The sequence below is a fragment of the Puma concolor genome, chromosome C1 (assembly GCF_028749965.1).
Source record: "Puma concolor isolate L17-30 chromosome C1, mPumCon1.1.hap2, whole genome shotgun sequence".
Classification (NCBI taxonomy): Eukaryota; Metazoa; Chordata; class Mammalia; order Carnivora; family Felidae; genus Puma; species Puma concolor.
This window is the reverse complement of record NC_141674.1, coordinates 117,968,204-118,538,374: the sequence shown is the minus strand read 5'-3', so window position 1 is coordinate 118,538,374 and position 570,171 is coordinate 117,968,204. Positions and strand designations below refer to the sequence as shown.

The 570,171-nt window shown below is 52.6% G+C and overlaps 1 protein-coding gene, 1 long non-coding RNA gene and 1 other non-coding gene across 6 annotated transcripts; all 3 read left to right on the top strand.

The window, feature by feature from the left end:
* The first annotated feature begins 109,125 nt into the window (after positions 1-109,125).
* Positions 109,126-124,602, top strand: LOC112871828 (uncharacterized). 2 transcript variants are annotated; one of them, XR_003224631.2, is made up of 5 exons: positions 109,126-109,222; positions 109,358-109,446; positions 113,124-113,251; positions 121,748-121,848; positions 124,190-124,602. It is a non-coding gene; the product is annotated as an uncharacterized LOC112871828 (long non-coding RNA). The 2 variants fall into 2 exon arrangements; XR_003224630.2 differs by having other exon boundaries at positions 109,134-109,446.
* An 11,276-nt stretch (positions 124,603-135,878) lies between these two features.
* On the top strand, positions 135,879-135,986 carry LOC112849071 (U6 spliceosomal RNA). The gene has a single exon (XR_003222519.2). It is a non-coding gene; the product is annotated as a U6 spliceosomal RNA (small nuclear RNA).
* A 72,378-nt stretch (positions 135,987-208,364) lies between these two features.
* GLI2 (GLI family zinc finger 2) lies at positions 208,365-466,612 on the top strand. 3 transcript variants are annotated; one of them, XM_086718388.1, is made up of 14 exons: positions 208,365-208,784; positions 278,744-278,921; positions 402,606-402,711; positions 427,094-427,296; positions 430,861-431,046; positions 441,662-441,863; positions 443,453-443,666; positions 444,902-445,024; positions 448,500-448,634; positions 452,188-452,337; positions 457,487-457,651; positions 458,905-459,186; positions 460,761-461,097; positions 462,389-466,612. In XM_086718388.1, the coding sequence occupies exons 2-14, from the start codon at positions 278,774-278,776 to the stop codon at positions 464,806-464,808; spliced, it is 4,671 nt and encodes a 1,556-aa protein (XP_086574514.1). In that variant the 5' UTR covers positions 208,365-208,784; positions 278,744-278,773; the 3' UTR covers positions 464,809-466,612. The 3 variants fall into 3 exon arrangements, with proteins under 3 accessions (XP_086574514.1, XP_086574515.1, XP_086574516.1); XM_086718390.1 differs by lacking the exons at positions 208,365-208,784; positions 278,744-278,921 and adding an exon at positions 345,203-345,320; XM_086718389.1 differs by lacking the exons at positions 208,365-208,784; positions 402,606-402,711 and having other exon boundaries at positions 278,823-278,921.
* The last annotated feature ends 103,559 nt before the right edge of the window (positions 466,613-570,171 follow it).

Genomic DNA, 570,171 nt, shown 5'->3' with positions numbered 1-570,171 from the left:
ACCTGGCCACTTCGTTCTGGAATCTTCAAGGGCCCAAGCTGTTTCTTGATGTGGGTGAATTTAATCAAAGCCTTGCGTGGCGTGTAAGTGAAAAGGACCAGAGGCACCTGGGTGGCTCAGTCGGTTGAGCGTCCGACTTCGACTCAGGTCATGATCTCACGGTTTGTGAGTTCGAGCCCCGCGTCGGGCTCTATGCTGCCGGCTAGGAGCCTGGAGCCTGCTTAGAATTCTGTGTCTCCTCTCTCTGCCTGTCCCCTGCTTGTGCTCTGTCTCTCTCTCTCTCTCTCTCTCTCTCTCTCTCTCTCAAAAATAAATAAAAACATTAAAGAAAGCTGTAAGTAAAGAGGACTGAATGGAGAAGAGCTCCTGGTCAGGAGTCCCTTTCATCCCCAGTTAACGCTCAACAGAGTCTGTGTAGGACGTGGGCAAGGCTTGCTGCCTTTTCTCTTTACCCTGGTGCCTGGGAGCCTGGGGTGAAAAGGATGGACAGACAGATGACGGACAGATGGATGGACAGCAGAGGTGTAATCCCTAAGCTGTTACGTACCAACTCTTTTCAGGACCAGGACCCTGTCTGATCCGTTCAGATTAGAAAAAGCTTGTTGAATGAATGAATGAATGAATGCAGCCAGAGACCAGCACAAGGCCTGGGTGACATCACCAAGTGCCCAAAGGCCCTCAGGTTCCTGACCCGCCCCGGTCACAGCCCCACAAAGTACATTAGACACGCTGACTAACGGGAATGTGCTGTACCTGTGACTGCAACCCTGCACGTGAGGCGCGGGGGAAATGCACGGGAGCCTCCGAGAGCGCCTTTTGGACAGCTTACGTCTTGGCAAGATTAAGCCGGCTCTCCACAGAGGGGCCCGTATTGCAGGCCTGCAGGGAGGGCCCAGCCCGCCAAGTTTGCGCCTTTTTACCCGGCATCTGTCCCTGGGATCAGGAGAGCCGGGAGGCTGGATTAGATGGGTCAGCGCCCTGATTGACAGTGACACTTCCTCCCGCGCCCCCGCCTGCCCCCCAGCCTCTCCCGCTGTTCCTCTCCTGCCTCACCCGGGCCCCATCCTGTTCCCGAAAGCGGGCGATGCCTTCTAATCTCCTTACCAGGAAATTATTTTCCTGGGTGTGAAATCCCTGTCCGAGGGGAGGGTAGCAGATCAGCCCTGCCCTGGCCTGGAAGCTGACCGCAGGGCTGTCTCCCGAAGACATCTGGCATGGCAGTGGGGGCAGTCACAGCTAGACGTGGGCAAAGCTCGGGCAATTCTACCCCCGAATGTGGCCCTGACCTCCGGGGTGGGCTGTCCTCAAACCGCCTCCTCCTGTCTCCGTTCGAGAGACTTCTCAAAAATGATGCATGTCTGCAGTTGGGGACTGTCCTCTCCAGGAGCAGGTAGCAGGGGTGATGCAGAGAGTTGTACTGGGAGGAGACTGCCCTGGGGGGAGTGAGGCCTGGGACCGAGCCCTGGCCCTGGGCCGACTCACTCTGTGACTCTGGACACATCCCAACTCTGTGACCTCAGTTTCCCTCTGACTTAACCATAAACAGACTCTGAGGTCAGGCATGGGGTCTATGCCTCTCACCCCCACATCCACTGTATAAAATGTCAGAAACACAGAAGACGGAGCAGGGTGACAGCAGCCCTCCCCACCAGGTACTTTCCTCAGAGGGGCTCAGGTCCACCTGACAGGTCTTGAGGTGACACATCACTCTGATAGCGATTGAGACGATGAAGAAAAAACCCAGAGGAAGCAGGACAAAAGCCAGAGCCAGCCTGTGTGATTCATAAACCCGGAAACCCGGGGGGGTGCCTGGGGGGTTCGGTGGGTTAAGGGTCTGACTCTTGATTTCGGCTCAGGTCATGATCTCACGGTTCGTGGGTTCGAGCCCCACATCAGGCTCCCCGCTGACAGCGTGGAGCCTGCTTGGGATTCTCTCTCCCTGTCTCTCCGCCCCTCCCCTCTTCTCAAAAATAAATAGATAAACTTAAACAAACAAACAAACAAACAAACAAAAACAACACCAAAAACTTATGGCCAGACCATGAGATGAACAGATGAGGGTAGAGGTTAGGCTGGTCCAACTACCCGCCTTGGCTCCGTGACTCGGGGCCGTGGATCAATTTCCCGTGCCTCAGTTTCCCCAACTGTAAAGTGGAGAGAATAACAATACTCACTCGTAGGCTTGTTGTGAGGGTTTCGGCTAATTAACACTTGTAAAATTCTTAGAACGGCCCCTGGCACAAATATAAGGACCTTATAATGATTGTCATATTGCTATTGTTGTCAACACTTGGTTTATTGTGGGTTCAGTTGTGCCCTCTGAAATGATATGCCCAAGATCTAACCCCTGGGACCTATGAATGGGACCCGTTTGGGGGAAGTAGGCTCTTCGTAGATGTCGTGGAGATGACTGGAGTGGGGCCCTAATCCAGTGAGACTAGTGTATGAAAAGGGGAGAGGGACAAAGAGACGGGCCCCCAGGGAGAAGGCCATGTGAGGGCAGAGGAGAGATTTGGCAGCTCTGAGTCAAGGAACGCGAGGGGTCACTGGCCACTCTAGAAGCTGGAAGAAGCAAGGAAGCACTTTGCCCGGAGCCTCCCGGGGGAGCAGGGCCCCTTCCACACCTTGCTTTTGGACTTCTGGCCTCCAGCACTGCGAGAACACTTCCTTAGAGTCCTTTGTGAGAGCAGCCCCTGGAGGCTAACACAATGACACAGTGAACGAGTCTAGGCTAGGAGGGAAGCCTCCAGAAGCCTCCAGCAGAGGGAGGGGCCAGCCTATCCACGTGTGGGACACGTGAAGATGTGGAAGATCTGGGTCTCAGGACGGGCCAGCGATCTGGTCTCCTCTTCCAGGCCTGGCCGTGGGCTCAGATGTGGCTGACAGGGGAGCTCAGGGCCGGCTCACCTGGGGGAAGCAAGAAAGCAAGGCTTTTTGATGTGCATGTTTGACCTCTTGGCCACAGGTCAACCATCAAAGGTGAAGAGGGCACAGCAGCAGGGTCTCGATGACAGAGTCAAGGGTCCCAGACTCACTGACACCTTTGAGGGCATGTAGCCACCTTTGAACCAGGCCCTCTGGATAGGCAGACAGGAACCAAGTCCCGGGGTCCCTTCTCTCCCTCCAGCCTCCCTCCTCCTCACTCAGGTTGACCTTCAGGAGACCCAGCACCCCATGACACTGGCTTGGTCCAAACACCTCGCATCCTTTTGTTTTAATTTTTTTTTCTACATTTATTTATTTTTGAGAAACAGAGAGAGATAGAGCACAAGTGGGGGAGGGGCAGAAAGAAAAGGAGACACAGAATCCTTTTTAAAAAAATTTTTTTGTTAACGTTTATTTATTTTTGAGACAGAGAGAGACAGAGCATGAACGGGGGAGGGTCAGAGAGAGAGAGGGAGACACAGAATCTGAAATAGGCTCCAGGCTCTGAGCTGTCAGCACAGAGCCCGACGCAGGGTTTGAACTCACGAACCATGAGATCATGACCTGAGCCGAAGTCGGACGCTTAACCGACTGAGCCACCCAGGCGCCCCCTAGGAGACACAGAATCCTAAACAGGCTCCAGGCTCCGAGCTGTCCGCACAGAGCCCAATGTGGGGCTCGAACTCAGAAACCGCGAGATCACGGCCTGAGCGGAAGTCGGTCGCTCAACCGACTGAGCCACCCGGGCGCCCCTAAACACCTCGCATCTTTGCAAGCCCCCCGGAGAACTGGCCACTGCACGCCCGTTCCAAAAACCCCACAAGGGAGGTGCTCAGATCCCAGGAGAGAAGGAGGATTTCCTGCATGCTCCCCAGGCTTGGAGTGGGGCATGATGTCTCTTTTGGCAAGGCACAGCTACACCTATTTACAGATGTGGACACTGAGGCTCCCTAGATGAAGCAACTTGCCTGAAGAAGCACACTAAGGAAAGAACAGTTAGGCTTTGACCCCTTCCCTCTGAGCCCACAGCGCTAGCCCTCTGCATGCTGTGTCCCTTTTTTAGGGGGAGAATTTCCCTCTGGCTCTTTTGAACTTTCCACCTACCTTATAAGCCCTTCCCCCTTTCCAGCATTCTGGAATACCGATATCAGTAACTATGCCTTACAGGTACCATTCTGAGGCCCTTGCCAAACCCACACTGTCCTCCCGGGCCCTTGGAATTTCAAGCTGTACAGAATGACAGACGCAGGGACTAGGGAAGGCAAGAAGAATCTTGGGTGCTCGAGTCCTACGCTTGACTCAGCCACTAAGTTCTCTGTAACTCTGGGCAGAATACGGGAACATCTGTGCCTCAAATGCCCTGTGTATCTGTTGCTATTGCCAACCAACAAACTGCCCCAAACTTGGTGACTTTAAGAGCACTAGTTTTCTCATGATTCTGCAGCTGGGGCAGGTCTCCCTGGGCTCATTCTTGCAGCTTCAGTCATCTGGAGCTGATGGCCCTCGATGGCCTCTCTCACCCGTCTGGCATCTGCCTAAAGCTGTGGGCTGGAGCGCCTGGTCCTGCTCTCCACGGCCCCTCCACCAGGAGAACCCCACTTTCGCACACAGCCAGGCTTTCTTTCCACGAGGGCGAGCCCCAATGTACGAGTGCTTAGCAGCTTGCTGCATCATGTTGGAGGATGTCTCGTTACCAGATGAGTCACATGGCCAAGTCCGGGGTTGAGTTGGGGGGGGCGGTGAGGGCACAAAGCCTTGTATGCCATGAGGTGGGATTGATAGGGGCCATTTATATAATAATCTGCCATATCCTGTGTGTCCCCAAATACAATTTTTAGGAGGCAGAAAATTATATCTGGAAGGTTAGGCGGTTCTGGTCTCCTTATTTCTGCCATCACATAGCATTTATGGAGGAATTTACAGCACAGGAAGAAATCACTTTCAACATAACGATGCTGTTAATCTCTCCACCGACTCTCTGACACCGGCGTCATTAGGCAAGTAGGATTCAGAACAGCTCAAATGACAGGCTAAGAAGTGGTGAAGGAGGCATGACCCAGGCCAGACAGCACCCTAAGCCCATTTGGCCATATCTGTCCCTCTGAGCTGTCATTCTCGGGTCCCTCCCAGTGAGCAGGGCTCAGCACTGGCTGAGGGTCTCTCGCTGGACAGTGCAGCTGTAGAAACTGCCTTTGGAAGAACTGAGGGCTGTGGTCAGTTTTTCCAACAGTCCTGAAATCTGGGTGAGAGGTGTGACGGCCATCCGTCTCCAGAGAAGCTGCCGTTGCCGCCTCAGGGGGCCATTCCCAGGCACGGGCACGCCTGTCCCACATTCCTGCTGTGTGATGAGTGTCCGTGGGGAACAAGTCATGTCGCTACTGAATGAAAGAGCCCTGGAGGTCAGGTCGGGAGCCATGGAGCGGGGAGTCCCCAGCCTCGGCAGCCAAGGCTTGTGGCCCCGTGACCTTGTTTCCCTGCTGGGTGTGACACTGGAGCACCCAAGCAAGCGGGAGCTGTGCCGTCACCAGCCTCAGAAAGTCCCTTTCTGGATCAAGTGCTGCTTCCTACTATAGACGTGGGCTTCCGTCTCCTCCAGGGTCCCATCTGGGACACATTGTTCCTTCTGGCCTTGACTCCATCACCTGCTTCTAGAAGGGGACCTGCATGCTTGTGCCAGCAGCTGCCGAAGAGGGAAGAGTCATTGTTTGGAAGAGTTCGCATAAATGACGCGTGCTCCCGGCGGGAGGAAGGGGAGAGGACCCTCCTGCGATACTTCTCAGGGAACAGGGTAGATTCCGGTTCATCTTCCTTCCTGGATTGATTTGACGTCACAGAGAAATGGCGACCCATATGGCAGAGTGGAGTGGCTTCGCATACGCACGTCTGATACATACGGGTACTATTTGTGGGGTGTACCCACAGCACGGAGTGACACTGTGTGGTGTGTATGTCACGTGGGTACCTCACTGTGAAGTCCGCACGTGAGGGCACGCTCGTGTTGGGTGGGCGTGGCTACACACATACACGCTCACGGTGGCTATATGCCATGTACATGTCTGGACATGCATTCTTGCGATACGCGTGCTCAAACGTACTTCACACGCACTAATACATACATAGCATGTGTTCATAGGTTCATAGGTATTTATGAATTCATCTATGAATATATATTTGACAGCCACGTATGCGTGTACACGTGTTGTGTGTGTGTGTGTGTGTGTCCTCGTAAATAGGCAGTATGTCTACTCTAAGTTCCTCTATAAGCAAAGACCGTGCATGAGCGTGGGCATATAACGCTGTGGATATGTGGGGGTGTATGGGTGCCGACGTGCCCGTCTTTGTCTCTGTGATCAGCTGTCACCTCCTGGCAGCCCTCCTGGCACCCTGCTTCTGCGCCCTCCCGCCCCCCCCCCCCCCCACGGTGTCTGTGCACAGCCCTGGAGCCGTCCCCTTGTCCCAGCTTAGGGATGAGCCTTCAGCTTTTCTAGCCTGCCCATGATTCAATCCCCTAATCACGAAGCCTGATCTCTCTGGAATATCTGCTTGGAAGGGAGAGGGGATGTGACTGGTCCCGAGGGCAGGGAGGGGACTCATTCCCAAACACAGTTAGGCCTTCTCCCTCTGCAACCCCTGGACACCTCAGGGACCCTCCGGGTGGTGACCAAGAATGGGACCAGGGTGCACTGAGCCTTGCTTTTGGCCCTGGGGGAGGTCCCAAGGTCAGAATCTGCATCTCTGTGCCAAGGTCACATTGGCCACCTCTCCCCAGCTGTGCTGCTTTCCTCTGGATGCACCTGGTGCCTCCTCCAGGAAGTCCCCCTGGCGTCCCTCATGCTTCCCTGAATCAATCTACCTCTCTATTTGCTGATGTCTTCCTTTTGCTGGACTCAAGTCTCCTCTGTCTTCCTGTATTTTATCCAGCATCTATTTCTCTAAAAAAAATTTTTTTAATGTGTTATTTTTTTTTGAGAGAGAGAGAGAGAGACAGAAAGCATGAGCAGGGGAGGGGTGGAGAGAGAGGGAGACACAGAATCCGAAGCAGGCTCCAGGCTCTGAGCTGTCAACACAGAGCCTGCTGCAGGGCTCAAAACACACTCAGCCTGGAGCTGAGCTTTTCAGAGCTGCCCACGATGTGCAGGGTACAGCACAGTGATTCCAAGGTTCCACCCATCACCCGGCTCATCACGGTGAAGTGTAGCCGCCATCTGTCCCGTTACATTATCACAACGTCATTGACAGCAGTCCCCAGGCTGTACTTTTCACCTCCTGACTTCCTTATTTTATAACTGGAAGTTAATCCCCATCACCTATTTCACCCATGCCCCCTCTCTCCTCCCCTCTGGCAGCCACCAGTTTGTTCTCTGGATTTTTGAGTCTGTTTCTGTTGTTTTGTTCATTTGTTCATTCTTTTTCGTTTTGTGTTTTTTTTTTTTTTAGATTCTACATATAAATGAAACCATGTGGTATTTGTCTTTCTCTGACTTACTTCACTGTGCGTGATACCCTCTAGATCCACCCGTGTTATTGCAAATGGCAAGATCTCATTCTTTTTTATGACTTAGTAATATTCCCTCGTACGTGTATCACTTCTTTATTCATCTATCGATGGACACCTGGGTTGCTTCCATATCCTGGCTGTTGTAAATAATGCTGCAATAAACACAGGGGTGCATGTGTCTTTTCAAATTGATGTTTTCGTTTTCTTCTGGGTAAATACCCAGTAGTAGAATTACTAGATCATACTATATTGCTATCTTTAAGTTTTTGAGGAACGTCCATACTGGTTTCCACAGTGGCTACACCAGTTTGCATTCCCACAAACACTGCATGAGTATTCCTTTCTCTCCCCATCCTTGCCAACACTTGGTACTTTTTGTCTTTTTTAAAAATGTTTATTTATTTATTTTGGGGGGCAGGGGGCAGAGAGAGAGGAAGAGCAAGCATCCCAAGAAGGCTCCATGCTGTCAGTGCAAAGCCCAATGCCGGGCTTGATCTCACAAACCATGAGATCATGACATGAGCCAAAGTCAAGAGTCGGATGCTTAGCCAGTCAACTGAGCCATCCAGGCAGCCTGTGTCCTTTTGATAATAGCCATTCTGACAGGTGTGAGGTGATATCTCAGAATAGTTTATTTTTGCTTTTGTTTCTCTTGCCTGAGGAGACATATTCATAAATATGTTGGTAAGGCTGATGTCCAAGAGATTACTACCTGTGTTTTCTTTTAGAAGTTTTATGGCTTCGGGTCTCACACTTAGGTCTTTCATCCATTTTGAGTTTATTTTTGTGTTTGGTGTAGGAAGGTGGTCTAGGTTCACTCTTCTGCATGTCGCGGTCCAGTTTTCCCAACACCATTTGTTGAAAAGACTGTCTTCTCCCCGTTGCCTACTCTTCTTCCCTTTGTCTTAGATGAATTGACCATATAAGCATGGGTTTATTCTGTGCCCTCTATTCTGTTCCATTGATCTATGTATCTATTTTTGTGCCAGGACCATACTGTTTTGAGTACTGTAGCTTTGTAGTATAACTTGAAATCCGGGAGCATAATGCCTCCAGCTTTGTTCTTCTTCTTCAAGATTACTTTGGCTACTTGGTCTTTTGCGGTTCCACACGAGTTTTTGGATTGTTTGTTCTTGTTGTGTGAAAATGTTATTGGCATTTTGATAGACATTGCATTCAATCTGTAGATTGCTTTGAGTAGGGTGGACATTTTAACATTATTGATTCTTCCAATTCATGAGCATGGAATATCTTTCTGTTTATGTCCATCTTTAATTTCTCTCATCGAGATTTTGTTATTTTCAGAGTAGAGGTCTTTAACCTCCTTGGTTATATTTATTCCTGGGCATTTTATTCTTTTTGGTACAATTGTAAATGGGATGGTTTTCTTAATTTATCTTTCTGCTGCTTTGTTATTAGTGTATGAAAATGCAACCAATTTTTGTATACTAATTTTTATTTTGCAGCTTTACTGAATTCATTTGAGAGCTCTGATTGGTTTTTGGTGATGTCGTTAGGGTTTTCTGTACATGGTATCATGCCATCTGCAAATTGTGAGGGTTTTACTTCTTCCTTTCCAATTCGGATACCTTTTGTTTCTTTTTCTTGTCTGATGGCTGTGGGTAGGATGTCAATACTACGTCGACTAAAAGCAGAGAGTAGACATCTTTGTCTTGTTCCTGCTCTTAGAGGAAAAGTTTTCAGTTTTTCACCTTTGAGGATGACGTTAAATTGGTTTCTCACCATCTGCCAGAAGTTTCAATCTCCCAATTATTTCCAGACTTGAACTGGCACAATATGTTGTTCTGTTTTTAACTCAGTCTCGTCTGACCTCAGGTTGTCGATCCCCATTTTGTGTCAGGAGCTGCATGAAGTGCTGGAGATACCTTGACCGTACAGCAGATACGGTCTCTCCCCTGACGGAATGCACGGTCCTGTGGGGGAGAAGGACGGCAAGCCCATGAGCTGACAATGGACAGCGACACTGTGGCCAGGGCTTTACAGGAAAGGAACAGGCTGCTGAGTCACGTAATACAGGCTGGATGGGGACGGGTTTAGACAGAGTGGTCAACGGAGACCTTTTCAGGGAGAAAGCAGGAAGATAAGGGTCGAGGGTGCAACAGTTGTGTTGAGAAACAGCATGTGGCAAGGCCCTGAGGTTGAGTGTGGCTGTTGTAAGGACAGAGAAGCAAGAGTTGGAGACAGAGGCCGCTTCATCCCTGGTAGACCATGGGGAGTAGATTGGATTCTATTCAAAGTGGGTTGAGAAGCCTTTGAAGGTTTGGGGTGGGGAAAGGGCAGTGACATGATTCATGGGTTTCAACAGTGCTCTGGCAGCCAGGAGGTCCAAGAGAAGAGAATGGCAGTAAGGGGGCTAGCGTCCCGTGAGAAATGCCTGTGCAACCACTGAGTGGATACAGTGCAACATCATCTCAGATCCTGGGCCCAGCCCCCGCAGAGCGCCCTCCCCCAGCTAGCAGCCAAACACAGTGCTGGAGATGAGGGCCGCCGCACCGACGTTAACGCAGCAAGAACACCAACCAGGCGGCGTCTAGTTTCACACCAGTGTTTTACAGGCCTTATCGCATTTAATCCTCACCCCCGGGAAGTGGGTACGACTTTGCATCTCCGTTTGCCAGTAACTCGCCCAAGGTCACACGGGCATGCGGGCCCCACGCACGAGGGGGCACCTGACTGCCACCCATGATGTCACAAAGGTTGCAGTGCCTGGCCACGCTCTTCTGGAAGGGACGCATTTCGTTCGCGGTGAAAATGCTCTCCTCTGATGTGTTACAAAGCTTGTTCTCAAGCACTTTGAAAAGACACAGTAACTTTGCTATATTGTTTGCTGAGTTCAGAAAAAAAAAAAAAGTGGGAAGTTTTTTTCTTTTGGGGGATGGCCCAGGGTGGGGGTCAAAGCACGAGTGGGGAGACAGGGAGCACAATGGCCACCTCTCCCTTCGCGGGCTCCCCGAGTCCCTTTTCCGTGGTTGTTAAATGATGAAGGAAACATGAAAGAGGAGAGGGCGGAGTACAGGGAAAGCAATCAGAGCCAGGAGCCACAGGGGTGCCTTTCTGATGTGTTCCCTTTTCGCTCAGCCGGCAGTGCCCCCGAGCCCAGGCTCCCTCCTCAGATGTGCAAACACGGGCAAGCCATCAACGGGGTCCCTGCCTGCCCCCAGTGTCCCAGGGTGGGGTCCTGACATCCCAGAAGGGGGGCAGTGTAATTGCTGGAGATTTGATAGAATTGTCAAAAATACAGGAAGTTGGTCACCTAAATCATAAAACGTGCTGAAAAACGTTCTACCAGAGAAGACATAATCTAAATGCGGGGACATGACAGCCATGTCTGATCAGACCCCCACCACCACGCCCGTGTTACCTGTGCCCCCAGGCACACAGGCACACACGCACACACACACACACACACACGTGCTCCTCAACACATGCAGAAACACACACTTACATGCCTACCTCCTCCCCCCAACACACACACTCAACGCACACAAAGAGCCACATTTTTCTTGCTTAGCATGTAATTTAGAGACATACGGATTCCCTGCATCTGATCAGGGTTCCGTGCAATAAAACGATTTCCACCTATGACACTTTTTTCCTTCCAGTTCGCCAATTTTTTCAGCCGTGGTCGTTTGACGGTTTTTCATTTCACTGACTGTACGTTTCATCCGCAGAACTTTTGTGCATTTACCTTTTTTAATAGCGTCTAGGTGTTGATGAATTTTTCTTGTCCTTTTATCTGCAACTATTTGAAGCACGCTCCCTCTCTCATGCCGTTCTCTTGTCCCTCTTCTAGGGGTGCACGCTTTTCCCTTCGCAGTGTCTGCAGACTCACCTTTCTGGGGTTTGCCTCCCTGGAGGCTTACGCTTGTTTATTGCAAGCTCATCTTCTGCAGGGGCTGTTTCTTCTGAGGGAGCCTCGATGCTCCAGGTGGCACGATGGCTCTGCACAGGGGTTTGGCTTCCCATTCTAGGGCCCCAGGGGGTTCCCTGGTTCGGTTGATAGGTTTTATGTTAATTTCTTATCTTGGGTTCCTGCTGAAGGCTGCCTTTGTGCCTTTAAGCTCTACACCTCCACCTGGCACAAACTTGAATGTCTGAATTCTCACAGAAGGCTTTTCTAATCTCACTCGGTGCCCTGAGCAGAGAGGACCCACCTCCTTTACTGAGCTAGTGGACGGAGCTCTCTAGTCCCATTTTCAGAGACTGGGGCTGCCTTTCAAGTGATACAGCATTTTGCAAGGATCCCCTTCCCACCTCCACGGGCCCCAGGCCATATCTCCTACCCCCACCCGGACATTCTCCAACTGGGCTGGAAATGGTTGTGGGCAGCTGTGACACCAGCCCCAGCTGACCAAAGTTCCTGGCTTATGTCCTTTCTTTGTTACTGGCCCTGGGACTTCCTGTCCCCTTAAGGTCCGCTCTGTATTTAAGGTATTTTTTTAAAATATTAGCTTGTATGCAACCTTTCTCCGTGTTTGTATTCGAAGGGGAGTTTCACATTAATTCAGTCTGCCATGTTGCCAAAAATTCAAGTTCTCTACGTGCCCTTACTCGATTTTCAAGAATTTATCAACATGAATTTTTGTGGCTACTTCGTGGTCTTAATTACAGTAAGAAGAATCACAAAGTTAGGGTGGGTTTGAGCCACAGCAAGTTAGGGGATATTGTAATCCCACGCTGCAGGTGCAGAAACTGAGAGTCAGCAAGCTGATGTGACTTGTCCAAGACTGTGGATCTGATAAGCAGTGGCACTGCCCACGAGATGCCTCCTTTTCCTTGAGGTGAGAGGACTCACCTAATGGTGGGTGAACAAACACATACATGAACAGTGGGGGTGGGCCTCCATTCAGGAAGGCTTCCTGGAAGAAATGAACTTGGCAAAGTCCTTAAACAGCCAGAGGCCTTCTTTAGGGGGTCCTTCTCTTTCCGGTGACGGACTCCCAGCCTTCTCCCTGCCCTGCCCCAAAGGAAGACACATCCCCGTCAGCCGAGCGGATTGTGAAGCCTCCTTCAGAGTCTGCCCCTGACAGAACATTCTGTCCACCTGGGCTGAAGAAGTCCTGTCCAGGCAACCAGACGAGCGTCTGGTATTTGTAGGTACGTGAGTTTGGGCAGCCGCCCTGGACTGTGAACAGCTGAGACCACTCCTTGACCTTTTGTGTCTCCAGGGGGCCCGCCTCTCCCTCAAAGCCCTGCAGACCAGAAAATCCCAGGGGAGGACCGATTGGGAAACTCGCTGCTGGCTGGGTCAGAGTTCCTGGAAGCAAGCGTGCAGCCACCCAGGGACAGATTGGTTCCCTGAGACAATGCGGACAGGGGAAGGCCACTGGCTTACATGTAGGCAGAGCTGAGTTCAAATTCTGGCTTTGCTTCAACCTCTCTGTGTAGCAGTTCCTCGTCTGTGAGATTGGTTCACGGTGCCGGCCTCATAAAGGTGTTTAGAGGATCACAAAATAATGTTTGTGAGGTGCGTGACCGTGTGTCAGATGCTTCACACCCTATGAGCACCCTATGACATCACAAAGTTCCCAGGGGGCAGGAGGAGATCCAATAAGCCATTGTTGACTTCAGCCATGGGGCTGGGAAGGAAATAGATCGGGGACAGAGAGGGACAGGAAGCAGGGAGAAGAACAGGGTTCCTCAAATGCTAACGTGCTCAGAACCGCGATGGGGGGGGTGGTGACTGGGTGTGGGGTACATAGGAACGCCGTGTACCCTGTTCACGGCCTCTCGGGAAATCTAAAGCCGCTCTGATATAACAAGTTTATTTAATGTGCACAGATCCTGCGAAATGCGGCTTCTGATTCAGCTGCTCTGGGTGGGGCCTGAACACGCACATTTCCCAGATGTTCCCAGGTGGTGCTCATACTGTGACCGGATCTCATTGGGCCTCACTCTGGGGAGCAAGGGAGTAGGGGTCCACGTGAGGGATAAGGGATGCCAATCCTTTGGAGTTCCCACTGGGCCCCGCGGGAGCAGGGGGGCTTGGGGTGGATTCACAGAGGCTGTTGGCTCTGCAGCGTTTTCAGTAGCTGAGTTCACTCTCCAGCTGCTGCGGGTGATGAAGACGGTTACAAGACCAGGCCTCCTGGGGGCTGGGGGAGGGGCACCGCTCGTCCGTCCTAATGGGGCCCTGCAGAAATCATGTGGTAGCTGGCCATGCCTCCTGTCTGGCTCACAAGTCAGCCCCCCTCGCCCCCGCTTCTCGCAAGGAGGGCAGTGATGGGCATCTGACTGTGTCATTGGCTGGAGGAATCATCCCGAAGCCCGAAGTACCCCAAATGACCCTGGGATTTTCCAAAGTTGGAGACACTTCCCCATCATAGGGAAGGCTGGGGAGCTGCACCCCCCACCCAACTGCATGGTCCAAGGACAGGGGCTACGATATGGCTTCTGCCCTTAGAAGTTCGGGGTGACACCATAGGGCACCTGGATGGCTCAGTCAGTTAAGCATCTGACTTTGGCCCAGGTCATGATCTTGCATAAGTTCAAGCCCCGCGTCGGGCTCTGTGCTGACAGCTCAGAGCTTGGAGCCTGCTTCGGATTCTGTGTCTCCCTCTCTCTGCCCCTACCCACCCCCCCACGCCCCCGCACTCTGTCTCTCTCTCTCAAAAATAAATAAACATTAAAAAAAAAAAAAACCTGCTCACAGGAGGGGCACCTTGGTGGCTCAGCGGGTGAAGCGTCTGACTCTTGATTTTGACTCAGGATCTGATCTCATGGTCGTGAGATCGAGCCCCACAAAAGGCTCTGTGCTAGGCATGGAGCCTGCTTGAGATTTTCTCTTTCCCTCTCCCTCTGCTCCTTCCCTGCTCATGTGTGTACTCTCTCTCTCTTTCTTGGAAGAAAGAAAGAAAGAAAGAAAGAAAGAAAGAAAGAAAGAAAGAAAGAAAAGAAAGAGAGAAAGAAAGAAAAGAGAGAAAGAAAGAAAAGAAAGAAAGAGAGGAAAGAAAGAAAGAGAAAGAAAAGAAAGAAAGAAAGAAAGAAAGAGAAAGAAAGAAAAGAAAGAAAGAAAGAAAGAAAGAAAAAGAAAGAAAGTGAGAAAAGAAAGAAAGAAGAAAGAAAGAAAAGAAAGAAAAGAAAGAGAGAAAGAAAGAAAAGAGAGAAAGAAAGAGAGGAAAGAAAGAAAGAGAAAGGAAAGAAAGAGAGAAAGAAAAGAAAGAAAGAGAGAGAGAGAGGAAAGAAAGAAAAGAAAGAAAGAGAAGAAAGAAAGAAAGGAAGAAAGAAAGAAAGGATTATAAGACCTGCTCACGGGTCTCCATTACAGTGGGGCCATCCTAAATCTGAGGCCCCTGAGCTGTGTGCTTATATCCATGCCGCAGAGACTGCACATAGTGAAAGCCTGGGACACACTGCTGGGAGTTATTTGTGCTGGACACGTCTCTTCCGGGCCCGACAGGTCATGAGTCTGGCCCTGAGGTACCATACTGACTGGGGATGAACTTGGCCATAGAGCTGTGTGCAGGACCCTACAGAAGGAAGACAAATATGGGGCATATACGTGGCCACTCCCCTTTCTATGCCCACAGCGTCATCACTAATCATGAAGGGCTTTGCCGAGGACAGAGACATGGTGTCAGAATCCTTCTTTGCACAGGGCAGTCCTGTGGTCAGCGGGAGCTGGCAGAAAGATGCAGCTGTCTCCACCCCTGTCTCTGGCCTGGGACCCAGTGCAACCTTGGAGAAATGGGGGTGGGATAAAGGTGAGGAGCAGTGTGGATTCACATGGGAGAAGAAAGACAGCACAGAAGGAGAGAAAGGTGGGCCAGCCCTCACTTGGGGACCAGCATCTAATAGGGATCAAGATTCCTCCCTACCGGGTCTTCAAGAAACAACAACGACAGGAGGTATTAAACCCAACAGCAATCAAGAAGGGAAAAGACCGGGGCGTCTGGGTGGCTCATCGGTTAAGCATCCGACTTCCACTCAGGTCATGATCTCGCAGTTTGTGGGTTCGAGCCCAGTGTCGGGCTCTGTGCTGACGGCTCGGAGCCTGGAGCCTGCTTCGGATTCTGTTTCCCTCTCTCTCTAGCCCTCCCCCGCTCATGCTCTGTCTCCCTCTCAAAAATAAATAAACATTATAAAAAAAGGATTAAATGTTTTTCGCACAAAAATGGCACAGACAGCATGTCTGACTTAACCTGGACTCCTCGGGAGCAGGGTCAAAGGTTGGCAGGTAGATGGTTTACTAGGGAGCTCTCGCCAAGGGCTACAGTGGGGGCTCCAGAGGGAGCCCCAGGGAAGGGGGGGAAAGCCAATTCAAGAGCACTTCCTAGGCTGATCACTGCTGTGGGCTATGGTGCTCCACCCATCAGAGCCTTATAAAATGTGTCTCAGAGCTGTCCACCCAGGGAGCACGACAGGACATTTGCCCACGGCTCTCCCATCCCCGCTGGTCAAGGATGGCCCGAGCGGGGAGCACACTGCAGTTCTGGGCTGCACGGGTGCCAAGGCGGAGCAACGCGGCCTGAGAAACAACGTGGTCGAACGCGAAGCTGCCGCGAGCCTGGTCAGGACTGGCGTCGGCTGTGGTGGCCACAGACACCCGACACGGTGCCCAGGAAATGACAGAAACTACGTGCAAAAATAACAAACAAACAAACAAACAAACAAACAAACCACCCAGAGCTATGAGGGCACAGATTTCACCTTCACCCTTTAGCAGCCTCCTAGAGAAACTCTCGATAAATACGTGCTGAAAAACCAATGAAAGGTTTATATAGACGAAAGCACAAACAGGTTGTTGGTTATACTTGGGCGGTAGGTAAGGGACGCCCCCCTCCACCATCTGGCTGTATTTCCTACATTTGCTCTAATAGGGGCCCACTATTTTCATGATGAAAACATCAGGATTTTACTGTTTTAAAGCCTCCAAAAATTTCAGAAGGAAGAGTGAGCCTGTCCCCCCCCCCCCCCCCACTCAGAACAGATAAACGCTCTCTTCTCCGGAGAGACCTGGTGACAAAGTGATCCTTAAGAGACTGGCTTCTCTCATTGGTCATTTTGATCTTGGCCAGCCACTTATCATAAATAAAAGTGCCATCCTGGGGTGCCTGGGTGGCTCAGTCGGTTGAGCATAGGACTGTGGATTTTGGCTCAGGTCATGATCTCACGGTTCTCGAGATCGAGCCCTGAGTCGGGCTCTGCGCTAACAGCATGGAACCTATTTAGGATTCTCTCTCTCCCTCTCTTTCTGCCTCTCTCTGTCTCTCTCTCTCTCTCAAAAGGAATAAACTTTAAAAATAAACAAATCTTGGGGCGTCTGGGTGGCGCAGTTGGTTAAGCGTCTGACTTCAGCCAGGTCACGATCTCGTGGTTCGTGAGTTCGAGCCCCGCATCGGGCTCTGGGCTGATGGCTCAGAGCCTGGAGCCTGTTTCCGATTCTGTGTCTCCCTCTCTCTCTCTGCCCCTCCCCTGTTCATGCTCTGTCTCTCTCTGTCCCAAAAATAAATAAACGTTGAAAAAAAAAAAATTAAAAAAAAATAAATAAATAAACAAATCTTAAAAAGTGTCATCCTTTGCAACCCAGAGGACAGGTCTTGTGTTGAATTCTTTGTCCTTTTTCTGGGAGTGAGGGATGCGTTAGACTGGGCTGGAGAGGAGAGAGCGCTGGCCTCAACGTCAGCCAGGCTTACTTCCTGGCACCTACACCCGCCGGCAGGGTGAACTGGGGCAGGCACAGAGACACTCTGATTCATCCCCCGGTTCTTCTCCAAATCGGGACCCAGCCAGGACTGGTGACTGGGGATGAGGGCCCTTCCTCAGCTGATGGGGCTCAGCAAAGATCAGCTCAAATGCAGCCGTCTCTTTGCGACCAAACTGCTGGGGAGGCTGGCCTGGAAGCTGCCTGAGCCAGCTGTCAGAGCATGGCTGGTGGGCGGGGGTAGCAGGCACGGGGGTCAGGACCCCTGACGCCCGGGCCCTGGCCGGCCCCTGTCCTGCCTGATGCACAGGGCAAATGCCCCACGATGACCAGCGATGATGCAGCCGAAGCAAGCCAGAGATTCAGTGATATTTTTCCACTGGGAGCTGGGAGTAGTAACCCTCGCTAACTCAGCAAACTGAGTGGGGACATTGAGATGATGCGCGTGTGTGGCGCCAGACCGAGGAACGATGGTGCTATCGGTGGAGTGTCCTCCCCACAGACCTGGGAGGCAGATGGGATCCCTACCCACCTTTTGTACTGAGAAGTCTGAAGTGGACAGGAGAGGGAGTACGTTGCCCAAGGCCAGACAGGCAAGAAGCAGCCAGAATGTGAGTGGAGAGAAATGGAGGAAAAAGCCTAGGCCCTGATCCCCTAACCCACGCCCTGGTCCCTCCGTGTGGGGTTGCTGTCGGTTTCTTTCTGCTGTCACTAACACGCCTCTGCCCACGTAAGGCTAGGCCCGCTCTCACCGCCATTCACTGGCCCAAGGACCTCCCCGGCTGGGACAGGGGAGTCCGTGAGCTGGCCCTTTAAGCCTCCCAGTATGGGGAGCCTGCTCTATGGTGCAATCCTCTGGAGCTGGCAGCATTACTGCTGCAGTAAAGAATGTCTTCCGGGGAGATTTAGTGCCTGGTGATAGACATGTGGGCTTGATTTACCCGCACTGCTCCATTAAGCCCAAGGCAGGCAACGCATGTGGGCAGAGCAGGTGAAAAACTAGAGAAAACCAGAGATGCACACAGGAAGTTGGGTGAGGGGGCAGGAAACTTACGTCTGAAGAGGACTGATCTGTGCCAGGCCCATGATCTCAATGGATACCCAAAGCAACCCTAGCAGGTTGCATACCCATTGTACAGAAGAAGAAACTGAGGCTCAGGGAGGTTAGGTAAGTTAACCAAGGGACTAGTCAAAAGATCCAAGGAAACCTTCGCTTACTGTAGGGAAAGGCCTCCTGGGACCATAGCATCTGCCTTGAGCCTCCAGGACCAAGCCTCGGGGGCTCCATGCCCTGCCTTTGGCTCTGCCAGCCAGACTGTCATCAAAACCCAGACCCTCTTCAGGGCTACCAGCTCTGCAAGCCCCCTGTCTCTGGTTAGGGAGAAACCCCCTTTATCAGCCTCACCGGCGCCTTCCACCTGCCAAGCCAGCCCCCGGAGCCCCGCAGCATCTCCCGCAGGAACGTCTTTCCTCCCTGGCACCTACCCAAAGCACCCAGCCTGGAAAGGTGACTGCAGGACCCTAGGTTCCCGATCCTCAACACGTGAAGGAGGTTTTTGGACGTGGGGACCCAGTGGCCTGGAGGGGAGCAGGGTTGCTGCCACCAAGGGTCTGTATCTTGTGCCTGGGGAGCCTCGGGCCCACCACCGCCTCGTATGCCCTAAGGTAAGATGAGTGGCCGACCTGGTCCTTTAAGCCTTAGGAGGCTAAAGGCCATGCTCCCCACCGTACTGTGCCCACAGGGCAGGAACGAGAGAGCTGGTGGCGGCCAGCCGTGCATGACCCGTCACCGGGAGTTCATGGAGTGCAGACTGTCCTGAGCTAACCACAGCGCACTGCCACCTGTGTTCCTCCCGGTGGCCTCGTGAAGTCTCAAGGTCCACTCCCAGTGGTGTTATTGTCCTCAGATGCTCTGCCTGGGTGAACGCGACCTGCTCTCACAATTCTAGGTGGGAATCAGTGCGGTACCACAGGGAAGACTCAGACCCGCCTGCTCCGGCCCTGACCGCCGGGGGCATTACGGCAAGGTTACCGCAGTGGTTACTGGGTAGGGAGTCAGGGGACTTGGGCTCTAGGCCTGTCTCTGTGTGTCTCTTAAATCTTTCTCTTCACTTTTCTGTTGCTGGTACCATCTCCGTTGCAAGGGACAGAAATCCCCAATCAAACTGGCTTCAGTAATAACACATTTGAAGAGAGAAACTTGTTGGTTCATGTAAATGAAAACTCCCGTAGCCACGTAACCTTCAGGTACGGGTTGATCCAGTGATTCACAGTGGCTTCAAGCTCTGAGGCCTCTCTTTGTCATTCCCTTCACCCTTTCCTCCTACGGTGTACGAGCTTGCTCCCTAGGCTTGGGCTGGCAGAATATCTGAAATGGCTTGGGCAACCCATGCCACATCGCCTCACAGCCCCGATCCACAGGAAGCGAGGGTCCGCCTCCCCTCATTCCCAGTAAAATCCCAACATTCCTACAGACTGGCCTAGCTAGTTAGATTACTTAACTCATGGAGACCAGAGCAAGAGCTAAAGCTTACCTTGTGCTATCCACAGAGAAGGTGTTTCCTGAGCAAAATGCTGAAAGCAGACCTTTATCCAAAAGCAAACATTCAGCGTGGCTTGTTCTGTGCAAGCACTGTAAAAAAAAAAAAAAAAAAAATGCGGGGCTCCTGGGTGGCTCAGTCAGTTGGGCGACCGACTTCGGCTCAGGTCACGATCTCGCAGTTTGTGAGATCGAGCCCTGCGTCGGGCTCTGTGCTGACAGCTCAGGGCCTGGAGCCTACTTCGGATTCTGTGTCTCCCCCCTCTCTCTAACCCTCCCCTGCTCATGCTCTGTGTCTCTCTGTCTCTCAATAATAAATAAACATAAAAAAAAAATTTTTTTTAAGCGCTCAGAGGTGTAAGACCTGGTCCCCAGACTCAGGGACCTTACAGTTCAATCAATGGTCTGCCACAAGCATTTATTGAGTGCCTACTGTGTACAATGCAAATTAAATACAACAAAGATCTTCCAGAGCTTTCCAGTCCTTGTGCCTTCTGACAGTCCTGTGAGGTAGAGCAATGTCATTAGAAAAAGACGATGGATGGGGCGCCTGGGTGGCGCAGTCGGTTAAGCGTCTGACTTCAGCCAGGTCACGATCTCGCGGTCCGTGAGTTCGAGCCCCGCGTCGGGCTCTGGGCTGATGGCTCAGAGCCTGGAGCCTGTTTCCGATTCTGTGTCTCCCTCTCTCTCTGCCCCTCCCCCGTTCATGCTCTGTCTCTCTCTGTCCCAAAAATAAATAAACGTTGAAAAAAAAAAAAAGAAAAAGACGATGGAGGGGAGGACAAGGACGTCTCACTGAATGAATGGGTGGCAGTGGCCATTGCAGGAAAGTTCTCGGTGTTTGGGGGCGGGGCAGTGGCTGCAGGCTGGAGAGGTTCCGGAGGGGATCACCTGGACGTGCTCTGAAGGCAAGCCGGGCTGCACAGGTACAGGGCCCAATGCAAAGTGAAAATGGGGGTCCCCTGCTTAAAAAGGCAGAAAATTGTGTCACTAAGAACCCAAAAATGCAAACTTCTTCCCTCCTGTGGTTTCTGTCTGTTTCAACTTGCCATAGTGATTGCTTGCTATTTAATGTCACTCTAAGTAAATAAAATAAAACTTTTAAATTATTTGCATACATGAAGCTGTTTATCTTTATGCTGTGCAATGCCAGTTTTACATGTAAATATAAGAACATTAACTCGTATAAAAAATCGCTGAATTACACAGATTGTATTTCACAGCCAGTATATGCATGTGTACTTCGTTCTTGCCAGGACAGCAGAAACTGTTTTTACTTCGCTTCTTGTTATGCACATATCCTATCAACATGCTCTACCTTCAGCGTCCTGCTAGAAAAAGTGAGCCCCGAAGGAAAAGAAAGCGTGGGCTGCCTCACCTTCCCCTTTACTTTGGGCCTCACTGCCAGCGTCAGTGGTCGGCTGGTACAGGACAGTAACATGTAAGACGGCATGTGGCAGGGAGGGCCCCTCAGTTGTTCCTGGTTCCTACAGGAACCAGGGCCTTCTTTCTGCATTGGAAGCGAGTTCTGGTTCAAATGGAAAGCGTGACCTTTCAGGGCTGTCCGCGCCCGTAATACACTTATCTTGTGTTCGTGCTGAGAGACGCTGAGCTCCCACGAATTGTGGGCCCACGGAATCCCGTGCTCATGGGGCATCGCAAACACATGCAGCCGGATTGTGCTTGTCTCCTCCGCTCACAACCATGCTCCATCATCCCATTGGACCTCACCTGCAATGCACAAGAGCAAAGATAAAATTATTAAGAATTTCAAGATGGCGGCACCAGAGCATCAAACCAAGAACGGGGCCCTTCTGGAAGGGGACATTCGTGTGACCACACCGCTGATACGCCTTGAGGCAGGACCTGCACGAAAGACAGGTAGTGTTTATGCAGGTGGATAGATGGACAGAGGGCATCTTGGTAGCAGCAGGCAAGGGGTGGGGGAGAGGGGGGGCTTCACCAAGGATGCAAACTGAGAATTCTCCTGGAAGATTTTGGGGAAAGCAGAGAAGGACTGATTGGGGATGGGGCTTCATGTTGGCTGGTGAGCAGTGAGAAACCAGCAGGACTGGTCAGGAGGGAGGCTGACATCTTGAAACCCTCAGTATCACCAGCACTGGGACTCTTGAACAGGAATGGCGTTATTCACAAACCATTCCTCTGTCTCAGGTCTGGATCGGCTCCCCCAGTGTCTTCCTGCCCTTTTATCTCCTTGGGCTTTTCACGCTTGGATGTGATGATCTGTTAAACGGGGGCCAATCCCACTTGATCCCAAGTTCTTTAGGGGAGAGTTAAGTGTTATACTGTATTCTAGAAGCTACTTTTAGTGTCTGACATTAGAACTTAAGTAAAAAAAAAAAAAAATTGTGGAAGGAAGAAAGAAGATGTCACCGGCTGGGAATTATGTCTTTTACAGTATTGAATCCAAGTAACTAATTCCTGAAGATATTAAAATTTCATCTTTACAATGGTCGAATCCTTCAGTTTTCCATTAATTTTGATTGGTTTTCCCTTTAGCAGACAAAAGGGAGTGGCAACTTGGCAGAGGAGTGACCACCAACTAATTTATGGAGCGGGTGGGTCTTTTTGCTTTATGGTTGACGTCATCTTGAAAAGCCTTAGGAGATTCACAAACTCGTGGCCCTTATATGGTGGTGATCACATATGAAGAGACCCGGAGAAGGCAAGGGCAGACAACCTTTATCAGATTACATCTTGGCTTAGGTCTATACACCGCCAAGCAGTTGGCTAAAGATGTGAAGTTTCCCTGATTTGGTTTTTGAAATTACAGTACAGAATAAACATTTAAATTCTTGGATTTTCCCCGAGTTTCCCTCCAGATGTTTGGTGGGGTGTAGATACCGCACCAAATAAATGTGTTCAGAAGTCCAGCACAGCAAATTATAGGCAAGTGGGGGGTGTGTGTGTGTGCCATTTTGCAAGGTCTCTCTGGGACAAAGATGCAGCCACCACGAGGTTCCTCGCACCTTCAGCAGGGGAGATGGGGGTGGGGAGCTCGGCAGGAAGGCTCCGGAACAGCGAGGTGCTTTAGGCAGCGTGGTGTAGCGAGGAATGTACCAGTGAGGCCGACACCCGCCCGAGCTGTCAGAATTCACACTGCCGGAAACGCAGGCTGGAGCTCAGAGGGGGGCGAGGAGGGTGTGCGTACGTGGGAATGTGTAGAAAGACACTGTGTGTCCTTGTTGGCGGCAGCGGCCGTGCTGGGCTGGAGCGGGCGGGAGGCAGGGCTGGGCTCTGGAATCCACTTGTCAGTCCCTGCTCCAGATGTCCGCTCTGGGGGATCAGGGCTGCTGCGCTGGGGAGACTGACAAGTGGTGGTTACATCACTGTCCAAAGGCTTCATGGAAATTGACTCATGCGCTCTCCAAATGCCTTTGATGCTTTCCGGCCCTGGGGCCAAACGAATTTGCACGGTGCTGTTACCCGCCTAGCAGTCACAGGAGGAAAGAAACAGTTGCTTTTGGTGGTTTTAACTCTGAGATTAAACCGTCTTCGGACGGACAGCAGAAAAAACAGGCTGGAGATTAGATGAAACAAGCCAGGTATGCTGGGGGTGGGAGAAATCTTCCCTCCCTGCCCCCTCCTCTCAGAACACAGACCAGGTGGGGCCCAAGGCGTCCCCTCTTCGAAGATCCCTCACTGTGAGGGAGGCAGAAGCTACTAAAAATGACATACGGCCATTCAAGGATACCCTCAAAGGCAAGTGGGATCTGGGTGATGTGCCCGCCCAGGAGATACTCTTATGCAAGTCCGTTGTCAGGAGCCGTTTCTGGGATCGTTTGCTGGCTTTGATATCCCAGAGGTAGTTATTCGGGTTATTCACCTGTGAGACCAGGAGCTTGAGAGCTGGTGGCTCATTTATGACTGCCAAGCCCCAAAATGAGACACCCCCAGATCAGGGTCACTTCCTCGTTCACCAGGGGGCCTGAGGCTGAGCATAAATGTGTCAAACGGCTGTGGGGTACTCTCTGCCTGCAAACCTGGGCTGCCCAGCTCAAAGGAGGTGCAGACCCGCAGGCCTGGGCTTTGCTGCGTTCAGTCTGCCTGCTGGGAAGCGGGATCTGCTGCCTTGCAGGTGGGGAAACGGAGGCCCAGAGATAGTCGGGCCCTACCTTAAGGACCACCACAGAACGGAGTCAAAAGCGGGGACTTTGATCCTGGAACTCAAACCAGCATCCCACCACTCATGAGCTGCACGACGGTTAACTAGTCCTTCTGAGTCCATTTCCCCATTTCTAAATGGGGGTGACTATGGTCAACATCACCTTTTCAGGGCATTGCTGGGAGCTTACATGAGGATTCCTAGGCAATGGATGATTTTCTGAGAAATTTTGTTGCTGTCTTAGCCTAGTCGCCGTTAGGGAATTCATTGCTTTCTGGGGCAACCAGGCCCCGGACCTTCAGGTTCTGTTCTGTCGCCCTATGAGTTCCAGGGCTTTCGGAGTTTGGGACCCAACAAGGAGAATTAAATTATAGAGTCCTACAGAGAGAAGGAGTAGAAGTTTCGGTATGCCAAGTGAGTGAGAGGGATTGGTCCAGGTCCAGATGGCCATTGAGGAAGGAGGAGAGGGACAAAGACAGAGCAGGCGAGAGGACCCGAGGCTCGAAAATGCGGAAACATGCAGGTGTTCCTGCCTGTTGAGAAAATGGTGGCCCTCACACCTGGGACTTCCAGGCACAAACATGGAAGCCCAACGGCCTTCATGAGGTCCCCCCGATTGGCTAGCTCAGAGGATGGCCACCAGAAGGAGCTGCTCTCCATGGGAGGGGCAATGCTGACCTGGATGGGAAGCCAGACTGGCAGACTTACCCCAAAGGTGCCTGCCACAGCCACCCAGCATGCAGCAAAGAGGCACCGCCAACTGTGGCTTCTTGGGAGGCCTCCAAATCCCCCCAGTAGGCCGATAGGGCATAGGGAGGGACTAACGACTGACTATCAAAACTCCCAGTTTTGAGTGGGGAGTCTTGAAACAGATTTAACTGTGCTTAGAGAAACGAATGTGGCATTTCTTGTGCCCAGCTGTCATGAAGGTTCACATCTGCCACCTACAAACAGAGTAAGCAGGGACGGCTGGGTGGCTCAGTCGGCTAAGCATCTGACTCTTGATTTCGGCCCAGATCATGATCCCAGGGTGGTGGGATCGAGCCCTGCGTCAGGCTCTGCGCTGAGCGTAAATGAGCCTGCTTGAGATCCTCTCTCTCCCTCCCTCTCTCTCTCTCTCTCTCTTTCTGCCCCTCCCCTGCATGTTTGCACATGCAAGTTCTCTCTCTCTCAAATAAAAAACAAAACAAAAAGCAAAAAAATAAACACAGAGTCTACGCTAGGCTAGCCTACAGTAAATGCCCTGCAAATGATAGGTAAGAGAAGGCCCTGTTGAAAACGGACTGACCTATGACCCCGGTCACACGCCATGCTTAGGCTGTTTGGGGGTAGATGAGGGTAGCCCTTGTGAAGTTGGGGTCAGTGCTGGCTAACTCCCTCCCCACAGCCTCATGACCAGGCTGCCATGGAAGCAAGTCTCAGTCCCAATCCTGCCACACAGGCATTTAGAAAACCAACTCTCGTTCCCAAGGAGCCCCGGTGGTCTGCACAGGCTTTGAGTACCATCGAGAATCTCAGCTCTCTGCCTTTTGAGGGGCTCCCCCCACCACCTGCACGAGTTCACCTGCAATAATCACCAATTCCTGGGCAGGATCCCATTGTCCTCAGAATCCTTTGTCCTCGGGCCCCTGAAAATCCTCCCAACAGGTAGCAAACTGCCCCGAGCCAAGCCCCCAGACCTCCCCGGATCCTCATCCTGTTCATACCGCCTGGGTGGGACGAGTCTCTAAATGATGCAGCCCGTCTGCCAGTCTTGAACACCTTGACTTTAAACCAATGAAAGCTTATTTCTTACATCATCATGCTGGTGAATGGGTGACTATTGCCACCAAAAACCACGCAACACATTATTTCTGACGTTCTCCACGCCTGTTGGCAAAGGGTGGGGCGTGGATCAAGATGACAAAGCACTCAGGGTTTCTGGGGTGGTGGAATTTCCATGTCAGGCTCCCAGTGGCCTCCTGGCCTGGGTGTTGTGATGAACGGCTTAGAGGACCCGTATTCAGTGCAGGTCCTGTCCTTGTTCAGTGAAGGGACCTTAGAGCCCCCTTAACTGCAGGGGCATCCCCCAAATGTCACACTGGAGCAGGCCCTCGGGACGCCTAGGGCAGCATCAGGACCAGAACTTAGGATCCGCTCCGGTCCCTTGATTAACATGTAAAATAAACAGCTACTTCCTCTCTTTCTGCTCTCTTAAGTCTTGTTCCCAATTAGCTTATGAGGTTCTTGGGAACAGGGCCAAGAGTTTTAGCCACACGATGCTAGATTCATCGTATTCGCTCTTTCTTTAAATATTTATTAAGTGGTTTTCGGAGAATAGAAAAGTTGGCTGAAAAGGCATTTTGGGAAACGAGGGTCTCAGTGGCCAGGCTGAAGAATCTGGATTATGGTCAGGCAAGCCAGGAAGCCACTGACCACCTTTGAGGAGGGATGTGGTTTGACCAAAGCAACGCCCCACAAGGAACACTTGGCTGACTGAGCAACCACCAAGGGCACCTGGGTACATGCACCACGCCATCTTTCTCCTTGGCTATCCTTCAGATCAGCAGTGTCTCAAGAAGAGGGACCACAGAGTGTCTATCACGTACCAGGCGCTGCTAGGAGGCACGAGCCCTGAGCCGCCTGCATGAAGCCCTGACGCTCCCCATCTTCCAGAAGAGGAGGCCAAGGCTAAGAGTGGTTGAGTGGCTCGCTCAGAGGCACACAACAGGAAGGCACACAACAGGATTTCTGCCTCCCCACATTCTCCCCTTACTTGCCCCCAAGCCAAGGCATTGGATTCTGAGTTGCTCTGGAGGTATCTGGAATAAGAGACAGATGCAAAGCAGGCTAGTTCCAGCACTTTCTTGGGAACGGTGGCACAGAAAACAAAATGCTCTCTGGCAACAAAACCCACTACCTGTGTATTGGCCCATCTGTGCTAAGCAGAATTCCACAGGGATTATTGTCCCTGAGAGACGGGAGGCGCCATCTGGAGAGCTGAGGAGTCAGGACAAGACCTTCACTGATTACAAGTCACATTAGACAATTACCTTCTCAGCTCCTGGGAGGAAGGCTTGCTGGGTTTGGTCTTATTTCTTTGTGTTGCAAAAAGATAATGCCTGATTATCTGACGTTCCAGCCTCCTGCCTAATAAACCTGGGCACTGGATCGAGCTTACAATATTTGCCACATTAAAAATTACTCTTCAGGGGCGCCTGGGTGGCTCAGTCGGTTGAGCGTCCGACTTCAACTCAGGTCATGATCTCACAGCTCGTGAGTTCGAGCCCCGCGTCAGGCTCTGTGCTGACAACTCAGACCCTGGAGCCTGCTTTGGATTCTGTGCCTCCTTCTCTCTCTGCCCCAACCCATTCGCATTCTGTCTCTGTCTCTCTCAAAAAATAAATAAAACATTAAAAAAAAATTTTTTTTTAATTACTCTTCAGTTGAGATTAAGAAAGAAAAGCAGTCTCCTCCCCACACTCTTCTTCAACCCGGAGACCCTGACGTTTTCCTCTGTGGAGACAGATTATTCATCCCAATGTGGACGAGCTCTGGGGCGAGGAATTAGGATTTTAAATTTTGCTAATACCCACCATGTCATGAGGGGTATCTTACGGCTCAAGAGACCTACTTTTACTCCTTTTATCTTAGGCCCCGGGTAGCTCACACAGTACAAAGGGGCCAACACAGACCCTAGGACAGACAAACCTGGATTCTGGCCCAAACCCTGCCACTTCCTAGCTGTGTGGCCTTGGGCAGGTTACTCAACCCCTCTGAGAGTTGATTTTCTCCTACAGAGGACGATTAACTGAATTCTTGAGGGAGTAGATGAGGTAACAAATACAGAGGCACCCGACCCACTGGCTACTCTGGGAATGCTAACTGGTAGCTGGTAGCTGATCCTGCTTGGCTCTCCAGGAGTCCCCTGTCCCCAGCCATGGAGACCAGATTCATAGTCCCCAGCTGTCTCAAGGAAGAGTGGAGTTGGGGGAAAACATGGGCTTTGGGGACACTCAGGCCTAACTCATGCTCTGCTAATCCCTAGCTTTGTGTCTTGGGCAGTGAGCTCTCAGGGCCTCTGTGTTCTCATCTGTGAAATGGGTTTATCTTACTACATGTTCGGCACGGTGTGGTAAGGAAGCTCACGCCCGAGGGGAGGTTTATATTAATACTTCATTTGTGGGGCGCCTGGGTGGCGCAGTCGGTTAAGCCGCCGACTTCAGCCAGGTCACGATCTCGCGATCCGTGAGTTCGAGCCCCGCGTCAGGCTCTGGGCTGATGGCTCAGAGCCTGGAGGCTGTTTCCGATTCTGTGTCTCCCTCTCTCTCTGCCCCTCCCCCGTTCATGCTCTGTCTCTCTCTGTCCCAAAAATAAATAAACGTTGAAAAAAAAATAAAAAAAAATACTTCATTTGTTTATATTAATTTATGTTTATGAATATTTATATTTATATTAATTTGTATTAATCTTTTATATTAATAAAGGTTTATATTCATACTTCATTTGTTGAGACCCGACTGGTCCCCAGCCTGGAGGCACCCGGGTAGGGGTTCTGCCGGAGAATCCATCAGGGAACCATGCATTGTCAGCAGACTAAATAGATCTGTCTCACCCATACACGTCTGAATACTTTTCAAATGTCCACAGATGCCGACGTCATGAATGGAATATAGATTCTAAGGCGCTGCTGAAGTTGTTTGCTCTCAGACAGCAGAAGATGAGAAAGCACAAAAGAGGAACACTTTGTTTAGCACGAAATAGGGTCTCTCTCCTTGCAGCCAAAAAGGTTAGAAATTCTGGTCCACAACCAGAGTCCTGTGTGATGCTGGATCTGGAGTCTGGTGGTGGCTGGTGGGAGGCCACAGAGGAAGCGGTCCTTGGGCCAGCTCTCCACCTCCCCAGCTCCCTCCTTCCCTCCCCGGGCTCCCGGGGAGAGAGGTGCCATCACCCCCTGAACTGAGAACTTTGGGGACTCCTCTATGGGACCTCTACCCTGTGCCCTTCGCAGGTCCTCTCTGATTTCATCTGCATCACGACCTTAAGAGCAAAATGTTACTACACGGGCCCATTTTACAGGTGGGGACGCTGAGGCACGGAACGGATAACGAACTCATCCCAGGCAGCGCAGGTAGGATTTGAACCTGGGCAGTCTAGCTGCCCGAGGCTGGCTCCTGTCCAAGGCTTGAAAGAAGGATTTAGGGACGCAGCCGCACCAGCAAGAGCCGTGATATAAAAGCAAATCCCTGAGAGGCCGTGAGTCGGGCAGAGGCCAGTGTGGCCTGGCAGGTCCTTTCTAGCACACTCACCACTGCAAACTCCACAGGTACATCCAGGAAGCTTGAAGCGGCTGGGGGTGGAAAAACTCTGTGACTGACCGCGGGTCTTTTTCCTTTTCTTTATCCTCAGGTCAGGAAAGCAGGAGAATGGTATGAATTGCTCCTGCTATAAACGTTGGCATAAAGACTCACAAACCCACACCCCTTGACCACCCCCACTGAAGCCGGAGGCCTCACCGCATAGCTGCGGAGGCCGACACCCCATAGCTCAAGCGCTCTTGTGAACACAGAGCAGGGCGGCACAAAATTTCCCATGAAGGATGCACGTGGAAGGGACCCTTTGTTTTTGTTTTTTTTTTTAATGTTTATTTTATTTTTGAGAGAGACAGAGACAGAGCATGAGTGGGGAGGGACAGAGAGAGAGAGGGAGACACAGAATCCAAAGCAGGCTCCAGGCTCCGAGCTGTCAGCACAGAGCCCGACGCGGGGCTCGAACTCACGCACCGTGAGATGGTGACCTGAACCGAGGTCGGACGCCCAACCGACTGAGCCACCCAGGCGCCCCGGGGACCCTCTGTTTAAGGGCGATCTCGCTGAGTGTGGGATCAGGCCATGAGGCCCAGATGGTGTCCCGAAGTTTCAGGCAGTGACCGTGGAGGGAGATGGCAGACCAGGCCATCATAGGACTCAGAGGAGGCTTTCTGGAAAAGGCCAGACAGGAGGCCTTGAGCTTTTGCGAGCATCTAGGGAGAGGGCCTTGGGAAGGAAGGAAAGGGGGGGATGTTGGGAGCCCCCATGTGGTGGTGGGAAGGCGAGGCCATCTCTGCTGAGGCACCAGTCCTGGTTCGCATCAGTGCACGGGCATTCCCTGAGGCCATGTCATGGTCACCTGTGGCTTCTGTGTGCCAGGTCTGGGGAGCCACTAAGGGAGACACAGTACCTGTAAGTAGGGAGCTCACAGCCCAGATGCAGAGACAGGCCATCTGATGCTGCTTGAGTGCATCAGAACTCCCTGGACGGCTTGTGATTTCTGGGCCCCACCCCCAGAGTTTCTGCTTTAATACGTCTGGGGTGGGACCCGAGAATCTGCATTTCTAACAAGTACCCGGCTGCTGCCTCATGACCACACGTGGAGAACCGTGGGGTTATAAGACGCAGAGGACAAGCCACTCGGCCGTGAAGCAACCAGACCAGAGAAGGTGTCGTGGATGAGGAGAGCACTGGGACGAGCAGAGGACAGGGAGGAACCCCCAGCAGAAAGAATACAGACGCAGAAGCGAGGAGAGGACCAAGGGGCAGAACCCCGCCGGACCAGAGCCAGCGGGAGGTACACGTGCGAGCTGGTCGCCAGCCGGCCGTCAGCCTGGACTCAGCCACGGAGGGGGACTTTTTCCTGGAAGCAGCGAGGACTTGTGAGCTGAGAGGGGTCAGCTTGAGGTACCACACTGCTGGAGGCCATCTAAGCTCCCATGGTACTTTCCAGCCTGCAAAACAACTTCCCCCCATAAATGTCCTCACTTTCCCCACCAGCAGCTCTGTGAGTTCCGATGCAGCATTTTTCACCACGGGCCGTCCCTGCCTCTACAGAAAAGGAAACTGAGGCTGCCCCCAGGCGTGAAGTGACTCGCTCCAACTGATGGCACGGGCAGGTAGTGCCAGCACTAGGATCCCAGCCCTCCCACCGGACTTAATTCCCTGCTCTACTGCCCTCCTCAAAGTCCAGAGTCAAGCAAACGCCTTCCCTTGTTCCTGTTAAATAAATGGCTTCGTCACGTTCTTACCGTTAATAATGGCAGGAAGTCAATCTGGCCACGTAACGTGAGAAAGGTAATAGTCCCACGTCAGGAAATCCTGTTGCTTAGAGTGCCTTGGGAATGTTAACTTTCCCACTCTGACCCCGTCGGCATCCTGACCTTCCGCACAGTTGGCTTCCCCGGGCGAACCCGGGCCAGAAATGCTGGGCCCTCGGCCAGGGTCTGATCTGACCTTCGTCCTCCAGTAGCAAAGAGTCTTTTCCACGTAGCACCTACTGCGGGGGGGGGGGGGGGGGGTACGGGACAAAAGGGGAGCCACCAGGAGGCTCCTCTGACTCCTGGGCCCTACATGGTGGATGACGGGCTGGGGAAAAGAGGAAAGCACCTCGATGCTCAGACACACCCACCCTGGGACAGGTGACCCGTCCCCTCTGGGCTCCTGTTCCCCTGCCCGTAAGTCAAGGAAAGCAAAGCGAGGGTTAAATACACGAGTTGGCACATCATTGGAGCCAGTGGGTTTGCAAGGGAAGCTCTGCTCTCTTCTGTGAGGGTGGGGCTGGAAGAACAAGAAAGGACCTCACGAGCAGATCAGACCCACGAGGACTCAGAAACTAAAGATGCAAACCCCTTGCAACTGCTCCCACGCAGGTGGCTGATGCCACTGACTTATCGCTTCACTCCCTGGCTTATTCTTCCATCCGGTGATCTTATTTTGTAACATACACACCACTCATTTCTTTTCACACGTCATTACCTCCCTTCTTCCATCACCTCGCCCTGCGTGTTAGGTTGTAACATTATTTATCCAATTATCCACTCCTTCAACAAATGGAAATAGCGCGCTCTGGAAGTGCCGGGCATGGTGAGGTCCTGGGGACACACGCACAGTCTTGCCCTTGAGAAATTCTCCCATCTGTCTGGGAGGCTGACTCTGCTACACAAATCATACAAGAAATGTGCTAATTACAATAATAGTAAGCACTTTGAGGGAGAAGGGCTAGGAGCTAAGAGAGCCCCTAACAGGGTGACCAGCCTGATCACGATCCAGCCTGGGTCCACGAACACCTTCTTGAGGAAGGTGACCTTTGAGCTGGGAGCTGGCAGGGGCTCATCTCTCCTGTTTGCCATTGTCCCCACCTGCCCCCTCACCTGACACCAGTAACTATGCTGTCCTGCTGGCCCCTCTGGGCGCTGACTTTGCAGCTCCTGCTTTATCATCCTGCTGTAGCTGTCCTTTCTTTCGTGGTGCCAAACTGACCCTGAAATCTGGGTGGCATCCGTGGTGTCTGTCCTTGGAGGCAAATGTCTCCCTCCCAGACCATAATCTCTACCTCGGAAAAGTTCAGCGGCTAGTTCTGACGCCCCACCAGGCCTGGGAATCTCTACTGCAGAGGCCTCGACCACCTCTTGTCATGGTTCCCCAACAAGCGCCCCCCGCCCCCTCGCTCACCGTCCTGTGGTCGGTATTGGACGAGAAGACACGGTTCCCACCTTCCCGGACCTTGCCATCACGCAGGACAGCAGCATCACAGAACCCTAACATAAGAAGATTGCATGGGGTGCTTGGGAGGCCCACAGAAGGATGCCCAAGTTAGCCAGGGGGTCAGAGAAGGCTCCCTGGAGGAGGTGACATCTGAGCTGTCTGAAAGAATAAGCAAACAGGGGCAATATTCCAGCCATGGAGAGCAGAGAGTATGGAAATGGGGGCAGAGTAGGTGGGGGGAGACAAAGGCCTTTCTAAGACTGATCCTGGAGAGTAGAGTGTAAGGGGTGCTTAACCCAGCTGGAGGCATTCAGGAAGGCTTCTCGGAAGCGGTGACACAGGAAGTGAGACGTTCTGAAGAACCAGTCGAGGCCAGCAGGGGGGAGGGAGAAGGATGCCATGGACACTGACGTAGGGAACCGTACTAGTCAATAATGCTGTGTAACACCTCACTCCAAAACTTAACAGCTTAAAGCAACAATATCCATGTATTAGCTCTCATGGTTTCTGTGGATCAGGAATTCGGTGGCAACTTGCTGATGGTTCCAGTGTGGCGTCTGTCATCAACGTGTTGGCGGGGCTTACCTGGGGCTGTTGGATCTGCGTCCAAGGCGGCCCCTCACAGGCCTGGCGCACCGGTGCCGGCTGTTGGCGGGAGGCCTCGGTCCCCACCCTGCCCATCCCTCCACAGGGCTGCTAGTGTCCTCACTGAATGGCAGCTGGCTTCCACCAGAATGAGTGACCCAAGAGACCAGGCGAAAGCCCAAATGTCTTTCATGACCTGGCTTCATGCTTCTGACTTATTCCACCCATCACATAAGTCGGCACTGTTGCAGCATGGGAGGGGCAGGGCCAAGGCCAGGGCCAGGCAAGTGAGGCACTCCCTTCATGAGCAAAGCGTGAGGGATGCCGGAACACTCGGCACTGCACAAGTGTAATATTGTGCGAAAAAAAAGTTAATATAAGACATCCATGGTGAACAAAAGATCAGCATGTAAAACAAAGACAGGACCCAGTGGGGCTGGGATCAGGATGAGGCAAGTGAAGTGAGTGGGCCAGGTGCAGGGGTGGGCCCTTGGCAAGGGTAGGACTCCCCGGAGGCCAAGTTCATTGAGGCCATTCTGGAGACTGGCTACCATAGGGCCGGCCCCATGAGGCCCAGACCGTTCCCCAAGCTTCTCGTTCAGGAACCCGGGAGTCTGAGAAGCAGGTGTGTAGCCCAGACCCAAGGACAGGGAGGGGAGAGTGGGAGACCTGTTTCTCCGTCGAGAGTCACTGAACCAGAGAGGAAAATATCCACCTGCAACTCGGATATAAAGAGCAGCCTCATTTCCAGGGAATTGGGGTTGGGGATTATATCCATTTTCCAGGGCTACCGTAACAAATTACCACAAACTGGGGGGTTTGGAACAACCGGGGGCTTCTTCTGGGGCCGAGGACGCCTCTCTCCTGGAGTCTGCTGGTTGCTGACACTCGCTGACTGTCCTTGGCTTGTGGACACATCACTCCAACCTCTGTCTTCATCATCGCTGGTGTTCTCCACCTGTGTCTGAGCCCCAAACTCCCCCTTCATAGGGCACCAGTGATTGGATTAGGGCCCACACTAATCCAGTGTAACCTCATCTCAATTTGACTACATCTACAAGGATCTTGTTTCCAAATAAATCACACTCATATATTGAGCGGCGGGGGGGAGGGGGAGTGGGGGCGGGGGGGGAGGAGGGGTTAGGACTTGACCAGATCTTCCAAGGGCACAATTCTACCAATAGCAGCACTGTAGGGTTATTCCAATGGTGGTTAGCTCCATCATTAGAATTGGAAGGAAGACAAATATTTAAAAATTCACATTTTGTGCATCTGCTTTTTAAAGTACTAGCAGAAAGCATAAAGTGCTTTTGAATAAAAGTTAAAAAAATACAATAAAACATCTACTTTCATGTTGTGTGTTCTAATCTGGTGTGGGGGGGTAGTCACAGAGCACATGAATGAGATGAAGGGGGATGTGGGACACATGGAGACTGAGACAGGCAGACCATCTCAGAGACACAGTAAGCAGGAAGGGAAGACAGTGACAAAAGCTCTGAGAGACAGGGCCACCCCCAGGGCCTGCCGGGAGACTGCCACTGGAGACTTCCAAAGCCTTGTTGCATTTTCGCAACAAAGGGCATAAATGGGGAACTCCCGTTTTGTTGCTTTACCCTTGGGGTAACTAACATAGTAAGATCAGTATTTGCTAAGTCTGAGAGTCCCCGCTTCTGCTCAGACACCGTACCTCAGAATGTCTCAAGCATACTTTGGTTCTTGCCGAGAAGGTGTCAACATTGGGCAAGTTGGAAGGGACTGAAACGAGTTTCAAGTTCAGGAATGGCAAACAGGTCTTCTCTCTCGTGCCACGCCTCCACCTGTTTTCCGGAGCACCGTGTGACGGAGCGTCCAGGCTCAGAGAACCACAATTGATTAGTTATGTCTGCCTCCGGTGCAGGAAGGACAAGTGGCAACTTGACATGTTTGCTGTTCCGGACCCAGCAGAAAACACTGCGTTTTGAGAGTGGGAAAACTGAGACCAAGTACGAGAAGATAATATGCCTGAGGTCTCATTGCTCGTTCACAGGAGAGCCCAGTTGTGCCCTGGTCCCCATGTCCACTATACATTGGACTCCTTTTCCTCCAGGTCAGTGAGCAGCAACATCCATCGCATTGCCTGGGAGTCATCCTCAGTACCCTCCTCTCTCATCCCCTGCACGCTCGGTTGCCACGTCCTAACTGTTCACCTGCACCTCAACTTGCTCTCAAGCCTTCCATTTCTCTCCATTTCTCCATCATCCCCCTAGTCCAAAGGTCTTGTTCCTTGAAGAATTTCGGCAAATTCTGGAGACCTTTTTTGTTGCCGTGACTTGTGGTGGGTGCTACAGGCATCTTGTGGGTAGAGGCCAGGGATGTGCTAACCATCCTACAATGTCCAGAACAGTCCCCACATTAGCGGGCTCCACACCCAAGCTGGAACGCCAATAGTGCCGAGGTCAGGATCCTTCCCTAGTCTGAGCCGCCATCATCTCTTGCCTAGACCAGCTCAAGAGCCGCTCAGCCAGCCTACCTGACTCCCCCTTATCCCTATAGTCCATTCTCTACCAGGATACCCAAGTCGTCTTAAAATTTAAATCCTAATATCGGACTTCTGTACAGATTCAATCTCTTCACCGCACCCAGCAGACCCCGTGTGATCCGGCCCCGCCTTTCTCCCCAACCACACCTCTTTCTACCGTCCGGCTCCACCTCTGTGTTATAATCTCACTGGCCTTCCTTCAGATCTGGGGGAGCCATGCTTCCTCCTCCCTCAGGGCCTTTGCAGAAATGGTTCCCTGTGTTGGAAACACCAACCCTCAATCCCAACTTGCCTAGTTAACTCCCCCTCGTCCTGTTGAAGTTCTATGAGGAAGGCTTTCTTCACCTCCTGCCATCTTCATAGCAGTTACTGTTGACTGTAACTATGTATTTGTCCGTGAGATTGTGTTGTGACTGTCTTCCTCTTCCCAGTGCACTGGGAGTCCCCAGGACACAAGGAGCAGTATCTGTTTTGATGACTCCCATGTTTTCAGTGTCCATATTGTATCTATAACCTGGTCGGCTCTCAAGAAATATTTGTTGAGTGAACGAATGAACGAACGAACGAACAACCTCAGGTCTCTGGACACCTTGGCTCTTCGTTAGCCCTGTTGCAACCACGGTCTCTCTCTGTTCCTCTTTTCTATTTCTCTGCCCTTCATACTTTTCCTTCTACCCCCTCTCTGTCTCTCCATTAACTGTCATCTTACTCAGCCAACGGCTATATGTAAGGATTTATTGTGCTGATTAAATGTCATTCTTTGTGAAACAAATTCAGTTGATTTTCTTATTTGCATATCCTTCAACGGATGTTGCCAGGAATGGAAAATAGTCGAATATAATGAGCTGGATGGACGCCTGGCACTGCCTGAAGGCAGGCAGTGCACCAGGTGTCCTTGGGCTGGGAGTCAAAGTCAGTGACCAATAAATAGTTCCCCAGCCCCAGCCGCAAGGGGGACATGGTTGCTGGCTTCCGGACAATGAAAGCTGGTCCTCCTTGAGCTCTGCCCGGGGCTGGCATCTTCTCAGCCTGCAAGATTTGGTCAAGCATCATCTCCTCGGAGAGGCCCTCCCAAGACCACCTATCTAAAGTAGCTCAATGAACAAAAGCCCAACTTGGGAGGCAGAGTGTATACTTGGGAAGAGGCAGAGCTTTGAAACATTGTGGAATCATCTCCCTGACGCTTCCCTGCTGGATGAAATTTAAATATCTCTATGGATTAAGCCAGTCTCAGGTATCTTCTTCCTTGCAGCTGAAAACACTCCGACTGATGCATTTTTACCACGTGTATTCATCACCTCGGGCGGCCAATAACAAAACACCACAGATTGGGTGGCTTACACAACAGAAAGGTATTATCCCACACCTCTGGAGGCTGGAAGTCTGAGATCAAGGTGTCAGGTGAGTTGATTCCTTTTGAGAGCCTCGTGACGGAAGGATTTGTTCCAAGCCTCTCTCCTTGGCTTACAGATGTCGGCATTTCCCCTGAGCGAGCGATCACACCATCTTCTCTCTGTACGTGTCTGTGTCCAAATTTCCTCTTCTCAGAAGATACCAGTCATGTTGGGTTAGGGCCACCCTAATGACTTGTTTTAATTTAATGACCTTTTTAAAAAGATCCTCTCCCTAAAGACAGCTGTATTCTGAGGTAGTGGACGTTAGGACGTCACCATAGGAATGGGGGTGGGGGGGTGGGGGGCGTGTCTCCTAACACCACAGATCTAGAGCCATTTTCCATCACACGAGGCTGACTCCCGAGGCCGGAGACAGAGACCAGGTGTGGAAACTGCTGCTTCTTCTTCCCTTACAGTAGGGATTGCTGACGGGAGACCCGTTGGGTCCAGCCACTGGTCCAGAGTGAGAGAAGGCAGGAGTGAAAGCTTCTCTCCAGGACTGAGGTCTGAACAGTCTGGAGAGAAATCACAGCCAATCTAGATTAAAAAAACCAAAACCAAAACCCAAACCATGGCTATAACAGCAGTCACCACGACCCATCACCTCCACGTAGCAGGCACCACACTGCAGTCTTGTAAACGGGGTCTTCACCAACGCTACCAGGGACTCACAGTTGGGCCACAAGAGGGCTGAGCTCAGAGGTGTTAAGCCCATGCCCAGGGTCTCACGGCTGGTGCGACAGGCATGGAGATGCTTCTTTCCTCTCCTTTCCAGAAGGAACCCGCCCTTCATTGGTGGGAGCACAGGAGCCTCCAGCCTACCGGCAACGCCTTCTGGATTCCCCTCCACTTCCAGGTCAAGTCCGTGCACTTCCGGGGCACCCGAGCCAGGGACCGCATGGGGCCGGGGAGGGGCTAGGGCCTGGCTATTACAGCCCGGCACAGGATACCTCTGGGAGGAGTCTTCACTCCGCATCTCCCTGTAGAGTCCCGACTGCATGTGGGTCTGAGTCTGTGGCGCCCCATCTTGCTCCCCCGCCTTTTGTCTTTCACAGGCCTGACCCCTCATAAGCCCCTTGCATTGCTAACCCTGTCTCAGTGTCTGTTGCCCAGAGGACCCAAACTGGCTCTGCTGAGGAGGGCCCACCGGGATTAGAACTATGATCGCCCTCTGGAGGGTCTCAGAATAAGAAACGGAGCTGGGCTCTAAGAGCCCTGAATGCAAAGCTGGTGGTCATTTTCCCCTAGGCTGATGGGTGTGTAGCCAAGGAGCCCAGGGCCCCAGGGAGTGGTGAAGGCATTGCCCAAGGTCACCAGCTGCTTGGTGACAGAGCCAAGGCCAAATTCCAAGGTCCCGGAGCCCCATCTGAGCCTCTTGCATGGGTGTGGACTTCCTGCCCAGCCAAAGTGACTCAGATCTGCAGCCCTGAGGTATGTCCGAGGACGGCGGAGGCTGGGGGTGGCTAGAGGAGCCAAAAGTCCATCACTGAGCTGCAGGACAGCAAGGACTCTTTGAGGTGCTCCCCAAGGACCTCCTGATGATGCAGAACCGTGTCTCCAAGCAGCAGAACACAGAGGCAGCAAGAGGAGAGGGAATGAGGCCCCTTAAGTCCCTCCCCCAGCTTTGCATTACCTTTGCCAAGGGAGGCACCACTCCACACCTCAAGTGGGCAGTTTCTCCAGGGTAATTAGGAGTAGTGGGGAAGGTGGTGTGCCAAGAGCCCCTGCCTGGAGCCTGGGACTCCTGCGGTAGCCCATTACGATCCTGTGGAACCAGGGCCTGAGTGCAGGCCTCGTCACGCACTGATTTATGGCTGGGATGACCGGAGACCTCTCCGAAGGGGCTCCTGAAGCCGGCTTGCAGCCCCCACCATCTCCAGGGCTGATATATTTTATGGTCAACAAGAGAGAAGGATGGTTTAGCAGCTTGACAAGTCTCTGCGGTTCAACAGGCACAAAGCACAGCTGTTTATTTTCTAAGGGGCTTCCCGGTGGAGGGCCTCCCTCTCTCCCTCCCTTCCTGAGGCTGCTTAAGTCTGGGTAACAGGGGAATGACAGGACACAACAGGGTCTCTCCAACGCTGGCAGAGAGCAGGCAAGGGCAAGGGGAGCCTTCCCATCTGGCTCCTACGTGGGGCCGTTCTCTTGCCAAGGGTTCAGCGTTAGATTGGGGGTCCTCAAAGCAGAGGCCCAGACTGTCCTGTGGGTAAAGGGACACAGTCTGCCCATTCTCATCGGGGAGCCTCTGAAGGCTGCTGCCCCAGGACCCTTTTGGGCAGGTTGTCTGAGTTGAGCATTTACACTCAAGGCCAGTCCTTCAACGACCTCCCCAGCAAAAACTACACTCCAGATGTCTTCGCAGACCATAAAAGCAACCCGCTGGCACTGCGTTTGAGCTATTAAAATGTGCTGTGTGTGTGTGTGTGTGTTTCCCATCATTGTAGGCAGACAACACGGACTAACAAAAGGCAAAGACTTTAGAACCAGTCAGATCCGGTTCTGCCACTTCACGTTACTACTCCTTGAGCCTTGGACTCCTCATCTGTAAAAGACAAGAATGATGCCTCCTCAAGTTGTCACGATTAGATGCGATAAGGCAGCGAAGCGGAGTCTCGTGTCTGGTCTTTGGCAGGCAGTATTTCTGAAACGTGATTTGACCGCTGTGGTTCCTCACCTGGCAACACTGAAGAATTTGTTTAAGCAGAACCTTGCACACATACCCTTGCATATATCCAGACGCACCAGCTTACGTATTTGGGCACCTGCCTGCATGCACACTGGAAATCAGTAGCGCCTTTGTGCCTGTGTGCTTGCTGCCTATTGAGATACGTGCATTTTGTGTCCTGGGACACCCGTGCACGTACACACACGCGCACACTCCTGCATGTGGGCTGCATGCACATACACAGTCCTGCAGAAACACGCGCTCGCGGCGCACATACAAGTATGGAAGAACAGGCTGACAAATCCGAGAGCCAGACCGGTGAGCACGGTCAACTCAGAGATCAGGTCCCAAGACGAGGAGGGAGGAACAGACTGTCTTAGCTGCTGAAGGACATCTTGAAATAAAAATAGCCCAGCTCAGGCCTGCCAGAAGGGGTGCTGGGCAGCACAGTGGCCCTGATGCCCCGACACCCCCTCCTATCTCTTCTGCCTCAAGGTCCCCACAGAACTGTCCTGTGCAGTCCAGATACCACACGAAGGAGCCACAGTGAAAGGGCAGGACACGTCATGCTTACCTCAGGGTAAGGGCACAATGGCTGGAGAGCTGGAGGTGGAGAGAGGCGCACCCCTGTTCCCGTAACCCTTTGAGTCCCTGAGAGCCATCTCAGGACCACAGACAGGGTGTGGGTGTAGCCATCTGCTCGGGCCTGGTGACCCACAGTCCTCACACTGTGCCTGGCCAGCTGCTGTGGTCCTACCAGCATAGGGAGGAGGCAGCAAGCCAGGGTGCTTATAAGACACATGGCTAGGAGAAGGAGAAGCCAGGATCACACCTGCTTCTGCGTTAAGAAGAGTGTTCAAACCTTGGCACGCGGGAGCCTAGCTCCTGTGGCCCCCAGCTAGGACAACCAGGGTAGAAGGAAAAGGAAATTAGTACCAATACTATTAGACTAATAAAACCGCAGGTCATAAAATATGTTGCAATCGTTGAATCGTACATTTCAAACAGGTGAATTCTATCGGATGTGAATCACCCTTCAATAAAGATGTTTATATATCTCTCCTCCCTTACTCCTACACTGTGTTCTTGTGCGGGGCGTTCTGCAAGTTTTTTTAAGTGGAGTATCTCATTAAACCTTCTCCCAAACCCATTCCATATGCAAAGGAAGATGTAGGCACTGGGTCAAGGTGGTGAAGTTGGCTCCAGAGGCCACTGAGGAAGCCTGGCAGTCTGGGTCATTCCTTCTTGCATTTATTTACATTCATCCACCGAACTGGATGTCCAATCGGAACTGGGCCAGGGGTTCCTGAACTCTGTTATCCAACAGAAACGTCATCAGGAATGCTCCTTAAATCGCTAGTTTGTCAACCCACTCCTGCGGTTCTGCCTCAGCGGGCCAGGGGACCTGAGACTTGCTTGGACCTCCCTCCGGTACCCCCTTCCTCCCCACCCCCCACCCCCCACCCCTTGGGGACCCCTGGGGCCAGGTCCCGAGCTGCGGGAGGGAGGGAGCCGGCCCCTGGACACCGGGTCAGGACGAAGCTGAGTCACAATGCGTTTGTGCTCAGGTATTAATAGAAACATAAAACCCGGATCAGCCATTTCTTCCCCCACTGGACAAGCCCGGACAGCACGGGCTTCAGCGACTGTGACCTCTGCCGCATATTAAACAGAGGCGGGCGGGTCACATGGACACCTCATTAATTCACCCTCACCATGGGGGGAGGACGGGGGGGGGGGGGGGGGACACAAAGGGCAGATACTCGGCTCCCAGCATTATCAAGGTTAACTAGAGATACGGCCGGAGGACGCTGGGGAGGGGCAAGGGTCCGGAGGGGCGGGGACTCGGTGAAAGGAGAAATTAGCGCATCCTTTGTTTGCCCGTCAATAGGTGCGGGAGCCCCCGGGGCTGGGGAACTTTGTTTGCCCAAAGCCCTTAAACAATCCTCCTGCGCTCCTGTTTACATTCTTCATTTGCTCTGCAAACCTGCCCCTCAGAGACAGCTTTGGGGTGGACGCGGGCCCCGCTGCTATTGCCACACTTCCTGCCGGAGAGACCCAGCCCCGCAGGGCTGCTCTTGGCCGCCACAAGCTGGGGCAGGGGCTCCAAATGTACACAGTGTCCGACTGGAGGCACACACACACACACACACACACACACACACACACACAAATAACACCCCACCTGACCTCATCTTGCTGGGCAAATGAGAGTTAAACTTCCTAGTTCAAGTGCATTTCATCCTTTAGCTAAGTACCTGACTTTTCAAAGGTCAGAGACGCTGCAGGGCTGTCTCTGCTCTCCAGAGGCCACTCCTCCTCCCTCTCCCTCTTTGCCAGGCTGCGGTGGGGGGGAGGGGGGGTGTTGGTGGCTGTACCTTCAAGGACTGCTGGTCTGAGGGGTGCAGGGGCTGGGCCATCTTGCCTGCAACAAGCCCTCCGGTCCTGTGGCTGGCAGTCCCATCTCCGTTCACTGCACCTAAGCCATGCAAGGCGGGGCCGCTCTGGGCTCTGCCGTTAGCTCCCACTTCCAGGCTGCTGCCTGGAGGTCTATCTGCCACCCCCCCACCCCCACTGCCCCCCCCCCCCCCCCCCCCCGGCATGGCTGGCTGTGGGGCTGACCCCTTGGCAAGTTCACCAGCCACCCTCAGCTCCCTTCTGGTTCCCTTCCACACAGCTGTGAGTCTAGGAGCCTGGGGTGCTAGTTCAGGCCCGTCTAGTGCTTCCTGAGCCTGTGTCACTGCCATTTCTACTCCGGGGGGGGGGGGGGGGGGGGCAGCCAATGCTGAGGAGGCTGGTGCACAGGTGGCAGGGAAGGGGGCAGCATCAGTCAGCACCTCCTCTGACCCAAGGAGTTTCTTTCTTCTCCCACTCTTGGGGTCCAGCCTGGGCTGCCAATGGCACCAGGTCCTGTGGAGCCCGACAGCACTCTCAGCCAGCCAGACCCCCACCCCCCACCTCCATGACCCTCTTGTCTGGCTCAAGCTCACCTTCTTGTCACATTCTGTGTCCTCTCTACCCTACACCAGCTTAGAGTAAACCTCACAGCTGGGACCTCCAGGCTTTCTACTTGATACATAAAGAACAACGTGCGGAACTTAGAAAACCTTTTCTTCTGCAGTGAAGCCTGGCTTTCAAAACTCCTGTGCTGTAGGCTCAGGGATCCTAGTCCGGCTTCGTGCTCACTTTCTCTTTGTGCCTTGTTTGAACTCTAATCCTCCCCGAGGCACTGGGTGCCTCTGGCAGGCTACCGGGAAGGTCACGTAAGAGGAAAAGAAGAAAAAACATGTACTGTCCCACTTTTCTAAATGTATTCTTTCGTTTTACAGCCACCCCCCCACCCCTTATTCGAGGGAGCTGTGTTCCAAGACTTCAGGTGTCTGCCTGAAACCCCAGAATACTGAACAGAGTACCGTAAATACTATGGTTTTTTTCCCCTATGAATACACGCCTAGGAAACGGTTTGATTTATACATTAGGCAAAGTCAAAGGTTGACAACCATAATTAATAATAAAAGAACGACGATAACAATACACTGCAATAAAAGTTACGTGACTGTGATCTCTCTCAAAACATCTCACTGTGCAGTACCGACCCTCCCTCGTGTGATGCTGTGAGATTGCCTACATGATGAGGTAAGTTGGTGAATAACGCAGGAAGAGTGACGTAGCGTTAGGCTACTGTTGACCGTCGGATGTAGCGTCAGAACGAGGATCATCAGGCCCTACGACGGTTGATCGTGGAAGACCGAAACCGTGGCTAAGGGGGGAGTACTGTGTATGGAAATCTGCTGGTGGGGAGGTCCTAGTAAGGGCACGGGCAAAACGCAGGAATGAATGGAGGTGCCCCCTCTGAGCCCAAGGATCTCCTGGCACCTGGAGGAGATTGCAAAATAGCCTTGCCTCCTGCCTTGCTCCCTCTTGGCAGGTCTTAATACCCAGCTAGACCGTATGGGCCCTGAAAGCAGGAGCCTGTACTGCCTTCCCTTTCCCAGCTTCGGTGGGTGTGGCAATGCCAGGGCTGGTGGACACTGTCCAGGTGTGCAGGGCAGAAAGGAATCCTCTCCCGAGCAGAGGTTTTAACAGAAGACCATGAGAACCTGGATGTGACAACGAGGAAAGGGCGGGGCTGCTGAGCTACCCCCACTCCTGCCCCAAGGGATGTTGAGGGAGGACAGCGGAAGTGAGAAAGAAAGTCATCTCCCACCCCAACCACTCTACAAAGACTTGAGCGGCCCCTCCTGCCTCAGTTTCCCCACTGTGCTGTGGCCATCAAGGTGGAGCCAAAGGATGTGGGAGCGGTGGGTCTGAAGCGCACCACAGTTAGGAAATCAAAAGCAATCTTTTCCCTGCTGCCAGAGAGGGTGGCGTGCGGGAAGGTCAAGATAAAACCCGCGGGGGGGGGGGGGGGGAGAGCAGCGGAGTGTTTTGTTTGGCGCAGCCGGCTGGCCGTTGCCTCGGTAGCTGAGAACGGCTCTGGTCACGCTTGCCTCCGCTCCAATCCTGTTACTCCGTGCGGTTGGGCTCCGAAAATAGCCCCTGTCAGCCCCATCAGCGCGGTTCAGCGTTTCCACCGTTGGCCACTTATTGTTCCGCGGACACAGGCATCGTTAACCCCTCCCGTGCCAGCCGGCCAGGGGCACCTGGGCTGCAAGCCCACCTTTGGGGGAATCGTGTTCTTTTCCGTCCCCTTGGTCACGGCAGGAAGAGCCCAAGGGCGCTGCGGGGACTCGGAACCAGGCCCCGCGAACCTTGTTCCATTTCACTGGCGCCACGAGCTGCCTGCAGGGTTGGCGCTTCTATCCGCCTTTGATGCAGGAGGAAAGCGAGGCTGCGGGAGGGGAAGTGACTTGTCCAAGGTCATCCAGACAGCGCACGGCTCAGGTTCAGACCAGGGCTGCGTGATTCCAAGGCTGGGCTTTGTCACTGCGCCCTCCAAACACTGCTCTCTCTAGATCCTCCAAAGCCCTCCCCAAAGCCTGGAGGCATAGGGGCCAGCTGGTGGCTTTGAGGTCACCAGAGGCATTGAAACACAATGCAGGGCCCCACCCCAACCTGACTCCACACGTGAGTGTGATGACAAAGCAGGCTAGGGAACCGCAGCTGGCCGGAGATTCTGCGGGTCTCCCAGGGAACCAAAGGCAATTGACCTCATGGTGCCCAGTGTGCTCTTTGCTGTATGAAAATACACGAAGGTATTTCTTTTCATAGCAAGTAAAATTTTCAGATGAGAAAATGGAGAGTCCTTCCGCTGCACCAGATTGTCTCTCACGAGAAAACAGCCAACAATTTTAGAGCAAAGACCAGCCTGGAAAATGGATGAGTGTGTCACACAGCCCTGAGTGTGCAGTGGGCTCCCACGAAGAAGGTAGCTGGGACAGTGGCTTTGAGCACAGGCTTTGGAACCCGGAAGAGCCTAAGAAGTGGTGTGGGTCACAGGGTTAGTACGGGGCCTGTCGTTAATATCTGAAATAGAGTTAAGTCTCCATATGTACAAGACTGTCCTGAAGGCCGTCTACTCATTAGTTCATTTAGACGTGTAAGGCAGATTTTGCTATTAGCCCCATTTTACAGGCAAGAAGACAGAGACACGGAAAAGAGGCATCTGGCTTCCAAACTTTTGTCCAGTTTTCATTAGATGTGGTCTCTGGATGACGGAGGGGGTCCCGGTGTGATTACTAGAAAGCCCTGGCCTGCCACTCAGTCACCCTCATGTCTCTGGCTCTGTCTGCACCTGCCAGGACCGGACCACGTGCTCCTGGTGCCCCTCTGGCCCTGACCCACTGGAGGAGGCACCTGGATGAGGCTTCCTTGTGGCAGTCGTGGGACCAACCACCCCTGGCTCCCGCAGGCCAAGGCCAAATCCAAGTCCGCGGTGCTCTGAGCTCCCAGGCCGTGTCAGCTTCAGTCTCCTGCGGCCACGCTGAGCTGCTGTAGGCCCGTTCCTGAAAGCACCAGTGTAAGGGCCGCGTGCCTTTGTCGGACCCCAGAGGCTTTTTCAGGGGAATCTCTACTTTGTCTCTGAGTTTTCTGCTCACTCCACCCCATTTTTGGGTCTGCCCTGTCTTTCCCTTCTGCTAATGATCAGCGGGCTGGCCGAGGGCCCGGGAGGCCCTGCACTCCTTCTCTCTCTCACCCATGTGCAGATACAATAAAGCTCCCTACCCTGAAATTAACCCCCAATATCCCCTCAACTACTACTGATCCCTGCTGGAAATTTACCCCAAACTACACGGCATGGCCTATGACTCTGATCGTCCTGGCCACTCCAGTGGGGTGTGTTGAAAATGAGTTCATCAGAGCTCTACCCGAGCAAAGATCTTGATAAAGGGAAGCGTGTACAAGTCACAGCTCTCAACTCAATCTTGCTTAAGTCTCGAAGGGCATTTATGAACTCGCTGAGCCGAGAAGCCCCGGGCGGCCTACTCTTAAGCATATAGCATCCTGGGAATCAGTCTCTCCATTTCTTGGTTCTGTTTTCCTCCCCGCTGTCTCCTGTCCCCAGGGGGTGAGAGGGATGACCACCCCCGGCTCCAGGCTTCCTTCCCACCTTCGGAGAAGCTACAACAGCCTTTTGCTGTAGCTCCTGCAGCCCCTGACTGACGCTGGCCTGCTCGCCCACACCACCCGCTCTGTGGCCTCAGACGCAACTCTCCTTTTCCAATGAAATCAGCTTCCCCTCCAACAACGGGCACTGAGAGTGAGGGTGGCACAGCCCCCCAAAGAGGATCAGGGTGGTGATGTCTGCCCAGGGAAGGGAGAGAGTGGGGAAGAGCGAGAGGAGGCCTTTAGGAAGCAAGGGGGAGAAAGAGAGGCAAAATGCCTCTCCGTTCTCCCTCTGCCCGCGCCCCCTTCGCTGACCTTCCCTCCCCGTCTCCAGGCCCCTGCAGCCTCCTTGCCTCTCTGTTTCAGTACTCCTGCCCCGCACAGGAATGTTTATGGTCTGCTCCTCGCCACTAGATGGAAAGCTCCCCCAGGCCAAAAGATGTATATTCGGTAAATAAATAACAAACACCCCCCGGCTCATCTGAACTCGGTAAAAGTTGATTACTCGCGCCCATCGTTCAACGTGGCTATCTCTCGTTGGTGGGTAGCCTTGCGCACGATCATTCCCAGGATCACAGGACCCTGGGGGCTTGGACCAGCACCCTCCCCTGGGGCCTTCTGAGATGTCTGTGCACATTTGGCTAGTGAGCCTTGGAAATGTGGCTGGTACAACTGAGAAACTGAATTTGTAATTGTACTTCATTTGCATCCATTTAAATCTAAATAGCCACAAGCCATGTCCTGGCTGCCATCTTGGCTGGCACAGCCTTGGGGCACTCGGGTGGATCTTCTGATTCCAACAGGAAGGCAGAGAAGAGACGGAGTGTGGGAGAGGATTTTGAGACAGGCCTGGGAGGCGGTGTTCATCTCTTCAGCTGACGTTCTGTTGGCCCAGATTCACCACCTGACCACATCTAACTGCAGTGGACATGGGGCGCTGTCGTCTTGCAAGGGGCCCCGGAGACAGAGGAGTGAGTTGTGGCAAGGGTTTGCCACACGCTGTGCTGACGCACCTCTATGCTTTCCAGCCTAGAGGTGCCTGGCAGGAGGCTGGCAATCAGGAATGGTTTTTAATGAATAGATGTGACCATGAGCAAGAGCGTGTGTCTAAATATCAATATGGATGAAGCAGTGAAAAGAAGAGTGGTAGGGAGAGTCCTAAGCCCTAGGCCACTCCGTGGTCCCAGTGGCTGCTGGGAGCGCCAGACCGCCTCCGTGACCCCAGATTCTCCCTTCCAGGGCCCCAGATATGGGGCAAAATGCAAAGCCTCGAACACAGTCAAATGACATTCATTTAAATAGCAAATATTGACCCTGCGAGGAGATAAGCAGAATACAAAGTACAGAAGCACCGTGGCAAACTCCCAGGCAGGCCGAGCGTGGGAGGCAGGTCTCAGAAGCTGGGACCCTGGGGTCAGGGACAGAGTGGGGGGTGACGCCTTTATCTGAACCCATGTACAAACCAGCCACCAGCAAGGGATTTGCAGGCTACATTCTAGGAACCAGGGTCTCTCTGTTGGAGGTAGGCATGCCCACTGAAGGGATCACATGGGGCAGGGAAAGGGTAAGCAGGGAGCCCCTGGCTACAGGTTGGGGGTCCTGGAGCCATCTCTAAGTTGTTAGAGGTCTGCAGGCAAGTTTCCTCCCTACCCTGGGCTTCTGCGGCCTGGACCCAGAGAGGTCTGGACATGGGATTTGCGAGGCTCCTTCAGCCCAGTAGACCTCAGATTGACTGTTGTCTCTGCCCCCCAACAAGCTGCACAGACTTCAGCAAGCCCTTTGACCTTCAGAAGCCTCAGTGGGCCCAACTATGAAGTGAGAGCTATGCTGTTGACCTGGGAATGTGTGAAAAGCAGTACGGATCCTGGACTTACATTAATGGTCAGAGCAGCAAGAGACAGACGGACCACCTTCTTGGTAAACTTGGTCCACGCCAGCCCCAGCGCTGAGGCCTGGGGAATCTGTGCAGGTGATGGGGTCACACAGGTCTGTGTCCCTCAGGGAGACTGGGAGCTTCCTGAGGCAAGAGGCCATGCCAGTGGCGAACCAATTCTGGGCAGGGGCAGGGGTAAGGCTGACGTCACTGCCCGCTCACGTACGACGTGGAAACCCACACCATGGCTGATTTCAAGCAACCAGGACATCACCCAACACAGAGCTGAAAAGAGACGCCCACAGTTGCAGCAGGCTGGGGGCTGTCTCGGAGGGATCCCCAAAGCAGCCCCAAGTGGAGCCTCCCCTCACCTCAGGTCAGACCCTGTGTGAGTGCGTTAGAGCACCCAGAGCAGGCCGAGGGATCTCCTGCGCCTACCTAGCAGCCAACCTCAGCTGACCCCTTGCCCTGTTCGTTGCTGCAGAGACAGTAAGCCCCTCCTGGCTTAAAGGAGGCCGCTGATGGGGAGTTGGGGCATGGACTACGGGTAAGCCAGTGTGGAGGGTGCAACACGACCTCACTAGCACCCTGGCAGGTCAGACACCTGCTCAGGGGCCTCCTCCAGGGTGAGCGGTGCCTGGACTTCTTCTGGGGCAACTGGTTTCCCCAGAGGGAGCATCCCAAGAGAAGCAGGGGGAAGCTGTGTGGTCTTTCCTGCCAGAGGCTCAGAACTGCCAGGTGGTGTCACTTCTGGCTGCAGAGTCAGGGGGCAGGAGAAGCCAACTCTACCTCTTGGTGGGGGAATGCAAGGGCCCAGTGCAGGAGCATGTGGGGTGAAGTTTACTGCTGTGGCGATTGATGCCTATCAAAGGGGCCCCCCCGCAGCCACACTTTGCCCCGGTTGCCTGCCTTTGGGGCAGCCTAGGGAAGGGTAGGGTTGGAGGGTCTGATTCAGAAAGCACTGCTAAGGGAACACTGGGCTATGGCTTTCCCACAATATGACAGTTCGTTTAATTTGAGCAATGACCGTGTGCCAGGCAGGGACCGTCCTCATTGTTCACACTGGCTCTCACTTCTTTCCCACGATAACCCTGCAAAGGGGGGACTGTTACTCTTTCTATCTTACAGCTAAGGAAAACGAGGCACGTAGCAGGATTCAGGGCCATTGGCCCCTGGGTTTCCTTCCCAGGAAAACTGGAAGGAATAGCGAGCTGGCCTCCAGCATCACCAGGCTAACCATTGACTAGCTGTGTCCCTGTATCCTGAGCCAGCCCCACGGAGCCTCAGTTTCCTTGCCCATGAAATGGGATCATAGTGCCCATGCCCTGGGCTTGCCAGGAGATGGTCTGGCCATATGAGTGCCCTGTGCCAGGCAGGGGGTGTATTGAACACGCATTAAGTTCCTTTCCTTTCCTCCCTCAGGAAGGAAACTTGAAGACAATGCAGAAAACAAAACACGATTGTTCCTCGAGAGGGTGGAGACACTGGAATTCTGGAGATGCCCGGATTAAAACCAATCGCGAAACTCTGGTACTTCTTACCAAGTACCGATGAGGGCCTACTGTGAGCCAGGCTACCTACTAGGTGTCTTTTACATCTTTAGCCCTCCCACGAAGCTGGAGGGCGTGATAAAGGAGTCTGCGATTCGAAGAGTTTAAGCTTCGGACCCAAGTCCCAAAGCAGTACAGAACAGAGAACCCACAGAACAGAGATCTGAACCCACTGCTCTCTCAGTTCCTGTGTTCCCTGCATCTTGCCGTCGCTCCTGAGAGGCTGCTGAAATACAGAAGCTCAGTACACCGGGTTAAGTTTGGGAGTCACCTCTGAAAAGGGAAATGACAGCCTGCTGTCAATTACACTTAATGAGTTCTTGCCCTCCGGCCAGTTGGTATCAGATCCAAATTCCTCCTGGAGCCTACAAGCCCCTGCCTGCTCTGAGTCCCCGTGACCTCTCTGATCTCATCTCCTCCCACACTACCCACATCTGTCCCCTTCATGCTCTTGCCAGTCACATTCCTGCCTCAGGGCCTTTGCACTTGTTAGGCCAAAATTCAGAACACCCTGCCCCCGGACCTGGGTGTGGCTTGCCCTTCCCCTCTTTCAGGTCTCTGCTCAAAGGCACCTCATCGGGGAGGACTTCCCTCACCCCTCTATCTACCATTACACGCACTCCACTTTCTATCCATTTTAACCTGACCTTTGTTGTTGTTTTACCAGATAGCCCTCTGCACTGTAGTATAGTGTGCATTTGTGTACATCTGTGCCACTATTTATATTTATTGTCTGTTTTCCCCACTACAATGGTAGCTCTGGGAGAGCAGGAGTTTCATGGACCTGGCCACTGCTACCCCCCTCAGGCCTAGAGCAGTGCCTGCACACATTGAGTGCTCAATAAATAACCGCAGAACAGAAGAAAGGCCTGATTAGCAGGACAATGGGCAGGGCAGGGGCCTGACCAAGCTCGTGAGTCACCCTGAAAGAGAATCTCCTTAGGGTCTTGTTTTTGTTTTTAATCAGAGTTTCATCAGCCTGTCTGGAAGAATGGCCACATCCTCGCCCACTGATTTGAGGTTTTTCAGAAGCTCTTTCCTTACAAGGGAAATGTTGTACTTCGGCTGAGCGTGACCACATTACAGGCATTGCCCCAGAAAGGGGGCCGGGGTGGGGCGGTGGGAATATTTTAATAGGAGACACTCAAGGCATCTAACCTCCAAGACCCAGAGGAGGGTGTGGGACCTACGCACTAGTCGGGGCCCTACGCTTAGAAGGTTTCTGTGCTTCATTTAATGCTTTGTTGTGGCCATCTTGAAACTCTTAACTTTTTAACAAAGGGCCCACATTGTCATCTGCAGTGGGTTCTGCAAATGATGTAGCCAGTCCTGGCCAAAGAACTGACCAATGGTAGAACTTCAGGCTGTACGGATGTTGGTTATTTGTGTGAATTGGTTCTTCTGGGTGCTTCTCCCCCGTCCCATCCAGGCTGCCACTTGCACTGCCGTTCAATTCACTGGGCACGGACTGTGTGCCGGGCACTTATGGTGGATGCTGGAGAAGCAGAATGAAGGAGGCTTGGTATCTGCTCCAGGAGCTCAGAGAGAAGTGAGCTAGAGGTGGCAGGTTGGGGGCAGCATGAATGACAACGTAAGCCTGCAAGGGGCCAGGTGCCATTGGGCCATCAAGTTAAGATCAGCTCCAAACAATCTGGCCTCCCAAGAACTCACCCTCACCCCCTTCACTAAAGCCCCTGGAGCTGGGAGGGTAGGTGGGTAAAACAACGTGGCTGGTCCCGGAACCACCACATCTGGACCTGGCTGGGGCACAGGTGCCCAAAAGCTGAAGCCAAGGATGCTGATGGTTTTGTGGGTGAAGGCAACTCTGGAGGGGGCTGGGCAGAGCATGCCATATGAAGCCCTCTCGTTTGGGACCCCTCCTGCAGCCTCTGCAGCCTGTGGAGGGAGGAACAGAAGACAAATTCTGAGGCAGGACAAGGAGAGATTCCTTTTAAGACATCTTTTCCGCTCTCTACCCCTCAAATCTCTCATGTACTGAGTCCCCCGAATAGCCAGTAATATACAAGCATCACCTTCAGTCCTGACAGCCATTCAGGAATGTTTGTTATTAACCCTCTTTTTCAGAGATGGAAGCACAGAAGCATTGAGAGGGGGAGGGATTTGCTCAAGGTCACATGCTCATAGGGACACCGGGACAGGGAGTTTGGGGGACCAGGGTCTGCGGACCCCGCGAAGAGCAAGGATGCCCCAGCATGGGGGGAGGCCCAGGGGTATGTCTGCCACAGCGGGTCCCCGCCCTGAGGCCTCGGAGGGGGTGGCTTGAGCCCGGGTCCCGAGAGGGCCGCGGGGCCGGGCAGGAAAAGAGCCTCCAGCCCGAGGCGGCTCAGCATCTGCGCCGCGGGGCTCTGGGCGACCCGACGGTGCAGCGGGCGCTTCCGCCTCCTCGGGCCTGTGCCGAGCGGATGCGCTGCCTGCGTGTGAACAGGGCTTGTTTTCCCTTCACGCCCTCGGGCTCCGTTCTTATGAAGAACTTCCTTCTGTTGGCGCTTTGGGAATATGCATTCCTGGCTTGCACAGCGCTGGTGACAGTTGGGCTGGGAAATGTCCCCGCAGCTTAATTAGGGCATCACCAGACCGCGCCAGGGACCCGCCCCCGCCCTTCCCTGCCGCCTGGACCCCAGGGACCCTGGAAGCTGCGCGCGCGCGCGCGCGCACACACACACACACACACACACACACACACACACGCGCGCGCGCCATGGGAGGGAGCATAGCTGCTCCTGCTGCTGTAAGCACCATTATTCCTCCTGCTGCCGGGCCAGAGACCCTGGTGTCCCCAGCCTGCCCTCCGCCCTCTCATCCCTCATAGGAACCTGTCCTCCCGGGTCAAGGCAGACCGTCCTCCAAATAGGCGATCCTCTTGCACGCTTTTGTTCTTAGCATTGCCCCTGTCGGGAATGCCCTCCCCTCTCCTCCTGGCATGGCTGGCTCCTGCTCCAGACAACCCCCCCCCACCCTCACCCCCCCGCCAAATTCCTTCTACTCCCCTCCCCCAGCCTTCATTCACCCACCCAGCTGAAGAGTCCTTTGCCGCCAGTGGAATTCCTAAGGCCTCCTGCTGTTCTGCCTCAATGGACAGATGGACCCTGATGGGCCACCTGCTCTCCCCTTCCTGCACCCTACCAGGGCACTCTCAGGAGGAACGGCGCACATGTACGGTTCACCCCGGTTTTGAGGAAGCTGGAGGTAACTTTCACAGGAAGGGTGGCAAACCCCAGTGTGGACAATATCCATCCGCCTATGGGGCTGAGGGCAGGGGAGGGGGAACCTCCACATGCTAAAAGCCCAAAAGAATACTGCCGAAGGAGGCCTAGTGGATTGACAGTAAATGTCAACTCAAGAAACAAATATTGAAAATTCAACTGCAGAGTATATTGAAATCCCACTCAAAAAAAAAAAAAAAAAACCTTGAAAAAAAGATTTGCCAACACACATGGCAAAGGGTGAGTTTCCTTAAACGCTCCTGCAGTGAGAGAAAAATCAACCACCCAAGGGAAAACGGACCAACAACAGGCCTTTGCAGAAAGGAACCGCAAATGGCTTCTGAAGAAATGAGATGTGCAGCCTTCTTCATCGTGACAGAAATGTAGAGGAGAAAAATGACATCTTCGTTTAAATTGATCGAGAAACATCTTGGAGATGTGCGCCCCAGTGGGAGGAAAAGACTGCAGGGAGGTAGGTGTTGGCCTCCCGGTGGGGTGGAAGCCAGGGCCCACGTGATTTCCGGGAATGGTCAGAGCTGGTGAGTTCATCTGTTTGCGCCAGGGGCAAATGCCTGGGGTGGGCCTCCAGCCAGTTTCGATGCAAGTTGGGTCCATCACTTCCCAGCCGCCTGACTGCAGGCACCTAATATTCTCTGAGCCTCAGTTTTCTCATCTGTAAACTGGGGTCATGATGCACTGCCAGGGAAGATTCAGACTTGGGGAGGGGTGGGGAAGGCTCTGGGAGTGACATAGAGGCCGAGAGAGAGAGAAAGCAGAGCTCAGGGGAAGGAGGGGAGGGGCGACTATGGGGAAGGGGAGGGCCAGGAGAGGGTGCCTGTCCCTGCAGAGTGGTTGAGACAGTTCAGTGGGAAGCAGGCACAGCGGGGCAGGGCTGGGCTGCTGCGGGAGTGGGGTGATGACGGAGTTGCCCCTGGAGACCACACTCTCAGGGTTGTTTGGTGGTGAAGGGAAGGAGGGAGACGGTAAGGGTGGGAAGGTGGTGAGGATCCCAGAGACGGGAGACTACAGTATCTGTAGGCTGTGAAAATGGCCTCAGGGCCCCAGAACACCGCTCTCCCAAGTGACATCTCGAAGCCAGGCCCACGCTAGCTAACTCACTCTCTTGAATAACGTATATTCTCGGACCCAATCTCGCAGCAGTCGGTCGGGGTTATGCTTGTAAGGCGGGGACATACTCAAAGCTCAGCAGAAAGAAACAGCAAAACCCAGCTTTACAGGAATTAGATGGAGATCGTGGCCTTTAAGCCAGAGCCGCAAGGACAGCAAAGCCAGAGAAGGGTCTGAAGCTCAGGTCAAGAAGGAAGTGAAATTTCTAGCCTGAGAAGCCCCAGCTCGTGCCCAAGCAGCAAGGCTAACAGGAAAACACATCCCGGACTCAGAAGGTGAGAGTGAACCTAAAATGTGTGCTCGGGAAAGCGTGCCTGACACACAACAGACCCTCCACACATATTTCTTAAAGGCATAACCGGGAAGGAGGTTTGTGAGACTTGTCCAAACGAGTAGTTCAAGGCCGGGCTTGTTGAGTACAAGCGAGAATACAAGCACGAGGTGGCTGCGAGGCCAAGTGATGGGCAGGCAGCACAAGTGTGGTGGAAATGTCAGCCCTCCACACACTGGGATGGGGCCCAGTGGTCCTGCCCTTGCAACTCCAGAGAGTGGGTGCAGTAGGCATGCACCATCCCCCTGTCCCCCGGAAAGGTGTCGTCCCAAAGGGAAGAAGATGCCTTGCTGGGGCGGGAGCAGCTGAACTCAGTCTTCCCGGATTCTGCAGGATGGTTTTCCCTGGTGCTTTGGGCGCCAGGACTTCTGGGGCGCAGGGAAATGGACTAACCTGGGGTACAGATCGGGAAAGGTCACTTAGCGCACCAGGGATCACAGATTCCACGGCAGGTGTGGAGGGGTGTGGAGGGGGCGGCGAGGGAGAAATGAGAGCGGCTTTGATGATCTCAGAAACAGGTACATGCAGACTTCAGGCTAACGTCCTCCAATGTAGGCCTCAGTCCCCCAGCTCCCTGGGCCCCCTTGGGATCTACAGAGGCATCTGATTGGCTGCTGGCCCGCCAATGGTTGGCTCCCTCTAACCCCACTCCTGGTCCAATCAGCTGCAGGCTGGGCTGGGGGCGGGGGGAGGTGGGGGCAGGTCACTTCGCAACAAGAAATGGGACAGGGCAAGCAGATTAGCTAATATCTGGGTTGTCCTGAGCAACTGGTGAGAGAGAAAAGTGCCTGGAACGGGGTCAGCCTACCGGGGCTCCAACCTATGGATAAGAGCTCTGTGAACGCAGTATGTTCTTCCTCTGAGCCTCAGTTTCCTAAATTGCAAAATGGCACGAAACGTGTTTGTCACCGGGTGGTTGTGAGGAGAAAATGAGAAAATAAACAGGAGAGTGTTTTGTAAACCGTAAAGCCAGAGGCGGGTCGTTTTATTTCACACCCAAGGGAGTGAATGTTCTTGAGTTTTACTTTCCCTTGAACCTTGGTGGAGCCCCCAGCCGAAGCTGGACACGACACGGGTCAGATCTTACATCTACATCCACGGCCTGTGAAAGAAGATGCATACAGGTCTTCCTGCAGAATGCATCTGGCCGGATGATCTTTTTTTTTTTTTAATTTTTTAACGTTTATTAATTTTTGAGAGACAGAGTGTGAGCAGGGGAGGGGCAGAGAGAGGCAGACACAGAATCCGAAGCAGGCTCCTGGCTCTGAGCTGTCAGCACAGAGCCGGATGTGGGGCTCGAACTCACCAATCGCGAGATCATGACCTGAGATGAAGTCCCACGCTTAACCGACTGAGCCACCCAGGCGCCCCCAAGCTGGATGATCTTAGCTCCAGTTTCAGCTCTGCCCCCAGAGGAGACTGATTAGCCCTCTAAGTCTCAGTTTCCCCACCTGCAAAATGGATCCATGCGACTGCCTTACCCTATTCACACACTGCTGGGGAATTAAATACTCCCCCTCCTTCCCGCGGCTTCCCTTCTCTGCTCCCTGTTTGCTTTTCCCTCTGCACTTCTCTGGGGCTTCCAGCGAGGGTAGTACCCGAGCAGGAAGGAGTCCTTCGGAACATTTCTGTGCCCTCGTCGACATGACCCTGGCCATCGCCCTCACCGCCCAACACCAGAGAAGAGTGCAGTTTGCGTTCCTCTTTAAATGTTTGAAGTGTGCCCATGACATTTTCACGACCGGATTGTAATTCTTCGACCTTGTTTATCACCTCTGTTGTGAAAATCACAACTGCTCTCTGCATGACCAGAAAGGGCACCCAGCGAAAGGTTGTTGGAACAAAGGGGACTGAGCAGCCGTCTGCAGAGTGGGACCTCGTGAGTCCCGGGACCCTTCCCTTCCTGCTGTCAGCCCCTTGACCTCCACAACGCTCTTCGCCATCCCCACAGCTGCCGCTTCCCCCGCACCCTGCATGCCTGGGATAACGACTCTCCCCTGCAGTGGGCCCGCCAATCTCTCTTCCTCCTGGACCCCTTCCCACCGGCCCCGGGATCCTGGGACCCAAGCGAGGAGGGGCTGCCGCTCCTGCGCTCTCACCCACCCCTGCAGGCCCCGGGTGTCATCTCTTGCAACAGCTGACGGTGACGCCTCCACCACTCTGGTGTCACTTTTAACACCGCGCGTTCACACCACCGGCTGACTGTCTGCGCAAGGAGGCCGCAGCGGAGCCGCGCGCAGCCGCACCCCACATGTGGAGTTGTTAATCCGGCAGTTGTTCAGCAAGTTCTCTTGGCCTCACCTCCAAACGTGTTACTTCTGGAGGGAACGACACCACGGAACTGCACCAGCTTTCCCAAGAAGGAATGCCAGGACCTGCCTGTCCTGCGTCGGCCAGGAGCGGAAGGGGGGGATCATTTCAGATTGGTGGCTGCAAAGATCCGGGGTCTGGACCCCTGCCATCTACACACGGTTCCGCAAATCACAAGAGGAGGACGGGAGAAAAAGGGTAAGGGAAATTGTGTCACCACACCACTTAAAATGTTTTATTAAGTCTGCACGTTTACTACGTTTTCAAGGAGGAGTTCACGATGTGACGGTAGGAGACAAAAGCAGCGGACACAACCTATGCACCACGTGATCTCAGTTCTGTAATGTATGGGGCAGAAATCACCGTGGTTCATCCGCATCCGACCCGCATCCTTTTCCAGGCACTGCTGAAGCATTTCATTTCCGCACCCTTGGGAGTGAGCATGGCCATGTGACTTGCTTTGGCCAATGAAATGTGAGGGAAGTAATTCGTCACTTCCGGGTGAAATTGCGGTGTCGATTTGCTGGCGTTCCATTCCGCAGACGCACTCCTGCTGGTTCCGCAGCCGGGGGACAGCATGGTTGATGTGGAAGGCCCGGGAGATCCCAGGGGCCACCACACCGGGGACAGCACCCCCACAAGTCACCCGGGCCACTGTGCTCTGGGTAGGAGCAGAAATAAACTTTTATACTGTTAAACCGTTGAGGTTTTTGTATGGGTTTTCCTGCAGCATGATCTATCCTGTGTTGAATAATGTGATAATATGAATAGATGCAAAAAATATCATCAGGAAACATTGCAGTTACTGGTGACATTTGCTTTTAAACTTTTGTAAGTTTTCCGAACTTGGTAAAGTCAGCGTCTATTACTTTTGTGATTTTTCTCTTTTAGCTTTATTGAAATACAATGGACACACAACGCTGTAGAAGTCTAAGGTGTACTTGCTTTTATGATTTACAGAAGTTGCTCCTCTTAAGTATAGCTAGCTTTTTAAATAAACTGTAGCTAGGGTCATTTCCTTTCTTTCTTACAAAATCCTAAAAGGATTTTCCCATTTTAAAAAGGGTAAATCTGCCTGGGTGCCTGGGTGGCTTAGTCGATTGAGTGTCCAACTTCGGCTCAGGTCATGATCTCACACTCCTGGGTTTGAGCCCCGTATCCTGCTCTGGGCTGATAGCTCAGAGCCTGGAGCCTGCTTCGGATTCTGTTTCCTTCTCTCTCTGTCCCTCACCCACTCGTACTCTGTCTCTCTCTCAAAATAAATAAACATAATTAAAATTTTTTTAAAAAAAGGGTAAATCTGAGGCTTAGAGAGATAAGGTGCCAGGTCGTCTACCCTCATTATCCTATTTACCTCTTCAGAGGTTTGTATTTTATTCCCATTTTGAACATGAGGCTCGGAGAAGTTATGCAAGCTGCCCACTGTTAATCATTTAAGAATTGAGGACGTAAAACTTAAACAATAACCACAAAAGCAGGCACTTTTTATTGGATGATTCTATATGCCAGTCCCAGAAATGGTCTCATTTTATCCTCTCAGTAACTGTATGATATAGGTACTGAATGATCTCAACTTTCTAGAAGAAAAAAAATGGAGGCTCAGAGAGACTGAGCTATTCGCCCAGGGTCACACAGCTAGCAATCTGCAGAGCTGGGACTGGCATCTTGGCCTGCCCAAATTTTGGACAGCTTATTTTACTGAGAGCAGAGGTGGTACCAAAGGTGCCCGTAGGTAATACACACATGAACGTTTAAAAGTTAAATTCCAGGGCGCCTGGGTGGCGCAGTCGGTTAAGCGTCCGACTTCAGCCAGGTCACGATCTCGCGGTCCGGGAGTTCGAGCCCCGCGTCAGGCTCTGGGCTGACGGCTCAGAGCCTGGAGCCTGTTTCCGATTCTGTGTCTCCCTCTCTCTCTGCCCCTCCCCCGTTCATGCTCTGTCTCTCTCTGTCCCAAAAATAAATAAACGTTGAAAAAAAAATTAAAAAAAAAAAGTTAAATTCCTATTTTTATCAAAATATTTACACAGAAAATTTTAAAAGTCAAATGGTACCATGCAGCTGATAATCAGAAGCAGCAGTCCTGCCCCTTCACTCACCACCTAGCCCCCTCCTCTGAGGCAACTACTTTCAGCATTTTAGGTATTCCTTCTGACATTTACTTTCATATTTCTAAATATCATTCCTGACCCTTTTATTAAAGTTTATTTATTTATTTTTTGAGAGAGAGTGCACACGGGGGAGGAACAGAGGGAGAGGGAGAATCCCAAGCAGGCTCTTCACTGGCGGCACAGAGCCCAATGCGGGGCTTGAACCCATGAACCGTGAGATCATGACCTGAGCCGAAATCAAGAGTCAGATGCTCGACCAACTGAGCCCCCCAGGCACCCTGACCTTTATTTTTAAAGATACTACTTATTGGCTTCCTCCTGTGGAAGACTGCCTATGCTCCAACAGGCATTACATACACACACACATACACACCCCATTTTTCCTTTCTAGATAGTTCTATCACAGTTGCTAAACCAATACTCAGTTTTTACAGTCATATCTACATATATGTTATCACAGCTAAACAACATACTATATAATGGTTAAGTTGCTGCCTTCTACAGGTTTTTTGTTTTCTCTGGAGTTAGTAATTACCTCAGTTTTCATTCATAACATCACTAACATCATTAAATTAGTAACATCACTAATTCTTCCCACAAACATGTCTGAATTTCTAGCAATACATGCAAACACATTTGGTAACCTATCAATTCTACTTTTCTATTGAAGCTCTCTGTCCTCCTGTTCCTACCTGGACCAGTAGCTCTTCTGGCAGTGTAGTAGTCCTGACATGTCATCATTATCCTGGAAATTCCCTTCACCTCCTGTTTGGTTCCTTGTTTCTTAGCTCTTAAGCCATCTTCTTTCTTGTTTTCTCCCGTCATTTTGTTGTAATACGTTTGCCAATAGCTTCCTTGGAAACTGCATATGGAAGTTCAGTTTTTGGATAATTGATTGACAGTTTGGCTGGATGCATAAATCTGGGTTGGAAATAATCTTCTCCCAGAATTCTGAAGTTCTCTATTGGCATGTGGTGTTCTGGGTTGAAGATAACAAGTCTAGTGTCATTCTGGTTCTTGATCATCATTATGTGATGATCTAAAAATTTCTTTCATAAAATTCAATATTTATTCTAATTTTTAAAAAAGCTTTTAAGAAGTTAGACTCGATGGATAATAAGTTGACACTTTTATATTTTAACCTGAAGCCAAGGGGAGATAATTAGAAATACTGCCATATGGTTACCACCCTTCTGGAGACCAGTGAATACAACAGGAAAGAGGTATGAAATTGGAGAGATGATTTGACCATTTGCCTGGAAAACCCATAAGAATCAACTGACAAAATATCAACAATGAGAAAATAATGTGAGCAAAGTAGCAATTGAGTAAATTCATATTCTCTTATCAATAGCCTTCAAATAGAAAGACAACAACCCGTCCTAAAGCAGATTAACAGACTCAATTTGCAAAAGGAGCCTAGAAATGAGAGCTTTTTTAAAAACAAAATCTACGTGAAGGACACTTTTTGAATGCTCCCGAAGGGCACAAATGTGAATTTATACCACATTCTTGGATAAAAAGATTCAACATTATAAGGATGTCGGTTCTCCATAAGGTAATTGACACATCAACGCAATCACAACAAAAACACCAACAGGGTTTCTCATGGAACTAGACAAGTTGATTCTAAAGTTGAGCGGCGCCTGGGTGGCTCCGTTGGTTCAGCATTGGACTTTGGCTCAGGTCATGATCTCGTGATTTGTGGGTTCAAGTCCCATGTCAGGCTGTGTGCTGACAGCTCAGAGCCTGGAGCCTGCTTCAGATTCTGTGTCTCCCTCTCTCTGCCCCTCCCCCACTCATAGTCTCTCTGTCTCTCTCAAAAATAAACAAACAGGGGCGCCTGGGTGGCGCAGTCGGTTAAGCGTCCGACTTCAGCCAGGTCACGATCTCGCGGTCCGTGAGTTCGAGCCCCGCGTCGGGCTCTGGGCTGATGGCTCAGAGCCTGGAGCCTGTTTCTGATTCTGTGTCTCCCTCTCTCTCTGCCCCTCCCCCGTTCATGCTCTGTCTCTCTCTGTCCCAAAAAAATAAATAAACGTTAAAAAAAAAAAAAATTAAAAAAAAATAAATAAACAAACATTAAAAAAAATTTTTTTTAGTTGATATGGAAAAATATACAAGCGTGATTATCCAGGAAAAATCTGAAAAAGAAATGTAAACAGCAGAGATAACCCTACCAGACATTTATATGTATTTTTTATTTAAAAAAAACCTTTTTACTGTTTATTTTTGAGACAGAGAGAGACAGAGCATGAAAGGGGGTAGGGAAGAGAGAGAGGGAGATGCAGAATCCGAAGCAGGCTCCAGGCTCCAAGCTGTCAGCACAGAGCCCAACGTGGGCTCGAACTCACGAACCTCAAGATCATGACCTGAGCCGAAGTCGGACGCTCAACCGGCTGAGCCACCGAGGCGCCCCCACTTTTATATGTATTTTAAATCTATTCCACAGCTAAAATAATTAAATTATGGTACAAGTCCATGAATAGACATGTAAGTCAGTAATTATAGGAAGTCACCTAATATATATAGTAAGTTACTATGTGATCAAGTTGGCATTTTAAAAACAGGATTTATCCACATTACAGAGACAATTGGCTACCCATCTGTAAAAGAAATTTAGGTCTTCACTTCACATGTTACACCAAAACAAATTCCACATGAATCAAACAAAGATTTCAATGAAATCACGAAATCCTTGAAGTACCGGAAGAAAACAGGCGATCTGGGAACAATCCTCAATTAAACTTCTCCTCTAGCTCAACGCCAGGTGACAGGGAACAGTCCCAACACTGCCATAGCAGCGGCTGCCAGTGGGAAGGCCTGGACGAGACCTGCTACCCATAATTTGTTTGGTTCTGCCAGTGTTAAAACATTTTTAGTTGTGATCTACTATTTTTCAACTGGGAGACTTCACCAAAATATCTGGATTTCAGACTTCCCCTAAAATGCCTAAGTGTCTGGAAGCCCTGGGCCCTCATTCCTACATGGAACGGTCAACTGAGCCACTGTCCTTTGCTCTGAGGATGGGGCACACGGGCTCCGATAGTACCAGTGACCAGAGCAAGTGCAGGGGAGTACTGGCTGGTGAGCCAGGACCCCAGGGGTGGGGGTGAGGGCAAGAGGCTGCCGCAGGTGGCCTGGGGGCAGGGGGGTGGGGCATGGTGGCAGGGGCAGTTTCTAGGCTGTTGTGGTCCCTCAGGTAATAAGTCATGGCAGGGTCAACAGACAGGAGAGGCTTGCCCAGAAGGAATTTGGGGCTTGAATCCACGGGACTTGGGGACAAATTAGAGGTGTAGCTGTGTGTGTGTGTGTGTGTGTGTGTGTGTGTGTGTGTGCGTGTGTAAGAAAGAGGGAGAGACAGATACGGCAGGAACTATTGGAGGAGGAACCAAGAAAGTACCCGAAGCTTCTCACTTAAGTGGGCAAATGCTCATGAACGTGTGAACCAGACCAGGCCACACTCCTGCTGAAAATCCCAACTCTTTACCTGAGAGATCTGGCCAGTGCCCATCTCATTGTGCTGGCTTGCACCCGGAGCCATAGAGGCCTTGGGCCATCCCTGAAGTGGCCTTGGCCTTCTTTGCCTCAGGGCCCCACACTTACTATTTCCTCTGCCTGAGACACTGTTCCCCTGGCTCTTTAGCTGTCAGATGAATCTCTATATAAATATTCTCTCTCAAAAGAGGTTTGGAATATGCTTGTAGAGGCTGGGGGACAGTAAGGAGGCTGATTCCCACACGGGAATGAAAAGGCATGTTGATTTCTGAGAGCAAAGGGAAGGCTTCCAAGGACTGCGGGTAGGGGATGGGAGAGGCGCAGTAACTCGGTCTGATTTACCTCTCGAAAGGCTGCCCCTAACATCCATGTGGGAAGGAGACCGTAGGCCCACAGTGGCAGCAAAGTTCCAGGTACCTGTCCGGATGGTGCACGGCCGGATGGTGCATGGCGGGGGAAGTGGGACTAGAGAGACGTCAGGGTGTTTTGTGAATGTGTGGGTAAGGATGAGGTGAGAGCCATCGTGTCAGGAAAGAGAGTCAAGGGGGACTACTCGGTTTCCACCCCAGCAGAGGGGTGAGCAGCACTGGGGAAGGTACGGTGTTCTAAGGAACATGAGCTCTGAGGCTGCCCACTTCCTCTGAGCTCCCTTCCACTACCGGCCTGGAGACGTCAGATGGCGCAGAGCTGCAGGGTGGCATGTCAGCACTATAAGTCCCAGCTCAATGGCTCAGACCAAGGGGTGTGGAAAGGTCTGGAAAAAGTAATGGTGGGGCTGCTGAGCCCCTGCCTGGGCTGCAGCACATCCAAGAAAAAGGGCATGGGCCAGTCACCCAGGCAGGAGGCAGATTCCACCTGTTAGCCCCTGAGTCGGCCAATCCCGTTGGAAAAGCGAGGGTCTTAAGGATAACGCATTGGCAGGGGTAAGCATAAAGGCCCTACGTCTGTGAAGGCGCAGGTCCTTCCACCTGGCCCTGGGCAGCCTCGGGGCGTCTTTACCGCAGGGTGGGAGAGTAGGGCGCGCACGGGAGCTTTCTCGAACTGCCCGGCGCCCTCACGAAGGCCACTCTGTGCGGGAGCGCAGCGTCGGTGCGGGCCCACGGCCCCCGCGCCCCATCCCGCCGCCCCCCGAGCCCCCTCGTCTCGAGCACCCCCACCCCCCGCCAAGGACCTCCTGCCCCGCCCTCTCCCCCGCCTGGTCCGCTGCCCCGCGGCTCCTGCGCCCCCTGCCCGGCCCCCGCGCCCCCCGCGGCCCCGAGGGGGCGCCCGCCACTTCGCCGCCGCTGCGGCCCCGGGCGCCGGAGGGCCTCTTTAATTGTTCCCAGAACGGGTGGCGTTTAGATCAATTAATATGCAAAATAGGAGTAAATCAGCTCATTCGCGGGCCCCACGCGGGGCGGGGAGCCGAGGCATTTGCTATGCAGCGAGGTCGCGGCCCCCGCCGCGTGTTTATCTGGGGAAATGGAAATCAGGCCGCGCACAAAGCCGCCCCGCGGGCCTGGTCTTGCCCTCGGCCGCCCTCGGGCGGGGTCGCCGGCCCCCGTTGCTTTGACCCGAGGCGGACCCGCGCGGGGGTGGCGCGGGGAGGGGGGCGGGGGCTAGGGTCGGCCGGGCCCTGGAGCCCGGTGGCTGTGCACCTTCGGGCCACGCACCGCGCCACTCTGGCTGCCATCCTAGTTGGTAATAGTAAGAGTTCACTGTTAACCTAAATCAGGTAATCGGAGAATAGTTAACTCTTTAAGCGCTTCGGCTTGGAGTTTACAAGCTCCTGACCCGTAATTATGCTATTGAGCCTTGAATGGGGCCAAAAGTTTCATTTCTATTGCTGCATTTACTCTTCAAAATCACTCTAAGAAGGAAGTCCAATTATTCGCACTGTACAGCTAAAGAAACTGAGGCAGCGAGATGAAGACTTTTACACAGGGAAGCAGATAAGGTCCTGACCAAGCACTTAACCACTGCGGTTTAGGTCCTAGCCCTTTGTTATTTAGACAGCTCCTGGGCGCCTGGGTGGCTCACTCCGTTAAGCGGGGAAGCAGAACCCTCTGACTCTTAGTTTTGGCTCAGGTCATGAGCTCTCGGTTGATGAGTTTGAGCCCCGCATCAGGCTCCACTCTGATAGTGTGGAGCCTGCTTGGGATTCTCTCTGTCTCTCTGTCTCTCTCTCTCTCTCTCTCTCTCTGTGTCTCTCTCTGCCCCTCCCCTGCTTGCTCTCTTTCTCTCTCTCAAAATAAATAAACAAAAAAAAATATATATGTATTTTTAATTTGACAGCTCCCTTCTACTAGGGAAAATTGCCTCCATGGCAAATTCTGTTAGTCTGGGTAGAGTGACAATCCTTACTCATTCTTCCTGCCCTCAAGAAACCTAATTTAAGTGTCTACCATCGGGGTGCCTGGGTGGCTTGGTCGGTTAAGCATCCGACTTCGGCTCAGGCCATGATCTCGCAGTCCGTGAGTTCGAGCCCCGCATCGGGCTCTGTACTGACAGCTCAGAGCCTGGAGCCTGTTTCAGATTCTGTGTCTCCCTCTCTCTGTGACCCTCCCCCGTTCATGCTCTGTCTCTCTCTGTCTCAAAAATAAATAAACGTTTAAAAAAAATTTGTTTGTAAGTGTCTACCAGGTGCCTGCACCCTGCTAGACTTCCGGCTCTGGAACAAAACAGGAGCCGCTCAGCCCTCTGTGGTGAGAGCACCTTTTGGGAAAAGGATCAGGAGAAAAAGGTGATGGGCTGGCCCCTGTGAGGGGGTAGTGTTTGCACAGAGACCTGAATGAAGGAAGTGAGGGAGCTGTCCAGGCAGAGGCAATGGCCTTGCGGCAGAGCATAAATAGGTGGGGAAGGCTGGTGTGTGGGAGCAAAGGGAAAACGGAAGACACAGAGTGGCAGAGTGGCGGGGGCGCAGGTGCTTGCTGGCTCCAGACTTGGCTGCACCCCAGAGTCACTGAGTCCGGCGGACAGCCTGGGCATCAGGAGTAGTAGGGCTCCCAGGTGATTCTAAAAGCAGCCAGGATGGAGAAGGGCCTCACAGGTCAGGGTTCAAAGTTTAAAGTTGGCTCTGTGGAGTTATTAAGCCTGCAGAGCATTTTGAGCAGACGAGTGACCCCTGATGTTGGGTTTTCTCAACAATTACTCTGATTGTGTGGGGAGACCAGGTTGTAGAGGGACAGAGATAGAATGTGGGAGCCCAGGTAGGGGACCATGGCCATCACCATGGCAGTAGATGGGTCTGATCCATCTATCTGATCCCATGGGAGAAGCGTCAGATGCTGGATTGACCCAGAAAGACAGGAGTGAAGGATGATGCTCAAGTTTCCAACCTCGGCAGTTTGGTGAATGAGAGGACCTTCCGCTGAGGAAGGGAACTCTCCAAGGGCGCTGTGTGCCCGTCCCTCCGTCTAGGGCAGCGGGTCTCAAAGGGGAAAGAAGGAGGGTTCTCAGGCTACACGTGCTGCTCGATTCCACTACGCCCCATATACACATACTCCATGTTTCAGAGCCTCCTGCTCTGCTCGTTGGCAAGGGGCAGCGTAACCTTGGCCTCTCTGGCCTCACGCAAGACAAACATAGGGTTACCCCATGTCTTCCACAGAAATCCCAGACAGCTTTGACTCCATGTGTAGCCCAGACATGAATCATACTCACACAATAGGGAGAGCTATTTGACGACATCACCGCTTTGGGTCTGCCCGGGATTATGCAACACTCATCAAACGTTTCCATTTTGAAAATCTCGTCTTTTGCCTCCAAACATGTTCCGGAAACATCAAAAAATATAAAGCTCGGCTCTTTCAGCCTCTGCCATAAAGATTGATTCCCTGCAATGCTGTTGGCCCCCGGGGATCTGACCTGGGATTTGCCACTCTGATGAACTACCAGAAGCCCACATAGAGCGGCAGGTTCCTTGCTCTGTTAAGGCGTGTTTTCTTGCGGGGTGACATGCCACGTATCTGAGGTGTCTGCTAGCCCTTCGAGAGACTTTGGGGTGAGCTCTTTCTTCCATGGTGGCAGCCTCCACATCAAAACTGCTTCGTCACAAAACAAGCAGCTCACCATTGGACAAACTCAGGAGGACAAAATAGTGGCCTTTCGAAAATAAATCATTTCTCAGGGCTCCTGGGTGGCTCAGTCGGTTGAGCATCCAACTTCGGCTCAGGTCACGATCTCACGGTCATGGGTTCGAGCCCCGCATCGGGCTCTGTGCTGACAGCTCAGAGCCTGGGGCCTGCTTCCGATTCTGTCTCCCTGCCTCTCCGCCTCTCCCCCACTCATGTGCTCGCTCTCTCTCTCTCAAAAATAAACATTAAAATTAAAAAATTTAAAATAAAACAAAATAAATCATTTCTCCAAATGTCTGTGGGCTCGTGTCGAGTGTGTAAAGGTCCAGAGGCAAAGGCATGGACCATGAAAACCAGCAAACTGTCCTCCTGATATTCAAATATAGCTCTCTTGTTGGAAATCAAACCGACACAGAAACAGACCCATTTTTATTCTCAAGGGGTTTCCGCGATCATTTTAAACCCATTTAGTTAAGTAGTCAGCCTTTTTTTTTTTTTTCCCTTTTCTTTTAATAAAGGTGCCAGACTTTATGCTGCCTGCTTAAGTGTGTGCTGCACAGGTCATGCCTGCTCAAGGACATCTGGCCTCGGGACAAGTGAGGATGAAGCTAGTCCACACTCTGCTTGCCAAGCTGCACAGGCACCGGGCCCTTGTGCCTAGAGGAAGTGCTGTCTTTTCCTAATCACACAAAGGCACTGTGTGGGCTGCTGGTTGACCTCTAATATCCATTCTCTCCTTTTTTCTTACCATTAGAGGTGTTACCCAGATCCAAGGGTACTTGGAACAAAGACTACACTTCCCAACTTCCCTTGCAGCTGGGTATGACCATGTGACTAAGTTCAGGCCAATAGAATAAAGCAGACATGTCATGTGGCAGCTTCTGGGAAGTTTCTTAAAGGACAGCGGGTATGTGACCTCTGCCACTTATGTTTTTTGCCAACATTGTATCATAAAAATGATCAAGTATACAGAAAAATTGGAAGAGTTATTCTGTGAACACCTGCATACCCACCTCGTATATTCTGTGTGATCCATCCACCCTTCTATTTAACCATTAACAATCCTATTTTTGATTCATGTCCAGAGTAACTTGCAGACACTAGTATCCTTCCCTCCAGATACCTAAGTGTGTATTGGTTTATGATACACTGATGTGCAATTCACATATAACGAAATGAACAAACGTTAAGTGCAACCCTTGACCCTCTCCCCGTTGGTAGGCAGCGATTGTTCTGATATTTCTCTCTTAGCTTTTTCTGTTGTAGAATTTCATTTAAATGGGTCATACGGTATGTACTCTTTTGTGTCTGATGTGTTTGGGTGAGCATGTTTTTGAGGATCATCCTTGTTATTGCAACTATCAATAGTTTCTTTTTATCGGCAAGCAGTGGTCAACTCTGTGAATATATCCATTTCCCTGTTGGTTGACCCTGGGCTGTTTCCAGTTTGGGGCTATCGTAAATAAATGCCATGTATTGGCAGACAATTTCCCCATGGGTTGTTCACATTCCCCACCTCTTGAGAATGAGGCTCCGACTGCTCTCTGTTTGGGACTATCTTTTCAAGTGTATTTACTGAGGATGGTCTTGAAAGATGAAGTGTCTGCAGCAGAGCAAAGGGCAGGTGTGGGCTTACTGTCCGTTATAAAAGATCTGGGTTCCCTAAGCTCAGGGTTCCCTTCCTGAAATGCATCTCACATGCGTGTGCTTATCCACATTGTCCTCCTGCGACCTGGGGACAAAAGGAGCTAATGCAAATATGCTGATGCTCATGCTGCTTGTTCTGCAGGGAGTAATAAAGTCTTTTGTCTCTGATCCAGTGTTCTTGCATCTCCTGCCAGCCTTCATAAAACAGTGACAGGCTCACTTGATAGCTTTCTAATTGGGTAAAATCTCAACCCTTCCTTGTTCTTAACAGTGAACATTCTTGTAACAAGCATTTTTGTGAACATATGTTGGCCTCCTTCTTCTTTGCCCTTCCGTCCTGCTGCCTGGAGTGCAGATGTGGTGGCTGGAGCTCTAGTCACCATCATGGCCTATGAGGACCAGGACATTTCTCTAGGGATAGTGATGCAGTGAGTGCAAGGAGGCTGAGCCCCCAAGATCTTTACGGATCAAAATCACCACACTAGCCAAGGAATTTTACAAGAGAGAGAGTGCCTTGTTTATGCTATTGTTACTGTGGGGTTTTCCAACCCTATCTAATGCAATCCACATGATGGCTTATCCCTTCTGAGTTATGGTCTCTGCCCCTGCCCCTCCCTTTTCCTGTGCACTCATGTACCTTGTACTAACCTCAGTGAATGGCTCTCTTCATGCTCCTAGACCTTTCCACACGACTGCTTCCTGTATCCCAGTACCTAGCACAGTGTCTGGCACTCAGCAGGGGCTTAGGAGGTGGTAGTTGATGAGGTGAACAAATCCGTGAAAGAGAGACTCAGACTAGTAATGATGGTGGAAAAGGAACAATCTCAATGTGGTGGAATAGGAAAAACATTTGATTGACAAGGGAGTTAGAGCTCCAGCCTTGCACTATGTGACCTTGGGCATAGCTCCTACTTCTCTGAACTCAGTTCTCTGACTATGCAATGTGAGCTTTGGCTCAGATGATGAATGCCTATGAACCCCACTGATTCTCTTTTTTTTTTAATTTTTTAACGTTTATTTTTGAGAGAGAAAGAGAGAGAGGAGAGAGAGAGATCAGGGTAGGTGCAGAGAGAAAGGGAGACACAGAATCCGGAGCAGGCTCCAGGCTCTGAGCTGTCAGCACAGAGCCCGACGCGGGGCTCGAACTCACGGACGGTGAGATCATGACCTGAGCTGAAGTCGGAGACTCAACCGACGGAGCCACCCAGGCGCCCCGAGCCCCACTGAGTCTTAAGTCCTTATGCTAACCTGAACTCGTGAGCATGGCCTTCTCCATGCTTCCTTGCTTCCCCTCCTGTGTCTTGTGTTGGGCCAGTCGCATCACTTGGTTGCTGAGTGAAGAAGACTTAGCCCTTGCTGGGCCCAGGACTGTTCTATACCCCAAGGCTGGGGAAACACCCCAATGTGGGTGCCTAGGCAGTTTAGCAGCTGGGGGAGACTGACAGCATTAGTGAGCCCAGCTGGTGGCCTCAAGTTACTGGGTGCCCGGACACCACGCGGGTCTGCTGTTGGTGCCACTCCTACCAATCGTGACAGGCCAGCTGTCAGGCCACAGTGGGCAGCTCAGTGTGTGGTTTGATTTTATGGCTTAGGGCTGAATGAGAAATTAATTAGCAGGTTTAAATTTCTGATGCTGCTTCAGACAGGTAGCTCCCAGGAGCTAGGTGACATCCGTTTGACCCAGTGACCCCAGCCCAACCAGCCTCCCCCGGTCCTGCACCACCTAGGACGTCAGAAGGAGTCAGTTCTGGCTCTAGCTTTGCCACCACCCTGCTGGGTGACCTGGCTGGGCCTCTTTCCCTCTCTGGGCTCAGCCTCCTTTGCCTGTCCCGCAAAGAAGCTGGGCTAATGTTCTGTCCATTTTTTCAAATCCAACGTCTGTGGTTCTAATTTGGCACAAGATGCCTGGCGCATAGTAGAGCCTGGCAAGCCTCTCTGTCCACTCCCTCTCTCCACCACCCCTGGGACGGACTTCCCCCCTGCACCCCTGTAACCTTTGCTGGATTCCAAGATCCCCGTTTTCAGAGACACCAGGCGATCGAATAGAATGACCAGAAACTGCAGTGCAGGGGCTCACCCCTCCACCAAACATTCCAGAAGCTTCCCACCACCCTGGAAGAAAGTCGCCAAACACCCCACCTCAGTTATAAGGCCCTGCCTGTCCACACCACTCCTCTCACCCCCCACCCTGTCCCCACTGCTTACTGGGATCCAACCACAGCGGCCTTCTTGCTAGTCCTCCTAAATGCCACCTCCCTGCCTGCCACGGGATTCCTGGCAGGCTCTCCTTACTGCTTCCCAGCTTCTCCCTCTTTCTTCTAACCTGTCATCCTTCAGCTCTGTGCTCTGATGTCCCTTCCTCAGAGGAGCCTGCCCTGAGCCCCTGTTAGGGCTCCCTGTGCGTTCCTTAATACCCCTCTGCAGAGTGGGCACCGTTCACTCTTGGGATCGTTTGTCATTTAATATCCATTTGCGCGTCAAGTTATGAGTCCCCTTGGGGCAGGAGCATGTCTGTTTTATCACCCAGCTTTGTCAGAGCCTACTAGTTGTCCCCTGAGATTTATTTTCTCCTTCTTTCTCCAAGTGGCAGACCACCTGATGTTTGGCTGGCCTATGTCCACCCAAAATGAAGACCACATTTCCCAGCCTCCCTTGCAGCTGGGTGTGGCCCTGAGCCCAAGTTCTGGCAAACAGGATGTGAGTGGCCATGATGTGCACAACTCCTGGCTGTGCCCTTACTCCTTCACCTCCTCCCCCCGCCCCTCTGCAATACAGTTGTAAGGTGGGCTGCCATTTGGGACCATGCAAACAATGCTGTCACTCCAGAAACGCCCAGTGTCAAGGTGGAGGGTCCCGAGCAACGTAACACGTGGGCCTTTGGCAAGGGAGAATGTACGTGTCCGGGTCCTCCGGAGAAACAAAACCAACTGAATATAAAAATATAAGAGGAAATTGATTATAGGAATTGGCTCGGGTGATTCTGGAGGCCAAGAAGCACCACAATCGGCTGGCCGCAAGCTGGAGATCAAGGTCGTTGGTGGTGCAGTTCCTGTCCAAGCCCAAACGTTCATGTCCAAGGACAGGAGAAGATGGGTGTCCCAGTTCACAAGGAGGATCTTGTGAACTGCCCGCCTGTTCTATCCTGGCCCTCAGTGGATTGGATGATGCCTGCTCACATTGGTGAGGGCAATCTTCTTTACTCAGTCTACTGAATCTAATACTAACCTCTTCTGGAAACACCCTCCCAGACGCTAATGTTTTACCCAGAACTAATTACCCAGAACTAGTTACCCAGAACTAATGTTTCACCAGCTCTCTGGGCATCCCTTAGCCCAGTCAAGTTGACACATACAATTAACAATGACAGAGAGCTAATCCTCTGTCTTGTTTGAGCCACTGTCACGCTGGGTCTGTGTCATACTAACTCTACCCCAAACCTAATTAGCATACGGCCATACACGGTAGGCATTTAGTAAGTACTGGGTTATGTGAGTGAGGGAGTGAAGGAGCCAAGTATTGTTGAGCTGATGCTTTGGAATTCAAAGAGCTCTTATGGTCCGACCTGGGACTCGTCAACAATGCACTCCTGAAACAAAATGTCAGACTCAAGGGGTAGCTAACTGCGCCCTACAAACTATGGGGCGTCCCTTTTACCCAGAGTTCTGCTGATCAGAAGCCCTATTAATCATGGTTAGGACACGCCACCTGCCCCAGTAATGAAAGCAAGGCAGTTGAACTTCATCCAAAGTTGTTTTTAGGGTAGGTTGTTTTGTAAATGGGTGATATCTGAAGAAGGATAATATTTTGAGAAGGGGGGGGCTTCCAGGGCAGACACTACAAGAAAACTGGGGTAGAGTTTGACAATGTCCCAGGGGATCTCCAAAATTCCCAGTTGCTGATGGCTGAGACATCACCCTTTTGGGTAAAATGACCATAGCATTGTTTGCAATGCCAATGACTCTGGGAAGGGCAGCCTGTAAGCCATTCTCAGTGATTTGTGCCTCAGTGGGTGTGAGTTAGGGGGATCCTGGCAGCTGATCCAGAGAGGTTTGAACGGAGAAGGGGAGAGGGAAAGGGGGCTGGAGGAAGAGGTTAGGGAAGCCTAAACTGCAGAGGACCTTCTCCACAAGTTGGGACCCGGATGCCTCTTTACAAGAGGGGAAAGGCACATGGCAGTCCTTCCACCCCAGCAGGGACTTCAAGGTCGGTCCCTTTCTGGGGTGGCAGAGCAGTGACTCCGAGCCTTCCCAGTCACGATGGTCTCCATCGGGAAGGGTTACCTGAGGCCAGCGAGGCTAGCTCTCTGCTTCAAGACAGAGATCTTCCCCAGGCCACGCTGGGCAGATGTGCACTGTCCTAAATTTAGGCTGCATGTGTCATTAATCATCTGCAGAAGCCCTGAGCTCAGGGAGATTCCCGTGGTGTCCTTCACATCCTGCCAGAAGTGCAATGCAGGTGGGCCCGGCTTCGGAAACTGGGTGGACCAAAGTTCAAGTTTGGCAAGAAGATAAGTTAGCAGGTGATTATGTGCTTCATGAAAGTCTCGCTGTACCGGGCAGTGGGGGGTGGGGTGGGGTGGGAGATGAGGCCCTGCGGGGGGGGGGGGGGGGGGGCGGGGAGGGCCAAGCTTCCAACCGCAGTCACGGTTGTGCAAGGAGCCCCGGGGGCTGAGCCGGCAAGAGCACCCAGTGAAAGGAAATGAACGTAGACAGCCTGGAGCCTGGTCCCCACCGCCGCCTCTCTCTTGGGCAACTTGAGGCAAATCACTGTCTTGCTCTGAGCTCCATTTCCCTCTCTGAAGAGGGGGTCTGGTCCCCATCACCCTTAAGGCTCAGCACAGCCTCGCAGGGCTGCTTGTGAGCTGTGTGACCTTGCACAGTGACCACACCTCTCTGAGCACAGCCTTTTTGGCTGTGGGACGGGGTGTCACCACAGCCACCCCAGCAGCTTCTTGTGCGAGTTAGTGAAGAACGACAACAGACATCTGGAACAGAGAAGCTGGCCCATTCAGTACAGTGACTAGGTCTCTCGGTCACCAGTCAGGCTCCCGAATCTTCCAGTCACCGGGGTCAGAGCCTTCTGAATCCTGTCACTTGGTCCCTGGGTGTATCTCTATTGCAAAGGGTGCCAGGGTGGCCCCAGGACTCAATCTTGCCTGCAGCCAAGCTTCCTCAGCCTTCGGTCGGTGTCTAAGGCCTCAACCTCTCTCTCCCCCTCTCTCTGTTTCTCTGCACACACACACTCGCTCACATACAGACACAGACACAGACACGCACCCTGCATTTCTGGCTTCTCTAGACAAATCAGAAGACTGGGCCACACTGGGTGCCAATTCCTGCCAGGTGCCAAGCAGCTGTTGCTAAGTGGCAGGTGGTCCCTTTAGATAGGAGTGTCGACTCTCCATCCCTCCACAGCACCCTGCCCCCCAGGCCCCCTAGGTGACCTCTCACCTGGGCCCCTGACCTCTCCTTTTGGACCTCTGTGATCCCAGCATCCTCCTTGCTGCTAGGCTCGTATTTCTGGAATCTTCTCTCTGCACCAGACTCCCTGAGCCCCACCCAGCATGGAGCCTGGAGTTGGACATTTATCCACTGTGATCCTTTGCGCTTTCCCCACAGCGCCCCCTGTGACCGCCCCACAGGGCTGGCCCAGGCTTCGGGACACAGCAGGTGCTCCGTGTGGATGAAATCTTTGAGCCAAATGAAATCAGACCCGTGCCCATTTAAGGAAGATCAGAACAACATTTCTGTGCTTCCAGGGCCGGTGGGAAGGGGGTGGGGGGTGCCGTGCAGCTAATGGTGCCTGGCAGGGGAGGGGCATGGGGCAGAGAGGCTGGAGCCCTGCTTATTTTCCGCATGGCAATGTATTTGGTGGAGGCCTGGGGCTTCCCCTACCTCACTCCTCCACCCTGGCCCCCCACTGCAGGGACAAGGGAATAGACTCTACGTCTCTGTACCCCTCCCCTGTATGCACCTGCCCTCCCCTTCATCACAAGGCTACCTACCAGGCTCCGTATCCCAGCCCCCTTGTAGTTGGATGTGGCCAGGTGCCCGGGTTCTAGGCAAAGGAAGACAAACAGACATGAGCCGCACCAGTTCCAGTCTCGGCCCCTGGACACTCCCTGGGCACACCCCTCCATGCTCTTCCTTCCTCCCACTGACCAGGGTGGATGCCCAGGGTGGCCTTTGGGTACCCAGTTGAGGATCACAAAGCTGCAGTCAGCCAGGATCCCTGAAGGACCCCATGGAGCCAAGCCCCCACCAGCCTAGAACCTCCATCCTTGACCGTTTGATGGGAGAGTGATACATTTCTCTTGGGTTTAAGCTGTAACTTGCCGGGGTCTGTGTGTTACAGCAGTTCAGCCTACCCTAACTCACACCATCGCCAACAGTAGACTTTTAGTCCTGGGATGTACGGGTGCCCCGGGCAATCAGAATCTGGATGTGTGTGTAGGCAGGGCACGTGGGGTGGGGTGCCGGCCAGTCACCATGCTGTCGCCAACCCAAGGTCCTCACCAGGCAGTGGGAGGCTTGGCGTGAGGTGTGGCTAAGCCACGGCCCCGTGACAGGATCCTGCTCTCCAACCCCGTCACTCCCTGGCTCTGGTCCTGCCACCTCCCACCTCGTGGATGCCTGGGGCCTTGGCCTGTGGCCTGCTGCATCCTGGTCACTCTCCCTATCTGTCTCTCCCGCATAGAACCTGACGGCACCTTATCTGCTCTCTAGAGTGGGCACTCACTCACTCGGGTACCCCCAGATCTCCTGTCAATGACGGGTAGTGACACTGGGTTCCCAGGAATCCGAACGGCCAGAACCCCAGAATTCAGAAAGCTTTATGTTTCAAAGTCACTGGTGGCGCTGTGGTCTTCGACAGCTGAGCTTTCTCACTCCGTCTTTCCTGCCCTGAAAGTCCTGCCCCGAAAGCCGTGCATATGGACAGTTGTGGCTGGAATCATGATTAAGGATATGCAGATGGGCCTAGGGACGAGACATGCCTGGGCCAGCTCCTTGTGGCTGCAGGGCTTCCAAGTGACCCCCACACCTGCCGCTGGGGCTTTGCAATCACTTTTCATTTCCAGTTTTTATTCCTTTCCCCCAAATTAAGAAGACAAAAATTTTAAAGGACGCGGAGCCTGAGGGCCTGACTTGGAGGGGATGTATCGGGGGAACTGGCGAGTCCCTTTGGCCAGATGGTGCTTGAGCGGATTAGTCCGCAGGGCCACTGGCTCCTCCTGAGCCAGGTGAGGGGGGTTCTTGGCCCCAGGTGCCCACTAGCCCCACCTCTGTGTCCTACCTGAGGCCATTTCCAGAACGGGGCTGAGGGCTGAGTGGAAAGAGCCTACCCTTGGGAACCTGAGGTGTCCGATCCAAATCTCTGCCTACACACTTACTGTGTCTAAGCTTCGGCAAGATTAGTGCTTCCTCTGGGCCTCAGTTTCCTCATTTGAAAGGGGGAATAGGAACCCTCCCCAAACGGGCTTGCTGAGAGAATTAGTAACTACAAATTTTTGAGCATCTACTACGGACCATACATGTGACTATTAAAAAATAGCAAAGCCTGCGTTTCTGATCTGTCCTGTCCCTGGCTGTTAGTTCCAGTGACTTCCTTTGTGGCGCCTGGGGCCAGCCCTCACCGCTCCTCCTTACTGGAGACAGAGCGATGGCTTCTACTTTTGCAGGCAAGGCAAGTCTCCCGCCCACCCTGGAGTTGGCCCCTCCTGGGGTGCCCACCAAGCCCCTCCACCAGTGTCTGCAGGGCTCCTTCTCCGGCCCAGCCCTCCACACTTCATTCTGCCCCCGTCCAGGTCCCCGAGGATCAGCCTGCTCCCCTTGATGTCCCATCTCTGTCTTCTGCCCAAGAAACCTCATCTTCTCCATGCCGGGCCTCGTGCTGGCTGCTGGGGACGCGGAGATACGGGACTCAGCCTTGCTGGCCTCCTGGAGCTTACAGTCTCCAAGGGAGGTGGACAGGTGCACCGGAATGTGGAACAAAGCAGGGCGGGCAGAGAGGGCTGGGGCTGGGCTGGGCTGGGGGCTTGTGGCTTCTCTCCACCTCCCCTTTGCCTGAGGAAAGCAAGCCCCAGGGCCTTTTTTTTCTTTTTTACGACTGTTCTAGCTAATGGCCAAGGGGTAGATAGCACCAACCAAGTGAGAAAAGCTCCCCACCTTTCCAAGCGGGTCCAGCCTTGAGCCCTGGCCTGTGCATCTGGTTCTCTCTGAAATGCCAACAGACTCACCAGCTGGGCTCGGCCACCTGTCTCCTCTTCTAAGGCCAGGGCCGATGCCACTCCCCTGGTTCTGCCAAGGGCAAAGGTCTCTGTCCTAGGAGGCCACTAGGGCTGGTGTTCCCTGTCTGGGGGCACAGGTGGGGCTGCCTACACATACGACTCCATCATGGGGTATGCAGGCGAAGCCTCCAGGCCACCTGCCAGTACATCCTGGCATCCTCAGCCACACTCCAGGCCTCAAGCTCAGTGCCGCAGGGATTTAGGGATACCCAGAGCAGTCCCTGTCTTTGGATAGCTTGTGGCCAAGGTGGGAGATGGAACATGGAGGGGCTAGGCTCTAACAGGACTCTAGGAACCCTCAGGGACAAGTTCTGTGGGCTGAGGACTATGGGTGAAGAGGTAGTCAGGGAGGGCTTCCTGGAAGAGGTGGGGAATTGACTACAACTCTAGGAAAAAAAAAAAAAAAAGAGCTATCCTTTGTGTACATGCCTGCTGCTCCCAAGTCCGGAAAACGTCCCCTGAAATGTATATGAATGTTACACCTGAGCAGGTATCACAGTGCATGCGGGGTCCAGCGTATCCCAGGGCGTAGCTGTTCTCTGTAGAGTGCCATCTCTGGCCGCCTGGCAGCAGCTTGGAGGCCCGGCTGTGGTTCTGGATGTCCCCGGACCCTGGCCTCAGCGGCTGTGCCTCATTTCTTGCTCCTCCTTCTCATCTGCCGTCTGCCCCCCCTCCACTCCCTGTCCTCAGGCTCGCTGCTGCCCCTCCGATGGCTTGTGCTGCTTGGTGGCCTCTGCTTCACGGCCTCCACACACTGCCTGCTCTCCGCGCGTCTCTCCCTGCTCTCTGGATCCTTCTCTGTGTGTTTCGCATCCAAAAGCCCCAAGTGAGAGCATCTGTTTGGCGGGACAGACGCTGGGCTCTGGGCCAGGCTCTCAAGCCAGGCTACTGACAGCCGCCCTGGGTCAAGGTTCCAAGTCTGGTCTCCCCAGCTGTGGCCAGAGCCTGGGGCTGCATGGAGGTGCTGGCTCCCAGCAGGGCAGCACTGGGGCAGCAAGAGCCCAGCGTGCGTGGGGGGTGGGGCGGCGCATCACAGGCAGGGTCATCCAGTGATGCCAGGCCCCCGGGGCGCCCTCAGGTAGTGTGACAGCTGGGCCGGAGCACAGGCTGGCCAGCGCTGCGAGATGTCTGTCTGGATGCTTTGCACGGTGGCCTCCCGGGGACCCAGGTGGCAACTTCGCCACTCTCGACAAGCCGCGAGCCCGGTCCTCTGACTCAAGCCAGGAAGCCAGGCGCCGCGAGCAGCTTGGCGCTCCCTGACCTCGAGGGGTTTGGGGCAAAGGAGTTTGTTCTTTTCTGCCCCACCAAACACTTGTCCCCTTTGATTTTGCCATTGTTCTTTCCAGGGAAATCTAATTTTAAAACAAAAAACATGTTTTCTAACCAACGGGACGCATGTGCCAACAAATACTTGATTTGAAAGCAATTCTTTGCTCGGTTTCAGCTTTGTTTTCAAGGGATGGGACAAAACATCATACCCAGCTGTCCAGAGTATGTGTTTGGCCCTGGTGCAGCTCTATGTTCCTTTCAGCTTGGAAATCTGGCCCGAGGTGTCCAACTGAAACCCCATCATGAGGGTCACATAGTTTCCAATCTGGAGAGCGAGGCAGAGCCGGGTGGCAGCAAGATCTTCCCTTTAAAGAAGGAAGAACCAAAACATCCTGGTCTGCAGCATTATCAACCCCGGATGTGTCTCCACACACAAAGCAGCTTGCAAAATAAAGCCACTCTTGAGCGCTGGCCAAGGGTGATGTTGAAAACAATGGAGGTAATAAGTAACCGGTTGCTGGATGAGATCAGACCGTTTTGTTTTGGGGTCTCCTCCGCTTTGGGAGCAGTCCTGCCACCCCTAAGGGGGACCCCATCGTCACCCCACTCTCCTCCTGCCCTCCAGAGACACTGTCCTCACAGGCCTGGGCTCGCAGGGTGAACCTCGGTGTCACATCGCTGGACTTTGCCACCGTAGGTGGGCCAAATCACACCCCACCCCCAGCCCTGAAGAAGAAGAAGAAGAAGAGAAGGAGGAGGAAGAGGAGGAGAAGGAAGGGGAAGGGGGAGCAGAAATGCCATCCAGTGGCAAGAAATTTGAAGGTAGACAGTGACTGGGCATCTGGCCTTCTCTGAGATCAGTTCCGTGTTAAGAGAGCTGGGACAGCCAAGCACAGAGGCACGAAGCAGCGTGACGTGCAGGCTCCAAGTGGGAACTGGATGCTTGGCCACTCACAGGCTGAGGCTTGGCACACGTACGTGGAACCTCTGTGCGCTACGGTTTCCCCTCTGAGCCAATATTCATGCCACACGAGGCATAGATGAACTACATGCGTAAGATCCCGTGGCAGAAGCTTCTGGCAGCCCACCCGTCCTCCCGCCTTTCTTGGTAACACAAACCTGGTATTCGGCCGGACACGGGGCCACCCAGCGTAAGTGCCGTGTGGAGTTTCCGGAAATTTCCTTAGAAGACAGGAAGCACACAATTTACCCACTTCTTTGTCTTCATGCTGCGTGCTCGGCATGTGGGAGAGCGTTCCTGGGGCCCCAGGGCCCATCGTGGACCACAAAGACCTGGGCTCGTCCAGAGGATGGTAGGGTTCGGGTTCTCCATGACTTTGAAGAGCCGGCCGTGGGCTGTCTCCCTCTGGACTTCTTCCCAGGAGAGAGAAGTTTCTGTCTCTGTCTAAGGGTTCTCTGCCCTAGCTGCTGACCTTCATCCTGGGACAGGGTCTGGCACAGCGTATGTAGGAATGAGCCACGGCCACTATGAGCCGAACGTTTCTCCTCCAGGGATGCGTGTACCCAGCTAGGCCTCCGGTGACACCGTGTGGGGGCTCTCAGTGGCGTGGATGTCACCCCCTCTGTTTCTACACGGACAGGCAGGGCGAGTGAATGAGGGAAGCGGGCCTGGCAGGAAGTAGTAGGGAGCTGGTGAGCCAGAACTCATGGCCACTGCCCAGGGCCTGCCAAGCGTTATCTCAAAGAGTCAGATCAGCCTGGCCTGAGCTCTGGTATTTCGGGGAAAACGGGAAAACGTGTCATTTTGTACACGCTGGTGGTTCACTTAGACCTGTTGGCAAGCACCTGTGCGGCTCCCATGGTGGTGCTTACCTGACGCACATCGGCTGTCCCTGGCCCCCTGTCCATGCCCTCTGTGTGCGTCCGTGGGCTAGAACACGACCACGCAGGGCAGACCGGAGGCTGGCTGTCACCGCCTCTTTGTCCAACTCTTTGTGCTTCTCGGAGGCTCTCGGGGTGTCTACTCTACCCCTAACAGGTCCCACACATTCCTCTGAACCCCTCAGCAGCATCCACCTCTGCCTCCCCTAAGACCATCCTCAGCCAGATTCACACTCCAAGCCCCCTGCCCCACCACACATGACCGATGAACAGGCCGTTCTATCTTTTCAAAATGAGGCGGGACACTCCCCCGTTCATGCTCTGTCTCTCTCTGTCCCAAAAATAAATAAACGTTGAAAAAAAAAAAAAAATGAGGCGGGGCAGAGCCAACAAAGTTTCCCCAACATCCATCTCCTCTTCTTGTTTTAGTGAATGACCCTCCAGGTTTAAGCTCAGCAATGACCTCCCAGCTAAAGACCACCTCCCCAGCTTGTTCTGCAGCTAGGTGTGGCCCTGGGACTAAGTTCTGGCCGGTCAGATGTGAGAGGAGCAACTTCTGGGCCATGCCCTTAAAGGAAAAATGAGTTCCTTCCACTTCCCCTTCCTACTCTCTGCTGGCAGGAATGTGGGTGTGATGGCAGGAGCTCGAGCAGCCGCTTTAGACCTGAAGATGAAAGCTGTTTCTTAGGATCAGCATCTCCTGGGGCCCTGACACCATGGGGATGCATAACAGCTCTTATGATCATAACATGCTTATAATCAGCATGGAGCAGTCAACACGGATCTTGTTACTTTGGCATCTTTCCCGCAAACCTGCGTTTTACAGCAATACCCAGTCTATATTCTAACTAGTGCTCATGGTTCACCACCATCGTCTTGTGTGGTATTTGTTCATACCGGGTACCCCCAGTCAGTTTCATTCTTTCATGCAATGACCGCTCCCTGGAGGAGCCCCTGTTGCGTGCCACACCTGCTGGTGCTGGTCCCTGAGGACGAGAACAGTGCAGATTCCATCATGCCCAGGGCGAGGGAGAAGCCCCTGTGTCCAGCTGCAGGACAGCGGTGGCACTAGTCCTTGCACTGAGGATGGGTCTACACTGAGCCATTCATGCTTTTCCCCCAATCTTGTTGTGATCAAGAGCTGGGATTTGGGCTCTATGTGAGGCCAGTGCACAAAAAAATCACAAAAACCCAGTGTTACTCCTCAGAAGTATTCCCAGCCATTCCCATCAGTCAGTCCCTGGCCGTATGTCCATCTCATTCGTGTTCCCAGTAACTGTTATGGAGACGTCTTGTCCCCCTTTTACAGATGAGAAAACTCAGACCCTCGGTGAGGCTCAGAGAAGTCCAGATGCATGATTCAAACCTGTGTTGTCCAGACCCCAAAGCAGGTGCAGTTTTCATTCAGGCAGCAGACACCGATTGAATGCCTGCGGCGCGCTGGGCTCTGGGCGGGGTCGCAGGAGCAGAGCAGTGAACCCCGGCCGTGGAGGGCTGTGGGTACCAGCTCAGCAGAGGTGCAGCATCCGGGCTCCCAGGCTTCGACCTCCTCTCTGCTTTGGCTCAGAGTCAAATAGTGCCGGTCGTCAGCCCTACAGACTTTCAGACCCGCCATCCGACTCTCCCGCTTTGTGCCTGTGGGCACCCAGGTGGGCGAGAGGGCATCTTTCCCCACCTCATTCGGGAACCAGGAACACCTGGGGGGGCGCGTTTGCACACTGGCCACGTGGCTTCCTGGGTCTCCTGTCACACAGGAGGACTGGGGGAGCTGTCAGCGAGCACAGCCCTCCGTGAGGTATAAATGGGGACGCTCTCCGACGGGGAGCCCCGGAACCGCTTGACGTTTGGAATCCAACTCTTCAGGGTCTCTTCGGGCTCCAGAGCTGTTGACATTGGGGTTTTCTGTCTGGTCTTGTCCTCCGCACCATCTAAAGCAGGGCAGTTCAGCACCCGTTCTTTTTTTTTTTTAATTTGTTTTTTAACGTTTATTTATTTTTGAGACAGAGAGAGACAGAGCATGAATGGGGGAGGGACAGAGAGAGGGAGACACAGAATCTGAAACAGGCTCCAGGCTCTGAGCTGTCAGCACAGAGCCCGACGCGGGGCTCGAACTCACGGACCGCGAGATCATGACCCGAGCCGAAGTCGGACGCTCAACCGAAGTTGGGGCTCAACCAGGCGCCCCAGCACCGGTCCTTAAGACTTCTCCACTACCGGCTCCAGGATTTTCTCCTAAACCATCTGCATGTTTTGATGTGCGTGCCTGGAAAAGTCACAACAAAGTCACAGCAGCCACCTGGCCTGACAAAGATTATAAGATGGACCCAGAGTGCAAAGGTGCCAAAATGTTTTGTTGTTTTTTTTTTTTTTAATGTCATTGAAGAGCTCATCAAATATGGTAAAACAAGGAGAGAGGGTGGGTGCTATCTTAAGGGGACACCTGCCAAGCAATGCTTGGTTCCCATGCTCCTCCCGGGGCCGGGGAGGCGGGGGGAGGGGTTGCTGGTGGGCTGTGCCAAGAGAGGCAGCAGTCTGAGTGAGGGGTGACAGGTCAGAGTGCAGGATCTGGACCCTACCATCCGGGTGACCTTAATTGATCTTCCTGGGCCTCTGTTTCCTTGTCCGTAAAATGGAGCCAATGAGGCCCAACTCATAGGGCGAGGCCTAAGTGAAAACGTGTAGAAAAAATGTGAAGTGTAGACACATTACCAGATATGGGAAGCTTCAAACTGCCTGGTGGTCGTCCGGTGGAGACACGACATCAGACAGACCTGCCCCAAAGCCTGGCTCTCCCCTTCCTGGCGGTCTGTGCCCTTGATCCCTCTGCCACTAACGGGAGAGCCGTGGTGCCCAACTAGTGGGGCTCCATGGGGTAAAATGAGGGAACTGACCCAGAGGAACAGAAACTTCTGGTTGCAAATGATGCGTCTGCAGCTCAGGGGCTCACACCCGCTTTCCCTGTTCCAGGGCCTCCTCCTCGGCTGGGTGAGTGGGCACGGCCACCCCGGGCTCCATGCCCAACTCAGCACCCCGTGCAGGCATGGACCACCAAGCGTGTCTGCCGTGGTCCCCAGCTGGGCCTCCTCGGCCTCTGACTTCCCACAGTTGTTCCCCGGTCCTTCCAACCTTTCGCACCTCCAGCTGGCCAGCTCCATGAGCTCAAGGACCAAGGTCAGGGGCAGAAATAAAGACAAAACAGCTTAGCTATCTTAAATCACTACGTTTGCTGTCACAGCGGAGGGCGGTCATACAAGGATGAGATACGAGGTCTGACAGAGAAACACTGGGTAGAGTGACCAGCAGGGAGGTGGCAGTCTTTGAGCCAGGCAGACCTGGGTGCTATCTGGTCACCCGGGGTCTGGAGAGCTCCCGGAGTCATGCCGCCACGGGCTCAGCGTGGCAGTGGCCTGTGATGATCGCTGTTAGTACTCTTGCAGTCCCTTATGTGTAGGAGCCCAGAGCTCCGACCCGGGCCCGCTGTGCTGCTCTACACCCACCCCCGTGCCTTCGCCAGCTCATGGCTCTACGTCCCATGGGGAGGTCTGCCTGCAGCTGGGTTTCTCCCCTCAACTGCAGACATACATCTCCACCTGTTGGCTGGACATCTGTCCTGAGGTCTCGTACCCATCTCTATGGGTCATATGCATAGGGGTCAGGTGTGGGGAGGCTTCCGTCGGAAGAAGGGGGCCTGGCCTCGCAGGAAGAGGAGCCTGAAGTCACTGGGGAAAGGAGGAGCCCGCACAGGAACTGCTCGCCTCGCCCCGTGAACGCTGAGCTGAAGCGGAGGTTCTGCCACGTCACTGACACGGGGACGCCCCAGCTCCTGATTGGGCCTGGAGAGGAGTCACTGCTTTGCTGGTGGGGTCAGCCTGGCTCCGTGCCTCCTATCAGACTCTGGATGTCATCTCTCTACACAACAGAAGAGCGGGAGAGACGGAACGTGTCACCCAGCGTTCTGGGAGAGGCCTGCCGGAGGACCGGCCCCCGTGGTCCTCCCTGGCTTCTGCTGCTGGGCCCGGAGTCTCCCGAGGGCTCCAGCTGGCCGCGGTCCTCGGCCTCCCCATCTCGGACCCCCCCAGCTGCACCCCTCTTTAATGATGTGATTTGTTCTCTATCTAAAAATGGATTTAGTTGCCCAAAGTCTACAATAAAGAGGGGCGCCTGGGGGGCTCCGTCAGTTAAGCGTCCGACTCTTGATTTCAGCTCAGATTGTGATCTCACAGTTTGTGAGATTGAGCCCCGCATTGGGGTCCACACTGATGGTGCAGAGGCCGCTTGGGATTCTCTCCCTCTGCCTCTCCCCTGCTTATGTGTGCACACGCTGTCTCTCAAAATAAGTAAATAAACTTTAAAAAAAATATGTAAGTCTACAATATCGAAACAAACAAGAAAAGTGGAAAGTCACTCCTCAAGTGCCGGCCCCCTCCCCAGAGCTGCTTTCTGGTGACAGCTGTGTGCTGCACTCACAGTTCTCCATGCAGGGGTGCGTCCACATCTGTGAGAACACACATAAAGACCCTTAAAGACACACTCAAAGGGGACCCGCCACCCCCATGGGTCTGCATCCTGCTTTCGTTTTCACTTAACAAGCTGAGAACACTTCTCAATGCCGAAGCAGAGTCTTTTGCTTTTGGCTGAGTAGTTCCCCACCCATCACCACCTCCCTGCCATGGGACACTCCGGTGGCTCCCTACTTCCACAGGCCATGATGGCATCGGACAGCTTTGGCATTCTGCAAGGAGAGGTTCCTAAATGCAGGATTTCTGGCTCACAAGGAGCGTGCATTTGGAATGTCGCTAAGTCTGCCCAGATGCCCTCCCACTGCCTTCGGAAACCACATCCGTCCCACGCATGAGGCGCCGGGAGCCATGTACCCTCACATGGCGTCGCCCCCACCTTTCAGTTGTGTCCCCAGTGGGTTCTCATTGGTGACTGGCGAGCCTAAGCATTTATTCAGCTGATCACTGGCCACGAGTATTTCCTCTTCTGTGAATACCCGTTTCTCTCCTCTGCCCATTTATTTATTCGTTTATTTTATGCTGGGCTGTATGGGTCTGTATGTGTCTTACTTGTCGCCTCACGGAATCTCATTATATGTTATGATAGTAATTTTAAATATTTTAGATATTTTCTCCCGGTCAAATATCTCTTAACTCTGTTTATTGTGTATTTTTTTTTAACTTTTTTTAAGTGTTTATTTATTATTGAGAGACAAAGCATGAGCATGGGAGGGGCAGAGAGGGGGGGGACACAGAATCCAAAGCAGGCTCAAGGCTCTGAGCTGTCAGCACAGAGCCTGATGTGGGGCTCAAACCCACAAACCACGAGATCATGACCTGAGCCGAAGTCGGACATTTAACCGACTGAGCCACCCAGGCGCCCCAAGTTTATTGTATATTTTGACGTGCATGACCTTTTTATTTTTATGGAGTCAAATCCATCAGGCTTTTCTTTTATAGCTCCTGGAGTTTGTGCCTTGCTTGGGAAGCCCTTCCCTCCTCCCAGATCATGAAAATAGCCTCCTCTCCTTTTCATCCAGCAGTTTTTAGAGTTTTGTTTTTCCCTTTTATAGCCCTGATGCCTCTGAAATGGATTTCACAGTGTGACACTCCTTCTCTTGTGGTCCTGCCTTGGTGTCCACGAGGGCTCCAACGGGTCCTGCCTTCCCATTCACTCCTTCCTTTGTTCGCTCCACAAATATGCTTTGAGCCTTACTACGTGCCAAATGCTGGTGAGACAGCGGAGAAGACCACAAGCCTGTCCTCAGAGAGATGACATCTGGCAGGGGAGACAGACCCCAAAGGAAAAATGCGCAGCTAGGTGGTGAGATTTCAGGTCATACGCGGGGGGGGGGGGGGGGGGGGGGGGAGGGGGGTGGGGAATGGGATAAGGGGATGGAGGTTAATGCAGGGGTGATATTTTAAATAATGTGGTCAGGAGGGTCCTCTCTCAGAAGACAGCCAGGGCCAGAGATGCTAATGAAATGAGCGACCCAGCCCTTGGCTGCCTGTTGCAGACTGCTCCAGACGGAGGAAACAGCAAGTGCAAAGCCCCCGGGGGTGGAGAGCGCTTTGCCAGATCAAAGGAACAGCGAGCCGGCCACGTGGCTCCATGTGGGGGCTGGGGGAGCAGTGGGTGGGCCGGATCGTGGGGGCCTCTGGGAAGACACGGCTTTCATTCTGTGTGTGATTGGAAGTCTTTGATGATGGCCTTGGTGCATGGGGAGGGGGCGGGTGGGTGGGTGTGGGTGTGTGTCCTTCCTTGTCTGCTGGTCTTTCCGTGCGGGTGGAGCGGGGCACGTGCTGAGCTTTGCTTCTCACCCTTCATTTTCATTCCTGTGCTCTTGGTGCCCACCAGTGTGCAGTGTGAACCCTCCTCTGGGCCTGGCACGTGCTGGGCCCTCCACGAACATCTGAGAGCCACCCATGTTAATTCCAGCCCAAGCCCCGTCCTGGTCTCCAGCCCTGCGCCTTCAAGGACCCCTGACCTCTCTTTTCCAGGTCCCCCAATGGAACCTCACTCCCAACATGCCCCAAGGTGAACTCGGTCCCTCCCTTCCCGGCCCCTAGAAAAGGCAGTAGAAATGGATTCTGGTCGCTGGCCGGCCCTGTAGGCCATGCAAAGGGACAGCAAGATGTCATTGCCTGCGCCAGGGGACACTGAGCCATTGCAAGCAGATTCCTTCCGTGTTTCAACATTGTTCTTCCTCAATACGTTAGCTTTGTCTTCAGACTAGTTCCCCTCATGGTCTTAAGATTGCTACCAACGGTCCAGGCATCACACACCGACACGACATCAGCGAGAGAGACGGAAGCCACTTCTTCTCAGGTGTCTCTTTTATTTAAAAAAAATTTTTTTTATAACGTTTATTTATTTTTGAGACAGAGAGAGACAGAGCACAAACGGGGGAGGGGCAGAGAGAGAGAGGGAGACACAGAATCGGAAGCAGGCTCCATGCTCTGAGCCATCAGCCCAGAGCCCGACGCGGGGCTCGAACTCACGGACCGAGAGATCGTGACCTGAGCCAAAGTCAGACGCTTAACCGACTGAGCCACCCAGGCGCCCCTCAGGTGTCTCTTTTAGTCAGCAGGAAACCTTTTCCAGAATCTCCTCCCCCAGCTTATTTTCCTTTACATCTTATTGGCCAGAACTGTGCCACATACCTCGAAACCAGTCACTGCCAAGGAGCACGGAGTGACCACGTTTGGCTCGGAACAGTTAGGATTTACCCTTGAACCACGGTTGGAAGGGGCATGAATGCGAGCAAATCCAAGTCTTACCAGTGAGGAACAGGGCTGTTGGGGAAGGGACTGACCCCCACGGCGGAAGGCACGATGAGGGGCCTTCGGAACCACGGTGTCCCAGGGCCTGCAGGCCCCAAGCACATCGAGTTCAAGGACGACTAGAAATGCAGCTCTTGTCTGGCTAGGCCCTTGGGTTCCACGGCAACACACACCTGTGACAATACGAGGCTACTGAATGCTGCTGAGCGGGGACACCTGCCGGGGCCAGTGCTGTAAAAAGACGACCAAAGGAACTTGTGAGTCTGGAGCCAGACTGGATGCCTCATCCTCCAGGCTGATGCTGACTGACATGGAGCACAAGGCCCCCTCTCAGTTCGGGCGCCATAATCATTTGTCAAAGGAGAGCCCGCAGGAAGGAATAAAAATCATTTGGCTTCGGCTCAGAAGCCAGGGCCTCTGCCTCTCTAGAAGGGCCCAGCCCCAGCAGCTGTGGGCCTCTCCCATCCCGGTAAAGACAGGAACTTTTCCGGAGAGTCAGTGAGGGGAAAGCCCCACCCTCTGGGATGGCATCCATTTCCTGCCAAGGAATCATCTCGGTGTTTTACAGGGCAGCAGCCTCCCTGAGACTCCTGAGACCCTCACCCTTGCCTTGAGGAACGGCTGCATGGGAAGAGGCAGGAATGGGTTCCCCTCAGGGTCGTATCTCCCCACGTCATTAGCCACTGTGGATGGAAAGTCACATGCCCCTTAAGCGGGAGGAGGAGTTTGTATGTTTTTCAGAGCCAGTTTTCCCCACCTTGTTGTCTGCTCCTGGCTCAGGACTGAAGTAGGGCTGGTCTTTCTGATGCCTGGCTACAAAGTCCTTCGATTTTTTTTTTTTTTAATTTTTTTTTTTTTTCAACGTTTATTTATTTTTGGGACAGAGAGAGACAGAGCATGAACGGGGGAGGGGCAGAGAGAGAGGGAGACACAGAATCGGAAACAGGCTCCAGGCTCCGAGCCATCAGCCCAGAGCCCGACGCGGGGCTCGAACTCACGGACCGCGAGATCCTGACCTGGCTGAAGTCGGACGCTTAACCGACTGCGCCACCCAGGCGCCCCATACAAAGTCCTTTGATTTTTAAGAGCAGCCCAGGAAGTCAGTAGAACAGCGCACTAGACAGGCAGTGAATGTCCCAGTCTTCCGAGATTGCAGGGCCAACTCAGGCTGAGGAGTTGAAGGAAGCTGGGGGAAGCCGAAACTTGTTTCAGTTTTCACATCAGTGTTTCATCTATGAGCTCACTTGATCCACCGTAAGATAGCCGACCCAGGGATCTGCAAGCCCATTTGACAGAGGAGATGAGAAAACCGGGTGACTTTTCCCAGGTCCCCCTCTGGGGTGAGGGGTAGAGCAGCTCAGAATCCTCCAAGGACTGGGCTGTTCAACTGCACCATTCACGATGCTTCTGTGAGCGAGCCGACCCTGTGCTGGGAGTGGCCCGAGGTTGCCTCCGTTACTCAGGCTCCCCAAACAAATGCCCCACCATAATGAGACTCTGTCCCAAGACACCAAGCTATCCCCTCTGTTGGCTGAAGCTGGCTGATGCGTTGTTGGATGTGATGCAACCCTGTGAATTTTGCTGCCAATGCCGTGCTTGAAATGTAAGATCGTGCCTGGTTTTTAGCAATCTAGGTATAGAGGAGCAGCGGACGCAGGAGAGTCATTTGTGCCTGGCGGAGGTGCCCAAACCATCTCTTGTCAAAAGTGAGGCTGGACAGGGGTGCCTGCGTGGCTCAGTTGGTTAAGCATTCGACTCTTGATTTCGGCTCAGGCCGTGATCTCACGGTCATGAGATTGAGCCCTGTGTCAGGCTCTGCACTGGGCTTGGAGCCTGCTTATGATTCTCTCCCCACCGTTCCCCCCCCCCCCCCCGCCTTCTCTGCCCCACTACTTTGTTCGTGCCCACTCTCTCTCTCTCTCTATCAAGTGAATAAATAAACATTTAAAAAAGAAAGTGAAGCAGGACAAGGCCCAGTTAGCTACAAAGTCTCTCTCTCTGGGGCTCCCCGAGCCCACAGAACACCCAGCCTGCCCATGTGGCACATGTTGGGGAGCTGAGGCCCCCAAAGGACACGTGTTTCCCGTGGCCAGGTAAGGCAAGACCCAGTTCCAGGCATCCTCGGTTCCTGATTCTAGCAGCCGCCCCAGTTCTTTTTTTTTTAATTTTTTTTTTCAACGTTTTTTATTTATTTTTGGGACAGAGAGAGACAGAGCATGAACGGGGGAGGGGCAGAGAGAGAGGGAGACACAGAATCGGAAACAGGCTCCAGGCTCCGAGCCATCAGCCCAGAGCCCGACGCGGGGCTCGAACTCACGGACCTCGAGAGCGTGACCTGGCTGAAGTCGGACGCTTGACCGACTGCGCCACCCAGGCGCCCCGCAGCCGCCCCAGTTCTCACTGGGGCCTGAGCCAGCAGAATACCCCCGGCCTCGGTATCTGCCATCGGCCCACCCGTCTAGACCAGTGAGGAGGACTGGTCCCTGGCTCCTCTCTTTTCCAGGAGCCCATGTCTTCCCACCCAGGCCAAGGGCTGTGGTCTGCAGGGCTGGGGAGCGGTCCTAAAGCCAACTGGAGTTTTTCTCCCTTCCTTAAGCCCTCGACTCTGGGCAAACGCTCCCCATTCCCAAGGGGAATGTTCCCGCTCGGAACTAGAAATTGAGTCTTCAGTTGGCTGTAATGGTGCCAGCCGCTGGGTGTCTCCCTGTCTCAACTCCCTCGTTCCCCAAGACATCAGGCAGCCCGGAAGGTGCTCAGCAAATACAGGGTGTGGCTGCCAAGCCTGGAGACCTCCAGACAACCTGCCAGGGAGAGCGATGCAGGATACAGCTCGCCTTGCCGGGAAGGACCGATGTGCCGGGAGTTAGTCTCCCCATCTCCCTCTCTCCCTGTCCCTCCCCCTCTCTTAGTTTCAGGAGATGTTCACTCAGCTGTTCAGGTGTCATGGGAAGTCTTTCCTGGCCTGGGCCATAAGACCGTGACCCTGGGCGCCTCCCCAACCAGTTTCTCCATCTGGGAGTCATCCAGACCCTCACCCTCCATCCATCCCCACCCATGCCCACCACGTCCTGTGTCTTCTCTGTCCCCACTGCCACCCTCACCTCTGGTCGGGGGCCAAGAGTGTTATTCCGGCAGCCTCCTCACTGGCCTCCCACCTCGGCCTTTCCCCCTCCCCATCTGCTTTTCCCCAGGAGGAAAGACTGTTCTAGATGCAAACCTTGCCATGTTGAAACAAGTCTGCTTTGTCTCCAAGACAAAGTCCAGACCTAGCAGACAGGAGGCTCCCCTTCCCCGGGGAGAAGGTATCCTGTCTCCCCAGCTTCCTGGTTCACTCCTCCTGCCCTTGTACTTCACCTTTACTGCACCAACCTGCTCATACCTGCAAATCTCCCATGCAGTGCTCTTTCCACCTCCCGCCTCGGCTCTGCTGTTTCCTCTGTCTCCTCTCTCCGTTGTTCCCTTCAGCCCAGCGGCTCCTCCTGCAGGAAGCATTCCCAGATTACCCTCCTCCATGCTTTTCTGCCCAGCCTGGGTTCAGGGCCCCTGCAGTGTGCTCACCTCTCCCTGTGCACCCCTGTGCACCTGTTATCTGTGTCTGTTCCCGGGTCTGTCCACAGGAGCCATCGGACTCATCATCATATTGCTGAGTGTCCTGCTGAGTGCCTGTGCTCTGTGTGTGGATTTGCCCCCACAGAGCAGCCCTGACACAGAGCCGACCCTCACCCTGGGGAGATAATGAGGAGGCCCATCCAGGAGCCCTGGCACAGGCGGTTTGGTTCGAGCCCCAATTCTGCCTCTAGCTCACCGTGTGACCTTCGGCAAGTCACATGATGTCTCTGAACCTCCATTTCTTTATTCTTTTTAATGTTTATTTTTTTTTTCAACGTTTATTTATTTTTTTTATTTTTGGGACAGAGAGAGACAGAGCATGAACGGGGGAGGGGCAGAGAGAGAGGGAGACACAGAATCGGAAACAGGCTCCAGGCTCTGAGCCATCAGCCCAGAGCCCGACGCGGGGCTCGAACTCCCGGACCGCGAGATCGTGACCTGGCTGAAGTCGGCCGCTTAACCGACTGCGCCACCCAGGCGCCCCTAATGTTTATTTTTGAGAGAGAGAGAAACAGAGCACGAGCAGGGGAAGGACAGAGAGAGAGGGAGACACAGCATCCGAAGCAGGCACCCGGCCCTGAGCCGTCAGCACTGAGCCCGACGCGGGGCCTGAACTTGTGGACCGTGAGATCATAACCTGAGCCGAAGTCAAGACGCTTAACCGACTGAGCCACCCAGGCGCCCCTGAACCTCTTTTTCTTTATCTCCCATATAAGACAAATGATGAGCAGCACTTCCAGCCCCCTGTCCCTATCTCCAGGCAAGGTTGTGATAACATGAAATGGTGGGGACACGTGCAGTCCCAGGACTGCTAACATTCCCAAGCGTTCTGAACCAGATGTATCCACAAGACACAGAGCAAGGTGTCTTTGCCACTGGAAAATGCAAACCAGGTGGGAATGAGGTTAGCCACTTCAAACCTCCCTCTTCTCCTGCATGACAGGTGTAATCTCCCACAGTGTCACCAGGGGCACAGTTAGCAGAAGCAAAGGACACCTTCTCTACCACAAAAGCACCTCCCCCAGTACCCATTGCTCATCTCTGGTCTTCTCTCCCCGCTTCCTTGTCCTTCACCCTCGTATCCCAAGAGAATCCTTATGCCTCCTCCGCGTTTTGAACCCAATCTCTCCCTTCTCTGGGAAAACTTCTCTGCTCCCTGTTCAAGCTTGACCTCCGCCCTCCTGGTCCATCGGGTTCCTGCGTTTAATGTCTACCCCTCCCCAGGGTCAAAGTGCCAGGCAGCTACGAAAAGCAACTTCAGCCCGTGCCCACAGCTCAGGAAACGGCCCTGTGCCCCCAACTCACGTGCACGCGCATGTGCTCGCACGCACGCATGGTCTTGGAGACTTGCCTTTTCTTCTGAACACGGTCCCTCTAGTTTGGAGTCTCCATCTGCCTGCTGCCTGAGTCAGCCGGCACCCCCGCTGTGCTCCGCAAATCCCATCCAGACCCCTAGGAAAGGGGAGCAAGCCCGGGAGTCCCCGGGAGCTGGCTTTTAGTCTCTGGCACTCTCTTACCCACCTGGGACTCCTCTCCTGGCATGAGGGCATGCCATCCTGTGTCCCACTGCCTGAGAGAGCCTCCCAGCTGAAAAGTGACCTCCCAGTAGCGTGCTGATGACTGCTCAGATCATGAATACTCGCAATGCTGCTAGATTTGGAGAGAAAATGCCTTAGCCCAATGGAACGAGCAAATGGGTGATGCGGCTTCTGGCGGAGGCCCTGGGGTGGAGGAGGAGGCCAGGCCGGTCCTCCTGTCACCCCCCCACACCCCCCACACTCTCTGCCTCTGCCCAGAGACAGCCCCTGACCTGGGCATCGGGAGCAAGGACCACAGCCCTGCCTTCCTGGTGCTCCCAGTTCTGACCCACCCCGGCCTGGGATCCGGGCCTGCAAACCAGGCCTCCTGAATTGTGCTGCAAGGGCCCCGGCTGGAGGAGAAGAGGTTGCCAAGCCTGGAGCCCAAGGGAACCCCGCGAGCTTAGAATTTAGAACTTGAACCTTTCCAAGTCTGAGTCCATTTAGACTCCAAAAAAACACAACTTCCGTTCCTTCGACATAAACGGAGGGTAGTGGGTGGGGAGAGAGCATAAAACATCTCATAAAAAGGCTCCCAGTCCTGCTGGACATCAAAGGGCTCTTAGGAGCCGTCTGCAGATGAGTTCAGGGTAAAGGAATCATCAGCATATGGATTAAATTCCCCATTCATTATGCATCCGCCAGAGCTCAGGAGAAAACCTCACACAGCAGGGCCCCCGTTCAGCGAGCTGGAAAATGCTCTGAGTCACGGAGGGACCCCAAAGGCAGTCAGACGCTCTCCACCATCCCGAATCTTCTTTCCGCTGTTGAAAAACCTGCGCTAGAGGAAACCGGCAGCGCTCATTCAGACGGCTGGCCCCAAATCACCGAGGCCGGCCGTGGTCGCTGGGTCTGCTCCCTCCCTGGCGCCCTCCCTCTGCCAACCTCTCGGATCCCTGCAGGGGCACAGCGGGTCCTCCCTCAGGGGACATCGAAGCTGGAGGCATCCCCGACCCTGCTTCCAGCAGGATGTGGCTTCCTGGTTCCCAGACACTCCTCCTGAACTAGGCCTGTCCTGCACCGGTCCCTCCCTCCCCAGGCAGGGGTCCCCACTATGGAAGGACCCCATGAGCCCCCTCACTGAGTCTCTGCCGATCCCCCCGTCATGTCTGAGGTCCTCAGCAGAGATGTACAAAGAAGCACAATAGCAAGGTGGACTTATTCCCCAGTCTCTGGGATGCCTCCTTAGTCAGCTCTCCCTGTTCCGCCCCTCCCCACACAGCCAAGGGCACCCCCCCTTCCTCAGGGCCACCTGTCAATGACTGATGGATGACACAGGATACAAAGACTGGGCCACATCTTCAGAGTTGCCTTCAGGGTGAGCGGAGGCCCCTACTACCTGGCAGCTGGACCCTTCCTCTGCCCACTCTGTGTCTTTTCCTTCCCTTCCATAGGCGTGTCTCCTCAGAGCACCCCTAATAAGATCCCCACGGGCAAATCTCCATCTCTGTCTGCTTCCCCGGGACCCCCACCCGCAGCACAGGCCAAACAGGAAACTAGGAAAGAACCACTTTGTTAAAAACTGGTCTCAGGGCACCTGGGTGGCTCAGTGGGTTAAGCGCCTGACTTTGGCTCAGGTCATGATCTCGTAGTTTGTGAGTTTGAGCCCCGCATCGGACTCACTGCCGTCAGCCCACTTCGGATCCTCTGTCCCCGCCTCTCTCTGGTCCTCTCGAGGAGGGCTGGCTACGGATCCAGCCTGGTGTTTGCCAAACTGGCCAGATAAGTGAATTAAGGATTGCCAGAATCAGGGAGCACCCTTCCCATTTCTCCCAAAGGCCCAAAGACACACAGACGGGAGGGTCAGCGTGACACGGAGGTCAGCCCCGCTGCTAGGAGATTTTGCGTGGCATCCCTCTCTCCAATCAGTTCATCCCTTTTGTCCTCACCCCCACATCTTACAAACTGGTTTTCTGTGCTGTTTGTGGCTGGGCTGAGACTCAAGAAGGAGAAGGCAGCTGCACATGGGGGCTCTGTGTACCTCGCCTCACTGCTGGTGGCCAGCACCCGAGACCACCTCAACACGCAGACTGTGCCCTTCACCAAAGCATCTAGCTGAGGCCAGCAGAGGGGGGCGCTCAGGTCCAGCCTGCAGCCCACTCACCAAGCCCTGTGCCCAGATAGCTCTTTTTTTCTCACTCATACAAAGATGCTTTCTGGGTTGGCAGGGCCCAGATGTTTCGCCCCTCTGCGGGATGGTGCCACTTCACAGAGGGAGAAACTGAGGCTCAGAGGGGTTAAGTAACTTGTTCAAGGTCACACAATTTCAGGTCCGTCTGACCGAGCCCCTTTCCAAGTGCTGGTGGCACCGACAGGCTGTTATGAGACCGCAACTGTGTCCTCAGAAAATAGTCTGGAGAGAGGCTTTCTCCACAGGCTGGTTTGTGCCTGATCCAGCCTTATAATTTGGGCATGCAGATAATCCCTTACATGATGTGGTAGTTAGGGTTCTCTTCATTTCAAGTAACAGAAAACAGGCCAGCCAAAGGGGAAAAAAAAAGTCATTAGAAGGGTACTGAGAGGCCTGGTGGAATCTGAGGAAAGAACTGAAAATCCCAGCAGGAAGACGAGGACAGCGTTGTCAGGCACAAATCTAAAGACCCCAGAGGTTGGAGACCCAAGCGAGGCCGCCATACTTCAGAGGGACCCACATCTTATAAACTCACACACACACACACACACACACACACACACACACACACTCCCAGACTTACTAATTAGACAACACACAGAATCCAGAGCTAAGTGCTGGTGCATCACCGCCCATCACCCTAAGCACCCATCCCCATGGCCAACATCACTCAGGCCCCGGGGAAATATCTCTCTACATCTCGTCCCACATCCTCCGAAACGAAAGGGATCTGAAGCTGTGAGGAGTTGTCTCTGCTCACGTGAGAGACAGACACCGCTTCCAAACGTGAGGAAGGTTTGAGCAGTGGAAACTCGTATCTAAGAGAAAATAAAGTTATTGAACTTGTTGGATGCTTTCAGCATGAATGCAATTTATTTCAGTAGCATATTCTCAGTAATCAAATATTGTTCCCTACTATTGTTGAGCACCCATTTTTTTTCTTCTCTTCCTGTTTCTTCCTTTTTTTTTTTTTTTTTCTAATTTTTATTTTAATTCCGGTTACTTCACATGCAGTGCATCAGCTTCTGGCATATTCTACTCTTCCTGTCTCAAATCATGATTCGGAAGGTACGTGACAATGAGCATGTTTCTCACAACAGCAGAGCTGATATTTTGCATGAGTGACTGAGAAATATTTTACCATATTAAACAATTCATTTTGAGGGACGCCTGGGTGATTCAGTTGGTTAAGCGCCGGATTTTGGCTGAGGTCATGATCTCGCGGTTTGTGAGTTCAAGCCCTGCATCGGGGCTTAAAGACTTTTTTTTTTTTTTTAATTTTTTTTTTCAACGTTTATTTATTTTTGGGACAGAGAGAGACAGAGCATGAACCGGGGAGGGGCAGAGAGAGAGGGAGACACAGAATCAGAAACAGGCTCCAGGCTCTGAGCCCTCAGCCCAGAGCCCGACGCGGGGCTCGAACTCACGGACCGCGAGATCGTGACCTGGCTGAAGTCGGACGCTTAACCGACTGCGCCACCCAGGCGCCCCTAAAGGTTTTTTTAAACAATTCATTTGCCCTTCAATTTTGTATATATGTACATCTATATTAGAAATTACATGATGAATTATAACACCAATTTTTTAATGTTTATTTATTTTTTAGAGAGAGAGAGCAAGTAGGGGAGGGGCACAGAGAGAGGGAGACACAGAATCCAAAGCAGGCTCTAGGCTCTGAGCTATCAGCACAGAGCCCAATGCAGGGCTGGAACCCACAAACTGTGAGATCGTGACCTGAGCAGAAGTCGGAGGCTTAACCAGCTGAGCCACCCAAGTGCCCCAACATTAATTCTTTATATTGACAACGAGATAATCATAGAATGCCAGAACTGTGGCTCATTTTCATTTTATAAAACCACTTAATACGATTGACTTGAATTTTCCAAAAACTAAACTAAATTAAAAATTTCATCTTTACTTGAATAATTTTGATTTGTGATTTTAAGAGTCATTGATTACCATTTACCTTGACCCTCATGCAAGCAAGGGGGTCTGCTACAACTCAACTCTGCTGTTGCATCATGAAAGTAGCTATAAACAAATTGTAAATAAATATGTGCGGCTCTGTTCCAACAAAACTTTATTTACAAAAATGATTTGTTTGTCTGTTGCTTCACGTGTAAGACATTTTTTCGAACGATGATTAACAAAACACGGTCTTTGATCGGCCCTGAACAACGATCGACTGTCACATCGGACTATCCTCTCCCCTGAATATTAATATTCGAAGAAGATCAATTCTGATGAAGTCATCAACAAACTGCAGAAGTTAAGGATCAGAATTAGAGACTCATGTTCTTCGTCGCTGTGCTAGAGCAATGGATAAAAGCATTTTCCCTTTTTCATAAAAAAAACAGTTAATAAATTAAAAATATTAATTTATTACTTTTCTTCTTTTTACCATCCTCCTCTTTTCCATTATCCTGCTTTAAGGATAATGGGTTCTTTTCGTGGGTTCTAGGTCTATGAATTGAATCAGGTCTCAGAAGTGGTTAAGAAGCTAGGATTCTCGATCACGATAACTCAAGCCAGATCTGAGAGGATCTTGGTAGACTACCTCTGATAAAATCCTAGAAGCTTCCACTTTGTTGAAAGTGTCTCCTGAGAGCAGGTCTTGTTAAGAAGAACAGAACGTTCTAGCCTCTTCTTTTTTTTTTTTTTTTTTTTTTTTTAGTGTTTCATTTATTTTTGAGAGAGAGAGAGGCGGGGGAAGGGGCAGAGAGAGAGGAGAACAGAGGATCTGAAGTGGGTTTTTGCTGACAGCAGCAAGCTGGATGTGGGGCTCGAGCTCACAAACCATGAGATCATGACCTGAGCCAAAGTTGGACGCTCAGCCAACTGAGCCACCCAGGTGCCCCTGTTCTGGCCTCATTTTCCCTTCTCCTTGTTGGAAGCACCAGGGGATTTTTCTCTCAGATTCACTCTGAGGACCTGGTAGAACTCCTGAAGGTAAACGCCCATGACTGGGTCTTCCTGGAGTTTTTATCTCCACACTGAGCTTCCAGAAATTCTCCAGTTACTTTGGTTGCCCTGTGCTGACCCTGGTTCGCACACAGATTTCAGCTCATGGTTTCTTCGCAGATGAGTTGTGATGCCCTGGGTCTGCCTGTCAGTCTTTCCCGTTCTGGGGCTAGCAATTGGTCCTGTGATCTCACTTCTCTGACAAATTTAAGAAGAGTTGTTGATTTTTCAGTTGGTCTAGCTTTTTACTAGTGAGGATAAAGTGGGGCTTCTAATCTCCTTAAACGCCTGCCCAGAAACCATATGTCCGGTCCTTTTCTCTTTTTCTTTTGCCGTATATTAATTTTATTTTTTGTTGAAAAAACCTTGACCGGCCTGATTACAATCAAAGAAAATTTTCACTCTCTGTGCTTCTTTTCTGGCTTTTAGTATTCCTTTCATTTCATGAAGATTTCCTGAAAATAATCTTATCGCATAGAGGAAGGGGATTTGAAACACAAAATTATCCACTCTGGGCAGTGGTGCCCTGGAGCCAGCTTGCGCTGGCTCATAAAAGGCCATCGTGAAGTTTCTTTCCACTTCTGTGTTCAGTGATGTCATGTGGATAGCTCGGAATCAGCCGCAGTGGTTGTGTTTACACCATGGGAACCTGCAAGCATGACATATCAGGGCTCCCCCGTCCCCTGCCTGAGAGGGTTGGCTGTTAAATATTTACCAGGACACCTCTGACTCTGGGTGTCAAATATGCTAGGTACACCCCTGACCTTCAGGACATGCGTGGGCCCAGGGGTCTCGATACCCCATTTACGTCGTGATGGAATGTTGCAAGCCATGCTCAATTTCATGGTCTGGTGAAGCAGATAACGCCCAGCTAATAGAAGGAAACACGGGATGTGTGATCATCTGACATCTTCTGGTTGGGGATACCATTTCTCTACGAGCCCTCCCACCCCCCGCAAAAAAAGAATACGTGTTTGCTGAACAAATCATAACTTTATTTCCAAATCTTAGGGCTTCTGCTGAATCTCTAATCAATGATCTACTAAAGAAACTTAGCACCATGGGATCTACTGGATTATAAAACCCAAGGAGCACAGCCGCTTACATCATAGCCTGGACCAGATTAAGAGCCTTCTCTCGCTCTGAGCCCCGCTCCAAAGTGGACGTCTTCTGGTTTACTCAGTAAATGAATCAGAAAAGCTCCACCAACCATCGTGTTCGGTTATTTCTATGCTCCTTCCAAAGCCCAAATGCGTTCACAAAGCGTCATACCTCCTTCTTTGCAGAGGGGATAGAGTGAGTCAGTTTCTCTTTCTCTTTGAAGCAAATACCCCAATATGTCCCAGACACCAGAATCCCAGAAACTTTGGTGATCTCCAGACACCAGAACCCCAGACACCAGAGCCCCAGAAACTTCAGCAAGGGCCAAGTCCTTGCATTTTTATGGGATATATTGCCTGTCTTGTAGCACACATGTATCCTCCAAAAGCAAGTCAACACCTGTTACTTTCTACCTTTCTACTTTCCATGACCCGCTAGCCGCTAGCTTGACATCAGCAATGTCGCAGGCTAGCATTACACCGTGTGGGGTGATGAGACAATCAGAGCAATTGTGCCGCAGAGACAGAAGACAGATATAATCCAGAGAGCAGATCATGAAGATATATTGCTGTCCTTCTCAGGTGGATCCTAACTACGTCCTTTCTTCAGTGCAGAATTACCTGCTAAGGGGCCCAGGTCACTGGCATAGGCTAGAAGGAAGATCCACATTACTGTAAGGTCCTGCTCTAAGGTAAATGGGTTCTTTTCAAGGGTTGCGGGTCCGCCCACGGGGCAGAAGTGATTAAGGAAGTTAAGTGACTCACTTAAGATCACACAGCTACTAAGTGACAGAGGGGGTCCTGAGTCCACGCGGCCTGATTCCAGAGCCCATGCTCTACCGCCTTGCCTCCCTTCCTGCTCTCCGGCTCCTTCCTTCCTTCACCTATTCAGGTCTGTCTGGCCCTGGGTGGGGTGGGTGGTGCCTCCACGGTGAGTTTGGAAGATTCCGTGCTGAGCGCTTTGCCTACCTTTTAAAAGTTAATTCTCTCGACACTCCTGGGAGGCAGCTTCCATTATCCCTGATGTTCCAGATGGGGGCTCTGAAGCTCCGACAAGCTAATTAGCTGCGTGTGCATGGCGTAAGCCTACAGAAGGACCCACCATAGTGCTTACACTCGATCTCACCGGCCGGTTAAGAAGATCAAAAGGGAAAGTGTCTTTCGTAGTTCTTTGAAAAGTTAGCCTCCCCCGGTATTTAGGAAAAACCCACTCTGGGGGGGGCACCTGGGAGGCACAGTAGGTTGAGCGCTCTGACTCTTGATTTCGGCTCAGCTCGTGATCCCAGGGTTGTGGGATCGAGCCCCGCATCGAGCTCCACGCCGAGTGTGACGTTTGCTTGAGATTCTCTTTCTCTCCCTCTGCTCCTCCCCAACTCCCATGCACACTCGCACGCTCTAATTGAAACAAATAAGTTAAATACATACATACATACATGCATACATAAGTATTAAAAAAAAAGTTTTGTTCTTCCTGTGTAGGGAGAAACTCAGCTCTTCCCTACTATGTCTCTCTTCCCTGCCTCTGCTTCAGCACTCACACAGCACGCTTCACTTGACGCTTCTGGTCACCCAATGCGAGGGGGTTATTCCCACAACGAGCAATTCTTTGAGACACCTGCTGGGTGTCTTACGATTGACCCACCAGCTGTAGATTGGGGGTTCCAATGACCCCTCCTTGGGTTTGAATAATGGGCGAGGGGGGCTCACAGAACTCAGAAACGCTGACTTACTTTTACCGCTTTACTATAAAAGGATATGAGAAGGGACACCGATGAACATCCGGATGGGACATCCAGACCCAAGAGGGCGGGGTGGGTGGGAAGGGGCGCGGAGCTTCTCTGCCCCCTTTGGCCCCACCACCTTCCCAGCAACTCCACGAGTTCGCCAGCCGGGAAGCTCTCCGAACCTTCTACTCTGGCTTCATCACGTGTCTGCATGATCAATCGTGAGCTCCAATTTCCGCCCTTCTCCCTCATCAACAGAATGCAGGGGAAGGGGAAGTTTCAACTGCTAAGCTCCTAAGCAGGGCTTCTTCTTTCTGGTGACCAGCCCTGATCTAAGAGCCCACACCAAGTCTCCTTATTAGAACACAGACACTTGCTATCACCCAGGAAATTACAAGGGTTTCAGGAGCTCGGCGTCAGGCACCGGGGGCAGAGGCCCATCCATGTTTTCTATGATCTGGTACTGTTGCAGGATTTTTTACCTCAAAACCCGAGCTCCGTTGTCTCACCACTTCGAAGAACGAAGAGGTGGACACCAAACGGTAGCAGGCCAAAGTTTATTAGAGTAGAAGATCAGAAAGGGAGAATGGTAGGAAAGCTCTCTTTACAGAGAGGGGACATTCGAAAGGGAACGCCCCTGACTGTAGGCAAGCAAGCGCCCTTGTTTTCTGAGGTTCTGGTCAGCCCTCCCTCCCTTCGCCTGTTCCTTCTCGGGTTCTACCCTTATTGGCTGGATCGCTCTACGTGTTGGGTTGTCCGTTCCTGATCGGCTGGTTTCCATCGTATGAGGGGTGATCTCTGGCCATACCGTTCTTTGTGGCTCAGACATTTTATGGGCTACGACTTATTTTTAGCTAGGCCTTTCGTCAAATTCCTGAGGGAAACCTGAGGACACGTAGGGGGGTATCTGTTACATTCTTAAAAGGAACCTTATGCCTGAGGGGTTTGCTGTGGTCAGAAGCTCTCAGCATTGTTCCAAAATATGTGTTTTGCCCCTCCCAGGGCCCTCAGGTCCTAACCTTTCCCTCTCAGCCTACTGAATCCTACCTTTTCCTATCATAATACCTGGTACAATATAAAATTAACTGTCTATGGTACTGTCCATTGCAGCTTTTGGCTTGGTGGTTTAGCAAACCTTGGTGAATACTCTGTCGGAGGGGTCTTTCCCTATCACTCGGGAACTGGTGACCAGACTCCACATATGGTAGGTGCCTCACAACTTAAAGAGAGCAGCCAAAAACTGAGGCCAGAGTCTTGCTGTCAAGGTTGACCCACTAACGGAAGCTCTGGGCCCACGACCCTCACACGCCACCCTCTGCTCACCCCAGTCGTATGAGGAGAAGGCCAGGCAAGGGGGGAGGGGACAGGATCCAGGGCTGTGGAGTGGGTGGCAGGAAGGGTTTGTGGTAGAATGTTTTTCCTTCCCCTCCCCATAGAGAAGGAGGTTGCCCCTTGCGAGGGTTGATTTTACAAGGGTCGCCCAGAGAGCTGTCAAAACATTATTTCTGGGTGTGTCTGCGAGGGCGTTTCCAGAAGAGATTAACATTTGAATGGGTGGCCTGAGTAAAAAGATCACCCTCCCCAACACGTGTGCATCATCCAGTGTGCTGAGGGCCTGAATAGGACAAAATGGCGGATTCAGAACAAAATGTGCTCTTTCTTTTTAAAAAAAAAAAATTTTTTTTAATGTTTTATTTTTGACACAGAGAGAGAGAGACAGAGCATGAGCGGGGGAGGGGCAGAGAGAGAGAGGGAGACAACAGAATCCGAAGCAGGCTCCGGGCTCAGCGCTGTCAGCACAGAGCCCGACGCGGGGCTCGAACTCACGGACCGCGAGATCGTGACCCTGAGCTGAAGCCGGACGCTCAACCGACTGAGCCACCCAGGTGCCCCCAAAACGTGCTCTTTCTGAGTGAGCTGGGACCTCGGAGCTCCTGGCTCTCGGGCCTTCGGACTGGAACTGACTACACCACCAGCTTTGCCAGGTCTCCAGCTTCCAGCTGGCAGATCATGGGGCATCCTGGCTTCCATGATCATGGGACCCAATTCCTGTAGTAAGGGAGGGATGTGAGGGAAAAGGAATTGTCCTCTGGAAAACACCATGCATTGGGCTGACGGCCACCACCTCAGCTTACTGCCAGGACAGACCGAATTGGGGAGGCCTCCAGAACCTAGGTTCAGCTTCTTGGGGCAACTCCTCCCCTCTGTCCTTCTCTCCTGTCCCATCCTTAGGGTAGCCGTGTCCTGGAGTGAGGCAGGAGGGAGAATGTGTCTCAGAAGAGGCCATATCCTCTCCCAACTTAAGATCCTCCCAGCTCCAAGGTCAAATCTTGGATGCATGGAAGGTTTAAATGATTTTTTAAATGTTTATTTATTTCTGAGAGAGAGAGAGAGAGAGAGTGGAGGAGGGGCAGAGAGAGAAAGGGAGACACAGAATGTGAAGCAGGATCCAGGCTCTGAGCTGTCAGGACAGAGCCCGACGCAGGGCTCAAACTCACGAACCTCGAGATCCTGACCTGAGTCAAAGTTGGACACTTAACCGACTGAGCCACCCGGGCGCCCCTTAAATATCTTTCAACAACCAACAGTAATTTGATCTGCTTGCTATGTTCAGGATTCAACAAAACTGGCTTGCACTCAGCGGTGGGTGACAGAGGCTAATGTCTCCGAATGCACCCTCCTCCACTAAACTCCCCCTCAGATAATCTAGAAGGCAGCCATCCCAGGTGGACACTGCTTCCCATGGTCCTTTAGGGGACCCGACAGGGAGGGTCCTGGCTCCCCACCCCACCGCACCACTGCCTGTGATCCGGGTCCTGCAGTCAGTGCTGAGAGGAAATGAGCGATGCTGACTCACAGCCCGATGACAGCTCTCCCCCTCCCCGGTGACAGCGACCAGATGGTGAAGCCCTGTCCTGAGACCACCAGGCGCTCGCAGCCTGAACGTGCCTGTCCATCACAGACAAGCAAATTAGCCGTGCGAGGCTGCTGTTTTCGGGGCCGGTTAGTTAAGTCAGGGCTCTGGTCCTCCTTGCCGGCTATCGGTCTCTCAGAGATGGGTTTGGAAAACAGAACGAACCACCTTCCCCAGGAAGCACAGGCCCGGGTCAGAGGTTGGCGGGTTGGGAGGAATCTGCAGGCTCCTGCTGGTGTTTGCGGAGGCCGCGTGGCCCAATGCCCCGGACGTCACTGCCAGCACTGTGGCCACAGCCACCTGTAGTCAGTGGCTGAGGATGGAAACAAGGCCTCCCGCATTTAAACCCAGTGACGTCAGTCGGCCTGTTGATCTGCCGGGCAAGTCAGACGTGGTCCTCAGCAGCTTCTATCACTTCTGTCTCTAAGATCTGTGCGGGGTGGGGTGCAGGGGAGTACCCAGACAGGCTTTTCCCCAGCTCTGCCTCATTCCCAGATCCAGCCCTCCACTCCCTGTGGGATGCACACAAGGAGGGGCTCCAGGCCAGCCTAGGCCAAGCCCAGGATCGGAGTGGGTGTAGTGCAGGAGGTCAGAGACAGCCTGGAGCTGTCTTGGGAAGCTTCATACGAGGGACCGCAGAGTCCCAAAGAATGCTAAGACTCAGGGCTACTCGAGTCAGCAGGCCATGGCAGGCACGGGGAGGAACTTGCGGGCACCAAGAGTGAGAGTCACTGATTTGGTTGACAGAACTTCATGGAGTCTCCTGCATAAAGGTTCTGTGCTACAGCTGAGGACCAGACCATGGAGGGTCAGCAAGGTTGTGCCCTCTGGAGCTTTCGGTCTAAGAAAACACAGGGGACAGAGCAGCTCGGACCATCGGGGTGGTTCCAAACAAGCACCAGTGCGGGGTGGAGGTGGCCAGACGGCTACAGGCTGGACCTGCGTGTCTGGAAGTTTCCAGATGTGGCCCCACCTTCTTCTCTAGCATTTTCTGCTCTCCTTCCAGCCAGGGATGAATTCTTCCCGCTCCAAAGCGCAGTTCTTTGGTGCCTTGGCCAGTAACCCGTCGTCCTCTGGGCCCAGAATGCTCTTCCTTATCTCCGCCTGGCAAAGTCCTGCTTATCCTCAGCCTCTCTGTGAACCATCACCTTCCCTGGGCTCCTTGCCAGACTGCATGGAGGGCCCCTCCTCTGGTTTCTCCAGGATGGCCTGAGTGTAGCCAGGACATCAGACATTAATTCATGTTATCTTCACAATAACTCTATTAGGACACGTTATCATCTTCGTCTTACAGAGGAGGACATTGAGGCACAGAGAGGTGAAGTCAGTGGCCCAAAGTCACACAGCTCCTTCCTCTATGGCAGAAAACTACCATAACTGTTTACAAGTCTGACTCCCTTCCTGCCCAGAAGGGTCTCCAGACGCAGGCAGGCCTTCCCTGCCTTCACGGTGCTTTTCTGGGCCACAGTCCAAGGGATGTTTGTCCACCGAAAGAGTGTGCACTGGCCCATGAAACAAACAGCCATCCCAGAACCCCCCGCCCCCCAGGTCGGCGACCACGCCGGTCATGCAGGTCACATGACATTGCTTCTCGTTCCCTGGCTGCTACCCTCCCTTCCTAGAGAGAGGGGGAGGTGACAGCAGGGCATAGCCTCCAGCAGCACGAAAACAAACAGCATCAATCTCACCACCTCCCACAGTTCTCGGAACTGGATGCCCTTCTGGCTATCAAGCGTGAAGGAATTCTTTCAAGGCGGACCAGGGAGAGGCAAGAAAAGATGTAGGCACCACGGAGTGACAATGGAAACATTCAGCAGTCCTCATAAACCATGCTCTGGATCTTTGCCCGGCTGTCAGCCACCTTCACCCAGATGTCACCATGCATGGTCCGGACAGGCAGGTGGCCAGCCCCGTACCCAGGAACAAGGGAGGTGTGGGCACCAGCCCCCTCAGCCCACATGGCTTCCATTCTCAGAGTCAGCCAGCTTCTCCTTCTCTTTCTTAGGTCCCAAGGTCTGTTTCTCACTATGGCACCTTCCCAGATGCCTGCCTTCACAGAATTCTTGCAATTAGGCACATATCTCAGAGCCAATGTGATTTTAATCATATTTCTCCATAGGCTGGATGCCTCCCACTCCTGTCTTCCTCTGTTTTCCTTACAAATGCATCAACAACTGGTGAATGCACACACTCCACTGGCTCCTCAGTCTCTCTGCAAACACATGCAGGCACACACGGCTCACGCACAAGTACACACACAGGTATGCACAGATATGCACACATGGGCTTAAGAGTTCTGACTCTCCCAGCACTTTTTTTTTTTTTAGAGAGAGAGAGAAAGTGCATGCAAGCGGGGGTGGGGGGGAAGGGCAGAGAGAGAGAGAGAGAGAGAGAGAGAGAGAGAATCCTAAGTAGGCTCCATGCTTAGCTTGGAGCCTGACTTGGGGCTCCCTCTCACCACCCTGGGACCATGACCCAAGCTGAAATCAAGAGTCAGACACTCACCTGACAAGCCACCCAGGCGCCCCCTTCCCAATACTTTTGGTGGGTCCATTCTTCACACAGAGCTCTTCACAGGAAGACGGGGATGAGGACATTTTGGAGAACGGCTCTCCATTGGTCATGGATGTCTTCCCCAGAAGCCATGGCTTCCCTATTCTGAAAACGAGGAGTTCAAGGTGCCAGCAACAGGAAGGCCATCATGGCTATGACTGGTCAGAATTAGGTTCAGCCAATAAATGCAGCTTCAACCGGTGTTTCTCAAACTTTCACAGGCACACAAATCACGTGGGGATCTTCTTAAACTGAGGTTGTTGATTGAGTAGGTCTGGGTGGGACACACATTTCTTTTTCTTTTTAAGATTTTATTTTTAAGTCATCTCCAACCCAACCCCAAGGTCAAGAGTTGCATGCTCCACCAACAGACCCCAGGCTGACGCCCCCAGAATATACATTTCTAACAAGGTCCTAGGAGATACCAGTGATTACTGGAGCTCCAGCTATGATACTGCGTTTCATCCAGCTTCTTTCTCAGAGGCAAGAACTGACAGAAAAAGAGCTTGGCCCCTCCCTATAAGAATGCAGCGGATTTTCTGTTAACTTCCCACCCACAAGGGAGCCACATGGCCTCACCTTTGCCCATCTGTAAAGGAGGCTGGGAAATGATCTTGTGTGTCAGTTACCATGTGCCCTGCTGAACATTGGGAGTTCTGTTACTGAGGAATTAGGTAAGGGGCACTGAGAGTCAGCAATCTCTGACAGACAGCAAGCTGGGGCGAAAACATAGACATTTCTGAGCCCTTGTCGGCAGGGAGCGGACGTCTGGCCCCTTGGGCTTCTGCCCACAACCTCTGAGTCCCCCTTAAGACAAGTCTGATGATATGCCAAGCACTGCCTGGGCAATCTCAGACACCGGTCAAGCCTCAGGCACTGGAGGCAAGTGTCCAGGTTCAAATCTTGGTTCTACTACTTACTGGCCAAATAATCTTGGGCAAGTGACTTCAACGCTCTGTGCCTCAGTTTCCCCATACATAAAACGCGCATAATGCTAATCTCTCTCTCCAAGTGTTGGTGTGCGGAAAATGAGCAGAGCTTGTGTAGAGTGAGCATTCAACAAACACCAGCTTCAGTGAGGAAAGGAGGCCACGCTACCTCTCTGTGTCAGCCCGTCTTGGATCACGCCCTGTGTGACGCCGCGTGCCCAGAAGAGAAGGGGGGAGACTCGAGGCCATCCCGGAGGAGCTGACAACCCTTAAGCTGAATTAATGACCGTGAAGCGATGCATTGGAAGACCAAGCATGTATTTGCAGATGATCTCAGTTTCCTAAGAAAGCCTCCGGACGATTTTCTTCCAAATTGTCTTTTAATGGGTTTTTGACTGAATCACTGAATTCTAATCATACCACGGTAGCTGTGTAATGGATCCCCTCGGCCGGGTTGAACTCCATACCCCAGGGGTCCTTTTCTTGTGTGTTTCTGCTGGAGGTGGCCACAGGGGGGTTGTCCCAGGAGAGCGCAGGTGGGGAAAGGAAGGAGGCGGAGGTCATTCCGTGGCAGACGCAGTAAAAGTATGCAGTGCTGATCTGCTGACTTCCCTCCCCGCAGCTGGGACCTGAGGGCCACGTTGGAGGAGGGCTCCCGGCTCCTGCTGGATTCCCTTGTCTCCAAGGTCAGAGGCAGCGAGAACCCGGCTCGGGTTTTGGTCTCATCCTGAGGGGATTCCAGTGCCTATGCCCTTGGGGTCCCAGCCTGCTCTCACTGCTGCCCCGTAGGCTCCAAGCTCCAACATCAGACCTGGAGATGGTTACCCAGCTCCCAGCGTTGGTGCAAGCCAATTTTCCTGAATAAATTACCTATCTGTGTATCTATCATTTGTCTAACATCTCACACTCTTCCACTAGTTTCGCTGCAGTGGTTCTGTGGTCGAACCCCCGACTGACACGCATACGGTCAGAAATGCAGAGGAACTTTCCTGTCGCTCAGTCCCCTATTTCACAGCTGGGAGAAGTGAGGCCCAGAAAAGTGAAATGCTTTACGTGAGGCCACCCTTCAAGCCAGCGACCAAGGAAGGGCCAGAACCTGCTCTCCTGACCCCCACTCCTGTGCCCTTTGCGCAGACGTCTCCAACCACGTTCACGTGGTCACGCGGCAGAACATTCTGGGCCCCTCCTGCCTTCCAGCTGCCAGGCCTGGGGTTGGTGTAGGGCCAATTCCTATGTGGGGCTGCCCTCAAGCTGCCCCACAGTCAGGTGGGAGGCAGGGAAGCCTGCAGACAATGCTGACAGGGGGTGACAAGTGCCCCGGGGGGGGGGGGCGCTGATCTTCTCTGAGGACACTCTGGGAAGAGCTCTCCACTATCTTGGCCCAAGAATGAAGCTACACACTGACAGCTCCCGGCAAGTGCCAGCCCTGAACTGTCCTGGGGGGTGGGGGACACTCCTCTCTGCCTCTCCCTGCTGCCCTCCCCTCCTCTGCGGGGCCTGGCATCCTCCGGCCCTCCCTGTCCTGTGCTACCTACTACCCCCCCCCCCAACCAGACCCCTGCCTCCTCAACATCCCTTTGGTGCTAAAGGCTCTGTGTCTCACCAAGTGAATAGAGTGAGGAGCCTGGGAGGGGTTGCTGGAGCCCCCCACCCTCTCCTCTTCTGCCAGAGGCAGTGCTTAGCAGGAAGCATACTTCAAGGTACTTTCTTCAACAAACCCTTCTGGAGGCTGCCCTGGGCTCACCATTGTCCTCCTCCCTGGGGATCCAGAAGCTCACTAAGCCCCAGGCCTGGCCTGCCCCCACCCACTGTGGCCCGCAGAGCCTGGCCTCAAGTGTGAGAAACACCATGACTGGCATTTCTGAATACTGAGGTGCTTCCTGGCCTGAGGACTCCCTCACCAACCTTCAGGTCACACCAAAGCACTCTGGAGAACAAACAATGTGCTGGTTCCGTGACTGATGTGGGGAAGGCAGAAGGGGGTGGCCGTGGGGAGGGACAGGACCAAAGTTACTTGTCCCTGTTTACTCCCTGCCGAGCCAGAAACTCTCTGAACTTACTGGAAAGCTCCTGTGACTTTGTTTTCCTGCAACGATACAAAAACAGGTTGGACTTCTCCAGTATTTACTCGAAGACTTAATTACCTAATTATGAGCTGGGTTGCCTGGCAGGCTCGCAAGGGTAAAGGTTGGGCAAATGCATCCGCTTCTCACCTGGGCCCCTGAGAAGACCTGGGATGGGGGCTCCTCCACCCAAGACAGGAGCAACCCGGGGGAGGGGGCCGAGTTGAAACCGGCAGAGTCCTGGCTACGGAATAGGACAGAGTTGGCAGAATGCTGTGCGGCCTTGAGCAGCTTGCCTAACCTCTCTGAACCACTGTCTTCATCTGTTAAGTAGAAATAGCAATGCTTCTCTTGCTGAGTATTGGAGCGGTAATAGTGGTTTCCTGGAACCCAGCACTCAAAGGGGCTACTGTCAGTAACAAAGTCCTCATTGTGTCAGGCTGCCGGGGACTCAGATGTTCTGACCCAGCTTCCACCCTCAGTCCCCTTCAGAAACTGATTCTACCCAAGCACGTCCCCTCCCAGCCTCACTGCTCCCAGACACACGGATAGCACTACCTCAAGACGGCAGATGCAGATAATGAGTTGGCAGATACGAAGTTGCCACTGACGATGTTAGACACCCTCCTAGCTGCTGGGAGGAGGTTCTGTCCTCCCAGTTCAGCTCTGTCATGTCTTGACTCAGTTTCCCTCTGCTCTGGTCTCCTGAACCCCTGAGGAGCCATGTTCGTGCTCTGTGCCCTGATAAGCATCTGGCTGCCTCTTCAGTCCATCTCCGGTGACCATCAAAATTTTGCTGTTTGGATCCCCTGCACCATGGATTTAAAAAAAATATACGCCCGAGTTGAAATTCCCAATGGGAGGGGGCAGCTATGCAGAACACATCTAGATGTGTTTTTAGATTAACATCAAAATGAAATAAAAAAAAAAAAATTCTCAAGGAGCTGCTGACCCCAGTGTGAGAAAGTCTGGATTGGGGTCAGCAGAACCTGGGGCAATCCCACCTGACCCTCTTCCTCTAACACTTCCTTTTTCCCACCTCCAGGGCACGCAGGAGGAACAGTGGGTGTTGGCCCAGAGCCCTCAGTGGTGTCCGAGGTAGATTGCAAACAGCAGCAGAAACATTTACTCCTCCCCCTCCAAGCCCTTGCAGTGACTTTGCAGCTCCTTCCTCAAGGGTGTGGGGGGGGGGAGGGGGCAGGGGGGGTGGTCAGTTCCCCTGCCCTTGAATCCAGGCTCTCCTGTTGCTTGCTCCAGAGAACATAGCAGAAGTGAAGGTGATACTGAGCCAGACCCCTAAGGCGGTGGGTTCCCTCTTTAAGTCACCCCCGGTAACTCGGAAATCAGAGCTCCCCCCTTTGTGGGGGACAGCACCTTGGTACCACTTCTAGTGGAGAGAGGGTGCGGCGTGGGTAGGAAGTAATGCAGAAAGTTTTCAGGTCTCCCGTTCAGAACTGGGGAAAAGGGAAACACAGTGGCTCGCTGTTCCTCCTTCTTCATTGGAAAGGAAGCTCTAGCAAGCTGGAAGGTGAGTACTAACCTCTTGGCTGCAGTAAAGCCCAAGACAAGGACAGGGTGCCTTGTCCCCCTGCATTACGGCCATGTGGGGAAGGGAACTGATCCCCCACCCCGGCCCAGGAGCCCAAGCTTTCCTGGTGGGAGCTGCTATTAAACTGTGTCATTCTGCAGAAGAGGCATGCCAAGCCCAGAGATGCTGTGTCCTTTTCCCAAACCACAGAGCAAGCAAAGGGTAGGCTGAGATGGTCTCCTGGCGTACGTGTTCTCAGCCTCTTCCTGGGAAACGCAGGGCCCTGCTGCTGGCCTTGCCTCCTTGCCCCTTCCCACAAACCCAGCTGAGATCAGAGATTCTCTGTTAAAGATGAGCGCTCCTTGAGGGCTCGAGGCCCAGCTGCTTCTTTTCTCCAGTCTTCCTGGTTGTGAGGGCTAAATCTGGCCGGAGGGGGAGCCAGGACAGGGTTGCTGAAAGAGCTTTTCTGACTCCCCATCAGTGGGTGCAAATTCAAATTCTGGTGGCACAGCACACACACCTCTCTCCAGCAGTATCTGAAGCATGCTTATAAGTGGTTATTTACGTATGTATATTCACATTCGTGTGTGTGTGCACGCGCACGCGCATGCATACCTATCTTTGTCCACTGGATTGTGAGCTCTTTGATGACATGGGCTCTGAGACAGATAGATAGAAAGATAGATAGATAGATAGATAGATAGATAGATAGATAGATAGATACTGGGCAGGTGGATGGACAGGTGGGTGAGTGGGTGGATGGATGGATAGATTTGTTCATAATGGAGTCAGATAATATGGAAGGAAGGCAGAATTCAGGGCAGGGCTTGATCCTAGAAAAACAGAACAGCCAATATGAAGACACCGCAGCAACCAAGCCTCTGGGTTTGAAACTAGAGGGCCCAAATGCCGTCTTAGTCATTCAATTTCTCCAGTCTTTAGTTTCTTCTGTAAAAAGGGAATGGTAACAACGGGGTCTGCCGCTCAGAAACAAATGAGAAGACAAGCCTAAAAGAACGTGCTTCCGAGGTTCACAGGGCAGACGGGCTCAGGGCCGCGAACTCAGGCAGGTACGGGGTCCAGTTCCGGTTCTACCACATATGGACTGCTGGACCCCGGGGGAGATCGCTTGACGCCCCCCCCACCCCCCGCCCCGCCACCACCGCCACCACCGCCAAGCCTCAGCTGCAAAACCCGAAGAGGAAGTTGCTCCTTGGCAGGGGTTTGTGAATATGAAACAAGGTCTTGTGTTGGAAGCAGGTGCTCAGCGATGATCACGTGGCGGCTGCTGTCAATTTCTCTTCTCAGGAGGCCTGGCTCCGCCCCCTCGCAGTTTGGAAGATCAGAGAGACGCAGGTGGAGGCAGGGCCACAGCCAGGCGGGGACTGCTGCACTGCAGTAGGGGGGTGGGGGCGCGGGCTGCAGAGCAGGGCGAAGGGTGACGGCTCCCGCAGCGCATGGGGGGCAAGGAGAGCCGCTTGGAGGTGGTGGGCAGGATTTATAAGGAAAACCCTTTGCTCCTCAGCTGATTCCCAGGGAAGGGGGGAGGGCGTGGGAGGGGAGATGCTGGCAAGGCAAGGACAAGAGAAATATTTTAGAAACAAAATAATGACAGTTCTTGGGGAGATGCCAACATTAGCTTATCTGCGGACATGCTCCCTCAGAAAGGGCCAGGGGCCTGGCCGCTGGAGACAGCTGCCAACACAAACAAGGAGAGGGACCTGGCTTCCTCTGCGGACGAGGCTGGGAATAGGAGCCAGCTCTACATGATGGCAGGGAAAAGACAGGGTCTGGGGACCCCAAAGCAGCCCAAAGCAGCCGCGTACAGCCAGGGGCAGCTGGCATCCTGGGTTCTTCTGGTCCAGTTCTGGGTGCTTCTCATTCCTACTGGGGCCTGAGATAATTAATTCACTTCCCTCTGCCACCTCTCCCTCCATCTGTGAGCCCCACCCCACACCATCCTCTCCTTGCCTTGGAGGGACTGCCCTGTCCCCTCCCTGAGAAACAAGCCCCCCTCAGCCACTCCACCAAAGCCACCAGGGCTTGAGCAGAGGTTGCCCTTCCTCACCCGCTCCTCCCCAGCCGGTCCTCAGCCGGTACACAGCAGTGGTCAATGGGATGCTCTTTTCCTTGGATCTGAATTTAGAGAGCATTTTCTAGCTCTTGGAAGGGATGAAAGGCTGGGAGCAGAGGACCTGCCCATGCTAAGCAAAGGGGTAAGGATGGGGGCTTTTTGTGGTAGAGAAAGGAAAGTAGAAGAGGAAGAGGTACTGAAGGAGGGAGGAAGGAGGGGGACAAGGAGGAGAAAGAGAGAAAGTCCAACTCCCCTAAATACCCTCCATAGGACCTCAGACTTAGTCCCCACAAACCCTAACATTAAGTCCTATCCTGGGCGGCTCAGTTGGTTAAGCGTCTGACTTTGGTTCAGGTCGTGATCTCACAGTTCGTGAGTTCGAGCCGCGCGTCAGGCTCACTATGGTCAGCGCAGGGCCCGCTTTGGATCCTCTGTTCCCCTCTCTCTGCCCCTCTCCCACTCGCACTCTCGCTCTCAAAAATAAATAAATAGATAGATAGATAGATCCTATCCTGGTTTTCAATTTATGGACTTAATTTTTTTGGCCATTTTATTTTATTTTATTTTACTTGATATTCTAATTTATTTCTGTTAAGTTTTGATTTAAATTTCAGTTAGCTAACATACCGTGTAAAATTAGTTTCATGCATACCATGTAGTGATCAGCCTTTTGTATTTCAAAATACGATACCTAGAGAAATAGGTGTTACAAAATAACCGTACAGCTTAACAAACTATTAGTGACTAAATCGTAGGCCAGTGCGAGACTCGCGATCGCGGGTCCCCGAAGCCCTTCCCACTCACGACCTCCCTTCCCCTCAAAGTTGACCAGTATGAGAACTTGTGTCTTTTCTTTATAATTTTACACAGCCAACTAAGCGTGTGACCTGAAACATGATAGTTCAATTTTGCCAGCTTTTAAGCTTTATGTAAACGGAATCCTATCTATGTGTTCTTTTGAGTTCAGCTTCTTTCATTTACGGTAACAGTTTTTGAGAGTAAATCACACTTTGCCTATTATTTGGGTCATTGGTTCTGGGTGCTGTGGATTACTCCACTGCGTGACTTCAATGTATGCATCCGTTCTACGGTCATGGACATGAGGGTTGTTTCCAGCTGGACGCTATTACACAAAACCCTTCCTGTCCTAATTTTCTTTAGGTGTCCACCCAATTTTCTTTAGGTGTCCTAAGATTTTTACCAGATTTTTACCACCAATGAGCGACCTGAATGTGGGGACGTAGCACCCAACTTGAAAATGGGAAAATCCAGAGAAATTTGAGCCCTTATTAGGGCTGCATCCTGGACCTTTCAGAGAATGCAGGTTCAGAGTCATTTCACTTTCCAGGTCGATAAACGAACAAAGATTTTTTTGAGCGTGTGGAGTCTAAAAGGAAGGGAGGACAGGCCCCAATACATGCGCGGGAGACCACAAAAAGATACCACTGCAGGCTTGAGGTCGAGGCCAGCTTCCATGAGGAATCAGTCTTGGAGAGGCTGGGTGGAAGGATTCACGTAGCGTAACCTGGACATTATTCAGTTCAACCCTTTGTACAGATGCGACTCCCAATGTCTGAGACTCCTGGCTTCCTTGTCTCCCCAGACCAAGTGGGAACAGGGACCTCCTCCATCGCAGTCCAAAGGAGCGCCTGGATCACGCTTGTCTGGACGTTGAAGCCCTCTGGAGCACTAGGAGAGCCATGGTGAGCCAGCAGGAGGGGACTGCGCAAGGTAGGAGCTCGTCACAGAGCAGCCTCTCGGGGAAGGTGGTGGACAAAACAAACAAGCTGACTTCGTAGAACAACGCTTTCCAACGTGAGCCCTTGTAAACGAGCATTTGGGTTCCAGAGATGGGAATCAGACTGTGTTCCCAGCCTGTAAGGCTGGACTCTGCTGCTGTTGTGTGTGAATGGATGGATGCGGTCTGTATCTCTGTAGGACAACGACCTAGCAAACTTACATTCCAAGGGCAGCATTCCAGCAGGGCCAGAGGAACGAATTCAAGAGATTCCCTGGATTTGGATCCCACCACTGCCACTGGCTTGCTGAATGATCATTCTTTCTCTGGGCCTCAGCTCCTCTATCTGTAAAATGGGGGGCTAGACAAGGAGACCTTTAGAAAGGCCACTCATCCCCCAACATCCTACGGTTCTACACATGTCCAGGGGAGGGGAGAGCCTCATAAATGAGATGTACCACATTAAAAGACTGTTATGACCAGGGCCAGGTGTTATAAACCAGAGCCTTTAAGGGAGATCCACGGGTAGCAAGGGTTTGGTTAGGAGAACCCAAATCAACTCAAGGCTCGCCTCTGTGGCCTGTGCACAGATTGCATTTAAGCATCGCAGAGGCTTTTGCTGCCTTGAGAAGACACACACACACACACACACACACACACACACACACACACACACACGCACACACACAGGGGCACCTGGGAGGCTCAGTTGGTTAAGCGTCCGACTTTGGCTCAGGTCACGATCTCACGGTTCGTGGGCTCGAGCCCCGCATCGGGCTTTGCGCTGACAGCTCAGAGCCTGGAGCCTGCTTCGGATTCTGTGTCTCCTTCTCTCTCTGCCCCTCTCCCGCGCACACTCTGTCTCCTTCTCTCTCAAAAATACATAAAGATTAAAAAAAAAAAAAAAAGAAACCTGTTTAAAAAAAGGAGACACACACACCCGTCCGGGGACGCCTGCCTGGCTCAGTCACAAGAGCACGTGACTCTTGATCTCAGGGTTGGGAGTTCAAGCTCCATGGTGGGTGTAGAGATTACTGAAAAAAAAAAAAACTAAATTAAAACCAAACTTAAAGAAGACACACAGAGATATTAGACACCTTGCTTTTTTACTTCGTATATCAAGAACATCTTTGCAGGTGGATATGGATAGCTCGAACTCCGAAGCCACAGAATGAACATAGCATAGGTCATTCACCCAGTCCCCTGAATACACAGGGTATTTCCAGTGTTTTGGGAACAGTCGTGTGATACACACCCTCGTACATACATCACATGCCGCCGTCTTTGACAAACAGCTCAGATTGTGTCACTCTCCTCCTCCAAGACAAAATGCAGACTCCTTTCCCTGAGCTCCAAGGTCTATACCATCTGGCCCTGCGCCTTCTCTGAGCTCCGCCCGGAACACCCTCCGTGCCCACTAGTGCCTGCTCTGCTGGCCTGATTGCAAGGCCTTGAACTGGCCAAGCCCGATCCTGCCTCGAGGCCATTGGGCCAGCCGTTTCCTCCCCTAGAACATTCTTCCTTGATCTTCATTGACTTCTTCCTTGCTGCTCAGAGCTCAGGTTCAATGCCCCCTCCTCTGAGAAGCCTTCCTGCTCATCCAAGTTCAAGCAGCCACCCTCACTCTCTCATTATTGTCTCCTGTCAATTCTCTGGAGAGCCTGTCGAGGCTTGACTTGTGTCCGCTAAAAAGATGTATTGAAGTAACTCCTAGTAGCTGTGAATGTGCCCTTATTTGGGAGTCATCTTCGCAGGTGCAGTCAAGTTGAGATGAGGTCATCCTAGGAAAGGATGAACCCTAACCCAATGACTCGTGTCCACATAAAAAGAGGGAGATTTGGGCAAAGAGACACACAGAGAGAAGAGAACGCCATGGGATGGCAGACTGCAGTGATGGGCCAAGGGACACGGGGGTTTGCTGAGAGCCGCCAGAAGCCAGGAGAGAAGCAAGGAACAGATTCCCCAAGCTCAGAGCCTCCAGAAGGAACCACGCCTGCCAACACCTTGATTTTGAACTTCTGGCTTCCAGGACTATGGGGGAATATTTGGTTCTGTTATTTTAAGCCACTAAGTTTGTGGCCATTTGTTACAGCAGCCCTGGGAAAGGAATACACGGCCCTCGTCCCAACCCAGTACGTGTCTGGTTTCTCTCTTTCTTGGTTTCTTTGTGGTCTGCCTTTCCCATAAGAACGTCAGCCCCGTGAGAGCAGGGGCCTGGGCTGTCCTCTCTGTGGCTACACCCCCAGTGCCTGACACACGGGCATTTTTGAATTCAGGGGCAAGGTGTTATTTCTAAAGGGAATGAATTCCTGTACGTGGGCTTGCAACATTTGAATGTCAGTGTATTCTGAGTTTGATGGACCATCAGATTATGTTCCCCCAAATGTGGTAGCTACAGTCCTCCTCCCAGCAGGCCACAGAAATGCCCATCTCCCATGTTCTATTCAGCCCTAAAGGGTGTTAACTTGCCATCTGGAGGCTGAGCACGGGATCTCCTTGCTGGGCTAACTTTTAGTTTCTTGGCTTTTGGGAAAAGTGACTGTCTTTTCATAGATTCAGGTGCTGTTTGCACTTCTCTTATGAATTGCTTTCTTTTCTGTTGGTATGTGCGGTGGGCAGAATAATGGCCCCCCCTATATTTTCCATGTCCGAATCCCCACATCTGTGAATATATTAGGTCACATGGCAAAGGGGAATTACGGTTGTGGGTGGAATTAAGTTGTCAATCAGCTGACCTTGAGAATGGAAAATCACCCCAGATTATCTGGGGGACCCCAGTATAATCACAAGGGTCCTCTGAAATGGAAAAGGGAGGCAGGCGAGAGAGAGTCAGAGAGGGGCAGCATGGGAAGGACTCAGCCTGATACTGCTGGCTTTGAAGGTAGAGGAAGGGACCAAAAGCCAAGGCATACAGGCAGCCTCTAGAAGCTGGAAGAGTCTGGGAAATGGATTTTCCCAAGAGCCTCTAGAAGGAATGAAGACCTACCAACACTTTGATTTGAGCCCAGTGAGACTCATTTTGGACTCCTGACCTTCAGAACTAAAGGAGTTGTTTTCAAGCCACCAGTTTTGTGGTAATTTGTTAGAGCAAGCAGCAATATGAAATTAGTACACTATGTTTGAATTTTCTTATCAATTCTGAGACGTCTGTTGTATGTTAGGGCTATAAACCCTTTAATTTTTTTTTTTTTTTTTTTTTTTTTTTTACATCCATGCTACCCTCGTGTTCTGGGACTGGAATTATTGGTTAATCATCTACCTCCTTCCTCCCTGAGCCCTCAAGGACAGGATCCATATTTTATCCCGGTGTTTCTAGTAAGCCCGGAAGGTGCACCAAAAATGCAGAATGAATGAAAGAACAGCTGAACTCCAGGAATATCTTTACATTCTATTATCCCTGCATCCCCACATCCCTGTGCCCTAGGAACACCAAGGTTTCAGATAATGGGGAGACCCAAGTATTTGTTTCTTGGTCCTGTCCCTCCCTAAATGATTGGGTCCCTGTGCCTCACTTCCGAGTGGGGTCCAGGTAGAGAGCAGGACTGGAAGGAGCCTCGGCACACAGCGAAACGCAGAGGCTGCAGGGCTTTGGGAGGTGGCCACGATTAGAATGAAGAGGCTTCCGGAATCCTCGAGTACTCCAGCACGTCACAGGCTGCAGCAGGACACTCTCCCACGAGGACCAGAATGTGACTCTACTGTGTGGCTTGGCAGAACTGGAGCGTTCTGAAGTCTGGGACACGGCGGAAGTGAGGGAGCATCACTCCCCGGATAAAAGTTGATGACACACTGTCTCGGGGTCTCCAGATCTGTTGGATCACTCACTGGGGCAGGGTGTGAGCAGCCCCACGGAGCAGTCTCTGCAGCAGGGACCTGCAGCCTTGTGCCAACAACCACGTGTATGAGCTTGGAAACAAATTCCTTCGCTCCAGCTGAACCTTCATCCGACTGCAATGCCGTCCCCCCAGCCGGTCGCAGCCTTAAGAGACACCCTGAGCCAGAGGCACCCAGCGAAGCCGCTTCTGACTTCCTGACCCTCAGAAACCGTGAAATAATAATGTGCATTGTTCTAAGCCAGCAAGTTTTGTTATGTAGCGACAGTAACAAATGCTGTTGGAAATCCTGGTCCTTCGCAGTTTTGAGAGCTACGCTCTAAGGCTAAGGCTCTAGCTTTCCAGCGTTTCCATGGGGAGATCCCAAACAGCTCTGATTCCTGATTCTGTGCGCCTGACCCGCTTCCCCCGGCCACCGTGACGCCTTCTCCTTATCCCACGGGTTCTGAAATCGCACAGCCCTTTGCCTTGCTGGGTCCACAGGTGTCTGGCAGGCCGTGTGGGTCTGCAGATTCCTTCTTTTCATTGCAGGGGAATTCTCTTGAATCCTTCGATTGACAATTTTCTCTATTCTCAATTGCTGAAATTCCTTTGGTTCATATTTTGGGCCTCCGGGGACTAGTCTTTATTTTCTTCTTCGCTCTCCTCTCTTCCTCCATGGTCCCTTTCTGTGTTTTTCCCATGCTTTCTGGGTGACTTCATAGTTTCATACTCTCATCTTTTAGTGACGTTTTTTATTTTATTTTTTCTTACGCATTCTCTTTTTTTTGTAAGTGTTTTTACTGTGTGCTCCTTTTTGATTTATTTTTATGTTTATTTATTTATTTTGAGAGAGAGAAAGAGATCACTTGTGCATGCACGTGAGTGGGGAAGAGGCAGGGAGAGAGGGAGAGAGAGAATCCCAAGCAGGCTCTACACTGTCAGTGCAGAGCCTGATGCGGGGCTCGATGTCACTAACTGTGAAGTCATGACCTGAGCTGAAATCGAGAGTCAGACGCTTAACTGACTGAGCCACCCAGGTGCACCAAGTGGTCCCTTTTTCTTTTCTTTTTTTATTTAAAAAAATTTTTTTAATGTTTATTTATTTTTTTTTTTGAGAGAGAGACAGAGAGAGAGCACACAAGCAGGGGAGAGGCAGAGAGAGGGAGACACAGAATCTGAAGCAGGCTCCAGGCTCTGAGCTGTCAGCACAGAGCCTGACGTGGGGCTTGAACCCACGAAACTGTGAGTTCACGACCTCAGCTGAAGTTGGACGCTTAACCGACTAAGCCCCCCAGGCACCCCCCAAGTGCTCCCTTTTTAGATTTTGTTCTTATGTAATTGATGCAAATATCTTCTCTAATCACTGGAAAAGTATCCACACGAGCTTTGGGAGAATTTTTGTATTTGTTTCTTTAAAAGTTTTCTTCCCTGTGCACAGGCTTTCTCTGTTCTTCCAGGTTGCTCTATTCTATTCTATTCTATTCTATTCTATTCTATTCTATTCATCTCTTCCCTTCAGATGTCTGGCAATCCTAATTTCCCTGTTGCTATTTGGAAGTAGCCGCCGAAGAACTGACTGGAAGGTCTAAACCTTTGGTGGATTGGAATTTGTTCCCCGAGCCTCACCTAGGGAGACAGGATCAAAGTCAAGTCCCACCTGTATTTTAAGTTCACCTCCACGCAGGCACTTGTCGTGATGAACACCAGGTGTCATACGTAAGTGATGAATCACTAAATTCTATACCCCAAACTAATATTACACTATATGTTAACTAGTGGGAATTTAAATAAAAACTTGGAAAGAAAAAATAAAAATAAAAATAAATTCACCTCCGTGAATGGGCTCCTGGTGGACAGGTAGAGCGGTGACAGTATAAGGGGACCCGATGGACAGCAGCAGGACAGGTGAGAGCCTCTCAGGAGGGGCCTCCCAGCTGGCCCCCATCATGTAATCTCTCTTGTCTATGATGAGAAGTTTCGAACTACAGAAAAGTGTAGAGAGCAAAATAGCACACATCCATTTACCATCTAATCAGTAGTGACAATTTGAAAAAAAATTTACTTCCCATTTTATTTATTTATGTATTTATTTATCACTTTCAGAGGGAGAGAGAGAGAGAGAGAGCGAGAGAAAGCTTGAGCAGGGGAGAGGGGGGGAGGGAGAGGGAGAGAAAATCTTGAGCAAGCTCCGTGCTCAGTGCGGAGCCCAACGCGGGGCTCGATCCCACAACTGTGAGATCACGACCTGAGCTGAAATCAAGAGGTGGCCACTTAACCGACTGAGCCACCCAGGTGCCCCATTTCCCATTATCTTTTAAAGACATAAAACACTCCAGGTATAACTGAAGTTCCAGGTTTATCCCCTTCCAGTCTCTTTTGTCTTTCTAGGCTTAACGCTTCTACCCCTGGAGGAAACCGGTATCTCAACTTCGGGATGTCCAAGATTCTATTCCTTCCACTTATGCGTGCATCCATAAATAATAGATAATACTCTTCTGTGTCAAAGATTACACACATGAGCCAAAGCTATTTATAAATTCACTGCAATCCCTATCAAAATATCGGCAGTCTTTTTCACAAAAAAACGGAAAAGCTGAGCCTCAGATTCATATCCATATGAATTCCAAGGGACCTCAGACAGTCAAAACACCGTTGAAGAAGAAAGGTAGACGTCTCACACTTCTGGGTTTCGAAACTTGCTACAAGGCTATAGTAACTGAAGCAGTACGGTACTGGTGTAAGTACAATTATATCCACCAAGAGAATAGAACAGAGATCCCAGACATAAACCCTCCCATACATGGTCAATTGATTTAAAAAAAAAATTTTTTTAACGTTAATTTATTTTTGAGAGAGAGAGAGAGACAGAACGCAAGCAGGGCAAGGGCAGAGAAAGAAGACACAGAATCGGAAGCAGGATCCAGGCTCCTAGCTGTCAGCACAGAGCCCGACGCGGGGCTCAAACCCACAGACCGCGAGATCATGACCTGAGCTGAAGTCAGACGCCCAACCGACTGAGCCACCCAGGCGCCCCTTGGTCAACTGATTTTTGACAAGGTTGCCCAGATCACGCGATGGGGAACAAAGACAGTCCTTTCAACAACTGGTGCTGGAAAACTGGATATCTTCATGCAAAAGAAATCAGACCCTTAACTAACATCAGGCTCAAAAATTAAATATAGATCAAAGCCTACATTTAAGAGCCAAAACTTTAAGTCACCCAAGAAAACAGAGGGGGAGATTTTGACATTGAAATTGGCAACAATTTCATAGACTTGACATCAAAAATGCAGACAACAAAAGAAAAAGACAGATAAATCGGACTTCATCAATATTTAGTCTAAGTTTTTAAACTTGCTGTCATAAAGGTTTTTATAATAAACCTTTTCTTATCTTTTAATACCTGTAGGATCTTTTTCCTTGCTGATATTGACAACTTTTGTTATCTCTCTTTTTATCTTGGTGTTTATCATATTCATTACCTTTTAAAAGAAATCTCTACTTGTTTTTAAGTTTATTTATTTATTTATATATAGAGAGAGAATAGGAGCAGACGAGAGGGAGAGTGAGGGAGAGACAGAATCCCAAGCAGGCTCCTCGACACCAGTGCAGAACCTGACATGGGGCTTGAACTCACGAACTGTGAGATCATGACCTGAGCCAAAATCAAGAGTCGGTGGCCTAAGTGACTGAGACTCCCAGGAGCCCCAGATTCATTACCTTTTTAATAACCCAGCTTTTTTTTTTTTTTGCTAACCTTCTCTTTTGTACATCTGCTTTATGTATTTTTAAGTAATCTCTGCCCTCACTGTGGGACTCAAACTCACAACCCCAAGATCAAGAGTCCTGTGGTCCACCGACAGAGCCACCCAGGCACCCCATATCTGCTTTATATTTAAATTGACTTTGGTTTGTATTTTGATTTTCCCTTCTGTCTTCTTTCCTTGGATTTAAATTACTGTTCTTTTTCTAACTTGAGATGGAAATTTAGGTAAGTAGTTTTAAACTATTTTCTCTTATCATACATGCATTTAAATCTTAAAATTTCTCGGGGGGTGCTCAGTGGCTTAGTCGGTTAAGCGTCTGACTCTTGATTTCAGCTCAGGTCATGATCTCACGGTTCGTGGGTTCCTGCCCCATGTCAGGCTCCACACCACCACGGAGACTGCTTGGAATTCTCTCTCTCCCTCTCTCTACTCCTCCCTCATTGTCTCTGTCTCTCTCTCTCTCAAAATAAATAAATAAACAAAATAAAATAAAATAAAACCTAAAATTTCTTTCTAATCACTGCATTGGCTTTTATCTCAGTGTTTGCATGCAATATTTTGATTTTCACTCAGTTCAAAATATTTTGACCCCCGGGTTATTTAAAAGTTCTGCTTAACATGCAAACATTTGAGGTCTAACAATCTTTCTTTTGTTCATTTCCAGTTTCATTCCACTTTGGTCGGAGATCATACCCAGCATGAGTTCATCTTTTGAAATTTGTTATAACTTGCTTTACGGTTCAATACACGTTATATTTTGGTAAAAATGCACTTGGAGAGAAGAACATGTATTCTCCAGCTGTTGGGTGCAGCGTTCTATAGCTGTCTATTAAAGTCAAGGTGATTAACTCTGTCATTCATATTTTCTATATACCTATTGATTTTTTTTATCTGCTTTTTCTATCAGTTGCTGAAAGAGATTCGTTAAAACCTCGACCATGGTTACAAATTTGCCCACTTGTCTCTTTTCTTCTGTCAACTTTCTGCTTCATGCAGCCCTGTTATTAGGTGAGTACAAATTTATGATTGTTACGTCTTCCTGTTGAATTAGTCCTTTTATCATTATGAAACATCGCTCTTTACCACCATTCCTACTTCTGACTCTAAAGTCTACTTTGTCTGATATTAATTGAGCCACACCTTTCATTTGGTAAGTGCTTGCATGACATAATTTTTTTTTTAATTTTTTTTTCAATGTTTATTTATTTTTGGGACAGAGAGAGACAGAGCATGAACAGGGGAGGGGCAGAGAGAGAAGGAGACACAGAATCGGAAACAGGCTCCAGGCTCTGAGCCATCAGCCCAGAGCCTGACACGGGGCTCGAACTCACGGACCACGAGATCGTGACCTGGCTGAAGTCGGACGCTTAACCGACTGCGCCACCCAGGCGCCCCAGACATAATTTTTACCATCAGTTTACTTTCTGCCTTTCTGTATCCTATGTTTAAATCATGTCTCATAGGGGCGCCTGACTGGCTCCGTCAATAGACCATGTGACTCTTAATTTCTGGGTCATGAATTCGAGCCCCATGTTGTGCGTAAAGCTTACTTTTTAAAAAACTTAAAAATAAAGTATGTCTCATAAGCAGCACACGATTGTTTTCTTTTTAATCCAGCCTAAAAATATTTGTCTTTTAATAGAAGTGGTGAGTGGAACTTCGATCTGCAATCTTGTTTCTTTTTAAAAATTTATGACACCGCTCCTTTAAACCTTCATTTCTCCTCTTGTGCATGTCTATTGTATTTTGCCTCTTCTGTTAAACTTTTGGTTTTATTTCTATTAATTTTTAGCGGTTAACTCAGAGGCATCATCGACTTTTGGAGTCTACCTTATAATTTGGAAGCTTTCCCATTTCACAAATAATAGAGGAAACCTACACTCGTGTGTACCCACCCTACCTTTTGTAATACTGTTGTTAAATGTTCTACTTTTAGGGGGACATGGGTGGCTCAGTCGGTTAAATGTCTGACTCTTGATCTCATCTCAAGTCTTGATCTCAGGGTTGTGAGTTCAAGCCCTGCATCGGGCTGAGTGTGAAACCTACTTAAAAAAAAAAAAAGTTTCACCTCTACATACACTATAAATCCCACAAGCCATAGTTATCTTGTGGCTTCAAACAGTCAACCCTCTTATATCTGGGCACATACTTGCTTCTTGGAATTCTCTGTTCCACTCTGCAGTTCTGTTTCCATTCGGAATTGTCATCCTTGTATTTCTTGTAGCAGGAGTCTGCTGGTGGTGAGTCCTCTGACTTCATTAGCGTGAAAATGTCTTTGCCTTCATTTTTAAAATTAAATTAAATTAATTTTAGAGAGTGCACAAGCAAGGGAGAGGGGCAGAGGGAGAGACAGAGAGAGAGAGAGAGAGAGAGAGAGGGAGGAGAGAGAAGAGACAGAGACAGAGACAGAGAGAAGCTTAAGCAGGCGCCACACTCAATGCGGAGCCTGACACAGGGCTCAATCCTACAACCCTAGGATCACAACCCGCGCCGAAATCAAGAGCGGAACGCTCAACTGACTGAGTCACCCAGGCGCCCCGCCTTCATTTTTTAATTGTTACCTTTGAAAGCTTTGAAACTATCACACAGTTATGGAAAAGTACAATGTCCAATACAGAGAAATGTTTGTTCCTGACCCATTTGAGAGTATTTTGCCAACCCAGTACCCCTGAATACTTTAGCATATGTTTCCTATAGTGTTTTCTGGCATAACCACAGTACGGACTTCAAAATCAGGCAGTTAATAATGATGTGTTCCCATCCTATCCAAGCCCCCGGTTAAGATTTGTCAATTGTCCTGATAACTTCTTTAGAAAAGGAATCATGCGTTATATCAGAAATTTCAGCTGTCATGGGTTATCATGCCTTCTTAGTCTCCTTCAGTCTGGACCAGCGTCTCAACCTTTCCTAGCCTTGATGCATTTATGGATTACAGGCTAGCCATTTTACAGAATGCTCCCCCCCCCCCCCGCCCCACCGCCATGTGTATTTGTCTGATAGTCTGATTTGCAAGCATTATAGTCGGATTCTTCATGTTTGGCAGGCATGTCACAGAAATGGTGCTAAATTCTCATTGCATCCCATCAGGTGCTGTATATCAATTTGGGCCATCGCTGGTGATGCATACTTTGGTTGTTTGATTATGGTGGCGTCTGACAGCTTTCCGAACACTGCACGTTACTCTTTTCTCCTGTGTAACTAACAAGCATTTCGTGGGCAAGGACCTTAAAACTATACACACAGTCCTGGTCCCCATTGTGCTTTACTATTTAACTATTTATATACACTTGTGGCTCCTTATTTTATTCAAAGGATTATAATCCAATTTACTGTTTATTTTGATTTTCAGATGTCCCCGATTCGATCGGTGGAAGCCACTTCAAGACAGCTTCTGTATCCTTCTGACATGTCCCCATTATTCTTTGAGTGCTTCCGTGCATTCTGGCCCAGGATGCTCCAGACTTGCCTTGTACTTTCCCTGCCCAGTCCTGGAATCAGCCATTCTCTGGGGATCCCTGCCTTCTTTCTTTGAAACCGTTGTTTAGAAAACAAAATCTAGGTCTTGCTAATGAGGTGTATCCACTCCTGGCTCTGTGTGAACACAGCTTGAGAATATGTATGCATATGTATGCATACATATAGTATCTATTATATATCTGTTATATATGCATATATTATTATAATGTATTAATATATGTGTATATATAGATGAATCCACTCAGATATATTCTTTTCCAAATAAACATCACAGAGTTCATTCCAGTTTTCTCCTTTTCTCTATTTATAACTCCCTCTCTCACTAAACCCAAACCTCCTCCCCCCTCCTCACCCTGCTCAGGATCTGACACCCCACATCTGGCTTCCCTCCCGTGGGAATGCCCTTCTCATCCTGTCTGGGCTCTGACATCCTGCTCTGGGCCACCATGGCTTCCTCCACTCTCCACACCGTGCACACAAACGCATCCATGCCACGCCTCGCTCTGCCCCACCTGATGGCTTTAAATTGTTCAGAAATGGAAGAGAAGAAAAGGGAAAGGAAAGAGGACCATGAATTGCCTTTATTTGTGAAAAAAAAATTCACAGGATATAGAACTTTTTTTTGTACAGTTAAAAATGCCTTTCCATTGTCGTCTAGATTTCATAGTTGCGACCAACATGTCAGCCATAACTCATTGTTGCTCCTTGGAATATGATGTGTTTTAATTTTTCTTGGCTGCTTTTAACATTTTAACATTTTCTCATTGTCTTTGGTTTGCACCTCTGTGTAGTTTTCTTTGTTTTTCTTTAACTTGGGATTCACTGAGCTTTGTGCATCTATGAGTTGATGTCTTTCTCTGATTCTGACAACTCTTTCCCTTTATCTCTTCAAATATGCTTTTCTTATTCTCTCTCCCTCCCTTTTTCTGAGAATCCAATTAGATGCATGATCGATATTATGACTGTGTCCCAATGTGTGTCTTATACTCTGGTCTATTATCTTCATTATTTTCTCTGTCTGTACTTCAGTTTGAGTACATCTATACACATGTCTTGGAGCTCACTAATCCTGTCATCTGCAGCTAACTCCATTCAATGAATCCTTAATTTCAAATACTAAGGTTTTTTGGTTCTTGAATGCCTACTTGAATTTTTATAGATTCCAATTCTCTGCGTCAGTCCTGCATCATTCAAATGCCCATCTTTCTCTCTAAATATTCTCTTTATATTCTATTTATCATAGTTATTTTTAAATTCTTGTCTCATAACTCCAAGAGAAAAATTATCCTAGTTGTGATGGTGGAATGAATACCTCCAACCAAAATTTGGTTCAAATGTCAAGACTGATGACATAAAGCACATACCAAGAAGATATGAGATTTATTATACACATATGAGGATTTCTAGAGACAGCCTGGAAACTTCCCAAGCAGGTCTAAAAATGGCTTAAGAGAGCAGAAAAAGGAGACTGGCTGGGAAATCATTGGAGAGTGGGACTAGGGATAAGTGTTCCCATGCATGGACCAAGGCTTGCATGGTTTGAACTTCGTGCTGAGACGAATGGATGGGGCACTTAGGCTTTCTTATGAGCTGGCCCAAGTCTAAAGTGAGGAAAGAGCGAGTGGTGGGGCTTAAAAGCTGTCAGCATTCAGGGACACCTGGGTGGCTCAGTGGTTAAGCATTCCATCTCTTGATTTTAGCTCGGATCATGATCTCACTCTTCATGAGAGGAGCCCCATGTCGGGCTCTGTACTGGCAGTGCAGAGCCTGCTTGGGATTCTCTCTCTCTCTCTCTGCCTCTCCCCTGCTCATGCTCTCTCTCTCTCTCTCTCAAAATAAATATATAAACTTTTTTTTTTAATTTTTTTTTCAACGTTTATTTATTTTTGGGACAGAGAGAGACAGAGCACGAACGGGGGAGGGGCAGAGAGAGAGGGAGACACAGAATCGGAAACAGGCTCCAGGCTCTGAGCCATCAGCCCAGAGCCCGACGCGGGGCTCGAACTCACGGACCACGAGATCGTGACCTGGCTGAAGTCGGACGCTTAACCGACTGCGCCACCCAGGCGCCCCTATAAACTTTTTTTTAAAAAGCTGTCAGCATTCAAAAGTTAAAAAAGGAGTCAGACTCTTTACTGTGCTATAGACCTAATGTTTGTGCCCCCCACGCCAATTACATGCTGAAGCCTTAACCCTCATTGTCATGGTATTTGGAAGTGGGGTCTTTGGGAGGCGATTAGGTTCAGATGAAGTCCTGAGGATGTAGCCCTCATGATGGGATTAATAAGGTTATAAAGACGAAGAAATACCAGCGCTCCCTCTCTCCACCATGTGAGGACACAGCAAGAAGGTGGCCATGTGCAAGCTACAGAGACTTTCAACTAGGAACTGAATCGCCAGTGCCTTGATCTTGGATTTCCCAGCCTCCGGAAGCATGAGAAATAAATGTCTGTTGGTTAATCCACCCAGTGTGTAGTATTTTGTTATGGAAGCCTGAGCTGACTAAAACACCCTACAGGTGTGCTTCTATTAGCGTTTTTTCTCATGCTTATTGGTCATGATTTCTTACTTATTCACATGTCTTGTAATTTTTTCAATGGATTCCAGATAGTATATATAAAGGAATCCCAGGCCTTAAAAATCATTTTTGTTCCTCTCCAGAAAGGATTGTCCTATCTTCTCTTTGACAGATACCAGGGGCAAATCACCTCAATCCAATCAGAAATTGAGTTGGGCTGGAACTGGATTCCAGGGTTAGTCCACCTCTGGTCTCAAATATCTCAAGGTTGAGAGGCACCTGGGTGGCGCAGTCAGTTGAGTATCCGACTTCAGCTCAGGTCACGATCTCACGGTTCATGAGTTTGAGCCCCGCATTGGGCTCTGTGCTGACAGCTCGGAGCCTGGAGCCTGCTTCGGATTCTGTGTCTCCCTCTCTCTCTGCCCCTCCCCTGCTCGCACTCTGTCTCTCTTTCTCAAAAATAAGTAAACATTAAAAAAAAAAAAGAAATTCAGATATCTCAAGAGTGAGACATGGCAGGTGTTTCTTGCAGCTTCCTCTTTTTAGCAGCTTTCTCCTTCTAGAAGCTTCCTTCTCATGCACAGTCCTCCTGAGTTTCTCATACTATGAGACTGACAGGTCTTTGTCTCCTTGGCCTTGAAAGTTCTGCTCTTCTGACGTGTTAAGCTTAACTCTTACCTCCCTTCACATGCAAACAAAATATGTAGCAAATGTCTTGAGGAGGATACTTACCATGTGTTTCTTGAAAGCTCTTTTCTCTAGCTGTATTTTCCTTTTCACGAACTAAAAAACTGTGCCTTGATAGCCCAGACCACCGACCTCCTATACTACCCCAGCAATCAGTATCCCACAGGGAAACTTCAGAGCTTTACTATTCTCTAGTCACTCAGGCTAGTCTACATGGCTGTCAAAATCCCGGCCGGTTTCTTCTTCCCCTAGTAGCCCTTTTTGCCCAGTGCTCAGTCTGGACACTGACTCAGCAAATAGACTCATAGAAGAAAAAAGCCTAGTAATTCCAACTCACATAGGGAGCCTTTGTCCTTCCTAATAGGTTCAGTGCTACCTACTGCACGTTACCCAAAAGGAGAACCTCTCTGGATGCTTCATTTTCATTGCTACCTATCACAAAACTATCCTCATGAAGAAGGTGGAGAAATGTGAAACGATCACGACAATAATACACTCACGTAGATAGTTTAACCTATTAAATAGCTCCAGTGGAATATCCAAATGTTTTTCTTTCTCAGTCATGCTAAGGAATTAATGCCTTCCTTCCATACAGGGAGATTTGATTTTGAAGAGTATCATGGCTCATGTCACCTTTCAAATCTTTCTTGCCCAGCAACTACTGCCTCCATCTGTTTTTCAAGTTGGCTCAGGATCTGAAGGAACAGTAGAGTAACTGGAAAAGAGTGAGTATTTTTTTAAAAAATTTAATGTTTATTTATTTTTGAGAGAGAGCGAGCGAGCAAGAGAGAGAGAGCAGGAGAGGGGCAGAGAGAGAGGGAGACACAGAATCCAAAGCAGGCTCCAGGCTCCGAGGTGTCAGCACAGAGCCTGACGCGGGGCTCGAACCCACAAACCGCGAGATCATGACCTGAGCCGAAGTCAGACACTTAACCGACTGAGCCACCCAGGTGCCCCAAGAGTGAGTTTGGATCAGGTAGAGCCTTCCTCTTAAATTTCTGTGTTACTTTCGGGGAAGTTACTTAACCTCTCATAAGTTCTGGTTTCCTCTTTTGTAAAATAAAACAACCAATGCCTACCTCCTAGGGCTGTTGTAAGAATTATGTTAGATATCAAGTACCCCAAACACAAGAAACAATCTACACATTGTCCTCATTGGTCATCCCTGGTCCTCAGTTTACCCTGATGCACGATTAGGATGGTGGCAACCTTACAGAGTTGTTTTCATTCTGCAGTTAAATGAGACCATGGAGGAGAAGGGATTTGTAAAAGCACAATGCTATGCGAGAAGATTTGGTGCCCATGTTAGAGGTGACTCTTTTGGTTTCTGAGTCACCAAGTGACTGGTCTCATAGCAAAGTCCAAAGGTCTTTCTGGTTAACTTTTGTTTCCAGGGCCTCTGCACTGTGGGTGTATCCTCAATACCACCCGTCTTCAAAGGATGGCAGGGTGCCATCTGCAGGGGGAAGCCTGCTGGGAGCTGACCAAGCTAGGACTTAGTGTATCTCAGCACACTCTCAAGGACCCGGGGAGCCCATCCTCCTAATCACTAGGATATGCCCACCCAGCCCCATTAGGTTGCCGCTTGGTGCTGTACTTGGACTCGTACAAGGCATCGACCAAATCCCACCTCTGCACGACTAGCTGTGTGACCCTGGGCAAGTCCCTAAACTTTCTGCCATCAGTTTCCTCATCCATGAACCCGGGATACAATAACACCTACGGCAGGACTGTTGTAAGGAATGAATGAAAATAACAACAGGAAACCCGGTGTACATGGGGGATGCCTATACATGGAAACTGTCACTCTGACCGGGTCCCTGACACCTCCTGAACCCATGGTGTCGGGCTCTGTGCTGGGTCAGCACCAACATTCCACCTTCCCGGCGGCCCAATCCTTAAAGGTGGCGCCTTCCGGCTTCCCCATTTCCCAGGCAACAGAGGGCGCCGCTCGCAGGCCCTGGAAGGGACCAGGGGAGCCAATGGGGATGCGGGAAGGCCACGGAGGAGCCAATGGGCGCGGCGGCGGGGCCGGGGGCGGGCCCAGCGGGCCTCTCTGAATGCCTGGAGCATCAGGGCTCCTGGCCCAGCCTGCACTTTCCCGGCCTGGCTTGGGCAGGACGCCAGGCCCCCCATCGGCCTCCACCCCACTTCCCAGCCCGGAGAGCGTGCATAAATTAGGCTATTCTTAGTAGGGCCTGAAAAGGAGCCCTTTCTGTCTAATAAGAAAGACAAAGTTTTGTCAGTATCTATTTCTCAAACCCAAACAGTACAGTTCTATGGATCTCCGAGTTCTGGCGTGGGGGAGCCCGAGCAGCCGGGGGTGCTGAGTGGTGCCCCAAGGAGCTGCTCAGGCAGGAGCCAGGTGGCCTAGGTCTGCTCAGCTTCAGCGAAGAGAACAGATCATCTACAGGGTGAGGGCGAACTGGTGTGCTGGCATCGGGAGTCTGCTTACAGAGGCCGGGCTCAGGCCACCAGGGGCCCCCGGCGGACTTCGGGACCTCTGCCCTCACCCTGCCTGGGGCCCCAGCAGCTTGAGGGCCCATTGGACCACCTCTGTGTCCTCCTAGCCCACCTCCTCCGGTTCTGGCCTCCTCTCTGCTCCTCACACACACCAGCCCCCACTTGCCATGCTTCCTGCCCCACCCCCCTCCCCGGCTGCTCTTTCTCTTCCTTCAGGCCTCGGCTTCCCTGAGCATCCATCTGCGGAATTGCTCTCCCTCCCCATCACTCTCCATCACGTCGTCCTGCATTTCCGTTACAGTGCTTATCCCAACATGGAATCATTAATTCATCTGGTCATTGTCTTCTCCCCAACTAGAGTGTCAGCTCCACCAGGGCAGGGACCGTGCTGTCTCGTTCACTTGTGTACCCGCAGCACAGAGTAGACACTCAACAAATTAATGTTGAATGAATGAATCCAAAATATGGTACTTAAATGCCCAAGACCCTTCTGGAACCATTCTTATTGCAGATTGATGAGTCCAACCGCTAGCCTTCTTCTCCATGGCCACCTGAAGAAATACCCATCGTTGGTGGCGGAGATGTGGGGAGGACCCTCTACTGAACACCAGCTTGAGAGAAGCTGGGGCCCAAACATGTCTGTATGGCTCTCTCTGGTAGAACTAAAACAAGGGGGAGCTCTGGCCAACATCTCAGAACTTGGGGATTTTCTACAGCTGTTGTGAGCTAGATGCTCTGAAATCCCTGAATACCTCATTGATATTTTGTTGAGTTGAAAGTGTCTCCACTTGTCAAAATAATAACGAAAATGACCATGATATACCGAATTCCTGCAGCAGGCATGTTCCCTGTCTTAGCTCAGGCTGCCGAAATGAAATACCACGGGCTGGCTGGCTTAAATAAGACACATTTGTTTCTCACGGTTCTGGAGACAGGGAAGTCCAAGATCAGGGTGCTAGGGGATTCAGTTCCTGGTGAGACCCACTTCTTGGCTGGCAAATGGCCACTTTCTCTCTGTGTCCTCACATGGCATCTTCTCTTTTCTTTTTTTTTTTTTTTGTTTATTTATTTTTGAGAGAGAGAGAGAGAGCACAAGGTGGGGAGGGGTGGAGAGAGGAGACACAGAATCCCAAGCAGGATCTAGGCTCCAAGCTGTCAGCATGGAGCCCGACACGGAACTCGAACTCACGAACCATGAGATCATGACCTGAACCTAAGTCAGATGCTCAACTGACTGAGCCACCCAGGCACCCCACTGGTGTCTTTTCTTATAAAGGCACTAATTCCATCATGGTGGCCCCACCCTCATGACTTCATTTAAACCTAATTATGTCCCACAGGCCCCACCTCCAAGTACCATCACATAGAGGGTTAGGGATTCAACATACGAATTTGAGGGGGTTGGGGAGACACAAACATGTTGCCCATAACACTCCCTACATCAACTAATCTCTACAGATATACCACGAAGTGAGTGGTTAATTTCATTTAGTAAGACTCTGAGGGGCAGGGAGGCTATGGAGGAGACTTACTCAAGGTCACACAGAGAAACCCAAGGTCAACATCCTCCTTCCCTAGTAAGCTCCCCCTCAAATCTGCTAGCTAGCCCCTATCACACAGAGATCATACGACAGGCCCTGGGGTCTGGTCAGCCTGGCCCCTAAATAACAGAGTTTGTTGCTGAAAAAAACTCAGAAAAATGATATCCCGGATCAAATGGAACCCTTTGCCCTAACCATCACATTATGGATTTGCTCACTTAGTTTTCTTGGTCCCACAAACATTTGTTGAGTATGTACTCTGTGCCCCAGAATACGGCAGTGAACGAGACAGCATGGCCGCCCCCCCAGTAGGGGGTAGACAATGAAGCACCAAGAAAAGAGTCCCATATGGGACTCCGTATTATAACGGAAATACACAGAGTAAGGGGTGTAGAGCAAGGAGGAATGGGGGCTCCCCTCCATGTGGGTGGTCAGGAGGGCCCCTCAGAACAGGTGACAGGACAGAGGCTCCTAGAGGGACAGAGCTTGGTGACACTCAACATGACCACTCCTGAATTTCGGAATCACACCTGTGGAGCCCAAGACTCTCTGCTCAGAAGGGAACTCCGGGTGGGCCCCACAGCACAAGGCCCAACGGGACCCCAGTGTGTGCCCTTTCTGTGCCCACAACACCCCTATTTCCATCTTTCCTGCATCTGCCCTCCCAGCCCCACACCTCCCCTTTGTTTCTTTATTTATTTTACCACTTCCGAGGAGTTTTTAGTGGGAGAAAAGGCCTAGAATGGGGTTGTTTGAGGACAAGGAAACGAGCCACTTGCTGTGATGAATGTTCTTGAAAAGCAATTTCTTTTTTCACAGGTAGCTCACTGGGCTTGGGAACAAAAGCGCTTTGGCTCCCTATCAAGTACTAACAGAGGCTAACTGTTTTCTGGGCACTTCTCTTTCCCCACACACGCTCACTTGTGCCTCTCCCTATGCATGACAGAAGTGACATCCAGTTCAAGGGCTCCCAGGGGTCTCCTCCCAGGATAAAGTGGCAGCTGTTTTCATGGCGCTGGAGGACCCTCTCCCTGCCCCCCACCCTCTCCCCCTCCTCCGCTCATTTGTGCCCAAGCATCGACCTTACACTGCCAGGACGTTTTCTCTGGCCTGGTGGGAGGGGAAGGAGGGGGTCCCCAGGAAATCAGAGACCAGGTGGAAATCCTGGAAAGGTCCATGCCGCCCGCGGCAACCAGGAGCTCACCTGCGCTCTTCCCACCGTGTAGCAAGAGGGGAAATAACCCTGCACATTTGCCCCTTGGCTCCAACCACACTCCCCACCAAAGCCGCCATATTCACACTGGGAGGCAGCCTTTCTCGGGTGTTCTCAGTTTACCCATGCAGCATCTTTGCCCCCTGAGGACGGACTCTCAGGCACCGTCGTACATCTGCGGGGAGCACTACACTCAGATGATGGTGACAGAGAGGCCACTGATACTCCTAACTCACTGGAACCCTGCTCTTGCCACATGAGGGCTGATCCTGGCTCTCTGGGAGAGCACGTTAAATCGCTGGGAAGTGTGACAGCTAAAGCAAAACAGGGGATTAGGTTTCCAGCTGGGCCCGCGCAGCACGGGTGAAAAATTACAGTGTCTGAAACGTACTGTTACGAGAGTCTGCGTTTTAGCAATAATTCCAGGAAACCAGAAGTCTCCCGCTAGTGTATATCCTGAAAGGAAGTCCGGACCAAACCCTGCCTCTCTCTCCTGCTCCTCTTGGAGCTGGCTCCTGCTTTTAGGTTTGCCAAAGGGACAGTTGTCAGAAACAAGAGGCCAGCTGGGGGTGACTCAGCCCGGACAGGCAAGTGGACGTCACCGTCTGATCGTATTACAGATGTGTCCGGGAACATGACTTCACTTCCACAGCAGAATGCTGGAATTAGGGATTTGGGTTTGTTCTCCTAAAGGGGATGTGACTTTTCTCATGTCCATCATTAAGGAAGAGAGGCCTTTGTCCCTTGTAAAAAGAACCTGAGACAAGTAGAAGGGGGTAGGCTTCCTTTTGCCCACTTTGCCAGCCCCGATTCTGGAGCTTAGACAGGACTCTAGACTGAGGCCCCCAACTCCAGCTTCTGACAGTGGCTGCAGAGGCAGGGCATGGAAGGGTCAGGACTGTGTAGTCCTCCTTCCTTTTGGGACTGTGGTAGCCAGCTCCAAAGATGGCCTCCAAATGGTTCCACCTCCTGGTGTTTACGGACTTGCAGAGTCCTTCCCTATCAAGGTGGGCTGGCCTTGTGACTAGCTTTTGACGAGTCGAATATGACAGAAGTGATACTTGTATTTCTGAGGCCAAGTCACAAAAAGCCTTGCAATTCTGCCAGGGTCTCTTGGGTCATGCATCTGGAAGGAGCCAGGCTCCATGCAAGAAGTCGGACTATCCCAAGACCACTATACTGGGGAAGAAGTCTACAGAGCAAGACCATGTGGAAAGACAGCTGCCCAGCTGGTCCCCATCCTCTCAGCCACCCAGCTGGGGCACAGACGTGCCATGTTGGACCATCTGCCCAACTGAGCCTCTGGCCTCCAGCTCTGGCCACCACCTAACTGCAACCACAAGAGAGATCCCAATCAAAAATCGCCTACCTGAGCCCAGTCAACTCATGAAAGAAAACCATAAATTGCTATTGTGAGCCACTAAGTTTTGGAGTGCCTTGAAACATAGCGAGAGAAAGCCGGAACAGAGATCCCGGCTTGGAGAAGGAAGAGGTTAGCAAAGAATTCCCCAGTCTAGCTGACCAGTGATTTCAAGCACTGGTTTTTCACCCCGCTCAGCTAAGGAATCTTTTGTCCGTTGGAAGTCATAATCAGAACTGCGATATGTTGCAGAAAGAAAAGCATGGGGGCTCTCTTTTTGAAAAGGTGGGAGGCCCTGCCCAAGCTCTCCTTTTTTCCACATGCCCCTGCACCTGCTCCTGGGAAATGAATGAGATCTCCATTTAGTCCCCCAGGACTCTCTCTCTCGTTCTCCCTTCTCTCTTTCCTAAAATGCAAAGAAAAAAAAATCAAAAACAAAGAACAAAAACCAACCCACCAAGGACTTTCTTCATCCACACCCCCCTGGTCCAGAGGGCATCCTGGCCACCCCCTGGATTCATACCCACAGCGCAGAGGCCCTGCTGGGCGTCCTGTACATCTGAAGGTTACACACTCTGAAGGCCTTCCCTTCTTCAGTTGGTGGGAGATGCCCCAGGTGCCTCGAGCACCCGTGTCCTCTTGCACCACCCTGCCTTCCGTCACCAAAGAGACGCCGGGGTGGCGGTCCGGCTGGTCCTGCTGAGATACTGGATCACCTCTTCTGCCAAAAGACATTGTTCTCAAGAGACATTGTCATCAACCTCTGCTTCCAGCCCGCCATTTCGAGAGAAAAGAGGCAAGCTTGTAGAATCTCTGTTGTCCTCCCGGAGACGCTGAGGCCCAAAGAGGCTCAGGCTCTGAGTAAAGCAAGAGTAGAGATCCCTCCAGCCCCAGTCCAAGCCTCTCTTCCCAGCCCTAGCTGCTCCGCCACCATTATGTGCCCGAAGGCGGTGGCCAGAGGCCTGAGGGGAAGGGAAACTTCTCTTCCAAAGCCAAGCCAAGCTGCACCCTGGCTCTCCCTGCAGACCTCGCCCGGCACAGTGGCCAGCATGGCCCCCTCCCCCACCTGGCTCATCCTGGCTGACGCTAGAGCCTGTGAGCCCCTCCAGGACCAGGCGATCACCCCATAGCCACGGCCCTCCCCAAGGAGACAGTACGTGCTGCATAGACCTTGCTCCCTTTCCATCCTTGTTGCCAAATCCCCCCCTACTCTGTCTGCTCCTCTTCTTCTCCGGGAGAGCGAGGGCTTGCCTAATAAGTGCTTGACTAGTCTCCAAAGCCAAGGTTCGTTCCAATGGCTTTGACTTTCAACCTCCCCACGTCTCCCTGAAAAAGATGAACCGCGCTTTTGTACCACAGCGCATGCCAGGAATAGCTCACATAGACTGCTTGCGGGAGGGGGTTTCATGAGGAAGAGGCCACAGATAAGCCAGACATCTGAGAAGGGCCATTAAGATGATGGACGCCTTTTCCCATGGTGCCTTGGGCAAGCCTTGAGCCTTATTACTCATCTCTTCGGCGGGGAGGTCACGACGTGAGCGTGCCCTGTGCTCCTCTGGCCAGGACGCGTGCCCTGGGACCACACTCACGTCCTTGGAAATGGAGACTGTGGAGTGGGACCTCGGAATGTTCTGTCTCTGGAGGGCTCAGTGCGTCCCTGCCTGAAAGCAAGGCTTGGGCAAAACGGACAGGGGTTCCTTCCAGGCCACCGCGGCCACGCCACAGCCCCCATCCCCGCCTCGCCACCGTCACATTTCCCCCCAAACCAGCCAGAATCTCGTGCTCGCTTCGGCATCCACGTATGCTAAAATTGGAACGATACAGAGAAGATTAGCACGGCCCCTGCACAGGGATGATGTGCAAACCCGCAGATGGTCCCAACAGCCTGCAGAGAAGTTAGGAGACTTGCTCCTTTGTAAGTGATGGCAGAGCTGGGATTGAAAACCGCGTCTGTCTGGTTCCAAAGCTCACCACGGTCTCTCCATTAGCGACACCGCCCGTGTGATTGAGAGGGTGAGACTTTGCCGTGACAAAAACAAGAGACTGGATTCGAGGTCTGGGAGGACCTGGGTCAGTCTGAACCAAATAATAGGGGGCGGCAACCTCTGAATGCCCAACCGGCATTCTCTGGCCAGCCTTCAGCCTGGGGCAGGGCCCAGGCGGATGTGCAGGATGCGGAGCCTGGACGGTCCTCAGGGAGCCTCCAGCGGCCCCTTCAGGGACCAGTGCGGCAGAGGGAATTAGGAGCTCAGGCCCTACTAGGTCATAGGACCGTCACCACAGAACTTGGCCATCCTTGGAGAAAGCGCACAAGATGGGTATTGTCTCACGGGCTCAGCAAGGTCCAAGAACCCAAGAGACATGCAGATTCCATGCCAGAACTGTTAACTCCAAGGACGTTGTGTCCCCACCGCTACCCCATGCTGCCTCTGCGTGCAAAGAGGCTGACTTTGACCCCAGTGACCCCACTTGCTGTTCACCATTGCTGAGGATCAACCTCTCGAGGCGCTGACCAAACGAAACCATGTGATCTCTGCCTTGTACCTGAATCACCTTCAGGATAGTATGGGATCCCGTGGGTGCAATTAGATTATTCAAAAGAACAATTTTTAATTTTTCCCCGTGTCCAGAAATGGGTTCTGCTGCTATGCTGAAAAATTCTTTTTTTCCCTCTTTTGGTGTGCTAAGCCTCTCCTGGTATATGATAATTATCCATGTTTACACTATCGACTAGCTTTTTAAGGTCTTTCTGTGTAAATACAGGAAAGATAAATTTCAGTTGAACTCCCGTCTGAATTATTCCAAGCCTGAAATGCTGTGGGGTCCATGTGAATGGGCTTTGACTGTGCCTTGAGTCTCAAGAGGAGGAATACATTACCCTTGACCTTTCCAAGAGGAGCTCAGCGGCAAGCCCTGTCCACTGGGAAACTGCCTGATTAGACGAAGCTTTCCACATCCCCCACTGGGCTCTGTGACTCGAGGTTCGCGCCCAGAGCCTGGAGGTAAGCTCGTGCCCCGTAAAGGGCAGGCGTTTGAATCTATGCTGGGTGTCTTCCGTCAGCAGCCTGGGGCCGCCCTTTGCCCACCCTGCTCTCTGCCTGGGAACACAGCCCTGTCTGGTTGGGACCCACTGGCTCCCTGGCCCCCTGCCTTCCTGTTGGGTTTGGCCATGGGAAGCCCCAGGAGGAGATGGGAAGGAGGACATTGAGATGAGGGTATTTCTTTCTCCGGGTCCCCCAGGCTAGCAATGCTCTCCGCACAGTCTCGTTGACTCCCTTCCCTCCTCCCCGTCGTCTGGGTGGTCAAGGCTCCTCTGACCAGCCTCAGGCTACAACACTAATCCTTGTGGTTTCCCTACTCCTTGCCCGGGCCTCTCTGGTGTCTCTGTTAGACTCTCCTTACCTTTCATTGGCCATCTGTTTCCTGACCCAGGCCAGTGTTTGCCAAGGAGCACTGGTAACAGTAACAGCGACCGCCCCTGTTGTCAACCGTCCTTGTCCCAGCCCTAAAGTGACACTCCTCCAAGCACTCCTACTTCAACTCAAGACCCCTGACCACCTGGGTCTTCCCCCAAGACCAGGGCCACCTTTGTCCCCCATCAGGGCCACAGCTGGGGCTCTTCACTTGACCAAAGGTCTTGCCATCCAACTGGGAAGCATGACATTTTGAGCCCAACCATCTCAGCCTCTTCCTCACCGGTGCTTCTGGGCCTCCTTCTCATTTGACCTTCTCGACTTTTCCTTCCTCACGAACCTCATACTTCTCTCTCTTCCCCCTATTTCTCCATTTCACAAAATTGTTCACGAATTTCTGATAGAAGAGCAAAGAAAGAAATAGAACTACCTACTTTTTAGAGAATTAATAAAGAATATCAACAGAAATAAAAATAATCTGCACAGGGGCACCTAGGTGGTTCAGTCAAGTGTCTGACTTCAGCTCAGGTCATGATCTCATGGGCTCGTGAGAGTTCAAGCCCTGCGTCGGGTTCTGTGCTGACAGCTTGGAGCCTGCTTCCGATTCTGTGTCTCCCCCCACCCCCGCCCCTCCCCCACTCACACTCTGTCTCTCTCTCTCTCAAAAATGAATAAACTTAAAAAAAAATTTTTAAAGGGGTGCCTGGGTGGCTCAGTCAGTTGGACATCCTACTTCAGCTCAGGTCATGATCTCACAGCTCGTGAGTTCGAGCCCTGCGTCAGGCTCTGTGCTGACAACTCAGAGCCTGGAGCCTGCTTCGGATTCACTGTCTCCCTCTCTCTCTGACCCTCCTTGTGCATGCTCTGTCTCTCTTTCTCTCAAAAATAAATAAATTTATTTTTCAACGTTTTTTTTTTTTTTTTTTTTTTTTTTTATTTTTGGGACAGAGAGAGACAGAGCATGAACGGGGGAGGGGCAGAGAGAGAGGGAGACACAGAATCAGAAACAGGCTCCAGGCTCCGAGCCATCAGCCCAGAGCCTGACGCGGGGCTCGAACTCACGGACCGTGAGATCGTGACCTGGCTAAAGTCGGACGCTTAACCGACTGCGCCACCCAGGCGCCCCTCAAAAATAAATAAATTTAAAAAATATTTTTTAATTAAAAAATAATCCGCACAAAGTATATCAACATAATCAGCACTTAAGGAAAAAAGTATGTAATTGACGAACAACCAATGAAACAATTAAATGTTCCTTATGATGTTTGGGTCTGCATCATTTCCAAAAGAAATCAGATCGGGTAGAAATAATGGCTAAACACACACACACACACACACACACACACACACCAGCAGAAGTAAAATTATAAATGGACAAAAAACTGATCTGTGAATTAGTTGTAAAATTTTGTTTTAAAAACCAAACAGAAAATAACTTATTTGATGAATATAATCTCACGGCTCCTGGGTGGCTCAATCAGTTAACTGTCCAACTCTTGATTTCAGCTCAGGTCATGATCCCAGGGCTGTGGAATCGAGCCCCATGTTGGGCTCTGTGCTGAGAATGGAAACTGCTCAAGATTCTCTCTCTCTCCCTCTGCCCTCCCCACCACTCTCTCTCTCTCACTCTCTCTCTCTCTCTCTCCAAAAATAAATAAATAACAATAAAAATAATCTCAATAAAATAACAAAGAAAAAATAACAGAAATGGTAATTACACTATATGAAAACTTAGAATTCAATTGCCTTGCTATTTGGGCTGAAAAATACTTTCACGATGAGCTTTCATCCGTGTTTTGCATAATCCTATTAAAACGTAAATAGTAAAATGGTTTATGGGTCAAAATAGCCTCAGTTTTGAAGGGGCAGAGTCAAAACATCAGAGCCAAAAGGCTGAGGACATAACACCCATGTCTCCCCCAAAAAGGCCCACATGCCCTGTCCCGCCTCAACTTCTGCATGAATCTACCCCACCCCATTTTCTGCATCCCAGCCTGTTCCCCACCCACACCCCACCCAGTGTCTGATCTCCAGACTCATTTCCCCTTCACAGCCTCCTCTCACCCTCTGCCTCCCCATATCTCACTGGTCCTCTCTGATTATGACTGGAGCACTCTCTCAGCCTCTTATTACCACCTGCCCAGGTCCAGGCATCCCCCAGTGACCTCTAAGAGATGTAAATCCAGAGAGCACAGTTCCTGCCAACTTTACCCCAGCCTGGCCATGTGTCACTGCCCCCAGAAGCCTCCTGGATGTCATGCAAACAAAATTCCCGGAGACCCATCCCGGGCACTGGAGCTGCAATAAGAGGGCCACGAAGACTCTTTGAGAACATCAACAAAAACAAAGCTCTTTGTCTTGAGTACCTACCACATGTTACGTTAGATATTCTTAAGTACGTTACGTGTTATTTCACTTTTTTTTAAATTTCTTAACGTTTATTTTTTGAGAGAGAGAGCAGGGGAGGAGCAGAGAGAGAGGGAGACACAGAATCCGAAGCGGGCTCCAGGCTCCGAGCTGTCAGCACAGAACCCAACACGAGGCTCGATTCCACAACCCTGGGATCATGACCTGAGCTGCAGTCGGACGCTCAACCGACTGAGCCACCCAGGCACCCCACATGTGTTACTTCTAAGCCTCAAATAAATCCTGCAGGGCAGGTATTAACCCCTTTTTTTCAGAGAGATATTTGGGGCTCAGAAAGATTGGACAGCTTGCCTGAGACCACCCAGTTACTAAAAGGTAGAGGTGAAATTTGAACCCTTACATAGCTGGTTTCTGAAGTCTATCACGATCTCCAGTATGGTGATGGCAGACTCCTGCCGGGAACAACGAGCAATGTGGAGAGACAGAAAGGAAACGTCTGCCAGAAGGCTTCAGAGAGTTTCCAGGCAGTGAGGGGTTGTGTGCTAAGACTGAGAGCCCAGAGCGGCGACCCCACTGTGGGTTCACTCTCCTCTAGGAGCTCCTGAAGACACTAAGATCATGTGTGAGAGGCAGGGCTGGCTTTGCAGGGGTCTGGGACAAATATCGGAATTCTGGGCCCACTAAGGATGTCCTGGTAAACATCCCAGGCTGTCATTTGGGACCCAATGAGCTACACCGTAAGGGTAAGAGTAACCAGATGTATTTCCCACTCTCACTGAGTCTGAAGCTCAGCCTTTGATTGGATCAAGGTGATCTGGGATCGAGGGCCCCTAGCCCCCAGCTTCCATACCAAATATAAATCTTTTCCAAAGTATTATAACATCATCCCAGATGAATAAGCTCTAAAGATCTGCTCTACAACACTGTACTTGTAGTCAACAATGATGTATTGTACACCTAAAAATTTGTTAAGAGGGTAGATCTGATGTTGTATGTTCTAACCTCAATATAATAATTTTTTTTTTATTGTAGCATCATCCAGAGTCTCAAATGAACTCTATTTAAAATACGATGCCTGGCATGGAATAAAAAATGAAAAAATCAGATGACATGATCAAAGACTAGGAGAAAAAATAAAGACAACAGACCAACAGTAGATTCAGATGGTGGTGTGCTTAGGCATAAACCTTAAGTTTCTGTTTCATGCACTCAAGGAAATGAGAGATAGGATTCCATTTCCGTCACAGAATACAAGCTGTTAAAATTGACATCCTAAAACTGAAAAAAAGGAGATTAAGAGCAAGCTGGATGGATTTCAGAGACAATTAGGCATAGCTGCAGAGGGAATTCGTGAATTGGAAAACACAACAGAAGAAAATATCCAGAGGAGGTGCGCCTGGGTGGCTCAGTTGGTTAAGCGTCTGACTTTGGCTCAGGTCATGATCTCACGGTTCATGGGTTTGAGCCCCGCAACGGGCTCTGTGCTGACAGCTCAGGTTCTACGTCTCCCTCTCTCTCTGCCCTTCTGCTCACACTCTGTCTCTGTCTTTCTCTCTCTCTCAAAAATAAATAAACGTTAAAAAAAGTTTTTTAGTAAAAAAGAAAATATCCAGAGGAAAGCTCAACGAAACAAAAAGACAGAAATGAGAAAATGGAAAAGAGCGTAAGAGATGGGTTGGATGTGGTAAAGAAATGAAGCCTATAGCTGGAGTCTAAGGAGAGAGGAGGGAGAATGGAGAAGAGACCTAGCCGAATACAGAAGATCTGACAGTTTTCCCAGGTGTGTGCTCTTCCCATTTAATCCATTCGGAATAATTCAAGTTTCAGGTTTCTTTTATCTTTGCTCTCCCCATGTTACTTCTCTTATGCTCCCAATTGGTACTTGTTCAATTGGGTATTTGTTCAGTCATGGTTCAGCGATTGGCCATAGGCAACATTAATAAATCAGGAGGCAACATTTTCTGGGAGCTTCTGGGAACTACCAGAAAGAATGATCTCTTTTCTTGGACAGCAGAGTGTGAGAGCCAGAGCAACGGCAGCTATTTTATGAACATAAAAGAGTAGTCTTGGAAGAAAGGTGACACCACAGACACAGAGGAAGATCACACAATTAAGGTATGCCTAAGACCAGCACGCACACACACACAGACACACACACACACACACACACACCTCCCGTCTGATTATTTGGGACAATAAATTCCCTTTTAAACCAGTTAAATCAGTTTGTAGGCACTTGCAACTAAAGCACCTTTGATTGATATAAAATTTTGGAAGTAAAAATACTTTCCAGAAAGTGTGAAACCATATCTAGCCTGATGTATATGCAAGGGCCTCTGTGCCTACCCCAACATTTGCTGCTGTCGTTTTGACATCGCTTCTGATATGGCAAGACACTCAAACTTTATCGTTAGTTTTCATTCACCTGTCTCTGATGTCCAGGGTAGTTGAATATGTTTCTTAGCATTTTAATTTCTCCTCTTACGTATTCTTTCTTTATGGCTATGACTTATTAAGACCTTAGAGTTCCATTTTCTCCATTACTTCCATTGGTCAATTGGTCAATTGGATTCAAATAAACAAATGCTTTTTACAAACCTCACCAGACGGAGGGCCAAATATTGGGCTGTGTTGGGCAGGAGCCATGGAATCAAGTGGGACAGGCTTCCGCCCTGGGGAGCTGATCCTCTATAGTAGTGGTGGGAAGACATAGATGCAAACATCTGGACCAACGGCTGATGGCAGGCATGCAGGAAGAAGTACAAGGTTGCATTCATTAGAAGTCTCTTATGTTTTATTTCAACTGAGTTACTTGCAATTATTTCCACCGGGAGGGGGGGTGGATTTGGGGCTTTCTCCTCCCCCTCCTTCTCCTCCTCCTTCTTCTTCCTCTTCTTCTTCTTCTCTTTCTCCTCTTCCTCTTCTTTCTTCTTCTTCTTCTCCTCCTCTTCCTCCTCCTCCTTCTTCTCTTTTCCTTCTTTTCTTTCTTTCTTTCTTTCTTTCTTTCTTTCTTTCTTTCTTTTTCTCTTGCTTCTTCTTCTTCTTCTCCTTCTCCTCCTCTTCTTCCTTCTTCCTCTTTTCTTTTCTTCTTCTTCTCCTTCTCCTCCTCCTTCTCCTCTTCCTCCTCTTTCTTCTTCTCCTTCTCCTCCTCTTCTTCCTTCTTCTTCTTCTTCTTCTTCTTCTTCTTCTTCTTCTTCTCCTTCTTCTTCTTCTTCTTCTTCTTCTTCTTCTTCTCCTTCTTCTTCTTCTTCTTCTTCTTCTTCTTCTCCCTCTTCTTCTCTTTCTCCTCTTCCTCCTCTTTCCCCTCCTCCTCCTCCTTGTCCTCCTCCTTCTTTCTTCTTCTTCTTTCTTCCTCTTCTCCCTCCTCTTCTCCCCCCACTTCTCTCCTTCTTCTCCCCTGTCTTATACTACCTCTTCTCCTCCTCCTCCTTCTCCTTCTTTCCTTATTTTTTTCTCTCTTTCCCTATACTCATTGCATTGACTGAGTTCTCTTTGTTCCTCTCTGTTCTCCCATTTCACTGGTTTGAAAGCTATACATTCTACTTCTCATCTTTCCGTGACAACCCACTCTGGTTAACGTGGTATCTGAGGCTGGTCAGGGTCTCTATCTTTCAGCCAAATGATGCATGGAATTCACTACCAATTAACTTCAATCAACCATTTAACATGTATCACCATAACGCTGTATAGTATTTCACTTCTACCTGATTTTTAAACCCTTCCCACCAATTAGTGTCTTTTTAATTATAAATGCTTTTTTTTTTTTTTACTTCTCCACATGCTTCCTAACTTCTTTGCTTACTTTGTTACTCCTTACTCTGGATTCCATTTCCTTGTTACTCAAAACAATCCTTTATTAACTCTCAAATTAGAGGCTGTGAATAATAAACTCATTCAATTTTTATTTGAAAACTGTCTCTCCCTTCTTTATTCATGAATGATTGTTTAGCTGGACATTAATGATCGGGTTGACAGAATTTATTTTTCTTCAGTTCTGTGATGACTTTATCCCATCGTCTCCTGGCATCAGTTGTTGTTGCTGAGAAGTCTGCTGTCAGCCTAATTATCATTCTGTTTTCATTACTCTGTCTCTTTACTCTTGTCTTTGCTATTTTATAATGACGTACCTAGGTGTTAATTTGTTTCTATTTCACCTGTTTGGAACTTAATGTGCTTCTTCAACCTTTCATAACCACTCCCTCTTTCCAGAGAGAAAATGTATATGGACCCCCTCATTCTGTCCATCAGCCTCTTAACATCACTGTCACATTTTCCTTCTCCTTATCTCTTTTGTTGAAATGTTCTCAAGCCTACCTACCAATTCCCCACTTTTTTTCTATTTAAATATTCCATTGAGTTGTTAATGCTAATGACTACATTTATTATTTCTTTTTAAGACAATTTTTTAAATGTTTATTTTTGAGCAAGAGAGACAGACAGACAGAGTGCAAGCAGGCGAGGGACAGAGAGAGGGAGGCACAGAATTGGAAGCAGGCTCCAGGCTCTGGGCCTCGAGACTAATGTGGGGCTCAAACTCACAAACCGTGAGATCATGACCTGAGCTGAAGTCAGATGCTTAACCAACTGAGCCACCCAGATGCCCCTACATTTATTTCTAGAGATGTATTCGGTTATTGTTCAAATCTGTTATGACTGTTTTCCTCATTTTATCATTGTAAATGTTTTAATCATATTTATTTTATAGTCTCTTGTTCAATTCTAGATTATTTTATTGTTTCTAATTCTTGGAATGGGTATCTTCTCTTCATTGATTCTGTTCAAGACTATTTAAATTGTAAGGACAGAAAATCCCACATGAAACAAACCAAAGCCAAAGTAAGTTCATTGGCTCACACAACTGAAAATTCTAAGGTTGCATTGGCTTCAGTCACAATTTGGTTCAGGTCTAAAACCCAGGGCCTAATCTCTCTCTCTCTCTTTTTTCTATACTTTGGATCCACTTCACCCATGTTGGTTCTTTTCTCAGACATATGACTCCTCGTGGGGTCAAGAGAATTGCAGAAACAGAAGCTTTGCCATCTGAATTTGCCATTTGAATTTGCCATGATTCAAATTGAGCCATCAAGAGAGAACCTTTCCTGCCCCAGCTTCTACAAAAACCCTGAGGTTGCCTCTGGTTGGTCTAGCTTAGATCATGTGCCCACTTCTGCACCAATGACTGTGGCTGGTTGGCTTGGCCTGGGGTGAGGCCCCAGCAGCTGACCTCCTATGGAGGAAGTGAGATCACCAAATGGGCCATGGAAGGAAGAAAGGACCATGACGGGAGGCATAGTGTGTGGATGATAGTAAGTTTCATTAAATGTTGACGGACCAGATGAATGTAATCTGACTTTTATCTAACTCATGATCCCCTTTTACATGTGCCCCCCCACATACACCAGGAACACACAAGCACCAAAATGACACCCCCCATGCACACACAGCTCCATCTTGTCTGCTAGATGAGCAAGCCCTGCTCAGAAAGATCCTTTCCCAAGGGCCCCCGTCCCACAGTGCAGGGAAGGAGTCTTTGGCTGAATTAGATGCCTTTCCTTGGACTCAACATGGGCATTCTGCCTGGCCACACCTGAGTCATGTCCCTCCCCTACAGCCAGAGTGGGGGCAACCCCACAGAGCCACGCGGTCTGAGAGTGCAGGAGGGGATGGTCCCTACGGAAGCTGGGGTGCTTACACCAGAAAAGGGGGACAGATATGTAAGGCAGAAATAGCAGCTGCACTCTTTTTTTTTTTTTTTCCAACATTTATTTATTTTTGGGATAGAGAGAGACAGAGCATGAACGGGGGAGGGGCAGAGAGAGAGGGAGACACAGAATCGGAAACAGCCTCCAGGCTCTGAGCCATCAGCCCAGAGCCCGACGCGGAGCTCGAACTCACGGACCGTGAGATCGTGACCTGGCTGAAGTCGGACGCTTAACCGACTGCGCCACCCAGGCGTCCCAACAGCTGCACTCTTTAAAGAACATACCGGTTCCCCAGGCCTGTGGGTTCCCATGGGACAGCTCAGGCTGCCAAGCCCAGATCAATTTCCCTGTGCTTCCTGCCCATAGTATCACCATGCCGGGGGCACTCATGGCTTCTCTGGTATCTCCTATCCAAAATTTATTTTAAAACTTTTCTCGGGGTGCCTGGGTGGGTCAGTTGGTTAAGCGTCCAACTCTTGGTTTCGGCTCAGGTCAGGATCTCACGGTTTTGCGGGTTTGAGCCTCACATCGGGCTCCGTGCTGATAGTGCAGAACCTGCTTAGGATTCTCTCTCTCCCTCTCTCAGTGCCCTTCCTCCACTCATGCTGTCTCTTTCTCAAAATAAATACACTTAAGAAATGAAAGAAAAAAAACTTTCTCTAATTTTGGCCTATAACATCTTTTTTTTTTTTAGTGTTTTTTTTTTTTTAGTTTTGAGAGAGAGGGAGACAGAGCACGAGTTGGGGAGGGGTTGAGAGAAAGAGGAAGACACAGAATCCAAAGCAAGCTCCAGGCTCTCAGCTGTCAGCACAGAGCCCGATGCAGGACTCAAGCCCACAAACCGTGAGATGGTGACCTGAGCCGAACACCTGTAACATCTTTTAATGTGAGCAAACGTGCGACCAAAATGTGTCACCCACTCTGTAAAGTAAGACTTTGCTAGTTACTGGTGTCATTATTTCTCATCGGGGCCTCTTTGGAAATCCCTGATCTAAAATATGATGGATTCCGTATTCCTCTGAGCTAATGCCTTAGTGAATCCGGACCTCAGACATGACCCTCCTTTCCAGAGGTGAGCCATCAGTGTTTGAGTGCGTCCTCAGAATACAGACCACCCTTGCTTCTGTGACCTCGCCCTTCACTGTGCTGTCAGTGTCACTTCTGATGCCAACCCTGCCGCTCCGGAGCAGTGAGACTTGTGGTGATTTACTCAACTTCTCTGGGCCTCAGTTCCTCACCTGCAAGATCAATGTAATGTTGTTCACCTCCCAAGGTGAGGGGACGACCCACCGGGCAGGGTGGCCCAGGCACACGGCCTTACTCTGCGTTAGCCCCCTGGAGGGGAGTTCTGCCTTCGTTCTTCTGGCCATGGCTCCTTTCTCAAGACCTTACTGTTCCTCCACCACTGGCCTGCCCCAGACATAGGCTAACCGGCCGGTCCTTGACCTCTAGCTATTAACAGCCACACGTCTTTGCCTTGAGATAACTGCCCATCTGACCTTTGATCCCTGACCCATGACACCTGCTCTCCCTGCCAAGACGTCACCATTGGCCCATCTCTTCCTGTGACCCCTGACCCATGGACCCCAGGTGTGGGTGCGGCCCCATGGGAATGGGGTTGGGGGGGGGTGGCAGGTGACGTGGAGGAGATGCTAGAGGTCACAACAAGAGATGTCCTTGGGAGTTCTTCTCTTTCATCTCGAGAGAACATCTGTGGCTTCCACATTGTCACAAAACAAACAGAAGTGAGTCTTATGTTTCACAATCCATGCAGCTAGTTTCATGGATCTTTGACAGTTCTTTCATGTCCCTGACAGTGGCAAAGCTTTTTCCCCTGGGAAGTTAGGGGGCACGTACCACAACTCCCCCGCCGGCCCCCCTCGCCCCGATGACGTTATGCTGGCACGCCCAGGCTGCCGACACTCTGCAGCCACCTTTCATGTGCGAGCAGATGTCACTGCATGGGCTTCCAGGTGGCCATGTGGCGTCCCTGCCGCCTCCCCTTCTGCCTCTGGAGGACCCTTCTGACTCACGGGGCCTCCGCCCATGCCCACGGAGGGCTTCCCGCTCTGCCTCTCTTGGGCAATCTTCCCAGTTTTGAACTAAGGCCTTTCCGCTCACAGCCCTCCCTGGGGCCATGGTGGAAGCAGAGCTGCAGGCGGTGGGACTGTCCCCCTCTTGCTCTGGTCTGAACCGCAGCTCACGCGTTCCCAGGTCCGCCGGCGACGTCCTCAGACTGCCCCTGACTTGGGGTTTGTTTGAGTGTCCGATGCCCGCTTCGGGCTCCCCCTGCCCCATTCCTTCCCACGAACCCTCCCCTTCAAGGGACTGCTTCTGGTGATAGTCTCTCTGACAAAGCCGTGATCAGCGACACGAAGCGGGGAGCTGTGATGGGGGCTGGGCTCACACCCGCCTCCGCTGTCCCCTCACCTGCTTCAGATGCCCTTCCGGCCCTCCTGCCTGCAAAGTGTAGCCGAAGCAGTGATACCCGGAAGCCAGAAAGAGCCCTTGCTACGAGGGCTGCAGATCTGAGCTGTGAAGCCCTGGGCAGTTATGCCCGTCTCTGAGCCTCAGTTTCCTCACCCGGAGAGTGAGGACGCTGCGACCCTCCGCACAGAGCGGCAGTGAGGGAGGGTTAAATGAGAAAAGCCGTGCGAAGTGATGGTTTATCATACACCCTTACTGTGCTGCAAAATAATGCCGCTCACGTTTATGATGCGCCCGCAATGTGCCAGGTGCGTGGTACGCAGCGAATATAATCTTCACTGCGAGCCGCAAGGAAGGTGCCACGAGATGCCCATCCTGCACGTGAGGAAATCGCTGCACAGAGAGATCGAGTACCTTTCTCAAGGTCACCCAGCTGGGAAGCGGTAGAGCAGGCTGCGGACCCAAGCACTACCCCCCCCCCCTTCCCTCCAGGAAGAGTCATCCTCATTTCTCTGAGAATGTTCCTTTTCCATCTTGAGGGAACGCGAGGGTGTCCCGGTTTCCAGAGGCTCATTGTCTGCTCACGGCCAGTCTCCCCGGTCCCCTTCACCTTCCTGGTTCTGATGGTCATGCTGAGTGAGAGTTGGCCTGGGACGGGCCCTCACCCCCCATTGGCAAGGTGGGTGGCTCAGGTCCTGAGGACTCCGCTGAACAGATAAGGGACTGAGTCTCGGAGGAGGAGGTGTCCCAGTCAGAACTGGGACAGGAGCCAAACAGTGGCTCTTGGCCTCTGCCTCCCCCAGACAGGTGGCTTTGGGCTTGGGCACTGCCCGGGAGCCAGTGGGAGGACGCTGTGACGGCCCCTGGGCTGGCCCCCGGCCCACAGGTGCTCTTGGGGGACACGTGGGAAGGAGGGGCAGGGAGCCGCGAGAGGGGCGCCCGCAGGCAGGGCCCGCAAAGAAGGTGTCTGTTGTTTCCTCCTTCGTCTCGGGGAACAATTCCCCTTTGAGCTTCTTGGCTGAGACAGTTGAGAGATTCTTTCTCCAAGGCTTCTTCTTGACAGATTGATTTATCTGTTTCGGTAACTTGGCCTTCCTGCGAAAGGGAGGCTCCGTGCCAGGGCTGGCGTGGGGACCAACCTGGGGGTGAATGAGGGGCCCCACTTCCCCCATCTCTGCAGACAGCTGAAGTACAGATCCTGGGGCCATGTTCCTCCCCACCCCCGCCCCCTGCTGCTGACCACAGGCGTGAGGACTGCGCCCAGGGAGGACACGAAACCCACTGACTGGCCATTCGTCCTGCTACCCTCCCGGCCTTGGCTCCCCGTCATAGGTCTTCTTGGACCCATTTTATGGCTGGACAGATAGAGTAACCTGTACCCAACTGCCCAAGTGTGCAGTGAGCAAGAGGCCAAGACCAGACGTGAGGGCGGCCTCTTGCACCTGAAGAAAGGGCCCTGAGCCTTGAACCACTGGGGTGCTGGGGGCTTGAATGGATGCGGCCTCCCCAGACTCAGCGAAGCATCAGGTTGATAGCCCTTCCAGGTGCACCCTCGCTGGTTCCTGCCTCTGCTGGGCTGTCCTCCGTTGAGCGCACGGTCCCCCAGTTTGAGCTCTGTCCTACCACAAACCCCCCTTTCACTTGCTTATCTCCCCACCAGACTGCCCCTTCCTCCAGGCAGAGACCCCTGGGCCGGGCACTGAGGGCGGGCTCCATAAATGTTTGAAGAAGCAAGGCAGGGAGGAAGGAGGGAGGGCAGGAAAGACGTTAGGATGGGAGGGAGGGAAGAAGGACCTCCCTGTGGTGATGCTCAGGGGCCCTCGGGCCATCGTGAAGTCCACACAGCAGGCCGTGCCTGAAAAACCCAATGGAAATACGGTGCAAAATCAGGCCCCACTAAGTTTCTTCCCTGGGCAAGGACACTGGAGCCAGGAAGCTGATCCTCAGCCAAATGGCACAAGACTGATCCCAGACCTGTAGGGGGAGGGAGGACAGGTCCACGAGGCCGAGGCCACCAGCTGGAGATCCACAGCCTGAGCCACCCAGACTCTGCCCAGCTGTGTGTCCTTGGGCACGTCACTTCTCCCCGCTGAGCCCCGTTTCCCACCTGTGTGGCGGGGGTCAGAGTGATACGGGGGCAACCAAAGCATTGCCTGGGATTACACCTTTGCTAATCATTGCAAATCACTTAAGGTCCTTTGGGGAGAAAGTCAGGAATTCATGGGGAGAAATAAAATACTGCTGGGCCCGTGGCACCTTCTGGTCCCCATCGGGGTTTCCTTTAGTTACTTTACAGTTGCTACCTCAGGAACCCACGGCTTTCTTTCCTGAAGAGGCTTCAGCATCCCTCACGGGTGAGGTTGCTCCACCAGCAGCTGGTGGTTCCAGGGTTCCAAGCTGCTGTGTCCCCGGGAGAGGGGTCTCCCGGGCCTCTCGGGGTCCACCTTGGGGACAGTCCTCACTTGGGCCACTGCATGGTCTGACAGCCTTACAGCAGCCTCATGAGGGAGGCTTGCGGGTTGTGTGGAGCCATTTCACAGAGGGGAAGGCGGACGTCCACAGCGGTGGAGGACGTGGCCATGGCCACAGACCTAGAACCAGCCTCTCCGGGGCCCCCCGGATCTTTCCACTTGGCCCCTTGCCCTCTGCCTTTGGGACTTTCTGTCTACACCTCTGTGGGTTCCTTCGACCCTCTACGTTTTGTTTTGTTGTTGTTGTTGTTGTTCAAGCATATTTTCAACTTCTTTTTTAAATCGTGGTAAAACACACAACACAAAATTTACCACTTAGCCAGGTCTCAGGGTATCGTGGCATTGAGCCCATTCACACGGTTATGAAGCCATCACCACCGTCCTCCTCCAGAACTTTCCGCAGCTTCCCAAACTGAAAGCCTGGCCCTGCTCAACAGTAGCTCACAAGTTCCCCCTTCCCCGGCCGCTGGCAACCACCACCCTCTGCTTGTGTGAATTTGACTGCTTACGAGTGGAATCCCACAGTATTGGTCTTTGTGTGACTGGCCCGTTTCACTTAAAATAATGTCCTCAAGCTTCACCCATGTTTAGCATGTGTCTGAATTCAATTTCTTCTTCTTTTTTAGAAAAAAAACATTTTTTTTTAAGTTTACTTACATATTTTGAGAGAGAGAGAGCAAGCGGAGGAGGGGCAGAAAGAGACAATCCCAAGCAGCCTCCGCACTGTCAGCACAGAGCCCGATGGGCTCGAACTTAGGAACCGTGAGATCATAATCTGAGCTGAAATCCAGAGTCAGACGCTTAACCGACTGAGCCCCCCAGGCGCCCTTCAATTCCTTTTTAAGAATGAATGATAGGGACGCCTGGGTGGTGCAGTCGGTTAAGCATCCGACTTCAGCTCAGGTCACGATCTTGCGGTCCGTGAGTTCGAGCCCCGCGTCAGGCTCTGGGCTGATGGCTCAGAGCCTGGAGCCTGCTTCCGATTCTGTGTCTCCTTCTCTCTCTGCCCCTCCCCCCTTCATGCTCTGTCTCTCTCTGTCTCAAAAATAAATAAACGTTAAAAAAAAATTAAAAAAAAAAAAAAGAATGAATGATATTGCATCGTATGGATAGACCACATTGTGTTTTATCCACTCATCCCTCAGCGACCGTCTGGGCTTTAGAGCCACGTTGTGAGCTGGACCCTGCCGCCTGAGCTGAGCCCTCCCAGGGGCCAGCCTGCCCAGCCCTGCCCTCCTGTCACTCTCCACCTGCCGGGCCACCTGCCACTCTTCTACCCTTGACTTTCCCCGCAAAGGGAGACTGCTGGGGCGAGACCCCTCCTGGGCCGTTGGCCGTCGGGACGTTGCTTCTAGGGGCTGTCGACAAGCCTTCCTCTGCCTGTTTCCTCTTCCCCATGAGGCCCCAGCCCAACCGGGTTCCTCCCGCTACTTTCTCCTCCAAGAACCCCGAGTAGGACGTTCGTGCTCTGACAATTTGTCTTCTTAGTGAAACACGTGTGGAAGAGGACACAAGGAAAGGGCCACGCACCCCCCCGAGGAATTCTAGAAGCGGACAGCGTAGCCGGCAGGGCCCCACACCCCAGAGGCCTGGACCAGTGTGGTGGCCTCCCATTGAGCCTTCCCCCAGTGCCGCCCCAGTGGCTAGAGGCCCAGGGCAGTGTGCTGGGACACACTGACCTTGAGTCCAGCGGAGTCCCGGCCTTCCACGCACCGACTGCCAGGCCTTGGGCAGCTCCCCCTCTCAGAACCTCACTTTCTCATCCGTTGCTCACAGAGTGGATGTGCAATGAGCCAGCGGGGGCCAGGCCTGGCCAGTGTTCAGCAAACATGTATCTACTGTAGCCACGGCCCTGGGCTGATCCAGGACGAGCCAAGGTGGCCGGGTCTTTGGGCCTCAGCAGAAAAGAGTGAGAAGAAAGAGCGGAACCTGCACACCCCACCCCTGCGGAAGCTCCCAAAAGCCAGGAACGGAGACCAGTAGGGTGGTCCAACCACCTACCCACTCAGCCGAAGAGGGTTGTGTGCCCGCAGGGATCCCTGGCCACATGTGCAGAGGGTCAACCCCACTGGTGGTGCGCCGAGAAACGTCCAACAGCCAGCTTACCGGGGGAAAGGCCCTGATTTGTGGCATCTGTCATTTCAAGCCACTTCTGTGGCTTCACTGCACGCACAGACGCGGTTGCAAGGCCTCATACGGTATTTCCGGAACAGTAAATCGCTGCTAGAACGTAGATGATAGCAGCGTATAGTACAGCGACCAGGAAGCCCTGAGCCTTGAGTATTTATTGCCTTTGTTTTTAATATTTATCAATCTGTTTGGACAGTTTAATTTGTAAGGACGACTCCCAGCATTCCTGAATATTTAGCAACCCTTCGGCACTAGCCACGCCCAGCACGCCACTGCCCACCCCCAGGCTTGCGGCCTGGCCTGGCCTCACCTGTGGGCGCAGGGGGACGCTGCTGTCCCAAGCGGTCCCCAACTCCTGAGGTGGATGGCGAGCCTGGCGGGGGACCTCGATCGTTTCGGACTTGCTCTCACTTCAGCCTCCGGCAGCCACTCTCCCCGTTGCCCAGATGGGACCCTGAGAATAATCACTCGGCTTCATACACACATTCATTGTGCTCTGCAAGGACAATGGTCATGGTCCCCGGACTTGGGTGGTGTCCAAGGCAGGTCCTGCTGAAGTCCCCCCTTAAGAGGGATCGAGGGGCAGGCAGTGAGGTCAGCCTGAGGCAGCGCCCAGCCCAGCTCTGGTTGACAGAGGGCAGCCCAGGCCCCAGAGCCTCACACCCGTGGGATGGGGGTGTGGGGACGGTGAACCTTTGACCCTTCCACCTGCAGAGGCCTGGCTCACCAAACAGCCTTGGAGCGTCACTTTCTCACATCGATTTCCTTACAGGGAGAGCCTGGGCCAGTCCCATCGGAACCCAAGGCCTTTGCAGAAGCTGTTACTAAGTTACTAAGGTGGTAACTTACTAAGTTACTAAGGTGGTAAGTTGCTAAGGTGGTGTGGGGTGGGGAGGTCAAACCAGCAGGTCACAGCGGCCTCCAGCGCCCCCTTCTAGAAACCCAGCAGGGGAAATGAGCGCCCCCCTCGGGGTGCCCTGGACACTCTCACTTTGGCTGGTATGTTCCACTTGGGACCTTTCTTGACCATATGGAGCTTCCACTCCGAAGGGGAAAAACAGATAAGGCTAGAAATGGGGTCCGGAGGCTGGGGACCTGCTTGTTGGATGGTATGTGATCAAAGAAAACACACGTATCCACTTCAAAGGGGATGCTGACTCTCATGAAACTTAAAGCCATTGAGAAAGTTTCGTTCTTGTTTCATAAACACGTTTGGCCTTTTCTATAAAAACCATTGTCTCACAGAGGCGTCCGCAAAATAAACAATTCTGTTCGGGTTTTTCAAATGCAAGACAACCCACTCATTCTTTGTTAGAAGCAGTAAGTTTATGTTCAGGACATACAGCCAATGCCTTCACGGGCCACCCTCGGTCTGCATCAGCCCAGACACATAGAAAACAGGAGAGCACATGGGGGTGAAAAGAAACATTGGCCCAGGAGAACCAGGGGCAGGCTGGCCACCTGCATCATTGTCCTCTCCCTCCCCGGGCCTGTGTGTGCACCACCAGCCATGGGTGAGATGCAGGCCCCGCTGACGTGGGTGCAGGCATGTCCTTGGAGAGCAAGGAGGAAACCCAGTTGCCAAGCCCAGATAAACAGACAAGCACGGGCAGAGGGGAGGGTGGCGGGCGGCCAGGCCAAGAGCAAGTTTCCTTGATGTAACATCCCCCTCTACTGGTCATCTGTGATATCGCAGGCAGGAATTGCTAAATTCGTTGCGTTTTCACAACAATAACTGGTAAAAACCCTGTCCCCGCCTTAGCCCTACAGGTTGGGAAGGATAAAAATGAGCAATCAAACTTGCATCTGACCAAATCAATGGACATACTTATCAATCGAAGAAAAGACAGGGACAGAGGAGCTTGCTTAAAGGACACCGTGGGGATGCAACCAGCAACATCCAGACTGGGTAACAACAGGACAAAGAGCCAGCTTCTCCAACACATAAGTTGTGTCGGAAAAATAAAATGGTGCAGAGGACACTGGATTAAAAAGGGCTTGGGAAAGAAGCACTTTCCAGGTGATAGTGTTGTGTAAAAAGAGCCGAGTGTGAGGGTCTGTAGCTCACCTTCCATGTACGAGAAAATAAACATATACCTGCTCATTTGTGCAAAGGAAACGCAGGAAGGATAAACGTGACCCTGATGAGATTGGTTATGGAGGGGGGGGAGGGACCAGGGTGAAAAGGATGGGGGATGGGGACAGGGTAGAGAGATAGAGGGCGTGGTGCCTGAGGGTACCTATTTGAATAATTCTGACTTTCAGAATCACGTTAGCATTGGGTGCAGTCAAAGCATTTTTGAAATCAGCAAGGCTGGGAGAAAACCCGAAATGAAATGCAACCAGAAATAAGTGAAACTGATCGTTTTACAAATGAACTAACCCCTACCCTGAATGGGAGCGAGAAGGAAGCTAATCCATGAAGATCGGGGAACGGTATTTTTACCATATCCTGTGAGGCTAAAGGCAGAAAGACACGTACACATCTAGTACACCCTAGTGGGTAGATGCATCGTTCACAGGGACGTGGGCAGGCAATTCTGAAACTATTTTACGTGCAAACGAGAACTGAACAGATGAGTAAATGAGCACCACCAGCACCCGGAGCCTGATTTCTACAAACTGTTCTCAGTAAGAGAAACCAGGGTCCTTAGAGACACAGCTCTCTCCAAGGCTGGGTCAGCACAAGTACGAGATGAGCTTGGAGTGTGGTGTGATGCCACAGAGCAAGGAAATGCTCAAAAGTTAATAAGGACATGTCAAAAGGACATTGAGGCCGACTGATTATTTGAATAACAAAATAATGATAGTAATGGTCCATAAGCCATAGGTCAATTAAGAATCGATGAGTTACACAGACATAGATAAATGAATAAATATATAAGTGGGGGAGAAGGGAAAGCCCGTCCTCACAAAAGAAATTTCCAGTGTTAAATGTTGAAGGAATAACAGAGAAAAAAATCACAATTTAAATTTATTTTTAATTTTTTTAATTAAAAAAAATTTTTTTAATGTTTATTTATTTTAGAGAGAGGGACCGTGAGCAGGGAAGGGGCAGAGAGAGAGAGGGAAACACAGAATCTGAAACAGGCTCCAGGCTCTGAGCTGTCAGCACAGAGCCCAACACGGGGCTCGAACCCACAAACCGTGAGATCATGACCTGAGCGGAAGTCGGACGCTTAACTGACTGAGCCACCCAGGTGCCCCATTTTTTAAATTTTATTCTTTTATTTTTGTTAATGTTTATTTCATTTGAGAGAGAGAGATAGAAAGACAGAGCGTGAGCCAGGAAGGGGCAGAGAGAGAGAGGGAGGAAGAATCACTATTTGGTAAATACCTCAGTAATAATTGTTTCAAACAAGAACCAACAATGAATGCTAAAACCAGGAGGCAAAAAATATGATGAAAATAAGACATTTACATAGTCTCAGATTATCTCCCCACGGGCACTTAATTACAAAGGGGACAAAATTGTAACTTCATAGTAGAGACATCAGACATCGTGAGCCCCCAAAACGATGTGCTCAAAGGATACGTCATCCCTCTGTGGTCCCCCTGACAAAAAAATGCCTAACACAGATTTAGTCATGAGGGAACATCCCACAAACCCAAATTCTGCAAAATAACTAGCCGATAATCTTCCAAAAGAAGATAAAGCAAGACCGAGGAATGCTTCCAGATCAAAGGAGACGACTGAATTGGCAAAATTTAAATAAGATCTGTAGATTAGATAATAGCGTTGTGGGGCGCCTGGGTGGCGTAGTCGGTTAAGCGTCCGACTTCAGCCAGGTCACGATCTTGCGGTCCGTGAGTTCGAGCCCCGCGTCAGGCTCTGGGCTGATGGCTCGGAGCCTGGAGCCTGCTTCCGATTCTGTGTCTCCTTCTCTCTCTGCCCCTCCCCCCTTCATGCTCTGTGTCTCTCTGTGTCAAAAATAAATAAACGTTAAAAAAAAAAAAGAAATTAGATAATAGCGTTGTAAGCCGTTAATTTCCTGATTTTGATCATTGGCCTGTGGTTACATAACTCACTCGGTGACTCTTGAGAATGGGGAATTCTTTGTAGCATTTTTGCAACTTTCTGGAAGTCTGAAATTCTTTCAGAATGAAAAGTTAAAAAAGAAAAAAAGGAGAGGCCCCGAAGCTCCTCACTCTGGTCCCCGCACCCCATCCCAGGGGGACCTTGTCTGGGTCCGGAAAGGACACTCTGCCCCCTCTCAGGTAACCGGAGGGCTGAAGCTGGGCTTTTGCGGGAGCTGGTGTGGCCCTGCCATCTGTCAGGCATGTGCACTGAAATACTTTCGGATGACAGGATATGATGCCTGAGATGTGCTTCAAGAGGGAGGCGGGGAGTGGGTGCCTTGTGGCTGGGGCAGGCTGGCTAGGGGGCAACGGTCAATGAGGCTGCAGGATGGCTCCTGGGGGTTCATTATACTCCTCGGGCCACTTGGTGTAGGTTTGAAATTCTCCAAAATAAAATGCCTTTTACAACACTGCCCAGAGACAGTTCTCAGCCAGGACAGGGGAAAGGAGGGAACATGTTGGGGTCACTGGCGTTTCTTCCTGCTGAGCTGTGTGGGGAAGGCCAGGCCATACCGGGACTGTTCAGACACCAGGCTGACCCCGCTGAGGTCTGCCCAGCTTCCAGCAACCTGATTTCAGAGGCTTTCAGTGGGAAGTCCCTGCTCCCAGCAGCCTGACCACACCCCGCATGACAGCCAAGTTCAGACCTGGGACCACCTGCCACATCTCCCCAAAGCAGCCCCTTACCCACCCTCTGATCCCCTCCCCCCACTTGCCATTTGGAAGCACAGCACGTTTTAACGATAGTTCACCTTCGTCCTTTCTTTTTGTCCTTCCTTTTACTCGAGCTGGGCTGGGATACTGCAGAGTGGAGAGCAAGTGTCCTCTGGTCCAGTGGTCCCCCAGTGGGGGGCACTATGGCCCATCTCCCTGTGTATGGGACCATTGTCTGTACTGGAAGATCCACACTCGAAAAGCCACTCGCACCCCCAAATCTGGGACAACCACAGTATGCCCACGTTATGCTAGTCCTTCGGGTCTCTGTCTGCCAAAAGTCTCCTGTTATGGGAGAGTACATTTGTCACCAGGTAAGATGCTGGAGAAAAGAGGAGAATATTATCCCGCTGTCTCTCACCAAGAGCAGGAAATGGTCGCCCAAGCTGAGGAGAGGATGAAGACAGACAGAAGGACAGACGTGAGGTCCTCATTTGGGAAGCCCAAGGTAGCCATTCAGGACTCAGGGACACAGGGGCCCTGAGCCCGCCCCTCGGAGAGCTGTTGGGAGGGACCGGCTGCATCCCGCGTGTCTGCAATCCCTATGCCCCCCCCAAAAGCTGCCTTGTGATTTCCTTGTCTACCCCCAAGGGTGCCATAGAGCCCACAGGGAGGGCTTGGGACCCTAAGAGGTCTGGGCACAGTGTCAGGGGGACATCACTTAGTGGGGCACATACGGTATCCAAGACCAGATCCTCTCTCTCTTACACACACACACACACACACACACACACACACACACCACACTCCTACATTCACCCTCACACCTTATCTAAACTTAAAGTCAATGCCAGGGACCAGTGGCGAATCAGGACACAGTCAGGTCGAGCACAGACGCATGAACTAGAAACCAAGCTGAACTACGGGAAATAAAGCCGGTGACCCATCCCGCATACCTGTATTTGTACTTTATAAACGATTAGAAAGTGGGAGAAGGTGGCATGTCGTGAAATGCCTGCCACGCAGAGAGCGCTACCTGTGGGGTCAGCGCAGAGCCTGGAAAACCGGACAAGCAGTCAGCAGGGAAATAGAGGCCGCCCACGGGGTCCGCGTCCCGCTCTCTGGCACACGTCACGCTATAAGCCATGGGACCGTGCAGGTGGTGTTTGTGACTTGATGTGCGTCCACTTTGAGAGAAGGTAAAAGTGTGCAATTAGGTTGCTTACTATTTTCTCGTGGATCATATTGAGTGTCGTTTAATGTGTTTGGGGCAGTGAGGAGGGATAAGAAGTGTTGAATGGTGGGGTCTGGGAATATACTGAACTTTTAAAATTAATTATCATTAAAACAATCCCCCCCATTTTAAAGCCTCCCTGCTGCAGACTTCCTGGCAGGTAACTGGGACACAGACCGCTGCAGGTGGGCCTTCTGTACTGAATATCTGGTGCTGTTCTGGACTCATCCTGGCCCAAGTGTCAAAGACACGTAAGTCTCTGGACAAGGGATAGAGTTAGGTCGTCTTCCCGAGGAGCTTCTATGGTGTCCCAACTGTGGCATCCCGGCGCCACCTGGTGGTCAGTACACATACTACTATTTCCCCCAAACCATCTGCTCTGAGTGTGTGTGTGTGTGTGTGTGTGTGTGTGAGAGAGAGAGAGAGAGAGAGAGAGACAGAGAGAGAGAGAGAGAGACAGAGAGAGAGACAGAGAGACCGAGACACCACAAGGGGTGGATGGTGGTCAGGAGCAGCTTGGGAAGGGGCAGCCTTTATTGTCTGTAAAACCTAGTTTCTGGGGCGACTGAGTGGCTCAGTCAGTTGAGCGTCTGACTTCAGCTCAAGTCATGATCTCACAGTTTGTGAGTTCAAGGCCCTCATCAGGCTCACTGCTGTCAACGCAGAGCCCACTTTGGGTCTTCTGTCTCCCTCTCTCTCTGCCCCTCCCCTGCTCATGCTCCCTGGCTCTCAAAACTCAAAGAAAGAAGAAAGAGAGGAAGGAAGGAAGGAAGGAAGGAAGGAAGGAAGGAAGGAAGGAAGGGAGGAAGTCAGCACTGATGCTTTCTCATGAGATCAACACTTCCACTAGCCGCCCAGCCAAGCGGGCTGCCTTCCCACACCCTACTCCGCCACCCACGGCAGCGCACAGCAGGGGTTCAATGAATGTGTCTGTGGGTGCCTGTCTTCAGCCCAGCGCCAGTTATGGCTCTTGAGCAAGGCCTAATGATTTATTTATTTATACTTTAACTGAGGGCTGCTGCCTCCACTTGGAGCTGGTTCCATATCAAACAGCATCAAAGGAGACTCACCAAGATTGAGGGCAGAGTCAGCCCAGAGTGAGCACGCCCTGAAGGGCTGTCTGAATCTTGTCCATGCACAGGGCTAGGAGAGAAATAGGAAAGAAGCAAGCAGGGGGAAAACCTAGAGGAGCCAGTGGGCTGGCCAGATGAGTCGCCTGCATTTATTGGGGGCTGGACCGGAGGTTACTGCAAAGGGATAATCAGTAAAAGTGGGCCCTGACTGCAAGCTGGGGGTGGAGTGTCCTTTCCTGGTAAGCCCCACGGCCCCCTTTCTCTTCCACAATTAAGTCTCATTAAAACTGGAGAAGAGGGGCGCCTGGGACTCAGTCAGTTAAGTGTACAACTTCAGCTCAGGTCGCGATCTCACAGTTCATGGGTTCGAGCCCTGCGTCTGGCTCTGTGCTGACAGCTCAGAGCCTGGAGCCCGCTTCAGATTCTGTGTCTCCCGCTCTCTCTGCCCCTCCCTCACTCTCTCTTTCTCTGTCTCAAAAATAGATAAATATTTTTTTAAAAATTTTTTTAAATAAAATAAAATAGCGGCACCTGGGCATCTCAGCTGGTTAAGAGTCCGACTTTGGTTCAAGTCATGATCTCGTGGTTCGCGAGTTTGAGCCCTGCATCGGGCTCTCTGCAGACAGCTCAGAGCCTGGAACCTGCCTCGGATTCTCTGTCTCCTTCTCTGTCTCTGCCCCTCCTCCACTTGTGCACTCTCTCTCTCAAAAATAAATAAATAAAAACCTGAAAAAAAAAAAAAAGAAAAGCATAAGGCAGAGAAAATATATTTACAGCATGTACTGTATGTATTGGAATGTGGACCCACACAGTTAAAAGCCATGTTGTTCAACGGTCAACTGTACTTCTCACCTCTTTCCAAATTATTGCATTGTAGAACATTCTAATTTCTAGTTACGTATTTACACAACTTTTCTCAAGTTTTGGGTCACTGTCACTTAGACCATGTTTCTTTAGGTTAAAGCTTTGAGGTCAGTCTTTGGCCTAAAACAGCTCAGAAGGGTCCTCCCTTTCTGTCTCCTTGCCCATCCAGTCTGGACCATCGGCTCATCATGGCAAAAGGACCCCGGCCACTTCCCAGCATCCTCTCTGCCCTCCCCCAGGAGCCCCAGCCTGTCCTGTGTCCTGGGTCTTCTGGTCCTCTCCGTGGCCCTATAGAGCCCTCCCTCCCCAGGTCAAGGTTCTTAGATATTGAAATGATAAGGCTTCAAGGAAAATCAATGATACACAAAAACAGTTGTCAAAATCTGTAAAAACAGTGGGATAGGACTGTATGTGCAAAGTGGTGGCGACTGCAAATGGTGTGTGAGGTGTTCATAACAAGATGGAGACATTTGTGATTGAGGACAGAGCCACCGGTTCTGCTAATGAGACTTCCTCCCCCTCCCCCTCCTCCTCCCCCCTCCTCCTCCTTTTTCTTCTTCTTCTCCTTCTCCTCCTCCTCCTCCTCCTCCTTCTCCTCCTCCCTCCTCCTCTCCCTCCCCCTCCTCCTCCTTTTTCTTCTTCTCCTCCTCCTCCTTCTCCTCCTCCTTCTCCTCCTCCCTCCTCTCCCTCCCCTTCCTCCTCCTCCCCCTCCTCCTCCTTCTCCTCCGCCTCCTCTCCCTCCCCCTCCTCCTCCTCCCCCTCCTCCTCCTCCCCCTCCTCCTCCTCCTTTTTCTTCTTCTTCTCCTTCTCCTCCTCCTTCTCTTCCCCCTCCTCCTCCTCCTTCTCCTCCTCCCTCCTCCTCTCCCTCCCCCTCCTCCTCCTTTTTCTTCTTCTCCTCCTCCTCCTTCTCTTCCTCCTCCTCCCCCTCTTCCTCCTCCCCCTCCTCCTCCTTCTCCTCCTCCCTCCTCTCCCTCCCCCTCCTCCTCTTTTTTCTTCTTCTCCTCCTCCTTCTCCTCCCCTCCTCTCCCTCTCCCTCTTCCTCCTCCCCCTCCTCCCCCTCTTTCTCCTTCTCCTTCTCCCTCTTCTCCCTCATCTCCTCCTCCTCCCCCTCCCCTCTTCTTCTTCCTCTTCATCTTAGGTCCCCTCCTCCCCTTCCTACTCTTCCTCATCTTCTTTTTCTCCATCCTCTCCTTCTCTCTCCTCCTTCTTCCTCTTCCTCTACCCCTTCCCCCTCCCCTCCTTCTCCTACTTCTTCCCCACATACTGAAAGGAATGGTTACATCTCAGTTACAGGTTGATGCAAATAAAGGTATAAAAATATAGTTCTTTCCCATCCAAGCTGCAACCCCCTGGATTCTCTCCGCAGACCCTTGAGGTCCAAGGGCCCAGATAAAGACCCCCCCCCCTGCCGCTGAGCCTGTGGTTGCTGTGCCTGTGGGGGAGATCCTTGCAAACAGGTCTCTGCTGAGCACCTGCAAGGCCCTCAGAGCTGCTGCCACATGCAGCCCGGGGGCCTGGTGTGGAGGGACCTCCAGCGCTCGCATGGGGCTGAGGGGAGAGCCATGCCTGGACAGACTCCCAAGGGCCTTCTGGATCCCTCTGGTGCTGCTCCCTGGTCTGAGTGCAGCAATCTTGGTGTACTATAAAACCTTTACTTGGAGAAGACAGGGAAGGGGACGGAGGCTGACCAGCAGCGTCACAAGTAGCCAGGGAGGCCGGCACCTAAGGCCGAAGCCAAGCACTGGTGCCAACCACTCAGGACTTTGGGGAGGCAGTGGGGACAGAGGGGACACTGCCCAGGGCTGGAGGGGGAGATAGAAGCAGCAATTCTCTCCCAAGAACCTCAGCGGCCGAGGGGAAAGCAGAGAGGATGGGAGCCAGAAGGGGACCCACAGCTGAGCAAGGTCTCTGGGGGAGAGAGGAGTCCTGAGCATGTTGTCCAAGGAGAAAGGGGCATGTCTGGAGGTTCCCTTAGAGGAGACGACAGGGGGAGCTCCCTGGGGACAGACTGCAGGGGAGGGAGTGACCAGGGCAGGTAGGGCAACAGCAGAGAGCCCAAGATGTGGAGACAAGAGCTGTGCCCCACCCCAGGCAGGACAGGCAAGCAGGGAGGCAGAACCTGCCAGCTCCAAGCTGGGTAGAGGAGCCCAGGCCCCGTGTTTGCTTTGTTCCCACTCTGCACCACGTGCTGCGGCGGGGGCTGGGGTACAACGTGACCAAGGCAGACACAGTCGGCGCCCTTCGGGGGCCACCGGGCCCAGTCGGGAGAGCCGAGTGAGCACGCAGGGCTCTGACTCAGCCTGGGGGCTCACGGAGGAGGACACAAGGCTGAGACCCAGGGATAAAACAGGAGTGGCCAAGAAGACAGCTGCCTGGGGGGCTCGGCCAGTTAAGCGACAGACTCTTGATTTCGGCTCAGGTCACGATCTCACGGTTCGTGAGTTCGAGCCCCGCGTCAGGCTCCGTGCTAACTCCTGCTGGAGATTCTCTCTCTCTCTCCCTCTCTCTCTGCCCTTCCCCACTCACTCTCTCTTAATATAAATAAATAAACTTAGTGAAAAGAAGTGGCCAAGGAAAGAGACAAGCGTGGCCAAGGCCGTCTGGAGGGAAGGCTGAGCAACCCTTGGACCCCACTTCACGTTACAGGTTAGCGACTGCACTTTACCTTGGACTCGCTTATATGACCAAATGCCGTTTCCCATCTTGGGCAGTCTGCACATCAGAATGGTAATGGCTAAGCCAAAAAGGGCCATAATTTTACCGCACAAGGCAGTCACCAGAACGTCACCGAATTCTGTTGACGTTACATCCCTTAACACTTTCCCCCACGGTCAGCTCCCCACCTCATCCAGGCCTCGCTGTTGACCAAGTCAGCCGGAATCAGCATCTTTCTGTTACCTGGAGAGCATTGTGTTTTACTGCACACCGGTTGACAGAGAGAGAGAGAGAGAGAGAGAGACAGAGTGTGAGTGGGGGAGGGGCAGAGAGCAAGGGAGACACAGAATCCGAAGCGGGCTCCAGGCTCCGAGCTGTCAGCACAGAGCCCGATGCGGGGCTCGAACCCACGGACCGCGAGATCGTGACCTGAGCTGAAATCGGATGCTCAACCGACTGAGCGACCCAGGCACCCCTATATGACTTTCTGGAAAAACAGAAGCATGACATAAAGGAACTGGGCTGAATTAGCCAGCATTACCAGGGCTGCGAGCCCTTGCACAAAGCAGCAAGAGGGAAAGAACATTCACTTTGTACAAATTATTTCACTACCTTAATATTTACGGCTAAGGAACCAAACACGGCCCCGCCATACATTTATTTGGCTTCCTATTTCTTCCACACTTGATGTGTTTCAGTCACGTTGAGCTATAAGTAAAGTGTCATCCTTCCAGAAAAAAAGAAAATCACTTTATAAATGTTTTGTTGAATGGAAAACACGCAGCATTCTTAGAGTGAAAATGTTTACTTTAAATTTTTTTATGTGCTTATTTATTTTTGGAGAGAGAGAGAGAGAGAGAGAGCACAAGAAGGGGCAGAGAGGAAGGGAGACACAGAATCTGAAGCAGGCTCCAGGCCCTGAGCCGCCGGCACAGAGCCCAACGTGGGGCTCGAACTCATGAACTGTGAGATCGTGACCTGAGCTGAAGTCAGATGCTTAACCGACTGCGCCACCCAGGCGCCCTGAAAATGTTTACTTTATAAATGGTGATTTGTGGGGTGCCTGGGTGGCGCAGTCGGTTAAGCGTCCGACTTCGGCTGAGGTCATGATCTCACGGTCCGTGAGTTCGAGCCCCGCGTCAGGCTCTGGGCTGATGGCTCAGAGCCTGGAGCCTGTTTCCGATTCTGTGTCTCCCTCTCTCTCTGCCCTTCCCCCGCTCATGCTCTGTCTCTCTCTGTCCCAAAAATAAATAAAAACGTTGAAAAAAAAAATTTTTTTTTTAAATAAATGGTGATTTGTGACTCCTTGGGTTGTTAGCTCGTGAGAAGTTCCAGAACTTTCCCCCTGAAAGAAGTCACCTTTCCACAGACGGACTGACCTGGCAGCAGCATGTGGGGAGGACTTCCTGGGCTTTGTGTCAGGAGAGCAGAGCAGAAGCCAGGCCACATCAGGATCTATGCCCGGGCAGAGACAAGGCTGTGTGAGCCCCGGCACGGCCGCACACCTTCCTCGTCCCCTCCCCACTCGAGGCCCTGGCACTAAGACGACACACAGACTTGCGGCTGGGGAGAGGCTCCAGGGGCTTGGGGCTGAATTCACGTCACCGCCCACGACCAAGATGGGCACCAGTCTAGCTGTCGGCTTTGAAGGTCCCAGGCCAGCACATTTTATAAGTGGGGGGAGGGGAGGGCTGGGTGATAGTGGAGGTGACAGCAGGGGTCCCACCTGAGGGCCAGAGAAAGGCCCAGGCCCCAGCACACAGAAGCGCTGCATATCCGCTCACCAGCCGGACGAATAAACAAATACCATTCGCTCCCTTGTCCCTTTCATCCAAGTTGGTGGCAGCGTCCAGGGAGGGCCTGTCGCGCGGGAGCGCCCAACAGGCATTGTCAAGTGGATGCGGGCCATGGCCGGACCTTGGTGGCTCCTCCCCACTGAGGAGACACCGGCAGAACCCCAGCGGGGAGGGGAGGAGGCAGAGCCGAGAGCCCCCCCTCCCCTCCTCTGATGAACTTCACCTCCTGCAGCCTCTGCTTCTCAGACCTCAACTCAAATCGACTCAACAGAGAGTAAGGTAAAGTCCTGGCTTGTTTAGCAGCATGGCTGGTGATGCCCCCGCAGTCCCTTCTCTGCCCGTGCAGAGGCAGGTGGCAGGGTGTGAGCTTAGAGGAAGAGCTCCTGACCTGGGCTTAGTCTCCGTCCCCACTGTGTGACTCCGAGGGAACCCCTCACCTCCCAGGTGGGCCACCCTAGCTGCCGGTGATGGCGACGTCTAGAATCAGCTATGGAGCCTGGAGCACAGGACAGCCGGAGGTCGGTGGGCCAGTGGGGGGTGGCAGTGGACAGCATGGAGTCCTCACCGGTGACTCCCTTGGCTCCCGTGCACCCAGAAAGCAGCACCCACCCCCCCATCGTATTGTCGTATCATCTCTGTCCCTTCAAGCCCATCTCAGTGTCCCCAGGTCCAAGGTAGTCTCCAACCCCATGCTTTGCCCGGTTCTCAGCCCTTACACACCTTGTCAGCCCCACCACAGCCCCACGAGGTGACACTGTTATGTCTCCCAGCTCACATCTGAGGACACTGAGGCACAGAGCGGTTCCTGCCCCCGGCCCAGAGCTTGTCAGTTCAGAGCAGGATTCGCACACACAAGGTAGTCCTACCTTGACCGCACTGCTCCGGGCAGGCTCCTCAAGGCCTGTCCCCCCCACAACGTAGCACTTCTTGCTGACCAGCTCCTTGGATTCTCCATCTCGTCTCCCAACTACCCATTGCCGCTGCTTGAAAATAACCATTACTTCGAGGTGCCTGGGTGGTTCAGTGGGTTGAGCGACTTCGGCTCAGGTCACCGTCTCACAGTCCGTGAGTTCGTGCCCCGCTTTGGGCTCTGTGCTGATGGCTCCGAGCCTGGAGCCTGCTTCGGATTCTGTGTCCCACTCTCTCTCTGTTCCTCCCCCCCACTCGCGCTCTGTCTCTCTCTGTCTCAAATAAATAAACATTTTAAAAAATTAAAAAAAAAAGAAAAGAACCATTATATTTGCCCTTTTTTTTTTCCCTGACAACAAAAGCAATATGGGATCCTCTTGGGAAAATGTCACACAATACGTAAAAAGCAAAGAAGAAAACAAAATTCACCCACCATTCCATTCCACGTCTCGTTCCATGCTTTGCCAGATGCTCCAGACAGGGGGTGGAGGAGGCTGCCAAAGGTTTGCCCTCCGGGAAGATGGCAGCGTTGCCCAGACAGACGTGCCACCTTCCTGCCAGAGCAGCAGGGCTGGGGAGCCCAGCCAAAGCAAGGAGATCCCCTCACCCCACTTGCCAACCCCACACCCTTCCTCCCCCTTCCAAAGCACTCTTGATCTTCTGATTCCTCTCAGCTTGAAACAGACCAAGATCCCTCCAGATACCCCCATTTGGGGGCTGTCTTTCTTTTTTTTTTTTTTTTTTTTTTTAACATTTATTTATTTTTGAGACAGAGACAGAGCATGAACGGGGGAGGGGCAGAGAGAGAGGGAGACACAGAATCGGAAACAGGCTCCAGGCTCTGAGCCGTCAGCCCAGAGCCCGACGCGGGGCTCGAACTCACAGACCGCGAGATCGTGACCTGAGCTGAAGTCGGACGCTTAACCGACTGAGCCACCCAGGCGCCCCTGGGGACTGTCTTTCTTAACAACACCTGTAATCCCCATTTGTTTCTCCCCTCCTCCTGCTGCCAACCCTGAACCGCTGTAACAACTCTGTGCCGGTCTGTTTAGTTCTGTGCATAAATGGAATGTTGTGAGGATGACCCCACCCCTCACACCCCCTTCTCCCCTTTTCTCCTGGCCACGGGCTGCTCAGGGAAGCAGAACCAGTAAGGGACCGTGGATACAAAACACACACAACAGCCACTTTTTTCAAAAGGCTGGCTCAGAGAGGGAGATTTTACAAGATTTTGTCAGTCTTTCGTGGCAAGCAGCCCCTCCCCCGCACCAACCCCCACGCAGCGTGAGAAGCTGACACTCCTGAGGTCGGTCCCACCCTCGGCGTCGTCTTAGCCAGACCCAGTCTACACAACCACCAAAATGTCCCCTTGACAGCAAATTCGGAGTTTGTGGTTGAAGGATCCCAGAATATCTCAACTGTACGTCATCAATCGGCACAGGCTGTCCTGTGAATACCCAGTTTTGCAAGATTATAGCAGGAATAGTTTGGGCCCCATGAAATTGCTGTGTTTATGGATCAAAACGCTTCAGTGCTGGCAGTTCCGAGCGGCTCACCTAATAGCTGCTAAACAAACAGCTGGCCATCCAAGCCCTTCTGCCCTCTGGGGACGTCCAGCCCAGAGAGGGTGGGCAAGGGGCTGGCGCATGGCTTCTCTTGTTACATCACTTCAATTCTGTATCAGTCCCTTCACACGTCTCCAGCTGGACCTCTAATTCAACGCTCACGTTTAAATTGTGTGCTGTTTGCATTGTCCCGGGACAATGATTCATTGTTTCCATAGCTGATTTCACGAACTTTCCACAGATCAGTCACATGAGCTGACGCTAGGCGCATCACTGTGGGAGTGTTGGTCTATGGCCGGTAGGAGACTGTGGTTTTTCTCATGGCCAGACCTCAGCCAGCCAGTGACCCCCCTCTGTTGTCCTTTTCTCTCTCTTTTCCCCAGGCTGGGGTGCGGGTACGAAGGGACAATACAACAAAGAGTGAAGTCAATTTGAAAGCAGAGTGGAGGAATCTTTGCAGGAATTACACAGGCTCTAAGTCCACTGCTTTAAATTGAGCGTTTAGGGACACCTGGCTGGCTCAGGCAGTAGAGCGTGCAACTCTGAACCTCAGAGTTGTGAGTTCAAGCCCCATATTTAAACAAACAAACAAACAAACAAACAAATAAACAAATAAATAAAACTGAGCATGTAGAATCCGGGTAGAATCAGGGAGAAAACCTGCTACTAACCAGATTAGGAGCTCCCTGTGGGCATGAACCATGACTGATTCATTGGGGAGCCTGGTGTCGAGTGTAAGGGCCGACATAGAACAGTCCAGGTTGGTCAACATCTACTTCACAAATATCGAATGTCTCCGCCAACGCTAAATTCTATGATTGTATCAAGAACGAGAGGAAAAAGGACAAGTCTGAACTTTCAGGGCTCTTTGGGTTTGTACTGCGAATCACATCAATGAAGAGTTCTGGGTAGAGCCATCAGCTTCAGGCATAGCTTGATCCAGGTACGTTAATGGTGCCAGATTGGATTCACTCCATCACTCGCCTCTGCTTTTCCCTGAGTTGCCTTTGGTCTCAGATACCCTTCTCATGAGAAGATGAAAATGCCCCACAGCACCTTTGGGGTGACATCCCAGCACCTTACCAACCCCAGTGGAAAGAAAGTTGCTTTCCCCTCTAGTTCCAAAGGCAGAAGGTGTGCCAGGAAGTTGAAAATAATTAAGGTCCAAGTGGCACATTAAAGAAAGCAGAAACACAGGTCAACTTCTGTGTGAAGCTGGACGTGTAGACAGTCAAGAAAATCTGTCAACAGGGGGCGCCTGGGTGGCTCAGTCAGTTGAGCGTCCGACTTCCCCTCAGGTCACGATCCCGCGGTTTCCGAGTTCAAGCCCCACATGGGGCTCTGTGCTGACAGCTCAGAGCTGCCTTTGGGTTCTCCCTATCCCCCTCTCTCTCTGCCCCTCCCCTGCTCGCCCACTCTCTCTCTCTTTCTCTCAAAAATAAATAAGACATTTTAAAAGATGTTAAAAAAGAAAAGAAAATCTGTCAACAAACGCATCTTGCATTTCCTGGTCTTTTTCACATAGATGACTTTGCATCCCAAGAGTTTGGGAGCCACAGCACTGGCTGCCAACGAGAACTGCTCACTTAGCTGCTCTTGCTGCGCAGTACCATGACAGGAGTGACACCAAAGAACTTGTTTTCTCGTCATTTAAAATTCTATTCCCCTTCAGAAATCGCAAACCATTGTGGGTCCGCCACATGGTGCAAAATACATCCAGAGCCCACACGTAAGGGGGATGGTGTGCCCGCTCGTGCTGGACTCGGAGGGAATTCCAAGCTGGTCTCATGGGGATCAGGAAGTGAGGCTTCCTTCCCCATTGCCAACACCCCCACCCCCACCCCGGGGGAGCCACGCCACCCCCCTCCTTCCCCTTCCGCCCCTTCTCCCCTCTCGGCCCAAGCGGCTCCAGAGAAGGCACTTGGTTCAGGCTTGGCCAACGAGAGCACTACACATCCGATTGGTTCAGTGAAGGACACGTGAAACCACACCAGCCAATCAGAGGCCTCCAGACCAAGAAGTCAGGCACAGTGTTTGGGGAAAGACAATGGGGCTGCTCAGAGGGCTGCAGGGGTGCTGGTGGTACCGGGAGCACAGGGCTCCCGAGAACACAGCTCCCCCCATCCCTTCTCTCCTGGCCCAGGTGCCTTCTCCACCTGCCGCGGTGTATGCGGCCTTCATTTCCCTCCACAGGAAGGGCTTCACAGCCGCCTCCACAGGCTGGCGCGGACAGAACGGCCTCCAGCCCGCACAGGAGGAGGGCAAAACCCGGCCTGAAGCAGTGAGAAGGTTGTTGAAGAGAAACCACCGTGGGGGCGCCTGCGTGGCTCAGTCGGTTGAGCATCCAACGCTGGATTTCAGCTCAGGTCGTGATCTCACGGTTGGCGAGATCGAGCCCCATGTCGGGCTCTGCCTGACCGCGCAAGTAGCCTGCTGGGGAGTCTCTCACTCGCTCACTCTCTGCCCCTCCTTTGCTTGTGATCTCTCTCTCTCTCAAAATAAATAAACTTAAAAAAGAAAGAAAGAAAGAAAGAAAGAAAGAAAGAAAGAAAGAAAGAAAGAAAGAAAGAAAGAAAGAGGAACCACCTTGGTTTCCATTTTGGCTGAGGCCACAGGAGACACCTCATGTAAAGAGGGCGGTCCGAGAGCCTTGCAAAGGAGGCATCCGAAAGCAGTTTAGAGAAAGCAGAGGTCAGGGAGAGGGCAAGGGGATTTCTCTGGAAAACGTTGCTGGGTGACGACCGCTCCTCTCTTCTCCAGGAGACAACCGTGAGGGGCTTTAGGAGAGAGCGTGGGGAGCCGCAGGCTGGGAGCGGTTTTCAGCAGTCTCCGCCAGACCTTGGGAGCATGAGGGACAGGGGTTGCTCTGGCTCAGGCCGGGAGGCAGGGGCGCGGGCTGCCGAGCTGGTCCGGGCCACACTCAACAGTTCGGGGGAACAAGGGCAGCTGGGGCGGAATCCTCACGGCTCTGATCCCTTGAAGGGCTAAGAGGCCTCAAGCCAAGGAAGCTGGACACACGGCTGGAGGCTTGGGTTTCCCACTCGGGACCAGGCCTCCTTGGAGAAATGGCTGGCTCCCGGTCTGGGATGGAAGGCACAAAGTGAATCTGAGACATCTGGTACCAGAAACAAAGGAACTACCACAGGCTACTTGGGGTCTTGTCAAAAGGGTATAGTGTTCCCACTGACCATTTGGGGCCAAGTGAACATCAAAAATGGAAATGATGGGGCACCTGGGTGGCTCAGTCGGTTTAGCGTCCGACTTTGGTTCAGGGCATGATCTCACAGTTCATGAGTTCGAGCCCCACATCAGGCTGTCTACTGTCAGCACAAAGCCCCCTTTGGATCCTCTGTCTCCCTCTCTCTCTGCCCCTCCCCCCAAATAAATAAACATTAAAAAAAGAATCAGGGCGCCTGGGTGACTCAGTCCGTTAAGCGTCCAACTTCAGCTCAGATCATGATCTTACCATTCGTGAGTTCCAGTCCCATATCGGGTTCTGTGCTGATGGCTCAGAGCCTGGAACCCGCTTCAGATTCTGCGTCTCCCTCTCTCTCTGCCTCTCCCCTGCTTATACTCTGTGTGTGTGTGTCTGTCTCTCTCTCTCAAAACTAAATAAACGTAAAAAAAAGAATTTTAAACATGGAAATGATGGTAATGGATTAGAACACATTGATCTGGCAGTCACCATCCTAACTGAGTGATTATACTCAAGGCACTAGCCCTGAGCATCCCAGACCCCAAGATGCACCAGACAGGCTGTTTGCCTGCTGGTCCCTCTCAGAGTCTGTCTGTCTCTGTCAAGGGGGAAGAGATTCCCACGTCTCCACAAGGTATCCGAACCCCTCAACTTCTGTTCTGGGGCTGAAAGAGCTCAGGATACCATTGGCAGGGTGAACAGAACTTCTGTGCCATGAAGGAGAAGGCCCCCACCATCTGGTCCCCTCCCTAAGGCGGGACAAGATGGCTCCCCTCTCAGGAAGGAATCAGCCCCCCCCCCCCCCCCCAGGTCAAGCTTGTCTCTCCTCCTCCAGACCTACGGGCCCCTTCCCTTCTCCCCTTCTCTCTCTCTTCCCTCTTCCTCCTAGGCTCTGAAAGCCCACTGAGGAAGCACCGTCCCACGTGTTTTGGTATAGCCACAGTCTCACAGTGCTGTGTATCCTGCTGGAGCACATTCTTAGGACTTGAGGGGAGGGAAAAGGTGTTGGAGGAACAATTGAAATAATAATTAAGTGGGTGGTGAGGGCCTGGAGGCAAAGAGGGATGCTTTGATTCCCACTTTATGTACATATGCATGTAATCTCTACACCCAAAGCGGGGCTTGAACTCATGACCCAGAGATCAAGAGTTTCATGCTTCTCCGACTGAGCCAGCCCCAAGCCCCTAACTCCCACTTTTCAACTGTTCCTAGAGGACCTTGAACTTGGGCTCCACCTCCCAGAATGCAGCTCAAAAATGCACCAGGAGGTGGCAGGGCAGAATCAAGAATGGATTGGTTCCACAGGCCCTCCCTGGCGGGATCCCACCCCAGGGGGAGCAGTGCAATCCCTCCCAGCTTTGCTTCCCTAAGCACCTGGGACTTCAGACCACGCTGCCCTTCCGTGTACAGGGGAAATAAACCGGCACTTACAGGACGTCTTCAGCGTTCAGACGCCGTGCCCACCCTGGGCAAGTGTGAGGCGTTAACATGCAGCAGCCCCGTGAAATGACATTTTGAACCCCGTATTGTAGCCAAGGAAACTGAGGGTTCACGGAGGCAGTGTCACGGCTGTTCAGCTGCACAGCCAGAATGGAATGCCAGCTGTGGGCATACAAAGTACACGGTCTTTCTATATATATTGTGCTGTGTCCAAAAAGCACAGAATGACGGAGGCCAGCGCTCTCCCCTTCCTAAGCCACAGGGGGGACGGAGCTGGAGCCCAGCGACAGAAACCTGCCAGAAGTGCAGGGGAGAGCAGAAGCCCTTATGAGGAACGCACCCCCAAAGCAGCAACCAAGACTAACAATACCATAAGGTTTATGGTGTATCTTACTTGGACACTTCATTTTATCTCCTCCTGATCTCACTTTGTATCCTCCCATTTTATGGAACAGCAAACTGAGTCCCTGGGTTGAGTCCCTGGGCAAATGCACAAAGCCTCTGACCACAAGCCCTGATTCATAGCCTTGGTGCTTTTGTACTACACATTATATTGCTTCCCTTGGTTGGTAAAGTTGTGGGGGGGGGGGGGCGTCACTGGGTCTGATTAGTACCTCAGTTCCGTGTCCTCAGCCAGTGAGTTCAGACTGCAGGATCGGTGCCAGGTGCCGGGAGATGGGAAGAGAGACAAGGAAGGAGAGGGGGTTCCCAGGAGAACTGAAGAACTTTGAGGGACTCTAAACTGCAACCAGTCCCGCTGAAGGGGACTGGGGATTGGCAGGCCTGGATTTGTATTCTGGCACTCTCACCTCCCAGCTTCTCCACTCCTTAGCTTTCTTTTTTGTCAGACTGAGGATGAGAACCATAGTTTGTATCTCAGGAGGTTTTCTCAGGAATAAATATAAATAAAATGTATTACATCACTCATGCCCATTGAGGTGGCTTCTATCAAAAGAGCAGAAAATAACAATGTTGGCGAGGATGTGATGAAATTGGCATGAATCTAAACTGGTGTAGGGTTTATGGAAAAGAGTATGGAGATTTCTCAAAAAAATCGAAAATAGGATTTCTATATGATCCACCAATTCCACTTCTGGGTATATGCCCCCCACATTAAAAGCAGGTGCTCAAAGAGGTATTTGTGTACCCATATTCATAGCAGTATTGTTCACAGAAGCCAAAACATGGAAGCAACCCAGTTGTTCACCAACAAATGAATGCATAAACAATATATAATGTATACTTACAATAAAATGTTATTCAGCTTTAAAAAGGAAGGAAATTCTGGTGCACGTGGGTGGCTCAGTCGGTTAAGCGTCCGACTCTTGATTTTGGCTCAGGTCACGATCTCACGGTGGTAAAATCGAGACCCTTGTCGGGTTCCAAGCTAAGTGTGGACCCTGCTTACGATTCATTCTCTCCCTCTCCCTCTGTCCCTCCCGCACTCCCACACACACATGCTTGCACGCACACTCTCTCTCTCTCTCTAAAAGTAATAAATAAATATATAAACAAATAAATTTCAAATCGACATTATGAATAAACAATAAAAGAATAAAGACAATTAATCTAAAATATATATCTATTTAATCAGCCCGTTGGTGACTTGATTCAGAACTCTTTGTTCTCTTTCGTGGCTACAGATTCTTTGACAGTTGGGGTCTATACCCCCGCCCTTGAGCTTGACCCTGAGTGGACTTGTAACTAGCCTGTCACCAAAACAACGTGACGGAAGTGACCCGAAGTAACTTCCAAACCTAGGTCAGGAAAGTCCATTTGGCTTCCGCCTTGTTTGCTGGGCCACCTGTGTTTGGATGGCTGAGCTTCTGAGTAAGAAGTCTGAGCAGCCCCTGTGGCCGCCATGATGTAAGGAAGCTTCTGGGTCACAGACGATCCCTGTGCAGAAGCTCTGGTCTGCAGCACCTCCTCAAGTCCTGGCCATGAGTGAGGCCCAGACAGCATGGGGCAGAGACAGGCCATCCTCTGCAGGGCCCTGTCTGAATTCCTGACCCACAGTGTCCATGAGCGTGATAAACCAGTTGTCTCAAGCTGCTAAGTTCCCACGTTTCTGTGGTTCTATAGCAATAGTTCACTGGGACAGTTGTGCTTAGAACACATTGGGAATGGACGTTTCTTTGAAATAGCTGAGCAGATAGCATAGTCTTCCCTCTTCCCACCCATTTCTGCTGGACTCCCCCTCCCACCTCCCTTTCTGCAGAAATACATAAGAAGCAAATTTTTCTGAAGGTGACACCAGATTGGATTATCAAACAACATTCTAGAATTCTTTTCTGGAAATGCTGTCAGAGTTAGCGTTTGAAAACAAAGTTAGACTCAACTCAACTTCACAGAAAAAGAGTTCTCGGGGAGGCTATTAGTAAATTCAGAGGTCTGTAATCAGAATCTTCTTTTCCCCTTGATGTCTGTTCTTGTTGCAGAGATGTGATCTGTTCATTTGGCTCTTTCAGGGTAAGTACCACTGGGCAATGGCTTCCAGAAGCTTAGCTTTAAGCATCTCTCACCTTGGCCTCTCTGTCAAGTTACGGAAAGGAGCTCAGGCCTTCCCAGGAGGTTTGAAATCAATCTCTCCCGGGAGGCATGGGGCTGCCAGAACCACAGTGCAGCCGTGGGTCATAGTGACAGTTCTGTCCCCATAGGGTGCAGCTGGGAAGTAGTATGGTGGGGGGCAGACACAGGGATTTCACTCCCTGCCCTGCCATAGACTAACCTGCTCATCCCTGGCAGGTCACTGAAGCCCTGGGCCTCCCTTGCCCATCCTCCTGCTGTGACAAAAGTAATGGGGTGATAAACATCAGCCCACTTATAGCGCCTGACAGTGCCTGACCGTGTCATCCACTGGGCAGATAGGACTGTCTATCACTTGGGCTGCTGAAGGAGACAAAATAGGCCCGTACCCTGCCCTCTTGAAGCCTCCATGCTCATGCTATGTTAAAAAAAAAACAACAAACAAAACCCACATTACTATTATGAACAGTAATAGAAACAGACTGAGTTGACCCCCTATCTCTTCTGTCAGAATCCAACTTCTGCCCAGGGATTTAACCTTCACCCCGTGATCAGCATTAATATTGTATTGCAAAGCTCATATATTATGGTAAGAATAAAGCCATCTCTAAATGAAATAAATCTAGAAATCTACGCTGTGGATGGAGCCTGAGAGGGCCTCTCACCGCCATCAACGTGTCTGTGCTTTTGGTCTGCCTTCCTCCGCTCAGTGAGGCCGGAAGTTCACCTCTGGGCCCTTCCGGGCTTGGGGGAGTTGTGCTGCCCTCTCCCGGGGGGGTGACAGAAACAGTGGAGCCTGCATGGGCCTCCTGACAGGGCTCCAGTTTGGGGAACCTTGTAGACTTCAGCTCTTTCTGCATCTGGCCAGACATGACCCCTCCTCTGCCCCAGTAGGTTATTCTTCCGTGCCCGGCCCAGGAGTGAGGTCTCCTAAAAGCTCGTGAGGCCTCCTGGGGACAGAGTCAAGCGCAAACTCTGCACACAGAGCGGCTGGCTTCCAGGTCTGCGTGGGCTCGGGCTGCCTCCCTCGGTGTGGCCCAGTGGCGCCTCTCACACAGATACAAGGGCACAGGGCCACCTCCCTGCTGCAAGGGCAGTAGTCCTGCGCTGTCCACTCTCCGTTTGAGCCCCGCCACTCAGGAGGACTGGGCTTCTCCCCCTGTGCCATTAACACCTCATTATCAAGGTGGCATCCCCCCAGCGGGCATGACACCCAGAGAGCAGTTTTGAGGGCTTTAACACTGCACTTTTCGTTAGGGTAGATGCTAGCCACCTGTGGGCGATTTAATTGTAATTGAAAATAGATAAAATAAAAAATTCAGCCCTCACAGGCACATTTCAAGCACCCAACAGCTGCATGTGGCTAGCGGCTAGTGGACCACAAGTGTGGAACATTCCCATCACCACAGAAAGTTCTTTGGGGCAGCACTGCTCCCAAAGGAGTCCCTGATCATCCTGGAAACCAAGAACGGGATGGAAGGATGTAAAGTTCTTCTTCTCCTGCCCCACCTTCCAGGTCCTTCTTCTCCCGAGCTCACCCCTCTCTGAAGGGACAGAAGGCAGCTTTTTTTTTTTTTTTTTAACCAGGCTGGAATCCATCTTTTTCTAACTTGGGACCGTTGGCATTTGGGACCATATGATTCTTTGTTGGGGGAGGCCTATGCATTAAAAGATGTGTGGCATCACCCCTGGCTTCTACCCTCTAGATGCCAATGAACCCCCTCCACACTCTTGTGACAATCAAAAATGTCTCCAGTGGCACCTGGGTGGCTCAGTCAGTTGAGCATCCGACTTCGGCTCAGGTCATGGTCTGGTGGTTTGTGAGTTTGAGCCCCGCGTTGGGCTCTGTGCTGATGGCTCGGAGTCTGGAGCCTGCTTCGGATTCTGTGTCTCCCTCTCTCTCTGCCCCTCCCCTGCTCACGCTCCATCTCTCTCTGTCTCTCAAAAATAAATAAATGTTAAAAAAAAATGTCTCCAGTCGTTGCCAAATGCGCTCGGGAGGTGGGGGTGGCGGGACCAAAATGGCTCTGATTGAGAACCACTGGTTTAACTACGCAGACCTGTGCTAATCCTCAAGATGGATGCATCCTGGGTAGGAAAGGGCACAAGTATGTGTGTTTCAGGCATCGGCGTCTCTCTGGAATTAAGCATCGTGCCCGCTGTCCCTCATCAGGCCTTGAGGCAAGAGGACCTTGGTCAGGGGAGCTCCGATGGGGAAGAGTGCCCACTGGGGAGGGGCTGCTCAGGGAGGGGGAGGAAACGACCCCATCAGAAATAACCCAAGTTTGCTGACCTGCTTTGGGGGTCTATGTCCAGCCTTGACACTGACCCGTCCCGGTGGCCTGAGACCCCGCTGCCTACGTCAGAAGAGGAAAGAATGCAAAAAAGCACCAGGTCCCCATTTATTTCCCCCTCAAGGGGTCGTGGGCAGAGACACTCAAAGTTTCTGATACACTCTGAACGGCCACCTCCTTCTGTTTCCTTTCCTCCGCTGGCTGGCTCGGTTGGCAGGGGAGAAATGGTTAAATGTGCACCCACAGATAATTCCCGAGTGTCCACTTTCTGCCATCATTGGCTGCCACCGCAACAGATGGCCATCACAGGAGTGCCTGCAATGACCCGGCTGCCGAGCCACCGGTGCTGAGTGGCGGACGAGTGAGGAATGGTTCCTTTACGGCCTAACAATTCACGGAGTAATGACCTAACATCGCTCCTCTGGGAACCGGGCCCAAGAAATATATTTTTGCAGGTAACGGCAAATAAAAGCCAAACGCAGCAAAGACTGAATAAATCTCTCTGCCCCCGGGGGAATTCGCACATTTTGACAAAAGCAATCTATAAGCACTCTGCTGAATCTGAAGTGCCTGAGGTTAGGACTCAGTGGTGTCCGTGGCCAGCCTTGTAAAGCCCAGTGGAGCCCAAGGGAGCCAGAAACCTGTCCCTCCCCACAGACGACTGGAAAAGGCAGAAGCGGTACCATGTTTCTGCTCCAAGTGGGTGGGGGCCTAGTCCTGCTGGAATTCGGGGGTCTCTCAGAGGCCAGCGTGAATTTCCCAGGTGGTGGGTGATGGGTGGAAAGTGGGACGAGCCGTACGAATAGCTCTGCTCACCTGCTTCACTGTTGAACTCCTCTTCATCCTTCAAAACTCTGCTTATGAGTCCCCTCCTCGGTGCAGCCCTCCCTGAGCCCTGACCTTCCTCACTCCGCAGCCGAGTCACTCCTGATTCCACAGGTTCTCCAACCTGAAAGGTCACCCCTCCCTTTGGTGCTCAAGGAACAGTGAGCTGAGGCCTCAGGAAGGCCAGCTAGGCCCGATTTGTCTCCCTGGAGTGATTCTGAGGCGGTCTTTGTCTTCAGGTTCCACGCATCCAGTCAGCTGCTGTCATTGTCACTGCAGCTGGCTGCAGCACACATTCTTGGGGCCACCTCTCACTGCTTCGTTGCTCCGTTGCCACCAGCCTCAGGCACAGGATCCTCCGTGATTCCTCCAAATATGGCTGGGACCAGAGAAACAAGCTTTTCCAGAAAGGTTTGGGAATGGCAGGCGGGAATTACATTACAGAACAGAAAAGCTTTGTACTGGCCAGGAGTCCCCCTGCTGTGTGGACTGCCCACTGGACCCCCCTGCCAGCCCACGGGGCACTCTCTGGTCTGGTCTGTCGCCCTCCTCCTTGGACCAGCCAACCATCTTGTGCCCATCTCCTTGTGACCAGGACTCTCCACAAGGACCCAGCCCCAGCTTTCTGTGGGCCCCAGGAGGGCAATAAACTGTCTCTCCCTCCTGCTGATTATTGGGTCTCTTCCCTTATCACCAGAATCACCTTCTCAGAGGCAACTCTGCTCCCAGGAAGGACAGCCATTTGTGGTTATGAATAGGACGATTAGGCTCACAGACAAAAACTCAGCTCAGAAATGAATTGTGGCGGCGGGGGGGGGGGGGGGGGGGGGGGGGGGTGGCGGGGGGGTTGCCTGGGTGGCTCAGTCAGTTAAGCATCCAACTCTTGATTTCGGCTCAGGTCACGATCTCGCAGTTGGTGGGATCAAGGCCCAGGATGAGCTCTGTGCTGAGAGTGTAGAACCTGCTTGGGATTCTCTCCACCCCCCCCACCCCCCACCCCTTTCTGCTCCTCCCCTGCTTGTGCTGGCTCTCTCTCTCTCTCTCTCTCTCAAAATAAATAAATGAACATTAGAAAAAAAAAAAAAGAAAGGAATTTCTGGTTTTAACTTTGAAGTGGTTTTCCCCCAATAGAGAGCAGTCCTTTCCCAAGAATCAGAAAGTGTCAGAAGCTTAAAATGGGAACATCCCTGGAGCGTCCACAGCTTCACAAAAGTGGGGTCCAAGTCTGCGCAGAGTAGTTGGTCCCCTCTTTGGGAGTGTATTCTATGCTATTACAATTGCACATCAGTCCCTCTGCCAAACTCTGAGTCTCTGAAGGACAAAGCAAGAAAAACAAATGTTTCCGTTGTTACAAAACAAGGCCCTGGGGTGCCTGGCTGGCTCAGTCCATACAGCATGCAGCTCTTGATCTTGGCCTTTGGAGTTCAAGCCCATGTTGGGTGTACAGATTACCTAAAAAAAAAAAAAATTAAATTGAATCTTAAAAAAACAAAAACAACCACAAACAAACAAACAAAAACAAGGGCCAAAATGGAGTCACTTATGCTAAGCCCCAGTCACTTATGCTAAGCTGCACCAAACCAAGACTAAACTTAATTACAGTGTTGGCTCTCCCAGAAACGGGATCTTCAGCCAGTCAGTCAGGAATCCCTTGAGCAGCGCTAGTGACGTAATCTGTCCAACAGACCCCTGCCCTCCCCTCAGGGAGAGTGACTTTGCAATAACCAACCTGGGTTTTTGTTTTTTTGTTTTTTTGTTTTTGCTGAGCATAACTCCCTTGTTCCTCCCCTCTTCTGCCTATAAAAGTCTCCTGCACAACTCCTCGGAGCTTTTTCTATCTGCTACATTGGATGCTGCCTGCTTCCAATCCATTTTTGCTCAAATAAACTCATAAAACTTTCGCTCTGCCTCAGTTTATCTTTTAACAACGTATTTGCCAGCCATTATTCTCAGCGTGCTATACATGTAAACTCACCTCATCTTTACCATGACACTGTAAGATAGGTGCTAGCACATCTCCAGTTACTGATGGGGAAACTGAGGCAAAGAGAAGGTGAGCTGGGGTGCCTGCGGAGCTCAGCCGGTTGAGCGCCAAGCTCTTGATTTCGGTTGGGACCATGATCTGACCGTTTGTGAGTTTGAGCCCCACATCGGGCTCCGCGCTTGTAGCTTCGAGGCCGCTTGGGATTCTCTCTCTCCCTGCCCCTTCCCTGCTCGTGCTCTCTCTCAAAATAAATACATAAACATTAAAGAGAGAGAGAGAGAGAGAGAGAGAGAGAGAGAGAAGGTGAGCAATTTGTCCAAGCTCTCAGAGTTAGCTTGTAGCCAAGATGTGGGCCCAGACAGAGGCCATGCATTGAACTACTATATCCTCTGCCCTCCAGATAAGCTCCTTCCTGCGTGTATCTCTGCACTCCTAGAATATAGGACAGCCTGGCTGTGGTGCAGAAACGGACAGCTCACTTATCACTGGGTCACTCTGAAAAACACCAGGTCACCAGAGTCCCTGCCAAGGGTCTCTCCACGACCCCTGCAAATGTTACAGTGTCCCCTGTATGGCAGGCCAATCTCCAGGGTGGTGGGGGAGCCAGGACAGGGGAATCAGAGCAGAGGGTGGCCTTCCAGCAGCGCGTGGTCCAGTGAGGGGACCGATGACCTCGCGTCCTGCAGGGTGACAAGGCACCGGCTTTTCCTGCGTTCTGAGGGATCTAGTGGGCTGGCCACCAGGGCTGTGAGTACGGGTGGCCCGGCCGAGGAGGAGGTGAAGGGCTTGGGGGACCCACAGGTATTCCCAGGTCAGACATCTGCAAAGGTTTTTAATGCCAAGCCTCTGAGAGGCCAGAGAAGGGGGAAGAGATCCCCGATGAGACCCTGGCCCCACCCTCACAGGCACAGGGCTTGGGCAACTCAGCTGCTCAGAGAGGCAGCTTCCTCTGCTGTATGAGGAGCTCATCCCCCTCTGGCAAGGCCCCTTTGAGCATTGAGGGAGGTGATGTTCTTGGCGAAGGAGCTCAGGTCGTGGTATCAGATGGGTTCTGCAATCGGGTTCTGGAAAGCTTCAGCCTAGAGAATATAGAAAGCCTTGCCCTCTTTCTCTGTGGGAGGGTGGGCAGCGAGGAGTGGTGTGGAGGGAGCCCCGGTGCCTCAGGCCCGTTCGGCTGCCTGTCTCGTAGCTCCGGGCTCTTTTCCTTCTGCAAGGACTACCAGAGGGCCCTGTCCTTGGCCCTGCATCCCTGGGGGCCGGCTGCCGGAACCGGGGCCTCCTGCCCCCACTCTTCCCCAGCCCTTGCCCGGTTTCAAGGCCACAGTCATTTCATCCTAGCCCCAACCTGGGAGGAATTCAGACTATCCAGAGGAACAGAAACCCAGGGATTCTGTGTCCCAGGGTTGACGCCAGACTCCTTCCTCCAAGCTGGAGGTCAACTGGGTCCTCACATCCCAGTGCAAATGGAGGGAACCTTTAATATCACAAATCAAACTCTGTGACTCTCTCCGCCGCTGCTTAAAATTCTTCAGTCATTTTCCAATACCCTTGGAGTACATTTCAAAGCCTAGGGGATCCAGCCCCCGCCTACCCTTGAACATCCTCTCTCCACGCTCTGTGTTCCTTCCTACTTTGGGGTCTTTGCTAGGACACCCCTCTCTGTGCTGCCCTCCCAAACCTGGATCTGTGTAATGACTCTGGATCCCAAAGCCGAGTACGGCGCCCAACCTATGGAAAGCACTCAGCGATTATCTTATGAATGAATGGCTTGATTAATGGATGGATATGTGAATGTAGGGAAAGGAGACTTTGGCCTAAAGCCATTGTTACTGCCAGCCACCAGCAGGGGCCTCACCTGCTACATTCTTTTACCACCAGCAGATTCACAAGCTCATTCTCTGGGCACCTGCCACTTCCAAAGCCACAGAAATGACACAACAAAACAAAAAGCATGTCAAAACCCCAGCGGGTCAATCAGCAAAACAAAGGGGTCTTTCACTAACTACTAAAGGCCTCCGGTTCCTGTTCCCCTCCGCATCTCAGCTGTAGCCCCTCCCCCTCCCCCCCAAGCCATTCTGGCTCCCGGGAGACCTGAGCCTCTGACCGGAGGGAAGGAGTGAAAAGCCCTGGGGAAAGTGCCGGCCCCCAGGCTGCTGGGAGACGCTGCACAACAGGTCCCTAAAACAACGTGCCGGGGCTCCAATCCACCAGCCTTGAGCACCAGTGAGGGCCCTTTCACAGTTGGTAGAAGCGTAAACAGGTACTTAGGTTCTGGAAAGCACTTTGGGATTTCTTTTCAAGGTGTAAACTTTGTATGTACCATGTGACCCAGCACATCTACCTTCAGATTTCTATCCTAGACTAGTCTTCCCCATCTGTGGGGCGATGTGTGCACAAGAACGTTCTTTGCAACACTCTGTCATGGTGAAAGTGGAAACGACCTAGTGTCTATCAACAGGGGACCCATCCCATCCCTCACGGTACACCCTGACCTTGGGATAGGAGGGAGCTCTCAGGACATTGGGCAAGATAAATGCTGAAGGGAAAAAGCAAGTTTCAGAAGAATACTTATAATTTCACCCGGTTTGTGTCTAAACATATTACGAAAGGATGGGCGCTTCTAGAAAGTGAGGGACAAGTTGATGGGCTGGCGAGCCACATAGGAGGCTCCCAGGAGTGACAGGCATCTCAGCTGACACAGAAGGAGGGAACAGGGAGAATGGACAAGAGGTACCAGAGAACAGAGGTGTGAGGGCTCAGAGGTGGGAGCCTTTGCGGGGGGAGCCAAGGCCAGAGAGGAGGCTGGGCAGGCACACTGGGGTCACATGGGACCTATGTCTCCTGAGAGCATGAACCAGCCCTCGCAGACATTGTCAACGGAGGGAGGACAGGGCAAAAATTGCAGAAGGGCGTTCCCTCCGGCTGGCTGGACAGGTGAGCACCAGTTGTTGGGTCACAGGGCAACTCCCAGTGAGTCCCAACAGCCTCGCTCTGCAATGGGCACCTGTTCCTGTTGCCGGGGCAAGGTCTGGGACCTGTGGGCCAGCGGTCAGGGGCTGCACTGCAGGCATCTGTGAGTGAAGAGGTGCGGGAATTGAGAGGTGCCAGTCAAGAGAGCAGAGAAGGTTTGTCACTGAAATGAAGCAGATGGTTCTTTTCTGCCCGGAGGCATTTTGCTAGAGAAGCCCTCTCCTCAGGGGGCCCAGACTACACTTCCCCCATCACCTCTGGCCGAACCAGCAGGAATAGAAGAGACTTCTCCAGGCCAGCTCAGTATCAGGACATCCCATCCTCAGGACAAGTGTGAGGAGAGCTTTCTTTGTCGCAAAAGTCACCCAGACCAGTTCATGTCCCTTAGACTACCTCTCCGAGGACCAAAGCAGGAAGTCTTGGATCAGTTCTGAAGCTGAACTTATTCCTAGGCAGTGGAGAAGGACATGGGACACGCTGTTTGCCGCTGGTCGCCGACAGCCATCCAGAAGGACGGAGAGGCCTTTAACGTATCAGGTTTTTTTTACAAGGAGCACGAATTACTTTTACAAGCCAAACTATAGTAAAATTTGACCTGAGCAACTGTTTCGGCACTTTTTTAATTCTTTGTCCGTCTCTGGGCCCCCAGGCCCCGGGCCACGCCGGTGTGGCTGAGGGCGTGTAGACCCGACCCCACTGGGCTAAACACAGCTGTCTCCCCACTCCTGGGCTCAGCACAGAACGCAGTTCATTCCTCAGTTTTCCTATAAGTCTTCATGATCTGGGATTCACAGGAGGACTTATGGCACCAATTTCCTGGTCCGACACAAATATGAGACCATAATCATAATAGGTAATTTCCAGAAAGGATGGAACAGTGTGCCAGGTGCTGGGCTAGGTGGTTTTGGTAGATTCCTCATAACAATTGGGGGGGGAGGCTGGGGGGTAAGTACCATGATCTGCCCATTTTACAGATGAGGAAGCTAAGGGACAATGAGATATTGCCACTAAGAGCTTCTGGACTTAAAATATATATATATATATATTTTTTTTTTTTTTTTTTTTTTTTTTAAGCCCTCAAAGAGTAGGCTCTCAACCAATATGATCCTGACCTAAATGCTGAATATACAGTATCTGTGCTGATATCCATCAGTCAGGCAAGCATTTATGTTGGAAACTTCTCAGGGCAACGGTTCTCAAAATGTGGGTCCCAGACAAGCATTACATGGTTATCATCACTAGGAACCTTGTTGGAACCGCAGAGTCTCAGGCCCCACTCCAGACTCACTGAATTAGAGACTCTGGGGTGGAGCCCAGCCAGCTGTGTTGGAAAGAAACCCTCCAGAAGAGTCCAGGGCAGCTAAACCTGAGAACCACTGGTTTCGGCTTGAATTAAAAAGAAAGTAAGCCATGCGTCGTCCCTGTCTGAATTCGCATGGAATCTCCCAGAACTAGCTGATTCCTCTGAACGCTGAGAGCTACAGGTTAGTTCAGTGCTTGTCAAACGTGAAGACGCACAGAACTACCTGCAGGGTTTGTTGAAACAGACTGCAGGCCTGGGCCAGACGCTCTGAGTCAGCAGGTCTGGGGCGGGGCCTGAGAATTTGCATTTCTCACAAGTTTCCAGGCACAGCAGATGCGGCTGGTCCCTGCTGGTCCCCGCTGGTCCAGGGAGCACACTTGGAGAATGGGCGAAATAGTACATGCCCAGGGGAACCTAGTCAGATTCAGAATGCCTCCTTCACACAAATCTGTTTTATTTTTTATTATTATTAAAGTTATTTTTAATGTTTATGTATTTTTGAGAAAGAGAGAGAGAGAGAGCAAGCATGAGTGGGGGAGGTGCAGAGAGTGAGGGAGACAGAATCCAAAGCAGGTTCCAGGCTCTGAGCAGTCAGCACAGAACCTGATGCGGGGTTCGAACCCATGAACTGCAAGATCATGACCTGAGTTGAAGTCAGATGCTTAGCCGCTTAACCGACTGAGCCCCCCAGGCAGCCCTGTTTTACGTTTTTAATTAAGAAACTGAAGGGCGCCTGGGCGGCTCAATCAAGCAACCTGCTCTTGGCTTCAGCTCAGGTCACGATCTCACAGTTCATGAGCTCGAGCCCCACCCTGGGCTCTACGCTGATAGTGCGGAGCCTGATTGGGATTCTCCTTCTCTCCCTCTCTCTCTGCCCCTCCTCACTCTCTCTCTCTGTCTCTCAAAATAAATAAACTTAAAATAAAAAGAACGAAAACCGTAGGGGCACCTGGCTGGCTCAGTTGGTAGAGCACTCAGCTCTTGATCTTGGGGTTGTGAGTTCAAGCCCCACGCTGGGTGCAGAGATTACTCAAAAATAAGATCTTTTGGGGCGCCTGGGTGGCTCAGTCGGTGAAGTGTCTCATCTGAGTTGAGCTCAAGATCATGATCTCGAGGTTTGTGATTTCGAGCCCAGCCAGCACGAGGCTCTGAGCTGTCAGCACAGAGCCTGGAACTTGCTTCGGATTCTGTTTCCCTCTCTCCACCCGTTCCTTGCTCTCCTCTCTCTCTCTCTCTCAAAAATAAGTAAATAAATACATAAACAAACAAACTGAAACTGGGAGGCAATTGCAAAATAGGGTTTGATATACACATGTCCAGTAAGAGGAAATACATTGGGGGCCCAAAGTGAAGGGTGGGGAGAAACTCTCTGCAGGCTCCTTTGTCTCTTTGAGGTTCTATTCCCCGCCCACCTGAGGCTCCCTCTGGGGGAAGGCACAGCATACCTGAGAGGCTGGTCTCCTGTGCAAAGGACCAGGGGAAGATGGCTTAGGGGAGTACTACAGGCACCCGCAAACAGCCTGGAAATGACGGGTCCGCGCTGGCTATTCTCATCACTCCCGCACACAGATGGCAGCAGTAAAATGGATAAAAAGTGCCTCTAATGTGTCAGCCCCAGAAGGGCCACTCGCCAGCGTGATTCATGAGCACGCCAAGGACAGAGCCTAAGTGACTTACTAAAATCACAGGCCCTGTGCTGAGTAGGCCTACAAGTTAAGAGAAGAGCCACGGGAAAGAGACCAAACATGGGCTGAAGACCTACTAGGTATTAGGTGCGAGGGCCTCGGTCCTGTGTTGGAGAAAGATGCAAAACCACAGGCCCTGCCTGGATCCGTACAGCAGGGGACTGGCAGGCGGGGCTCTGGGGGACAATACAACAGATTCTTGAGCTGAGCCCCCGGTGAGGCGAAGAGGGCAGGCAAGGGGATTGTAAATGGGGCCGGTGCCCTCTAAGGAGCCCCGGTCCGGTCCTTCGAGAGGGCCGTGAACATTTCCCATGGCAGGAAAGGAGTGTGATTGCGGAGTAACCAACTTTTGCACTGATGCCATGGGCCGGGGGCTGCACGGGGCGGGGGACCCTGAGGGGGCTGACGCGGGAGCCGAGCTCGGGAGGAAGAGGCTGAAGGACTTGGGAATCAATTAGACGTAGTGCAAGAAGAAAAGAAAAACACACGATTGCAAGGACGTGGCTGGAGCTAGAGTGCACAGTGCTAAGTGAAATGAGTCAGTCAGAGAAAGACAAATACCATATGATTTCACTCATATGTGGAATTTAAGAGACAAACAGGAAAAAAAAAAACCCAAACAAGGAAAGGAAAAAAATAGAGAGAGAAACAAACCAAGAAACAAACTGTTAGCTATAAAGAACAGATTGATGGGGCTCCCGGGTGGCTCAGTCGATTAAGCGTCTGACTCTTGCTTTTGTCTCGGGGTTCCTGAGATCGAGCCCCCAGTCAGGCTCCCAGCTGACAGTGCAGAGCCTGTTTGGGATTCTCTCTCTCTGCCCCTCCCCCGCTTGCACACATTTTCTCTCTCTCCTCTCTCTCTTTCTCAAAATAAATAAATGAACTTAAGGGGCGCCTGGGTGGCTCAGTGGATTGAGCGTCCGACTTCAGCTCAGGTCATGATCTCACGGTTCGTGGTTTTGAGCCTCACGTCGGGCTCTGGGCTGACGGCTCAGAGCCTGGAGCCTGCTTCGGATTCTGTGTCTCTCTCTCACTCTCTCTGCCCCTCCCTCGCTTGTGCTCACCCTCTCTCTCAAAAACAAATACACATGAAGCAAGGCTTTCAAATAAATGATCTGTTTATTCGGGGCGGGAGGGAGTGTGCATGATGGAGATAACAGAGATCTAGACTCTCACAGACTATTGCAAGCAGGTCCTACACTCCGTCTTGGGGATTCTACGAGGATTAAGATGTCCCTGCCCTCAAGGGCCTCACCATCTAGTGAGAGAGATACACCAAGAGATGAGTAAAACATAAGTATGTCAAAGAGACACGCACATGACGGCATGGAAGTCTGTTGGAGGGATATCTAACCCACAAGGAGATGAAAGTGATCAAAGAAGACTTCCTGGAGGAAGTGACACTCGAATTCAGTTTACAGCTTTCTGCCTTAGGCATCCAGGTGTGGGGTTTGGCTGGTGGCGAGCCACTCACTGAGGTTGGAGAACGCTGACGGAGGAGCAGGGTGGGGAAGAAAGGTGTCGAGTTCAGTTTGGGGGCAGCGTGGATCTGGGATTCGTCTACATCCCCAAGGAGTGACGTCTAGTAGATATTGGATACGTGGGTCGGCACTGGTATCGTTCCCACTTTATGGATGGGAAAGTTAAAGCTCAGACTGTCAAGCACAGTGACACAGGTGGTTAATAGCAGGGCGGGGCTTCAAATCCAAGCCGAGTGGTGCCCCAGGCTGAGCAGCTGTTCTGTGGCCCCTGCAGGGACAGCGCTTGACGTGTACTTACTGGCCTAATTAGCTCTGTGCCATTCAGCCCAGAAAGGCCTTTCAGAGAGTCTCTGAAGGTGATCAACAGAAAAGAGGATTTAATTGATAGGAACCAGAGGGCAAAAAATTACTTCTATTAGAATGAGCTCACACTCGCGTCTGATTTCCTTCTGATGATGAGATAAGATGGAAAATGGCAGAATTTCAAGTTACACCCAAACTACCAGGAATCCTTCCTAGTCTGCAGCACCCACAGCCTGCCCATTTAGCCCCAAGCCTGCCCTGGCCCCCCACAGCGCCCTTGCACCCTGCCCTCCCACGAGCACTCCACCCTCAGGGACCTCCCCAGCCTCACCCTCCAAAACTCAAGCCAGCAGGATCGCAGAGAAAAGTCCCTCCCAACAGCTGCACCCAGAGCTCTGCAATGTCCTGTCCCTACCAGTGACATGCCCGTTTTGAGGAGTTGGAAACTGAGGCCTGCATTAAGGGGACGCAGGTTTGGCACAGATAAGCCTCCACGCCCCAACACCGACCTTGTTCTTTCTCGGGTCATCAGCCCTCGATACCCAACCTGGACAGTCACATCACATATGCCAATAAACGGAGCCACGGGATCCGGCCAGGAGAAGGGAGGAGGGTCCAGGATGCAGGGAGCAGGATGAGCTAGGACCGTGGCCAAGTCAGGAGGATGAACTCTTGTCAACTTAATTATTCCCCTCTTGATGAACACTTAGTGCCCCCAAATTAACACTGAATTTTTTTTTGAATTTTTTTTTTTAATGTTTATTTATTTTTGAGACAGGGAGAGACAGAGCATGAACGGGGGAGGGGCAGAGAGAGAGGGAGACACAGAATCGGAAACAGGCTCCAAGCTCTGAGCCGTCGGCACAGAGCCCGACGCGGGGCTCGAACTCACGGACCGCGAGATCATGACCTCAGCCGAAGTCGGACGCTTAACCGACTGAACCACCCAGGCGCCCCTAACACTGAATTTTTTTTTTTTTTCAACGTTTATTTATTTTTGGGACAGAGAGAGACAGAGCATGAACGGGGGAGGGGCAGAGAGAGAGGGAGGCACAGAATCGGAAACAGGCTCCAGGCTCTGAGCCATCAGCCCAGAGCCCGACGTGGGGCTCGAACTCACGGACCGCGAGATCGTGACCTGGCTGAAGTCGGACGCTTAACCGACTGCGCCACCCAGGCGCCCCAACACTGAATTTTTAACAAAACACACAGCACCTCGGGGGCACCGTCGGTTAATCGTCCAACTTCAGCTCAGGTCGTGATTTCACGATTGGTGGGTTTGAGCCCTGCATGGGGCTCTGTACTGGCAGAGCCTGTTTGGGATTCTCTCTCTCTCTCTCTCTCTCTCTCCCCTTGCCCTTCCCCAACTTGCGCTATCTCTCTCTCTCTCAAAACAAACTTAAATTAACAAAAAGCATTTTTTTCTTCATGAGTCTACATAAGATTTTTCTCTCCATTTTTGTCAAGGGTCTCGGGCTTTTGGGGCGCCTGGGTGGCTCAGTCCGTTGAGCATCCGACTTCGGCTCAGGTCATCATCTTGCACTTGGTGAGTTCGAGCCCCGTGTCGGGCTCTGTGCTGACAGCTCGTGGAGCCTGGAGCCTGCTTCGGATTCTGTGTCTCCCTTTCTCTGCCCCTTCCCCGCTCATGCTCTGTCTCTCTCTGTCTCTCAAAAATGAATGAACATTAAAAAAAAAAAAAATTAAAGAGTCACGGGCTTTATTAAACAGTAATACTTCTAGGGACCCTGTTTGGGGCTGGCATATTGTCCACTCACCCCTTCTCTTGAGCAAGAAGGGAGCTCTCTTTGCAGGAAGTTTGTGTGAGCTCCTGCGTCACACGTGCAAACCACCAGAACCTACTCCCGCCCCCGTGAGGGTGTGGGGGCCACCCAGCCCTCTCGCCATCAGCCAGGGGCAGAGAGTAGGTAAAGGAAGGTTTCCAAGGGACAATGGCTTTGCCGGCTGTGGCCGATTTCCCATCCTGATGTCCCGTATCTGACAACACACAGAATCTGCCTGCGCTTTCCTAGATCCTGGTTTGGAGAGTGGGCTGGGGCCTTCAATCTGCCCCTGCCCCCCAAGTTCCTGCGGTCGTTTTATTTTTTTTTTTAATTTTTTTTAACGTTTATTTATTTTTGAGACAGAGAGAGACAGAGCATGAACGGGGGAGGGTCAGAGAGAGAGGGAGACACAGAATCGGAAACAGGCTCCAGGCTCTGAGCCGTCGGCACAGAGCCGGACGCGGGGCTCGAACTCACGGACCGTGAGATCATGACCTCAGCCGAAGTCGGACGCTTAACCGACCGAGCCACCCAGGCGCCCCTCCTGCGGTCGTTTTAATGTGCTCTCTCTTGAGACCAGCCTGCCCTCCTTTCCCCTGTCAGGCTTGGGTCCCTGACGTTGGACAAAGACTGAAGCACAAATACTTCATTTGGCAATGCTAGAAAATACCACCACGGGGAAGAATCTGTTGTCAGGCGTGCCATAAGAGTAGCACAGACTGGGGGGCTTAAAACAACGGAAATGTATCGTCTCACGGTGCTGGAGGCCAGAAGTCCAAGATGAAGGTGTGGGCAAGGCTGGTTCCTTCTGAGGGCCAGCTTCTGGCGCTTTGCTGGCCATATGCGGCATTCTCTGGCTTGCGGAAGCATCACTCTGACCTCTGCCTTCATCTTCAACCCGTGTCCTCCTTGTGTGCTTGTGTCTGTGTCCAAATTCCCCCCTTTTAATAAAGTCACAGTCATCCTGGAGTAGAGCCCACCCTACTGGCCTTGCCTTAACAAATTACATCTGCAGCGACCCTATTTCCGAATAAGGTCCCATTCTGACGTACTAGGGGTTAAGACTTCGACATCCGACATTTGGGGGGACACAGTTCAGCTCATAACAGGGGCGGAGAAGTGAGACAGGGCGGAAAGGAAGCCAGTACAGGGTGTATTATCTAGCAGGCCTCCATTGGAATCCCACGGGGAGCTCGGAGAGGAACCCAAGGGGCGTGGGCATTGGGGAACTTGTGCACCAGCTCCTGTTGTCAGTGGTGAAGCCTGCTCCTGAGGGACATAATTCCCTGGGGGTCCCAGTGTCCAGACAGACCCTGAGGCCAAAAGACAGAGGTGCTGGCAGCTGGCAGTCAGGCTCAGGCTGCAGTGCACAAACAGAAAGGGTGCAGGCAAAGCCTTCCTGGTCACTTACGCCTGTGAACACGAGTTGGCAGTCTGGGCCATCACACTGGACTTCAGTGATGATGGGTCTTCTTGGTCCTCACCAGCCCCGTCCAGATCTGATAAGAACTCACTCTACTACGGCCAGAACTGGTGCTCAAGTTTCTTGAGGGGTCCTACATGCCCAGGGCACCCCGTGGTACAGGACAGGGTGGTGGAGTCCAGCCGCGGGAGTGTTGAAACTTTGCAGAAGATGAACGCGGCTGCATCAGGCCCCGATCTGCAGGTTAGCATGACCACGGCTCCCCAGACTTCCCCGTTCCTCGTCTGCCATCCTGGCCAAGCCTGCAGGGTGCCTTGAGCAGACAGGCGGGGGCAGGCATGGGAGGGGCTAAAATTCTGCCAGTCCCAACTTCCAGACAAGGCCCCCCAGGCAGCAGGCAGTGGACCAGGCCCCCTGGGTGCTGCGTTCTCAGCAAGGCTCTGTCTCGGCATCAGCCTGTGCTTGACATATGCCCCCCAGACTAGGCAGAGGTGGGGAAACTGAGGCAACTCAAGGTCTCAGAGAAGGCAGCACTCCAGACATCGTCCAGTCCAACCTATCCGTCCCAGATGTGGAACAGGGGCCCTGGGAGAGAAGTGAATTGCTCTAGTCCTTACAATGATCTCATAATGATTTTATTAATGCGGTAATTAAAAACAAACAGTTAAGACTTATCGAACACTCGCTTATGACATGCCAGGCACTGACAGACATCAAGGGCTCATTAGAAAAGTTCTGATTTTATCATCATAACCACCCTCTGACGTAAGTACTATTTACTCTCTCTGTTTGACAGATGGGGAAACTGAGACTCAGAGAGGCTCTTGCCCAAGTAGGGCTCTGAGCTTTTGAGGGGACTTTGCTCCGGGGAAGGGGCTCAAGCTCCCGCATGAGCCACCCCAGAATGAGCTGCTCGGCTTGGGCAGGGTGGGGAGCCCCAAACCGCGCAGGCCTCCCACATTCCACTTTGGCCCAGACCCAGCGACAGGAACAGACAGGGAGCACCCCAGGGCCTGTCTGTGCTCCATCAAAGCGCCGGGGTGGGAGGCCGCCAGCCTTGGTGCTGCAGAAGAGAACAGCGCAGAGCAGCAGTGGCCTGGCCAGGGAGGCCCTGAAGGTGCCCCCCGCAGGAAGCCACTGCGCCTCCCCAGACCCACCCCAGGCCCACCCTTGCACTGGGTCTCCCGGGCGGAGAGTCTGAGAAGAGGGCACGATGGGGGCAGGAGGGATTCAGGATTTCTTTGCTCTTCCCAAGCTTCTACTTGTCCCTCCCCCTCCCCCCTCCACGTTCAGGGCTGCCAGCAAATTGTGGGGCAGTCTGGGAGCATCTGGGAGCAAAGGCTGACCTCTAGGGCAGGTGCAGCAAACTTAAAGCTCCGACAGGCAGCTGTGTGACAGCAAGACCTTGGGCTCATTCCCCTGAATACGCCATGGCCCTCACCTCCACCTCCAGCAGCCCCTCTGGTGAAGGAGGAGAGGGGCCCTGTGCTCCTTAATTATTTATTTAGCGTAGTTTTATTTTTCGAGTTTTATGGAGGTATATTAGGTATATTTGATATATAGCATCGTATTAGTTTAAGGCACACAACACGGTGATACTTGTACATATGTGAAATGATCACCACAGTGAGTGTAGTTAACGTGCATCACCTCACTTAGTTACAGTGATCAGAGCTTTTCGGACCCACTCTCTTACCAACTTTCAAATACCTAATGCAGAATTGTTAACTCCCATCACCATGCTGTAGTTACATCCTCGGGACCGAGAACCCCAAGTTTTATCTTTGGACCACCGTCACCCACGTCACCCAGCCCCCCAACCCCTCACCTCTGAAAGCCACCAACCTGCTCTCCTTCTATGAGTTTGATTTTTAGATTCCACACTTAGGTTGAGCTCTTAGAGTATTTGTCTTTTTATGTCTGACTTCTTTCACTTAGTATAATACCTTCAAGGTCTATCCGTGTTGTTGCTAATGTCAGGATTTCCTTCTTTTTTAAGGCTGAATGATATTCCATTATTTATCTGTCTATACCTACATATCTATGGCTATATATTTATCTATATCTATATCTACCTATCTCTCTCTTTATATATATATATATATATATATATATATATATATATATATATCTCACATGGGCTTACTCCATCATCCATCAACGTATACTTAGGTTGTTTCTGTGTTTTGGCTATCATAAATTATGCTGCTGTGAACACGGGAGGGCAGGTATTTTTTTCCAGGTAGTGATTTTCTTTCCTTCAGATATATACCCAGAAGTGGGATTGCTGGATCATGTGGCAGCCCTAGTTTCAATCTTTTGAGGAATTTCCATGGGATCCTGTACTTTGCAGTGGGGGAGAAAGCCCTTCCCTCTCCAAAATTCAGGGCCGGTAAAGTACACACGCTGAGCAGAGGTTCAGAGCTGGAAGGGGTTAGAGATCGCCACTGTCCCCTATGGAAGAAGGAACCCAAGAACCAAGCGCTCACCAAGGACACAGGGACACCTCACAGTAGGGCTGGGCCTGGCCACCATGTCCCCACCGCAGCCAATGCTCTGCTCTTGCCTGAATGTGTTTTCTACTGCTGCCATAACAAATCATCACAACTTTAAAGACTTAAAAATGACACAAATGTACTATCTTACCACTGTGTAGGTCAGAAGTCTAGTGCAGGTGTCACCAGACTAAAATCAAGGTGTCAACAAGGCTGTGTCCTGTTCCGGAGGCTCTGGGAGAGGATCTGCTCTCTCCTCACTTAGGCTCTTGGAAGAATTTAGTTCCATGTGATTCCAGGACCAAAGTGCCGGTTTTCCTGCTGGCTGCAGACTGAGAGCAGTTTCTAGCTTCTAGAGGCCATCACCCTCCTCACGGCCCCTTCCTCTGTCTTCATAGACACCAGTGGCCCGCGGCATCCTCCCCAGGCACATCTCTTTGACCCACTCAGCTTCGTCTTCCACTTTTAAGGACTCATGTGATTAGGTTGGGCCCACTCGGATAATCCAGGATAATCTCCCCATCTCAAGGTCCTTGACTTAATCACATCTGCAAAGTCTCTTTTGCCCTGTGAGGTGACATAATCACAGGTTCAAAGGATTAAGGCGGGGCCATCGTTGGGGGCCATTATTCGGCCTACTGCTCCGCCCTGCTCGGTTTCTTTCTTTTTTCTTTTTCTTTCTGTAGTTTTTTAAATTTCAGTATAGGTGGCGCACGATGTGACATTCATTTCAGGTATACGGCACGCGACTCGACTTCTCTATACATTCGGCTGTGCTCACCGTAGTGCAGCCGCCATCTGTCCCCATACAACCTTACTACAGTATCATGGACTGTATTCCTTATGCTGTGCCTTTTATTCGTGACTTCTTCGTTCCGTAGCTGGAAGCCTGTATCTGCCCCTCTCCTTCGTGCCCTGCTCACTTTCAAGAGGACCAGAACAGAGACGATTGCCAGCTTTGCCAAGCAGGTTCGCGCGGCCACAGGGGAGACATCACAGAACTCAGGACAGGACGGCCTCCACTCTGCTACTGCACCCAGGCTCTGCTCACAGGAGGCTCCCTGCCCTTGGCCACACTGCCTGTTGCAATCCAGCAAATGGTTATTTTCCCATTAGGAAAGAGCTACATGAACATTTAAGAAAGTTTTGGAAAATACAAAAAAGATACAAGAAGAAAAAGCCGCAGCCACCCCCCCCCGCCCCCGAAAAGTCACTGGTAATGTTTTTTCTTTATTTTTTAAAAGGTTTATTTATTGTCAGGGCAGTGACAGGGGCAGCTGGGGACGGTGGCCTCTTCTAAAGGGTGCATGCCTCTTTGTGTCAGCTCAGTGCCATGTGAAAGAGGCAGGCGTAGAGTTGCTAAAACTTCTAGATTTTTCAGGGGAATGCAGGAATCTCCTTACACATATTGCACGATATCATATCATATCATATTATGTCGAATACCCTCTTTTTTAAATGTTGCCCAGAAATTAAAAGTAGAAAACACCTGTTTAAAGTGTCCAGGCCATGGGGCGCCTGGGTGGCGCAGTTGGTTAAGCGTCCGACTTCAGCCAGGTCACGATCTCGCGGTCCGTGGGTTCGAGCCCCGCGTCGGGCTCTGGGCTGATGGCTCAGAGCCTGGAGCCTGTTTCCGATTCTGTGTCTCCCTCTCTCTCCGCCCCTCCCCCATTCATGCTCTGTCTCTCTCTGTCCCAAAAATAAATAAACGTTGAAAAAAAAAAATAAAGTGTCCAGGCCAAGCAAACCCCATCTGTGGCCCAGGTTCAGCCAGTGACCTGTGAACCAGCCCAATCCATTCATGGTGTTGCAGATGACAAAACTGAGGCCTGGAAGAGTGGGGGCTTCTCTGATCATGGAGGGAATTGGCAGCAGAATTCAGTTGACCCCCCACCCAGTGTTCTCCCCTCGACACCACCTCGTCTCTCTATCAAAGCCACCCAGAGGAGGAACGGTGGAGAGCTGGAGCCTGAATGTGCCCACAAAGAGGGACAGGGGCAGGGAGAACAGGTTGCCCATTTAGCTCTGCACAAGGGCAGTCCAATTCCCCAGGTCTCCTAATGAAGAGTGTTAGCTCTGGAAGGGTGAAGGGACTGACTTCTGTTAGCCAAATGATCTGCTCAAGAGCACAGACCTACCTGGAAGGTGGCTGAGAGCCTCCCCAATGGAGGGAAAGCTCACCCCCACACGCTCCCCGTCAGCCCTGCCCTCTGGGACCGCACTGAACGCGTGACAGCAGCCCATCAGATACTTAGATGCAGCTCTTGATGTCCCATGAGTCTTTCTATTCCAGGCCAAATGTCTCTAGTTCCTTCAACTATTGGCCACGGGGCAGGGGTTGGGGCCTTTCGCTTCCAGGTCAATCTTGGGACACTTTCTAGTTTGTTGCTTTATTCTTGGGATGCAGCCCCTTGCTGAGTGCAAGGCCCCTGGTGACTTGGGAGATGAGGCAGAGATGCTCACAGGCAGAGATGTTTTATAGTCGGCGGTTCCGCATTTATGTTTGCATGCCCTGTGTTTATGACAAGCATACTGGTCTTATTTATGCAGACTTTCCGTTGTGAGGAATTGAGTTGACCTAAGGGTGACCAAGAGCATAGGTGGGTGATCTGCAATCACGGAGAACACCATGGTGGGACCATGGTAACAAAGGTTCGGGGCCACAGCTCTGGACCACAGCCATCAGCTTTTGCAGCATTCAAAAGTCCGGGCTGTGGGGCGCCTGGGTGGCTCAGCCGGTCAAGCATCCGACTTCAGCTCAGGTCATGATCTTGCATTCGTGGGTTCAAGCCCCACGTCGGGCTCTGTGCTGACAACTCAGAGCCTGGAGCCCGCTTCGGATTCTGTGTCTCCCTCTCTGTGCCCCCCCCCCCCGCCCCAACTCATACTCTGTCTCTCTCTCAAAAATAAATAAATATTAAAAAAAATTTTTTTTAATTAAAAAAAAAAAAAAAGTCCGGGCTGAATTGAGCACCCTCAGACTTTTCTTTTGTATCGCCCTCTTCCACAAACATTGCTGCTAAGCTAGAGATTATGAAGACCAATAAATAAACTTCAGAAAGAATAAACTTAACAAAATAGATGGGTTTCGGAAGCTCAAGATCTTAGATATATTTTGCCAATTTTTCTCTCATTCTTCGGGGCGATCTCTTCTCTTTCCAGCTCTTGATTCTGTGTCTCAAGTATTAGGTGCCTCTGTGTCACTCCCAGGTGTGAGGTGTGATCACCAGGCTTGCTCTGTCTTTGTGTCACTAGACACGCTTTGTGCCTAGTTACTAGAAACTTTGTGCAGCTAACAAAGCTGCAGAGTCAGGCAGGGCTGAGGACAGTGGGCGGCACTCCCCCGGGCTCCTGGGGTGGCGACTCCTGCCCAGCTCTCCCCACCTACCATCGTTGAAGCACCCCCAGCCCCAAACCCACCAGCCGTCTCTCTGTTCCTGCCCTCCACCAGGCATGAGAACTCTGTCACCATCTCTCCATCCTGTCCGTGCGCCAGACTTTCCACCAGGTCGGTTAGCGTCGGCACCCACCCTTTCCTTGTTTGCAGAAGCTGACAGCATTGCCCCAGACGTGTGTTCTGTCTTCTGGTCCCATCTCCCCAGCTTTGCCCCTCCTAGAGAGTTGTAGGGTGCAATTCTGCATATGCATTTCTGCAGGTTCTTACAATACTCTGTGCTGTAACTTTTTAAAATGTTTGTTTACTTATTTTGAGAGAAGGTGTTACATTTTCATCCACAATGCTTGACCTGGGATTGGATTTTACAACATTTAGAGTGGAAAGTGTCGACTCACATACCTAAGTTGTTCCAAACACACTTAAAAAAGTTTTCCTATAGCTGAATTGAGTATCAGATTTTAAACTTAAAACTAAATAAAGCTTAGACGTTAGTTCCTTGGTTGGACTGACCACATTTGAAGTGTTCAGTGCCCTGGACGGCTAGTGGCCACTATAATGGACAGCACAGGTTCAAGGAAACCAAAGAGGTGGGCTTTCTTTCAAGTGTATTTACATGTGCATGGATTTAGACTTATTTGATGTGTTTTAACCCATTGTTGTTGTTGTTCTTTTTTCAAGTTTCTGTTTATTTATTTTGAGGGAGAGAGAGAGAGAGAGAGAGAGTAAACGGGGGAGGGGCTGAGAGAGAGAAGGAAACAGAATCCCAAGCAGGCTTTGAGCTATCAGCTGTCAGCACAGAGCCTGATGGGGGGGCTCCAACTCACAAACCGTGCGATCATGACCTGAGCCAACATTAAGAGTCAGAAGCTTGGGGTGCCTGGGTGGCTCCGTCGGTTAAGCGTCCGACTTCGGCTCAGGTCATGATCTCACGGTTTGTGAGTTTGAGCCCCACGTCGGGCTCTGTGCTGACAGCTTGGAGCCTGCTTGTGATTCTCTCTCTCTCCCTCTGTCTGCCCCTCCCTGACTTGCGCTTTCTCTTGCTTTCAAAATAAATAAATAAACTTAAAAAAAAGAAGAGGAAGAAGAAGAAGAGTCAGACACTTAACCTACTGAGCCACCCAGGTGTCCCATGCTGTTATTGTTACTGAAACCTGAAGGTCACGTATTTGGACAGGAAGCTTCTTTATTTGGTTCTGAGTGCTTTGACACAACCTTAAGTGGCTTCGACAGCTGCCTTGCTTTCTGGTATAACAATATGTTTCCTTTTATTATGGTGCCTCACAGACACTTTCTTCCCAACACCTGGAATCCACCGTTCCTCTGTTTCTCTGGTTCTTTATGGTGGGAAATGGTATTTAGAAATCAAATTCTGGTCCTTTGGGCTGCTCATTGCTATTGGATCGGTCACTGCTTTTAGGACTTTCCAATGGACATAGCTAGAACACACGATTTAAAAAAAAAGAAAGAATTTACATTATAAACCAAATTCTCATAGGAATTCATAAGGATAGTTCATGAATTCATAATATTTCCAACTCAAATTCACAACCACAGTTTTTACTTAACCTTATTATTTTATTTTATTTTATTTTATTTTATTTTATTTTATTTTATTTTATTTTATTTTATTTTATTTTATTTTTTAAGTAGGCTTCACGGTCAGCACTGAACCCAGTGTGGGGCTTGAACTCACTATCTTGAGTTCAAGACCTGAGCTGAGATCAAGAGACAGATGCTTAACTGAATGAACCACCCAGGTGCCCCAGATTTTACTTAACCTTATTAATATTACACCTGTATCTCCTCTCTCCCATACTGAACATTGTCAGTTGTCAACAACGCTAACAGGATTACTCACTTGCATTATTTCTTGCTATATATGCAGTATCTCAGACCAATATCAACACTCTACCCACAATATAATTACTGAAAACTATGTGTTTTTCCCCCTCAGCTCTTTTTGTCCTATACGTATCCCTAAAGGTATATCCCTGGTTGTGCAAATTATTGCTTTCAGGTTATGTGGAATATTCCGTCTCTTTGTATCTACTAACTGGACACGCATTTATCTTCGTTTGTTTCATCTTTTAGTTATGGGGATTACTTTAAAAAAATTTTTTTTTCAACGTTTATTTTTGGGACAGAGAGAGACAGAGCATGAACGGGGGAGGGGCAGAGAGAGAGGGAGACACAGAATCGGAAACAGGCTCCAAGCTCTGAGCCATCAGCCCAGAGCCTGACGCGGGGCTCAAACTCACGGACCGCGAGATCGTGACCTGGCTGAAGTCGGACGCTTAACCAACTGAGCCACCCAGGCACCCCTGGGGATTACTTTTTGAAAAGGAATTCTTGTTCTGTTATAATGTAATATATTTTCATGGCTCCAATGTCAAGTCTAAAAACCCAAGGTGTGTTAAAGGAAGTCTAGCTTTCATCTTTCTCCCCTCTGTCTTATTCCCTCTTTCTCCTGCTCGGTAATCTTAAAACATTGTTATGGTTTAACAACTTAACAATACAAACAATTCTTATGTATGTATCTGGCCACACATACAGCGTCTCATTCTTTTTAAGATCAATAATATTAGACCATATACAGTTTGTCTCACAAAATTTCCTTCCCGTAAGAATGTATAGAATAGCTTAAGAAATATGCCTCATTCCTTCATTTTATTTTATGTGTGTGTGTGTGAGAGAGTGAGTGGGGGAGGGGCAGAGAGAGAAGTGGACACAGGACCCGAAGTGGGTTCTACACTGGCAGCAGTGAGCCTAATTCAAGGCTGGAACTCCTGGAGCCGTGAGATCGTGACCTGCGCCAAATTTGGACGCTCCACCGATGGAACCACCAGGCACCCCTGCCTCATTCCTTCTGTTTTAAATGTTTACTTATTTATTTCGAGAGGGAGATAGAAAATATGCGCCTGCACACAAGTGGGGGAAAGGCAGAGAGAGGGGTAGAGAATCCCAAGCAGGCTCTGCACTGTCAGTGCAAAACTCCATGCGGGTTTTGATCTCACCAACCGTGAGATCATGACCTGAGCCAAAATCAAGAGTCGGACGCTTAACTGACTGAGCCACCCAGGCGCCCCTCCCTGTTCCTTCTTATAGTTTCTATTTCTTTAGGACTATGTGCTTTAGTTCATTCAATCTCACCTGACATGAAGATATTTGGGTAGTTTCCAGTCTTTTTTTTTTTTTTTTTTTTTTATAAATAGTGCTGCTGTTATTAGTCTCCTGCACAAGCCTTTTTTTTTTTTTTTTAATGTTTTAATGTTTATTTATTTTTTGAGAGAGAGAGAGACAGAGTGTGAGCAGGGGAGGGGCAGAGAGAGGGAGGGAGACACAGAATCCAAAGCAGGCTCCAGGCTCTGAGCTGTCAGCACAGAGCCTGACGCGGGGCTTGAACTCACAAGCTGTGAGATCATGACCTGAGCTGAAGTCGGACGCTTAACCGACTGAGCCACCCAGGCGCCCCATGCACAAGCCTTTTTGAATTGTGTCTGGGATAGATACCCGGAAGTGAGATGGGCAGGTCAAAGGGGTCAATGTATATGCGATTTTGCTAGGTATTCCAAATCTCCCTCCACTGGGGCTGTCCATTTTGCGTTCCCACCAGGAATGTATGAGAGTGACTGCTTTCCATACAGTCAGAGCGTGCTGTCCAGTTTTGGGGTCCTGTTGGGTGCGGCAGGTGAAACTGGTACCTTGCTCCAGTGTTAATTTCTAGTTAGCCCACTGCAACTTATTAACAAGTGTATCTCTCACCCCTCACTCACCATGTCACCTTTTATCAAAATTGAAATTTCCATGCCCAGCGAGGTCTAGTTCTCGATTTTGTATTCCATTCCACAGGTTCATCTTTTTATTCATTCATCAATACCAAATTGTCTTAGTTAGAGACGCTTTATGTTTTAATATCTGATGGGGCAGATATTAAAGCAATGTTTTGCTTTTCTTTTTCGGGGCTTTCCCCTGGCCCTTCTTTGTTCTTTCTCCATCCAAATGAACTTTATAATTGCTAACTTTGCTAGCCCGGTTTTTTCCCTCTGCCCCGAGAAAAGACAGTACTTTTATGTGGATTGCAATATTTTATACATTCACTTCGGAAGAAGTATCTTCTTCAAGGGTTGAATCTTCCTAACCAAGAACACACATCTCTCTATATGTTCACATCTAATTAGATGTCTGCTGGTAGTGTTTTATGCTTTTTTTTTTTTCCTCATACAGGTTTTGGGCATTTCTTGTAATATTTAAACTTCATAGCTTGTACTTTCTTCTTCGCTATCATAACTGGGGGGCTTCTGTTCCGTTTTGTTTTCCAACTGATTTTGCTGATTTCTATGAAAATCTTGGACTTGTATGTTAATTTGAGCGGGGAAGGCTTGTTGTCCAAAACACCCATGCGGACTATCTTCAGTTACTGACCAACTCCAGCCTTCGTGAAGCTGTTTCCTGCAACCACTATGGTGACACCCTATACCATACAGCCTAACAAGGGACGGCCCCCAAGCCACCTCTTGCCACCTTCACTTTATTCAAAGGCAGTGGGAACTTGCTTCCCCAAATGACTTCTAGCCAGATGAGGTTCATCAAGTAACCTAGTGTCAAACTTCTGACACTGAACCTGTAGAAAGACAAGTTGAGGGACGCTGGCTGGCTCAGTGGGTAGAGCATAAGACTCTTGATCATGGGATTGTAAGTTTGAGCCCCGTGTTGGGTGTAGAGATTACTTGAAAATAAAGATATTAAGAAAAAAAGAAAGACACATTGAAACATGAATAAAATAATGGATAACAGAGGAGGCGCTGAAAGAGAGAAATGATCGATACACATGTGGGTAAGATCCAAGTTTTTTTTTTTTTTTTTTTAGTTTTTAAAAAATTATTTATTTATTTTGAGAGAGAGAGGGAGTGGGAACAGGTGAGGGTCAGAGAGAGATGGAGAGAGAGAGAGAACCCCAGTGCAGGGCTCGATCCCATGGGCCATGAGATCAGGACCTGAGCCAAAATCCAGAGTGGGATGTTTAACCAACCGAGCCACCCGGAGGCCCCAAGGTCCAAGTCTGAATGCTTCTTTAATGAAGCCCACAAGTGGCTTCCACATTATGTTCTTTCTGGTGGAGACAATCAATGGAATGGGGGGAGCCCAAGGAAGTGGATGAAGTAGAAGGTGGTCATCTCCCACATGGTCTCCGCACTGTTTCCCAGTGACTCCCGAGAGAGGAGAGAGAGTCAACTATGATACATTACGGGCATGGAAAGGCTCTCCTTGAGATCGTTATGTAAGTCAGTCCGATATCTTACAATAATTTCATCACATTTCAGTTATGTGTCTTTGAGAATTTTGAGAAATTGTCTTGAAATAATGGCTTTCATTATTACATGATTAGTTGGACTAATCAGAGGACTGTTGATATCTTAAGAGTCACTAGTGGCTGGAAGACAAAGCTGTCTTTATCAGTTTGGCCAAGACACCCACAAGCACCTTGAGAAAAGTTCTTGAGAGGGCTGGCCCTAAGGGAGAAAAAACTCCTGACAAACGTCCCCTGGAACTCTAGGCCCTGCTGATTTTGTTGCCTCCTCTCCCCTTCTCAGGATGGCCTCGCCATCCTTCCTTCTCCAATCTACCCTGCACATGGCAATCTCCTTCGTAGCCCTCACCACTCTGAGCTGACACAGGGGCTGGTGGGAGTACCACCCAGCCAGGAACTAGCTGGTGGAAGAAAGCTCTGGAGTATATGGTAGTAGTAGCTCAACAAGGAGGCATGAATGAATATGTGTATGAATGAATGAATGAATGACCGTATGAATGAATGAATGCATACTTTCATATGTGTATGCATGAAGGAATCCATCAGTTACAGAGTTTTTGGGGACACCCCGCTGGCTCAGTGGGTCAAGCGTCCGACTTCGGCTCTGGTCATGATCTCGCGGTTCGTGAGTTCGAGCCCCGCGTCGGGCTCTGTGCTGACTGCTCAGAGCCTGGAGCCTGCTTTGGATTCCGTATCTCTCTCTCTCTCTCTCTGTCCCTCCCCCACTTGCACTCTGCCTCTCTCTCAAAAATAAATAAACATTAAAGAAATCTTTTTTTTTCTAGTTTTGGTCCATCTGCACTTGAATCTCTCCCAGCTGTGTCCTCCAGGGCTGCTCTGAAAGAGAAAAGGGTTTTCACCGGTTGCTTCTGTGGGGAGGGGTTGCTAACATCTCCCAACCTTGCACAAATCCCGTCTATGTCGTTTCCCCCACAATGTTGTCTGGGAGAGGGTTGAAGATTTGCACTGAAAGTTAGAAATATGGGTTCATCTTTGGCTTGCCCGGCCCCTCCCTCTGTGCACCTGCTCCTTCTATATGAGCGCGTTCTGTGGAAGACCTCTGACAAACTCACTCACAGTGGTAGGAGTGTCCCGTAGAAACGTTGTGTTAAGCCTCCAAGAGTATTTGCACTGTAACCTTAAGTAATAGAAGTCACTGACTCTAGACTGCCCGGTGTTACTGACCCCAGAGCCTGCGTGAGGGATGCTGGGATAGAGGGACAGGGGGACCGAGGGCCAAGTCGGGACCCCTGAAAGAAGAAAACATAATCAGCCCACTTTGAGGATTGGCCCTTATTGCTGATCTGACACCCTCCCTGCCTCTCCCGTTCGGCCACTGACTGGCTCTTTGTTCTAACACCTGGCCTCCTCTCTCTCAGCCATAGCTCCACTGCTGGCTCCCCACCTCGTACCCTGTTTTGCATCCTTCCTTTCTTAATTTTTAGAAGATTATATTTGTAAGTAATCTCCACACCCAGCGTGGGGCTCGAACTTACAACCCTGAGATCAAGGATCGCACACTCCACCCACTGAGCCAGCCAAGCGCCCCACATTTTGCGTCCTTCCATTGTGGCCAGATTTGTGTCTGTCTTGATGAGAGTGGAGACTCCTCGGGCGGGGGGGGGGGGGGGGTAGGGATCGGGTCTGTCACTTCTTTCTAGTGTTCCAGAGTGCTTGCTCCCGGGCTTGGTAGCCAAGTCACCAAATAATACACCTGGTGGGCCACCTCAGGGCCTTTTTCCAGTCTTCCCTGTCTCCAGTTGAGTGTTGTGTGGGGAGACTTTATCCCCCAAAATAGCCACAGCGCCATTTCTGACTGCTCATGCTCTTCAGAGTCTTGCCATCCCCCCATCAAGAAGTACAGTCTATTTTCCCTCCCCTTGAGTCTCGGCAGATGGCTTCCAAAGTTTTGTAAAAGGTTCCTGTTTGGCCTGCTTGACATCCTTCCTTTGTCTGCCTGTCGCCCAATATTGCCCCCTCAGGTGCCATCGTTCCGTTTCTTACTCCTTCTATAGACGTGTGTTTTTTGGAAGGCTTTCACCTGGCTATCTCCTCTTACGCTCAGTCCGGAACCTAGTTACCACCATGCTGTGAGGAGGCCCAAGCTGGTCTGAGAGACCACATGGAGAGGTCAGACAGAAAGGAGCCAAGGTCCCCCCCGAGCCAATAGCCAGCACTGAGTGCCAGGCGTGTGAGTGGGCCAGTCTATTGATGGTGCCAGTGCCAGGCTTGAGGTCTTCTCCTGAGGCCCCAGCACTGCGGAGTAGAGACGCGCTGTCGAAATTCCTGACCCACAGCATCTTTGTGCGTAGTCTATGGTTGTTTTATCCCACTGAGTTTGGGTTGGGAGTTGGGAGTTTGGGTTGATTTGTTTCACACCCCTAGTAACCACCACACTGTGCAACGATCGACTCTGGAACTTATTCTTCCTGTATAACTGGAACTTCATACTCACTGAACAACTTCCGTTTCCCCACCTTCATTGTCTGGTGAGCCGCCATTTTATTGTCTACTTCTATACCTTTGACTATTTTAGCCTCTTAGTAGAGGAATCATGCAGTATTTGTCCTTCTCTGGCTGACTTATTTTACTTTACATAATTGACTCCAGGTAGGCCTACGGTCACGAATGGCGGGATTTCCTTCTTTTAAAATTTTTTTTTAACGTTTTATTTATTTTTGAGACAGGGAGAGACAGAGCATGAACAGGGGAGGGTCAGAGAGAGGGAGACACAGAATGTGAAACAGGCTCCAGGCTCTGAGCTGTCAGCACAGAGCCCGACGCGGGGCTCGAACTCACGGACCGCGAGATTATGACCTGAGCCAAAGTCGGCGGCTTAACCGACTGAGCCACCCAGGCGCCCCGGATTTCCTTCTTTTAAAAAAATTTTTTAAAAATGTTTTTATTTATTTTTGAGAGAGATAGAGAGAACCCAAAGCAGGTGCTGCGCTGTTAGGGCAAACCCACAATCGTAGGACTCAAACCCACAATCGGTGAGATCATGACCTAAGCCTAAATCAGATGCTCAACGAACTGAGCCACCCAGGCACCCCAAGATGTCCTTCTTTTTTAAGGCTGACTAATATTTCATTGCATGTATATGCCACATTTTCTTTTTCCCTTCATTTGATAATGTACTTTTGGGTCGTTTCTAGATCTTAGTTACCATGAATAATGCTGCAATGAACGTGAGAATGCAGATATCTTTTCGAGATCACAATTCCAGTATTTTTGGATATATACGCAGAAGTGGGATTGGGGATCATATCCTAACCTGGAATTCTTTTGAAGAACCTCCATACTGTTTTCCATAACGGTTACACCATTTCGCATTCCCATACACACCAACAATGCACAAGGGTTCTAATTTCACTGCAACCTCACTGACACTTGTTACCGCCTGTCATCTTGACCCTAATCACTCTAACAGGTGCGAGGTGATAGCTCATCATGGCTTTGATTTCCATTTCCCTGGTGATGAGTGAAATTGAGCACCTTTTCATGTACCTGTTGGCCATCTGGATATCTTCTTTGAAGAAATGTCTGTTTAGGTCCTCTGCCCATGTTGACTTGGGTCATTTGTGGTTTTGCTATTGGGTTTTAGGAGTTCCTTATATTTTTTGGAAATTAACTCCTTCTCAGATATATCATTGGCAAATATTTTTCTCCCATTCCACAGGATGCCTTTTTCACTCTGTTGTTTCCATCGCTTTTCAGTGTAACGTGGTTCCACTTCTTATTTTTCCCTTGGTTGTCCATTCCTTCTTCACGCCAGTGCAACCTCATTTTCTCAGGAATGTCTTCCCTGAGCCCTGCACCGCCCCCCGTGCTGGCTCAGGTCACCAGGCACAAGCGTGGAGCACGTTGCATTTTTTTTTCTTTACCCAGTTTCCGATTATATATTTGTTTGTGGTTATTTTTTTAATGTCTATCTATCTTAGAGAGTGCGAGTGGGGGAAAGGGCAGAGAGAGAGGGACTCAGAGGATCCGAAGCAGGCTCCCACGCTGTCAGTGCAAAGGTTGATGCGGGGTCCCAACCCACAATCCGATCCGTGGGGATCATGACCTGAGCTGCGGTCAGATGCTCCACTGACCAAGCCACCCAGGCGCCCCTGTTTGTGGTTATTAATGAAACGCTAAGTTCACACAGGAAAGGTGCTCACCAGTCTTGCTCACTGTGATGTGGGGTCACTTGGCACATCACCTGGCTCACAGAAAGTTGCCGACTGAATGAACCAGGACTTACCCAAGGCCATACGTTTAGTATTAGATCTGGAAGCAGAACTCAGTGTCCCAACGCTCAGATGAAGGCTTTCTCTGCTGTGAACCTTGTTGCTTTTTCCAGCGTCCAAACTTCTGTCTACAGATTAAGGCATGGTGTCTAGAGCCTCTCCTCAAACCGAGAACATTCCACCCTCATCTTTACAGTCACCTCCTGGCCAAAAGAAGCCAGGAAAGGTTATGGGAGTGCCTGGATTCCAGCAGGAGTTGAGCTGGTTTGAGAGGAAAAAACAGAGAAAAAGGAAACCTCTCAAAATGTGGACTTGTTTAAACTCCTTCACAAACCTAACAACACAGGGAAACCAACAGAGACACGCTTATAATGAAGTAATCAGCCGACGAAGCTAATATTCCCGTAACATGAAATGATTCCCTGCATTTCATGGGGGTAGATATGAAAAGGATCATTAAAATATGGCCAAGGCAGGGAGGGAGAGTTTACTTTTTCTGTCTCCTTGGAGTCTGTGTTCCAAAAGCTCAGCAGGAATTTAAACAAATAGCACAGAGGAATGGTGAATCCGATCATATTTAAAGAAAAAGCCCCTTTCAAACTTTGCTTCCCTTTAATAAATACATTGGCTTCTACAAGTTTTGCTTTTTAAAAACTCTGTGGATTTCCTTTCCCACCCGGGGAGCCCATTTGGGGAAAAACAAAATCAGAATCGTTCTGCATATTTTCTCCTCTAGGTCAAGAAGAAAGATAAGGGGGAGAGAAGGAAGGTAGGTGGTAGGGAACGGGGACCATACTGTTCCTTCCCTCTTTGATTAAAAGGTGAAAAATAAAGTCAGGGAATGGTCAATGGTATATGGAGAGAGCTACTGACCCAAAGGGAGTGTATCAGTAAAATGGGCTTGTGAAGGTCACACCCCCACAGGGGGTGTGGAATTGCCCCTGCGAGCCTTTGTTTCCCCCTGCATTCCAGACAAGAAGCAACTGCAGGGAAGGAGGCTGAGGGAGAGAGATGCTTCCATCCGTCTCAATTGGGCCATAATTTAGTTGAACTAATGGTACAACCCACTGAAATTCACAGATGGTGGCTCTGTGCTCTGACCTCAGACAGGTTACCTAACTCCTCTAAGCTCAGTCTTCTCAGCTGTAAAATGGGGAAGTGAACCAAGCTCTGACTTTTGTAGGTTAAATAATATAAAGGAGTTGTTACTGGTCAGGAACGATTACTCGTCACCTAGCACATGGTGTTTCACAAACGTTGGGAAGAAACATTAAAAAAAAAACCAATCCCCCAGTGAGGCACTCTTTGGGGGAGAACCGTCAGCAAAGACAGGATGGTGGCCCCAGAGGACTTAGGGGACGCTTTAGCCAGCGGCTCCCAAGCTCCTCCAAGCGAGGCCGCTCAGTTCTGGGCGATGGTGTGGCTTGAGGGCCCGAGCGAGTCACCCAGTTTGCTTAAGCGCGTTCTTTCACACACACCCCCATATACACTTTGGCCCAAAATTCAGTGAGTTTTTTTTCTTCCTTCTTCCTCTGTTGTTGTTGGGTTCTGATTACTTCCATCTGGCTGTGGCAGCTAGAGTGGAGTCTCTAAAAAAAAAAAAAACCCAAAACAAACAAAACAAACAAAAACCCTCCCTGCAAAACACACATGTACCAAACCTAGAAGGCTTCTCGCCTCTCGCCTGCAGGCGCTGGGAAGGCGACTCGTGCGAGCCGCAGCGGGGGGTGCGGGCAGGACCCCAGGCACCTGCGCGCCCTGCCGGCTGGAAGAGGGTCCGCTCGGAGCCGGCCGCCCTCCCCCCTTTGCCTCCAGTCCCCGGCTTCCGCCCCGGCGCCCGGAGGAGCGGGCGCACTAGGAACTGCGACCCGGGCATCTCCCGGCGGAGGGGAAGAGGGAGGTGGGGCGGGCGGGTGATTTCAGAGATTGAAAACAGAGCAGTCCTTGCGCCTCAGCCCCGGAGCTCATCTGACTTGAGTTAGCGACCCCCCCCCGCCCCAAACCCGGCGCCTTAAAAAAAGAAAAAAAAAAGTGTTGGAAACTGGCGCGTTCTTTCGTTCCCCGCTCGAACTTTGTTCGTAGGTGTGCTTTCTCTCGAGACTCGGTGCTGGGGAAGAGGATCCTCGGCCGCCCCTCCCCCCACCCCCAGGTTCCCCTGGCCCCGGGTCCCCCGGGTGCCCCCGGAGGCGGGGGCGCGCGGCGCGGGCGGGGGCGCGGCGCCCGGGTGTGCTGCAGCCGTGCGCGCGGGGGCGCTGCGCCGTCCGGGCGGCGCTGATGGATTGCAGGAGTGCCGGAGCTCGCCAGCCGAGGCAGCAGGGCTCCGCGGACTTTTTTTCAAACTACCATCAATGAGACTTCGAGGAGGAGCGGGAGGCGGCGGCGGCGGCGGCGGCGGACGCGCAGGAAGGCGAGGAGGCGCCGGGGGAGCCGGAGGAGCTGAAGCAAGGAGCGTGGGCCGCGCGGCGCGCGGGAGCCTAGGGGAGCTCCCGGCTCGCCGGCGGTAGGGGCTGCTGGGCCCCCGCCCGCCTCTCGGTCCCCTCCCCTGCCTGGCCCGCCCCGCCCCGCCCCGGCCGGACTGAGCCCCGGTACACGGCAGCCCGCGGCGGGTCGCCGCGCCAGCCAAGTTGGGATGGGGGCCCGAAGCCACCGCCCGGCGCCCCAGAGGCCACCTGCGTGCTAGAGGCAAACTTTTGTCTCCCTCGGTAAAGTTGCATTGGCATTCTTTTGCTTGCTTTTCGTTGCGAAGTGCCCCCTACGCCGTCCGAGCCCGGGGCGACTGGGATGCTGCGCCGTCTCTGAGGGTCCCTCGGCCGTGTATCCTCGCCACGGCACAGGGATCGGGGCACCGGGCTTGGGGGGCCGGGGGCTGGCGAGGCGGCGCCGTTTCGGGCTCTGGCCAAGCCGGGCGGGGACGAAAAGGGGGCGGGGGGCCCAGGGCAAGGAACTTGTGGCCGGTGGGCGATTTTGCATCCCCTTTCCTACCTGGGGGAAGAGCCCGTCCTCTCCCGTTGCACAGCCTGGCCGGCCCGCAACCCGTCTTCACCGCGTCTAAGACGCGGGCTGTTTGTGCGGGAGGTGGTGGGTAGCACCGGAGGCGGTGGGTAGCACCGGAGGCTGGGATGCTGCGAAGCTCCCGGAGGTGGACGGTGGGAGCGTGACTTAGGGGAGTGTGCGGTGTGTGGAGGGGCTGCGGCCAGCCACTTGGGAACTTCTGACTGCACTTCTCCGCGCTACCCGTCGCGGAGCCCTGCCTTTCTTTCTTCCTCGCTCCTTCCTCCCGGTCTTCGGGCCCTGTCGCCCCCCTCCCCCTCGGTCAGGCTCTCCTCTCCGGCCTCCCTCCTTGCTTCTCTCCGCCAACTCCTCCTCCTCCCCTGCCCTCCGCCCCTAGATCCGCTTGACTTCTCGAAGGGATCCGCACGTAATCCCTGGCCCGGTCCTCGGGTCCCCCCACCCCTCACTTTCATCCCCGCCCCCACTCATCGTCTTCCCCCCCCCACCCCCCGAAGGGCCAATCTCTCAACAAGTATATTTGCTGAGGAATTTGAAAAATCCACTACTGCAACTTGATCTGTGTGTGATGGATGGGGAGAGGCGCGTAGAGAGTTGGGCGCCAATCCTATTAAGGGTTTAGAGAGGGGAGCGTTTTTCCCGGACGGGGGCGGAGGGTGGGTAGGGAGGGGAGGAGGAAGGGAGCGTGTGCGTGTGCGAGTGTGAGCGCGCCCGCCGCGTCGGGGAGCTGAAAGTCCACCCTACTCGGCGCCTTTTCAGCCCGGCAGTAATTGCTGTCATTTCCTAGGAAACCCGACTTTTACAGCGCGAGGAGCTCTGGATGGAGCCCGCGCGCTTCACCCTGGGTGACCGACTTCGGACGCGCTTGCGGGCCTCGCTCCCCTCCCCCTCCCCGCCCCCCAAACCCCGCCAGGGTGCCTCCCTTAACTCCCCTCCCTTTTGTATCATTTTCATGTGGCTCTCTGGGTCGATCCCTGCTGGAAAAGCGCACCCTTCCCAAGTCCGGTGCCGGGCCCTGGGGGGTGGGTGGGGGGGGGGGTGTTTCCTGCGCCGCTCTGCCCTCCCACCCGGGCATCCCGCTGGGTGCACGGCCTCTAGCGCGGGCTTTGCAGCCCGGTGGCCGCGGCGGAGTCTTGGGCCCCCGCCCCGCCGCCCTCGCCGGGCGTGTGAAGGTTTAATCCCGACAGCTTCAGATAAAGGGAGCAGTTGTAAAACGCTCATATGCTGTTTGCAGACGAGGCTCTGGGGGATGTTGGAGAATTTGAAAGTAAACGTTTCCCTCGCAAGCGGCATAAAATAGTGTTTAAACAAATATTGTATTGGCATGCTCAGGGGGCCCAGTGCCAAAAAGTAAAGTAAATAAACTGTGAAATCCAAAATATACAGCGGTGGAAAGCGGAGGAGTGAGCAGGCTAGTCGCAAGTCCCCCTGATGAGATCTGTTCTGGCCACTTCACCTCCGGGCCCCCTCCCCGCCCATTTCCTTACCTTGGCTGGGAGTTTCCTTCCCTCCGCTTCCTAGTGTCTGAGGGCAGGCCTCCCTGGGCCTGGGAGCAACTTTGCAGTTGCACCCACCGGAGGGAATTCTTTGTGTGGCTACTTGGGCTGGTCTTCCCCAGGGGAGGGGAGGGCACCCTGGCCACGCTTGGCTGCTTTTAATTTTGACTTTCTTCATTTGGGCTTTTCCCAGCTTCTGGTCTGCCCTGGGGCTGTTCTAGAATGTGGACTCTAGAACTTGCAGATGTGTGCCCTGCAGGCTTCCCTCCCGTGGGCCTCTGGCCACACTTTTCTTCTCCTTCCTTCATCTTTCTTGCTTCCGTTTTCCTAGACTTGCCTGCTTCTCCCTCCCATGGCTGAGGGTTACTGGAAATTGTGGAAATGTTCTCTCCCCGATTTAGATTCCATTCGAACCCAGACACAAGGAAAGTTGTCACTTGTCTAAGAGTTTCAAAGTTAGTTACTGTTTCGTATTACCGAAGTTTGGTTTTGTATTTTCCTTCTGCTCTGAGAAACCCGCCGACTTTGGGAGGTGATTTAGTGGTTCTAGGGGGATCTACCCTGATGCAGGAAGAGTGCCAGGTAGGTGAGGAGCCCACCTGCCCACGAGATCGCCCTCGGGTGAGCTGTCTGGCCCTTGCTCTGGCATCTGAGAGACCAGTGAGAGCAGTCTGTTTTCCAAGTCAGCGAGCGGGTGAGGACAAGAGGGAGAACCACCGCCCCCCAAAGCCGGGCCAGGCTCCCGAGGAACAGGGTGGGACCGTTAGAGATGTTTTTATCCTCCATGGGAATTGTTTCGAGGGGGAGTTTGCAGGGTCCAGACTCCTTCAGCAGAACCTCCCAAGGCTGTGGGGGGAACCTCTACAGCTCGCACTGACCCTGGCCGTGGCCTTGGAGGGAACTCTGGACTGGGCCCCACCTCGAAGTGTGTGTGGAATTAGGCAAGGCCCTTCTGGAGTGCCACTCCACTTTCTCGGGGGTGCTCCAGGCCTTGTGGGGAGAGCATCGGACAGAGGAGATCCTTTGAGTTGCCTGGACGGAAGAGGGGGCCACAGGGCTGCCGGTCAGCGGCTCACTGCCTGGCCGTGGGGGTCTTGGAGGCTGTGTACTGTAGCTGGCTTGTTTGCACTGCCGACTGAAAAATACACAAATACTTCATGTTTTTTGTACTCCCACAAGTGCCCTGTACACAGTGCGGCCCATAGGGCTGGATTAGCAAGCCAGGAGATTCAGCAGGCAGGCAGACAAAATTGGATATTTGTCTAATAAACACCCTTCTCCCATCAGGGCCTCCCTCGGCCACCCCGGGGCGGGGGGGGGGGGGACTTCACCCCACAGATGCCAGCAATTCCCTTTAAATGAGACCAGGAGGTTGTCGTGTGCACTCCGAAAGCCTGTGTGACCCCTACGCACCCTGCGGGCTTGTTAACGCTCAGAAAGGAGCCCTACATCCTTGTGAACGCGACGGGTAGGGCTGCTTGCTTTTTCTTGGGAAAGTGTGTGTTCATCAGGGCTTGTGTTCATCTGAAGGACGCTCACTCATGACGCTGGTTTGAGAGAGGTAGAGCAAACCAGTCTTCCTTCTTCAGGCCCCGGTGTTGGGGGGTGGGGGTGGGGGTTTCTACCTGTGCCAGAGCCCGGTCCTTGGTGCAGGAGCAATGGCCAGGCCAGGTGGACCCTGTCGCTGTGGACGGCCACAGCTGTTCCCGCTGGGCCAGGGTCCTTTGAAAGGGAACCCCAGGGAAGCCATCCCTCCCCCCCCCCCTTTCTTCTTTTCAGTAAGTGTCAGAGGCAGGGACGAATGAAACACGTGAAGAATGCCAAAGAGAGAAACTATTCTCAGATTCCAGAAAATTCAGAGGCGGAATAGGTGACTATACGCACTACCAGAATGTGCAGCAGTCTAAAGACCTCGGGGAGGAAAGCGACCCTGTAATTGTTTCCTGAGGCTTGTTTCAAAGACCCAAAGGGAAGGGGACACTGGTGTTTGGTAGTGTCCTTTGGTAAAGAGTAACAGCTTTGTGGTTTTTGAGTAAACACACGACACCAGACTCAATATTACTCATTTTCTCCAAAATTAATTTGGGTGTTTGCTGTGGAATATAAAAGATTTTTAAAAAACAAATCATAGGTCATTGTTTTTAGATTCTGAGGGTGACAGAAGCACCTTTCACCTACAAAACGATGGTTAAAACCCTGAGAAAATGCACTAATGAGAACAGCATGCTTTCTTCGCTTTTAACGTCTTATTTTTCCCAATTTCTTCACCAACAAAAGCATCCTCAGTAATCCTGGTTGTGTTCTGATCCTGGTTTCTTAAAAAACGTGCAAACGGGGGAAAATAAGTCATTGAAGGTGTGACCAAAGAGTACATATTAAACCATTTTTGAGATTTTCATTTAAATTGAATAAGTTAATGTGGTTTTGTGTGTTTGCATGTGTGTTGTTAAAAAAAAAAAAAAAGGTTGCTGGGAAGTGTGTTTTAACTGTGAGTGCCCGGTTTCATGCATTAGCATAAGAAAAAAGTTTTAGTGCATTTACTATTGTCTTGAATGAAGAGTTTCAGCAAAGGGAAGGAAAGCCGCGAAAGGGTGATGGTCCATTGAGATTCTCCAGCAGCCCCCAGCTCGTCATCTGCTGCTGAAATCTGTGATCGGATATCACTTTTATCTCGCTTTTCCATTCTCTGGCCTTTTTCACACGTTCACTTTTGTCAGGGTTTATTGATTATGTTTTCTTCTCTGCAAATCTGTGGAAAATTTAATGAACCAAAAACAGCAGTGAAATAAAGGGGACTTTTTATTCATTAGCACGGGATTGATTTCCCCCCTTGGGCCGAGGGCCCCTGGCCTCCCGCGAGTGGGGGGTGGGGGGAGAGGGTAGGAGGGCGGACAGCGCTGCTGCAGGCTGAGGCGGGGCCTCCCCAGGCCTGTGGCCTCACCGATGACCCGGCACTGGTGAGCCTGGGACTCCCGTCCCAACTGAGCGTTCAAAGCCCGCACAGGATGGCTCTTTCTGGTCAGCCCGAGCCTACCACGCCGTAGACCCCAGCCTCCCCTCCAGGATCCTGGCTCAGGGGGCTTTGGGCAGGGAGCGGGTGGAGATGGGTATTTGTACTCCCCAACCTTACAAGCCAGTTGAGAGCCCGCCTAGGCCTTCCCGGGGACACAGTTAAGTATCTCTCTTCCTCAGCCCCGCTCGGAAACCTGTAATTAAGCAAAGCCCCTGGTGTGATTACACTTTGCTGACTCCGCTGGGTTTGGAACCGCTTCTCTCTACGAAATAGGGTGAACTCTTGCTCCTTGCAGAGGCTTCCCGGGTAGCCTGTGGTACACTTCTATGGCACGTCTGTCTGTCTGTCTGTCTCTCCCCTCCTCTCCTTTCTCCCATCCTCCCTCTCCTCTTTGTCTCCTTTCTGTCTTCCTCTCCCCCCCTCCTTTTCACTCCCTCCTCCGCCCCCTCTGTCTCTTCTTTAATGTCTCTCTTTCCCCATTTCCTCTTTCACGGCTTTATTTTTCCCTCTCCTTTCTCCCTCTCCCAACTCTCTTTGTTTCTCTCTCCCTCTCTTTTCTCTCCTGTCTCCCTTCCCATCTTTTCCCTTCTCTCTCTGCTTTCCCCTCCCATCTCCCCCTCCCCCTACCCCGTCCCCGCCCCTCCACTTGCCGCCCCGAGGCGGGCTGGCCCGGGAGGCGGCGTGCCCAGCCCGTGGGGACCGTGCTTGCGGCCGGGGGACGTTCGGTGCCCCGAGTGCCCGCGCGCCGGCCGCGCCGCCTTCCTCCCACCTGCCCGCCGGCCTGGTTTGCGGCGCCCGAACAATGGCCACATTGTCCAGCCGGCGCACCGGCCGCCTCCGGCGAGTGGCGGCAGGCCGGACCGTGCTCGTGGCGAGTCGGGAAGAAAGCCAGCGGGCCAGGTCCCACTGGGCCCGCGCCGCCACCGCCGCCTTTGTCGCCGGGCGAGCGCCCCGGAGCGCGCGGGCCCGCTGTCCCTGCACCTGGGAAGGGCGCCTTTTCCCAAAGCTGGGGCCCAGGCTGACTCTCCCTCCCGCTCCCGATGGACTCGCCCCCCCCCCCCCCCCCCCCCCGCTCCCGAAGGACTCGCCCCCCCCATCCCCCTTCCTGGGGAAGGGAGCTCGAGGTCAGCTCAGTTTGCAGAGTGGGTTGAGAGCATTTCACCAGAGCCAGCAGACATGTTCCCAAACTTTTGGTGGCGTCAGAAACTTTTTCTGCAAGGCATCTGCGAGACTGACTACAGCCAGGGAGGCCTCCTGTTGCCCGGTCCCCACCCCAAAGGCTGGAAAAGAGTGGTGGTCTCTTGGCATCGTCCGCACCCCTCCCCCACCCCCACCCCCATTCGTCTTGACCTGTAGGGATTCAAGACCTCTTAGCTCAGAAAAAGAAAGATCTTTGAATGCTGAGGATGTTAAAAGAGCATCGGTCCCCGGGTCCAAGCAGATGCTTAGCAATGCTTCTTTGTGCGGTGGACAATGCAATAAGTCAGCCCGACTTTTGAGCCACATTTATAAGGAACTGTAAGGGCCGCTCAAGTACACTTGTGCTAAGTTGAATTGATTGAAATTTAATGGCGGTTAGTGGCGATGAATGGTAATGATTTTCCAGCGTATCTTTGGCATACTTGACATTAATAACCGGAGACTGTGTGTGTATGCGCACCAAGCGCCTGCCACACACGTGAGGCGGTAGCATTATTCATTTTCTGAGATGCCAGTCCTTCGCCTCCTTCCTCTGCTCAGATCCTTTTCCTCCTCACCATAATTCAGTTGTTCAGATGATTTAAAAAAAAAAAAAGGGAAAAGATGGAAAGAGAAAAATCTTTCTCCGTTGAGCATGTACATCATGTCAACATAATTTTGAGCTCATGATTTTTTTCAATTCCTACATAAATCAGCTTCTAATATACAGAATGTGATGAATTTGTTTTAGCTGCCATCATGAATTAATGTTATGCAAATAGAAGCTTTGCAGGTGAAATGATTTACTAAATAATTTCAACTTCTAATATTTAAGCTCATTCATTATGTTGGGAGTTAAAAACAAACAAACAAAAAAAACCAAGTCCATATTTTTAAACCTGAGATGGGGAGATTAGTATTTGAGTATTTGCAGTATAGGCAGACCTTGATGGCCGGAAAATAGCTCTTAATTTGTTGAGTCTTTCTTTGAGAGTCTACAATTCACCAAGCAGGTGCTTAAAAAGAAGGGGATGGAAGTCTTACCAAGTTTCAGCTGAGGGAGGACAGGAATGCGTTTAAATAATTCCAGCGTGACTATCAAGGTAACATACCCCCGGGGATTGAACTAGTTTTGCTTTGGGACCGAAGAGCTTCCGTTTTGAACTGCTCTTGAAGGAAGAATATGACTGAGCCCGGTGGAGAGGGGTGAGGGCCTTTGATGTCCCCTGCCCCGTCTTTGTCATTTGCTAGTTAAGACTGTTTTTTAAAAAAATTTATTGGGGCGCCTGGGTGGCTCAGTCAGTTAAGCGTCCGACTTCAGCTCAGGTCACGATCTCGCGGTCCATGAGTTCGAGCCCCGCGTCGGGCTCTGGGCTGATGGCTCAGAGCCTGGAGCCTGCTTCCGATTCTGTGTCTCCCTCTCTCTCTGCCCCTCCCCTGTTCATGCTCTGTCTCTCTCTGTGTCAAAAATAAATAAACGTTAAAAAAAAATTTAAAAAAAAAATAAAAAAATTTATTATTGAAATCTACATGAACATACAATGTTATACTGGTTTCAGGTGCACACAGTACAGTGATCCGACAATTCTGTACTGGTTAAGACCATCGTAAGACCGAGTCGTTGACACCTGCCTACAAAGGTGGCAGCCGTATAGAAAGTTGGACAGAGGAAGAGAACTGCTGATGGCACCCCCTTCCCCCCATAACCGCTAGGAACCCTTTCTTATATACCTTGTCTTTCAGTCTGTTTTCCTCTGGAAAGAGTTGAGGAAGGGAGTTAGCGTGATGGATGAGCGCATATGAAGAAAAATAGCTGGAACCCTTGAGGTTACCCTCGGGGAGAGGGAGACCAGTCATTCAAGAGCTGGCTGACCCTGTGCGGGTTGCTTTTTGCCTCTCTGTGTGGAAGGCAGGCCTTGGCAAAGGTGAGCTCAGATCCTTTGGCTTCAGAACCTTGGGAGCCGCCGCACCTCGTCTCTCGCCACCCACCCCTAAGAATCAGAGAGCAGGCAGGGTGGGAGGACCCGAGTTTGGAGAAAGCGTGGGGTCTCCCACCACTGCTTGGGCTTCCGGGGAGCAGGTTATGGAATGCTGCTCAAGGAATACGCCCCACCTTCCCACCAGTCACTCTCCCTAGCCCACTGTAGTGCTCGGGCACCTCTGGGATGTGGTCATGTCATGACCATGGATGGGGGTCGACTTGGGACGTTGGTGGGTGTTGGGGGCAGGGGCAGCACAGGGCCTGTGGTGGCCTTTTCAAGTTTTCTTGAAGGCTATGGACAAGTTGAAGGAAGGCTGACACATAAATATGTCTCGGATCTCTGGAGATAAGGGTAGACTTTTGACTTGACTTCTCCAAAAATTGAGGTCATTGTGGTCCGATGACAGGTTGAAGGCACATCACTCAGACATTTCCGCAGACAGCTGTGGGTTGTACTGTGGTGATACATTATGTGTCCGGGCTGTGACAGCGTATTTAGGGCCGGCCCTCACTGTCTGCTGAGATCAAGGTGAGGGGACGTCTGTGATGTTCCTGGACTGAGTGTGTGCCTGTGTTACCTTGCTTGTGTAGGGAAAGGAGAAATCAGACTCCAGGGTTGCACAGCCAGGAATTTTCCGGTTTGAATGTAATTCAGAAGTTTTCATCCATAGAAAGTGCATATAATATAGTCCGTTTACTCACGTGATATAGTGTGTTAAGTTACTCTTCCTGTTACATGTGAATGTGGGGTGTGTGATGTGTATATGTATTTATTCTGAAATACATATATATCAGTAAGTCTCTTACCTATCAGATCCCTATAAGAATTAGATTTTTTTTTCTTCTTCTAAGATGCACTTAACACAAAAAAGAGAAATAGCGTAAGAGAACGATGTCAGAACAGGAGATGAGTTATAGAGGCAAATCTGAGAATAAGGCCTCAGGCATCTCGAAGTGGAGTTCTTGGGACTCCTGAATCAGGTTCAGGTGGGCAGTTTGTTAAATATGCAGATTTTCAGGCCCCAGGAAGTACATACTGAATGAGACAGAATTCCTGTGGAGTGGAGTTCTGAGATCTGCATTTTATCAAGGATCTTTAGGGTGGGGTGATGCAGATTAGTGTTTTCTTCCTGTGATGTTCCCCAGTTCCTTTGTGACTTTTGCAAATAAGAAAGGGGTAAGCATTCGCATCTGTAAGGCTTGATGGACAACCCAGGATGGGTCTCAGCAGATGGTAAGACTTAGCTGCCTGGCCCAGCTTTTGCTGGACTGGAGGTTGGGGCAAGCTGGCCAAGAATTGAGCTGTTCTGAGAAGTGGACTTTAAGGCAGAGGCTCTCTTTCATGGGACTGTGAAAGGTGTTTTCACTGTGAAAGGCAGCTTTCAGGCCCCACGAGAAACCAGAGTGTAGTGAGCTTATCAAGTGTGTAGTTATGGCCTGAGGGTCCCTAGGATGGCTCCTGTTTTTTTTTGTTTTTGTGTTTGTGTTTGTTTTTGTTTTTTATCCTGTGTAGGTAACCTCATGTGCATCATGACAGCTGTCTCAGTGCTCATGACTGAAGTGGCCAGAAGTTGGACCCGCTTTGGGGCCAGTTCAGTTTCACGGCTTGAGCAGGCATTTTGCAATTTCCATTCACACTGAGGTTTGGCTGAAGGGCCTACCTTGTGGGTGTTCTTATGGTTTCCGAAGAAGGGGAGGAAAGAGATAGCCTGGCAGGAGCGTGGGTGCAGAGAGGAGCCAGTGTCAGCTGCCCTGCCCACGCTGTGACGGCCTGAGGCCTGGGAGCCAGTGGAAGGGGCCTGCCCCGAGGGGAGGATGGGCCGTGGAATGGTCCTCCACCTGTGAGGTCAGCCTGCGGCCCTAGTGCGCAACGCTGCCTGGCATCCTACCCCCCCGTCACAGCGTCCCCTGCCCGTACCCTGGCCCTGGCGTCAGCCTATTTCAAGAACGTCCTGTCTCACCGTGCCTTGAGTCTTCTTCAGAGTAAGAAGGCAAAACGAGCCTGGAAGGAATCTGAGTGTGGGCCAGCTGAACATCAGGACAGGCGCGGTGTCTCTCTGGCCCTTGCTTCTCAACTCATAGTGGGAGTCCTGACCTGCCTTGCTGGTGTGTGTTAGTAGTAAATGAGACTCTGAGTGGGAGCCCAGCATGGCCCTCGCTCAAGGTAAGGTCCTGAGAATGTTGCCCTTTCCTGTCACTAAATCCTTGCTGGCCTGGGACACTTGGGCTCTTACATACATGCCTCTGACTCTGATGGCCTGCACCAGCTTTTGGGGGTTTTGTGATTTGTAGTGTCCTGCAGTGTAGACCGTGTTAGCTTATGTTGATACTTCAAGTGCATCTGGGCAAAGGACTTCGAGAGAACAGGAAACAAGAAAACTTTCACACGTGTCAACTTGGGACTTGTGGACTCCTGCTCGTCTGTTTGTGCACTTGGTTTGGATGGAGGCCGTTTGGAGGCATTCGGCGGGTCTGAAGGTGCGGTATTATTTTCTGTCCACATTTGCTCAGCTCCTCTGCTTGGTCTACACTCCTGGGGGCAGACTGTGAGGCAGAGCGAGGGCACACCGCTTCATGGCTCCCCTGGCCCTGGGAGCCCTGTGGGAAGTGGGGCGTGGGCTGCTGGTGTCCCCATCTCCTCCGGGTCTCTGCGGCCCGACACCCGGGTGCCGAATCCTTCTCCAGATCAAGCCCTCAGGCCCAGGCCCCTTGGGCCCCCGGCGCTCTCTGGCCAGCTGCTTTACCAGGAAAGGCTGCGACCCCACCCTCTAGTGTGGTGCTTCTTCATTGCCATCCTCTTCCATCTTCAAGGAGCCCACCTTGGATGGGTAGTCGGTGGCAGGCAGAAAAGCCAGAGGCAGCACAAGGCTGATGGCTTGGAAGCCTTGGTTTGCCGAGTTTGAGGGTCCCGACAGCCTCCCCACCCTGTACCCCTACTACCCACCTGTGGTATGAGTCCTGTTCCTGCTTTCGCTGATTTCAGCTGTGAGAGCCAAGCTTCTCGACCAGTGTCCAGTCATAGGCATCTACTAGCCAAGCCTCACGGAGCTGACTGCCTGAGTGAGCACCCAAGTGGCCCAGCCAGTAGTCCAGACAGGCAGGCAGACAGACAGAGCAGCGCACAGGACAGGCCTGGGTCTCACCCACTGCCCAGCCCAGCCCAGCCCGCCCTGTGGGGACCTCAGGTTTCCCCAGTGGCCTAGGCCCTGTGGGTCCCTTTTCTGTTTCTGTTTCCTTGAGTTTCCCTTTATTTAGGTTTAAAATCCTTTTTGCATGGCTAGGGGCTCTGTATTCAAGGCGTGGGCTTTGATTTAGCACTTGAGGTTTCAAGCAGAGCCTTCTCTTCTGATAGAAAACTATTAGAAACAACAACAAAGTAGTTTCCCCACAAGATCTTAAAACTAAGGCATACTTTTTAAGAAGTTGTGAAATAAGGAACATCATAAAGAGGAAATTTTGTTAAATATCTTTCCAGTCTCTTTCTATTGTTTTTTATTTTTTTTTTAAGTTTATTTATTTACTTTGGGAGAGAGAGAGAGGAGAGGGGGATGGGCAGAGAGAGGGAGAGAGACAGAATCCCAAGCAGGTTCTGCACTGTAAGTGCAGAGCCCTGTGTGGGGCTTGATCTCACGAACCTATGAGATCATGACCTGAACTGAAATCAAGAGTCAGATGCTTAACTGACTGAGCCCCCCCCAGTGTGAAATATTTTTGCACTGTATTTTCTGACAAAATTGAAATTACATGATATATAGTTATGTGACTCTTGATTCACTCAGCATTTTATCATGGACGTTTTCCCATGTTTATTAATGAATAACTTCTAGTTTTGTGGGGTTTGTTGGCTACAGGATGTTCTTTTGTCTGACTCTGTCATATTTTCACTTTGCTCTCTTTACATGGTTGGACATTTAGATTGTTTCTAGTTTTAGTTGTGATAGAAAATGCTGGAATAGATGTCCTCGTATGTACGTGTTTACCTGAAATTCTGAACGTTACATTAGAATAGATCCTGCAAAGTGGTCTAACTTGGCCAAAGTGTTTGGACATCTATGAAGCCCTCATTAGGTCTTACTGGGTTTCCAGTGGTATCTCCCTAGCTTTTGGGGAGAGATTGAAGATTCTGGCTTGAGATTTTCAGGAGAACTGTGTACAAATCAATGTAAAACCATCATTGGGTGCCTTCTGTATGGCTAGAAGCATGCAAGTCACTTGCAGACTATGATCTCATTTTGTAGATAGGTAAATTGAGTCTGGCCACTGGGAGGCAGAGTCCTGAGCAGAGGGAGAGTTACTCCCCTGGAATTGGCTTCTGAGCGCTGCCCTGGGAACAGCTGGGCCACAGCACTGTTTCTCAGCTAGGACGCTTTGTTCCCCAGGAGTCATTTGTCAATATCCGGAGACATTTTTGGTTGTCACGGACTGGGGGGTGGTGGTGGTGTGTGTGTTAGTGGCATCTAGCGAGTAGATGCTTAACATCTTGTAAGGCACAGGGCAGCCCTGGCAACAAATTATCCAACCCCAAATGTTACCGGTGCTACAACTGAGAAACCCTGGGTAGAGGTCACCTGCTAAAGCAGGCATCGGTGCCTTTTCACACCTCATTCTCACACCAGGCTGGAAATCTCCAACCTTCTTTTCTGCGCCTTGGATTTCAAAACGGTGTGGCAGTCGCCATCAAGAGGAATTCCTTGAGCAATCCATCAGTCAATCAGCCAGCACTTGCTGGAACATCTGTTCTGTGCCTTACGCTTATTAAGCTCGCGGCCGTAAGCGCACACCTTGCTAACTTGGTTAAGAGCCGCTGGCCTCTGAAATCCCAGCAGGTTTCTCAAATGTGCATCTTCTCCTGGTTCTTTCCATGCCTAGCAGGGGGGCTACTTTAGGAAAGTCATGAATTGGCCAGTGTGACCTCCGAAGACAGCTACAGAGGAAGGTTGCTGGGAGCAGGGACTGCCCTCACCTGCTGTCTGGAAGAAACTGGATGTGTCTGTTTTCCCAGCCCCAGGCTGGGAAGTTTCCCACTTCACAATGTATTCTGTACCAGGCTCTTCCTGGCAGCTACTAGTCAGGGATGGCAGAGTCCTGGGTCAGAATAGTGGGAAAGCCTGGGGTGGGGGCCTTTTGGCAGTGGCTCATTTGTTTAACCAAACAGTTGTGCCTAAGCAGTCCAGGAAGGCCTTCTTCCAGGAGAGGGCCCAAGCTGGGTCTCCGGGATGGGGACTTTACCATGGAGAGGCAGGGGAAGGAACAGCAGTCCAGGCAGAATGACTCGGGCATATGATGTGTGGCGTTTCTGGAACCTGCAGGGGGTCACTGTTACTTGGAGGATGAAGTGGGGAGGGGCTCTGGCAGTCTGCAGAGGTGCTCTTTAGGAGAGCCTGGGGATGCTTTGAAGGGGTGGCTTGGTGATGATAAGTAAGGATGGCCCTTGTTGTTAACTTCAGGTCATGAGACATAAGCACACAGGAACCCAGGTTCTTTGGGGGGCTAGAATATTTGGGTGGCAGAGTGATTCTCCACCTCTTAGGTTTGGGCTGATTCAGTTCTCCAGGTTTTTGTTTGTTTGTTTGTTTGTCCAGGTAAGCTAGGCACAGCAGTGGAAAAGAGGGAACTCCCAGCAAATATGCACGTACCTCTTCTCATGCTGGTAACCTTTGCCCATTTGGAGGCAAGAGCTTTGCCTTTTCCTGACCTACTCCCTGAAGATAACTCCCCTTACAGGGTCACCTCTTGCTGACCCTCATGGCTGGTGGAAAAAAAAAGAGAAGATGAATCTGGTTCTCAGAACACTCTTCACCATGATCCTCAGGACCACTTTCAGTGATTTAAGGGTAGCAATGGTTATCCATCCATCCATCCATCTGTCCATCCTCCCTCCATCACTCATCCATCCTCCCCCTCATCCATCCATCTTTCCATCCTCCCTTCCTCATCCACCCATCCGTCCATCCGTCTCTCCATCCTCCCTCCATCATCCATTCATCCATCCGTCCATCTTCCTTCCATCATCCATCCATCCCTCTGTCCATCCTCCCTCCATCATCCATCCATCCATCTATCCATCCATCCATCCGTCTGTCCATCCTCCCTCCATCATCCATCCATCCATCCATCCATCCATCTCTCCATCCTCCCTCCATCATCCATCCATCCATCCATCTCTCCATCCTCCCTCCATCATCCATCCATCCATCTGTCCATCCTCCCTCCATCATCCACCCATCCATCTGTCCATCCATCCATCCATCCATCTGTCCATCCTCCCTCCATCATCCATCCATCTGTCCATCCTCCCTCCATCATCCATCCATCCCTCTGTCCATCCATCCATCCATCCATCTCTCCATCCTCCCTCCATCATCCATCCATCCATCCATCCATCCATCCATCTCTCCATCCTCCCTCCATCCATCTATCCATCCATCCATCTCTCCATCCTCCCTCTATCATCCATCCATCCATCCGTCCATCCTCCCTTCCTCATCCATCCATCCATCCATCCATCCATCCATCCATCCATCCATCTTCAATTCATCCTCTGTCTTTCCTTCATCCATTATTATCCATCATTCATCATCCACCCATTAGTCAATGGATTTTAAAGGTCTTTGCTGTTGGCCCTTGGTGTATTTCTCCTCTCCTATCCATGAAGCCAACTCAAGGGTCACCTCCTTCATGGGGTCTTTCCTGCCTCAGACCTAGACTCCCACTTGTCCCTGGAGTTTCCCTTGCTTGTAACACTCATTAATATTGTCTTGCAATTTTCTGTTTATTTGTGCTTAGGAAATGTTTGTTGATAAATGAATTCTGAGAGATTTTTCAGTGGGAGAAAATGGCATTTGTCCAGTGTCCTCTGACACCTCTCCTAAGAAACAAAAGTCAACTGAGCAGTCTCGAGATTGGTGGCCTTGCTTTGAGAGAGTAAGAGCAATAGTTATAAAATGATTAGTTTGTAATATAGCAGAGTTGTATTTTTATACAACTTAAACATATATTACAGTTCATTTGGGCTCCATACATAATTTCTGTGTCATTCAGTGCCTGCAATCACAGTTTCTCTATTCCAGTGATTAGAGAGGGTTGCATTTGGGATTTGTAGACTCACTGATGGTCACTTCGCTGATTTGCTTGAGTAAGGAAGCAGCCCTTGACCTTAGCGCTGCCGTGGGAGATGCTCTTGTCTTTAAACGCTCTTACACACTCTCAGGATGGAAGGGCCTGAGAGACCACGCATTGCTTGAGCCCTGCCACCACTAGGTGTGGGACAGGCACTCGAGCCATGCCAGGAAGGACATCTGTGTGGGAGGAATTATTTGCATTTTACAGATGCTATGAAGGCTTTCCGGTTTCATTGGAGCTGCCTAAGTTCCTAAAGGTAGAACAGTCAGGGTCACGGCTGTCCTCTCCATCCCAGGGTTGGTTTCTCGTCCACAGGGGGGCTCTGCCATATCCTCTGGGAGGAGAGCAGGGCACAGCCTTTGTCTCGCCAGAGACTCCCTCTGCCTGGGAGGCAGGCTGGACAGCTGGGAGTGTGGCCCTGCTGTCAGTCCCAGCCTGTTTGGTCCATCTCCCACTTCTACAGGAGCTCTGTCCACTTGCTGTCCCTTCTGTGGCCCCTAGCTCTCTGAGGGAGGACTGTTGAGTGTTTTCCCCAGGCTAGTTCTTTCCCAGGCTGGCCCCACCCCCTTGTAATGGGCAAATTTGGACCCTCCGTGTTTCACATGATTCAGCTTGGCATCTGTTTGGCACTCTGGCTCCTGAAGGGGACTGTCCAGATAGCTGTGGCATGGCCATTGGGAAGGGACAGGCATATTAGCCCTTTGTTTGGAAGGTTCAGTGGAGCTGGTGGTTCAGATCAGGCACTGGAGACAGACTGTTCATCCCATCTCTTAGCCTCTGTTTTCTCAAATGTAAAGTAAAGACAACTGTGGACCCATCTCCATGGGGTATCCTGAGGATAAAGGCGTTCCTGTGTGGCACGTCCCTGGTACATAGTAAAAGTCTTGATTATTATTAACAAGGCACCATATATTTGACAGCTACATCATGTAGCGACTCATTTAGGCTCCAGTCAACCCCACTCCTGATTCCCTCTTAGCACATGCTGCTGGTTTCAGCCATAGCCTCCATGCTTCTGGGTCTTACTGAAAGACATCTTGGTGGGGGCAGACCCTGTGCTTACCAGAACCTGGTCACTGGGCAGGAAAGAGATCAGTTTGTTAGCAGGTAGAATTTCTAAGAAGTGCCTGGTTTTGTCCTGTCTCAGACCAATGAGGCACCTACCGGACCTTACCTTTAGGCTGCCAGTGGCTACCCTGGGCCTGAGGGTGGCTGTGAAGTCCCCTCTGCCCTGCCGTGCTCTGGAGAGGCCTTTGCAAAGTGCGTCTCCCAGCAGATTCCTCCAGAAGCCAGGACGGTGACCGTGCCCCCCAACCTGTGGACCTGTACGGGTGTAGATGGTTGCCAGGCAGAGAAGAGACACGAGCTTCACAGGGTGGGTGGCTGCAAGGCTCCCACGGAGTAGCTCCCTATGGCTGCTCAGGGTCTTATGCTGTGGACAGGACAGCTGTGAGGCTCCCTTGCCTAAAATTGTCTTGTCCCTATTCTCACCTCGACCTAGGGATCATGATGGCCCAAATATTGAAACAACAAATTTGCTTTCTTGGATTAAAAGGAAATTTTTTTTTTTTTTTTTGTCTACTTAAGTCTAGTCTTCGTTTCTCTGTTAATATTTATTACTCCCTCCCCAAGCCCCAATATTTTACAGATTCGAGATCGCATCCTGTAATTTTCACTTAATGTTTTTTGGTAAGCATTTGCTGTAAGCTTTGTCAAAATGTGTTTGTTGTTGATTTTTCTATTTTGGACATAAAGTTTATTTTTTTTTCATGATCATAACTAATTCTTCTAAAAAAACCTTTATATATAAGTGCTCTAAGATTATTAGTATAAATAACTTTCTCTTTTTAAAAAACAAGAACGTAGGGGCGCCTGGGTGGCGCAGTCGGTTAGGCGTCCGACTTCAGCCAGGTCACGATCTCGCGGTCCGTGAGTTCGAGCCCCGCGTCAGGCTCTGGGCTGATGGCTCAGAGCCTGGAGCCTGTTTCCGATTCTGTGTCTCCCTCTCTCTCTGACCCTCCCCCGTTCATGCTCTGTCTCTCTCTGTCCCAAAAATAAATAAACGTTGGAAAAAAAAAAAAATTTTAAAAAAAATAAAAAAAAATAAAAATAAAAAACAAGAACGTATAATTTGTAAACTAGTTGAGAAAGAAGGTGTAAAAAGAAGAAAGTACAAGCCATCATGACCTGAGGCTTCCATTCTGCATGCCCTTTGTGGGGACCTCCCCTTAACCCACAGTCCCTTCTAGACCTCTCTATGTATGTTTACTAGTGTTTTCTACACTCATTGGATCACATCGCACACATTGTTTTGTAATTTACTTTTGTGGATTACCACCACATTTGCGTGTATGTTTTCCTGCAGATGTAAATCTTTGACTGTAACTGATCACGTTCTTTGGATCAATTTCCAGAGGTAGAATTCCCAATCAAAGGTGAGGTCATGTTTAGACTTTGCTCGTATTTCTAGGCAAGTGGTTAACAAAAAAAGTAACTGCCCCAGGGGAGGGCAGCCCCTGAAGATTGTTTTTCTGTTTTTTTTGTTTTTGTTTTTGTTTTTTTGCCTCTGATACAAACTTAATACAAATAAAGAAGGTTAATGGGGCGCCTGGGTGGCTCAGTCAGTTAAGCATCTGACTTCCCCTCAGATCATGATCTCACGGTTCATGAGTTCGAGACCCACATCGGGCTATGTGCTGACAGCTCAGAGCCTGGAGCCTGCTTCATTCAGATCTTGTGTTTCCGTCTCTCTCTGCCCCTCCCTCGCTTGCATTCTCTGTCTCTCTCTCTCTCTCTCAAAAATAAATAAACGTTAAAAAAAAATTTTTTTAAAAGCAAATAAAGAAAGTAAATACTCAGAAATGGATACTGTAGAGTGAGAGGCTCCCCCTCGAGATAACTACCAGTTGTGGGTATGCGTGTGTTTTTTAGCATTTCTCAACTGACAGACCAACATTTAATTGTCATTATTTAATTTTTACACAAACGGGACCATGTTACCAATAGTGTTCAGCAAATTGATTTCTTCGTGCTTACTTAGCAATATGTCTTGGTGTTCTTTCCACATCTGTTCGTATAGATCAACCTCACTTATTTTATTTTTCACTTACCTTGTAATTTTTATTTACACCTATTTATTTATTGAACACATACATGCTTAATAATTTCAAAAGGCATAAAGGGTTATATATATTTATATAATATAGAAAGTCTTGTTGGCCCTGCTGTAGCCCACCCACATAGTCCTCCCAGGGCCAATTGCTGATGCTAGTTTTTGTGTGTTTCCTTCCAGAAATAAGTTTCAAGCAAGTAGCATTAAAATGAATACATAATCTTTTCCCCCTTTTATGCCCCGATGGAAACATAGTATGCCAACTGTATTGTAACCTGCCTTTTTCACTCAACCATTCTATGTGAGCCCATTAAAAGCTGCTTCATTCATTTTGCCTGGGAGGTATACCAGCTCTGGTTCTCCCAGAGCTGTGGGTTGTTGTTGTTTTTTCAACATTTAGTCCCTATTGATGGACACTTGCCACAGTAAACAGAATTGCATTGAACAACCTTATGTCATTTCACGTACACGAGCGTATCTTTGTAGATAACCTCCTAGAAATGAAATTTCTGGGCATAAGCGTGGAATTTTTTTGTGATATGGATAGATATTGCCAGATCACTTTCCACGGAGGTTTAGACTCCCACCAGAAACCTACGAGAGTGCCTGTTTCCCCATATCCATGCCAACAGTGTTTTTATCAAACCTTTTGGTCTTTCTCAATCTGATAGTTGGAAGACAAACCTCATCTCACTGGAGCTTTTTTTAAATGTGAAATTTGATAAATTTTGACTTATGTATGCCAGCTATCAGCACGATCAAGATAGGGAACATATCCGTCATCCCCAGGAGTTTCCTCCTGCCCCTTGGTAATCTGTCCTTCCTGCCTCCTCGCCTTCCTTAGGCAACCACTGCTCTGCTTTCTGTCACTACAGATTAGTTTGCATTTTCTAGAGTTGAATGGAACCAAACAAGATGTACTTTTTTCTGGTCTGGCTTCTTTCACTCAGCGCTGTTACCATGAGATTCATCCATGGCATGCCTCTCCATAGTCCATACCTTTATTATTATTTTTTAAATGTTTTTAAATGTTTTTATTTATTTCTGAAGGAGAGAGAGAGAGAGACAGAGCATGAGCGGGGGAGGAACAGAGAGAGAGGGAGACACAGAATCCGAAGCAGGCTTCAGGCTATGAGCTGTCAGCGCAGAGCCCGACGTGGGGCTCGAACCCATGAACCATGAGATCATGACCTGAGCTGAAGTCGGATGCTTCACTGACTGAGTCACCCAGGCACCCCATTGTCCATTCCTTTTTATTGCTGAGTGGTATTCCATCGTATGGATATATCATGCTTTTTTTGTCCAGGCACCTGTTGATGGACATTTGGGTTGTTTCCAGTCTAGGGTTATTACAAATAAGGCTGCTGTGAACATTTCCTAGGGTCATTGTAAGGGCACAGGCGTCCTTGTCTTGGGTATGGAATGTTCAGCTCATGTGTCTCTCTGGGTTATGAGGGTGATTATGTTTTGACTTTTTAAGAAGCCATAAAACTGTTTCCCCAAGAGGATTGTGCCCTTTTTATATTCCCACCAGCAGTGAATGAGGGTCCCATTTCTACCGCATCCTCACCAGCACTTGGAATGGTTAATCTTTTGAATGTTAGCTATTTTGGTTTTAATTTAATCATTAATGTAGTCATTGTAGTTTTAATTTGCATTTTCCTAATGAATGATATTGTACTTCCTCTGGCGTGCTTTATTGCCATCTGTGTATATTCTTTGGCATATAGTGTCTGAGTAACTCTTGTTCTGCCCCTGATTTTTTTTTTCTTTTTACCTTGGTTTGTTTGTTTTTTAATTATTCAGCTTTGAGAGTTCTTTATACATTCTGGATGCAAGTCTTATCAATTATGTGCTTCACAAATATGTTCTCCCAGTCTGAGGCTTATCTTTTCATTCTCTTAACAGTGTCTATTGTCCTATGAGAAAATTTACTTTTGATGGACCCCATTTCATCAGTTTTTCTTTTTGTAGCTCATGCTTTTGGCATTGTAGCTGGGACATCTTTGCCTACAGTGAGGTCACAAAGATGTTTCTCTTGCGAATTCTTTTTAGGAGTGCTAACGTTTCAGGTTTTACATTTAGGTGTATGATAACATTGAGCTAATATGGTTATATCAGTACATGGGACAAAGTACGGATCAAAGTTGTTTATTTGCTTATTTGCATGTAGCTACCTAATTAGTCCAGGGCTGTTTGTTAAAAGATTATTTTTGGGGCGCCTGGGTGGCTCAGTCGGTTAAGCGTCCGACTTCAGCTCAGGTCATGATCTCACAGTCCGTGAGTTCGAGCCCCGAGTCGGGCTCTGTGCTGACAGCTCAGAGCCTGGAGCCTATTTCAGATTCTGTGTCTCCCTCTCTCTCTGCCCCTCCCCTATTCATGCTCTGTCTCTGTCTCAAAAATAAATAAACGCAAAAAAAAAAAAAAAAAAGATTATTCTTTCTGCACCAAGTTTCCTTTCAAACTTTATTTAAAAAAATTGTTTCCCATATATGTGTCGGCCTATTTCTGGACTTTATTTTTCTAAAAATTTTTCAAGTTGATTTGTTTTTTTTTTTTATAAGAGAGACAGAGACCACGTGAGTGGAGAAGGGGCGGGTGTGGGGGTGGGGGAGGGGGAGAATCCCAAGCAGGCTCCATGCTGCCAGCACAGAGCCCGACTCCCAGCTTGAAGTCATGAAACCGTGAGATCATGACAATCTCTGGACTTTCTATTTCACTCTTTTGATCTATTTGTCTATGGTAACACCAACTACATACTTCCTTGGTTACTGAGTTTAATAATAAGTCGTGAGGTGAGGTAGTGTGAGCCCTACAAATTTGTTCTTCTTTCAAAGTTACCCCGGCTATTTTTGATCCTTTGCATTTTTATGTAAATTTTAGAATCAGCTTGGGAATGTCTCCAAAAACCCTACTTTTAAGATTTTGTTTATTTATTTATTTTGAGAGAGGGAGAGAGAGAGCCCGCAAGCAGGGGAGGGGCACAGAGAGAGGGAGAGCAAGAATCCCCAGCAGGCTCTCCTCTGTCAGCGTGGAGCCCAGTGCAAAGCCCAGTGCAGGGCTCGAATCCACAAACCATGACATGATGACCTGAGATGAAACCAAGAGTCGGAGGCTTAACCGACTGAGCCACCCAGGCGCCCCTACTTTTTAGATTTCGATTGAGTTTGTGATGAATGTAGATACATTTGGAGAGAATTGACATCTTAATAATGTTGAGTAATCTGTCCCTCCCTTTATTTAGATCTACTTTAAATTCTGGCAACAGCACCTTATCATTTTCAGTGTACCGGCGTTGTACATCTTTTTCGGATACATCCTGAGCTATTTTATGCTTTCTGAAGCTATTAAGTAGTATTTTAAAATCCCAGTCTGCTAGCACTTCGAAGTCTAAACTGATTTTCACGTATTGTTCTTAGATCCTGTTTTGTAGACTTTATCAGATTTTGTACCTAAAGGATCACATCTGAGAATAAAGACAGTTTTGTTCCTTTTCTTTGCAATCTGGATGCCTTTTATTTATTTCTTCTGCCTTATTTTACTGACTGCGGAGCCTCCAGTACAGTGTAGACAAGATGCGGTGACACTAGGCATTCTTGTCCTGTTTTTCATGTGGATGGGACAATATGGTGAATCACAGCAATTGGGCTTTCAGATGTTAAACCCGAGTTTTGTGTTTTTACTTCATGTATTTTATTATTATTTTTTTTTTAATAAGTAGGCTCCATGCCCAACATGGGGCTTGAACTCCCAACCCTGAGATTAAGAGTTGCGTGCTGTGGCGACCAAACCAGCCAGGTGCCCTTCATGTATTTTGAACCTGTAGCATTAAGTGCATAAACCTTCAGGATTGTTCTGTCTGCCTGATAAACTCACTCCTTTGTCATTATGAAATAACTTCATCTCAGGTAATCATTCTGGCCGCCTATAAGATTTTCTTTGCTTTTGTAGTTTTCATTAAATTTTGAACATTCTTAGCCATTATTTCTTCAAATACTTTTTCTCCCCCATCTCTCCTTTGGGGACTCTAATCACACATGTATTAGGCAGTTTGAAATTGGCCCCCAGCTCACATGCCCTTTTATTTTTATTTAAGATTTTGTTTTATTTTTTTTTTAATGTTTATTTATTTTTAAGAGACAGAGAGAGCACAGGCAGAGGAGGAACAGAGAGAGAGGGAGACACAGAATCCGAAGCAGGCTCCAGGCTCTGAGCTGTCAGCACAGAGCCTGATGTGGGGCGTGAACTCATGAACCGTGAGATCATCACCTGAGCCGAAGTCAGATGCTTAACTGACTTTATTTTTTTAAAGTTTATTTATTTGAGAGAGAGAGAGCAGGGCTGGGGCAGAAAGACAGAGACAGAGAGAATCCCAAGCAGGCTCCTGAAGGTCAGTGTAGAGTCCAGTGCAGGGCTTGATCTTATGAACTGTGAGATCATGACCTGAGCCCAAATCAGAGTTGGATGCTTAACTGATTGAGCCACTAAGGAGCCCCTAAGATTTCATTTTTAAGTAATCTCTACACCCAACATGGGGCTTGAACTCACAGTCCCAAGATCAAGAGTCACACGCTCCACTGACTGAGCCAGGCAATGACCCTCACACGCTCTTTTCTTTTGTAATTCTTTTTCCCTCCTCTGGTTTTCATATTGGATAGTTTCTATTGCCATTTCTTCAAGTTCGTGAATCTTTTTTCCCAAGTGTCTAATCTACCAGTCGCCCCATCCAGTGTATTTTACGTCTCTGGAAGTTGGATTAGGTTTTTTTACATCTTTGTTGTCTCCACGTGACTTTTTGAACATGTGGCATATGGTCATAATCACTGTTTTAAGGCTCTTGTCTGCAAATTCTAAATCCCTGTTTGCTCTGGCTCAGTTTTGATTAATTGATTATTTTCCTCATTATGGGTTGTCTTTTCCTGCTTTGTGTAGCATGCCTAGTAATCTTTGATGGATGTTAGATATTGCGAATTTTTTTTAAGTTTATTTTTGAGATAGAGAGAGAGAGAGAGAGAGGGGTCACACGCACGAGCAGAGGAGGGGCAGAGAGAGAGGGAGACAGGGAATCCCAAGCCGGTTCCTCACTGACAGTCTGGCGCCCAGTGTGGGGCTCAAACTCACAAACTGAGAGATCATGACCTGAGCTGAAATCAGGAGTCAGACACTTACCGGATTGAGCCACCCAGACTCCCCTAGATATTGCAAATTTCACCTTGTTGCATGTGGAAGAATTTTGTTTTCGTGTAAATATCCTTGAGCTTCCTCTGGGGCGAGGCTCATTTACTTGGAAGGTTTAATCTTGCTTTTAAGATTAGTTAGATGGGACAAGGGCCCAGGGTAAGTATTCCTTACTCTCAAGGCAACAACCTCAGTTCTCTCTACCCGGTGCCCTTGACTTTTGAGGTTCTGCAGTCTGGCTGGTGGGAACAGGCGCTGGCCCTGTGGTGCTGGGCACCGTTCTCTCTCATCCTTCCGGATGGTTCTTTCCTTGGCTCTGGGGAAAGAACGGCATGTGCTGCCTGCATTCTGCAGTTCCCCTGGGGGGACCTCCTGCAGACCTCTGGTGTTCTCTCTCTGTTTGGCTCCCTCCTCTTGGCATTCTGGCATGCCGACTCTACCTGTCCTGGTGCCCGTAGATGTCAGCCCCATCTCCGCAGCCCACGGCATCTGCCAGGTTCTGCTCGGGTTCACCTCCCTGCCCTGCCTTGCACCCTCACCACCCTGTTTGTTTCTGCCCCTTATGGACCACTGTCGCTTTGTCGTCTCTCTTCAGTGTCTCGAAAATCACCATTTCAAAAGTTTTGTCTGGTTATGTGGTAGTTTTAGGGGGGCATCCTCCATCTAGTCCCTGTTGTTCCGTCTTGAGTGGGAGCAGAGAGCTTAGTCTGTATTTTTCTCCCTAGAAGGACCTTCCTGTGGTGTGGAGAGTTCCGCAGCACAGATACGCCTTACCCTGAACGTGCTCACGACCTGCCCGGAGAGTCTGGCTCGTCCAGAGGGAGGCTGGTGTCGCACCCGGTGCCGGGGCAGGGACACCTCACCGGTTCCCCTGGCCCGGCCGCCCTGAGGGAGCGCGGCCTCCGAGAACATTTGTGTGGGCCGGAGGTTCGTGTGTTCCTCCTAGCACCACACACAGTCTCGGCAGCCTGTCCAAGGGCTGTGTGTACAGCTGAGCGTGGGAGCCGCGTCAGGGCAGAAAACCCCAGAGTGCTTGGGCTTGCCAGCAAAGGCACTCGTTCAAGATGTTGTCATGGGGAGAAAGGGGAAAACGGAAGTGGGAAGGGCCTGGTGTGAATCACTCTGGCTGGGAGGCCTGGCTCCCGCTGGACCGGGCCTCTCAGGCCTGGATGCAGGGCCCCGGGCTTTGTCTCACCCTTCAGTGTGATGGAGTGCTGGGTCCTAGGCACAGATGTTCGGCCTGGGCCTCCGGCCTGACTGTGTGTTCAGGAGATGGGAAGGCAGCGTGAGGCCCAAGGCTCAGGCCCGGGGCTTCCTTTCACGCCTGCACTCAGCTGCGGCAGTGGAAAATCTCTGCTGGGTCTCCAGCCTCCGGAAGGGCGGCTGGATGAGGCCGTAAATCGTCCAGCCATGCCAGAGAGCCGCCTCTGCCCTACTTGGGGAGAAGGCCGTGGGCAGGCCCTGGGAGCCCACTGTTAAAAGGCTGGGCCAGGCCGGCCGTGGCTTCCCAGTGGCTCCAGAAACCCAGAGGGAGGGGCGCCTGGGTGGCGCAGTCGGTTAAGCGTCCGACTTCAGCCAGGTCACGATCTCGCGCTCCGTGAGTTCGAGCCCCGCGTCGGGCTCTGGGCTGATGGCTCAGAGTCTGGAGCCTGTTTCCGATTCTGTGTCTCCCTCTCTCTCTGCCCCTCCCCCGTTCATGCTCTGTCTCTCTCTGTCCCCAAAATAAAATAAACGTTGAAAAAAAAAAAAAAAAAAAAAAACAGAAACCCAGAGGGAGAGAGAGGCAGAGTGAGGGGAGTAAGACTTTGAAGCCAGTCCTCCTGTTTTGTAGAAGGGGAAGCCCGGGCTGGGCAGTAACAGTGGCTTGTCCAGGGACACACAGCCTGATCCGGGGCTAGGGCACCACCGGCCTTCCCTCCTCACAGGAGAAAGGGGGAAGAAAAGGTCACAGAGACTGGGGACGGGCCCTTTCTGTGTCCTATCTCTTGTGATTCTCCCTGTACCCTACCCCATCAGCAGGTTTCCTTCTTTGCTCATAGATGTGCCGTCGGCTGTGGGAGGCCACTTGGCCAGCAAGTGCAGTGACACAACTGGACAGTCCAGCCTGTGTGCCCTTAGGTGAGAGACCCTGATGGGGCCCTTGGATGAGTGAGGGGACTCAGCCATTGGGCTGCCCCTCATGGTCTTAGACGTTCTGCTGTGACATTCCTTTCTGGGCGAAGATGGGTTAGTCTCTGAAGAGCCAGACGAGACACACTTTCTGTGTGACTTTGGGTAAGGTCCTTGCCTCTCTGGGCCTGAAGGGGATGTGCTAGACCCTCCCAGGGCCAATACCAACTCTAGAAATTCTTGGAGGCTCCCTTTGCCCTGGGGTTTGGACCCTCCTTGGGATGCTAGCTGAGGAGTGGTCCTGCGAGGGGGCCCTGAGGAGCGTCTGGGGCCTCCCAGAGGGCATCACCGTGCCTTTGAGGGGATGTCTGAGAGTGTGAACATTCCAGAACATTCCAAGGACCAGAAGAGATGAAGCTTTTCCAGGACTAGGAGATGGAGTGTCTCCCATTCACCGGGACCTGGAGTGACCTCTGGAGGTTGTGTTAGGAGATTTTGGGGACTTTTTCCTTTTGGCACTTGTGTGGGAAGGCTTGTCTTCGAGTTATTCTGGGGAGGTGTCCGCATTTTAATCATCACCTGAACTCCTTGGTGACTTGTCCCTGTGAGCCGCCACAGCCCCCGCCTGCCTCCCTGCTGGCTGAGCCAGGGATGACCCTCGGCCTCCTGCCTGGGTCAGCCCTCGGACCACAGCAGTCAGTCTTTCCCTCTGGGCAGTTCTCAGACTTCGCCCAGGCTCTTTTTGTTCTGTTCTCATGCCCTGAAGTTCTGTTTGCCTCCTTGCAAAAAAAAACCCAAACAAAACTGCCATAATGTTTTCAGGTCCTTCTGGAACCATGCCCTTCAGTTCCTCTCCATTAGACATACTTCTCTCTAAATCCTGTCCCGGGAAGTTCTGACCCGGAATGCCCTGTTGCGCAATCCTGACGGGCGCTGGGAAGTCTGTTGAGACGGGCCTTGTCCTGCTCAGGGAGAGCGGGGTGGAAGGGGGCGGGGGTGGTCCAGACTGGGCCACACCTCAGCTTTGCTGCAGCCAATGCTGTTGCCAGACGGTTTTTTCCCACCCCATTGCTGGTTTGGATCTTGGTACAATTCCACTGGTTTTCAAAATAAAGGAGAATGGGGTGGCAGAAGAAAGGCAGGTCGCCAAGGAGAAAGCTTACCTGCGTCGCGGATTTCACCAGCTTCTTGGCAGGCTGGAGTCTGGGCCAGATGAGAAAGCCTTGGGAACTGACGTGGGGAAGGAGAATGTCAGCGGGGCTGGGGCTCCCGTGAGTGGAGGCAAGAACTAGGGAGGCAGCCTTGGGTTTTGCCGGCCGCGGGCGGGGGGGGGGGGGGGGGGGGGGGAGTCCTGGATTCCAGAAGTGGGGCATGGGGATCAGAGTGTCCTCAGCACTAAGGACTTTGTCCCTGGCCACACAGTCCCAGTCCAGGCGCTGCTCCCCTCCCCTGTCTCTCCCCCTCCTCAGGCGGGCTCTAGGCTGGACCAGAGGAAGTTACAGCCAGACCCCAGTGGAGGGGTGGGGACAGTAGGGGCAGAGGCAGAGGGGTACCGCCTCCTCTCCTTCCCTCAAGCCCCCCGGGCCCACTACTTCCTTTGTTCTTCCGGTTTCCCACCTGTGCCCCTTTCCCCAGTAGGGTCTCTGGAGGATTCAGGACAGTCTGTGTATCACATTCAGCCCAATGTCTGGCCCTTGGGGGCATCTGTCCTGCTCCAGTCCCATCAAACGTGACTTGTATGTGTTGGGCCTGCCTGCTCACAGCTCCATCATGGTCATGATGGCCTGGGTCCCCACCGCTAGTCACTGGTGCCAGAGAGCTCCCACTGTCACCCAGGGCCCATTCCTAAATCCTGGTGCTCTGCCCCCAGGTCTGGGCAAGGGTCCTCATCACTGACCAGACCCCTGCTCCCTCTGGCTTTGGAGCTTGAGTTGACGCTGAATGTTTTTCTTTTTCTTCTAAAACTTGGAGCTTTTAGAGACCAAAGTCTCTGCCTCTTTGTCTTCGGGGCACAGAAGGGAGCCTTAGAGAAGGCGCTGGTCTTCTGGCCATGTCTGAGGACTTCACTGTCACCTCCCTTGGTCCAGTACCCTCTCGCTGGCATACCTGACCTCCGTGTATCACTGTCACCACGGAGCACTGCAGGTGAGGGGGACAGAGGAGCCTGCCCGGGGCCATCAGTGAAAGGTCACACAGATGGGCAGGGGGGATCAGCTCTCAGAAATGCCCTTCCCTCGCCAGGCCTCATGCCCAGGGCGGTCCTCCTGTGTGTGGCTTGGCATAGACACTCAGTTGAAGGCGTGATGGCAGGGAGCACCCCTCCTGGCCAGAAGAGTCTCCACCTGGGCCTGGACTGTGGTACCCCCACTCAACAGGAGAGCATGGCCTCCAGAAAAGGTTTGTTTCCCTTCTCCTGAAGGGGCAAATTAGAAAATTAGGCCCCAGTGCTGTTTATCTGCGGCGCAGTTGATGGCAGAGATTCGGGTAATTAGAGGTGTGCACAGCGGCCCCTCGGTTGCTGGGTCACTCTGGTGCCACACGTTGCTGAAGGCAATTGTCACCGGTACCTGGGACCCTCTTGAGAGTGTGTGGCCCAGGCCGGTGGCAGTCGTGGCCTCTGAGGAGGGTTCTGTGGGTTGAGTTGCTGCGTGTGGAGGGGTCCAGCCCTGGGGGGCGGACGGCCCTGAGGCTGGCCGGGCTAAGGGGTACAGAGGCTGCCTGAGGCTTCACCTACGCTTCTCAAGGGAGTGATCGCAGTGGCTCCCAACGGGGTGCCTGCTATCAATGATGGGAATGTTCTAGAGATGGAGAGATGGAGGTGCTGTGTCTGCGAGGAGCCTGCCTGAGGTCATATAGCTACAAAAGCATTAGCTGGGATTTGAACCCAGGCCTGCTGGTGCCAGCAGGCTTGCTCTTCCCCACCCCCTCCCCAGCATGGGCTCCAGCCGAGCGACCCGGGAGGGACGGAGGAGGTGAAGAATCACGTGAGGGTCTCAGGAATGCAGCCGTCCCAGCACGTTACCCTCTGTGACGAGTGTGTTCTCATCTGTGAGTCTGTGAGTTACTCGGCCACAGAGGAGTGAGTCTTCTTACCTTTTTTTCTTTTTAATGTTTATTTATTTCTGAGAGAGAGCATGAGCAAGGGAGGGGCAGAGAGAAAATTCCAAGTAGGCTCCGTGCTGTCAGCGCAGAGCCCAATGCAGTGCTCGAACTCACAAACCGTGAGATCATGACCTGAGCCGGAATCAAGTGTTGGACATTCAACTGACTGAGCCACCCAGGTGCCCCCTGTCTTCCTACTTTTCTGTCCACCCTTCTCTTTTTCTCCTTTCTCTCTCTCCATCTGTCCGTCCATTCATGCCATGAACATTGATTGAGCACCACTGGGAGCCAGCACTGTGCTGGGGACATGACAGCAAATAAGACCTGATTCTTGCCCTCACAGAACCCCCAGTGGTGGGGAAAGATGGACAAATGAATAGACCCTCAAGATGTCAAGGGACGGAGGCTGTCCTGGAAGTGGCACAGGGATGGGGGAAGGCCTTGCCCTAAGAGGACACAGAGGTTTCCCTGTGAGAGGCTGTGGAGGGCCCGTGGCTTGTCAGACTAACCCTGCACCAGACCCCGGCCTCCCAGCTCCCATCTTTGCCCTGTCTCTCCACAAAAGGGGAAGGCCTGCTGAGGGGCAGAGCCCAGCTCCTCTTTGGACCGTAGTACCTCTGTCTGAGACATGAAGTGTGGGGCTAAAGAGATCCCAAAGGCCCTGGCTCTGATGTGAAGTCCTAAGCTAAGCGTTGTGGGGCTGGAGGGCTCCCAGGAGGAAAGGCTTCCTTGCTTGGGAATTAGGGAGAGCTTTGAGGCCAAGGTTAGGGTTTAATTGGATGGAAAGAAGGGCAGGGCATTCCAAATGGCAGACTGCATAGGTGAAGCTTTGGAAGGTTCTGGAACCTGGCATTGAAGATCTCAGGCCCTGGCCCTGCCCCTTCTCTGGCTTCGTTAGCCACTGGCAGCAGCCTATTGCTACAAGTGGACTGACCTTGGATTCCATGAATGTACCCCCAAACCCCTACCCTGTCATAGGCCCAGTTGGCCACATTTTCTCTGTGCCCCCTGCCCCCCAGGACAGAGCCGTGTCTGGCCATTGTCACTATTTTGATTGACTGACTTGGTCTCAGACATCTCTGTCTACTTCACCTGGCAGAACATCTGGCATCCATTGGCCATCATCAATGTTCATGGAAGGAAGGGAGGGAGGGAAACCATGTTTGGGAAGGAAGAGAGGGAGGAAGGGAGGGAGAAGGTAAGAAGGACGGCCATGTTTGTTGGATTGAGGGAACTTGAAGGCCTGGCAAGACTCCTGTGCCTGGGCTGCTGGTAAAGTCTGAGGGGAGTAACAGGAACTATATCTTGGTGAGGATCTAGTTTATGAAGGCCCATGGGCGGCTTGTCCTGAGCAGGGTCTCTGTGCAGCAAGGCCGGGCGCCCAGTGGGTGCTCGGGGGGGGGGGGGGGGGGAGGGGTCTCACCATTGTCTGGCCCCTGGGGAGAGCTCTCCAGGAAAGCACAGAGAGGGGCCAGCATGGAATCCCCACAGATGGAGGGGACCGCCTTCTAATTACAGCCTTCTGGGCAGAATGACAAGGAGCCACACTCTGTGGGCCGGGCCGGCATGTGCCATCTTGTCCCCCGGAGGAAGCTCTCATGGACTTTCGGGACCGCCTTTGCTAAAGGAGCAGAGCATGAGTTTGGCACGTCAGCAACGTGTCTGTGCAGTGGGGCCGTGGAGAGCAAGTTGGGGCCAAAATCCAAAATCATTTTAAAAGGTTTGGGGGCAGGTTCTACCACAGGAGTGGGTTTTGTCAACAAGAGGGCCTTTTATGTTTTTCCAAGCCGGCCGTCTGGCCAGGGCTTTGCAAGCCAATGTCCTGTGTCCCGGCAGATAATCTCGCAGTGCCGTGAGGACATCTGGCTCTACGAACTTTCCTACCGGATCCCAGGAAAAGCCACACTCGTGATGTGGACCCTCAGTGTTCCCCGGACCTTTTGTGCCAGGCAGAAGGCCCCTGGGCTCTCCTGTATCGTCACCTGGGTGTGTCCACCATCATCGGGGCTTCTGGAAGGACAGCCCCTTCCCGTGACACTGGCACAGAAAGGGTGCAGACAGGGTGCTGGAGCTGATGTGTGGCTTTGGTGTCGATCAGGCAGGGCAGAGCCTTTGGCTGAGGGCTGCCTTCCACGAAGCCACCTAAGGACATGCTGGGGACGGGGTGTCCCAGGCACGGGAGACTGCCCAGAGGAGAGCCAGGGTGTTCCTCCCAGGTTGTCAAGAGCAGGCTTCTTACCTCCGGGACACCCTTCTTGTCGAGGCCGCTAGACATGTCTCCTGCGATTGGCTAATAGCACCAGATGCCATGTGCTACAGGTGTTTATGCAAATGTGCGATTTTTTTTTTTTTTAAGAACTGATGCTTCTAGGTTAGCCTTTTCACACCGTCACCCTCCCTCATATGTCCCCCCCACCCCGAGTGGGAGTGAGAGGCTAGATCGCCGCGGGGCATCAGGCTGCAGGCCGCCATCGGGGTGAGCCCGGCTCGCCATCCTCGTGCCTGGTGTGGTCAGAGGGAGAAAGGCAGGCAGGTTCCCCAGCGTTTGCTTCCTGCAACCCCCCTTTGTACAAGCTGCTGTAGGCCAAAAGAGCCAGTGCCCAAGCGAGCATCAGAGAAGTCACTTTGTGGATTTCTGGGTTCTTCAAAGGGGGGGATGTTCTTCTGAAGGTGCCAGTAAGTCCCGCACCAAAGACACTTGGTTAATGTGGACCCAGCATTTCTAAAACTCACCGAGTGCGGAGCCATTGTTTCCCTAAGAGCGTTTAGCTGTTTTTTCCAATAAAAGGCTTCAAAGTTAGCCCGAGTTTGTTTGCTTTCGTGTCTCTTGAGGAAATTGAGAGCTGCGACATCTATTCATTTGTTTGTGCAGCAAATGGCCGGTGGTAATAGCTGAGCACCCGCCAGCTGCTATGCAGTGAGCACCCCCTTGCTTCCAGGTACTCGATTCCTGCCTGCTGAGAAGCCCGTGTCTTTCCTTGAACCTCCCTCCTGCCCTTGGGACGGAGGGCTCCTGTCTGCCAGTCCCACTCTCTCTCCCGACATCCCAGCCTGGGACCCCTGGGCCCCTCCCAGGTGTCCTCAGGCCCAAGTCCCCATTCATACCCCAAACCCAGTCCTGGAGGCCACTGGAGAAGGTGGAAGGTGACCTCAGGGTGACCTGGGCCTTTTTCCTTGCCCATTGCTGACTTTGGTGGTGGCTCCTTCGTGTAAAGTGTTGACCGGCCATTTCCCACGGCCTATGGCCTTTGAGAGGCCAGCCTCAATGGCTGGCTTGAGCTTTTGGGGTGAGTAGGGGGGTATGTACATTGTGCCTCTAGAAAGCATCAGAAAATGGGGCGCCTGGGCAGCTCGGTTAAGCGTCCGACTCCCGGTTTTGGCTCAGGTCACGCGTGGTCTCAAGCTTTGTGGGATCGAGCTCCGCGTCGGACTCCATGCTGGCAGCATGGAAGCTGCCTGGGATTCTCTCTCTCCTGCACACACGTGCGTGTGTGCACTCTCTTTCTTTCTCTCGAAATAAATAGACTTAAAAAAAAAAAAGCTTCAGAATTTGCAGGTTCCATGTCCTGTAGCAGGGTTTGGGAATTCAGTAGCAGGGGTCCTCTTGTGATAAAAATGGGTTTCCTCTAGTGTGCCGATAACATTGTGCACTTCGCTGTGCTTACAATAGTCCTGGTCCCTCCCTGTCAAAGCTCCTCATGCTTGAAGACCCAGTGTCAATGCTGCCTCCTCCAGGAAGCCTTCCCTGACAGCCCAGGGGGGCTTCTGTAGTGCCTGCCCACCTCTCTCTCTCCCAGTCACAGGTTATCCATGAGGCCACTTGCTCGTGCCAGGGCCTGCACTCCGGGGTGGGCTAGGCTTCCTTACTGCCTGCGGTCTGTGTGGGGACACACATCTTGGACCCAGCATGACCGCGAGGCTAGTGAAGGGAGGACATGAGGGTGAGTGGCCCCTCATCTCTCCCTGTCTCAGTCACTTGCCAGTCTTTCCCTCCTCCCTGTCCATACAGGGAGTCTATCCTGAAGCATCTGTGACAGTCTCAGCCTGTCCGTGCCTCCCTTTGGGCTCCGTGCCAGAAGGGTCATCGTTTGGGTCTAGTCTTTTTTTTTTTTTTTTTTTTAATGTTTTTCTTTTTTAACATTTCTTTATTTTTGAGAGACAGAGCGAGGCAGAGAGTGAGTGGGGGAGGGGCAGAGAGAGAGAGGGAGACCCAGAATCTGAAGCAGGCTCCGGGCTCTGAGCTATCAGCACAGAGCCCGACACGGGGCTCGAACCCATGAGACGTGAGATCATGACCTGAGCCGAAGTCGGACGCTTAACCGGCTGAGCCACCCAGGCTCAGGGTCTGGTCTTCCAACAGCCTGGGGGCTTCCTGAGGCGAGGGGGTAGCATCACATGTCCTGGTTATGGTGGCAGGCAGTGGTCCTGGGAGCTGGGGCTGGGAGGCAGAGGGTGGGCCAGGCAGCAGGAAGCAGAGGAGAGAGGATGGGGAAGGATTAAAGCCCCTGCCTCCTGAGGCAGTTCAGTGCTGGTCCATCTCAGGCTTTGCCTCCTCCAGGAAGTTTTTCCTGCTGTCGCTCTCCAAGCCCAGCTTGGTGCCCCAGGCCCCCAGAGCGCCCCATGCAGCTTCCTTTGCTATATTCCCCCACCATCCTTTTTGCTTTTCTGCCTCTCTCCGTGTGCCGTGAGCCTCTGGAGGCTGGGTCAGCATGGCGTATCCACTGGGTCCCGAGTATTGGTGCCAGGCATACAGTCGGTGCTCGGTAAATGTGAACAAAGCCACGACTAGGTAAGGGGCGTGTTGGCCACAGGCGCCGAATGTGGCAGTCGTGGGAACCAGAGGTAGGAGAGAAGCAAATGTTGGATGAAGGGAACAGAGAGGCATTGAGGGAGAGGGGCTGGGGTGGCCTTGGGGCCTCCTGGGGTGTGTGGGGCAGTCCCATTAAGGCGGGGAGGGGTGGGCCTGAGGCTTTCCTCTTGCCCATGCTGCCTGTGACAACTCCCAGCTGTCTTCCCTCCATTAGGACCCATTAGGGCTGGTCTGGGTGACAGGCTCGGGGGAAACAGGAGACTGCGCAGGACGACACGGGTCCTGCCAGGCCAGCAAAGCTCCGGCCCCGTTTAAGTCACCGTGGAGGTGAGACCAAGTTCATTAGGTGTCTTCGGGACCTCAGTCTCCTTTGTTTTTGAAGGTCGCTGCCTGGTTTCCTGTTGGCGTGTGCCAGCGTGGGCCCAAGGAGGCACGGGACTGAGATAGGAGATAGCGACGTGGAGAGAGAATTTGGAATTTAAAAAACAGTAGGAAAAATACTTCTGGAATCCAGACAGCATTTGTCACAGTGATAATGCCTGTTTTCCAAACAAAAGTCCCTCTGTGGACAAGGTCTCGGGGACGTCTGCGTCTCCGGCCCAGCCCCTCTCTCGCGTGGCTGGACGGTGTTTCCTTACATCACAGCACCGAGGGTCAGAGGTTCGTGCTGGCGAGGCTGGGGCCGGGATGAGTTATTCCTGCTGTTCCCCAGCGCGTCTGGAGCCGGGTGACCCTTCCTGACCCTGCAGCCTTCAGTCCAGCTGTGGCGCCTCAGTCTGGACACAGCAGTCTCTTCAGAGAACGCAGCGGGCAGACGTCACTTCCCGCCCCCCCTCACCCCCGGCATGTTCTTGCAGGCCTCGGCACACACATGCCCACATGTGAGGGCCTCACGCCCTTCAACCTCGGACCTCAGGCCCCTCACCTGGGGAGGAATGAGGTTCCTGGGCTGTCTCCCAGCCAGTCTAGAGAGGATTTAGGGAGGAGCCCTGGGGTAGGAGGGCGGGGAAGCTGCCCTCAGCAAAGAAGAAAAGACAGTGGCCAGGAGGGACCACACCTCAGTAATGGGAAAGTTCCAAGCCCTGTAAGTGTGAAAGTTTCTGTGTTCATCCTAAGTGTGAGAAAGCCACGGAAGTGATGAGGTAGGGGAGGAGTGTCTTTTTTCTCACACTGGCCTGGTGGGATCAAAGTCTCCTTAAGACCTTTGTTCCTCAGTTTCCACACCTGTAAAATGGGGACGTTATAGTGCCCACCTGCAGGGTGATTCTTATGAGTCACTTAGATAACAGGACAGGACAGAATTGGCATCTAAAGAACCCACTGGCCATCATTATATTATTATGTGGATAGTTTCTAAAAAGTTCCAGTGAAATTTCTGGAGCTGGTTCTAGGAAAGGCTCTGCTCACAGGAACTCGCCGTGTTGGGGCCTGTTTCCAGGTCTGTGGTGTCACTGGGTGGGAGCCCCGACTGAAGGCAGGTTTTGTGGTCACCCAGCCATGAGAAGATAGTGGCGATGGAGGGAGGCCACGGGGGAAAGAACGTGGCCTCCAGAGTCAGACCAGGGCCTCACTGCTAGAAATGTGGGCACCTGGCATTCGCTTCTCCTCCCCTGTCCAGGGGGCGTACGCGTGCCCTCTGTGGGAGGTTTTGTGAGAAGGAGATGCTGAACGGCTGAAGGCCCGGTAAACACACAGTGAGCTCTAGCTAAGGGCTGAGCGTCTTTTCCTTTCCTCCGCAGCGTGTGCTGGGCTTTCCCATTTCCAGGCAGTGGCCCAGGGCTCGGGGTGCTTCCCAGGCCTGGCTGCTTTGGAGCGGACTTCCTCCCTCCTGGGGGCGAGACTGGGCCCCTGAGGAGGTGGCCAAGGCGTGTGGGTCAGAGTTTACCCAAGTTCGAGCAGAGTGTGAGGCCAGGTCCGTGGGTGCACGGAGCACGGCGTGGGGCGCAGGGGGCCCGGTGTCAGCCTGTACCCCACTGCTGTCTGCTGTCGGGGGCCCTGCACGTTCAGTAGGGATGTTTTTATCCTCTGTCGTCCTCCGTGGAGCCAACCCCCCCTCTCCCCGTCTGCTGCTGGTGAGGGGGTCAAACAATTATGGGTCTCTTCATTTCCAAACCAACTGGGAAATTAAGTCTCATCTCCATCAGAGTGCTATTAGTAATTGTCAAGAAAGAAGTAATTGAAAAGAAACTCTTTAATACCCTCACCAAATTGGCATGGGGGCGCGGGAGCCCCGAGGGCTTCTCTCTCCCTTTCCCCGTGGCCCCCTGCCCCTCCCCCTGCCGGCCTTCTCTCCAGTACCCCCAGTTGGCTCCCACCTCTGGCCCCGGTCATCCCTAGCTGACGCCCACTCCTGGCCTGGCCCCTGCCCCTGACCTGGGTCACCCCACCCCGGCTTGGGCTTCACCACCTGGCCTCAGCCCTGATTCCTGCTCAGCGAGGGCTTTTCTGCATGGTGCCTCTGGTTCTCCATCCGGAGAAGGAGGTTGTCACGTGGGCCTAGGGAGGTGTGAAGGAGGCAACATCTGGGAAGTGCTGGGCCCAGGTTGGGCATCGATGGTTGGTGACTGTGATCCTTCCAGTGACTCAGGCACCGCCGCCCAGACGCCTCCCCTGTGCGTGTGCCGGGCCCAGCAGGGTTGCAGCTTCCCTCTGTCCACAGGAGGGCGGGCCTGGCTGTGGCAGGAGGCGGGGGCTCTCTGGAAAGGTGGCCAGCACATTTGACACGCAGGCGATGCACTTGGGGGTCGACACAGGTGTCTCCGTTCTTTCGCTGTTCGTTCGCTCTGTCAGGAAACCAGAGGGCTTCTTCTAGGCTGGCGGGCCTTATTCCTGTGGCTTCTCAGTGATGAGGAGATATCAGGAAGTCCCTCACTGGGAAGTGATCCAACAGCACGAGCTTGGTGACAGGAAGTAGCTCTTTCCTCCTGAGAGGCCACGGCCCTCCCCCCCGACCCCAGGATCCACTCTGACTTTGGAGACTCCCAGTGGCACTCGGGTTGCAGTCTGGTGCTGGCACCCACAGCCAGTGTTGACTGGATGAATGGACGGATCCGTAAATGGAGGAATGAAGGACAGTTGGGGGAGACTCTCGGGCCTTTGGACATCCCCTCGGCACTGCGGTCTTCCTCAGTAGCGGGGGTAAAAGCAAACACACACGCCCCTCATTTGTTGGCAAGCCCAAGGCCAGCGCTGGGCAACCAGTGCTGCCTGAGTCCAGTGGGTTCTTTCTGCTGCAGGGCGGAAGATTCCGGGGTTTCCTGGCTGCCCGGGGCCTGGGGGTATATCCCCTTCTCTGGGAAGCTGTCTCTGCACCCAGCTCCCTCCAGGCCTTTGAGGCCTGGCTTAGGTTTAACACCAGGTCCCCCTGCGCCTGAGGCAAATGTAAACTGCTTGGATTCTGAGCTCTGGAGCGCACCTTCTAGAAAACCATTTCCCCGAATTACAGAAGGCCAGGCTCCGAGACTTGTCGGCCCGTGTCAAGCATGTGCAAGGTGTGCTACTGAGTGAGAGAGAGAGAGAGAGAGAGAGAGAGTGTGTGTGTGTTTGGTGTGCGCGTTGTGAGTTGTGTGTATTTGTGAATGTAGGGGTACGTGTGTTCTTGTGTGTGTTTGTACATACGTGCGTTTGCATGGGGGTGCATCTCTGGTGGTGCATGTGTTTTGAGTGTGGGCCTCTGCCTGTTTGGGAGCGCGTGTTTGTGCATGGGTTTGAAGGATGTGAGTGTGTGGAAGTTGGCACAAACACTGTGTGTGTGTGTGCGTGTGCACGTGCAAATGCACAGCCTCTAGAAGCGCACATGCCTGGACAGATAGGTCCTGGCTGACAAGTGGGTATCGGAACTTCCTGCCCCTTCACCTTGGCTCTGCAGAGGGAGGGGGCTGCCTGGAACACTGATTCCAAACCAGCATGGTCAGGGTGCCTGCTGGTGGTAGGTCATGGGGGCCTAGGAGGGCGGGTGCTCAGGACTTGGCTGGAAGCCTTGAGAGCTTGGCCTTTGATATTTGATCCTTCTCGGGGCCTGACTGTCAGAGGGAGCATTGCTGGGGTCCATGAATCACTGCGGCCCTGTAACCCTGAGGTGGAGGGCAGAGGCATTTCAGAAGCCTTTCCGACTCACTCCCCCAGCTCCACCCCCCCCCCCCCCCCCCCCCCCCCCCCCGCCCCAAGGCTGCATGCAGCCCCTGGTGGACACCAGGCACCATTCGTTGTGTATTCTGGTTGGGGCCAAATCCACGTGGAATAGTTCGGCGCCCCGTGGAGTTGTGCAACTTTATGGCCCCCTATGAGGCTCTCCACCCTCAGTTTCCACGTTCCCACCAGACTCCCGACATTCACATCCCCTTCTCACTGATCAGGTTCCTGCTGCTCCCGGCCTCCTCTCCAGGCCTTTGCCTGGCTGGCTTCTCCCGCTGGAATGCCTGCCTGCCCGCCCATCACCACCCTGCCGTCACCCCACTACTCCCCACTTTGGGTCCCCCCTGGGCACAGTTCCAGTATTGGCTATGGTTTTCCTGCCTGTCTCCCTTGTGTGGGCCCGGCTCGGGGTCTGGTGCAGATAATAAAAGCACTCAGGAGTGACTGGGTGACACTGGGGAAGGCGGTCTGCGTTGGGGATGTCAGTGCAGGAGGATGGTCACGTGCTGCCTGCTTCCTGGGGGGCAGGTGATTGGAGACAGGAAGGGTAAGAAGTGACGCTCGGGTGTAAATGCTGGTCTGCCCCTCTCCTGCTGTGGTTTGGGGCAACGTAGTGAGGCTTTGGGGTCCTCAGCTTCCCTATCTTGGAAACGGGGCTGGGAGCCCTCAGAGGGTTGTGCGGCTCGGTGAAGGCCACCCATGGGATGCACTCGGCAGTGTGTGGGGCACCTGGCAGGCGTTCTCTTACATTCCTGCTAGTAGTAATTGAGGTGCTGATCATCAGGGCTCCGCCGCAGGGGCTGGCTAGCTCCACCTGCCTGGTGGGCTGCGGGGACTAGATGGAAAGACTTCTCTGGAGGCTCACCACACACGTCCACGCCCCTTAGACTCTTAGACTCCCACCTGCTGAGTCTGAGTTAATCTTTGGAGCCCAGACCCTGGGTATGACATCCATCCCTGTGCCCTGCTCGCCCAGGCACAGAGCCCGCTAGGGATCCCCATTTTGCCTGGCCACATGTGGCTCCATGGCAGCAAATCAGAGTCTTTTGAAAACCACGGCTGAGTGAACACAAAAAAGCAGCCGTCTGATCCTGATCAGGGCACTGCTGCTGGGCTCTGTGTGAGTCCTGGCTCCATAAGGCCTTACGCCTGTCCCTGTGAACCGTGAGGGGGAAGGCAGGCTGGTCTGGGGGATGGCGGCCGGCAGGCTTGGGTCCCAAGCTCAGTCAGGGTGTCGGGCCCTGCACCGCCCTTCTCTGCGTCCCTCGGCCAATCGGCGACTACGTAGCGGGTGCCTCCTGTGCTGGGCACTCTGCTGGACTCAGGAGCTGGAGCCATGCTGTGGGAAGGCACTGCACTGGGGGCAGGCTCTTGTATCGTCTCTCACCAGCTCTCTGACTTTGGGCAGATGGCTCCGTATTTCCGAGGCTGGGCATCCCCCTTTGTAAAATGGCCAGGTGAGGCTGTGTGGTTGCCAAGGGCCCTTTCTCTTTCTCGAAGATGGTTGCAAGCATCCCTGAGACCGTGAGACATGTGCTGTCCGAAGCCACGTGCTCTGGAGGAGCAGGTCGAGTGAGTGTGGCTCAGCCCACCCCTCTGGCTGGGAGGCCGGGAGCCTTTGGCCACGTGCCTGGAGCTGTCCTCGGAGGCCTTCTGCCCACCCTGGCGGTAAGCTGCCTGGTGCGGACCATCTGTGTGCTCAGCTGCTCAACCAAGTGCTGGATCTTCTTCCTTCCAGACGGGCTGCAGGGTTGGTTGGGCCAGGCCTCCCCAAAGATAGAAGGGAGGCATAGAAGGTTAGAAGGAAGCTGGCATAGAAGTGTGCCTGCTCCCCTCTGGCCCTGTCACCTCCCCAAGGAGAGCCTCCACCTTGCTCGTGGGCTGTGCACTTATGATGTATGCTTCCAGTGCTTGGATTTGCACACCTGTCTGCTGCCTGGCCTCCCTGCTGCCCAGCCACCCTCGTTTCCAGAATGATCCATGTCACATGTGGCCATGCCACTCCCCTTCTTAGACTCTGCATCGCCCGCACGCACAGGTGGAGGGCGGGTTTGTGTTTGTGCCAGGCCAGTTGGATTGGGAGAGGCTGTCTGCCGTCCTGCACAAGAAGGACCCCAAGGGCTGCTGGGAAAAGTGCTATGATTGGTTGGCAGTGTCTGTCACGCATCGCGGGGGGGGGGGGGGTGGCGATGTTGGTCTTATGCAAACCTTAGTGCAGGATAATGTCCAAATTCTTCCATAACACCCAAGGCCTCCTTCCTCTGGCAGCCCCTGCTTCTCCCCATTTCTTCCCCAACTCCCAGACTCCGGTCCTGTTCTACAATTAATTACTGGTCTCCTTGATTTTTGCTCCCACTAAACAAAGTCCTCTGGGGGTACAGACCACATTAATTTTGTTATCTCCAGGGGCTGATGTGGCGCCTAGCAGCTAGGGTGCACTCGGTAAACGGCAGAGTGAATATTTTATTGGAAACGGTTCATTCTGGGTTCCCGAGAACACCCAGAGTGGCCAGTCCAAGGCTGAGCTGGAGGAGGGAGCCGTGCTGAGGGCCCCAAGGCCCGGCCTCAGGCTCAGAGGCTCCCAGCTCTGGGTACCTGGCACCTGGCACTGGTGGGGAGGGGAGAGGAATATCTCATGCTGTGGACAAATGGTGGAGAGCATATTTTGAATAATTATAAACCAACAAATATTATATATTATTAACAAAACAATGATACACAAATGGTCAAAGTGGTCATGTGGAATGTTCAGGAAAGTGTAAATGAAGAAAAAAAAAAACCGATCTATGGTGCCACTATTCGGCAGCAACCAGGTCCATTTCCTTCTAGGACCCCTACTCCAGATTGCCACCCCGGTTAAGACTTCTTGTTACATTTGCCGGTTTGCATCCTGGATTTTATCACTCGGTATTTTAACATAAGCCCTTCCCATGATATTAAATACGTCTGTAAATATTATTTTCAATGACGAGTGTTCCGTCATTCGGACGTGCTGTGATTACTTAGCCAGCGCTCCTTCGGGGCCATTTGGAGCTGTTTTCACTGTGTTGGTGTTCTGCATCTTCCAGTGACAAACAACTCTGTAGGTAACAGCTGTTGAGGCCCCTCTGTGGGTAGATTACTCGAAGGGGAACAAGTGGGTCAGCGTGGAAGTGTTACGGCCCGGACGAAGTTCTTTTCATAAGAATTTTATTTTATTTATTTTTATTTATTTACTTTTGTAGATGTTACAGCCTGAACGAAGTTTTTTTTAATAAGAATTTTACTTATTTATTTATTTTTGTAAATGTTCATTTGTTTTTGAGAGAGAGAGAGAGAGTGAGCACAAGTGGGGGAGGGGCAGAGGGAGAGGGAGACGCAGAATCGGAAGCAGGCTCCAGGCTCCGAGCTGTCCGCACAGAGCCCGATGCGGGGCTCGGACCCACAAACCGTGAGATCATGACCTGAGCTGAAGTCGGATGCTCAACTGACAGAGCCATCCAGGTGCCCCAGGAGTTTTATTTTTAAGTAATCTCTACACCCAGCATGGGGCTCGAACTCACAACCCGAGACCCAGAGTCACATGCTCCACCAACTGAGCCAGCCAGGCAGCCCCTGAATAAAGTCTCTTAGGGTCGTTTTGGGGAAAAGGCGAGAGATGGTCTTCGAGTGTAGACCCGTACAGGTTACAGGGTTAGAATATCAGTGTGCCCGTAGGTGGGCGACATTCTGAGACTGTGGTTCCTTGAAAAGGAAAGGCAAAGCCTGCAGCCTGGGTAGGGAAGAGCCCCGTGCGTGTTGTGTGGCGTCCCATCGCCCGTCCTGACAGCTCGGGCCGGGTGCTGCTTGTCAGGTAGGCAGGTTGGCGTGTCTCATCCAGGCCGCGTGCAGCCTGACACGCTGGCGTGTTTTCTGTCTCCTGCTTCCGGGTGCCACGCCAGCCCCCCAGCTGCTGCCTGCCACCCCACTTACCCTCTGTGCCAGGCGGTGGGTTGGTTGGCACTAAAGAGAGGCGATAAACACCACTCGTCGGTTGTGCCTCCTCTGGGGGCCTCTGCCACACGGCACCTGCCTTCAGGTAGCGCCCCTTTGGCCTGGGGCTGGCGGGGGTGGGGGGTGGCGGTGGCCACATCAGCAGAACCGCACGTGCAGGGCTGTAAACACTGGGATGTAGGTGGGGCTTCAGGGCTTACAGTGGGGCTTCTGGGGGCGCCTGGGTGGCGCAGTCGGTTAAGCGTCCGACTTCAGCCAGGTCACGATCTCGCGGTCCGTGAGTTCGAGCCCCGCGTCAGGCTCTGGGCTGATGGCTCAGAGCCTGGAGCCTGTTTCCGATTCTGTGTCTCCCTCTCTCTCTGCCCCTCCCCCGTTCATGCTCTGTCTCTCTCTGTCCCAAAAATAAATAAACGTTGAAAAAAAAAATTAAAAAAAAAAAAAAAAAAAAGTGGGGCTTCTGTCTCCGTGGAGCGAGCGATAAGTTGGAAGACCACTGGGGGCTTGCTGGGGCTGGGCTCCTGACCGGAGGTGCCTCGAAGCGTCCTAAATTTCAGATGAAGTGGCAGCCTCCCTGATGACAATCTGGTAATTGAGAAGAGTGTCATAAGCCTTGCTGGAGCTGGGTGGTGGGGGGGACCGGGGTCTCCCCTGTTGTCTGTCCAGCTCCTAACCCCGAGCCAGCCTGCATGGGTCCTTCAGGACGTGTTCGATGTGCGTGAAAGATCTCTGCTGGGGAAACTGGCAGCCGCGGGGTGCCTTTGGGATAAAGACTCTAACTTCCTTATGTTTTGATAACTGCTTGATGGGGACGTACCTCACGTACCCGTAAGATGCGCCCTTTCAAAATGTACAATTCCGTGGCTTTCGGAATATTCACCAAGTTGCACCCCCGTCACCACAATCTAAGTTGAGAACATTTTCGTCACCCCCAAAATGGAATCCCATGCCCAGTTAGAAGTTATTCCCCACCCCCTGGAAGCCACTAATCTATTTTCTAAAACGATAACTTTTGTGGTGTTTTATATTTACAGAAATTCCTGGACAAACGGTCAAATATTGATAATTCTTAGGTTAGGCCCCCACTGTGTTTTAAAACTCAGGACATAGGAAATTATAAACCCCATCCTTGTGGGGGCGCCTGGGTAGCTCAGTCGGTTTGGTGTCTGACTCTTGATTTCGGCTCAGGTCATGATCTCATGGTTTGTGAGATCGAGCCCCGCACGGGGCTCTGTGCTGACAGCACAGAGCCTGCTTGGGATTCTCTCTCTCTTCCTCTCTCTCTGCCCCTCTCCCCCTCAAAATAAAAGAATCCTTGGCTTTGTTGGGAGTCTGGCACGCTGGCCTTGCTTGGCAAGAGCTAGCCAGCGGGGGAGCAGTGGCTGCCCTGCTTTCCACGATGGGCCTGTTGCTCCGGTTTGCCCTAGTCTTCACCTTTCTCTATTGCCTCCAGTGTGGCCTGCCTCTCTGCATGACCCTGGAGGGATAGGATTTGGCCGCGCTTGCCTTGAACCTTTGCTTCCTCCAGCTGATGGCACGTTGCCAGCTAGCTTTTGACCTTTCCACCGCAGACCCTGTTCTGTTACACGGCCCACTGCCCGAAGGCAGGGCTCCCTTGAGAGGCTGTGCCAGGCTTAACGTCCCCTTTCCCACTGGTGGGTCTGTGTGGGGGTTCGAGGAGCCATCCTCCGTGCCAGCCGTCCGTCTGAAACGCTGCCGCTGGCCAGGCCTGGTGGGCACCAGCACATGGCACCTAGCTGTCCTGCCTGCTTCCTTGTCCGCCGCCTCCCCTCCCCTTCCGTGACAGGTCATCCGCTCCACACTAATTCAAGCTTTACGTAGACACGAGCCCGCTCACCATCTCAAGGCGTTTAACCTGCTGCGATTGAAACTGTGGCAATTAAATTTTAATTGAGATGCACGCTGCTTAAGCAGACACGAGACAGCTACAGCCATTGCTAATTAATTTCCTTCCGAAATGACAACATTTAATAATTACGCTCCGTGACGCTCATGTTATTTATATACTTTACCTCTCCCGGAACCGTCGGGCGGTTTCCACCCAGGGGTAGCTGGTGGTGTTCTCATGCGTGCCCGCTGTGACGGCTTCAGATGTGCACAGACGGCTGTGCTCTGCAGGTGGGCAGGAACGCAGCCCCTGGTGCTGGGGGGGGGGAGGGGGGGCACACTGGGGTCTGCCTGGGGGAGTGGAGGCACCTTGCTCCCCCATACCCTCACCTGCCTCTCCAGTTAACAGATCTGATCCTCAGAGGCAGGAGAGCACAGTGATTGAGAGCTTGGGATCTGGGCCGCCCCGTAGACTTGGATTTCAAGTGTGAACTTGAGCAAGGTGCCTCAGGTCTCCTTTTCTGTAAAATGGGAATCATAGCACCCCCCCCTGGGGAGACTGTGAGACCGAACGGCTCACGTATGTTGGCCCAGAGCATGGGCCCAGTGAGCACGGGCTGTGGCTGTGGCTGAGACATGCCAGCCCGTGGAATAGCAGACCTCACCCTTTCCCTGGGCTCCTGTCACTTTGTATTCCATGGCCCCTGGCCCCTGGGCCTTCTCTCAATCTGTCGCCCAGGCAGGTACTAATTCCTGCTCAGCTCTGCCCGGGACTGGGACTGTCCTGTCAGCAAGACACAATTCCAGCAGGCCCTCCGAGAGGGGTTGGGGCTCAACTGGGTGCCAGTTTTCTATCACCTGCAGCTCCTGAGCCCAGGCCACCTCCATGAGATGCCTGGGAAGGTGGGGGATGGGTGGAAGCAAGGGCACTGAGTACCTGCTGGGCACTAGTCCTGACACGGATTGACACATTTAATCTTCCCCGCGCAGGTTATGCTATGCTCAATTTCCAGATGAGGGAAACTGAGAAAGGTTGGGTTACACAGCTCGTAAGATGCCCCATCTAGCTTCGGAATCCAGTTCTGTCTGACTGCTAGACTGACGCCTTGCAGTCTGTCACCTTTTAAAGGGAGGCCTGCTGGGGACCGGGAAGGTCTGTAGCCTCAGGCTCTGGGGGCTCTGGGTGAGGTCAGGGTCCCCTGCTGTTGACAAGGTCACACAGGTGCACAGGAGTGAGAGTCAAGGTTTCTAGAACCCGGGACTTCGGTCCAGGGCAGTTTCGGTAGCAGTGGGTCATGGAGATGCTGGTGAAAGCTGAGCCCTCCTCCCCAGGAAACACCCCATGGGCCGTGGGGACGCATTATGGCCCAATCGTGGGCTCCCCCATCTGCCTCCGAAGCACCTGCTGCGCTGGGGTGTCGGTCGTGTCCTTGCCGCCTTTCTGGGTGGGAGAGGCCTGCCAGTGCCTGTGGCTGTCCCGGGCGATCACCTGACACAGGCTGGACAGTGATGAGGCCTGAGGGTCTTGGGGTTGGGTGGCCGAGTACTGCTCTAGCCTCCAACCCACCTTTCACTTCCTTGCCTCCCCAACTATCCCAAGCCTTGGGTGTGCTATGAAGGGAGGGCTGGGGCTAGGAGTAGGTGGCAAGTTCTGGTCTGGCCCTGCTGTGCAGCATTGGGAGAGTGTCTCCCCCTGTCTGGTCTTCAGGTCGTCTTCTGTAAGATGAAGGACTTGGTGACAGGCCCCACGGGTTCCCTTCAGTTGGAAAATACTAGGCAGTGATCTGGGAGTGTGATGCTGAAGGCAGAGGGAGTCCCGGGGCCTGATGAAGGAGTTGTGAGCTGAGATATGTTCTAGACTGGGCGAGAGACCCATGCATTTGCTCCTTCAGAAAAGCTGAAGGAGGCCTCCTCTGTGAGGGGCCTGTGCTGGGGGCTCAGAAGTGACCAGGACATAGTCCCAGCCCCAGGATGCCGCAGTGGGGAGGTTGGCCCCCCGTCGGGTTCCCGCCTGCTCACTTCCCAGGGAAGGCTCACGAGAGTGGGGATGGCCTTGGCCTGCCCGCTCGCCCCAGCGTGTGTGGTGGCTGGAACAGGCAGGTATTTTTAACTTGCATTTCCCAGCAGACTCCTGGCTCTCCTTAGGCCCTGGGCCTGTTCCCCTGCCCTAGACACGCTTGCAAGGGGGGGGGGGGGGAAGGAGTCTGACCCGTGTTGCAAGCACCTGATGAGTCTGGGGTGGAAGCTGGGTCCTGTGGATGGAGGGTGGGATGCAGGGGGCCTGGCCAACTCTGGGCTTAACACTGGTCTCCGGTCCCCCGGGTCCAGCCCACCTCTGTGTGAGCAGGAAGCTGTGAGGTCCAAAGGCAAGAGTGGGGTGTAGGGGCTCCACAGGTGTGGGTCCGAGCAGGGGGTGGGGGCATCTTGGCAGGTGTTCTCCCTAAAGGCGCCAGAGGAGATAGTGGGGGCTGAAGGAAGGGTCCAGACAGTTGGGGCCTTTGGAGCCAGCCTGCGTGGCAGGGGCTGGTGGCCTAGGGGACCGCATCGGGAGCCCCGAGCAAGGGGTTCTCTGCCCCCAAGCCAGGGCCTCTCCCGCCCGGACGGCCCATCCTGTCACAGCCAGGGAGCCTCCCTTTCCAGAAGGACCTCGCCCTGCCACCTCCCCCACAGTGAGCGGAGGCAGTGTTGGCAGGGAGGGCCCAGGTGTCCAACACTGGGGGCGGCACTCTCAGTGGTTCCTGTGAGTGTGCGTGTACGTGTGAATGTTTGTGAACGAGCGTTGTGAGTGTAAGCGTGAACCAGGGTGAGCGTGAGTGTGTGACTGTGTATAAGTGATAGTGTGTGTGTGTGTGTGTGTGTGAGTTGAGTCGGAGTTTATGTGAGTGAGCGTGAGTCTGCGTGCGAGTAGGCGTGTGTGTGTGTGTGTGTGTGTGTGTGTGTGTGTGTGAGAGCACTGGAATGAGGCAGGGAAGGGGAGGTGGTGACAGGTCCCCGTGGTCAGCGCTCTCTGCCCAAGCCCCTGCCATGGGTGTGGGGCTGCTGGTGCATCTCCCGGAGTGTGGCTTAGAGAGGGGCTGGGGGCTGGGAGGCAGCCAGGGGTCTGGTGTGCGGTGCCCGCCGTGGATCAGCAGACTGCACCCGGCACAGCCTGGGGGGCAGAAATGCGGGGAGTACAGAAGCAGCTGGAGATATGCTTGGGGTCCTGGGCAGACATTTCCTCCAAGTAGATGTCCTGTTTGGGGGAGCAGTGAGGAGGGCATCTGGGCTGTAGGTTGGGGCATCTGAGCCCCGCATGGACAGGGTGGGGAGCTTAGAGACTCTCAGGGGTGCAGAAGCCGCTGGGGGTCGTGGAGGGGGGGCAGGCGCAGGCAGCTCTCACTGGCTGGGTGGCACGGCTTGGCCAGGGACGAGCCAGTGGCATTGAACATCAGGCTGGCTGCACGCAGCGGCTGGCACGGTTCCGATGGTGCAGGACCTGTCGGGCTGGGAGGAGGGAAGTTCTCGAAGTGCCCAGTGCAAACAGAGCCCCGTGGCCACCTAATTGATGGGTTCTCCTCCTGAAACCTCGAGGCCTCCCGGGCCAGACTTTCCTCACTGAGTGAAAGATCCCTGTGATGGTCATCAAAGCCCAGGGCTGGCGAGGGGTGCCCTGGCCTCCCTGCCCCCAGCCTCCTCCTCGGGTCACGAGGTGCCCATTTCTTTGGCAGCCCTGGGCTCCCTGGCCCTCCCCCCAGTCTCTGGGAACCCATGGTCACCTCCTTGCCCTGTCCCACCTCTCCTGTGACTCAGGTTGCTCCCCTTGTCGGTCCTGATTCAATCTCTTTAGCTCATGCCACGCCCACACAGCCAAAGAAAATAATTAGGGGAGAAAAGTGGGCCGCCTGCCAGGTTCCCAGAGCAGGTGACGTCGGCCCTGGGCCGAGCCCTGGTCTCAGGTCCGTGAGCGGCATTGGCCGGGAGCCCTGCCCAGGTTCTGGGACATCTGAGGCACAGGCAGATAAGAGACTCCCGATTCTGTGCGTGGCTGGGGGTGAAGTCGCCTCAGGACCCGTCTGCCTGTGTTCAGTGTGTGTGTGGGAGGCATGTCCAGGGGCTTCCAGGCAGGTAGGCCCGGTGAGACGCTGGTGAGACGCTGGAGGACCCGGCCTCCTTTGCCACACAAACCTGGGGCCTCTGGACTGCTTGTCCAGCTCTCGAGAGCTGTGACAGGACAGCTACCAGGTAGGATTGGAAACATCGGAGGCTTTGTGACACACACCTGCCCCGGGTCGCGCCTGGAAGTGTTGGGTAGAAGGAGGGAGCATGGCCCTGGGTCCAGCCCGAGCTTGCCTTGGGCACCTGGGCCACCGCCCTTGCCTGGAGGATGGGGGGGGGGGGGGATGCTTCAGAGGAAATAGAAGCTAGAGGATCCGGGTTAAGAGGCCCCAGAGGGGTTGTCCCAGGGGCCAGGCTGTCAGGGCAGCGCAAGGCACAGGCAAGAGCAGAAACTCCTCTCCGCATACCCCATGCCCTTCCCCGCGTGAAATAAAAATCAAGGCGGCATCAGGCCAGTGCTGTGTTGAGTGCTTATGTGCCCTGGCTGTGTAAGGCACTGACAGACAGACAGACATGCCTCCCCTCCATCCTATGACGTCAGTGTGATTATCCCTCCATTTTACAAATCTGAGAACTGTGGCTCAGGTTGGTGGAGCAGTTTTCTCCGGGTCCCCTCTGGAAAGGCTGCCGGCCCCATTGCCTCCCAGCACAAGCTGTGGCCTGTGAAATCCTACCAGCAATGGGTCTCACACAGGGGAGTGTGGGAGCCCCTGGGGCCAGGCCCCCCCGCAGCCGGTCCCCGTCCTGTCAGGTCCCCAAGGGCGGCCTTGGGCACTGCAGGTGTGGAGCAGGGCGGCGCCTGGTAGAAAGTGCCAGAAAGTCCAAACACCAGACTCGGAGTAGGAGTTGGGATGTGGACCAGCCTGGAACAAGGCCTGAGAGATCCAGAGCCGTTTTCTGGAGGGTCTGGTCCTTCCTGCCAGCAAGAGGATTTAGCCTCTTCTGGTTCAGTACTGGTCACGGTCGGCATTTGCCGAGGGCTTTCTCTGTTCGGCATAGCAAGTCTGTAGTCGAGCTCCCCTTTCCGAGGGGAAGCTGGCCCAAGGGCACACAGCAAACCGGCAGGGCAGGGGTTGGGCTCCGAGGCGGCCCAACCCTGAGCCTTGCTCCTGACCCCTGTGCCGTCCTGCCTTCCGGGGCCTCATGCTCCGCTTCCTTTCCAAACCCAGGCGAGTGCAGGTCTGAGCTGTCTGGAGGCAGAGAGTGTACATATGTGTGCACATATGTGTGTGTGCGCGAGTGTGCATGTGCATGTGTGCGTGGGATGTTTGTGCCTAGGCAAATGGGGGAAGAAAACAACACCCATCTTTTTTTTTTTCAGCTCAGTAGACATCACTGCATGGTGAAGGAATGTGGATTCCGCAAAACATTTTTTTTCTTCCTAGTATGTAAATACCTTTGGGTTTCTTGGGTCTCGGAAGGGCATCTATCACTCAGGTCTTACTTAGCAGTTACCATAAAAAGGGAATCCTGTTGTGAACACACACACGCGCGCGCGCGCGCGCACACACACACACACACACACACACACACACACACTTTAGCAGCTTGAAAGCGGACTCTCCTTGAGTTTGGTGTGGCAGACATGTTCAGACCAAGGTCTAATTGCTGCGCTCTGGCTAGGGGGTTGGAGGCCGCGGCCAGCTGCGTGCCGTCTAACATTCTTTGGTTCTGATAAGCAGAGTCCACCGTCCCTACTGACTTGAAGGGCCCTGGCTGGCTGTCCCGCTGCTGGATGCGAAAGAAGGAGGCGAGGGAAGGTGGAGGAGGAGAGAAAAACAGGAATGAAAGAGAGTAAGATAAGGGAGAGGGAGACAGACACACGACAGCTCAGGGCAGACACTGGGAAGTCTTTGCAGGGACCCCGGGGGTGGCTACCATTCGCTCCACTTTCCCAACAGGAACGGGGTGATTCCAGCAGGCAGCTGGTGTGGGATCTGAGGGGATGCGGGCCTGGGAGCCTCATTGGCTTGACCCCAACCAAGCTGTCCCCTCTCAGGAGGAGGACGCTGTCCCCTTGGTCCATATCGCCATCGCCCTCTCTGAAGGTCCCTTTCAGGTGAGCCTCTTCTACGTGGCCCTGGAGGGAGGAGTGAGCCTCTAGCAACCTCAGTGTAGATGACCCCGTCCTTCCTTCAACAGGAATCACAGTGACACTGACATTTGCCGCTGGGCCGGCCCTCCAGCCCACCCTGACTCCTGGATACCTCCTGCAAGGCTCAGAAACTGCAGGGTCAGGGGCTTGGCCGAGGAGGTAAAGTGTGGGCAATCCAAGGGCCATCGAGAACGTGCTATAGGTTTGCCCAACAGCAAGGAGCATTTGTACCGTGATGCCAAACCTCACTGTGTAAGTTCACGTTGACCATATCACTCCTTTGCTATCCTTAGATAGCTCCCCAGTTCCTTCGGAAGGAAACCCAGACTCCAGCCCAGCGTGTGCTCTCCCTGCCTGCAGCCCGGACGCTGGCAGGGCTCTGTGTGCTCTGCTCCCTGCTCTGCCTCTGTCCCCTTCCACCTGCACTTGTCAGGGCTCCGTCTCTCCTTTCCTGCCGGCGACCTGCCGGCCTTGCTTTGAGTGCTGCTGCGGGGGCAGGCTCTGGGGTCCGGGCTCCTGGGTCCTCTTTCTGTCTCCATGGCTTGTCCCTCAGACGTGGCGATGTGTCGGGCACAGACCTGGCAGCCGGGCCTCTGCTCCCCTGGCTCTTCCCCGGCTCCCACAGGCTTAGGGGGCTGATCTCTCAGCCCTCTGATTTTCACGGGCTTTCATCAGCACCAGCCCGTCCCTGGCCTGCTCTGTGGCTCCGTCCTTGCACTCCGGACCTTGGAGCCCATGCAAACCCCAGCTCCAGGGGGCCTGGATGTCAAGCTCTCTGGAGGGTTTCTGGCCTTTTCTCAGGAGATTAGTGCAGTGACCCATCAATCCACCTCCACCCATGGCTGTCGGGCTGCTGGCCAGCCATGGCCACGGCACCCCCAGCTGTCCCGGGGCCTGGAGCTGGCTCACCCTCTGCCCTGATGCTCCCGAGTCCTGAGTGGCTTCAGTGTTTCCCTCACCTGCCCTGCACTCCTCATCGGCCCTTGGCATGAACCCCTTTTTGTCACGATGGGCTGTGCCCTTTTCTGGGCCTGTCGGGAGATGAGATGAAAACAGAAGCCAAGTGCCCACCGCTGCTGCCGCTCAGCCTGGCCATCCCCAGCCTCCTTGACATCTCCCCACCCAGTCTCTTGAGTGGGGATGAACGTGGGCAAATGGCCTCTGACAAGGTGGGTGTGACGCTCCTGAGGAGAACAGGGCTGGAGCCCAACCTGACCGCCCCTGCCCCGGTTCTGTGGCTCTGGGCAGTTTGCTGTTGGTGTCTCTGGGCCTCAGTTTACTGGTCTCTACGATGGGATCATTAAAGAACCATCCTCATGGGAGGTCAAAATGCAGGAAGGTGGAAGTGAGGTGACACGTGAGGGACTCCCGTATGGGAAGGCACTCCACGGGTGTTGGTATCTCCACCTCAGTTTTCCTGGATCTCTCCATTTTCTTAAGTTTATTTATTTATTTTGAGAGAGAGCGAGCGCATGCATGAAAGTGGGGGAGGGGCAGAGACAGAGAGAGAGAGAGAGAGAGAGAGAGAGAGAGCGGATCCCAGCCAGGCTCTGTGCCCGACTAGGGACTCGAACCCACGAGCCGTGAGATCATGACCTGCGCTGAAATCAAGAGTCAAATGCTTTACCACCTGAACCACCAGGCGCCCCTCGAAAACATCCCCATTTTTAACCAAGCTTCTTGGAACCAGGAAAACGGAACTCAGACACTGGGGAGGGGGAGATACAGGAAAGGCAGGGCCTACTGGCAGGAGCACCCTTTTTTGTGCCAGGAGGCAGGGGGATCGAGGGAGGAGGTCACCCTGGGCATGCTGCTGGGTCCTCCTGAGCATAATTTCTTACCTAGGAGGTGGGCTCATGGCATCTGCCTTGCAGGTATCCAACGGCAGCAGGTGGATGGGCCCCAGGGTGCGCTGTAAAACAGCACTGTGGCTTTTAACGTTGGGGGCTCTCCTTTTATGCTCAGTGATTCTGTCCTCCCATCGGGAGTACAAACGCAGTCCCTGAACTCATTATTCTTCCCGAGGTCCCCTCCTCGGGTCTTGGAGAGGTGATAAGGTGCGTCCAGTCCCCTTCGAGGGAGGAAGCAGGTGTTTTCTTTATAATATCAGCTCCTGCCTTCTCTTCCCCAAATCATCCCCACTTTGCCTTATCTCGCCCTTTTGCTTTCTCTCTGGGCCCTTCCATGTCCAGCACTCCGCGGCTCTTGTCTCTCCCAGAAGCAAGGACGAGGTGCCGGAGGGAGAGGTGGGCAGGGTCCACGCGTACTTCAGGGGGTCTCAGCACAGGCCCCACCTCTCCTGGTGCGCCCCAGCCCTCATGGGGCCTCAGCCGCAAAGCACAAGGGGAAATGAAGCAGCTAACGCAATTCTCGGCTTTTACATATTTGCTTTGAGGACAGCTGGAGTGAACCCTCCGTGAGAGGGCAGATATAGAGGGAGTAGCTGTCTTTTCGTGTTGTGGGGAGACAGAGATTCTGAGGGTTTTTTCCAAATATATATATTTTTGCAGGGTCATGTTTTTTTTTAATAATCTCTACACCCAACTGGGGCTCGAACTCATGACCCCAAGATCAGGAGTCACATGCTCCATCTACTGAGCCAACCAGGCACCCCTCAAAACATTTTTGATAAATTAATTGGGTGCTCCCCAGCGTTTGGGTCCAGCCTGGGGCCTGCCCTCCGAGTTGCAGCCTCATCAGGAGAGAATCTTTCAGCCCAGTTCCTGGCCTCCAGGGGAAGGGTCCTCACTTAGGATGGGAACCCAGGTGCCCTGGTGGTGGATGCTGGACCCCATGGGGGCTGTGGAGAGCGGCCAGGCCCCACTCTGGATTTCTCCTCTAGGGACAGGGGTGCTGACGAATCAGAGCTGAGCTGGGAGTGCAACTTGTTCTGGTGGATGCTGAACGGGAGTCACCCTGCAGGCAGAGGAGTTGGGCGGGCAGACCTGCTCCCTCTGCCCTCTGGAGTCAGAGCACTGGAGGCATCACCCCCATTCTGAAGCCCGGAGGCTCCCCAAGGAACTGGCCCAGGATGTCACCTAAGGTTTCTCCTCCACCCTTTTCCTTCATGGTCAGAAATAAGGCTATATTTCAGGGGCACCTGGGCGGCTCAGTCGGTAAAGGATCTGGCTCTTGATTTCAGCTCAGGTCATGATCTCATGGTTCGTGAGTTCGAGCCCCGCGTTGGGCTCCCTACTGATGGTGCAGAGCCTGCTTGCGATTCTCTCTCTCCTTCTCTCTCTGCCCCTCCCCTGTTCGTGCTCGCTCACTGTCAAAATAAATAAATACACATTTAAAGAAAAAAAGAAGTAAGGCTACATTTGTGGTCTCTCTTATTGTTTTCTCTATAGATTTTAATAAGGAGCATTTTAACGGAAAAGCAATGTTATGTTAAAGAACGTTGCCAAAAGCCCAGCGTGACCCAAATCCCATCATCCTAACACAACATTTTTTTCTGTCTGTTGTCCCTCCCTGTACATATGGCTTATTCTCCTAGTTGCGTTGAGTATGCATTCACCTTGGTTTTATTTTCATCCACTGTATGATCTTAAACGTTTCTGTCTTTTCATGTCTTTATAACAACGACCTAAAACCAAATAGCTGCGGTCCTTTTCCATTGTGTTGCTATAATACCAGTGGATTCAGAACGATTTCTTTCCTGTTAGCATGGAGGCTGCTGCCCGGGGTTTTGCAAGTCTAGCTGACCCTGCAGTGGACACCTTGCATATCCCTTATTCATGACAGTGTCAGTGAGGCAGGCCGGGGACTTAGCAGATGTTTTCTGGCAGGCGGTGGCCTTTCGGCAGTCACTGGGATAGCTGGTGTTTACTGTCTGGCATATTCTAAAATCAGACACCACGGAGCAGGTCTCCTTTGGTTGAGGTGCCTTCTGTGTGTGAGGCGCTGTACTAGATATTTTGTAGTCGTGCAGTCGTTCATAATGATTCTGGAACATTGAATTCCTGGCTCCATTTTCCATCAAGAGATTCTGAGGTGAGAGGAAGCTGGGTCATTTGCCCATAGCTTCCAGCAAGATGCTGAACCAGGCTTCAGATCCAGGTCTTCCCTGCACGGCTTCTCCATATAGCATAAGGTAGTGAGCTCCTCATCCATGGGAGTATTCAAGCAGAGGTTGGATGACGAAGTGTCTGGAATATTCTAGTTCGAGTTTCTCAATCGCAGCATCATAGACATTTTGACGGGATAATTCTCTGTTGTGGGGAGCTGTCTTGACCACTGTAGGACGTCTAGAATCATCGCTGGCCTCTACCCATTAGCTGCTGGCAGCACAATTTGGGAACAGTAACAGAGATCTGTAGACATTGCTAAATGTCGCTGAGGGGCACATTCGCCCCCAGTTGCTAACTGCTCCTGTAGGGGATCCCTGAGTGGGATGGGAGGCTGTCTGCTGGACGCCTTGGGCCCCCAAGAGGCTCCCTGCCTGGGAGGATCCCTTGGCCAACTGTGTCCATGGAGGGATGGGGCATGATGCCATCATGGAAGAAGTCCTGGGGTCCAGGCTAATGGGAAGGCTTGGACTGCCCCTCCCACCTGCAGACCCCAAGATAGGGTGCGAAGCCCCGCAGTCACCAGACGTGACCTGGGGTGGGGAACTGTGCTCCCAGAAATGACTGTGGGTGACAGGCCCGTGACCAAGGGCCACCTAAACCTGTGGCCCCCTTTGTAGCTTCTTGCCAGTTTGGAAGGCTCCCCTCCCTGGAGGAAATCCACCGTGTCACCGTGGCGTCTCACGTGGGCTGGGGACCTCCTTGAGCGTCTTCCCAGGGACAGTCCTGGTCAGGGAGCCCACCCATGTCTCCCCGACTTGCACATCAGGCCCAGGGGGGCAGGGCTGGCAGGGAGACTGATTTTGCAGGGCTGCGTGTCGACTTGGGCTTTAAAGAGCTCTCTCATTTCCTCTCCGGAAGCCTTCAAAAGGCCTGGGGAACAAAAGGGGCTTGATTGAGTGTGCCTTGGAGAGCTTCATCCAAAGGAGGGAAAAGAACAAGCAGCCCACACTACAAAGCCACTTAATTTTGCATATGGTGTCATGCCAAGAAACGCTGAAGTGCAGGAACAAGCAAAGAGACGTTCCTTTTATCAGGAGGGTGTGGACCGGCAGTGAGAGCCAAGGACAGCCGTCAGCAAAACGGTGCCGTGTTTTTGGCGCCCCATCCCGTCCCCGCACAGTCTCCCCTTACTCCCCTCCCGCTGCCTCCCTCCAGCCCTCTCCGCTCGGTCCCCCTCTCCTTCAAGAAATGAACTTTTCATATGACAGGCACTGAAGGCCTGACCTTATTTCCGGGACAGTTTGCATTTTAATAGGCTGTTCTTGGAAACGGAAAAGCTTCCAAGAGGTGACTCTCTAATGGTATGGTTTTAGGTAGTGGGGGGGGGGGGGTTGTATTTTGTTTTGTTTTTCTGTTTTCGTTCTTATTGTTGGAAGCCAGCGAGTTCCGTCTGGCACCTTCTAAGGTACAAGCAACCAGCTGGGCTTCGTCTTTCAGTCAGACTCTCTGGGGTCAGTTAAATGACCATGACCAGCTGCCTACTGTGTGGCAGCCGCTAGTGGGCACGGTGTGGGGGATGGTTTAGGAGGCAGCTGACTTCAGAACACTGGGTTCACTATGACAGCTCTCGCTGCACATTTACGGGACGCTGACTGTGTGGCCGGTGATGTGTCTGGGGCTGGGGGTGAAAGTTCAAGAGCCAAACCACCCGGGGATCGGATGGTGAAGCAGAGGGTTGAAATGTCTCCCGGAGTGCAGTGCTGTGGGACCAGGCTGACGTGGGGACCTGAGGGAACACTGTGCCAGTCCGGGGGAAGTGACACCAGCCTTACCCTTAACGGTATAAGCAGGAAGGGGGCACCTGGGTGGCTCGGTTGGTTAAGCGCACCTCTGACTTCGGCTCAGGTCACGATCTCACGGTTCATGAGTTCGAACCCCGCGTTGGGCTCTGTGCCGACAGCTCAGAGCCTGGAGCCTGCTTCCGATTCTGTGTCTCCCTCTCTCTCTGCCCCTGCCCTGCTCGCACTCTGTCTCTCTCCCTCTAAAAATAAATAAACATTAAAAAAAAAAAAAAAGGTATAAGCAGGAGTTAATCAGGCAGAGGAGGCAGGGATGTGTGTTTTGGGGGAAGAGCATGAGCACAGAGGCCTGACAAGCAGTGTCTGGGGGTCACAGATTTCCGGGGTCGTGTAAGGGGCGAGGTCTGCATTGGTGGAAATGAGGCCGAGGAGGCAGGGAAGCCTGAGGTTTTGCGTGCCGTGACGTGCCCTGATGGGAAGTTTGGGCATTCTCCCGTAGGCAGTGGGAGCCACCAAGGGTGAGTGGTCACCCTGCCTGCTGCTCAACACCCAGACCACTGTCCTCTATCTGCTGCAGCCCCCTCTGCTTTAGTAGACCATTCCAGACCTGACTTGCCCTCCCTTCGAAAATGTGGATTCACTCCTTCCTCCAGGAAGCCTTCCCTGACTTCCCTCGGGCTAGCCAACGCTCCCTAGGGCCCCTTGAGTTTCTCTCTCTACCAGGAAGCTTATTCTGTATTATCACTATCCAGTTCCCTTGATGACTGTCTCCCTGCTTGGGCTGGGGACTGTGGGAGAATAGCACTGTGTTTAATTCACCTCTGTAGTCAAGGACACAGCCCGATGTGTCGCATACGGTAGGCCCCCGGGAACATGCACCACCCGCATGAAGAACCTCACGCCCGTGCCGAGTCATGGAGCCCTTGGAATTTCCCCGGCCTCCCTAAGTGGACAGGCACTCAGGCTGCGGCTGACCCACACGGGGCTGGAGTGGATGTTAGGTCACTGATCCCGGGGGCCCAGACACCTGATTTAGGCTGGGATGTGTGACCGCCAGGAGACGAGAAGGGTGTGCGAGAGCTGGTGGGCTCCCGGGAGTGAAAGTGGGAGAGCAAAGCCTGGGAGAGGCTGGGGCCCGGCAGGGCTGAAGGGGCAGCTTGGCAGGTGGGCCTGGGATGCCCTCCTTCCACCTCTGGCACGAAGATGCCAGCCAAAGGCAGGCTGTTCCTGTCGGCTTCACTCGCCAGGGTGGTGCTGGCCGTCGGTTCCTGGCAAAGCCCGGGAAAGCCAGTGGCTGAGCCTGGAAGAGGTACAGACAGAAGAGCTGAGTGAGGACATTGCCTGGGAGGTGTGGGGAGGGCCGTGGCCGGGCAAGTCAGAGCGGTGTGCTGCACAGCCGGAACCAGGGATGCCAGGCCACCCACCCGCCTGGTTCTCGCCGGAGCCTTGAGAGGCACAGTAGCTACCCTGAATCTGCAGCTAGCCTTCCTACCCGCCACCCTGCTCCCCGCCTCCTGGCCCGGCACCATCTGTGGGCAGGTGACCTCCAGCCTCAGAGATTGTTGGCGTTCCGCCGTAGGGTTGCTGGTTCATGGATGCAGGTGGCTTGGGCCCATTCGCGTGGAGCCTGTCTGTGCTCCCCACGTGCCAGGATTCCTTTTTCCACCCAGTTGGGCTGTGATACGCACTCCCTGGGGGTCCAGCCTGCCCCTCTCATAGGCGGCGTACTGAGCCCAGAGATGGGGGGATACTAACCCAGGGTCGCACAGCGGGTCGGGGTGGGGGGGGTGGTTGGGGCCGGGAGGGTGATAACGGTAGCTGAGACCAGCTGGCCGAGGAATAAACTGCTTAGGAGCTCGGGGACAACTTGTTTCCATCTTTGGCAGGGCGCTGCTCTGTATCTGAGCTGCCTGGGCAGGGGGCTGGATGGGGTGAAATCTGGAGGCCATTCTTGGCGCCAGAGGGAGAAGGCTGACGGGGTTCGAAAGAGGTGGTTTTGGCCCTGGTGCGGGTCCCTGCCAGGCGGCCTCATAATCTCACCGGTCTTTGGTAGGGCTGAAGCACAGAAATCAGATGGAGGTTCTTTGTTTCTTTGTTTCTTTTCTTTCTTTTAAATTTTTTTTTTAATGCTTTTATTTATTTTTGAGACAGAGAGAGACAGAGCATGAGCAGGGGAGGGGCAGAGAGAGAGGGAGACACAGAATCTGAAGGAGGCTCCGGGCTCCGAGCTGTCAGCACACAGCCCGATGCGGGGCTCGAACTCACGGACTGTGAGATGATGACCTGAGCTGAAGTCGGATGGTCAACCGACTGGGCCACCCAGGCGCCCCTGTTTCTTTCTTTTTAATGTTTATTTAGTTATTTTGAGAGAGGGAGAGAGAGAATCCCAAACAGGCCCCATGCTTAGCACAGAGCCCAACACAGGGCTCCATGACCCTGGGATCATGACCTGAGCTGAAATCAAGAGTCGTACGCTCAACTGACTGAGCCACCAGGGACCCCAGATGTAGGTTCTTTTCACTCTGAACCAACTCAGCAAACCCCAGAGCCCATCCCTAAGCTCCAAGGGGCAGCAGTGAACAAACAGCTTCCTTTCCCTAAAGCCAGCCCAGAACTGCCGGTGGGGGTCCATCACCCCCACCCAAGCCTTGTGACTTGGGTCACTTATGTCAAGGTGTTTGAAGAAGTGAGATTCGCCCTCCGATCTGGTTGAAGGCCTGGGTCCCCCGATCCTCTAGAGGCTGTGATCTGGGTGATGACTGGAAGGATGTGGAAAAGCCACCCACACCACGTCTCTGACCCCAAAACGCCACTCCCTGGCCTACAATTCCACTTGGAGAAAATAGCGCTTCTGAGTGCGTGACGACTCACGTAGCACCCTTTAAGCAGAAAACACTTGATTTTGTACTTGCCTTGAGAATGGTGTGTGCCCACACACAGTAGGTGTGCAGTAATTTATCGACTTGGGGGCTACACACTGTGTGGAGCAAAGTCTTTGTGCTCAAGGAGCTTAGTTTATTTCGTTTGTTTGTTTCCATTGGTTGCCAAATGATCCTTCATTGAGATATTTTCTGCTGTTGTTATTGTTCACTAGCTGGGCATTCACCGCATCACTATTGATGTCATCTATGATGTCATGAGGGTGGCGGCCATCAGCATTGCAGCCCACGGACTGGGCAGTCCCCGGGATCTCTTTAATGGTTCCAGAGAGTTCTCCGGCTGAAGATCGGTGCCGCATCTGTTGGGCAATGTTGACGCTCTCATCAAAAGTGATATTTCCACCGTGCTTACTGTTTTTCTGCTCCTTTCTGTCTCTTGGTGGTGCCTCGAGGGCTTTAATAATCAGGGCAGAGGCAGGAAGGTGCCACTTCAATCTGGGGCTGTCTGTTCTGAATGGTCAGTTTCACCGTAATCTGTAGACCCTCCCAGTCACCAGTTGCCTTGGCGATGGCATCTCCAACCCTTTTTTTGGAGACAGAACCAGGGGGCCGATCTTTGGGACCAGGGCAGACCCGGTACTGACTTCTCCACCGGTGCGCCTCAGGTATACGACTTGGATCTCGTTGCGGTTGAAGGGAGACAGCCTGGTGGAAGTGCTAGTGTTGAATGAACTCAGATTCAGGGCGACCGAAGACAGTTGCACCTTCGCCCCCTCCAAACTGAAAGCCAAAAAGCTCAAGGAGTTTATACTTTAAGGAAAGGAGTGCATTCACATGCCCGAAGCGGTTTTGCCCTGAAGACTTTCCCGGCAGTGCTGGCGTCCGCAGACATTACGAGTTGATTCCAGCACCTGCCCCTGACCTGAGCCAGCCTCTGCTCATCTTCCACCTGGCTCCCCGCCCGTCATCCCCAGAGTGCTGATGGGTCCCCGGCGCAGCCCTGACCCTGTGGGGATGGAGGCCTGGGGGGAAGCCAAGAGAGGGGAGGGGAGGGGAGTCCCGCAGGCCTCCGTGCCAGGGAGCATTTGTGCGTTGAGTCAGGATCAAACGTTGATGCGTCTGCATCTGGGGTGAGCGTAAAGGGGAAACAGACGTGGAAACAGGTACTTAAAACACAGCAATATGGGGACTGGACCTCAGAGGGTGTGAGTTAGGACTGACCCCTAACCTAGGTGGGGGAGGGGGGGCAGCTCAGCAGGAGAGGCTCTGGGGAAATAGCATTGCAGGTGGGTAAATCCCAAGGTGGGGCCTTGGTGGGGATTTGTACCTTATCCTGTAGGCACCCCCCTCCTGCCTTTCCGGTTCTCTTTGCCCTTCTCAGAGCTTCCTTCGGGGGATTTACTCCACTTGCTGGGCCTCTGTCCCTGCCTTCCCTCCCCAAGTCTTGGGCGAAGGGGGTCCACACGGGGGGCCTTGCTGCCCGCAGCTGCTGTGTGTCAGGCCTGTTCCCGGTCATGCCCTCTGCAGCCCTGGGCCCCCTCGGAGCCCTTCTCCCCTGCCTGCAGCCTGCCCGGGGCAGTCTGTTTTCCCTCCTTGGGGCAGAGGCGAAGCTTGTTTTTCTTCCCCGCTCAGGAATTGCGCCTCAGAAACACACAATGCAGCTGTTAAAATATCTGGGTCTGGCGGGGCGGCCGCACAGCGGGCCCCTTGTCCGCCTCGCAGACGGCGGCCTCCTCATGGGAGCCAAGTTGGGAGCTTGCCTCTGCTGGCGCTGTGCTGGTTGGGGGCGGGGGGGCGGGGGTGAGAGAGAGACCCCGGTCCTCCGGAGCTTCTGCTGCTCTCCATGGAGGTGGACTTCGACACGGAGGAAGGGGACGGACCATAGGCCTTTGCAGTCAAGCAGGATGGCACATTACACAAAGGTGCCAACCTGAGAGCTTGCACGTGAGACCCCAGAGGCACAGGCACTTGGGTGTGTAGAGGGAGAGAGAGGAAGGGGCTGTGACGGGGCCGCCTCGCCCAGTCCCTGACAGCCCTTCCTGTGGGTAGGTTGGCCCCCCAGCCCTGCCCGGGACAGGTCTTCCTGCCGCAGGCGGGCAGGCTTGCCTGGGCTGACACGATACTGCAGCGAACGTTCGTTTGAGCTGGGGCACGCATGTGCTTCTGATCCTTACCTTGAGGGAGGTGCTCTGTCACCCCCATTACACAGATGGGAAAACTGAGGCTCAGTGAGAAGTATGTTCTTGTCCGTAGCTCGATGTGGAGCTGGGATTCTAATGTGGTCAGTTTTCTCCAGAGTCCTCGCTCAGCGTGCTCCCTCTGCACGTGCCTGCAGCGGATATGAGCGGGGAGTGTTGTGAAAGTTTCAGAAGCAGCATGGGGAGGTTGGTCGGGTCCGAGCAGGACCCTGGGTGGGAGTCCATTAGGGCAGGCTTCCTGGGTTTTACAGCACGGCTTCCTTGTGTAGAGCAGAAAGGAAAGAATGTTCTGGGCAGGACAGCATGGGGATGATACAAGGCCAGGGGGCATGGACATGACCTGGTACTTTGAGGGAAAAAAACCCAAATGCAAGCGAAAGGCCATTTCGATGCCATCTGAAGTGTCAATCATGAAGTAGCTCTTACCCGTATCTTCCCAGGAAAAAAAAAAAAAGCCTCTTGCCCAGCTCCAGTCCTGATACCCATCTCTCCTTATCTGAGGCTGGCTGCCCCGGCAGGGGCCCGCATTTCCCATCAGGGCCCTCCCTGGCTGCCGTTCCGGCCCAGCAAGTCAGTGAATTAGGGTTAATTATCTGTTTTCCTGAAAGCCAGCGAGCCCAGGGGCTGGGCAAATTAGGGAGCTTTCGTACTTGGAAAAATCCATTCGAGGAGTGATAAAGAAGCAGGTGCACCCGCTAGGAGAGTGATGTTTGCCTGGTGCCCCACCCTGGCCATGATGGGAGGGTGAGGGTTTTGCCCCCATCCCCCAGCTTTTCAGGCCTCTAGTCTGAAGCCTCTGGAAGCAGCTGGGATGGTTGGTGGGAGCCGGGCTGGCCCTGTTGCATGGCCGAAGTGGGTTCGAGACCCAGGAAGCAAGGAAGTGCATTCTTCCTAAACCTGTCTCCCTCTGGCCTGCCCTTCCCAGAGACCCTGTGAGGGCCTGCAGCTCCCCCTCGGCCTGGTCTGTCCCTTGCTCCTCTCTCCCTGTGAGAATGCTCCCCTTTCTTTTTCCTCTCTGCCCACAGTGTGCCCAGAGCACATGCCCAGGCCATTCATTCCCTGCCCCTGGAGTGCCCTTCCCTCTCCCCTCTGCAGGCCAAGGTCAAGACCTTTCATTCCCTGTCTTGAAGCCACAAGGCAAATCTGTGGTCATCTGTAAGCCCCCTCTGACGTCCCCAGTCAGTAGCCCTGAGCTTCTCCGGCCTGAAAGTCTCTGCTACTTACTTGGCATTTGGCACAGACCGGCTTAGCCTTCGGTGAACTCTATAAACTGCTTTGTGCCTTTTGACCCCTCTGTGATATTCCTTGCACGTGGCGGGCATCGACACACTCAGCAGATTTGGTTGGAGTAAAAAAACGTGTGGCCTTCAGAATCCAACGGGCCTGCATTGGAACAGCAGTGCTGCTACGTGTTAACTCTGTGACTTTGGGCAGGTTGCTCACCCTCTCTGGGCCTGGGTTTCATTGTAAAGCAAGGATCATATCGACCCCTCAAGGGTTACGGTGGCTGGCACTGTGATCACGAGACGAGAGGAGCTCTCCTCGTGTGGGCACCTACAGGTGCTGGAAGCTTCTGATCTTTCCTTTCTCCGGTAATGTGGCTCCTAGTAGGTGGGACGCTGCTGGGCAGAGCAGGGGACCAAGGAATGATGGAGCAGTTCGAGGGACTCTTCTTCCTCTGTGCCACATAGTAAGTAGCGAGAGCCCCACATGGTGTATCCGTGGGGAGGGCGGGGGTTCTAGAAGAACGCTTTTTTTTTTTTCCAGTTGTGTCCTCTTTTGCTGTCCCCACAGTGAACCCAGCAGCAGGCTGGACAGTATGTGCCACACGCACGTGGAGACAGGTGTCTGTGCCTGGTAAGGAGCAGCTACCGCGTGCCGGCACCCTGCGCGCATTGATACGTGCAAGGTTCCCGATCACCTTGGGAGGGACTGTACGACCTCTCACTGTCCACGGGCTCAGGGAGCTGGGACCCCATGGTCTGGCCTCGTATCCCATATCTGACCAGGCCAGGGTCCCAGGGATCTCCTGCAGGCTCTGATTTCCCCTTCCAAGATTGCTCTCCCCCAGGGGCCTGTGGGCACCGCCGGCCAGGATGGTACCAGGGGGCCAGCCCAGGCAGGAGTGTGTGGTCCTCCCCAAGTCACCGAAGAGGGAGGAGCCAGGGGACAGGGCAGGGGCATGGCTGTGTCTTCCCCCACCCCCTCTGGTGGTGGGAAGTCAGTCACATCTCCAGCCCTGCCTGGACCCAGGCCTGGAGCCCCTCGTCTGGGTTTTGTTAGAGATGGTTTGCTGCTTGCTGGGTCCCAGTGGAGCTGTGTCGCAGAGGCTCTGAGCCCACATGCAGAGACAAGGCAGGTGGACAGAGAAGTCAGAAGCAGATGCAGCTTAGGCCTGAGGTCCTACAGGCAGGTGCAAGTACGCAGAAGCCCCAGCTGCCACCCTGGGCCACTGCAGGCAGGTGATGTCTTCTTGGAGACGAGTGCCTGCCTGCAGAGGTTCCCCTGCCTGGCCAGCCCCCACCGGGGACCCAGTGTTTGTGGGGCTGCTGCTGTGACTTGTGTTAACAACCATCCTGGGAAGGTTGACTGTCCTCTCAACCACCCTGGGAGGTGGGAAGGAGACTCCGTGTTCCAGGGGAGGAAACGGAGGCTCAGAGAGGGGAAGTAACACCGCCAAAGACACACAGCTGATGTGGACTGCACTGGTCCAAGCCTACGCACGTCTCATGCTGGGAGAATAAAATGCATACCTGTTTTAAAATAGGATTATTTTATCTCCTGCTGTGAAGGGGGTTCCCGGCTTGGTATAGTCCTGGCGAACGCTCACCCCACCCACTCCCTCTTCCCCTACAAGACGGGGGGAGTAAGTGTCAGCTTGGGCCCAGGTAGGGCAGTGGGGCTGCGAGGACGCACACATCCTCATGCCTCCCACCTGGAGAGTCAGTTGTGTGGCTGGCCTCTGCCCTGTGGTCTTGGACTGGCACTCCCTGGGTCCAGATGGCAGTGCCCAAGTGATAGGAGAGCCAATGGCTGGTTCTCAGTCACTCGGGGCAGATACAGGACACGGCCTCAGGACCTTGGGGCCACAACTGGGGCGGGGGAGTCTGCTGGTCTCTTTTGAGTCATAACGAGCTTGTAATTATCGTTATCTTTAATCTTTGCTGCACTGACAGTGCGTCTTTCACTTCGGGAAATTTCACCTGTTTTATCTCATTTGATCTTAAAAATAAGTCCGATCAAGGCAGGGCAGGTACTTATTATCTCCGGTGTATTTGTGTGTGTGGGTCTGTGTGTCTCTGCATGTAACTGTGTGTGCTGCGTGTGGCTGTGTGTGTGAATGCGTGTGTGTGTGGTATGGGATCATCTGTGCACGTGTGACCGGGTGCTTGTGCACGCGTGTGGCTGTGCATGTGGTCGTGGTTGCTGCGTGTGCCCTTGCGTGTCCCCGCGTGTGGGGTCTGGGTGCACACGCGGCATGGCTGAGATCAGAGGAGGTGAGAACCCCACGGCCCCGAGGTGGCTGCGAGGGCTGGGAGGCGAGGTTTCATCTCTCTCCTGGAGATTGATTTCGCCCGGGGAAGACGCTCTAATTCCTGTGACTCACTCGTTAGAGGAGTTCAAAGCAGCCAGGTGGCGGGAGGGTGTCTGGGATTGCAGGTTTCGGAGTGATTCGCTCATTCTGCTCTGATTATTAATTTATTCTTCAAGCTAGTCCTTTCCCTGAGAGTTCTTAACCTCTTCTGTGCCGTGGACCCCTCCTCGGAATGAGGATGCATAGAGTAAAAACATAGAACACAGAGAATAAAATGCAGAGAATAAAAACACATGGGGTGGGTTACGGGAGAAAGCGATGCTATTGAAAGCAATAACCAAATGTTAAAGGCGCCACATCTGTGCTATAGTCATGCGTGGGCTCCCTTGCCAGCTCAGGCTGCAATGTCACTGGGGTCTAATGGTGACCTTAAGCTGTGGTGAGCACAGGTGATGCTCTGTGCCATGGCATGAACACATCTGTGACGTGTGCCGGTGGCAGGCTCAGAGGCACTGTGGCTCGTCCGTGCCCGTGCCTGAGGGACACCAACTTCCACTTCCAAGTTAGCAGAGGTAAAATGTATTTTTTCCCTCGGGGTCATGCAGCCTTGCATTAACTGGAACTTGTAAATTATTTGGAATAATTTGTAAATGATCTGGAAGCCACCTTCTAAGTGGCACCCCCGTGAAGGTTTCTCTAAACCCGTCTGTGCATCACAAATACCCATGGAACTTTTTACAGAATGTCGTATTTTGTCCCTGACCTTCTGCCGGGACCTGTGGAATCAGAGTCTCGGGGAGAGGGTCCAGGGATGCCTGCAGGGCTTCTCGGGGATGCCAGGACCCCCGGGAGGTGCCGAGGCCCTCGAGGGCAGGTGACTAGTGCAAAGGGGCTCCTCCTGGCCTCGGGTCCAGCACGTCCCTTTCCCTTAGCAGAACCTGGGCAGTGTGGTTACATGTCCTCTGGGGAGTTGTTCGAACACGCTAGAGCACTGTGACTTCCCCAGGTGCAGTGGGGGTGTTGCCTCTCCTCCTCCCCCTGGCGAGTGCTGTGCTCCCAGCCCCTTCTGTTGTGGAGCCTTTGGTGGGGCCCGTGGGATTTCGGCACAGACCGTGGCACCCCCCCCAGCTGAGGTGTGGGCCGCCCCCCCTCCCGGCCCCCCCGCTGCTGTCCCCAGATGGCCTCTGGGGGCCCAGGTGAGCTTGTTGACAAGGCTCGGAGGAGCTTCAGGGAGTGAAAGTGGCTGCCTGGGACCCTGGGCGCCTGGTGTTTACCCAGAAATTGTGCTAATCCTGCTAATTCCCGTGATTTACGCAGCCTCTTGGCTCTGTCTACGGCCTTCCTCTCCTGGGAGGGGAGGGAAGCAGAGGGCAGCGGCTGATGTGCCGAAGACCATGCCCGTGGCACGGGGCGGTGGGGGGGGGGACTGTCTGCGCTCCCCCTGGCTGGGTCGGTCCCCTGTGGGCATCCGTGGAACCCCAGGGCTTCTGTGTGGAGAGTGGGAATCTCAATACATATTCTTTCCTCCTGCGCGCTGTTCACCCTGGTCCTGTGCTGGCCACACCCTGAGGCTTCACGCGGCAATACTGTCCGGGGCCCTGGCCCTCTTCCCTCCGTGGAAAGTGGCCCCGGGGGGCTCACTTCCTCCTCTGTAAGCACTGGCTTGGTGACACCCACTCTGCCAGCGGAACAGGGCAGGAGGCTGGCGTCAGGGAGCTACAGCTGCTGGTCTCCAAGAAAACCCGCAGTCTTCTGCTCCTCTTCTAGTCTCCTCGTGTCCCTTAGCAAATTGACACCGTCCCTTCTTGAGCCTCTTCTTTTCTTGAGATCTCTGACGCTAAAGTCTGAAGGTTCTGACTTGTTGGCCTCAGACTCCCCATCTGCATTCGGATAGGGTTGGATCCATGCCTCGGGGGTCTGCCAGCCCGGCACTGGGGCTGGGGCTGGGGTTTGGTCTCATGCGCCGACGCTGTGGGCACCCGGAGTCCTCCGCTGGTTTCTGGTCCACTGAGCCCCGTGCCCTCCAGACGCAGGCCTGGCTCCCTGTGCCCACCTTACCCATCGGCAAGGGTTCTGAGTATCTGCTCAGCGGGGACCTAGGGATGCAAGGCCCAGCCGTGCCCTGGACGAGGTCACAGTCAAGCAGGAAGCCAGGTGGGGGTGTAGCAGGTCACGACCGTGACACGTTGGGGGAGTATCCAATCCCTGGGCAAGGACACCTAATTCATTTAGGGGTCGTGCAGGGCCTCGCCAGCTCCCAGCCTAGTGCAGGTGAGGCATGAAGCTGGTCATCAGCGAAGAAGTGTTGAGTAAAGGGTTAGCGAATGAATGTACGACCGCCTACCCTGGACGGCTCCAGCAGACAGGCACATAGCCCAGTCGCGGTGTTTGCACACAGCCCCGAAAGAGCCTCAGCTTTGGCCCACCCTTGACTGGTGGTCTCTATCCACCGGTGTCACTACCTTGGATATATGACTAGGGCGGGAGCCACGCCAAAACTTGCTTCTTGGGTCCCCTGGGCTCCTGGCACAGTGCTCCCCATACCCGAAGGGCTCAACGGTTACCTTATGCCTTCCAGGGGATTCCGGGGTAAATCCCTTAGCACTGTTGCATCCTTACGCAAGGGACAGCTCACTGTGGTGCTTGAGAGTACAGCTTTGGGGCCAGACAGCCTGGGCTCAAGGCCTGGCACGGCCGCCTCTAACCGTGCGTCTCAGAGCCAGTTACTCAACTTCTCTGAACGTTGGTTTCTTCCTATGTAAAATGTGAGGATTAAATGAGATCCCTCCCGTAAGGTGTTTGGCACACGGTAAATGCTTATTAAAGTTTTGTTGTTCCAGCTGTTATTGTTATTTTTGTCCTTACTTCCAAATTCAAGGTGTGTTTCAACGTTGGGCCTAAATATTCCTTTACCTGAGCTTCTGGGGAGGAAAACCCAGGCTGTTCACAAAACCACTTGCATCTCAGAGAGCTGTGGTTTCCTGCCACAAAGGTCCATTTTCTCTGCCAGGCATTTCTGAGCGTTTGCCCTGTGTCAGCTTGACCTGGAGGTGATGATTATAACCTAGGGGTGCTGGGTTGGTGCAGAAATCCCGAAGCAGAAGTGACTGGAACTGGGGAGGAGTTGGGGGGCTTCCCAGAGGTGCTGATATCCGAGTGGCATCTTGAAGGAAGAGTAGGGGTCCGCAGAGAAAGGGCGAAGGACTGCGGGTGGGTGGCATGGTTTGAGCAGGGGCCTGGTGGTGGACAGGATTAGGCTAGTCACACCTGTCTGGGTGGGAAGGAGATGTGGGCAGGGGAGTCTACAGGAAGACTTTACCTAAAAGCCACGGGGGTTCAGCGCGGCCTTGGCCAGAGGAAGAATGCAGTGAGATGTGGGTTTGGTGCAGCCGGGTGGCGGGGCTGAGGGGGCCGAGAAGGCGGAGCGGGCGCGGGCCGGGGTGTGTCGCCGGTGAGCGGTTCCCATAGCCAGATGACACAAATAGACTCGGGGCCAAAGGAAACCCCGTAACTCACCAGAATCTGCAGGGAGATTTCTCTGTCCCCCATCGGCCTTGGGTTTTCTTGACAGGGAGTTTTGAAAGTTTGAGGAAGCGGGACAGGCCGGTGTGTGCAGACAAAACCAGGCGGTCCAGGACGCGGGTTGTTTTCCCCCGGCAGGCCAGCAGGACCGTCTCTGATACATCGCATCCGTCGTTCTGGGCTTTTCCCATTTTCCACCTAGACACGAGAGTTTTGTGCGGATCTAACAAGATGAAATTCTGGACCTGAAGATGTGGATCTAACCTCGAGGCCCCCGGGGATGGAGCTGACCACTGCCTCTGGTCTCTGCCCTGCTGTGACCCACGGGCTCCCTACCAGAACATTCCCTTCCCACCGGCCCGCGAACCAGCCCCGCCTCCTTTCTGCCGCAGCAACCGCGGACCTCCGGACTCTCCAGTTGTTGCCTTACGTTTGGCTTTTATGGCAAAGCTTCCTGACGAAATTGTTTGTGCCTCTGTTTTTCCTACCTCCACTCAGGGACCCTGGTCGCCACGTGCGACCGAAACGGGTCAGCCCTCAGGCTTCACTGTCTCCCATCTCTCAGTAGCTTAGGAGGGAGCTGATTGTTCCCCCTCTTCAGGCTGTTTCACTCCTGCCTTGGCTTCCGGCCCCCCACGCTCACCTGGCGGTCGTTTCCTCCTTTCTCCCACTGGCAGTTCCTGCTTAGTCTCGTTGGCGGGTTTCTTCTCCTTTTCCTGGAAATGTTGGAATGTCCATGTTTCAGCTCTGGAACTTTCTTCCGGAACTTTTCTTCTTGGCTTCCACCCTCTGTCTCGGAGATCTTGCGCGGTGGCTGTCATATTCCTCCCTCCAGCTTCTGCCTCTCCCCCGAGCTCTGAACTTGTGTTTCCAACAGCCTCTGCGCGATTTAATAGGCACTCCAACTTAACATGGCCCAGACTGAGCTCCTGATCTCTGCCCCAAACCAGCTTCTCACCCAGTGGGACCCCATCCCAGCCAATGGCACGGCCATTCATTCATCCAGGTCGTCAGCCAAAAATCTGAGCCACCTGTGACACTACTCCTCTTCTTCTGAGAAGATTGGCTCGTGTCTCTATTCTGTAACTTGAAACAAATGCTCGATTAGCAGTTTCTGCCAGCGATGAGGCATATTAGTGAAAGGCTTGCTTGTGACCCGGGACTCAGCCGCAGAGGGAGCGTTACCTGTGCCCTGCATCCCGGTCCAAGCCCTGGAAAGTCTGTGATCCCCGCCATTCACCATCTCAGACCACCGTCACATCTTCCTTGGCCTCTCTGGTAGTTCCCCTTCCCCCAGATCTGCTCTCACACGGCAGCAGAGTGACCCCGATACCCCCGTGAGACCTGTCATACACCCCATCTGCTCAAAACCTTCCAGAGCCTGCACTCTCCTTGCTGTTCCTCAGACGAGCCAGCCTCTGCCCATCCAGCTTTGTGGCTCCTGCCTCTGCCCTCTGGCTGCCGTGGGCTTCCGTGGCAGATTCACGTGGCACCCCGTTCCAACCTCAGAGACGAAGGCGGCGGGCCCTCTGCCCCTCTGCCCTGCTCTGTCCTTCCACTTTGCTTGCTTTATTGACATTACCTCTAACTAACTGAAGCTAAATATACATTTATTCCACCTCTCCCCGCCCCCCTGGCCCATATACCATGTCTCTGCCAGGTAGAATGTAAACTCCGTGGACTGTACCTTCAGCACCAGACAGAATGCCTGATACATAATAGGGGCTGAAAACTATGTTGACCGAATATGTGCTAGTGCATAAATGGTGAAAAAATGTTTGAATGAATGAATGAATGAATGAATGAATGAATGAATACACGTATACACAAGTACACGAGAGGTGGATCCTGGTGAGCAGGGAAGGAACAGGAAAAACGAAGGCGTTTCTGGGGTGCTTGGGTGGCTCAGTCGGTTAAGCATCCGGCTTTGGCTCAGGTCATGATCTCGTGGTTTGTGAGTTCGAGCCCCCACATCGGGCTCTCTGCTGACAACTCAGAGCCTGGAGCCTGCTTCGGATTCTGTGTCTCCCCCTCTCTCTCCCCCTCCCCTGCTTGCACTCTCTCTCTCTCTCTCAAGAATAAATAAACTTAAAAAAAATTTTTTTTTTTTAAAGAGGGCTTTTCTTTGAGGACCACTCAGGAATTGTTACTCTGTTTTCATTTTCCTGTGATGCCCAGTTGGCGGTCATTGCCCCTGACTTCATTTCTCCAAGTAGAACTTGCTGCCCAGATTTTTAAAAATCTGGGGTCGAAGGCAACGCAGACGCTCGGCTGTTGTCCGCGAGGTCGTTCAAAAGACCGGATGAGTCTCAGAACTAATAATTCTCGAAATTAATTAAACCCTCCTTCCCAATTATGAGAGAATTAAGCTTTCATAGCGTGCGGCGGCCGTGAATCTGGGTCGGCGTTTCCCGGCTGGGTCTGGGGGCAGTCAGTGGTGCTGAGCGTCTTTGTCTTTTTTTCAAGGGCTGTCACCCAGGACCATGAGCGGCTAAGATGGAGACGTCCGCCTCAGTCACGGCCACGGAGAAGAAAGACGCCAAAAGTGGGAGCCTGGAGGGTGTCGCTTTCCCCGACCCGGGCAGGAAGGCCTCTGCTCTCGCGGTGGCCACGGCGGCCGCGGCAGCGGTGGCTGCCCAAGGAGGTACTATGTGTTCTTCACACTCGGCGGGCGGCAGGGGTGTTTTTCATTAGCCCGTTAGGATTTAATTAGGCCGGTGGCCGATGTCACCAGGCAGGCATGCTGGGTTTATGGGGGGCGAAGAGGAGGGCGCCCCTGCTCCCGGGGATCCCGGGCCCCTTGACGTTTGCCTGCAGGTTTCTCGGGGATCCGGCCGCCCTCAGTCTGCTGAGCGGTGCTGGGAGCGTTCGGTTGGCACGTTTGAGATGTGCCAGAGACACGGCCTCGGGCCTCTGGCCTGCCAAGGACTATTTTGGAAAGTAATTGTCTCCTGATCCCTCTGGCTGTAATTAGAGGGTCAGGTACAGAATTTAGTATCCTTAGGTGAATTTCTGGCCAACTTAATTATAACAGAAGAACTCCACAAGCCTCAGCCTCTCATTTACTGCCCCGGAGAGAAATGCTCTCTGGTTTCCACTGGTCCGTGCCAGCATCCCGTCGGGAAAGTTTGGCGGGAAGGCGAGACCTCCCCTTGTGTGCGCGCAGTCCATCTGGAGGCCACAAAACTATTTCTGTCTCGGAGGAGTGGAGAGTCTTAGATTTCTTCTCTTTCCCTTTTTTATTCAAGTGCATTTAGTCATGGCCTATTGCTTGCCGCTCAGGCACAGATTTGCCTCCGCGGGGTGGTCGTGCAGGCATGGGCAGTGCCTCTCACACTTTGATGCGCACACGCATGGCGGGGGTGGGGGTGGGGGGCGGCTTGCTGAAGTGCAGAGCCCAGTTTAGCAAGTCGGGTAGGGCTGAGTTTCTGCATTTCTCTCCAGAACTCAGGTGATGCTGGTGCTCCTGGTCCGTGACCCGCGCTGGGCGTAGCTGGGGGCTGGAGCCCAGGGACTCGGGGAGACCCTCAGACGGGGAGGAAGGAGTTGGTGGTTCCAAGGGTGAACTAGAGGACCTCCGGGCTGTGGTTACTACATTTAGTTTTATTTTTGTTCATGATTCTAAGTTGGAGGTCGTTACTAGGATGTGTGGCCCAAGTCAGGAGGGGGAGACCCGAGGCCAGCCTTTGGCCTCCCTACCTGGGTGATCCCCCTCGACTCCTGTCCCTCTTGGAGACTGGCTGTCCAGGCCCTTCTTGTGCGACCAGCTGGGGTGGAGGTAGGAGCCAAAGCCCCAGGTGGACACCCTGCCCTCCAACAGGGTGGTGTCAGCAGAGGAGGGGAGGCTGAGGGTAGGAGTCTGGCTGGCTGGGAGGCCAGGCTGCCTGGTCACAGGGCTGGCTTGTCCTGGGCCTGGCTGTGTCTGCATGTGATCTGTTCCTTCCCTGGGGTCAGGCTTCCCCTACCCCGTGGTGACTGCTCAAGCTGTCCCTCTGCCTAAGGGACAGATCCATGGGTCTCCGAGGCCTCAGTGAGCCCTGGCAAGCCTGGGCCTCCGTGCATCTCTGGCCTGCCCCGGGGCCTCTGTTCTCCCCACAGTCTGGGTCTACTTCTCCTGAGCTGTGAGTGGGTCATGAACTACCACATGGCAAGATTTACGGCCATGCCATAGTAGCAGAGAACAGACTGAAGCAGTAATTACACAGTGATTGAGATGTAATTGGGGGGAAGCCCCTCTAGCTTCAGACCTCATTGTCACCAATGTGCAATAATGGCAGATGCCTGAGGGGATCTCGATGCTGGGGGACGGGCAACAGGCAGATAGCTTGGGGTGCAGTGGTTCCTCGGAGGCATCCAACCCTACTCTACCCCACCTGCACCGGCCCCCTAGGATGCTGGCCCTACCCACTCCTGCAGGCCCCCATCCCCTCATTCCCTGAACCCGGAGCAGCTCCTGGCTGATGCGGTTCCAGCGGAGCTGGCTGTGACCTGTCATTGCAACGAGTCTCCGGTCAGGTGCAGCTGACCCTGGAGAGGCTCTTCACTGCTCCTGCTCCCCGTGGCCTTGTGTGCACAGTTTGTGGGGGAGGGCCCTCCAAGAGTCAGGCAGGAGCCTGCATGGGGCAAGGCCAGGGGTATCACGGAATGGGTGCCCTGGACTTTGAGGCTGTGTTCCAAGGACAGGGTGAGGGATGCCCAGTGGTGCAGCCCAGAGGGGGCTGGCCTGGGTCCTAATTGCCATATCCCTGGGGGCCATGTCATTTTCCTCTCTGGGCCTTGTTTTCCCAGTCTGTGTCGTGAGGTGGACGTTTGGATAACATTTGGCAGATGTCACCCAAAGTCTTCATGATCTTGTGACGATCTCCTGCCTTTGAACACTTAGGCTGTTTCCAGCTTTTCACCGTGGAAAAATAATGTGGAAATGAAATCTTTCTACCTACAGGTGTGTTCCCTCTTAGAGCCAAAGCCATACAATTCCAGTGGTGGGGGTGAAGGTCCTGGAATGGTGGTGGGACGAGGGGATGGGATCGGGGGTCAGGAGCTGGCCTGGACTACAGGCTGCCCGCCCCAGCTGGACACCTTGCAGCCCTGCCAGTTTGTAGGCTGTCTCTGTGCTGCTCACCACAGGGCTCCTGACATCCTCAGACAAGACTCAGCCATCCTCTGGACCACCGTGTAATAAGCCACGAAACAGTAAGCTTGTGTGTTCGATGATAGGAGATTGATTAATCAAACTATGGAACGTTTATTGAATAAAACATTATGTGGCCACTGAAAACGTTCATCAGGAGACTTTACAGTAACGTGGGGAGGCGTGACTGCGTTCCAACAGCGAGAAAAAGCAGGATGCAAATTCTGTCTTACGTCTCTCACAACTTTAGACTCCCCGGAAGTACCGTTAGCAATGGCCGTCCAGATGTTGGGACTCAGGGTGATGGACGATGCATAGGGGAAGCTCATCCCTGTGGTTCTTAGGGACCGTCCGCCTTTTAGAACCTTCTATTCGAATGTAACTACCTCTGAAAGCAGGGGTGTGCTGGAGCCAGCCGCTGCTAACTTGTGGGAGTGGAGTGTAGACATCTTCCAATCCTGCCGTCCTCGACCTTCAGTTCGTAACTAAAAGTTGGTCGTAGCGGGAAGAGTTGCAGGACGAAAATGGGCAAATGCCACACATCAGGGCCGCCTGCCCCCGCCGTCTTCTACCACAGCCTCTTGTTGACCCTCTCCCAGCACATGGAGCTGCTGGGTACCAGGCTAGAGTGGCAGGCACGTCTGTTTCCTGAGCGCTTGAAGGCTCTATTTTATAAAAGAGAAAATGATGAGGCAGGGAAGGGACTTGCCCAAGGCCACCAGCTGCTATAACAGAGGGCGGGATCGGAGGCTCCGGCTCTTTCCCTGTCACGTGGTGAGAGGCCTTTTTTTGGTATTTGCTTTCAGATTGTGATTTTAGACTCTTTGTGGGTGACGTGGGCCTTAAAGCCCAGCCCACTGATACCGTGTGGTAATCGTCCAGCCTCCGCCCCAGCTGCGGAAAGTCACACATCTGTCCAAGAGGCTAACGGCACCTGCTCTTTGTGACTTTGAGATTCGAGGCTGTGACTTATTTGCGGAGGGCCCCGAAAAGTCACGTGGCTTGACTGGCCTCTGTTGCTTGACCTCCTGGAGTGCCACGAGGCTGGACGTGCTGGGGGCTGGGCGTTTCCACTCAGAGTTGCAACCTCTCTGAGCCCGCGGAACAGGGCAGTAGCAGAGAGGAAGCAGCACTGTGGTCAGACTGGGGGAAGGTTTCAGTGAATCACCTGTCTGGCGGGAGCAGCTCCGGAGAGCAGACGGCAGAAGCCGAGGCTGGCGGGTCCTCTCCCGGCGACTTTAGCTGTGGTGCTAACACTTTGGAGGCCATAAATCTTTAAAAAACACATTTTGGCCCAGAGCTTTTTTCCCCCTTTAATTTTTAAAATGGCGTAATTTTAAAGGCAATTTGATTCAGATGTTTTTCATTGCTTTATGCCAAAACTGCCCAAATGCTGTCGCATTTTCCTCCTCGGCAGTGGATTTTCTTTCCAAAAATATTTCTGGACCTGTCTGTGTGCCTCAGCTGAGCCCCAGGGACCCAGCCACTTCAGGCCTCCGGGCTGGGACGATCGGAAAGTCTGGAGCCATAAACCTTGGAGCCGGGTCTCGGTCCGAGAGCTTTGCTAAGTCCCTGAGGTCAAACAGCCAGACGGGCTTTAGAAGTTCTGCGAGGCGCCTACAGTGGCTAACACCTAACTGTTGCAGAGTGCCCACTGTGTGCTGGGCCAGGGTCCCCCCACTGTGGTTCCCCACGAGCGGGATCAGCATCCCTGGGAGTTGGACCCCACCCTAGGCCTCCCGGAGCAGTGTTCCGGGAGTGGGGCCCAGCGAGCTGTGGGGATTCTGGTGCACTTGTAGGGCCCTCTGTGTTCTAGCTGCGTGAGGCGTACTGTGACTTTCCATGTGTAAAGTGGGAGTCACATAGCGGAGCTGCTGAACAAACATTGTGGGAGACACGATGTGCTCACACCTGCCTGGCACGGGGTACCTCACAGGTGGCACGGCATAGCCTTAAGAAACAGCTCAGACTCTGCAGCCATACCACCTGGGTAAGGCCCAGCTCTGCTCACCTTGGGCAGGTCTGTGTCTCAGTTTGCTCATCTGTAAAATGGACACAATAATGGCACCCACATCACGGTGTTGTGAGAATTACTTGCGTTAGCAACATAAAATGCCAGGCGCTAAGTTAGCTCTTTGTGGAGATCCCGGTTCAGTCTCTGCCTTGTTAACTATCACTGGTTTTCCTTTTCTAGGCCTGCAGGCTCCGCCTGACATAGAAAGTCTCCCCTTCACTGGCAACTCTTGCTAGTTGACTTGTTGAGGCCGGACAGGTTGTAGGAAGACCAGATTTCTGTTGTCTTCCTGCTTGAGAGTGGTGGAGGGAGCCCTGGGCTGGAAATCAGGCCTGAGTTTCTGTCCTGCTTTGCTTCACTATCACAGGCTGTCCTGGGTAGACGACCTTAGTGGGTCCCTGGCCTTGCTAACTCAGCCTTCTCCCCTGTATGCTGGAGGGTGGGATCAGACCAGAGGTTGCCCAAACTGGCCATGCCTCAGAATCCTGCGATACACCTGTCATAAATGCGGATTCCCGGGACACTCCAGACCTGCTGAAACAGAACCTCCCAGGCTGGGGCCCCGGGCATGTGTATGTGTAGCAGGCTTCCCAAGCCTTTGGATGCGGTTGGTCCCAAGGCATGGAGTGTATCCCCGGAGGTGGGGCACTAACTGGGTGCCGCCGGTCAGTGCGGGTGGCGTTGTGCCCTGCATGTTACGGTGTGGCTCCCGGCACATCGCTCCTTGCTGCGGGGGGGCCTCCGTGCCTCCGACTGCACTGGCCACCCCTTCATCTTGTCCACCGGCCCTGTTGGCGTCTTTGCAAGTTGCTTCCAGTCACGTTTTTGCTCAGCGGTGACACATCCCCGCCAGTCCCGGAATGCCGCGCCAATACCATAGTCTGCAAAGGAATCAGGTGGTGAGCATTCTGGCTGAGGCGCCCAGGGTGAGGAAATGTACCCAAGTCACCTGGAGCCCCGTCCTTGATAAGTACCTCCGAGACCCTGGTGTCTCTGCCCTCTCTCTGCCTCTTGCCCTCCCGCTAGGATGCCCTACGGGCAGGGCATTGGTTGGTCACCATTGTGCTCCCGGCCCAGCAAGGCAGACGGCCGACAAATGGTTGCCGAGTGAGCGGTGTCTGATGACGTTATGCCAAGTGTGTGCCGGTCGGCTGTTGTGGCCTCCTCCCTCTCAGGTCGCCAAGGCCCTTGGGAGACCAGGGTCAGTTGGGCTGGCCTGCTCCTTGGCCCCGGCTCCTGCACCTGAGGCCCTCTGGAACTTGCCGAGCGGGCCCAGCCTTCCCGGCCTACCTGAACTGCTCTGCGGGGGCCACACACTTTTGCCTTGGGCTGGAGGATGCACTCAGGTGTGACTAAATGGGCAATTATTCTTATTTAAGTGATTTTCAGGATGGCTGTTGGTGCTGCGGCTGAGCTTGTTTTAATGGCCCAGTCACATGGAACAGCTAGTTCCCATCAGACTTTTTCCAAGAGCAGAGCTCGGTCCTCGCTGACAGCTCTGTCCACCCAGGGAGGGGGACGCAGTCCGACCGCCTGGGCTTTTTCCGGGGAGCTCTGAGCGACTCACGATGCCCTGGCCAGTGAGGTCTCGTGTGCCAGGGCTGTGCCGGAGGGCCGGGGCCCCTGGGGCAGAGGGGAGGGTTGGAGGCTTCTTTTGGCCCTCAGTGGAGTGTGGTAGGAAGGACCTGGGCTGTTTCCTGCTCCCCACTGCCAGATGTGTGTCTGGCGCAAGCCGGCTAGCTTTTCCCAAGGCCATCAGTTGGGGGTAATAATGGTAACCACATCTGACTCCGACGAGGAGAAATGGGAGAGCGTTTGCAGAGCGGCTATCAGAGGGCCTGGGCACTGACAAAGTAAACATTAGTGACATGAGTCTGAATGCCCATTCCTTTGGCATATCCCGGACCCCGTCCTCTAAAGGCCGCTCTAAACGTCACTCAAAACAGCTGCCGTCCAGCATCAGAGCAGATGCCCCTGTTAGCCCCAACATGGCCGCCCCCGCCATATCTCACGTCAGCGTTCGAGGCCCAGCCCAGGGCCTGTGCTCTGGAAGCCTTCTGGACGGACCTCCTGGCCTCTCCCCCTGGGTTGTAGAGGCTGGCGCACATGCATTTCCGCTTCAGACCCGCCCTGTGTGTTTCTGGCTGGCGCGTGTGAGTTGGTGACCTCTGCTCACAGAGAAGGAAAGTGCCTGAGGGCCGCGCTGGTGGCTCCGGCTCCTGTTTCCCCCCTGGGCCCTTGGCAAACGTGGCCTCATCTCTTGTGGTTCACTGTGCGTGTTTAACTATTGCGGAGTTGGGGAAAGCTTCAAAGTCCTTTCCGATTATAGAACTGGGAGAAGCTTGAGAGATCATATAGTTCAAATCTGTTCCTTTTAGACACGTGGAAGCCAAGGTCCAGAGACACGAAGCACAAACTCGTCTAGTGACACCGCTGGGACCGGAAATCGATTCACCGGGAATCACCGATGGGATGGGACACAGCTGCTCCCTGCCCTGCCCCCCGGTCCTGTCCCGAACCCCGGCTTCCCGAATTGATGGTGTTTATGTTGGAGACATTTTTCTGACGTTTGGTTCTGTCAAAACTAATTTTAGCATTTCTAAAGCTTGGTAAAAATACAGCCTCATTACTTTGATGTCAGTGCATAGTTTACTATTAGTATATTCTGGGGTTTATCATTTTAGTCATGTTTAACACGGCTGCACCAGGCATGCACTATTAAATCTGGCTTATTTTACATTCCTGTCCGGAATTATTTATTTGTAACAATTTCCTCTCTATCAAAAGACACAGCTAATGCTGTGTTTTAATGTGTTATTTACACACAAAATAACCTATTTACAACTCAGTATGCGCCAGAGGGAGAATGGATGGGCCCCAGTTTCCTGCGTTCTGTTATATCGGAGTTTAACAATCTGGTTTGCTAATAGAACCATTTATCATTGGTGTGGGGGGATAATTTATTTTATGTTTGTGGCCAGGTCTCCCTGCCTCTGATCTTGGGAACATTTTGAAGATAATGAAGTCAGGCCTGGTGTTTGGGGCGGAAGCGGGATACCCGAAAGAGAAGGGGGACCCGTGGCCTTCCGGAAGCGGCCCGGGTGCCTCTGGGTTCCCTGAGCGCGTGTGTGCGTCCCGCAGATGGTTCCGGAACACCCGTCAGAGACGCGGTGATGCAGAGACTCTGCCTCTGCCCTCCAGGAGCACCCAGCTGAAGGCATCAGGGGACAGAGAACAGAGCACTATGGGGACACTGGGCAGATGTGACCCATCCCACCCAGGAAGCTTCTTGGGGAGGCAGCATCGGAGCTGGGCCTGTAAGGATGTGTAGGTCTCACCAGGTGAAAAGAGGAAAGGGTGGGTGGCAGGGCAGCTGAGCGAGCCCTTGGGAGTGCAGGGGCTTGGGAATCAGCGTCTGACCCATGTGGCTGTAAGCTGGGGTATTCAGGGGGTGGCCTGAGAGGGGCTCCTGCTTCAGTGACAGGCGGGGTGTCTAGACTGTCCCCTCACCCCCAGGCCTCAGGAAACCAGTCCCAGAGGTTTAAGGCAGATCCCTGCCACATCAGATTGTCAGTGTCTGCTCAAAAGCGCTACCTGCAGCCGGAGGCTGGAGACAGGGGTCCAGGAAGAGGTCCCTGGGTCCAGCAGCCAGGCATGGCGGGGACGGACAGTGGGATGAGGGAAGGACTGCTCAGAAGAGAGGCCCAGCAGCGTCTGGGGCTCCTAGCGGTTATGTGGCCACTCGACCTTGCAAGCCGAGGTCCTGTGGCCGTGTTGGAGCTTCCGAATGCACACTAACGGGCAAAGGAGGGCAAAGCAATGCATCTGTGTTCTAGAGGCCTTCTTGACGGACCGCCTGGCCTCTCCCCCTGGGTTGTAGAGGCTGGCGCACACGCATTTCCACTTCAGACCCTCACTGTGTGTTTCTGGCTGGTGCGTGTGAGTTGGTGACCTCTGCTCACTGAGAAGGAAATGGACTGCTGCCCTTTCTGAAGCCTGTGCCAACACCAGAGGGGGCAGGGACGGGTGAGGTGGGGGGAGGCATCCAGGAAGGAGGGGCCATCGTCCCTTTCCCCAGGGGCTGTGGCCCTATGGAGAAACCAGACACCCCCACTTGTAACACTGATGTGGCCCCTTACCTGATGTATGGAGTGATCAGAGTATTTCAGGAGGGGGACCTGGAAAGTCTCTAATGTCTGAGTAGGGCCCTGCTAACTCCGCTGCCTGCAGCTGCGTGCCCTCTCTGCCCTGAGGCCCTAGGGGGGGTCAGCCGCACTCTCAGATCAGATGGTTGGGGAGAGGTTACCAAAGTGGTGTTACAAAGTGTGGTGGGATTCAGGGCAAGCCACAAGGAATGGTGCATGGGACCACCAGCTCGGGTGGCCGGCATGGTCTGGGGGCCGAGGCTCAGGCTTGGACAGACGAGGTTTGAATCCTTGCTCCGTTGCTTCCCGGTTGCGTATCCTTTGCTGATCTGAACCCCAGTGGCTTCACCTTAGAAGTGGACAGCACACTTACCTTTTGAGGGCCAGGATTAGAGATAACCAGCATAAATTGCTTGGATGGTACCTGGCATATAGCAGGCATTCTGTATATAGTTGCTTTCAGTATTATTGTTTTTGCTGTTATTATGATTATTCTAGAACTATTTCTGAGAGTAGCAACATATGCATCCGATAAACATTTGAGAGTGAATGAACACACAGGTACGTGAACAGAATCTTCACAAGGAGTAGCAGCTTGCCCATGATGTACGAGGGGGATATCAGCCTTCTAGCCCAAGGAGCGGCATGTGCAAAGGTCCTGGGATCTGAGAGTGGGTCTGTCAGCCCCTTGGGTAAAGACTGCCTGCACACCTCAGCCCCAGCATAAGCTGCTGTCTTGGGACTGGGGAGCCCTGGGATATCATGTTCAGGAGCCCCCAGTCTGTCCTCTGGCTGCTGCATAACCACGTGTGGATGCTGGAGGCCCAATCCAGCCCGGCTCTGGGTGCACATGGCTTGTTTGGACCCCACTGCAGGCTCAGCTGGTCTTTCCTCTTGGACAGGCAGGGAAGAGGAGGCTGGAGGGGCTCTGTCTTGAGAAACTGCCCTTGGCTCTTTCCCTGAGGCTGTCCTGGCTGGCCCTGCTCCCTAGTGCGCATGGATTATCAGCTTGTGTTTGTGGGGACTGGGAAGTGTGAAACCCTCACACCGGGCAGCAAGGCCTCTGGTCTGAGGAGGGTCATTTCTAGGTCTGATTTCTATCCCAGTGTGAGTAGTCACATTTGAGAGGAGGGTTTGGGTTTTGGGTGGTGCTGGGCAGAGGACATCAGGCACAGACTTTACACCTTCCTCAATTCCCGCCATTCTGGAAATGAAGGAACATTCAGGGGGAAGCCTCATGCACGGCAGAGCCGGGGGTCCTGCGTGGTGTGATGGTGGTGAAGGCAGGAGACCACGCCCCAGCCGAGTGCCTGAAATTGACCCTTCAGCTGTCACCTTGCCTGCAAGTTTGTGCAGAGGCCCATGTTGTCCTAGATCCCCCTGTGTGACCTGGGTTACCAGGTGCCAGGCCTCTGCCCAGTGACAGCCTGAGGGTATTGGGGTACCTGGGGCTGACTCACGGGACAAAGGTCAGAAAGGGAGGTACAGACTGACGAACATGCACTTTGCTACCTCTGCAAGTTCTGAGGCTGGACACAGGTAGGACCCCTGAGTCTACACACCGGTCACATCTCTCCTGGCCGTGTTGGGGACAAGGAAAGCAACGGGGACCTTCAGTTAGAGACAGGCAGGCGTGGGTTCACACCCACGTATGAACATGGGCTGTCCTTGCCTCATCTGCGAAATGGGGGTGATGACGCTCATCTGGCCGTCTGTGTGGGGCATGAGGGTCTGGCTTATGGGCGACAGGATAGTGGCATCGCCTGCCTGAGCGGGCCGGGGGCAGCTCCTGGCTGTATCATTAGCGGCCAGAGCAGTGCGGAACCTTCCAGCCTCCCGCAGCAGCGCTGACCTTCCAGGCCCCAGCTTTCCCAGCTGTGAGCCTAGGATGGGATGGAGAGGAGGGCTGGAGAGACAGTGATCCGTTCTTAGGTAGACAGACCCCAGAGAACTGGAAACAGTGCACTGAAACCTGTATACTGATGTTCACAGTGACATGATTCAGAAAAGCCCCCCAAATGGAAATAACCCAGAAGTCCGTTCGCTAACGGATGAACAAAACGTAGTATATTCTCGTGCGTATGGAATATTATTCAGCTGTAAAAAGGAAGGAAATAGTGACTCGTGCTTCAGCATGTACGAACCTTGATGACCCATATTGTATGACTCCGTTTATGTCGCTGTCTGAGTGGGCAAATCTCTAGAGGCGGAAAGTAGAAGGGAGGAGGGAACGGGGAGAGATTGCTAATGGATATGGAGTTCCTTTTTGGGTGATGATGTGTTCTGGAATTAGATTGTGGTGATGGTTGCACAACCGTGTGGATATAGTTAAAACCACTGAATTGTATCCTTCCAAAGGGTGAATTTTATGGTATGTGAATTATATCTCCGTTTTAAAAAGGAAGGGAGGGAGGGAGCAAGGAAGGAGGAGGGAAGGGAGGGAGGGAAGAAGAGAGGGGGGAAGTTAGGGATGACCAGGTGCAGGCCTGGGTGAGGCCTGCAACCCCAGTGTGAGTCCCCAGGAGTCCCCAGGCTGCGTGAGCGATGCTGCCCCTCAGGGAGGACCCAGCTCCCCTGGCCAATGAGCAGCCTCCCCAGCCAATTCTATAGGCTCCAGAAGCTCTAAAAATAATTGGAGTGGAAGGAGGGTGTTTAATGACAAAGTAAATAATTACATTAAGGGTGTGAGTTTGGAGGGAGCTGAGTAAATCACTTTAGAAAGAGCACCAGCCTCCAGCTAACTTCCAGTCCTTTATCACCAGATCCCGTCCTCCCTCGGACTCTGAATAATTGATTGTGGCAGGCATTGTGGGCCCTGCAGCGGCAGGCGCTGCCGGGGTCAGGCAGGGCTGGGAGAGATGGCCAGCCTGCGAGCCAGGGTGCCCCGCCAGGCCCACCTGCTTCTCCAGGGAGATGAGCCCCAGGGGGCGGCAGGGAGGTGCCCGGCCCTGTCCTGCTTGAAATCAAATGCTTTGCTGGGAAGGGCCGGGGCTCAGGGCTCGGTGATGCCCTCGGCTGGAGAGGGCCAGATTCTTCTGTGCTTCTGAGAGGGAGGAGCCTCAGGGGCCATGAGGCCCACTGAGGCCCAAAGAGGGGAATGTTTTGCCAAGGCCGCACAGTGAGCGTGCGACAGGTCCGGTAAGAAGCAGATCTGGGGCACCCAAGCCAGTGCCAGGGGTGCGGCGCCCAGGGTGGGTGGGCCTTAGCGAATCAGTGGTGTTCCCAGCTCACGCTTGGGGTCCCCAACCTGTGAGCGCTGTCTCAGGCCCCCTTCGGAACAGCATCTGCACAGGGTGGGTGTCAGGCAGGTTGCAGCTCCTGGGGCGGGGCGGGGTGGGGGGCATACCCAGCTGTGTGGCAGGAGTGGCAGTCATCAGGTGCACCCTCCCACCTTCGCTGTCCTGGCCCAGAGTCCCTGGTTTTCTCCTTCCCTCCACTGTCTTCCCTCCCTCGACCCCATGGCTTCACCTTGTCTTCAGTGAGTCCCAGCCTGTGGCTCCAGAATCCCAGGAACCCCTCTCCCCAACCCTGTGCTCCCCCTCAGGCTGGTGGAGGATGGGCATCCAGCTTAAACTGAACCCCAAGAGGGACATTTGTGATCTATGAGGATCTAGGAAGACCTAGGCCTGAAAGGATGGCTCTTCTCTGATGGAAACCAAGTCACTCAATTGCAAGTGACAGAAACCCACTCAGACCCTCCAAAGCTACATGGAGTTCTCGGCTTCCATAACTGGGAAGCCACAGCCAGCTGAACTTGAGGTTCCAGGGATGTCTTTGGGACAAAGTCTGCACGCTCTTGGTTGGCTTTCCCCTCGGTCACCATGCAGGCATCTTCTAATCACTGGCTGCCAGGAGCTGCTGTGGGTGTACATGGGCCCGACAGCCTGCTTTCACAGAGAAGTATCTCCTTCCAGGTGACTCTAGCAAAAGTCCAGGACATCTTCTCCTCGTCCTGGCTTGGACGCCCTGCGCCCTGTGCGCCAGTCACCGTGACCAGACCATGTGCTGTTATGGACACCTGGCGGTCTGGGGAGGGTCAGCCTCCCTGACCGTAAGGACTGTGCATGGGAGAATGGGCCCCGGGTGGTGCTGGGCAGGCCAAATAAAAATGTCCACCTCTCTTCAGCCAGTTGACAGGAGGGGGACACCTTAGGGGGTCCTGGAACCTGTAGACACTCGCCAGTGGATGGGGTCGGAGCTCTGGCTCTTCAGAAACAGGGAGCACTCCTCCGGTCATCCCTTCCCGGGGCCTCCTCCTCTGGGCTGCATCTGGAGTCACCTGGTCCACTCATTGTCCTTTTGAGCTGCCCATGGGGGAACAGGAAGTGTTTCGAGAAGTGCCAAGTGAAAGCCTTAGGGAAGTGACGGAAAGTTCCGGGGGTAGGTGCCACTCAGGAGGGTTTCTCGAAGGCGGGACATGTGGGGGAGGGTCCTGAGAAGGGGATGTGAGCAGAGGTCTGGGGGCGAGGATGCGAGGGTGCACGTGCAGGGTAGGGACCAGAGCATCTGCTGGAGGGGAGGCTTCACACAAAAGGGTAGGAGGGAAGCTGCAGTTGGAAAGGGAGTTCTGAATGGCTGTAGGGAACCTTGAATGCCCTGCAGAGGAATTTGGACCATGCGTAGTAGGGAGCCATGGAAGGGCTTTGAGCGGGGGAGGGACATCCAGAATAAACTTGCACTTTTGCTAGATTGACTGGCATCCTGTGACTTGAGGCGTCCCATCCCCACAAACAAAATGCAGGTGATTCCTGCTGGATTTCTCTGCTTGTCAGACCCTCCTTCCCTCCTTCCCTCTCTGTCTGCCACCCTGCCTCTCTTCCGTCTTTCCGCATATGGCATTCATTGAGGGCCTCGTGTGTGCTGAGCAGTGTTCTAGACGCCACTAGATGCCCTGGACATTTGCTCGAGTCGCCTGGAAGGAGACACTTCTCCCTGAGAGCAGGGTGTCAGGCCCCCGTTCAAATGCAGCAGCCCTGAGCAGGGTCCCGTTCTTCCAGAACTGACGGCCTGGGCGGGCGGGACCGGAAGTACCCGAAGACATGACCACGCTGCGGAGAATGGCGCCTGGGTCCTCCAGCCGGGGAGACCGGGCTCGCCTGTGTTTCCCAAGGATGTGGAAGCCACTGCCTCTTTTAGATGTGCTGGTGAGGCAGAGTGGAAACCGCTTCCGCTGCTGGGGGAGGAAAGGCTGGTGAGCTGGCCCCGGGTCACCCCCTCACTACGGGGCGGGGTGCTCACCTGCACCACGGCCCGGCTGGCCACCCCTGTGTGGAGAAGCCAGGATCCAGCCCGAGCGGCGGCAGTGGGGCCTGTGGGGCCAGACGCCCTGGGCCCTGAGCGCCGAGGACACGGGGGCAGTTCCTCGGTCCGTAGCGTGGGGCTGGCATGCCCTCCCTGGTGGGGCTGAGCTCAGGACTGAGGCGGAGGCCCCACAATTGGGCTGTTCTCGTGGGGGCCCTGGAAGAGCCAACTGCGGTGCCAGCACGGGGGACCTCAAGCCCTTTCTATGTTTCTGAGCCATCACCCCAGAGTGGGCCTCTGGGGGCATTTCCAGCTCTGAGGGAGACATTGGGGGAGCCCGTGGCCTCTGCCTGGGGAATGTCACCCTAGGCCTTCAGGCTGCTGGGATCCCCTTTCCCCCAGCCGCATCCTTGACATGCAGGCTCTGTCCTCTCTCCTTGTTTCTGGAACGTTCTTCCTGAGCCATCATGCTCAGAGCTGGCCCAGGGGAGCTCTCCCCTCACCTCGGCCGGTCTGTGCACCCCGTCCTCCACTCTGGTGTGGCAGTGAAGGCGAGAACCGTCTGTCAGGTGGAGGCTGAAAGCAGGGGTCATTATTCTGGTAGTGGATTGCCAGGCCCGACCTGGCTCCCACCTGTGGGAGCGTGTGGCCTTGTTCTGTGGGGGTGGGGGAGGGCGCTGAACTCGGACACACAAGCCCTCTGTTCCTTGGTGGCCACCGCCCATCCCTGTGTGACATCTATGGGAGCATGCAGAAGGATTCTCAGTGTGCCACAGGACGTAAGGCGTTGGAACTCCCCTGCTGGTGCCTGCACGTCACTAACGCTGACCAAATGTCCTGGCAGGGCTGTGGGTGGTCAGACGTGGTTTCTGTGCATGTGTCCCCAGGGAGAAATCAGAAGCTTCTGGGATCTTAAAAAAACGGAATCAAAGAAAAAACAGAGTCAGTGTTTCCCTGTGCCCGTGCGGTGATTCTAGGAACTCCGTTGCTTTGGGGCTGTGGGGAGGGCAAGAGTGGCCTTTGAAAGTTTTTCCCAGAGGAGGTGGGGGTGGCGTGGGTACTGGGTGGAGATGTGGCAGCCGGCCCGCCTGGCCTTGAGCTTCCCCCATCCTAGAACCGGCCCGGCTGCACACAGGGAACAGCCCGATCCCCTCAGCTGGGCTGTGCCTTGGGAGTGAGAGAATCAAGCCCAGGGTCAGACTGAGACTCTTGGCCCTGCTTGTGCAAGAGTTTCCCAGCTGGTGGGGGGTGGGCGCCTGGGGGGCTCAGCCCGTTAAGGATCCGACTCTTGATATTGGGGTCGTGAGTTCGAGCCCCGTGTTGGGCTCCACACTGGGCATGAAGCCTGCTGAAGAAAAAAGGACTTCGCAGCTGCGTGGCTGCCCCAAGCCACTTCACAAGCCTGCTGGCTCGTTCTCTTGCCCAGGGTCTTGTGTGCACAGACGCATCTGGTCCTTCATCCTTTGGTGCCCCCTTCCCACCCCGGCCCCCACTGCATCCTGCCTTTCTTGGGTACAGTCTCCTCCCTACCGGATCACCGGGCTGTGCCAGCCCCCTGGGCCACCTCATCCTGAGAAGGAAGTCACCCCCAGCCTCCCCGGCCCTCAGACTGTGCCCCGGATTTGAGACTCCTTGCACACATGGCGTCCCAGTTGCAATGCCTAGAGCCTCTGCAATGAGGATTCCGGCACACGTGATCTGTTTGGAGGTGCAGGGAGGGGACAGGGGAGCGGACGCAGGAGAAGGAGGGCACCTTAGCAAGCCAGTTACCTTTCATCCTGGGGGAGGCTCCGGGACCCCGCGAGATCTATCCCACCCAAGGGGCAAGAGAGCCAAGTCTAAATGCCAACCCCTGTCAGTCTTCGCTTGAGGGCCCCTCTGGCACTTCCGGCCTATCCTGTTGTCAGGCAAAGGGGGCTTGGGAGGCAGAGAAATCCCCCAGTTAACGACAGGTGCTGGTGCCTGGAAGTTGGGTGAACGCGCCAGAGCCGTAAGGGCATGGGGGATATGAGTGGGAAGCATCTGCTACCTGGAGATGGCGGTGGTGGGTGCTTGCAGAGGGCAATTCCGGGAGGGTTGGGAATCCTTTGCTGTGTCCCTCTCTGCGATTTCGTCATTAGAGAGGAATTCGGATTCATCTCCAGCAAACGTGAGTGTGGTACAATGGATGCTTCTCCAAACGGAGGCAAGGGATTTGGCTGTTGTCAGACCTCAGTGCCTTAGTTGGAATGAGTTCGTCAGAGGCTGTGTTGAGCGAGTAGGTGTGATGGGAAGGAGCACAGGACGACGGGAAAGAGACTGCTGCTCAAAGAAGGGCCCAGAAACACGCCTGAGGGACCCGAAGATCCCCTCGGTGCGTCATCAGACACAAGGGCCTGTGTCCTGCCTTCTTGAGGCCTGTGCCACAAGTCCTGAGAACCAGGGACGGGGGAGCAGGGACGGTTCTCCTAGACTGGCCTTCTGGAATGGAGGAGACCCCAGACCCTGAGCCCCAGGGATGCGCCTGATTTATAACCAGTCACTAAAAATATATACAGTGAAACGAAAGCTCCTGTTCTTGAGCAGACTCCTTTTAGCCGTTGTAAAGATAAGTAACGGCAGTTATAAGGCCACTTAAACCCTTACCTTTGGGGTATAAAGGGGTCTCTGCAGACAGTAAGTCTTTATCGAGAAATGTTTACTCATAAAAAACCACAATGAAGCCTGGGAGAGAAGGCGGCTCGGCCATCGGGCCTCTCTGCCTTTATGGAGCCGCGGCCTCCGCGACAGTGGCTGCAAATCACCGCATCCCAAAGTTGAGGGTGGGACTGAGTTAAACCTGCCTGCCGCCTTCTAGACCGCCACCGTCCGCCCCCGGCTCCCCTCCCCCATCAGTGGAGGGCACCTCAGTGGGCGGTGGCTCCCCTGGTGCCTGTGCCACTGTGCCACTCTCCCTCTCCCTGGGACGCCCTCCTCTGCTCTCCTCCCCGCTGCTTGTCCCTGCAGGGCCATTTCCACATGTTCCCCCAGACACCCACCCCCGTACCAGTTACAGTCCGGTCAGGGGAGCAGAGCCACGGTGAGTGACACGGGACAGGGGTCGTGATGGCACCAGCCGCACCCAGCTGGGATGATTAGCTGGGGGAGCCTTGAAATCTCTGGAGGGCTGTGGCCAGAGTCACCGGAAGGTCAGTGAGAGGGAAGGCCGGGTGGGACACAGGCGAGAGTGTGGACACACTGGAACCCGTGGGGACAGTTAGAGCTTATATTTGTCCCGCTCTAGGAGCTCCGTGGGAGCTGGAGGGGCTGGCTGCCCACCTTGCAGGGAGCCGCAGACAGGGCAGTGCGGAGGCTGAGCGGGGGCATACCTGCTGTCCTGCATAGAGGCTTCCCGAACTGGTTAATCCCTTAAAAATTCCCCAGGAGAATTTCCCCAAAAAAATTCCCCCGGGAGAGGACCCCAGAGAACAGCTCTTTATGTGGGTCGTATCTATCAATATTTGTCTTGCAAGAGGGGCACCCTGGGTGGCTCAGTCGGTTGAGCACCCAACTTTAGCTCAGGTCATGATCTCGAGGTTCCTGAGTTTGAGACCCACGTCGGGTTCGTTGCTGTCAGCTCGGAGCCTGCTTCAGATCCTGTCTCCCCCTCTCTCTGCCCTTCCCTCACTTGTGCTCTCTCTCAAAAACACATAAACCTTTAAATATATATATATATTTAAGTATAAATATATATGTATATATATATATATATTTACCTTTGTAGAAATTTAAAAAGAATTTTTTTCAATGTTTATTTATTTTTGAGAGACAGCAAGAGAGAGCACAAGCCAGGGAGGGGCAGAGAGAGGGGGAGACACAGAATCTGAAGCAGGTTCCAGGCTCTGAGCTGTCGGCACAGAGCCTGACGCGGGGCTCGATGAACCGTGAGGTCATGACCTGAGCGGAAGTCGGATGCTTAAACCGACTGAGCCACCCAGGCGCCCCTACCTTCCTAGAAATTTTAAGGCCAGAAAACTTTTAAATGTTTTAATTTTTAATCCATTTAAAATTGACGAAGGTAAACCCGTTATTTTTATCAAAAATAACTATTTTCCAAAATAAGAAAGCGAGAAGGGTGGGATCACGCTTTTGTAAACCTCTGTCCTGCCTGGCTTAACGGGAGGCAGCTGGAGGGCCGCATGCATGCTTCTGCGTAGACACGTCTACAGCAATGTGCTCTTTTGCTTGAAATATGTGGAGGAGATCTGGCCTCACACAAAGCAGTTAGAAAAGGGAGGGCGGTTCGAAAAGTCTGTTCCGCTGATTGTAGGTGCTCTCCTTTGATATTACACGGAAACTTGACACATGGTTGTTTCTTAAGGTTACTTGCGACGTGAAATCCGAAACCAGATCAAAGACCTTTCCCTTTTTTGTTCGTTAAAATCCACTGGTCTCTCTTGTACTGTGAACGGGTATTTTTTTACCCACGCCTTATTTTGTGCCATCGTTTTGAAATACTGGCTTTTGTCATGGGGAAATATATTGGCTCACGGAATGGACAGCACCGTAAAGGAATGATTGTGATGAAAAACACTGTGACTTTGCCCCCGCCGTGAAAGAGGACCGTGCTGTACCCCCATCCTTCCTCCAGACCTCGTGGATCTCAGCTGTGGCCAGCCCTAACCTGGAACCCACTGACAAGGGAGTTCTTAGAAATGAAGTGTGGGCTTAGCCTCATTGCCATGGTACAAAGCCACCCTAACACCTCCATGGGGGTGTCTCCTTGAAGCCCCCTCACCCCTTAGTCCCATCTGCTTCTGGCTGCATTTTCTCTCTTCCCCTTCCTTGACAGAGCTGTCTCTGTTCCCTGTCTATAAGCCACACCCCTCAGGACCGTGCCCCATCCCTTCACCCAGATGGTTCCATGAGGTTCCCATGCTGCTCTGTCCACGGGGGTGGTCTTCATGCCTGCTCTATGGACTCACCAGAGCTTGGTCTCACGCCCCCGGCCCTCCCTTCCCTGCCTTCTGGACACCACGTGCCCCGGCATGGTCACATACCCTCTCCCTTCTCCCTTGGCCCAGGGTCCCAGGGGCTTGCCCCTCACCACAGTCCACCTTGGTCTCACCTGGGGGTCCTACCTTCTCAGCTGTCTCTGCCCCATGACTCTTACACTCAGACCCACTTACCCCAAGGGCTGCCTGCCCTCAGACTTCTGGATGCAAAATGGCCGTCTCTGCACCCACTTCTACACCCCCCCCCCCGATGCCCCCAGGGCGTCCTCCCAGGAGATAGCATCACCAACCTTCACTTGTATATGATGGAAACTTAAGGGGATTTGCGCCGCCTGTTGTACACGAGGCCAGGAGGAGCCCCCCCCAGTCTGCCCACAGGCTCACCATGAGGAGCAAAGAGTGAACTAGAATCTGAACTAGAACAGGGTTCTGGGTTCAAAGCCCACTCTCCTCCCCTGCCCCCTGCCTCTCTAGGCATTCTGCCTTTGATTCAAGGGCTGCACTTTCAGGTAGAGGTGAGGGCTGCTTAAGCCTTAGGGTCCATCCCCTTGCAGACAAGAGGTAGTGAGAGCCAGAAAACTCCAAAGAGCCCAGCACCCGTCCCTGTGGGGGGTGGCAGTGCCTCTCTTGGCCTGGGACGGTGGTGAAGGGTGACAGCACCCACCCTGGGATGCACAGGCCTGAGTCTGATACCAGGGCTGCCCTTGGGTGCATCCGGGAGTTGTTTTGGGGTTTTTGCCTTCGGGTTTTTTTCCCCCCTTCCATCCCAGAAGAAATCTCTAAGAAGAAAAGAGATCTGCCTCCGTAAGCAGTCCTGGGAAGGAGTGTGTAGGTACCATAGGCCCAAAGCAGAGAGAAGAGCGTCTGCTGCCCTTTTCAGCCGGCTGGGGCCTCAGCTGGTGCTGAATTTAGCTGCATTTAGTGCAGAGCCAAGTGGCAGGCCCTGCTAACTCCTTACAGAGTGGGGGCTCTGCAGGTGGGAGCAGGAGTGTCCCCTGGGCAGGATTTGCTAATGTGCTGTGTGTGTCTCTCCCTGCCCCCGCCCCTGCTCCCTCCCCACACCCCCACCCAAGCACAAAGCACTTCTGAGCCTTCCGAGTTTGTCTGGCTCCCAGCAAGTCTCTGCAGGGGACCTCTCCCACCCCACCCCCATATTTTCCTCTAGGCCCTCTGCCTCTCAATCCCAAGGCTCCTTCTGGGCCAAATTCAATTAGTCAATTCTGTTTAATTCAAAAAGCATTTGGATGTTTATGGAAGGCCTACTGGTTAGCATGTTGCCAAGGCCACCCGGATATCAAGTGGTGCAGCCAGGACTTGAACTTGAGTCTGTCTGAGCCCTGAGTGCAGGCGCCTCTTCCTTCATAGCATGGCCTCCTCCTCTACCTTCTGCTGATAACGTGCTTGTCTGGAGTAGCCCCAACTCCCTGCCTTCTTTAACTTTTGCCCGCTCCCGGTTTATGTGCTGGGAAAACATAGAAATCTGTTAGAATTGTTTTTTTTTTTAATGTTTATTTATTTTTGAAAGAGAGACACAGTGTGAGCGGGGAGGGGCAGAGAGAGGGAGACACAGAATCCGAAGCAGGCTCCAGGCTCCGAGCCATCAGCACAGAGCCTGATGCGGGGCTCAAACTCTCGGACTGCGAGATCATGACCGGAGCAGAAGTCGGATGCTCAACCTACTGAGCCACCCCGGCGCCCCAGAATTGTTTCTGCCCAAGAATCCAGGGGCACCGAGTAAGGGCTTAAGAATCTCTTCTGTGGATGATTTACACATTGCTGGGTGCAAGGCCTCTGAGGTGTAGGTTTGGGGCTCAGCGGCTTCTTGTCTCTTTCTGGGTCACAGTTGGTATAGATTGCCTAAGTGGTGAGTGACCTCCGGGTGGGTGAGATTTGTGCTACACTTTAAAAGTGCTGGTAATAGACAATTCAGAGTGACAGAATGCTGGTAATGGAGAATGCTTTTATATTCCCTATCCACCCCTTCTTTTTTTTAACCCCTCATAAATCTTAGGGACTCTGAGACCAGAAGTTTCTTCATCTATTTGCAAGTATGCATCGTGGTGCCAGGCACCGTGCAAATACCCCGCCATCCAAGCCCCTGAGGAACTCCCCAGGTGGGAAGAGGGACAGAGTAGCACATCATTAGGGGCTCGGTGTGGTTAAAGGCTTTGAGAGAGCCCAGGTCTGGGCACTTTTTCCTCCCCTGAGGGAGGAAAGACGGGGAAGGCTTCCTGCAGAAGGTGTGCTCGAGCTGGGTCTTGAGGGATGAAGAGGGGTTCACCAGGCAGAATAATGGAGCATAGAGAACAGAACATGAGCATGGGCAGAGGGAAGGGTGGCAGCTGAGATGATGTGAATCTGAGCTCTGCTGACTGTTTTGCTGGAGGAAACCTCCCCAGCGTCTCCTGAAGCATCACACGCTAGAAACACTAGGGTTGTCAAGAAAGATCTAGGCCGGTCCCTCTCGCCTGCTGTCTGGTTTTCTCAGCTGAGTTTACATTCCCTCTCGCTCCCTGAGAGTCAGGACAGTGGAACGCAGGTGGGTTTTGGAAGTTTCTCTTTCTCTCACTCACTGAGCGCCCATTCCCTCATCTCGTGTGAGCTCTCGGCCATTGTCCTCGTATTTGCCGAAGTCACGGCGACTCGGCTCGGGGGCCCCAGTTGGGGTGACTGAGAGCTTTCCTCCCGGTCGGACATCCTGGAAGCCACAGAGGGTTAAACACCAGGCAGCTGGTGAGCATTAGTCCCCTCTCCAGGCGATAACGTCAGAGGCTGAGCTCGAGAAAGAGGAGCTGGTGGCAGGGAGGCAGAGGGGCTGCCTTGAGGCTCTCCCGGGTGGGCTCTTGGCCCCACCACCCCCAGGTAGGCCGGCCGTGGACGTGGGGGCCCCAGGAGGACGTGCGGACACGGCCACCGGGCCGGTAGGCATGTACGTGTGGTGCCAGTGCCCGTGTCTCTCGGTGCGAATTCTCCTTTCACAGAGGCAGAAACTTCAGTGGGTGTGGGTGTGGGTTCTGGGTGGGGGGGTGGGTGGTAGCTCACTTTCTGTGGCCGGTGGGGGGGGGGTGGGGGACTGGCTTTCTTAAACAGATGCTCCAATGTCCCGTTGGAGTGGAGCGGGCAGGCAGGATGGGCTGCCCCACAGCTCCAGGGGTCCTAGCCGGCTGTGCAGCCCTGAGTGGCCAGGGGTGCGACTGGCCGCGGTGGCTTCAGTATGTGTTTTCTTGGTCTGCCTGGGACCAGGAGGCCTCTCGAAGGGGTTGCCGTGCGCCGACTCAGTGACTAGTGTGCGGCCTCCCTGTGGTTCCAGACGCCTGGCCAAGACGCGGGAGCACCCCGCCTCTCCCCCCGAACCCACCCCGGGGAAATGGGAACAGTGTGTGTGCTCCTTCCTGACCGGCAGCCTGTCTTGGTGTGGCCTGCTGAGTGCTACTGCCCAGGCTCGACAGGGGTGTGTTTCCTGGGGGCGTCTGTGCGCGGCAAGGTGGGCGGGTTGCGAGGGTTGCCAAGGGGTGGCCGGCCGGGTGGTTCGCTGGCTCCTGGACTTCGGGGATCGCGTTTCCTAGGCCTGGTATGTGATGTGTTTTCCTATTTTGACTGCATGTCGGGAGAAAAATATCCATATTAGGGGTGGGCCTGTGGCTCAGCCAAGCAGCGTAATCAGTGAACTTCTACCGTGGAAGAAACTGGTAGATCCGGCATTTAAGACGACCGAGTGGGACCCTCACTCTAGCCTCGGCTGTCAAACCCACAGAGGGGCTGGTCAATCTGTGCCCCCCGGGGCGTCCAGTGGCTCACACCTCCCACCGCCAGGCCCGGCCTCCCCGCTGTGTCGTGGGGTCTGCCTGGATGCCAGCTGAGGGCCGGACATGAGGAGGAGGAGAGGGTCCAGGAAGACATCGGCACTCTCAGTGGGCAGCCTGACCCCAGGCGATCTGCCCCACCCCCCACCTTTTCCTCCTTGTTAAGTGGAGGGAAGGCTGACTTAGACTATTAACAGCTATTTGGAAAAGATCCTTTTCCTGCTTTAGCCCAATTGGCCCTTTGCAAGGTGACTTTAAGTCTGTGCCATGACCCCCAGAGGCAGGTGTGATTCCATTTTACAGGTGGGGAAGCCACGGCTCCTTCCTGGTGGGTGACCTGTCCAGGACTGCCCAGCTGGACAGCAGAGGGGCTGGGTCACGTGTAGCCTCCTCTAGGCCGGGCCACCCCCCATGGTGCCTGGCGGGTGTTCTCAGGCTTCGACTCCGTGGGGCAGGGGAGAGAGTGGCCTCAGGGAATCTGGCTGCTGGTCCACCAGGCTTTGCTGTGTCCCACGCCTTCAGCTTGGTGACGAGGCTGCTATGGCTAAGGCCCAGCTTAGTTCATGTGCCTGCTCTGCCCCTGACCAGCGGAACAGGACTTGGGGCCAGTGGTGTGGCCTCTCGGGGCCTCGGTGTCCCATCTGTAAAGCACCCAGCTGGCATGTGAATGGATTATTGCAAGGGTTCAGTGATCATCAGCGAAGCATTTGGAAAAGTGCCCAGCGGGGGTTACTCTCACACAAGTATGAGGGGAGAGAGCAGCCTTCCAGAAGGCCGCTGGTCCCCGCACCATGCCATGGGTGCCGCGCCCCGCATACAGTAGGTGCTTGAGACAGCAGGGATATGGGCTGCGGTTCAAGGCACGTGGGCACAATGGCCTTTTGGAAGCACCTTAGCAAGCCACCACTGGGTCGGCCTCAGGACTCCCGAATCTTTACGTCCCCCCAACTCCCGAACCTCGCCTCCATCATAAGGACCCCTGTGTACAATTATGGTCACATAATTGGCACAGTTATGATCAAGAGAGACAGTGTCACCCCCTACCCCAGGACGCAGCTGAAGGTCATAAGGACTGCTAACAGGAATGCTTTTGTGAATTTCATGTTTATCATTTTTCTGATTGTTAAAGCACGTTGGATGGAAGAACACGGTCACGTTCTCCTCTGCTTCCGCTTCACATCATTCCCGTGTTAGCTTGTCTTTCCGGGGCTTGCGTTCTATGCAGTCATTTCTCTTTCAGTGTCAGGTTCAAGTGAGGAAATGAAAGAGCGAAAACAAAACAAAACAACAAAAGAAGCAACTCCCTGGGCTTTGGGAATTCAAAGCTTCAGAGGAAATGATATTAATGCAACCAAGATGGTTAATTTCCCGTTCGACTTTATTTTAAACACGCTCCAATCCCATTTTGTTCTGCCTCTTACCCTGGCTCTTCTGCAGGTACCCGCAAATGTTCATCTCCACAGAGTGGTCCAGGGCTGGCAGGTCAAAAGGATGTTGTGGGAGATACCCGGACAGGTGTATGCAGTCTGCAGTGAGGGCCAGGTGAAGGGCGGGCAGGCGGGGCGTCCCAGGAGGGACCTACTCCTGCCCCCGCCCGTGGCCTTGTGTTTCCAAGGTGAGGCGGCATTTGACAGGGAGCAGGCTGCACGCTGTCTTTGGTATGCCGTTTGGTCCCTGGACTTAATGAGTTCTGCAGGGACGCTCTGCTGTAGCTAAAGATCATTTACCTGAATTGCTTTTTAATTTCTGCCGTGGGAAGCTGCCCCTGGTGCAGTATAATTACATTATAATTTACAGCAATCCCAAATCTATAAATTTAGCCATCCTGTGGGGGGAAGGGACAGGAGCTACGTGGGGGCTGGAGGAGAGAGGATCCCCCCGCCCCGCCATCATTCAATCAGCCTCCACTTCTGGGTGCAGTGTCCAATCACGGGGCAAGCATGGGAGAAGCAGAGAGGGACACCTCTTGGCCAGTAGATGCCGAAGTTTGCTTTAACACCAAGGAGTGTTTGGTCGTGAGCTGGCCGGCGGGGGAGGACTCGTGCATAACTTAACATCCCTTCTGATCTGCCCGCTTGTGGCAGTTCTGCCGTGGGATGTGGGTGCACACAAAAGTGGGTGGCCTGGGGACGGCAGTGCAACACTTGGAATTGGGAGGCAGGGTACAGACCGCTTCTCCGGTTTTCTTCCCAGAAGTCCTTGCTTTGCCCCCCAGGGCTGTGGGCTCTGGAGAGGAGATGCAGGCCCCGGGGCAGGGTCTGGGGAATGTTGGTGGGTAAGTGGCTGGCAGGGAGCTTAGCCAGTGCATGGAAGCTGAGCCCAGCGGGATTCTTGCAGGCATGGAGGGAAAGGGCCATGCCAGCGGTGTAGGCTAAGAGAGGGCTTTCCTCCCTGTACCCACCATCTGCGCCCACGTGAGGATTTTACACATGTACTGGCCCTTTGCCGTCCGTGTTGCTATATAATTCGCCCCATTCCTATAAGAACCATACACAGATCAGAACATCCATATTTTCTGTACACAAAGGCAGTTAGTTAACTGATGGAGTTCTATGGTGAATTAACTTTAAATTAAAAAACATTTTTTTAAATGTTTATTTTTGAGAGAGAGAGAGAGAGAGAGAGAGAGACCGTGCGAGTGGGAGAGGGACAGAAAGAGAGGGAGACACAGAATCCGAAGCAGGCTCCAGGCTCCAAGCTGGCAGCACAGAGCCCGACGAGGGGCTCGAACTCATGAACCGCGAGATCATGACCCGAGTCAAAGTTGGACGCTTAACCGGCCGAGCCACCCAGGCGCCCTGAATTAACTTTATCATAATAAAGAAAAAATAGACTTTTCTGATTTATAGACTCCAGAAATCTAAAGGTTCATACCTTGGGTGATTAACATTGGAGTGACCTTTTCTTTAACATATTACAGTGGGAGGTCATAGTGTAGCCAAACCAGTAGTGGAACTTGGGTTCAGAGAGGTTAACTCACTTACCCCAAGTCACACAGCTGGTGGGAGGAGATAAGGCATGCAAATAAGGACGATGAGAATGTGAACACCCGAGTATACTGTTAGGCAGGCTGTCCCGTGGGAGACGTGAATAGGGCGAGAGGGAGGCAGGAGTAGGGGAGTGAACAATAATTTGTGTTTTCCTGGAGCCCAGAGGCAGGGCAATGGGGACAGTGGGCGGATGTGAATCTTGACTGCTCTTGGCTCTCTCAAAGGTAGCTTTCTGGGGTGGTGTCTCTGGCAGCACCCCATCCCCAAGGCCATAGAGCCCCTTTCCTCACACGAACGGCTGTCCCCCGAGGAAGCTGGTGGTCCCCAGGCTCCCCTGTGAGCGTTGGCTCTTCCACCCCTGAGCGCTGTGGCTCACAGATGACGAAACTGTGGCTCCAGAGTGATGTTCCAGATACTCTCCTCTGGCCAGCGCGCCCCTGACTCTCTCTCTCTCTCTCTCTCTCTCTCTCTCTCTCTCTCTGCCTGGAAACCCTTTCCCTCCTCCCTCAGGCCTACAGCAGCCCCTCCCAAACTAGCTTCCGGGAGACATTCTAGGTGGCCTTTGTGAGTGTGAGCCCACCCTGGGGGTCCTTGCTGTGAACTAAGTTGTTCCCGCAGCCTGCCGTCCAAGCCACAGTGACACCACAGGGCTAGCGCTCTCTTGTGCGCTACACCCCCCTGGGGGGCTGTCTGCATAGCACTTCCCAAGGTGGAGTCCACAGGCCTCTGGCACCACATGTGTGTGTGTGTGATTTGGGGCTTTGGGAAAAACTTAAGCCACTACTCAGGGTCTGAAAGAACTTGTTCCCTTTAGAAGGAATCTGTTCCTCGCTCAGGTTTTAGAAACGCAGGCCTGCGAGATAAAGCCCGAGGCCTGGGCCTGGGCCTGTCCACCTCTGCAGCCACTCAACTGCCCTCACAGTTAAGACGCCTCTGACCTGAGAAGAGCCATGTGGTTACTTCAGCCCTCACGCACGTGTGTCCTCATCTGTCGCCTGCCCCCTCCGGGAAGCCTTCCTTGATCGTAGCCCCCCCACCCATGCCCGTCTCTGGCGCGTCCTGCCGTCCTCGGGGCCTCGCCTCCATTAACCAGGCAGAGCCTGGGCTGTGTTCTGTCCACCGGGCCTGGCCCTGGCCAGCCAGGAGATGTTTGGATGACCAGGCGGCGGATCACAGGGATGCCTCCTTCCTGTGTCTGCTGGTTCGCAGACGTCCCCACACGAGCCGCAACGGTTCAGAGTTGCACTCCCGCTGTGGCCCAGCAGCGTCCGGCGAGGGACAGGATGCCGGGGATGAGAACCCCACAGGCCTTTGCTGCCGGGCACGATGGGAGGTGGCCGCCTTTGTTATGACAGAGCAGAGCCTTGGGCTGGGGCCAGGCTCCGTCCAGAGACAGCTGTGGCTCTTACGGCCGGCCCAGCGGGGCGGGGCGGGGCGGGAGGGACAACCGTGGCTGGTGTGCACCTGCCCACACCCAAGTAAGCACACTCAGCTTGTATGGGGGAGGGGGACAGACCGGGACAGGGGGAGACCGTGCGTGTGGTTGAAGCAGTGCCCTTGTCTGGGAGTCCTCCGCTCGGGAGTGCCAGGGCTGGCTTGAAGTGGAGGGCGGGTGAACACCTGCTGGTCTCAGGTCACGTTCGCTTTGCCTCCTGTGTCATGAGTTCCTGCGCCGGAGCTTTTACTCCCAGCTCCTGCTGGTTCCGCACCCGAAGTTTTCATGCACAGGCTTCTGAACGCAGCCAGCCCCCTCTGTTGCTTCTTGGCTGAGTGCGGGGGGCCGGGGAAACAGCACGCGTCTTTACACGGAGGAGCCTGTGAACTGGACTCGTGAGGAAGCAGGTCTCCCTCCCCGTGGGGCTTCCCTTGAGGTGGGCAAGGGTGGACTTGGGCTATTGGAGTGTTTTTAATCTCACATACAGACTTTAGCCTCTAACCCCCGGCAAAAGGTGGGGATCTCCTATATATCAATCTTACAGGTTAAGGACCTGAGACCCAGAGAGACCAGGAGCCCCGGCTCACACACGTGAGAGAGGGGCATCTGGACCCACTTCTGTCGGATTTCAAAGCCTGTATAACCTCTCCACCGCATGTCCCCCAGCGGAGTAATTTGAGAATCAGGCAGTCACGTCTTTCTGTAATTGTCGTCCCCAGTGATAACCTTTGGAACCCATTTCAGATCAACCCAGGCAGCCTTTCCCAGTTTCCTCTGCCCTCCCTTCAACTGCTGGGCACATTCTTCACGAAGACTTCCCTTCAGGTTTCATCTCCCCACTCTTCAGTCTCATGGACCACGGGATCCCAGGACAAGTGGAGCTCCTACTGTCTTGCTTTCTCATCTTGAGTCCATGAGGGACCGTTGTGTGTCCCTAGTTCCCAGAACAGCACCTGTCTCTGTGCATAACAAATGGTTGTTGAGTGAGTCGGTGATCAGTTGAGTGCTTCAGGGACTCACCTGGAGCCAGGCCAGCAACGCAAACCTGTGGCAGAGGTGTCCTGGCCCCGTTGCCGTCTTCTTTCAGGGTGGAGTGGCCCAATGCAAGCTTCTGCCAACACTTCCTGCGACATAGTGAACCCAGCCCACCTGAGAGAGGTCCTCTGCTTGCGTCCAAGCTGGTGATGAAGAGTCAGTGGGGACTCACAGCCACCAGGATATCCATTCTCAAAGAAACACAAATTGTAACAAGTGTTGGTAAGGATGTGGAGACACTGGAAACCTTGTACACAGCTGGTGGGAATGCAAGATAGTGCAGCCACCACGGGAAACAGTATGGCGGTTCCTCAAAAAGTTAAGCATCGAATTGCCATATGATCCAGCAATCCCACTTCTGGTGATCCCCCAAGGAATGGAAAACGGGGTCTTGAAGAGATACTGGCACACCCATGTTCCCAGCAGCATTATTCACAGCGGCCAAAATACGGAAGCAATCTGCATGTCCACCGACCTATGAACGGAGAAGCAAAATGTCGTATATGCATACAAAGGTGTATACTTCATCCTTAAAAAGCAAGGAAATTCTAACACACGCTACCACGTGAATGGACCTTGAGGACACTATCACTATAAGCTAAGTGAAGTGAGCCAGTCACAAAAAGACAAATACTGTGTGATTGCACTTATATGAGGTACCCAGAGTAGTCAAACTCAGAGACAGAAAGTAGAATGGTGATTGCCAGGGCCCGGGGGAGAGGGAACTGGCGAGTTGTTGCTGAATGGGGAGAAACTTTCAGTTTGGGAAGCTGTGGAAAGTTCTGGAGGTGGATGCATAACTGTGTGAATGGGCTTAATGCCACAGAACTACACGCCTAAACGTGGTTAAAATGGCAAAATCTGTACTATGTAAATTTTACCACAACTTTCAAAATTAAATGATTTTTTTAAAAGTCACTGGGGGTGCACCTGGGTCGCTCAGTCGGTGAAGCGTCCGACTTCAGCTTAGGTCATGATCTCACGGTTCGTGGGTTCGAGCCCCGCGTCGGACTCTGTGCCGACACTCAGAGCCCGGAGCCTGCTTCGGATTCTGCGTCTCCCTTTCTTCTGCTCCGCCCACCTCACTCCCCCTCCCCCCAGAAATAAATAAAAAAAAACATTTAAAAAAATGCTTAAAAAAATAAGTCAGTGGGGATCAGGTCCAAAGACCTCTGGAACTTTCAAAGCTCCAAAGGACTTTGGGGGTCTGGTCCGACCACCCCTTTGTCTTACAGAAGTGGCAGCAGGCTGGGACATGGCCCCGGGCTTCTCTGAGGAAGGATTCACTTGGCCCTGAGACAGCCAGGTGAGGCCAGCCTCTCGTCTGAGCCCCCGGCCCCCCGGGCTCCGCGATGTGGGGCTCTCAACCCCAGACAGACGCTGAGGGCGGGACCCTGCAGAAAATATGTTGGCTTGAGAAATTCAAATCTGACTTTTTTCCCTTCTCTGTGAAAAGAATTAAAATCCAGCAGAAGCCTGTTACGGGCGGGCTGAGGTTATTTTGGGAAGCAGCAATTAAAGGTTTTATCCTTTTGCCCTTGTAGCTCGTACAGGTCTGTGAAGCTATTAAACCTTCACCCAGCCCGCAGCCCAGAGGAGCCTGCCCTGCCCCGTTTCTCCTCCAGTTCCATGCCTTGGGAAAGAAAGGAAAGGTAAATTCATATTAATTACGGCCAAATCCGCTCAGTAAGCACTTGCTGAATGTGCCCAGGGATGAGGTTTAAAGCTCTCCTCCAAACAAAATGGCAAAATGAAAGGAATAATTTATTTGGTCAGACACTATAATTTGCCACGTTATTCCTCTTCTCTTGTTACTAAAATGGATTCTCTGCCGAGGCCGTGGCTTCCAGCTCCTGAGAAATCATTGTCCGTGGTCACTATTCCTCCCAGCATCCCTCGAATGTCTGCCTCGCCCCCCGCAAGGCTGAGGCGGGGCCCAGGGCTCGCAGGGGACGCACACAGCACACACAGCTTCAGGCTCACACACACACACACACACACACACACACACTCATGGGCACACACGGTCACACACGTGTCTGTCTGTGGAGAACAGAATGCCTGAAAGCAGGTTAGTAGTTCAGTAAATTATCTCTTTCTGTGTGTTTGACAGGGTGGCCCTGTTGTGGGAATCTCTGAATGTGTTTTGGACCCAGTTTGTATCTTTACGAGGCCAGTTTACTCAACGGTAGTTTAGCGATTAAGACCACCACCCCGGGAGTGGACAGAGGTAGGATTGGGCCTCAGTCCAGCCGCTTACCAGCTCTGTGGCGCACAGCAGGTAGAATGAGCCCCGGCCTAAACGGGGGTGACGGTGTTGACCCCATAGGTGCGTATGAGGAATAAACCAGACGGACACAGTGATCGTTCTTCAGGAGACTCTTGTCCGTGTTGGTCAGTATCACCAAATCATCACATTGCCAAAATGCCGGATGTCCTATCCCTTTGCCAAGCGCGTCCTTGGCTGGGGCGGCGAGCCAGGGCCAGGACGGTTGCATGAGGGGCTGTGCGGGTTGGGGATCCTGCGTGCTTGCCAGGATCCTTTCCTTTGGGGGGACTCCACCCTGGGGGCTCGAGGCGCGGGGCCAAGTTCCGGTGAGCCCCTTTGAGTCAGCTCTGCGCCGGGCGCCCAGATGGAAGGGGGCTTGGCCGGCAGTGGGCTCGTGTCTTAGGGGAGTTGCGTGAAGTGTGTGTGCGCCTTTGGGCACACGTGCTTGCTTACGAGGGGGAGCTTTTGAGCGGAAGTGCTTTGGGTGACAATGGAGGCAGGTTTGGAGGTCGGTGTTTGCTGTTACCTGCTTGGGAGTCTGCTGGTGGTGGGCGGTGCCCTTTCTAACCAACCCCAAGGCCCCGGGCAGGTCACAAGCCCGTCTCCATTCTCAGTCCGAGTACCTGCCATCCTGGAGGGCAAGCTTTGGGTGAAACTTCGGGACAGCCACGTGGGCCACATAGTGCCACCATCAGGGAGTGTCTTGGGTCCCTTCTGGTTGCCGTGTTTTAGTGGCTCAGCTCCCTCTGCCTCCAAAAGGCCCTTAGCCCTCGCGTGTTGGTTCGGCAGGGAGAAGGCTGAGCTCACGCATGTGAGTTTGGGTCCACGCGCCCATGCGTACAAAGACGTGCACGCACATGCGGGGCACCTGCCGGGCCCCACCCCCATCCATAGGAGGGCCTGGCAGGTGGTGCACGGGTTCCCACGTGGTGGCACCTAGAAGCCCGTGCCAACCAGGCAAGTTCAACAGACAGTGACTGGGACAGTGGGCTTGTCTCCAGGGGCTCCCAAGGGACAGGCCGGTGCCAGGCACCTCAGACGGTGTGATGTGCGGGAGTGGGTGAGCTCCCCTTCCGGAACCATCCTGGCCAGGCCCTCGTATCTCTGTCTCTGTCGCGCTGCCTGTGTGTCTCTGGTGGCCGTCTCTACTTCCTTTCTCTCGTTCCCACTGCCCTTCCCTGACTGCTGCAGTCCTGTCATTCTGCTTGCCTGTCACCCTTCTGTCATCCTGCTTTTCTCTGTCCGTTCTTGTCCCTGTATTTCCCTCTGTCCGTGTCGCTCACTCTCTGCCTCTGTATCTGTCTGTCTGTCTGTCTGTCTCTCCTTTCTTCTGTCCAGTCTCCTTGTTTCTCTGTGATCCTTTTTCTTTCTACCTCTGTCTTTCTCCCCCATTCTCTGTCTCTGCACACTGAGGGCCGTCCTGGCTAGAGCTGGGCCCCGTCGCCATGCCTGGCCCACCCTCTGCCGGGCCTCTGGAGGGGACTTGAAGTTCCCCCAAGGGCTTTCAATCTGGGCCCTGATTATTGACTCAATTGGGCAGTTGGCTGGTGGCCCTCCAAGGTAACCCCTCAAGGGGCACTGACCCCTGCAGCGTGGGGACAGGTGCCCAGGGCGGCCATAGTGCCTGCCAGGAGCCCCCCCCCCCCCCCCCCCCCCCAGGCCAGGGGAGCACCAGGGTTTTCCTGGCAGAAAGGCTCTTTCCATCACAAGCCAGACAGGCTAATACCCAGGGAGGAAAGGCTTGGCTCGGAGTCCTTTATATTCCTTTTTTTTTCGGTCAGGGGATGTTGAGCAGAATATTAGTTTCTGTTCTTTTTTTTTTTTTTTTCAATGTTTATTTATTTTTGGGACAGAGAGAGACAGAGCATGAACGGGGGAGGGGCAGAGAGAGAGGGAGACACAGAATCGGAAACAGGCTCCAGGCTCTGAGCCATCAGCCCAGAGCCTGACGCGGGGCTCGAACTCACGGACCGCGAGATCGTGACCTGGTTGAAGTCGGACGCTTAACCGACTGCGCCACCCAGGCGCCCCATATTAGTTTCTGTTCTGAGGGCATTTTCAGTGTGCACCTATGAGCATCAAACCTGTGAAAAGAGCGTACATATATGTGATTTTCATAGCCCCTGATGGTACATTGTCCCATTTTATTTTATTAAAAATTTTGTTAATGTTTATTTATTTTTGAGAGAGAGAGAGAGACAGAGAGACAGAGTGTGAGCAGGTAAGGGGCAGAGAGAGGGAGGCACAGAATCCGAAGCAGGCTCCAGGCTCCCAGCTGTCAGCACAGAGCCCGACGCGGGGCTCGAACTCACGAATCGTGAGATCATGACCTGAGCCGAAATCATGCGCTTCACGGGCCGAGCCACCCAGGCGCCCCCACTGTCCCATTTTGGAGTGATGGCAAGAGGGTTGGAAAGGGAGGCGGTGCATGCTCTCGGGGCTGGGAGCCCAGACCTGAACCCTGCTCAGACACTTGCCACATCCCTGAACTTCTCCGGGCCGGTGTCTGCGTTTGTGTATGGGGTTCACTGTGATGGCTGCCTCACAGGGCTGCTGTGTGGTCAGACCAGGTCACGCTCATCAAGGGCCTGCTCATGGCAAGAGGAACGACCACGCTGCTAGTGTCGAGAAGTCGTGAATGTTATTGCCCAACGTGAGCCCATGACGTGGCCCGCGGGGTGGGCCTGCACTGGGCTGCACCTGCCGTGGCACCTGGGAGAGGACAGTTACCGCATACAGGCACCACAGGGAGTTCTCGCTTGCTTCTCTCCACCTGCAGGAAATACAGTGTGCTGTTTGCTTGGCGATGGGGAGCCAGTGCTTGGCTAGGGGAGCCATGCCCACCTAGCTCAGAGTGGGGTGCTCGTGGCTCCAAGGCATGCTCTCCTCCAAATGGCTGATGGAGCCCGCGTGCCGGGGGCGGTGAGCGCTGTGAGCGCTGCGAAGGCAAGCCTCCGATGCCTTCTCCACCAGGGCACTCGGGGACAGACAGAGCACTCGGGGCACTCTGTCCACGCAGAAACTTGGTTCTGTGGGGATGGCTTTCGTGTCTGCCCTGGGAGGGGCACCTTCTGGTTCTAGCCCCTTCTGAGCAGCTCTCAGGCCTCTCATCAGCCTTGGGGCGCACCTGGCTGTGACCGCTGGAGTACGTTCAGGCAGTTGGAAAGTAAACAACTTTCTAAAGGGAGCAGGAGCCAGACTGGAGGGCAGTTCTGTCCCTCCTGGACGTATGACCTGGGCTGGTCACTTCGGTCTCTGAGCCCTAGACTGCCGTGCCCTTGGGAGGACACGCGGGCTGTGTTAGGTAGTGGAAGGCCAGGAGGAGGGGTCCTCCACGGGGTGGTGGGAGGCAGGTTAGGGGGTCCTGAAGCTCCACATCCTAACTCTCTGGAAAGATGAGGACAGCTGGAAAAGACTGGCTGTGATGTGGCGGTGTGGACTCAGGAACCAGGTCACATGAGAGGCTCTTCTGTATCCTAGCAGTGTGACCTTGGGTAAGTCACTGTACCTCCATGAGACCCGCGTCCCCATCTGCAGAACCAGACGGTCAGGCTGCCTCGGCAGGGCTGTCTTGGGGATTGATTGGAAGCCTTGTCTCCGCCACCTTGTCCCCCACCTTATCCCCCCACCTTGACGTCTTTTGTTGGAGTCTTGTGTTCGGTGTCCAGCAGCTGCCTCCCATCGCAGGAGTCACCTCCCTCCACCCCGCTCGCTGGTCACCAAATGGGGAACTCAGGACCACCAAGGCCCCTGGGCTGGGAGGATCCTTCCGTTCCCCGAACCTCCTCACTGGCAGCTGGGAAACATGCAGGCCATTTCGGGACACTCGGCATTTGAATTTGAGATTCGCTTTCAGCAGCATCCACAAACCGAGGTTTAAAATTCAGCTGGAAGCCAATCCCCCCGCCTTCCAAAGTCATCTCGGTGCCGTTCTTGAAAGTCAGAAGTAGCACATAGGGAGTCTGTAGTTGGCTCGTCTGGCTTGGTTGAAGTCAACTGTGTGTTGGCTGGTTTCGAAGTGACCCAAGAATGCCACTGCATAGCCTGGGGGTGTTGGCCGCCCCCCCCCGCCCCCCCATCACGCCCAGATCCTCTGCATGATGCCCAATCGTGTTTAAAAATGTGGATTTTATTATTATTCAGGTATGATGAGCCTAACAGACGGGAAACAACGGTCACGAGAGAGATGGTTTGAGACAAACTGGAAGAGGAACGGGAGGCGTGCCATACTAATATGGGGGTGCAGTTTGGCCAGCAGGCAGGAGCCGGGGGAGAACGTGGGCGCGAGCCTTGATTGTGGTTTTCGTGGGGAGGAACGGGCAAGGCAAGGTGAGCTAAGCAGGGTTAGGATTGGCTGGTTCAAAGAATTTCAGCGGGCTCTGGGGTGTAGCGCGATCCCTCCCCTGCCTCCCAGCCTGGCACCTGCCCTTCCGGGGGGCGGGGATCAGCGCAGAGAGGTGGTGGGGTCTGGGCTCTGGATTGGTTGGTTTGCACAGGAAAAGCACTGCCCTGCGAGCCCTTGGCTATCTTTAAGAGCGGCCTGACTAGCCCTAGAAGGAGAAATCTGCAGTGAGGCCCCGAATGCCAGAGCGCCCAGAAGACAGAAAATAAGAAAATAGTTAATATAGATAACGAGGGGCCACGGGGCAGGGTCCAGATCTCTGCAGACGCTTTTGCTCACAGACTTTTTTCTGGCCCCCTTGGCACACCATTCCAGTGACTCTGTCCCTTGCCCTGCAGCCTTTGCTACCGGGTGTATAAGTCACCGTCAGTTTTCTATAGGGGATCCTATGCAAGGCACTGTGCCGACGTTGTCCTGCTGTCCAGCGCTGGGAGATCATGTGTCAGGAAGCACGTTGGCCGTGCAGTCCTCATAGGGTCATTTCAGTGACTCTGTGTCCCAGGTTTCCTTTAATCCCACGCTGGTGTTCAGCTTGTTTTCCACTGGTGTTATGTGTGCTTGGGTGCAGTTGTGACCAGGCAGACATTTTGGAACAAATGTTATGATTCTGATGGAGTGATGGTGGTTTTTTAATTTAATTTCATTTAATTTTTTTCAAGGCTATTTGTTTATTTCAGGAGAGACGGAGAGAGCAAGGGGAGGGGCAGAGAGAGAGAATCCCAAGCAGGCTCTGTGCTGCACAGAGCCTGACACGGGCCTCGAACTCACAAACTGAGATTGTGACCTGACCTAAAACCAAGGCTCCAAAGCTTAAGCGGCTGAGCCACCCGGGAGCCCCTGATTGTGGTTTTTGATAAACATGCCGTACGAATGAGAAACAAACCTCTTTGAAGAGGAGAAGGCGGAGGCCAGGATTTGGGGGGTGGCACAAGTGAGTTGGACGGTGGCTTTGGCCGAGTGAAAGGGTCCTGGCCCAGAGTCAGAACTGGAAGGCCAGGTTAAAGTAGTAGCTGTGGCATGTGTTGCCTGAGAAAATGACTTACAGCATCCGGTTTCCCCGTCAGTAATGGAGATAATGCTCCCAGCCATGCAGGCTTGGGGTGAAAGGGAATCAAGAAACGTGCCTGGTGTATCCAGTGTGTCTCCTCAGCGATGGTTGGCAGGTCCCGGGTCTGGCCACACCCCCTCCTTTGGGCCGGCCTGAGGCCTCTCCGGCCAGCAGCAGCCAAACTCAGGCGCTCCATGAGAGCACATTCTCCCTTTCCTGTGCATTGTCCGTTTGATCCGCTCTCCGCCTCTGAGATAGGGGAGCCAGCACTGTACCCGTTTATCAGATGAAGAAGAGGAGGCCGGAAAGGCAGAATCTCACAGAGCTGCCCAGCAGCACCTGACTGCCCCCAGCAACATGAGGCTTCAGCAGGAGCAGGTCACATGTTATCTTTGAGTACTGCTGTCTTAGGAATTTGTTGCAACATTCAGATGGCTGTTCTGGGCAGGCCTGCCTGCTGGGCTTCCCCATAAAGTGTCAGCCAAGGCCTCCCAGGCCCTAGCTAGGCAGGCTCCAGGCTGTCTTGACTTTCTTGACTTTCCGTGTACTGGGGGTCTGCAAGCACCTTATCCTGTCTTTGGAAAATGTATAGTATATGTGTGTATAAAATGTATGTATATATTTTAAGCACACAAAAAAGGTGTAACCAATAGGCATACAGCTTAACATTTTTTGGCCTTAGTTTCTGATCAGGTGCTCATCAGGGTGGGAGCCGGTCTGCCCCGGGTGCAGAGAATAGGGAATGCACGTTGCAGAGAATTAAAAAAGGAACATCAGATGGTCTAAAGTCAGAACACTTTGTATTATTCCTGTGTCCTGGCAGCTGTAAACAATGTCTGAGATAAAGCAGTCCCCGTTGTGTGTGTGGGAGGGACCCAGAACCCATAGCAGGCTTCCCCCCAACTTCAGGATCATTTTAGATCCCCTTCCTCACCCCCCACTTCCCCCAGAGAATGTCATGTCGATCATTGTCAGGGATGTTTTCACATTTTCACTGTATATGTGCCTGTCTACATACATACAGTGGTTTAAAACTTAAGATTTTGCCTTACTGTGTGTACAGATATATTTTTTTCTTGCACATAAAATCATGTTTTTGAGATGTATCCACGTCACTGCCAGAAGCTCTCATTTGCCCCTCAAAAGCCCTGTGTACCCCACAATGAATGAATATTCCACAACCCACTTGTCTACTTCCCTATGGAGATTATTTAGGCTGTTTGCAGTTTTTTTATTAGTGCAAACACTGTTGCAATGGCTGGCAAATGTCTCTTTGTGTACATGTACAAGGAGTTCTTCAGGGGGGCAGGGGGCGGAGAGAGAGGATGGGGGGAGGCTTATGCAATCCATTTTGTGGGTAACAAACAGCATTTGGCAAGATGAAGTAGAAAACAGCACAGTGCATTGCAGGAAGTCGAGGTAAAATTGTGCGTGCACCTGTGTACGTGTGTGTGTGTGTGTGTGTGTGTGTGTGTGTACATGCTCCTGCACCTGTGGACAGCATTGCAGTGTAAAATGTCTCTGCCTATAGGAAGAGTTTGAAAGCGACAGGAGTGGAATTGTGGGTTGTGGGGCATGTATGTTTCCAGCTTTATTAGATACTGCCAAACTGATCTCCACAGTGGCTGGACAAATTTACCCCTTTTCAAACAGTGATTTGTATTATTAGACTTAAGTTTTGCAGGGCGGTCTAATAAGTAGGAATGACCTTATTTTAATCTGCGCCCTCTCTTTTGTGTATGGGACATTTTGGTTTCTTGTCTCTTGGTTGGCCTGTTCTTTGCCTTTGCTCAACTTTCTGCTGAGTGCTTTCTTCCTAAAACTTTTTCAAGTATACTAATCATGTATTGTTTAGATATGTTAATAAATAATTTCTCCCAGTCTTTGGTTAACCATTATCTTTGTTTACCTTACGGTATGGTTTACTGGGCAGAAGTTGTGCATTGTAACATAATCGATGTATCATTCCTTTCCTTTATGGAATACATTCGTGTATTGTTTCAGAGTTTCTTGGGGCGCCTGGGTGGCTCAGTTTGTCAAGTGTCCAAGACTCTTGATTTTGGCTCAGGTCATGATCTCCCAGTTCGTGAGATCGAGCCCCACATCAGGCCTTGCATTCACAGCGCAGAGTCTGCTTGGGATTCTGTCTTTCCCTTTCTCTCTGCCCTTCCTGTGTGCATTCTCTCTGTCTCTCTCTCTTTGTCTCAAGATAAATAAATAAATAAACATTTTTTAAAAAAGAGTTTTTTTCCCCTATCTTAAGGCTGTAAAGATATTCTCCTATGTTTTCTTCCACAAATTCAAAGACTGCACATTTACAAAGTTTTTTAATCCGGCTGGAATTGTCTTGTCTTTGACATGATGTTGAAATCGCCTTTTGTTTTATTGGTCCGTGTGGATAAGCACTGTCCTGGCAGCAGTTACTGCATTTCTTAATTTTTAAATGATTTTTTAAGTGCGAAGATGGTCACATGTCAATTTCCCTTATACACGCAGGCCCGTTCCTGGCCTCAGCTCGGTTCCACTGGCCCATGACTTTCCATGTATGTGGTCCACTATCATAGTTACTATAGCTTTATGTTAAGGGTACTGCCTCATAGGGTAAGTCCTCTCTTTTGTTTCTTTTTCCAAATGCCTTGTTTCTTCTCTGGCCTTTGCTTTCCCATAAGAATTTTAGGGTAAACTTTATCCAACATTCCTGTTGGAATTTTGATTAGAGTTGAATTGATTAATTTGGGGAAGATTGCCATCATACTGAATTTTCCCCACCTATGATCGTGGTCTTTTCTTCATGCTTCTTTTTATATCTTTTAATTGAGTGTTCTAATTTATATCATAATCTGTTAAATTCTGTATATCTAAAATCGGCAGTTTCTAATTCGTTAGTGCTGGCTTCATCGGTCTTGCTGTTATCTTATTAAGTGTATCCATCCAGATTTTATAGCTGTTTTATGTAGTTACGTCACTTACGAATTATAAAAGTTTTTTCTCTTTCCAAATCTTGTAGTTTTTATTTCCCTTTAGTGTTTTGCTGTGCTGTCTGGAACAGTACTGTCCAGCAGAAATATGATGTGAGTCTCATGTGTGATTTAAACATCTCTGGTGGCCACACTTTTTTTTTTAATTTTTTTAATTTTCTTAATGTTTATTTTTGAGATACAGAGAGAGAGAGAGAGAGAGAGAGAGAGAGAGCATGAGCGGGGGAAGGGCAGAGAGAGAGAGGGAGACACAGAATTGGAAGCAGGCTCCAGGCTCTGAGCTGTCAGCACAGAGCCTGATGTGGGGCTTGAACCCACTAACTGTGAGATCATGATCTAGGCCGAAGTCGGACGCTCAACCGACTAAGCCACCCAGGCGTCCCAACTGGTGGCCGTGTTTTAAAAAGCAAAACGAAATAGGTGGAATTAATTTTAATAATATATTTTAGTTAGCCCAGTATATCTAAATATTATCGCATCAACATGCAATCAATATAAAAGATGATTGAGGTAGTTTATTCCTTTTTCATCTAGTGTTTCAAACTCAGTGTGTATTTTACACATAGAGCACATCTCAGTTTGGGCCAGCCACATTTAGAGTGATGAGTAGTTATCGTACTGGACAGCACAGAGTTAGTCTTCAATTCATTTTCGAACAGAAGTTTGGTGAGTGGGGCATCCTTTTCATGTTCCTTACTTGAAAGGGAATAATTCTGAAGTCTTGCCGTAAGAGTCATATTTAATGGTTTTTGGTAGATTTCCTGCAGTAGGTTTAAAATTCCTTTTTATTCCTATTTTGTGAAGGGTCCCTCATTGTGAATGGTTGTTGAATTTTATTAGTGCTTTTTTTTGCAAATAATGAAATAATCATAAAATTTCTTCTTTATCCTCTGATCGGGATGGTTTTTATATTAGCACACTACTCTTATTTTAATATCATTGATTCTGGGGGTGAACCTCCCTGAGTTTACATTAAGACATTTGAAACTATGTTCAGCAGTGAGGTCAGCCTATAAATACACTTTCCTTCTGTCTCTGTTTAGTGGAAGTAAGTATTCACCAGAGTAGCTTCATAACATGTAGGAAGGGATCCTCATCTCAAATATTCAGATGTTTGTGTATGTTATGGATTATCTTGAAATATTTGTATCCATCAACATATCTGTACATTACATATACTTACAAACGTATACATGCAAATATGTACATATCTGTATATCACATTCGTATATGTCAAATATACGTTAAGGATTGTCTTGAGATCCCTGCATATATGTTAAGAATTATCTATCCCTTGAAGGTTTGGAAAAATCCAAACTATAAAACTGTCTCAGCCTGGTTTGGTTTTGTTTGTTTGTTAGAGGTTTTTTTTTGTTTTTTTGTTTTTTCTTTTTCAACTACTAATTCAGTTTGTTTAACAGTTAGGGGTATTTCTAATTTCCTGTTTCTTTCTGAGTTGTCTTTCATGAAGTCAATCAGTTTCTCTCTCCTTCAGGAATGTATCTGTTTCTCCTGGTATAGAATGTATTGGCAGTGTTTGTTCTTAGGTCCTCTATTCCTGTCCATGTCTGTTTCTGCCTTCTCCATGTTTCCATTGGTCTTTACAGAGGTTAGATGGCTTTCTTAGTCTTTGGGATTCCTTCATGGCTTCTTGTTACTTTGTTTCTTTCCTCATAGATTTCTAGCCTGTCTCCTTACTCTTCTTTTAGGTTTGGGTGGCTGTTCTTGTCCCAGTTCCTGTCCCAGTTCTGGGAGTTGGGCACCTGGGTGATTGATTTTCTTCCTTCCACTTTCTACTGTCCCTGGCATCAGCATACGTCCATATCTGCTTCAAGTATATGCCAACAGTCCTGATATGTGGCAATTTTATTGTAATTATTTTTTTACTATAATTATTTTTTATTACAATTATTTTTTAAAAATTTCTTTTTGAGAGAGAGGGAGAGCAAGCAGGGGAGGGGCAGAGAGAGAGAGAAGGGGAGACAATCCCAAGCAGACTCTGCACTGTCAGCGTGGAGCCCCACGCAGGGCTTGAACCCACAAAACCTGAGCCGAAATCAAGAGTCAGATGCTCAACCGAGCGAGCCACCCAGGTGTCCCGCAATTTTATTATTTTTAAGATCTTAATCTGTCTTCAGTTTTGGAAAATCTGGCATTCACCATCTTTTCAAGCTGTGCCTTTCCCTCTCGTGTCTGGTGTCTCCTGGAACTATCTTCATGCAACTTTCTCGACTATCTTCCAGGTCTCTTCAACTTTTTCATGCTATCCATCTTTCTTGTCTGTCTGTTACCTGTTCACTCATCTTCTCTGAAGCTGACTTTGATGTTCTTTGTGGTATCTGTGGACTCTTGCTCACGGGTGTGTGTGTGTGTGTGTGTGTGTGCATGCGTGTGTACGTTTTGGACTGTGGATAGAGATATATCTGTAGGAAACCAGTGTGGCCAGAATTGAGGCTGTCTCCCTCCATGGTGGTTTTCTTTATGACTCTGCCGGGTTCCTCAGCCATAGCACAAGTGTGGGAACGAGTTTGTATTCTTTCCACAGCGCAGGGGTTCCTGGACCCTGTGGGGACTGTAAACTTGAACCCTCCCCCCAATGAGAAGGCAGGCAGGTTGTTACAAACACTCGGAGGGGACGTCTAGAAATCCTTCACCCACTTCTCAGGCAGAAGTGTAAGTACCCAGGCGTTCTTGTCGGGTCCCTGTCCCTGTGCCAGTGGGAACAGAAGAGTTTCCATCCTTTTACCAAACTGTAGCCCCCCAGTGGTCTTGACTGCACACGGGGGTCTCAGTTCCCACTTCTCATCCTTTACGGGCTCCAGGTCCTGCACCCACCGTCCCCATGCATGGGTCACTAGAACGGGACCACCAGGGGACAGCAATGCCGCCGATCCCCTGGGTACCTGCCTCCTCCTGCTTTGGTCTCAGTTTCCCTCTTGGCTTTCTGCCTCCCCCTCCCCCTCCACCCCACGGTCTTTCTCTTCTTGCCAGCTCAAGTGTGAACCTAAATAAATATTGTATTTATTGAGCAGGACAACTTTACACTCACCTTGTCAGGTCCCTGTGCTGTTGTTTTTCATACACAAAATTAAAGGTAGAAGACGAGGTCGATGGGGAAAGAAACCCATATTCTGGGAAAGAACTGTAGTTATTATCCACTCCAGACAAAAGACCCATGAAGTGGTCGGTTTTCAAGAGAGGAAATCCTTGGCGTCTGCCTTATTCCCAAACCCACCGGCTAAGTTGCTGACTCACTAAGCCTTCTTGGATGGGGACCAAGGTTCCTACACACCACACCAAGGCCCAGGGTTTGGGGTTTTGATGGGGCCTGGTGGAGAGATGGGAGGGTTCGTTTCATCTCCTTGCCACCTCGTGCTGGGCCGCCTGTCCCGCTGCCGTGCTGAGACAGGCTCACGGATCACCTGACCATCCTGAGAGTGCATCCTTATCTACAAACTAATATCTTGGTGACAGTGATCCCCCAACAGCAAAGCCAGGGGCTTAAGGTGAACTTAAGTCAGGAATGCTGATTTCTTGATGAGCCCTTCCTGAATTTCCTCTTCGTCTTCATTCATCCAGACAATATTCACAGAGCATGTGCTGTGCGCCCTGTTGAACACGTTTCTTCATTACCTTTAGGGTACCAGGCGCTAGAAAGCCAGGGAAGGACTGGACTTGCCTCCTGGCCTGTCCACGATGTGGTGGTGATGGGGGGGGGCGGTGCTGGGCATTGCCATCCTTCTCTGCAGAGAGGCATGCTTGAAGTGCCAACCAAAGGGCCAGTGGGGTCTCCAGGTCCTGGGCGGGGAGGAGGTTCGTGACAAATCAAGTCAGGAGGGAGAGTGTGCCGGTCCAGCCTGGGAAAGATAAATATAGTCGCTTCTTCCCTGCTCCATTTCACCCTTTTATGGGGGACAGTTGGAGATATTTTGCTTTTTGTTATTTATTTGATTATTATAAACAGTGTGACTTTTCACGATTCAAATTTCAATAGTTACCAAAGTAAAAAATCTCCCTCCCGGACCTGTCTTCCAGCCAGCCAACTGGTTTCCCTCCCTGGAGGCAACCAATGTCACCAGTTTCCTACATATCCTTTGCAGGAGATTCCAGATGTATACACGTAAATAATATATATACATTTGTGAATATTTATATACGTGTGCGTATCTATAAATTTATACCCATGCATACATATATATGTTTTTTAATGCAATTGTCGGCATCTTGCTATTTTGGCTTGACAATGTATCTTGGAAATTGGTCCATATCAGACCTGGAGCGCTTCTTTATTTGTTTTTATGGCTGTTTGGTATTCCGTTCTATGGACGGATCATAATTTATTTAACAAGTCCCTCTCTGATAGATATTTAGATTTCCAATCTTTTGCTATTTCCAAACAATGCTGCAAGAAATCGCCTTGCACTTGAGTTACTCGACACCTTGAGAACATATTTGCAAGGTACAGAACTCAGCTCACGGGGAGCTTCTGGTATCGGAAGGGGTATGGGAAGGGGGTCTAGGTTGACACCACCTGGCATGGGGTGGGCTGGCTTCTGGAATAGGTGCTGACCCCATAGTTAGAGGGATTTTCCTGAGACCCTCATCCACAGATGTCTAGTTTCTGAATGAGCAAAAGGAAATACTTATGCTTCAGAGAGATTACAGGCAGTAGAAGGCATAGAGGAAGTAGTTTTGTCGGCTTCATAGATTATCTGCAAATGAATTCAAAGAAGGGTTTTCTAATTGTTTTCTAAACGAACACATCCCAGGAGAGCTGTTTCATTAGACTTTCAGTGGTTGAGACAGAAATCTGGCTGAGGAATCATTCACCACATTGTAAAAGTTAGCTCACCAAGTTTAAGATGGGATGTAGGAGACTAAGGTACCATGAGTCTCAAATTTGGTAGAAACTTCATTTTCTTTTTTTTTTTTTTTTAATAGCAAAGGAGCTTTTTTTATTTTTAATTTTTTTTAACGTTTTATTTATTTTTGAGACAGGGAGAGACAGAGCGTGAACAGGGGAGGGTCAGAGAGAGGGAGACACAGAATCCGAAACAGGCTCCAGGCTCTGAGCTATCAGCACAGAGCCCGACGTGGGGCTCGAACCCACGGACCACGAGATCATGACCTGAGCGGAAGTCGGCTGCTCCATCGACTGGGCCACCCAGGCGCCCCAGAAACTTCATTTTTGACCTGAGACCAGGCTTTTTCATGATAAGCTGCTGCACGTACCTTTAAAGGCCCGGTGGTTGTCCTTATATTCCAGTATGCAGTGACAGTAGATGATGGCATGTTCTGAGCTAAGGTTATGGGCCAGGCTGATCCTCCCTCCCCCAGCTCTTTGCTGGGACTCTGTCATTCCGTCTCCCCGTAGCCCAGTCATCATCTCCATTTTACAGACACACACCTATGGCTCTGGGGTTATGTAACTTGCACAGGGTCCCACAGGCACGATTCACGCCCAGGCCCATGAGGCTGCACTGTCGAGAGCTGAACCCCTCACCGTGACTCCCCAAGCACACTCGGAGCCTAGGCATCAAGACCAACCCGAGGCACCAGGTCCTGAGTGGGATCTGTCCATACTTATTCCCAGTTCATACTGTGTGGTCAATAGACATAACTCCAAACACGGCTCATCAGAAGCACTGTTTAAGGACGTTGGGTCCCCTATTTCATTCTGAAAAGGAAGATGAAGGCCGCCTGGGTTGCTTAGTCGCTTGAGTGGCTGAGTCTTGATTTCGGCTCAGGTCAGGATCCCAGAGTCAAGATTGAGCGTAGAGGGCTCTGTGCTGAGTGTGGAGCCTGCTTAAGATTCTCTCCCTCTCTCTCTCTCTCTCTCTCCCGCCTCTCACCACGCACCCCCCACTCCGTGCCCCTAAAAATTTTAAGAATTAAAAAAAGAAAAGGACGATGACTACCCCCTCCCCAATTAGAGCCCGCGTGGTGAAATGCTAGGAGAGCCGTGGTTCTGCGGGTTCCTTGCTCGTGGTACGAGGGCTTCAGAGAGCTTTGGAGCCAGGAGCATCCTGGCTCTACGAAAGCCCACGGTGTGATCTCAGGCTTGGTCTGTCTCCATCTGTGATGTCGTGGTGCCATCCTATCTGATGTCACAGAAGAGCCCCAAGTAAATATTTTGGTCTTTGCAGGCCATCCGTATGGTCTCACGATTGTTCACCTCTGCTGGTGAAGTGTGAACGCACATGGACAGCACGTGCCTGATCACGAGGGGCTGTGTTCCAATAAAACCAGGGGAGGGGTATTCGGCCCTCGGGCTGGAGTTTGCTAACCCCCGCTCTAATCGACAAACGACAGTTACACTGACTCTCCCTAAACTAGTGAATCCAGCCCTCCTTGGGTATAAACCCCATTTCCTATGTCTTTGCGGTGGGTGTGGGGGAGGTGTGGAGGGTCTCCACCCCTGCCCCTGAACAGCACTACCGGGTGCAGTGGGAGAATGCTGGCTGGGGAATCAGATGGCCTGCCTTTGATTGTGTAGCCCGGAGCAGCCTTTGCGGCTCTGAGCCTCACTCTCCCCGTCTGCAAAATGGGAAGGCTGACTGTGCTTTCTCAGCGGTTCCTCCCGGCTCCCAAGTGTTCTGACTTTAGTTTAAAAGGACATGAATATTCTCTGCCCTGGAGGTGGGTTTCCAGCATGTCTTTGGTCACCAAGATAAAGTAGGTAAGGTAATTTCGTGTTATGATCTGTACCCAAAGAGGCATTTACCCTCTGGGGCTCCCCATCCCAGCAGACCATTATGCCTTCAGGAGCCCACTGGGTAGGGGACAGTCCTTGGTGCCTCCTTGGCCCACACAGTGTCATAAAAGGTTACCTTCGCCTGTGAGCTTCTGGGTGATCCCAGGTGCGGAACATGCTTAGCCCCTCTCCCGTTCCCCACCCGGAATTGCCTCCTGCACAGACAGGCGGGAGGAACAAGAGAGAAAAAATGAGGAAATACAAAGCACGCAAGGCCTTATGGTCTGTCTTGCCTGTCTTTTGGTTGTTCCAAAGGAAGCAGTACCGCACTGGGGGGAAGCACGCTCGCTTTCACTCAGGCAGCTGGAAAACTCCGTGCCGCTGCATTCGCTGCTCAGCCCAGGCCCCGGGACGCCCACGCTGGCCCCGACCTTCTGCCGGTGCTCACGCACGGCAGCTGCCAGCTGGCCGGTGAGGCTGTCTCCGTTCTCAGGCACCCCACCCAGCCCTGGGTGGCCCGGGACTGGAGGAGTGCTCCCTGGGAGAGCTGGAAAGGAAACTGCACGGCAGATGGGGGCTCCAGTCGGCTTCTTGTGCTGACTTGGCCCATTCCACCAGTAATGAACTCGGGTCCTTGAGGGGACCCTGGGAGCTTCAGCTTCCTGATCTGAATCATGAGATGAGTGATACCTGCATGGACCCCTAGGTTTCCATGGCCAATCATCCGCTTAGGACATACTCGTCCTTCGTTAGGTTCCGGGTGCTGCATCAGGATTTATATGGCAGTATGTTAGATTTTATTGCTAAGGTTTTCCTAATGGCCAGGCACCAGGCTAGATACTACACAGATCGGCTCATTTGACCTTCACAACAAACCCGCTCCGTTTTACAGATGGGAAGACTGAGGCTTAGTGATACTATCTAAGATCACACAGCTGGTTGAAGACAGAGCCAGGATCTGGGCTTGGCTGACTCCGGAGCGGGTATCATTGGGAGACCCTGCCTTTTTCCCACATTGGCTGGCGAATGGCATCGGCACAGCCCCGAGCGTGGACTGGACCTGCCTGTGCTTTGTCATTTCAGGGATGTGCACGTTGGAGATTCTCCCCGGTCAGCGGTTTGCTTTCTTGCTGCGGGTTCACCTCCCTTCTGCCTTCCTGAAAGCCCTTCATTTGGGTCATTCCTCCGGGTCTCTGGATCGAGCTAGTTACACTGTAGTCCTGGGCTGTGGACCCTCCGTGCCACAGCCATCAGCAGAGAGAAAGGTTGGGTTCTGGCTGCTGGGCAGAGCGGCTCTGAAGAGGTTTTTGTAAAAACCCGATGCCAGGGGTCTGGGGGAGCCTTGGCCTCTGCTGGGCTGCCGGCTCTTTGTGGGTGCCGGGTCTCCGGCCTCCAGATGCCTTGGGTTCTGGGTTCTAGGTGCCAGCACTGTTCTCGTTCTTCTGCAGGGGGCGGTGAGAGGCCAGCGCCTCCCCTGGGCTGTCCCCCACCACCCCTGGTCATGCCAAGGTACCCGTTCCCCGTTCCAGGCCGCCCTACCGTGCAAGATCAAGAGGCAGGAATAGCAGGAGATATATATATATATATATATATGTATATATATATATATATATATTTTTTTTTTTTTTTTTTGCAAGCAAAACCATCACCAGGCTTGGAACCAGAGGGGCAAGGCTTGATCCTTGGCCCATCTCCTTTCAAAGCTAGTGAGCTTGTGAGAGTTTACCTCTCTGGAATGCCTTTCCTCACCTGTATCTCAAAGTTGCCATGCAGATGCAGGGGACTGACAGTGGACCAGGCCTCCAGTCCAGGCCTCGGACAGAGCTGGCGCTCCAGAAGTGTTGGTTCCCGGCCCTGACCCACCAGCCTCCGCCTTGGAGCACACGTGGGTTTGGGCTGTGTCTCCCCAGCTCCTCACTGAGTCCCAATCGGTGGCAAGGGCCCAGCCCACTTCTGCTCAGTTGTGGTTGTTACTAGGTCCTGGCTGTCCATGCTTCTGGGGAGCTCTGGGCCTGAAACAAGAACGGCAGGGAGGATCCCCACCCTCCTGGTGTGCCCGAGACTGAGGGGATTCCTGGGACAGTCCTGGGCAAACCGGCATGAATTGGCCACCCTGGGACAGGCTGGCTCTGGGGCCGGGCAAGAACAGGGTTGGCATCTCTTAGGCCCAGCCGGCATGGGGCCAAAGGCCCACAGTACAGTTAGGGGCCCACAAATAATGTTCCAGCTCTTTCAAAAGAGAAGAAAATGAATGAATACAATCCAGCCCAGAAGCCTGGATTATATTCATCTTTAAACCAAGACGTGTATAAAATAGAAATTTTAATATGTTTTATGGAGGAAGGAGCACACCGAGGCAAAACTACTTAGAGCCAGGACAGGCCCGGTGTGGCTATGGGGTATGTACCCCACCCCCCAGGGCCCCCTGCCCTCCAGGTCTGAGGATCAGGAGGAAGCGGAAATGGCCAAGGAGAAGAGAGCACGAGGACACCAGGCTCGCCGAGGTAGCGGGGTCCCCCTGAGGTTCCCGGTGATATAAAGGAAGTGACGGCCGTGTTTCTGGGTGTGCCAAGCTCCAGACCTTTGGTGGGAGGCTGATGGTGGGGTGGCACGTCAGTGTTGAAAACTGCCACTCGCCCTCCCGGACTGAGCCCGGAGACTCTGGTCCTCAGATGTTCCTGCCTCAGCCGCGTGGGGGGCAAGGGTGGGGGTTCCTGTTTGCAGCCAGGGAGTTGATTCAATCCAGCTGAGGCCAGGACCCAGCGCGGAGGCTCAGAATGCAGCTGGGTCCCCGCCAACTCCCCTTCCCCCACCACATGCGTCTCTAAAGCCCAGAAAGGGGAAGACCCACACTGTGGGGGAGGAGGCGGATAGCAGATGTCACAGTCCCTGCACGGCCCTCCTTATTTATCTTTTATTAATGGCAGGTGCTTAGGCGGGGGCAGTGCTTAGAGCAGGCCACAGGAGCGGAGTGGGTGGCGGCTTCCCTCAGAAGCCAGGGGCAGGAGGGAGAAGGCATGAATAATACAGGCTGCGTCTTGATGGAGCCTGTCGGGCAGCGCCGCAGTGAACACCTGAGCAAGGCTTTGACGCTCCTGGCCTCTGAACTTGGGAGAACAGCTTTTCTTGGCTCTAGGATGGGACTCACTGAACCACCTGAGGGAACAGTCCTGGAAGGGGAGGCCCTGGTCCCGGCCTCCGGCTTGCACCAGCTGGGGCTTGGGGCTCCTCCAGTAAGAATTCTGTGATGTCTGGAGTTATGAAGCCCCGCCCCTTATCAGACAGGGGACTGGCGTCCAGGACTGGAAGGGTCACACAGAGCATTAGCAGCAGGGTGGTACCCGGCCCCCTGACTCTGGTCTCCGAAACCTTTCATTTCAGTTTGGGTGGAGGCAGGGTATTCAGGACAGAGGAGCGAACTTAGGTCTGTTTTTCATTTTTCACCCTATTCTTGGCAAATTTGCGGAGGGACCTGGCAGGAAGGGGACATTGGAGAGGAAGGAGTTGAAGGAGAAAGAAGTCTCCTTGGCTCCTTTGCCTTTTCTGCTAAAAATGGTGGCAGTTCTGCATTGCCACTAAAAGTAGCTAGTCCTCTGTCAAGGCCACCCACACTGATGATCTGGGGACTGGGGAAAATGAGATGCAGGCCTAGGGTCACACCTTCTGGGGAGAGGTCTAGAAGTTCACTGATGGGTGTTCATTGAGAGAGAGGGAGAGAGGGAGGGGGAGGGGCTGGGTGCTGCATCTGAAGACCTGAGCCTCATGCCTGCCTTTATGTGCCGAGGACAGGGCTGTATTCTCCATCAGACATTACTCGAAGTCGCTTTAAGAGTAAATGGGTGACGGTTGAATGGATAAACAAAATAAGGTAAACACACACAATGTAATATTATTCAGCCTTAAAAAAAGGAGGAAATTCTGACACCCGCTCCAACATGGATGACCCTTGAGGACATTATGCTAAGTGAAATGAGCCAGTCACGGAAAGAGAGCCCTCCTCTGAGTCTACTTATATGAGTTACCAAAAATAGTCATTCCTGGAGACGGAAAGTGGCGTGGTGGTTGCCAAGGATGAAGAGGAAGGGGTAATGGGGAGTTAGTGTTTAATGGGTATGGCGTTTCAGTTCAGGAAGATGGATGGCAGAGATGGTTGTATAAGAAAGTGAATGTGCTTAACATTAGGGAACTGTATGCTTAAACGTAGTTAAACGGTCAATGTTATGTATATTTTATAACCACTAAAAAATTTAGGAATTAACCCCTCTCTTCCTCTGGATTCCCCTCTATAGAATGACTAGTAAAGGGTGTTTATCTTTTAAGCCAGTGCTGATAATGATAATAATTGGGATCTTCTGCAGAGACATGAACTAGACTCTCTTGGGTAACCAGGGCAGGCCACGTGGATATTGGGCCAGACCCAAGCCTCATGCATTTTGGCATGCAAGGATATCCCACTGGAATAGCTAAAGCTTCCACTGGACAAGCCCCACTCAGGTATGCAGAACTCCCAGACAGGTTTTTTTTTTTTTGTCTCTCATCTTTAAATATGAATGGACATCCAAGGTTTCACTGACATTTAAAAGGAAGTCTGCTACATGGAAGAGCAAGGTCAACATGAACAATGGGGAAAAGTATAGTCCCAGAAGAAACCAGATTCACAAAGATATGAAAGTGTGAGTGAAAAAATAGCCTTCCCATTGGTATCTTCAGAAAAACCTAAGGAAGCATTACATTCGTAAAACAAGAATAGGATGCTATGAAATAAGAACCAAAAAAAAAAAAATAGATTAAAAATATGATGGCAGAAATAAGAAGTTTATCAAAAGGATAAAAGGTGACTCATGGCAATACCATGGGAAGAAGAATCAAAAGGCAAAGGCAGAGAAATATGAGAGGAAAGTGGAGAAACCTAGAATACTAAAGCAGGTGATGGAGCACGTAACTAATGGAAGTCCCAGAAACTGAAAGAGAAAATAGGTGAGAGAAAAATGACAAAAGAATTAATACAAGAAAATTGCCCGTGTCGGAAGGACAAAAATCCTCACATGGAAATAATCCTCAGTGTGCCTCGCCCTTGAGAAAATTCCCATTTGGACATGTTTTTGTGAAGTTTCCGATAACCAAGGATAAAGAAATGTTCCTAAAACTTTTGAGAGAATGGAAAGACAAACAAAACCCAGGCCATCCATCCGGCAGGAGGATTACCCTAAACGCCCCTCTTCATCAGCAGCATCCTGTGTGGGAAGACCATGAAAGCCCTGGCTGGTATGAGGGACCCTATCAAACTGTCAGCCTCACTGTCACTCAGGGTTGAGGGATGTTTTCAGTTGAGCAGGAAGGACTCTGAACTGTTTTCTTCCACACATCCTTCTTAGACATTTACTTAAGCATCCTCTGATGCAAAGTAGGGGAAGAGGGAAAGGAGATCTAGGACCCCTGAAGGGAGTCACCCAGAGGGGGTGTGAATCAGTGCAGATGACCTTGGAGATGGGAGGACCTGGGAGGCCCAGGGGAAAGGCGTCAGAATAACTGAAGTGTGGGTCATCACTACACTGGGAGGAAGGGGTGCCCTTACCCACAACCCTTTGCGTGGCAAGGGAAGCTCAAGTGAACGCAGTTGTCCTCGGTATAAATAACTAACAAATCAGAAACATTGCGCTCATAGGATTAAAGCATCAAAACACGCCGTTTTAATAGATTCCCTGTATAGATCAGATAGGCACCAGAGGAGCTAAAAGTAGAAAAAGTTTTAAAATATTAAACGTGGCTGTCCCCAGAGCACGGGGAGGGGACTGTTGCTTTTTAGCAGAAACCCTTCTGCGCTGTTTGACTTTTTAAAAAACCATATGCAGAACTGCTTAGTTGTTTTTTTTTTTTTTAAGCCACAAAAAAAAAATCGTGAAAATTAAAATGAAACAATGTGCACGAACCTTGGTTTGCAGTGGGAACTTGCTGACTCGGGGAAGTCCAGGATGGGCTGTGGAAATCGCTGGTTTGAGCACCGTCAGGGAATCCAAGGCCCGGCGAGGCTCTGGCTGGAGTGGCCTCCCAAGTGAGGAATTTTCAGTTGTTACTTGCTCTGGTTGGGTTTATTTTGGGGGGAAACAAATAGGCAAAAACACAGCCGGCAGGTCCAAGGGGCGTTCAGAGCTGGCGGAATGAAAGTGGCCCTTGCTTTTGGACAGGCCCGATAGGCACTGTCTCCTGTGGTGTGTACCTGGCTTCTCCGGAATGCAGCCTGGCCCAGGAGGCCTTGCCTGGGGTCCTTTAAGATCCTGGGAGGACCCACAGATGGGTCAAGCCTGCTCCCTGCCTGCCCTTGGGGCCCATCTTGCACCAAGTCACCTGCGAGTCAAGGCGGATTGAGAGGCCCCACTATGGGCATCTTTACCCAGTCCCTGAGCAAAAGGAGGAGGGCCACGAGTGCTCCCCCAGCAGCGGACAGTGTGGCCAAACCACTGTCGTCCCTGCGTCCAGGGAGCTCCTATGTCTACAAGCGAACACAACTGAGACAATTTCAGCAAGGGGAGCCAGCAGGGAAATAAACAGAGTAAAGGTGTGGGCGAGTGGCACCCACCTCTGAGGAGGTGACCTCCGAGAGCAGAAAGCCGTGATGGAGCGAGCCTTACAAAGAGGGTTTGCAGAGTCCCGCTGGGGACGGGCGATGCCAAGCAGAGGCCCGCGGGATGTGCGGCGGGAGGGGCAGGCTGGCCGGGGTCGGGGGAGCGTCGTCCCCACACTGGTCCGTTCCAGGGTGAGCTAAGACTGGGAAGGCAGGTCAGAGGGGGCCTGCGGAGGCATTTCATGCCGCGAGTGAGAAGCCCCAGGCCCAGAGCGAGTGAGTAGGGCCCCACAGGGAGTCCTGGCCACTCTGGGGCTAGACATTGTTCTCTCTGAAGCCTCGATGCCATTCACCTTCACGGAAGGGACTTGATGGCAAATACTGAGCTTGCACTCCCGCAGGGAATCCTGACAGGGGACAGGCTGGGGTGTGTGAGGTCACCCCTGCTCTGCCTAGGCCAATGGACAGCAGAGACAGATCCACGGGAGCCTCCTCCAAGGGTCTGGCTGGGGCCGCTTCAGGCCAGGGGAGGTACTGACACCCTGCCTTGGCTCTGGGTTGGCAAGCACTGCCCTACAGGAGCCTGGCATCCCAGCCTCAGATGAAATGCCACGTGGGCACCAAAGAAGTCAAGGCAGCGCTGAGGGACAAGTGCATTTCTGAGGGATGGCACCAGGGGCTGGTGCCAGCATTCCAGAGGCAGGGCCACCCATAAACACAGACAGGGGAAGCAGCTTCTCTTTGGTTGGTTTGAGGAAAGTTTCTCTGCCCACAGACACCTCTCCTGCCTCCCCAGCCAACTTGGGGCTGAATTCCACCATTACAGGTTCATTCCTTTGGCTTGGGATACAAATGTCCCAGTGAAGAGAGGACCTTTGAGCCGTCTCTGGTACTGAGGACCTCGTATGCCTTGGCAGGCCTTTGCCATTCAGCGGAACAGCCGGCCAGCACTGCCTGTGCCCTCGCGTGCCATGCATTGTGCCCCCTCCGAGCGTGGAAAGATGGTTCAGACTCTGTCCACCTGCTTTCTGGGGGCAGACGGACGCAGGCCTGCAGGGCCTGAGGCCTGGAGAGGGAGGAGGGAAGGCAGGAGAGCAGCCCAGTGGGGAGGGGTCCTGCAAGGAGAGGTGGGCCCGTGGAGGAGGAACTTGTAACTCGGTTCCGTCGTTGGGTCTGGGTAGCAAAGTCCCCTGTGGCCTGGCAGAGGTCCTGAGCAGGCGAGGCTCTCCCGGGCCTGGTTAGTGGGAGCTCTGGGGCCCGGTGCTGTGCTGGCTGGCTGTCACACGCTGTCTCTTCTTAGTCTGTCGAGTAGCTAGGCCTTTGCCCATCAAGGGGAAGAAAAGAGAAAAACCTGTAAGGTGGCATTGTCGTGTCTTTTTCTACATTTCCCGATAGAAATTTTGCTCTTCCATGTGGTTGAAATTGGGAGGGAGAGGCACCTGTTTTCTGCACGTGTGTGCCAAGCCCCTCTCCGCACGGCCCCGGGGGTCAGGATCCCCCTCCTGGGCCCCGTGCTGTGGTTCTGCCCTCCTGGCACCTGTGAGGGATACTGGGTGGCATGGTCCCAGGCAAATCTGGCTCGGGGTGGGGTGCGGGGAGCTGCAGGTGCTTGATGCTGGAGGTAGCGGTGATGGGGATGTGTGGCCCCCACAAGGTGGGTCAGCTTGGCCATCACAGCAGAGACACTTGGGCACTTCCCACCTATGCTGGCCTGTGGGTTTCCCTGAGCCTATTTCTGTCTACTTCATTCATGCAGTTTACTGAGTGCCTACCGTGTACAGAAACTACAACGGGGAGTAAGACAGATGCTTGCCCTCAGATTGCTCACATTCTGGTAGAAAAAAACCTAACCAAGTGCGTAGACAGTTATAGTGTAGGGGTTAAGAGCAAAGGGAGCCAAAAGGGCAGCCCAGGGGGTGGAGAGTAGAGTCAGGGAAGGCTTCCTGGAGAAGGCAGAGCTGGAGTCGAGTTTCAGAGGATGAAAAGGAGTTTGCCAAAGCATGGAAGTATGCTAAGCAAAGAAGACAGGAGGTTCAAAGGCCCGGGAACAGCAAGCATCCCTGACAGGTCTGTGTGAATCCTCATTTTCCAGATCCCGCTTGGGTCCTACCTCCAGGAAGGGCTGCCCGGCACCTCCTGCGGGCCGGGAGGACAGGTCATATTTGCCTAACAGTCCCGCTTCTGGGGAGTTCCCAGGGGTGCTGTGTGTATGGTTGTCTCCTCCCCCACAGGTGGTGGCACCCAGATGAAACCAGGGTCCCTGAGCAGCCTCGGGAATCCTGCCAGGCTACAGCCACACTAGGGATCATTTCTCACGTCACCCCATTAGCTGTGTCTCCGCTGTGTATGTTCTGGGTTGTTCCATTTTTAATGTTGAGACACATCCGAGGACGAGAAGAAACCAGAAGGAAGGCATATCTACCAGAATTGGCTTTTGAATGCCTGCTGTTTGCTTAGCCGCGGGGGTTCTCAGACTTTCATGTGTGCCTCAGAATCACCCAGAAGGCTTGTTAAAACCCAGGTTTCTTTGGCTCCACCCTGAGTTTCTGATTCAGTAGGGCTGGAATGGGGCTTGAAATGTTCCTGTCTGAGAAGTCCCAGACGATGCTGGTGCCGTGGGCCTAGGACCACACTTGGAGACCCCCCCCCCCCTGGCTTCACCCCATGCTGGGCAGTCCGGGGCCTGCCAGGGCCAAGCCCCCATCATTGGCTGGGAGAAGCAATGCTCACAGTCCATCCTGGAGCCTTAAGAGCATGACCCTGACTTTCTTGTGTGAGAGGAGGTTTATTGATGTCAGAATTGAAAAAAACACAGCAGATCAGCAGAGGAAAACATAGAATCCGCCAGGCAGGCAAACTCACATAGAGAAACAGTTGGCAGCCCATCAAGGAAGGTCCTACAGGAGGGAGTTTGTGCAGACCCTCTGAGAGCGGCTGGAGGGGCTGGAGGCATCTCCCGGCCTGCTCTGTCGTGGCTGTTCTCACCCTTGGAGTTCTCCAAGCCACCGAGTGAGCCACTCAAGGAAACTGGTCACAGCCACCCTTTGCTTTTTATCCAAATGGTCCATCCAGCCAGGTCATCGTCCGCAAAGGTTCCAGGCGAGGGCCATGGTCCAATGCTCGCAGGTTTACAGAATGGGTAAGAGGGGGAGCGAAAGGCACCCCCAGAGTGCCATTCTTTTCCCACCCAGGCAGCATCCAGAGAAGGCCTGGAGCCTCCCAGGCAGATGCAGATGATAAAAACGCTGCAAGCTAACATTTCTTAAGGCTCCAGGCACGGCTGTGTTTTACATGCATTTGCTTATTGCATCCGCGCCCCCCGCCCCCATTCCTAGAAAATAGTCTCATGATCCCTGTTGGGCAATTGAAGAAAGCGAGATCAGAGGGGTGGTGTGACTGGACTGGGGTCCGGTAGTAAGTGGCAACGCCAGGCCTCCAGACCTGGCTGTCTGACCCCAGCCTCCTGCTCTTACCCTCTGGGCTGGACCACCTCCCTTCTCATTAAGGCATGCGTCCGTTCTATTAAGTTCATTAAGGAAAGTCAATTATGTTATTTACAGCAATAACAGCTGCCACTTGTGCACCACCTACTTTGATCTGCCTTATCGCAGGCGCTCGTGATAACAGCAAAGTCACTGTGCTTGTCCCCATTTTCCAGAAAGGAAATCCAGGCTCAAGGAGGTGCGTTACTTACCCAGGATCGTGTCATTCGAACTCAACCCTGGGCTGCTGACTCCAGAGCCTGAGCTCTCCCTGCTCACCTTCCGGACTTCTTTTCTGCCCGGTCTGGACAAGAAGTCTTCCTTCCGCTCTTTGCTCCCTTTCCTTCCTCAGAGCGCCCAGCGTGATGGCGGCCAGGAGTGTGCAGGGAGGAAGGGTGCCTGCCTCTGACAGGATACCTATCTCACATGGAGACCAGGGTGAGCTCTGGTGGCTGCCTCCCGGAGTCGGAACCATGATTGCACCTTTCCAGCTCTTTCCCACCAGGCCCCGGGTTGGGATTTGGGCCACCCGTGTATGTCAGGGTTTGGAAAGCTGCTCCTCGGTCAGGAAGCATGATAGTCCGCGAGCAGTAAGGGGGGCCAGGGAGAGAGTTGGACAGTCGGGGACCTCATTCTAAAGTGGACCTGCCCCCTCCCTGGATCTCTGCTGCCCTTAGGCTATGCAGTGCCTGGGCCCAGATGCAGTGTAAAGGAATTGGCCCATAAGACACCCCACAGGACCAAGAATCCCAGGAGCCTTTGAGCTCCAGGGTACTGAGATCCTGAGCCCTGTGCCATTATACCTCCCTGTCCCCATGCTCCCATTAATTTGCCCACCAGCATCTTCCTGGGCTGCTTCTGTTGGCTGTCTCAGTGCATTCCTCAGGGGCATCTGAAGCAGCCTCGTGTGACTGGAAGGGGGATAAAACCCCAGCCAGAGAGGCCTCTGATGGGTAACTTGGACCGTTGGTGGACCCGGATCGTTTTCAGGCCCGGAGGGAATAGGCTCTCTTTGAGTTGAACTGGGCCCGGGGGCGCTTTGATTTTTATCGAGGTGGGAGCTGCCTGGGCAGGCAGAGGTAATAAAGGTGTGGGCCGAGGGCTTGTGGAAGATGGGGTAGGGGAAGGCTGAGAGGAAAAGCTCATCCCTTCATGCCTTTTGGCAGCGCTAGTCAGAAGACCAGTGGAAGACTTTGTGATGCATTCCAAGACATGCAGGGTGGTAGGTCTTAGTCTTTGAAGCCACTGTCCATCCTCTGTGGGCACCTGCCTGTGGAGGATCAAGAAGACTTGAGCTGAGATAACCGTGGAAGAGAGGAAAGAGGAGTGAGGTGAAGATGAATGCTGAAGATAGAAAGATGAGGAAATGCCCAGATACAGAGTTCCCACCCACCCACCTATCCATCCATCTACTCAAACATCCATCTACCCAAATATCCATCCATCTATTCACCGTTCATCCACCCACCTAGCCATCTACCCATCCTTCCATCTACCCACCCATCCATCCATTCACCCACCCACTCATCCACTTATCACCCATCCATCCACCCACTGACCCATCCACCCACCTATCCATCCATCTACTCAAACATCCATCTATGCATCCAAATATCCATTTTCCTACCCACCCACCCATCACCCATCCATCCATCCACCGCCCATCCATCCACATCCACCCATATACTCTCCTATCCATCCATCTACTCAAACATGCATCTATCCAACCAAACACCCATCCGTCTACCCACTCATCCATCCATCCATCCATCCATCCATCCATCCATCCATCCAACCATCCATCCACCCATCCATCCATCCATCCACCCATCTATTCAAACACCCATCTATCCATCTAAATACCCATCTTTCCACCTACCCATCACCCATTCATCCGTCCACCTACCCACCCATCTATCCGACATTTTTTTTTATCAGTTCCCTACTATGTTCCAGCCATTTCCATCCAGACCATACCTTGTCAGTGTAGCCCCCTGTGGACAACTACCCCCATACTGTTCTTTAATCTCTTTTTCGCACTCCCAGCCTGATCATGACTCTTGGCCCTTGCAAACCCTCCTTACCATTTTCTTATGATTGGACTTCTTTTCATGACACTCTCAGCCTGTAAGCCCCTCCACTCAGAGTCATGGTTGCTTCTAGTTCTCTTGTGCCTCTCTTAGAGCTCTCCTTGGAGGAGGGCTGAGGGAAGGCTTACTAGAGACACTTGAAGTCTTTGAGATTGGGATTGCCTGTGTCTGTCTGCAGTGGTTGAGGTAGGAAGGGAATTCACATTTAGTGAGCACCTGCCGAATGTTCAGGGTCGGGGAGGAGGGGTGCAGAGCATTGTTGCTGTGGAAAGAGCACAAATTTTGAGGCCAGGCAAGAGTGGGATTGGTTTCTGGGGCTGACAACCTTGGACAAGTCACTTAGCCTCCCTGAGACTCAATGTCATTATTCATCAAGAAACAAGATACAAACATCCTGTGCGGTTAAATGTACATGTAGGCGCTCCACATGGTCCCTGGCATGTGGTTGTTCCTTCCTCTCCCATGTCCATAGATTTGCCTCCATTGACACCCCCACCTCCACTTTGATGAGTTGAAATAGGCAGGGCTAGATGAAGCTTTCTGAGGAGACAAGACTTCGGGGCCAGCAATGGACGGTCTCTGAGTTTTGTGACTATTGCCCCCTCCTGGCCCCACCTTTGTCTTGTTGAATCCTGCTGTCTTCCCTATTGGAGCCTGTAGTTCCTAGGGCAGGACGGGGAAGAGACGAGCTGTTGAGTTGTCGGAGGACAGGGCAGCTTGGATTCAGCCTGGCACTTTGCTGTGGGCCCTCTGTGCAGCCCAGTGGCCAATGGGTTGGTTCTCAGTAGCCGGCAAGGGGTGGAGGTGAGCTTGGCTGAAAAGGCATTAGGAGGGGAGGGTAAGAGGCTCAACTCCGGGGAAGGCATGCAGTGCCAGGGACTGAATTCCCTCTGCCCCCTCCCTGACTCCATTTATTACCTATTAAATAATTATCTCATTTGGAAAGTGTTTCTTAATGTAGTGCAGACTCCACCTCCTGAGGCCCGGGTTTTGCAATGGGCCGTCTCCTGGCGTGTTCCAGGCTCAGGCAGGACTGGAGCATTCCTGCCCTGGCTCTGCCTCCGCACGAGGCTTGGGCTTGTGCCAGGCTCTGCCAAGGCACAGCAGAGTGGGGCGTGGCCTCTCTGTGCCCCAAGATACCCTGGCTAATAGCTTCATTACAAGGGCGTTCTTCATCAGTCTTCCAAAGTAGGGTGCCTGGGGCTAGGCCTCCCGGGTTACTTGCTATTTTCTGGGACTCTCTCCCTGGGTCCTCCCAAATATCTGGCAACATCAGAGATGGAAGGAACCTTTGTCCTTTTTAAAGGTGAGGCCATTCAGGCCCGGGGGCTGGGGGGGGGGGGTGCACCCTGAGGTCATTCTGAGTTGCTTGCAAAATCCGAAGCCTGGGGGTCCAGAGCCCTCTCTGCTCTATCCCTCCTTCGTCTTGCATGCCATTGGCACCAGAACCCTCTGGTGCCCCTTCCCCTCTCGTAGAAACGGGCTGTTTCCTGAAACAAGAGCCAGAAGCCGTGTTGGATGAATGAATGAGTGATGAGTAAGGCAGCTAAGCCTCACAACAACCCTGCAGATTATCCCCCTTTTTGTTACTGAAAACTTGTACATACTTCCTAGGACACGTGCTAACAGTCCCAGAGCACATACAGCAACGTGAGCCTCGCCCTGCCCTGTCTGCTCATCATGGTGGCCAAGGGTGGTGCAGAGAATAGACTGGTGAGCACGAGAGAGCGGGGTGGGGGGGGTGGTGTTGTTAAAGTCCTCCAGGCTGGAGGCAATGGCAGTGGGCCAGGGCGGCGTCCAGATTTACCTCCGGATTCACAGGTGAGCGTGAGGCTGGCCCGGTCAACCGTTGGCGGGAATTTCTGTCTCCTTCAACGCCACAAGATGCTCCAAGGCATGGTTTTGCTCCCAGGGCCGCCAAAGAGCTGCGTAAATGTTGGCACTTCACATCCCGTCTTGCTCAGCCTGCACCGTGGGGCGCATCCTCCCTGCCCTGCTTCATCATGGGTCCTGAGATTCACAAAAGCCCCCGGCCCAGGCCCTGGAGCTGCCTCTGTTCCGGCAGCTGTCACTGTTATTTATCGAAGCTCGGAGGGCTCCCCTGGGACTCAGCCCACTGTCAGGATTCTGGGAGTGGACCTCAGCAATAGTCACCATGACCGGGAGGGGTCACGGGGCACTTTGGACGGGTGGCCAGTTTTGAAGGAGGAGTGGCCAAGGATGGATGTGGAAGGCCCCGGGGTGGGCATTTCAGGCAGCTAGTGCGTCAAAGATGTGCGAGGGGCCCGGGTGTAACCCGTTGGTCTTGGAAGAAGGTCTTGCGAGAAAGGTATGTGCAAGCAGGGCTCATCCTGGAGCCTGGGCCCGGCTGCATTGTTACTAGGGAGTCGTGGAGGGCTCCAGAGTAGTGGAAGGACAGCGGTAGTGTGAGACACGTGGCAGTAAGGACGGAGTCAGGCTCCATGACCCAGCTCCCTGAGGCCCTGGGCGAATTACCCCACTTCTAGTCCTGTAGGGGTAACCGTACCTGCCTCCCAGGATGGTCGTGACAGTTGGAGCTGATTCATTGTTATGGCCCCAGATGCAACCCCCACGTGCAGGAGGCACACAGCCGCGGTGATCCTGGTGTAATTGACTCAAGCAAGGCCAAGGGCTAGACCACTCGGCCCTTATGGTCCAGGAGCCTCAAGACCTGTGCCTACAGCAATGACAGCTGTCATTCATGGTACAATAATGGGGTGATGGGTTCAGGCTCTGAATACGTGGCCTCATTTCATCTTCTCTACACAAGAGGCTTCATCACCCATTGTACAAATGAGACAACTCAGGTCCCTGATATCCCTGAGGCCACATAGCCTGTGAGCGGCAGAGCCTGAATGCCATCCCAGGGCTGTCTGCGGTCAAGGCTACCAGCCTCCAACATTGTAAAACAGCACAGTGGACATAGGGCCCCATATGTAGTAAATGCTAAAGTAAGCATAAAACAGCGAATGCACTGGCAGGCCTGTGGGAGCATCCTGGGAGGCTTCCTGGAGGTGGTGTTTCCCTTGACCAGGGCCTGGCTTCCCTGTGATTCAGCTCCCGGTGAAAGGAGCTGAGGAGGGCGTCTTGGTGCCAGACCTAGGGCTGGGGACCAACCACCCTGTACCATCCATCCTGTCAAGTGCTTTTGCTCACTCCCTTGCTTTTTAAGACAAAAAAGCATCCAAATGGCTTAGTCTCCAAGTCTGGCTGGGTCTCAGGCCCCCTTGGGTACATGATGCAGTGGATTTTGGATGCAAGGGCAGGATTAGCTTTCGGCAGCCTGGTGACACCCCTACCTTACTGACTTGGGGGGAACTGGGGCCCCGCCGAGCTGAGCTCCTTTGTTAATGCAGATGAAAAGGCACTAAGCTGCGGGCCCTGGGCCGCCCACCGCAGAAAGGTGGCTTGCCTGCCTGCACGGTAAGCGCCACTCGCTGGCCCGTGCACCCCACAGACTCATTACCGCCGGCCCACAGAGGAATCGGAGAGCGAGGCAGGGATTGTGTCTGCAGGCTCTGGAAGCTCGATGGATTTCAATGAGATGATCGCTTGTCATTTTTTATTAATGAGCGACTGCCTGATTCATTATACATCTAAGGGGCGAGCCACCCCAGATGGGGAGGAGGAACACGGAGATGCGCAGCCGCCACGGAAGGGGTGACGTGGCCCCGTGTGCAAGTTTTTTTCTGCCTCTTTCTCCCCAAAGGGAACAAGTCACACAAGGTGCCCGCCTTGGGCAGGCAAGCCTGCAGCGACTTGCTTGTGATGGCAAAGGGAAGCCGTCCCTTAGCTTAGGGGCCGCGGCACTTGGGGAGTTTCCTATGGTCACTTTTTCTGATTCTCTCCAACACCTCCGCCCTTTTCTTTGGCTCTTCAAAGCCTCTTGTTTACCTGTGCCTTGCAGCGTGAGCCTGGGGAAACCAGGTCCCCCGAGTCCACGACTCTACATGAGAGGGGAGCCACAGAGGGAGCAGGAGACCTGGAATGAGCTCTGGCCCCAAAGGCATCTACTAAATGTTCGTGGAATGAGCAAATGCCCACACAGGAGATGCCTCCTCACAGAGGGACACGATTCACCTGCCACTCTGCCAGTGAGCCGCTGGGTGCCAGGCCGTGTGCTAGACACACGGCAGTCCTCGCCCTCCAGGACCTCCTGGCAGTCCAGGCTTGTGTCTGTCTTGCCACCAAGCTGGCCGTGTGATTTCAACACTCTTGTTTCCTTGTTTGTAAACGTCCTGAGCAGCGTCTGCCCGGCTGCCTCTGTCTCTGTCTCTTTCTCTCCCCGGGGCTCGACTGGCCGGAGGTGCGAATGCTGGAAAGCGCTGGAATCCCTTTGCAGCTGGGATGGGTCTGCTGTGAGCACTTAGCGTGCAGGTGGGCAGGTGGGCCAAGGCCCTGTTCTCAGGTCTTTGAGGAGACGCAGGCTGTCTGGCTCATCTTTGCTTTACGGGTGTCTGTGCTGACTGTGATGAATGAGGGGGTTTTAACAATCCGGATCAAGTGTTGAGGGCCCCGGCTCAGAGAGGGCAGCAGGCTCAGGCCGTCTTAGAGCTGAGAAGGTAAATTGTGTTTGTGCTGTCCGGTGGCAGCCCCGGTCTCCCATCCATCCCTACGCAGTGGAAAGAGAGGCCTTCCGGGCCCCCTCAGCTGCCTGTGGGTACGATGCAAGAGAGGGCTTCTGGAAGCAGCCATGGGGCTGGCTGTCAGCTCCCGGCGTGAGCTTTGGTTTTCATCGGCTCACAGTTACCTGCTTCTTCAAGCTGCAAAGTGATTGGAGCCCTACGTGCAGCCTTTGCTGTGGCTGGGCTGTTGGAGGACTTGGCTTAGACCGCTCACAACATGGCCTTATTATTGGTGAGGGGTCTTCGTGCATGAGGTCAGCAGGCCAGTGAGAAGACAGTATGCCCATTGGTGTGTGGAGAGGGGCCACTGGACGACCCGGGAAGTCCCAGGTTTGCTTTGAGTCCCTGTGAGAAGAGCTATCACAGATACTTCTCTGGCAGGCACCTGCTCCCCCGCTGTACCCCCAACCCACTTAGGCTCCGGCCAGGACCATCTGCCCATCCGTGCCCTCCCCTCCCCCAACCCCAAGAGTACATACAAGCCAGCCCTGCTTTTACGATGACTTTCTGCTTCGCTCCAACCACCGGGACTCAACATGAGTAACACACCAGTCTTCGTTCTGTTTTAATCGAACGCTTGCTGGCTTTCAGCCTGCTTAACTCCTAAGCGCTGTAGTTTCAAAATAGAGGTTTTAACTGCAAACATGCCGTATTCTAGCCACATGATGGGTCACCTCGGGGGCTGCACGTTAACCTGGAAACCTACCCACGATACATTATTTAGTACATTATTTAGAAGAAACACTTGAGTTTCAAATCTTCGGCTTACAAAATGCGGAACGTTGAGAACACAGCTCATTTATAAGCGGGAACTGCCTGTATTCAGAATAAAATGAAGGCTCTGATATGCCACGTTCTTCTAAGGCACAGATAAGCCACAGGAGAGTGAGGCCAGGGTGGCCCAGCAGGAAGGCCCGAAGAGGTGCCAAGGGCAGGGGGGAGGGTGTGGGCCTGCAGGCATCTTAGGGTGAATGTAGAGGCCAGTCGGGCAACAAAATGACCTGTATATGGGGGGTGACGGAAGAAACAGGTAGATATTTGTGGCTAGTGACTGGATTTGGACATCATGTACGAGATTTTGGTGAGCCCAGGTTCTAGGGTGTGGAGAGCAGGTGTCGGGGTGAGAACCTGTCAGAGGAGGCTCTCTGAGGGTAGAGTGGAGACAGGAGGTCCGTCGAGGACCCTCGAGGCCGCTGCGGGGCCTGCACACACAGGAGGGAGGTGGGGAGGCTACTTCTGGGGAATGTGACTCTGGGAGGTTGCACCCGCCTGGAGAGAGCACAGAGGTAGGCTGGTTTCGCTGCCAGGCTGTGCCTCCCACTTTTGCTGTTTCTGTTATGGGCTCCCTCGGGCAGTTTGAAATGACCCTCTGGGCCTGTGAGTCCTGCTCTGCGCAGACCGCTGAGTGTCTGCATATCTGAGACAGGGGTGACAGGTAGGTTGCCTGGGGGTGTCTCCACGTTTCCTTCCTTGTGGCAGGCATTAACACAGCATGGCTTTTGCTCCCTCTGGGGCACTCGTAAGTCACAGATGGGATTTGTTTCAACGGCCCCAAACCTGGCCAAGGAGAACGAGCTCAGAGTCATGGCTGCGTGAGGAAGGCCTGCATGGAGGGAGCACACATCTTGGGAAGGAGTGTCTCTGGAGATGGTTGTGGGGCCCCGAAAGCAGCCTCCTCCGTGTCAGTGATACCCCCCACTCTGGGCCCTGAACGGAAGCCCTGAGGGGAAGGTTGATGATGTCGGGGATTCTGCCCCTTCAGGCCACCCTCACTTGCCTCCGTGAGTCATATCAGGAGTGGGTGCTGGGAGATGGGGAGGGCTGGATAAATGCAGCCTGAGCTTCTAGAATGCCTGAAGGTGTAATGGTACTACTTTTGGAGGCTCCAGAATGGCCACATGCCCTAACCCGAGAGGAATCTCACTGGATGCGCATGCAAAGAGCTGCTAGGCCGGTTCCTAACTGTCTCCATGTGACCCCCTGCCCCCACCCACACAATTGCCGCCTGACTCCTGTTGGAAGGGTCACGATTCCACGGTGCCCTCAACACCAAGAGGGAAGTGTGCACTCTGGGCACGGGCTCCCTCAGGACAGGGACAGAGGCGCTGTTCCGCCAGCCTCCAGCCTCCCTGGGCCCTTCGCTCCCCTGAGACTGAGGCAAAGTTTGGGTCACTTCCCTTGTTTTCCTTTTGTGGGCTTTGTGGTGCCATCTGAGGCAGTACCACCCAAGAAGGGGTCTGCTTTTTAGTTTTGCTGACTTAGGAGGTTTGGGGATGAGCTCTTTGTGTAATCGACTGAAACAAACCTCTGACCCCTTTGCAACTCCCCAAGTAGCGTCTGGTTTGGCCATCTCCTCCCCAGCTTGCCCTCCGCAGGAAGCAGCCTTGACTCAGCTCAGAGGAAGTGCGTGGGGTTCACACGCTGGGATCCAGGGGACCCGGATCCTGCTAGGCAGGGGGCCTGGCCCTGTGCTCTGTGCCAGACGCTCTCGGTGTGCGCAGGCAGGTCGGACCCTCTCCCTAGACCCAGCACCCCTCTTCAGAGGAAGGGGAGAGCCGAGGGGCAGGGGGGCTGAGTCCAGCCTGACACCCTGTGCCCGAGGGCAGAACTGCCTGGACTTTGATGACTCCTTGTTCCTTATGCCGAGGGAGGGAGGCACCAGTGCATTCGAAAAAGGAGGGAAGCCATGGAGGCCTGGGCTGCTTCCTGGCTTAGGAGTGGGTCCCCTAGGCTCCACCCCCTCTGTAAGAGACCAGTCTTGCTTTCAGGGCCTCAGACTGTGCTCCTGAAGGTGTGTGTGGGAGGGCTTGGAGCGCCAGGGGCCAGGGTGGGTCAGGGCATGGGAAGGGGGTGGCTGGTTCCTCCTCCAGGTCAGGCCTTCCCCCCTCCCTTTCTGTGCCCGGTTAGAGCTCAAGCATCTTATACTTATGTTAATTCCGTGACTTAAGGCAGAACCTCCCTTTTGGGGACCTAATGAATGTCTGCTTTCGTATTCTATTCTATTCTATTCTCCACGCCTTGAGACCAAATGGGAAAAAGGGTACAGAATGTCACTGGGGGTGGAGAGTGGTAAAGGTGACAATGATATTGACCCCTCCCCACCCCAGTATTCCTCTTGCTCCTTTGGCGGAAAATACACTATCCTCCTGGCTCAGCACCTGGCAAGTGGGGGTGGAGGCGGGAGGGTGGAGACTGAGCAGGATGAGGGCTCCTGGCGGACCTCACCTGGTGAACCCCCACCCTGCAAAGCGAGCAGCGAAGGCTCCAACCTTCTGTGTGATGGCAACTCCTGCCCAGGGTGCTTGCCATGTCCCCCCTTCCTGTGAAAGGGAAAGGAAGGGCGGGGAGTGGTTTTCCGCAGCCCGAAAAGGATTCCACATTCAGAAGACTGAAACTCAATTAGTGTCATTTCAGCTTGTTGGGGATGGAGTCAGGTCCTCTTGTGACCCCTGCGTGTGAGGGGCCACCCTGCTTGCGGGGACTCTGCTCCCTCGTTTTGTGGCCCTCAGTGTCTGCAAGGAGCTGCAGAGGGAACCAGGTAATCTTCCAGAAGAGGCAGGAGATAGTGGAGAGGGGCTGTGAAGGGGGGGGGGGGGCAGTTATGTCTTTTTCACAGCCTCACTGTGTACCTTGTACAGGTCACCCTCCCCCCTGTGGGCCTCAATTTCCCCATCTTACCCAGCAGGCCCTCAGGTCCAGATGTCCCTAAGGTCCCACCCTGGCCCTCTTTTGGGGCTGCAGAGCTGGGAGCTCAGGGCACCACGGTTACCCAGGCTTTGGACCCTCTCCCTGGGACAGCCCCTACCCTGGAGGACAAGCAGGTGGGCCACTTCTCCCAGCAAGAAGGTTTACTGCCCAGCAGCCGCAGCCAGATCCCCAGCCTTTACATTAGTGAGCGAGGGAGAGAGCGTTTCCTAAACCCTCCGCCGCCCGGTCATAAATGATTCATGCAGCCCCACCTCCCGCCCGCCCCCTCCCTCCCGGCGGCCACTTGATGTTCCCTCCCGCCGCTCCATCCCACGGCTCTCGGCGGCCTCCAGACCGGTGCCCTCCCAGCACTGCCGCCCCATCAGGCGGGGTCCCTCCTCCCTCCCGGCCACGCAGGGTAAGTTGAAGGAGAAAGGTAGCTTTCCTGCCACGCTTCAAGTGGAAATGAGGAGGCAGCCGCGCTTGTCTCCACAGGCCTGGCCTGCGCTTTCTGCTCCCCGCGCCTTCCCCGAGTCCGAGTCCGCTGCGCTCCAAGTTTGCAGCTCCAGAGGCAGGGGCTCGGCTGGGAGGGAGGGAGGGAGGGGCGGTGCGCGGTGGGGAAGGGAGCTGGTGGTCACAGCAGGGAGGGCAGGGGAGGAGGGAGGGGAGGATCATGGACCCTAAGGACAGAACTGGAGGAAAGTTAAGTGACTCAGGCTGCCGGATGGGGACTGATGGGGTTGGGGGGGGGGGGCGGGCGGTGAGAGAATTCACATCCTTGGCCACAAGCGTTGTCTTCCCCTGCTCCCCGCTCCCGCACTACTCCTGGCCCCTCAAACTCTTGGGGTGCCAGCCAGAACTTTGAACTGCGAGTTTCTTCTGAAACATGGCAAAGCCCAGCTTCTGAGAGCTCAGTCTACACCGCCTCAATTCCCGGTGGTCTTAGCAGCCAGGAGGACTCGAAGACAAGAATCTTTATTGTCTGCGGAGCCTCAGCTCTGAGGAACACGTGTGTGTTAAATCTGAGCTTCCCTGGGGAAGGTGCTGTTTTCACATGAGGAATGAATTGGGGGAACGTTGCTTTCAGGAGAGAAGGAAACAAAGTCATACTCAAAAAGAATGTTCTAGAGGCTTGGCAAAATCTGGAAGACACTTTTCTTCATCATCCCTCCTCTTTCCTCCTGCCCTTTTTGTAAAACCTCTTTTAGATTCTTCCTTCTTTGGGCTTCCCAGAAGCCCTTGCTTGGCCTGGCCTTCAGGGGACCCCTGGGGCTCTAAAAGCAAGGGGACTTGTCCCAGTGGGGTGGTGCTGCCCCCAAGGCCTTGTAAACTGCTACCTGGCTAGACAGTCTCAGGAGAAGGACAGGCAGGGAGGGAGGCCCCCCTCAACCCCCTGCCTTGCCGGGACTGGTTCCTCAGACATTGGTATTTTCCTTTCACCAGTTGGAAACAAAGTTAGGTCAGGAGGTAAGGCCTTCCTGGTGGCTGCCTTGGGGAAACGGGGACAGCGACCACAAATCAAATCAGAGTGACCGTGCTAAAGGAGAAATGGCTGGAAATCCTCAAGCAGTAGATCATAGGGCAACAGCAGCTGTCAGCTGGGAGGGCCCTCCCCTGGATTCTGGAGGAGAAGCCATTCCTGACAGAGGAAGCAGGGTGTGGGCATCCTCTGGAGGTGGGGGGCGTGGGGGAGAGAAGTCACAACCCCAGGACTGGTGAGGGGCAAGGAGACGGGCCACCTGATGTCGTAGGCATCCTCGGAGCAGCAGGAAGGACACGACCAGGTGGTAGTGTAGGAAAACCCCTCTAGCCGCCATGTTGAGACAGGACTGGAGGCCATGGAGGGGACCACGACCGGGCCTAGAAGAGATGACCCTGGCCTGGACTGGAGTGGGGGCAGGGAGGGAGCAGCACTTCCTGCTCTGTCAGGCTGTTGGTGAGACTTGGGACGGCTGTGGTCAGGGGGCTGGGCCCTGGGACTGACGGTGCCTCAGCATTTGAGTATGAAGTGCCATTTGGGTATAATGGACACAGCTCAGTCTTGGCCATTTGTGGTTTTTAAACAAATCATGATCCCCACCTTCCAAACAATTTAGTTTTTTTTTTTCTAGCCAGCCCCATCACAAACTTTTGAAGCATGAAATGAATTTTGCTGGCCCCCGCCAATAGGATCCTTTCCCTAGATAATGGATTTTATGAAATGGCTATAATCCTCCCAGGTAATGAGTGAAAGCTACACTCTCCATTTGGACCCAGCATCCCTCTTCCTGATTTATGATATATTGGTTAAAATAGTAAACTGATAGCACTCACAAAATAGTCATCAATCATCAGGCAGTGTTGCTGAAACTATAGAAAGGTTTCCAGAAGTGAGATGCTGGAAGCCAGCGGAGGAACACTTTGGCAATCCCAGAAGCATAAAGCGCCGTGAAATCAAATCTGTATTTGTATTTTGAAGTCAGAGGAATGGAGCAGCTAAGGAAGGAAGGAAATGTAAGCGAGCCTACTTTCAAAGGTGAAAGGACATCCCCTCCTGTGCTCCAGACTGCAGGGCACCGCCCCCCCCCCCCCGCCCCCGCCCCCGCCCCCGGCTTTCTCCGCTTGGTTTAGTAGTTTGTTTCTCTTTCTAAGGTTTTTGGGGGAAATCTCCAAATCCTAAAACGTGTAAGTGTGTTGGGCTAAGACTACGTAATACGGAGTTTTAAGCAAAGTCTATCACAACAGTGCGAGTGGCGCCTGTGCATGTCGGCAAAGGTGGGTTTGCAGAACCCCCACATGCTCGTTGGTGCCTGGAGAGGTTCACGCTCTGAAGGAAAGCACGAGGTTTGCAACACTGTTTTCTGTTTTCATGGACTCGCCTCTGTCTCTATGGGGTATTTCAGGGCTGTAGATTACTCGTATTCGTTGACCGAGTGAGCAAACCCAGTGGTGAGAACTGTAGGGATGGTGCGTAGTGTCTGAGCTACTCCCCCATTCTGCAGGTGAGGAAACTGAGTTCTGTGGTTGGGAGCAACTTGGCTCGGGTCTCACAGGACCAGAGTGGGCCGCGGGCCCCCGGCCCCTGGGGGGTTTGTAGGGAGATTTGTGTTGTACCAGAACTTGAACTTTACAAGTGACTTTGACTCACCCCGCTGTCAGCTGAGCGCCAGCTTGTCGTTGGGGGGCAGGGTGTGGGTCGGCGGCCCTGGACGCCTGTGGTGAGATTGTGCCTCTGCCCCTCCAAGTACTGCTGAGGTGACTCGGCCGTGATTCCTCCAAGTGGCTATGCCATGTGCCGGCTCTAGACCCCGCTCCTGCCCGAGGGCCATCCCCAGCTCCTGGAGCCCCAGAGCCTGGGCGTTTTCCGCAAGTCCTACAACCTACTTGATGGTCACCTTCCTCCTCTGTCACACCAGAGACTCATACAGAGAACGGCAGACAGCGGGAAGGGACTGCTCGGGGGTTTGAGACACAGCTGTCAACCCCATCCTTGAGACTAGGATTCCCAAATTGAGGAAGGCAAATCATGGAACTTGGAGAAACAGACTGGAAAGAATGACTCATGGCCATACCAGTCCCGAACTAACGGGAGAACCAGGCAGTTTTTTCCCCAGCTCTGTCCTTCAGGCCCGGGCCACTGGGCTTTAACACTAGCTCAGCTCCTGCAGGAAGTGTTCCCTGCCTGGCATCCACAGCCAAGGCTGGCTGGTGCTCCCAGGCTTTGCCCATCAGAGCCTTACCCCAAGGGCAAAGCTCTCTTCCCAGAGATAGCGTCCTCCTTGCATATCCCACGTCTGCACTAAGCTGGGCCTTATGGGTGCTCCCTGAGATTTTGCTTCCTGGATGCATAGAATGGGCTGGCTTCTTCTCTGAAGGAAATGGAGGTGAGGCTTTCCCTCTAGGGATCCTGGCAGAGCTGGAGAGCCCTGCTCCTGGAGCCCGCACACGCCCAGGCGTCCCCCACGCTTCTTCTGCCCAGTGCCTCTGTGCTGACACCCAGCCAGCCACACCCGCCCAGGACAGAAACTTTTCTTTCCTTCTCTGCACCTGGGCTGTCAGAAGGTGAGTGCTAATCAGAGGCTGATCTGTGCTCTTATAGGTGCAGGTTTGCAAAGGACGTCTTTTGTTCTTGTTAGAGTAGCTAACCTCTAAATCTATTTAATACCCCTTCCCTGGTTGTCCATCATTATGACACATGATTTTCCAAAGGATTTACTATTAGTTAGCAGCACAGGGCTTTCTCCCTGGGGTAGCAGCTACTTGCGGTGAAGAAAATGCATGTTCAATGTAGCAATTTGTCTTTTTTTATATATTTATTATAAGAGTAAATGAGTTATTGTTGGAGACTTCAATATTATTGCAAATTAGGTGCTGCACACGGGGCTGGGCCCATTTATTATGTTTCTCAACTCCCACTGCAAGCACACCGGTTCAGGAAGCAACGGAGGGTTCCAGGCCTTCCAGGGTGAGCACAGGCAGATAGCATCGCCCGGTGCCGGAGGCAGAGGAGCCAGGGAACCTCCTGTGCAAGCAGGGAGGGGAGCACAAAGTTTGTCAGTGTGCCAGATGGTCATCGGCGGGCAGACCGACGGCTGGAGGAGGCCGTGCCTGACCTGAGTCCATCATTCCAACCCCCTCGACCTCCTCTATGCCCACATCTGTGGTCAGGGAGGTGAGGGTAGAGACCTGTGCTCAGAGTCAACCCTTCAGCTATGACCACGGAGGCCCGGTCTGGGTTCTGATCTGGGGTGAGCGCCCCGAAGAGAGAGTGGTGGTTGGAGTAAGCCAGCCTACAGCAGACGCAGCTCCCCCAGGGGCCGGGCACAACGACAGGCCCCTGCTGAGGCGCTGTGGCTGCCTGGTCCTGTCCATTAGTCACCTGCTCAGTCCAGGGGTAGACACAGGGGCTGCAGGGTGCATGTAAGAGAGTTGGGTCCTTGCCCACCGGAGGTGAAGTCCACATGGCAGGCTCAGCCATGACAGGCTGTTGATGCCAAGGGACCCCAGGTGCAGGCTCTGGCACATTGCCATTCCCGGAGCCCCAGGACCTGCAGGGAAAGCCACCTAGCCCAGTGGTCAGGAGCCCAGGCTTCTGGTGACCGACTGGCCCAGACTGGAGTCCTGGTTCTGTGTCACCTGCTGTCTGCATGACCGTGGACAAGATGCTAAGCCTTGCCCTGACCTTCAGTTTCTCATCTGTAAAGCAAGGCTGATCATCCACAGCTATCGTTGGGATTAAATAAACCTACGTCCCTGAAACATTCAGCACAGCGCCTGGCCCATAGTAAGGGCTCAGAAGTGGTACTTGTTCAAAGACTACTCAGTGGGCTTTTCAGAACATGATAGACTAAACTTTAAACATCAATTATGCACTTCATTTGATTGCAGTAGTAGTCTACGTGAATGACAGACAAGAAACATCACCCAGAAAAAGCTAGCGGTAACATTCTGGAACAGGTGCTGGCAAGTCTTCTGTGCCCATATATTACACACAAAGGCCCACGTCCCTTTTTACAAAATGAGATTGTATTGTATTTGTTACTTCATTCACCCACCAATGCATCCTGCCCCCTGAAAACCCCTTGCCATTCAAGTTCTTGTAAAGTTGCAATCCTCAAACCTCTTGGTCTCAGGACCCCTTTCCATTCTTAAAAATTATTGAAATTTTTAAGAGGCACCTGGGTGGCTCAGTCGGTTAAGCGTCCGACTTCGGTTCAGGTCGTGATCTCACGGTTCATGAGTTTGAGCCCTACACCGGGCTCTGTGCTGACAGCGTAGAGCCTGCTTGGGATTCACTGTCTCCCCCCGCCCCCCTCTCTCTCTGTCCCAGTCTCTCTCTCTCACTCAAAAATAAATAAATAAACTTAAAAAGATATGTATTGAAAACTCCAAAGAGTTTTTCAGGAGGGCGGGGAGTTTATATCCGTTGATATGGATTTATTGATATTTAGAAATTAAAACTGAGAAATTTAAATATTTTAAATGTATTTGAAAATAATAGTAATAAGCCCATTTCATGTTACTGAAAGTAACCCATAACATGTTGTAAAAAATATTTTCCCAAACAACAAAAACATTAAAGAGTGGCATTGGTCTCCAGTTTTACACACCTCTTTACTGTCTTGCCTGATGAAGGTAGCAATCTCTTATCTTTCCAGCATTTGATCTGTTCCATGGGAGCCTCTGGAAACCGGCACTGTCCGAATAACATCTTAGCATAAAGGTAGTTTTGACTTTGTGGATCTCCTGAAAGGGTCTCAGGGATCTTCAGGGGTCCCCAGACTACATTTTGGCCCCCTTTTTAATGGCCTGCAGGGTGTTTTTTTTTTTTTTTTTTTTTTTGACATGCCTGCGGCTGGCTGGGCTGTGAGCAGCCCTCCAGTGTCAAGGCTCACGGGGCCCCTCATCTGACCACACCCCTGCCCAGGGGGACTGTACCCTTGCACCTCCCTCCCCATCACTGGAAAATGGGATGTAAAATCTCGGTTGTTTGCAGAGCATGTGACCACTGCGAACACCTTCGTGTCTCCTCACAGTCACCTTTCGGTAGACCGCCTGGGGTCCTCAGCTGCCCCAGCACTTTGCCTGGGTCCCGTAGACCTCTCTGTCTGGAGGCTGCTCCAACCGAAGAAGCACTAAGCCATCCTGTGCAGCCCACCGCCTGCAGACCCTGAAAAGAAGCTCTCAGCTCCTGCCTGTCTGTCCCCACTCCAGAGGGCTCCGGGCCACCGGCCACCATCCCAGCCGGCCTCCAGAGGGCCAGAGTGACCGCATTCAACCCTCGGTGCCTCCTTTCCAGAACCGCCCCTCAGGTCAACAGAGCCCAGTCTGTGAGGCTCAGTAGCTCTGTGCGACAGCCCGTTTGCCTTGGCTTTGGCCTGCTTTCTCCACTGGCCGGCCAGCTCTTTTCAGAAATTGGCTGGCGTGTTTTGAAACTTTATTTTTTCAAAGAGAAAAATTCCTGGACCTGTAGCAAGCGGTGGGGGGAAAAAAAGTTATGATAATAAACGAAAGAACCAGTAGCCAGAGTAGAAGAGCGAGAGGCTGGAGATACTGAACGTCGTCAGAGAAGAGTATAGCTCACCCGTCAGGAGAGAAGGCTAATGGTGGGGGGCAGGGAGCCGGGGCCCCCGTGTGCATGTGGAGCACAGACTGTGCTTGGCTTCTTCCTGCGTCAGCGTTTGGGGAAAGACAGATGTGCCCGGAAGCGGGCCTCACTCCCGTCTGTGTAAGCAGGGCCCACGTAGAACGTCTGCGGGCGGCATCTATCATCCATGACCTGTAGCATTTGTACTTGTTGTTTATGGTCTCTTGGCATGCATTGTTTTCTCGAGGCTGAAATATAGCACGCTAATGAGGTATCTCTCTGCTCAGGAGGATGCAGGCAGCTTGGAAAGACGCCTCGGCAGCGTGCTGACTAGTTTGTCAACAGCTGCACGCTGTGGCAGCTGCTGTCCTTGCGAAGAAAAAGGAATGGGAGGGGTGCTCGGAGACACCCCAGCTAGGGCCTGAGGCCCCTGTGCCGGTCTGTCCCGGCCGGGGAGGGGGGGGGGTGTCTTTCTTAGGGATATTTGTTGGTCCCAAGGCCAGTCCTCCCTAGGAGGAATGGGGCTGAGGGATGTCAGGCAGACCTGGCTTTGGGTCCTAGCTTCCCCACTTTTGTCCTGACGCTCTCTCCTCTCGGAGCCTGTCTCCTCATCCAGGTGACGCCCACCACTGCGGGTCCTATGAGACTTGGTGGGGGCCTGGGGTCCATGCTGGGTAAAGGGCAGCTGGTGCCCGTGCCTGGCATGGGGGCTGACTTTGTGCACGCGAGCTCCCTCCCAAGCTGGGACCTGGGCACAGGGATGGGCCGTGCCTTGTCAGCAGACGGTGTGTGAGCAGGGTAGAGGCCGAGTCAGTATCTCCAAGCTGGTCCTGGGCCCCTAGCAGGCCCCGTGTGGACTCGGGAGCCTGGAGAAGTGGACCACATCTAGAGGGAAAGCTTGAGGAAGGACTTTTGGGCTGGACGTCTTGGCCTGGGTGTGAGAAGGGCTGCTCGCTTGGAGGGAGGGTACATGGGGAAAGACCTAAAAGAACCAAAGTTCTTTTCATGGGGCCATGGCCCGTGCAGAAAAGGGGATGGGCTCGGAAGCAATCTAAGAACAGTTTTCGAGAGGGAATGTTTCCTGGGGCCAGAAGAGACGGGGTGGGTGCAGCGTGTCCCCAGCAACCCTCTCCCCGCTTATAGCAACAACTACAGTAATAATAGTCGCTCCTGTTTATTGACCGCTTGTCGTGGCTCAGGCCCTCTGCAGACGCCATCCCCTTTCCTTACGATCGTATGAGTGTTATTACCTATCAGTTCTGTGCCATCAGTCACGCTCCACATCCCAGGAGGATTCTAATGGAATTCTCCATGCTGATTGTAAAATTCACGTGGAAGAGAAAATAACGCCAAAGGGCCAAGACCGCTTTGCAAAAGAAGACGGTGATGCGGGGTCAGGGGGGAGGGGGCGGTGGTGAGGGTGGGAGGCCTGCCCTACCAAACGTTAAAGCATGTTATAGAGCGATTACAGCCAGGCATTGGATCAGAATCGTAAGTCCAGAAATAGGTACAAGTACAACCGGGAATTTAGTTTGTTTTTCACTGTCCTATGGGTAGTATTAAAGTAATAGGTTATAGGGAGCAGAAATTTAATTTTTTGTTTCAACGTTTATTTATTTTTGGGACAGAGAGAGACAGAGCATGAACGGGGGAGGGGCAGAGAGAGAGGGAGACACAGAATCGGAAACAGGCTCCAGGCTCCGAGCCATCAGCCCAGAGCCTGACGCGGGGCTCGAACTCACGGACCGCGAGATCGTGACCTGGCTGAAGTCGGACGCTTAACCGACTGCGCCACCCAGGCGCCCCGGGAGCAGAAATTTAAATCCATACTTCATAGGCTTTATCAAAGCAAATTGAAAATGCTTCTAGAACGGATTAAGAAAAAATCCAACTTAGGAGAGTGAACTCCTTCATTCACCCCCGCCCTCCGGCTGCCACGGGAATCCCTAAGCAAGACACAGAATGGGAAAGCCATAGATGGACACGCTCGACTATATCGGGATTGCATACTTTTCTTCTGACCTTTTTGTTACAGAACTCTTCAAACATTGAACAGAGCTGAAGAAATTTTACACGGAAATTCCCAGCCCCTGATTTTGCCGTTAACATCACCCACCCCCGCCGCCCCGATCCAACTGTGTCTCTCTCAGTCTGTGTTCCCGCTGATTTTTGCTACATCCCAAAGTAGACTGCAGCCATCAGTAAAACTGTAACCTTTCGTACGGACAAGATGCCATGAACAATGTTCAGACAAGTAACAGACTGGGAGTGGCATCATGTCTCACATATGTGACACAACAGAAGGACAGAATCCTTGACAAAACAAAGGAAGAGAGTGCCCAGTTTTTAAAAAAATAAGTAACAAATAGGTTAATTAGTAGAAGATAAACATAAGGAAATGTAAGTTAAGCATAAGGAAGAAGCCCCTCAACCTTCTTAGTATCTAGGGAGTAGTCATCAAATTGGCAAAGACTTAGAAGTTTAACGAAGGGCAGGATGGGTAGAAGTGGACCCTCTCCTCGGTTGCCGGGGGAGTGTCAGCCGTGCGTTCCTTCTAGAGGGCACTTGACAGCTTGTGAGACAAATTTAGAACCCCCTGAGACCCAGCAGTTTCCCTTCTCGGGATCAGTCCTGGAGGAACAGTTGTGCACATGTCCAGTGAGGCATGGGTGGAAAGGTCCCTTGTAGCATTGTTCAGAACAACAAAGAATTGGAAACAACCCAAACAATCCAGAAATGGTTAAGCAAACTTTGGCATTTCCATCTTGAGGAATAACACGCAGCAGGTAAAAGTGAATTCGATCTATTCGTTCTGACGCAGGATGATCGCTAAGAGACGTTGGTAAGTGAAGCATGAACAGAACACAGCTATTAGCATATAGCTGTTACTTGTGCAGTGAAACGTACAGAAGCTTATGAAAATAACAGCCAGCTTTTATTGGGTCCTTGCTGTATCAGGCTCTTTGTGTCTGTTATCTCTTCCTCAAAATATGACTAGGTGGTACTGTTATTCCCATTCTACAGATGGGAAAGTGAGGGGGAGCCTTGCCAGGGTCCATCCGAGCTCCACCTAGCTCCAAAGCTGTTAACTCTTTTTTTTTTTTTTTTTTTTAAATGTTTATTTATTTTTGAGAGAGAGAGAGTGAGACAGAGTGTGAGCAGAGGAGGGCCAGAGAGAGGGAGACACAGCATTGGAAGCAGACTCCAGGCTCTGAGCTGTCAGCACAGAGCCCGACGCGGGGCTCGAACTCACGGACCGTGAGATCATGACCTGAGCCGGAGTCGGACGCCCAACCGACTGAGCCACCCAGGCGCCCCAAAAGCTGTTAACTCTTTACAACACGTTGCCTTTGCCCAGACATGGAAAAAAAAATGGTACCTGCACACAGTAATTGCTCAAACTTAATTCCCTCCCCAGTCCCTGTTTTCAGATTGTTGCGATTCACTCAAATTAGATATTCAAAAGAAGGAGCACGCGCAGATCAGACAGACTGCTTAGTGGCAAGCTGGGAGGAGAAGGCAGGGAAACCGTCAGAGGCAATAATGCTTTGTGAAGGGGCAGGTGAGGATTCAGGGCTGTGCTTCCTTCTGGAAGTTACCCAGGATGGCTCCCTGTGCTGTCCCTAGTGTCTTGCTGGGCGTGCTGTCACCTGAGGGGCTCACAGAACAAAGCCTTGATCAAACAGCCACGCCTCCCCCTGAAGCTCCCTGGTACACTCCTGCTACAGTGACCGGTGAGATCACATCTAGTCAGAAGTGAGAAGGAACGTCCCTTCCTGTGGTTTGAAGTGTTCAGCAGAGCAATGAGTGGGGGTGACAGGTGAACGGGCAGGGCTTGTCTTCTGAGGCTTTGGAGCTGGCTGGGGAGAGAGAGGTGGAGGGTACCGTCTCGGGAATGGCCTTTCTCTGTGGGGCCTGTGGGTGACCGGTCTGGCTGGCCCATAGGGAATGACACTGATGGCCCCAGCTGAAGCAGGCTCTGGAAAGCCCCTGAGGTCATTCTGGGGTGGGCCAGTGTCGGGGACAGGCAGCTGGCGTCCTGGCCAGCGTAGACCCCCTCAGCAGAGGCTGTGCTTCAGGGCCCTGTGTGCATAGCCCCTTCCACGGCCTTCTGCTTAATTGTAGATCCATTAAAGAGTCCCCGCCCAAATCGCACAGGCTTCAGGCCCCACGGAACCTGGACCTGTCGCTCACACGGTGGGCAGTGGTGTTTCGGGAGCAAGAGGTCTGAGGAGGCCTGGCGGGGCCTGGGCATGTGGCCTGGGACGGGCTGGGCCTTGGCCATGGGTGTACATCTGCCCAAGGCATGACCCAGCCCCGACAGTGTGACCATCAGAGAGGGAGGCTCTGCTCCCGAACCCCGCCAGCCCTGAGCGGGGCCGGCTGACCTCTCGCCCATCCCATGTCAGTCTGAACTTCCTGAGGTCACGCTGCAGACCGGGTGGACAGATCCCGCATCGCTCGTGGATTCCTCCAGGGGCCTACGTGCGGACACTTGAGACATCCTTTAAGGACACTCTTTTTGATGAGGTTTAAAAATGACTGCATCCTTCCAACAGCTATTAGAATAGAGCGTGCACACAGTAAAGTGCACACATCGGAAGTGTGCAGCTTGGTGAACACGCTCGTGTAAACCAGCACCCGAATCAAGGAACAGACAGCCAGCATCCCAGAGCCCCTCGTGTCTGCTCCCCGACTCTACCCCTGCGGCAGCCGTGGTCCTGACCTCCGACAGCCAGTCCTTAGAGAAATGGAATCACGCAGCATGTGTCCTTTTTGTGCCTGGCTTCTTTCTTATGTTTGGGAGATGCGTTCGTGGTGTTACATCATGTTGTAGTTTGTTTATTCTTTGTTGAATATTCCTTTTCTGTGAACATAGCACCACAGATGAGCTGTTGTAGTGGCGATGAACATTTGGGCCGTTCCCCATTCGGGGGCTGTTCTGTGCTGCTTGTGAACATCCTCGTACAGTCTGGGTGAGCGTACGTGCTCATTTCTGCTCATTTCCGCAGAGGCCCCACCCAGGAGTAAACCCGCCGGATCCTAGGTACGCGTGTGGTCAGCTTCCGTAAATGCTGCCATTTGTCCAAAGACGTTGTACCGGTGGCCTCGGTTTTGATAACTGGAATTTGCTTGTGAAAGGGTATTTGTGTTTTTTAAACCCTTCTGTATCAACATCTAGGGAGACTGTTGAGGAGGCGGGTGATATGCTGGCCGAGCCTGGGTCTCTGATGGGGAATTAACGAATTGTAACTTCAGTCAAATAGACTGGGGGAGTGGTCACTTACACACTGGCTCGCTCGCTCACCTATTTGTTCTTCCCTCAACCACAAACAGTCACTGTGGCCTCCTCCTGCCAGGGGCTGGATGAGAAGGAAAGAGAGAATCCTTTCCCCTTATGATATTACAGTCAAGTGTATTAGTTCCTTTTTGTGGCCAATAATGGCTCTAATGGAGGAAGACCGTCTCTTTATACAAATAATTAAGACTAAGGAATGCTGCATAAACAGAATCATGGGTGTAGTAAAGTCACTTTATAGTGTTTAAAGACTTGGCTGAATAAAGGGGAGAGTTGAAATAAATTAATCTCCCTGGGATGAGACCGCGTGAGTGCCCTAAAGTGATATTTATGAAGAAACTTCATGACATAGTGCAATGCCAAAAAACTAAAAGCAGAATATGGAATCATATACACGGTATGAAACTTATTTTTAAAACGCATATCCTATAGCAAAAAGAAAAGAGCAGACCTGGTTTAATTTTTCTGGTTGCAGAATCTCTTCTGCTTGAAGCCCTCTGAGCTCCCGCTTCTGGTGTCTTCTGCCGTTCCGCACCTTCCTCCCCACACCCAGGTGCCGGCATGGAGGGGCGTTGGGTGTGTGTTTGGCACTGCACCGGGGGCCTTGCCAGAGGTCACCTCCCGGACCCCCGTGGTAGATCTGGTTCCTCAGCCCTCAAAGGCAGGGACTTCCCTTTTTATGGCTTCTGTGTGCCCCTGTGCCTTCCCGTGGCCAGCTTTGGCTTAGGCAAAAGGCTTTTAGCTGGACACTGCCCTGCCTGGAGGAACTCACAGAGAAAGGAGGGAATTGGCAAAGGATCTGGGATTAGGGCGAGCCCGGGAAGGGCTGGAGCGTCACCTGCAGCCGAGACCGGAGGGGCTGTGTACCCATCCTGGGAGCATGACCTTGGCCGTGAATGGGTGTGGTGAGGTTTGCATAGTAGAATTCTTGAGCTGGTGGGGAGGGAGAGAGAAGCCCGTTAAGACCCTGTTGCAGGCTCTGTCCAGGTGGGAGATCCCCGGGGATCCTGGGAGAGCATGGTTCCCAGTGGTGTGTGTGTGGGTGGCGGGGGGGGGGGGGGGGCTGGCATCAGTAGGCTGGCAGGAGGAGGGCTGTGTAGACCAGGGACGGCACCCCAGGCAGGCCGCTCTCTTAGGACGCACGCATCCACTAGCTGGCCTCTTGCTGCCGTCCTGCTGCTGGCTAGACCTCTGGAAGATTATCAGGCTGCAGTCTCTTAACAGCCCGGGGCTGTCACCCTACAGTAACCCATAATTACTATTTAGGAGTTTGTGGACGAAAACCAGTAGATTCCGATTCAGTGTGTTAAACTCTGTTTGCACGCGCCCGCGCTAATGAGGAGCTTTTAACCCACCAGAGCCACCCGGCCACGGGAGGGGGACCCTTCAGCCAGCAGAGCAAAGCAATCATTTTGTTCAGCATCTAGCTGAGCTTCCACAGCCCGCTGTATTTCAGCATTTGGGATCTTAAAAACCGGCTAAAATGCCCATATGGAGAAATGTGTGTGCATTTTCATATGTCGGCAGATCGTGCTGGAGATGGGGGATAGGAATAAATTAGCACATCCAGAGATCCTGCTCCAGCTCCCTGCACCCCGCCTCTGCGTGCACAGTATTGTGCAGGCTGAACAGGCGGGATGAGCCTGACTTTTCGACCTTCGTGCCGACCTTCACGCCTTGGGGGCTCTTGAGGGGAAGGGGAAGGGGTTTGCTTTAAGGACGCTGAGTGGGAGGGATGAGAAAGCGGAATATGTTTCTGTCTGCGAACAGGCAGCGCTGAGTGGACACCACTTCTGAACCCACTGCCCACACACTTACTACCATCACTGTGTTTTACGTGAATCTCCAGAGCCCGGCCATGGGGGCTTTGCTAGTTGGGAATTTTAATTAGAGAGTTGGCCAAACTTAATTACTTTCCATGCAGATTTAAAGCAAGAGGCCTCTTGGAGCACCTGGGTGGCTCAATCGGTGAAGCATCCGACTTCGGCTCAGGTCGTGATCTCATGGTTTGTGAGTTTGAGCCCCGCATCAGGCTCTGTGCTAACAGCTCAGAGCCTGGAACCTCCTTCGGATTCTGTGTCTCCCTCTCTCTCTCTGCCCCTCCCTTGCTCACCCTCTGTCTCTCTCTGTCTCTCTCTCTCTCTGTCTCTCTCTCTCTCAAAAATAAATAAACATTAAAAAAAATTAGAGGGGCGCCTGGGTGGCTCAGTCAGTTAAGTATCCGACTTCAACTCGGGTCATGATCTCATGGTCTGTGAGTTCAAGCCCCGCGTCGGGCTCTGTGCTGACAGCTCAGAGCCTAGAGCCTGCTTTGGATTCTGTGTCTCCCTCTGTCTCTGCCCTTCCCCCACTCATGCTCTCTCTCTCTCTCTCTCTCTCTCATATAAATAAATAAACTTTAAAAAAAAAAAAAAGCAAGGGGTCTCTTAATTTTCTCCCATCTTTTCCAGCCTGTGTCCAGCCTCACATCCCTCCTGACCACCTGGCATCCTCTGCCCCTCCCTCCTGCCCCTCCTACACTCAAGCCCTCTTTTCTCCTCTGCCCTGGATCCCCCGGTTCTGCCCTCAGGAGGGGAAACCAGGTCATATATGTGGTTAGTCACAAACAAACACAAACCTTGTTTTGCCCCACTACAAGGCAAAGCCTTTGGTTTTTCTCTCCATGCCGTGGAACACCTCAGACAGCAGGAATAAGCCAGAAAAAAGGCAGGTAGGAGCTGGGTTGGGACAACTAAGATATCTGCAGATGAGCGAAATTGTAAATGGCTAAGTTATGTCTTTCTCAAGCTGACTTTGATTTGTACTGATTTCGAAAAGTAAAATTTTGGTACTTGAGGTGAAGTTGAACCTAATTTGGTGTTAAATCTCTGTTTTTAGCTGTCACGGTTGCACAAAACACTTCCAGTTGGCTATATGGACTGAAATACAGATATTTCTTACTCCAAGGAGCAAAATATGAGATTGGCCTTTTTTTTTTTTTTTTAGCCATCCTTAAAAGGCAACACCTGATAATGGAAAAAACTACTTGTGTTACCACAATAACACGACCTCTCAGAGCCTCAGTTTCTGCATCTGTAAAGTGGGGCTGAGGCACTGACTGTGCAGGATAGTTAGTAGGATTATCTGAGCAAGTGCACGCATTGGGTGTCCTGGTATGTTCACTTCCTCACTCAGAAGACCTTGAATGTGGTGCTCTCAGGGAAGGCAGCCCAGATTCAGAGCTTCTGGGCCCTACTACCTAGTGCCCTGTCAGAGTTACCCAGGCCTCACCCAGAAGGCTGGGACAGTGTCCCGCTTGGGGAAGTCCCACCCCACCCTGGGTGTGAGAGGGCAGGGGGGAGGAGGGGAGAGGGTGGAGAGAGGGCAGATGTAGCTGGCGGCAGGGCAATGTGTAGTCTCCAGGGAGAGCACGGAGCTCCCAATGACCTAGCATCCAAAGACAGTTTGCTCAAATGCTCTGTTTCTTCCTGCTTCATTTCTGGGACATTATATGTTTCTAGGATCTTATCCATTTCTTTCTTTTTTTTTAATTTTTTTTTCATGTTTATTTATTTTTTTGAGACAGAGAGAGAGCATGAACAGGGGAGAGTCAGAGAGAAAGGGAGACACAGAACCCGAAACAGGCTCCAGGCTCTGAGCTGTCAGCACAGAGCCCGACACGGGGCTCGAACTCACGGACTGCAAGATCACGACCTGAGCCGGAGTTGGATGCTCAACCGACTGAGCCACCCAGGCGCCCCTGATCTTATCCATTTCTTCTAGGTTGTCCAATTTGTTGGCATGGAGTTTTCATAATGTTCTTACAACTGCTTATATTTCTGTAGTGTTGGTCATTTCTCCTCTTCCATTAGTGATTTTGTTTGAGACCTTTCTCCTTTTATTTATTTATTTATTTATTTTTGACTTTGGCTAGAGGTTTATCGACACGGTTGATATTTTCAGAGAACCAGCTCCTGGTTTCATTGATCTGTTCTATTGGTTTTTTTAGTTTCTATGTCTTTCATTTCTGTTCTAATCTTGATTATTTCCTTTTTTTCTGTTGGTACGGGATTTTGTTCTTTCTTTTTATTTATTTATTTTGACACAGAGACAGAGTGCAAGCAGGGGAGGGGCAGGGAGAGAGGGAGACAGAGAATCCCAAGCAGGCTTCATACTGTCAGCACACGCCCCGACTCAGGGCTCGAACTCACGAACCATGAGATCATGACCTAAGCTGAAATCAGAAGTCGGATGCTTAACCGACTGAGCCACCCAGGCACCCCTGTTCTTCTTCTAGCTCCTTTAGGTATATGGTTAGATAGTTTATTTAAGATTTTTCTTGCTTCTTGAGATAGGCCTGTATTGCTCCCTCTTAGAATCACTTTTGCTGCCTCCCAAAGGTTTTTGGTCTGTTGTGTTCTCATTTTTGTTTGCTTCCATGTACTTTTTTTTTTTTTTTTAAGTAGGCACCATACCCGACACAGGACTTGAACTCATGAGCCTGAGATTAAGAGTTTCATGCTCTACAAACTGAACCAGCCAGGTACCCCTATTTCCGTGTACTTTTTGATTTCTTCTTTGATTTCTTGGTTGACCCATTCATTGTTTATTAGTATGTTACTTAACCTCCATTTATTTGACTCTTTCCAGATTTTCTCTTGTGGTTGACTTCTAGAAGCCCAAGTGTCTAGATGAATGGATAAAGAAGGTGTGATACACACACACACACACACACACACACACACACACACACAGAGGAATATTATTCAGCTATAAAAGAGAATGAAATGTTGCCCTTTGCAACAATGTGGCTGGAGCTAGAGAATATTATGCTAAGTAAAATAAGTCAGAAAACCACAAATACCGTATAATTTCACATATGTGGAATTTAAGAAACAAAGCAAAGGAAAAAAGAGAGAGAGAGAGAGCGTGCCAAACCAAGAAACAGACTCTTACCTATAGAGAACAAACTGATAGTTACCAGAAGGGAGGTCAGTGGAGGGATTGGCGAAAGAGGTGTTGAAGATTAAGGAGGCCACTTGTTGTGATAAGCAGTGGGTGACGTAGGGAAGTGCTGAATCACTGTATCGTCTCCCTGAAACTAAGATAACACTATATGTTAACTACACTGGAACTACAATGAAATGAAACAAAAAATAAAAAAGCTTGCAGGGGGTCAGGTCCTTGGGGATAGAAAGTAATAAGGGACCAGGAGAGCCCTACAGGTTGATTCCAGAATACACTACTGTTCATATACAGAGTGGGGGAGATATAGCTTGGAAATAAAATAATTCGGCTTATTTCAGGGGTTCCACTGGACCGTGAGTTCAGAGCCAGTCTCTGGCTGGATGTGGCTGCCCACAGTGAGTTTGACCCTGGGGACCACTCACCTCTGGAAGAAGGAAGGTGGGGCAGCCCCAGATTTCATTTCGGGAGTCACACCCTTCGAGCCCAGGGCTGGGGTGCAGGGAGGGTGAGCAGGGCATAAAAGGATGGGAGCCCCCAGTAGGCCTCAAGACCTACGGAGAAGGGGTGCAGGCAGCAAAGGAGGAAGCAAGGAGAAGGGTGTTCGGGTGGAAGGCACCTGGCTGGGGATGGGGTGGGGCCCAGGTTCCCCTCCAGTCTCACCTGTGAATGACAGGTGTCTCTGAAAGTCCCTTGGGTGCTCTGTGAACCTGTGACATGCAGCTGGAGGGAAGAAAAGAAAGCCAGAGAGGGGCCAGGGGCTTCGGTCACAGTGCAGAGCCCCCTCCCCCTAGGAGAGGCCTAGCCCCTCCTGCCTGTCTGTCACTCCTTTGGGCTTCCAGTCCCTTCGGGAAGATCGGGATCCCACCACCTTTTGAGACATTCCCTTGTGGGTCCTACCGACACGGTCTGCTTCACCCTAGACCCTCTTGCTCACCTCCTGGACTGAGACACCTAGTCTGGCCTCACACCTGGGCTCACATCTGGCCCTAACTGCCTCTTTATTTCTTCTACCTTTTTAAAAGTCAAGGTTATTAAGGTATAATTTATGTATATAAAATTCACCCTTTTGAGTTATATGGTTCCATACGTGTACTCAGTTGTGTGACCACCACTATCAGTATCTAAGACAGTTCCCTTTCCCCAAAATGTTTGAAGTTTTTTTTTTAATGTTTATTTATTTTTGAGACAGAGAGAGACAGAGCATGAACGGGGGAGGGTCAGAGAGAGGGAGACACAAAATCTGAAGCAGGCTCCAGGCTCTGAGCTGTCAGCACAGAGCCTGACGCGGGGCTCGAACCCACGGACCGCGAGATCATGACCTGAGCCGAAGTCGGACGCCTAACCGACTGAACCCCCCAGGCACCCCTTCCCAAAATGTTTATCCCCTACCTTTGCATTCTGCCTCCCACCTCTTACCCACAGCCCCCCACAACCTCTGTTGTGTCTTCTGTCCCTGAAATTGTGCCTTTTCTAGAATATTATGCCTACAAAGTTTGTTGCCTCATAAAGTTTGTTGAGCCGGGGCTTCTGAGGGAGAAAGAACAGGGTCGCTTCAATCCCTGCGAGGGTTTAGCCTTCTGCTGTCTGCACCTGCTGTCATGACAGGGCTCACAATCTTGAACTAGAAGAAGATAAGCTTGAATGTCAGCCTGTAAAGGAAGTCGTGACGTTTGCAGGTAACTGTTGAGCATTTGCTACATTTACTCCTGAAATCCCCACAATGGTGATAAGAGGATAGGTATCATTATGATCCCATGTAACAGATCTAGGACACAGCGGCCCAGAGAGGTTCAGTAACTCACTAAGGTTGCACAGCTGAGATTTGAGCCCCGATCTGTCACCTTCACTGTTTGTGTGGTTCTTGAGCCGTGTCTCGGACAGATGTTACTTACTAGTGACAGGTCAGGCTCTGGCACCTGGTGGATGCCTTCTACCTGGGGTAGAAGGAGGCTCTCCAGTCCCTTTCTCTCGGCGGTAGTGGGTTGGGGGGGCGGTGTTGCCTCCAGGTAAAATAGTCAGTGCTTCAGGCTCTCCCTAGGAGACGGACGTGCTTCTGTAGGCCACCCTGTGTTCCGTGTTGCACATTTGCAAGGCCCGCCACCTGAGGTGTGGAGTTGGGGGCACTCCAGGGAACATGGGTAGCTCACAGCAGGCAGCCAGCACTGGCTCACAGCCACAGAGCATGGGTTTTTCTGACTTGGACCACACTCCCCCTCCGTCCCCAGCCCAGGCCCAGCCAGGTGCCACTGCTCCAAGGAAAGAGGCAGGGGCCGGGGCTGTGGGAGGAGCGAGGCCGTCCACACAGATGGTGGAGCGGACAGAGAGGCCAGCAGGGCAGAATGCCACACATACTGGCCAAGGGGAAGGCTCAGGTAGAGGACAATATCGCAGTCCTGGGCCCAAGTGCCACTAAACCTTATGGGTAATGGTCTTTTCATCCCCTGGGTAATAGGAGACACCAAAAAATGAGGACATTACTTAGTGAGTCCCTCACCTCCCTGGCCCCATTCAGCAGACTCGGAGGAAGGACATTGCCCAGCATCGAGCCGTGTGTGGATTTAATGGGGTTTCCAGCTAAACCTTCCATCAAATTTACGGCTGTGCCTGTCTCCTGACCTTCCCCCTCTTGCACATTCTTTTCGGAAATGAAGCTGTGTGCAGGCTGTGAGGTGTCACTTCCCCCACGTTGGAGATATACAGCTATGGGCCGGGTTGAGGTGGTGGATTTAATCAGGCCGGGTCCCTGCCGTTCACCTGCCCCGAAGCCGAGTGACATGAGAATAGCCATCCGGGTCCATCTGGAGTGCACAGCACAGAGTCAGTGGGTCTGTATCCCTCCAGCCCCACGCCCGTGACCTCGCCTGTCCCACCATCCTGTTGGGGCGAGGCCCAACGTCTGCTCACCCCGCCGGGCCAGAAAGAGGAGTTACTGACCCCCTTCTTTCCATCTTCCTCCGCCGCCCTGTTGCTGCCGACAGCCCAGGCTCACTTTGCTTTTCTCAGGCTTCCCTGCTGCTCCTCGCTCCCTCTCTGCCCATTTCTGGCTCTCCTCCTTGGAGGAAAACCTCTTCGCCTAAATGCCCCTTCCCAACTCTGCGCATCCACATCCAACTGCCCTTCAAGGCGCAGCTTAAATACCACCGCCTCCAGGGAGTCTTCCCGGATTCCCCTCCCCCTAGCAGGAAAGATCTCCTTCCTGGGTACGGCGAGGGCACCAGAGGTAAAAGCCACAGGTACTGCCCCCGTGGAGCCTGTTGCCTGTTAGAGTCTGTGGCCCCGAGCGGACTGTGGGCCTCAAGGGCAAGCCTGTGTCTGCTTATCCAGTTGCGGCTGGGCCTGGTCCACAGAAGGCACCTGTTATTGTGGACCATGCCGTTGTTGTTGCCATGGTGCCGTGTTGTCAGACCCTTGCCCCAAACGCTGCCTGTCCCACTGGGCTTTGCGAATGCCCCCCATTGCAAAAGGGGCGGGCTCGAGCCTCATGGACAGCCCCTCCTCACAGCCGGTAAGCCAGTGCCGGCCTCGGCATGTCTGGGTTCTGGAATAAGTGCCCAGCAGGCAACACCCCCCACGCTGGCTGCCCCGGCCTCGGAACCCCGCCCAGGCCTTCCGACCGCTCCTCTCGGCTCTCTCGGGTGTAGCATGTGTTTTCCTGGCCCCCGCCCCTGTTCTGACCTCGTGTTTGTCTGACTGGCTGCTCAGAGGGCTGCGGTGAAGGCCGTAGCGACAGGCAGCATATGCAGTGCCCGCCTGAACAAACAGAGCACGCGAGGTGGGTGCTGGCACAGGAAGGCGTCTAGCAGGTGGGCAGAGTGACTCAGGCTTGAGGCCTCGGGGGAAGATTAAAAATAACATCGTCTCCGCTCCCTGGAAGCCAAGGGCCTCTGCTTTCCACTGGAGGAGGAGTCTGGTGGCACCGAACTCCATTGGTCATGTCAGGGAGGGAGGGGGGCTTCGAACGAGGGCCACTGTCATTAGCGTTCAGGTCGTCGCTATCGTCACATAGGACTTTGAGCTGAAACTGTACTGTTCTCACTCTGTGACTCTAAGACGATGAAAATGGGAACCACTTCTGTTTATGGAGCACCTGTTATACGACAGATCTTTTCTTTTCTTTTTTTTTTTTAAATTTTTTTTTAATGTTTATTTATTTCTGAGACAGAGAGAGACAGAGCATGAGTGGGGGAGGGACAGAGAGAGAGGGAGACACGGAATTTCCAGGCTCTGAGCTGTCGGCACAGAGCCCGACGCGGGGCTCGAACTCACGAACCGCGAGATCATGACCTGAGCTGAAGTCGGCCGCTCAACCGACCGAGCCACCCAGGCGCCCCACGACAGATCTTTTCAATACCCATCAGTATGTCCTCCTCAAACCGACCCCGTGAGGCAAGAATTCCTCATCCCATCTTGTCAGAGTTTATGAAGGGGAGGGACGTGGTCACAGCTGAAGTTCAGAACGCTCCCGCTGGCCTTCCTGAGGGGACCGGAAGGGCGGGGACGGACGCGGTGGGGCAAAGACACTGCTCAGGAGGCAGCTGGGTCTTAGACAAGAGATTCGGAGGCCAGAGCCACGTCTGCTGTGTGTACTTGAGGCCGGGGAGGAATCCGGGAGGACCCCGGCTGAGTGGACGGTGGTGCCTTCCCCGACGTGGGGGGTCCTGCCGAAGAAGGGGTGTGAGGAGGAAATGCCGAGCTCTGTGTCTGTTGGACGTGTCTCCTCCCAGAGGCCTGGGGCTTGAACGGCGCTCAGAAGAGAGGGCGGGGCCAAAAACACAGCTCCAGAAACCTAGAGAAATATGTGCGCCGACACACCCGTGTTTTTTTGTCTGTAGGCACCAGTGACACTCTAGGAAGAGGTCTGACTCCTCAAACAAACCTCAGAAGCTGGCCCTAATGGAGTCCTGCGGTCACTGAAAACAGGTGGCTGGATCCCGTCTGAAAACTCCCGCGTCGCAAACGGTAGACGGTGCGAGCCACAGAGACCTGACGCTCCCTGAGCGCGAGGGGACATTCCGTTCTGTGACCGTACAGCTCCAGGGCGACCCAGGACCGCTCCCCAACAGTGACCCTGAACTGGTGCTCACCAGATTCCAGCCGGAGCATTTAGCCTGTGATCATCACCCTCTCGGAGTGCTCTTTTCCTCGCCGGGCTGGGTGTGGGATTTCCAAAAGGCTTGTAATCAGCAGCAGCGGGAGCCGTGCGTAGCCAGCTCTCCGCGCTGACGAAACCCGGGAAGTCCGCTGTTTGAGGTTAGCCTTGAGTCAACTTGTGCCATGTACTTGGGAGCCTTTCAAAGGAGGCGGGTGCACACACAAATCATTACGAGCCTAATCAGAAGTTTGGGTATTTAGCGGGCTGTGTACACAGCCATCATTGTTGCAAGGGCCCTTCTCCCACAGAGGCCATTATTCCGGAGCGGGGTGCTGTTTGCCTGGTTTTGTCTGGGCCACAATTTGCATTCACTTGATGGATTGTCAGGGTCGGGGGTCTCCTCCTTGGGAAGCAGTGGAGTGGCTGCTGAGCAGACCCTTCAGAGGAAGAAGAGTGCTAATACCAGCGTTTGCCCAGGTCCTTGAGAGGGCCGGGATCTTAGCGCGGTGCTAGATCAGTATGACAGGCGGCTAAGAAGCTTTGGATATGCATTCACAGACCCCTTTTATTGCTCACTCAGACGGGGACCCGGGAGGTCCGCTCCAAGGCGGGGAGGAGCCCGGTGGCGGCGGCAGCTTAGACGCCGTTAGGAGGACCTGGCCCGCGGGCTCTTGGTTTTTTGCCAGCTACCGTGGCCTGCCCTCCGATCAAGTTTGCCAAAGTGATTTGGAGTGGCCTTCCTCCGGTCCCGCCCCGCACAGGCTCCCTTAAGCCCCTGCCCTGGCACCTGCCTTCGTTCTGGCTGGCTGGGTGCTGAGGAGAACGTCCAAAGGAAGAGAGTAGGGCGAGGGGGGGCAGGGAGGAGGGTGTCCGTTCACTGCAGGGAAAGGCCCCCCCACCCGTCGCCGGGGTAAACACTTGTTGCTGCCAGAGTGCCCTGCGATCCAGTGCGGTTGCTGTCTTTTTTGGCAAGGCTGGAGATGTTTTTGGTTTTATCTTTGGTGTTTTTCTGGGACATCGGTAGTGCCTGGTGACTGCATTTGCTCTCTTAATGGGATGTCATTACCGAGCCCTCAGAACTAGACCCAAGGCTCTGAATTCTCTGTTTGGAACAGCATTGCCATCACTTTTCTCTTCGTATTTTCCATTGCTTTTTTCCTCTTCAGACACAGACGACCCTGTGCTGTGTTTCAGGGGAGGGTGGGGTGGCAGTTAGAGACACACAGACCACGGAGCCGTGCTCCCCTAAGAAGCCCACCGGTCAGTGTAGACGTGAGCCTGCGGTTGGGGTTTGGTTTGGGTGCAGAGGGGGGTGCGATTTTTTTAAATTAAAGTCTGTATTCCAAACCCTCAGGGATTTCCTTCTCTTACCATCAGAACTATGGCGTACGGGTTGACGACCATCAGTGATAACCCGTTTTTCGCAGGTGGGCCTCCGTTCAGAATTGCCACCTGGAGGGGTCTAGTTCAGGGCCAGGTGTCCCACGTGGGCTCCACTGAGACGTGCTCGATGTGACCCAGACCAGCCAGCGTTGGCTGAGACCGCAGCAGCAAATCCTTTTCTCGACGAGAACCCAACAGTTCACAGGCTTGTCGGTTAGCAAGTGAGTTAACATTCCTCCTTCTCTCTATTCACAGTTAAAATGGACGTAAAAGATGCCAGCCCGGCACCAGACGGGTACCAAGGCTCCCTTCTCCCCGGGTTGGGGAAGGTACAGTGAAGAGGGCCCATGCTAGGTGCCTGGGAAGACTTGGTCCCGAAAGGGGACGCTTCCTGGGTGAGGTCGGTAGGTCAGGTGCCGTGGGACCTCAGGGGAACAGAACCTCCATTTCATACCTGGTCCTCAGGGAGCAGGAAAGCAGAGGCCATGGAGAAAATGTATCTTTTCCTTTAGTGATTTTCTAGTCCTGTTCATCAAAAAAGGCTGCTGAGAAAAGGTCGGAAGACCTGTGAGGCTAGTTTAGCATAGTCATATGTTCTAAGGAAGCTTAAATAGCTGTCTTTTCATTGTAAGCCACCTGGAGCCAGTCTTTGCGAGGGGGAGGCCGTCTGGAGTTGCATACCTGGGCAGGCAAAGCTGGAGAAGGAATGCCTCTCCCTCAGAGAGCTCAAGCTCCTTCACCCTAGGAAGGAAGGAGAAGTCACAACACGATGTGACGTAAGACATAAAAGGACAAAACTTTTAGAAAGTAAACAGTCTCCACGATCCAGGGCCAGGCACAGGATCTTGACGCCAAAGAAAAAAGAAAAAAGAAAAATAGACCCCTGTTATTAAGAGGCTGAAGCGTGGGGCGCCTGGGTGGCTCAGTCGGTTGAGCGTCCGACTTCGGCTCAGGTCATGATCTCGCGGTTCGTGGGTTCGAGCCCCGCACGGGGCTCTGTGCTGGAGCAGGCCTGCACAGCAGGCCTGGAGCCTGCTTCGAATTCTGTGTCTCCCGCTCTCTCTGCTCCTCCCCTGCTCATGCTCTGTCTCTCTCTCCTTCAAAAAAAAAGAAAAAAAAAAAAACATTAACCAATTAAAAAAAAAAAAAAGAGGCTGAAGCGAGAAACGACAGGCTGGGAGAAAACGTTTGCAAACCGCATATCTGACAAAGGACGAGCACCTAGAATACAGAGAGCTCTCAACACTCAACAGTAAAAAAACAGAAGCAGTCCAGTTAGAAAGTGAGCAACAGACAAGGAAAGAATGTCATCCAAGAGAAGGTATCCAGATGGCAGACAAGCACGTGAAAAGATGTCCAACTTCCCGGCCATTCCGGGAATGCAGGCCAAGACCTCAGAGAGATGCCGCTACACGGTTAAAATACAACGTTAGCAACAACACCAAATGCTGGGGCGGATGGGGGGCCACTGGGTTACTCACACATGGCTGGCGGGAGCAGAAAATGGTATGACCACTTTAGAACAGTCTGGCCGTTCCTTATCAAATGAAACATGCAAATACCATATGAGCCAATAGGTGTTCTCCTGGGCATTGGTCCCAGAGAAGTGAAAAATTTAAGTTCACGCAGAAACCTGTATGGGAATGTGTATATTTGTAATAACCGCAAACCAGAAACAATGCAAATGTCCTTCAGTGGGTGAATGGTTAAGCAGACTGTGGCCCGTCCTCACCATGGAATACTAGTCGGCAATAAAAAGGAACAGAGTCTTCGTATGTGCCAACTTTGTTGAATCTCTAGGAAGTTAGGCTGAATTAAAAAGCCAGTCCCAGGGGCGCCTGGGTGGCTTAGTCGGTTGGGCGGCCGACTTCGGCTCAGGTCACGATCTCGCGGTCCGTGAGTTCGAGCCCCGCGTCGGGCTCTGTGCTGACGGCTCAGAGCCTGGAGCCTGTTTCAGATTCTGTGTCTCCCTCTTGCTGACCCTCCCCTGTTCATGCTCTGTCTCTCTCTGTCTCAAAAATAAATAAAACGTTAAAAAAAAAAAATTAAAAAAAAAAAAAGCCAGTCCCGAAGGTTACAAACTGCGGGATTCCACTTGGGTGCAATTTTTGAAATGACAGACTTTTAGAAACAGAGAACAAATGATTGGTTGGCAAAGGCAAAGGCAGTGAGGGGAGGGGCAGGAGGGAGGCAAATATGGTTACCAAAGGGCACACCAAGGATCCTTGTCCTCGGTGCCCTCACTGAGGTAGAGTGGAAAAATCAGAGCAATGTGGAGGGGTTGTAGCAATGTCAGTATCTTGGTTTGATGTGGCATTATAGTTTTGCAACACCCCACTGGGGAAATCTGGCAGAAGGGTACCCAAATCGGTATAATTTCTTGGAGCTGCCTTTGAATCTAAAGTTTATCTCCAGGGGCGTCCAGGTGGCTCAGTCGGCTGAGCGTCCCACCTCTTGATTGCGGCTCAGGTCATGATCCCAGGGTTGTGGGATCAAGCCCTGCATCGGACTCTGAGCTGAGTGTGGAGCCTGCTTGGGATTCTTTCTCTCTTCGTTTTCTCTCTCTCTCTCTCTCTCCCTCTGCCCCCTCCTATTTGCACTCTCTCTCTCAAGAAAATAAACACAATTTTTTAATTAAAAAATAAAATGAGCCTGTCTCCAAATAGCAAATGTAGTTCGCATGCAATGTGGATTAAGTCGTGTGTCTTCAGTAGCTCCTCCCCAAGTAAGCTAGCGGTGCGTTTCATGACGGGTCAGGCCTCCCTTGGGTCATCTTGCACATCTGGGAGTCCGGTGAGCTATAGAGCTGGAACCAGAAGTCCCCAGAGACTTGGTTGCCTCAAGCTGGCGGCCAGGGAGTGGGGGAGCAAGGATAGTACCTTCCGCTTCACCTCTGGCCACTTTCACCCCGTGGTGTTTGCTCGTTGACGGGTGGCTTTCTTCTACTCTTTTCTCAGGATTGTGTCCATTTGTTCATTCACTGAGTAATCCGTTTGTCAGCAGAGATTTCTGGAAGGCCCACTGGACATCAGGCAGCTGATGGGGTGGCGGAGGAGTGGGTGGGAGGTGCTCTGAGATGAACAGGTTGGCCCCAAGCGGGAGCCGGTGCGGGAGCGAGGTCCAGATGAGAAGGAGGAAACAAGGAAAGGTCCTTCTAGAGGGGGCGACGCTTGAGCTGCCGTTGGAAGAACACGTGGGCCTCAGGCAGAGAAGGAGCTCCCGGAGAGGTGTAACCTCATGCTTCCGGAGTTGGCTCTCTGGGTTCGAATTGGGACTCCTTTAACTGCTCTTCTTCTGGTTATTTTTCTCTGGAACAAGGACGTATGGGGATCGTTCGGAGGATCACGTGAATTGCCTTTTGTAAATGCCTGGTCTCCAGCGAGGGCTGTGTAAGTGTTTGATAAGTGAACGGAGAGCGGGAGGTGAAGAGACCTGCGGCATGCCCTTGAAGCCCATGCCAGGGGGCAGGGCAAATCAGGACTGCCCGGGGGGAGAGCAGGTCCCTCCCGATGGCATGGCTTTGCTCAGCTGCCGCCCAATGGGGAGCTGGCTCGCATCCCTGGAGTGCAGGGCCACACCTGCTGTCCTGACCAGGAGAGCACTGCTCCTTTCTCTCTCCTTGTGACCGGCCCCTCCCCCGTGCACCCCGACTCCACTTGGAAGGTAGCAGAAAGCGGCTTTCCCCATGAGGCTGTCCGCACGTGCTGAGGATGGAGACCTGGGGCGTTTGGGGGAAACTGGACTGTCAAGTGTCCTGGGATAGAGAGCCCTCTTTCCACCGCACCCCCCCCCCCCCGCCATGTGTGACCAGCAGCAGCCCCTACCGAAGCACGGTGGGTGAAGCCCCCTCCCCTCCTGACCCTGCATTAGTGTTTGCTGTGTCACCTCCTTGGGCTACTTAACTGAACACTGAATCGGTGTTCACTTAAAGTCGTGTCCTGTTGGGGCGCCTGGGTGGCTCAGTCGGTGAAGCGTCTGACTTTGGCTCAGGTCGTGATCTCACGGTGCTTGTGTTCAAGCCCCACATCAGGCTCTCTGCTGTCAGCGCAGAGCCCGCTTTGGATCCTCTGTCTCCTCTTTCTGTGCCTCCCCTGCTCGCTCTCTCTCTCTCTCTCTCTGTCTCAAAAAAAAAAAAAAAATAGATAAAAGTATTGTCCTGTTGTCCCCTTCCCACCCCCACCCCCATGTGAGAATTAAAAGAAAGGGAGGGAAGGGGAGATTTGGTCTCTTTGCTCAAGTCACAAGGGTGCCTTTTCCTTGTTTTGACCTTCTTCCTGGGTCACCAGGGAGAAGTTTATTTCAGGAGACGTTTCTGAAGATGGTGGGCTAGAGCCACCACCCACCCACCCCCTCCTGGGGTCTGGAAGGGCTGAGGTCTGGGCTGTGGAACCACATGGTCCATTCAGCATTGGTTTTGCTGGGCAGGGGAATCCGGAAAGCCTTGGGGGACTGTAGGCAGAGTACAGGCCTCTATTTGCCCCTCAGGAACGTGGGTGCATAAAGCTTGGTCTATGCCACACAATTAGAAAGGGGCCCTAGCAAGGGGAGAGTTCTGGTGCTGGTCTGCCAGCTAGGTGCCATCAGTGTTTGCTGCGGAAGACCACGTGCCCTGTGCCCACTGCCACCTCCCGACCACCTCAGTGGGTCCTGGCACCCTCATGTCTGTGCATGAGGCCTTTCTTTTGCTGTTGCCCCGGCGGCAGGCCAGGGTCCCAGGAAGTTAACACCCCAAATTGACAACCCTGCTTAACAAATGGCTATTGCAGAATTGGTGTATTAATATCCCAGCTCCCTCGCCCCTCGGTTGGGTGTGCAGTGGCTCCCAGAGTGTCCCTGCAGTGTTAAGCCCACTTGCCCAAAGTGGTAGGGAGTGTGCTGATGGCCCTGGCTAGCCTCCTTCCCTTGCTTGTCCCTGGTGCCCTACAGGTGTCCTGTCACCTCCAAAATAAACCCCTTGCACTCACATCCTTGTCTCCCAGTCTGCTTCTGGAACACCCAGACCAGCGGGGGTTGATGCCACTTCCCTGGCAGAAACCATGAACTTGAAGTCAGATGAGATAGACCACCACTGACAGTGGAGCAGACCTACCTCCCGTGCCTCAGTCTCCTCATGTGCAAAGTGAGGATGATGACCCCCCTGCCTAGCCAAGACGCTGCCCCCCCGACACACGTAGTCACTAGTTTTCTGACAAAGATGTCTTGGAGCGGTAATTTGAGAGGTTTCGGTAGCCCAGGCTGTCCCCGAGTCCTTTGGAGGAAGGCTGAGTGGCTCTAGCTGGTGGGGGCTTCTATTTCCTGGTTCTTTTCTAGTTTCTGTTCTTGCTGGTGGACAGGAAGAGGGGGGCAAGGGTGGGCTCCAGGTGAGTAACCAAACCCAGCTCCCCAAGAGAGGGGGAGTTGTTTTCAAAATCCAGGGGGCCCTGCCCCTTGGCTCCCCTCCCCCACCCGGGGCATGTGTGTGGCGCTGGGACAATTAGGATTCTTGCTGGGCGCCCGCAGCCCACCCCACCCCCGCCTCCGAGCCTGTCTTGAAGGATCTTCTGAGAACTGGTTCCTTTCTGGGAGCGTTTATAAGAGATTTCTCATGGCTCAGTTCCCCTATAGAAAAGTGGGAATTGTAAGTCTTACGTAGCTTAAGAAAGTAAAGGGGTTGTGAGTCAGAGCCAGACAAGAATAAGTTAACAGTATTCATGGCAGTGTCTTGGGAGGAATTGCCAAAACAGAAAGAAAAGCTAAACACAAAACCAACCAAACAGAAAAAAAGGAAAGCTTGAAGCAGACTAAGAAAAGACGGACAGGAGACAGCCAAACTCCCTGGCCGGGCCGTTGAACAAGGAGGCAGACGGTTTTCTGGGTCTGCGGGTGCATTCTGCCTCCTTAGCCCGGGCCTTTGTGGGACCCGTCTGGGGGAATATTTAGCAAAGCTGTTTATTTTGCATAAGCCCGAGTAATGGCCGAGCCTGAGGGAAGAGGAATTGTGTGGGCTGACAGCAGTGTGATTTAACGATGAGCCACCTGACCCCCTGCACCTCTCAGCCTCCCCTGCCGAATACATTCACATTCCTCCGCAGCCCGCTGCATGTTAATCACCCGGGAAGGCTGAGGCCCGAAGGAGGCCCATTGTGGGGACAGAAGTCTTGAAAGCCGTGGCTGGGGTCCTCCCCGGGCTTTGTGGTGGCTTGCGTTGAGTTTGGGGTACTCATTCGTGTTTCTTTTCTTTTTATACCACTCATCTGAAAACCCAACTTGCTGGAAAAGGCGTGAGTTTTATGCTCCAGCCTTCCTGATTTTTCCCAAGCATTTGCCTGTCTCCCAAATCTGGGCCCCTTTCGAATGCAAAATTCACTGGTTTTATTTTTTACTGCAGTATTGGTGGCAGGTGCCGGCCCCCTTTCGAAAGGAGAGTTTCCAGGGGCCCTCATGACTGCCGCGTTGACACAGAGGCTGGGTTTTAACTGTGCCCTGCAGGACTCCAACCTCTAGCTCTCAGAAGCTCCTACTCTGTTCCCTCTCATGCATTCTGATCCCTTCTGGTGCCTCAACGGGCACCGCCCTGAGGACGTGGCCAACAGTGAGGGAAGGGGCTCCCTAGCTTCTGCTTTGGCCATAAGCCCATGAACTCCCACCCCCACCCCATGCTGGCCCGAGCTCCCTCTGCTGTGATGCTCACAGTTCTCACCCCCTGGGAAACAAGGAAGAAAAACCCAACAAAGACCAAAAAAAAAAAACCCAACAACAACAAAACAAACAAACAGAAAACAGAAGAAGAAAATTGCAAACTTGGTTGTAAATGTGGAGCAGAGAAGTTTTTGCTTGGACCGGGCTCTGAATGAATATATGCAAGGAACAGTGCAGTGTTAGGAGGGATGATGGGGAGGTTAAGCATTTTCTTTTCAGAATTGGGGTGAGCACATGACCAATAAGAATACGAAGCCCCCCAAGTTCCATGAGAGACGACGGGCCTCATGGAAGCAGGTGGGTCTGGGAGATGGGGACCTGCTTCTACCAGGAATCTTCCCCAGTCACCCCTTCCTTTCCTCTTTTTAAAGGGAGGGTCAGGGGGCGGCACCTGACTGGCTCAGTTGGAAGAGCATGTGACTCGGTCTCAGGGTTCAAGCCCCACGTTGGATGTAGAGATTTCTTAAAAATAAAATCTTTCCATAAACAGATAAAATGAGAGATTTGCTCCCCCGCTGGCTGCTTACGTTTTCTGACTCTGACTCTCAATATTGGCAAAGGGCTCTGAAATCCTTATCACTCATTCTCTCTTGTCACCTCCCCGTGGGACAGATGCCACTCTTCTGTCCCTTTGTACAGATGAGGAGGCAGCGATCAGGGAGTACACACAAGCGAATGCCAGGAGGGTGAACTGTGTGCAGCTTTCAGGGGTGTGGTTCCTAGCAAGCTAAGAGTGACGGTGTTTAATTTTTCCTGTCCCCATCTCTCCTTCCCCAAGTCTAGATGAAGTGGCTCTTGCCTGCCTCATTGGTCAGTGCACCTCTCAGCACTGGGTGTGGCTAAGATTTCTCCCTCCCTGGCTGCCTTCCTCCTCCCCACCCTCCCTTTCTGTCCCCTCCTGAGGACTGCCTGGAGGCAGCCTCCACCGCCATGCCAGACGCAGTCCCAGACCTCGGGGAGCTGAGGTTCACGGGGAGAGTCTATAGGAAGTCACAGGGCCATGGCGTCAGAGGCTGTCGGGGTCCAGAGGGAACCCAGAGGGGGCATGCCTTCCCTACCCGAGATGGGTTAGGTCCGGCAGGGCACAGGGAGAGGAGGAGAGTCTTGGCACGTAAACGTTAGCCACGCAAACGGTAGGTAGCCAGGGCAACCACATTGGTGTGGGGTGTATATTTAGAGAGACACAAGGGCGGTGGCCTTTCTTCCAAAGACCAAGAGTAAAACTCTAAAGGCAGGTGATGCCAGTGCCGTGGTTTCAGCAGTCCAAGTTTGCAGCGAAAAACTGTACCACCAACAATTGGCATTCTGTTGGACAGATGGGAGGGTTAACGGGTTTCTGCTTCCTTTGAAATTCATAACGGCACACCTCCTTTGAAGCCTCATTCCTTTTGCTCTCTTTCTTAAAGAGTCTCCAGCTTGGGTATCAATGACTCAAGAGTCACCAAGAATGAACCCTTGGTGAGGTTTCTTTATTCATTTTTATCCTACGTGATTCTAGAAGCAGGCTCCAAAAATGCATGCAGTTTAATAGGAGATCAGAGTAAAGTAAAAGGGGATCATAACATAAAAATTAACAAGTCAAAGTGGGGGGCAGTGTTTGTAGGGCGCAGGGGCTGGGGAGGAAGGTGCACGGCCTTCTGTCCCAGGAGCCTGTGTGAGTGATTGAGGGGAGGGGGGACAGGAGGTGGGAGAGAGCTTCCTATGGGCAGAGGCCCCAGAAATGCTCTGGGAGAATAGGACTCTCCCCTTTAGGTTACCCCCAATATGGGTGCTCTCCCCACGAACCCCTCTCCCATTGATATACCCCACTGTGTGTCAATACAATACAAATACCTCCAGACTTCCTGACCTTGTCTATGCCAGCCTCGGGGGGGGGGGGGGGGGGGAAACTCCCTGAGTTTATTCCCTGGGAGGGGAAATAGGGCTTCACCTTTTGGGTCCAGAATCTGTCTCTCTGTCCAGAAGTGGTGTGGGCTCTGCGCCTTTGAAGATTCTGTCCAGGTTCCTCATGGGTTTAGGGGACCACGTCTTCTCTCAGCTTTGCCTTTCCATGCTGAGAAACCCGAATGCTTCCACGTTTCCTCATAAGAGGTAACAGTACAGTTTAAAAATATAATAAGGTTGGGGCACCTGGGTGGCTCAGTCGGTTAAGCGTCTGACTTCGGCTCGGGTCATGATCTCGCAGTTTGTGAGTTTGAGCCCCGCATCGGGCTCTGTGCTGACAGCTCAGAGCCTGGAGCCTGCTTTAGGTTTTGTTTCTCTCTCTATGCCCCTCCCTTGCTCACGCTCTGTCTTTCTGTCTCTCTCAAAAGTAAATAAACATTAAAAAAAATTTTAAATAAAAATAAAAGTATAATAAGGCCAGTCAAAATACTATTTGTGTTAGGAGGCATCCAAACTGTGGGCACAGGATTTTGGGAGGGAGAGTTTCTATTGGGTTTCCAGTCTTCTTGTAGAAGACACCCGCTTGGGATTTTGTGAGGCTTTCTTGATCAAAAGGTGCTGGCTTCCCTTGTCTGCAGAAAGTCTTCCCTGGCCTAAAATCCTAAGGACTCTGTATATCACCTGTTCAGACACTCACACATTGCATAACTCTCTCCATGTGGGAAAAAACAAACAAAAGAAAGAACAAGGGGGAATTTGCTATCTTAGGCTTTGCCATTAACATCTGTGATCTCAGTTAAGCAGATGACATCTGGGAGCCTCAGTACTCAGCCCATGTGCTGACAGGGGTCAGTACCATGAGTGAGTTGGACTGATAATCTTTTGGGTTGAACGGTTAATATCTTTGTTCCTATACATATATAACTCGGTCATCTCTTTAGGGTCTAAAATTGAGACTTTTTTCACTTTTTTCATTTCATGAAATCATCCAACAATTTCCACCCCAATTTCAGCTGGTGGTAGGGGCGGCATTTTGTTTTGCGATTGGCATCATGGTCCTGTCCAGTTGCACTGGTTTCGGTCCTAGGCTTTGGGAAATTCCCCTTTGCAGCTTTCACCATTCAGAGGAGTAAATGCAGTATTGTTTTCCCAGGGAGGATCCCGTTACCTGCTGTCTTGTCTTACTGTTGTTGTGTGATGTGGTTCCCGTCCACGCTCCCCCCTTTCCAAATTACAGTAAAACGCAGTGCCATTATGCACCGCTATGGTAGATTTAAACAAACAAAATGGGGGCGCCTGGGTGGCTCGGTCGGTTAAGCATCCGACTTCGGCTCAGGTCATGATCTCGCAGTCTGTGAGTTTGAGCCCCGTGTCGGGCTCTGTGCTGACAGCTCAGAGCCTGGAGCCTGTTTCAGATTCTGTGTCTCCCTCTCTCTCTGCTCCTCCCCTGTGCATGCTCTCTCTCTGTCTCAAAAATAAATAAACGTTAAAAAAAAAATTTAAACAGACAAAATGATTGTCATAAAAAAAAAAAATCATTCCAGCCCTGTGAGTTTGGGATTCTCTTTTCCCCAGACATTTGCTGTGTGTGCAGAGAAAAATAAATATCTCTGTAAACATATGTTGCATTTACAGTGAAAAATAAATATCTAAATAAATATCAAGCTTTGAAAATTGGAGCACTCGCAGAAGTCAATGCAAATGGTGTGAGCAAAGGCTGCCCTAACTCGGGGGCGTACATTCGCCTATTTGCTCTTAACGGTGCTGTGTTTGTCTTTCTCTCCCCAGCGTGGAGCCCAGAGCCCGGCTTTAAGGAAGGGAAATGAACATTTATGGGGCATCCACTGTGGGCTCCACACTTTACATAGACAGCTTCGTTTTATCACCACCCACCCCTGGCCTGGGTGATAGGAATTGTTCCTACCAGTTTTAGGTGAGGAAACTGAGGCTCAGACAGGTAAAGTCATTTGGGTCAGACGACACAGCTACCAGTTGGCATAGCTGGGTCTTTCCCTAGCCCGAGATGAGGGAGGAAGCCAGCGGGCCAATGCACGCAGGTATGCCCGTGCAGCGTTTTTTTAAACCCAGAGCCAGACCGTCGTCAGCTCCTGGCACCTCCAGACACAGGATGAACTGAAGGGTCTGCGTGAGAAGGTCCAGGGCTGCTCTCTTCCCTCCCGCAGGCACAGGATGCCTGGCCGCTCTCACATTTACACCTCTCCGCCAAACCCAGGGGCCTTAGCTGGGACCCCTTCCAGACGGCAGGCCTCCTGCACCCTGCCAGGACAGCTCCCTCCTTGGGCTCACGGGGAGCAGGACTGCAGCTGGGCCTCATTTGTGCATTGGAGTTTTACAAGCCGGCGTCTCGGTGGGAGATGGGTTTTGCAGATCCCTGTAACATAGAAGCAAACCCCGTAGGAGAGGAGGGAGAACACACTTCTCACTTTAGGCCTTTGCTCCTGAGGGTTTCCTTTTTTGGACATGTGTTCTGTGTCTGTGTGTGTGTGTCTCACACACACACACACACACACACACATCTCACCAGGCTGCAGCTGTGGAAGGACAGCCCCCTGAGCGTGCCTCTGGCTGGGCCAGCGCGGGATCATCTCCCCTGCCCGGGGCCTGGAAGGCCTGGAAGGCCTCACTGGCTGTGGGAACCTCTTGCAGTTGAACTGAGGGCGATTGTGTGAGCAGGGCGGCTGGGCGCTTGCAGCCCGAGGACTCGCTTAATGCTCAGGCCGGGCCTAGACCCATCAGGCCTCCCATCTGGCCTCTCTCTTGTGGCTGCCGGGAGGGTTACATGAGGTACTGGATGAAAATATGCTTTAGAGACGAGGTCTGCACAGTGAGTACAAATGAAGGCTGTTTTTCTTACTGGTGTCCAGCCCAGGTGTGGGCCTGCAGTAAATTGTAAGTGGCTCTGTGAGGGGACAGTGGCCCTTTGTGGGAGCGTGTGCCGTGGCTCTCCAGCACCTTAGCGTCTGTCACTGGGAAGCCTGTTCTCATTCCTTCTTTAACAGAATATATCCCTTCAACCAGGGCTTCTCAAACTAATCGCCCCAGGATCTGGCTTAAATCCAGCTTCTGAATCTATAAGTTGGAGCGGGCCCAGGACGCTTCGTTCTAAACACGCACCAGGTGATGCCAAGGCCTCTGGTGCTTGGGCAGCCCTTTGAGTAGCAAAACCCAGGACAGGCAATCTCCAGATCTGAAAGTCACTTCTGTTTGGTGAACCTAGTTGTCATGTTCTCATGAAGTCTAAAAGCAACTTACCAACTACCTGGGTGACCTTGGGCTCAGGAACTGAGCACTCGCTGCCTCAGTTTCCCTTCTGTGCAGTAGGGACAATAAACCTGGCCCCCTGAGGGTTGCATGGCTTAAACAAGATGGGGGACAAAGCCTGTTTCCTTCGAGGCTCTGGATAAACATTATTTGCTGTCCTTCCTCCGACTGCCTTTTACTCTCACAGCCCCCCAGGTGCGAAATAGCCAAGGCACATGTGTGACAACAGTTGTTGCTGTTTCAAAAACATGGAAGTCGGCCCTATGGGGCAGTTTGCTCAGGCTGGTGGAGGAGGTCCCCACGTCTGCTGCTCCCCACTTCAGGTTCAGCATCGTGCCTTCCCTCAGCGGGATGAGGAAAGGCCCAGCAGCCTTTGGACTTTTCACAAATTCAAAATTATTTGTCTTTTTTTTTTTTTTAGGTTAAAAGGGAACACATAGCCTTTTTGCCTGATGGGTACAAACCTTAGCTTTGGGGCTTTGTACCAGCACGACTTCTTTCTCACACACCCACACACTTTTTACCCTCACCCCCCACTCAAATCTGTAAACATTTTTTAAATGTGTATTTTCTTTCAAAATAAAGCCACTTGACGCTTTACCAAAATGAGCTGCTGACATGAAATTCGCATTTGGCAAAGCTCTGTCATCCGTGTTTTACTGAGTGTGGACTATTGTAAATTAAGTGAAGTCAGTGGTTTTTTTTTTTTTCTTTCCCCCAAATGGTTATAGAAGGAGAGCTGCTGCTAAGTAAAAGATAAATTACGGCCGGATGTAAAGAGGCATCATTTAAAAAGTGTCAGGATACAATTGGGTTCTTAAAAACCATGCAGAGCTGCTAAATTCACATGAAAATTGAATGGTGCGGGATTGCCCAGGGTGACAGCGTCCTTGGCATTGATTTATCCCATCTGTTTGGCCAACCCATTATTTCAGGCCTCTGGTGGAGAGGCCGCGTCCACTGGGGAGGGTCCCCACGTCCTCAGTGCCCAGCGAGACCCCAGGTGAGCACGAGGAGAGCAGAGCCTGCACATAGAAAGACAGTGCGCGTGGGACCCGACCTCAGAAAGGCGGCATCCCTAGCGAGCAAGCCCTTTTCTTATCAGTTCTGATAAAATCCTTGCAGTATCCTCTTGAAGGTTGACCTTAGACTTAACGTAACCACTTCTCCCTTGTTGAACTTTTAGATCGCCTCTCGTCATTTCTGCCTACAAGTTCTGTTGTGATTACACCTCAGCACCAGTGTTCTTTACCAGTAGGTGTTTACCCTGGAATAGATCAAAAAGTTAGATCACAGAGTCCAAGGGGGATTCGTGAGGTGTATAACCAAATTATCTCTAACAGTTATTTCCGACAGGGTGCCTCGCAATGCCCCTTCTGGCAATGTGTGTTCTCTTGCTACTTTTTTTAGATGGAAAATGGTATAATTTAACTTTCAGGAAATCAAGACTTTTTGTCCTCCCCCCCCCCCCCCCCCCCGCCAAAAAAAGAATCCCCATGCTTAAGGAAGCACCGGGGATTGTGGAGGCCCAATCTGGCAGTTTCTGGCCAGAATCTGCTCACTCCAGCTCTTGGGAGCCATTCTCCACATCTCCCAGAGCCAGGTTCAGTGATCGCTCATTGGTAGCTTGAAATCAGCCGCAGTGAGAGCATTTACACCATGGAAATTGGCAAATGCTATAAGCCAGGACTCCGGCCTCCGCCCGAGACTTGGTGGCCAACATTTATCAGCATACCACTGCAGCCTGTTAAACTTGGTTATGGGGCGCTTGCTGAGAAAACACGTGATGTATAAGAAAAGCCCACGGTCTGGTTAGGAGTAGCACTGGTTAATCGCCGTTGTCACTCTGTGATCGAGGGCTGTATCTTTGCAGGACTGCCGAGTCCCTAAGTGGGAGAGGACACGGTTCCATCAGGCTTGAGTATTCGAGGAAGGCTTTGAGGAAGAATTAGAGCTTAAGCCGGCCTTCAGAGGGTATGAAAAATCAGGAAGGAGTGACGGCTAGAAGGCACCATGTGTCTCTTGGGCTGCCAGGAGGCCCTCATTTCTTGTCCCAGGCGATGGCTAGAATGGAAATTCGAGCCGGTGCCATGAACCCGGGCTATGACATTAGCCGGAGCCCCCCACCCCCACACCCTAGGGTCTGTGCCACCCACCCCGCGTCTCTCTTGGCGAAGGGCAGGGGCGGTAGGATGCTGTGTGCCTCCAGTTCCTGGCATCTGGTTCCCACCTTGTCGGAGGTTGGAGTTCACCCTCAGCAATCTATGGCACGCGTGCATTTCAGAGGAAATGCCTCATTGGTCCCCAGGGCTGGGTGGGCCTTGTTTGTGTTTGTGCTTTGTTTTTTTTGCCTCTCTCAGGGAGAAATGTGTCTTGTTGTCTTGATGGATGGGGGAAGACAGGTGGAGCTTGTTGAGTATATTTGGAAGCGGCTGAAGTGGTTCATTTCTTTTCCTTTTTAAAAGTTCATTTATTGGGGCGCCTGGGTGGCGCAGTCAGTTAAGCGTCCGACTTCGGCCAGGTCATGATCTCGCGGTCCGGGAGTTCGAGCCCCGCGTCAGGCTCTGGGCTGATGGCTCAGAGCCTGGAGCCTGTTTCCAATTCTGTGTCTCCCTCTCTCTCTGCCCCTCCCCCGTTCATGCTCTGTCTCTCTCTGTCCCAAAAATAAATAAACGTTGAAAAAAAAAAATTTAAAAGTTCATTTATTTATTTTGAGAAGGACAGAGAGAGTGAGCAGGGGAGGGGCAGAGAGAGAAGGGGACAGAGGATCTGAAGCGGGCTCTGCGCTGACAGCAGAGAGCCCAATGCGGGCCTGGAACTCATAAACCGCGAGATCATGACCTGAGCGGAAGTCGGATGCACAACCGACTGAGCCACCCAGGCGCCCCAGAGGTTGTTCATTTTGAGACTCTGTGTGTAATGAATGGTTCAAGCTGAGGCATGGGAGGCAATGGAATTCAAAAAAAAATGGGTACAGAGGAAGGATTTTTTGAAGCCCGTTCTTCATGGCAGAATCTGAGGCCAGACAGCCACAGGGGAACTATTCAGGGTTGGGTTGGGTTTAACAAGGCAATCCAGATAGTTTGTTTCAACTGTTCACCGGGCTCTTGGTAGTGGGTGCTGAGTGCTGGTGACCTGCTCCCTCTGGGGCCTCCCTGAGACAGCTGGGACCTCACTTCTGACACACTGTCCCCAGAGCCTTCCGCCCTAGAACCTGTGACTTCGGCACATCCCGAAAAGACAGGTTGGCTGAGGATATGGGAGAAGAGAAGAATGAAGCCAGCCACAGGGTCGGACTTGGCCCTTGGTGGTCCTTTGTTTCGTGCCTGGTCTCCTTTACTGCAGCAGGCACTGTAAGGGGTATGACAGAGTCTCTGTCCACACTCGAGGTGCACAGAAACCTGCCCCCCCACACTCGGACAGAGCTGGCAGTAATGACCAAATGAAGATGAGCCTTCCAGGACCCCACGACCCTCAGCACTCCCTGCCTCTGGCTGCTCTGCCCATCGATCCCACGCTTCCTTGTCCCAAAGGACCCAGAGGGCTTATGACAAAAGACTCTGTGAGAGAGGCCTCGTGGGGGATGCTCCTGGGGAAACAGAAGTCTGACTGGGGACTCTCCCGGGGGCCAGGGAAGTCAGGGACCCCCGAGGCAGGTGTGTGTGCAGGGCTGCTGGGAGGTGAGGTTGGGGAGAGCACTGGTGGGGGAAAGCCGCCCTCCTCAGCTCCCCTCGGTCCTAGAGGCAAGTTCATCCTGTGAGGACAGCCCCGGACAGTGGGCTCAGCTCTGCTAGTGGTGCCACAAGTGACCAGGAGGACGGATGGAGGCCCCGCTTGCCTTGAGCTCTGGAATGTGCTAGGATCTTCTGGAAAGTGAGCGTTTCAGGGACACCAAACAGCATCCTTGCCTGTAGGACACTGAGGTGGTGGGACGCGTTTCCTGTAGGTAGAAGCCATTTGTTCCTTCGTTCATTTACTCGTTCTTCTTCATCCCTCGAACACTAACCTCTGCCTGCTGCGTGCCAGCCCCGGACCATTCTTGCGTCCAGATGCTCATTCAAACAGGACTCGTTCAGATGGAAAGGGCGGGACCTGGGCTCCGAGGGCATGTGGGTTCCTGGCCTTGTGTGGGTCCTCATGACTTCTGGGTTGGGTTCTTTGACCATCCAATAGACGCACGTCTGCCTGGGTCCTCCTGGGTGCAGGACCTGGTGTCCGTGGGAGCGTGCGTGAGCAGTGGGGTGGCTGCTGAGGGAAGATTGGGCTGTGACCCAGGACCCGCCTTCCCAGAGGAAGTGCTGCTGTTCTCCACACCTCCTTCCCAGTGGAACCCCCGGTGGGGGGGGGGGGGCTTTTAAAAACGCTAATGTCCTGGAGCCCACCTCAGAGATTCTGTCTCTGATGGTCAGAGCTGGGCTGGGCATTGGCCTTTTAATTCCCTGCCGTTTCTAATATGCTTCCGAGGCCTGTGATCCTCTGAGGTTAAGGAACAGGGGGTTTGGGGAGTGGGGGTCATGCACCCCCCCTGCATCTGGCTTCTGCCTGGACCTCTGGCCCCATGGGGAGAGGAGAGAGGTCAGCTGGCGGCCCGGGGCAGGGAGGTAGAAGGACGGGAGCGTCTGGGCTGCAGACTTTCCCTCAGCCATTAAAGTTTATCGTTGCCATGGACAGTGATTGAAAAAGGCTTTTTGCAGGACAGAAATGTGAGTAATGAAACTTGCCAGCTGATACCGACACAGGGCACTTATCTCATAAAAATATCCCCCGTGTCAAAAGGTTTCAGTAAATGTGCCTGGAAGTATTAGCAGTCGTTTCTGCCAGCCTCGGGCTCCCCCGGGGCCTGCATGAGGGGCTGTAAAAGGGGGCTCTTAGTTCCTGCAGAGGAGGAGGGAGGAGGGAAGGAAAGAAGAAGGGGAGGGGAATCTCAAGCCCGGCCTGCTGCCAGTGGGGAAAGTGCGGGTTCTCACAGCGGCACCCCACCCCCAGTTTAAGCAGTGGGGGCCTGTCCCTTGTGCATCCTGTAGCCGCCAACTTGGAGGGTGGGAGTGCAGCTTATGTGAAGGCAGGGGTGCTGACAGCGAGCCAGGGCATGTGGTTACGTTTGTGTGATCTCACTGGCTGCTCCCAGTGACCCTGTGAGGGAAGGAGGTTACATAGAAGGAAACTGAGGCTCAGAGAGGTTGTCTGACTTCCCCAGGGTCACACGGCTAGTAAGGGGCAGAATCAGGATTAGGAACCCAGAACTGTCCTCTTTCAGGACACCCAGAGTCTGGAATGAGTTCTCACTCCGGGAGCCGGATCGCTGCCCGAGGTCGAGGCTAATCTGGGCAGGCCTCTGTCTTTCGCACTGTGGCTGCTCGTACACCTGGGCTTGGGTTCAGGCCACAGAAAAGGTTTCCTGCCTGCTTCTGGAAGGCTCTTTGGTAGGAACACAGGTTTTCAGGTTAGGCCCAGGCTTCTGTGGCCCCTTTTATTCCACTTGAGACCCAACAGAGAGCTGAACACACTGGATGCTTGTGAATTAGGTGCTGGCTGCCTCACTGAGGTCCCCAGGGACTGATGAGGGAGGGGGCGGCACCCCTGTACTGGTCTAAGTTTCTACCCAAGTGGTGAGTACCCAGCTTCTCCTGCCTGCTGCCCTCTCCTGGGCTCTGGTCACCTACCGAGCTCACCGTCGGCCTGGACGGGGCCGTGTCCAGAGGAGGGCTGCTGCTTCTCTCTGAGAAGGCACCCTGTGCTCACCGCGGGCAGAGCCGCCTGCCTGCTCAGCCCCCTGCAGCGGGAGCTAGGTCAGGGCTTTGGCACTCCCGCTGTTTCTCTTTTTTAATTGAAGTACAGTTGACATACGATATTACATTAGTTTCAGGCATACAACATGGTGGTTGGACCATTACGTACATCGTGACTCACCACAGTAAGTGTCGTGTCGCCATACATTGTGACCGTATTATTGACTGTGTCCCCTAGGCTGTACTTTTCGTCCCCTGTGACTTATTTATTTTATAACCTTTTGATCCCCTTCACTTAGTTGGCCAATCACCCCATCCTGGTCCCGTCCGGAAACCTTCTATGCCTTCCTGGTCCTCCCCTGTTGACCTGCGCGTCTCCTGGTGGCTGAGAGATCCTTGAGACCAGGAACGGGGTATTTTCCTTCCCGCATCTCCAGAGCAGAACCTGGGCCCCGTCCCTGAAGGCATGGGTTCTCCGATGGAGAAGACAGAACTGGGAGCCTGGTGACCCCTAACACCTCCGAGCAGAAGTGGCCTCTCTTGGGTGGGAGTGCAGCTTACGTAGAACCACAGGGAATGGCACTGACTTACGTAGAACCACGGGGAATGTGTTTTCTGTGGCCAGGGACTTTTCCAGCCAGCTACACTGTAATAAGAAAGCAGTCGTCACGGATAGGCAGGCCGGGAAGGCGGTTAAGCCTCAGACTCTAGAATCACAGGCAAGGGTTCAAAGCCTTCCTTGCCGGGTACTCGCTGTGGGATCTTGAACGAGTTGCATACACTTCGAGTCCCAGTTTTCTCATCTGTAGAGTGGTGTAGGGATGGTGTCCCCCACCCCCGACACACACACACACACACACACACACACACACACGGTTGATATGAAGAGTAAATAAACATGAATATCAAGTGCACAGAGTTAGGCCTGACATAAGCACTCAAAAAATGCCTGTCATTTTATGTCAGTCCATAGTTACTCTTGGGGCACCTAGGTGGCTCCGTCCGACCCAGTTTTGGCTCAGGTCATGATCCCAGGGTCGTGGGATCGAGGTCCATGTCAGGCTTGCACCGAGCATGGAGCCTGCATAGGGTTCATTCCCTCTCTCTCTCTCTCTCTCTCTCTCTCTCTGCAGTTCTCCCCCCAGCCCCCTACCTCTAAAATTAAAAAAAAAGAAAAAAAAGATACTGTTTGAGTTTTTACCACTGGAATGTTGAGCACAGTGTTATTACTATGGGAACAATACAGACGTAGAGGTTGGCGCCCTTGTGGGCATTTATTGTTCTTCCTTTGTGCTCTCGGGTTGGGGGCAGCTAGATGGCTGGCTTGGACAGCAAGCTCGTATTCACATGGGACCCCACACAGGTCATTACACCCGCCCCAACGGCACTGTGAGGTGAGCAGAGGCTGATCATACCGGGACATCGGTCAGCGATGAGGGTGGCCCTTCAGGCTCTGGTCTCGTGGCCTGTCCTCTCAGTTTCTGCGTGGCTTCAGCCTGAGCGGGGCTGGGCATGGGAGCAGGGGTGCCCAGGACCAGCCTGAACACGGAGCACGGACATGGGTTTCGGGGCGACTCGTCCATGCGCACTTGGGTAGAACAAGGAAGTGATGTTCCAACGTCCTTCCAGTTGGCAGGCTGTGGGAACACCTTCCAGAGTCCCTGCGTGTCAGGGCCCTTATCTTTGGAGCATTTGGTCTGCTCCATCCTGCATGCGTGTGTTCCGTACGTTGTTCACTGAGGGTCCCTCCCAGAACCTGGAAAAGGGAAAAGAAGCCAGGGCCCCGGGTTCAGACTCCACATGTTCCAGAACTGTGGGGCAGGAGGGCCCTGTGGCCCATCTGGAAGGCGAAAGAAGGCTCCGTGTCTGCTTTCAGGGAGGGAAGGCTCCCCCACCCAGATCTGGCCCCATACCCCTCCCCACTCACGGGCCATGCTTGGCATCTGCCCTGAAGCCGTGGTTTGGGGGAAACCAATGTTATGGGAACAGCTCCTGGCTCTGGCTAGTGCCGCTCCAGCCCGGAGGCAGATTCAGGGTGGGTGGCTTGGTTTGGGAATCTTATTTTGCCCGGAAAGGAAGGGGAATCAGTTACTGGGTAGGGCACTGCGTGGCTTATGGCTGGTGGGACAGACTGTCTGCAGAAGCGAGATGCAGGCAGATGAAAGTTTCAGATGTGTGCCAAAGTTACCCTCCTCCTCTGCCCTTAAGGTGCGTCGCTAACCCGTTGCAGGAAACGAGGGTGCACTGTTGTCCGTGGCTTGAGCTGAAGGTCTAACCCCCAACCGAGTGGCTGCGAGGGTCCCCCAGCTCTGGTCCCCTGAGTCACCAGAAGCCAGAGGATTGCGGCACGATCGATGTCGTTCTTTCTTGGGAATAAATGCACCCTCCACCTTTTGACGAGCTTGGTGATGAGGGTCCCACACGGAGATCCCCTGGGAGGCACCTCCCAGACTCAGGGAGCCCACCTGATGCTACCAGACTGGCTGGGCCCTACTGGCCCCTTCCCAAATGTGGCCCTAGCAGCCCCTGCTTTAAGTTCTGCTCTCCCTCCCCAGCGGCCCTTCCAGTGGTCACTACGCCGGCCAGCCTGCCTCTGTAGGCTCCGTCTGCACAAGGCTCTGTCCATTTCTGTGAATTCTCTCTTTCAAAGTGCCGTGTGGAAGGAAAGAGTATGAAAAATTCAAGAGCCCTGGAGAAGGCACATGGATTTCATGGCCCCAAATCTGGGGACCTGATGCTCAGAGGCACACAAATACACACATCCATATGTGGCGGGGCTGCTGTTAGCTTGTGCGCATGGGGATCCCAGCTCGTCCCAGGCCACCGGCTGGTCCCACAACCCCATGAGCGGCAAAGCTTTATGCAATCGCTCGTGATTTAATGACAGCAACAGCTTCCCACATGGGGTGTGCACAAGGACCAGTCTAGTCGTACATGGGTCTGTCCGTCCCGTTCCCTCAGGGGGGTCCTTGGGATGATCTCTGCAGCTTTTCTACCCTGGGGTTTTTGCATCCAGCTCCCCCATCCCGACCTCAGCCCCCAAGGGGCATCTGGTCACCCTTGGCCAGGCCTCTCTGCCCCTCCCAGAAGTTTGTCATGCTAACATGCAGTTTGGGGTCTCGCGGTGGCCAGAGGCCTGAGGCAGGGTGAGTGTAGGACCCTCAGCCACCCCATCCCTTGGCAGGGTTTGCCGAGGTTTGCTGGGGCTTCTCATCGTAATCAAGGGCTGCGTTTTAATTTATGCAAATGGGGGAGGGATGGTGGCAGGGAGTCACGGACATCCATCACCCCATTTCCCGGCACCAGTCATTCATCAGCGGGGCCTTAAAGATAATACACTTTTTGTTTAAGGCAATTACTTAATCTTGACAAACTCGTGTGTTAAGCAGGGCTATTAGTGGGGCCCGTCATTAATCAGTACAAAACCAGGTGGGTGCTTTTTCTGAACTGCAATCGCTCTTGGGGACCCAGGGTGGGCCCTTTGCCATCGTGATGGCCCTAATTACACCTGCAGCATGCTAACAATGAGCATCCGGCATGTGCTGTGGGGGCGCTGAGCCACGGGCAGGAAAGGGGCCCATTTTTAACGCCAGTCAGCACGTTTTCCAAGCCAGGCAGGATGATCCATGGGGGTTATTAGCAGGCACCAGGAACACAGCTGGGGAAAACAGATAACCCCCCCCCCCCCCGCAGGGCCCTCCCCCACTTGCCTCCAACTTTACAGATCCCCGGGCGGCACTTAAAAGCTGCTGCGTGAAATACCCCTCCTGCCTTGGGGGTTGCATCCATGTTTGGAAAGGTTGCCAACGAAGTGGAAATACGGCCCTGTGTCTCCTGGAGTTTGTCGGCTCTGGAACTCCTCCTTACCGGGTCCCACTTGCTCGTCCCTCGTCCGTCACACACCTGTGGCTCCGATCTCTCTCTCCAGGCAGGGCGAGCGCCAGTAATGCTCTAGGGCTGCAAGGCCATCCGTCTGACCCAGGGGGCAGTGCGTGGGGCAGGATCAGGAGAGTGCTAGGGCTAGGCTGGGCTTTGCACTCCACTCTGCAGGCCGCGGCAGAGCCTGGGGGCTGCCTGTCAGGCAGTCACATCCCTCCTCTGGGTCCCCGTTGCTGGGATGGCACTGGACACACAGAGCAGGGCCATTGCCCCACAGCACCTTGCATGGGACGAATGAGCCCACCTTGGGTTTGTGGAAGGGCAGCTCTGGTTTCCCCGGCCCGGAGACACATTGCGTGTGGGAGTTGGCCCCTAGATTTTAAACCCTGTTTATTTTAAAGGAAGTAGACTCCATCTGCTTTTAATTCACACACTTAGCTCATCAAAATATTGTTTTGTAAGAGGGGTTTTTTTGATGTCCAAGAAGCCTTTGGAGTTTCTCTCTCTCTCTCTCTCTCTCTCTCTCTCTCTCTCTCTCTCCCTTGTCTTACATAGTCTTACTCTAGGAAACAAGATTCTGGGTCCTGTCATGAGATCGTGTTTTCTGCACCTCAGTTTATCCACCAGCAAAATAAGTGGAAGCGGATTTTCCCAGGGTTTGTGTGCACTGGCCTCTAGTCCTGCCTGGTGGGTCTCCAGTGTCCCCAGTTCAGGGAACTACTGTTTCCAGCAGAGGCAGTGGGCAGCCATGGGCTGGAGTGTGAGGAGGGGTGGGGGAGGTGGCTTGTGCCGGAACCACTGTTGAGTCATTTGGGTCCAGAACTGCATGGAGCCAGTGCTGCCCAGGGAGCCAGGCTTCTGGAAGTCTTCTATGGTTGGTCCTGCCCCGCCTGACACCCTGCATGGGCTTTGCTTCCTAGGGGACTCTCTTATTTGTTAGGTCTTGGGAGTCCACACACCCACTGGCTTGTTTGAGAATCCCTGCCCAAGCCTGCAGAGAAGGCAGTGGGGTAGCGATCCAGGGCAGAATTCAGCGTGGGCCTGCTGCCCTGCTCTGTTCTGTCCTGATGGGTCAGGGGTGTGGAAGGACAACCCTGGAATCAGTTAAATGGATAGAAGGAAGGAGGGAAGGAGGGATGAAAGGAAGGAAAGGAAGGAAGGAGGGGAAGGAATGAGAAAGGGAAGGAAGGAAGGAAGGAAGGAAGGAAGGAAGGAAGGAAGGAAGGAAGGAAGGAAGGAAGGAAGGAAGGAAGGGAGAATAACTGTTAATTGGTTGCTAAGATTCAGAAATGAGGAAGGACTTTTGGAAAGCCACTCTTCACCATATTTTATATATCAGTAAGACTTCTATTTAACCTAGATTAGAATTCTGTATAAACAGAGTTTAACAGAGATAAGGCAGCTGCTATCCACACATGTCAAATGTAGCTGGCTCGAACTGAGATTGCTGTAAATGTAAACCCCACAACCAATTTTGAGGAAGCAGTACAAAATAAAGGAATATCAAACATCCTGTTAATAATTTTCATATTGGTTATATATTGACATGATAACATTTTGGATATACTGAGGTCAATGACGTTGTATTATTAAACGTCATCACCTGTATCTTTTTAGGGTTTTTTTCCCACGTGGCTACTAGAAAATTTAAAATAACATACGTGCCCTGCTGCCTATGTCTATTGACCTGAAATGCATTTGAAGGGCACTTAGAGAAGAAACCAGTGGTAGGGATTGTCTTAAAGGAAAGAATCCCTTTGAGTAACATATAATCACTGGGACCATACTGACAGGGGGCTCCCGAGAAGTGGTCCTTAAGAGACCTGCTTTGGGAAGGAACGAAAGCATTTTGTAATTAGCTGTCAAATGCAACAGGAAGGAAGCGTAGAGCCCCAGTTCTCCGAGGTGATTGACCACTCTTCTCAATGCAAATTCTGCCGCCCGGTTTTGAATCTCATTGACTGGCTTTAGCAGGCTCTGCCTGAGAGCACTCAGAAAGGAGTGCCTCAGCCAGCCCGGGAAAGCGCCATGCCAGTGCCCGGTGGAGACTGAGTCAGGGTCCCTTGAGAACCACAGCGGAGTGACCACAGGCTCTGTCGATGCTCCCGGGAGGACCAGAAGCAGCAGCAAAGCACTGGGCTGGGGAAATCTTTTGCAAGAGCTCTGCACAAGAGGAACCAGATGCTGGGGAAGGAAGCAAGGTGGCAGGTGACACCTTGGGGACCTCTGGGGACCAGGCAGAGGAGTGGTGCAGACACCCTCCTGGAAGGCTAAATGCCACCCCCACCCCCACTCCCGCCATAACAAGTGGGCTTTTCAGGCAGCGACAGGACAACACGAAAGCTGCCAGCCCATGGTTGCTGGTGCTCGTTGGCAGGTGAGTCTGTGAAGGGTGACAAGACCCAGGGGGATGTCTGTGCAGGTGAACCTGAGCAGCAGCGTTGGGTCCACACTGAAGTGCTGACCTCTGTCCTGGGGAACAGGCACCAGCTTGTGGGTCACTCTCTTCCCCAACCCCCCGGGCTGAATCCGAGCTTTCTGGAGGGTCCCTCAGAGGTCTTCAGGGAAGACTTTCTGAGCCGTGGTCTCCCGGGCCTCAAATCTAATGTAGATCTTAGGGGCTTGCATACTACTTGCTTGGGAACAGATTCTGTGGCCGGGACAGTTTTCAAACTTGATCAGGCTCAACCTTCTCTGAGGTCTCTTTTGGTTCTGAGAGCCTCTAATGTGGGACCCCACTCGTGTACCTCGACAGGTGGGCGATCCGTCCCAACCCCCGCGATGGCAGGGCTCTTCCCCAGGGACCTCTGGAGCACCCCAACCCCTCACCGCTTACTGAAGGCACAGGAGGTCTGTGGAGATGGCCACGCGGGCACTCCCGAGGACCTGCTGGGTGCCCAGCCCGACACATACCCTGGACACGTGTTAGCCTGTTTCTGCTTCCCAGCCTTCCTCTGATGTGGGTCCTGTCACTGCCCTCGTTGTACAGATGGGGAAACCAAGGCACAGGGAGGTTAAGTGAATCAGAGGTGGGATCAGGCTTGGCCACGGTGTGGGTTGTGGCCTGTGGCTCAGGTTCTGTCTGCCTTGTGTGGCCTGTTCTCTCACCCTCTGGGGTGTCTCTGTCAGTGTGAGCGGCTCTAACAAGAATGCCAGGGACCCGGGGGCTTAAACAACATACCTTTCCTTCTCACAGTTCTGGAGACTTCCCGTGCCCCTCCCCCACTCCCACTCCCACGCACTCACTCTCTCTCTCTCAAAAATAAGTCAACATTGAAAAAAAAATTAAGGGCACTAATCCCATTCCTGAGGGGTCCACCCTCACGACCTAATTACCTCTCCCAGGCCCCGCCTCCAAACCATCAACCTCAGGCGTTAGGATTTCCACATATGAATTTGGGGGTGAGGGGGATAAACATTCAGTCTGTTGCGGGGGGGGGGTGCAGATCCCATGACAGCCCGGGCTCCCGTGCCATGAGGGCCCCGTGGCATTTGGTCAAGCACACCGCCAGCCCTTGGAGTGCACCTCTCCCCTAGCACCTGCCCACCCCGCCCTTGAGAGCGGCCTCCGGGCACTGCCCTGCGTGGGGTGGCCTGGCCTGGCCCTGGCCCAGCACTTTCCCTCTCTCTTTCCAGCAGCTATTTTGTCACATTCTGTCAAGCAACACCTTCTTGGAAAGGCCAGTCCGCGGCTCGGGGGTGGGCGGTGTGCACCGGGGGTCCGGCCCGAGCCCGGATCCTGTCAAGCTCTGTGTGGGGGCAGGTCTGACTGCGTGAGCGGTGGGGCCTCAGCCTGCCGGACACCAGCCAGCTTGTAGTGTTGGAATTTCCTGTCTCATTTTAACTCTTCCCCCCCCTTCCCTCTCAGTGAGACAGAACCGCTTTTTAATTGCATGCTGCGGACTGCCATTCAGGATATTATTATTCTTATTAAGTGCTTCCTGTGGAGTGGTGCCTGGGCATCAGGAGGGGCCCCTGCAAGTAGCCTGTCCCGGCTCTTATTATTGGGAATAACAGCGCCGTTTGCATACGTCCCGGAAGTGGACTTGCCCGGCCGCTGAGAATGAGGCTTCACCCTGGACTTGGCTACAGTTTCAGGCCCCCTACCTCCGCGGCTTTGGCCGCTACCTCGTTCCCGCTGGGAGAGGACTTGGCCATCTGAGTCCACACGTCTGAAGGGTTGGCCTTCGAAACTGTGCAAGTTTCCAAGTGACCTGAGGCCACCCCAAGCGAAGACCGGGACGTACGCGTGCCAGGTCCCGTGGCCCCTCCCAGCCCCCCGTGCACCTTCACTGTCGCAGCGTGGAAAAGCAGACGCCGGGCTGCCTCCCTTGTGATGCTCGGGCCCTTTGCAGCCGCTGCTGGTAAATGGGACGGCATGGGGGGTCACCGGGGTTTGCCCATCACACGCAGGGCCGTCTCAGTCGTCAGTCACGCTAGGCCTCTGCACATGCAGACGTTCACCAGCTAGTACAATGGCATAGCAGGCACGGATACGAGAACTAACCTCTTACTTGCCGGTGCAAGTGGGAACTCTGGAGGTGTAAAAGGTTAACATAGGCCAGTGGTTTTTCAAGCGCGGTCCCCGACTAGCTTTGTGAGCTGCACCTGGGCACTTGTTATACATGCAGATTCTCAGGCCCTCCCAGCCCCTCTGAGGCCGGAGCTCTGGGGATGAAACCCCCCAAACGGTATTTGAACAAACCCTGCAGGTGATTCTTGGGTCTGAGAAGCACCATGTTGGTACCTGGTAGCTCTATAGCGTGCCTCTTGTTCTGTGTAATGCATCATTTAGTCCCCGGGAGGACCTCAGAAAGAGGTGTTCCTAATCCTGTATACACAGGAGAGGTCGCATGGCTTGGCTAAGATTCACGTTTGGCACAGCTCTGTGCCCTGGTACGATTGAGTCCTCTGGACTCTGTCCACACTGCCTCCGAGCCTGGGAAACCCATCTTCCTCGCCCTTCCTCCCAGCTCCCCCAGTCTTGGCCGCTAGGGCCCAGCGCCAAAACCGCCTCCTCCAGGGAGGCGTCCTGGCTGCTCTGGGTGTCACAGAAATCTCCTGTCCCCGGCTCCGAGGACACACATGGAGCCTGCTGCACCACGTGGGGTCAAGCTCCCAGCTTTGCAGATGGCCCCCACAGAGTACCTCGGGTGCACTCCCTATAGCAGGAATTGTGCTTGTTCTCTGGGGCCTCCGAAACACTCCGGCAGGGTCCTCCTACACTGCCTTTGTGGGGCAGACCTTAGGTGGGCTGGTGGGTCACCAGCGTAACTTTCGTCTCCATCCTCTGGGCTATGTAAGCTCGGGATTGAGAGCCTGCCCTGGGCGGTGGGCAGCTTCCCTAGGGATTCTGGATAAGGCTGAAGAGCTGCACCCACTGGGGCTCGAAACCTGTGCAGGTCAAGGCCACATCAGAGGGGCCTGAACAGAGGGGTCTGAACTGTAACCCTAGGCCAAACACACACCGCTAAGAGAAGGAACATTCCATCTCTTCTCCGGAGTTGGTGCCATCATTTCTGGTATCTTCTGGCTATCTTCTGGTATCTTCTGGAGCTATCTTTAGCTCCAGCATCCCTGAGAAGTGGGCCTGGGGTCTCCACAGGAACGGGAGAGAACACAGAGGCCTTGCGAAGAGCCCAGCTTCACTGGCTAAAATGTAGATCATACCCGGACAGGCAACGAGCTAGTGCCCAGCATCTGCTGAAGGGCTGGCCAGTGTTCCGGAGCCATCTGCACAGAAAATAAAGGTGCCGAACACCGTCCCTTCCCCACACAATTTACCAGTTTTCATTTGGTAGAGCGTCTTTCCCATTCCTGTTCGCTGAAGGGTTAAACAATTCAACTGACCAAGTTTGGCCTTCAGAGTGGAGTCACGAATAGCATCCTCCCTCTATTGCGATGCAAGGGACCTCCCCGAAGGCTCGCTTGTCCAGGCCATCAATGCCTGCCCCCCGCCCCGGCTTCCCAGAGGGGAGAGGTGGGTTTGGTTTACGAAAATTGCATCATCAAAGGGGACCCGTCCTTGGAAACGCCGCCCTTCAGCACATGGGAGATGTCACCTGCCTGGGACGCGATCACACTGTCCTCTGCTTTGGGCTTCCCGGGAGCTGCGTTATCGCAGCTGCACAGGGTGATGTAGCCAAAGGCACATTCCCCAGTGATGTTCGCTGAACTTGTCAGCCCACGTGCAAGTCCCCTCACCTGTTGTTTTGGTTTGGGTTTTGGTTTTTGTTTTGCCAGCACAGACACTAGGGACAGAATCGGTGGGGCACAGTGCGGTTTGGAGTAGCCACTGTGAGGCTCGTACAGATGGACCGTGTGGGAATGGGTTGCAGTCAGCAGGGATCCACACGTGGGACACCTTTGCTGCAGTGCTCCGAAGTCCATGACCCATCCTTTCTGCCCGGCCCCCCTGCATAACACAGTGAGTCAGAGAGCACCAAGTTGCATGAAGTGCACGTGGAGCAGTGGATGCCGCTTCTGAGTTCCTGCCTCGTGCATCTCAGTGTCCCTTGCAGCGAGGATTGGGGCCCTTGTTCACATCTCCGCTGAGACTCACAGTGATGAGGGAGGGCACGGCCACTTACTGAGTTTTGGCAGTGTGCCAGACTCCGCAGATGTGCTGTGCGACAGCCGGGGTGGGTGCTGTTCCCACTTTCCAGGTGAAGACACTGAGGCCCAGGGTGCCTGTCACTTGCTAGCAAATGACAAAACCGGGCCTCACACCCAAGACCGTCTGGATCTATGGCTCATGTGCCTCTTGCCCTAGTATCCCAAGCTCCTTAGGCCACGGGGACATTTCATCCCCCCCTTGAGACTCTCATTTGACTGACGTGCAGCTCTGGAGCGATCCGGCTTTCAATCTGAGCGTAAAGTGCACTGTGCTGGACTTCAAGCCTGCTCCTCTGACGATTTCGCTTTCCTCCACATGAGCACCTTCCTGCTCCAAAGACACGGGGTGTCTCTTCCTGCCTGGCTCCTTCTGTTAAAGGGAAAGTGACCTGGTAAATCATCTGCACATTAGTGTGAGTTTGTTTCCGTGACCTTCCCAAGGTCTGTGTGCTTTTAAGAAAAGTAGTGAAACCGTTCCAGTGGGTATTACTCAAGATGCGAGGAATTATAAGGAGAAGGAACATGATCTGTTAGTCTTTCCCAGGGAATCCCAAGCAGAGTCCTCCACAGGGCAAGAGAAATTTGGAAGCCAGGAAGCCCTTTCTCGGCCCCCTAGAGCCATGCCAAATTGGAATGCTTCCATTTCGGCTTATTAGAGGCCACCTGGGACCCATCAAGTGTCTGTGATGCAGCCACGGCCCTGGCCAGCACGGTGACCTTGGGGCATGGGCCAGCTGCCCAAGCAAGATATGGGGACTCACACCCTGCCTTGGCCCCTGGCCTCCCGCTCAGGGCCCCAGGGACTGCACTGAGATGCATTTCTGCCTCATTGTAACTCAGACCTGCATTGTGCTAGGACCAGGCCTCCTTCCAGAGACACCTGCTGGCTCCTCCCCTCGGTCAGTGCCAGGGCAATGCAGCTCCTCTCACAGAAACCCTTTGCTTCCCTGGGCCCAGGCCCAGGGTAGCCTGGCCCACATTCTCCGAGCTAATTGCCTCTGTGGTCTTAATGGAAATGACCACAGTAAGTGAAGACCGTGCTAATCCCTAGGGAGTGGACAGTCCAGAGAGCTGGGGGCCCCTAACACATCCAGTCTGTTCTGGAAGATGGCTGCTTTCTCCTCTCCAGCCCCTCCAGCTTTGGGCCAGCCTCTCTGGCCCTCTCTGAGCTCAGTCCTCAGGGCAGCACCTCCGTGATATAGCAACAGATGACTTCATCCGAGGAGAATTCCTCCAGCTGCTGGTGCAGCTGCCCGGTCATGTTTCGATGACCCAGTTTTCCTGATTCTGTGTCTGAACCCTCTGCTGACCTGCCCCGTCCTCGCTGGCAGAAATGCACTAGAGTCACTACTAATGGGGCTTCAACTAGAGCCGGGCTCTCAGAGGAGGGTCCTCTTTGCCCCCTTGCATTAGACCAAGGACACTGCCGACGCAAGACAACCTTCACCCCCAGGACCACCAGCCGAGCAGCACTTGGCTTTTAGATCTCAGCACAGAAAAATTCTGGGTTTCGGTATAAAAGCCCTCACACCACCATCGCAGCTTCCCCGACTGGCCGTCTTTCCGTGTAGGATCAAAAACAAATGTGCGTTTTCTTCAGAGGGGGTGGGGTGAGCCGTAGAAAATTCAATCTTAGAGTTTCTTCCCCAGAAACTTAAAAAGAGAGCCATGTCTTTGAAATGACATATGGTGTGGGGTGTGTGTGTGTGTGTGTGTGTGTGTGTGTGTGTGTGTCTCCCCACCGGAAAGACATGGTTTAGTTTGGATTTTTTTTTTTTAAGTTAAAAAAAGCACCCACAATGAAAACAATGTGGAAGGATCTCATTCAGTATGTCCCTCGGAGGCAGCTCTCACTGTCTGCGTGTGTCTTCGTGTTCCTTGGGTGCTGCTGACGGCCTCTGGCCCGAGTGATTTCTCCCGAGTCCAGAATGGAATTTCTCCTGCAGCCCGGGTGAGGGGCTCTGAGCAAAGCCTTCACTTCTGAATGAGGGGCGCATGGGGACAGTCCATGCCGGTCTGAAAGGGTCCTGAGACCTCAGATGGGCTGGATCAGTCTTCATCCCGTGGGTTGCCTCGTGTGCACAGCTGGCCCCAGAGACAGCTGGCTGGGGCAGTGGTCCTACCCGTGGGCTCAGGTGACTGGGACACCTGCTGGCTCCTCCCCTCGGTCAGTGCCAGGGCAATGCAGCTCCTCTCACAGAAACCCCGGGGCTGGTGGGCTGAGTGCCTCTCGAAGGGTTACTGGTCCCTAGTAGTGAGTTGTATGGATAGGGCCACAGCAATGAAGCAGTGTCTGTACCCGGAGCTCCTTCTGTGTCCTGCTCAGGGATCCCTCCTCAAGCCTCAATGTGTCACTGGTTGGGACAAGCATGGCTCTTACTCCGGGTTCACAAACAGCAGGATTGTCCTGGTAGGAAGGAACTTAACCCATCTAATTCCTACTGTACAAATGGGAACCGTAATGCCCAGAGAGGAGACACGATTTCCCCAATGTCCCATGGCCTGGCCCGCAGTCCCGATTTAAGAGAAAGCCACGTCCCGCCGTAAACCTCCACAGCCTGCACCCCAGTGATCAGGCAGAAAGAGAGCAGCCCCAGCTGCAGCAGAGCTCTGTGTCTTATGTCTCTTCCCAGAAGCCCCAGGGTCCTCCTTCCCATCACACACACACACACACACACACACACACAGAGCAGCTGGCTTCAGCCTTGGCCCCACCTCCATTTCATGTTCACCTGGTAAACTACTATGAGCACTTCATTTCTGCAGATTTTATAGCTGTTTAGACCCGGGTGAAGTTGCATTAACCCTGAGCAGAACACTCCTAGATGGTGAGGTGGAGGGGAAGGTCTGGGCTCTGAGAGCATTAGGGGACCGCCTTCCACTTCTGCAGGTGGCAGGATGAGGGAGGAAAGGAGCACACCCGGGTTTTGCAGGGTGGGGGTGGAGGGGGTGGCCGGTGGGAGGACTGGAGATTCTGGGGTAAATATAGCCTGGGGTGCAGTGAAGACCAGGAATTGGTATCTGCAAAGTACTGAGAGCAGGGCCCAGTGCTGCATGAGCATTTGTTAAACATAATATGTACTCAAGGTGGGACCAGGAGAAGCCCCGGGATCACCCTCCCACCCAGCGACTGCCTCTGGCCATTCCTTGTGTCTGAGCAGAGGGAAAAGCCCTCGGCCACCTGTCCAGCTGCCTTGGATTCTCTTCCGGGTTCTGTTGTTTATTATCTCTGTGACTTTGAGCGGAAGTCACCCCTTGCCTCCCATTTCCACATCTGTGAAATGGGCATATCAGCCTATCCTGGCTGCCTCAGGGGGCTTTTGGGTATGCAGGGAAACACTCAGAAACACACAGGAGCAAAGTACTTTTATTTTATTACCAATACTGTACTCTGGTCTGCCTGGCCACATTTAAAATAAAGAAACTTACAAAAAGCAAAAGGCCCTTTCCTGAACATCCGGGGAAGCGAACACGGCTTCCGTGTTTCGGGTCCCTGGGGGTTCAGGGAAGGCCGTCTCATCTCCCAGTCTGTAAGCAGGCCGGCACTGACCCCTCCGCCCTCCCCAGGTTTGCGGGGAGCTCTGAGCAACTTGTCCGACGCTCCACAGCTAGTAAAATAGTGTGTTCATAGCGGATCAGGGACTGCGGGGCTCCAAATGTTAGTGAGAATTGTCATCGGCAGTAGTATCATTTATGGAGTGTTTCCTGTATGCACAGGCACAGGGCTAAGCACTGCCCCTGCAGGAACATTTTATGTTCATAGCAACCATAAAGGAGGTTACTGTTACCCATTCTCAGATGAACAAATGGTGACTCAGAGAAGGAGAGAAGCTTGCTTGATATCACGCAGCTGGTGAGCCCCAGGTTTGTGCTCTGGATCTCTGACTCCCAGGGGCTCTGGCATCCTGTTACTGCCACCAGCGTCACACCCGGGGTCCAGCCTCACCTCTCAGGGGACATGGACTGGCCTAAGGGAACAGCATGGTCGCTCCAGCAATCTCCAGCCCCGGAAGTGAGGGCCCGACCCAGAGGGATGGGACCCCACGTCTGGTGTCCTGTCTGATGGCCATGTCCCCTCTGAGGCCAAGATTTGTGGAGTCTGTGTTTGGCAAATTGATTTCATCAGGGTGAGAAGATTTGCTTTCTTTGTTCCCAGTCCCCATGAAAGGTGTCAGGATTGGGGGATGATGAGGATAAATTTGATTATGTAAAAATTCAGGTTAAAATTTCAGGAGAGAAGTTTTCTTTTAGGAATCCATGGTGTTCGTGGGGTGCCTGGCTGGCTTAGGCGGTAGAGCACACGACTCTTGATCTCACAGTTGTGAGTTCGAGCCCCAACATTGGGTGTAGAGATTACTTAAAAATTAAAAGAAAATCTTAAAGAAAAGAATTCATGGTGTTCAACCCAACATCCATCAACAAATGAATGACAACCACATGGGGTACATCCATGCGATGGAATAGCATTCAGCCCTGAAAAAGGAAATCCTGACACCTGCTACACCAGAGGAACCTTGAGGACATTATACTAAGTGACCTAAGCCAGACAGAAAAGGACACATGCTGTAGGATTCCTTCTACTCCTATGAGGCATGTGGAGTAGTCAGATCATAGAGACAGGAAGGAGAAGATGGCTGCCAGGGGCTGGCGGGGAGGAAGAATGGTGAGTTAGTCTTTAATGGGAACAGGGTCTCCGCTGGGGAAGATGGAAATGTTCTGGAAATGGATGGTGGGCATCCAGCAATTTGAATGTATGAACGCCACTGAGCTGGACACGTAAAAATGGGTCAAAGGGTAAATATTACGTTACATATGCTTGACCGCCACGAAAAGAGAACTCATAGTGCTTATAGTACAGTACCAGAATGCATTTGCCCAGAAACTGTTAGCAGAGTTATGCATATATATTCATTACCGTGGGCTGGGCAGTCAGCTGGCTTGTACGCGTATAAAACAAACCCGTCCCCATTTCTTGCATAGATTCAGCGATCCAGACTCAACACTCCCACTGGCCCATGGCCTTCAGCCTAAGAACTGACTGAGAAATCTCCCCTTCTTAGCCCTTTTCCCGGTCTACCTACTTTTTAAAGAGGCTTGTTTTCCTAAAGCCTATAATTATGTTTGCCTCCAGGGTACCCAGGAATTTTTTTTTTTTTTTTTTTAAGTAAGCAAAGAGCATCCTACAATTATCATGATGATTTGTTGAGGGCAGGCCAAGTGCAGACACAACCCTGGAAGCGATGTTCACGTGTTGGTGTTTGCGTCTTGGAGGCACCCACCAGCTCACTTGGGGTCAGTAATTAATACGAAGAGCTGGAGAATTAACAGGCCCACGTAGGTGTCCACTCTTTGCCGCCAGCAGGACGGGGGAGGCGGCTCGGTGGGATTGCGCCTTCCTGAGGCTGGCCGCAGCCGGGAGCGGGGCCCCGGCTTCACAGATGGTTCTAGGTAAACATTTCCAGCCAGGGTGACTGCAGCATCCGGATGCCGTCACCCGGGGCTGCCGGAGCCACACGCAGCCGAGGCCGAGATGGGCAGCAGCCCGTCGGCTCTGTCAGCCCTGATTTGTGGCTGAGCCTTAATCTCCCCGAGTTCAAAGAGCGCTTAGCTGCTTGTCTTTGTCAAGAGCGCGGTTGGGGATCTTTTATGTGAAAGATGTAGGATTCTCGGGCTGACTTTGATTATTTATTCATCCCCCTCCGTGGGTGTGTGATAGCCAGGGCACCGCGGAGCCCCCTGTCCTGGCTACTCTTGCTCTGAAATTCATTGAGCTTTAAAGCCCTTTGAAAATTGCTGTTTGAGGGAGGGGAAAAGTTTTTGAAGGCCTGTTTCTCTCTCCCACTCCACAGTGCCACAACACCTTTTGCCACCGTTTCATGCTCCCTTACCGATTGACATGAGACACCAGGAGGGAAGGTACCATTATGAGCCCCACTCTGTCCACGGCGTGCACGGGTAAGTTCTGCCCTCCACCCTCCACCCCAGCATGTTGTCACCTGTCACCCCGGAGGCCAGCAGCCTCAGCCACCTGTCATGCCTCCGTCTGTCTTTCTGGATTTCCTGATCTGCCCTGTCCTGAGCTGATGGTCACCTCTGCCACCCGGGAGGGCGATGAGCCGGGACCCTGCGCACATGTGTTGGTGGGATCCCTCTGGTTCCCTGAGAAGGAAGCCCCGCTTGGCTCACACGTCCCCACCTCCAAGGCTGCAGGCTGTCCCGGTGTACCCATAGCACCTTGAGGCTCTGTGTGCACCCACGCAGTGGGAACCCCCTCCAGGCCAGAGGTCCTTCATAAGTACCGGGACCTTAGTTATATGTTGTCGTAGGATAATACTTCATAGCACCCTTTTTTACACGTCTCAGTTTAGAATATTATAGAGTCACCCTGATGATAAGGACAAGCTCCATGTTATATTTTGGGGCCTGTTCCCTCTCCCTGCTCTGAGATCCCTGGTAGAAGGGGCCTCACCCAGTGCCGTCTTGCTAAAACTAATCCTGCCCCTCTTTATTCCCACCTGAGTCTTCGAAGCCACCAAGTTTTCTCGGTCTTTGCGATTCAAAGACTCGGCCCGGTGCTGCCGCATCCATTCTGCTTTCAGAGGACAGGCTGGAACCTTCTCCCTACCCCCACATCTCTGCTGCTCCTCACACCTGTCTTGGAGGGAGCCTATTGCAAAGGGCCAACCGGCCCCGGGGCCCCTCTAGACCCAGCCACCTCACCTGTCCACACCAAGTCACTGTTCACAGTCCTAGGACACACAGCCCTGCCACAGTTCCCCGTGCCCGGAATGCACCCTCCTCCTGGGGACCACACCGAGTGGGGGCCCTTCCCCCGGGATCATCTGTTTTTACACCTACTCCCCCCCCCCCCCCAGCAGGCTCTGAACTTCCCTCTCATTGCCCCATTGCCAGTGGCCTATACATAACAGGTGCTTGATCAATGTTTGCTGAGTGAGAGCACTCCCCACCCACCCACCCACCCACTGAAGACAAACCCTACTTCCTGCCTCTCCCAGCTCCTGTCTGAGTGAAGTCAGTGAACTCTTGCTGAGCCCGCCCCACCTTCAAAGCAAGCACTGTACCTGATCAGGAGGCCGGAGACTGAGAAGGTCCCAGCCCTCAGGCGGCTCCTGTTTCTGGGCACCCATTGTTGCCTCCCCAAGGCAGAGCCAATCTGGGACTTTGCTTTTCTTTCCTTTAACATATCTTTTACTTTGAAATAATTTCAGACATGTGAAAACAGTTGCAAAAATAGTGCAAAGGTTTCCATTATCCCCTCCACTGTTCACATCTTACGTGACCAAAAAGACTGATACAGTGTCATTGACTAACTTGTAAATCTTACCCACATTTCCTCAGTTTCCCCACTAATTTCTTTTTTTTTTTTCCTGTTCAGGATCCAGCCTTTGCATTTAGCAGTCAAACCTCCTTCACTCTGAGATAGTGGCTTAGTTTCTCTTGTCTTTCATGACCTTGACCCTCTCGAAGAGGACAGGCCAGTACAAAATGTGCAGATGTCCTCGATTTGGGACACTTACGTGAAAGTTGCCTCATGATTAAATTCAGAATAGAGGCACTTGGGTGGCTCAGTCAGTTAAGCATCTGACTCTTGGTTTCAGCTCAGGTCATGATCTCACGGTTCCGTGAGTTCGAGCTGGGCATCAGGCTTTGTGCTGACATGGTAGAGCCTGCTTAGGATTCTCTCTCTCTCTCTCTCTCTCTCTCTCTCTCTCTCTCCCTCTCTCTCTCTCTCTCTCTCTGCCCCTCCTGAGCTCATGCTTTCTTTGTCTCTCTCAAAAGTGAATAAACTTAAAAAAAAAATCCAGAATAAGCATTTTGGGGTATAATACCTTAAAAGTGGTTCAGTGCCCCTACCTAGTACATCATGCCATGCACATGATGGCAATACTTCTCGTCATGGGAGATGTTAATTTTTCTCATCACTGGAGATCACTTAGTTAACGTGAAGTCTGCTGGGTTTCTCTACTTTAAAGCTGGTCCCTTTGTAAGTAATAAGTATCTTGGGCCGTGATACTTGGATAATATGTAAATATCCTGTGTCCCATCATATCTTCACCCACTAACTTTAATATCCATGGACAGTTCTCAACAGAAACTAATTACTAGTGTTTGCCAAATGGTGATTTTCTATTTCCATCATTCCTTCCACATTTATCACCTGGAATTCTCCTGTGAGAAATAGTCCCTTCTCCCCTGTGTCTTTCTTTCTTTGGCTATTTACTTACACCAAATAAATGCCTGGATAGTCGTGTTACTCTGAGGTATATTCTGTTGTGGTCACTATTTTTGTGTGGTTGCAGCAACCACAGATTTGGACTTTGGGAGTCCCCTAGAGTCGTCTCCCGGGTCTTTCAAATACTGGAAATTTCTCATTTCGTGGCAGCGCATGTCGCCGGTTCTCACTTGACTGGGGCCTGCTGCTGGTCCAGCTGGTAGGTGATGGGGCCCTTGCAGCCCTCTGCCCACCTCCCAGCCCCTCCAGCCGCAGGGGCTGAGACTACAGCTCTGGCGGCTAGCTTATGGGGGATGCACACATTTGGAGCTAGTGAATCACCCGAAAATTGCTCAGTCGATAGCATCTGAGAACCGAAGGAGAATCAAGGAAGCCGAGTCCCTATTTGGGAGGGGATTGGAGTTGCTGACTTTCTGCTCTTGAGAAATACTGGGGCTCGTTCAGTGACACAGATCCTCGGAAAGTAGACCCGCAGGGAAGTGTCCCCTGCAAGGGACCTGGTGCTGGTCAGAGACATGGGTGGTGCCGGTGGCTCCTTGGAGGCACAGCCCACGCAGGATTGCAGCACCGTGAGGTGACTATCTTGGCTCACATGTCTGCACAAACCTGGTGACCACAGCAGAGCTATAATAAGACCCCACCATTGACAACTGCCATTTCTCACAATAATTCCGACCTACTAAACAGGCTCTGTTATAAATATTTCATGTTCTCATCTCTCTTAATCCTCTCAACAGCCCTGTAAGACAGGCATTTCATACCATCCCATTTTACAGAAGGAACTAAGGCAGCACAGAGAGGTTAAATAACTAATCACCAGGGTCACCCACTTAGGGAGTGGGAGAGTTAGAAATCTAATTACAACCTCCTGACCCCAGGCTCTCAGCTGCACGCTGGGCTCTCTCCTGGAGGCACATAGATAAGCACTGGTCTCCTGGACAGGCCCAGCTGATTCCTTCTTGAAAGCACATAGAGCCCTTTGTTAGGGCACCACCCCCAGTCAGTGGTTCCCCAACCCTCTGGACCCGCAGCATCAGCATCCTCTGTTAGGAATACGGATTCTCAGGCCCTAGGCCAGACTGCTGAGTCAGAGACTGGGGTAGGGCTCATGTTTGGGTTTAACATGCCCCCAGGCGATGCTTCTATGGGCCTCCCGTCACTGAATGAGGGAGCCCTGACTGGAGCCCTCAGTGCTGTCCCCCTGGGGCTGATGGAGATCTAAGAGATGGTCCCTGAGTCTTCTCCAGGCTTTGTCATTCACCGGCCTTTGGTTGGACACAAGTCATGTCCCCTCTCTGGGCCTGCTTCCTTCCCGGCCAGTGAAGGGTGCGGCATGGGCAGAACACTGGTAGAAGCAGAAAGCCTTAGTGGCAGGCAGCTGGGGAGGTCTGGCCAGGTCAGTGGGCCTGTGGAAATGGCCTTGTCACTCCCTGGCCCAGATGACTCTTTCACCAGACTTGATACCTGAGGGGCAGTGAATTAGTCTCCTGTTGCTGCTATAACAGTTTACCCAGTGGCACAACACGATACTAACTTATTCTCAGATAGTTCTGGAGGCCAGAAGTCTAAAGTAAATCAAGGTATTGGTAGGGCTGGTTCCTTCTGGAGACTCCAGAGGAGAATCTAGCTTCTTGACTTTCATCGTTTCTGGAGGCTCCCCGTGATCCTTAGCCGGTGACCCTTGCCTCTTGTCACATTGCCTTTTCTCCCCTGTTTCTGTCCTCACATTGTCTTCCTCTTCTATAATACTCTTCTCTCTCTGCCTCTCTTATAAAGATGCCAGTGAGGGCTTTTAGGGTCCCCCCCCCCCCCGGGTAATCCAAGATAATCTTCCTGTCTCAAGATCCTTAATTCTATAACATCTGCAAAGTCCTTTTTTCCCCCTAGAAAGTCACAGTCACAGATGCCAGGGATTAGGGCCTGAATGTCTCTGGGGCTTATTTGGATCCCCAAACCCCCGTGGCCAGTATGGCATCACCGAGGAGAATATAACAAAAGGCGTCAGCCGTGTGTGCAGGGCCTCTGGGAGGCCAGGCTCTGCCAGGGAGGGAGTCAGGTATGCTATATCGGTTTCACCTTCCCCACTGCCCTGTGAGATGCAGCTGGTGAGCTTCAGAGGGGGCATCGACTTCCTGCCAGTCGGCCCTGCGAGGTGGGCATGCCGTCCCCCCTCCCCAGCTAGGGAGGGGCTCTCCTGGTTAACACCCCAGTGACGGGCAGAAGCACTGTGTTCCCAAAGCCCCGTGCCCTGCCAGGATGCACCTTCGAGGGCTCCACATAATCCTCGGGACGGTCGGTCCCCACCCGGCCACACGGGGACACTGGCCAGTACTTCAGGGCTGGCCTGGGGCCCTGGGAAGTCCACCCCTTCCCTCTCCCGCACCGGTGCCTCAGGTGGGAAACAGGACGAAGCCTACACGAAAAAAACGGCCCCGGTGGCTCTGGCTTCTGTGATTAATGCGGTTGGAGCCTGGGGGAGCGCCCGATCCATCAAGCCCCTGCGGTAGCCCACGCCGCCTCTGCGGCGCTAAATGCGTCTAATTACACAAACGTTGCGCAGCAAATGAGGTGCGCTGTCGTCTCTTGTCTGCAGGGTGGGGGCCTCCGCCTACGGCTCCGCGCCGGGGCCGCTGCCCATTGGCTGCCCTGGGCCCCACAGTCCGGTGATTGGGCGCCTCGGGCGCATGCGCTCCGGGGATAGTGCTCCACCACGCGTGCGCCGGAGATCCTCCCGCTAGACCAGGGAAGTGCTCTGCCACCGACCCTGCCAGCCCACCTGGCCTTGAATCCCAGCGCTGAACTCAGCCGACCAATCCGAAAGGATTAACCTGAGTTTCTCCTTCTGTAATAGGCCATAATACTAGCACTTGTCCCATCTGAGGAGTTGTTTTGAGAATGGAATGGGGTCCTATAAGTAAAACAGGCAGAGGGGTTTGGAAGCATTCAGTGGATGTTAACGGTGAATATTCTCACAGTTGCTATGTCCGTTTGCTTATTGGAGGGCGGGGGGTGTCATTGCAGGCCGAGGGACTTGTGGCGGAGGTAGGCCATGACATGACCTTCAAAGAGGATTCTGTCTGGTGGCCGTGACATAAGAAGGTGGAAAATAGGACTGAAGAAGTACCACTGGGGATGGGGAGGCGTGGGGCCTTTTTTTCTCCCAGTTGAAAGACTTTGGACTTTATCCCCTTGGCAACCAGGAGCAAGAGGGAAGGGTCAGATTTATTTCCAGGGTGCCCGTAGGAGCACCTAGGGGATTGAGAGGAGAAGTGGGGAACCCGGCAAAGGGACCTGCCAGAGCCTGTCATCGTGTCCCAGGCAGATGAGGAGCAGGGTCTAGGCTGACTGTCCTCCACTCCAACAGGCGGCTACAGACGGGTGGGGTATAGGGTTCAGTGTGTGGAAACCCAGCCTGCACAGCCCAGCTGGACAGCCTCCTCCTCGATGCCTGCCCCCCACCCTGACACAGCCAACGTTCCCTGTCCCCTGGAGGTGCAAACCCACAGCAGGACTTGCACAGCTCCTTAATGCTCAAGTGGTTCTAGAAGAGTACCTGGCACTGTCGGTGGACTCTGTGGGCAGCATTTCTTCTCTTTTCTTATTTTTATGTTTATTTACTCTTGAGACAGACAGAGACAGAGCATGAGTGGGGGAGGGGCAAAGAGAGAGGGAGACACAGCATCTGAAGCAGGCTCCAGGCTCTGAGCTGTCAGCACAGAGCCCAAAGCAGGGCTCGAACTCACAAACTGTGAGATCATGACTTGAGCCTAAGTTGAAAGCTTAACAGACTGAGCCACCCAGGTGCCCCTTGGGGCAACATTTCTTATCTGTATAAACCACAAGTGGTGCGGAGATAAATGGGCAGGGGGGTTGTTTCTGCTGGTCAGGTGGGGTTCTCTTGTGACCCCCCCCCCAACTTCCCCTTGGGAATATGATCCTGAGTGGCTGAGAGTCCATTCTTGAGAGCGAGAAGGAAAGGCCGGCCAGTCAGTGGGGGCAAACATTCCCTGTAGACTTTCCATAGCCTTGTGACTGCTGGTGGGAAACGGCGGGGGGAGCTCTTTGGATCCCCTCCTGGCCCTGCCCTTGGAAACAGGCTTGCTAGGCATAGTGGGGACAGAGGCTGAGGCATGGCATGCAGGGCCCCCAGCTGGAGCTCCCCACTTGCCCCCTGTAAGCAGTCACGTAAGCAGGAGTGTGGGAATCAGTGGGCCAGGATCAACCCGTGCCCTGTCGTGGAAGGGGTCAACCTTCCACTCCCCGTGTGGCTTATAGGGTCCTTCTCATCCCAGCCCAGTCATGGGGCGTCAGAGAGGACCAATTCCAGCTGCTTCCAGCCCAGGAGGGTACGCAGAGATCATCTCGTCCTGCAATTCTCAAACCTGGCTGCGAATCTGAACTCGGGTCTGTCTTAAAGATGCACATTCTTAGGCCCAAGCCTAGAAGTTCTGGTTCTTTTGGGCTAAAATGGGGAAGGGAATCTGTTTACAGACACCCACAGGCCAGCACTTGGGGACCACCGCGAGCCACTCTGCTTATTTTATACCCAAGAAAACAGTCCCGGGGCTGTGTGTTGGCTTTCCAGAGTCCTAGAATCAGCAGGCTGTAGGCCTTTCCCCCTCAGTGATAACAGGTCCAAAGTACGAGGTGTTAAAAATCCCCCGGTTCCTTTTTGTCACCCATTCACAGATGCAGTCCCCATAAGTTGACCTAAATCTGTGCACATTCTCGGCTTGCAGAAGGGGGTGAGCTTCTGGAACGAGGGCAGCTACATCTTCCCAACCATGAGAAGGACAGTCCCTTTCTCTCTCCTCGTGCCTGATTCCATACCTGACCTCTGACATCCGTGGTGATGGCTGAACCTGCAGCACCGGCCTAGGTTCTAGAGCTGACCACCACTAGTCACTGCCATCAGGGCCACTTGATCCTGAGCTGTAGTTGGTGAGCAGGGTTCCAGCGGTCACGGCCCAAGGCCACCCGTATAGACAAGGAGAGAGGAGGGGGGCGGTCTTGCTAGGGACAGATGGCTCTGGGGCTTTAGCTATCAATTCATGTGAAGTCAGCATGAGGGCCCAGGTAGTTTGAGAAAAGAGGAAACGCCAGCTGGTGGGTGCGAGGGCCTGTGCCTTCCACCATCATCTGCACACTTTGTCACACGTGCAAATTATCCAGAGACCCCCTGAGAGAGCTGTTAAGGATGTCTGAACCCACCTTGTCCTGGTGCCTGCATATTAATGGGGATGTTTAAGCCCCTCTGTTGGTGTACTTCACAACGTAGTTGCTTTGCTGTTGTTGGCCGAGCTCCTGAACTTTCTATTCTGGAGGGATTTGAAGATGGCTTTTTCCAAGGTCAGTGTTCCATAAAGACTGCACCAGCTCGTCGTGAGATTAATAAACATGCAACCTGCTTGGTTTGGGGCCCCTGACAGCCCTGTCCTCAGCCCGCCTCGAGGCAGTAATATTTTCTGGTTGGTTCACGGTTCGCCAGGTTCACGGTTCACAGAGGACTGGCTTTGTGTTTCTCAAAGAACGTTCTCTTCCCTCAGCAAATGTGCGCACTTCTTTTCAGAGATTCGTGGAAGCAAGGAAGACACTTTGGGAGGGCATATCTGCCTGGCTTCCGGGCTGAGATGCTGGGTGGGTCCACAGTTGCCCACCAGAGGCCTCGTCCTCCTCCTCACTGGGGTCCAAGTTGTCCTTTTATCTCTAGGGAGCGCTCCTTAAAACCCGCTGTAACCGACCACTTCCTCCTCAGAGCAATGGGATGGCAGGTAGACGCAGAGCCCAGAGAACTGTGGAGCTGACCTCCCCTCATGGCTATCTGAGGGCTGAGTGGCTAATAAGTGTGGAGCCTTGGCTCAAGGTGATGTGAGTGACCCTTAGAGACCCCTCTGGGCAGCAGGTCGCTGGGGGCAGGCTGACTGAGGTGCAGGGTCCAGCCCTCTGGATTTAACTGTCACCTGCTCCCTACAAGGAAAGCAACATTGTCACATTTGCTTGCTAAGTGGAGAAACTGAGGCACAGTGAGGTTGACCACTTTCTCTAGTGACATCCTCCTAGTACGTAGCAAAGCTAGGACTGGAACCCGGGCAGTTTGACCCTAGAGGCCCCCTCTCTGCATGGACCTTTCTGCTAAAGACTCTCCCGGCTCTGAGAGCTTCAGATTCCCGGCTCCAGGAACAGGCTCTGCGGTGTGGGACAGACAGCTCATTTATAATGGAATCTGGCCTGTAAAAGTTTAATGAGGAGCGTGTCTGATAAGCCAGCCTGCTCTTTGATCTTTGCTGATCGCTGGCCCCTCGCAGAAGAGGAGCTGCCTGGCTCTGGGCTTTGGAGAGAGCCTGTGCGGTCAGCCCAGGGCAGGAGGGGCCCCGGGAGTGAAAGGCATCTTGATGTGCAGAAAGGAGGCGGGTCTGCACTGGGGGAGGGCATATGCAAAGCAGGCATAGGGAAGGGCTTCCTGGTGGGAAAGTCCTGCAGGGTTGAGAGGTGGTCTTTCTGGTTCTCCTGTCCCACTGGGCCACCATCCTCTTGAGCATTGCACATCCTACACCCCCAGGATTTGGGCAGGATGGGGTGGGGCCAGGGTTCAAATCCTGCCTATGCCACTTACACCCTTTATGTCTTTGGTCTGGCTGTTTAACTCTGTGAGCCTTGGTTTCCCCATCTCTAAAGTGGGGATCCAGGGACCCCTGGATGGCTCAGTCTGTTAAGCCTCCGACTTCGGCTTAGGTCATGATCTCACAGCTCGTGAGAGCCCCACGTCGGGCCCTGTGCTAAGAGCCTAGAGCTTGCTTCGGTTTCTGTCTTCTTCTGTCTCTGCCCCTCCCCCATTCTCACTCTGTCTCGATAAATAAATAAATAAATAAATAAATAAATAAATAAATAAGGGGATACAACAGCATCCCATGGGGTGGGCTTGAGGATTAGGTGAGTGGGTGTACGTAAAGCACATAGAACAGCCCCTGGTACATCGTGAGCTCCGGACAATGATTTGCCCTTTTCACCCTCGTGCTGATACCAGAAGTAAAGGCACATTTCATCCCAGGTACTCTACTGGGTGCTGGGCAGATGTTATCATCTCCAGTACCCCCAACACCTTGTAAGGTGAGTGATAGTCTCCCCATTTTGTGGAGCAGAAAAACAGATCCCAGAATGTAAGAGCTCCCCAAGATCATTCAGCTGGTATGTGAGATCTGACTCTCCATCCTGAGACTTTCTCTATGCCGTGATTGTCCTTGGAGAGGAAGTAACATCCCGTTGCAGGTCTTAGGGCTACGGTGGGTTATCCCTGCTGGCAAAGATGGGAACAGAACGATAGTCAACCCAAAGGAATTAATCAGTAGGAATAAAAAAATTTTTTAATTTTTTTTTTTTTTTTTTGAGAGGGAGAGCACACGCTCACAGGGGAGAGGCAGAGAGAGAGGGAGACACAGAATCTGAAGCAGCCTCCAAGCTCCAGGCTCTGAGCTGTCAGCACAGAGCCCGACTCAGGGCTTGAAACCACGAATTGTGAGATCACCACCTGAGCCGAAGTCGGACACTTAACTGATTGAGCCACCCGGGTGCCCCACTAGGAGTAAAATTTCAGTTTGTGGGATAGATTGGCCTTTGAGGTGGGATCCTCTCCCAGGGCACATGGTCGGGTTGCCCACTCTGGGTGGAAGCTGATGCCAGTGCCCAGAATGCATTCGCATTCAGCCTAGCTCATTGCTGCTGGCTTTCCTGGAGGTCAGTGCTGCTGGCCTTGGTCAACCACAGTTGGGGGGACTCGTGAGCAGTGCTCTGCCCCTGAGTCCCACTGCTCCTTGAGCGTCCAGCACTGTGGCCGGCATTGCTGTGTCACTTACTCGTCCTGGTGCCCATGGAGAAGAAGAGGTACACTGGGCACGGTGGGAGCCTTTTCTCCCATTCTCTCTTGCTGGGAGCTGCATTTCTGAGATGTGAACTTGAGCCGCCCTGCCCAAGCAAGTAGAGTTTAGCTGTTGCCTAACTCAGGGGGGTGGGAAGGTCTGAGCGCTCATTCATCTGACGTCACCCACCCAAGGCTAGGATGTGCCAGCCTTGTGCCAGGTGTTGGGGATACAGGCCCAAGGAGGCCCACTGTTGCTGCCCATATGCATCTCATGGTCTTGGAGGGGAAGGAGGAGAAATGGGGCAGTTACAGAGTCGTGTACTGGAAAGGGGGTGGGAGCCCAGAACACCAAGAAACCAGGAATGGAAAGCATTTACCGGAAGGAAGGCATGGGCAGCCTGTCTGTCCCCAGCTCAGCCCTAGCTCCAGCCTGCCATGGGGCTCCAGGGCCTTCTTGGGGTTGCCCCTGTACCAATGAGGGCCTCCGCTCCCAGGCAGACACAGATCTCAGTATGAAAGAGGGGGCCTTTTCAATGCACACACTAATGGACTCAAAATTGGGTAAAAATCAGCAGCACACCCACCTCTAAGAAGACTTTTTATCTAAACTATTTGGAATTATCCATCTAGTTTTGACAGGCATCCAGGAAAGGAAATTCCACACACCACTTTGGCAGGCCAGGCCAGAGTTGAAGAATTCTCACTGTGGAGGAGGTTCCCTGCGTGTAAGCCACCCGCCATCAGGGACTTTTCTCGTGGCCTAAACCTAGACCCCTAGGGCAGTGTGATGAAACCCTCCTGCCCTCCACCCACGGCTCCCCTTCCAGCCCCCTGGCATTTGCCCTGTGGTATGACAGTCCCCATAAAGCCGTGACGTTCTGGAAGATTCGGCTCAGACTGCGTTCAGTCTGGCTGTTCTTACAGACAAAGGCCTCACATACGCAGAGGTTAACCCCAGCACAGGTCACCTGGAGAGGACCTAATCCGGGCCTCTTCCCGGGGGCCAGCTGTGTTCCTGCCCCACCCCCATCCCCCACACATGGCTCAAATCCAAGGCCTCTCCCGCCACCCCCTCCCCAGCTCTGTCTAAGTCATCACTTGGCTACGAAAAGTCTCCTTGATACTTCCCTCTTGTCTTTTATCTTTTTGGTTTTTATGTTTGAAAAAGCTGATAACCTTCCTATCCTTCTGTTCCAAGGGAGTGGGGGGGGGGGGGGAATGTGATAAAGGGTGGGCAATCGAATTAACCCCTGTTGCCTGCGTGGCTAGATCTTAACCAAGTCCATGTGTATGGCGTCCTTTGTCGGTGCAGTTTTATAACCTAATTTCCCTACCAAAACATCAGTGTTTACTTAGTAAGAAATCTGCTCTTTGTCAGCTGAAAACAGTGATTTCTTTATTACGGCTCTGTGTAGGGAGTGACAGCTGAAAGCCGGCGGCTTGGCTAGGTCTGGTGGAGTGTGCGGGTCTGGGAACGGGGTGAGTGGAGGGTCGAATGGATCGCATGCGTATAAAGACATACGTTGGCCGCAGAGCAGGCCTGTCGGACGGGCTGGGGCGGGCCAGGAGGGAGCCTGGGCAGCAGACAGACGGAGCAGCCAAGATGAGCCCACTGGGTGACAGGGAGACAACCACCAGGCCCCCAGAGGCTTCCCAGCAGCCCACACAAGTTCACGACCAGCCCTGCGGTCTCTCAGCTCCCCACCACAGAGCCCCCGTCCGCTCAGCCAGCTTCTAACCAGAAGCCAACCATCCTCTTTAAGATTTAGGCTTATTAAATATTGAAGACATACAAAAGGACGAGCAAAAGCATGGTTAAGATATAAAAGAGTAGGGGTGCCTGGGTGGTTCAGTCGGTCGAGTGTCCGACTCTTGATTTCAGCTCAGGTCATGATCCCAGGGTCGTGGGAGGGAGCCTTGTGTCGGGCTCCACACTGAGCATGGAGCCTGCTTAAGATTCTCTCTCTCTCTCTCTCTCTCTCTCTCTCTCTCTCTTTCTGTCTCTTTCTGTCTCTCTCTCTCCCTCTCTCTCCCTCTGCCCTTCCGGCCCCCAGCTCTCTCTGTGGGAAAAAAAAAAAGATACAAAGAGTAGGAATATCATACGTGTCGTTCCCTGCCCAGGCGAGGGACTGGGGACACGCCAGCACCTTTAGGGTCCTTATGTGCCCCTCCGCTGCCCTGCCCCAGACACCCTCACTTCCACCACTCAGATTTATCATCCCCTTGCATCCATGATGGTTCCACTCTATGTCTGATTCCCCTAACAACACATCGTTTAGTTTTGCTTTGCGTGCTTGATATAAACAGAATCATTGCAAGTGTATTCACTGGGAACCTACTTTCATGGGTCAAATTATGTTCCAGAGATTCACCCGTTAATGCATGGGGCTCTTGGGTGGTGAATTCTCATGACTCTGAAGCAGTCTGAATTGACAGGCATCCGGGACGTGTCTTTGTTTTTGCAACTTCAGACATCATCACGGTGAACGCGCCTGTCCCATCCTCTGGGCCCCACGTATGGCTGGCTGTTCTTTAGAATAAATGTGTGTCTGGGAATGAAATTGCTGAGTCATGGGGTGTTCACGTTTTAACTCTGGATGTTGCCAGACTTTTCCTGGGAGGTTTCGCCCCCAACAGGGTTTGAGAGCTCGGCTTGCTCCACATCCTTGTTAGCAGGGTAATGTCAGCAACATTTAATTTTTTGCCACAATTTTGGTGTCTCCTGTGATTTGGATTTTCTATTTTCCTGACTGATTACTGGTGAAGCTGAGCATCCTTTCGCCTGTTTATTGGCCAATAACGTTTCCTTCTTGCGAAGCGCCTGTTGAGCTGTTTTGCTCATTTCTGTATGGAGGTGCCTTTTTTCATATTGATGTGAATAAGCTTTGTATGTAGTAAGGCCACTCATTCCATAATTAGTTATCGGTGTCGCAAACATCCTCTCTCAGTTTGTGCTTGTTCTTTTCAATCCCACGATGAGGTGTCTGCACGAAGGGAAGTTCCTTTGATAACCCAAGTCGGGTGATGGACTTGGGAACCCAACTCAGGTTCCCAACGAACACACTTCCTGGTTCCCCACACATTCTCCTCCCACCCAGCTGTGTGGTCTGACTTTCAGCTCCGGGACTCTGGTAGCTGTTTCCCGATACGACCTGCTCTTTGTTCAGTTATTCTCCTGCCTCGGAACCCCAGGTCTGTGGCACTCACTGCCTCCTTTCCATTTCTCTGTACGAATTGAGGCCCAGTTTCAGGTGCCACCTCCTGCAGGAAGCCATCTCAGATGGCCCCAGCAGAATGAGTAAATTCTTTCCCTCCCACCCTCTTTCTGTTCCAGTACTTTGTATACTGTCGGTAGGCTACAGTTAGTGTCCACTCTCCTCTGCGACCCCAGAGGTCCCAGCCTGGTGATTCTGTCAAGGCACTGAAGTAGACTGCAGGCTTAGGGGGCTGTAACTTCCCAAACTCATGGCTGGATCCCCAGGTTCATCGCCCTAACGGCTGGTCATCAACATAGCCTCATGGGGACTCACACTTCTCTGCTGAGATCTGTGCAAGCATGGGTTCAAGGTGAACCTTGGGAATGTCAGAGTTGACCAGACACCCCTGGTGCAGCACTTGTCAGGCAGGTTTCTTATTTCCTCGGTGTGGGATGCTGGCCGAGTCTTCCTCAGTACCCCCAGCTCCCCACCCAGTGCCCTCAGAGGCCCACACTCAGTGAACATCGGCCGACAGAGGGACTAACGCATGAACCCACGAACAAATCACTGAATGGCTGGATGCTGTGGTCCCAGGCCCTGTTTACAGTTATCCTTTCTGCTGATTTATAGAGCTTCCCCACATGGGCAGAGGGCAGTGCAGGTGCATGGGAACATGCAGATTTTCACAGAAAATGAACTGGGCTCTGATTTGGAGAGGGGCAGTTCCCCAGCGCTTTCCCAAAGAATGTCAGTTTGCATCTCTTTACCCTTGCAAACCCCCTGGGTATATATTCTGAATGGGACCTGATTTCTGGAACTTTTTAAATTCCTATACGGAAAGCGCCAGAAGCAAGCTTGCCAGTGTGCACTCTCACACACCCCGAATGAACCAAACAAACAGAAGACCAAGAAACAACAAAAACCCTTGCAGGAGAGATTGAAGTCCACCCAGAGGAGCTCATCGGCCGTCTATCTGCTATCAGGCATAGGGCCGCGAGTGTTGACACATGCCTGCCCTCCTCACCCAGTCCTGGTGCTAAGGAACCCTGGCTCAAGGAGGCTCAGAGCAGGAAGACCAGCTTTGGGGTATTCGTTGGCCTTCTAGCAGATCAGTGGGCCCAAGGCCAGCTGCCTAGTGTTTCCCAGAAAGTGGGTGCCTGGCCCTGAGCGGCTCGGTAACGGCAGAGGGGTCACAGCCTCCCTACCCTGAGCCCTCTGACTCCACCCATGGCCCTGTGATCCTGGTGGGTGGCAGCCTCTCAGCCCAAAGGCGGGATGAGTACATGCCAGCCAGCGGTCTCCGGGGCGGGAGGGGCTGGCATGTCAGGGCTACGTGCAGGGCGCGTTCAGCTATGGGGAGCCAGTGACCGTGTAATCCGGGTGGCAGGCAGGAAGGCACGCTGCGGAGCCCTGTGAGCGTGCTCAGATGCCCTCCCAGTGTGGAGGGGAGTTTCCCCTTCCTCCCCAGCTTGCTGCCAACGGAGCGCCCACGGGGGGCCAGGCCACTCCGGGAAATAACACACAGACCCTGGTCTCTGAGGTCTGAACAGTCTCGGAAGACAGGTGACGGTAATAGTGACGGTGATGTCAGGACCTCCCACGGGCCTACTCCACACCAGCACAATATGCTTTATATACTGTCTTGGCTCCCAGCAAGCTGCCGCAAACTCAGTGGCTTAAAACAACAGAAATGGATTCCCTCGCGGTTTTGGAGATCAAGAGTCCAAAGTCATTATCACTGGGCTGAAATCAAGGCGTTGGCAGGGCCGTGCTGCCTCCATAGGCTCTAGGGGAGGATTTATCCTTGCCTCCTCCAGCCTCTGCAAGGCCACCAGTGTTCCTTGGCTTGTGGCCGCATCCCTCCAGCCTGTGTCCCCGTGATTACACTGCCTCCTTCTCTTCTGCGTCCCTCTGCCTCTCTCTATTCTAAGGACACTTGCTCTGGCATTTAGGACCCCCCTGGTAATCCATAATGTCCCCTTACCTTAATCACATCTGCCAAGCCTTTTTTTGTTGCCAATACAGTGATATTAGCAAGGGATGAGGAAGGACATAGATGCATCTTTGAGAGACAAGGTCAGCCCCCCATGCTCACCTGCCCTCTGCTTCCCACCACGTATTTGTAAGAGCGCCATTGCGATCGCTGTTTATAGATGAGCACACAGGTTCAGAGAGGTGCCTGAACCGCTCCAAGCCACGCAGCTAGGAGTGAGCTGAGCTGGAATCCGGGCCTTCTGCCTCAATGCCTATGCCATTCACTGGACACACTCCCTGCTTCATTCATTCATTCATTCATTCATTCATTCATTCATGTAGCAGCCACATGTTAAGCATGCCGTCCGAACTCCGGTGGGCACGGGAGGGGGTGCTGGGGAAGCAAGTGAGCAGGAGTGGACCTGAGCTTGCTCCCTGGCTGCCCATCCAAGGTGGGGGACAGGCCCTCAGGGGCTCACTGCAGGTGCCTGGTGCTCGGCCAGGATGGACGTGCTCAGGGTCCGGGGAAGGAGCTGTCCTCCACAGGAGTGTCTCATGAGGGACCTGACCTCCATGTGGAGCTAGGAGGCTTCTTGAGCAAGGGGGCCCTGAGCTGGACCCTTGGAGGGAGAGGTTGGAGGTTAGCTGGGGACAGAGGCAGGGCACGACTGGAGTAGCAGGTGTGGCACGGGCCCAGAACCAGAGCGGAAGCACAGGGAGGGTGGACAGAAGAGGCAGGTGCGTGACCACACAGGATCTCTCCTGCTGGTACCACAGCTTTCAGTCACCCTGAGAAGCAGGCCAGAGCTGAGGTTCGTAGGCCTGCAGCCCCAAGCGACCAGACCTCTCCTTCCTCAACCTCAGCAAAGGCCCCTAGAGCGGGCTGTGGCTGTGACCCCTAACACCGGGTCCCGGGGTTCCAGTCCAGCTGTGCCGCTGACCTCACCACAGCTGTGCCACTGCTGCTTTGGGTCTCAGTAGTGCTGTCGGTGAAATGGGACACAAAGCGTCCATCCCTGCCTGTTTCTGGCCCGACTGACCTGCCACAGGGAAAGGTCCATCAGGAGCCTCTCTGGGTTGCCAAGGGTCCTTCCTTCTGGCTCCTGGCCTTCACATGGGAGAGTTTGCCCCAGTGGCTCCTGCTGAGTCTGAGTGAGTCAGCATCCCTCAGCTCTGCATTGTTCTGCTTCTCCAAACAGCACCCTGGGTGGGGTACGCGTGCCCCATCCCTGCACTTCTGCCCCTCCTCCCACCGCAGTAAGGAGCACGTTGGTACCTGCCCCTGCAGCCCCACGGGAGCCATACACCCTTCGGGGGCACATCCCCATCCTACCAGCTCCCAGGGATGGTGCCCATACCCAAGCATGCAGGCATGCTGACTCGGGTCCAGCCACTTTGGCGCTGAGCCGCGTGTGGCTGTGTGGGGGTCTCATCGCCTTGGCCTTGCCTTCTCTCTCCCGCCAAAACTCTTGAGCCAGCACATGCGGAGGGGCCCAGGACTTGTTGGAAGATGGCACTGGGTCCACTCCGTTCTCTGAGCGTCTTCCCTTTGCTCATCTGTTAAATCTGTAAAAACATGTGGTGAGCATGGGGTGGGCATCTCCGAGGCACCCGGGGATGCACTGCACACTTCGCTTACGGAGCTCATTCCATGCCACGGCTGCCCTCGGGCAGGCCCCAGTGCCCCATTCCCTACAGGCGAGGTTGTGGAGGCTCGGGGCAGAGGGCACAGCCAAGGTCCGCAGTAAGTGGCAGGGCTATAATTCAGACCCAGAAAGCCCAGGTCCCACCTCCAAGTGTGGGCCGCTCCCCTCAGCCTGCACCCCACCCCAGCTGGGGTCGGCTCGAGGACCAGCTGAGGCAATGTCTGCAAAGAGACACCAAAGCTGAACTTGTCGAGGGCGGACGGCTGAGGCGGAAGCTTGCCTTTGGGTGGACCTCTGGGCAACGCGCCAAGCCTGACCTCGCAGAGTCAGAAAGGCCTAGTTTCCACTCCGCTCGGCCACTTAGAGCTCTGCAGCCTTGGGCAAGTCTGGTGAACCCCCCTTGACCCTTGGTTGCCTTCTGTTTAAAATGGAGGTAATACAAGCTGCCTTGCAGAGTTGCTGGATGTGTTGCGTGCAGCCGGTGTTCCTCCAAGGCTGACCCCCGTGTGCCGCGACTTCCCCACGGCAGCGGCAGGTTAGGGCCAGGACGGCAGCCGTCCAGCTAAGTCTCCGCTTGCTTTCCCCGTTCTTACTCCTCTTCGCGCCCGGCCACCACTCTGGTCTTTGGACCTGACCCAGAAGCCTTGTCCAGCGGCATCACCAGGCACCCCCCGGTAGAGGGGGAAGGGAAGAGGGTGGAGGAGAGACCCTGCTCAGGAGACGCCCTGTCTCGGTCCTCCCTGCAGCTTCCAGGAGGAGCCAGGCCGGCCGTCCTGACCAGCGCCGACATTGGGAGGGCAGGAGTCAACTGCCATAGGATAGGCCCCCCAGAGGCTGGGCCCCACTGCAGGCCACTGCCACCCGTCGCCAACAGGTGCCCACACACCCACATACACGCACACGCATGCACGTGGAGGCAGGGAGGCAGTTGCTGTTCCTCTTACCCAGAGCCCCCTGTTTGTGCCTCATGACCACACGTCAGCCCCCCCATGCTCACCTGCCCTCTGCTTCCCACCACGTATTTGTAAGAGCGCCATTGCAATCGCTGTTTATAGATGAGCACACAGGTTCAGAGAGGTGCCTGAACTGCTCCAAGCCACACAGCTAGGAGTGAGCCTCAGTGGCCCTGGGCAGGACACCTACCACCCCGTCCTTCAGTCCTGCAAGCGGGAGGGTGGACAGGCCCGAGGAACTAGGGCTCCAATCTGCGTTGCAGGATGCTGGGCCCAGGATCACTCTGGGCCAGGAGAGGCAGTGTTAGTTAAAGCTTGCCTTGGCTGTTGCCTATGATAGAAAAACTTAGCTCAAACCGCCTTAAACGAACAAACAAGCGCATAGGGTGAGATAACTGAAAAGGCCAACGCTACTAACTTCTGGCGAGGCTGGATCTGCACTAGGAGCACCTAGTCCACTGCTAGCTTAAGCTTATGCCCGTCTCTGAAACGATCACCGTACATGGGAATGTGGAATGCTCTGATCAGCTGAGCTTAGGTCACATGGCCCCCACCCCCAGGAGAAAAAGCAGAGTGGGTCCAGTGGGTCCAGTACAGATCCAGCCCAAAGTGCTCTGTTCCTCCATCAAGGCGTAGCCTTCGCTCACACAGATCCTTATACTCTAGCCTTTCTTTGCACGTGCTGCTTCCTTTATTTGTAATGCACTTCCTCACGAATTCCTACTGACCCTTCAGAACCCCTCACAAATGTCACCTCCTCTGAGAAGCCTTCCCTTACGCTTACATGCAGAGTTAGATAATTTTTTCCTCTGCTGGAGCCTTTATCAGACTGCCTGATGCTTACCTGATTTGGGGGTCCGCCTCTTCCACTTGGGTTCCTGGCTCCCTATAGGTCCTGGGCACAGAGCAAGTGCCCAGGTCCATTTTGTCGGGGATGTGAACAAATACACAAAGGAACAAATGGTAGAATCAGGCTCAGGTGAGCTCAGAGTTGGACTGCAGGGGAGAAGGCAATGCTTAAGAGCAGTGTCCAGGGGCGCCTGGGTGGCGCAGTCGGTTAAGCGTCCGACTTCAGCCAGGTCACGATCTCGTGGTCCGTGAGTTCGAGCCCCGCGTCGGGCTCTGGGCTGATGGTTCAGAGCCTGGAGCCTGCTTCCGATTCTGTGTCTCCCTCTCTCTCTGCCCCTCCCCCATTCATGCTCTGTCTCTCTCTGTCCCAAAAATAAATAAACGTTGAAAAAAAAAAATTAAAAAAAAAAAAGCAGTGTCCAAGCTGAGCAACTTACAGTCCAGTTGATGTCGGCCTGCAAAGCCACCTCCTTGAGTCTCTGCCCAGTTGCCAGTATTCAAGGCCTGGACAGGCCATCACTGAGACCTGGGTTGGGCCCCCATGGCCAATGGCATAGAAATGGAAGAAGAAAGGGAAGTTGTGGCTGGGGGTCAACCTTAAGTGCTGGGTCAGATTTCATCAACAGACGTCTGTCCTGGTGTCAGCTCACAAATCCTGGTAAGCACCCAGCAGGCATGGAACCTTCAGTTGGGCCCCGGGACGGGACCAAGAGACCCCGCGTCCCTGAAGGACCTGCCTAGAAAATTGGCGGTATTGATGTGATTTCGGAAGCCCCCTGCTCCCCCACACGCATTAATAATGTTTGGAATTCTGCCATTTGAGATTCATTCCCTTGGCTTTATTTGGTCTGTCAAAATGGCAATCTTTTGGAACCTTTGTGCCCCTGGATCCTTATCGGTCATTCACAACACAGTGCGAGGGAGAGGTTCTGGCTCCTTCTTGAGAGCTGGATTGGATTGTGCATGGTGATGGAGTGGAAACGAAGACAGAAAAAGAAGCTGACGCAGAGTGGGGAGGAAGCTGTCCTGCTCTCGTGTGTTGCCCCTCTCTGATCCTGCACCCACCTGAGCCCTGCTCACAAGAAACCACAGTCATCAAGAGCACCCGTTTCTCTCCCGAGGGGATGGGCACAGCACAAGCGTGGGCCCAGCCCACCTCGGTTGGTTGTGGTTCTACTATCTGCAATCTGAGTGACCTTGGGCAAGAGTCCTTGCCTTCCTGGGTGTGTTCTCATCTGTAAAATGGGCATGAAGTGCCTTCTTGGTGAATTTTTTACTGGGATTAAAAAAGGAACTACATGCACGATGTCCTTTGACAGCTGGCATGCAGTCACCCCTATCTTGAGGAGCTGTCAGGTGAGGGCACAGCAAAGTGTCACCGTACAGAGGGGACATCTGGGGAGCCTTCCCAGAGGAGGCGTCTGGACAGTCATCCACAGCTGTGTTGGCTGATGGGCCTCTTGTTCTGGATTCTGGGTGCCCAGGTCAGTAGTTGCTCCCTACCCCAAGATAACTTGTTGCACAGAAGGGAAGGGTAGAGAGTTAATGCCTGCTAACCCCCTGCCATGCACCTAACACTGGTCTTTGTGTGCCGTTCTGGGAGGCACCGGGGAGGGGCAGCATGCTGGCTGAGGCCCCCCAGCTAGGTGGGAAAAGTCAAGGTTAGCAAGAGAAAACCAGTGCTTTGGAAGGCCCAAGCAGTGCCCAGGTGCCGGTCCTGCCCCACTGCTTCCTGGACCCTCGGTCCCCTCAAACAGCTTCCAGAATCCAGCCCTGCTCCTCATGTAAAGGAAGAACATTTGGTTGTGCCTGCGCTAGAGCTCTGCTGGCCTAGATCCCACGGCCTCCAGGCCAAGAGTGACAGCACTCCCGGCACTGGGAAGAGCAAAGGGTTGTTCTGTGTGCCCTTGAATCAGCCCTCTGAGCTGACCTGTCTCACCAGCACACCCTGTGAAAACTGCATTGTGGTGGGGGGAGGGGCGGGGGGGAGGGTGGGCAGTGGCCTCTCTCAGCTCCACTCCCCGTCACACCAGGGAAATGGGTCCTTGGCAGTGTTCTCTGTGGGGCTGGGCGGCCCCTGGGATGAGGGGAGCACTATCCCGGGAGCGAGGAGGACTTGGTAGAGTCTTAGCCTGCGTCTCTCTGGCCACACAGCATGGAGGGTGACTTCCCCTCTGGGCCCAGAGTCCTCATGAGCTCCCTGTTCCCTTAAGGGCCACAGAGGTCACTGTCCTCTGAGGGGCGGTACGGAGGTGTGAAGACATGTCCCTGTTCCAGGGGGGGACTCGGGCCCCACCCACCACCTCCAAGCCCAACTGCTAGGTTGGGTTGGATTCCAGCCCCTGCCAGGGCAGGGCAGCCCCCCAGGGGTGCGCTTGTTACCATGACAACACCTCTCTCCAGCCTCTTGCTTCGGAGACACTCATCTGGTCAGTGGAATGGGGTCACCTCGGACAGACTGGGGCTGCCGTGTGCCCTAAACGTGTTCCTTTAAATCCCCATGTAGTCACTGGTTTGTCTCTTGAGGCCTCAGCTGTTGTCACTCTGCCCTACAAGGAGACCCTGGTGCCAGGGAGGCTTGGACAGGCCACTTAAGGCCACCGGCTTCCATGACCAGAGGCTGCTGTGACCTCAGCCCTGGCCAGCGTCCTGCAGACCCTAGGAAACTCGTGTGTTTCGGGGATGGGGGGTGGGAGGGGAGGACAAAGGGGTCTGAGGACAAGAGATGCCTCACACCGTTCTCCAGAACACCCTGCGTTGACTGAAGTGGGCTCAGCCTTCCAGAATGTTTACCCTTCAATCCCAGATCTGTGCGCAGGAGTCAGAGGTCTCCTCCCCGCTCCACAGGCCCGGCCCACAGGTGTTATTCTCCGAGTATGGTCTTCATAGAACACCTGTCCTGTCGCGGGAGTGTGAGTGTCCATCCTGCCCCGGTCACCATGCCCGAGGCAGCGAGATTGGCCCTTAGCAAGAGGACGAATTAGTCTGGTTCTCTTTCCTCCCCACCCTTGGACACATAGCACCCCTGCCTAGAGCAAAGACGTCTCTTAAGCTCCTTGTTCTTAATGCAGTTCACTCACAGGTGGACTGGGCTGGGCAGGCAGCCTGTGAGGGAGAGCAGCTTGAGGCTGTGACTCGTGACTTACCCCGGAGACTCCCTTCTGCTGAGTTTAGGGCCTGGCAGTCATACTTGTAGCCGTCACTGAAATGCCTCTGGGATGCTAGTTCCCTGCCCGGTGCTAGTGTATAGAGGGACCTCAGATGGAACCCCGTTACCTGGGAGATGGGCCCGTTAACCCAAGACCAGCAGCAGGCACCCCAGGGGTAGCAGGGAGGAAGGAGCAGAGAACTCACGCCTGGGCAAGGGGCTTCAGGGAAGGTGTCCCCGAGGCAGTTCCCTCCCCTGGCCTCACAAGGTAGAGAAGGGATTTGCCTTATAAGGTGCAGGAGGCATCGGAGGCCAAGAATCGGTGTGGGCAGAAGCACACCAGTGTGAACGTGGCCTGGCAGGTTCGTCGGGTCTGCACGTCCATTGCAATCACATCTGCAAAAGCTAGAAAACGATGTAGCAGAATGCTTAGGCCCTCCCAGCGGGGAGTTTGTGAAACCCAGATGTTAAGACATCTGGATGTCACCTGCTTGGGTCCCGGCGTGCACGGTGTCGCAGGCATGGTTTTCGGGCACTGTTAAACACAAGCAGTAATTATCTGTGGTTCACTGCAGCCAGTGGACAGACCATCCCCGCTCTGAAGTAACCAATCCTAACAATGCCCTTGCCCACATCCAAGGCCAATCCCATGGGGGAAGTTTTGACAGCCTCTGGGGCACACCTGGGTTTTGCCCTCCAAGTGTGGCACTGATGCTGTGATAACAGCTCTTGTTTACCAGCTGACAGCTGTGTCTCAGGTACCATTTGGGGGACTTTCATCCTTAGGGAAGCCTCATGAAAAAGGCATTATTATCTCCGTGTTCCAGTGGAGGAAATTGAGGCTCGCAGAGGTTAAATCGCTTGCTCGTGTGACTGAGCTGATAATGGCTGAGATCCTAATGCGGGTTCGTCTGCTGCTAACACATATTCTTTTCTTTGCGCTGTGTTGGATCACAGGGAGACCCCACGTTCTGAAAAAGTGGAAATTGTATCTTGGTAAATTTGGTCACCCGTGACTCAGCTGTGGTTTCATAGCTACTTCTCTTCTAAAGCCTGATTTTTCTTTAATGGGCAAGTCTTGGGGTAGATGACCTCAGATCACCCCTGCAGCCAGCATGCGAACAACCGCCTAGAAGCTCCAAGTGAGCAGCAGGCCTAGTGGAAAGACCCCGTCCTTGTGTCGAGTGGAGTCCGTGCCCCCTGGAGGACTGAGCAGGGGACATAGAGGTGGCCCTCGGCCACACCAGCCGGGCCACAGGGACCAGGCCAAGTGTATGCCTCACCTTTGGTGGGCACCCAAGAAGTGAGGCTGTGTTAGCATTAAAAGAAATTCCAAAAGGGGCACCTGGGTGGCTCAGTCGGCTAAACATCCAGCTCATGATTTCAGCTCAGGTCACCATCTCACAGTTCATGGGTTCAAGCCTCACGTCAGGTTGCATGCTGAGAGTGCAAAGCCTGTTTGGATTTTCTCTCTCTCCCTCTCTTTCTGTGCCTCTACCCCCTCCCAAAATAAATAAATAAACGTTAAAAAAAAAATCCATGTAAGGAGAACTAAAAGGATATTGCAGAATTTTATTGCAGCTCAGCATTCCAGAACTCTTCTTGAACCCTGCTCTGCTCCTTCGCAATTAATCCTATGGCTGGGTGCTCCACAGCAGCAAGTACCCCTCTAAACCAAAGTTCTCTACTTTCAGGGCATCTCCCGATTCCTCCCTTTCTCTCAATTCTGTTAGGAACGTGAGCTCTTTGGGGCACCTGGCTGGCTCTTGATCGTGCAACTCTTGATCTCGGGGTTGTGAGTGTGAACCCCATGTTGGATGTAGAGATTCCTTAAAACTAAAATCTTTAGGGGCGCCTGGGTGGCTCAGTGGGTTAAGCATCCCTTGACTTCGGCTCCGATCATGATCTCATGGTTCGTGGGATTGAGCCCTGAGTCAGGCTCTGCATAGTGCAGAGCCTGCTTGGGATTCTTTCTCCTTCTCTCTCTGCCCCGCCCCCTGCTTGCACGCACGCTCTAAATAAACAAAGAAACAAACTTTTGAAAAAAATATATATTTAAAAACAAAAAGGGAATGAGCTCTTTGCATCTTGCCCCTGGTGTTAGAGTTCTCATGTTCTGTTTTTCATTCATATAGAACGCATGCATCCAGTCATTTAATAAAGAGTTGTGTTATTTCTGTTTGTCCAGCTTTGAGCAGGTACTGGGGAAGCAGTGGGACAGTGTGGCCCATTGAGCCTGTGGTCCCGCAAATCCAAATGTGTGTATGACGAATTTCATCGCCAACACCAGATCGGCCGGTGGGCAGCCGCACCAGCACACAGGAGTTTTCAACCCGCATGTGCCAGCCAATGTGTGCGACTTCAGACTACTACGAGGACCGAGCCCGCGTCTCAGCCGGGTCCCCCACACGTCCTTCTACAACTGGCCATGCCTTCTTACACTGCTCCTTTGTCTTTGCAGGCCTCCTGCCCTGAGTGGCAGCCCCATTATCTCCGACATCTCGTTGATCCGGCTTTCCCCACACCCCGCCGGCCCCGGGGAGTCCCCCTTCAACGCCCCCCACCCCTACGTGAGCCCCCACATGGAGCATTACCTCCGTGCCATGCACAGCAGCCCCACACTCCCCACGATCTCTGCGGCCCGGGGCCTCAGCCCCGCTGACGGTGAGTAGGGCCTGGGGGACTGGGGGACAGGGCCACTAACCCTAACAGTGTTGATTCCCCAGCCCCAGTCCTCTGGGACAACAGTGAGCAGGCTGACATTCCTCCCCACCACCCTGAACAACGGGGTGTTCAGTAAGTGGCAACAGCCAACACGGTCTGGGGACCATTGTTCTTGAGAGGTGTTCCGTAAACACCTTTTTGCATGCAAATTATGTACAATAATGGCCGGGTGTGTTTGTTCTTGTAGATCTTATCAGAGGTGAGAACTATTTGGTTGCAATAAACCAAACTCTGCTTCTGGTTTAGTAGAGGGGGCGTTGGATCCCATCTCATGGGCCCCCAGAGCAGAAGGAGGACAGCACCGGGCTGGCTTCTGCCCCTTGCAGGTCAACACGTGGCCTCCAAATGACACCCCAAGCCTCCACATGTGAGCATTGATGGCCTGGTGTGTCTCAGGTCAGATGCTTGAGAGAGAATTGCCTGGTCCAGCTGGGAGATCAGATGCCCCTCCCCTCCCCCAATCCAGTTAATTTGAGACACGTCACGGGACGCGAATATGGTTTTCAGATCTAAAATGTAGTACTTCCAAAAACAATGTGCTACTTCCAGCCCCATCGCCACCTCACCGATGCACCCGTACAAACACACACACGCAAACGCACACGCATGCACATACACACTCACGCTGGACGCTAGTAAGCACATTTGGGAGCTGGCCCCGCCCACCCTGTCATCCCGGAAGTGCTCCCACCCCACCCCTAGCTTGGAGCGCTGTCCCCATGGTACCCGGTGGCCACTTATTGCTGCCGTTTTTGTCAAAAAACAACCGGGTTGCATCTTCTCAGAATCTGCCCACGGAAACTATCGGGCAGAGGGACGTTCCAGAGGACAGACATTTCTAAGGACTTTGCACTCAGGAGCCCATGGGCAGAGGCTCCAGGAAACACGATCCTAGCAGGTCCCTCCTAACCACATCCCGTCCTCACCAGGGGCGATGTGCCCTCTCCCACTTTGTGGATATGACTGGAAGCTGGAGCTGAGTCCCGGACCTGAGAGGCTCAGGTTGGAGTTTCACAAGGAAAAGGACTCCAGCCTCCAAATACACAGAAAGGACTACCTGGCTCGTCACTCTAGCCATGTGTTTTGCACTTCGCCTCATCTTTACCACCAAGAAACCAGACGAGGCAACTGCCAGCAACTACAGGACGTGAAAATGGCTGGCTGCAGTGTGGCCGTTCTGAAGTGACTCCCAAGGGGTCGGACCCCAGGCCTGAAATCTCCACGGCGAAGCGTTTCGCTGCCTCCACATTGAGCCGCCGACTCCGGAACGTGGGCCTGTGCTTCTCCACGCCTCTGCTGATGACCCAGCCAGCGATGCGCTGGCGCGGAGCGTAAGGATGCTGCCCTGGCCTTGAACCTTGCACGCGGTGCAGTGCGCTGAACCGTGCCTGCCCCCGGGAAGATGCGTCCACACCCCACTCCCCGAACCTGAGAGTGTTGCCTCATTTGGAAAAAAGGCCTTTGCAGATGTGATTTAGTTGGGGATTCTGAATGAGGAGATCATCCTGGAATGTCCGCGTGGGCCTTAAATACAACGATAAGTGTTCTCACAAGAGACATATGAGAGAACAACGCGTAGATGGGAGAGATGTGGCCACCGGCCAAGGAAACTGGGAACCCCCAGAAGCTGGAGGAAGAAGCACAGAACAGATTATCCCCTCGAGCCTCTGGAGGGAGCGTGACCCTGCTGACACCTTCACGTCGGACTTCTGGCCTCCAGGATTGTGTTGTTCGAACAGCAGTCAGCGCTGAGTTTGTACTTACGAACCTGTTACGGCAGCTGTAGGAGATTAAGACACATGGCTCGTGGGTCAGAGGCCCTGAGAGATGTCTCTAGAAGAGACAAGGACACAGTAGTTTCAGTGGATAACGGTGTAGCCCATCCCTTGAAGGAGGGACTTAAGAGTTGTGGAGCACTGATTCGATGCCTGATTTCCATATAAATGTCGCCGTGGCTCCTGTCACGCCCACTTATCCTCAGCCCCAGTCCCTTGAGAAAGCAGGCATGGGGCCAGCTCCAGAGGGCACTTGGCTAATTTGCAGACTGAAACCCTGAGACTTCGCTGGCCCTGAACCAAGCTCCCAAGTGAGTAGAGACAGCACGACAGGCTCACACCGCCGGTGTGTCAGCCCCAGCACTTGCCCACACGAGGCCCGGAAAGTTCATCAGCTATGAGAGGCAGCGTCTGCCAGACCGCGTGTGCTCTGAGGACAAACGGGCCCTCCAGGGAAGGCTTCAGGGAGGAGGCGGACATCCAGAAGGAAAGGGGACGGGAGGGTGTTTCAGGCATGGACAGGGTAGGCAGAAGCCGTGGGGCATCATCCCGGCTGCAGGCCAGGGCTCTCTCTAGTGGATACAGCAGAAGTTGAGGAAGAGGAAGAGGGTGACTGTTTCCACTGACTGGCTTCTCTCTGCCCAGGGCATACGGATGAGATCTTTGCTTTTTGCCAAGACAAAGAGCAGAGACTGCCAGAGTCCCCATCTGCCAGTGGGGGGTGGTAATGGTGGCCCTGAGGTCATAGCACATGGGGATGGTGACACTGAGAATGAACGTGAGTCCCTCAGCACTGCCCGCACAGGCCCAGCAAGCACTCAGCACGATGCCGGCCATCACTGACATTTTGAATAGTAACTTGGGTCGTGAGTATTAGTGCCCCCGTGTTATGGATGGAAAACTGAGGCAGCTGAGAAAGGAGGCCCCTTCCCAGTTTTGCACACCTGGTGAAAGGCAGGACTCTCAATGGGTATGTGTGGCTCCAAGCTCCGTGCTGGAGTGCCAGGCCCCCTGGAAGATGCTCCAAAGTTCATCCTCCCTGCCTCTTGGCTGAGCCCCCGGAGGGGCTGAGTGCAGGGCTGGAGGCAGACAGCTCGGGTCCCGCCGTCGCAGGCCAGGCCGGGAGCTTGATCTGGCGGGGTCCGGGTGATCTCGCCGTGACTGTTCAGGCCCCGCCGACCCCCACAGCGTCTTCGTTTCCGTCTTCGTTTCCCGGGGCGCCTGGGTGGCTCAGTCGGTCAAGCGTCCGACTTTGGCTCGGGTCATGATGTCACAGCTCGTGAGTTCGAGCCCCGCGTCGGGCTCTGTGCTGACAGCTCTGTCTCCCTCTCTCTCTGCCCCTCCCCCACACGCGCTCTGTCTCTCCCTGCCTCTCAAAAATAAAGAAAACTAACAAAAAAAGTTTACATCTTCGTTTCCTTTTGAAGGCTCTGCTGGATGGTGGACAGGGGATGCTGTCAGCCTGGGGCTCTTGTCTCCTGTGGGGCCTGCATGGGAAGGAAGGGGCGGTTGTTTACGGCTCTGCGGACACGGAGGCGTGCGGGATCTGGGTCCCCATCGGCAGGAACACGCCCCACCCCACCTCAGTCTGCTCAGTGGGGGGAGGGGACCCAGGGGCAGAGGAAGGACCGGCGGGCACTAGGGGGAGCTCGCCAAGCCGTATGTGTGTTTCTCTATTTGGTGCCGTGTCCTGATGGCTTCTTTCTCTCTCCCTCCCTCCTGCCCACAGTGGCCCACGAGCACCTCAAGGAGAGGGGACTGTTTGGCCTCCCCCCTCCGGGCACCAACCCCTCAGACTATTACCACCAGATGACTCTCATGGCGGGCCACCCTGCACCATACGGGGACCTGCTGGTGCAGAGTGGGGGTGCCACCAGTGCACCCCACCTCCACGACTACCTCAATCCGGTGGATGGTGAGTGCTGGGCGGGGGCGGGGAGCGGGAGAGGGGACGCCGCTCCTTCTGTGGGTGAGGAGCCCTAAGGAGTGGTCTGGGATCCTTGCCATGACTGCTGTCCGCAGGGGACCGAGTCTGAGCAACTCCCACAAACACTTAGTGAGTCGCCGCAAGCCAGGACATGTTTTAGCAATTGCAGACTGGGGAACAAAACACACTCGTTTCTGCTTTCATGGAACTTACAACGTGATAGGGAGAGACAAAGCCAAGAATGGAGTAGGAAGCACTGGGGTGAAGTGGGGGGTGGGGGGTGGGTATAGTCTTGAATGAGGAAATTGAGAAATCCTCCCTGGGAAAATGATATTCAAGCAAGGATTAAAGGAGGTGAGCAGTACAGAAATATGTGGAAAGAATGATCCAGGCAGGGAAACAGCAAGTGCAAAGGGCCTGAGGCAGCAGCATGCCCTCTGAGTTCAAGAAAAAGCCAGGAGGCCAGCATGCCTGACACCCAGTGAGTGGGCGGGGCAGGAGGAGGGTGAGGCCAGATTTCTGGGGCTGGTTGTGCAGGCTGGTCAGGGCTTGGTAAGACTTTGTCTGGCTTAAGCATCATGGGACCCTTGGAGGGGGATTGGACAGAGGAGTAATGAGACCTGACTTTTTTTTTTTTTACATTTTATTTCTTTTTGAGAGAGAGAGAGAGAGAGCACGACCAGGGGAGGGGCAGAGAGAGAGGGAGACACAGAATCCGAAGCAGGCTCCAGGCTCTGAGCTGTCAGCACAGAGCCCGACACGGGGCTTGAACTCAAGAACCACAAGATCATGACCTGAGCCAAAGTCGGACTCAACTGACTGAGCCAGCCAGGTGCCCTGAGATCAGACTTATTCTTTTTTTTTTTTTTTTTTTTTTTTTTTTTTTTTAAATTTTTTTTTCAACGTTTATTTATTTTTGGGACAGAGAGAGACAGAGCATGAACGGGGGAGGGGCAGAGAGAGAGGGAGACACAGAATCGGAAACAGGCTCCAGGCTCTGAGCCATCAGCCCAGAGCCTGACGCGGGGCTCGAACTCACGGACCGCGAGATCATGACCTGGCTGAAGTCGGACGCTTAACCGACTGCGCCACCCAGGCGCCCCCAGACTTATTCTTAAAAGGAGTTCCATTGCAGCTGCTGATCTGAGAAGGCTTAAGGGCAAGGTGGAAGCAGAAGGTCCAGTTAGTGGAGGTGTGGAGAAGCAACCACATTTTAGATAGAGCCACAAGATTTGTCCCCAGACCAGATGAGGAGTTAGGAAGAAAGAAGCGCATCAAGGACAACAGCAGGGTCTTGGGTCTGAACAATTGGACAGTTAATGACTGAGCTGGAGGCTGCAGGCAGGGCACGTCTGGCAGGCAGGATATCCAGTGTTCTGGGTAGGTAATGCTCTGGGTGTCCCTAAAATAGCAAGTCTTTCCTTCCCACCAAATACTATGCTGATTTCACAGAGGAGCCTGTGGCCTGGCCCCCTGACCACGAGTCCCTGGGAACAGCATGGAGCCCCCGCCTCTTGGAGGAGAGAGGAAGGGGGAAAGGCTAAGTGCCCGCCTCCCCCAGTTAATGCCACTCTACCTGCTGCTCTTGGAGCCTAGCCCAGAGATACCCAGGGATCCAGGCCAGGCAGTGGAGCTAGAAACCATAGCGGCAGGGGGCAGGGGGGGCAGGCGGCTTCTGCAGATTTATCCTCCTCCAGCTCTGCCTGGGACGGCTTTTGCAGTCCCCGAAGGCAGGGAGCACGCAGGCCCACAGGGAGACCTGCCAGAGAGGGATGGCCTGGTACCTACTGGGCTGCGTGACTCAGGGTGGGTCCCTGCACCCCTCAGCCCCCTCCTGTCCCCCAGTACTTCCTGTCCACACCAGCCACTGCAGCTCCCCCTTATTGCCTGGGGCAAAGCTGAGCCCCTCACTTCCTAAGACCTGGCCGAGCTCTTGCCTCCTCCAGGACACACGCCTTCTCCCTCCTCTCCCCTCTTCTGGATCCTTCTTGTCTCTCTCTGCCCTTCTCGCCTCACACTTACAAGAGCGACCTCGTGTGGCTCCTGGACCCCGCTGGGCACTACCTGTTTCCCCACAAGAGTGTTGCTGGGGAAGAGCCCTGGAGCCTCTCCCGACACTGGCTCTCACGGCCCCATCACCCTTGACATGGCCTGAGGGATGCCATCAGAATGTGATCCCTGGGTCTGTCCCGCCCCTGTGCCTCTCCATAGCCCTCTGGTGCTCCCCACAGGGAGGCGGGCGGCGTGTCAGCAGGTGGCGAGGGTGGGGCTCAAGTAAAGCTGTGTGTACAGGCCACTTGTCAAAATTAGAAACCAGACAACAGGTACAATGCAACTAGTCCTCAAATAGCCACGTCTGAACATCACATCCCCCCACGCAGGGCCTCCCAAGGCCTCAGGGTGGCCGGCACCAGGCCAGCTGGACAGCGGGCAGACACAGACAAACCATGGCAGAGGGTCTGGTCAGGCAGGTGTCTCCAGAGGGCAGGAGAGGCCGAGTCAGCCAACATGAGCACCTGCCCTGTGCCTGTGTGACCGCCACCTCCATCCTGTGCCTTTCCATACACTCTCCCCTGTGACTGCCCTCAGCCGTCTTCTGAGGCTGGAATTGTCATCTCTACTTTAAGATGAGCACACTGGGGTCGTGTGACTTGCCTAGGCTGTGAGTTGGGGTTTCAAGCCCCGCTGTTTATCACCAACACATTGGCTCTTCCCTTGGGCACACTGCCTCCAGGCAGCACCACACATCTGTCACCCCAAGAGCCATGGCCTCAGGGAGGGCCTGCTGGGCCAGACGTGTTCCAGCTCGGCCTAGAGCAGCCAGGCCAGAGTGGATGCTGCCCTTTGGGGTGGCCTTGGGAAGGGAGTTGGGGCAGTGAGCTGCAGACACATCTAAGCCAGCACTGCCTGTGTGCATCCCCACCGTGGGAGATGACCCAAGGGAGCCGGGGGCACCGGATGGGGTCCGGACAGTGATTCCTAGCCCCATATGCGAGTTGGACTAAACACACTACTGAGTAAGGTCGTGCATGTGAACTTGGCCAGTGCCTGGCGTGCAGGAGCAACTCCATCAACACTACTTCCTGTGTCTTTCTAGCCTTTTCCCTCGTTCACATCTTCCCCTCCTGTGGGAGTTTTGTCTATCGATTGCCTGTGTCGCTGTCCACCGCGTGCTTAGCCTAGTGCCAAAACTCCTCGTGGCCACCGCCCCATGCCTCCCATCCGTCCCAGCCCCAGGCCTGCCACGTCTGAGTCGTCAACCCCCCGCAGCGGTCCTGTTATTTGCCACCTTCCCAGCACTGCCGTTCAGCTCGGGCTCCCTCGGCCTCACGGTTGCCTCGCAGTAATTTCTCATCCCCTCCGTCATTCTGCATCCCAGTGGCTTTCGTCACCCTCAGGGCAAGATTCAGGCTTTATAACCCGGCTTGAGTGGCTTTCCCCTGCAGCCTAGTCTTCCCCGCCCCTCCCCCCGCCTTGCACACTGCCTCCCACCGCCCGGCTCCAAATGAAGTCTCCCAGACAATTGCTCTGCTCCTTCTGCCTGCAATGCCCTTCCCTGCGGGCTTGCCCAGCTCGCTTCTGCTCCGTGTGTTCGGACCCCAGTCAGCCGCCACTTCTGAGACACCACCCGGATCCAGCCCCAGCTCAACCGTGTCAGCTCTGCTCGCGCTCCCTCCCTCCCACCTGCGGGGCTGTAACCGGCTGCTGCTTCTCCGTTGACAAACTGGGGGGTTCCCCAGGTCTGGGAGCATGGCGGCCAAGGAGCAGGCCTCTGTGTTTGCAGAGTGACTGAGTGAGTGAGTGGTGGTCACCAAAAAACCTAGGATAGAAAGATGCAAACTAATTGGGGAACTACCCGGGGTCAAGCAGCTGTCGGCTCTTTGCAGGGAGCTGGGGAGGTGGCCGGGAACACGGCAGCTTTGTTCTCAGGGGCGCTCAGCATTTGGCAGCATCTGGGGCTGAGCAGGAGTAAGGGAGGTGAGCTCATCAGTGGGCGTGAGAGCTCTGCGCTCGCGTTGGACTCATCACACCCACCCACCATCCTTTCTCCACCTCTCCTCTCGGGAACATGATTGTCTTCAGGGTATAGAGGGAAGTTTCCATCCCGGACCTGGGCAGGCATATCAGTTTCTCACCCCAGATCTGCTGAGGCTGGGGGTGAGGCTTGGCAGGGGGTGGGGGTGGGGGTGGGGGGGGCGCGGTTCTGAACCCTAAAGGATTTCAGGAACAGATGACTCTTTTCCTTTGGTCCCAATCCCTTACGATCCAAGGAAATTAAGAGCAGGCCGACACAATATCCTGTATCTGTCATTACTTAATACGGTTCTTTTTGTTTTTTTTCAAGCCAGTTTGAACTACAACCAGAACATTTGCTTCTGCTTCTAAAAATGTTTTAGGCATTTCTGGGGCTCCTGGGTGGCTCAGTCGGTTAAGCGTCCGACTTCGGCTCAGGTCATGATCTCACGGCCTGTGAGTTCGAGCCTGCTTCAGATTCTGAGTCTCCTGCTCTCTGACCTTCCCCTGCTCACGCTCTGTCTCTCTTTCTCAAAAACAAATAAACATCAAAAAATTTTTTTAATGTTTTAGCCATTTCCGTTCAGCTCTGATGCCCAAGTGGATGTGTTGTTCACATGCATCTATTAGACCCCAGTGCGCACAGCTCAGGTCGGCCTCTGGAGTATCCCCAGCCTCTCCTTTCCTATAAACTGGGGAGCAGGGAAAACCCACCAGCTCCTGCTGGTCCCAGCTGCATGGGTGTGGGGAGAGACCCTCCCAGGAAGCTTTAGTCCACCCAGTGAAGTGTAGACCTTCTTTTTGCTCAGACTGTCACAGAATTGTGCAGGCTCAGCACCCACCTGTGGAAGGGTCCTGAGACTCTCCGAGAATACGTGTGTTCATGTTAGAAAGCCTCCTATAACCATGACCATGGCAGGTAAGCTCTGTGCAGGTGCAGGGGGCCTCATGACTTTGTGGGAAGTTCAGGAAACTGAGCCTTCTCTCTCTCTCTGTCTCTCTCTGTCTCTCTCTCTCTCTCATTCATTCTGGGGGTGTTTCTTAAGCACCTCCTATGTGCCAGGAATACACAATGGTGCATAGCATGCCAAGTCGTGCCCTCGTGGTGCTTGATAAGTTCCACAGGTGGCTCTGTGTAATAATCCTTGCATTTTTCATACATTCACCTTTTGGGGTTAAATAAATAGACCTTAAAATAGAACCTTGTATTTTTTCTCATATGGGAAACCAGATATGCTCTGAGGAAGACGTCCGTGTCCTTGCCTCCGTCAAGCCCAAAATAACCTCATCTGGGTTGAGCGTGCGTCGAGGAGATCCCCACGGTGGTGTGGGGCAGGCAGGAAGGCAGAGGGGGCCTCTGCCAGGGCTCTCGCTGCGGCGAAAATCCAAGCCCTGCCCTGCTCACGGGTCCCAGGACCAGGCTGCAGGCTGGACAAAGGGCATCTCCCGCGTCCCTCCCTGGCCAGGGGCCTCTCAGCCTCCTGGTGGTCGATGGAGGCCCATTGCCTCTTGTTCTTAAAGGAGGCTGATTTATAGCAGGAAGAGTGGAAAGTGATACTGCGCTGGGAGGTAATAGATCAGCGGTCAGGGAGTCCAAGGCTATCGCTCTGCCTACTGGTTCTCCGGAGGGCGGGGAATTCACCGGTTGTCACCGGGGCCTTAAAATGGAATGTTCTTGTTTTATGCTGTTGAATATTGGTGATTGCACGGCAGTGTGGGAGCCGCCACAACCCACCCCCTCCTCCCACCACACTGAGAAGATTGAAATGTTTCCGATTGAAATGTTGTCTGTTTACAGCCCATATTTCCTCCGAGCTGTATATTTTATTGTCATATTGACACTAATTTGACTTGGATGTCACCTCCGTTCTGACGCCCGTTCTTTATGCTGCCTGCGGGTCCAAGGGGGTTTTCAGAGACCAATTACATTGATCACACCACAGAGAGGCAGGAGGAGCCGCTGGAGGGACTGCCGGAGGCCCCATTCGGGCCGGGAGTCCGTGCCCAGCCTGCAGACAGGAGGGAGACTGAGGCAGAGGAGAGCAGGCCACAGGTTCCCCGAGGGGCAGGACTGCTGTGTGCAGACCCGGGCTAGGTAGTGTACGTGGGTCACCTGGTGAACCGGCACAGACACGAAGTCACTTTACAGGCGAGGAAGCCGAGGCCCTGAGCCTGAGCCCTAAATTTGTCTACATCACAGAACTAGAAAATGGTGCCGGCCAGTCTCAACCCCAAGCCTCTGGGCTCCAAAGCCGAGGTGTTTTCAATCCCCCCATAAGAGAGGGTGAGGGGGCTGCGGACGGCTAAGTGTGGGGCAGGTTGAGGTCCTCCAGTTGGGTTTCCTTAGAGCATTTCCTCAGTGAGTCCAGAAGGTATGTGGGCGGGGCTGGGCTGTGCAGGGATGCTCCCTAACCGGTGAGGACCCAGGGCCCACGAGCCAGGCCACGAGGCTGTGTCCTGCCACCGCCAGGGGGGGCGTGTCCCAGTCCCACGCTCAGGACAGCATCTGGCACAGAAAGGCCTCCTGGGAGGTGGTGCTGGGACACAGCTCTCTCCACTGCTGGTGCCCCACCTGCCCTGCCCACGTCCTGGGGAGCCAGCCCCTGCTTCCTCCTGCCGCCCTCATTCCAGGTTCCTGGGTCCTTGGGACCACCACCCCCCCCCCCCCCCAGAGCTCGGGTGACATGCTGGTCACAAGCCCATAGCAACCCAGAGGTGGATACTGTTGGCCCATCTTCCAGGTGAGGAAGCAGCTCAGGGAGGTTCAGAGCCTCGCCCAAAGTCGCCCAGATCAGAGCAGTCAAGCAGGGTCAGAACATAGTCTGCCTGCACCCGGGGCCCGTTCTCAAACCTCCTGCCCTTCCCGGCTGCCCCCAGGGAAAGCAGCGATGTCCCCAAACACTCTGGAGTCACCTAGTAATCCCAGGAGCCCTGCCCAGTGCTCTGGGCACCATTTTCTTCTCTCACCTGGACAGTGAGCTTCACAGGAGGGCAGGGCCGAGGGTCCCCCCCCCCCTTGCTTGCAATCCCCGAAAGCGTCCAGCCCGATGCCTGCCATACCGTCACCACGACAAGGCTCTGATGGGTGAATGAACTAACACACGAATGAGCAAAAGAAAGACGTAGTGGCTGAAACAGGAGCCAGATGCAAGCGGCAGCAGGAGTGGGTAGCGTGGGGCGTCTGCCCGGGTGAGGGCAGGCTGGTGTCCGGTCCCCCCCGGCGGCTGACAGAAATCGGCGCAGGCTCATCCACAGATGAATGGACGCAACAGCTCTGCCAGTCCCCGGTCATAAATCACAGGAGAAGCCACAGGAAATGAGTGCCAGGATTTTCTTTCTATTTAGTAATTTATCAAGGGAAGAGGCACATTAATAAACATATTTCCCTCGAGGGGTGGGAATAACAGAGATGAATATCACTGTCAGATTTGCCCTGTTTCCTCTTGTTAGGGGCACGTGAGAGGGTGGGAATCCAAATATTAGCAGCAAAGTCTTTTTTTAGAACATGCATTAGAAGGATGAGTGTATTTCTTAGTCTACAGGATGTTGGATTGTCCCTCCCACCTCGTGTCTCTCCATTTGCCACTCGGTTCGTAAGTGACAGGACTCTTTGGGAGGATTCACGTTTGCATCTTTGATTTTCCTTGGAAGTGAGGACCGACGGGGAGTGAACTCAGTAAATAAGAACAAAGAAGCCTAGAGGAGCCCAGATGAATGGACAGATGAGTGAATGCTGTAGTGACAGACGTACTGCTGTGTGGCCCGACTGTGTTTTCTAGACTTGCTGTCCCTCACTCCAGTATTAGCTTTACGCTCATCCTGCCCATCAAAGCCGTCCTCCTCGCCCCTGAAGAAGTGACGTTAATTCTCAGTTTCGTTTTAGAAGGTCTGCTGGGCTTTCAGCACTTCAGTGGTTTGCTGGTGTCCTCGAGATTACTCTGCAAGCCAAGCTGTACTGCCCCCATTGTACAGATGGGCAAAGAGAGGCTCAGGAGGCTGAGTGATGTGCTCCAAGCACTAAGTGTTGGGTTTGGTGTGGCCCAGCTGTGTGTTCCCACATGGTGTGTATGTGCATCTGACCACCCCAGCCCCCACCTCCAAGCACATCCTTCCCCGCAAGGTGCGTCTTCTCTCTACCCTGGGCGGAGGCGGTGTGCTGAGTGCTTTGGTGGCCAACTGCCTGACTTCCAAGTCTACTTCTGCACTTCCCCTGGCTGCATGGCCTCTGTCATTCGTAAAACAACAGTAGTAATAGTTCCTTCCTTCTAGGACAGTTGACGCTATTGAATACTTTAAAGATTAAACAACTTAATACGTTGGAGTGCTCAGAACAGTACCCAGCACCTTCAGGGCAGTGGATAAATATTGACTTGCCCTGGCTGTGATTCTGCTGTCCCTCACCTGTGCCCACAGCTCAACATTTGCCATCTTCCACGTGGGCTCACCACCGAAAGGATGCATATGTGTATGTGTATGCATATAACAGTGGGGGGAAAGGACCCAAGTCCCTGATGCATAAAGGTGGGAGGGGCAGAAGCAAGCAGATAACCACACCGGTGCATGCGGACTTGACAACGTGACCCCCAACTTCCCAATCAGAGGATGTCAGGGTGCTCTCCCTGGGAGAGTGATAACCCGTGGAGGTCTGAGCACAGAGAGGAAGGGAGAGCACTTCAGGCAGAGGAATGGGCATGTGCAAAGGCCCTGTGCCGGAAGACAGATGACAGGAATAGGCAGCTGGGAGGTGGCTGGAGCAGAGCCTGGGAGGTGGGCAGGATGAAGCTGGAGAGGTGGGCAGGGGGCACCCACAGGGCCTCCAAGCAAAAGCCACCTTGAGCATTTGGGCTTTTTTCCTAATAGTACTGGGAGCTTTGGAAAGGTTAGGGCAGGGGGGCATAGGGACATGATTCAATTTACACATTAAAAAGCTCTTTCGGGCTGCAGTGAGGAATGTGGATGGGACAGCAATTAGCTAAGGGCCCTGGGATGACCCAGGCTAGCAGTGGGCTGGGGGAATAGGAGGAGGGAGAGAGGAAGGGAACCTGCAGGGGGCTTTGAGGGCAGACTCAGTCATGAAGGAGGTAACAATGGAAAGGCATCAGGCCAACTCCCATCAGAGGCTGTTTATCCCAGTGGCCCAGGAAGAAAGGGGCTTCCCGGGTTTGCCAAGGGCGAGGGGTCAGAGGAGCGCCAGGCATGGGTGCCCCCAGGGCCCAGCAGGGGACCTGGGGGCATGAGGTCGTGGGCAGGGGCTCTGCTGAGGCTTCTGCAGTTGGTAGCTGGGGGGCTCTATGCACTCACACAGGCCAAATAGGCCCCGAACCTTCTCAGGGGCTGGTCGGCACTGGGGATGGGGGCTCAGAGATCCCCAGGCCGTCAGCCCTGCCCTTAGTGCCCCCACAGCTGTGGGAACAAGGCACCAACACACCAACCCTGCAGCCAGGGCAACCTGCCGCCTCCCTGGAGGAGGAGCACCTGTGGGGTCTAAGCAGCTCTGAGCAGACAGAAGGGAAGAAGGCGGGCATCACGAGCCCAGGAACAGCCGAACACAGGCATGGAGGCAGGCTGCGCGTAGCAGAGGTGTGCACCAATAGCCTCTGGAGCTGTCTACAGGCAACCCCTCCAGCCCAAAGGGAACCTGGAGGCCCCCGAAGGGGCACAGAAAGAGGTGTCAGTGCCGACATCCAGAAATGCAGGGGCATGGCAAAGCGTTTAGGTGCCCCTGCCGTGTAATGTACTCCTCACCACAGCCCCAGGGGCCAGATCCAGGAGACCCTTGCACAGAGAGGAACCCAGGGCTCAGGGAGGATCTGGAAAGGGCAGACACAGAGCATGTGGGAGTTGCCCGGCGACACTGGCAGGTCGTTTATTCTAGACCATTGTTTGTCCAGAGGAGAGAGCCAGAACCCTGACTGGGGAGCAGGGGCGCAGTCTGGAGCCAGGCGGGAGAGTGTGACCCCAGGGTCAAGGAGCCCCCCCTCTGGTTCAGGCTGTCTTCCCGCAGTTCCTTACAGGTGAGGGGTGAGAGCTTATGCAAGGGGCCGTCAGAGAGAGCGGTAGGGTGGTGGCTGGGGTGTGTGCCTGTGCATGAAGAGTGTTTAAGGTGACAGGTTCTTGAAGCCTCGGGCAACTCCGGAAGCCAGGGTAGTGGCTGCCCTTGGGGTGGGTCTGGAAGAACGCTGGCCGTGCCGGTTTCTCGACCTCGCGCTAGCTTCATAGGTGGGTTCAAGTCGTGGCCACCAAGCTCTTCAACACTTAGCTGCTATGCCTTAAGCGTTGCTGAATCCAGCCCCGCTCCCTGCAAAACTAATAGTAAAGGCACTAACTTATGTTCAGCGAACATATTCTCTCCCCCAAGCATCTGACCTGTGTTTCTCACACCCCCACCACGTCATGCATGGATCCATCCCATTCTATAGATAAGCAGACTGAGTTGGAGAGAGGCCAGGGCCCTTGCCCAAGAGCCCCCAGCTGTGCTTCTCATTACACTGTCCTCAGAGGCTCTTCCCGCTGTCCCCCCCACCAGTCCCCCTCCCCCAATTCTACCCCCTACAAGCACAGTGATGCCTGGGGTTGGCTGTCCCCACAGTGTCGCGCTTCTCCAGCCCACGGGTGACGCCCCGCCTGAGCCGCAAGCGGGCGCTGTCCATCTCCCCGCTGTCAGACGCCAGCCTGGATCTGCAGCGGATGATCCGGACGTCACCCAACTCGCTGGTGGCCTACATCAACAACTCCCGCAGCAGCTCGGCGGCCAGCGGCTCCTACGGCCACCTGTCAGCAGGCACCCTCAGGTGAGCCCAGCCGGCATGTGGGTGGCCGAGCCCCAGAAGGTGCGCTGGGGGCCACATGGGGGAGGGCCCATGCTTTCGACCCGTGAAGAAAGACAGGACACGTTGCATTTGTGAGTCGGTGTGCTTGCAACCGCTCCCTGAATTCCACACCGACCACGATGATGCCGCAACGTGCTAACATTCGAATATGTCTTCCTGTGTCCGCTCATCCCCCAAACCCATTCCTGTGTCCGCTCATCCCCCAAACCCACTCTCTGATGTGAAAAGTATGTTTACTGGGCCTGGCACGAAAGAGTCAACCATAAAACCCAAGGTTTTATGGCAGCCACAGCCATTGGTGGCGCAGGTTGTGACGCCGACTTGGGCCATGCCAGGTCTCCGAGCAGGCAGCCAGCTTCCCTCTGTGGTCACAGCACGGCACACCCAGACCTCACACCATTCGCCCTTGTCCCCACCCCACCCCCACTCCACCGTGCAGCCCATGGCTGTTCTAAGGACTCAGACCCAACCACCTTGACTCAACTCATTTCCTCCCCGCAACCCTCCTCAGGGAGGCCAGGAGGTGTGAGGAATGTCAGGAGAGCCTGGCCCTGGGACATGCAGAGATCGAAGTGGTAACAAGGATGTTGGCTATCTTTTTTTACCAGACAAATTACTCCGAACCTTAGCTGTTTAAAGCAACAACGAGCATGGACCATCTCGAACTGTTTCTTGGGGTCAAGAAAATGAGACTGGCTTGGCGCTGGGTCTCACGAGCCTGCGCTGAGGGTGTCGGCCAGGGCTGTAAGGCACCTGAAGACTTGCCTTTATTTCACGTTACGGGAGTCTCTCTATAAGGCTGCTTGAGCTTCCTCACGGCATGGCGGCTGGCTCCCCCACCCCCACCCCGAGTGACTGATGCAGGAGAGAGCAAGGAGGAAGCCACATGTCTTTTTCTTTTTAAGTTATGTACTTATTTTGAGAGATAGAGAGAGAGAATCTCAAGCCCGATGAGGGGCTCCATACCATGAACCTTGAGATCATGACATGAGCCGAGATCGAGAGTTGGACGTTCAACTGACCGAGCCACCCAAGCCACATGTCTTATATGGCTTAGCCTTGGAGGTCAGCATTATTTCCGCAGTATCGTGTTCTGGAGAGAGGGCTCATATGCAGATGGCATAAAAGAACCTAGAGGTGCAGCAGAAGTGAAAGAAGAGAGGGGGTGATGCGAGCTGCAGGGCCCAAGGCACATGTCCTGGACAAGCGGGCATCAGAAGCGGCCTCAGGGCCCAGTGGGCTCAGATGGTCAGGGATGCCTCTCAGGCGTCAGAGAGGTGAAGGGCTGGGGTGTAGGCCTGAGATGGCGCCTGGCCCCTCCCTGGGGTGAAGGCTGGGTCATGGGGCGGGGCCTGCAGGCGAGCACAGCCCGTGAGGCCTGAGATGGCAAACAGTGGTGGCTCTTGAGCCAGGTAAAGCCATGCTGACCGTAAGATAAGCAACATGCCCCTCCCGATCCCTGGCAGGGTCCTCTCTGCGCAGGAAGTCTTGACCAAACAGCCTCCGCACCCCCCAACTCTGTTCCGTGACTTGCCTGCTCTCCTTTGCAGCCCAGCCTTCACCTTCCCCCACCCCATCAACCCGGTGGCCTACCAGCAGATCCTGAGCCAGCAGAGGGGCCTGGGCTCAGCCTTCGGACACACCCCGCCCTTGATCCAGCCCTCGCCCACCTTCCTGGCCCAGCAGCCCATGGCCCTCGCCTCCATCAATGCCACGCCCACCCAGCTCAGCGGCAGCGCCACCTGTCTGAGCGACGCCACCCAGGTAGGTGGGTCCCCGGGTTCCCGGGGCCCCACGAGAGCTGATCATTGCCGTCTCATGCCGGGAACTTGTGGAAGGACTCCCCGCTCAGGTGTGGCTGGTGGGATGCCTTCTGGCGATAGGCCACTGGATCAGAAGGGCCGGATGCTGGATCAGGAGACCTGGGCGGGGTCCTGACACCCTCACTTTCGCTGGCAAGTGCCTGGCCTATAAATTCTGTGGTCGCCTGTCCTATCAACATAATGAGTAGACGGAGCAACCCTAGATTTCAGGCTCTGGCAGACAGAGTACAATGTACTCGGTACTTAGAGCCTAGGTTGACCAAAGGCCATCTTATTTGAGCTCTCCAGCAGGCCTTCGATGTGGCAGGGCATGCTGGTACAGTGCCAGGCACACAGTAAGCGCCATTATTTTTTGCTGAATGAAGCCCCATTTTGCACATGAGGAAATGGTTTTAGAGGCAGTATCGGGGCGTGGAAGGACACAGTTGTGGACTCCGCCAGACTGCGTTTTGGAACCCAGCTCGCTGGAAGCTCTTTCAGCCTGGGCTAACGCATCCGCGGAGCGGGGCCTGCCGCCTAATCGGGTCGTTGTGCGCATACCTGAGCTTGGGTGTGCAGAGCCCCGTGGGGACCCGGATCGTGGCTAACGTTCACGATGACAGTTCTTGAGGTCGCGCCACCTCCCAGGCCAGCCACCTGGCAGGGCGGAGCCCAGAGGTGAGCATGTGCTGGGACGAAGGCAAGACCCCACTCTGTCTGGAGCAGCCCCTCTTCCAGGACGCCCTCCCTCTCCACCCCAGGGCTCCAGGTGTCCACCTGGCACCTCCCCCCAGACAGTAGCTATCAGCTCTTGTGACCAGGCCCTTCTTTCCTGCTCCCTGGGCTGGCCCAGCCCTGTTCTCCTGCTCTCATGCTTCAAGACCCCCTGCTCCAGAGGGCTGAGAAGCTGAGGCTGCTGGAACAGGAGTGAAGGTGTCCCGCATTTCGCAAAGAGAGGGTTTCTTTTCCATTCCCAGGGAGGTGGGGGGGTGGGGAGTTGGAAAGCCGAGCTCTGGGCTCTCTCGTGGCTGTGCCCCCCCAGCCAGAGGACCAAGTCGGGAGACCCGGCTTCTGAAACTTCAAACAGAAGTGCTGGCCCATCCTACGTGGGGAGGATCCCTGAGGTAAAGCCCAAACAGAACTCGGGGTGTCCCCGCCCTGCCCCTGCATGACGGACTCCCCTGCTCCCTCCCTCAGAACAAGCAGAACAGCGAATCGGCTGTGAGCAGCACCGTGAACCCCATCGTAATTCATAAGCGCAGCAAGGTCAAGACAGAGGCAGAGGGCCTGCGGCCAGCCTCCCCGCTGACCCTGACGCAGGTAACCTACTGGCTGTCTTGGCCGTCCTCCAGCTGGGTGAGCGGACCTGGGACCTTGGCCCTGGTGGTGAATGGACGAACGGACAGCTGCCTGCATGAATGAGTGAACCAGAGAGGGCGGGGACACCGTGAGCTCAGGGAGGACCAGAGCTGTGTCCCCAGCACCCTGCACGTTACATGCTCATCAAACACGTTCTGCATGAAAGAGCGGATGGGCGGATGGATGGATGATGGAGGGAGGATGGAGAGATGGATGGATAGATGGATGGATGGATGAGTGGATGGATGGATGGACGGATGGATAGATGGATGGATGGATAGACAGACGGACGGATGGATGGATGGATGAGTGGATGGGTGGATGGATGAGTGGATGGATGGATGGATGAGTGGATGGATGGATGGACGGACGGATGGATGGATGGACAGACGGATGGATGGATGGACAGATGGATGGATGGATGGACGGACGGACGGACGGATGGATGGATGGGTGAGTGGTTGGATGGATGGATGAGTGGATAGATGGATGGATGAGTGGATGGATGGATGGATGGGTAGATGGATGGAAGGATAGACAGACGGATGGATGGATGGATGGATGGATGGATGGATGGATGGATGTCTGGGGCTGCAGCCATCCCCACCCCAGCCCCTCACACAAGCCCCAGTCACACTCAGTCACTCCTGTCCCCTGAATGTCTGTGGCCCCTGTCCAGTTGCTCCCTGTCCCTAGAACTCCACCCCCCACCTCGCCCCTTTCACTGCCACTTCCACCTTTCCTGACTCTCCTGGCTAGTAGGACTCGCATGTGCCCAGACGCCCATCCTAGCTCCTGGCTCATGTCGCCTGTAGCCTGCACTGCGCTGAAAGCTTTGGAGAGGCTGCACTTGGGAGACGAGGCTGATTCGGCCCCACGTCAGTAGGGTTTGCACGGGGCCTGATGCAAAGTCACTATGAAGTAGGAATTTCTAATGACTCGATGTACATCTGAGGGAGCAAGAAGCACGGTACAGAGGGGAGGCAAGGAAGATGATTGTTGGCAGGAAGGTGAGGGAGGGAGCAAATCAGAGCCCAGGTCTGTTGCGGGACTGAAACCCCTGTGCCATTCCCTTTGGAGATCCTGCCACTTATTCAGATGCTCCGAGATGGCAGGCTGATGGTCCCAGTTCTTGCAGCAAAGGCCTGTCATGGAAAGGAAGGGCTTGGTGTGAGTGCTGACCCCGCGGGCGAGCCTCCCGCCCCCCCCCCCCCCAGGCCTCTGAGAGTGGCATGGTCTCCATCTGTTACTACAGCATCACCAGCTTTGACACCAAGGATGCAGGGGACCTCCTGTCCCCCGTCTTCCCTACATCTGTCAGACCATCCTTTATCAAACCTGTAAACCATCGGGCATGCTCTGGGCACTTAATTTTTATGAAATATTGGGTCCTGTTATTGTCAGGCAAACAGAGGAGTTGGTGACAAATTCTTCTCCCCTCGCTGACGCCAAAGCATCTCCGCATGATGCATGGTTTCCACGAGGTCGGCCATCATCGGGGGCCGTTGAAATTGATGAGGACGGCACATATCCAGGGGAGATAAACATGCTGGAACTGTGAGGACAGACGCGGAGCCCCGGGGAGCCCCTGCCCCGCCCCTCCAACCCAGAAAGGCAGCACAGGACCCTCCTTCCCACCTGGCCTGGCTCCTCCAATGTGTCCGTGGAAGGAAAGCTGTTTATCACAAGAGGTTGTCACTATGTCACTCAGGGTCCTGATTCAGTGACCTGTCTCATTTGCAGGGTGGATGGGCGTGCTTTCCCTTGGCAGGCATGCGGCATAATGAATCCCTGCTCTGTTTAAGCCCTCAAAACCGTGGGCTAGGATGATGCCCAGCCCCATCTGGAGGCCCCGAGCGCACCCCCTGCCCCCGCGCCGTCTTCCGCTCACATGTCCACCTGGCAGCTCCTTCAAGTCTTCTTTCAAATAAGCGGGACGTACAGAAATAATAAGCCTGTTTGCAGTTTTTCTGACAGTGCAGAGCAGGGGTAGGGGGCCACAGCCCCACCGACCTCCCCCATTGCTAAAGGTTCAGGGCAGGGGCGCACCTGCACTTCCTTTTAATGTGGACCCAGCGCTGCCCGTGAGCTTAGGATACTGCACATCATCGTTTGCCTTTTCAGGGCAAGTGCGTTCACTGGAAAGTACTCTGAGAAGCAACCAGAAGCTTTGCAGCTCCAGTGGAAAGTCGGTCAGGGGCGTGAGTCTGCCGCCAGCCCGGGGAGCCACGAGGCAGATTTCCCCACTGACGGAAATGGACTCAGCATCAGTAATGAGGCTCACGGGCGAGCTACAGCCTCCGCTTCGTGGTCTCTAGAGCCCATAGGGGTTGGGGCTTCTGACTGTGGGGGAGGTCAGCCCCCTTAATCTGGGCTATAAATGTTTCCCCCGGAGGCTCTTGGGAAAAACAGAATAGTCCTGCTGTTTTGTAGATAGTGTGAAATGGAAAGCATTCCATCGTTCTAACATCTGCCGCTTTGCCTGGCTTTGCTCTGAGCCTGCCCCAGCCAGCCAGTGCAGTATCGGGGAATCCTTGACATCCTGTGGCTTTTGTCCCAGCCTGGCACGTCTGTGCCTCCCCCTTCGCTCCCACTCCCAGCCTTTCCTTTGCCCCTGTGTCCCCTGCTTTTCTTCTGCCACCTTGAACAGGGCACACGTGGGCCCTGTCCTGATGAGGAGACGCCAGTGCAGATGGGGGCTGTCACTCACTGAGTGCCCTGCAGAGAGCAAGGTGGCCTCTCCCTGAACCCATTTTCCTGGTGGTGATGCAAGAACACAGATGCCCACGTCTTAGGACTGTGGCGGGGAGGACAGGATGGGCACTGGGAGACCATGCCAGTAACCCTGGGCACGAATCGGGGTGGGCTCTGTGTCCTGGAGGGAGGGGACAGTGTGAGAGTGAGTCGTCTGAAGGGCCAGGCCAGATGCCTGTTGGCTGTTCTCTTGCCTCCAGGCGGGAGCCGACCCCGTGCAGACTATAAACGAAAACACCCCCACCGCGATCGCATGGGGGTCCACCCTGGCTCTCCCGGAGGAAACCAAACCACATAAGCGAAAGTCACTGCCCTCCTTTCTCCTGTTCTCCTCGCCAAGTCGGTTGACCCAGGATGTGATGGGACACTTTGGTGATGACAAGCCAGCATTGGAGAGGAAGGAGGGGCCCCAGGACAGCTGTGCAACAGGAGAAGGATGGGTGGGAGCTAGCTGAGGAAAGTGGCTGAGAAAGTGGCTGAGCACATACATGTACGTGTGCACGCGTGTGTGTGTACAAGTGCATGCATGTGTGCTCACGTGTGCGTGCATGTGCATGCGTGCGTCTCCACACCCATACCAGCTCAGGGTCCTTGGCATAGACCACCCGGGGCCAGTAGTGACCTTCCGTTAGGGCCCGGTGGCTGAACGTGGCTCACGTGGGTTGCTCTGCTCCTCCCCCAGGAGCAGCTGGCTGACCTCAAGGAAGACCTGGACAGGGACGACTGTAAGCAGGAGGCCGAAGTGATCATCTATGAGACCAACTGCCACTGGGAAGACTGCACCAAGGAGTACGACACCCAGGAGCAGCTGGTGCACGTGAGCCTCTAAGCCCCAGCAGCCCGCCCAGCGGACAGAACTTCAGGCCCTCTGCGGGGGAGAAGGGGCTGGGGGAGGTGGCTCTAGGAGATGCTGGGGCCACGTCCTCTGCAAGTGGGAGACCTAATTATTTATCTGGGCCGTGCCTGCTTCTAAAAGGGGGCCTACAAACACATACATAGTATAAGAGATTAAAACAAAAGTAAGTAAATGAGAAAATTAAAGAGAAAGGAACAATAAATGAAGCCAGGTGTGGAATGGATTAAAAAAAAAAAAAAGCTATGTGCTCTGAGCTATAATTCGCATAAATATCTTTTTTTTTTCCCTGAGCTTCCTAGCAGCCAGTGCAAAGAAGGAAATAAGATTAGTTAAACCAGCGAGCATCTATAAACACAGACCCTGAAACCTGAAAGAAGGTCCTCCCATGGAGGAAGGAATTAGTAATTTCCTCTTGGAGACCATTCACAGAGACCCAATGTACACAAGAACAGATGGGGTGTTAATACCATTATCAAGAGGGGGCTGCTTAGAAATACCTGGTACTGTCTGCTCAGGACACCAGAGAGGCCATGGGACCTGGGTGCCCCCTCATGTCATGTCCCTTGGTCCCCACTCTAAACTGTTCTACAGCAGCATCCATATGATGGCAGTCAAAAGGTAACCTGTGCGGTTTGGAGAGCAGAGGCTGGCTGCACCACACCTCGCCGAGTGGTTCCAAACAAGTGACTTAACCTCCATGAGCCCCAGTTTTTTTCCTCCCGTAATGGGGGTGAAGCCCACCCAACAAAGTTGTGAAGGTTAAGTGTGATACCCACATAAGCACTTAGCAGATGGCATTTCATGCATGGTAGCTAGCCTCCCGCCCCCTCCTCCCTATTCCCCACAGCAGCCCTGAGCGGGTGTCTGTCCTCTCCATCCAGAAGAGAGCTTAATTTCAAGAATCACCCTCCCAACACTGCTCCCCCGCGGACCCACACACTCCTTGGCGAATGAGAGTCTGTACTGATGAGCCCCACAGCAGCCTGCCGGTCAGATTGCTGGATGGGGTCGATTCACACTGCTGACATCCTGAAGCCATCCCAAAGGGGTTTGCTTCTCCGCAGCTCTGTGGGCTCCACATTTAGGACACTGCCCTCTCCCTCTGCTTCCTCCTGTCATGCCAGTTGCTTTCAAATACCCAGGGTTTCTTTTCTTTGGGGTGCCCTCCCCCCCCCCCAAAGTGTGAGGACACAGGAGATCAGAATTTCCCAGCAAACCTGTCGCAGCTGACATAGCACCTGTGAAATGGGGCTGCCCTAAGCCCTTCTGGAACTCGAACATAATTTTTCAACCTGTTCCACGTCTTTGGGTAAACCATTCCAAGATGGAGAAGGGGCCACTGGGGCTGTGAGTTGTAGGACAGAGATTAGATGAAAGAGAGAGAGGACTGCATGTGGGACCACGAGGGGCCGGGTGGGGCGGCGGTGGGGGTGGGCAGAGGGGGAACAGAGATGCAGACATAAGAGGTGTGCACAGTGGTGAGCAAGCCAGCCCCCAAGAGCAGAAAGGGAGTTCCTCAGATACAGGCAGTCGGGGGAAGCAGGGCTTCAGCTGCAGCCTTCTGCCTGTGCCCAGGACTGTCCCTGTGGGCAGAGGTGATCACCTCCGCCTGGCCCTGGAAAGAGAAGCCCCCTATGAAAAGAGAGCCAGGCCCTCTGCCGGCTGTGACTCTCTCTCCGCTCCCTGGGAAGATGGATGGTGGCAGGCACACGGGCGAGCTGGAGCCCCCAGTCGATTATTAACAATTTGTTGCTAAGTAAACCAATAAGAAAAAAATGAAAGGCATTGTCAGGAAGCATTTTTATCATTTGAGAGGCTTTAAAAATGGAAAGTGAGGCTAATATGATAAGATTTCCCTGGAAGTTCAAAGCGCTGTAGATTTTACTTGTTCCAACATGGGCATTTGTATGCATGATGGTCGGGCCTGTTTCTCGGGGGCGTGTGGGCCCGGCGCTTTTCTGTCTTCTCCGGGTCAGGTGCTGCCAGGGCCTGCATGCTCAGTTCTCGGACAGCCCCAGAGGTTGCAAAGACCTGCAGCAGCACGGTCCGGCAGAAAGACGCTGCCAACCACAAATGTCCACCACGCACATAATTTTATGTGAACCTGGGAGCACACTGTTTAAAAAGAGTAGAAGGAAACAGGTGAAGTTCATTTGAATAATATATTTTACTTAACCCAATATATCTGAAAGATTATCATTTTGATGTGTCATCAATATAAACAAAAATTAGTGGGATATTTTATTTACATCCTTATTATTATTTTTTTATTCTCCATCTTTGAAACAGCCCATCCCCGGTGGAACCAGCCACATTTGAAGGGCTCAAGAGCCATAGGTGGCTAATGGCTGCTGCATTGGAGGTTGTGGTGTGTGGGAGGCAGTGACGGCTGGAAGACGAGCCAAGAAAAGAGAGGGGAAAGGCACTGGGGCTAGAGAGAACAGGCCCCTGAGATCTGAGTGTCTCACCCTCCCCGTCCCCCTTGGGGGAAGCAAGCCCAGCCCTATCCGCACACAGACAGGACATGACCTTGATGGGGGGGGGGGTGCAAGGAGGCTCCCCAGTGGCCTTTAGAGAAAAGCCCTAGAGCAAGAGGAAGCACGCAAGGTCCAGTACACTTTTTCAGACTACTGTGTGAGTGACTTATACCACCTTTTTTCACTCCCCAAGATAAATAAGCCACCTCAAAGATTAAGGACATAAAAGTCTGGAGGCCCCACACATATCCACACATCCTAAGCCGAGAGGCAATAATACCCCTGCTCCAGTGAGTCCTGCAGCCTTCAGTTAAATAATCAAAGCAAACCACTAAAATCCAAAGGGTCAACTCAGGGCAGCTTGCTGGCTCCGCCTACCCTGGGATGCAGGGCTCCCCCTTGCCATACCTCCAGATCAGTCGTGCTGTCCGTGCATTTTGTCCCAGGGGCAGCATCACACAGTGCCCAGAGCCCACCGTCAGGGTCCCCATCGAGCTCCACCCACCCTTGCTGCCTGGGCCCTGCAGAGGCCACAGAACCATCTGGGCCTTGGCCAAAAGGGGCAGAGCCATCATCTCACAGGTTACTGTCAAAGACAGAGGTGAGGATGCATTGATGTTTCCATTGGAATAAAAAAGCGTATTTAAAAATTCCTGGGACAACAGGAGCAAGCTTGGGAGAAGCATCTCGTGCACCAACCACAGTGCACGACTGCCTCACTACAGTTATTTAGTGCCTACTGTTTGCAGCCCAGGAGCATCATCATAACCACCGGAGCCTAGAGCCCGGCCTGGGGTGAGCGGGATGACTTTGCCCGTCATAGGTGGTCACTTTGAGGACAGAGAATTGGGAAATGCAGCGAGACAAGGAGATCACCCAGTGGATCTTGGGTTAATGGCAGCTAATGAGAACTCCTGAGGAGGCGTGGCCTGGCACCTAGGGGGTGGTCTTGCTGGGTGGGGCGTCTGCGCCTTGTAGGTGGGGTCCGCAGGGGTGGGTGGCTGGGCTCACCCCTCCCAATGGGCTTGCTCCCGCAGCACATCAACAACGAGCACATCCATGGGGAGAAAAAGGAGTTCGTGTGCCGCTGGCAGGCCTGCACGAGGGAGCAGAAGCCCTTCAAGGCCCAGTACATGCTGGTGGTGCACATGCGCCGGCACACGGGCGAGAAGCCCCACAAGTGCACGGTGAGTGGCCCCTCCTCCCTGCCGCGTCTTGCTCATGATGGGGCTGGGTTGGACGTTGCTGACCACAGGTGTACTTGGGTTGAACAGGCCACGGGCAGCATCACGGGGACCCAGCCTTCCAGCATGTTGTCTGTCCTGTGCGCTCCTGCCCTGCGCCTTCCGGCGGGCTGGGGTTCTTGAGGCTCCGCCCCTGTGTGCCATCCCAGATCTCTGATTTACCCCCTGGGTGTGTGCCTCTCGGCCACCGCAGTGGGGGGGTGTGCCGGTGTTCCCTACCTGTGTCCGTGTGACCCTGGGCCCTGGGGTACAGCTGCACCCCCACAGTTCACGCGGCTGGCAGACCCCAGACACAGGAGCCCCCTTAGCAGCACCCTGGGGTCTGCCCCCCCCCCCCACCCCCACCCCCCACCCCTGCACAGAGAAAAGTTTCACTGGTGGTTTCACAGCTTGAGCAAAATCACTTTGGGTGAATTTCTTTTTTTTTTTTTTTTTAATTTCTTTTAAGTGAACAAAATGAACACAAAGACCTTTTAGACAGTTTCCCTTATGGAGTGAACAGAATTTGTGACTATGATTGGTGAGACCTTTTTTGCCACACAGTTGCTCCCTCTTTAAAAGAGCCAAAGGGGGACGCCTGGGGGGCTCAGTCGGTTAAGCCTCTGACTTTGGCTCAGGTCATGATCTCCCGGTTCGTGAGTTCGACCCCCTTGTGGGGCTCAGTGCTGACAGCTCAGAGCCTGGAGCCTGCTTGGGATTCTGTGTCTCTCACTCTCTCTGCCTCTCTCTCTCTCCCAAAGCTAAACATTAAAAAACATGTTTTAAATAAATAAAAAATAAAAAGGCCGTTGGTCCAGTGATGTACTGATGTGGTTGCAACTGAAGCCTCTGGGAACTCCTCTCCGTGAATCACCGTATTTCATAATTCTGAGATAGACATTTAATATTATATTAATATAATATCATATATTTTAATATCCCTGAAATCAGGCTGTCTTAAAATAGGTGGTAGCCAGGATTCAATGAAATATGCTATCTTTGTTGCTAACTTCTTTTTTTAATTGGGATAAAAATTCACATGCCATAAAGTTCACCCTTTTAAAAAAATAATACAATTCAGGGGCACCTGGGTGGTTCGCTCGGCTCAGTGTCCGACTTTGGCTCAGGTCATGATCTTGCACGGTCCATGGGTTTGAACCCCACATCGGGCTCTGTGCTGACAGCTCAGAGCCTGAAGCCTGCTTTGGATTCTGTGTCTCCCTCTCTCTGCCCCGCCCCCATTCACGCTCTGTCTCTGTCTCTCTATCTCTCAAAAATAAATAAACATTAAAAAAATAAATAAAGGGGCGCCTGGGTGGCTCGGTCGGTTAAGCGTCCGACTTCGGCTCAGGTCATGATCTCGCAGTCCGTGAGTTCGAGCCCCGCGTCGGGCTCTGTGCTGACAGCTCAGAGCCTGGAGCCTGCTCCGGATTCTGCGTCTCCCTCTCTCTCTGCCCCTCCCCTGTTCATGCTCTGTCTCTCTCCGTCTCAAAAATAAATAAACGTTAAAAAAAAAAAATTAAAAATAAATAAATAAATAAATAAATAAATAAAATATATATATATATATATATATATACAATTCAGTGATTTTTAGTATGTTCACAAAGTTGTACAGCCATCACCACTAGCTGATTTCAGAACATCGTCATCACCCCCAAAAAGAAACCCCATGCCTGTTTGCAGTCACTCCCCATTCTCTTCCCCACCCCTCCCCCATTCCCTGACAACCACTAATCTACTTCCCCATCTCTGTGAATTGCCTGTTCCAGACAGTTCATAAAAATGGAATCATACAATGGGTAGTGTTTGTGTCTGGCTTTGCTCACTCAGCATGTTTTCAAGATTCATCCATGTTGTAGCCTCATTCTCTTTTTTTTTTTAGCTTATTTATTTATTTTGAGAGAGAGCGCAGGGGAGGGGCAGAGAGAGAGGGAAAGAGACAGAATTCCAAGCAGGCTCCACACCAGCAGCGCGGAGCCCAATGTGGGGCTAGAATCCAAGAACCGTGAGATCGTGACCTGAGCCAAAACCAAGAGTTGAAAGCTTAACGGACTGAGCCACCCAGGCGCCCCAATACCTCATTCCTTTTATGGCTAAACGACTGTCCATTGTATGGATAGATCCTAGTATTTTGATCCATTCATCAGTTGATGGATATTTGCAGTGTTTTCACTTTTCGGCTGTTAGCACAAGTACAACTACGAACGTTAGTGTACATGCTTTTGTGCAGACCTGTGTTTTTAATTCTCTTGTGTATGTACCTAGAGTACCAGCCAGACCCATTTCCAAAAAGGCTGCGCTGTTTTACATTCCCACCAGCAATATGTGAAGGTGCTGATTTCTTCACGTCGTTCCCAACACTTGCTAACCTGTCTTTTAATGACAGTCATCTTGGCGGATGTGAAAGGGCATCTCACTGTGGTTTTGATTAGCATTTCCTTAATGATTGATGATGTTGAGCATCTCTTCATGTGCTTAGTGATCATTTGTATATCATCTCTGGAGAAATGTCTACTCACATATTTTGCCCATTTTCAAGCTGGTTTATTTGTCTCTACTGTTGAGTTGCAGTAGTTCTAAACCCTCATCATATATATGATTTGTCAGCATTTTCTCCCCCCTGGGGGTTTTTCTTTTCATTTTCTTGATCGTTTCCTTTGAAGCACCAAAGTTTTTAATTTTGATGAAGTCCACTTTTTTAACTGCTTGAGCTTTTGGTGTCATATCAAAGAAACCATTGCCTAATCCAAGGTCACAAAGATTTACCCCTATGTTTTCTTCTGTGAGTTTTATTGTTTATAAATGCATAGTCTTATTTATATAAATCTGTATATAGTTTTATAGGGAACCTCTGCCCTTTAGGTCTTTAATGTATTTTGAGTCTGGGCATATGGTATGAGGTAGGGGTCCAGCTTCATTCTTTTTGCACGTGGCTGTCCAGTTGTCCTGATCCCGTTTGTTGAAGACACTCTTCTTTCCCCATTGAATGGCCCTTTGTCGAAAATCACCTGATGCTAATATATGAGTTTATTTCTAAACTCTCGTTTCTTCTATTACGTTGATCCCTCCGTCTGCCCTTATGATAGTAATGCAGTGAATTTTGACATTGGGAAGTGTCAGTCCCCCAGATTTGTCCTCCTTTTGCAAAATTATTTTTGCTCTTCCCGGCCCTTTGCGGCAAGTTGTTTTCGTAACATGCTAAGTGGTAGCACGCCATAGCCCTGTGGTACGAGCTGTGAGTTGTAGAAACAGATCAAAGGCATTTGGAGCCCAATGTACTCAGTCAGACTGGTGAGGAATAAAGGCAAGGATGTGAAGCGTGTGACAGTTCCTGCTGGGGTTTCCGTGTCATGCTGAGGGCAGTTTTCATAGGCACAGTAGATGCCTATGCAGTATCTTGGGTGCAGTATCTTGGGAATAGGTGCAGAACCCCCCATGATGATCCGTCCCTCCTTCCTCCTTCCCTCCCTCCCTCTGTCTCAGTCACACTCTCGTGCTCCCTCCTTCCTTCCTTTTCAAACATGTTTCTTGAGGCGCCTGGGTGGTTCAGTCGGTTGAGCGTTCGACTTCGGCTCGGGTCATGATCTCGCAGTTCGTGAGTTCAAGCCCCGCGTCGGGCTCTGTGCTGACACCTCAGAACCTGGAGCCTGCTTCCGATTCTGTGTGTCTCTCTCTCTGCCTCTTCCCTGCTCATGCTGTGTCGCTCTCTGTCTTTCAAAGATGAATAAGCGGGTACAAAAAAAATTTTTTTAATGTTTCTTGAGTGCCGAAAATGGATTTTTTCATAGACACTAAATACTAGGAACACAAAAATGAACAAGATCTAGATGATACCTGCTCTCTTCCAGCTTGCATCCTGGTGGGAAGGCCAGATAATAAAATGGTGAAGATAATTATAAATTGTGGTAGGCAGTATAAAGGGAAAACGGTAGTGTTATGATTAAGAATATCAGAGAAATGCTCTCAGAGGAAATGACCTAAGAGATTGAGAGGGAGTGAGCCAGGCCAGGGCCGGGGTGAGGTTCCAGCCAGAGGGGGACAGTGCGTGCAAAGGCCCCGTGCTGGGAAAAACTTGGTGGGGTCAAGGAACTGAATGGGGACCAGCATGGCCATAGCAAGTGTGAGGGCGGCCAGCTCACTCAAGGACACGGAGAAAACTGGATTTCATTCTCAGCACATTTTAATGCACACCAAAGTTCTGACCGGGGGTTAGAGCTTTGGTGCCCCTGGAAACAGTTTAAAATAACATTTCCGAAGAGTTTTTAATGATATGGGATGATTCTCACCATGTGTCGTTGATTTTAACAAATGGAGTATGTAACTAAATACTTGCTGTGTTCCCAGTTTGGCTTTAAAACGTGGGGATAAGGGCTGCCTGGGTGGCTCAGTCAGTTAAGCATTCAACTCGATTTCAGCTCAGGTCATAATCTCATGGTTCGTGAGACTGAGCCCTGCACTGGGCTCTGCGCTGACATCACAGAACCTGCTTGGGATTCTCTCTCTCTGACCCTCTCCCATTCTCTCTCTCTCTCTCTCAAAATAAAAAAATAATAATAAATAAATAAATAAATAAATAAATAAATAAAACATGAGGATGGGTGTGCCTGGGTGGCTCAGTTGGTTAAACATCCAACTCTTGACTTCCGCTCGGGTCATGATCTCACAGTTAGTGAGTTGGAGCCCCTCACTGGACTGGACTCTGTGCTGACAGTATGGAGTCTGCATCTGATTCTCTCTCTTTCTCCCTCCCCTCCACCACTCTCTCACTCTCTCTCACTCTCTCTCTCAAAATAAATAAATAAACTTAAAACCGGGGATGAGCCACAAAGTCCCCAGAAAGAGACTTATTTCCATGTTGGCAGTGGTTGTCCTCGGGCATGTCCTTTCCTTTCTCTTTTTGCACTTTTCCGTCTTTTCCGAGTTTTCTACAGTGGCCCGATGTCATTTTAGAATCTGAAAGCAAGGTGGACATTTCTGTTAAAATGCGTACTCCTGGGTGCCCCGGGGGGGAGGGGGGTACAGCAGATGAGGGGGCCTGGGGAGGAGGCAGTGGGCCAGCCCTACGTTGGATCTGGGGCACCCCTCGCTGACCCAAGCCACCTCTTCCCAGTTCGAGGGCTGCTCAAAGGCCTACTCCCGCCTGGAGAACCTGAAGACGCACCTGCGGTCCCACACTGGGGAGAAACCATATGTGTGTGAGCACGAGGGTTGCAACAAGGCCTTCTCCAATGCCTCAGACCGCGCCAAGCACCAGAACCGCACCCACTCCAATGAGGTACGCCGGCCAGGGTGTGCACGGCACGTGTGCGTGGGGCCCCGCTGACACTCGAGTAGATGCGTGCCTTCTAGACTTCTGTAGGCCATCAGGTGGCCAGGTGCCTGATGCCCCTCCCCTCCTCCCTGACCTGCGGTCTGAGCTCAGCACACGTCGGCAGGCCCCTGGGCAGCTGGCACCGACGTGCTGTCGCGGCTAATGCCGTCTGACCTGCCGTAGCTGTCAGCCCCCTACGGATGGGGCACAGGGTGGCCTTTGTCTCCCCAGCTAGCCAGAGCCCCTGGCAGGGCTGAGAGAGCCCAGGGAGAGCAGTCTGCCGTACTGCCTCCCAGTCCGAGCCCAGCCGCCCAACTGCTTTTGCTCAGGTAGACTCGGGAAGGAACATTTCTAAAAGCTTAGATACATTTTGGACCCCAAAGGGATTTCCTCCAACGCTTGCAAGAAATCAGAGGAATTCCCAAAGGAATCTAAACCCCGTAGGGCCTCTGCAGACAACAGCTCGCCTCGGCGAGGGGTGTGTGCGTGTGTGTGTGTGTGTGTGCGTGCGTGTGTGTATTATATGGGTCTTTTGTGGACGTGGATTTGTAGGATGTGTGTGCGTGTGGATGTTTATGTACATGTGCATATGTGTGTGCGTGTGTGAGTGTGAGTCTGCACGGACATGTGTGAGCATGTGTGTACGTGTGTGTGTGGGTATGGGGGAGTGTCTACACGCGGGTGTGGGGTATATAGGTGTGCGTGTGTGTGTGAGCTCAGGACTGAGGTTCAAAAACCCTGGGTTTTCGTCCTGTTCCTAAGTGACTTCGAGCCCGTTTCTTTGCCTCTGTGAACCTGACTTTCCTCACCAGAAAAACCGGGGTGTTAAATGCTGTCTCGCAGGTGTCACAGAGCAACATGAAAACATCCCAGTGCCCTGATGACAGGGGAGGCAGCAGGCCCACCACACTCTGTATCCCCACTCCTTCCGTTGTCTCTGATCTGGGTCCCTAGCTAGTGATGAGGGCTTCCTCAACCATGTGCTTACCCGCATGAAAAGACGGCAGATGAGACCAGAGGGGCCACGCTCCTGCAGGCCCGGGGCTGGCGTGGCTCCCTTCGGGCACACTGGCTGTAGATGAGCTCGAGCACCTTCCGACTGCCGGCCGGGCTCTGCCGAAGGACATGACATGGCTTCAGGAGACTGGGAAGCGCTCCCTCTCACAGTCTGTCTTTACGTCCCATGCATAACACAGGCCTCCTCCTTCTCTTCCCAGAAACCCTACATCTGCAAGATCCCAGGCTGCACCAAGCGATACACAGACCCCAGCTCTCTCCGGAAGCATGTGAAGACGGTACACGGCCCAGATGCTCACGTCACCAAGAAGCAGCGTAACGACGTGCACCTGCGCGCCCCGCTGCTCAAGGAGAACGGGGACCACGAGGCCAGTGCCGAGCCCGGGGGCCGGGGCTCGGAGGAGAGTGCCGAGGCCAGCAGCACCAGCCAGGCCGTGGAAGACTGCCTGCACATCAAAGCCATCAAGACCGAGAGCTCCGGGGTAAGCAGAGCTGGGCAGTGGAGGCCCCAGTCCATGCCTCCCACCCACCCCCAGGAGGTCCGGCCCAGCAGCACGAGGGCCCAGAGCCCCAGCTGCCGCGTGGGGTCTGCGTCGGGGTCCCCCGCTCTAAGTGCGCGATGACGTACATCCTCCTCTCTCCAGCTCCTTTTCCTCCCTTCACTACCTTGGGCCTCTCGTAGAACCTGTCTTGTGCCACGTCCCATGCTGCTGGGCAGGGCCACGGGCAGCGGGGATGCCTGCCCCCCAAGTGGTCATTCTGCGGGCGGTTCCTGGGGTCTGCCTGGCCGACCGGCACCATTTGCGCCACGGTCGGTCCCCTCCCTTCTGTCCTGTCTCTGCGTCCTTGCCCCCGTGGCCTCCACTCCTTTTGTTCTAACCACCTGTTCTTTGTCTCCACCTCTTTTTCTCGACTGTACCTCCCCTAAGGATAGACGGTACTGAGGTGAGCAGAGAAGCCCGGTGGGGGTGCGGGCGGGCTGGCGCGATGCGGGCGGGCTGGGGTGCTTGTCCAGGGCTAATGCGTAGGCATGGACTGACTTGTCGGTCCAGGCCCCTCAGGAGCCTGGCAAGGTGGGTTTGGACAGGTAGACACCAAGCGATGCAGGTGGAACCCTGGGGACAGATAGAGGCTGGCAGCAGAAGTCAAGCTGGCAGGTATAGGAGCAAACCGTGGGGCCCACCCTCCAGGAGGGACAGGGCCGAGTTGGGGTGTGAGTTCAGGCCACAGAGGAGGGAGGGACCAGCTGACAATGGATCTTGAATGCCAACATGAAAAGTGTGGGTCGTGCTGTGGGCAGAAGGGAGCACTGTAGCTTCCCAAGGAAAAATCTGGAATTTGGGGGCTGTTGGCCTAGGAATGAGCCCAGAGGTGCTACATCTGAAGTGAGCCTCGGCCGGGCTCAGATCCCAAGTCCCAGGGAAGGTAGCTCAGGCTCTATGGAGTCCTGCATTGTACACGTGGGCTATGAGCTCTCTGCCCCAGTCCGCATCGGCTAGTTTGGGGTGGCCGTTCGGGCAAGGGCCTGGATCCAGGAGGTCCACCTTCCCTGGTCTTCCTTGCCCTTTCCAACAACCTGCGTCTGGCCTGTTGAGAAAGCAGCAGGTCAGCGGGCCTCTGCCGTTCCTTGCTACATCATACGGCACCTCCCTGTCATTGGGCACATTAAGTACCCCCCTTGAGGTCATCTTCATGCAGCCGTGGCAGCCTCTGTGGGGGACAGCTTCCAAGTGCCCATACGTTGAAAGCCCCACATGCAGAGGTCTGGCCCCGATGCTGGCTAGGAGAACAGAGGAGCACGAGGCAGGGGAATGGGGAGCTGTCCATTACTGGTGCCTTCTGTGAACCGGATGCTTGCCGTCCAGCCACTGACCCTGTCCCAGAGGCAGCACAGGTCCATCTTACAGCTGGGGAAGCTGAGGCTCAGAGAAGTGAGGTGGCCAAACAGAATGATGCTTGGAAGCTCCTCCACGTGGGAGCTTCCTTCCTGGGTGTGTAAGGGCCCGGCGGGCTCTCGCACCCTCTGAGCCTGTGCCCTCTCGCCACGCCCCTATAGCTGTGTCAGTCCAGCCCCGGGGCCCAGTCGTCCTGCAGCAGCGAGCCCTCTCCCCTGGGCAGTGCCCCCAACAACGACAGCGGCGTGGAGATGCCGGGGACTGGGCCTGGGAGCCTGGGAGACCTGACAGCTCTGGATGACACGCCCCCGGGGGCCGACGCCTCAGCCCTGGCCGCTCCCTCTGCTGGTGGCCTGCAGCTGCGCAAACACATGACCGCCATGCACCGGTTCGAGCAGCTCAAGAAGGAGAAGCTCAAGTCACTGAAGGATTCCTGCTCCTGGGCCGGGCCGGCTCCACACACCCGGAACACCAAACTGCCTCCCCTCCCGGGAAGTGGTGAGTGGAGGCCCCGGGTGCGTGGGTAGGGGCAGGGGAGAGCCTGGGGCGAGCACCCACTAGGTTAACCATCGAATGCCACCTGCCATGGCACCAGATGCCCACAATAGGATGGCTTTTAGCAGCCCATTGCACAGATGAGGAAGGTGAGGCTCAGAGAGGTGAAAGTGCCCTAAACAGACCAACGGCAGAGCTGAGACAGCCCGGGCCATGCATCTGCCGAGAGCACCACGGCCAAGGCTCTAAGGAGGAGAGCAATACACCCCCAGTCCCTGTGGTCAGAAGGAGCCTATGGTCGGAGGGCCATGCCATGAGATGCGCACTCGACGGGGAAGGAGCCAGGAAGCGACGACAGAGCTCAGGGTGGAGCTGTGCAGAGGAGGGAGACAGCAGGTCAGCTGAGGAAGAGCACAGAGGGCTTCATGGAGAAGACAGCCTCAGGAGGCATTGACCAGGCTCTGACGTGCAAAGCGTCTTCGGGGGCATTTCCTGAGCGCTGACTCTGTGCCAGGCAGTGTGCCCTCCCAGGGACGGACAGCCAGTGTGGTGGACACTGAGAGGCGCCAGCTTTTGCTTGCAAGGAGGATTTGTTGCCCCAGCTGTTGAGGGACCTGCTGGTGAAAGGCCTTCAACTGTCAGCCTCATACAGAAATCGCCTGGGTGGCAGACAGCTGCCTTACCCAAGGTCACCCCTTCCTGGGGTGGCCCCCATCCAGTGACTGATCCCTGCAGGAGTGTCAGGCCGTTCAAGGCTCAGAGCCCCCTGTGACATCAGCTGTCATTGGGCCTGCGTCACCACACACTTCTCCCTGCGCGCTCTGGGGCCTTTGCTGTCTTCCATGGGTGTGGATCTCAGGGGGCTGGCTAAGCAGCCTGCCCAGTAAACCCAGCCCCTAGGGAGCCCACCTGGCTACCCCCAAACACAGAAGGTGAAGGTGCAACCAGGCTGTGGCCAGGGCCCTCTGGGCTCTCCCCCACACACACACACATACACACACACACACACACACACACACACACACTCCTCTCAATAACCTCCTCCTATGGAGAGGCACGTTCTGTCTACAGGTGGAGAAACTAAGGATCAGACATCAGAATCCAGGGCCAGCCAGCCAGTGGTAGCTAAGATCCCAATCCAGCCTCATTGGTTGAGCGCCTGCTGTGTGGCCGGGCACACTCGGCTGGGGCAAAGCAGGAGAGGCCCCGCGCCCCCACCGCCACCCCCACCCCCACCCCCACCCCCACCCCCACCCCCGCCTCCCTGGGCACTGACCGCTCTCCTTTCCCGCAGGCTCCATCCTGGAAAACCTCGGCGGCGGCGGGCCGAGCGGGCTGCTGCCCAACCCGCGGCTGTCCGAGCTGTCCGCGGGCGAGGTGACCATGCTGAGCCACCTGCAGGAGCGCCGCGACAGCTCCACCAGCACGGTCAGCTCCGCCTACACCGTGAGCCGCCGCTCCTCCGGCATCTCCCCCTACTTCTCCAGCCGCCGCTCCAGCGAGGCCTCGCCCCTGGGCGCCGGCCGCCCGCACAACGCCAGCTCGGCCGACTCCTACGACCCGATCTCCACCGACGCGTCGCGGCGCTCCAGCGAGGCCAGCCAGTGCAGCGGCGGCGGCTCGGGGCCGCTCAGCCTCACGCCCGCGCAGCAGTACAGCCTGCGCGCCAAGTACGCCGCGGCCACGGGCGGGCCGCCGCCCACCCCGCTCCCCGGCCTGGAGCGCGCGGGCCTCCGGACCAGGCTGGTGCCGCCCGGCCCCTGCGCACGCCCGCTGGGGCCGCGGCGGGGCAGCGACGGGCCGGCCCACGGCCACGCGGGGCCCGCGCCCGCCTTCCCCCACGAAGCGCCGGGCGGCGGGGCGCGGCGGGCCAGCGACCCGGTGAGGCGACCCGACGCCCTGGCTGTGCCGCGGGTGCAGCGCTTCCACAGCGCCCACGACGTGAACCCGGCCCCGCTGCCGCCCTGCGCCGACAGGCGAGGTCTCCGCCTGCCCGGCCACGCCAGCGCCGACGGCGGCCTGGCCCGAGGCGCCTACTCGCCGCGGCCGCCCAGCATCAGCGAGCACGTGGCCACGGAGGCCTTGGCGGTGGGAGCGGACAGCGCCGGGCCCGAGGTGGGCCTCATGCTGCCCGAGGACGACCTCGTGCTGCCGGACGACGTGGTACAGTACATCAAGGCGCACGCGGGCGGTGCCCTGGACGACAGCCCCTCACAGGCCTATCCCCCCGAAAGCACCTGCTTCTCTGAGAACCCCAAACTGCCCAGCCCGGGGCTGCACGGCCCCCGCAGGATGGTGGCTGCGGACTCCAACGTGGGCCCCTCCGCCCCTGTGCTGGGAGGCTGCCAGCTGGGCTACGGGCCCCCCTCCAGCCTGAACAAAAACAACATGCCTGTGCAGTGGAATGAGGTGAGCTCCGGCACCATGGACGCCCTGGCCAGCCAGGCGAAGCCTTCACCCTTTTCGCAGGGCAACCTGGCTGTGGTGCAGCAGAAGCCGGCCTTCAGCCAGTACCCGGGCTATAGTCCACAAGGCCTGCAGCTGAGCCCGGGAGCCCTGGACAGCGGGCAGGGACACTTCCAGCCCTGCGGGGGAGGCCCCTCGGTGCCTAGGATAAATTACATGCAGCAGCTGCGGCAGCCAGGGACAGGTGGTCAGTGTTCCAATATGACCACCACCGTGAGCCCCCACACCAATTACGGCCAGGCCCACCCCCAGCTGAGTCCCAGTGCCATGGGTGGGACCTTGAACCAGTACCCCCCGTCCTGTAACAACATGGCAGCCAAGCCAGTCCACTTGGGGCTCCCCCAGCAAATGGAAATCGCTCCCGAAGCCAGCATGATGGGCAGCAGCCGCAGGGAACTCGGAATCACCAATTCAGCCCTGGCCGGGATGCCTCCGCTTCACTCCACCCAGAGCTACCCACAGCAGAGCCATCACCTGGCAAACCCCATAAGCCAGGAGAGCTACCGCCAAGGCCCCAACCTTCTACCTGCCCAGCAACCTGGCTTCATGGAACCCCAGCAGGGCACCGCGGGGGTACCCGGATCCAGCTTCGGCCTAGTTCAACCCCGGCCTCCCGCCGAGCCCAGCCCCGCCGGCTGCCACCGGGGGGTGCGTGCCGGGGTGCAGCTGGCCTACGCCAGAGCCACCGGCCACGCCATGGCTGCTGTGTCGGCCCATCAGGAGATGGCAGATGCGCCCAAGGGAGCAATGGGCGGCGTGGTGTCCCGGCCTCCCCAGCCCCCCCCGCAGGACACGGGTGGGGTCCCGGACCACAGCATGCTGTACTACTATGGCCAGATCCACATGTATGAACAGAACGGAGGCCTGGAGAACCACGCAGGCTGCCAGGTCATGCGGCCCCAGCCACCGCCGCCACAGGCCTGCCCCGACAGCATCCAGCCCCAGCCCTTGCCCTCTCCAGGGGTCAACCACGTGTCCAGCACTGTGGACTCCCAGCTACTGGAGGCTCCCCAGATTGATTTTGATGCCATCATGGATGAGGGCGATCACTCGAGCTTGCTCTCAGGCACCCTGAGTCCCAGCCTCCTCCACAGCCTCTCCCAGAACTCCTCCTGCCTCACCACCCCCCGGAACTCCCTGACTCTGCCCTCCATCCCCACGGGCATCAGCAACATGGCGGTTGGGGACATGAGCTCCATGCTCACCAGCCTGGCAGAGGAGAGCAAGTTCCTGAACATGATGACCTAAGTTCCCAGCCCCTGGCGCTCCGTGGAGCCGGAGGAACCTTCATTTCCCAGAGCACGGGAGTTCTAGTTTGTCTTTTTCCAAAAAAAAGTATTAAATAGGTCTGAGGGAGTTTTGCCAATGGCCGGTCCGGACCACAAATGCTTTAAGGGCAGCTTCGTGTGCAACCTGTCTGGTCGTCTTCGGGATGGCTTTTCAGAACACTTTAAAAAGTCTCAACAAGAAAGGCAAGGCAGGAGCGAAAAACTCGTTTGCACAGTGCTTCCCAGCCTTTGGTGTTTATAGGACCAAATTGTTCTGGCTTCTTCACCTCTGTCATTTGGCTAATGAGGGATTACGCTGGCCAAAGGCTTTCCAAGTACATGAGGAAAGAGGGTAGAGGGAACCACATTTGGGTTTGAATCCGAAAGCCATACTGGATATTCTAATCCAGGAAGAGAAGTTTCTCGTTCCCGTACCTGCAAGGTAAAGGAATTCCTGGCCCGCTGGAATTCTTCTACGAAGCTTACTTCTTGAGGCCTCTCGCATCCCTGTGCCACAGAGGAAGAAAACAGATTTTTACCTGGATGATTTGGAAGCACGTCCTGATTCCAGGTCTGGTAGAGCTGGCATCTCTACCCCGCAAAGCCAAGTTTGCGACGGGCAGGCTGTTCAAGTGTATACGAATGACTAAAGAATGGAAGTATTGCCAGAAAAAAAGAAAAATTGTAGTGCTTGGGGCAAGCCCAGAAGCTGCCCTAGCCTCTCCAGACCGTGTTTACAGTGTTCATGCATGTAGAATGTAGCCCTTCCTGGAAAGAACACTTCTAAATACCTCGGGGTGGCTGGAGCTGCTATGGGCTATGGATGGACCCAGGTGAGCCGACGCCTGGCACGGGACCTCCAGAAAGTGGGAGAGCGCCAGGGACCCGGCCTCAGGCCACCCTGGAGATCTCCCATAGGAAGTCGTATGTTTACCCAATCCTGTTTCTCCGATGCACTGTCCGCCCACTTTGCCACGGAAAACCCCAGGACTTTGATGGCGGCCTCTGCCCAGTCTCCCCCAGGCTGTGTTGTCCGCTTACCTGCAGCCCAGTGGTCTGTGCCAAGGTACAACATGACGTCCCGGGGTCTTCTGGGTTCCCTCCCCTCTGTCCTGTTCATTCCGCAGAGCACGATGACCTGCATGGTGTTTTTGGTGGGGCTGAGTGGGTGAAGGGGTTGTTTCCTGGGACTCTGAGGGACCATCCCTGAATTTTCCTGTTCGCTGTGAACAAGCCCCACCTGGAAGTGGAACTTGGGACTGGTATCAGAAGACATCGTTCCTGAACATACTGTAGGGCGAATGGATACCTCCCCCCTCCCCCCACCACACACACATACACACACCCCCACACCTTTCCCACGCTGAATTTGTGGCGACCTGGCCAAAACCAACCACACCACTGTGAGCCTGATGATAACCGTGACCCTGGCCTCGGCCACGGCAGGGCCAAGATTTTCCCTGGGCCCTCTGCATCCAGAACATCAGACGCTTTGTTAGGGTCCAGAGACAAAGCCAAGTCCAAATAACAGCCCTGGGACCCCTCCGAGGGCGTGGGCTCCGTGGTGGTGTTTGTTCACTCCCTGAGCTAGGATTCCACTAGCCGTCCCCAGCCTGTGTATAACCTGTACAGAAGGCGTCGTCCCTGAAAATACTGTAGGTGAATCATCCAGCCAAATTTATATCTCCAAAATATTTAGCTTTTTCTACATGCTATGAATTGAGATGACACACTCAACTTGTAAATAAGTCTTTTTGTACATTAAAAAAGTAATTTTTTCATAATTTATTTTGTCTATCTGCTTTGCCTTGACAGTAGTTAATGAGAACCCGGGCAGTAAATTTGGTGCATTTGAACAGAAACTAGGCTGTATTTTTTTCACAACAGTGTCAAAATTGACTGTCCCGCCTTCACCAAGAAATGTTTAATGCTGAGGCATTTACTGGCTGTTTGTTGGTTGTCTCTGGGGGCGAGGGGTGGGCAGGGTTTGACGATTTACAGTGCCTCCCTGGCTTTCCTTCCAGCGAGCTGATCTGAACATCTAGGTTGGTTTGCTGAGAACCATGTTCCAGGCACATTTCCAAGCACTCGCCCCAAGCAGTCCTCACGTCAGGATTCCCTCCTTGACAGGCAATCTGATGAGCACATTTGAGTCAGGGTGGGGGTCGGGGGGAGAAGATCAGCACCCCCCTGTGCTCTGGTGCAGGCACAAGAAGAAAGGACAGGCAGGTGGAGCCCCATATACCCAGCAGCCAGCCTTGGGCGATGGGCCCTGTGGGCAGCAGTCATGAACAGGAACTCAGCCCAGGAAGTGACCCTGACAGGTGCACAGGGAGCACTCTGATCTAGCAAGCCAGCAGTCAACCATTAAGCGGCGGCCAGGCCACTACAGAGAACCTCAGGGGGCCAGTGCGTAAGGCATGCGGTCTGAGATGATTTCTGGGACAGAAGAATGAAGAGGAGGGCCTAAGGCTGGGTTGGAGAGAGTAGAAGTCACCTTCTGTAGGGCTGGGTGCTCTGGGCCTCTGAACTTCCTTCTCTCTATGAGAAAAACCTTGACACCCAGCTCAGAGAGTCCAGAGCCAAAGCCATGTGGAGGGCATTCGGCTCTGCGGCTTGGAACCGAGTGGACTAAAGAAAGGCTGTCTGGTAAAGAAAGTAGGAAGCCCCCAAGGAAAATAGAATTTAGCAGGCTGCCTTTCTACGGGGCACCCCAAAGTCTTCCCTGTGTGTCTGGCCGGAGTTTCCTGATGGAAAGACTACAGCCAGAGTCACACTCCCGGCCTCACTCCTCCCCAGGGAACACTCACTTAGCTGACTGCACCCTCGGGAAGAGGAGCCAAGCATGCCTGGCTGGGCCCTAACTCTGCCTCCTTCAGAGCTTATCTCGTACCTTCTCTGCTTCACTACGTGGGAAGTCTCTGGAAGCAGCTCTGCCCTGCTCTGGGGGGAGGGGTCCGAAGTTATTCAGTGCTGCCTGAGACTTGATGAGTCACAGCACTAAGAAGTGCATCTTGGCCATTCAATGAGCCCCATGTCCCCATCAGTTCACTATGGCCGGAAGCATGCTGTATACCAATACCCGCGAAGCTTCTGCACAATAAGCCTCTGGGCCAACTGAGGGTTGGCTGATCCAGGTTGGGCTGGGCCAGGCACTTCTGTGCATCAGCTGTGGGAAGCTAATCCAGTCAGCTTGGCCGGGGAAGCACGTATCTGCCTCACGTGGCTCTAACCCTTCTCCTAGGGCCAGGATGCTGGCCTGGCCATTGCCTTCTTGTAGCAACAGCAGGTGCACAAGAAAATAAACAGGAAAGTGACAGTCTTCTTTCGGCCTCTGCTCACAGTACACCATGGACCACCTCATTCTTCTGGCCAAAGCAAGTCACGTGGCCAAACCCATTGTCAGTGACATCGGCAGGTGCTCTCCTTCTGCGGAAGGGAGAGAGAGAGCAAATATTTCTCAATAATACGTAATTCAGGGGCACCTGGTCGGCTCAGTCGGTTAAGCCCCAACTCTTGGTTTTGGCTCAGGTCATGATCTCACGGTTCGGAGTTTGAGCCCCACGTCGGGCTCCACGTGGACAGTGTGGAGCCTGCTTGGGATTCTCTTCCTCTCTCTCCGTCCCTCCCCTGCTCTCTCTCTATCACTCTCTCTCTCTCAAAATAAATAAATAAACTTAAAAAAAAAAACAATATATAATTCACCGCAGTCTACCCTCATCAAGACTGTGATCCATACCTCTCCCACATGTAGAATATACTCATCCCAGACCTCCCAAAGTCTATCCAATCAATCGTCAGGCTCAAAGTCAGGGATCTTGTGATCTACACCTGTTTTGGATGTGGCTCTTGACCCAGAGACTTAGGAACTAAGAAGAAGCTCTCAGCCTACACCACACATACACCCTCCCAGCATACGGTGGTGGCCCAGACCTAGATTCACTGCAGTTACCACTCAGTCATTGGTCCACAGTATCTGACACCTGCTGGGCAAGTGTTGCCGGTGCCCCCACCAGGTGGAATGTTCCCCGAATGGCTCCCCAGTCCATTGTGCACCACACCTCTGGCTTCCACCATTGGGGTGTTCTTCCTTTTGCATCAACCCTTCAGCTTCTGAAGAGGCCATTGGGAAGCATGCCTTCTGGGAGAGCAGAGGGACCCTTCAATCTCTTCCTGTGTGAAGTAAGTTGAGGAGCCTGAGATCCTTTACATTTCCAACACCTTCTTTATTCCTCGCATTTGCCCATTCAGCTCTCTCTTGTGGGTTTTCTGCATACTTGATTCCAGGCCACTCTCTGCCAAAAGCCACGCCTGTGTCCCTCTGGTGACGTGCCTCACCCTTCGTTTGATGACTGGTACCTCATGTCATGCTATGTGGGGCCATGCCCCGAAGGTTTCTAGGCACCCTGTTGTCACCCTAGAAAGGTATTCTAGAGTCGCCTCGTTCCTTCCAAGGACTATAAGACAAAGGGCATTAAAATCAAAGGACACATCCCTGACTTCGTCTTTTTTTTTTTTTTAATTTTTTTTTTTCAACGTTTATTTATTTTTGGGACAGAGAGAGACAGAGCATGAACGGGGGAGGGGCAGAGAGAGAGGGAGACACAGAATCGGAAACAGGCTCCAGGCTCTGAGCCATCAGCCCAGAGCCTGACGCGGGGCTCGAACTCACGGACCGCGAGATCGTGACCTGGCTGAAGTCGGACGCTTAACCGACTGCGCCACCCAGGCGCCCCCCTGACTTCGTCTTTATTCCGACGCCATATTTCACTTGGAACTGCCCTGGATTCGGTATCTGCCCCCATCCCAAACCAAATCTTAATTTGAAGATCTTAGGGGCTGAAGAGACTGGAGGTGAGAAATAATTTCATTCTCTAAATTCCGCTTTTAATTGGCCAGGTCCTTTCTGAACTCCTCTCTTACTTGTAGTACCTTATCATTTACAGCTCAAAAAAGCTCATGTTTACAGCCTTCTGCCTGGAAACCAGCCTGCCAAATTCCACAAATTCCTAGGAAGGCTTTCTCCCTCCCAAATTACCATAGGCAATAATTTTACCAAATATTTCTTCACCACATTGCACACAGGTCACCATTTTTCTGGCCATTTTTCCAACCTCTTCTAAATTTCCTCACTGTCCAGTTCCAAACCTATGCGACATATTTTTGGACTTTGTTATAGCCATCTCCGATTTAGGTACCAATTTCTGAAGAGGATAACTATAGCCCCAAACTGCTGTCTAACAAAACCCACAAGATCCCCCAAGCATACAACAAGCATTTATTTCTCTCAGAAGTCCGCACATCAGCTGAGGGGGGCTTGCCTAGGCTGGGATCACTGACGCAGCTCAGCTCTCGCTCATATGCCTCGTCCCCTGGAACAGGAGCATTGCTTGAACATCTACTGACAGAGGCACAATTACCCAAGGGCAAGCGAAACCCCAGAAGGCTTCTGAAGGTCTAGGTTTGGAACAGGATGTACCAAAGCCAGCTCCTGAGCCTGTCAATGCCCATCTCTTCCCAACTCTGTATTCAGAGACTTCACACTGATGATTTGAAATTGGCTGTGTGGGGAAAATTTACACCATGGAAATCGTCTCCCCTAGAGAGTTGTCAGACATTCGTCAGTACTCATGCGTACTCAAGCACTGTGAGTTGCCAATAACCTGATATGCCCAGAGGCCCTTTCCAAGTATATATGGCCACACAACCCATTATGTGGAGACTGCATGAGTCCAGAGTGCCATGAGCGTGGATGGCTACCTTGGTCATCTGCTTTAGTGGCTTTCAAACCTTAAAAGTCCTGCAAACGTCGTTCATATGAAATTGGCTATATAAGGCAAAAGACACAGTTAAAAGTGGAGCTCGTTTGGCCAAAGTTGGGAGCAGGAGACCCTGAATTCTCACACGTTCTACATCCCCTCCCCTTGCCCATTTCCCCCTGCACTCAACCGGAAGCAGCAAGGGCATAGGTCCGCAGAGCGGAGCTTGAAAACCAAATCCTGTATCTAGTTCGGGACCAAACAACTGAGGCCCAGAAAAGTTGTGAGCAAGTTATAAAAGAATTAAAACTCCTGTTTCTAGAATCCCAAGAACCCTCTTGCACTGTTGGTGGGAATGCAAACTGGTGCAGCCACTCTGGAAAGCAGTGTGGAGGTTCCTCAGAAAATTAAAAATAGACCTACCCTATGACCCAGCAATAGCACTGCTAGGAATTTACCCAAGGGATACAGGAGTACTGATGCATAAGGGCACTTGTACCCCAATGTTTATAGCAGCACTCTCAACAATAGCCAAATTGTGGAAAGAGCCTAAATGTCCATCAACTGATGAATGGATAAAGAAATTGTGGTTTATATACACAATGGAATACTACGTGGCAATGAGAAAGAATGAAATAATGGCCTTTTGTAGCAACGTGGATGGAACTGGAGAGTGTGATGCTAAGTGAAATAAGCCATACAGAGAAAGACAGATACCATATGGTTTCACTCTTATGTGGATCCTGAGAAACTTAACAGAAACCCATGGGGGAGGGGAAGGAAAAAAAAAAAAAAAAGAGGTTAGAGTGGCAGACAGCCAAAGCATAAGAGACTGTTAAAAACTGAGAACCAACTGAGGGTTGATGGGGGGTGGGAGGGAGGGGAGGGTGGGTGATGGGTATTGAGGAGGGCACCTTTTGGGATGAGCACTGGGTGTTGTATGGAAACCAATTTGACAATAAATTTCATATATTGAAAATAAATAAATAAATAAATAAGAATCCCAGAAGCCAGCTGGGTCCCCCGGCACTCTGATAAACACAGGGCACAGCCCGGGTGTACTACTGAATCCTTCACTGCTCTCTGCCCTTGGCCGTCTATGAGCTCTTTGAGGGCAGGAGCTATACCTGACCTACCCAGTCTCCCATGTCCAGCACTTGCATTCTGCCGAGTTTGTTTCCAAATTGGATGGTTCTAGAAAGCTTCGTGGAGGAAGGGTAAGTTAGCAAAGGCTTTGAGAGGTGGGGGGAGTTGGGTCTTGAGTGGCCCTTTCAGACTGTATTTCAACATAAGGCCACGTCCACAGATATCTACAAAGAATGCCAAACACAAAGATTAAACTGGAAAACGAGGCTGTCATTAAGAGGTTCTAGGTTTTGTTTTTTTATTTTCTGGGGTAGCGGTGGCGGGGAGAGGAAGGAAGAGACAGAAAAGGAAGAGGAAGGAGGCTGTGATCTGGCAGGCTGGAGGCTAAGCAGACACCAAAGATTTGGGGGCAGTCTCGTGGTGGAACCAATGGCTGCCCTGTCACTGTGACCTGAGGGTCCCTGATCAGCCCTTCCAACTCCAAAATGTACTCCACTCCTCCACTCACCTTCCAGAAAATGTATCCATCACTAAAGCATGTTTCCTTTGGGGGCAAGCCTTGAAGTCCACTGAAAAAGATGCAATGTTATGTGGGATCTTCAAACGTAATGAATGAAGGGATGAGGTCACAGAAGCATCCTAAGCCCTTACCAACTGTCTCCTGAACCACCTGGGAATTGCCTGCAACTGGGTGGCCACAGAGGACCCACCTATGTGGTTGCACACTGGCTTTCTTCCATACACACGACCCTCATTTCCTAACTAGTCCAATTCCAGAAATATCTCTGATTTCAGAGGTCATCTGATATTCCTGAAAGGTGATTATTCTTCTAAATCATCTCCTCATCCTCCTCTCTGCCTGCCTCCCCATCTTCCTCCTCCTTCTTCGTTCTCCCTTTCTTTCTCTCTGTCTGTCTCCCCTCTGTCTCTCTCTCCGCCAGTGGACTTGACAAAGAACAAGCAGGTGAGCGAGCGTGTGGTTGTATCACCAATATGAACAGCGTGTGTGCGGTGAGGTCACGCGGAGGAAGGAGTGACGAGCTTCTCCGGGGGGGGGGGGGAGGGGGGGCAGGTCAGAGGGGCCGTGGAAAGTCAGCATGGTTTGAATGGAAAATAAGACTTGATCCAGATGTTGAAGATGAATAGGAGGTTGTCTGAGGGGATTGGAGCGTTCTCATCAGAAACCATGGGTCAGAAGAAGTAAATGGAGTATTTCTTAAACACTGAAAGAAAAGAATTGTCGGGGCGCCTGGGTGGCGCAGTCGGTTAAGCGTCCGACTTCAGCCAGGTCACGATCTCGCGGTCCGTGAGTTCGAGCCCCGCGTCGGGCTCTGGGCTGATGGCTCAGAGCCTGGAGCCTGTTTCTGATTCTGTGTCTCCCTCTCTCTCTGCCCCTCCCCCGTTCATGCTCTGTCTCTCTCTGTCCCAAAAAAATAAATAAACGTAAAAAAAAAAAATAAAATAAAAAAATAAAAAAAAAAAAAAAAAAAAAAAGAAAAGAATTGTCAACCCAGAAAACTGTATCCATGAAAACAGCCTTCAGGATGAAGGTAGGAATAGACACTCTCAGATAAATGGACACTCTCAGATGAAGAAAAACAAAGAGAATTCATGGCCAGCGCTCTGTTCTAAAGGCAGACAGGGAACAATAGCAGAAAAAAACTTGAAGAATCAGGAATGAAGAAAGAGCAACAGACATGGTAAGTATCTGGGCAAATATCGTAGACTACTCTTGAGTTCTTTAAACCTGTTTAACAGGTGATGGGGCACCTGGGTGGCTCAGTAGGTTGAGCGTCCGTCTTAGGCTCAGGTCATGATCTCATGGGCTCAAGCCCACGGTGGGCTCTGTGCTGACAGCAGGGAACCTTCGGTCTGCTTTGGATTCTGCGTCTCCCTCTCCCTCTGCCCCTCCCCCACGCGTGCTGTGTCTCTCTTGCTCTCAAAAATAAATAAACGTGTATCTATATGTATATATAAAGTGTTTAACAGTTGAAAGAGGAGAGTGTAACATCATCTGATGGGATTTTCAATGTATGTAGGTGTCTTAAGACAAATGTGTCACAAAGCAAGAGGCTGGTTAAGGGATCTGCGTGCAGTTAGGTAACATTCCCCTCCAAGTGCTAAAGTGCTGAGTCTAAGTACTGAGAAAAGTTCAGCACGTGCATTGTAATTCTTCATGAGGTCAGCAAACAGACGAACTGTATACAAAGGGCGGTATGCAAAGCCATAATAGAGAAATTGAAATGGAATACTAGAAAGAAGGCTCAAGAAACTCAAGGGAAGCGGGAAGGGGAAAACAAGAACAGTAACGACCCTGCGCGCGTGTGCGCAGACAGAGAAAACAGAATAAAATGGTGGAACTAAGTCCAAACGCATTAATAATTCCGTAAAATGAAAATGGCCTGAAGGCGTCGATTAAAAGCATACAGTTGGAGCACTCATGCCACCTGATTTTAAGACTGACTACAAAGCTACCACGATGAAGACAGTGTGGTATTCGTGACAAGGAAGACACCGATCAATGGAAATGGAATGCGACAGAGTAGGCGTCGGCAAGGTGGGGCCCAAAGACCAAATCTGGCCTGTGGTCTAGTTTTGTAAGACCCACAAGCTAAGAATCGTTTTTACATTTTGGAAGCGTTGTTTTTTAAAAAGGGATATGAGGGGCTCCTGGGTGGCGCAGTCGGTTAAGCGTCCGACTTCAGCCAGGTCACGATCTCGCGGTCCGTGAGTTCGAGCCCCGCGTCAGGCTCTGGGCTGATGGCTCAGAGCCTGGAGCCTGTTTCCGATTCTGTGTCTTCCTCTCTCTCTCTGCCCCTCCCCTGTTCATGCTCTGTCTCTCTCTGTCCCAAAAATAAATAAACGTTGAAAAAAAAAAAAAAAAATTAAAAAAAAAAAAAAAAAAAAAGGGATATGAAACAGAGACTGTATGGCCCACAAATCCTAAGATATCTACTATGTGGCCCTTTGCAGAAAACGCGTGCCAATCCCTGGCACAGAGAATCCAGAAGTAAACCCACATAAGTATGACCGGCTGATTTGTGACAAAGGTCAAAGGCAATTCAATGAAGAGAGTAGCCTTTTCAATCAATGGTGTTGGGACAACTGGATGGCCACAGACAAAAAGATCCTAAAAACACCCCCACCTAAACCTCATGCTTCAGAGATTTGCATCAAAATAGACCGTATATCTAATATATAATATAAAACCATAAAATATTTAGGATAAAATCTTGTGACCTGAGCTTAGTCAAAGAGTACATATGCACATGAAAACGATGACCCATAAAAGAAAAACCTGATAAACTGTATTCATCAGAATGAAAGCTGTGGCCTCTGCAAAAGAGCCTGGGTGGTTCAGTCGGTTGAGTCTCCAACTTCGGTTCAGGTCATGATCTCGTAGTTCACGAGTTCAAGCTCCGCATCAGGCTCTGTGCTGACAGCTCGGGGCCTGGAGCCTGCTTCAGATTCTGTGTCTCCCTCTCTCTCTGCCCCTCCCCCACTCATGCTCTGTCTCTTGCCCTATCTCTCTCTCTCTCAAAAATAAATAAAAACTTTGTTTTTAATTTTAAAAAAGGAGATGACAAGGCTAACCACACACTGGGAGAAATAAGTTTTCATCATGTATCAAAGGACTTGTAGCCAGAATATATAAAGCATGCCCAAAAGTCAACACTAAGAAAACAAACAACCCAATTTAAAAATGAGTCAAAGGCTTAAACAGGCGCTTCACTAAAAAGATACATGGATGGCAAATAGGCCTATGGAAACACGTTCAACATCATTATCCATTAGGGCAGTACAAATTTAAACACCACTAGATACAACCATGCGACTATTAGAATGGCTAAAACATTAACACAGCAAGTTCTGGCAAAGACACTGTGCACCCGGAACTCATGCACTGCTGGTGTGAATGCAGAATAGTACAGCCTCTCTGAGAAACAGCCTGGCCGTCTATTATGAAGCTAAGCATACAGTTACCCAGCAAGCCTTCTGGATAATTACCCTCGAGAAATGAAAATGGAGGTTCTCCCAAAACCCTACGCACAAATATTTACAGAAGCTCTACTCATAATTACCAAAAGCTGGAAGCAACCCAAATGCCCATGAGCAGATTAATGGATAAACAAACTGGGGTACATCCAGACAATACAATCACTCGGTAGTGCAAAGGTAAGAACGACTGACACATGCACCAACTTGAGTGAATCTCAAGGGCATTCTGCTGAGTCCCAAAAGGTTACATACGGAATAATCCCTTTTATATGACATTCCTGAAAGAACAAAGCTATCATGATGGAGAACGGACCAGGAGTTGCCGGGGGGGGGGGGAGGGGGAGGTAGCGGAAGGGTGTCATTACGAAGGGTAGCAAAGGGTTTTTTTTTCGAGTCAGGAAGCTATTTTGATTGTGGTGGTGACGACATAAGTATATACAGGTGTTAAATTTCACATAACTGTTCAGCGGAAGAAAATGAGGGAGGAGGAAGGGAGCAGACATAGGGAGGGAGGGAAGGAAGGAAGGAAGGAAGGAAGGAAGGAAGGGGAGGGAGGAGAGGAAGGAAGAAGTTAACTTCACTCTTCAAAAAGTTGGGAGCCCTTACTTTACATTTCATCCCCAAGACTAGATCAGAAGAGGTTGGTTAGACTGAAGCCAGAGGCCAACTGGGAGCCTATCATCTAGGAGACAGAACAGGGAAGGTGGGACAGAGGGTAGGAAACAGAGGTGTAAGAGAGAACCCTTGCCCTCAAAACGCTGGTGACTCTGTGTGGAGATCCGTCCAGTTGGGAGAAGCAGTGCACGCATAAATAATGATCAAGACAACCATTCTGGCAGCCCATCCGGGTCCCCAAACAGGAACCCCAGACGGTAAGTGCTATGAGACCCTCCAGGGCCGGGGGACGCACACGTCCATCCTTACAGGGATGGACAAAGGCCAGCCTCTTCCCCTGGTTCCTCCCCTGGAGGGCTTCGGGGCCTCCTTCCAGACGAAGACCCAGCCAGCCTTCTGTTCTTCTCTATACAGTGAAGACGAATCTTCTCTTCCCTTCGGACCTCCAGCCTGCCTTGAGGAAGACATAAGAGGCCATGAGCCCCAATGGCCTCATCTGTTAGACGGGCTTGATAAATTCCCCACCTTCAAAATTGTTTTGAGGGTTCGATGAGACAGGCGTGTAAAACACCTGACCCGTAGCGGGTGTTCGGCGAGCATCATCTCTTTCACCACACCCACATGATGTCAGCATCACAGAAATAGTCCTTTGGCTAATCCCACCTTTGTGAGAACCCATTTAGTCAGTGACTTGTGTCCTAAGAATCAGCCTGAGGGAGGGCCCCTGGGTGGCTCAGACAGTTAAGCATCTCACCCAGGTCATGATCTCACCGTTTGTGTGTTCGAGTCCCACGTCGGGTGATCCCGTGCCCTGCTTAGGGTGAGCATGAGCCCCACTTCAGGTGACCCCCACTTCTCTCTCTCTCTCTCTCAAAAAGAGAGAAAGAAAGAAAAGAGTAAGTCTGAGGGGTACTTATGAGCTATAGTGGCTTTGATGTCCTGGCTAGGCTAGGCTTAACCTTCTTCCCAGGATTCCTTTTTCTGAGCATTTCTGGTTAAGATGGATCCCAAGAGAGATTGGGGTGGGAGGTCTGGCAAGTGGAAGGGTAGGGAAGCAGCAGGCTTTCCGTGGCACATTCGTGTTGTTGGCCACCCGCCGGTGCAGTCAGGTGTTGTGGGACAACATTGGCTGCAACCACTCACCTCCCGTGGACCTTCTTCAGCCTCCCCAATGCCAGGACCAGGCGGGTGAGTTCGGTCCCATGATGAGGGGCCCTGGCTTCCGAAAGCCACTTGTGCCATCGGGGCCGAGGCGACAGGAACTGACATAGATCTTGTCCTTGTGGGCTCCAGCTTGTCCTCGCCGTCCCCACTTTATATCCACCGCCCCTTCCTGCCCATGTGCCCCAGGGGCTTCCAGCCCCAGCGTCAGACGTGAGACAAGGGCCTTACAGAACTCGCTTGACCTTCTCTTGACAGCTGTGTGAGGCCAGATCCCCACAACAGATCCGTCTGTCTATGTCTGTCTGTCTGTCTGTCTCTCTCTTTCTGTCAAAGCGGTTCTGCATCTCTGGCTCAGCCCTGGCTGTTACATGACATGTGAGGAGCAGATGGCTCTGAAGGCCTCGTATGGCCTTCAAGAGCCAGCCTGGGGACATGCCCGTGTGGACAGGGAGCTATCGTAAATGTCTCCTCTGTCACAGGCACTGTCCCAAGCTCGTTACACTTACCGGCCCAGGTTATCTACTGCCACCAAATGCTGGGAACAAACCATACCAAAAGTCATAAGCTTAGACCAATGGTCGCTTACTGTCACAGGCCAGCCAGGCGTCGGTGGGTCCAGGCAGGCTTTTGGCCAAGAGAGCCTGCTGCATTGGGGGTCGGGAGGGCAGGCTGAGGGGACAGCAGGGACCCAGCGAGACTCTTCCTGAGGCAACGGCAGAAGCGAGGAGGACAGATGGGCCTTTGCAAGGTCTCTGAAGGCCTAGACTCAGAACTGGCCGGCTGTCCCTGGAGCCCCATCCCAGGGGCCTCAGCAGATCACGCGACCAGACCCAAAGTGAAAAGGGCGAGGAGATTCACTTTGCCCACAAGGAGGCTGAGGCCGGGGCACAGATGCCAGGCAGGATGAAGACAGGCCCGCGACAGTGATTCTACCCACCCCACACGCAGCGTTTTCCTCCGTGGCAGGTGCCATGATAGGCACTTCCGGCTGGCTGAGCCCTGTAATTCTCACAACGATCCTACAGGACAGGTTCACTGCCGCCTCTAGTTAAGTGAAATCACTTATCCGGGAGTGCGCTGCCCCTGCGTGGCAGACGGGGATTCAGATGCAGACGGTAGCTCCGGTGCCCTCGCTTCGTCGTGGCAAGACAGCGGTGAGCAACATCCAGGCAAGGGGGGGGGGAGGGGAAACCGGCACGATCAACGAACTGCTCAAACAGAGGAACAGCTGTAGCTATCCGTGTCGTGAAGGAGGGGAACGTGGTGCTGGGAGACAGCTCAGCAGGCAGATCTGACCAGAGACGTCTCTGAGAAGGCAGCGGCTGAGCCTCCTTAAAGCACAAGGGAAAGTACTCCAGGCAAAGGGAAGAGCATGTGTAAAGGCCCTGAGGTAGGAAGGAGGGAGCATGGGGCAGAGCAGAGGAAGGCTGGTGTGGCTGGCTGAGGGTGAGGGCACTGTGTGACAGGCCTGAAGAGGTCAGGAGGGAGGCCGATCGGTGGTGCCAGGCCGCGAGACCAGGGCGAGACCTCACCTTTCTTCTGAGACCCGAGGCGGCATGAGAGAGGCCTTTGCAAGGGCATGACGGGAGAGTCTTGCACGTGGGAAAGCTTACTCAGCAGCACGATGGGAAAAGGTCTAGCAGGGTGTCCAAGGGGACACCAGGAACCCAGGCACCAGGATGGTGACAGAAATCACAGTGGTGAGTGGGTTCAAGAGTGACCTAGGGGGGCGCCTGGGTGGCTCAGTCGGTTGGGCGTCCGACTTCGGCTCAGGTCATGATCTTGCAGTCCGTGAGTTCGAGCCCCGCGTCGGGCTCTGTGCTGACAGCTCAGAGCCTGGAGCCTGTTTCCGATTCTGTGTCTCCCTCTCTCTCTGCCCCTCCCCCGTTCATGCTCTGTCTCTCTCTGTCTCAAAAATAAATAAACGTTAAAAAAAAAAAATTTAAAAGAGTGACCTAGGGGGTGAAATCCATAGGACTTGGCAAAGGGTCCCACGGGAGCAGCGAGGGGTGGGGGGGGAGGTGTCAGGAAGCAGTCCCAGGTTTCTGATGGCCTGACCCCGACATAGGGAGATTCGGGCGAGAGCAGGTGTGACAGGGTGGGGACAGTGTGGGGCAGGGTGGGGTGGGGTCATCGTGAGCTCAAATTTGCGAAGGTTGATTTTGACATGTTTTTGAAGAGACACCTCGGGAGCCCCGGGGGAAGCTGGGGCCATGATGCTGGCTTGTAGGCCGGCTGCACGGAGGAGGTCGCGAGAGCCATGAGGGAGGTCACCTGGGGCACAGCAGGGCCTCAGAAAGGAGAGGGCCTGCAAAGGAGTCTCGAGAAATCCCAGGAATCAGAGGCCAGAGCCGGGAGGCTGCCAGGGACTCCAGAAGGAACAGCAAGAGACAGAGAAGGAGCAGAGTGGGGGAGTGCCCCGCGTCCCAGGAAAGCACGTTTCCAGGAGTGGTGGCCCCAGTCCCGAATGCTCCTGGTTGCCGTTAGACTGGGCCATCCTCGCAGGCCCCCGCCGTTCTCTCCTCCTCTTCCAGCCTGTCAGGAAGTCCTTTGACTGTAACGTCAGAGAATATCCAGAATCGGCTCACTTCCCCATAAACCCTCAGGGCCCCTGTGGTGTGCTGGGGCCCCCTAGCACCAGCTTGCAGGAAATTCGCCAGCTTGTCAGACCACTGGAGGTGCGACTCCACCACGACAGGAGCCAGGAGCGTTTCTCAGTGAAATGATCTCACCCCGGGCTTTCTTTGCTTCCTGCAGAGAACTGGTTTCCCAGCTCTCTGTGCCCCTGAGATATTGTCGTCCATCCCAAGCCCTTCTGCTGGTCTACCGGCCCCCACCCCACTCTTGTCTCCGATAGCCTCTTCTCATTCCCCAGTTGGAGCAAACTTTCAGATCATGTCACTAGAGGTGCCTGGGTGGTTCAGTCCATTAAGTTTCTCTGACTCTTGATTTTGGCTCAGGTCATGATCCCACAGTTCGTGAGATCGAGCCCCGGGTCAGGCTCTGTGCTGACAGTGTGGAGCCTGCTTAAGATTCTTTCTCTCTCTCTTTCTCTCTCTCTCTCTGCCCCTTCCTGGCTCGCTCTCTCTCTCTCTCTCTCAAAATAAATAAACATTAAAAAAAATCATGTCATTTCTCTGCGTAGCACTGACCCCATGCCTCTCCTAGCCAGCCCAAGACCTATGGCATCCAAGGCTGTCTCAGGCCTCATGGTCTTTCCTTCCCCACCACCTCATCTACCCTGACTCCCTTGCTGTCCCATGTATACGCCTGGCACACTCTGCCTCAGGGCCTTTGCACTGGCTGTTCCCACTGCTGAAATGTTCTTCCCGATATATAAACAGGATTCATGATTCACACCTTGCCTCCTCCAGCTCTTTGCTGTCCTAACTACCCTATTTAAAATGACACACCCACCTCCCTACCTGCTTTGTTCTTTTCCTCTAGGGCACCTGTGAGCTTGAACTCACTGGGTGATTGACACTTGCAGAATGAGCTCATTGGTGACGGGAGCAGAAGCCGGGTGGGCTGGGCGGTGGGCAAAGGGAGTGGGAGGTGGGAAATGACGAAAGCAGTTAGAGACAACTCTTTGAAGAAGTTTGCCAGGGGAGGGAAAAGGAATGAGACAACAGTAGCTGGAGAGGGTTTGTTTGTGTTTTTTTTTTTCCTCAGTAGATGGAGCTAGGCTTGCGGGCTTGGGACTGGGGAGAATAAAGGCCCGTCCTCTCCGTCGCCCTAGGCGTTGGGCAGTCTTTTGGGAGAAGCGTGATCAGAGGCTCGAGAAAAGTGCGGAAGGTTTGGGATAACAGTCACCGGGGAGGGAGATGATCCTGAGGACCCCTGAAGGTTGGGGAACCGTCTGCCCCAGGGAGTCTTGTCCCAGCAGGGGGCCGTGCTGCCCGCGGGTCTGGACAGAGAGAGCTGGGCAACGGTCATCCCCTGCGGCACCGGCTGAGAACATCTGACGATGGGGCCAAGGGACAGGGGAGGAATTGTGTGTAACTGTAATGCTTTACAAGGCGGTGGGGGCGGGGGACCCATTAGGCCCGCTGCCGTGGTCCCTGCGGTGCGGCCAGCTGCCGGAGCGCGAGGTAATTCCCCCGTGCCCTTTATTGCCTCCGCTCGGTGGGAGTGACACCAGGCCCTGCTTTACGAGCTGGCAGCACGGCTTCTACGAGCAGACCCGCTGTCAATAAGGGCTGTGTTTTATATTACGGGTGGGACGATTTATGGGCCGCCCCAGCACTCGGCAGACAGCCATTTGGCCAGGGAGGAAAATGACCTAACACTTAAGAAATTTGGAAGCCAGAAAACAGTGTGTGTGTGTGGGGGGGGGGGGGGGGGTTGCACACGTGTGTGTGTGTGTGTGTGTGTGTGTGTGTGTGTGGTGTGTATACAGGCACGTGTGGAGCTACGTCAGCCTCTGCTTAACTTCATCTGCCCGACTTGCCAGGTACTGGAACACAGAAACAACTCTGTTCCCTATGTTGGTTGTAAAAATGAAATGAAATAAAATGACTCATTTCCTTCCGGTTGTGCCCTCTGCATCACACGCTGACGGTGAAGTTTTGGGGGAGCGAGAGAGAGGCAGGAGAGCGGAGGGTGGTCAGTTCCTGCAAAGCAACCTTCCTCCCTCCCTAGGTAGGTCTGGCTCTCAGTAGAGCGTAGGATAGAGTCTCCCAGGAAAGAATTGGCCGTATTTTAAAATGTGAGATGTCTAAGGGCACCTGGCTCAGTCGGTTGAGCGTCCGACTTCAGCCAGGTCACGATCTCGCGGTCCGTGAGTTCGAGCCCCGCGTCAGGCTCTGGGCTGATGGCTCAGAGCCTGGAGCCTGTTTCCGATTCTGTGTCTCCCTCTCTCTCTGCCCCTCCCCCGTTCATGCTCTGTCTCTCTCTGTCCCAAAAATAAATAAATGTTGAAAAAAAAAATTTTAAAAAAATAAAATGTGAGATGTCTGTTTGAGGTCCGTGTTCTCACTAGACTGTAAGATCCTAGAAAGCAGGCTATGCGTGTCTCCTCTGGTTTTGCAATTCTTAGTTCTTTCAGTTGTACCTGACTCTACAGTAGGGGTTCGATCAATGGATTACTGCTTGGATAAGTGAGAGTTATCTCCCTGGGCACTGACGCGTTCTGCCAACAGTCAATTTCCCCATTAGACAGTGAGCCTCTTGCTGGCGGGTGCCCTGTCTTTGTCACATAGGAGGCACTCAGCAATGTGTATTGGGCTGGGATGGACTTAGCAAACGGTGGAGGGGGGAGGTCAGCCAGAGAACTGGGGGCAGTGGGGGGTCAGATGCTTGTCTGGTTACACGGATTTGCAACCAATACACCCCCATGTCAGCCAGTGTTGAAAACAGAACAGGTGATGGCCGCAGGGCCATTCCTTCAGCGTTTTGCCACTGGTTCCTCAACGCACTGAGCTTTGAATGGTAGAGGACCCCAGGCTCATTGCCCAGCCCTTTCCTCTGCTTCTCTCCCTTGGTGCGCTCAACGCCATCTCAAGGCTTTAAATTCCATCTATGCACCAATGGCTCTAAATGTATACCTTACTCGTGAACTCCGGATTCTTATATTCAACTGCCTGCTTGACAGTCCCTTGGGGGTCTCACAGGCATCTCTAACATTCGTCTCCAAACTTCCCTCTCTTCCAGTCTTCCTCATCTCCACCATTTACCAGTGGGCACCACCATTTACCAGTTGTCTTTAGGCGAGAACCCAAGAACCAGCTAAGATGGTTAATTTTATCCATCAACTTGACTGAGCCACAAGATGCCCAGATATTTGATTAAACATTGGTTTAGCGCATCTGTGAGGGTGTTTCTAGATTAGATTAACTTTTGAATCAGTAGAGTGAGCATAACATTGTACTCCCCGATGCGATGGGTGGGCCTCGTCTAATCAACTGAAGACTTCAGTAGAGTGAAAAGTTGGTGTAAGGGAGATTTTGATCTCTGCCTGCCTGTCTTTGAACTGGAAAATCGGTTGTCCCTGCCTTCCAGCTCAGACTCGGATTCTAACTACACCATTGTCTCTAATGGGTCTCCAGCTTGCTGACTGTAGATGTTGGGACTTCATATATACATGAAAATATATATTTCTCTCTTTTCTCCTACATTTATTAATAGAATTCAATTGTAATGAAGAGCTGCCTCTGCTTACCATTTATTCATTTATCTGATTATTTATATCAGTATGGACATGTGGATTTTATTTTGTTCTTTGGGTTAAGATCCAATACCATAATTTAGTTTCTCGCTTAAATTGTTCTAGCTTTGATCACTGTGGGCTCCTGAAGATTGGATCCTATGGATCTTTTTTTTTCAGGTTTATTGAGACACAATTGACATATAATATTGTATCCGTTTTAGGTATAACACATAATGATTTGGTATATATACACATTATTAAATGATTACCACAATAAGTTTCGTTAACATCTGTCATTTCACAAAGTTGTAAGTTATTTTCTTATGATGAGAATTTTATGATCTACTGTCTTAGCAACTTTTTTTTCTTTTTTCTTTTTTCTTTTTTTTTAAGTAGGCTCCGTGCCCATCATGGAGCCCAACCTGGGGTTTGAACTCACAACCCTGAGATCAAGACCTGAGCTGAGATCAAGAGGCAGATGCTTAACCGAGTGAGCCACCAGGCACCCCTCTCTTGGCAACTTTCAAATATACGATACGGTATTGCTAATTATAGATACCATGCTGGTATATATCTCACAGTTTCTCTATTCCTTTATCCATTGATGGACACTTAGGATTTTTTCATGTCTTAGCTATTGTGAATAAAGCTGCAATGAAGATTTGGGTGCAGAGATCTTTTTGAGACAGTGATTTCATTTCCTGTGAATACATATCCAGAAGTGAATTGCTGGGTCATGTGGTATTTCTATTTTTCTTTTCTTTTTTTTTTTTTTTTTTTTTTTATTTTTTGAAGATCTGCCATGATGTTTTCCACAGTGGCTGCACCAATTTATATTCCCACCAACAGTGCACAAGAGTTCCCTTTTCTCCATATCTCACCAAACACTTGTTATGATTCTTCTTTTTTTTTTTTCAACATTTTTATTTATTTATGGGACAGATAGAGACAGAACATGAACGGGGGAGGGGCAGAGAGAGAGGGAAACACAGAATCGGAAACAGGCTCCAGGCTCCGAGCCATCAGCCCAGAGCCCGACGCGGGGCTCGAACTCCCGGACCGGGAGATCGTGACCTGGCTGAAGTCGGATGCTCAACCGACTGCGCCACCCAGGCGCCCCATCTTCTTTTTTTAATTATAGTCATTTTTAGAAACGTGAGGTGCCCTCTCATTATCGGTTTGATTTGCATTTTATTAAGGCTTGTTTGTGGCCTAACGTATAATCTCTCTTAGAGAGCAATCCTTGTGCACTTGAGAAGGCTGTGTATTCTGTTGCTTCTGGATGGAATGTTCTGTGAGTGTCTGTTAAATCCTTCTGATCTAATGTGTGGTCTAAGTTCAATGTTTCCTTATGATTTTTCTGTCTAGATAATTGGTCCATTGTTGAAAGTGGGGTATTGAGGGCTCCTACTATTATTATACTATCTCTTCAGGTCTGCATATATGTGCTTATATATTTAGGCCCTTCTATGTTAGGTGTATTAATACTTACAAATGTTATATAGTCTTGTTGGAGTGACCCCATTTGCCATTATATAATGACTGTCTTTGTCTCTTATTACAGTCTTTATCCTAAAGTCCATTTTGGTTGATATAACTATAGCTACCCCTGCTTTCTTTTTGTTTCCATTTGCATAAGTATCTTTTACCATTTCTTCACTTTCAATGTGTGTGTGTGTGTGTGTGTGTGTGTGTGTCCTTAAAGCTAAAGTGAGGCTCTTAGAGTCAGCATATATTTGGGTCTTGTTTTTATTATCCACTCAAACTATTCTATGTTTTTTGATTGGAGAATTTCATCCATTTACATTTAAAGTAATTATCAATAGGTATGAACTTACTATTACAATTTTGTTAACTGTTTTCTGGTTGTCTTCTAATTCCTTTGTTTCTTTCTTCTCCTGCTGTCTTCCTTTGTGACTTGATGATTTTCTGTAGTGGTATGCTTAAATTCCTTTCTCTATCATTTGTGTTATCTATGATAGGTTTATGCTTTGTGGTCACCATGAGGTTTATAAAAAACACTTTACATTTACAACAGTTTCTTTTAAGTTGGTAACAACTTATGCACATTAAAGCTCTGTATTTTTACTCTCCCCTTCCCACATTTTATGTTTTTGATGTCACAATTTACATCTTTTGTCCTATATATCCATTAACAAACTACTGTAGTTATTTTTACTACTTTTGTCTTTTAACTTTTATACTAGATTTATAAGTGATTACCCATCACCAGTACAGCATTAGAGTATTCTGACATTAACCATATATTTACCATTACCAATGACATTTCCACTTTCATTTCTTTCCCTGTTACTAATTAGTGGTCTTTCATATTAGCTTAAAGCTTACCATTTTTTGTAAGATTGGCCAAATGGTGATAAACTCCTTCAGCTTTTGCTTGTCTGGAAAATTCTTTATCTCTCCTTGAATTTTGAAGGAGGACTTTGCCAAGTAGATTATTCTTGGTTGGCAGAATGCCAAGAAGATCACATGTATGACCAGGGCTGGATGTTGGCTCAGAAAAGATCTGAGGGATGCCCGGGTGGCTCAGTTGGTTAAGTGTTCAGCTTCAGCTCAGGTCATGATCTCACAGTTCATAGATTCGAGCCCCGTGTCAGGCTCTGTGCTGACAGCTCAGAGCCTGGAACCTGCTTCAGATTCTGTGTCTCCCTCTCTCTCCGCCTCTCTCTCTCACTCTCTGTCTCTCTCTCTCTCTCTCTCATAATAAACATTAAAAAAAAAGATCTGAGAAGACCCTAAGCTTTCACCTCTGGCTGACCTTCAGTCTCCATACAAGCAGGAAGTGGAGGCTAAGACAGAGTGATAAATGGCGGGCTAATCATTGAAGAAATGTCCCTATACAGAGGCAACTTCAAAGACTGGGAAAGTAGTTTTTTCTTCTTCTTTTTCTCTGTTTTTTTTTAGTCCCAAGCATTAAAACAAAACAGACAAATAAAAACTCTTCAAAACACTAGTTGACCACTAAGTTAATGGAACACAGACTTCAGTGGTCACAGATGACAAACAATACAGACTTTACAAAAATAGGTTAGGAAAGTCACCAAACAAGCACACAACAACCTAACAAGCAACAGCAAACCCTGGGGAGGGAAAGAGAATCTGGCTTCCAGAGTTGCCAACAAATCTTTAGTTTCTGACAAAGACTTGTGAGGCATGCAAATAATAAGAAAATATGGTACATTCACAGGAGAAAAAAAATTATTAGAAACTGTCGATTAGGAGGCTCACGCATTGGATTCATTAGACAAAGATTTCAAATAAATTGTTTTAAACATGTTGAAAGAACTAAAGGAAACCAGGGGAATCATATCTTACCAAACAGAGAACGTAGATAAGGAGAAAACCATAACAGAAATCAAATAGAAATTTAGTAGTGGAAAAGTACAGAACTGGCATGAAAAATTCACTTCAACAGCAGATTTGAGCAGGCAAAAGAAAGAATCAATGAACTGAAAGATAGGTCAGTTGAGATTATTCCAGTGAAGAGCAGAATACGAGTGAAGAGAAATAAAAAGAGCCTAGGAAACCTGTGGGGTGCCATCAATTATACAAATATATGTACAATGGGAGTCCCAAAGGGAGAGAAAAGAAAGAATGGGGAAGAAAGCATATTTGAATGAATAAATAATGGCCCAAAACTTTTCAGATTTGATAAAAGATATGAGTCTACACATCCAAAAAGCTCAACAAATTCTAAGCCGAGTAAATTCAAAAAGACCCACGTTGAAAGACAGTGTAGTCAAATTGTTGAAAGACAAATACAAAGAAAGCATCTTGAAAGCAGTAAGAGACAACTAATCATCACCAACAAGGCATCCATTAAAAAATTAACAAGTCTCCTCATCAGAAACTTGTGTTGGTCAGAATATGACATAAAGTGCTGAGAGAAAGAAAACAAACCAGCCAAGAATTCTATATCCAGGAAAACTGACTTTAAAGAATGACTACAATGGAGTGAAACTAGAAATAAATAAAGAAGAAAAATGGAAAGTTCATGAGTATGTGGAAATTAAACACACTCTTAAACAACCAAGGAGTCAAAAAAAGAAATTACAAGTGAAATAAGAAAATACTTTGAGATGAAAATGAAAACAAAACAAAACAAAACAGGGGCACCTGGGTGGCTCAGTTGGTTGAGCGTCCAACTTCAGCTCAGGTCATGATCTCACGATTCGTGGGTTCAAGCCCGGCATCAGGTTCTGTGCTGACAGCTCAGGGCCTGCAGCCTGCTTCAGATTCTGTGTCCCCCTCTCTCTCTGATCCTCCACTGCTGGTGCTCTGTCTCTCAAAAACAAATAAACAGTAAAAAATGAAAAAACAAACAAACAAACCCATGTTAGATGCATGAAAGCAGTGAGGAGGCAGATTTATAACTATAAATTCATACATTTAAAAAGAAAAATTTGGCACAAAAACAGACACATAGACCAATGGAATAGAATAGAAACCCCAGAACTAGACCCACAAACGTATGGCCAACTCATCTTTGACAAAGCAGGAAAGAACATCCAATGGAAAAAAGACAGTCTCTTTAACAAATGGTGCTGGGAGAACTGGACAGCAACATACAGAAGGTTGAAACTAGACCACTTTCTGACACCATTCACAAAAATAAACTCAAAATGGATAAAGGACCTGAATGTGAGACAGGAAACCATCAAACCTTAGAGGAGAAAGCAGGAAAAGACCTCTCTGACCTCAGCCGTAGCAATCTCTTACTCGACACATCCCCAAAGGCAAGGGAATTAAAAGCAAAAGTGAATTACTGGGACCTTATGAAGATAAAAAGCTTCTGCACAGCAAAGGAAACAACCAACAAAACTAAAAGGCAACCAACGGAATGGGAAAAGATATTTGCAAATGACATATCGGACAAAAGGCTGGTATCCAAAATCTATAAAGAGCTCACCAAACTCCACACCCGAAAAACAAATAACCCAGTGAAGAAATGGGCAGAAAACACGAATAGACACTTCTCTAAAGAAGACATCCGGATGGCCAACAGGCACATGAAAAGATGTTCAACGTCGCTCCTTATCAGGGAAATACAAATCAAAACCACACTCAGATATCACCTCACGCCAGTCAGAGTGGCCAAAATGAACAAATCAGGAGACTATAGATGCTGGAGAGGATGTGGAGAAACGGGAACCCTCTTGCACTGTTGGTGGGAATGCAAATTGGTGCAGCCGCTCTGGAAAACAGTGTGGAGATTCCTCGGAAAATTAAAAATAGACCTACCCTATGAACCAACAATAGCACTGCTAGGAATTTATCCAAGGGATACAGGAGTACTGATGCATAGGGGCACTTGTATCCCAATGTTTATAGCAGCACTCTCAACAATAGCCAAATTATGGAAAGAGCCTAAATGTCCATCAACTGATGAATGGATAAAGAAATTGTGGTTTATATACACAATGGAATACTACGTGGCAATGAGAAAGAATGAAATCTGGCCTTTTGTAGCAACGTGGATGGAACTGGAGAGTGTGATGCTAAGTGAAATAAGCCATACAGAGAAAGACAGATACCATATGGTTTCACTCTTATGTGGATCCTGAGAAACTTAACAGAAACCCATGGGAGAGGGGAAGGAAAAAAAAAAAAAAAGAGGTTAGAGTGGGAGAGAGCCAAAGAGACTGTTAAAAACTGAGAACCAACTGAGGGTTGATGGGGGGTGGGAGGGAGGGGAGGGTGGGTGATGGGTATTGAGGAGGGCACCTTTTGGGATGAGCACTGGGTGTTGTATGGAAACCAATTTGACAATAAATTTCATATATTAAAATAAAAAAAAAAAGAAAAATTATCCCAAACCAATAAGCTAAATTCACACCTCAAGGGACTATAGAAAGAAGCAAGGCTAAATTCAAAACCACTAGAAAGAATCAAAGAATGAAGATTAAAGCATAGATAAATGAAACAGAGAAGAGTAAAACAATAGAGAAAATTAAGGAAACCAAAAGTTGGTTCATTAAAAAGATGTACAAAATTTAAAAACCCTTCCTTAGGCTGACTATGGAAAAAAGGAAGAAAACTCAAATTACTTAAATTTAGAGTGAAGGGGGGGGTGTGTGGAAAATCTGATCCTATAATTCATATGGAATTTCAAGGGTCTCTAAATAGGCAAAACAATCTTGAAAAAGAAAAGCAACGTTGGAAAACTCACGTTTCCTCATACTGAAACTTATTACAAAGCTGAAGTCATCAAACCACTGCAGAACTAACAAAAGGATCATATAGAAGACATATAGATCAATAGAAGAGAATTGCAAGTCCAGAAATAAACTCATATGTCTATGGTCAATTGATTTCCTATAAGGGTGCAAGACTATTCAATAAGGAAGGAAGAGTCTTTTCAACAAAGGGCGGTGGACACCTGGATAGCCACGTACAGAAGAATAAAATTGAACTCCTACCTCACAACACACACAAAACTTGATTCAAAACGAATCAGACCCAAACGGGAAAGCTACAATGGTAGAATTCTTAGAAGAACATGTAGAGATGAATCTTCATGACCTTGAATTAGTCAATGGGCTCTTAGATATGGCACCAAAAACACACACAACAACAACAAAAAGAGATACATTGAACATCAAAATTTAAAAATTTATGCTTCAAAAGACAGTATTAAGAAAGTTGAAAGACAACCCACAAAATGGGAGGAAATATTTGCATATATGAGAAGTCCATTATGCATGAAGAACTCCTACAACTCAACAAAAGGACAAGAACCCATTTCCCCCCCCCCCATGGGCAAATAACTTGAAAAGACATTGTCCTAAAGAAGGTCTACAGGGGCGCCTGGGTGGCGCAGTCGGTTAAGCGTCTGACTTCAGCCAGGTCACGATCTCACGGTCTGTGAGTTCGAGCCCCGCGTCAGGCTCTGGGCTGATGGCTCAGAGCCTGGAGCCTGTTTCCAATTCTGTGTCTCCCTATCTCTCTGCCCCTCCCCTGTTCATGCTCTGTCTCTCTCTGTCTCAAAAATAAATAAACGTTGAAAAAAAAATTTAAAAAAAAAAAAAAAAAAAGAAGGTCTACAAATGGCCAACAAGCACCTGAAAAGGTATTCGGCGTCATGAAACAAGCCAAATGTCCACCTACTGGGGAATGTGTAAGAAAAATTGGTATAGCCACACGAAAGAATTTTATTCAGCCATACAGAGGAAGGAAGAACGGATATAGGCCCCAACACGGATGAACTCTGGAATCGTGATGCTGTGTGAAAGAAACCAGGCATAAAAGGTCACATATTATACATTTCTATTTATATAAAGTGCTCAGAACAGGTAAGCCCAGGGACAGAAAGATTATTAGTTGGTTGCCAGGTGTTAGCAGGAGGGAGGATAGAACATGATTGCTTATATCGCTTCCTCCTCTGGGTGATGAAAATATTTGGAACTACAGCTGTCATTGCATGAAACTGTGACTCACTAAATGACACCGAAGAGTATACTCGAAAAGAGTGCATTTTAGGGGCGCGTGGGTGGCTCAGTCAGTTAAGTGTCTGACTTCAGCTCAGGTCGTGATCTCGCTGCTCCCAAGTTCGAGCCCCGCGTCGGACTCTGTGCTGACAGCTCAGAGCCTGGAGCCTGTTTCGAATTCTGTGCCTCCCCCTCTCTCTCTGCCCCTTCCCCGCTGGTTCTCTCTCTCTCTCTCTCCCTGTCTCTCAAAAATAAATAAACTTCAAACATTTTTTTTAAATAGTTAATTTTATATTCTGTGAATTTTACCTCAATTAAAAAAAGACTCATATTTCCCAACTCATACCTGTGGAATCTAAATCATTAGGGGTGGAGCCCAGGAGTCTGGATTATGTGACAGCCGCCAAGGTGATTCTGCTGACAGCCGGGCCTGGGCTGGGCTTCCCTGGAGGGCGCGGGGGCCTGGAGCCCCGTGGGAAGAACAGGAGGGAAATCCGGGAAGGCCAGTGCGGTCGGCATGTGGAGGGAGCTGGATTGCCCTCTTCCTGCCCTGGATCGGATCCTCCTCCTTCCTGGTACCCCTGCTGCCCTCCAGAGGCTCCCGTCACTCCTCAAGAGGCTACTTCTCCCCCCAGGTTGTGGTTATAGAAACCGCCTTCTCTCGACGGCACACCTGCCTTGAGCCCGGGGCTGGGCCAGGCTGCTGTGTGTGCTATTTCATGTATCTCCCCCGCCAGAGACTTCAAAGAGAGCAGTTACCATCTCTTCTTACAGCTGAGAAACAGCTGCTCAGGAAGGGCTGGAGTTCACCGACGGTCACCCGGGTGGAGTGGAGAAGCCCAGTCTGCCTTTTGCCAAAACGCGAGCCTACGGGCTCCCCCATCAGGCCCTGACCCTCTGCTCCTCTCTCACACCTCAGCCAGCAGGGGTTTGGAGCCTGACTGCCTGGGGGCCCCCAGTAGCCATGTGAGAGTGGCTATCTCCATTCCCAGGCTGAGAAACTGAGGCACAGGAAGGTCCCCTGGCTTTCACCAGGCTGCACTGTGAGCACCGGCTGCCTGCACGGTGTGGGGAGTGCAGAGTGCTGGCTTCTGAAAGCCTCCGTGTGACTTGCCAAGCGGTTTGACACCCAGGAGCTCATCTATGACCCCCTCGCCCCCGTCTCTTACGATGAACCTACTTCCTGTATAATCATGTAATGGGAAAGTATTAATAACCAGAGGAGAACACCAATAGTGAAACTTCTCTCTTACTGAAAATCACATATGCACGTCCACACACACGCACACATGCACACAACCATTCAGGTAAAGAAATTTTTTTTAATGTTTATTTATTTTTGAGAGAATGAGAGTGCAAGCAGAGAAGGGGCAGAGAGAGAAGGGGACTAGAGGATCCAACGCGGGCTCTGCGCTGTCAGCACAGAGCCAGATGCGGGGCTTGAACTCACGAACCGTGAGATCATGACCTGAGCTGAAGTCATGATCACCGACTGAGCCCCACCGATGGTTATTTTAGAACTGAATAATAAATCAGAAAAATAAAACATTATGTCACCATATGATTCTGTAAATATCTGAATCGTACACTTGGCAGATGTTTTAATTTTATTAAAAGCCACCTACGAGCTACAGGCCAATTATTTATATAAAAGATTATTACCTCAGCCTGTAACTAAAGGATCAAACTGCGAGGTAGATCTAAAAAATGCTAGATAAACAGTTGATTTTTTTCTGCGAAGTATTGTAATATTTTATTTCTTTTTTGTGTGTCTTTTCTTTTCAAGTTTTTAAAATTTTTCTTCACCTGGAGACGCCTGGCTGGCTCAGTCGGTTGAGCGTCTGACTTCGACTCAGGTCATGATCTCCCAGTTTTACAGAGGAAAATGTTGTCACTGACATTTCTAATTGCTGCTGGGAGATGACAATCAGCAAGGATCAACCATTCGTCTGTTTCATTGATGTTTGGATACTTTGTTTTTTCATAGACCACAAACCCCGGTGCCGCCTGCACCCGGAGGTGACCCCTCCCATTGCCTGCCCTTGGTCCCGAGGAGGCCTCACTTAACGTCTAACCACCTGCTGCCAAGGGCGTAAGATGGAGTCACGGCCCTTTTCTGGCCTTCGAGAAACACCAGCAAGCCATTCTTGGGACCCCACGGCCCTTAGCCCATCCCTGTGCCTTCCTTATCTTTTAAAGCCACGTTCACTGCCTCCTTTCTCCAAGATACTGGCCTGACCCCATCCTTCTTTACAGTGTGGTTCATGCTGGGCTCTGCACCTGTGGCCAGGCTGGGCTCCACCAGGGCCCTTGCTTGTCTAGCATGGAGCCATCCTGAAGGGGCACCTTGGGAGGTGCTCGGTTTCCGGTTCTGTGCCAGCTGTATCCAACCCCAACCATGTTGGGCGATGAGAGAGATGTCTAGCCTTAGGGTGGCTAAGGGGGTTGGGATGGCCTGGGGGTTGCCTTCCAATCCTCTCAAGCCTGTAAACCCTGTGGCTCAGCACCCCTGCAGGCAGGCCTTGGGGGCGGGAGGTAGGCAGGGATTAGCGCCCCGCCCTATTAACTTGACTAACTACCCTGCTGGACGCGGCCTAGCACTGCCTCATTTCAAACTCAACGACCCTCCAGGCAGTGGAGTGGCAGGCCAGCGCCCTTCAGTGTAGAGGTACTCACCTTCCCCCACCTGCCAGCTAACGAAGAGGCCCTTGTAAGGAATAGAGGGTTCTCCAAGGACAAGCGGACGCACCTCGAGGCCCCTGGAACCCACAGCGGCGGTGTTTCGGGAGCCTCTTGGCCTCCTGCCCCCTCTTCAGCCTGTCAGTTTCCTCTCCTGCTTCTCTCTGGGCCTCGTCCCCTGCCTGCGACCAGCCAGCTTGTGTCCCTGCATGGCCCCAACATGGCCTTCTCCATCTCAAGGGCCCCTGCTAATAGGCAACTTCTCTTACTTCAAAATCCCAGAGAAAGAATTCACCTGTCAGTTGCCTCTGCTGGGTCCACACCGCTGTGGCCAGGCCATTGCCCTGGTAGGGGTTCAGAGGGCCAGGCTGGCACATAACGGTCCCGTCTAATGCAGGAGGTCCTGTTATTACCGAGCTACGCAGAGAGGTTCAAAATAACTTGCACGTGGGCCCGCTAAAAGTGCCTCGTGAGCACCGCTCCTCCTGGCCAGCGCCCCTGTGGCCCCCACCTCGCCCCCACCTTGGCCTGGAAATGAGGCCCCTGGAGGGTGGCAGCGTGTGGCTTCCCTGTGCCCTATGCTGGCTCACGTTGGGTGAGGTACTCCCTCGTGGTGAGACTTAATAAGCTATTTGAGGCCGTCAAGGGAAACCACCAGGGTGTAAATATTAACTCTGTTTGCCAAAGTACCTGGAGTGGGATTCTATCTCTTCTGGACATTATTATGGTATTGATTTGAGAATCTGGAAATTCAATAAAACAGATTCAACCTCCCAAAGCATGAGCGCGGACATCAACCTGTGTCACTATGAGGCATGAAGGTGTGGTGGGTGGGAACAGACACCAGGGCGACAGGCCAGCAGCCGGAAGGTTTCTGGGGGGGGCAGGGGCAGGAGTGGGGTCCCACTCCTGCCCTGGGGCGCTGAGGACACACAGGTGAAGGTAACACCATCCCTCCCTCTCCAGGACTCCTGGCCTGGCTCCACGGGAAGCCAACATCATGGGAAAATGAAAGCTGGAGAGTTTGGGGTTTTAGATGAAAAGAGACCAGAAAGATCCAGCAACTAAAAGTCAACCTTGACTGAATACTGGTTCAGTAGGGGGAAAAAACACAAACAAAAACACACAGCTATAAAGGTCAGTCTTGGGACAGTCGGTGAAATTTGAATACAGACTGTTTTTGGAAGATATTAGAGGGGCCCCTGGGTGGCTCGGCCGGTTAAACTTCCAACTTCGGCTCATGTCATGATCTCACGGTTCTTGAGTTCGAGCCCCACATCAGGCTCTGTATTTATAGCTCCAAGCCTGGAGCCTGCTTCAGATTCTGTGTCTGTCTGTCTGTCTCTCTCTCTCTCTCAAATAAATAAACGTTTTTTTTAAAAAAGAAGATGTTAGGGGCGCCTGGGTGGCGCAGTCGGTTGAGCGTCCGACTTCAGCCAGGTCACGATCTCGCGGTCCGTGAGTTCGAGCCCCGCGTCGGGCTCTGGGCTGATGGCTCAGAGCCTGGAGCCTGTTTCCGATTCTGTGTCTCCCTCTCTCTCTGCCCCTCTCCCGTTCATGCTCTGTCTCTCTCTGTCCCAAAAATAAATAAACGTTGAAAAAAAAAAAAATTAAAAAAAAAAAAACAAAAAAAAACACTACTGATCTGTATGCATATGTTGACAAAGCAAATAGGGCAAATTATGAACAACTACATCTGGGCGGAGGGTTTACAGGTGTCCGTCCTACTATTCTTTCCACTTTTTCTGTGGTTGTGATTTTTAATGATAAAATATAGAATCTCTGGCTTCAAGAGGCACACAGTCTAAGAGTTTGGTTAGGTATCTACCTACAGGAGCGACAAGTGAACTCAGGCCTGGGGACATGCTGATGAGCAACCTGGAGCCCCTCCCGCGATGATTCTTTATGACCTTTGACACAGCACCCGCCTTTGGAATATGGAACAGCGGCTTCCACGGGCTGGCTCTTCCCTGTCATGCAACAGGCCAGAAGGAAAGGGACAATACCGCACGGTACCGAGGCAGGTGCCACAGAACCAAGGAGTGTCCCCAGTATCTCCCCATTTCCCAGCCGCCTTGGCCCCTGCCCCCAAGGAAACCAGAGGCCCGTCAGACGGGCCAAACCCTCCTTGCAGGAGACTGGGGGCCTAGAGCCTGATGGCATGGCTCCTTGCCCTTCAAACACCAACACCATGAACTCCCGCCAAGATGTCTCAACTGGGAGACCAGTGGCAGTGGAAGGGAGCAGAAAGGGCAGGGCAGGGGCAGGGGCAAACCAGGCGGAGGGATGAGATGAAGTCAGGCACAAGGGAGAGGCCAGGGGCACTTGAACTTCACTGGGTACAGTCTGCAATCCTCAAATTTACATTTAGATACGACTGTGAGAAGACAGCTGTGCCAGGCTCCTGGGAGGAACGGCTGATGCCAGGGCGGGGGCGGGGAACACACAGGCTGAGCCTGGCGCATCCTGTCAAGGCAGAAAGGGAGGAGGTGACTGGAAAGCCAGGACACAGGACCCGTGCTGGAGGTTGCTCCTGGTGGCCGAATACGGGACAATCGAAGCATCAAAATCAATATCAGCCACTAGAACAAGCAGGAATCCGTGAATCTCTATAACTGATTCTCAACCGGGAGTGACTTTGTCTCCCAGGACACTGGGCGATGTCCGCAGACGATTTTGGTGGTCACAAGTGGGGTGCTACTGGCATCCATCGGGAAGAGGCCCGGGATGCTGCTGAACACCGTTCAACACACAGGGCTGTCCCCACCCCACAGAAAGAATGATCTGGTGCAAAATGTCAATGGCACCAAGGTTGAGAACCCTGGGTTTTACTGATAGTAAAGAGTAAACAGAGGAATAAGCAAATGAAGGAGCAGGGGCCTCTTGCTTACAGTAGGCCACTGAGGGACAGACGACTAGTAGCTGTAGGGGGTAAATGTGTGGCAGAAAATCATCAGCGTGCAACCCTCTCAGTTATGAAGGGTTCACGTAAGAATCATGGATGGATGTAAATCCACGGGGCAGGTGGGGAATTTACATGGTCTGAAGTGCCTCCCCCGGACTGCTTATTGGTTTGCAAGGGGGAAAACCCATATAAAGTAGAGACGTCCGGTCACATCTGGGGTTGATCACCATTGAGGTCACCACGAGGGGCAGATGCCCAACGTGGGCCTCCAGACGTGACCTCCAGAGAACACAACGTGGAGTCAGAGCTGCGTGATCTGAACCTGACCTCAGATGGGCAGTGTTCTATTTTTGTTTGTTAAGGCCTGTATGTTTTGGAAAATGTCAACTCCATAAAAGACCAATAAAAGCTGAGGACATCCTCCAAATTAAATAAGATAACAAGACACGACAACCAAATGTCATCCCAGACTAGGTCCCACACTGAAGGAAGAATAAAGACATTCTTGGGCCAATGAGCAAAATTTGAATATGCCTGCAGATTAAAGTGTTGTGTCTATTGAAAACTTCCTGATGTTGCTAATTCTAGGATAGTTGTATAAGAGAAAGTCCTTCTTAGGAACCAGACCTGGAAGCGTTTAAGGGTAAAGGGCAACGATGTATGCCATTTACTCTGAAACAGTTCAGAAGAAAAGCCTGTGTGTGTTTGTATATGTGTGTGGACCTACCCGCCGCACAAACTTGCTGTGGCAGGCTGAAGAATGACCCCCCAAAATATCTATGTCCTGATCCCTGAAACGTGTGGGTGTTAACTTCTATGGTAGAAAAAAGACTTTGCAAATGTGACTCAGTTAAGGACCTTGAGATGGGAAGGTTGCCCTGGATTATCTGGGTGGGCCCTGATGTAATCACGGGTGTCCTTATGGGGGGGTGCGTAGAGGTCAGAAGGAGCACTTGGAGATGTGACCATAGGCTCCCGGAGGCTGCCTTGAGGGAGGGGCCTCCAGAAGCCAGAGGAGGCCAGGAAATGCATTTTCCTCTGGAAATTCAAGGGGCCAGCATGGCTGACACCTTGAATTTCACCCAGTGAAAACGATGTTGGACTTCTGGCCTTCAGAGCTATAAGAGAATAAATTTGTGTTGTTTTAAGCCACCAAGTTTGTGGCAATTTGTTATAGCAGCCATGGGAAAGTAACATATTAGGTCTGTGTGTGTGTGTGTGTGTGTGTGTGTGTGTGTGTGCGCGTGCGCGTGTGTATGTAGTTGCCCCTTGAATAACATGGGGATTGGGGCACCGACTCCCTGCACAGTTTGAAATCTGTGTTGAACTTTTTTTTTAATTTTTAAAGTTTATTTATTTATTTTGAGAGAGAGAAAGGGAGCGTGCGTGAGCGAGTGGGGGAGGGGCAGAGAGAAGCGACAGAATCCCAAGCAGGCTTCACGCTGTCAGCTCAAGCCGAGATCAAGAGTCCAATGCTTAACTGACTGAGCCACCCAGGTGCCCCTGTGTTTAACTTTTGGCTCCCCCCCAAACTTAACTGATAGCTTGCTGTGGACTGGAAGCCATACCAATAACGTCAACAGTCGATTAACGCCTATTCTGCATGTTATTAAGTATTATAAACAGTATTCCTACAATAAAGTAAGCTAGAAGAAAGAAAATGTTAAGAAAATTGTAAGGAAAAGAAAGCACTTTTACAGTGGATGGGTGTATTTATTGAAAAAAATCCGCTTGTAAGTGGACCCATGCTGTTCAATCCCATGTCGTTCGAGGTCAACTGTGTAGACACGCACGGTGTCCCCACACAGTCAATCCTCCTTGGTCACAGATTCTGTATTTGCGAATTTGCCTACTCACTAAAATGTGTTTGTAACCCCAAAATCAACATTCACCCAGTTTTTGCCATCCTTTGCAGACATACAGAGAGGGATGGAAAATTTGAGTCACCAGTGTGCACAGTGAGAGACCCTACATTCTTGTTTCAACTCTTCTACAATAAACAAGTGACCTTTTCAGGATCTATTTAATGCCATGTTTTTCACATTTTTGTGCTTTTTGTTGGCGATTTTGCTGCTTACAATGGCCTTTAAATATAATGCTGCAGTGCTATCTGCAAGAAAGCTTGGAGGGAAAGGACGTGTGTTAGGTAAGCTGTATCCAGTCGTGGGTGACAGGATAGTTGCATGAGTTAGTTCAGTGTTCATGAATCAAGGATGTATATCAGGTAAGGTATTTTTAAACAGAAACACATACAAGACAAGGTTATGTGTTGATTAGTTGAAGGAAAATATAACCAGAGGCTGGAGGGAAACTAACCCGGTATTTCCCCAGGAGCAACGGTTCAGTATTCACTAATTCAGTGTTCTTGACCACTTTAAAGAAGAATACAACTGTTGGGAATAATGAGAACTGACAATAGATAGATAGATAGATAGATAGATAGATAGATGATAGATAGAGGAAAGAAAGGAGGAAGGAAGGTGGAGGAAGGAAGGAAGGAAGGAAGGAAGGAAGGAAGGAAGGAAGGAAGGAAGGAAAGAAGGAAAGAAGGAAGGAAGGGAGAGGAAAGGGAGGAAGGGAAGAAGGAAGGGAAGGAGGGAGGGAGAGAGGGAGGAACACAAGTGATAAAGAAAAGGAACCAAATGTTATCCAAGGCTGAATCTAGTTCAGTAGTATATAGGTGCTCCTGTATTATTCTTGCAACTTTTCTGTAAGTTTGAAATTACTTCTGGATAAAATGTTGAAAGAGAGAGTGATGGTCAAGCATTTGCACCCAAATGTCTCATGTGAAGTCAGAGGGTCAGCACTCCCTGCTTAGCAAGGCGTTGTGTTAGGGAAAGCCCCGTGGAGACACCAGGGCAGGCTCCACAGAGGACCCCACGAGTGGAAAAGGCAGAGTGGCCTCCGTGGCGGCCATATTGTGGGTGGGGCAGCAGCCACAGGTGAGATGTGAAGGTTCCCGATGGAGCAGGCCAGCTGGCCACCCAGAACCATGTCTGTGCTCATAGAAGCCACGAAAGCCAAGCCCTGAGGGGAGGAATAGCCCAGCAGGATCCTTGCCTATTCTTTCCCCGGGCCAGGAGACACCACCAGATAGCTCAGCCAGCATCACCCTCCTTCTGAGGTCCCATCTAACAAAGGGCCTCATCGGCCACCCAATCATCCAAGCAGGAAACCTAGCTCCGAGCCCTGGGCCCTCTTCTCCCTGCCTCTACACCCAAGCACCAGCCCATCAGTCCCTCTTATTCTCCCATATGCAGCTGCCTGGCTGACATCTTTGCCTAATCTTATCTCAAACACAACAGGTGCAGAAGTGAATTCTTGGTTTCCTCCTGGATCTGGATCTCTCCGTGTTTTCCTCATTGATATTAATGCCTAAAAGCTGGGAATAATTCTCTGGGTTGTTTTTGTTGTTGTTGTTGTTGTTGTTGTTGTATTGCTTTGCTCTATTTCTGATAAAATTTACTTACAATAAAATGCACAGATCATAAGTGTTAAATTTTATATATATTTTTAAGTGTATTTATTTACTTTGAGAGAGGGAGAGCATGAGCAAGGGAGGGGCAGAGAGAGAGGGACAGAGAATCCCAAGCAGCTCAGAGCAGAACCTGATGACACAGGGTCCCATCCCATGAACAACCTGAGCCAAAATCAAGAGTTAGATGCTTAACTGACTAACCCACCCAAGTGCCCATATATATATATATATATATATATATATGTGTGTGTGTGTGTGTGTGTGTGTGTGTGTGTGTGTGTGTAGTATATAGTATATAATATTTATTTAATTAATCTCTATACCCAACATGGGTTTCAACTCACAATCCCAAGATCAAGAGTCACTTGCTCTTCTGACTGAGCCAGCTAGGCACCCCAAATTTAATGTATTTTAATGTCTGCATACACCTGTATAAGCAACATCTCAGTCAAGGAATATTTCCAACACTCCATTAAGATCCCTCCTCTTTCCTTCCAATACATCTTTGATTTTCAAATGCTAAACCAGCCTTGAATTCCTGTGGTAAATTATACTTAATCATGATTACATCTTTTTTTATATGATGGGATTCGATTTGCTAATATTTTGTTAAGTATTGTGATAAGTTGAAGAATGGTCCCCAAAGAGGTCCAGATTCTAATCCCTGGAACCTGCAAAAGGGACTTTGACGATATGAGTAAAGTTAAAGATTCTGACCTGGAGAGATCATCCTGGATTGTCTGGGTGGGCTCTAAATGTAATCACAAGGGTCCTTATAAGAGGGAGGCAGAGGGAGATTTCACCCCCACAAGACAGGGAGATGTCACCACAAAGCAAGATGCTGCATGGCTGAGTGACTTTGAACGCGGAAGTACGGGGCAAGGAAGGTAGTCTAGAAGCTGGAAAAGAAAAACACATAGATTCTCCCCTTGAGCTCAGGGGAGTTTGGCTCTGCTGATACCTTGATTTCAGCCCAGTGAAACTGATTTCCTACTTCTGACTTCCAAGACTATAAGACAATATGTGTCTTGTTTTAAGCCATCAAGTCTGTGGTGATTTGTTACAGCATGAATAAGAAACAAATATGAGAATACTTCATTTAAAAAAATTTTTTTAAAGTAATCTCTACACCCAAGGTGGGGCTCAAACTCATAACCCCAAGACCCAGAGTTGCACACTCTTCCAACTGAACCAGCCAGGACCCCACAAATATAAGAATTTTTATGTCTAAATTCATAAGGAGTATTGGTCTATGATTTTCTTTTCCCCTCACACCTTTGTCAGATGTTGTATCAGGGTCATTCTGGCTTCAGGAAACAAGTTAGAAAGTAATTCCTGTTCCTCTGTTTTCTGAGTTTGTATCAAATTAGTTTTGTTTCCTTTCTTCATTGTGTTATGGAATTCACCAGTGAAACCTTCTTGACCCAGAGGGATTTTTTTGTATGTGTGAAATAATGTTAAAATTATGAATATAATGTGTGACAGATACAGGGTTGATTTTCTATTTTTTAATGAGTCCATTTGGATAAGGCATATTTTCCAAGGAATTTGTTCATTTCCTCTGAGTTGTCAAACTTATTGGCACAGCGTTGTTTATAATGTTTCCCTTTTTATTCTTTTAATGTCTGTAGGATACACAGTGTTATGTCTTTTGTCCTTTCTCATTGTGATAATTTGCTCTCTTTTTCCCTTGATCATTTTTGTTAGGAGCTTATCAATTTTATTTATCTGGTCAAAGAACTTCTTTTCTTAAGAACTTAGCTTCTTCAGGTGAACACTTAGGTCATTGATTTTAAAACTTTCTTTTTTCTAATATATGTTTCTAATTTTTTTAAGTTTTTACTTATTTATTATTTTATTTATTTATGATTTCTCAGGCTCCATGCATGGAGCCTGACGCAGGGCTCAATCTCACAACCATGAGATCATGACCTGAGCCCAAATCAAGAGTTGGACGCTTAACGGACTGAGCCACCCAGGCGCCCCTGAGTTTCTAATGTTTTTAATAGAAATCTCCTTCTAAGTACTGGTTTAGCTTCATCCCACATTTTTTGATGCTTTTTTTCATTATTAAGTTAAAAATGTTGTTGGGTTTCCCTCGTGTTTATTTTTCTTTGACCTATAGGTTATTGGTTATTTACAAGGATGCTATATATCCAACACTTGGACAATTTTCTAGGGTTTTTCTTTTTGGGGGTTTGGAGTTTTTTTCTTTTCCCTCCTAATTAAATTCTGTTGTTATCAAAAAACATATTCTATAGGATTTCGATCTTTTGAAATCAATTGAGACTTATCTCATGGTCTAGCAAACGCATTTATCTTTGTGAACGTTTCATATGCACTTAGGAACAACGTATATTACGCCAACTGCTCAGGCTGGAATCCAGGTCTGCTACTTACTAGCCGTGTGAGTGAAGCATTTAACTTCTCTGAGCCTCGGTTTCTCCAAAGACAAAATGGGAATACATGATGATATTACTGATCTAAAAGGGCTGTGGTGAGAATGAGCTAGAAAGCTTTGAGCACACTGCTGTTCTCCACCTCTCACTACTGTTGCGACCATAATCTTTGTTACTGTTGTGATTACATTGTTGCAATCCTCTCGAATTGAGCTTCTGAGGTTGCTATTAGACCCTGTCCCCAGGAGAGGACTTTCCAGTGGATTATTTGACAGTCACAGCATTGTTCTCTCCAGGATGATTATTCTCACCCTTTTGACTAAATTGGGTGCTTTAAATCTCACCCAGAGGCTATTGTGGATGGAGGCACCCGCCCCACCGGATTCTTGGAACCACAGCGGTGCACCGGGTGCAGACAGGTGAGGTTTGTGGGGCTGACCAGCCTTCTAGGGACACCTGATATCTCATAGCACAACTTTCTCATTCCTGAGTTCTGTGATTTGCTACTCTGGGGTGGCCCAGAGGGCATGGCTGTGGCTAATGATCTCTGGGGAGGGCACACAGACTGGAAGTCTGAAGTGCTTGCATGTTAGAAGGAGGCTGTGAGTTCTCTTCACTTGTGCCAGATGATCTGTCTGTAACATCGTGGGCCGTGAACCTTCTCTTTCAAAATGGCTTATCCACGGCTCCATTGCCTTCTAGCATTTGAAACATCAGAAGAGAAATCTGAGCCTACACCTCTTCTTGTTCCTTGAGATGTAACTCTTAATTTTCTTCCTAGTAGCTTAAGAAATTTTTTTCAGGGCGCCTGGGTGGCTCAGTCAGTTAAGTGTCCGACTTCGGCTCAGGTCATGATCTCACGGTCCGTGGGTTCAAGCCCCGTGTTGGGCTCTGTGCTGACAGCTCAGAGCCTGGAGCCTGCTTCAGATTCCATGTCTCCCCCTCTCTCCGCCCCTTCCTCACTCACGCTCTGTCTCTCTCTCTCTCTCTCTCTCTCTCTCAAAAATAAATAAACATTAAAAAATAATAATTTTTTTTAAAAAGAAATTTTTTTTTCATAATTTAATTCCAAAGTCTTTGCAATGTAGGAGTATCCTTCCTGATTGGTTGGTTATCACTTCTGAATGATTTTTTTTTTTTTTAATCGACACACACAGCTCTTTAGCTGGGAAATCTTTTTCTGAGACTGTATTTGATCACTACTTCTACACTTTCACTCATCCAGAAATTATTTCTGTGTTCCAGGCACTGGGAATACAACAGTGAAGAGATTCTAAGAGAAACAGTCACTAAGCAAGTGAAAACAATGGACCAGGGCTCCGAGCAGCTGCGGGCAGTGCTATGGAGAATAATAGAGCAGCCTGAAGCGGGTGGGAGGAGGCAGTGGGCAGGGAAGGCCGGACATGGGGGGATTTCAGCAAAAGCTCCTTCCTTCCTTAGGAATATCTATTCCAGCTCATGATGAAATTGGCTCTGTTCTCTGCCCTCAACATGCAGTCTACTCATTTTTTATCATCTGCATCTATTTTCTCCCCTTTTTTCAGCATCCTGGGCAAACTTGCCAGGTAGGTCCTCAAAGCCATCAGTCCCATTGCTGTCCCAGTCCCCTGTGCCCTTTACTGCCCCCGGGGGAGGACTGTAATTCTCCAAGTGCCTTCCTCGCGCCTTCACCTGCCTTCTCCTGCACCTCGACCTCAGGCACAGACCCTCCCTGCCTCCAGGTTTCCTGCTCTTGTCTTATGGAGGCGGTGTCCCCCTGCATCATCATCTTGACCCTGCTAGGCAGTTTGCTGAGATTTTACTCTGACCATCGCCACGAGCCATTTTCAGGAAGCTTCTTCCTCCGAGTCGTCAGAATGATTTTGACTTTCTCTCGCTCTGCGGTATTTTTCCACCGGCCCCTTCTAGATGCCTGCCCTCCTCAGCTCACCCTTAGATGTGGGTTTTGAAGTCCCTGTTTGTCCCCTTCAGTGATGGTCACTGGATAGAGCACTCCCCTTGCCCTACTCTGTCCGATGGGCTGCAGGGCTGGCGAATCCCCCTGGGGCTGGTTGGCTGGTGCAGGTGAGGGACAAGGTGCCCCGTCCTTGCCCTGGATGCTCGGACAGCAGGACAGTTCTGTCTGGAGGCTCTCCACGCCTCACGCCATCACACCAAACAGATGGAGCCCATGGAAAACCTCAGGGGCCAGAAAGCGTTGCCGCCATGGTTCCTACCTCTGCCCTGAAACTAACGCTCTACCGGTGGGAGAGAATTTGGAGGGGTAGATAATTGCACAAAACCACAGACTGTTCTGCCTTGAAGTTTCTCTCCTCAGAGCCCCCAGAAGCCCCACAGCTGGAGAGGTTATTTATGTTAACCTCCTATTTAGAAATTAAGCTCCGATTTGGAAATTAAGGATTGTAATTTAGCATTAACCCAGATGTCAAGATATAATGAGACACTCTGTGGGGGAAATTGAATTCCATATTGCCAAAGACCCATTTTATTTATAATAACCAGCCACTCACATCATGCCAATATTGATGGATCATATGTTTAAAATTTTGATAGCTCATTCATTTCTATAATTACATTTATTTCAAATTAAATAAGTCTCGCACACCCTTGATATACAAAGAGACAAAATTAATTTGTGGATCAGAATTAATCTGCCATTCAACCCCCCAGAACTGTCCTTTCTGGAAGCCCTTGGAGAACTACATTCTGCCATTTCACAGCAGATGATTTGCATATGAACCACTTTTAACCTGGAAGGGCCTTCATCCTTGGGCTGGGAAGGAAGTGTCATTGGGTAGGGGTGGAGTTGCTCATCACGGGGCTCAGACACGAAGATGGAGACACTGGCCAACAGAGCTGATCTGCCCGGAAAACAGCAAAAGCAACCACAGGGCAGCTGACTGGTTTTGCAGGGCAAGGTGTGAACATCAGCATTTGTCCCCAGCCCACTAGTTATTGGTGAGTGACCTTGAACAGGACTCCTACAACTGCCCTTTCCCAAGCAGGGGGGTAGGGATGCCCACTACGTCCTGCCTGCCCACACCCCTTGCCCGGCCACCACTGGCTTAACCAAGAATGGAATCTGATCAAACAGGGCCGATCAGATGGGCATGGAGACCTTAAACAGCTGGGCCACGTGGGTGGTGTTGAGGGATTTAAACATACTTCTGGCCAGGTCAGCCAAAGTCAATGTCATGGGGACTATAGGGAAGCAGGTCCACAGACAGAAAAGAGTCACCTTGCAGAGCCAGGCAGGAGCAGAGGCAGGCTGACCGAAGAGAGAAAAAGAGTGGAGTTCGTTCCTTCTTGATTCTCTGTCACTGGTTCCCGGGGACATCAGTTCTCCTTAATTTCCCATGGTCCCAGCTTGCCTCTCTGCATTTGCTCAGCTCCCTCTCCTTGCAGCTAGGAGCCAGTGACACGTTTCTACTCTGCGCTAAGTCCCAGATTCAGGGTAGTGGCCTCTGCCTCCGTGAACTCATCATCTAGTGCAAGACCCATAATGGCTGCTACACAGTATTCTCGGGCTACGGCCCACCGTGTCCTCCGCTTGTCCCCGTTGGGATTACAGAGGCTCTCTGAACTCCCCGGCTGTCATCTGCAACGTGGACCTAACACTGTCCTGGCAGGAGGCATGTGACGATAGGGATAGTGGGTATGAAACAGCAACTTACTCCTGGTGCAGAACAGGTACTCTGTAAGTGAAAAAAAAAAAAAAAAAAAAAAAAAAAGGATGGATTTTCATCCTGTAAGTGAAAAAAAAAAAAAAAAAAAGAGAGACATTTGGGGAGGGGTGATGTGAGACAGAGACCACCCTGAATCTGGGGGAGCTAAGGGCGGGAAGGTAAAATGCTTCCTCTGTGCGGGCAGGCCTAAAAGAAGTGAGCTGCGGAGGGCCTGGCGTGACAGTTGAGTGTGGGAAAGAGTGGCAGGGCCGCGGGGAACGTCCTGCCTGTGGAGCGGCATGCAAAGGCCCCAAGGTTTTCGCGGGCAGGTGAACTGTAAGGGCAAGCCCGGGGGACCCGTCAGGGGTCTCAGGTGCAAAAAGCACAGAGAGGTGCCCAGGAGACGCGGTGAGGGTTCGGCTCTATCCCAGGCCTCGAGTGGGGGGTCAGGTCGGAGTCCATGGACTGGCGAAGCGCTGGATAGGACGAGGCCCATTTTGGTCCTATTCAGGTTCAAGCCAGATGACCTCTGAGAAGTGGAAACATCTTTACTCAGGACATTGGCTTAACATCCTCTCCCTCCCAAAACTCATCCTGGTCCCAGGGGTGGGGGTGCTCTGAATTGATGAAGTGTTAGACCCCCCAAGTGGCTAAGAAATCACTAATGGTGAGTCAGTAAGTAACTACGATCTGTCAAACAGAATGGGGGCTCAGCATCCGAACTTAAGTTAAGTGATGCAGACTGGGGATTTGCTTTTATGTACTTGAATCTGTAAGCATGAAATTTAGCCCTTGGAACCTGTATTTCAGGATAATGAGTGTCCCTAGACAGCACTGGGGAATGATGTTCAGCAGGGGAACCCTCCACAGGGGCACAGGACTGTCTTCAAAGGGTTAGAGTTGGCACAGGGCAAAGGGAACCCATGCTGCCTTTTCAGAGGACCAAGGTGTTAGTAGTTATGGGAGCCGGTTTTAGCTCAGGCTGTGAAGAAAATGGTTCCTGGCCACTGGGCTGTCCGCCACTGGCTGGGTGGTCCCCCCATTGGGGGATGACCATGAGTTAGGGGCTGCAAAGAAGAAAGGCACCTGTTATGCAAAAGTTTGGGCAAAAGAATTTGTAAGGTTCTCTTCTTTTTTTTTTTTTTTTAATTTTTTTTCTTTTTTTTTTTCAACGTTTATTCATTTTTGGGACAGAGAGAGACACAGCATGAACGGGGGAGGGGCAGAGAGAGAGGGAGACACAGAATCGGAAACAGGCTCCAGGCTCTGAGCCATCAGCCCAGAGTCCGACGCGGGGCTCGAACCCACGGACCACGAGATCATGACCTGGCTGAAGTCGGACGCTTAACCGACTGCGCCACCCAGGCGCCCCTGTAAGGTTCTCTTCTAATTTAGGGATGGACAGTGGCTTACACTGGGCTGCCGTCCTTGGTGGGGCTCTAGAATGAAAAGGGGTGAACAAAATCCAAGGCCAGACCCTGGGGACTTCCCATGACAAACATGAAAAAGTTCAAATCACCTCGGGACCCTGAGGCCCTGTAGGAATGGGGGCGCAGAGCAGCAGGCCGGTGGGGAGAGGAAGTAACATTCCTTCATTAGCTCCTGCAATCTCCACGATAATCCAGTGATGGGAGGAGGGATCATCCTGATTTTACAGACAATGGAACCCATTCAATGGGAGTCATGAACGCACCTAAGGTTACACAAGTAATGAACAGCAGAATCAAAATGAAATCCCATCCCTCCTGCCCTTCCGAAACATTCCAGACCTCTTTAAACAACCTGAGTTCCAAAAAAGAAAACGTCAGAAAACCAAACGTTTAAAATCTCTTGATTACATTCCGTGGACTTCAAAGAGAATTCTGTGTATGCATCAGCGCAGATAAAGCCTCAGCCGGCGACAGGCAAACGCCCAATTGTTTTTGGCAGGTTTCTGCAGCGCCCGGAACGGGGCTCTCTGCGTCTTTCCTCCCCAGGAGTCTCCTGCGCCAGGACTGGGACGCAGGGGATGGGGCGTTGGGGACCTCTCGCCTAGCATGCACTGTCTCAGCCGGCAGTTGATCTGGGGCCCCTGCTTGTGCCCCCGGGCGGCTCGGCCTATGATGAGGTCGTCCATCTGGGCTGACCCCTGGTGGCTTACTTACCCACTAAGGCACTTGGTGCTGTTCCTTAGAGATGCCGCTTAAAAGTCGGTGCTCCCGGAGCACTCCATGCACTGTAGACTCCATGTGAATGTTGCCTATGAATTTTAGAGGGAAGAAAGCAGCAGAATCTAGGATGCATTGCCCACAGGGGTCAAGCAGAGAGCCCTGGGGGTGTCCAGGGGGCCCACGCGAACGGCAGATCCAGGGTCTCTCAGGGTCACCCAGACACTCTGAATTGGCTTTGGCCAATTCTGCAGGGAAGCAGCCGTAGCTTCAAACAATTAGATGACAAAAGTCCTCCTCCGTGTCTCACAGCATCAACTATTAACGGTGATAAAAACCAGGCATCAAAAAGGTCCCTCCCTGGATGGACACACCACAACAGTTTTGTGAGCCCAGACTCTCACCACGGAGAGAAGGAAAAGTCCTGTCCTATATTACAGGCCCCGGGCAGGTGGAGGTCCTGGGAAATGATGTGACAACAGGGTTAACGTGGAACTTGTCACAAGCAACTTGGCACAGGTCTTATGTCCTTGGTTTCTAGCACCTTCCCCAAAGGCAGTACTTCTGAAAACAGGTGTCAGGTGGGTACTTTTCAGCTATAAGAGAAACTCCAGCTCCATCTGAGTGAGACTTGTTGGAGCCCATAGGGCACAGGCCCCAGTACAGCTGAACCCGGATGTGCGTCGGTCCCCAGCACAGAAAAGCCCAGCTATTTCCTTGCGGACACTTTTCCTTCTGCGGAGGCAGCTTCAGCCTTGTTGCTCTGTTACCTAGGGCTGCTGTAACAAATGATCACGAGTCGGGTGGCTCAAAATAAGAGATTTAGTCTTTCATAGACTGGAGGCGAGAGCTGGGCAGCCAAGGCGTTGGAAGGGGCATGCTCCTCTGTGACCCTCCCTTCCTTGCCCCTTCCAGCTGCTGCTGGCGGCAAGTCCTTGCAGCCCCGTGCTTGTAGCTGCACCTTCCCCACCTCCGCCTCTGTCATCCCTGTGTGACCTTTTTTTTTTTTAAGTTTTTTTTAATGCTTATTTATTTTTGAGAGAGAGAGAGAGAGAGAGAGACAGAACACGAGCAGAGGAGGAGCAGAGAGAGAGGGAGACACAGAATCCAAAGCGGGCTCCAGGCTGCGAGCTGTCAGCACAGAGCCCGACGCAGGGCTGGAACCCACAAACCGCGAGATCATGACCTGAGCTGAAGTTGGTCGCTTAACCGACTGAGCCACCCAGGCACCGCCCCTCCCCACCCCACCGTGTAATCTTTTCTTTTTTTTTTTTTTTTAAGGTTCTTTTTTTTTTATTTATTTTTGAGACAGAGAGAGACAGAGCATGAACGGGGGAGGGGCAGAGAGAGAGGGAGACACAGAATCGGAAGCAGGCTCCAGGCTCTGAGCCATCAGCCCAGAGCCCGACGCGGGGCTCCAACTCACGGACCGCGAGATCGTGACCTGAGCTGAAGTCAGACGCTTAACCGTCTGAGCCACCCAGGCACCGCCCCTCCCCACCCCACCGTGTAATCTTTTCTTATGAGGACATCAGTGATATTGGATTCAGGGCCCACTCTAATCCAATATGATCTCATCTTAACTTATGTCATCTGTAAAAACCCTATTTTCCAACAACATTCTGGGGTTCCAGGGGAACAAGAACTGGAGAGGAGACACCGTTTGCCTGCCCCCCTCCGGCCACCTGTCCCTCTCCAGCTGCCCGCCCTTTGAGATACAAGACAGCTGTAATAGCAAATGGGAACATAGGTCCCGGGTGACATCCGGGTCTCTCTGCTGACTGTGGAACAAAAGCTCTAGGGTGGATATTCGGGGTGCGCTCCTCAAGCCCCCTTGGATCCTCTGCACTGATTCCCTGCCTTTCCTCTTAATGGTCTACACCTAACGCTCTTTGTAGAGCTTTGCCCTCGGGCCACTGGAAAGGCTCTGGCAAGGACTGGAGACACTTGAGAGTTGACATTCCCAGGGGGCCTTTGCCAAATTCCTTTGCCAAAAATTGCCTCGTGTGTTTGGAAACACAGCTCCCCTCGCTTCAGGTGCAACGTGACTTGTGTGCTCGGACCTCCCCTGTAGAACCAGCTCCCTTCTGCGGGACCAGGCTGAAATCTCAGCCTGGTGTGGCTTCCCCATTCCCTCACCATCTCCCCAGCAGGCACTTCCTTAATTCGGCGCTTGAACATGAATCCATCTTTCACAGTCTGTGTCTGGGTAGAGTTGCCGGGTTCAGCAAGCAAAGATACAGTTAATAATAGTAACAATAAAATAAATATTAATAATAAGTAAAATGAAAATATATAAAAGCTCAGGGAAATCTGAATTTCACCAAACAACAAATAATTTTTTTAGTATAAGTGTGTCCCATGAAATATTTGGGACATACTTACACTTATAAATTATCTGTTGTCCACCTGAAACTTAAACTTATTTAGGGGTCTTGCCTTTGGCAATCCTACTTCTGGGGAGTGTAATTTAAGACAAACGTTACTCTGATTGGACCAACCTAGGACACGATCTCGTTTTTGGAACCAAATCACTGTAACGGAAGGGATAGGACAGCAAGGATTTGCTTAGACCTGTCTGGGCCCAACCCTGTATCTGGGGGTGACATTAAGTCCACCCAAACTTTGAGGTTGATTGCTCCACATTGGGGAGTGGGGGGGGGGGCGGTGGATGTTGAGGAGACAACCACAGAAACTATTACTAATGGTAACTAAGTAGTTTCCATTATTCGAGGTCGTGAAGGTCTGTAATAACATCATGGCGAACACTAAACTATTGAACACAGAACCGTTGCTTCTAGGGGCAAATACAGGACAGATTTCTTGTGAACCTCTTGTCCCAAAATGTTGTCAACCGATCAATGCATAACCTTGTTCTATGCGTGCTTCTCTTTAAGCATTCTCTTATTTAATATCTACTGCCGATTCACGAACACCTCACAGGCCAGAGCACCGTAGCTCACACCTGCATGAAGCTTACCTAACACATGAATTTTCTCTGCCCAGGAGCACCAGATAGCACTTCAGCACTACCCTTGGAGGCCGTTTGAAACTGTGAAATCACCACAAACCAAACCAAACAAACCAAGAACAAACCCACAAAAACATGGGAAATGTGGCATTAAATAGATCACAGAAGGGACACTTGCTTACGGGATGAGAGCCCAAGCAGGAAGGCAGGGTCACCTTGTCCAACTTCAGTTGGGAAGGTGCATACGGAGCCACTCAAATTTCTGCCAATCTGCACATGTCTCCCAATGAGCATGAAAGCACCGCGAGAATTGATTTGGGGGTTAGAAATAAATTTTAGTTGAGTTCACAGAGACAGAAGCCGCGAATAGCGGTGACCCTCTGTGCCTGCAAAGATCCGTGAATGGCTGTGTTTGCAGAGCACTCCCGGTGCCGGCTTCAAAGAGACTCGTATTACGTTTACCTTTCGGAGAATCCCCTCCCACAAAAATAGAGGGGCTGGCTAGATAAATACAGAACTGGCAAAAACAGCGTCCTGCAAGGAATTCTGTTTGCCTAGCTATGAACACGCAACCTTTCCTTACTATGTAACCAGAGCAGCCAGTCACGTACTTACAGCGTGACTGCAAATAATTGGTACAAGCCATCATATTTGCCCGGCTATTTAGAACCTGTGTGATGTGAGATTCCTGAACTCGGCCCCGTGGCCACGTTAATCTGTAAATAGAGCTGCTTGCTTTTGAGAGCCAGAGGAAAGCCGTGCCCTAAGCCACTTTGCATGACGCTGTTCGTATTTACACAGCCATCTGCTATAAGCCCTTCTCACACATCCACGGTCCTCGCTAGACTGTTTAACCAAGTGCCGTTATTGTAAGTGTTGGGAAGGGATCATCCACCAAAGCCTTTACTTATCTCTTGAAAAGTTTCTTCTTTCAGATTGACCGTTTGCCCCCAAACAATCAAAACCGCAAAAAGTTCTCCCCGGCTGGAGCTGGCGGTCTCCTCCCCCAAAGGCTCCAGTCAGCTGTCCATCTTTTTTCCCAGGCACCAGAAGGGTAGGTTGGCAGATTTGGATGGCCAAGGGCGGCACGATCTGATATTTTCATGGCAGTCTTCCTGGAATAGGGTATCCATAATTCTTCATTTTCCCCGATTTTTAATTTGAATTCCATTGTGTTAGTTATTTTAACTTTTACCCAAATTATACATGTGTACAGTTTCCGAATCAACTATTGCTTAAAGGTGTCTTCAGCGGTCTTCTAAGCCTCCTCCCAACCCCTATAAGGCAACGGCGTTTGTTTCTTGACATTCTTAGTGTTTCTTCTGGCGTTGGCAGCCTTCGTGCTTATGATATGCCTCCACCGAATTTCTTTTTTTCTTTTTTCTTTTTTTTTTTTAAATTTTATTTATTTTTGAGAGTCAGCGAGAGACAGAGCGTGAGCAGAGGAAGGGTAGAGAGAGAGGGAGACACTGAATCCAAGTCAGGCTCCAGGCTCTGGGCTGTCAGCGCAGAGCCCGACGCGGGGCTTGAACTCACAAACTGTGAGATCGTGACCTGAGCCAAAGTTGGACACTTAACTGAGCCACCCAGGCACCCCCCACCTAATTTCTTGATTGATCCCTTTTAGTATTGGTTGTTGATTTCCTGTTAGGATAGCTAAGTTTTAGCTCTCTTCCACCCCACTGAGAATCCCTCCACATTTCCTCAATATAATTATATATTTTTCCTTGTTAGGTTAATGGTTGTTATTTATATCATGATAACCCTGTAAATATTATTTGTTACTCAGCAATGATTTTGTTTCCTTTCCTGAACATCTTTTATTTTTCTTTCATTATTAACATATTTTTTCATTAGCTTAATTTTCTATGGGTTTATTCCTGTTTGGGTTTTTTTTTTTTTTCATATACCCCACAGGCCTGTCATATACCAGTCAATTTATTTATTTATTTATTTATTTATTTATTTATTTATTTTGAGTTTATTTATTTACTTTGAGAGAGAGAGAGCGTGTGCATGCAAGCAGGGAGGGGCAGAGAGAGAAGGAGAGACAGAATCCCAAGTAGGCTCTGTGCTTGTGCAGAACCTGACGTGGGGCTTGAACTCACGAACTGTGAGGTCATGACCTCAGCTGAGATCAAAAGTCAGACGCTTAACCAACTGAACCACCCAGGCACCCTCAATATATTTCTTTTCAAACCTCAATCCCAGGTCTAACATTCCCTTTCTAGTTGGACCAGTCATCCTCCAGGCATCCCCTCAGCTGTCATCCTGAGACATCCCCTTCTCCACCCTCCTGTTTTGTAGAGCCCATCGTTTCCTCATTCTCAGCCTAGACTCTTCTTTTGCCAAAGCACATCCCCTGGCAGTTTCCTCTGAAAGGGTGGCTGGGAGCTGAATTTTATGATGTCTTCAGGGATGACAATAATTGTACCTTCACACTTAAATGGTCACTTAGCTGGGTATAGAATTCCAGGTTGAGAATATATTTCTTTCAGAATGTTGAAGCCACCATTCTATTTTCTTCAAGGATAAGGTGTTGCACTGAGTGGCCCAATGCAAGTCACATTCCTGGGTGTTTGACCTGGGGTTTTAATCTGGAAGTTCCAAGAATCTTCTCTCTTGTCCTTAAGGATCATGGATTCCCTCTTTTCATTGTCCAGGTGAGAAGCCAGGGGCCCAGAGAGGAAGACTTTCCATGCTATGCCCAGCCTGGATTAATGCAGACTTCCTCCCTACAGGTGTTCTGTGCCACCCTACCCTCCCTAGACATCTCCTGCCTCGGTCTCACCTGCTGGCATTTTGCAGCTGGGGTTCCAGCCTTGGGAACAATATCTTGCCACCTTGGAAGCTATTTTATAGAACATGAGGCCAGGTCAGTAGGCACATTCCAAAGAACAAGGAGTGTGAAAGCAATGTCAGCAGGAAGGTGAAGGTACTGGAAGCTGAGTCCCAGGCAGGGCCTGACCTGAGCCTCCCAAGGGCTGAGAAAATTGCCCCACCATGGTATAGCCCCAGGCAGCATGTCCAGGCTGGATTATAGTCCCCAGAATGCCCTTTGTAGTGTACTTCTGGTTACATTGAGCCACCAAGGGAAATTGTATCAGAGGCTGGATGGGGACAATAGTCACATTGTAGCACTTACACACCTTTTCCCAATTATTCAATCACACATCCATCCAAGTGCTGCTGTGAAAAGATTTTGCACTTGTGAGTAAAGTCCCAAGACAGTTGACTCTGATTTTTGACCTTAAATTAATCACAAGGGAGATTTTCCTGGGTGGGCCTGACTTAATCAGTTAAAGGCCCTTTGGAGGACTTAGGCCTTCCCTGAGCCAAGAGACTCTAAGCCATAGCAGGGTCTACAGTTGCTTTCCATTTCCCCTGGAAATGCTTTCCATTCCTGGGACCACAAGCTTCAGCTGGTATCTGTGGGGTCCAGCCGCTTCACATCAGCCCTTCCTGACTACCTGCCTCTGCACTTCAGACTTGCTCAGGCAGCCCCCACCATGGAGCATATATAATCTGCTTCAGTTCTGCTTTTGAGCCCCAAGGATACTTCAGTGAAGGATCAGCGTCCGGTATTCCCCTGGCCACTGGGGTGCTGCTGTGCTCACGACTCCATTGTATGGCTTGGTCCTCAGGGGAACGTCAGGTGGGGGTATCTCCTTGGGACTAGGCTCGGCAATGACCCAGGACACTGGTTCTCAGACTGTGGTCCCCGCCCACCCACACCAGCATCATCTGGGAACTTGTAAGAAATGCACCCATTTCCAGACACTCAGGTTTGAAAACTATCACTCCCCGGGGAAACCTGGATGTCCTGCCCTCTTTGATCTTGGTTCAGGTGCTCAGGGGAAAGAGGGGCACTAGGCCCACGTGGGTGAAGCCAACTAGACTGGCCAGGCTGGATACACTCTCAGCCCCTCATTCCTATCCAGGACTGGGCCCAGGGATCTGCCCCCAGAGCCTTGTCCTTACAGGCACAAAATTGTACATGGGGCTCCGGCTCTGGGGGTCAAACCTGACCCTGGCTCTTCCAGTGTGAGCAGGTGCACGCTATAGTTCTCAGAACCAGACCCAGCCAGTGGCGTCACCATCTGGCCAGCCTCTCCGGCTTCTCAGCCACCCACCCTGTTCTAGTCACATTGTCCTGCTCAACCCTGAGCCCCTTCCATCAGGGGGACTTCTCACACGCTGCCTCCCTGCCTGGGGGCTCCCTTTTCCACTCCCTTCACCTGGGCACTCCCATTCACCTTCCCTCCCAGCCAAATCGCACTCTTCCAGGTGATGGAATCCATCCTCCGTGATGGATTCTCACGGAGTCCTGTGCGTTTTCACAGGGCACACCACAGCATGGAATTCTACATTTATTATATGGTCTCGAATGTCTTACTTTGGTTAAGAGCTATCTTCCCATTGAGTCGACCCATGAAGACGGAGGCAGTATTTGCCAGCTCATGAGAACTCCCCCCTGCCCACTGCAGGCCCTGGCACCCTGGGAAGCATTTCTTGAACCGTGAGATCACGACCTGAGCCGAAATCAAGAGTCGGACGCTTAACCCACTGAGCCACCCAGGCGCCCCCTCGTGTTGTTGAGGAGGAAAGTGGGGCTGATGAAGTCCATCCTGCAGGGCTACTCTGAGGATTAAGTGAGAGCCAGTCCCCGGCCCTGCGTGTGGCCTCAGTGGGTACTCGAGAACAGCAGCAGGTGGTGCGGGTGGTGGACCCTCAGCTAATGTCCGCCCTGGGCCACCTTCCCCCGTGCCTGCCTCTCAGCTGCCCAGATTGCCTGCTTCTCCATTTGCCTCCACCACCCACGTGTGAGCTCCTCTGGCACAGGATCTCTTCCTTCATTGCTCCCTCATCCCACGTCGGGGTACAGGGCGGGCACAGAGGGACCCTCCGTGTCCTGGGTGGGGGTCCCCAGAAGCAGGCCCTGGGACCAGGGCTCCGGAGCAGGGATTAAATGAGAACCGCTCCCAAGAGAAACCAGTGGGGATGCCAGACAAGGAGGGCAGAGAAGGAGGCGGAGTCAGGGTAGAGCTTCACCCTGGAATGTGAACTAAGCCACAGACTGTCCCAACCTGAAGCCACGGATCTGGGCTTTCCTTCCATCCATTGGCTAAGGGCAGGAGGGCCGGCTAGGGGGTCAGCTCCCAGGCACTTTGATTCTCTGCATTGGAGCCAAGGGACTCCAGGGGGCTGACAACAGGCCGTCTGCCCGGGAAGATTTGCGGGTGCAGGTTGTAAATACAAGAGTACATGGCAGGGGTGGGGGTGGGTCCTGAATGCTAAAAGGACTCCAAGGGGACTGGGAGAGCGCAAGTCCTCCCGCCACAGCAGAAATTCAGCAGAATTTCCTCACGCTTTCCCGAATGTTTGCCCTGAACGCAGAAGGGTCTCTTGAAGACAGCAAAGCGACAGCACTCTTCCCGATGCTTCTGCAGATGTGGGCGTGGCCAACAAAAGGGCAAGTCCCGCGGGGGTGCCTGCGAGTCAGCCTGGAGCCCTGACAGCCTCCAGTGGGGACGTCTGCTCACCCTGAGGCCCAGCCCGACTTCTGGGTCGTGGCAGGTGCGCGAGGCGAAGGGCTAAGACCGACCTCCCCACCCCCGCACGGGCTGAGAACTGACCACTGCTGCTTAGGTGAGAGAAGGCTTGGCAGAACCTTCTCCAAGCGAGAGGGTGGAAAAAGCCAGATGGAAAGTCCTGACTTGGCCAATTAATACGAGCAGCAGGAAAATCCCTAAATTGGTTCCATAACAACCAACCTCTGTTCCCAGGTCCACAGGAAGGCAGAAAAAATGCATCCCACGTGAAGGAAAGTTGAAGTGTGCCCAAAAGTTCATCAATACTTTTCTGTCTTCCCTCGCCAGGTTCCCGGCTAAAATTGTTAGAACATGCCTCTCTTTTTAAGCGAGGTAATTTGATGCGGGCAATAATAATCATAAATATTCATGGTTTTGCCTTAACATTAGGATAACATCTGTTTCCAAACATCTGCAATCTGTTTTCAATGCTTCAGTAAAATGTAAATTAGCTATAACTAATACAATAAAGCACTAATGGGGATAATGATAATGAAAGATGCCCATTAAGGCGGGAGTCCAGCTTCGTCTCCAATGGCCAGTTTTCTGGAGTTCTCCAGAACTTTGCTTAACACCGTCGGAAACTTCCTTCAAGTGAAAGGGGCTTTGAAAACCCTCTGCTGGCCCCTCTGCTTTGCTCCCTAAACCAGGAAGCATTTGGCCGGCCGGGGTCCTTTCTGTGCCTCACCCCTCTTCGGCGGATGCACACAGATATTTCTAGAAGTCATGTCCACCTGAGCAGGTCCTGTGTGCAGAACCCTCCACTTCCTGCAGAAGCAGGGGCAGCCTCTTGGCCTGCAAGCCAGACTTGTGTTCCTGCCGCCTCCCACCACCCTCAGTTCCTCCAAGTCCCCTGAATACCCCCCTCCCTCTTATTTGCCCCACTACCATTTGGTTCTTGGTGCTACACAGAGAGCACCCACAACACTGAGGGAGAAGGCCAACTGGCGAAGTATAAAATGGACCCGGGAGATGAACGGGGCGTTCACAGAAGAAATCCTAATAGCAGATAATATCACTCTCACTAGTCATAATTAAAAAGCAAATGAAATCAATGACGAACAATAAATTATACTATGATTAGGCAAAACAACTAAGTTGCAAAAACAATTTGCGTAAGATGATCCTGCTCTTATTTAAAAATATATTTAGGGAGGCCTGAGTGGCTCAGTCAGTTAAGCGTCCGATTTCAACTCAAGTCATGATCTCATGGTTCTTGAGTTCGAGCCCCGCATCGGGCTCCCGGCTGTCAGCACAGAGCCTGCTGCGGATCCTCTGTCCCCCTCGATCTCTGCCCCTCCCCTGCTTGCTCTCTGTCTCCCTCAAAATAAATCAATAAACTTAAAAATATATATGTTTACATACTGGGGAAAAAACTCCGGGGAAAATACAGATGCAAATGCATCTCTTACGAGATTCAACTGTTAACCAAACTGTGGAGAGTGACCTTTGGAACACAAGATTGGAGGAGGTGTCTTTGTTTTGTTCTTTGAATTTGTTACGAGGAAGACGCATTGTATTGTATTTTTTAAAGCACACCCACTTACTCATTGCAAAAGGGGAAATAGTAACTTGACGGTGGACCAGTCTGGAGGGTATCATCCTAACCAAGTTATCAAAATGAATGTTGCCTTCAATGGGACACACTGACAGCACGTGCCTCCTGATATGATGCACTCGGAAGGACACAGCCTCCCTGCTGCGGGATTCCTGACAAAATGTTGAACTACAGGGAAACGTCAGACAAACTCAGGTTAAGGAAAATTCTACCAAATAACTAGCCTGTGCTTCTCAGAGATGATCATGTTATGAAATGCATTACTGTCCCAGGTTAAACTAACGAGATGAGACACATGGTCCTGGATTTTCTTTTTTTTTTTTTAATATATTTTTTTTAACGTTTATTTATTTTTGAGACAGAGGGAGACAGAGCATGAATGGGGGAGTATCAGCGAGAGAGGCAGACACAGAATCTGAAACAGGCTCCAGGCTCTGAGCAGTCAGAACAGAGCCCGACGCGGGGCTCGAACTCAGGGACCGTGAGATCATGACCTGAGCCGAAGTTGACGCTTAACCGACTGAGCCACCCAGGTGCCCCATGGTCCTGGATTTTCAATCGCTGTCATGGACATTTCGGGAGGGGAGCATTGGTAAAATCTGAATAACTTTCATAGTTTATATGATAATATTCCATCCATGTTAATTTCCTGATTTTGATGATGGTTCTGTGATTATGCCAAAAAAAAAATCTTTGTGTTTAGGAATACACACGATCCATTTCTTTGGAGAGAGAGAAACTTAACCTTCATGCTATGGCAGGGAACAGCCATAAACATGCAAGGCCACCCAACTGGCAAGGTTCACACATGTGTAGACCCAGGGGAGCAGGCTTGATGATCATCCCTTCACCCAGTGAGAGTCTGAGGAAGAGGGGTGAGGAGGAGACCCCAGAAGGGAGGAGGCAGGACTGCAGGAAGTGAGGAGAGAGTGGGGAGGGCCAGGAAAGGGGGGTTGCTGAGGGATGGCCCACCCCCAGCCCCCAAGGGTTCCGAAGACAAAACTCAAAGCTTGCAGCGTCTTTGGCTCAGTCACCCAGACACACGCCGAACGTGTGCTTCAGGGAAAGACGCACGCAGCACCCAGAACGGGCAGAGGACGGTTAGCCCTGGCCTGAGCAGACAGGGCAGCACCTGACCCTCTTCCCCATGGATGACCACCCAGCCCTTGCCTCACCTTCATCCGCTGCAGGTGGCTAGAGATACTACTCATAAGACCAGAAAAAAAGGGCTCCCCACGCCCTTATCCACACCCCACCCCCTCAACACACAGGGTACAAACACCATGCCATGCAGGCGGCTGTAGAAGAGACATGTGGCCCCAAGAACATCAACCCCAATGTGATGAAGGGTCCCCCAGTGTCTGGGAAACAACAGTGCCTGGGAAGATTAGTTGATTTTGCTGTTGGATGGCTTGGAAGTGTTTGTGGCACTGGAGCTAGAGTTTCCCAGGGTGAGAGGAGAAATACTGGGAAAATGCTGGGAAAAAAGATTGTCACCTATCTAGCTTGCTCCCCCCAAGTGGGCTTCCTCCCTGCTCATGGGGATAAGCCCCCAGGAGATGCCCGAGCTGCAGGCCCCCGGCCCAGCCTGCGTGTACTGCTAAGGGCTTCTCCCCTGTGTCAATCACTGGGGACCCGTGCACAGGACGGGACAGGGCCAATAATGCCCCGTGGGCAAGGTGGAGCCCTTGCGGGTGTGGGGTCTCTCTCACAGCCTGGCTGCTGTCTGGGAAATGTTCCTGCCCCATAAATGCCGCTACACTTTACAGGGAGGCACTGGGGCCAACGGGAATCAGCAATCCCGGGCCCTGGACCCCATTCCACAGAGAGCTGTCTATTGCATATATGCTGGCTTTCTCCGCCTTGATTTAACTTTAGAACAATGGGGGCTTTACAAGTTAACAACTGCTTAACTCACCTGACAGCTCCGTGGTGGGGGTGGCAGAAGACCACAGCCTCCCAGGATGTCGGGATGGCTTCGAGTGCCCTCTTTGTACCCGTAGAAGGTCAAGTGTGTGGTTTATACTTGACTCACTTGATGCAGGATCGGAGATTCGTTCCCGAGTCGTGGGATTTTCCATGCAGTGGGTACCCGCTGGTCATTGTTTCTTGGTCACCCGGGAGCCCCCAGGCTCCTGAATCAGACTCCCCAGTGGGACACTGCTGTCCCCATCTTCACCAAGCCTGCCGTGGACAGGTGTGGTGGTGCAGGGCATGTTGGGCCATGGACCAGTCTCCCCTTTGGCAGGACAGCTGGGAATGTGAACCCCAGGGCCATTTTTAGGCGCAGGGCAGGGCTCACCTCTCAGCTTTCCATTTTAACCTCGAGGGGGGACTCAGACCCCCTTGGCACAGTGTTACCTGAGATCCGCCTGTGTTGGAGTCACTGGCCACTCTGCAAATGGTTAAACTTGGATCTAGCTTTTGTCCGCTGCAAAGGTCTGTTTCCCACTGTGGACATCCTTTCTCAGCCTCCCCTGGGGACACTGTAGTCACCACATGCAAGAAGGACTGAGCAAGCGGGAGGTGGAGGACGTTCAGACCCCCTTTCTCGGACTCTCCTCCCAGGGTCCTGTCCCTGACAGCTCTTTGAGGGGCTTCCTCTCTGACTCCTGGCACTAGGGACTCTGGGGGCTGAGGGCCCTTGGCTAGCCAAGTCCTTCTAAGTGGCAGCTGGAATGAAGGGCGGCCTTGGCTTTGGCCCAGCCGCTGAGCCCCTAGAGGCAAGTTCTTGACCCTCTCAGGCCTCACATTCTCCCCAGGCTCCCATGGGTTAAGGTGTCATGGTGCCCAGCAGTTTCTGACACATTCTGGAAGCTCGGCAACCCCTTTTCTACCCCTTATCTTACTGCCTGTTCTGGCCGAGATTCCCCAAAGCAGTAAAGATGATGTTAGGAGAGTCAACTCTTTCCCTCAGTTATAGTGGTTAGTAAGTGAAAAAATGTTTGCAATTGGTCCAGCATTGCATGTTTGAATTTTAATTTTTTTTTTAATTTTTATTTACTTAGAGACAGAGTGCAAGCAGGGGAGGGGCAGAGAGAGAAGAAGACATAGAATCTGAAGCAGGCTCCGGGCTCTGAGCTGTCAGCACAGAGCCCGATGTGGGGCTTGAACTCAAGAACCGTGAGATCATGACCTGAGCCAAAGTCGGATGCTCAACTGACAGAGCCCCCCGGGGCGCCCCATGCATGTTTGAATTTTGAATGATGTAATTCATTATTGAAACTTATAGTCACTAAGGACAGCTTTTTACCATTTCATTTTATTTATTTAATTTCTTTATTAAAATTATTTATTCATTTATCTTGAGACAGAGAGAGAACAGAGCCAGGACGAGTTGGGGAGGGGCAGACAGACAATCCCAAGCAGGCTCCACACTGCCAGCACAGAGCCGATGCGGGGCTCGAACACACGAACCGTGAGATCATGACCTGAGCCAAAGTCAAGAGTCAGACGCTTAACCTTCTGAGCCACCCCAGCACCCCGAGGACAGTTTTTTTTTTTTTTAATGTTTATTTATTTTTTGAGAGAGAGAGACAGAGTGTGAGTGGGGGAGGGGCAGAGTGAGAGGGAGACACAGAATCTGAAACAGGTTCCAGGCTCTGAGCTGTCGGCACAGAGCCCGATGCGGGGCTCGAACTCACAGACCGTGAGATCATGACCTGAGCCGAAGTCGGACACTCAACCGACTGAGCCACCCAGGTGCCCCATCGAGGACAGTTTTTTAAATGGCAGAAAGAAGCGATTTAGTGAATGTTCCGTATAGGCATTACCAGCACGCCACGAGGTATACATACTTATTAGTCACTTTACCTGCATGTGTCATAAAGTCGGCCTTTGGTTTCTGTTCAGCTGTGGCAGGTGTGAGCAAAATACCCCTGGCTCTCCGACATCTGTACTTAATCGCTGTTCGGAGCCCCTATTCCTCTGTTGGTGAACATGTAAGTTCAGTCCATTCAGGATCCCCTGTCCCTTTTCTGGGGCGCCGCCAGCCCACTCTGGCCTCGGCAGCGACATCCTGATCCTGGCTGCTGCCCAGCCTCTTGGAAGGCCCATTCCACAGCGACTGCCTTGTCCTTCTCCCACAGAAGGAAACAACACTGCTCCCGCGTCGCCTGGGCTCGGGAAAGCTCTGCGGGCTCGTGCCAAGCCCATCTGTGCACGCAGACATCCTGAGTAGCCTCTTCCCTGGGGCCTGGTCACCTCTCTGGAGCACTACCTGGGAAAGGAAACTCGGTGGTCATTAGCTCTGATCCCCAGACATTTCCAGTTCTTCTGTGCACAAGGCAGGGTTGTACTTCTCTGCCCTCTTGAAACCAGGGGTGGCTTATGACTTGCTTTGGCCAGTGAAAAGTGACAAGTGACAAGTGTCAGATTGCAATTTGTTAAGCTTCTCTTTTCCTCTAGGGCTGTGCAGACTAGTGTGTTGGTGGCTGTTTGGATGGTGCTTCTCCATCCCCCAGGGACCTGGGCAGGGTCTCCAGGCTAGGGCCCGGTGTGAGAAGACACAAGGAGAGCTCCCAGTCTGCCCGCAATGGAAGTGGAGTGACAGTGAGGACTTTACCTCATCTGGTCAAGCCAATGAGATTTGGAACTGCTCGTTACGCTAGCAAAGCCTACCTATCCTGACTACTACAGGGCCACAAGTTTCCTCTGCTCTTAACCTTCCAGATCAACCTGGGGTCGACCAGCCCCATTGCTGAGCCAAAGGGAACAGGGCAAAGGGAGTCAGGGATTCCTGCCTCCTCTGGGACTCCTGCCCTCCCAACCCGGGGGTTTCCCTCTGAGGACACCCAGCTTCTTACTGGTCTCTACTGTCCTCTTATCCTTCTCTGAGGCAGAGTAGGGAAAGAGAGGAAGAGGAAGGCCAGGGTAACAGTGGAATGGAGAACAGGGAACGGGGGGGAGGGGTTGGAATAGAGGAGGGGGAGGCTGGATAATGACTCCAAAGAGATGTCTATGTCCTAATCCCTGAACCTGTGAATATGTTGCCTTAGGCAAAAGGGCCTTTGCAGGTGTGATTAGGTTAAGCTTTTTGAGACCCAGAGATCATCCTGGGTTACCTGGGTGGGCCAGATGCGGCCACTAGGGTTCCTGAAAGAGGGAAGCAGGAGGGCCAGTCAGAATAGGAGATAGGATGATTGGAGCAGAGGTCACCCTGGGGGACTTTGCGGGGGAAGAAGGGACCACAGACACAGGCAGCCCTAAGAGGCTGGAAAAATCAAGGAAACCGATTCTCCCCTGAAGCCTCCAGAAGGAATGCAGCCCTGCCTACACTTTGATTTCAGCCCCGTGAGTTTGATGTCAGCCCCGTGAGATCCAAGCTGGATACCTCACCTACAGAAATGTAAATAACAAATGTGTGCTGTGCAAGGTGCCTGGTTTACGGTAATTGGTTACAGCAGCAACGGGAAACGCTCTTGGTTGCCAGCTCAATATTGTCCTGTCCTCTATGCGGGCCGGGTAGGGTCACTGGGGTTGGCTTCATACAAGCCCAGCTGTGGTTTGCCCGGATGGACTCTGCTCCCAGTAAGCCACACCACTTCCTCTTGTTTGTTTCTTCTCCTGGCATTCCAGGCTTCTGGACCCCTGTGTCTCCTTCAGACTGAGGATCTGCCTACTTGTGTGGAAAGCCCAGATGAACTACTTCCTTGGCTTCTGCTTCCCCTCCTGTCTCTTCCTTCTCTTTTAGTTCCAACACCCCAGCCACTCCAGAAGGAGAGACCCTTCCTGCCGCCCGAGCCTCAAGAATGTCACCCCCTCTTCAGTGTTTTCTACCTTCTTTGCTGTCTTCCACCTCTGGGCCTATCCAGACCCGACTGGATCCAACCTCCAACAGAGCGAAGAGGTCAGGGTCCCGAGCTTGACCTTTCTGGGCCCTTCTAGGAGTTGCACTGTCCAATATGGTAGCCACTCCCCCCATGGCCATGTACATTTCATTCTAAATGAATGAAAAGTCAAAACTCAGTTACCCAGTCACACTAACCACATGTCAAAGGCGTGATAGCCACACTGGGCTAGTGGCCACTGCATTACACAGAACTGATAGGAGAATTTCCATCATTGCAAGAAGTTCCATTGGACAGGCTGCCCTAAGACATTCTCCTTTCCCTTGCGTGCAGTTACAGCCTTGCTCAGGTTGGGGAAAGGAGCACTGATTTCCATTTACATGTAAGTCTGAGGAAGTCTTAGTTTTACTTTCCTCCTCCTTGGAATATGTGCATTTTCTGCTCCTCTCTGTTGAGCAAATGGATTTTTCTAGCCCATGAAAACGGGGTTCCAATGCATAGGGTGCAGCCATGGACCTCAGCATCCATGTCTTCCTCCTTGAAAGTGTCTTCTCTTACTGAACGGATTGAAAGCTTAAACTACATTTCTCAGATGCCCTTGCAATTGGAGTCCTGGATTTGAAAATAGGCTCTTTCAGGGGCGCCTGAGTGGCTCAGTGGGTTAAGTGTCTGACTTCGGCTCAGGTCATGATGTCGCAGTGTGTGGGTAGGAGCCCCGCGTCGGGCTCTGTGCTGACAGCTCAGAGCCTGGAGCCTGCTTCGGATTCTGTGTCTCCCTCTCGCTCTGCCCCACCTGTTCCCCCACTCATGCTCTGTCTCTCTCTCTCTCTCAAAAATAAGTAATAAACATTAAAAAAAAAAAAAAAAAAACCACAAGAGAAAAGTGGAGGCCATCTTCCTAAAGCTTTGGGCTTTCTCTTCCGGCACAAGAAAGACCAGGGTCCAGCCTCCAGCTTCACTGTGTTGAGAGGCAACGGTAGCAGTGGCCAGATTCAGCATTCCAAAGCCCAGCCACCAGCTTCATGGGTCCCAGGGCAGCTGTCTCCATGACCATTGCTTAGGCAGTAGGGGTAATGCTACCCTCCCAACCCCAGCTTTCTGGTCCCCGGATCGCAGCCAGGACAGTGTGTTTCTGGAATAACTTCCTGTTCTGTGGTGTGGTAGGCATCCCTGGGGACCCAGGCTGGAACCTCCTCTACCCCTTCAAAGGACTTTGTGAATCTTTATTTCCCTGTATTAAATCCCTTTCTGCTTAAACCACCTAGCATGGTTTCTGTTCCTTGCACTAAATTCTAACTATTTCAGCAAGGAGCCACAGAACAGCTGGAACAGGTCATTCTAAATCAGAATGACCGCCTGGGCATCTCTAAAGTAGAAGTTGCCATGATCCCACTGATTTGTCCTGGAAGTAGCAGTTCCCGCCCTCAATCGCCGTTGCTCTGCACAGCTGGCCCAGCGGACACCTGCCTTCATTTTATGCAATGGTTTTACATCCCAGCTCTTCAGAATTCTGGAACGCCAGAATACAGGGGTCAAGGAGCCCAGACAACTTCAAACTGGCTGGCTAAAACAACAGGATTTTTTGTGTTTTGTTTGGTTTGGTTTTGTTTTGTTTTTTTAAAGCTACATTCAACACAGTAGAGTTGCAAAGTCAAAGGTTATGTCTGAAACATGATGTCGAAAGTACATAAAATGAGGGGCACCCGAGTGGCTCAGTCAGTTAAGCGTCTGAGTCTTGGTTTCAGCTCAGGTCATGGTCTCACCGTTCGTGAGATCGAGCCCCGCATCAAGCCCTGGCCTGAGAGCACAGAGCCTGCTTGGGATTCTCTCTCCCTCTTTCTCTGCCCCTCTTTCCCATTCACTCCCCCTCTCTCTCTCGCTAAATAAACAAAGAAACTTAAAAAGTACATAAAATCAGCCACATAAAATTGTGAAACATGACTCACAGTTAAATTGGATCTGCAGAAATGGAAAACATGACAATTTTTTTCATCAAGATGGGAAAACCGCAGAAAGAATGGGCGCTGCTGTCCGCGGGTGTCCCGCCACCTGTGACCATGGCGTCCTGCTGCTCCGTCGGCACCGTCTCGTTCTCTGCTGTCGATACTCTGTGGCTTTGGCTCCCTTGCCTGACATGCACCTGACCCTGCATCCGGGCTTCAGTGATTCCGGCACAGTGAATTGTCCTTTCTTCCCAAGGAGCAGCAATTACTTGAAAATCACGTCCCCACAGGTGCACTTGTATCCCCGTGGCAAACTCTTCGCGGTAAAGATTGCCAAGACCTATGCCCATTTGTCTTTCGCGCCTGCTTAGTGAATGCTTAGTGGAGACCGTTGTACTGTTGCAGGTTATAGAGTGACCCCCCCCCCCACCACCACCGTGCTGAAAATGTATGTTGGATTCCACAACCCCAGTATCTCCAAATGTAGCCTTATTTGGAAATAGGGTCATTGCAGACGTAATTAGTTAAGATGAAGGCACATGAGGGCGGGGGGAGGGTGGGTCCATATCTAATACGAGAAGCATCACATGAAAGTGACCATGTAAAGTCAGACATGCAGGGAGAGTGCCAAGGTAAAGTCAGAGATGGGAAGGATGAGACTATAAGCCAAGGAACATCAAAGCTTACTGGCAACCACCAGAATCCGGGAAGACACAAGACAGGTCTTTCAGAGGGAGCGTGGCCCTCTTGGCGTGGCTGGGGCAGGAAGCTGGCTGTAGGAGGAGAGCATGACAGCCTGATTTGGGGGAGCTTGGGTAATGTCCCATGGGCAATGTGGAGCCCTCAGAGTGCTGTGATCACATTTCTGTTTATGGGCCACGCTGGCCACAATGTGGATGGCGATGGGAAGATGAACAAAGTAGGAGATTAGTGCCACGGTAGGACATCTGGGTGGGAGGTCATGGACGCCAGCCCGAGTCCAGGAGAGAAGCCTGGGCTGGAGACCAATCTGGCCATCAACAGCGGTGGCCAGGGGCGGCCAGGACCTCAGCTTGGGCCCCGGGAAGGAAGCAAAGGAGGCTTCGGGGAATCCGTGCAAAGGGGGTCATGACAGAGAGGGGCCTGGAGGACCAATCTCCCCAAACTGGAGGAAAGGAGCGAGAGAGCCTTGGTGGGGGTCTCAGAGGAAGACACTCAAAGGCTGGGCGCTCCGCAGCGGCCAGTAGGCCCTGGTCAACCTGGCCCTGACGTCCCTGTGGGCAGCCCTTGCTTCTTGGACAGGAGCCTCGGGACAAGGGCAGCCAAGGCAGTCCCCAGCGTCAGGGATGGGCTCGGGCCTGGAGGAAACAGACGCCCACCTTCCTGGGCCTGCTTTTCGTTCGGTGCCACCATAAATTGCCTGGAGCAGCCCCCACATCCCCCGCCCCGGCTGCTGTTTTGCAGTCGGGGTGTATCAGTCATGATAAGACATTACTTAAAGCAGTGGTGACGGGGCCTAATCAGTCTTGTGAAATATAGACTTCTCCCCACACGGCGGGCAGGGCCGACATTAATACACATTTATGCAAAGCAAGAGCTGTAGCTGTCGGGGGCTAATCTTTACAAGTATGATAAATGATGTTTATTTTCCATGATGGAACGAAACACCCCAGCCGACAGTAATTGTAATAAAAAGGACAGATCAACTTCTATAAAGTGATTGAATTACCCTTCGATTGCATTAATGTCCACACTCGGTTGTGTCACTGGCTTCCTCGAGGTTCCGAGGACAGCGAGCAGGACAATTTCCCCTTCAAATCAGTGCCTGCCCTTCACCCGGGCTGCTGGGGCAAAGGGGCTGCCTGTCGGGAGTGTGGGCTTGGTCTCCTCCAGCCCAGACCTTTATCTCCTCGTGTGTGAGGAAACTGAGCTAAGGGAGTGCAGCGACAAGCGTCAGCCTGGGAAGCCTACGAGTGGTCGGGACGGAGTGACCCGCATGGCTGGGCTTTTGGCGCGGTCACCAAGGTGTTACGTCCGATTCTCCCATGGCCCTGAAGGGGTTATGATTATTCTGTCTTTGCAGGTGAGGAGTAGGGACTCAGAAAGGTTAAGTGACTTGGCCAAGGTCACACAGCTAGAATGTCTCCCAGATGGTGCTCACACCGTGTTGAAGGCACTGTTATGGAAGGATCTCAGGGGATCCCTGGCTCCAGATCTTCCTCTGATGTGCTTCCGGGTCCCTGCCCGGCTCCACCGTGACCCAGAGGACTGGAGTGTCAGGCTGGGAAGAGTCTAGACACCGGGAGGCTTGACCAGAGATGCTGGCTACCATCTTCCAACATCACGGCCTAGGGGAATGCATGGTGTTAACAAGTAGATGGATTGGAATCTGTCTTGGATCCCTTTCTTCTCATCTGTCTTATCTTCTACCCACTTCCCAGAGTTGGTGGCCAGTTCGGTGAGAACAGGGTCCCATGAAGTCTCAGCTGGGTCATCCCCTGACTCATACATCTCTTGGGAGGTCCAATGACCCTGTGGGGATGAGGGCTGTCAGTGACCCCCAAGGAAAGGAAAACGGCATCCTTGACCTATCATCCAAGGGATCTTTTCATAAAGTACATTGTTCTCATTCACTCGCCTTAAGCCTCCAATGGCCTCTGTTGAATTCGGAATAAAATGCCAGATCCTTAACCCACACAGGTTTCCCCCCAGGTATATTCAATGTCATTCAAGCTACACAAATGGCAATCTCACAGGGGCCCATTGAATAAGACTTTGTCCTGACTGAGCCTGGTTCTGGGTGATCCCTACTTACCCCTCACCATAGCCCGTTATGGGTGGGGAAACTGAGGCTTGGAGAGGGCAGAGCCCTTGCCAGTTCCCCTGGAGCTGGTTAGTGACAGAGTCAGGCTTCAAAGCCAGAGCAGTGGCACTACAGCCTGGAGTGGGGTCTGCAGTGTGCAGATCCAGGGGGCCTGGGGAAGCACGCTGGGGGGACAATGGGCCACCCCACCAGGGGACTCGGTCCCCGGTACTGCTGGGTGGTGCTTCTCCAAAGTGAGCATGCTTCAGAATCGCCTGGGGGCTGGTGAAAACACAGACCCGTGTGGTCTGTGCATTCCTCGGAATATTATTCAACCATATACCAAGGAATCTAGCTCTGATGCGTGTTGCAACATAGGCGAACCCCGGAAACCACGATGCCACGTGAAAGAAGCCAGACACACAAGGCCACGCACTGTATAATTCCATTCACATAAGATATCCAGAATGAGCAAATGTATGGAGATGGCAAGTATTGACTTGTGGCTGCAGGGTTTGGGGCAGGGAGGGGGGATTGGGAAGTAACTGCTTGTAAGCGTGACTTTTCCTCTGTACATCCTTCCTTCCTTCTTCCTTCCGCTTAACCAGCTGAGCCACCCAGGCACCTCCAGAAGTACCATTTCTTTTTTCTTTTTAAATTTTTTTTAATGTTTATTTTCAAGAGAGACAGAGAGTGAACGGGGGAGGGAGAGAGGGAGACACAGAATCTGAAGCAGGCTCCAGGCTCCGAGCTGTCAGCACAGAGCCTGGACGTGGGCCTCGAACTCACGGATCGTGAGATCACGAGATCATGACCTGGATGCTTAACTGACTGAGCCACCCAGGCGCCTCCAGAAGTACCATTTCTAATACGCTCCCAGGTGCTGCTGGTGCCCGGACCACACTCTGAGGACTGCCCGGGAGGTAACGCACAAGCTCTGGGTGGCCCCGGGGCTTGGGGGGGAGCCTCAGACGGGGGCCATCTGCTCGCAGACTACAGGACAGCCCGATGACATTACGTTCATGGAGGTCATCGTCCCCTTCACGCCAATCATTTGGGGTCTGGTGCTCATTCCCCTTTCAAGTTTCCAATTTGTGTCCATGTTCAGAGTTTGCTACTTGTTTGGAATATCCCTCATATTTCAGCTAAAAAACAATCGTCTTTCACAGGAGTGTTTTAAAAACAGGATTGCCTGTTCGTAGCTCTGATTTGGGATCTGCTCCTCTCCATCTGGAAGTCAGTGGGAGGCGGGAAGGTGCTGGAGAGAGAGGTGGAGTGAGGGCCTGGGGGCGTGTGTGTGGCAGAGCCCTGGACCCCCCCCACTCTCTCCACCTATCGGCCCCTCTGGCCTTGACTCAGCTCCCAGCCTCAAGCCCAGGGACGCTCTGAGCGATACCACAGCCCCCACCCCTCTGCCTGGAGATGATTCGGTCAACATCATCCTCAAACCTGGGCCGGTCTGGGCTTCGCCTCCACCTTTTTTTGTAAGTCAGTCGGTCAGAGGGCATCCTCGACTGTGCCTTCTCTAGAACCTCCCTAGCCACCCCATCGCCACTGTTGGCAAATTTCTTAACTTACTCCCCTCACCTCCCACCAGGAATGAGGTGAGAGAGCCTTCCCATGCCCTCTGAATCTGCCCTTGCCCCCCTGTGGTTCTCTACCCCACCGCCAGCAAATCCCATCACGCTTCCCTTGTACCTACAGTAACGACCAACATCCTACAACATCCTGTCGGGCTCCGCTGCCTCCCTGCTTCCCACGAACCTGGCCTTCTTTCCATCAGGCTCCAGCTGGCCCCAGGGCCTTGGCCCAGACTGCTCCCTTTTCCTGGACCCTCACTTCCCACTCCCGCTGCTCCCCACCCGGGTAACCCTCCACATCTTCCAGACTGTCGCTTTGTCGGGAACTCGCACCCTGACCCAGACAAGCCCAGACCCCTTCCAAACTGTCCCAGAACAGGGACACTCTCCTTCGTCGCACTTGTCCCGGTCTGCAATTATCCTCGGATGTGTGTGTTTGTTTAAAGTCCGGCTCGCTTTCCTCCCTGGAGGATCCAAAGGCCAAGACAGTGAGCAGTTCCCCTGCTATTGCATCAGTGCCCCCCTCCGCTCCGAAAATGCTCCGAAAATGCCCCTGGGAACAATGAATGATGGACTTCTTGTCGTCTTCTGAGAGGACAGGTGCTTTGCCACGAAATAATATTGAGTATTTAAAAATATTTTTGGGGGCGCCTGAGTGGCTTGGTCGGTTGGGCGTCTGACTTCGGCTCAGGTCATGATCTCACGGTCCGTGCGTTCAAGCCCCGTGTTGGGCTCTGTGCTGACAGCTCAGAGCCTGGAGCCTGTTTCAGATTCTGTGTCTCCCTCTCTCTGTGACCCTCCCCCGTTCATGCTCTGTCTCTCTCTGTCTCAAAAAAAAAATATTAAATAAAATAAAAATTAAAAAAATAAAAAAAATAAAAAAATAAAAAAAATAAAAATATTTTTGGTGCCTGAGTTTTTGCCCCACGTGTGTGCACGCTGTGGGCGTGTCCACGCACCCGCATGCCTCTCCTGACCCTTAGGCGGAGATGAGACAGCGTGAACAAGCATCCTAGGCATCCAGCCCTGGACGCATGAGCTTGTGGAGGACAGAGATGGTGAGGATTCTTCTCGTTCCTGCATTCCAAGGGGGAGGGCCCTCTGTTTACTTGGGACCAGCCTGGCCCCTGGCACCCAATGAGACCAACCACCCAGTCAGGCTTTCGAAGGCCCCTTCGCCTTCGTTCCTGGCTGCCTGCACGTGGACAGAGCACCCCCTCATCAGACTCTTCCCCACCTCTTCTCGGGCAGGAGGAAGGAAAACTCAACGCTTCCCCTCTTCAACTGAGAAGGGGGAGCCCTCACCCTCACCGCGCCCCCCCCCGCCCCGCCTCCTGTGGTCAGACAGGCCTGCAGATGACCTTCAAAGACCATGCAGACACAGAAAATCTACACAAAGCCCGGCTGTTCTGCCCTCACCCGTGCTGTGCCCCAGGAGTATCATCAGCCTTCCACCCCGGCACTGCCCTTGGGGCTGTGGCCGGCAACATGGTGGCACTAAGCCTCTGGCCGTGTCTTTGCTGTAGGTAATGGCCACGTATAGCTCATGTCTTTAGGAAGGGGGGGCATCAGTGACCACCCTTGAGGCTTCCAATTCTGGGTGCTGAATTTAACATTTAGCCGCATGGAAGATAGGAAGATGCTAACGTTCTGTCTATTTCCGAAATTCTCCTCTGAGCATCTTATGCATCACATGGATTCATGCAACAGACTCATAAGGCAACATGGTACCCGGCACTGTGCCCTTGGCCTCAGAGAGAGACACACAAGAGGACAATGGGATGTCCATCCAGGAGGCTATCAGAGGGAGCCCAAGACGGCGGCTTGTGACTGCCACCAGAGGTTATTAGGAAAGGCGCCTAGAGGAGGGCAGCCAGAGCTATGTTTGGGGGGTGGCTGAGAGGGCCTGGCAGAGGGAATGGGCGGGCGACAAGGAAAGGTATTCCTGGGCGAAGAACACGGACCCAAAGGCACAGAGCGGGGCTTGCCCGGGGCTTTCCGGAGCAGAGGTGGTAGCAAAGCCTCCAAGCCACCCCACCAAAGCCCTGGAACTCCCAGGAACCACCAGCAGATGTTCGTCCGTGGGCGGGGAGCGAGAGGACTGGAGCCATTTGCCAGGGCGGCGTGTCCGGAATAAATCTCGGGCGACGCTGCAGGGGCCCAGTGCTCCTGGACCCGCGCCAGGATGGGGGGGTGGGAGGTGGGGAGCGGGGAGAAAGGAGTCTAATAGGTTGTTGTTAATTATTATTATTACTTTTTATTAGGAGGCCCGGCTGCCCAGACCATAAGGACGTGTGCCCCTACCTCTGCTGGAGCATCATTAGGGGAACATATTCGGGTGAGACTAATGAGGTTGGCTTAGGTAAGGACCGGAAATAAGCCGGGGCGCCTCTGGCTGGTGCAGAGAGGTTTCAGGCCACACTTTTATTTTGTGGCGGCGTATTGCTGCAAGCTGAGGTTCCTGTTAATGTGCCCCAGCCACCTCTGGGCTTTGGGCTCTGAAATGCTACAATTTATTATGATTATCAGGGCCATGATGTGGGGAGGCTGTTTGGAATTTCCACCCTGATAATGAGGAAGGCCGGCCATGCCATTCTCGGGGGCCATTTTCCCTCAGCAGTGCAGGAAGAAGGTAGTCCTGGCCTCGTGCTACCCTCACACATCCCCCGGGGAGTGCATGTGGGAGCCACAGTGAGGTCTGCGAAACCCCTTCTCTCTTCTCCATGTGGCTGGACCTCTATCCAACCAAGGTGTCACCCAGCCCAGTCCATCCCATCCAAAGAAAAGGAACTTCTGTCCTGAATGAAGACTTAAACAGCTATGGAACAAGACCACTACCTTCCTTTGAAAACCCTGCTCTACACCTGCCTCCTACAAGAAGCCTTCCCTGATACGTGCACCCATGAGCATCCATCCTCTCTGTTCTCAATACCTGTATGCAGGGTGGCCCTGGTCCTACTTTACTGTCATTTTCTTGTCACGTATCAGTTTTTCTGAACAAAAGCAGGGTAGTGTGAGAATAAGCAGCACATTGAAGGTCTTTTCACAAGAACCTCTCTGTGGGGCTGAGCAGGGAACCCTCCGGGGGGGCTAGAATCTTCCCATGTCTCCCTGATCCACCCTTAGCCTTGCTCTGTCCTATGGGGTCAACCTCAGTGGGCTCTCTCACCATCCAGCTTTATTTGGCTTCGGGCAATGGCGAGCCCAGGCATGTGATGCGAGAGAGACAGAAGGAGGACGCCAGGTGTTAATTCCCCCCTGGCTCCCTTCATTGGGGCTTGCTTCAGGCTACGATTCAGTGCAACTCTCCCTCTTTGGGGTTTTTTGCCTCTTTAGTCGGAGGGTGTAACAGCCCTCCTGTTGTGAGTCCTGGCATATGCACTAGCCTTGGGTTACCTCCCACCTTCCCACACCCGTGTCGCCAGTCCCACTTTTACACCCTCTTTGATCATCCCAGTGTGGGCATGTCAATGTATCCATGCGGCTGGACAGGAGAATGGGGTGGCAGGAGAGAGATAAGCACGGACATTTGGGCGAGGGCTGGACTGGAGATGGCCCACTTGGACCAGTTGTAGTTTGGAATTCCGGGACATCGTGTCCTGAAGATTACTCCAAAGCTACCTCCTGGATTGGCAGAGGGAGAGTGCTGTGATCGATTAGTAATGCCTGCCGTGAGAGGAGTAGTAACATGCGGGCTGTGTATCCTACTACCCCCAGGACTGATCCCAGAGAGCTTCGAGCCGCAGGAAAAGGGCCTCGGATTTTATGCTCTAAGCTTTGGTGGAAGGGAAGGGAAGTGTCACTGAAGTCATTTTGAATAGAGAAGCACAATCTCAGTATTTGTGTCTCCGGTGACCTGACCTGAGCAGCGGGCAGATGGGAGACCAGCAAGACGGCCACTGCAATGGACACAAGGGAGTGAGCAAAGGGGAAATGCATAGAACGGAGAGACGGGGAGATATATCGGAGGGGGAGAGAGATTTTGAAGGCAAATTCTTAGGTCTTGATGGCTTATAACTTTCAGGGTTGAAAAAGAAAAAGATTGGGATGAATCCCGTAACCAGGATACAGGGATACTGGACCTCACCCAGTATGATGCTCTTATTGTCTTAGAAGAAACCCTGAGCCCTAACCACACTTTGACAAATGGGGGCTGGGGTGGACTGGTGGGCACTAGCTGGCCAGTAATGAGGCACCTCTAATTGGGAACATGGTGGTGGCACCATCTGGCTTCTAGGAGTGAGTGACAGCAGGGGGAGGGGCGGCAGCTGGCCAGGAAGGGGTGAGGGGTGTGCACATGCCACACAGGTGTCTCGGGTCTCTCTCCCTCAGGGCCAGTGTGGAAGCTACTCCAGGAGCCCCGTGCCTCCAGTGACACCACTCTGTCCTTGTCCCCTTAAGCCTGGTCTCCCCAGGGCTGGTTTCCTGATTGCATTTTTTTTCCTCCTAATTTTGAAATTCACATCTGCTCATTGCAGAAAATTAGAAAACCGCAGCTCACTGTTAAGAGGAAAAGAAAAACCACTCTAACCCCGCCTGCAGAGAGAGTGCTGGGTAGAGTTGGTATATTCCCTCCAGACTCTGTCCTTTATCCTTTCCTTTTCTGCTTTTCTTTTTTCAGTTTGTGCGATGGAGAGACCCCCTCTGGCCACCACCTTGAGTCTGCAGGAAACAGCTTGGCACTTGGGGCTGTCACTCAGCTCAGTGTGGGTTCTCAGCTTCCCCCAACCCCTGGATGGTGCCCTAGTTCTGGATCTCACCCAGCACTAGGGTGTGGTGAGTGGAGAGTGCTGTCGAAGGCCCCTGAGTCACCTGTCACTTACGTTTGTGCGCACAAGGAACCCTGGAGAGAGACCGGGGCTCTGCTTCTGCACGGACATCTCCTGGATATGGGGATCTTGCTGTGTTTGGAAACCGGCGCCTGTGGAACATTCCTTAGAGGCCCCCGGATGTGACCACTGGAGGGCCCTCCCTGATGTCTGGGGCCTTCCCTGGGGCCTCTGGGTCCCCCCCATCCAGCCCAGGTCCAGAATCTCCCCTTGTTTGAGAGGAGCCCCTCCCAGCCACCTGCTTCTCCCTGCCCCATGCTCTACCCTGTCCCCTCCTGATGGACTTGGAGGGCCCTGAAATCCAGAGGCTAAATCACTCGTAACCAGAAACTAGTTCCTCCTATCCCAGGGGCAGGGAGGCTAAGCCCGAAATCCTCCCAGGAGGTGAAGGAAGATATTCTGGCAAAGAAAGGGAAAATGAAAAAACAACACCATAAATAAGTCTTCATCATAAAGCAATCCAAGCAGTTGTGCCCCAACCAATGCAGACACGTGGGATTTTCTGACAAAATCAGGATGATAATGTACATGCTCGACGGCATCTCAGTTTTTCACTCAGCGCTACACTATGGGCGTTTTCTCACGTCACTTGGAAATGTGATTTTTGATGGCAGTTCCTAAGGTTAATTTAGTAAATGAACTGGAACCAGGGGGTTCTGTGGGTTAAAGATCCGTCACGGATGTGTGCAGACTTACGTCAGTCACCAATCTCCTTCATTGCCCCGCCCCAATCTCACTCCCCCCACCCTGCCACTCCCTCGCTCAAGAAACTGCTATGGCTCCCTATTTTTATCACATCGAGTCTAAACTCTGGTTTCAAACCGTGCAAGCCCCTTCTCTTCTCTGCTACCCATCCCTCTCTCGGGGACATCAGTGCTCTGAAACATTCAACCCTGTTTCCTTCTCTTTCCAGAAACCTCCTCCACCCCACCCCCACCCATTCCAGATACTCCACCTCTCCCTCTGCTGAGGTGTCTGCTGAGGATGCAAATCGCTGGGGTCCTTGGGGAAATGGTGGGTTCCTGGGGGGACGGGGCCCCCTCCTCTCGCTGAGCCTTGAGGCCAGGCCCCTTCGGGGGTGGGTGGGCTTGGGTCTCATGACAAAGTCCGTGAAACTAGCATCTCTCCCAGGAAGGGCTGTGTTCCCTGCTGGCCTCAGGCCTCCCGGGCCTGGTCAAGACTGTTTTGCTGTCCAGGGCCAGCCAGGAGCTGACCCCCAGCACCACCTACCTGGGGGTCCTGGGTTGGCAGAATGGGAAACTCGGCCTCAGGTTCTGACTTCTCACCTCAAAGAAGAATCTGTCACTGTGTGGGAGATTCTGAGGGAAGGTTCTGCTGCAGACTTGAGGTGGGGGGGGGGGGGGTCCTGGCTCCACCCTTCCCCAAGATATGCCATCCTCCAGAGCAAGAAGGTGACCTCACCTCACGCCAAGCACCCCCAGTCCCGAGAGCAGCCGGATTTGTCCCTAAATCTTTCACCCAAAGTGCTCTTTCTGTTCTGGCTCTGCTGGGGTTCAAGGTTAGCCCTGGAACCTTCCTGAATTCCCAATGTGGTTCTGAAAGCCAAAGTCAAAGCCGCAGTGAACTCAAAGCGGTTTTTCCGAAGTCTGTTTGAAATTGGATCCTGAGAGAATGATTGTTAGTTGCAAGGGCAGGGTCCTACAGAACCAGGAGGGGTGGTGACAGGGGTCCAGCAACTAGCCCACCAGCGCCCCCTGGCGAGAGAGAGCAGGCAGGGTTGTCGTGCGGAGCAGGGATGGCCTGCAGCGGGGGCAGGGGCAGGGGGGTCCGGGTGGCACGTCTCTGGGCTTCCCTGCCCTCGCTCTGAATTGCACCCCAGAGGCTGCAAAACCCTCCACTCACTTCCGGTGGCTCACCCGTCCTCTGCACCTCACAGACGAGAAAAACGAGGCCTGGCAGGAAAGCTGCCTATCCCTGGTCACAGTGGACCCTTCCAGAGCGGACCCCGCTGCCGTGTCCCTTGACCCTCACCCCAGCCTGAAGGGGAAGAGCTCTGAGAAGGGCCTTGCCGGAGCCAGATGGCTGAGAGTCAAGACACCAGCAGCCTAGACTGTGCAACTTCAGAAGTTCTGAGATTTAACTGGGCAGCCACGGGTGAAGCAGAGTCCTGATGCCAAGTGAGGGAGAGGGGAGCATTCAGGGCGGGCTTCCTGGAGGAGGGTGGCTGATCTGCACTTGGCGGGATGGGAAGCATCGGGACTGGACAAGAGACCATGGGCAATATTCTAGTTGGGGGGGGGGTCAAGAAGCAGTGCCTGAAAAAATAAATTTCTGTCTTGGGCTTTAGAAAAGGCAATGGATGGGGCGCCTGGGTGGCTCAGTTGGTTGAGCGTCCAACTTCAGCTCAGGTCATGATCTCACAGTTCGTGGGTTCGAGCCCCACATCGGGCTCTGTGCTGACGGCTCAGAGCCTGGAGCCTGCTTCGGATTCTGTGTCTCCCTCTCTCTCTGCCCTTCCCCTGCGTGCACTCTGTCTGTCTCTCTCTCTCAAAAATAAATAATAAACATTAAAAAATGGGGTTTTTTTAAAGAAAAAAAAAAGGCAATCCATGACTGAAGAAAGTCAGTCCCAGGTCAAAGATTTTCTTTTTTAAATTATAATAGTATATTATTCTTAACCCATTTGTGCTGGGGTTCCCAAGACCACCCTCCTCAGGCTAGATGATTTAATAGTAGAACTTAGCATACTTATGGCTAAGATTTTTTTTTTTAACAGCAAGAGGGTACAGAGCAAATCAACAAAGGGAGAAGGTGCATGGAGTGAAGTCCAGAGGAAACCAGATAAGCCTCCTAGAGCCTCTCCCAGTGGAGCCACACAAGACATGCTTAACTCCCCTGCAACAAGTTATGACAACGTATTTGAAATCCTTTCCACCAGGGAAGCTCCTTAGAATCTCAGTGCCAAGGTTTTACTGGGGCAGTCGATGGAGGCACCTCCGCCTGGCACAACCTCAAATTCCGGCCTCCCTGGAGAGAGACAAGCGGGGGCTCTGCATAGACCACATTGTTGTACAAATAGTCCAGGCACAGTGAGCCTCTCGCATCATTTAGGAAGTGGTGGGAACCGCCCCCCGCCCCCAGGTTTCTAAACAATTGCTACTTACTCTTTTTTTTTTTTTTTTTTTTAGTGTTTACTTATTTTTGAGAGACAGAGAGAGACAGAGAGAAAGCATGAGTGGGGGAGGAGCAGAGAGAGAGGGTGACACAGAATCCAAAGCAGGCTCCAGGCTCTGAGCTGTCAGCACAGAGTCCGATGCAGGGCCTGAACTCACAAACCGTGAGATCACGAACTGAGCCGAAGTCGGTCGCTCAACCGACTGAGCCACCCAGGCGCCCCAATTGCTACTTACTCTTACGTGATTCCAGAGTATTTGCCATTAGATAAATAGCAAACCTCTAGACACTGGCTTTCTTGATTTCCCCCTGCCTTGCTGGCTATTCCCTTTGGATCTCCTTTGCTGGTTGCTCCCACCTCCTTGACCCCTAAATGTTGGGGACCCCCAAGGCTCAGCCTCCCGACTTTCTTACATCCTGGGGGCTTTAAATACCATCCATCATATGAGCGGATGATGCCTTCTCTTCAGTCCTCCCGGCCCCGCAGGTGGATGTCAAATTGGCATCTGGACCCTAACATGACTTTGTTACTCCGCCCCCTCATCTCTCTCCCGCCCCTTCAGATCCCCATCTCCGTCTGTGGAATCACCACCCTCCCAGACACCAAGCCACACGCTGGAGCTGTCTGGGCATCGCCCTCCTTCCGTCACATCAGGGCTGCTTGCAGTTCCTCTCACTGTTCTCAGCCCGTGTCCAAGTCCCAGCCACTGCCTCTGGCCCAGATGGCTGTGCTGACCTTTCTGGTCCCTCTGCCTGCTCTCCTGTCCCCTTCCAGACCATGGTGCACACGACAGCTAGAGGGAGCTCTCCAAAATGTGCCTCACTGGCTCTCTTCTGGCATCCTTCCCCTGGCAAGGCTGATGTGACCTAGCCCCGCCTGCCTCTCTGGAGTCCCCTTCTACCGGTGTCCCCTTGCTCGTTCTGCTTCAACCAGCCGGGCCTTCTTCTGCAAGCACCACGCTCATCCGACCCCAGCACCTCACTCAGGGTTTGCTGTTTCCTTTCTCTGCAGATGTGGACTGCCACCTTCTTGGGCAGCTGTGGAAGCAGGCTGGAGACTATGGCTGCTGTGCCTGGGGCTTGGATCTGGAAGCAGGACAGGCCCAGGGAAGGGAAGATAGGGAAGATGGCTTGGGGGGGGGGGGGGGGGGGAGGCGGAGCAAGCACACACCGAACTGGACAGGCTGAGCCGGAACCACCCGAGGGGGAAGACCCGACCCCAAGCCCATGTGTCCCCGCCTCTGTGCCTGCATCTCTGAGGCTGAGCTAACCTGCGGGGGAAGCCGGTGCCTTCTTCGTGGAGCTAACCACACACGCTACCCAGGAGTCAAGAAGGCTCGGGGAGGGTCTGGCTTGTCCCGGCACTGAGTCCGTCCCCTGCAGATCAGCCACACCCACGAGTGCCAGAGCGGGCGCCTTGTGTCCCATGCTGCCTTCCGAGTGTCAGAAGGGTACTGCTGCTTCTCCCTGTTCACCTTCCCACCTCCTGCAAACTCCAATCGGAGCTCTGCAGGGAAGGGAATTCCGGAAACCCAACTGCCAGCTGAGCTAAGGAGACCGGATACAAATCTGCCGTGTCACCGCAGAACCTGACACTGTGCCTCACCCCCGGGGCTGCACGGGGGGTCGTGGGCACAGGTCCCGTCGTCTTGAGGGAACCTGTCATCCCTGGGAAGAAGGACAAGTCAAGAGACAAGTAAAACACCACTCAATACAACTCGGGGAAGTGTGGACAAGAGTGCCTGTGGACCTGAGGAGAGCTTGTCTCTGGAAGGGCCCACGGGGAGGGACATCTGAGCTGGATGTGGGAGCGTAGAGGGAGGCTGACCGGGCAGGGCCAGCGTCCTGGGGGACCGGACACAGGAGGCAATGCCCAGGACCTACACTTCCGGACAAGGGACGGATGGGTTGGATCGGGCCCCTCGACGACCCCTGCCTCGAAAGGGCAGAAGGGAGGTGGGTCGACCGTCAGGCTTTGGGGGCGAGACTGACCTGGGACAGCACCACTAGGAGTGATCCTTGACCTCGCCAAGCCTCACATTCCTATCTGAAAAATGGGGTTGTTGGAGGAATCTGGGACAATCTATGTACAAATATGCACTGCCCCACCCCTCCTACCCTAATGTCAGGTATTCCTAAAATTGATGCTCTCATTATTATACCCGGAAAAATCCAAGAGGAAGAGGAGATTTCCCGTCTTCCCAGCAGGCACAGCTTCCCTTGAACTTGGAAATGCTCCCTCGGGAGCACAGAGGGGGTGGGGCTCAAGGTCTGCAGGGACACAAACAGGGCCTTCCTTCCAGGGACTCCCCCGACCCCTATTCCAATCCTGTCCGCAGCACCTCATTCCCCACGAGGGCCTGCAGCCGGCTCCTGCCATCTGCCGTGATTTATAGAAAAGAGGCCGTGATTAATCAGCCAGTCAGCGCCCAGTGCAGCCATTTTCTTTCATTTACCTGCCCCCTGACCCCCAACACAGTCCCAGGCAGCGCTGGGCAAGTATATTAATCATGCACTTTAAAAATATTTAAAGGAGGAGCTAGGCCTGGAGCAGAGTCTCCTTTAATGGACTCGTTTTCAGCACAGGGTGAGTATGCTAATTAGGAGATAAAACAAACTGGCTGTTTGAAATGCAAATGAGCTGGTGGAAGCGCTTCTGGTCCCTTCCTTCCTTGCTGCCTGCTTGGAAGGCTAAATCTTACTTCTCCCAGCCACTTCCCGCCATCAATTTCTAACCAAAAAAGATAGCGGTGAATTCGAACGCTGAGAGGTGCTGGGTCTTGCTTCCTCCCCACCCTTCTTCCTCCGTTAGCAACAAGGAGGAGAGAAGTCTCCTACCCGCCTGTGTGTGGAGAAACCCAAGCCAGGAGAGAAGAACAGCCCCCCCCCCCCCCCGCCCCAGCCCCCTCCCGCAGGTCCCCCTCTCCTTTCCATCTGTCTTTGCCTGGATCTGGGTTTCCCAACTTGTCTCCCGCCTGCCTGCCTTCCTGCCCAGTTAAACCCTCTTCGTTCTGCAAAACCGGCCAGTGCCGGCCTCCCAGACACAAATCTGAACATTTCCCGACTTCCAGCCTTTCCAGTGACCTCAGTGACCCCTCCTGCCCGCCACCAAGCCGAAACTCTGCCTCCAGTCTGGCCTCTCCGTGCCCACTCCAGCAGCACCCTGGCATGCTGTGCCCCCGTCTAGTGTTCCTGCTTCCCCCACCCCCGCTCATCCTCAGGACTTAGGGCAAGCGTCACCTGCTCAGGGAAGCCCTCTCGGATCTCCTCCTTTTGCCTTTGTGGTCTCTGGATATGACACCTGTCTTGAGCTTGGCAAAACACCTCTGTTCATGTATTTGTCGCCAACCCTCCGAACTGCGGGCTCCTTGGCATGGAAGCTCTTCCCTCCCACCATGCCCCACGCCTGCTGCCACCAACCTGGCATTTAGTAAAATCATATTGAATTGGGAGGTCCAGAGGCTCTCTCTATCCAGAGACAGGCCCTGGAGAAGCAGACAGGCACCTGCAGATACTTGGACTCCAAGTCTACCCCTGCCGATCGGGCAGGTCCCACTACAAGTGTCTGTTCTTCTAGAAGACAAGAAGAGCAACCCTGCTCCCCCAAGCACGGTCCAGACACAGTTTGTGCACATGCTCTGCTCTACCTCCTGGTCAGCACAGGCGTGGAGCCTCCCTCTGTGGCCCTGCCTGGGCAGCCCTGCCCGTTGCCCTCCTCCCCCTCCCCACCCCAACTGCTCAGAATCTGGCCTCCACCTCCCTGCGCACAGCTGAAGGATGCCCAGTAAGCATGTTAGGGTGTGTGGGGGCGCCTGGGTGACCCAGTTGGTTGAGCGCCCGACTCTTGATTTTAGCTCAGTCATTGCTGCAGTCACAGCTCAAAAGCTGACAGAGCCAACGGCTGCAGACTGTTGGGTAAGCCCACTGCTCACACGTGGGCGGTGCTCTTTCTCAAAGGGGTCCCCGAGCAACCCCTCCTCTGGGGTCTTAGCCTTGGTTCCCCTGAGAGCAGGTCCCGAGACAACAGCTGGTGCAGGGAGCTGGGAGGTAGGGAGAGCCAAGAGCAGAATTATCAATATTATCAATTATCAGCCAATGAATTATCAAGCTGGCCGCCCCTCAGTGACCGGTGCTTGAGTCTGAGACGCCCTGAAGAGCATCTCAAGATGCATCTCAGAACCAGCGCCTGGGGATGAAGGAGGGACGATCCAGCCAGCCGCTTCTGCCCCCACCAGACAAGGGTGGCCCGATGGGTATTAACCTCCCCCACATTTCCAGGGGGTTCAGGCTTGGGTGCGGAGCCTTTTTGCCAACCCCTTGCCCCATGTAGACCAGAGGCCAGGTGTTGTCCAATGGTACCTGTGTAAAGGTGGCCAAAGCAGGAAGGCACTGGTCACTGCGGCAGACAGGGGTGGGGGACAGCTGGTTGGCTGGGGCCAGGGGCAGCGACAGTTTGTTTTGAGACCCTATTAAATTTGAGGGGCTTATATGAACATCCAAGAGGAGGAATCCCATAAAGATGGATATTTACTAATCTCTAGTTCAAGGAGATTCCAGCTCAGGAGACATAAGTTTGGGAGCCTTCGGTTCATGGACCGCATGAAAAGACATTGACTGGATGAGCAGACATGACAAGTGCACTTGAGGGGAGAAAAGAGATGCATCCAGACTGAGCCCTAAGAACTCCCTCAAGGCTGGGAGATAAGGAGAACAAGCAAAGGAGACAAGAAAGCCAGGAGAGCAGCAGACCTGGTGGTAGGGGTCCAGAGGGAGGGTCTTAGATGGGGGCGCAGATAGTGCAGCCGCTTTAATAGTAGTCAAAGTGGAGGCTCTGCCCGGCCAGTTGACCTTTGGTGGTGGAGAGGTTGTCTCCCTCCAATTGCTCTCTTCTCAGTGTAATGAGAAGCAAAGCCATTAGCTGAGAATTTGGAGAAGGGAGAGTCTGGTGGGGGAGTGGAAGAGACAGTGAAGAGGAAAACATCTGCAGAACAAGGTGGGTGGTGGACGCTTTGGGGTTTCTCTTTTAATCAGCCTGAGTGTGTGCATGTGCGTACATGTACGTGTGCCCATCCCAAGGTCTCTCAGCTGTTTGGGCACACTTGTGAGTTCCCACAGGGTGTATGTGTGTCTGGATGAGGAGGGCAGGGTTAGAAGGTTATTCCCAGGTTGGAGGGGGGCAGGGTGCAGGTAGGGTGGTATAATGAGGCTGAGGGATGCAGTTCCGTTCGGTAGAGAGAATCTAAGGAGGTATCTAATGGCAGCTGTGCTTCTCACTGACACAAGTCACTTTCACCTCTTTGTGCCTCAGTCTCCTCACCTGGAAAAGGCACGTGCTGGGCTGGTTGGGTCTGTTTCCACCTTTGCATGTCTAGGAGACCAAATGGTCAAATGCTGTCCTAGCTCTGATCATAAACAGGGCTGACTGTAACTGTCCTGGAGCTATTCACCCGGAGCATTTTGGGGAAGGGGGGGTGGCAGGGAGTGATCATGGCCGCAAAGCTCCAACTTGCACGAACCGACAAGACACCACCAAGCACAAAGGCAGTGGCTTTCTTGACTCCTCACTGAAAGGCTCCCGCAGCTCCAGAAGGCAGCACACCCACCAGCTAACTGCTCATTCTCCCCGGAATGGGGGCACGGCGGGCCCTGGCCGGTGAGCCATTTGTCTGATTAAGGCCCATATTGGAAAAGATGACTTCAGTCTGCACACTGCATTTTCCCCCAGCTGCTCACGAGTCCGGTGGGATGACCATCCAGGTGCTGTTCGTTGAGTGTCCACACAACCCAGTGCCGGGCACACGGCAGGTGTTCGGTGCCCGATCACTTAACCACCGAACAAGGACCAGGTGTCTGGGGGGTGACGCTGTGGAGCTCCCAGCTTTGTCTCTCTCCTTCTCTCTCTCTTCTCCCCTTCTCTGATCTTTGTAAGTACCTCCCGCCCATCCCTCTGATAAATGGCCAGGCTCCTCTTGTGGAAGGAAGGGCATTTTCAGGGCACTGCAGCGAGCTGCATGGAGCCTTGTTCTGCCTGACACCTTTATTAATCGCTGGGCCGGGAAGATAAACAGCTTGTTAATTAAATTTGCAGATGTTGCTAAATTAGGAGGTGGTGTGCTTGTTCAGTCCTGGGAAGATAGAATGGTCCCACACCGGGCCTTGGAAAGGTCACTCCGGGCCGGGACAAGGGTGGTTAAGCTGAGTGGATAATAGTAATCACAATGGCCAGCATTTGCTGAGCACTTACTCTGTGCCAGTCACCGCGTGAGCCAGGAATTGGGGGTCTGGGTCCCATCTACATGCTGGGGACCTTGAGCAAGCGTCTTCCCTCCTCCAGGCTCGATTTGCTCATCTTTGCAAGCTGGGATCCTTCCAGCTGTGGCATTCATGCCTAGGTGCTCTGGTCCTCACCAAGTGCAGGGGGAGGCATCATGTTCCAGGGTAGGGGACGATCAGCACCCCCTGGCCCAGCAGAAAGCTCCCCAAGAGAGCCTCTGGTGGGAAGTGGCAGTCAGGGTACCTGGCTCTTGGTGTGGGAACCTGGGGGCTCTGATGGGCTTGGGGAGGGTTGAAGACTGGGGGTCTGTGGTGGCTGTTTGTAGGAGTGTGGAGGTCTAGAGGTCTGTGAGTCTGGGAGATAAGGAGAGATCTGGGGCGTCTGATAGTTCTCAAGAAACTGGAGTCTGCAGAGTCTGGAAAGGTCTGAAGACAGCGGACAGTGTGTAGGTGTTTGCAGAGTCTAGGTTTCTGAGGATCTGGGAAGCAAGGAGGGTCTGGGAGGCACGGAAGGCGGTCTGAGGATTGGGGGTTGAGAATGCTGGAGGTGCTGGGGGTCTGGAAGATCTGGTCTGAGGATTTGTGTCTGGGGTGGGGTGTGGAAGTTATGGACCCCTGGGCTGTCTGAGGGTGAGAGTCTTAAGGGTCTGGGCCCAGGGGTGGTTTGAAATTTGGGGATCTAGTGCCTAGGATGTCAGAGGGTCGGGGGGTGTCCAGAATTTAGGGACGTGGGGTCCGGGGAGACATAGATGTTAGAATATCAGGGCCTGAAATCGCAGATACTCTTGGGGATCCTGGAAAGTCTGAGCTCTGGAAGAGCGAAGATCTGGGGGTCTGGCGTGAAGATCCACTAGTGCTGAAAGCCTAATGTGGCCCAATACCGCCACCTAGTGCACCTGCCTCCACATTACAGTCAGAAAAAGCAGACCGGGAGCTTCTCCGGTCCTCCTGGAATCCCTCCTCCCTTTCAAAGCCTGGAACCTCCCGGGAGTTCACAGCACGTAGCTCAGGGAGGAGGGAAGCGAGCAGATCTGTAGGTTTACAAACGCGTGGTGTCCTGCCCTGCTCAGCGGTGGGGAGTGCGTCCGTCTGGCTCACCGCTGTGACCCCAACACGCAGAACAGTGCCGGGCACACGGCATACGGGTCTGTTGAGCAGGGGGAAATGGCATTTTAAAGGTAGTTCACCTGACAAGGGCAAGGCTGACACACAACTGCATGTGTGCCCCCCCCCCCCCCACACACACACACAACCCCAGCAGCTAACATCTGCGAAACTCTCTCCCATCACCCCTGTAAGCAGCCCTGTGACGTGGGTGCTATCATTAGCTCCTCTTACAGGGGAGGCAAATGGAACTCTGGTGTTGTTAACCCAGGAGAACTGCACTGTTCAGTGCCGTGGCCGCTGGCCAGGTGTGGCCGGCCCACGCAGAGACGAGCTCAAGGTGCAGGAGACACATCCGACCCCAGGAACCTACTATCGAAACTGTAAAGTGTCTCGTTAACAACTGTTAATGGTGATTGTTGCATGTTGAAATGACCACGTTTTGGACATGCTCAGTTAAATCAAATATATTCCAGAAACTAACTGTTTTCCAGTTCGTTTTTTTTTCTTTTTAAACCATGAGCGCCAGAAAGTATGAGACATGTGTAGCTGGCATCCTACTTGTTCTGGACAGCACCGGTCACCGATGGATCAGATTCAAGGTCCCCCGCAGGTGGGTGGATGGGCATGCAAATGGCCCCAGGGCACAGGTGTAAAGTGCCTTGTGAGGAACCTGGCACTGACAGGTGAGCAATGAAGTCTACCTCTGCTTCATTTTCTCTCCCTCTCTCCTTACCTAGGCCTTGAGGACAGGTAGAGCGATGGGTAAGGGCAAGCCATTCCAGGCAAAGATGCTGAATGTGGGAATGTGTATGACCCTCCACGGTGAGGGGACACTTCCCTTAGGTGAAGAGTAATGCTGGGCGTCTGGGCGGGTGGGGCAGTAGGGGTGAAAGATGCCTCGAGACCTTGTCTGCTTTCAGGGCAAATGACAATAGTGAGCTCGGGCTGCATCACAGGGGGGCCACCTGCTAGGTGCTTGGGGCCTCCATGCTTGACCCTGTTTGACCCTGGATGAGTGAGCCCCAGCTCCCACTGCTAGGTCCACAGTGCGAGCCGCTGGCCTTCAGGGAGGGGTCTAAATGTCTGCTTCGGATCTTAGTTGTTGCCCTAACATTCTGCCCTGATTAAGAACAGCCCTGGGGAGGGGCACCGGGGTGGCTCAGTCGGTTAAGCGTCTGACTTCGGCTCAGGTCACAATCTCATGGTTTGTGGGTTGGAGCCCTGCATCGGGCTCTGTGCTGATGGCTCGGAGCCTGGAGCCTGCTTCCGATTCTGTGTCTCCCTCTCTCTCTGCTCCTCCCCCGTTCATGCTCTGTCTCTCTCTGTCTCAAAAATAAATAAACGTTAAAAAAATTTTTTTTTTTATTTTTTTTTAGTTAAAAAAAAAACTGGAGATAATGCCTATTGCCATGTCCCCAGGGTGTTTGCATCCAGTTGAGTTCATGAGTTCAGAGCCTACGGCCCTGAGCTCAACTCATGTGAACACAAGTCTTAGTTCAAATCCCTCTCCCCTGTACAGGACCTGGGCCTCTGTCCTCCAAACACCGGGATGAAAGCAAACCTTGGTTCTGTCTTGGGACGACTAATGGGCCAGCGGGAGGAGACAGGACCTGTAAGCCGCGACCATCCCACAGTGTGATCTGGGCTGTGATAGGGTCACACTTAGGGCATGTGGGAGAGAGGGGGATGGGACTTGAGGCACTTGAGGGAGACGGTCCCCCTTAAGCGAGGCAACGCCAGAGCAAGAATATGCAATCAAGGAGAGGCTGGGAGAGGCAACAGTGTGAGCAAAGAATCACTTGGAGTCACACAGCAGAGCGCGGCTGGGAGTTTGCACCAGCTAATGGAGCGGGGTGCAGTCACAGCCCTCATCCCCCTGTCTCCCAAGGTGAAGAGGGAGGGACGCCTGGGGGGACAGCTGGGGCTGCCCTGTGGCCCTCTAGCACACGTGTCCCAGCTTTCCTTTCCCCTCATCCTGCCTGCCACCTCTAAGTTTCCTCCTATGGGAACAAATCCTCAGGCTTATACTCAGAAATGTATTTAGAAGGACCTGCTTTCTGCGGATGCCTAAAGCCCCCCCGCCTCCCGGTCCCCCCGGATTGACAGGGAAGGCCGTATTTCAGAGGAGTGGGGCCAGCAGCCATCTCTCTGTCACGCAGGACAGACTGGGGATGGCGGATGATTAAATTTCTATGGGTGTAAAGTGTAAAATGCAAGTTAATTTCCTGCAGGAAAGGAAATCCTTGACACTTCAGCCAGATGATGAGTAGGGCTCTAAATCCCAGAGAGGAGGGAGGCGGGGAGTGTGAGCTATGGCCGGCTCGGCAGGCAGCGTGCCGGTGGAGAATTATTGCTCCCTCGGCCCTGGGTCGTGGCCCAACACAGACGTTTCAAAAGGTGGGACACGTGGGCCGAGCAGCAGGCAGGAGATGCTGGTGTCAGAGACCCACGCGTCACCCCCGCCCCCAACTTATTTCAACCAACGGCAGCTGTCATTGGCATGGCCTCCACGAGATGAAGTGACTTATCCAAGATGCCGCGTTGGCTCCAAACGGTGGAAAAGGAAACGGCTGGATTTTCTGGGGTGCAGGAGGCATAGGGGGATATAACAGCACACCGATCCTACATGAAAATATTTGGGAGGAAAAAAACCCTATTTTAAGAACTGGTACGCGTGCATGTGCTGCAGACGTTTTAAAAATTGCTTTTCAGAGGAAAACACAGTATTTTCCTCGCACAGAGATGGTGCACAGAATTCTCAGGTCGCGAAGGGGAGGGGAGGGGCGGAAGGAGAGAGAGAACCTTATAAGCCCAGGAGGAAGGTACTCGGGGGCTCAGAGAAGTTAAATAGTTTGCCTAAAGTTGCTCAGCCAGTAAATGACAGAGCTGGGATTTGAACCCGTGTCCGTCTGACTCTGAGGCTGGAGCTCTTCCTTACCAAGGGCACTCTGTCCCCAGAGTCAAGATCAGAGCAAAGATCTCTGGACGCACGGGCTTTCTGCAACGCAGTCGTTTACCGAAATGTAATGCAATTGTACGTGTCACCCCTCCTCTTGCCCCCCGGGGGCCCAGCCTGGCAATGTCAGCAGGATCTCTGAGGAAAACAAAAGCCAAAGCAAGTTGCAGAGAGCAAATGCAATTCCATTTTTTCTCCTTTTAGCAAAGCAGCCAGAACTGTGCTGACAGCACCACTGGCCCGTGTGCAAGGCTCTCGGGCCACGCCGACCGCTTGCCCTGCTTCAGCCACAACAGAAGGCCACGGCTGAACACCTTGTTGGTGGGGTTGAGACGAGAGCAGGCCACAGATTCCCCCCCCCCACCCCGAAATAAGGAAATGATGCCAGGATGGAGAGAATTATTTTCCAAGATCTCTTCTTAGAATTCTGCGGTGGGTCCCCAGTTTCTGTTAGAAGCAGCGTCCCCCCTCTGGCTGAGGGGCCTGGGGAGAGAAGTGGGGACAGTGGGGCTCGGGGTGGGGGGGGGGGGAGAGAGCGGGCGGAGCTGGGGGAAGGCCAGGAGGGAAGGTCTCCGAGTGAGACCCATTCTGCTCCCCTCGTTTGGAACAAGGCTGAAGCAGGGAAAGGGCATGCGTGGAAGGGAGCAAAGGGGAGCCAGGAGGGAGGAGAAGCTTCGCGCAGGAGAGGCAACAGCCACTCCTTAGGGACATACCTTCTGGCCAGCACTGTCCTGACCACCTCTCCCCAGAACGTGTGATGGGTTACCCCCATGTTACAGCTCAGAGTCCTGGGAGTCAGGAAGATGAGTGTCAAGGCCACACAGCTGGCAGATGATCGAGGGGGGTGGGACGGGTGAGGCCCAGGTCTGAGCACGGTGCCCCCGCAGCCTCTGGCGCGTCCTCGCAGGCCCTGCCTGGGGCTGCCCGGAGCAGCCCAGCTCCCAAAGGCATGATTTGCTCTCCCTGATGCGGCCTGTCCCTGGCTACTGCTGACAGTGCAGATCAGACCTGGTGAGATGGGGGAAACAACGAGCCCACTCTGGGGGGCGGGCTTGTACAGACGAGACAGCCAGGCAGCATTTCCCCCACATACGGGGGCACATGTCAAACACGCAGTCCCGTTCCTGGTCCCGGGGGTTGGGGGCCGGCGGCTGGGGCGGCCTGGGAACTGGAATTGTACCACGCGGGACGGCTGTCCTCCTGGCCAGAGCTGGGGCCACCCCTGGAGGGGACACCCTAACTTCCAAACACATCCATGTCCGTGGGGGCATCTCAATGGGTTACCGGCACCCCCGGCCACGTTGGGGGGTCATGCTCCAGGCCCCCAAGGCATGCGCAGGCGTGGGCAAGGCCCGAGGTCCACTGAGGTCTGCTGCGGCTGCCTGTGTCGGGGGCCACGGCTGAGCACCCTCTCAGGTGAGCGCCACACAAGAGGGGTTGACTCAGACACAAGCAGGGTGACAGAGAGCCACTGCATCCTGCCTCTTCTCGGTTGCGGTCCTCAACCAAGCAAGGGTGTGAGGCTCTCTCTTCCCCTGTGGTCAGTTCTTTCCAGAAAATTCCTCAGGCCTTTATGCAAGTGGATCCTTGGTGAGCATTTTAAACACCTCAGAACATCTCCAAACCCGAAGAGGAAGGATACACAGGAAGCTGAAACTAGGTCTCCTGGTTCAAACCTCTCTCTCTCCTATCCCATCATCAGACAACCTGATGGGCCTCCTGCCAAGGTGGGAGCTGCCCGGGCCAGAGCTGGCCGCCCAGAAAGCCCCAGGCTCTAACTATCCTGTTCTGAGGCTGGGGTCTGGGGTAGAGGGCTTGAGAAAGGAGCACTCCACAGTGGTGAGGGGCCCCGTGAGGCTTGGGCATCAAGACCAGAGCTAAGGGGCACCTGGGTGGCTCAGTCCGTTAAGTGTCTGACTTCGGCTCAGGTCACGATCTCACAGTTAGTGAGTCAAGACCCGGGTCGGGATCTGTGCTGACGGCTTGGAGCCTGGAGCTGCTTTGGATTCTGTGTCTCCCTCTCACTCTGCTCTCTCCACACCCCACCCACACCCCCGCACTCTGTCCCTCTACCTCTCTCAAAAAAAAATTTTTTAATAAAAAACACAGGACAGAATTATGACTTCCAAAGGCCCCAGTCAATTTAAATAAGAAACGTTGTGTTTTAAGACTGCACTGGCATAAATGTGAACAAAATCCAGGCTTGATTCATTAGTATATATTCATTATTAGTGCACTTTTCCCTCTGATTTAAGATTCATTAAACTTGGGGCCCCTGGGTGGCTCAGTCGGTTAAGCGTCCAACTTCAGCTCAGGTCACAATCTCGCGGTTTGTGAGTTCACGCCCCGCGTCGGGCTCTGGGCTGACGGCTCGGAGCCTGGGGCGTGCTTCGGATTCTGTGTCTCCCTCTCTCTCTGCCCCTCCCCCGCTCACGTTCTGTCTGTCTCTCTCTTTCAAAAATAAACATTAATAAATAAATAATAAACAAATAAAATACATTAAACGTTAAACGCTTTTAGGAGTCCCTAAAAGTGCCCTGACCCTCAGCCAGCTAGGACCCCAAGTGATGAGGGGCAGGGACCCGAGGTGGCGGGACAAGTCTGTGCTGGCTCCTTGGGCACCTGGCTGGGGCCACAGCCCCGCCATGTGGCAGGTGCGGCCTGGGTGCATTTCTTACTCTCTCTGAGCCTCTGACTTTGTGAAGCAGGACTCATTACGCCCACTGGACAGTTGAGGGTGGAGGTGATGGGAGGGGCTGGGGACACAGGTGGGCTCGAGAACTCCTAGGACCCTTCCCGGCACCCTGTAGAGGAAGAAAGTGAGCCGATGGCGAGAACGTTCTTTCCCTACGTGCCTTGGCAAGCCGGGGTGAGTAGGTGGCTCCTGACAGGGTGGACAGGCACACCCCAGGGACCGTCAGCGCTCCCCCCTGCCTGGAGCTGTGGCAGCGGCAGTGCCCTCCGCAGATGTCTGCGTCACTGTTTGCTCCCCCTGGCCACCCCTCAGCAGCCCTGGGGGGCTCCCCGGGGTCTGCCCGGCTCTTAGCCAGATTGCAGGCCGTTGTAGCTTCATTCATCACGCTGCCCACGACACGGGCTGTCCGGGCCACTGAGGCGAGAGGCCCCAAGTCAGGTGCATGTGGGAGGCTGAGTCAGGCTTCTAACGCTGCCTCCACAGGGATGGCCTCTGGACCAAGGAGGCCAGGCTCAGGGATCTGTTTACGCCCCGGACCTCCGCGCCCAGGCCGGGGCCTCTCTGCCCCTCTTCAGGAGCCTGGAGCCTGGGCAGGACCACGCTCACCGGAGGCAGGAACGGTTAGAGGGTCCTGCCGGATGCTGCAGTGAGACTTGAGTGAGGAGGAGGGGCTGTTGCCGGGGCAACAGGAGCATGTCCCCACCCGCCGGGCGGGGCTCCATCAATAAATGCACAGGGAGGGCCTCCACAGGGGTGGGTGAGGCTGGGTCGTGCCCCTCAGCAGGCTTGCGTATGGGCAGAAACTGAGGACAGAAGAAACCGGCCGGTTGGAAAGCAGGGATCAAACAGAGGGGCTGAGACAGCCAATAAGCTGATAATAATGATGATGATGATGATAGGATTAAGATAAATAACAGTAATAGTCACTGTTTGTGCATTCTGCAGCATTTGCCAGGTGTGTATTAGGCACATGGCACATTTTCTCTCGTTTAGTCCTGATACTAATAACTCGATAGGCAGGAGGCTCATTAACGTGTCTAATGTCAAACAACCTGCAAATGGCAGAAGCGGGGCTCTAGGGAGGCTGCTTGCGCCCCTGTCCCTAACTGCTGCCCCCCACCCCCCCGTCCCATGGCCTCTGGATCTCCGGAGATAGAGGGAAGGAAGGCGGGAGAGAAGGGGCCAGGACAGCAGGGAGATGGGACGGTAGAGAAAAGAGAAAGGGAGAGAGAGAGTTGCAGTGGCTGCAGGGGGGGCAGGTGGTACATCACCAGATGCTGCAGGGGAACCGAGAGGGTGACAGAGAGGAGTGGCAGGGGGCCGTGAGGGCACAGGTGCCCCCCCGTCTTAATCATCCCCAGATCGGCCTCCAGCTCAAGGTGGAGGGAGCCCGGTAGAGGCGGGAGGGCGATGCTCACACCAACGTCCTGCTCAGCTCCCAGGTGAGACAGCACGGAGGGGGGAAGGCAGAGGAGACCTGGCCCTGGACCCTCCTGACGGCCCCCCACCCCCATCTACAGTGCCACAGATGCCGGCACCCTGCCCACATGCGGGAAGGGGAATGAAGGTGGACTCTTACCGAACATCAGACGCAGAAATTAACCATCAGACGCAGAAATTAACCCAAAGACCTAAAACCAAAAAACTGTGAAGAAAACATGCGGCAAAAGCTTCACAACATTGCTGTTGGCAATGACCTCTTAGATGTGACACCAAAGGCCCAGGCAACAAAAGGGGGGAAAAACAGACAAAAGGGACTTTGTGAAAATTTTTTTTTTTTTTTTTTTAACGTTTATTTATTTTTTTGGGACAGAGAGAGACAGAGCATGAACGGGGGAGGGGCAGAGAGAGAGGGAGACACAGAATGGGAAACAGGCTCCAGGCTCTGAGCCATCAGCCCAGAGCCCGACACGGGGCTCGAACTCACGGACCGCGAGATCGTGACCTGGCTGAAGTCGGACGCTTAACCGACTGCGCCACCCAGGCGCCCCAGACTTTGTGAAAATTTTAAAGTTTCACTCATCAAAAGACAATAGCAACAAGATGCAAAGCAACCCGCAGAATGAGAGAAAATATCTGCAAATCATGCGTCTGATAAGGGATTAACATCCTGAACACACAGAGAACTCCCAAACTCCAAACTGGGCAAAAGACTTGAACAGGCATTTCTCCAAAGAAGACAGGCAAATGGCCAACAGAGACAGGAAGAGATGCTCACGGTCCCTCATCCTCAGGGAAATGCAAATCCAAACCACAGTGAGATACCTCCTCGCACCCACGAGGATGGCTACCAGCAAGAAACAGAACAGAAAATAAGAAGTGTTGGAGAGGATGTGGAGAAACTGGACCCCTTGTGCGCCCACTGCTGCTGGGAATGCAAACTGGCGCAGCCACTCTGGAAAATAGTACGGAGGCTCCTCAAAAGGTGAGAGATAGGACGACCCTACAAGCCAGCAGACCCACTTCTTGTATGTACCTGAAAGAACGGAAGGCAGGGTCTTGAAGAGATATTTGCACACCCATGTTCACAAGAGCCTTATTCACAGTAGGAAGCGAAGGAAGCAACCCAAGTGTCCACCGACAGATGAATGGATACACAAAACGTGGTATATACATATGATGGAATATTACTCAGCCTTACAAAGGAAGGAAGTTCTGACACACGCCACGGCATGGGTGAGCCTTGAGGATGTTATGCTGAGTGAAATGAGCCAGTCTTAATAAAACAACAACTGTATGGTTCCACTTATATGAGGTAGAGTACTCAAATTCGTAGACACAGAAGGAAAATGGCGATTGCCAGGGGGCTGGGGGAGGGAGAATGGGGAGTTATTTACTTAATGGAGCAGAGTTTCACTTTCACGAGACGTAAGGAGCTCTGGAGAAGGGTGGTGGGGGTGGTGGCACAACATTCTGAATGTATTTAAAACCACTGAACTGTGCATTTAAAAATGGTGAAGATCGTCAATTTTATGTAATGTGCATTTTGCCACAATAAAAACATTGGAGGGGAAAAATTGGGTCATGGGGTCTAACAGTTCTGAGGGCGAAAAAGGGACGGACCGCTTCCCCCTCAAAACCGAGCGGTCGGGGCGCCTGGGTGGCTCAGTGGGTTCAGCGCCTGACTCTTGATTTCTGCTCAGGTCATGATCTCACAGTTCGTGAGTTCAAGCCCCATGTTGGGCTCTGTGCTGACAGCGCTGAGCCTGCTTGGGATTCTCTCTCTCCCTCCCTCTCTCTCTCTTCCCCTCCCTGCACGCACTCTCTCTCTCTCTCTCTCAAAAATAAACATTAAAACAAAACAAAGTAATTGAGCAGTAGCCACAAGGTAGGAGCAGAAACAGTGACAAGTAAATACATATCACAAGAGGAATCCCACCCAGAGGATCCCCAGGGAACAGAATAAAGGAGAAATCAGATAAATAGTCCTTCATATTTAAAAACTTAAAGACAGCATGGCTTTTCAGAAGGAAAAAAAAAATCTATCTTTCAAATAGATGCGAAAGAGATTGGAGCGGAGATACAAAGTTACATCAGCAGGAGGGAGAGCATGAGCTAGAATAGCTCAGGAAAGAAACAGAAGAGAAAAATAAAGTTATCAAAGAGATAAAAGCGGGGCGCCTGGGTGGTTCAGTCGGTTAAGCGACCCACTTTGGCTCAGGTCATGATCTCGCGGTTTGTAAGTTTGAGCCTCGTGTCAGCTCTGTGCTGACAGCTTAGAGCCTGGAGCCTGCTTCGGATTCTGTGTCTCCCTCTCTCTCTGCCCCTCCCCTGCTCATGCTCTGTCTCTCTCTGTCTCTCAATAACAAACAAACGTTAAAAAAAATTTTTTAAATAAAAAATAAAAAAGGGGTAAAAGCCAGACATACACAAAAAACCACATTAGAAGCTAAAAAGGGCATCGTGTACAATAAAGCAGACAAGAACAGAGGAATAGGAGTGATTGTGGAGAGGGGCGCCTGGGTGGCTCAGTCGGTTAGGCGTCCGACTTCAGCTCGGGTCACGATCTTGCGGTCCATGAGTTCGAGCCCCAGGTCGGGCTCTGGGCTGACAGCTCAGAGCCTGGAGCCTGTTTCCGATTCTGTGTCTCCCTCTCTCTCTGCCCCTCCCCCGTTCATGCTCTGTCTCTCTCTGTCTCAAAAATAAATAAATAAACGTTAAAAAAATTTTTTTTTTTTTTTTTTCAACATTTATTTTATTTTTGGGACAGAGAGAGACAGAGCATGAACGGGGGAGGGGCAGAGAGAGAGGGAGACACAGAATCGGAAACAGGCTCCAGGCTCTGAGCCATCAGCCCAGAGCCTGACGCGGGGCTCGAACTCACGGACCGCGAGATCATGACCTGGCTGAAGTCGGTCGCTCAACCGACTGCGCCACCCAGGCGCCCCAAAAATTTTTTTTTAAAAAGAAGTGATTGTGGAGAACGTTAATAAATAGAAAGGGATGATTCTTCTGAAAAAGAAAACAGTAAAAGAATTTAAAAACCCAGTAAAATGTTAACAGAAGAAAGCCTTCCTGAAATGCGGCAAGGTTGAAATTACATAGCAAAAACATGTTATATCACGTCCCAGTAAAAATTACAGCGATCAACCCAAAACACGTCCCGATGAGTTTGTTGGGCATGAAGTGCTGACCCTAAGTCTGTTCAGGAGGGGACACCCATCTCCTGTCCCCTCGGGCGGGGGCGGCGAGTGGGGCCCCGGGCTGCCCAGCCTCACACTCCCCAGAGCCTCGTTCAGGGCCTGACGTCCTGAGGGGTAAAATGTGACCAAGAACTTCACACTCAGACCAGGTGTCCTCCGAGTATAAAGACACAGGGCAGACGTCTGCAGATATGCAAGAACTCAGAGTACGGTGCCCAGGAGGCTTCTTGTACCAGAAAGTTTACTGGATTGAAAATTCTGCCATCCAAGGGATGAATCACGATGAATTCTACAACTGAGAGGCTTTGGTAGGAACACTATAGTGTGTAGTAAGTAATTTAACTTTGCCCTGAAAGAGGTGATCCGTCAGCTGGAGTATCAGGACGGATAGGAGTGTCCTTGTTTGCCCGGGAGTCTTGGGTCACGCTGGAGCGTCTAACAATGTGACCTCCAGTAGAGAATGGCCATACCTGACGGTCGTGGTGGGAGGGGAGCTGGCCATGCTGGGACGCCAGCAGTGTGATGGGAAGGGGATGGTGTTGGGGGCACACCCGGGGGCTGGACAGGAGACTGAACAGGCCACAAAGGCAATCGGTCATTCCTGTATAATGGAGCCACAAACTGAACCCCGAGGCTGGGGAGCTTCCCTGTTTGTCGGTACTCCTGTGCTTTGTCACGTGTTGCTGCTGGGGAGGCAAGGCGTCCTGACCCCACGGGGAGAAGACAACAGAACTCCCACGTGGGCTGCCTCTCGACCTTGCCCCAGGTTTTCCTTTCCTTGGCTCACGTTAGTCTGTGCCCACGCATAGACGTGGAGGGTGACAGCTGTCCGTGAGTCTTTCTGGCAAATTATCAAGCCTGAGGGTGGTTTGGGGAAACACCCCCCAAACTCACTGATGCTGGAAGGGGGGCTGGTCCTCCATGTGGACTGTGATCCCCCAACAACACGGTTCTTGTGACTGTGTAACTCTTCAAGTGGAGCAAAGGTTGATACACTTGAGTACAAAAGTAGGACTTGCATTTAGGACAAAAATTCCAATGCCAATACCTAGGCATGAAGACTAAAATAAGACCAACATGATTTTCAGGGTAAGGAAGCCGAATGTGTAAGGACGCCGGGGACCCCCAAGGACCAACAGCTAAGCGGTGGCTGAAAGCAAAGTGGCAGGTGATCCCCAAAGCTGAGGGCTTCCCTGGGGCATCTGGAAATACCTGAAACCCACAGCCACTGCCTCTAACAGCCATACAGAAGAGAGGAGGCCGGGCCGTGAGCCCAGGTAGACAAGATGGAGAGTCAGGACTGAAACTTCTGGAAGAAGCTAGACTCCTCGAAGAGCTATGCCCTCAATGAATGTTGCCATAGAAAAGGAAACGTGTTCTGGCCACCGCTTTGTGTAAAGGAGACAGGAAGTGAGGGGAAAGAGGACAAGAAGAGGAGGAGAGATTTTGCCCCTCCCCTCCGCCAGTTAAAATATGGAAACTCATGGTCACAGGGATTTGGGGTCTGAGTTTACACTCCCCGAACAATATCCAAGCTGACAATTATTTTAGTGTGTTTCCAGGGTGGCAGCCATCCCGAGGCGCCTGGGAGAAATGAGCAGAAACGTCTACAGACCCCCTGACCCAGATTCCACAGACCGAATACGAACTCCCAGGGAAAAGTGGCCCAAACATGAAGAAATGATCGATCACGGGCAACTGTCAACAGAAGCAGCGCCTGTTAGAATTACACCACCAAACACTTGGCAAAATGGAATTATCAGGAACAGAATAACAAGTCACGTGTTTTCAATGTTCACGGAAACAAAGGGAGAAATCGAGCGTACAATCAGGGAACACAACGTGATCAAAAAGGACCAGATTTCACAACCGACTACAACGTCTCTAAATGAAAATATAATTATTAAACTCGTACAAGCCAGAAATGGTTTAAACATCAGATGGGCCACATCTGCAAAAGAATTAGTGAGTTGGGGGGTGGGGGGGGGTGGAAGAAATTACCCATAATGCAGCTCAGAGAGACAAAGAGATGGAAAATAAGTCAGGATTCCTTGGGGGCTCCCACTTGGAAAAGAGCTGGATCCCGGAGAAGGATAGTGTGGACAGAACCCAGCAATGCTCCCTCTGCCCATGGAGGCCCTCTCCTTCCATCTTTGAGAGGGAATAGGGGATAAGTTGGGGGCGGGGGAGGAGACTGGTCTCTGCGATATGAAGCTCACATTTCCCCTTAAAATTCTCAGCGTGTCTGTCTTCCAGAAATTCCCCTAAACCTAAGCCTTTTTGGAAGAGATTCTGTTTCCAGTCTGTTCCATATGGGCAAATCACTTCCCAGATTTGTCTGTACCATAACCAGGTCTCTAAGGGCGCTGTCAGCTCCAATATTCTATTACTTCATAGCAGTCTGAGATAATGGACCCCAGATGTGCCCCACTAGCTTGATCTCTATACTCAGAGAGTCAGAGATCAAAATATGCTTAGAAAGAGCGTTGCCAACTTCTTTCTATCCAAAATGTCACCACGGAGCCTGAACTTCCACTATTAGAGAATCATTTCTTTGGAGATGAACACGGCCACACTTAGATTCTAATAGAAAATTTTCATTCTCCTATAGCTTGGGGAAGAGATAAATAATAATCAAAGCCGGCGTCAATCATGATGCCTCAGTGTGAGTTATTGCAGCAGATTTTTCTATCATCTGAGATGGGTTTGATGGTGGGAGGAAGGAGGTAAATGTAGCGGGTCAGTCACACTTCGGGACGATGGGAGGCCTGGCTCAGTCCAGCGGTGCAGGAGAAGCAAATTTGGAAGAGAAATGTGACACGGCCTCGGTGGACCTGCCCTTGTGGTACCTTCCCCCCTACCACTGGCTGGGAACAACCCAGCCTATCTGGCCAGCAGGTGGCAGTATAGGGCTGAAAATGAATGGCTCTGCTGGATTTCACGGGTCTGAGTTCACCTGGCTTCTTTCTAGGGTGACCTCGATGTTCCTTTTGGAGACGGGGACCACAGGTACCAGATAGCCAGATATGGGATACGCTGCGCAGGCCTCTGTGGCTCTGACCCTCAGCTCTTGGAAGGCGGGCATGGTAGTGGACCAGGGTGCCAAACTGTGGCACCCTGTGGGAGGGGTGTCCTGCCTGATTTGGGGGAGGATCATTGTGAAGATGAAAGGAGATCTTAAGGGTATAAATGTTCTATAACCTTCTTGGGGTTGCTCCCTGGTGAGGGCATCACAGGGGGCCAGACCGTTCCACAAGTGGGAGACCGAGGCTGAGGTGGAGAGGGTCGGTCGGGCTGGGTGGGGGTGTCAGTGCAGCAGAGAGCATCGTGAGGCAGGTGGAGCCCCAGGACCCCAGCTCCCTGGGGGGAGGGGTGCAGGGGGACAGCTTGCCCCGGGGAACCAGCCTGAGGCTGGCTGACTCTCTAAGTCTCCTTTCTGAGACCGGCCAAATGGTTGTGACCCCTGCGTGGGCAGTCCGCTCCCCCTCCTTGGGCCACATCCGCATCCCACATGCCTGGCTCCGGAGTTACACAGGGCAGCCACCCTTGCCCCCACTTGCCCCAGGTAGCCCCCTTGATCAGGGGAGGAAAGTGAGATGCTCAAAGCAAATGCGTCTATCTGAGGACACCTGCCCCTCTTCCCCCGGAAGCCAGCAGAGGCTCCAGCCTGAAGCCAGCACGCAGGGCCAGCTGACTGGCTGGGCTCAGCCAAAGGGGGTAGGGGACTCGTTCTCCCCTATCGCATTAAAAATCCCCCCACCCCCCCCCCCACCCCCGCCGCCACCTCACCTTGAGAAATTAGGTCTGTGACCTCATGCAGTGCCTTCCAAACACAGCTTCTCGTAGGATCTCTGGCCACTTATTAAACATTCATATTCCAGGGCCCGTCCTGGACTGGCTGAGGTGCATGCTCCGGGGGACAGTGGGCATCAGTGTGTCCAGCAGTCCCCCCAGCCAGGGGGCGGAGGGAGAGATAGAGCCCGGAGCTTCTGGAGAGGTTTCTGGGCCACATAATTTAACAGAGAGGACCTAACAGGAAAAAAAAAAAAAAGAAGGTGGGCAGGTGAACAAGTGGCCGGACTCAGCCCTATGGCTCCTTCCACCTCTGGACATTCCCACTCTTCACCTCGGATGCCCTCCCTGCCTTTTCCAGCGGCCTGGGAGGAAGCCGAAGCTCGCCAAGCCCCTGGACTCTGCTAACCCCCGGGGTCAGGTTGCTTGTCCGGGGCCCTTTTTCTAACCCAAAGGGTGATTGTGGTAGGACAGAATGACCCCCCCAAAAAATTTCCATGCCCTAATCCCCGGAATAGGTTCCCTTGCGTGGCAAAAGGGACTTTGTGCATGTAATTGAATTAAGGGTCTTGAGGTAGAGAGGACGCTGGACCATCCTGGAGGCCCAGTGTCACCACACAAAGGCCCTAATGAGAGGGACCTGGGGGTCAGAGTCGGGAAGAGGGACTGGGACAGAGACAGAGAGGAGTTGAAGATGTGAGCAGTCAGGAGGCAAGGAATGCTTGCGGTTATAGAAGCTGGAAAAGGCAAGGAATTGGGTGCTGTCCTAGATCCTCCAGGAACAGGGTTGCCCTGCAGACGCCTCGACTGAGCCCAGTGGGACTTCCACTGTCAAGAATTGTAAGAGAATACGGGGAGCCTGGGTGGCTCAGTCGGGTGAGCGTCCGACCTCGGCTCAGGTCATGATCTCACGGTTCGTGAGTTCGAGTCCCACGTCGGGCTCTGTGCTGACCGCTCAGAGCCTGGAGCCTGCTTCGGATTCTGCGTCTCCCTCTCTCTCTGCCCCTCCCCCACTCGCACTCTGCCTCTTCCTCAAGGAAATAAATAAACATTAAAAAAAAAAAAAGAGGGGCGCCTGGGTGGCGCAGTCGGTTAAGCGTCCGACTTCAGCCAGGTCACGATCTCGCGCTCCGTGAGTTCGAGCCCCGCGTCGGGCTCTGGGCTGATGGCTCAAAGCCTGGAGCCTGTTTCCAATTCTGTGTCTCCCTCTCTCTCTGCCCCTCCCCCGTTCATGCTCTGTCTCTCTCTGTCCCAAAAATAAATAAATGTTGAAAAAAAAAAATTAAAAAAAAAAAAAAAAAAAAGAATTGTACGAGAATAAATTTGTGTTGTTCCATGCCAGTAGGTTTGCGGTAATATGCTACAGCAGCCCCCGGAGAACGCCCTTCGCTTCTGGCCCTGTTTTGTCCATTGGGACCCAAGTTCCCCGGGCTCTCTGGAAACAGATCTTGAGAAGACGGACGTCCCCAGGATCCCAGACCCCATTTCTGCCCTCGGTGCTGAGGCCCATGGGGCATTTTGTGGAGCGGTCCTTTGATTTCCTCCTGCAACCTGTTTGCGGAATTGTCCGCTCCGTCACCCAACCTGGGGGGGCTCCGGGTTCGCGCCTAAGGAACTGTTAACGACGGCATCACGGTGGTGGTTTCCGCTCTCAGCTGCAATGGTGAGTCCATGGCTTGCAATGTTCTGCAACTTGTTTGAATCACTTACTTGTTCCGGAGTCAGTTTCATTTCCAAGGAGCCTCTGAATGAAGGGGGGAGTGAGCGTGCTCGAAGAGGCTTCCCCGACGGAGTGGTCAGCAAGGTTTGGCCCTTCTGCCACAGGGCAGCCGCGGGGGGGAAGAGCGTGGGCAGGGGGACCAGCCGGGAGGGGGGCTGGCACCCTGGACAGCTGTGAGGGGCCTGTGGGCATGGCCTGAGCGACGGATGTCTCAGCGCCACCCCTCAGAAGCTCTTACCCCTCCCTCTCGTGCGTCTGCCGTGCCTGGGACACATCCTTCAGCACCAGACAGAACAGCAGCCTTGATAAAAGCCCCTCTTTGAAGTCAGGCGGATCAGATTCAACCCCAGACCGTGTCGTTTGCCGGTGACCTCAGGCAAGGGAATTAAACGCCCAGAGCCCGGGTCCTCATTATACTTTCTTGGAAAAGCAGGCAAATCCCTCTTTCCCTTCCCGAGGAGAACTGGAAATTTAGTCCCGCCCTTTCAGAAAGGGCTTATGATCGCAGAGGGAGGTGCATGAAAAGCAGCTGGGACAGTTCTCTGAGATCACCCCAGCCACGCGGCCTCTTACTCTGTCTACAGACGACACCGGGGACAGCATCAGCGTAAGCTCAGGCGGATGACAGAGAGCAGCGCCCTGCTGCCGGGAACTTCTCCGCCAGGCTCCTGGGGCCCTCTGCTGGCCGTGTCAGGAAGGCGGCTACTGCTGGAGGTTTAGATCAGGGTTTGATGGGGGCACTGCCCAATGGTCCTTACTCTGGACAGAGTCCTGGGATGACCGACTGCGGTAAGAAACAGGGATCTGTACTCCACTGGCACCCACAGTGTCTATCCCGCAGAGCAGGGGTCCTGGCCCCTCAGATTCCCCTGCCTTCTCTCCAGGCCATCTCCCACAGCATCCTAACCCGGCTTCCAGAAGTACGTATACTGGGAGGTGGGTGTGTGGCACAGGGTGGGGGCCTGCCCCTCCCCCACTCCAATCTCAGTGTCCTGTAATCAGTCGGCTTAGCCTTTGGGGCTCGGTGTAACCAGGGCGGCTCCTGCTCAGAGGGAAGTGATTTGAAAATCAAATTGGTGGGGCCAGAACATTCCATTCCTGAGCTGGGCACTTTCCAACCAGGGCATGCAAATGAGCTGTCTGCAGCATAATGGCCCTTGGAAGGATGGTCTGGGGCACTGCCGGGCGAGATGGAACAGCCCTTGGCAGGAACACCGACCTGACATTTCCTAGCTGCTGTGACAAATGCCAATGACCAGGGCCTCTTCTGCTCGACCACAGAGAGCAAGCATTTATGGAGCACTGACTGTGTGCTGTACATTTATTTATGTCACTTACTCTTGCTGATCAGACTGGATTTAGCATTCTATTTTACAGATGAGTGAACGAGGCTCAGAGAGCTTCAGGCGATGGCCCACGGCGACCCTGCTTTGGTGGAAGCCCAGCGTGTCCGGCTCCAAGGCCGGCATCTGCCACCTGCCTGCAGAGTTCCACCCCCTGCCTGCTTCCACCTGTCTCCGCCGTCCTGCCGCATCTCACTCCTAATCCTCCCAGAGGTCCCCCCCCCCGCCCCCTCGGTCCTAATCTCACTTGTCTCTACATCTCCCCGAGTCCCCAGTCCCCACACAGCAAACCTCCCTGATGGATGGGCACGGCTGAGATACCTTCCTAGCTCTCCATCCGTAAAACTCACCCCACTCTGCCAGTCCTGCCCCTGCGGACTGTGCCCTCCCTTCCCCCGGAGCCCCACCTGAGGGGTGCATGGGTACCAGCCTAGCAGGTGGTCCCTGGGCCTGAAGCTCCCCGCCCCTGGCCATATGTTGCAGGTGCACGGCCAACACTGTCGCCTTTTCCTGAGGAGGTGGGGGAGCGGGGCAGCTCGGTGGGGTGAGACCCTCTCACCCCCTGTCCAGGAGCCGTCACGCTAACGTGTGCTCAGAGCAACCGTGATGCGTCTCAGCGTCAGGCGGGGATACGGATAGAAAGTTGGTGCTACCTCCAGGGGTTTACGCGGCATAGCCTGTTCCCAAGGAGAGGCCCCGGGGACTGCGGGGGCAGGGTTTATAGGTATTTCTCTGGCCCCAGGAGCCCTGCAGTACTGTGGGTCCGTGAGAAGCGAGGCTCTTTAAAATCTGTGTTTGGAGAGTCACAGGGCAAACCAGGAACTCGGTTTTCTAACAAATGAGCAGCACAGACTTTCTCCTCTCGTGCCCACGCTCACGGGGCACAGGCTTGCAGCCCAGGCAGCACGGTCCCCCAGGCTTCAGCCAGCCCTAAGGCAACAATCAGGGGTTGTTACCTCTGAACAAAGCTGTTCGCCACTGCTTTACCGGCCGATCCAGGAAAGGGGGAGCCAGCTGTCACGAGGAGGGTAGGGGAGCGCTAAAGCCAGAGATGTCACTGTGCATTCAGCTGCACTCCAGGCAAGAGAGCCAACAGGGTCAGCAGGTGCACGAGGGTCTGGGCACCCGGGGCAGGGGGGAGGGGTGTGCTTGGACCAGGGTGCAGCTGGATGCAATGTGGGGCCGCTGTCCAGGAGCCCCGGCCTGGGTTTTGTCAAAGCAGAACAGAAACAATTCAAGGACGCACTGAACAGCCACAGTGCCAACCATCTGCTTCCTTGGGCCCTGGTGCTGTTTTCTCTAGATTCTGCTGAAGCCATTCGGTACTTTGGCAAATGCAGAGCAGAGGCGTACGACGTCTTGTTGACTCCAGGCCTCCAGACGCAGAGGTGGACATGTGCTGTGATGGAGAAGGAGTCACCGCCAGGAACCAGCAGAGCACATCAGGACGAGGTCAAGGAAGCCAGCCTCGGCCCTGCTGGTCACTGTGGCAGCCCATGGCCATGACTTCTATTTTCTTTCTGCATCCTGCTTTCCCAGGCTGTCACGTTTGACCTCATGGTCTTTAAGGTTTACGCCAGCTATAAAGTTCTGTGATTTGGGGAATCACTGAGGAGCAGAGAGAAGGTGATAATCAATGGAACAGGGATCAAAAATCTGGTGTTTTCTGTGATGACATCCCAAATCCTGTGCTCTACAGGAGGCCAAACAACAATACCCGCTGGCCAGAGGATTTGTCCAGATCTTAGGGAAGCTGGGAATAGACTCTACACCCAGAAGCAAGTGAATGGTTTGTGGGTGGGCCGGTCTGCTTGGCTCTCTGACAGGCGGTCAGAGCCCGAGCTTCCCCACAATGTTGGTGGGTAAGGAGCAGGGGGATGAGGACAAGGTCTTTGGGTTCAGGGGGTTGCCCAGAGCTGAAAGACCAGGAATAACCACATCTCTCATCATTCCGGGAAAACTTAGCATGATGGAGCCCTCCAATTTTATTTTTGTTTTTTTTCAAAGTGTATTTATTTCTGACAGAGAGAAAGAGAGAGAGAGAGAGGGAGTGTGAGCCGGGGAGGGGCAGAGAGAGAGGGAGACACAGAATCCGAAGCAGGCTCCAGGCTCTGAGCTGTCCGCACAGAGCCCGACGCAGGGCTCCAACTCACGAACCGTGAGATCATGACCTGGGCTGAAGTCGGATACTTAACCGACTGAGCCACCCAGGCCCCCCGAATTTTTGGTGAAAAAACAAAACAAACCAAAAACCAAAAATGTGTAATGGAGGTAGCTGTAGCCAAGATACATTTGGAACACCTGGAGCACCTTCAAAGCCCTTGATCTGTTCCAGGCTGTTCCACAATGTCAGGTATTCACAAGTCTCTCTTTGATACGTTCTTCGACCAACCCTGACCTCCAGGAGCCTGTCCCTGGCAAAACGCACACACACACACACACACACACACACACACACACACACCAAAATACAGGAAGCCTTGAGTTACCCCAGATGAATGTTCTAAATCACTGTGATCTCCTTTTTACCTAAATTACCCAAATGATTAAATTAGCCATGGAATGCAATGCTTGGGTGGCTCAGTCAGTTGAGCGTCTGACTCATGATTTCAGCTCAGGTCATGATCCCAGGGTCATGGGATGAAACCCCGTGTCAGGCCTTATGCTGACAGTGAACTTGCTTGAGGTTCTCTCTCTCTCTCTCTCTCTCTCTCTCTCTCTCTCTCTCTTTCTCTCTCTCTCTCTCTCTCCCTCTCTCTCCTCCCCCCCTCTCTCTCCTTTGCCCCTCTCCCCTGCTAATGCTCTCTATCTAAAAGAAATTTTAAAAATAAATAAATAAATAAATAGGCTATGGGAAATTTAGTAATTCCTCTGCCAAGTGAAAGACTCAGAAAATTATCCCTGGGACTAATAACATTTGTAAAAAGAGTAAACTTGAAACAATGCTTTGGCAATAATTAGGGATAAGCAACGAGGAGCCCGCGAATCAACATTTGGAATATGTCCTTCCTGTTCTTTGATGCAAAAAGAGATTGGTCTCTTTCTCTTCCAGGCTGATCTTCTTTTTCCAAAGCCAACTGTAAGATAAACTCATGCCAGCAGCTTCGGGAGTATCTTCCTCGGTCACTCAGTGTGTACACGTGTGTGTGCACGTGGCGACACGAGTGGATGTGCACGTGTGTTTACACTTCATCCCGATTCGAAGTCATGGCCCATTAATAATGTCTGACTGCACAACTAAGGAGCCACTAAATATAATGCTATTTATAAGTAATCTGTTGCCCAAGGCATTGAGCTACTTAATGAGGCCTTGAATTAATGTGTAACTTAAGAAATAGATCATTCCACAAATATAGGCTACCAGAAGCAGAATTTAAGCTGTTCTATTGAGCTCACTACTCAGATGGGTGCAAGAGAAGACACATAAATAAAAGGTCTGGAGTCAGGCATTGTGCAAATCACTTTGAATGCATCATCTCTTTTGCTTATCGTAATAGCCCAGTAAGAGAGACACTGCCAATATTCCCATTTTATGGACACAGAAACTGAGGCTTAGGGGCTCCTAGGTGACTCAGTCAGTTAAGCATCCAACTCTTGATTTCAGCCCAGGTCATTATCTCACGGTCCGTGAGACTGAGCCCCGTTTCCAGCTGTGCACTCACAGTGCAGAGCCTGCTTGGGATTCTCTCTCTCTCTCTCTCTCTCTCTCTCAAAATAAACAAGTAACCATTTTTTAAAAAAGAAACTGAGGCTTAGAAAGACCACGGTCATGCAGTGGGATTGAAATCTGAGGGCCTCCAACTCTTATAATAACTGGATAATGCATCTCTAGGCGGAAGGAGGGAGGCGAGGAAAAGAGCCAGTGTATAGCCTAGAATGTCAGCTGATGTGTCAAAATGCAAGGATGGAGTTTGCTTGAGAGGCTGATGCTCACTGGCTGGAGAACGCAGCCATAAAGGTGAAACTGGGGACAACCATGCAGGTGTCATGGCAAAGGCATTAGGAGAGACAGAGACAGAGAGAGAGATCACCGAGCACCCAGCAAGCTGCCACTGATGACTGAGCTTTCTAAACGTTGAGGTCTGGTAGCTGGAGTGACCAGCGGTGACGTGAGGAAAGCCCAGCTCAGGAACTTCTTGGGGAATGTGTGTGTCCAGAGGACGCCCAAGCCAGACCCATAAGCATGTGTTTGGATACTTAATCAGGGACATCTTCCCACGTTCAGCGGACCTGAGACTAGGGTCCCATGGTGAGGCTGACCCTCCGTGCAGGGAGAGCTGAGCCTCACCCCACAGTCACTCCCATGACCTGGACGACGCAGAGAGAAGCTCTGTTCCGTGGGCCTCTGTTGCTTCCCTGTCACCCGCGGTCACCTATACAGCCCGAGAGTGAGTTCTGCCCAACCGTCTCCCTAATGCAAGGCTTGAGGTCTTGAAAGCGGACGTGTGCCCAGAGGACATCTGAAAGCCACGCCAGAGGTTGTGGGTGGGTAATGGAGTGTCAGGGACACGATGTGGATGGGTGGGTGAGAGCCTGCTTTACTATTCGGGACACTCTGGTCTCTGCTCCTCATTCTCCTGCACATCCTAGACTCACCCAGGAGAGCTGGCATGGGGCTCAGGGATGCAACCCCTTCCAGGAGAGTGGGCCCACAGATCCACTGGCTGGTGACAGAGCAGACTAAAGTTCAGCTCTCTTATTACTGGCGTGTGACCCTTCTTCCCCATTCGACCCATTTAGCCAGGCACTTGCCACACGGTCGGCACCACCTTCTTACTTGGTGAGGTTGAAAGCTGAAGTCAAGCATACCCCAAGACAGAGGGGTCCATCAGTAGAGGACTCAGAAGAGACCCTTGTTTATTTAGGACTAGACTGCAGACTACCTTCTGGATTCTGGAGCACCTGTAGCCTCAGGTGACCGAGTGGTTCTAGAGTCTCGAATCTAGAGTTAGGGAGGACACTCCGGGGAAAGGGGCTGGCTTCCTGGATGGGGTGCCCCACCCGTTCCTCTTAGCTGCAGGTGGCAATTCCGGGCCTGGCAAGGGCTTTGGGAACTGTCCAGCCCACAGTCTCCTGAACTCCAGGGGCAGCCACCTCACCTAAGTGAGCTGGGCCAGAGGATGGCCTGCGGCTATTGAGTCTGAGACCTGACTGGAGAGGGAGTGAGTGGAAGGAGGAGGCACCAGGCTGGTGGCCTCAGACATCTGACCTCTAAGCTTTTGCATTCCTGATGGTTGGTTCATTAAAAATAAGCCCCAGGGCTTAAGGAGGCCCACGGTGAGCTGGGAACAGACTCCAGGTTTCAGACCAAAAGGGATAGATTGCTCGAGCACCTTCTATTATAGATGTGAGCTTGGAGGCCCTGAAAGGGACAGTGACTAACTCATGGTCACAAAACTAGTTAAGAGTGTGGCCAGGAGCCCGACCTCATCCCCACCATAGCCCACTCTCTACAGGCAGTAGTTAGTATTGTAGTAAGACCCAGGTATTTTCACTACTAGCTTCTAGCATCGTCTTTCTGTATCATCATCTCATCTTTATAATGTTATTTAATATGTACCAACACCTGTTTTTGGTGCTTTACACTTATCATCTAGCCCTTTTAATGCTCTCAAAAATCCTAAGAGGCATGAAACAGGGGCACAGGAAGGAGAAGAGATGTCCCCACATTTGGCAGTGGGAGGACTGGATCCAGGAGCAGGTGGTGTAACTCTGGAGCCACCCTCGGCCGCTGCACTGTGCGGCCTCTTCAAAAATCTGCTTGAAGGGCCATGGTGCACACTTGTGTTTTTATATTTGCAAAGAGGAAAGAAAGAAAGAAAGAAAGAAAGAAAGAAAGAAAGAAAGAAAGAAAGAATGAATTTGGGGAAAGGACGTTGGTGGAAGGTCTTAAGTATTCACCTGAAAGTGTAGCTTCTGAGCTCCTCAGTAAGAGAGTCCCTGAAAGGCAGACAACACCCATCTTGCACAGGGAGATCTCCCCAGCTTTGGACACCCGAGGTCTTTGGGGGCAGTTTCTCTTAGCTACCAAGTCTCCTGCCCCCTTTACCCCCACACAGGGATCCCCAAGTGTGACTCCGCTGGCTGTCCTCCCTAGACAATTCTCCTGAGTTAGCAGAGGCTTTCAGGGAAGCGAAAAAGGCTCCTCTTTGCCTACAGATGAAAACTGGCCATGTGTTAATAATTGTCACAGTTGGGGGGGGGGGATGTGGCTCAGTCACTGAAGTGTCCCACTTCGGCTCAGGTCATGATGTCATGGTTTGTGAGTTCAAGCCCCGCGTCGGGCTCTACACTGACAGTGTGGAGCCTGCCTGGGATTTTCTCTCTCCCCCTTTCTCTCTGTCCCTTCCCCACTTGCTCTCTCTCTCTCTCAAAATAAATAAATAAGCTTAAAAAAATAGTTGCAGTGGAGTGATGGCTACATCAGGTTTATTATTATTCTACTTTACATTTCTATATTTTTAAATTTTCCATAATAAAAGGTTTTCTTAAAATACAATAAAACATGCCTTGTCCTCAGGAAAATGCCAAGGAGTGAACTCTAGTTTGGAAGTAGAAAGGTCTGCATGATGGGCAACTGGGGAAGCTGAGTCAGGTAGTGTCTGTAAGGATGCTTTCTTTTTTTTTTTTTAATTTTTTAACGTTTATTTATTTTTGAGACAGAGAGAGACAGAGCATGAATGGGGGAGGGGCAGAGAGAGAGGGAGACACAGAATCGGAAGCAGGCTCCAGGCTCTGAGCCATCAGCCCAGAGCCCGATGTGGGGCTCGAACTCACCAACCGCGAGATCGTGACCTGAGCTGAAGTCGGACGCTCAACCGACTGAGCCACCCAGGCACCCCAGTAAGGATGCTTTCTGATGCAAGGCAGTAAGAGGTCTCTTAGGTCCACTCAAGTGACCACTGCACTCCATTTCCCCCAGTACATCCTGATGGATGCCCATGGCCCATGGAATGCATGTAACTAATCAGGTACCCCCTTGGAGTCAGCAAACTGTGGCCTGAAGATCAAATTTGGTCCGCCGCCTATTTTGGTCAATAAAGTTTTCTTGAAACACAGTCATGCTCAGCTATGTACATATTGGCTATGGCTGCTTTCTCACTACAGTGGCAGAGTTAAGAAATTGTTATAGAGACCACATGGC

What these genes read in the sequence shown, in the direction of transcription:
- GLI2 (XM_086718388.1), top strand. Translation starts at nt 278,774, where the DNA reads ATGGAGACGTCCGCCTCAGTCACGGCCACGGAGAAGAAAGACGCCAAA. An exon ending in CCCCGCTGACCCTGACGCAG is followed by an intron (nt 445,025 to 448,499) that starts GTAACCTACTGG and finishes CTCCTCCCCCAG; the next exon opens with GAGCAGCTGGCTGACCTCAA. An exon ending in GCCTCCCCTCCCGGGAAGTG is followed by an intron (nt 461,098 to 462,388) that starts GTGAGTGGAGGC and finishes CCTTTCCCGCAG; the next exon opens with GCTCCATCCTGGAAAACCTC.